This window comes from Lepisma saccharinum, chromosome 28 (assembly GCF_977018435.1).
Source record: "Lepisma saccharinum chromosome 28, izLepSacc3.1, whole genome shotgun sequence".
Taxonomy (NCBI): Eukaryota; Metazoa; Arthropoda; class Insecta; order Zygentoma; family Lepismatidae; genus Lepisma; species Lepisma saccharinum.
In genome coordinates this window covers 12,819,932-13,396,647 of record NC_139256.1, presented here as the reverse complement: position 1 = coordinate 13,396,647, position 576,716 = coordinate 12,819,932, and the positions used below count along the sequence as shown (strand labels likewise).

At 40.3% G+C, this 576,716-nt stretch overlaps 3 protein-coding genes across 5 annotated transcripts; 1 reads left to right on the top strand and 2 right to left on the bottom strand.

The window, feature by feature from the left end:
• The first annotated feature begins 15,812 nt into the window (after nt 1–15,812).
• Nucleotides 15,813–16,217, top strand: LOC145980600 (uncharacterized). Its single transcript, XM_083113638.1, has one exon. It carries the CDS (start codon nt 15,813–15,815, stop codon nt 16,215–16,217), a length of 405 nt encoding a protein of 134 aa, XP_082969764.1.
• A 211,035-nt stretch (nt 16,218–227,252) lies between these two features.
• On the bottom strand, nt 227,253–478,120 carry Cph (BCL11 transcription factor chronophage). 3 transcript variants are annotated; one of them, XM_083114222.1, is made up of 4 exons: nt 477,391–478,120; nt 395,541–395,597; nt 321,673–322,155; nt 227,253–233,124 (listed from the first exon to the last, which is right to left on the bottom strand). In XM_083114222.1, exons 1-4 carry the CDS (start codon nt 477,425–477,427, stop codon nt 230,618–230,620), a joined length of 3,084 nt encoding a protein of 1,027 aa, XP_082970348.1. In that variant the 5' UTR covers nt 477,428–478,120; the 3' UTR covers nt 227,253–230,617. The 3 variants fall into 3 exon arrangements, with proteins under 3 accessions (XP_082970348.1, XP_082970350.1, XP_082970349.1); XM_083114224.1 differs by lacking the exon at nt 477,391–478,120 and adding an exon at nt 418,812–418,866; XM_083114223.1 differs by lacking the exon at nt 395,541–395,597.
• A 40,553-nt stretch (nt 478,121–518,673) lies between these two features.
• LOC145980598 (uncharacterized) lies at nt 518,674–519,426 on the bottom strand. The gene has a single exon (XM_083113636.1). The coding sequence runs from the start codon at nt 519,424–519,426 to the stop codon at nt 518,674–518,676; it is 753 nt and encodes a 250-aa protein (XP_082969762.1).
• Between the last annotated feature and the right edge of the window lie 57,290 nt (nt 519,427–576,716).

The window sequence follows — 576,716 nt, the reverse complement described above, 5'->3', positions numbered from 1 at the left end:
TAACAGAATATAATATCACTGGCAACAATGATTTCAACACCACATGTTTGCATCTATGAGGCTAAGTTCCCGAAGCATAGAAAAGAGACGCCAAGAAACGAACCAAAATTTGTTTGTCTTGTACTCTACGCGCTGTGAAAAGTTTGCCTTGTGTTTTTATTATTTTTATTTTACGTCGCCTTTTCTGATACGTTAACCTAAGCGCGACGACGATATGAAAGCATGATGATGAAAAGCGTGATGCTGAAATGATGAAAGCAATTACAAATACATATGGCTAGACACAAATCCCCATGCTGTCTATTAATTCAGGCACCAGAGCCTTGTTCGCCTGCACGAATGGAGTTTTAGAGTGTACTAATATGTACATGAAGGAGTTATTAACAGGACACTGTTAAAATCATAATTCTGTTATTCTTTTCAGAAAACTACCGAGCTCCAAATTGTGTTATATAAATCGTTCATTGAATACAAGACGGTCGTTTTAAATATTCCTGTTGGTTCATTTCATTAGCCATTATTTCATCAACGCTTATCATACTCAAGATTGAGTTATGTATGTCCGTTAATGTTTTTATATTTGTGTGCGGAGAGTGCTAATCATAAAAGGAACGTTTCTTTTAATCAATCAAAGATGGCGCAGTTTTGATCTTAATTTTTAAGACTTCATTGTGTTTAGTTATCTATTCTTGTTCTAACTACGGTGCTATATTTTAGCCCATAATAACACAAGAAATTAACTAATTAATGTAATATGTGTGTGTTTAGTATGAGCCCATTCAGGTTTTCTATTAACAATTTCGCCTCCGAAAAAAATCTCTTGGCGAGTTTCGACAACTACATTGTGTTTGTATCTGTCTCATAATCTAATCATATTTCTTTACTTGATTATCTTAGCGAAGAGGGAAACAAACAAATGAAACTGTAATCTTACAGGATGCAAAAATGTCCTTTAATTATTATTTTTTAAAGTGGTCTCAAGACACCAGATCAATCAATCAATCGATTATTGTTTTTATTCTGTGTAAGCGTTTGTATTGCAAGTTTTCCAAACGTATAATAATGATATAAATATTAGCAAAAAGGATGGTACAATTAATGGATAAAATATGTACTAGTGTGGCCCGATCTCTAAGAAGTTCTAGGCTCAGAATGATATATTTAAAAAAAATACAGTGTTGCACTTTTGTTATTCACTGTACACGGAGATAATTTCTGATGGAATTTTTTTAAACGATTTAGTACCAGTTAATTTTTATGAGTTTAATAAGCCGCTGTTACTAATGTCCTAAAACAATTAAAATATATTGGCTCACAAAAACACCCATACCGGGACTCGAACCCTGAATCCCTGGCGTCGTAGCGCGCTGTTCGCCACGGGGACTCGAACCCAGAACAATTTATTACAGAGCTAGACATATCCGAGAAGACTGGAATATGTTGGAAAATTAATAAGTAATAAGAATAAATTATATTTTTACTATCTTTGAAGGCAGGTAGTGTTTTTATTAGTAACAACATTTTTAACCATAGCGTGAAAATTGCTGTAAGGTCCTGAGGGTAGTAACTGCTAAGGATCTTAACTAAATTAATTCATTTAATTGGCGATACACGTATGCAAGATTAGACTTCGAAATACTGTTCGAATCTCTTGGCTACAAGATCCATATTTTATGGATCTTTACCGAGCATTTCATCGCAACGAGACAATTGCCGATCGCCGTCTTGCTTGGGAAGACGGAGAGGTACCCACTACCAGACCGACAACGGGGTAGGGAGAGCGAGCGGCGAGAAAAAGTCTCGTTCCCAGACAGCCTCGCCGCTTAACCCTTTCGTCCCGATCACGGAAAAAAAAACCACCACAACTTCCGGAATGGGCCTGCTGTTGCTTTGTCACAACCCGATCCTCGGTTCACACATACTTAGAAACGGGGAAAGAAACTGGACTTACCTGTTTAGAGAGACACAGCGGAGACAGATCTTGAGCTGCACGCAGCATCCCTAGCCGTCATGTGGAAATCAGACAAATTCCTCTCGTGGCTGCCAGTACTTCCTCCCCCCAACCCCCCTCTTCCCCAAAGCGCCCCCTTTCGCTACTAGGAGTACTATGTATGCAAATTACCGAGCTTATTAACTGTAGCGAAAATTCCTCGCTCGCTTTCATATTGACTGCGAGCCAGGTCATGTGCCTCGTTGAAATATGTCCATGACTCGTAAGTGCCAATAGAACCTATTATGAGCAGCCGCGACGCTACGTCGATGAAAATATAAAGCAAATGTTCTTCCGAGCTGAGAAGAGAGAAAGGGTTAAAGGGGGGTGGGGGGTGGATCTTTGCACAAATTACGACCTTCTTTTTTTTTTCCTTTGCAATTTAAGAGACTCGTTTCGGAGATCCTATATTGACGTGTCTTTCTTCGTTTTACTTTACGTAATAACGCTCATTACTAGGGCTCTTAGCCGGGGGGGGGGGGGTACTCAAATGGGCTCAACGGGTTCCAAATGGATCCTGAGCCATTTGTCTCGGAATGCATTTGCTTGAAGATGGTTGGGGAATTTCTTGGCGAAGTGGCTGCTGGAGACAGTTCGCTCTTGGGTACAGTGGAGCACTCGCGGTGTTCCTTGCGAAAGGAGGCTCAGGATGTGTACAGTGCTACAAGAATATTACTTGCGAGTTTGTGTTCCGTGGAGACAGGACTCGAACTAGAAGCTGTGTGCTAAGAGCGGTCAATAACCACAGCCCCGCCGGCGTCATTCCCAGTTTCCAATAGCATCGAGTGGGCGCGTTGATTGGCTGTTCCAAGCGCCTGCTGTGACGTGCAGGAAACATTTCCCCGTGAGGACCAATCCCGTCGCCTACTTCCACCAAGGGGGAGGCCCCACGCCGGAAACTACAGTCACTCTGATACACTTCAAGTGCTCACAGATGTAGGTAATTTTTTTAGATCATATCTTGGTTCGTACGCAGTGTTGATATTTTTTTTACCTTGAAAATATTGTGTTTTGGTTGCAAATTCTAACAAATGTGAGACAATGTATATAATGCCAATCCTTTCCTGAGTTTTGATTTAAATCCACTTTACGCACAAATAGGCTAATCGGTACTGGACCTACAGTTTACAGTGGAATGCGAACCACTACGTGCCACCACTGGGCGTCGAACCCGGCACCCATGTCAATTTTAGTGATTAGCATTAATGTTTTGTTTAATTATCTAGAAGTCACTGTTTTTATCAGAACTCCCAATTAAATGTAATGAATTCCCTCCATGTAATCGTTTTTTTCCCCCGTAAAGTCAAATAAATTAGCGCTCGTATTTTTGGGGCGAGAGGCCCTGAGATCGGTCCCTGATGCGACCTCCAAAATTTAGGATTTGATCCAGCATGATGGGGAGAATTGAAAAATAGCAATGGTGTGGACACACACATTATAAGCCAGTTCTTAATTAAACAATTCGACTATGCAATTTTTAACTTTTATCATATTTTCGCTTTAAATTCTGCAACGTTACAGAGTTATTATTATTTTAGCAGGTTTTGTTTGCACATGTTGTATCCTGTCTCATAAAGATATGGGATATTGTCTGTTCCTCACCCCTCCCCCCCTCTAGGAACATCGAAACAAATTTATAATAGAACGATGTAAAACGAAGTAAATTCAGAATCAATTGAGTCTGCACAAGAACAGTATGTTTCCAAGTTGCCAGACCTGGAGGAATATCTTCGCAAGAACTTTACTGAAATGAATATGCGGAAGAAATGGCTCTAAAATGCTCGTTCTCCCCCTTTGAATTGTTCCCAGCATCCTTTGCGAATCCGTCCGGAGTTGAAGCTCATCCATGCGTTCTTCCCCTGTTCGTCGCGCCTACTCGTATGTTCATATATATACATACATATATATATATATGCTAGGAGGGTGACAGGAACGGAAGTGATGGCCGTCCCGTCTGATCTTCCCGACAAAGAGACGCGTAATCGTCCGTCGCTGAGCCCAACAACCATGGCGAAGATTTATTTCTCCTCCGAAACATGAATTTTTCTGCCATCTTGTTTTACTTCAAGCCTGGGCGCAGGAATACGTCTCGGGGGACGGTTTAGCTTCTTTTTAAAGAACTCTCCGCAGCACTACTCCAAGGTACATTTGCAAGAAAAGACATAGGGACTCAACATCTACTGTTTTCTGTAGCTGATCAGTGGCTGAAGTTTCATGTTGAAATTTCAAGCTTTGTACTGTCTTTAATTCAGAGCAAACCCGGGCATGTTTCCACGCCCCCTACACACACACTATATTTTCACTCGTAAAGCTAGACTGCCTCATATACTATCTCTGGAGCAGTGCCGCGCATAACGGCAGAGAAGGGGGAGAAATCGAGTGTGCAGAGCGAAGCAGTACACGCTGATGCGAAGGCTGGTAACTGCAGTCGCTTCACTCCTCCACGCAATCCCATTCCCTCTCACGTGTTCGTTAGTGGAACCATCCCGCGTCGTTACTCGCGCAGAGACTTGTTTTCGTTCTCTTGCTACAGAGATAACAGGGACAGAGTATAGAATATCTCTTGATTTTTTTTCTAGCTAACTGCAAGTCCAAAAGAGTTAAGTTGGCAACAGTGATTCCAACGTTCCTAAGACTATGTGTGTCTCCAATCTCAGGCGTATGTTAACGTGTTGTGATTAAATCCCCGAATTCAAATCAATAGATCCTAAAATTAAGAAATGTTAAAAGAAGTAATTTTACAAAAAAAAGATAGCTCCAAATCGATCATTTGGTATTTGGATAGTACAGTACGTCCAACTCCTTCCGAGGCCGTAAGAACGAGAGAATTGTGGCGGGCAGCGCTAGCGGAGATGCCGACATTTTCGACCAGTAACGTTATATTAATATTGCAAAACGAGCACTAACATGTATTATAAGAGTTGTTCAAAGTGATGTCCACCTACATTCACACATTCCTGGCATCGTTTGATTAAATTTTGATACACAAGCAAAAGTTCTTCTTCCGTAATTCTTCGAAGTTTTGCCCTTATATTGCCTTTTAGTTCGTCGATACTATGAGTGTTTTAATTTTAGCTTAGTGGCTGTATGTGCTGATGATTTTGACACACCCACCTGTGAAACACGGCCTAGAGGTTTGTTTGGAGAGCGGTCTAACGCTGCACCAATATCGTCGAGTTTTTCTTCGGTTAGAATCCGTCGTTTTTGCTTAGGGGCTCTAAAATTTAACAATGAGGTGAAACGCCAGGGAATTTTTGTGCAAATTGCCTACGCACGTCTCGACACGAGTCTGTTTTGCCAGTGGCGTAGCGTTATAGTACGCTCGTACGCCCGGCGTTCCCAGATTTAAAATTTCAAAAATGCGTAAATGCTGTGAATATAAAGTAAAACGTGACTAATTTCATATATGTTTGATCTTCATGGCATTATAATAGCTACTTTTCGCGATCCGCTTGCAACGCTCCACTAACAACACTCGTTCCAGCAGTTTTTTAAAAATGCCTTTCCTGGCCGGACGCCGAGCAGGTTCGGCGTAAAGGACTCTATATTCCTTGCTGCCCTTCTGGAAGGAAAGCTTGGATCTCTACAGCACGCTCGCAAATGCTCTCTCTTACGCCAGCGTACGGATCAGAGGGCTATGCTACGTGATTGGTTCACGTGAACCTTCCTGCCTTCTGAAGCAGACGACAGCGGTAGAATTCCTACCCGGTTCTTCGCGCTCGTGCCACTCGTGCTATGTGATGCTACAATACGCAATATTAACTGACGTAACTATCAAACTCAAATATACCACTGCATTGTATAATTTATCGCACGAACAGCGATGTGCATTAAAAACTAAAGATCAACAAAGTTTTTGTCAAATAAGTTGGTGAAGTCCTCGTGGTAGAAGTTAAGCCTGTGGCTGCTCTACCATTTAACCCGCAAAATCATTATTTTTTAATTATTATTATTTTTTCGTTATTATCTAACTGCTTCATATTGTGACAATGGAAATGTTTAGCATTCATTTGAAAACTATTAACATCGAATGGTCTCTGGACAAAATTATTTTAAAATGTTTATCTGCATTCGGAAGATGTAATAAACAGTGGTCTGAATTACTAATCGGCACTGTTACGTCAGTTGAGTGTAGTTGGATCATCCACCCACCTCCGTGTCAGAGTGTTCTGCACAGCGTGCCAAGACGACAGAGGCCCCTGATTCGAATCCCGGCATGAGCACGGGTGTTCTTTGTGAGTGTCCCTTCATCAATATCATCACTCATATTCATATTCGCGATTAACCAAAAGTGGTAGAAAAGCGAAGAAAAATAAACCAAATCAATCAGTAGTTGGATCATCCACAACAATGACGTCTACTGTTGTTCAGAGGTGCTTGTGATTCAGGTAGGTTTTATAATGACTTGCGTCATACCGAAAAGTATAAAACACCAGAGTTCAAAACATTTGTGGCATAGTGAGACATCTCATTTTCTAGCTAAAACATGCATGGATGATGTTTTATTTAAACCCAACTAACTTCAGACAAATAAACAATACCTGTGGCGACTAATTCCATAAGTAAATTATTAAGCAAAAAAGGACCGACCCTTCCTTCGGACTTGGCGTTCCCACCCGAAATGCCCATGCTACGCCACTGCTGTTTTCACGTAAGTGTCATACATAAAAAAATCTTTGTTCTAACGTGAACTTTGCGACTGGCATTTCAATCGCCTCACTTACTCAAGGTCTATTCCTCACTCCATTCGCAGCTCTGTCCAGGGCACCTGTAGTCGCGAAGGAAAGAACAACTCAAGCTTCGAGCTTTCAGATTACAAACAATGCTCACGAAAACCATTGACTTTTATCTGTTTAGTCTGCAACGTAATCTTGATACAGTGTTGCACATTCGAAACCTCCAAACGATTCCGAGTGAAGCAAAATGCTTTCGAGGGTAAACTAAAGCTGGACGTTACTGGTCGAAAATGTCGGCAACTCCGCTAGCACCGCCCACCACACTTCTCCCGATCTCTCGTCCTCCAAGGAATTGGACGCACGGTATTTTTTCTATTACCAAAAATCTCACATCTGTATCTGGAGCTTGTGTAAGTACGGCTCTCTTAATATCACAGTGGTTAACGTTGTGCCCTTGCCCTTTATGAAATTGTGGATTCGATTCCGATGTGCATATGCTTCGAAATCCACATCAAACTGTAGAAACAGGTTTGTCTAGCCAATGAAAGTAAATTTGGTTCTACATTTCTCGTTAAATTCGAACTTTGACCTGCTACGATAGATAGGGAATTATTTTACTCGCGGTGTGGCAACACTGGTGATGGCGCATGACGTCAAAAGATAACGTAGAACCCAACTTCGAAGCAAAACATTCCCTACTATGTTCACACTGGATTCTACAATGGGAAAATGGTAGAATGTTGTTAACCACATCACATTCTGGGGTCATGGGCGTCGCCAGAAATTTTTTCTAGGGAGTGTCAGGCAATTGATAAAACTTGAATAGTAAAAATAATAACATTATTATTATTATTATTCTCATTATTATAAAATAACTCCTATAAATTAATGAAAACAAACAAATTGTATTGCAAATTTATTATCATATCCTTGCAGAGAGTTTTCTACTTGATCCACAAATAGTGAATATACAGCACAATTGTTTTCGTTATTTTCTTTTACACAGTTAGTGTACCGAAATTTTAGTTATTATATTTTGCTTTTAACTTTTACACGCTGCCTTAAAAAAAGCTTTAAAAGTTAGGAGGAAATTTTAGGCACAGTATTTACGGTCTGTGCTCCCACATATAAATCTCTAATTCTTAACATTTTGAAAACTGTGAAGCCATTTATTCTATGGTTTTAAATTACAGAAGATTAAAACATAAAATAGTCCCTGTATTTATGATTTTTCGTTTGAACGTGTTTTTCTTACTTCGTTATTCTGTTTTAATAATAATTACCTCGACTTTTATTTCTGTTATTAACACCAAAATTAACATGTCTTCTGTTTTTGGTAACTTGAAATGAATTGAAGGATTATAATCTCTAGTGGGGGAGTCGATGGACATGTTCGATAACGACGCTCATGCTAGACATTCTCGAATGCATTTGTTACTGGTCGGCAACACTGTTAAAATTTCTGACTGCACAATGCATTTTTGGAATTTCCCCACTTCATATTAAGCGAATGTTCTTATCTTATAATAAGCTCCCTTACGAGCAAGAATACCAGTGCAGAGCGCATGCGCAGTTTGAAACATTAATATATCTTTACTATCTGAATTTTTTCTCCATCTTGGGAACGTCTTGGGGAGGGGGATACGGAGGGCAAGGGGGGGGGATGTGATGTGATGGCTGGAGAAATGAAAGGTGACACAGGGGAAGCGAAAGAACAGATTCTTTTGTAGTTTCCCATTTCGTGTAAAGTCTCGAAAGAATTTTTGCTCCTTCTCCCCTGACGACGGGAAATACATATAGGAAAAAGAGGGGGGGAGAATCCAGAGAAGAAACAACAGAGATTGAAATATCTTCCGAAACGGTGCTGAGGGTGGAAGGGAGTTGAAAATGTGTAAAAAGCTAGGAACATTCGAAAGACGAATATTGGAAGGAAGAGCTACCCCTTCCTGCAATTTCCCACACGCTTTGTAGCTTCGAAGGAACAGGCTGGGATATTGCTCAAGGCTCACACGTGTTTTTTTTTCTTCTCTTTTTGTACCTTTGAGGGAGCATATGGCGAGAATGATGTTCTTCGAAGTAAAAGTTCCCGAGGTTTTTTTCTTCCCGGTGGTACCCGTCTGGGAGATGGGTATCATACGGAGAAATCTAGTTGAAGTGCGAAACGATTCGTGCAGGGTTCAGTGTCAATTGCTTCTTGATGTACTGATAAGGGAGAATGCAAGTACTGTGGGCAGTGAAGTTTTCGGAGAATTTTGATCGCATGGGTTTAGGGGTGGACGAAATTGTTTCAAATTGCTCTGGTTCAGTGATGGTGGCTGCTGAGAGAGATTCTATCCCTCTTTTCCTCATTCCTTCCCTCTCTCTCCGTCTTCCTCTTTCCTATATCCCTTTCATTCTTGCTTTATCTTTTTCTTCTTTCTATTAATTTTCTTCCCTTATTTTCTGTATCTTCCTCACTTCCATTAATTATATTTTTCCATGTATTTATCTTTCTTGCTTTGTTTATCTTTCCTCTATCTCTTTACCTTTTAATCTCACTTTCTCTCTATCTTTCTTGTTTTATCCATCTTCCTCTATATCTATTCCTTTCTTTGTCTCTCACTTTCGCTTTCTTCTTTCCTCTTTATACCTATATTCCTTCCTTTCTTGCTTTGTTGATCTCTTTTTGTCTGTTTTTTCTTTTTTGTTCCACTTCCTCTTTCTATCTTTTTCTCTTTCGTTCATCATCTTTTTCTGTGTCACTTTCGGTTTTGTTTTACCTCTTTCCTCTATATCTGCTCCTTTCTTTGCGTCCCATTTTCTCTTTCTTCCTCTCTTCCTTTAATTCTCTTTTTCTATATCTTTATCTTTTATGCTTTGCTTATCTTTTTCCTCTGTTTCTATCCCATCTTTCAGCTTTTTCGATATCCCTTTCTTTCTTGTTTTATCCCTGTATCCCCATCTATTCCTTTCCTTGTCTCCCAATTTCCCTTTATATTTTTCCTCCTCTTTTTCCATATCCCTTTCTCTCTTGCTTTGTTTATATCTTTACCTCTGTTGCTCTGTTTCTGTTTCACTTCCTCTTTATTTTATCATATTTTTCTTATCTTTCTTTATTCATCTATTTCTCTTCTTTCCCTTTCTGCTTTTCTCAATTCCTCTTTCTGTATAATTTTATTTATTTTCATCCTACTCTTCCATATTCCTTTCTTCTTGCTTTACCTCTTCTTCCTCTATATCCATTCCTTTCTTTGTCTCTGACTTTTCTATCATTTTTCTATAGCTTCATCTTTATTTATTTTTTCCTTTGTCTCTATCCCTTTCATTCTATTATCCTCTTTCTCTCTTCAAAATCTATCCTCGCTTTGCTAATGCACTTTTGTGCGTGTTTTGAGGCACACTTGTCCGACGAGCCGATATGTCTCAACATTTTATTTTAAGTAAAATATAATTATAAAACTCTAAACAGTTCAAATATTTGCAATTGTATGTAATTCTACTAGATCTATGAGAAAATTAGAACATCTACCGCTATGTTTCTGCAGAAGAGTAATAAATTCCCTAAGAAGATAAATAATTCATCTGTGATTTTTCTGTTATTTTTAATTATCATGGTTGAGTGTCTCTTTTAGATCATTTATCTCTTAGCTACACTATATGGTGGATATGGTTGATAATTATGTTCTTCCAGTTTTAATAACAAGACAAAATTCACTTCCAGACATAACACTTGTTTCCATTAAACAAATTTCAAATTATAATAAATGATTATTAGAAAGATCTGTTATTTTTTCAAATTCTTTCTGAACGACAGTCATAAGACTTGTAGAATTAATGTGTCGTATCAAAATAGAGTATCCTGTACATGTGAAATTCTTCTTAGAACAGTGTTTTTTTCTGAGCTCGTCAAAATATTTTCTCACACCCTACGGTCGAGTAGCATAAGGACACTTTCTTGGAAAAGCTCGGAAAGGACGGAACGCACTTTCTCATCTGAACAGATGCTCCATCGCGGTGGTAGGGATGCTGCGAGGAGCAAAGTACCTCAAAAGGAAGAGATCAGCATGTGCCCGACCCGGCGAACGGCGAAACGTCTTTCGGTTGTTGACAGATCAGCCAGGATGCAAGCCAAAGAGGATGAATCAAGGGAAAGCCCCCCCCCCCCTTTTCCACCCTCCTCCCCCAGAGAACCACGCCTTCGCTTTTCTTCCATCCGCAAACTTTACAACATCCAAACTATCCCCTTCGTTTCTTATCCGTCGCGCAAGTGACAGATTTCAAATATTGACTCCTTGTGTTATCGCATTCTGCCAAACGAACACGTGTGCAGTTGACTGAGTCCTGTTCTAAGACTCTGGGTTTCAAAATACGACGTCCTCATTCTTCTTCAAGGTATCTCGGGGATGTGGAGATACGGCCTCGTGTGTGTGTGTGCACTGCTGCATGCAGAGCAACAGATACTTCCTTCGCTGATCTTCCGAGCTCATCCTGTGACGTCATACGAAGATAAGGAGCTTCTCTTTGAATTCTGCCTCGCCGTACGCTCTCTAGCATAAACTTTGATATTTCTTAATGCAATGGTATTTCGCAAATCTGGGCTTTCGACCAATTTGCACTCAAAATCGCACGAATGAATCCTCGTGATTCACATTATTTCATGCTTTGGTTCTTCGTTGGGTCTAAGTATTCATATTATTTCATGCTTTGGTTCTATGTTGGGTCTAAGTAATCATATTATTTCATGCGTTGGCTCTATATTTGTCTAAATATTTACATTATTTCATGCTTTGGTTGTATGTTTATCTAAATATTCGCATTATTTCATCCTTTAGATCTATGTTTTGCCTAGGTATTCATATTATTTCATGCATTGGTTCTATGTTGGGTCTAAGTAATCATATTATTTCATGCGTTGGCTCTATATTTGTCTAAATATTTACATTATTTCATGCTTTGGTTGTATGTTTATCTAAATATTCGCATTATTTCATCCTTTAGATCTATGTTTTGCCTAGGTATTCATATTATTTCATGCATTGGTTCTATGTTGGGTCTAAGTAATCATATTATTTCATGCGTTGGCTCTATATTTGTCTAAATATTTACATTATTTCATGCTTTGGTTGTATGTTTATCTAAATATTCGCATTATTTCATCCTTTAGATCTATGTTTTGCCTAGGTATTCATATTATTTCATGGCTTGGTTCTATGTTGGGTCTAAGTATTCACATTTTTCATGCTTTGGCTCTATGTTGGGTCTAAGTATTCATATTATTTCATGCCTTGGTTCTATGTTGGGTCTAATTAATTCATATTTTTCATGCTTTGGTTCTGTGTTGGGTGTAAGAATTTACATTTCATGCTTTGGTCCTATGTTCAGTCTAACTATCCACATTATTCCATGCTCTGGTTCTATTTTGGGCCTAACTATTTATATTATTTCATGTTTTGGTTCTACATTCACATTTATTTTAGTACAATATGCCTTTTTGCTATCACCAACTATTAATGGGATAATTTGTGCTTATTTGTCTTGTTTGTTTGTTTGTATCTAAACAAACTCGTACTGTTTTGAGCCTGATAACAAGGGTGGAGCCAAGAATAGTCTTTGACTAATAATAACTTTTGACTAATCGTGACAATGAGGATGATATGATGAAATTGATGAAGGGACACTCACAAAGAACACTCATGCCCAGTCCGGGTTTCAAACCGGGGACCCATGGCGTCGTGCGCGCTGAGTTAACCAGTAAGCCACGGAGATCGGCTCCAGTCCTAAGTAAACGCCCTTTCTCAAATCATAGACACTCTTCTCTCGCCGGACGAGAAATCTTCAGATTCCACGCCACTTTTTTTCCCCTCTCTCGCCTCAGAAGACTTCTTTCATTTTCAACTGTTACACCCTCCTCCCCCCCCCCTTCTAGGAGAGAAGGACAAATGGTGTCTATAACCAGACACTCGAAAACGCTTATCTGAATGTTATTCTAAAATTTCTGTTAGACACCGCCACTTTATATCACAGTCAGGAAGAGGTACGGCTTCGAGCAGGTGATTCTGACAGCTCATTTTTCGATTAGGCTGTCTTGTTCTTTTTTCGTTGAACTCGGCTTGAAATATAAGAAAGAGGAGAGGGCAGCACTGGGCCATGCTCCTTGCATTGTTTTAATGGAAGGGGAAAAATGTTTCAAGAAGGAACATTGGAAGCTGAGAAAATTTTGTTCTTCCCACCCATGCATCGCTTCACATTATTTGTTGCTGATTTTACGCCGATTTTTCTCCCTGGATTAATCGCGACGATGAGGATGACTGACGAAAGTGTGAAGTATACCCTGTCTCAGTCATCTCTGCAGCAAGGCCGCGCATACCGGCAGATAAGAGGGGGGAACGAGTGGGCAGAACGAAGCAGTACACGCTTCTGCGAAGGCTGCTAACTGCAGTTGCTTCCCCTCTCACGTGTGTATTGGTGGATCCGTCTGTCGTCACTACTTGCGCAGAGACTTGCTTTCGTTCCCCTGCTCCAGAGATAGCTGGGACAGAGTGTAGATGAGAGGACATGGCCGTGATTCAAACTCACGACCGATGGTGTCGCTGCAGAGAACCTTAGCAAATGCAACCCAGAATTAATTAATATCGTTAGAGCAATTCCAGAGGTAACAGGCTGACATTTTAGAAGCAGTTTCATTTATATATTATTTACTTGTATATGATTCATGAAACATACAATGAAAAAACATAACCCAGTAAATGTATAAGTTGTAGTATTTCTTCTTGCCTAGCAAAATTTATTCAGGTGCATTCTGCCAGCACTATACAGAAATAAATTTGAAGATAGCAGACTGACACAATTGGCAACATCTGAATCTGGATTTTCTGAATCAAAATTAGTGGAATTCTACTTGATGAGGTAACTTTTTACAGATGAACTTTGGAGCTTAGAAACACACATATTGTGTATTCGCAATCCAAAGGTGTTCACCTTTAAGACAATGTATAACACACATTCCTCTTCACTGATACATAATCTTGATCATTAAGGTTTACATTTTCTGTAATTGGCATTATTATTATTATTATTATTATTATTATTATTATTATTATTATTATTATTATTATTATTAAGAATTATTGAGACAAGTAAACTTTGATGAGAGCCAAGCATTTCGAGTGTCCTTCTTAGAATCCTTTGACAAGACGAAGATGAAAGTTGTAAAGATTGTTAGGTGTAAATTGATCTTGCCCATGACACACAGAGATCAAAAATTATGTTGCTAAGGTGGGGCCTGGACTTTATGTCCTCTAAAACTGTAAAATATGTATGTAATTATGTCATATAAATTGGAAAATATGTCATGAAAAATTACAAATATGTCAGAAAAATGCAGAAATATTCCAAGTAAAGTCAAAAATATGTACAACAGAATTCTCGAATTTCTCTCATACCCGATAGAGTGTAGGGGCTGTAATGTACCGAATGTTATTTTTACTTTTGACTGATTTTTGTGAAAAGCGAGAAAGGCAAAGAAATGAGAACGAAACTTCTTTACTTCCCGTGCAACAATGAGAGAGAACATTTTACCTCAATAATGTTTGCATGGCTATCAATTGTCGGCGGGATAAAAAAGTGGGGTATTATTTTTCTGTACTAAGAAAAGACGGCACCTTTCTTCCTCCGTAATTTCCATATCCTGCCATCGACAATATGAACTATCCGTTGTGCTAAAGCTACGAAGAAAACAATATGAAATAACCGATTATGTGCGAGAGAATTACGAAACTATACAGAAATATGTCTTATTACAGCAACATTGAAGAAATATGTTGTAAAAATGCGAAGTTGGTGAAATATGTCAAAATATGATTTGTCAAGTTTGTCTATTTCGGCTCATTTTTATCAGATATGTAAAGATCTCACCCCAATATTAGATCCGAAGCCAAATGAAAAATATGATATACTGTTGGTTTTAGAAATGCCCCTAGACAGTTAGTTTATTATTAATAATATCATATATATATAATAATAATAATATCATATATATAATATCATGTTCGAATGGCATTGTCGATGTTGTCTTGTAATCAAGGGGTCCCGGGTTCGATACCCGGTGGAGGCACAAGGCACAGTGGTTCGGATCCAACTTTAAACTGTAGGTCCAGTCCCGATTAGCCTTTCTGTGCATAAAGTTGACTTAAAACAACAACTCAATTAAATTAAATTCGAATGAAATTGGCATTGTCTCTCTCTTATGAAAGAATGCCATCGTCGAATTCTAACCGCACTAAGAAAACATGGGAACCTAGAATATTTGAAAAGAGCCTATTCAAATGCGCTTTTCAATTTGGAATAAACACTTACACCATTTTGACAGGGCTCCATTGAACCTTCTGTTGACGCCAGGGAGGGCGTTTTCGAAAATTCCTCTCCATTCGAAAAACCGCTACAATATTCCAAAATCGAAAAAAAAATCAGATTTCTTTATTTCACCTTTGTCCAGTTATTTGTGATGCAAATAGGCTTACGTAGCTACGAAACTATTGCGAATATCGACACTCTGTCTCGTGACAGGAGCGAGGCCGCGCAAAACGGTAGAGAAGGGAAGAAAGCGAGTGGGCGGAGCAAAGCAGTGCGCGCTGCTAAAAACGGCTGCTAAGTGCATCCGCGTTTTCCCCTCCATGCACTCACATCCCCTCTCACGCCATCGTTGGTCGAGCGCTCTCGAGTCACTACTTGAAATTTCATTCCCTTGCTCCATAGATTGCCGGGACAGAGTGTAGGCAACAGCGAAAGCAAACCACGCGAAGAATCACGTGAATGCTCTAGAGGGAATTCTAATCAGGCATAATTTTTCAGACTTTTGAGTATCATAATCTTTTCTCAAAACGAGAGAAATTAGTTTTCGAAAACTGTTTGGCTGGCGTCGGACAAAGGAAGGTCCAGCGTAGTCATAAACTTTAAAACAAGATGTTTATATACTTCTCTACCTTGAATTTATTGACGATATATTATTATTTAAATATGCTCTGTTTGATATACTCCATGTGATCAAAAATATCCGGACACCAGGCAAAGTGTGTGTTGCGCATAGTAGGCCACTCTATGGTGCCATCTACAGCGAGGTGAGGCAAGCAGGGGATCACTACAGGCAGCATAGTGCACAAGACAGCAGAATGGGTCGGTCGAAGGAACTTACAGACTTCGAACGTGGTGAAGTGATTGGGTGCCACAGGAGTAACATGTCAGCGCGCGTGATATCCACCCTCCTAAACATCCCGAAGTCCACTGTCGGCGATGTGATAGTAAAGTGGAAACGTAATGGGACGTGTACAACCGCAAAACGTTCTGGCCGAGCGTCCATGTTGACAGACAGAGACCGCCGAGTGTTGAATAGGGTAGTACGAGAGAACCGGCAAACAGCGATCGGCACCATCACACAGGAATTCCAAATCAGGGCAGGATGTAATCCTAGCAGCATGACTGTGCGACGTGAGGTACGACGACTCTGTTACCATGGACGAGCGGCTGCCCATAAGCCCCACATCACCCAACAAAACGCGAAGCGCCGCCTCGCATAGTGTAAGGAGAGGGGCAACTGGTCGTTAGAACAGTGGAAATCCGTGATGTGGAGTGACGAATCGCGTTATACCATGTGGCGATCCGATGGTCGTGTGTGGGTGTGGCGAATGCCTCATGAACGACATTTAGCATCCTGTGTTGTGCCGACAGTGAAATTCGGTGGAGGTGGGTTGACGCGTGGCCATGTTTTTTTCTGGAAGGGGCTTGGTCCCCTCGTTGCTTTGCACGGTACTGTCACGGCACATCATTACGTTGACATTTTACAAACGTTCGTGCTGCCTACCATCGAAGAACAGTTCGGGGATGATGATTGCGTGTTTCAACACGACAATGCGCCCGTCCACACTGCGGGCCGTGTGGGACAGTGGTTTCAAGAGAACAACGTCCCACTTATGACCTGGCCTGCGCAAAGCCCCGATTTGAATCCCATTTAACATCTCTGGGATGTTTTGGAACGCCGACATCGTACCAGACCATGCCGGCCAACATCCACTGCTCTTCTCATCTCGGCACTCCGCGAAGAATGGGCCGCTATTCCCCAAGATACCTTTCGCCACTTGATTGCCAGTATGCCTGCGAGAGTGGAGGCTGTCATCAAGGCCAAGGGTGGCCCCACACGGTATTGATTGCCAGTGCATCCTGCGGAGGATGCTTCGAACTTCACACCCTAATTCCAGTGAGTGTCCGGATATTTTTGATCACATAGAGTATAATCTACGTATCTAATATATAAAAATGTGTGTGTATGTATATATGTTTGTTCCGGCATAACTCTCGAACGCCTGGAGCAATTTCAACCAAACTTGGAACACGTATCACTTGCAATATCGAAAGAAATACTGTGGGGGTAAGACACCCCTGGCACCCCTAAGGGTGGGGGCGGGAAGAGGGTGACATGTAAACATAATAAAAAACGATCAATATCAGTGTGGAATCCAAAGTTTTCTTGTTCGCTAAGATGAATAATGACACACCCAATGCCGTTCAACTCAAAGACACCCCTGGCACCCTTAGGGGTAGGGTGGGAAGGGGGTGACATGTATAAATAATCATAAATGACCGATATTAGTGTGGAATCAATAGTTTTCGGGGTCGCTAAGATGAATATTGACACTCCCAATGTATTTTAACTCCAAGACACCCCTGGCACCCCTAGGGGTGGGGGTGGGAAGGGGGGTGACATGTAAAGCGACCGACATTAGTGTGGAATCCATAGTTTCCGGGGTAGCTAAGATGAATAGTGACACTCCCAATGCCGTTCAGCTCCAACACACCTCTGGCACCCCTGGGAGTGGGGGTTGAGAAGGAGGTGACATATAAAGCGACCGACGTTAGTGTGCAATCTATAGTTTTCGGGATCGCTAAGATGAATAGTGACACCCCCAATGCCGTTCAACGCGAAGTTCATTTTACCCTATAGTTAAAATTCATTATTTTCCTGTCTAATAGAAAATTGGGATAAATTATTAGCCGGGCAACGCCGGATAATCAGCAAGATGTTATTAAATTACCAATGACTTTATTATAAACACTAAAGCCAAACTTGGTTATTATATTTTTTGCATGCTTTGTGCGTGTGTTCAGTAATATAACAATTATAATTTATTCTATACAAATTCATCTGGTATATTTATAAATATGTAGAGAGTTACAATATTTGTTAAATTAAAGATAGGAGAACCCACAGTAACAATTTGTTACACTTCACATGAAGTTCGTTTACTTCAAATTGCGTTTTTGTCAATGATACCTGCCAATAGTGTCTTAAGTTTATTTATGCAATAGATATAGTAAATAATTTATTACTTTCATGACTTGTGTTTTCTTGAGATACTTAGATCTTTGATGTGATTAGAATATAATATTTAGAAGACGGTAGTCAGCGAGGAAAGGTTTTACATTCCATATGATCCTCGAAAGTTCTCGAGCGGTGTTATTTACACGTAGGGATGCAACTTCAAACAGTTATTTCTTTACATTTAATTGAAATTAAGAACTATTCCAATTTTTGGTCGAAATTACTCGTTAAATGGTAGCAAATATTTTATTTTTAAAAATGAGCAGCACTGCAAATTAAAATTCTACAGATTCATTAATTTCAATGTTAAATTGTTATGCAAAATAATTAAATTCTTTATGTTAAATGATTTATTTATTAATTTAGTTTACGTCGCTTTTCTGTCAATTTTGGCTCATTAATTATAATGTAAGTAAAATATTAATGTGAATGAATCATTACATTCGCCTTAATCATTAAAGTTATTACTTGCAGATGTTTAGCAATCAAATTTTAAATCATGATTATTTTTATTTGCAGGTATATATGCTAATCATGTAAGAAGAAGCCGGGAAGATTTTTTTTCCAGTCTCATCAAAGATATAATCAGGTAGATATAAATTAGTAGAAATTCCTACACCATAAATGTATATTTTGAAAGGCAAATGGTTCACGTGAAAATTTTATTTTAATTTAAAACGCGTTAATATTAAGTGATTCGTTTTCAGTGAACAATCATTTTATTAAATATGAATAATGATTTTTTTGATTGGTTGATTGATTTGGTGTTTTAAGTTTAATTTATGCACAGTAAGGCTAATCGGGACTGGACCTACAGTTTAAAGTAGAATCCGAAAAACTATGTGCCTCCACCGGGTATCAAAACCGGGACTCAAATATGAATAATGAAAAATGTAAAAGCTAATGAAGAAAAGCATCGTTATTGAATGCATGAATATAATATGATAAACATTAAAGTGAATTTAAATAACTGATTAACTTTTTTTACCATTTTTGAGAAAAACAGAAAATACTTTTTTCCGTGTAATAATATGAAACTTGAAAGACATATACTACACCTTAAGAAATATATTATGCGTATAATTAGCCCATTACAAGATTTCTTAAATATATATATTTTTAAAATTAATGTGTGTGAGTTTCAAAGATAACTTAAATAAAACTATATGTAATGCTTGCTATTAAAGTTAATTTATTATATTTTACGTCGTTAATATATTTTTGTAGACTACGATGCCGAAGAGATATTTATTCTTGAAATTTGAAAACTCATGCTTTTAAAAGCAATGCTTTTGATTCTAAATTTCACTTCTTTACCTTCCATTTTAATTTGATACAGCACATAGAATGGAATATGGGTATTATTGGATATATGTAATGCTATCAAACTTAATATATTATATTTTACTTCACTTATTTAACACCTAATGTACGAAATGGATGTAAATAAAAACATTTATGCAAAATTATAAATTACATCAGATTATCAGTTGAGTATTTAGACCATTATCTTGAGCATTATTTGGTACTGGTAGTTTTCATAATTTACTTTTCAAAGTTTACTTCGCATAATAATGTTTGGGTATGTTCGTAGTTTCTGTGCATTACGAAGCCAGTTACCGTAGGTTCGAATCCTGCATAAGGCATAAATATTTCATTATGTTTCTATCTCCATCTATTTATGCTGTTCAATGTTCGTTCACATCAAGATAAACCTAGATAGACAAGACACGAAAAACAAGTGAAATACAAATACGAAATGTTTTTATGTTACAATCAGCATTGTTGCATGTATTTCGCAACAGTGAACTAACGAGAAAAGTGTGTCATTTTAATAATAAATACGTTTGGCCTAATTTATACAAGAGGCTAAAATATGTTCGGTTATGTTACATAACATGATTTTTATTTTGAACTATTCAGGACATACGCTTACTTTCAGAACACTTTAACTTTAAAGAGGTTCTGAAATATAATTTAAAAATGTATGGCTGTCTCAGTCCACGGCGTGTCCTCACTAGGCGCTCTTTATCGGGAGGATTCAGCGCCTTGTTTCTCGGGGGGGAGCTCCTTCCCTCGCCGTCAACCTCCTGCGTTGATTCGCCCTGAAGAAATCGCCTGCACTCAAATCCAACAAAATATACCCCATATATAATTTCAAAAGATGTGATTCACGTAGGATAGATGCACAATTCCCAAGTTATATATGTTATTGGAAAAAAAATTGTAGTAGTTACACACTAACAAATTAATATTTCCTCTCATTGAAATTATACTTTTTTCAAGGAAACAGAAAAATACTTTCTTTCATATGGGATATCAGCATTCTTATTGGTGGAGAGGGGAAGAATTCTAATGTTTTTAATTCGTTTAAGAATGACATTTCAGATGTTCTGAGTTAGGACCAGAAATACAAGAGATTTGATAGATTATTTCCTTGTTTTTATTTCTTGAAGCCAGTTACTCCACTTGCCACCCCAAAATTCCTCTTACACTTCCTTTTGATACCCTTACATATCCCAACACATGTATGATTATTCTTACATACACATGCGGCGGAGAAAAACTTAGTTACCAATTTCCTATAAATTTAATATAATTTCTCAGAACAATTTTTTCATGAATTTGGGTTTGAGCTGCATCCACATCAGCCCCTCTCTTCGACATGCAGTTGGTACTAAATGTACTCTCTAAAAACAGGGCTCAACTTTATTTTTAAAAAGAAAAATATTGTTGAGTACTTACTGCATATCCAAATTTTTGTTGATGGATTATCTTTTATTTCGAAGAGAAAGATCAGGGAACAGGAAGATTTTTATCTCAGAATCCTTCGTGGAATAAGCAGTGGAGAAGGTATGAGGGGACATAATGCAAGTTTTAATACTCCAACATCAATTAGAACAAAGGAAAATAATCTCTCCGGTAGTAGCCATTTGGCGCGAAATTGCGTTGAGTGGTGATTACATGTCTTATTGCGGAGAGGAAGAAAGTGTCGGGGGGAAATCGTTTCCCCAAAGAACAAGCTTTTTACCTGAGCCTCCCCGGCGTGTTTTTAATGATTCCTTGGGCCCCTCTTCGAACACGCCAGAGGACGTCATAAAATAAGAACATTAAGTTCCCGCGCTAAGATGCAACGGTGGCTCCCTCTCTGCAAAGAAAAAAAAAGTACCCGCGGAGGGAAAAGAGGTGAGATCTAGTAATAAACAAAAAACGAAACATTGTGGGGAAATATAAAAGATAATGAAAATATAAAAGGTTAGACGTTAACCAGTTTTCCGCTCCCTTTAATCAAAAAACGAAAGGCGGGAAAAAATTGGCGGGAAAAGAGGGCAGGGAATTTTTTTCCAGCCAACAACAAGGAACCGTTTCATCTTGTTAATTGTAGTATTTTTATTGGGATATAACTTTAATACGCCTAAAGGAAATTAAACTGTTTTTAGAAGGGTGTCTCCAGTAGCATCAGCTGTTGGGTGTATAAGTGTACGATCCTCCTATACACACACACCTTTAGCCCTGGTCGAAATGGCTTTTATAGTTTACATAGCCTGGTCCGAGAAGCTTTACTGGCTTAATTCTCTCTTTCGGGGCACCGTGAAGGAATAATCAAGACGGTGCTCCAAGCGGGGGGATTTCGCTTGGGCTATTTCTCCCTGTAAGTGTCCAATAAACCAAGCTCGTACTTAATGATCATTGAAGGCTGCCTGCCGGTTACATATTTCCAACCAGGATCTAATCTTTCTGCGCGATATAGGCGGGAATAAAAGTTCTCTAAAAACCGTTATAAAACCATGGAGATACAGTGTTACCCGTAATGAAAGGACATTATGTGGTCTGTATAAAAAAATTATACTGCTGTTCCAAGCATCGCTCTAGTGGTACGAGTAAATACATTTGTGTAAAAATGTTATTTACGAACATATTTTTTGTATTGCGTGCCTTTCTATACTATCAAATTTGATGCCGCAGTGGAATTATATAAACCAACATAATATTTACAGTACTTCCAAGCCTACATGTATCGAGGTATAACTTGCTTCACAACAAATATGTTCCAATTTACTTTAATATGTTATAAAGTTTAGTTCTCAGGCTTTGTAATAAATAGGTTCCGGTTTTAATTCCCTGTGATTCTGATCTCTGTTAAAAACTGTGGTCTTCTCGAAGAGCATATATTCAGGGATTGGATTTTTAGAGAGAAAATATGTAAAAAAAATTAAATTACTTCAAGAATCTCGTTCAAACCGTTTGAAGTGTGGCTATAAATATTTGTTGTTTTGAATTGGCCTACAGTATACACACGGATAGGGCGAGAATACATTGCCTTGTATAAAAAAGCTACAGCATTATTATACAATGAACAGTGTTCCTTATATGTATGAAGTTACTCAAAGAACTAAAAGCTGTTACGAATTGTTTGAAGGATATATTTATTACAGTAAAAATGTTGATAACTTTTTTTCAAAATAAACATTCACGTAAGTAAGAAATTTTATTTGTTCCTGTAGCCTCAGAATTATTTGTCTTCATTTGTCCGATATTGAAAACTTATACCAGAAGAAATGTAATATTTTGTTTTTATATCGAACAGTCACAAGTATTTGCAAATGTTTTTCACATTTATTTATTATTATTTAGTTTTTCATAATTGTGTATTGAAATAGTAACAATAACATTGGATGAAGCTTAAGTTTACTCCATAGTAAATTGTGAAATATAGCAAATACATGATTAATTCCCATAGCCTACTTCGAAAATGGTATGTACTTTGACGGTCCGCTTAGTAATGCATAATTTGCAATAACATTTTCTGTTCTGTAACAATCATAGTTTAGAAATAAATTTTGCAAAAACTGCCCAATATATTGGCAATTTTTTTTATGATTTAAAATTGGAAGTCATATTGAACCTTGGCATTGTCCACAGAGTTCCACAAAGTTTTTACTAACATCTTGACTACTGCATTTGATTAATTTGCGTATTAAATACTTTGTGACAGAGTATAACAAGTGAAAGGGGCATTAAGTTTCAAGGTAAATCTCCAATTGTTTAATGACACTATTTATTAATTATAAATAATTATTCAAATGGCAAACTGCAATAGCATTTATTCAATATGTATTCATATCTTGCAATTTAAGTCGTAAATCTAGAATATTGAAAATAATGAACTTGAATTTTATGTTGTTTTTCTATCTACTTCGTAACTTGCGATGTTGAGGATGAATGATGAAGAGTCCATGCCTTGATTAGGTAATACTGAATTTGAATTATGATGGTTTTCCAATGATTACCATTGGAGCTAATTACATAAGCGATCTTCATGCTTGAAAAGCTACATTTATTACCGTAATATATTATGCTGTGGTACGGAAGTAACTTTGCATACGAAAAAGAACCACTTCATTGATGACGTAGATGGATAATATTTCATATTACATATAATTTTACGGAATTGAATTATAAATACTTTTTCTAATTATTTATATTTTAAATTTGTAGTTAAATTTTAAGATGAAAACGCTATGTTTCAAAATTGTGCTTCTAAAATCTCAGAATTAGCTTATTATAATAAATAATTCAGGAATAAATATTTATTACTTAGTTCTGTTACGTTATATTAGCTGCCAGCTACCTGGAGGGAGTGGTTAGCGTAGGTAACTTTATATCCAGAGGTCATGGGTTCGAATGTTGAGAGAGGCATATCCATTGTTTATGCTTGTTTCTTAATTTATTTCATCCATTCATCTTTCATCCTCATCGTTGAGATTAACCGAAACAAATTTAAAATGACGTGAAATAATCAAAACAGCAAGTAAAATTAGATTGGTTAGCTTCAAAATTTACAAAATGTATTAAATATAATTTTAAGTGAACAAAACATGCAGGACATTCTCATTTCTATCACCGCAATCGTTTCCTAACATTATTCTTACCGAATTTTGTACATAATTTCTGCCACACAAAAACAAATGTTTAGTAATTTTTGTGTGTGATTGAGAAATAGAGCAGGGTTATTAAACAATATTCATGACCAACTTAATAATGTATCCATATAAATAAATAAATATCAAAAGATGCTGAATTAAAGAGTAATACACATTATAGTTTTTCCCATATCATTATTTAAAATTAATTAATAATTGATGAACTAAATTTAGAAGAACTGAACACTCAAAATACAGTGCAATGGAATTGTAGTCAAACAGCAAGGGAGCAAAAACAATTGTGATTTATTTTTAAAAAAGTTTGTTTTAAATATTTTTATTCCCAGTTTGGCTAATCGAGACTGGCCCTACAATTTTAAAGTGAGGTTGGAACCCCTGAAATGTTCTCTCATTCATTAGGAATCGAACCAGAAGGTACATTAATCACAATATTATCAAAGGCGTCGTAGTAAAAATTGTGCAGAATATCAAAATTCATAAACATTCTTGAGAAATACAATTCAACTTTAGCCAATGTATTGAATTCTTGCTTTACGTGCTATTCATAGCTCTTGAGAAAAATGGAAATAACCTATACCTATTTTATACCTTTTTCTGCGAGTGTAAACAGTGCATAAAGTTCATGAAAAGTGTTATAAAGTACCTTCTTCCATTATGTATTTTTTGTACATAATTTCGTTAAGAATAATAAAATTAGAATGAAATTGAATTTTTGTAGGGAATGAAATACATTTAAATTAAAACAAAAATTGCAGAAGAATTCAATTGAATAAATATTACACAACTTAACTTTAAAGCCACCATTTTTCAATTTATCCAAATTCTGTACAATCTAAAAATTTATTGAATTATGTATTTTCTTATTTATTGTTATACTACAATGTAGTAGTTCTGTCAATTATGAATAATAATAAAATAATATAGACCACCGAATCGGCGTAATTTTGTATGCATGCAGAACCTGCATTCATATTTGTTGAATATGCAATTATAATTTCTAAGTAAGTTCAGTAGGACTATAATCTTTTATTGCCAAAGCAAATTGATATCAATCAGCGAACTTTAGTTATGCTATTTTTACAGTAATTTATACTAAATTAACTATAAAGAACTACACATAGAATTCTATGATCTAAGATTATTATTTGTATTTGTTATTTAACGTCACTTTTCTGTCACTTTTCGCAAATCGCGACAATGAGGATGAGTGGTGATATTATGAAATTGGTGAAGGGATCCTCACAAATAATGCCTTAACTGGGACTCGAATCTTCGATGGCGAGATCGAAAGCTAAGAACATTATTGAATTGATATTGTTAATAATTAAAATTATATGCAAAATATTTATCTCTTTGAAAAGTAATAAGAAAAATCATGGAATATTAAACAACTATGTTACCTTGTAATTAGAATACAGATTTTTCTGCATTTACATATTTAGAACTCCAAAAATCCAACTACAGATTTTTTTGCAATATTGACGAATCTATATTCGTATGAAAATATTCATCTTTTCCCCCATGATTATTGTAACTTGTGATTTTCAGAAATGCCTTTCATATTTTCCTTGGACATATAATTACGAGATAATTTTGATTCATAATGTTTCCTTCTTAAGAAAAAAAACCTTCTAGTTTTTCTGGCTGCATTTTAATTGGTCTGAGAACAAACAGCTTGAAGAGCAACGACGTTCTCCGCGAGGGGACACGGACCTTGCTGCTACTGAGCGAGCTTTGTGCTTTCAGAGAGTCTGTGGAAATTTTTCGTTTGGGTAAAATTACTTTCCGCGAGTTTTGAAGACGGGCCGGAAGAAACGAACCACAAAGAAACATCTTGGAGGGGAAGCGGAGCTGAAAATATTTCGGCTTTGAGACGGAGATTTATAGAATTGAATGTCATGCAAGCCATAACCGAGACGGTAGGGAAAAAGAAATGCTGCGAGGGTCGTTTCTGCCTCTCGAATATAGAAGGGGAAAACCATGCGATATTATTGAATGTAATTATCGTTTTATGTTTGCCTTGTTCCGTAATATCCTCTTTTTTTAAAAAAAATCCTGCATTGGGATATGAGAATGAATTTACTCAGAACTGACAACTGTCTCGCAAGAAGTATAAAGAATTCCCCATACCAGGGTAGCCACTCCAGGACCATGATAAAATTCAAGTATAATTCTTAGTTTTCAAAGCGAAGTTTCCAAAAATTCAAGGGTTCAAGCAGATGTTTTCTCTATTTCAACCTTATTACTACCTCTCACCACCCACACATACATACACACACACATATTTTTTTATTATTAGCATTAACAATATAAAGGGCATGTTTGTTTCCAACGTATCCAAAAAAATGTATTTAAAATATTTCATTTAAGGTTCGGAGTTTGCATTTGTCATTTCACATAATCAGACTCGAAATACAAGAATTTCAAATTTAACTAATCATCATCAAGATATATATAGCAATAGTATTCTGTCTGCCAGATAGATTGTTCTACAAAGGACACAGATTGAGAGAATTTTGTTATATTTTCCTTCCTCGATAAAAATAAAAGCAAAACTCAGGGTATTAATAAATATGAATAAATTCAATAGGATTTGGATTAATAAAAGTTACAATTTTTCATGTCTACGAAGAAAAGTTCATGCGGAATTCCCGTCGAGTAGCAATCCTGCATACATATTGCTTGGTATGATAAATCACTATATATGCGCCATTCCATTACCACAGGTGGGACGCACAAACTACATTTTTTACTATTCTACTAACGTTATGCAATGAATTATGAAACTAAACACTGTTCATTAAACATAAGTACCCTTAGAATACCTTTCCAGATTTATAGCTATAGGTTAACAATTTTTGTCAGATAAGACAGATAAAACACTGCCTCTTTACTTAATGAGAACTTTAATTTGATACCTGGAATTTTCAAATTATGAAAAGTAAATTATGCGAAATTAATTGACCTTTGAATATTCTAGTGGAGTTGAAGGGAAATATATTATTTAAAATAAAAATTAATTGGTGTTAGGACACAACACAAAACTAAATATAAAAAGTTTAAATAAACAAACAATATGTAAAATATCTTCTTCTATTAACTAAATTATGTGTAATACTTGAATTCCTATACTAACAACAATATTAGATTGTTCACTCACAAGATAGAATAAAATTACAGCATTGCATTTAATTTTAGAAATAGATATTCAGAGGCACTTTGGCATGGAATGCCCATCTAGATTACACAAAGTGCTGTTTATTAATTCATGATATTGTCTTCGTTTATGGCTGTCTTCGAAAACGTTTCGTACATATAACACACCATTTTAAACATATAATTTTTTTTTCAAAATTGGATTTATGATGCAGTTACAACATAAAATAGGGCAAATTACAAAATTAACCCATGGGTTAAATCAGGGAGATGCATTATCTCCATTGCTCTTTAATTTTGCCTTAGAATATGCTGTTAGGAAGGTTAAATAAACTAATAAAGGACTAGAGTTAAACGGTCTCACTCAGTTGTTAGCATATGCAGATGATGTAGACTTACTAAGGTATGATATAAATACAATTAAGAATAATGCTAAAATATTTGTAACAGCAGCTACAAAGAGGTTCGGAAGTTAGAAAAGAGAAAACTAAATATATGCTAACAGACCGAAATAAAGTGTTAGCCAATAATCAAAATTTAATTATTGCTAACAACTGGTTTGAATCAGTTTCCAAATTCAAGTACTCCTAAGTACTTAGGAGTAATACTAACAAATGAAAATGATCTTAAAGAGGAAATAAAAAGGAGGCTTAATTCAGAAAATGCGTGTTACTTTTCTCTTCATAAACTTTTATCTTCTCGTATAATATCTAAGAAACTAAAAGTTAAAATATAAGAACAGTAATTTTTTTCTGTAGTATTAAATGGATGCGAAACTTGGTCCCTTACATTGAAAGAGGAACATAAATTTAGAGTGCTTGAAAATAAAATCCTTGGAAAAATATTTGGACTTATAAGTGATAAGGAGACAGGTGAATGGAGAAGGTTACATAATTTAGAACTACATAATTTGTATTCATGTTCATATATAATTAGAATGATTAAATCAAGAAGACTTACGTGGGCAGACCACGTGGCACGAATTGGAGAGGAAAGAAGAGTTTACAGGATTCTTGTTGGGAAACCTGATGGTAAGAGACCAGTAGGAAGGTCAACACGAAGATGGAGGGATAACGTTGCAATGGACCTAAAGGAAATCGGTAAGGATGGAAAAGATTGGATTGATCTTGCCTAGGATAGGGACAGATGGAAGGCTTGTGTTGCTGTAGCCATGAACCTTCGGGTTTAAGAAGGCTAGTGAGTTAGGGTACAAAATTAAAATTACATTAATATTTCCTTTATACCAACATATGTAGTCTATAGGTAAAGTACCAACAGGAATACTTTTTTATGTAAAAATAAATGATTTTTTTTTTCCTAGTCTTAGCTTTGTAGTTGATATTTACGTCACTGGTCATGAGTCTAAATTGCAAAGGAGAGTATTGTTTCGTTATTTATAGGATCGAAATCCAGTTAAAGAGGTAGAGAAGTGTAAAATAGAAGTCAAAAGCAAGATACTGAGTGTTTGAAAATGTTACAATATATTTCTGCTTTTATTACAATAAAACAATTTCTTGTATAAATGAATAGAACTAGTAAACGCTCTTAAAGCACTAAAGAATAATACGTTCCAGTGATAATACCGAACAGTCATGAAATGAACTATTGACATTGGGGAAGTAAGAAAAAATTGAAAGAAGAGGACTTGATGCTGTAGAAAGCTGCTAGAACTAGGTGGATTTGAAATATGAGATGACAGGATAAGAGAAAGCTCCACGAATATGACTCTCAGCGAAGAATATACAATTTCTAGGACTCAATGGTAATGCAAAATTTTGCGAGTTTTATCTATTCGATGATATATTGAATGCTCTATTCACTTATGTTGCTTTAGTTAAAAGTACAAATCCAAATCCAGTTTGTTTTAATGTGGATGGCGGAGTGCATTATCATAAAAAAATAAGTATTTAAATTAACATAACACGTTTGGTTAAACTTTACTAAATTTGGTCACAATTACCAAATTATTTAGTAACTCTAAACAAATCTGCATGATTACTAAAAAATTGATGTACAAACATGTTTGTTGCCTATTTAAACAAAAAATTATGTAACATAAATTATTTCCGTTTATTCTAAATCTTTTCCTACATGTATGGTATATTTTAAACTAACCATCATAATATTTTAATTGCATAAACGTTTTAATGGTGATTTTCTATTAGAATGTAAGCCTCTCTTCTACGTAGAACACCCTATACTGCATTTTGCAGACTAGCGAAGCTCTGGCGTTTGGACTTACGGCCAGTAAAATACTCAGTGGGACTCGTGTTGTGTGTTTGTGACTGTTCATTCATGAATTTCATCTTTTTGAATTTAAAATTTTGGGTGCGTCAGCACTAAGGCTATTTTGCACCCGTCACATTATACGGGGTCCAGCCTCTTATCGTTACACATTACAACTCTAACGTTGCATAACTAAAATCATAAAATCTTCTGACTTTCGTGAAAAGCTGAGGCTGTAAAGGAGCACTCAGCACAAATAAGGACAAAACACAGGACAACACAAACAAAATTATACTGGCCATGGGCCAGTCGCCAGAACCTCGTTAGTCTGCAGTCCAGGGTGTACTACGTGGAAGTGAGGTTGACTATTGGGTGCACTACATGGAAGGAATACCCGTTACACCCCATGAATTTCATCTTATCACCTTTTATCCTCATCTTCGCGATTAGCCAAAAGTGGCAAAAAAGCGAAGTAAAATTAATAAAACCAATCAATCTATTATAATTTGTATTGTTTTCGGTCAAGAGAATGTGAAAAAAGTTGAAGTGTTGAAATTTTGCCGAGAAAGGAAAAACAGGGCTTGCAAAGATGTTTTTGTAGGTTTAAAATGTAAATTCAAGCATCAGAATTCACAATTCAGAGGAGCAACACATGAGAAATTTCGCCTTTAAACGGCCAAATGCGAGTCCCGCCACGAATAAATCAAGCAGTGTTTTCTGGTGGCGGTCAATAAAAAAGCAATTTTTAAGCAAAGAGATCTCATAAAGCAACTTTTTTTTATTGCACTCTCTTCTTTAACGTTCATTCAGAAGTGCATCAACAAATTTAACAGTCGTTAAAGCCTTCACCCTTGAATCTCGCCCCCTTGTGCCCTTGTGCCCTTTAGCCTTCCGCCCTTTCAACACCGGACAGTGGTCAGTCCGACACGTGCAAGGGGTCCATTGTGCGTGCCGCCACTTTCGACTACACGCAAATTGCACGCATGCGCCGGCAACGTATGACCACAATAGGAAAGGGGGGGAGGGCACAAAAGTGCATGTCTGCACGCGAGGATATGTGTGCGATGCATGTACATGCCGCTGTGTTAACGGTTGGTGCAGAAAAGGACCAGTGCTAAGGGTCAGCCGCATAAAAAGTGGGGGAAGTGGCCCGTCCGGTTCCGTGACGTTATACTTTATGATGTTGGACCATGCATTGCATCTTCTTTTGCCGGCCACACACGCGCATGTATGATAAATCGTGCCTCCCTTCCATTGTAAGCAGTGGCACTGACATTACTACCAACAACACTTAACGCTAACACGCTTTACAATAGCCAATAGCACTTCTATACTGTCACAAGCATCGCTGTCAATTTACTAAAACGGGATGGATCCGTTTTTTAAAATTTAAATTCGAACATTTATGCATAACCCACTGAAAATGTTGACTGATAAAAATTACGGTCTAAGCCGTCAATTTTCGTTGCCATCAACGAAACAATTATTATCGTTAAAGTATTAACGGCCATGACATATCTGCCCTAATTAATATAATTTGAATGATTCTGTTTTAAATATATTTATGGCGTAAGCATGTGCAATTTATAATCATTATTTATCTTTATGCATGATGAAATATTCAAATTGGAATAATAAAAGGTTGTGTACCGTTTTCATAAATTAACACGAAGGCTATTAAATTTTTAACGGTAAAATATATTGTAAATTTTACGGTAATTTCTAACAGTGTAGATAATGATTGAAACACCCCTCGAAAAGGTTAAGAATCCTTAGGAACAAGTAAAACATGGATAGATACAATAAAATACATTCTGCACATAAAACACAAACAAGGTTTAGTAACCTTTTAACATGTGTACAACTTGGCGCTCTAGGAAAGCTAAAACCAACTCTATCGTGGTAAACAACAGATTATTGAACATATTTGATCTTCTCGTAGCTTGATTAAGCTTAACGCCCACTGAGCCGCGGCAACAGAAAGCAACAGAGCTTCTGTTGTCTGCTTCTACTGAAATCAAATGGTGTAACGCCCACTACAGGGAAACGCTGAGAACCGGGAATTTCCATGCCAGAAGTCTGCAGGTTATCTCAAGGGATGTCGCCCACTGAGACGACAGAAACAGGTCTGTTAAGTTCTGTTGTCGCGTCTCACTGGGGTCAAGCTTTATGAATAATATCACAGCTCAATCACAACAATGATTATAAATTATTTTCCATGCGCTATGACTGAATCATAAAAATTTCATTAATAACAGTAAACATGAAATGTTAATATTTTAAAAAACGGTCGAGGCCATTATCTTGCCACTGTCAGAAGTAAAATTTACAATATTCTGCCGATAAAATTTAACAGTTTATCAATTTACACCAAAAAAAAAGGACGCCACCGTTTTTCATTTAAATTTGAATGTTTTTGTTGTTCATAAACATAGATAATGATTATAAATTGCAGTTGCTTGTACCATAATTATATATTTAAAAAGTGAATCATTAGAATTACGTTAGTTAGATTACCTATGTAATATCAGTTAATACTTTAAATACTTTGACGGTCTTGGAGGAAGATACCTAACATAATTTTAATGAATCGTCAACACTTATTATACATGCGGCAAATGTACATAAGTTAAAAAGGAAGAACAGTGAAGAAGGATTTCAAGTTTGGAACCATTTAAAAAAAACGCCAATTAAAAAAAAATGACTGCCTAGAAGATCGAACGTTCATCAGAAAATGCTAGTTTGTAATGTCCGCATTGTTTACAATGTTACGATAAATTTTATTTATGTCTAGTGAAATTGCCCAATTCATAATAAAAATAGCGAAAATATGTATCCTAAGAAATGTTGTAGTTATTCTTCCAGGATTCTATCGATTTCAGAAAAATTAAAGAAATAAATAAAATAACTTTCCAGTAATAGAATTATGTTAAAAGTCTTAGAGGTTTGTGACGATATGTGCATATATACGTTGTTATTTTATCCTTTTCATAGTAAATTATCCTAAGGTGTTGCAAAATTGCAAAATTTGAATAGTTAAATTTATTCATTATATTTTTTGACGGATATATGAATTCATACACGTTTACAATAATATCTTGTTACCTCAGTGGCTGAATCTTATAATGCTGAACACACAATCTCATTCATCATCGACGGTCCTCAGTTCGAGTGGTGCATGAACATGAGTGTTTCTTTGCAAGTGTCCTTTCATCAGTTTCACCTTTCATCCTCTTCGTCGCGATTAGCCAAAATTGGAAGAAAATCAACGTTAAATTATATACGTCAATATCTTCATTTTATGCATCAAATTTTATGTAGAGTATAAAGATAGTCGATTATGAATTACAGATGAACATGCAAAATAGTAAAATTTTAAAATTTAGTCAGTAAATTTAGTTTTCGAATGTACTGCTTTGCATGAAATAGAAATAATAATGAATTTAGTTAACTTATATGTAAAATGTGTTGAGTATTCTCGTGTAATCAATTATATCCAGAATCCGCGTATTCCATATGTTTCATGGATCAGCATATGAACAAATGTTCATAAAACTGAGGGATAATAAAAAAATCAATTATATATTTCAGACAAATAGCTAAACAATATATAATTAATTCGTTGCTGGAATTACATTATGGGATATTTAAGAAATGTATCTGATGATTCAAAATATAGCTTAAAGAAAAACAATTAACAATCTAACATTAATGTTTGCATTTAATTCAATGTTAACATTCATCATAACATTGATTTCAGAAACATGCATCTTAAGGGATTAAAAAAATTGTATCAAAATTACATATTAAGATGAATGTTACAGACCAGGGTAAAATTTATTTTAAAATGTTTGACTATTTAAGTCATTCTTAATCTTTTTTTAAAAAAGAACTGATTATAGTGTTTATAGACAGACCGGGTTTTCTTTAAATATGCCGGTTTTCGAATGTACTACTTCGCATGAAATAGAAATAATAATGCATAATGCATAATGTGCTGAGTATTCTCGTGTAATCAATTATATACAGAATCCGCGTATTCCATATGTTTCATGGATCAGCATATGAACAAATGTTCGTAAAACTGAGGGAAAATTAAAAATTCAGTTATGTATTTCAGAGAAATAGCTACACAATCTAGAATTCGTTGCTTCAATTACATTATGGAATATTTAAGAAATGTATTTGATGATTCAAAATATAGCTTAAAGAAAAAGAATTAACAATCTAACATTAATGTTTGCATTTAATGCAATGTTAATATTCATCATAACATTGATTTCAGAAACATGCATCAAAATTGTATCAAAATTACATATTAAGATGAATGTTAGAGACCAGAGTAAAATTTATTTTGAAATGTTTGACTATTTAAGTCATTCTTAATCTTAAAAAAACTGATTATAATGTTTATAGACAGATCGGGTTTTCTTTAATTCTGCCGATAATTTTACGGATTCATACTTCGTACAAATATCTGAGAAATATCTTGTTAGGTAAACATGCCTTTGATAGTTGATAATTATTTGAAGTTGCTGTTCGTCTTATTATATACATAAAATTGCTAAGATTTTTGTTGTTAATTTAAAATTTGTTTCTTGTTGAGTATAGTTAATGTTATTTTGAGCAAAGTATGTTTAATACTTCTGGAATTGGGAATTTGTTTTCAGGAAGTGTAAGGTAATTGTATTTAGCGTGCAGAAAATTAGTTACATGAACTATTTAAGATAAGAACGATTAAACGTGAGAATATTGTCCACAATTCAAGAGACTTTGTTTTAATAATTCGTTGTTTTAGAGGAAATATTAATATTCTTAAATATATTGACTTGTGAGCATAAAATTAGGTCAAATTGAAAGTCTAGAACAGGCATTTACAAATAACATAAATGTATTTTAAAATGTAATTAGTTGAATTTGAATTTTGAAAACAATAACTCGAAATAAATCTAAAACGGAAGAGAATATTGGTTTCAATATTCAATTTGTAGTAATTTTAACAATTTAGTTTTTGTTTGAGAAAAGTGATTTGGGGCGGCAATTGAGAGAGGGGATACTTGCTATCTCATGAACTGGAGAATATGGGATGATCTGAGTGGTCGCTCAGTTTCGTATGTGAAATGTCCATGCACCTTTCTTCTCATACACGAAAATAAAATTTTAAAAAAAAAGGAAAATAAAAACATCTTTCGTTTGAGAGCTTCTCACTTTTTGGCGCTCATAGGAACTGCTGAAATTATTCTTGCCGGCATGCACAAGGAAGAAACAAAGCACAGCATTGCATATTCAAAGTAATTGAGCGATTAAAGCAAGATCTTCCCACGCTGGAAGCAGACGTGCGAGTGACCAAACTTGCTCCCCCCACCCCCATCAACGCAGCCATTTTCGGTGCAGCCGACCGTTAGCAGCATCCCAAGAAGAAAACGCTCCTTGGAGAAATATCCAGACGGGATATCTCTGGATTGCAAGAGCGGATCGCCTCCCGCCTTTGTTACGGCCAATTTATATGTATATGGAACCCGGTCCTCTCCATCCAGTAAACACGGCGTTCCAGTCCCATGGAAGCCCGCGAAGCGACGCGGATCGCATCGCTTTCCGCCCCGGCTGTGTAAACTCTCTTTTCCTTTATATTCGGTGGACTTCCACTTATACCGGACTCGTTGTTTGATGTCTACCGCCGTGCCTATTAGATAACACCAATATTTGCAGCAACACCGAACTTGTGTTCGGATCCTGTTGTTGTTCAAACGGCGGGAAACACCCGAGGGACTTTCGTGGGGCGTGAATATCACTTTTCGCACGGTTTAAGATAATTGTAGCCCTTTGAGTCAATTTGGATTATTGTTATCTTGTAAACAGAGTCGTGTAGGCGTTACAAATGTACGTTACCTTCAACGCTAATGTATTGCTTTATTAAACACGCTATCTCAAACCATTATCTCATGAACTGGCCTCAGTGTATTTAATAAATATGTTAAAACAGCCCTCAAATTCAATAATATAAAATTAAAACCATCTGCATGTTAAGGAATGAATGACAACTAAAAAAATAAAAAACTCCAAAAATTTCGTTTGCAAATATTTTACAATAAGAATATTATTTAAAAAAATCACAATTACGTTGCATAATACATTGCACATTAAATTTTTATTAACTACAATTGTTGTTTTATTAAATTTAGATTGTTTTTACAAATTCTTAATCTTGTTAAGAAGATTGTCTACGTAACAAGATTAAAAATTCGTAAACACAATCGCAATTTTAAAAAAAAAAATAATTGTAATGATTTGTTTCTAACATGTATAAATATATTTAAAATTCTAAAAGTAAGAGTAATGGCGTAAACAATAAAATAGACCAATGTAAAGCGAAAATAAGAATCAATGGAAGAATTAACACTAATCAAGATAAATAAATCATATTTTTTCGCAATAAATACGTTAATTTTGTAATTGCTTATCCAATTATTATCAGATAAGATAACATGCATGTATAATGAAGGTAAATAATATAATTGGTGATTGGTATTATTTTTATATAGATATAAATTTTGTTTACATTAATGAAATGTTTAAAATCTAATTTGTATTTTATTTATACCGTTCCACGTTTCTGTCTAGTTTTATTGCGACAATATGGTTGAACGAATATCATTGCCACAATGCACTATGTGGACCAGTACTTATAATATGGGAATTTGAAAACGGGAAAAAAATGAAGGAAATATGTCGTTATGACGTCACAAAATAATTGCTCTGTTGCAATAACTAAAAAGTTATGTGTTTCGCGGTATGTGAAATAATTCGTTCAAATTTAGTATTACATCTGCACTAAGAATTTCATTAAATAGGTTAGAATGTATTCTGAACTTCACTGAAAATTTTGTCAGTACGAAACTAATTAAATGAAGAATACTTAACATTGATCAACGGCAAAATGAAATTAATTATAATAATAGCGTTTCATGTCGAAGGCATGACGCCAGTCGCCTGTAGTAAAGTTCCCCCTCTTAGACTTTATACGATAGCAATAACAATGCTGAGAAAATGTTCATAATATATAAAGATTTGTAAACTAACGGGAATAGTTATTTTGTTTAAATCGTGTAGATCCTTCAAACAATGAGATGTAATAAGAAAATATTTTGAAATGTATATTTCTCATTTAACAAATTTCATTTTCTTTAATGTAGACTGTTCTAAAAATATGTTTTGTGTAGTACAGGTAATTCTTATTGGGTTTCTTAAATCAATAACAAACATTGTTATTAGGTCATATGAATTATTTGTACTGTATTGTGTGTGTATTAACATTATGTTTGCAAAACTATTTGCGCACTTTTCTATTTCCTTATTTATTTTCAATGTTTTTAAAATTTTGTTGTTTACTTAATACATGTGGGTGTTTATAAATGATACAGTAGTGGCTAAACCTTCGTAAATATTATTTATTATTTGCTATGTATATATTTTTACCTAATATAATTTTTATTAATCTCATGTTTACGGCTGATACTTTTTATCGACTTTTTAAATAAATAAATGTAATTTTCTTACAATAAAGCACATAGTTTAAATAATTTGTGAGTAAACAATTAGCTAATTAGCAAACTAAAATATATCCCTTCTCTCGCCCTTAAGAAACAAAATTACACCGCGTTTTAAGCCCAAAAGCAGGAGACAGTTTGTGGCAAAACACGCGGGAAAGTTTCCCGCGCTCCTTGTCGAAGCAAACATGAAATATATCAAGCGGGGGACTCGTCGGGCTTTGCTCTTGTTTCCGGACAGTTTTATGCCCGGAGTTTAACAAATTGTCGTGCAGGTGGCCGGAGTATCAAGGCGGGAATATATTTCCCGCGCTACCGTCCTTCTGGGAGCTGCAGTAATTTTACTTCGCATTATGCGGCATCAATTACTTTGCAGCTATTACTTCTCGGACACACAGGACCGCTTTCAGGACGCGGGAGCTTAACAAACATGTCAATTCTAGGATTGATGGGAAGCTGAAAATGGCGCGAACGGACACAAGGTTCTGCAGTTGAGTTGTATGCATGCTGTGGCCCCTGCAAAACATGGTAGATTTTTTTTTAATCAATTGAAATTTCGAGTGTTTTCTTAATTGCATCTCTCCAGTGGTTCTGTTGATTTAAATGGCTGTTTCTATACATATGTGCAGTCAGTAGAATGCGGAATATATCAACTCCTGTTGGACGTAAGAGTTGAACTTATTTTGAACATGTTTATGTCAGGTTGCTAGATTATATAATACTACTTTAATGTGCAAAATATTGAACAAAATTATAAAACAGATTATATTTTAAAAAAAATAATTGCAACTCATTAAAATATTAACTGGATAAAAAATATTTAATTTCACAACAGTGAGCTTCTTGAAAACACTCCAAAAATGTATTTCATATAAAAACGGTAACTACGTAAATGTTTTGAAATTATGTAATTTAATTGCTACTCGTGCTAATTGTCGAGAAAATACTAAAATATAATATATTTTTACACATTTATATAATTATTTACTGCACTAAGATTTTATTTATAAATGTTGAACAATGTTTTTCACTTTTCTCGCTTTTCTCGCCTTTTGCGTGATGTATAAATAAACGATTTTGTTCCAAAAATGTAAAATAATTTCGAAAGAAGTGGAATTACACAAACCTAAGATATATATGGATGAAAAACTAAGACAACAACTTCCTTTTTATTATGTAATAAAATTATAAAACGGGTTTATAACATTTGCATAATATAATTTTATATAAAATATATAATTATAAAGTTATTTAAAATTACTAAGATTTTATTTACAAATAATAAGCAATATTTCTGACTTTTTTCGCACTTTGCATCATGTATCGAGAAGTGATTTTGTTCCAAACACGTGAAAAAGATATCGAATGAGGAGGGAATATACAAAAAACTGATATTTATGGATGAAAATCCAAGACATCTACTTTCTGCGAGGTCTAGTATCATTGTGTGACAACGCGAATCATCATTTTGACGAAACATTTCAGCAACGTCGGTGTTATTTCTTCTACGTAAAGATATTTATGAAAAGTTTCACACGTCTGGAGCCATTACTAGTTTAAAATTTTTAATTTCGGCCTTGTGAAGGCTATTCAAGTTTCAGTAATACGCTCCGAGCTTTGTTCAAAATTTTGTGTTCGAATATTACTACAAAATATGAATTACTTAAACAAAAAATATAAGTAGAATTTTACAGCAAGAATTATCCGTGTCAAAATTACTTCGCAAATGTTCGAATATTTGGATAGATTTCATTTTCTAAACGTATTTAAAAAAAATATTTGTAACTCATTAAAATATTAAGCTGGTTAAAAGTAATTTAATTAATATGTATTACAAAAGTAAGCTTTTTAAATAATTCGAAAAGTGCCTTTAAGATGCAAACGGTAACTACAAAAATTACTACAATTATGTGATTTAATTTTTTGTCGTAATAATTGCGCAAGAATATTATTATTTCCAATTTGAAAAGTTCTTTGTTACCAGTTTCATGTTATTTTTAATTAGTATTTTAGAAAAGCAAATTCCATCATTTTTTACATCTGTAAGTAATCTTATAATCGCTTGTAAGTATAATGCTCAGATAGGCTAATCGGGACCGCAATCAAACTCTGAACTTCTTGATCACGAGGCGAGAACTACACTAACATGGAGTCGTGTAAAAACATACATAATACTACACTAATAGGATCTATAGAGTTGCTATCACCTTTGAGATTTATTTTTCTGTTAAGAATAAGTGGTATAAAGTGATTTTAATTTTCAGTTCTTTTCATTTCTTATTTACAGTAATTGGTGTGCGCGAAACAAGCAAGAAGCTAAGCCTTTGTAAATGATGATGTCATAATTTGCGACAGTGAATTGCCGAAACATTGCATCGAAGACAGGAAAAAATATTTTGTTCCAGGTAAGATTTAATTATTTGATATCTATAATAATTTCTTAATGATATTGTTATTATATTGTTCTTAGTATAGATTTAGTATTGTTTAAGCAATTTTTAATTTAAGTTTCGTATCATTTCAGTTGTTTACAAAGGGTGTAAAATAGTCTAGTTAATGCAGCATGAAATTAAGAATTAAAATTTTGAAATTAAGAAGTTTTTAGGTGGCGGTGAGCATTAGAAATAAATTAATTTTGGAATGTACGCAATTATTTTAAAGTTTGAAATAACATTTTGTATGTTGAAAAATGCATGCAAAAGAATATAATTCCGGTTACATAAATCATGTTTTGTCAATGCTATTGAAATGAGAATTATGGAATTTTCATTACGGTGTTTTGAAACAAGTTTATCGAAGGAAATTTTGATTTTAATTGTGGTGCTTCGTACCGAAAGCGTATATTTAAAGTAATCACCGTCATATTCTTTACAAGTAATTGTTGGACTTAAGGACATTTTTTCACAATTAGCTTTGAATTTTAAAAATAGTAAAAGGAACTGTTGTCAGAGGTGTAGTCTAGAAGAAAACTTAAAAAAATATATTTACTTGGACAATATATATTTGCGCGAGTGTGGTATGAAGAACATGATTACAATGTCCGCAAAAGTAAGAACTATGTACGGGAAAATTTAATTTCAGTTTCTGAAAGTGGAAGTTGGTGGTACTGAAAAATATATATACTTTTTTTTTTTTTTTTGGAATGTGTTGTAATCTATATTTTATGTATGGGATTGGGAATTGATTTTCTACGTGTTGAATGATCGGTACATTCTCAAATAATGTGAGACTGTTACAGTGTTTGAATTTATAATGTTGTCAATAGTGTTATTTAGTTTTGGCGAATCGGTTTAGTAAAGCGATGGAGGACAAGCAAAGGTGTCGGCTTGTACGTCGCCGCGAGAAGCAAGTGTTCGTATACAAACCCATCCGGTGATTCTCTTCGTCCATTCAGAGGTCAGTGGGTGTGATCGAAGCCTTTCGACGCACGCATCCCATGCAGGACCCTGAGGCCAGTCCGAGGCGAATCAGTAGAGGATGCGCGCATGAGAGGGGGTGTGACACGGGCGTCTCCATCCCCTATACTGGTCAGCCCTGGAGCACCACAGTCGCTGTCGTATGTGTCTCTGGGCCAATCGCGCTCCACACACGGTTCCCTTCACACATGTACACGCACACGTTCCAGGAGAGAAAAAAAAAGCACACGCACGTTCGCACTGTTGAGACGAATCTCTCTTCTTCGCTTCTTAAATATCTTCTGAGCTCATTTCTCCGCGGTAAAGAGTTTGGGAAAAAATGAGGAGAGGGGAAGTTGGTAGAAGAAACAGCAAGATTTTAGGACTTGCGCACGGAATTAAGGGTTTAAAATCAATAACAATTAATCTGGAAAAGAGCCTTATGGAATTAAGTAAGGATGCTGTACGGGAGAGGCGGTGAAATGAATGTTCTTGCTTGCAGCACGAAAGAAAAGACGTCGAGGTTTTTTCGCCACCGAGGACAATAAGAGAAGGCGGTAATTAATGCTGATGAGGAGAGACTCGCGGGTAGCTGAGGCTGGTCCAGATGAAAGGGATGCTGATCCGAAACGGATCAATACTGAGATGAACGATGGAGACAGAGAGAGAGAGAGAGAGAGAGAGAGAGAAAAGTGTTTCCACAGCGCTATGTTCGACAGGAAGAGCAAAGAAAAACTCACGTCGCACTGAGATGCAGTACACCCCGTGCAAGAGATCTCACTTACGAGAAAAATCTGTCGGCGCCGTGTTGGAGCCTCTGAGAAAGGGGTGGGGGGAGGCGGGGAGGAAAGAGGAACCTCTCTGTCTCTCTCTTCTCCACCCAGCATCCCACTCTCAAACTTAACACTCTTATTTTGCGCATGGGCCGCGGTACCGGAACAGCCGGGTGAGAGAGAGAGAGAGAGAGAGAGAGAGAGAGAGAGAGAGAGAGGAAAAAGAGTGCAATGCAAAAAAGCACTCGGTGCGACGACACCGATATCACGGAATTCATTTCCTTCCCGGTTTCGTTGTTACTTTCCCATGTGCGAACCCTTTTGCGTTTTCTCATCTTCCTCCCTCGTTACCCTGCTTCCCAACTTCGTCCAATAAGGGGGGAGGAAGCCTGTCTTTTGCAAGATATGGGGTGGGGTTGTCTTGCAATTTCCAGACATTAAGAGCTAAGGGTTGTCGGAGGGAGGACCCTCAAACTGTGGGGAAGGGTGGTGGAGAAAAGAATTCTCCCTTCCTTTCCATCCCACAAGGAAAATTCGCCACCTTCGTTCCTACCGACCTCTTACTTTGACTATTAAGAACAGCAAATTACAGGCGAAGGGGGGAATGTGCCCGACAAGGGTCTTCCTACCCTTGCGTTTAGTTTTCGAGGAAAATTTTTGCTTCAGATTGGCTGGCTTCATCTTTATTATCCCTTGTGATTATCTTTGTTTTCCTCCCATTAAAAAATCTCCAGTGCTTTCTCAGAAGCATCATTTTCCCATCCTAATTTGCTTAAGATCATACTCCCATCGTTATTTTTGTGTAATTTTGAGCTACCTCAGCACGAAGTTCAAGTTCCCGTCACTGTTTGTTTGTCAGTAAGAATGCGCAAAAATATCCGGGCTCATTTCTAAGATTTCTCAGTTATGATGCTACAAATTGAGTGTGGTCGATTTCGGGAATTTTAAAAGGGAACCTTGCCACCCTAACAACAAACATCTGAGTATGAAAATGGATAGCGCTCTTGCCTCTGGTGCAAGCGGTCCCAAGGTCGATCCCCGTAGAACCTAAAAAAAATCGTGTTGAATCAGGATCGTTAAGACAATTGATACTTGAATGAAATGGCCGGTGTCTCTGGTCAGCAAAGCCAGATAACAGCGGCGATAGGACTGGATATGACGACCTCGCGTTACCCAACGAAAAGCTGCGTGGTTTCCGAGGATCTTGTTACCATTTTCTCACTTTCATGGCCGCACGACATTTATTTTTGAAAGAAATGGATTCTGCGTTCTGCGTCTGATTAATTCTATAGGCAATATAAAAAATATACATTTAACCATAAAATTTGAAGTTGGATGACATAAATAAATTTACATTTAAATATTGTGAAACCTCAACATTTTTGTCCCTTCATCAATTTTATCCTCATCTTCGTTATTTGCCAAAAGTGGCAAAAATACGAAGTAAAATAATTCGAATCAATCAATAAATATTCCAAAATATGAAAAAGTTGCATCTGCTTGGAATTTTTTCAAGAATATTCACGTGAACTTTCGTGTGGTTTGTTTTCTCTGTTGTCTTGATATTCACAATAGTTTCGTGGTTACGTATGCTTATTAAATTTCTAGATAACACAAGAAGATTGACGTGAATAATCTTGAAGAAATTCTAAGCAGATGTAATTTTTCAGATTTTGTTATATCATGGAGGTTTTTCGAAATAAAATAAAATTCCAATTTTTTTAAAGTCCACTTTATGCACAGAAGGCTTATAGGAACTGAAGGTACAGTTTAAAGTGGGATCCAAGTCTTAACGTAAGATTGCGTGTACGTATGTAGTAGTGAGAATTCTTTAAAGGAGCACGAGATCAATAGGCAACGGGAATCGTCTCGTGGTCCATGGACCTTCAACAGTTGACTGTAGCTTTTCTGAGAAAAAGAGAACCCCTCACCCTCCCATTGCGTTTATCCATCTGCCAACCGGCTCCAACCGTACTCATGCGTGTGTGTGTGTGTGCGAGGAAGACACACGTACACAAACAATATTGCCGCTGCGAAAGGCCTCGCGACATCCCATAAAGTGTTGGGAAGATAATGCAAGTGTCCCAGGACGATTGTTACCAACCCTCACTTTGGATTCGTCCGTTTTTCTCTCCTTGCCTTGGAAGGGGTGGGGGGGCTGAGGCTACACAAACCGCATTTCTTTACAACTGAGAAACGACCCCGGACTGTTTCCGGACTTTACGAAAAGGCGTTTCTTGATTTTATGTTCCGGGAAAATGTTCCGGAAGAAGGGGATGCGAAAAAGAGAAAACGTTTCCCCTTGAAATATTCGGATAGATGATCTGGTCCAAAAGCATATTTTGTTAATCCATGCGTGCTCTGTTCTTGCTGCAATTTGCTAATCTGTTAAGGCAATGAGCAACATCCGGTTGCTTCTAAGTTTTGCAGGTTTTATTACTTGGAAATGGAGGCTGTGATCTTCGCCAGTTTCAACATCCGGCAGATGTGTTGGGCGTTGTAATGTTGGTGTACTTCCTCAACATGCACTGTACTGTGGCGACTCACAATTATAGAATCTGTGTTCCGTACCATGTGATCTCGAGATATAGAACACGAATTTACGTGCACTTCTTTCAGTAACGATACCCCTTCATGCCCATTTTGGGCTTTTTTTCACAACTAAACGCACAGCCATGAAATTATGCGGGTGGCAGACGTTCGCGCTGTTGCCACGTCGGAGCTCAACACAACCCGGTGTGTTCGAAGGTTTAAGAGAATCAAAGATCTCGTTGTAGAGTTGGTCTTTGTAATCTATGTGATGCAAACTGACAGAATTTGCTCGAAAGGGCAGGGATGACACAAAAGTGTCCCGGAGAGAGGTCGGCCTCACGCTCGAACTAGGCAACGTAGCCCGGTTGACGTTACCACACAGTGCGCGGGAACCAGCGACTTTTGTCCCGCTCTCGCTTTGCTTTTCCCATATGTGGCACCAGCGCAATTCCGCCCAACCGCCTATTTTCATGACCGTGCGTTTATGAATCGACTACACGTAAGGAACGTAGGGAGAAGAACTTACAGAGGTAGTAGGAGCATCATATGCTCCACTCTGTTCTGGGATTCTCTGAAGAAATCGAAAGAAAACAAGTCCTCTCGCTTTCTCCCCTTCTCTGCCGTTTTGCGCGGGCTTGCTCCACATATTACACATTTCTTTTATATTTATTTATTCAATTTGGCCATAGTTCTGGTGAGCTCATTTCGACCAAATACTTATGGTTTAACATGATCGGGAACATACGCGTAATGTTGAAAAGACCCACCAGTTGATCTGTTTAGCCTAAGGAATGCGTGAAGGTATAGCTGCAAAACCACCATGCTGCAAATAACGTTCTAGAGACATGTGTGGTGACGTATCCAAAGAGGTGGAAACAGCCCCAGAAAGCTCATTGCTCAATATAAGTAGCTCGGTCTTAATTTTTTTTTCTATTTTTTCTATTTTGTGTGTAATAGAAACTGACTATTCACAAAAGCAATATCAGAAAGAAAAATAACATCCTTTGCTGTAAAATACTGCTGCAGTTTTACGTTTAAATGCAATCATTAAAATACGCGATTCATATTTTTACATTTTTAAAATGCCTCTTATTTGCCTACATCATGATCAGTATTCTACGTATCGTCAATGCCTTTTTTTTTTGTAGAAGTTAAATGATTTCAACCATATATTTAATGGAAAAGTAATCCAACGTTAAGGGAGACACTTAACGATGTCTTAAACTTAGCGTGTGCCCTCTGAAAACTTTGGGACTATAGCACTGTCTATCTCGTTTCGACAGGCCTCGATATGTAAATTTTTTTGTGAGTGTGGTGTCTGTTTTGAAACCGAACAGCAACAATACGTTTCACAACACTTTGAACTTTGTTGTTCCACGTTCACTAAACTCCATTCCAAAACATACCCGCCGATGCCACCTTACAGACCCTCCATACCATCTTAGGATCCCACTGCCCGCACCCTGTTTTTCCACGCTCCGATTTCGACGGACAATTTATCACTGTGATATTATATTACGTTAAGCTGACGATGACAAGGAAGGCACGGAGATGAGACACCCGAAGAAGCCGAGGGAGACAGAAGATGAAAAAAGAAAGAGGAAGATGAAGAGAAAGGGTGATTTTTCTCTCGCAACCTGGCAACGGGATGCTGGCAGGACCCTCCTCTTATTCAACGTCGACGGAGAAATAAAAAATATGACGTTTTGATCTGGGAGCACTTTGGACGACTTAGACGAGCTACCGCCGCAACCAACGCACGAGATGTATATTAATTTCTGCCGGGAAAGGTATATTGAAACCAGGGGGAAGAAAAATGCTTTTTCTCGGGGGTGGCCAGGACCGGGAGAGTGGTAAGAATGCAGACAACAATGAGGAGGAAGCAACAAGGCTCGCTCCGGCTCCTGGATTGGTGGATCCAATATTCGTCGATGCCTGATGCTGAGGTCACGAGCGTTTGGAGATAGCGGAGTTTTAGCCAAGGGATGACGAAGGACCGGAACCCCGTGGGGTGAATCGGGGGTTGGGGGTGGCTTCTGTCCTTGTATGTACAGCAAGAGGGTCTGGGAAGAGGGGGGTCGGCAAGAATAAAGAATGACGATATTAAAATGGAAACGGTGATGTGAATTTTAATATCGCCCCTCTCCGCCTGCGCCAAAGTTTCCATAACGAGACCCGGTAAAATATTTAAACCTTCTTTTTTCTTGAGAAACCTCCCCCCGTCGCCCCCTGTTTGTATCTTAGTAGATTCCGAAGATGATTATCGGACGGGACTTCAAAAAAAAAATTTTTGCGAATTTTCGTAACGCGACAAGAAAAATCAAAAGTAATATTGTCAATACTCCACCACGATTTTTTTTAAACTTCCGTTTTTTTTTGTCTGGGTCTTCTGTTTCCTTGTCTCTTCCTTTTTATTATTTTTCTTTTCGAGCCCCCTCTTCCTATACTGTGCTCAATATCGGAACGTTGATCGGAAGCGTATTGAAAATCGGTCGACACGCCGTCCTCCCAATTGCCTAGTGGATGCAAGAAACGTTTTTACAAGTTCTCCCATCCGGAAAGGAGCAAAGCTGCTGGAATCTCCACATCTCCCCCTCCCCCTCTTCTCCTGAGCAGAGAGCGTTATATGAGACACGGGAGAATACTTGTACACGTGCTTTCGTCTCTTCTTCTCCTCCTCGCCCTTTGTTCGTTGTTTTTTTTCCCGCTCTTCTGTGTCGCGCGTGGTGTTCTCAACGTTTCGAGTTTATTTTGCTATTTGGATTCACGTTTTCATCTTCGCTGTTCGTTCACTGCATGTGTTTACTACATATGATTTTATTTGTTCGTCTTATTGATCAAACGTGCGCGTATTATATTTCGTTTTTATCTCTCGTACTTGACCCAAACTGTCGCTCTGTTGCGATTTCCCTGTAAAGATAAAGTGCGCAGCACAGTTACAAACTCATACGTGGTGTAATATAATATCCATTGTTGTGTTCAAGCGGACTCACAACCTTTGGTGTTACAAGCAGCCTTACATCCAACCGTTTGTTGTTGTAAGTCGATTTACCTTCGAACGTTTGGTGTTGTAATTCGACTTACGTCGAACGGTTTGCTGTTGTAAGTCGATTTACCTTCGAACATTTGGTGTTGTAATTCGACTTACGTGGAACGGTTTGCTGTTGTAAGTCGATTTACCTTCGAACATTTGGTGTTGTAATTCGACTTACGTCGAACGGTTTGCTGTTGTAAGTCGATTTGCCTTCGAACATTTGGTGTTGTTATTCGACTTACGTCGAACGGTTTGCTGTTGTAAGTCGATTTACCTTCGAATATTTGGTGTTGTAATTCGACTTACGTCCAACCGTTTGCTGTTGTAAGTCGATTCACCTTCGAACATTTGGTGTTGTAAGTCAACCTCCAACCGTTTGGTGTTTGTAAGTCGATTTACTTTCGAACATTTGGTGTTTGAATTTGAATTAAATATATTTGGGTGCGTCAGCACTGAGGCTATTTTGCACCCATCACACTATACGGAGTCCAGCCCCTTATCATAACAAAAATAAAAGCGTGTCTGAAAACTAAAATTGCCTTACCTTGGTTAAACGCTGAGGCTAAAAAGGGCGCTCAGCACAAATAAGGGAAAAACACAGGACGACACAGGATTATACTGCCATGGGGCCAGTCGCCAGAGCCTCGTTAGTCTGGAGTCCAGGGTGTACTACGTGGAAGTGAGGTTGACTATTGGGTGCACTACGTGGAAGGAGCACCCCTTACACCCCCAACATTTGGCGTTGTCAGTCAACTTACCTCCAAGCGTTTGGTTTACCTTTGAACATTTGGTGTTGTAAGTCGACTTACCTCCAACAGTTTGGTGTTGTAAGTCGATTTACTTTCGAACATTTGGTGTTGTCAATTGAATTACCTCCAAGCGTTTGGTTTACCTTCGAACATTTGTGTTGTACGTCGACTTACCTCCTACCGTTTGGTGTTGTAAGTTAAGTCGATTTACCTTCGAACATTTGGTGTTATTAGTCGACTTACCTCTAACAGTTTGTTCTTGTAAGTCATTTTCCTTCAAATGTTTCGTGCTGTATCATGATACGATATATTGATTGCATAGCAATCATTCTCTCACAATAGCTAACACATTTACTTGAATGTCGAACTATGGTAATTTCCCTGAAATTGTATTAGTTAGCACACTTCATTTGGATATTTACAGGGATATTCAAAATTAATTGTCGGCCGTTTTGAAAGCTCTATGTTCGTCACTCTGCAGATAGATTATCCACTTTGGCTGACATTTGTTACAGCATGTGAGTGATGATGGTTTCAGTGGCTGTGCTGATTCGCATCTTCAGCTCCGGGATACTTGGAGAAAGAGAAGAAAGAAAGACTTTATCCTTGAAGTGGCATCTTAGAAAAATCGCAAGGATGGTGTACTTTATCTTGACAGACAAAGCTTAGCACTTCAAGGCCACAGTATGTGGTAGAGATAATAGATATGTGCATCCAAATACGTACGTACTGTAGGTTGAATTATAGTGTTTGCATTCAGTGTGATAGCCGCAACCGAAAGGATGCTGTGCGGTACTTTCCATATGAAGGAATGAAGAAACGCGAGAACTTTGGTCTTCCGACTGCCATAGGGTGTGAATAGGTTAGTACGAAGCGCACGGAAACTTGCTTATCCCATTGTTAAAGTGTATTAACGGTAAATCACTGCCGACTTTCTTAGCGTCTCTTTTCAGTACTTGCGCAAGCATCCCCTCGCATCAGAAGAGATCTGCATCTGACGAGAGGATGCGGCATATTTGAGGGCAAAAAGAGCCGGAGGAAGCTCTTCTCACCTCGCTCGGTCCATTTACAAGAGCTTCGGTAAGCGCCTTTACCACTCCTCGGAGGCGAAAAAAAGATCTTTCCTCTCGGCACTACGTCACAAGAAACAAAGAGCTGCGGGGATGGTTGGTATTGTTGCGAGCGACAGTTTCTGACAATGAGCCCCGTACATGGCCGCCGCGGTGTAAAGAAACGACAGTAGGCGTCAGAGCTCCAACAATGAATCTGTCGGCATTGGTACGTCAGAGCGGGATAAAGTAAGTAGTGCTGTTGTAGAGCTCAGGGGGAGGCGTTATATATAATGCACTAGGCTTCCTCTGGGGTGTGCATGCGAGAAAACGCACCGAAGAAAATATAAATAATAATAATATACGACGTTCCTGGAAGCAGGAAAGTGAATTTTGAACTGACGGCGTGACAAAAAGACGTCTTTTCGGTACCCGCTCCTTCTTGCCCGAAGATCGGTTCCTTGCAAGAACGAATCCTTTCCTCTTACATTGTCAGCGCTTTTGCAAACTCTCTCCCGTCATTATCTTTACCTCTCCGCACCCTCATCTATCCTCGGAGAAAGAGATATGCTTCCGGTTTTGGGCATATGTTGTTTTTACCCTTCCCTGCTCCCCATTTTTGTACACCCCTTTTCCCATCATCCCCCATCCCTATCCTTCCATTTTCCTTATGGGTGCTTTTGAGATCTTGAACATTCACGGATTCGCAGGAGCGTGCATTAAGGAACCGGGGTAGCGATTCTGCTCCATTTGATCAATGGCGTTCGGTTGACAAGTTCTTCCCCATCCCTCGGTCTCCTTGCATTTCACGAGTCAGCTCCGCCCATCTCTTTTAAGCTTACCTTTTGTTCTATAATAATAACGCGACTTCCAAGATTTAAACCACTCCATTCCTCTTGTCAGCCCGCCATGGTAATTTTTTCCCCAGATGAGCTGTATAGCTCGCGGTTCGAGTAGCACCATGATTTCGTATAAGGTGGGTTTTCACGAGAATAAAATATATTAATTGATTTGTTCCGTGCAAAGAAGCACAGAAAACCCACCATTCATTTGAGTGGCTGCTGAGAGGGCCACTAAAGGTGAAATTAATTGCCTCTCCCCCACAAAGCATAGAAATGAATTCTAGAAGGAGATCTAGAAGAAAAGCGTGACGTCTTTTTCTTGATCTAGCAATGAGGGAATGACGTAGTTAATAAAAAAATTGTGTCTTGCACACTTCAACTGATAGTTTAATAATTAATCAACTGTTTTATTGCTTACTCCACTGACTTCTATCATAGAGTCAACCCTTGTTTACCAGAGGAGGAGGGGTAATTTAACGATTTTTCAACTGTTAAATTAAAAAAAATCGAAAATAAATTACATTGTTCCCTAGAGTGTTCCCAATATTTCTGTATTACTTCCGTTCAAAAAATCTTAAAGGTGACATAATAGGGGTAATATTCACGTGGTGGGCCTATCAGCCCCCCCCCCCTCGGGATTTGTGTTCCGATATGACACTCGTGTACAATTGGTTGGTAATTATGGTAATTTTGGTAATTATTGCGACATTAATATGTTTTTTGGAGGTTTAGTGAATGATAAAATATATGTGTGACACTCATGCAGTTATTTTTTTATTAATGATGGTAATTTTTGTAACTATTATAATTAATGTTTAAGTACACCTATATAAACAACAAACGTGTTATAATTTGAAAAGGAAACGCCAAAGTGCTTCGTATGATGCACGTATTTCTTTCTATGTCGAGCTGCACTTTAATGCATCAGTAGATGCGTCTCTTGTGCATCTTCCTGCGTCTTTCTCGATGATGCATTTAAACACTTGGTCTTAGCTACAGATTTGATTCATTTTTCATCTCAGCTGATGCATTTACATTTCTGTTTCTAGACAATCGAAACTCGAGGTATTTCTTGTCCTCCACCTGGCCATTAACATCTTAACTGTAATTAAAACGGGACCTCCTCATTAGCGTAGTGCTAAAGTCGTTGTCTTGTAATCAAGGGGTCCCAGGCTCGATCCCACTTTAAACTGTTGGTCCAATCCCGATTAGCCTATCTGTGCATAAAAGTGAACTTAAAACTAGTGAAAACAGCCTTAGAAAATTCAGAAACAACCTTCGTGGTCCACCATGAGCCAAAACTGCATATTTTCGCGAAAATTTGCAACCTAGAAAATTACAAGAAAATCCATTTCCTCCGTCACAAAACTCACTTTTGTTCGTCCGGAGACGCTGAAAGTCCTTCCCAATCCATTCTCCTCCAGATCTCCCCTCCACTCCCTTCCAGGCAGACATTTATTTTTCTCCTCCCCCGCCCGCTCTTTCCGTGCGGTATCGCAAAAGGATTTCCCATGATTCGCCGAGAATTCCCAGGACGTTAATCAGCTCCAAACGACTTGGCCCGTCCCAACCGGATATTAGCCGAAAGATATGATTTAGTAGTCCGGAGTCTGGAGTGGCCAGCCTTTATGCCGGGGAGCTCCTATCTCCCCTAGCAGTCACTGCCTTTTAAGTCCCACCCCGCTTCCCTCTCTCTCTGCTCTGACTAAATACCATCACGACGACCTATCCAACACTCTCCAAAAGCCCTTGGCCCCTCGGTCCCCAGCGGACCCCTCCCCTCCTCCTCGTGCGAGCAACGCCTTTTGCTTTTCTCCATATTAACCCGCCAAAATCCCTTCCGCCATCTTGGATTGCATTATTTAGAGGTTTGGCATCAAGGATTCGCGAGGAGATTTCCCGGTTTGTGAATTGGGGGTGGATGGGTGGGGGTGGGGGGGTACTTATCCACGCAAACTTCATCCAACTCTCTCCCATATTGCCGATTCTTGACCTGCTGATGTCGACTTTCGAAAGGGGGGCATAAGGAGGGGCTGGCGGGAGGATGCCTCGAGTGTTCCAGACATGAGCCTGCTGTGGCTGACACCTCCTGCTAATTGCATTATAAATATGCCAAGCATTCGCCCCCTCGTGTTATTTCCTAATAAACATTTGAAGTGAGCGATTATGCATTCTCGTTTGCTTACGCTTATATGCTTTTTTTTCTTTTTCTGAAACCGCTTTACTCCCAGTAATATGAAGACAAATAGGAGTTTTTATTATTATTTTGCATTACTTATACGATCCCAGAGGAAATACTTGTAGATTAAAGGTGGTATTGTTCTCTTAGGACAATGAGTTTTCAAATTTTCAATTGCTGTTGTGAGTCTATTCTTAATAACTTCTGCTTTACAACCAAATCCGACTCAGTGGCTCTGAATGACGTCACATGAAGATAAAACAAGGTGTAGCAACTCCCAGACATTCATACTTATTTTTTTAAAGCGCAGTTATTTAATATTCCCCATGAATTGTAGTTGTTTTACCTTGGCTAGTAGGTACTGAGAGCTGTATACAATGTTTAAAACTGTGAAATGTTTATTTTCATGCAATAAATAACTAACTCACTCTGTAGCCTTCTTAATCCCCAAAGGTTCATGTCTGCAGCAACACAAGCCTTCCATCTGTCCTTATCCTGGGCAAGATCAATCCAATCTTTTCCATCCTTACCGATTTCCTTTACGGTAGATCCATCTCAACGTTATCCCTCCATCTTCGTCTTGGCCTTCCTAGAGGTCTCTTACCATCAGGTTTCCCAACAAGAATCCTGTAAACTCTTCTTTCCTCTCGCATTCGTACCACGTGCCCTGCCCACCTAAGTCTCCTTGAGTTAATCATTCCAATAATATCTGGACATGAATACAAATTATGTAGTTCTAAATTATGTAACCTTCTCCACTCACATGTTTTCTAATCCCTTTTAGGCTCATCCTTTTATATTCATGCAATAGATAGTCGATTTTATTTGAGTTTATTGTAGTTTTGTTCTTTAGTGTCGCTTTTCTTCCACTTTGGTTAATCGCGACGGCACTCATAAAGAGCAGCCGTGCCCAGGGCGGGATTCGAAATAGAAACCACTTTCGTCGTAGCGCGCTGTGCCAACTACTCCGCCATGGAAGTAGGCGAATACATTGTTGATTCCTTGCAATAACTGCAACGGCGTTCAGCATGCACTTAATGAGAACACTTAGCATTTGATTAATTAATATGTACGGATATTTATAATCGTTGAGAGAATCCGTGACATATGAGTAGAATGCAGAAGAAAATTATGGAGGATTAACAATTTTTAGTATTTCAGTTGTCTTTGCCGTATCTGCAGTAGGTGCCTCAAGCGGTTGTCCGACCCGGCCCTTCGTCGCCCCACAATGCAATGAGCAGAATGATGTGATCTGCATGACGTCATACCAGAAGTTGACGATAATTCAGTAACTTTCACCACGAAGGGAGAGAAGACTTCATCTTGCACAAGAGCCCCCGCTCGGAGCATAGCAACTCTTCAAATATTTTGACAGGACAGGGCGATGTAAAACAACCAACCAAAATACCCTGTTAATAGGTACTTTAGTGGTATCGACCGAAACAGGCATTTCTGTGTATCTGTAAAATTGACGAAAATTTTAATGGTCCGATATTTCTGTAAATAAGCCGTAACTTAAGTGTAAATGTTGTCGCTAGTTTTATGTATATGAAGTGAATTTATATATAGGCTCTCTTTTCGTAAGGTAAATGTCAGATGCAGAGTCTGATATTTCTAGGGGAGCTTTCAGACCGAAAAGACAAGTGAAAGGAGACAGTCGACACGGGTCTAAAGCAAAATATTCACCACGCATGCGCAAACAACAGAGCCAGGCGATATAATGCACGGTACTGAGAAATCGGCTTAGTCCGAACGTCTAGGCATGGCCAAATTCGGATAAAATTGTATCCGTATATCGGATAATTTTCTATCTGGATTTAAAATATCCAGATATCGGATATTCTGATATCCGATATTAGAACTTTTCGAATTATCTGGATATTCGGATGATTAGAAATGTCCGGATATTCGAATGCATGCATTATCCAGAGAGTTTTCTCGTTTATCCGTTTTACGGACTATGCACATACTATTATTCGTCATTATCATGTTTCACTGTACGTATTTTCCACAATTCCTTCATCAACGGAATATCCGGATATCCGAATTCTCCAGATATCTGAGTTATCCGGATATTCGAATTATCAGGATATGCGGATTATCCTGATATCCGAATTCTACGAATACCCGGATTATCCGTTGCATTCGAAAAAGACATCGGATAATTTGAAATCCGGATATCCGTTATCCGAATTTTGTGGCCATCCTTACGGGCGACACGCAAGCGACAATCAGCCATGCAGCTTGTCGTGTTGCTTTGGTTCGAAAGGTTGGTTTTCAAGAAACACGTGTCGCTTGCCGCCTGTCACGTGTTGTCTCAAATCTTCATCAGATTGAACCTTTTCAGTCACCTAGTTACATGTATTAATTCATGTTAATTAATGAGATTAATGAAGACTTTGCAATTATCGCATCGGCGTCGGTGGCTTTTTTAATGAGGCCCATCTTTACTTTTCCAGCCTTTGATTCAGGAGAAAATTGTCATGCTAAAACATCACTAGAGCAGGTCCTAAAATTATTTTGATTTGCATTACTTATTGGCAGATGAGCCAAGCAATGGTAAAAACTCAATGTAAAGTTCCTTTCCACGATATGGTGTAAGTTGTAATGTTTCTGTACAAGTTTCTAACGACAACAATTTACCCCTAGACATTATTTTGTTGTAGAAGTGAATAAGCATTGCATGTACACTCAGCGACAATAAAATTTGGGATCCCCATATCCTGAACTGCAGGATACCCCGCAATGTGTTGTGTGTGTTGCCTAACCTCTAAGGGGATGAGGAGACTTCAGTAGCAACTTTTCAATCCCAAGTTCTGCTATATTCGTAGAGCTATCAAGTAATGCATTACAGGGAAGCCTGGATTTCAAGATCTACATATGAAAAAGTAAATGCATCAGTTGATGCATTAAAGCACAGATGGACACAGAAATAAATACTAATTGGCGTTACCTTTATAAACGATATACAAAAAAGCATCATATTGTAAACCTGATTCTTGGCCACTTTAGTGCATGCATTTATGCGTTTCTGGTGCATGAAATAGATACGATGCATTTAGTTCTTCTCCGGGTTCGAATCCGGATGTTCTTTGTGAGTGTTCCTTCATCAATTTCATTACGAGGGTTGTTCAATAAGTTTTGCCTTCTGGGCTATAACTTTTTTATTGAGTAAGTGATGTTTATGTTTTTACATTGAAATGAAAGTTTGGAATGTTCTCTTTGACAGGGTAATATCACTTTTCGATGTCGTCCTCACCAGCGTCGATACACTTTCGCCATCGGTACGCTAGTTTCTGCTTTCCGTTAGAGAAAAATGAGGTTGGCTACTGTGTGTCTGCTGAACAACCTGGAAAACAATCTTTTGAACCCAAGGTCGTCTTTGATGATGTGATTCACTGTTCGAAGCGACATGCACAGTGTATCTAAGATCTCCCTTTGCTTAATGCGGCGATTACGACGAATCAGTTCATCAACGAGCACCACCATCGCTCGAGAGGATGCAGTGCTTGTCTTTCAAAGGGGCCGTGACCTTGTCCCTGTGTGCAGTCCGCACCCATCTCCTGACCGTGCTAACGTCAACGCATGCTTCCCCACATGCGGCACGCATCCGACGGTGGATTTCGATAGCTGGAACATCTTCCTCAGCCAGAAATTCAATCACAGCACGCTGCTTGAACCGTACGTCCACGTAGTCCGACATCTTTCAAGCTTCTGCTATGACGTCAGTGGCACTAGCTCAAACAGAACACATCCTCTGAGACCAGACATTCAAAATGTTTATTTAAATGTAAAATCATAAACTTCCCTCACTCAATAAAAAAGTTATAGGCCAGGAGGTAAAACTTATTGAACAACGCTCGATTACATCGTCACTTCTTCTCTTCGTCGTCATTAGCCAAAAGGGGAAGGGAAAGCGTAGAGAAATAAACTGAATTACTCAAACATTTCTGCGTATAGGTACCATTTTTATTGTCGTCGCTGCACATCAAGCGCGCGCTGCTTTGCTGGTGAAATTAATGGACGAATCCCGACAATGTCCATGAGGTTTAACGGTTTAATTTCAACCTCTCCATCCCCACCAGGATGTTAAAGTACCAAAAAAGTATTCGGAGAATGCTGAACATTCAATTTGTGTATCTGGGTGTTCCCAGGAGGCCATACGCAGGGCAAGAACTCACCCAAAAGTTGGCCTCTGCAGTGAAAACCGCGCCTGCAGTGTCCGAAAACTCTTGACTCCTGAAGTATGAGAATTCCTCTGTGGGGAAATGAACGGGCGGCTGCTATTTGTAATTTTAACTGTCAGGTCCTTTGCGAAAGGCAAGGAGGGCGGAACCTAAAGAATGTCGCAGTGTTTAGATAAGGTTTTGATGTGGAGAGAGAGAGAGAGAGAGTTCATAATGCTTGAATTCCACGCTCTGTTTTCTTCCAAGCTCTCCAGGACGTGGCGCTCCACGGATTTTGGAATCCAGAATTGGTCCAGGCTCTGGCATTACGGAGGGACTCTATTGCAGCTGGCCTTGCTATAAACGAGGAGACTCTCTCTCAAGTTTACGGTCTAAATTAAGTAAAAGGCGACGGGGGGAGAGGGTGGAGGGGGGGATGCTGGGAGGGGGTAAGGCATCCGGTGCGGAGCAATTATTGTCATTCCGTAACTTAGGAGACCGGACACCAGATGGCCCAAGTGTAAACACCCCGGGAGCCAATCACGCGCTTTTGGATGACTTCTCCCTTGCGAAACTCCTTCAAGAACCCTCTCTCGAATTCCCACCCCACCGCCACCCCCTCGACGATGAACAACTCTACTTTGCTTCCCTCATTCCACTCTCGTACTACCCTATTGCATCCCGTCGAAATGTTACTTGGCAAGGTTGCCAGATGTAGTGATATTATCGTTGCATCCAAGAGAACTTAAAGGTCAAGCTTGTGTGTGTATTTTGAACTTTAACCAATTCCGTAATCTAAAACCTTAATGAGTTGCTGTTCTTGTCAGTTTTCACTATTTCACTCTACGTAGACTTCCGGTTTCATGTACTATTTCTGGATTAAATTTGAAATAAATATTTGCTTCTATTGTTTATTATAATCTATATTGTTGTAATTGTTATTTAAATATTAGCAATACGTTCAATTTGACAAACTATATAATGTTTTACTTGCAGCGTCAAGCACATGAAATTTTTCCTATGTACGGTCACAGGCGTAAAAGCAAAGTTAGGCTATCTCCGCAGAGTTAGGCAACACACATAACTCCATGCAGAGAAACGAGATATAGGTATCCCATTGTATTGCCGGTTACTGAACAAATTTAGAAATACAAATCATAACTTCAAATTTAACCCTACTACAACTAATAAATTAATAATAATAATAATAACACAGGAGGTGCAGATTGTATAATCCTGATATACTTGAAGAAACCACGAAACCACTCATTCTCATCTTCGCGATTAGTTAACAGTGACAGAAAACCGAAGTAAAGTGAACCAAATCTATCAATCTTGTTCACCGGATAAGCGAATGTCCGGCATAACTGTGTTTCATTTTCACACTCCATATAATGTACTGATATAGCGTGGTTATTCCATTTTGTTGTCAACTTCTATACATCTCATATAAAAAAAATCTTTTAAAGTTGAGGTGAAATTTTATCCGTGAAGTTATGCAACCTCTTGCATGCAAATCTCTATTTCCTAATTTGAAAGCTCGTGGAAATGTTTGTTAATCTATCAATGGAGGAATGTATACAAATAACGGTTTGTTCTAGTTCGTTATCGAGTTAATACATTTTTGCTGTTGTACTAAGTTAAGGGAACTTTATACTTCTTGAGTTATAATGTGTTTTAAGTTCTCTTTATGCACAGATAGGCTAATCGTTAATGGATCTACGGTGTAAAATAAGATCAGAAACACCATGTACCTCTATTAGTGCCGGATCCAGAAGTTATAGTTGGGAGGAGCGAATTTCAGTCGGGTGAAAACTGTAAACAGGAACCATATTGTTTTACAATACTAGGAGTCCAATGCTGGAACAGATTATTATTGCATGTCGGGACACAATTCTCCCCATTTTCACTGTAAACTGAACATATTTGAAAAATATACAAGTAATAATAAATAATGATGATAACTCGTGGCTCGACAGCCCTTGAAGGGCCTAATCAGAGATTTCCCTACTGCCAGTCTCCTTCCTACAACCCTACCTAGAGATGTGAAGATCTTCAATCGGCAATGGGGTGACGTGGGGTCAGCACGTCGAACCCTCAGCCGTTATAGGAGACTTCCCAGACCGAGTTACGCTACTCACTCGTAGCTCCCCAATTTCCTCACGATGGTGGGTTGCCACCGGTCCTATACACAGACCCTGAACCAAGGCGGACTCGAAGACATCCCGTCCCGCAGTCGGAGCCCAAAGCACAGCGCCTTAGACCGCACGGCCACGAAGAAGGACATTGACGTTGAGTATAATATATATATATCCAAGAACCTGCCAGTTTGGAGGGGTGATCGCCCGTATCGTCCTCTCCGTGGATACAGGGTATCGAACTGGATCCTCTTGATTACAAGGCGAGAACGTTAACACTTTGGCAATTCCCAATAAGACAGAGCATTTCTTTGCCATCACCTCATCGTCGCGATTAACCTAAAAGCGTCGCAGATAGGACGTCAAGTAATGCACACTCAATAGCATTGGCAACACTCCCCGTAGACCATCAAGCATGTCTTTCAGTAGGTTTTACAAGTGCTCTTTCCTTACAACCATCCGATGCTATTGCCTCCATGAAACCAGCGTTCAATTTGGACGCTGGATAACGACTGTCTCACCACCGCATTGCTTGTACATGTAATTGGGAGTCTACCGTATATTGACGTCATTTAAAACGCGTCTATCTTAAACGTTCACGAAGAAAGAACATTTTATGCACTCGCAGTAAAATGAGCTTTTAACGTGGGCTTCGGCTCTGCGGGTCAGGTTTAATGCTCGCCGTTAAGGGGCTCTCGGAGGCAAGAAAAGTGCTCCGAGAGAGATTGGACAACGCGAAATGTCCATATGGGGAAGGTAACGGCTGATCTCAATTGCAAAATAAATGTTGATGATGTAAGGATCTTTTTTTTATTCCAGTAAGAATGCATGTATAAATGGAAGCGCTACACGCTGTCCCAGCTATCTCTCGAGCAGCGTCGCGCATAACGTCAGAGAAGAGGAGGAAATCGAGCTGGCAGAGCGAAGCAGTGCACACTGCTGCGAAGGCTGGTAACTGCAGTCGCTTTCCCCCTCCACGCGATCCCGTTCCCTCTCAGGTGTTTATTTGCGATCCCGTCTGCCCCAGAGATAACTGGGACAGGGTATAGGTCCTGAAATAATACTAACTTTCTGCATTGTGTTATGTGTGTTGCCTAACGCTACGGCGTTACGAATGGGTAACGCCGTAGTGTTATGCAACACACATAACGTCATGCAAGAAATCGAGTATTTCAGGATGTAGGTGTTGCATTTATATTGCCGCTGACTGTACTTGCGATATGAACTTGGTTGTCCTCTTGTGTATTGCGTTTGTTGTGGGTATGTCCTCTACTTAACATCCCCTTGTCGATTTTTGACAATTTCACAAATTGAATTTAGTGAGGCTGTTTCAAGATTAACATACTGTCATTTGTGACTTTTGACGTCGCTTTTCTACCACTTACCTAATCGTGACGATGGAGATGAATGGCGATATAATGAGATAAACAGAGGGATTATATGGCTGAGAGTGCACACGACAGAGCCACGCTACCCTGCAAAAATGCAGCCCAGGCTGAGTGACACCCAGAACTCAATACACTTAAAGAGTTTTAAATATTTACATGAAGCTTACAAGAAATTTAACGATTTTTATCTTATGGTGTGTTAGTCTAGAATAGCACAGACCACTATGAAGAGATATACCACAATGGTTTCTTGACAATAGGTATAATACAATTATCAACAAAAACACATATCCAGAATACCCTCATGAAATATGGTTAATTTCCATAGTAACGAATATTCGGATATTTTAAAGTATGTTTTTTGACTCCACTTTGTTCTCAGGGAGGCTATTCAAGGCTGAGTTTAAAGTGGGATCCAAACCACTTTGAATTGTTCTTCCGCTGGAGATCGAACCCTGGATCCCTTTAATACAAGGCAATAGCTTTACCATCACGTCATCGCACACAGAACTCGAAATACATCAAAGTTGATGAATTTTGGAGCATCAAAAGACACTGCTAAATGTGTAATTTTGGTTTGTTTCAAATAATAATGTATGATATTCTCAATTATGCATTGTAGCTAATGAAAGCACTCTTTTATGTATTTATGTATGTATCCCAAAAGTACAGCATTAACAGTGTGAACACTTTGGAGTCAGCATACTTGTATTTGCGTCATTTCAACTTGTGTGTACCGGATGTTCGTTTACCCGCATTGTAGTTGCATATACAAAACATGCATTATCAGCTTTCAAGCGATAAATTTGCGACTTGTTTTGTCCCGGCTCTGTGGCAGAGTGGTTAGCACAGCGCGCCACGATGCCAGGGGTTCCGGGTTTGAATCCTGGTCTTGGCATGGGCGTTAATGTGTCTCTTCATCAATTTCATCGTATCATCCCTCATTTTCATCTTCGCGATTAGCCAAAAGTTGCAGAAATGCGAAGTAAACTTAACCACATCAATCAATTTGTGACTTGTTTTGTACATATATAAAACTAACTAACTAACTCCCTAGCCGTCTTAAACCCGAAGGTTCATGGCTGCAGCAACACAGGCCTTCCATCTTTCCATATCTTGAGCAAGTTCTATATACTCTTTTCCATCCCTACCGATTTCCCTTAGGTCCATCTCAACGTTGTCCCTCCATCTTCGTTTTGTACCTATATAGGACAGTAAAATAGAAACCTTGATTTGTTTTCGTATTTTTGACTAGTAGATTTCTGCATATAGAGTTACGCAAGCTTTCTGCATGTTAGTATATATCCATTGCTCATCCACATATATTTTCAAGTCTTGAGTTAGTGCCTGTTTGTCTCTGGAAGAAGAATCTTTGGGATGCAAGCGCGGTCACTTATGACTCTCTGCGAAGGTTTATCCACTCATCTGTACACATAAAACTAAATGCATCATATCGATTGATGCACCAGAATGCATCGATTGATGCACTAAAGTGTGTTTCAACGCTTCTTCAAAGAATCAAATTCACATTTGATGCATTTGGGTGCATTTTTCTATGTCGTGCAAGAGACACCAAAGTGCATCATTTGATTCAAGTGAGAATTTCTTTTCAGTCGAGATGCACTTCATCAGTTGATGTTGCTTGATGTACCTTCCAGCATATTTTTGGATGATGCACTTAAACGTTTGGTCTGAGCTACAGAGTTTATGTAGCTCAGACGAAACGTTTAAGTGTATCATCGAAAAAGATGTATTCTGGTGCATCAAAATGCATCAAGCTGCATCAAAACGCATCTACTGATGCATTGAAGTGCATCTCGATTGTAATTGGTTCTCACTTGAATCAAATGATGCACTTTGGTGTTTCTTTCACGACATACAAAAATTCACCCAAATGCATCTGATTCTTTGAAGAAGCCATAAAACATACTTTAGTGCATCAATCGATGCATTCTGGTGCATGAATCGATATGATGCATTTAGTTCTCTGAGTGTATCTGCGAACTGAAGCCATTGTCGTACTTCTCCCTTCATTCATAAACTTGCTGGCGTGGTAATCATGCATAGAGATATTAGTTTATCTCTTGCCAGAGAATTTCCATAACTTTTAGGCTTCCAGAAGGCAAAAAAAAAACACTGCTATTCACTGGTCAAGTGTGTGAAGAAAGCGCCATCTTTAAAATTACGAAAATTATGTTGTGAAGCTTATTTGATCAGTGTTGCACCTACAGCGCCTAGAATAACGTAGTGTGGAAAACGACATGGTTTTGCTCTCTCTCGCTGGTTCCACTCGAAACTGAAATCCGCTAGAGGCGCTGGTGTTGACACCGGGGTACAGCGCTCGACTGCTTATAATGGAAGTAAATGGGGTTTTTGCTGCAACGTCTGATTCTATTCCTTGTAACATTTCTTTGCATCAGAAAATTGTTATGATATTTGGTACAGTAGTCGCGGAAATATTAAAGAATATTATGAACCGTCTATCATGACCTGTCCTTGAGTTTTTTATTAACAATACGGAAGAAAACATAGGTATGGATTGTAACACGTAACATGACAATTGCTGCGAGAATTAGTATTGTGTATGCATTATCCTGAAAGGTTCATTAATATTGTCATTGTCACAAATATTATTTTTATGGAAATTCACACAGACAATACTCGTTTATTTTAATTAATTAATTAATTTATTTTATTATTAATTAATTTAATTAATTTGCAGTTTATTTTCATCAAGTACAAGGTAGACATTTTACAGCCAAGTCACGAGTAAAAATGCACAGTCCTTAACACCAAAGTTCTACTTACCAATCGACACGAATGTAAAGCAATTTGTTGATAGAGATGACAAGGTACATCGTAATCGGCTATTTCAACTCCATGGAATATGAAATTAAATTCTTTCGAATATCTGCATTTCGGGAAAATGACTTCATAATATTTACGCCACGAAACATTTTTTCCCCTTCATGACACTATTTCAATTTTATTAGTATACAAAAATAAACTTGTGTACACAATCCAACGTTTGACGTCCAGCCTCACATGCGATATGTTGATGCTCGTGTTGCGTTGCACATAAAACGTATTTATGTTACTTTTCTGTGTAAATTAATACCATTTCGTGACTGCAAATCACTCCACAAATATAACTGTTTCCATCAATTCACTTACCGCCTTTCTAGAGAAACAAATCTACACAATATATTCCAAAAACTAACTAAGCCGCATTACTTTCATAACAAAATTAGCCGCTGTGTCGATCGCACTGCCATCTACTTGTCATCGTCTCGGGGAACCAGTTTCTTGGGTCGTTTTCCACACTACGTTATTCAAGGCGCTGTAGTTGCACCCTTGAGGTCGTTTTGTAAATAACAGTTGATACCTGATGTAAATTTGACCTGTATTCAGGCTGTCATATAATCTTTAACGGACTTTCATGGTTTTAATTGGACTCTCCCTCGTATATTATGTACTAAAGAGCATTGTTGTCATATTTTATTCCGGTAGTGAAGTATTACTTAACATTCTCAGCACCGGGAATTAAACGCGGGTATTTTCTACTGCGAGGCGACATATTTAACAGCCAAGCTTCCTGAAGAGCTATCTTACTTCGTGCACAATCTTTCTGCAGCGCCGGATCGTAAAGACGACGCGTGAAAACTCACGTAGCCAGAAGTAATCAGGAATACTTTGATGTCGTCCGGTGCAACTGTTCCCACCTAATGCATGGAAGTAATTCTACCCTTTCGAGATCATCGGCTTCGTTGAACACGAGTCGGTTGGAAATTAAGCGCAGCGATTGGCTGCTTGTAAACTATATTCTTGTCACGACATGCTGCCGTTGAAAGTTGCCGAGTTCTTTAAGAAGATGGCTGCGAATTGTCAATTTCAAGGCATTCAGGGTTCGATTCATGAAATGACTGCATTTATATCAGTGGTTCTCAAACTGTGGTACGCGTACCCCAGGAGCATATATTCTAGGCTGGCTAGGCTATCTGCGAAGCCTGAAGCCTAGAGAATAAAATACAGGAGGAAAATCGATCAGAAATTGTAAATAATATTATTCATATAAGTGAAATGATGATGTTGATTCTGGAGTTGGCAACCTGATTTTCTTATGAGTTGGCAACCTGATTTTATTATGAGTTGGCAACCTGATTTTCTTAAGAGTTGGCAACCTGATATCCTATGTGTTGGCAACCTGATTTCTTATGAGTTGGCAACCTGATTTCCTATGAGTTGGTAACCTGATTTCCTATGAGTTGGCAACCTGATTTCTTATGAGCTAGCAGCCTGATTTCTTATGAGTTAGCAGCCTGATTTCTTAGGAATTGGTAAACTTATTTCTATATATTCATAGCCCTGTGAGTTGGCAACCTGATTTTCTTATGAGTTGGCAACCTGATTTTCTTTTGAGTTGGCAACCTGATTTCCTATGAGTTGGCAACCTGATTTCCTATGAGTTGGCAACCTGATTTCCTATGACTTGGCAACTTAATTTCTTATTAGTTAGCAGCCTGATTTCTTAGGAATTGGTAAACTTATTTCTATATATTCATAGCTCTGTGAGTTGGAAACCTGATTTTCTTATGAGTTGGCAACCTGATTTCCTATGAGTTGGCAACCTGATTTCATATGAGTTGGTAACCTGATTTCCTATGAGTTGGCAACCTGATTTCTTATGAGTTAGCAGTCTGATTTCTTATTAATTGGTAAACTTATTTCTATGTATTCATAGCCCATGACCACGTGACATAGTGAGATAGCCCAGATCTTGGACTCAGTACACGCCACTGGCGTACCCCCAGGGTACATGAACGACTTGAAGGGGTACGCCATCAGCTCTGAAGAGAATTGTCGAGAATACCCACCCACAATACAACTTTTTTTGCTGGATATGTGTAGAGAAGACTTCATAACTTTAACGCTCAAGGCTGTTTTCGTCACTGACACTCTTCGTTTCATATGTTTTGAATTAAAATACTCGTTCGAAAGCTCTATCCATTTCATTCTTCAACTAAAAATCCACAAATGTTTGTTAAAGTGTAAAAACGTCAGGAGTACGACTGGTAATAGTACCGAAATAGATTAAATTCGGAGACGAATCTCTACTTGAAAGATTCAAGTGCACAAGCAGATATCAAGAAATTGTGTGAGGCTATACACTTCACTAGAAACTGAGAATTTACAACAAAACTTCAAAACTGTTTTTGATTTCTTGTTCTTAATTTTGTTTCAATAACTCTGGAAAAATACATGAAAATTAAAGTTCTTTACATATTTCTTATCATGCATGTTTCAAATTTTAATTTATCTGACTAATCATAAAGATTGTAAAGGTAGGAACACGCAATCAAATAATAAACGTAGGATTCTAATGCTTATTTGTTTACCATCTTTCCAAGTACAGTCCGAATGCCATTTTTCTCTATTGCAGATGCACACCTCCAACATATTAGAAACTCCCCTCCAATCAGGCAGCCAAAAAAATCCCCAAAACTCAGTTGGCAACCTGATTTTTTATAAGTTGGCAACCTGATTTTTATAAGTTGGCAACCTGATTTCCTATGAGTTGGCATCCTGATTTCTTATGAGTTGGCAACCTGATTTCTTATGAGTTGGCAACCTGATTTCTTATGAGTTGGCAACCTGATTTATTAGGAGTTGGTAAATTTATTTCTATTCATAGCTTAGGACCTGAGAAAACCTTGGGGGTACATTAGACGTTTAGTTACTACTAAGGGGTGCAATCAGAAAATAGTTTGAGAACCGCTGCTTTATATGGTTTGTATTCCAGTTTTAAACTGCAATCGCAATTTGTATTAAGTCTTATGTGCATAAAATGTACTGAATACTAACTTTGGCAAAGATTTGGTATTGTTTCATGGTAATTTATATTAATCTTATGTATGTATAGATCAGGAGCGTATATTCTGGGCTAGCTAGGCTATCTGCGAAGCCTGAAGTCTAGAGAATAAAGTACAGGAGAAACAATCGATCAGAGATTGTAAATAATATTATTCATATTAGTGAGATGATGATGCTGATTCTGGAGTTGGCAACCTGATTTCTTATAAGTTGGCAACCTGATTTGCTATGAGTTGGTAACCTGATTTCTTATGAGTTGGCAACCTGATTTGTTATGAGTTGGCAACCTGATTTCTTGTGAGTTGGCAACATGATTTATTAGGAGTTGGTAAATGTATATCTATTCATAGCGTAGGACCACGTTACATAGTGAGATAGCTTAGATCTTGGACTTAGTATACGCCACTGGACTATAGATGGCACTTCTTTCATCAATGAAGATGTAGCTTTAGGGAAGCATTTAAATATCAACGTTTCTTCCAGGTACTACACAATTAAACTGGATTATTTCTGAGAAACAAAGCTCTGGACACCTAAACGTCTCCATAAGTAGTGTAATCCTCTATGAGGTTGCGCCTTGGCTAGATATGTGCTTGATTGGGTTGGTTTATTTTACTTCACTCTTCTGCCACTCTTGGCTAATCACGAAGATGAAGGTGAGTAATGATATGTTGAAATTGATGAAGGGACACTCGCGTAGAACACCGATGCCCAGGCCTGGATTCAAACCCCGTACGCCTGGCGTCGTAGCGTTTGTGAGAAACACTACAACCTGGAGGTCGGCCCCAACCGTGATGAAAAAGTAATAATATAATTGGCCTGGCGTATATGTCACAATCCCAACCATCCTGGACACACCCCTTGCAGCCCTCATATTCAGTTATCTCTGGAGGAATGGCTAGATTTATGCATACTTATTTATAATAAGGGAAATTTACAGATCTTCATCATCTTTAACGAGAGTTTGCAACAAACCAAATAGCCAAACAACTAAATAAGTAAACAAGTACAATTCTCTGAAACTGCATCTGAATACTCTCTACAGATGTTACCGCTCCAGGAAGACCTTCCAGTCGGCCCAGTCGTGTCTCTTGAATCTCTCCAGTGACTCCAGGGCAATCACCAGGGAGGGAGGAGGACGCTTATCTCAATTATTGGCGGTTTAAGCTGTTCTCGGGGTTTTGGAACAAGGATAAAGCGGATTAACGTGGTGACAAGGTGTCGACCGAAAACAATTGCACGGAAAATCTTGGATGCGTCTCCACAATGTTTCTTCCATCTTTCTTATAGATTATCTCTAGTTCATTAACGTTCATCTAGCAATGATGCGGTAAAAGTATGATCTAGACCTAGACAAGGAAGCATGGCAATGAAAACTATGTGGGATTTGAACTGTCTTTGCGGTTGGTCGTCCCGAAACCAAGTGTATCCAGGTTTGTCTTCACGGTACTAAATGAGTTAGCATGCGATTATGGAGTAAAGATACAACCTTGAATATTGTACAATGCCGTGAAGACGTATGCCGAGCTCCGTGGCGGAATGGTTAGCACAGAGCACCACGAGATGTTGGGTTCGAATCCTGGCCTGGACATGGGTCTTATTTGTGAGCGTCCCTTCATCAATTACATCATTACTCATCTTCGTTTTCGCGATTAGATAAAAGTTCCAGAAAAGAGAAGTAAAATAAAACAAATCAATCAATCCATCAAGGACTTTTCGGCACAATGGCAAATATCATCTTGTGTTACTGAGATACCATGTAGTATTGTAACCAACATTGTATGAATAGGTATAAGCGCTTCTATATCGTACGTTTTAGTACGTGTTAGTATTGTAACCAACATGTTGTAAGAATGGGTATAAGGGTTTCTCTATCGTACGTTTTAGTACTTGTTAGTATTGTAACCAACATGTTGTATGAATGGGTATAAGGGTTTCTCTATCGTACGTTTTAGTACTTGTTAGTATTGTAACCAACATGTTGTATGAATGGGTATAAGGGTTTCTCTATCGTACGTTTTAGTACTTGTTAGTATTGTAACCAACATGTTGTATGAATGGGTATAAGGGTTTCTCTATCGTACGTTTTAGTACTTGTTCTGGTCATGATGCTACTTCTTACCAAATGTCTCTACAAGCTGGGATGCTAGAAGTGTGAGTGGAAAGTGTACAATCTTGACTGACTGACTGATTATTTGGTGATTGTTGTAATGTTTCATTTGCTGGACTTCCAGAGATTCTTGATCCAAAGCGATTTGACGATTGCTGGTTCACCGTCTGTTAACGCCGATTATTTTTCCTGCTTGTTTTGGACAACTTGTAGTTTAAGCAGGTTGGATTTGGCTATGTTGTGCCACGCCGGGATGTCATACAGTATGCCTGACAGTATCTGCCATGCTCTTGTACATACTGTTGCGGTCTTCAATGATAGCCATTGGTTTCTAAAATGGAGTATAGTCATTCTAGGTGCGCCCGAATACAACCCTGGTTTGAATCCCGGCTGGGCATCGGTGTCCTTTGAAAGTGTCCCTTAATCAATTTCATCATAGCATCACTCATCCTTGTCGCAGAGATTCGCTAGAAGAGCGACGCAAAATGACAAAAATTTAAAAAATATTTTATAACTTGTTTCAAGGCACTTTTTGAGTCACTTACAGGATCGAAAAAAATATTTTTTTTCACTCACCTTGCATGGAAGTTCGTGTACTTTCCTATCTCATATTCTTATTACTTGAGTGCATTACCTGACATTGGCTTCAGCTGTTTCGTAACTGTTCTACTCCATCTATAGGTAAGGTAAAGGAGCTCCTGTGCATGCCATGAAGGCATATGTGGTGATGTGAATGGAGGTAGGGCTCTACATATTCTTGATCTCGGCCATAGTTGGGATGATGTTATCAGTATCTCGCCTGGCTGCCTTTCGATTCGGGATTCGAACCCGGAGGAGCTTCCGTGTGGTAACCATATGCTATACACCGCGGCTCGTCCTACTCCATCTATAGAGAAGAAACAATGAGTTCTGCTATTTAAGTATTGCGATATGAAACAAGTAGACAGAGAGAGAGCTAATTTCTCACTTTTGGTTATTTGTATCTATTTAAAATACATTTAGAGATGGGTTAGCTACTGAAACCACCCCTCTTTGCATGTCCTTGAATGACAAGCTTCTATGAAGAACATTTGTCCCTTAAGCTCCAGAAGAAATTTATTCCAGACCTTGTTTTGAATCCAGTATGGACTGGAACTCTTTCGTTCTGTCGGTAACGTTAATACAAGAGCGACGATAAAGAAATTTTGCATCCTTTCCATCTACTTGGTATGCAATATCTGTATTTCACTTCTTCCTAGAAGTTATTTGGATAATTTTGCACGGATTGCAACCACACCTATCTCCCAGCTTCCTTTACAAAGCATCTCTTCACTTCATCTCAGCATTGAATCTCCAAGCCAGACGTAAGCATTGAGACAAAAATTATCGCCATCCAGGATAAGTTTGGAAACGAGGACCCGTCTCCGAATTTTTCTGATGGGCACATTGTACGGGGCACAAAACAACAGAAGCTTCCATGAACCGCCTTTGTGCCCGTTGACAACCTGGAGGATAAATCTGCAAGTTTAATAGTGACAGGCTGAAATAAGGTATAGTGGCTTGTAGCGGGATGGTAACCTCCCTTACGCTGCAAATAACTTGCCAAAAGGTGGAGGAGGGAAGGGTGGGTTCTGTTGTGAAGAGAATGGTGGGTGGGTGGGTACAGCCAAGATAGCCTCTTCCACAAGAAAGCCTGGCAGAATTAATCTCGCTTTTCATCCAGGCCCCTCGGCCGCAGAACACGAGTCTCAGTAACCCGCAATCTTGGGTTCCTCATCCTGGCACATCTGCGACCCGCCGTACAAGGACGTGTTGCGGGCTTGCAGCGGTTGACAAGTTCTGTGTCTTAACAGAACGCGTGGGGGCCAGGGACAATCTTGTTGCAATCCAGAAGGAAGGATGGGGGGGGGGGGTCTTTTCTTTCGTTCCCGGGGCTGGCGGTTGCCGGTCGGTGCTTTGACAGATTGCAACGCTTCTGTTCTGCAGCCGCGAAAGAAATGACGAGGAGCTTTAAAACCGCATCCTCGACGAGAACATTGGAGGACACTGAACCAACCATTGTTCCCAAGAGCTTAGCGTATTCTTTTTTTTCTGCAAAGGATCGATCATAGCTTGTGCTCTTGTAAGTTCTGGCGTGTTTAGCTTGTCATTGGCTCACCGAAGAACCACGCCCTTGCATAACTTTTGATCTCGACTAAGAGTCCAACGATTAAAAAACTTCCATCCTTGCCGAATTTATAAGTAGTTTCTAACAAACAAAAGCTAGAAGCGAACGTACAGTAACGTTCAAAAGTGACTTGGAGTATAGATATCGCAACATATGAAAATTGATTTTGAATTTTATAAAAGTATCCTGATATTCATGCAACCCAAACTCGCATCCGCTTTTACACATTACATAACCTGCAAGGGATCTTTTATTTGGGTTAGTTAGGTCGCTTTTCTAGTTCTCAGGTTAATCGTGAGGGGCGATGATTGTTTGTATTTGAAGTCCACTTTACGCGTAGATAGGCATATAGGAACTAGGCCTACAGTTTAAAGTGGGATCCAAACCATTATGTGACTCCACCAGTCGAACCCGGGGCCTCTGATTACAAAGCGGCGATGTTACCACTACGCCATCGGGGACGATGATGGACTGATAAAATGGATGATGAGATAAGCTCCATCAGCATCCTTTTCTCAGCCAGTGTGTGTCATAGGAAAATAATTACATTTATGTTTATGGTAGATAATTTTATGTTTCAATTTATAACATGCTATTTAACATACTCTGTAACAAGAAGAATGGTACATGGAATAGTGCCGAAGAGAGCAAACGAAATGGTGGATAGGATAAAAAACGATGTTGACTGTGGCTCCTCTGACGGTGGTGAATATCTCCATATAAAATTTATCTCAGCTCGAAAACCTTCAGAGTATTGATTGCTCTAAAATGAATCTGGCTTCGAAGAAGATTTGGTAATTGACTAGAACCATTAATAGCGGGTGTTTCATACATAATCGAGAGGCTACAAAAATTTAATGCAAGTAAACTATTGAACTCACGTTAATGAAACCAGTCCAGAACGATCAAGGAACACAAACAGTTTGTGTGTGTGTGTTTTGTTAAGCTGAGAGTTCATATCCATGCCGCTAGGGGACACTCAAAGTACACACATCAGTTACAGTGTTTTGTGCAATGTTTTGGTCCCCTGAGTTCCTCGTTCTTTCTTCATTAATGTAATTTCAATACTTTACTTGCAAATTTTGACTACTTCCCATTTTGAAAAATGTGACGTCTTTGGAATGGCTTTCTGAGATTCGGAAGAATTATCACATAGTTCTAAAAGTGATGTAGGAATGATTGACTACGTGTATGCTTACTTGTTTGTCAAAATGGGCATTTAAAGATCGTCCTTATCTTTAATGAGAGTTTGCAGAAAGTCAATTAGCCAAATGACCATGGGTCAGTGGCCTCCTCAGACACCAGATCTACTTATTTTACACCACTTTATCTTGTGATGATTGTCATGCGTTCACTTTATTTTGCATCATTGTTGTTAATGTTGAAAACTGTTACGTACCTGAGATTCAGTGTTTGAGAAGTAACAAAAAGTTGTTTCACTTTGCAGAAATTCTGATGAAGAATTCTGGCATCCTTTGCTTTTCGGTCCGCTTAGACGCTAGGAAGAAACGACGTCCAGGATCCCTGCTGCAAAACTCCTCCTGGATGACGTCACACGGAGAAGGGTCTTACTTAGGTTTTACCCACCTTTTAGAGCTCCGTCATCAGGGTGCGAGGAAGCGAACATCCCCCAGACTTTCTTTTCCCCCCTTCTTCATCCCCCTTACTCCCTTCCACCCCCGCGGTCTGCAACGTCTGCGGTCACCAAGGGGGAGATCGTTACCAGGAACGCCGCCATTTTCTTCCACCTTGCCGAGCTTGTTTAGGGGTTCGAGAGCGGAGAGGCTGTTAGCAGGCGATGGCAACGGGGGACGTATCCAGGTGGGGAGGGGGTGGTTTTTGCCCCGCCCTGCAGCCAGGTATACCCTCTGGTCTCCGGTGTAGAAGCACCGATATTAGCTTCAGTAATTAATTTAAATACACTCGAGTAGCTGAGTTCTTTCGCTTCGAGTACCCCACCGCGAGGACTCTTCCTACTTCCCGGAACCAAAAATTAACATCTACAATCGATTGGAATATTACCGGAGGCTGGTTTGAAGCTTTCAAGACATGGCGTAAACTTGTCTTCGGCGTCAAATTGATTTCCGGTCGCCTGAAAGGCTAATCGTAACAATAAGCCTCCTTCCCTGCAGGTATAAGTCATCGAATGATGTGTGTTGCGTGTCACGTGCTTCCAGGATAACCAGTTGTTGCTCTTCTGAAACGGCTATCTTAATATACATATAGGCCCCAACATTATCTGTAGTAAATCCTTAAATAATATAATCTTAACATGATTGGGTATTTCTATCACTATATTATTATTTTTAATGTATATAAAAAAGGATATATATGTGTATGTATATGTATGTTTGTTCCGGCATAACTCTTGAGCGTCTGGAGCGATTTCAACCAAACTTGGTACACGTATCACTTGCAATCTGGAAAGAAATACTGTGGGGGTAAGACACCCCTGGCACGCCTAGGGGTGGGGGTGGGAAGGGGTGACATGTAAAAATAATCGAAAACGACCAATATTAGTGTGGAATCAATGGTTTTCGGGGTCGCTAAGATGAATAGTGACACTCCCAATGCCGTTGAACTCCAAGACACCCCTGGCACGCCTAGGGGTGGGGGTGGGAAGGGCTGACATGTAAAAATAATCGAAAACTATCAATATTAGTGTGGAATCCATAGTTTTTGGGGTCGCTAAGATGAATAGTGACACTCCCAATTCCGTTCAACTCCAAGACACCCCTGGCACACCTAGGGGTGGGGGTTGGAAGGGGTAACATGTAAAAATAATCGAAAATACCTATATTAGTGTGGAATCCATAGTTTTCGGGGTCGCTAAGATTAATAGTGACACTCGCAATGCCGTTCAACCCCAAGTTCATTTTACACTATAGTTAGAATTCATTATTTTGCTGACTAATAGAAGATTGGGATAAATAAATACCCGGGCAACGCGGACTAATCAGCTACGTAGTATTTCATAAACATTGGACATGTTTGTGCTGTTGCTAGTACTGTAATGTTGGTATCATGTTAAAACATTATGTAATTCGTTCTGAATAATCATGCATTGTGTGTTATTTTAGTTTTTATTATTATGTTCATTTTATTTCGTTCGTGTTAAGTCATTTGATTTCATGTCATTAATACAGGTACACTCACCGGCAATACAAACGGGACACCTATTTCCTAAAAAACTCACTTCCTTGCAAGGTCATATGTGTGTGTTGGCTATCTCTAAGGAGGTGTTAGAAGTTGCCTTGCAAGGAAGCGTGTATTTCAGGAGCTAGGTGTCCAATTTTTATTGCCGGTGAGTGTACCATTATCCCCGTGCTCATTGAGTCGTGGGGTGTAAGTGTGACTCTTTCCGAGGACACCCGTCTGCACTCGGAGAGCTAAATGCATCATATCGATTGATGCACCAGAATGCATCGATTGATACACTAAAGTGTGTTTTATGGCTTCTTCAGAGAATCAGATTCACATTTGATGCATTTGGATGTATTTTTGTATGAGGTGAAAGAAACACCAAAGTGCATCATTTGATTCAAGTGGGGATTCCTTTCAGTCGAGATGCACATCAGTTGATGCTTTTTGATGCACCAGAATGCATCATCCAAAAAGATGCAGGAAGGTGCATCAAGGAACATCAACTGATGCATTGAAGTGCATCTCGACTGAAAGGAATCCTGACTTGAATCAAATGATGCACTTTGGTGTTTCTTTCACGACATATAAAAATGCACCCAAATGTATCAAATGTGAATTTGATTCTTTGAAGAAGCCATAAAACACACTTTAGTGCATCATTCGATGCATTCTTGTGCATCAATCGATATGATGCATTTAGTTTTCTGTGTGTGTGGACTCACAATCAGTATAATCCTCATGCTGTGACGTCCCTATATTTATGTGAATGTCCCTTAGTCCATCTCATCACATCACCATTCATCCTCGTCTTCGCGATTTGCAAAAGTGGCAGAAAAGCGAAGTAAAATAAACTAAAGCAATTAATCAACTCATTGCACCGTGTCATGGGGGTGTTTTATTCACATGTAACAAAACTTTCATGTGATAAAGGTTGGGAGTTCGTATACTGGATAAGATGGAAAATAGCTCTGAGTTTTTGAATCGTTGATTGATTGAGTTGGTTTATTATACTTCGCTTGTCTGCAACTTTTGGCTAATCGCGAAGATGATGAATGATGATATGATGAAATTGATGAAGGACACTCACAAATGGCCACGCCGGGATTCAAACTTGGTCTTGAGAGGGGCATCAATGGCTTGCAGATCACGTGATTTCAAAATTTCGAGAATGCCAATTTCAAGATGGCGCCGTTTCCTTAATTTCGGTCGGTTAAGAAAAACCAAAAATACCACGTGGTAGCCCGAAACCTCCTCTTTCCGAAATTGCAAGGTGGAATTGTTAATTTTTTTACGGTGACTTACCGTCACATGAAAAATTCATTTTTTTTCGGACTTTTTGGGACCCTGCGGGTGAGTCCCTGGGCCGATCGGGTTCAAATTCGATATTTTTCACTTTTACGAGATTCATCTTCGAACGCCAATTTTTTTTCGAAAATCGGTTCGCGCGTTTCCGATATCCACACTCGAGGGGTCCCTTTTTGGGGCTCCTTTGCTATGGGAAATACGCCAAAACCATTTTTCCCAGGTTTTAGACCAAGGTCCGAACTTTCCAAAAATGGCCGCCATTTTGATTTTCAACGGCCCCCGCGACCTGGAGAAACGTCCGAAAATGGCCAAAGTTGGGGGCCCCTCCTTGAAAATACCCCTATGGTTTCTGAGAAAGCCACCGATTGGCTATCTCAGTTTTTTCGTAGCTAGCACAGTTTGATCTACTCTTGTACTCCATTAGTATTATAGGGAGTAACCATATAGCTAACCATTCCACCGCGGAGATCGGCTCGGCCTCTGATGCCACACTTCCTGCGTATTCAGACAACAAATTGTTCAGATTGTGGCAAAACGTCTTGAAAGATCGCCATCTTTCGGTACCAAGAATTGAGGGAGTTCAACGTCTGGAAGTCGAGATTGCTGGAGAAAGACATCTCTCCCATTCCTTGTCAGACAACCAAAGCATGTGCGAATCCTTTCCCTGTTCCTTCCTTTCTTTTATTTTTGGAACCGTAATTGGCTGGCTGTTCGGTCTCCGACCTTCTGTTTCCTTACGCGACTTCTCCATAGCATCGAATCGGTGATGAGGCTTCGTTCCATCTCGTTGCGTTCTCCACGGATCCGATCTCCACGTCACATCACATGACCTGGAGGCGGAAGGAAAAACATGAAGAGAAGAGAGAAGAAGAGAGGTTTTCCGCCAAGGAGAGCAAACTAGAGAGAGAGTTCAATTACTTAACTACGCTTATTTCGTTACGGGGCACGGGTCCCTCTCAGCCCTTTGGCTCTGAGAAGGGCCGAGTTTGGTTTTCGGAGCGCGGGAACCGAAGGTTAATATTCGATGACATGTTTGAAGGATCTTTTTTTTTTTACCTTGCCTAGCCCGGTCGTCTTAAGCCATTTATGGAAAATGAAGTAGAGAGAGAGAGAGGAAGAAGTTGAAGTTTGCGGTGGACTTGCTTTCCCGAAGTCGTTCAGGCGTTCCCTACGTCATTACCTCTCTCCTGCTTCAACTCTCTTCGGCGCTCTGGAGATGAACGGACAAAAAACAAGAGAGAGAGAGCGAATTTTGGCGCTGATGGAGAAGAGAGACCATGATAAAGGATGCCTCCTCCTCCCATTAAGAGATGAGACGCGAGAAGAAGTCTGACATTGATGATGTCGACCGCAAGACAAGAGAAAGGGTTTATCACTTCAGCATATATCACACTGCTGACAACCTACTCCTCTTCACACCCCCATCCCCTAATCATACTTCTCGCTTTTCCTCGTGCTACAAACGTACCTGACGATGAAGAAAACCCCTCCATTATTTCTCGTAATACGACTTCGCTAATTAATTCCTTCGCTCCGGTGAGGTTTTTTTTCCGTTCCTGAAAATGGTTTCTTCGTCAGGCGAGAGTTGGAGGCAAGAGATGAGATCCTCTTCTGTTTGGAGACGTTTCCACAGCCCGACCGCCATCAACATTCCAGTTATGAGCAAGAAGAAACATCAGATCTGCTGATTCCTCGCTCCAACTTCTAAATAGATTCCTTAAGACCTTCGAAAGTCGATATTCCTGCCTTCTTCGTACCAAGAAGCCAGATAACAATGTAACAGTATAACATATCCCGTCAGAAATTGCACAAGTTCTGCGGGTTTATGCACCTTTAAGGCGTACATGCCAATGCTATCATGTTTGCTTTTGATAATTGTGGTAATTTTCTTGCATTTCGCCGACCTCCGTGAAGGAGTGGTTAGGATAGCGCACTACGACGTTAAGGATGCAGGGTTGAAATCCTGCACTGGGCATAAGTGTTCATTGTAAATGTCTCTACATCAACTTCATAATATCATATCACTCACCCCCTCATGGTCGCGATTAGCCAAGAGTGTCAGAAAAGCGGCATAAAATAGCATAACCAATCAACAATGTATATCTGTGTTTATTGGTGGAGCTGTTTCGCGTCACTACTTGCGCAGATACAGTAAAACCTCGTTATTCCGGATCCCGATAAGCCGGACTTCGCTTAATCCGGACAGGCAAAAGACCAAAAAAAGCAGAATGCAAGGTTTTAAATGTGGCTAGAAGTCAACAAGAGAACTTCCCAAAGAGAAGGCAGTCAACCACTGATGAAATTCTGTTTCCCGCAGACTTTGTACTGTACTGTATAGTGTATTTAGGCCTATGCCCTTTATATACACCATAATAAACGTGTTTTGTTGCTATAAACGGAGTTTTAATGCACTTTCTACTGATCTTTTAGGTTATTTCAGTTAATCCGGACTTTCGTTATACCGGTCAATTTATCCCTCCCATTAGTCCGGATTAACGAGGTTTTACTGTATTTGTTTTAATTTTCTTGCTCCAGAGATTGCTGGAACAGAGTATAGAAGGTCAGAGATATGTGGAGAGACAATTGATCTATCTAGTGTCCTCACATGTAGAGTTTCTTATATGTGATGTGGCTGATCATAATGAAGGCCAAGTAACCACAGTCTTCTGTCGTCTTTGACCTTTCTCCTCTGAAGGGTATGGAGGGCACGTGGACAGTGATGACTGGCGAAGATATAATCCACAGCGCCTTGAGTGCTTTCTGTTGTAAATCGCGCACAAAAACAAAGTTAGCAGCAAAGTTATGAACATGCAAAAACTTAGTCATGAATTTTGCTTCGAATTCTCTGTTTAATGTTCATGGGTTTGGTACAGAAACACAAATACCATTTCCTGACTTGTCCGGCACATGTTTGCACACGAACCTTCTCAAAGTTACCTTTTGCCTAGGAGAGTTGGTTTGGACTCATCTTAACCTATCATCAAGTGTCATATAGACTTGGAATTATCTAATTAATGGACATTAATGAGTTAAGATCGTACAAACGTATGTTGCACAGAGTTTGTGTTTGTAACTACGTGTTCATATAATTTATACAGACACTCTTGAATATCCAGTCACCACACACACTCTTAGGGAACTGAACTGTAAAACGTTCCTTGGAGAAGTGACGGTGCTTTATTGTTTGTAAAGCATTAACGGCCATTACAAGGTGACCGCGATTAACGAAATGTTAATGATTCAATTTTAGAAAAGGATTTTTCTTGTATATCTTTATTATCATTATTATTATATTATTCTTATTATCAATATGTATGATAAACTAATCAAATTTAAATGATAGACGGTTGTATCCCGTTCATGTAAATTAAGAGTTATACTGTTAAAATTTAACGATAGAACTTAGCAAGTTCCGCGGCAACTTCTATCATTATAGCAGACATGAAGTTTGATGTATAAAATCATAATGGTAAAAAATCTTTTCTTTAATTCGCTTTTTGTGCCACTTTTGGCTAATTTGCGAAGATGGGCATGACTGGTGATATGATGCAATTGATGAATGGACACCCACAAACATCCATGCCCAGGCCGGGATTCGAACCCAGAAACCCTGGCGTCGTAGCGCGATGTGCTAACCACTCCGCCACGGGGCCGAAATAATGGTAAAATTGAAATCGCATTCTTAATCAGCTGAATTGTCGAGTACTCATACAATCAACCTGTAATATAAAACACTTCTACTATCCCAGATGGCGCAGTGGTAGCGGTAATCAAGGGGTTCTGGGTTCGATACCCGGTGGAGGCACATAGTGGTTCGGATCTCACTTTAAACTGTACGTCCAGTCCCGATTAGCCTTACTGTGCGTAAAGTGGACTTAAAACATCAGCTACGATTCTACTACAAGATTCCTTCGTCTAAACGTTTCCCTCCAAAAGAAAAAAGAAGCGGGCTACGGTCTTTTAGTTTTTTTGGGAAGAAAGGTTCTGGTACTCTTCAAGTCAGTTTGATATTTTCTTCATCACAACAACTACTCAAAATATTGCTTATAAAAGATCATGTATCCATGAACTTATACACACACACACACACATATTCATTTCCTTAAAATGCGTTCACAAGATAATGATATTCGTATCATTTTCACCTCTAAAGAGGTGCGGGTAAGGCGTACATTGCTTACTGTAAGGATGACGAAACAACAAGCCTTGTAATAATACAGAACCTCCACCCTCATTAACATTAAACATTGAGTGAATTAATTTCTAAAATAAGCTGGTATAAATTGAAGGACTCCGGTGTAAAACATGGTAAGTGACATTTTGGTCACTTACGAGATCATGTAGAAAAAAAGGTTATTAGAAGCTGCACTGCAGATAAATTGTTTTCATGTTGTGTTTACCAATTTCAGAAGGCTTCACCGAGTCTAATGCAAATTGTATGACGCTGCAGTATCACTCGAAAATTTAAGGATGGCACATTTTACTTTGTAACTCAAAAATTACCAATGTCACTTAACATGTTTTACACCACCCGAGCTCTTCAATTATGATTTTCATAATAGTCAGATATGTTATCGATTGCATTGATGGGGGTTTTCAAATCAAGAAATTATAATCTTATCGCAAAAAAAAATTGTATTTAAAAATGTAATTGAAGTTTTCGTATTACAATAGAATTATATCGTTAGTGAAGGAATTTTGGATACAGTAGGAAGAAGGCCGAATTCTCAGCATCCCCTTAGTTAATCCTATCCCGTCAATGAAGACAATATCAGTTTTTTGTTTCGAATTGTTGACAACCCTTTCCTTACTTTAGTGTTAGTAGGCATTCCTGTAAATTACCAGTTGGAGCCAATCGCAAATGACGTCACATGGGCGTCACGCACAAGGTCAGCATCACGTCTCCGAAGATGCTGCATCTGGACCAGAATCTATCGCGGTTCGTCCGCCAAATTACCGGTCACGCCTTCGCCTGCATTAATGAGTTTGAAGGGCAAAATGCCTCAGTTGCCATCTGCTACCCTTTAATTGTTAATTACTGCAATTAGGATGCCATCATTTACACTGATGAGCGCTGCCTCGGCCTTCATAAATAATGCAAGAATGCCGCTTTTCCCAACAAATTCCTTTTGCCCCTCGTATAAGTAGGGGAATAAATATTAAGTTGTTCCCAGTACCCATGCGTCACCTTGGAGGGGATATGCATAACCTAGGCGTCTGCTTTGAGATAATGATTTCGTATGGGTGACAGGAAGGGTTGTGGTTGTACAGTAGGAATATGTGATAATTATGGTAGTGTTTTTTATTGTGTAGGAAAATGCAAATTAATCATTTCGCGACCTAGCGCCTTGACTTGTCGACACAAGGTCTCTCCACTGAAGGGTTTGAGTCTCGTATCTGCATGGTCGACCTCCGTGGCGGAATGGTTAGCACGGCGAGCCCCGAGATTCGAATCCCGACCTGACTATGCTTGTTCTTCGTGATTGTCCCTTCATCGATTTTATGTCATCATTCATCCACATCGTCGCGATTAGTCAAAAGTGGCAGAAAAGCGAAGTAAAATAAACCAAATCAAACAAATCGGCTCTGTATAGGTGTTCCAACTGAAGTATTCCTTCAATCAATCCTATTCGTTTGTTTATTTATGTTTGAAGGATTTTACGTCACTTTTCAGCCACTTTTGGCCAATTGTAAGGATGATGATAACATGAAAACATGAAGGAACAATCACAAACATACGCAAATCGGTCACAGAGCACAAACTCCACAAAATATTGTACCAGCTGCGCCAGAATCTCGTTTTTCTGCAATAATGTATTTCGTTAAACATTGGTTGCCATTTAAGAGATTATATCAACATTTAACTGTAATCGCCGAGGTAGAAAAGAAACGTATTGTCTCGCATACTGTCTCCCCTTTTGTATTAGCTCTCATTGTAATTTCAGTCAGTTTTTATATGAAGAGAATTCTGTCCGAAAGAGAGTCCAAACCTATACTGTACCTCACATGGTCAAGTGGGCCGTTCAGTAGCGCCGCCAACGTCTGAAAACAAAAACAACTTCAATAAGTCCGTATGAAAGGTCACAATAATTTATTCTGCCTAGCCCATCATACATTTTCTGATGTCTCTTTGGGGAAATTGTGGACATTAATTCAATTATTACAAAGTATATTAATGAAAAACTTCTTCAGTTCTCAGCTAGTGAATCTCTCTCAGAAAAATAAAGTAATTACTTCATATTCTTTCCATAAATATAAAAAATCTATTACTTTTTTGCGCGTAATTTCAAACGCCTGTAGTTGCTAAATTATTTAGATTGAATTTCGCCGCGTGGTTGTACACGGGACGTAAAGGAACCTTTCTCCAGTGATCTCGTATGGATGGCGCCGGGGAAACAAAGCACACTTTCCTATCAATTTTTGAGTCTGTCAAATGAAGAGAAGACGCCGTAAACGTTATAGGTAATTTCCTTGCGTAAATTGACGCGGCGAATCTTTCATGTGTAGCTCGCTCTCTTGTTTGTCGCATCCAGAGAGGATGCGAAATAAGTGTGGGGGGAGGGGGTGCTCGTCTTCTTTGCGCTGAATATTACTGTCTCCGAGAAATACCCACCCAGGTTCAAAATTACTCGTTTGCGTCTTCAAACTAGATTTTTACGCCTTTTTGCAAAGGAACCGTCTAACCTCTTCATAAAAGAGCGTTCCAAAATTGCCACTTAGTATGCAAAACAAGCTTTTTTGCAGCTAGCGTAATGTTCTTATTAATTATACATTATTTTCCCTTCCAAATTTATGAGAAACATGTTCCCTTCTCTCAAAAGAAGCGTTCCCCTCAGGTCGTGTCTTTTTCGGAGGCGACAGGTGAGGTTATTGTGTCTCCACCTATCCTCCCTCCCACCCCTGTAGCTCTCGGGTGAATAGGATGCTGAGAAGATGATCTTCCAATACCTCACTCTAATTCGCATCACATCACCTGGAGACAGGTGAAACGACCTTCGTCATCAAAGGCTCCGGGTTTATCACGCGTCCTTTCACACCCAATCTCTCAGCGTCCCATAACTTACCCGACAGAAAAATGAAGATGGTTCGTCTATAATGGTGATGGAGGAGTGATGAGGCCAATACTCAATAGCACTGAATACCGCCTCGATTTATAAGCCTGTAGGGTGGTAGATTATCACAGCGAAGATACATATACTCTTCCATACCCTTATACGATACTCAAATTGCATATCATCAATTTCTTCTTATGGTGAAAGCCTTTTGCTACTATGCATTATTAATTTGTAACATTATTTCGAGAGTTGAATTCATGAACACTGTGATCCACGTTGTACTCAGTCAATGAATACAGTACATATTAGCGGACTGCATTGGACCACTTTCGCTCGCTCGTTCTCGTGTATATCATTGTAATGTGACAAAAATCGTAGACACATTCGGAAAAATGCCCCTCCCGGCAGTTTTAACCCACAATCATCTATTTCATTTTCATGTTTTGGTAGCATACTACATTTTAACACGGAGATGATGACTACACACAGAAAACTAAATGCATCATATAGATTGATGTGTTTTGTGGCTTCTTCAAAGATTCACATTCACATTTCATACATTTCGGTGCATTTTTGTATGAAGTGAAAGAAACGCCAAAGTGCATCATTTGATTCAAGTGAGGATTTCTTTCAGTCGAGATGCACTTCAATGCATCAGCTGATGTTCCTTGATGCACCTTACTGCATCTTATCGGATGATGCACTTTAACGTTTTATCTGAGCTACAGAGTTTATGTGGCTCAGACGAAACGTTTAAGTGCATCATCAAAGAAGATGCATTCTGGTGCACCAAAACTCATCAAGGTGCATCAAAACGCACCAACTGATTTATTGAAGTGCATCTCGACTGAAAGAAAGCCTCACTTGAATCAAATTATGCACTTTGGCGTTTCTTTCACTTCATACAAAAATGCACAGAAATGCATCAATCGATGCATTCTGGTGCATCAATCTATATGATGCATTTAGTTCTCTGAGTGTATTCAATTTCAGTCTTTCACTTTACGATCCATATTTGAGAGCCCACTACTACAAGCAAATTACGATTATACGTGTACTACTGGGCTTCGAGTGTACACGCTCGTTTTGCCTGTTCGCTCGAGCAAAGAAGTTCTCAATTCCGTACGCTATCTAGCGTCGTCCGTGTGAACTATTTGACGCTTGAGCGAAATCCTCTCCCTGCTGCCCTCTAGTATAGACATTATAAATTAGCCTGAAGAACAATGAAGATTGTATTAGAATACATACCCGTACAAACTTAAGACAAGCACAATAATCACTGAAGGAGTGACACTCTCGGAAGACACATAAATTCCAAGCTCTCTTCCACGTAGTGCAGTCTGCACAGCAGTGTTGCAAACTAATGAGGCTCTAGCGTCTGGACTCGCAGCCAGTTTAATTCTGTGTGGAACTTTGTGTCCTGTTCATGTGTGTTTGTGATTGTCCTTTCATCAATTTCATATTATAAAAAAGGAACATAAAATTACAAATTTTGAATATATATATATATATATATATATATATATATATATATATATATATATATATATATATATATATATATATATATATATATATATATCATAATGAAATGAATGACGGAACTTTACACAGTAATTATTACGTTCCTATTTATGATAGAAAATCAGACAAGGCCTCAATATAAAGAAAAGCACTGGAAGTTTTCTTCTCACTAAGTGGGCTTATGCTGCTTTACCGCTGTTCCACCAGGATCGCCAGTGTTGCAAAATGGCTAGTGACCAGTAGAAGGTGTATTGTGTGTTGGAGATATCAAGAACTGATTCACTGACAATGATGCAAAGGCATTTCGACATGCGTTTTGGTAGTAATGCACATGTTTCACCCTTCCGAAAGATTTGCTAAAGTTACAACTGTATATCTATCATAAATAGTAACGTCATAATATCTGTGTAAAGTTGCACCATTCATTTTGAATTACTCTGTATATATATAATATATATAATATATAATATTTCCTGGAAGTTTGATTACTCAGATTAGTGAAAACAATTAGATGCTACTTGAACGAGAAGAAACATCAGGCTAGGATTTTTAAACACGAAAAAGCAAACATAATATATTGCCTAAGAGTCGTCCGTGCTATACCAACAATCGTGCCACATCTTGTCATTGGCATTCAGAACAGGTCTTGTGCATAAGACAATAGTTTAGGCCCTGAGTTCCATCCAGTCATTTCTCTTTTTTAGCACGAAGTTGAAAATTGATTCTTTTTTCTTCACTCAAGCACATTTTCGTCCCTTTTACCCCATCTTTCGCACGTCGAGGGTGAAAAATCAGAAAGGATGGGGAGGGAAGGACGAAGTAGCCCCGAAGGGGGGAAAACGAAAGAATAAAATGGTGGCAAAACGTGACTAAAATATCATCGCATTTTTTTCACATTCCTGACTACCAGACAGACTTATCTATCGTTAGATGGAGAGTTGAATCCTAACGAGACAGGTGATTGCATGTTTCAAGTTTCAAGAGAATTCGCACCCGAAATTTTCTCTAAGATAGAGCATTAGGGATGCAATTTTGGTGTATACGTTCCTAGTGATCAAATTAATTTCAGCTTAGGTTCTGTTGAGGTTGAAATTGGATACTCGAGCAATACCTATAAGCATCTGCCAAAGACTGGACACCCGGCTGGGTGGGGTAGGGTTGGTTGTATGATGAGAAGTATCTGCCCCTCTTGGCATTTACCTCTTAAGCAGAACTACAGGATAATGGAATAAGGCAAAAGCGGAGATATAGGAAGCAATAGTCACCCGTGTTGAAAAGGTTAGGCTAACATAGGTATATGATATAACTTCTATATTGGAAGTGAGGAACTTTGATAATATAAATTATTTCATGAAAAGTTTCACAAGTAGCTCTTACAAATTTTAGATGGACGAAAAGAATACTTCAAAGTATTTAATTCATTCTGCTCTATTAATAAGTCTTGCCAAGTATATTGTGATAATTTAATAATTTCAGAGATAGCGACATCTATGATTTAATTCCTAATGTAATGTAAAGTTGCTTCTCAAGTGGCGGTTTATATTCTTTGTGGAAGAAGTTATCCTTTTTCATGGTGATGGTCTCAGCTATTGAACAAACAATAATGAAACTAGTTCGTGATCGGTTTTTGCTAATAATATTATAAATCAATGTAAGCTTCACCGAACCGTAAAGGCACACACAGGGCGTGGAAGTAGGGCCCCATATATTCTCTATCTCGAGCATATTTAAGGTGATGTAATCAGCATCCCTCTCCAGCCGTCGAATAAGAAATAATATTTCAGATCTCAGAATACTGTTTACACGAGAACTTTACTTTGCAGTGCATACTTAAGAATTGTAAAGATAACTTGCAGAAGGCATTGCAAACATTTTTTTAAAAAAATATGAACAACATTGGGAAGAAATATTTCGAAAATATTTGCAAGTAACTCTTGCGCATAAAATTTGCAAGAATTTGTGCAAAATAAAAATTGAGATAAATATTGCTCTACACAGAGATATACATTTCAAAATTCCTATATTGCTTTAAAAAGAGTAAGTAGACAATTTGAAATCGCAAGACCAAGCCTGTTTCATACACCATTCACAAAGGATTGAGCAAAATCACATTATTATGTTTTCAATTATAACCTACCACTGGATCCTAAATGTGCGCATCAAGTGAAATATACATAGCCTTTCATCTCTCTAAACGCAATTGTGAAACGCATTATTGATGTTTGCACTAACTGCAAAGAGACTTGTGCATTATTTACCATTTGCCATTGTTTCGCAGCCAACAAAACTGGATTTCCGAGAACATTCTTCACGCTGTTCATCACCTGGCAGCCAAACTGGCTTTACCAGCCAACACCTGTTGTGCTTACTTGTAACCTGTTTTCCTGCAGTGCAGGCAACCAACAGTACGCGAGCGTCAATTTGGTTGCATAGTAATCAGGCGGCGCAAACTCTACTGATCTGCATACAACGAAATTGGCCAGATCAAATTGTTACTTCGTTACCACGATGACTGGAATGATGAACGATGAATGTTGAAGTTATTTAAAGAGTAATAAAACATAGACGAGAGTAGAAAATTTATGATAAATATGAATGAAGCTAAAATTTCCCCTAAACATTATAGTGTGTTATTATTTTATTCACATTCTTTAACCTCTTAAATTAAATGTTTCCTGTACATCTTTGAGGAAGTCCAAAATTGCACATGAAAACACCTGCCATAAGAGTTATATTTTTATGCATACATCTTCTGCAAATAGTAATGTTTTTATTTTAACTTAATGTAATAACAATAAGCTTATTTGCTCAAACACTTACTTTACTTTGAATGTGGATTTGATGCACTAACAGGCGAGATTTTAATTTAAATAAATAAATAAATATTAATGCTTTTATCAGAGATATAATGCTGATTAGTAACAATTACAATGGCCAATAAAAGAATATTAAATGAGAACCTTATTAAATAAAAATAAGATATTGGAACGATAAGTGTGTTTAGAAAATATGAAAGTAGGAATTCGATTAGATATATAATTTTTTGTGATTACTATCTTTTTAATTTTTAATTGTCAGAATGTTTTAGACAATCGAATTTAATTATTAACATATTTATATTTTTTCAGTGAATAACAGTATTGTATATGAAGTAATAATAATAATAATAAATATTATTCTCGAAGGAAGTGTTTTTATTTTCTAGCAACATTACGAATTTCTAATATATTTAGAAAAGGAATTAATTTATTTTCAATATACGAGTAGATCTAAGAATTCATACATACATGCTTAGTATCAATAGTTTTGCATTTCGTTACGATTCTGTTTTCACAGCATTGTAAACGAATACTCAGAATCCAGTATAAAAATTATTGTTTATAATAGCAAATGCCTCAAGAAGTTTACAACTGCCGTAACTCTGCAGTTTTGAACTATTTGATAATGTTCAGGTATAGCCAAAGAACAAGAAATTATTTGTGTACCCTACGGTACATATTGACTTTATGACATTCTCAATGCCTTGCCATTAGAACAAATAAACGTGTGAAATATTTGTATTGCGAAGTGAGAAACGTCTGTGATGATGTTTGCTTGGTTATGTAATTCGGTTAAAATTTTTCCTTGCAATATTTATTAATATCATTGGTGTTAGGGTGCGTGGCTCAAACAAGCATCGCCGGGATATAAAAAAAGAAAAGATGCAGTCGGAGACGGATGAAAAAGAAAACTCAAAATGATGTTTGTGTTTGTTTCCAAGCTACACGGGGGCTGCATCCTGTTCGTCTGTCACTCAGAAATTACCCAACTGTTGGTGCTTGGAACATGGCGCGCGTTGAAGCTCTCCCCCGTGTCCCAGGAGACGCGGAGGCAGCCGGTTGGTCCATCTGGAGGGGAGGGGCCACGGGAGCCTGTGATTCCCGCCCACCGCGCATCGCAGTGGATGAGAGGGCCATCGTGGAGGAGACGGTGGGGATCCCCCCAGACGAGAGGGACTCTTCCGCAGACGTTGTTTCTGGTTTGGGGGCTGTCAGAGTCGCCGGATGTTCGATAAGTAACTCTCGATCTTTGCTTCCTCTTTCCACCTTAGCATCGTCGCATCTTATCTCTTATCTTCATGTTTAAAAGTACAAGGATACCCATCCAATGATTTCTTCCCAACTATCTTTCGGAACAAATAAAGAATTGTCCCCTTTTCATTGATTTGGTTCATTTAACGTCGCTGTTCTGCCACTTTTGGCTTGTCGCGAAGATGAGGATGAGTGATTAAATTGATGAGGCACTCACAAAGAACACCCGTGAGCAAAGCGGGATTCGAACCCGGTACCCCTGGCGTCGTAGTGGGCTGTGCTATATCTCTTTTCCCAATTCCCACACAACACTTTAAATTATCACTTGAAATAAGCAATTAGGAAAGAGATTTATCATTACAATTATTTCAAATTCCGTTAATAGCATTGTATATAATACAAATTCTCAATTAAAACATCGCTTTAGTTTATAATGTCACTACAATTTAATTTACTTTGTAGTCGCCGAGTGCGTTAACCTCGCCCCACGGTCCCAGGTTCAAATCCTGCCGTGGCCATTCCTGTTTCTTTGTGGGTGTACCTTCACCAGTGTCTGATCATTCATCCTCCTCGTCGTGATTAGCATAAAGAGGCGAATAAGAGTGCAATGAGGAAAATACAAAATTTTATTTTGAAAAATGTATCTCCTGTTTAGTAGTATGTAAACTTAATCAAATTTATACTTGTAATATTAAGATGCTGAGCATCTCTGTTAGATTATGAATTAATTATAATTAACCCATTTTGAGTAAACATTTGTTCTATTTAATGTACTGTGTGGGAAAAACATTTTCAACTTATTGTACATCGGAAAACTAGAGCGGAAAAATTATTTCAAACCATGAACTTTACAAACAGCAAGCGTGTTTGATCTAGACAAGCTGATATAGATGTAATGCATTATTAAGAGAACACATCTAGTATCTTTTCTCCTACTATATCCAATGAACTTGGTCGAAATTAACCCATTTAATTAAACTCGAATTATACCGGGAGATCCGTTTGAGATGTTAGAAAATTAAACCGTTATCTACAAAAGGTTAATGTAGATATCTCCGAGCAGCTTGTAATATAAGCAGAAAGGATATAAGTTTCGAGCGAGTGGAGGTTTACAGTCTTCAGGTGCATGGCACGTCGCAACAGCGCACACAGTATGTCGTATGGTCTGCGAAATTTTCGAGTATTACATGCATGCTACTGACGCCACGCAGCTGAAGACTGTAAACCTCCACTCACTCGAAACGTACATCCTTTCTACTTATTTTACAACAAGTTCTCGGACATATCTACATTAACCTCTTGTAGATAACGGTTTACTTTTCTGACATCTCAAACGGATCACCCGGTATAGTATAAAATATTTGCTACCTGATATTTTAATAGCGATGATAATTCTAGGGTGTTCGGGAAAAGGCACATCAGTTACAGACTGAGTCACACTGAATTAATTAAAGAAAATATTACAAGTATAATTGTCCGTTCTAGTTTTTGGACTTTTAACCACTGTTGTTTTTAAAGGTATTTACCTACGTTTCGGAGGCCGTCATTTTCAAATTTAAATATGTCTTATGATACGAAATATAAATTCTAGGTTGTTCGGGAAAACGCAAAAAAAAAAAAATAATAATAATAATAATAACAGTGGTTAAAAGTCCAAAAACTAGAATGAATAAATCACCACTGATTAGCTACAAAGAAGAAGTATAATTGTATATGAGCATATGTAAAGATTCTAAATAGTGATGATCCAATATTTGTTATTAAAATAATAAATATAAATAAGGGTCTTCTGTAATATTGCATGTTTTTACTTAAGTGCTTTTTCCAAACAACCAAGAATTTATATTTTGTATCATAAGGCATATTTTAATTTGAAAATGACGTCATCGGTGTGTGGTATTTTGTCGTAGATCATTTCTTCCTTCGTTACCTATTGCAATATTTCTATATAGATATTTTTAAAAGTTGTGTGTTTGATTATTTTAAGCTTACGTTCCACTGAGTATGAAGAATTTTGATGCTCATGCAATCGTTGACTTGATAATAATTTGTATGATTTTGTGACCTTGCACTTTTATTTATAAATAACATTGCATCATACCCTACGGTATGGGGATCGAGTTCTGGGTGGCATAGCTTAATACTACTAGCTTGGCTCTTGAGGACACAACTGGCCCAATACGAGAGGTGCACAAATAATTGAATGGCAATACTGATACATGGATTTCACACTCTTCAAGACTGACTTGGCATGATAAGGTAAAAGGTAAATACCTGTCTTTGTGGTAGGCGAAAGAATCTGCTCTATCTTCGACTCAAACTACGGTCTCTTTGAGAGCACCAATTCGACTCCCTTCTCCAATAAGAAAAGGCCCCTCATTTTCTTTCTATTCCCTATTTATTCAGTCCCTGATATTTCCTGACTCCAAGTCATTCACTCCTCAATTTCCAATCTTAATCAAGCCTTTAGCAATTTCCGTGTACCTGTGTTACTTTAATGCTTGCTCCACACTAATATCTCTTGCTGCTAGAATGTAATGTTAATGCTTCCTGACTTACAAAGATTCATTAATGAGTGCCTATATTTCGTTATTTCTAAATTACTCTACTTTATGTCCATCCTGTATACGATTTTCTTATTTACAGTAGCATCAAATTAATATGTTACATATTTTTCATTTAAAATATAACATATTTCTATGACAGAACTTCAAAGTGCTATATAAAATATAGTATCAAGGATAAAAATACAACGGAGGAAGAAACTTGAGGACTTAATCAAATTAAGATTATAGTGAAAAGACATCAATCGAAATTAAGCCATTTTTTAAAAAAATAATCGGATGATTTGAAATCAATATGTGATTCTGGAAGTATTTTGAATGCTGATCACGGAAATGACATCCATTTTTTTCAATCACGTCAGGATTTTTCACAATTTCACAATCAAAATTTTCATATTCGCCATTACATTGCATCCATTACCTAACGCATCAAACTAATTTATGCAAGGGAAATTTAGGTTGTTTCCAAATCAATAAGTGAATCCGAAAGTATTTTTAGTGCTGATCACGAAAATGACGTCCATTTTTTTCCCATCACGTCAAGATTTTTCACAATGTCACAATCAAAATTATCATATTCGCCATTCCATTACGTATATTACAGAACGCAAGAAAATAAATTTAAACAAAGGAAATTTCGGATGTTTACAAACCAATAGGTGATTCTGGAAGTATTTCGAATGCTGATCATGCACATGACATATATTTCTTCCCATCACGTCAGGACTTTTCCCTAGATAATGATTTTTCTTCACGTCGTTAAGTTCAATCAACACACTACATTATAACATTGAGTTTTGGACATTTTGTGAAGGCAATTTTTATGAGGGATTTCGAAAATTGAATTCACGTAATCAAAGTTTACAATTTTCATATCAATGTGTCATGTGAAGCTCGAAGGTGGATTAAATGCTTACTATTCTATGTGCATTTATGGTTCGAAATTGGAGGATTTGTATTGTATAGAGCCAATATTTTACCATCATCTAAGCAGAGCCATCTATTGAGGAAATCATGGAACTAACCATTTTATTGTGAAATTAAGGCAGTTAATATATTGCTATTTTCTGAAAAAATAGACGTGATGGGTAAAAATTGATTTCATTTTTGGAATCAGCATGCTGAAATTATTCAGGGGCAACAGTCATCTGTGAGTCATCCAAACCCATGTAGGCATGTGTTATGTATAACTTAGAATTAGAGTATTCAAAACCATTTACATAAAGCTTGAATCACTGTAATGTTTTCTTCTCTCGGCGAAGTACGAGATAAGCAACAATTATGCTCATGGCAAGTAGTAGATTGTCGATTCCTTGCAATTAACGTCACAGTGTACTGTATGTTCATGTGAGAACCAAAGGAACCTAACTCCAAAAATGTGGTTTTCACTTTTGTTTAAATAAACTCTTCTGGAGAGCTCTATTTGGAGGTATCTCCACTTCTAATTCTCATCAGTAAAGTATAGGCACGTATTTCCAATATATTGACTCTTTTCTTAAGAGCCAGACATATTCCTAAGAATATATTACTTCCTCTCTCCTGTAAATTCAATAAATTGAAGTTTCGTCCCTCTGGTTCTCACACGACGATACTAAGTGTGTGTAAATGCATACATTAGCTGTGAGTGTTATATAAAGACAGGGAAAAGGTCGTGATTGATTACCAGTGAATCAGCATGATGTAAAATGGTGATATGTAGCACTAGGAAAATGATGACTTCTTTCTGGTAATCCAGACACATACTAATAGAAAATTAAGGTTTTTAAGATGAATTTATTTGGGAATTTTAGAGCATTTTTGGTCCATTAAGGCATTTCATGTCACGTTTGGTAATTTTCTACTTCTTGAGATTAATTTGTTTTTGTATATTTAAAGCTCTATTAGAATATTGAATTGTTTTCTATGTTAGTTGATACCGTACGCAGCATAAAAGTGTGGCAGCCTCGATCATTCCTTTCTGAAAACTTGCACAAACTGTTTGCAAGATACTTCAACTCAAATTTGAACACTGCAGGGGTCTCAGGCTCGAACCCCTGCCTGGGTGGTCTTTGTGAATGTCTCTTCATCAATTTCATCATATCATCACTCATCCTCATCTTCGCAATTTGGCAAAAGTGGCAGAAAAGCGAAGTAAAATAAGCCGCATCAATCAATCAAAAATTAAAACACTGAGCTCTGACGATAAGACTAGCTGTAACTGATTTTATCTGGAGTGGTAATAGAAGAATCATATTGATTGGAATTTTTTACGTTAGGTCATAAATTATGAGTTTTCTGGTTCAAATTCTTTATTTCTAGCATGCGTAATATAAGAGGACAAATATGTTAGGTCATTATTATGCTTTTTGAAGTATTTTAGGCCATAAATGCATTGTTTGTAGGGTCTTTTTTTGGTAATTTGGTCAGGAAAACCCAAGCCCTACCGATCCAACACCTCATGAGGTGTCACGAATTAGTTGTAATCAAGCTTCGCCTGTCGACTTTTTGTAAGGATGAAGGAAGCAGCTCTGAGACCAGTTCCTTGTTGCTACAAATTAAACACTATATATGACCCAGGACAACCGGGTGGACAATTATTAATACTTGCACCAGCCCACAAAGCATGCCCCTGCCCTCATGAACAGAGCAATACATCTTATTCCGATCCCTCGCCCTGGTGGTGTAAATTAGAACTTGTCAGGACCAAAAAAAATATAATTTCTTCATTTGTGTTGGGAGGAAGCTTTCGATCACTGACACTGCTTGGGTGACCAATGTTGCTGGACGGATCCCTCTGTGGCCAATGGCGGGCGAGGGTTGTTTAATGAAATAACGAGTCGTGTGTTGCCTCTTGGAAGCAAACAAGGACACATCAATTACAGTAATTAACGTACTGTTCTGTCTTGCTAGCGAGTTTGGTAACAGCTTGCGTCGCCATTTGGCTTGTGGTGGACGGCGCTTTAATGGCATCCTCCAAACTCAGTGTTGCTATCCTATTGTTGAAAAAATTTATATTTCAGAAAAACTTCGCTCTTGAAACAACCACTACGTTAGCCAAAAGAAAGTAATTTCTGAAAAAAAAGGGGGAAATTGTCACTAAACCCACTAAAGTAAAAAACAATTGTGATTCAACATCTGTGAAATGAAACACCACAGCTTCGTGGAATGTTTTTGATTCGTCATATTTTCATACAGAATTTCCTTAATTGATTTATTTTTACAAAGCGCATATACAGATTCTGTCGTGGCTTCATAAATAAAAGGGAAAATATAAAATTTGCAAACAACTAGTACGGAAATTAATGTTGAATTACAACTACACACTCTGCTTGCCTGCAAAATGACATTTTCATTTGGTGACACGTGGTCAGCGTACCGAATCCCATCGTCGATGTTTTTCTGGCTTTGAAGATCGGAGTCAGCTGTTTCTTCTTTTCAAGTAGCTCCCCAATTGTCCTCAAGACTCTGGATCACACTGACATTGTAGAGTTCGGACCAGGGATGGAACCCGGGGCCGCTAGCACCAAAGGTGAGAGCACTAATTATCCGGATACACGGGAAATATTGTGTGTGTATGTTATATCACAGATTTCAATTTTCCTTTATTAAAGGGCGAGGTTCAGCCTGCGGCTGTATCCACAGATAAGGGTATGGCCCTTATATACCCTTATCTGTGGTTATATTGTCTTTCTGTTCATGGTTTATATCAATTGTGATTTTGGATTTATTTGTGTGTGTTCTATGTAGTGATGTACAGTCGATTGCACAAATATTACTCGGCAAATTGTCCATGGCTATTTTAATCAATTTATGTTTTTAAAGTACAAGCTTGTTTATCGTTTCGTTTCAATTCTTGAAGCTCTTTCATTGGGTAAAATAAAGTTCGTGAGCTTGGTGATGGGCAAATTTGATTCTTAGTACTTATGCATCTCACTATACTTTGATTATATTCAGTGTTCAGCAGTCTAAAATAGAAAAGTACAACAATATTAATTATCATAATACATGAAGTCATTACAAGAGTAATGAAGTTGATAAATCCACAGACGTGGCAACACTGGTCAAACTGTCGCAACAATGAAAGCAAGTCGCAGCATGATCGTAAAAGCGACCTTTCTCTCCACGCATGCGCACACATGTCACATTTATGCGACACGCCTAGTGTACCGTTAATTTTCCCGTCCGTGTTTCGGATTGAGTCCACCCCCCCCCCACCTTTCCCCCCCGCCGCAGGTCCCGCTGTTAACTTTAAAAGCCCATAAAGTGTACAGGGTTGTGGGGTCATTTCGCGGACGCACACCAGGCGGCAGCACCACACGTACGAAGTTGATGGCCCATGCGTGCGTGCGTGTGTATAAAGGCGTACAAAACTCTCGGTTAATTGAGACGTTGCCCCCCTTCCCCCCTCCTGCATAGCTAATTGCTGTTTTAATATTACGGCTACCGTCTTAGTTCTGGGTGTTGTCGTAAACGAGGCATTTTATTGGCTATTACCTTTAGTTTCAACGATCATTTGTTGGCTCCAACTCAGGATTTTGGAAGAAGGTTGAAACGAACGAGTACTCCCAAAATTTATCTTGCCATGTGTGTACAGAAAGGTGGGCACATGTTACCGTTAAGCTGCTTCTCTCTAGTCAACAGTCACGCAGGAATGTTTTTGATTGGAAGGCCAAACTGTGATTGTACGTCTCATACCGAGGATTCTAACAGCGGCACTGCTCTATACATAACATAAACTCGATCTTCAAGGTCATCCCTACTGACAGGGTTGCCAACTCATCCAGATGAATGCCTTAGTAGCTTTTTTTTAAGTGTGATTGGAGGGGGTAGAGGAGGGGTACAAAGTTCAACCTACATATTTTTAACACTTTAAATGTTAGGCCGAATTTTGCATTTAACTTGTGAGTGGGTATAATTACTATTCACACGGCCCGTGTAATACACTTTTTAAAAATGTCTTCTTCCCTAGGTCCTGTGTATAATAATTATACACACCCTGTGGTAACAAAGAACAGAGCGTTCGCAAAATCCCCGCAATCACACTTTAAAAAAAAGCTACTGGATGAGTTGGCAACCCTGTCAGTAGGGATTGGTATGACCTTGAAGAACAAGTTTATGTTATGCTTAGAGCAGTGCCGCTGTTACAGTCCTCGGTGCGTGGAAATTGCCCATGACTCTTTTCATTAATTTTTCTTTTAAATCGTATGTGTTCTTAAGCGATGGATTTTTATGTATGCTGGTGCAGAAGTTGTCAACAGCTTGTTTTGAGTTTTCTTTTAATTCTTCAAGCTCTTGTGGGGTCAAATAAGGTGCACGAACATGGTGATGGACAATTTGCATGGTAATACTCGTGGATACCACTGTACAATCACAGTTTGTCAACAATGCCCCTTACGCGCGGACAGCGAATCTCTTTGTTGGAAGCACATTTTGAATTTGTCATGTGAAAGATGTTTCAAATTTAGTTTGAATATTCTTTTTGTGTATTTCAACGCGCGGAAAGTGGTATGCCGTCTTGTCAGTGTGTTATTGACCTCAGAGATATCAGCATCACTCACATTTAGTTTACAAATTATTATTTTCTTTTGTATTTCAAGATATAGTTAACAAATGTATGTATTCATTACGTTGACAAGTTCAATAAATTATATAAGCCTATAATTCTCAAACTTTCGAACGCTCTGTAGTTTCATGCACATATTCGTTTTCAAACAAGCTGTGTTTAAGAACTATACACACTGCTGCAAGTTGTGTATCAATCTGAGACACAAGACCTGCAACAGTAGATGCCCTGCGTATCAATTTGACACACACGGCAGTTAAAGTGTTAAAATAAAAATCCTGGTAATTTACAAATAAATAACAAGACAGATTTTTTTGCATGTAAGCAAATCCATTAATATCGTCATCTCTCTCTGTTGTGGCTACAATGAGAAGCAAACATGGTGTCGGAAACAGGTTTCGAAGTTTAAACGGACACACACACTATAATGTACATGTAATAATGTACGAATTGGGCTGAAGTAGTTTTATTTTCATAAGCCACTAAAGTGTCAGCATTACTTTCACGCTGTTGACGTGTTGCAGACTAAAGACACTGACGTCTGGACTTTAAAGCCATTAAATTCCTTTGTGGGGTTTGTGTTGTGTCGTACACACAAGTTTGTGGTTGTATTTACATCATGATGTCGCCATTCATTCTCATCGTGGCGATTAGACAAAACGGAATGAAAGCGACGTAAAATAACCTAATAAACCACTGTTTATATATAACGTAACGAACTCTGATGTTCGTGGGATCTTACCAAGAACCATTGAGGTGGGTGTTGTAGCAGCCACCCCACAATAAATCAATGGGTGATGTAACTTATTCATCCTTCATCCTCAATGATGAGAGCACTCGTCATTGACATGACAAGTCAAACGCTTGGCAGTGCGAAAGGCACAACTAAAACTAGAAAACACAATGGTCACTCATTGGGTTTTATGAACCTTCGAACCTGAATCATGGCTGGGTTAGGATAATTACCTGTTTATCTGAAGAGTGATGATAAATTCGAAGAATCTAGACACCTCTAGGCTTCGTTGAAGGTTGACAAGGACTCGCCTCACTTTCCCTCAACTCCTTTCTCTAAGCTCCTCTCTCTCCTCAATCCAAAACCAAAGTCAACCCCTTCTCAGTCCGTCCGTCTCACCTCTATATCACCCATGCCATGGAGACCTTCCTCCATGCCGAATCGTCATTATTACTACCTCTATTGCAAACAGCTGACTCCATAGGCTGATGGAACTTCCTATATCCTGAATACCTCAGGAGTTTTGCATAGCACAACACTGTGCGTTATTCACATACCACAAAGGCTGAGACAACTGAAGTAAACAAGTGAATGCCCTGGTCAACATGAAGCATCCAGAGAGAGTTTAAATATAATCTTATGGATTAATACGATAAACACACACACAGAGAGAGAGATTTTATTGAGCTGGATATTTTACGTAAAAGTCAAGTTGCATGGTACGTCATTGGAGCATATAAGAAAAATTTCCACACTTAAATTTGATTATTTTTTCTTGTATCAAGGTAGATAATGATTATTACTCATAACTTGCAACGACCTCCGTGGAGGAGTTCTTAGCCCAGCGCGCTACGACGCTAGGGTTCCCAGGTTAGAATCTCGGCCTGGAAATGGGTGTTATTTGGGAGTATCCCTTCATCAATTTCATCATATCATCACTCATCGTCGCGGTTAGCCAAAAGTTGCGGAAGAGCGAAGTAAAATAAACTAAATCAATCAATTAATCAATGATTGATTTAGTTTGCAGCACTCCATGAAGGAGTGCACAATGTACGAGGGTTTCAGCAAAAGCCAAGGCAACAATTTTTTTGCATGATAATGCGGATCAGGCAAGAAATTTTTTAAATATACAGTGGAGACCCCGTCACGTGCAATGTATTGTAACGCCACTAGATGGCAGTGGCTGCCAAGACATTGAACTGAGGGTAGTGGGAAGTCAGTGCGTGGTTAACAGTCGTGCAGGATGAATGTGACTGGTGTGAATAGCGTTCTTATGTGAGAATAGCAGTTCTCCGTGGAAGGAATGCGAGAGAATGTCACACTGAGCTTGTGGAAGCTTTAGGAAAAGATGCTCTACCATACCGAACCGTAGCGAGGTGGGCAGCAGCATTCGGGCGTGGAAGAGAAGCAACTGCCGACATGCAATGTTCAGGGCGACCTGTGACTGCACCTATCTTGTCTTTTTCTCTATCCTGGTACAGATCTCTATGTTGTTCAAACTTCATACATTAAACGTTAGCATATAGAGTGACATTCCAACTGTATGTTTTACAATTTCTTTCCTGACTCGCATTATCGTGGAAAAACAGTTGCTATGACTTTTGCTGCAACCCTCGTATATATTTTTAAAGCTGTATCATTATATTATATTGATTACCGTTAAGTATATAGTAGCTGTTAATACTTTACAAACGGTAACTGTCATTTCCTTAACGGTGGTTGGTTGGTATGTACCGTTTTGCCAGTCAACTTCTTTAGAGTACTGAATGTAGAAATTACCTTTGCCGTTTTTTTGTTTTTTTTTGCGAACGCCAACATGCTTCAGCGACTGACAAGCAAACGCACTGAAACATGGAGTGTTCTGTTGTCATCCACAAAATATTTTATGTATATATATCCTCCGCACGCCCACCATATCCATTAGCATTACAAAAGATTTCTTCAGCGGAATCCTTCTGCGAGAAAAAGCGCGTCATCAGATGATGTCACAACGAAGCCTTGGGACTTCTTGCAACTTGCCTCCGATGACATGTGATGGAGTTTCTCTCGGTGGTACAAGATGCAGCCCCCCCCCCCCTCATTCACACATGCTGTTTCGAGCATTGCTAAAGGAAAAGCTGCGGGAGGTCCTGGAGGAAAGGAGGAAGAGGGGTACACTGCGCCCCCCGCTGGAAGAAGCTTTTGCAAAGTCTGCGGTTGACGTGTTGCTAGAATTTCCGTGGTTGTTAAAGACTCGTGGAAGAAGGCCGTGGCAATCTGTTGCCCCAGCGGGTGGCCGAAGTCTGGGATTTTGCGTCGCTTTATTTCCGCCCCCAACGACCGATTTTTCCAGAACATGGAAAACTTCTCCAGCTATCAACAATAGGAAACACCCACAAACAGTAGTGTGAGGGACATGGAAACTGCCAACCTTTCGAAAAGTACTAGGTCGTCTAGTTGGCACGACGGTACACCCAGCAACAAGAGCGAATTTCAGTAAAAAACATCATGAAGGTATGCAATCGGAAACACTCAGCGGGCTGACACATTGCATAACATTTCAGGATACATTGACAAAGGGTTTGCTTTCCCTTTCGTATTCTTGGAGTGCAGATGAAGGGATGCTTCAAAGACACCAATAAAAAACAACATGGCCTCCCTGGTAGCTTACTAGTAACGTCGTCGCCTTGTAATAAAGGGGTACCGAGTTCAAGACTTTGTTCAAACTAGTATAGTGCTTCTTCCCCTTCGTTTTTCTTCAATATTTTTTACTACTACTTGACTATATTTTACAATTATATTCGATTCCTCGTTAAGGATGCATTACGAATATTTGTATTGTTTTTATTTTACAGCATTTTTCTATTCCTCTAGGGTGATAGCAACGATAAGAATGTGTGATGTCTATAATAATGACGCACTTATTAACAATTTGTATACATTTTAAATAAATAAGAGTACGTGTCAAATTGCTTTCTTCAATGAGATGCCATATTTAGTACAGGTGTAGTACTTTCCTACCAGTTTTTACTGCATTCTCATTAAGAATAATATTTTGTGTTTTTCATTCAACTAATTCCTTATGTTTTCTTTCTATTAATATGTATTCTTATTATATGCCATTGGTTGTTGTGAAAATATGCTTTAAATTATAATGAACATTAAATATGTAAATATATTCACATTTCTCCAACTCTTGTAAATCTAAATTCACTCTTGTCCAACTTTCTGTAGTACGAAATCTAATTAGTTTTGTACAAAGAAATGTGAAAATGAAAAGAGTTTCCAGCTCTGAAACAAACAATGTGATTTCATTAATATTAATGATACAGTTAGACATAGCTTTGAGGATACAGCTATTTTGCTTTTAATGTATTACTTGCTATGCATCTCTGAAATTGTACAAAAATTACATAATACTAAACTTTGTTTGTTTTTCCTTTCAGACTAACCATGAGATCTAGGATGAGTTGTCTGCCATGCATATTTTCAAGCCTTTATCTCAAAACACCATTGTGGAACTGAGCATTCGGACACCATAATTAAACAAAATTCGGACCACCTAGATGATGCTATAAATATATCAACCAACCCATTTAACAAGCAACAATTCAAAGGTTAAGATTTTTAATGGGATCTTACTCGAGTGATGTTGGCATTTTTACATAGTTTTGATAAATACATATAGTATAAGAACTGTAAAAATTATTTCAAAAGGCGTTAATAAACCATATACAATCGTTAAGTAGGCAAGTTTGTTAATTTACTTTGATAATTGATGTTGTTAATCATATATATATAAAGATTATCAGTTTAGCAATTCATTACTTTTTGTACTTATTTTTAATTTTTTGTTGTAACTTCGTAGCTTACCTATTCTTAAATTTGTTCCTTCTTTTTAAATTTGTTCTTTCGCTTGCATTACCTACGAATAATTGCATTGTATGGTTTCATTTTACTTTTGTGTTACTTTATGTAGAGCTAAATGTTAAAAAGAAATCAGTATTATGCATTTGAAAAGCTAAAAAAATTAAAATTGTAAAAGAAAATAGTTTGAATTTTTTGTCAACATGAATTGAAAAGGACAATATCGCCATCAAAATTTATAATTGATGAACATGTATGTTTTCATTGAAATTATTTGTTATATGTATTTTTGTATTGTTTGTCAATTTCTGTGTTTGTAGAGAGACGTTTCAGTCTCTCTCTCTTTTTTCTGTGTAAATAAGAATCAATAATTCCTTGCAGTTGTATATTGAAGAGAAATATTTCCTTGTTCTGGAAACATTAAAATGCAGCCTAAAATCCCATAAATTCTAATGGGTTCTATTGGGTTCCGCTGCAGGACCGGAACCTTTTTCCTCGCACAATTTAAATTCGGTACAAGTCGCGAATTGTTTCATTGGAAAAATGTTGCTGGACCGTGTTTAAATTGATCCGGGACCCGAAAATAATGTTCCTGGACCGCATTTAAATTCAGCTAGATAAAAGGTTCCTGGACCGAATTTAAATTGATCCGGAAAAGAGGTCCCTGGACCGAATTGAAATTCTTTAAACATAAGAACGTTTTTATGGCCTAGAACCCATACGGTACTTCATGATTTTCCCTTCCTGACTGGAAATGAATTTATTTACAATTCCTGGATCTTTAAGAACCCTGGATTGTTAAGGACCCTGGAACCCATACATTCAAATGGGATCTATTGTGTTCCGTAACAGGACCGAAACCTTTTTTCTCGCAGAATTAAAATTCGGTTCAAGTTGCTTATTGTTTTATTTCAATACTAAACTTGAGCCCTATTTAAACTGATCCGCAAAAAAAAAAAAAAAAAAAAAAAAAAAAAAAAAAAAAAAAAAAAAAAAAAAAAAAAAAAAAAGTTCCTGGACCGTATTTTAATTCAGTTGGAAAAAAGGTTCCTGGACCGAATTGACAGATAAAAAGGTTCTTTACGGTTTGGAACCCATTTACGCTTGCTTAGTTTCTCTCCTGGCCCGGAATTGAATTTATTTAAAATTCCTGGACATTTCACAACCCTCTTTGTAGCCCTTTGTGGAAGACAAGCCAGATATTGATAAAAAATCAATTGCAATACACCAAGTAGGGTTGTTTTACAAGAGAGATTGTTACGTAATTGCAATTTGGCGTGTTTTCAAGTCCCAAACAACGAAAATGTCCGAATTTCACCGCAAAATCGTCGCACCCTGTTTTTCAAGTTACAAAAATTGGTTTGTTACCTTGCATCGCGTAATTGTCGCATCGGCGCGTCAGATAACGAAACCAATTATAGCAGCGCAGAATCACGAACACACAAGATTAAATTTCGTCCTTAGTGTAGTAAATTTGCTCAAGTATAATAATTCGATTATAAATCATTAACGACTAATGTGTTATTTTTTTCTGACGGGATAAATGTCACAAAGAAATTATGATGGTCGATTTGCAGTCTGTTCAATTTTCACGTAGTATATTCATGAGTGTTCCTTGCATAATTGTTCATTTTTAACGTAGTATATTCACGAGTCTTCAATGCATATTTTTTCAATTTTAACGTAGCATATTCACAAGTCTTCAATGCATAATTGTTCAATTTTAACGTAGAATATTCACAAGTCGCCATTGCATAATTATTCAATTTTAACGAACTATATTCACGAGTATTCCTTACATAATTGTTGGATTGTAACGTAGTATATTTACGAGTGTTCCTTGCATAATTGTTCAATTTTAACGTAGTATATTCACGAGTATTCCTTGCATAATTGTTCAATTTTAACGAAGTATATTCACGAGTGTTCCTTGCATAAATGTTCATTTTTAACGTAGTATATTCACGAGTCTTCAATGCATATTTGTTCAATTTTAACGAAGCATATTCACGAGTCTTCAATGCATAATTGTTCAATTATAACGTAGCATATTCACGAGTATTCCGTGCATAATTGTTCAATTTTAACGTAGCATATTCACGAGTCTTCAATGCATAATTGTTCAATTTTAACGTAGCATATTCACGAGTATTCCTTGCATATTTGTTCAATTTTAACGTAGCATATTCACGAGTATTGCTTGCATAATTGTTCAATTTTAACTTAGTATATTCACGAGTATTCCTTGCATAATTGTTCAATTTTAACGTAGCATATTCACGAGTATTCCTTGCATAATTGTTCAATTTTAACTTAGTATATTCACGAGTATTCCTTGCATTATTGTTAAATTTTAACGTAGCATATTCACGAGTGTTCCTTGCATAATTGTTCAATTTTAACGTAGCATATTCACGAGTATTCCTTGCATAATTGTTCAATTTTAACGTAGCATATTCACGAGTATTCCCTGCATAATTGTTCAATTTTAACGTAGCATATTCACGAGTATTGCTTGCACAGTTCAGTAATAAATTACATTAAGTGCCGGTAATACCGACACACCTTTAATCAAAAGCTTCACATAGTGGTTGCAGCCTACTTTCTGGCAGAAAAAGATGCATAAAATCTGCGAGGATTGTGCGATGAAATGCGGTACTGACGACTGTACAAAAAGGTTACGGGCCTCGCCGATTGCATAGTGGTACGTCTTCGTCTTGTAATCAAATGGTCCCGGGTTCGATACCCGGTAGAAGCACATAAGCGTTCAGGTCCCACTTTGAACTGTAGGTCTAGCCGCGATTGGCCTTCTGTGCATTAAAATGGACTTAAAAACAAGTTACTGGTATTCATAATTGTATTAGTGCTCAAGATTTGCGCCATCCTCGCCAAAGCAAAACAATTGCCGTCGCTTCGTTCTCTGCCAACATAAAACCCAATGCAGCGAACAACAGTTGGAGAAATTTTTGAACACCCCCATCCCCCACAACCGCCCTTACCCGAAGCATTTCCTTGTGGCTGCGGAAGACCATGTTTCATTTTTCCCTCAACTTGGTTGAAACTACAGCTTTGTCTAAGACAGATACCAAAAACCCGCCTCGGGAAATGGAAAAGCTCCATCCCTTTTTTTTTTCTTTTTTTTCCGCTCTCGGCTTCGCAGCCTCCCTCGCTCCAGTAATATGCTGGAAGCTAAGTCTCTGGACACGAGGACTGCCTTTGCGGTTCCAAGGCTGGAGGAAGGGGGAACCTACTGGACTTCCAAGTTTCGGATCTTGGGGGCAGGAAGGAGGGGACGAAACCATTGGCTCGGAGGGGGAGAGCTTTTGTGAAGGCTCGCTGGAGTTTCTTGGACCGGCAGAGTGGATAATCTCTTCGATATACGCGATAATCTGCCAATGATGTCTGTTGTTGTAGCATGTTCTACTGCAGAAATGAGAAAGCAAATTTCAAATAAATTCTCGAAGCAAAGTAGATAAATCAAAATTAATTTAACTATCACAGATATGCAATAGAATGAAGAAAATAATTTGTAATGATTAGTAAACAAGCATCCATTGCGGTTGAGATGAATCTTTGGGCTGCTTTCCCTGCGAAAAGCTTAAATTCATAACTCTGAATAATGATTAGAATTCCTCCTAAATTAGGTTTGCCAATGGTTCTTATACAAGGGTTGTTCAACGTTTACTGGTACATTTGTGCACTAAAAAAGTGGCGAATAGCTGGAGAATGTTAAAACTGGCAAAGAATGTACCTGCATCACGTTTGCCCTGATGTCGTTGGCGCATGCGCAGTAGTGTTAGGAAAATGGCGTCAGTAGTGAATGGGACAGCTGTGTATAATCATATTCCTTGTGAAGGAGAAATTTAATCCAGTTGAAATTTTGAGAAGATTTCAAGGTAAGTATGAGGAACAATGTCACGGACGAAAGTGTACAGATGATGTCGACAGCTTGTCGAAAACCGATAGTTCGTGACGAATGATCCGTTCGTTCGACTTGGACATGTAAGATGTTATTCATGTGGATTTGTGGATAAAGGATCAGAATTATTGCCTAGTAAGGTGATAAAAGGTGCCGTACGTAACGCCATTTGCAAGAAAATACCATGAATATTGTCTGAAAATGTTATTTTTCAGCATGACAATGCCCGGTTCCACACGATTAATTTGACAGCAGTAACTCTCGCCGTAATACACTGGGAGGTTTTGTTCCAGATATTTTTCTGTTGATGAAACTTGAAACGGATGCAAAAGGACTGTCTCTATAGGGAATGTCTGCAGCGGTCCCAGAGAAATACATTTAACGAGCGAGAATGAATTTGCGTAAGAAATTGAACCACACCACAACGTGAACATCCTTATCACATCTTGCCCTCGCACTGCATTCAACATTTCTGCATGGATATATATGTACGTAGTATTTCAGGGTAGCGTTCAGTAACTCTCAAAAACCGGTCCTTCTCATCCTTTCCTCCAGAGGCACCGGGTCCCGAATTGGGGACATTCCAATTCAAGCATTTCATGAAAATGTCGTTCCTGAATTGGGACCTTTCGTCATAGTTCCTGAATTGGGATGTTCTGAGTTAGGACATCTCCATCTCAAGGTCACCCACCAGTTGTGGCAGTCAATACAGTTCGAGGCAGACGCGGAACCACGGGAAGGGCTATAGGGGCAATCGCCCCTCCCCACTGTAATATTGTGTCTAATGTTTTTGAAGGCTCAAATGTTCTTTTATCGTCACGTTTAATGTCGAGAATATTTTTCAAAGTTTGATTTAAATCAACCTTATCATCAGATAGGTCAATCGGAACTGGATCTACAGTTTAACTGGATCAGAACAACGGTGCATTGTGCCTCAAAAGGGGATCTAACCCGAGACCCCTGATTGCCCATCCAAACAAGTTCAATAAATAAATATTTACGTTCTAGAAATATGTGCATGTTCAATAAATCAGTGTAGAACTAATCTAGGTTTTACTCACACTTTTGTCTTCTTTTCACAGAATAATAACCATCCATTCCAGCCCTGGACACCTATTTTTGTGTAACAATACTCTAATCTCTAGAACATGGAAGTCAGCTTGGTTCCTTTTGCAGTACGTTAAATTGTATACGTAAAACAGTGTAGGTTAGAAAGGTTTCTCGGTGAGGGGAGATACCCGACTGAAATTCTCCCCCCCCCCCCAACTGTAACTTTTGGATCCGCCACTGGTTCGACTTTGCAAAAACCGTTTTAGAAATCGCGCGAAGTTTCTGAAACTAGTAGGGTATCCAAGGACGTATTTGGAGAGGGTCCATGGGGTCCGGACCCCCCGAAAGTTCTAAAATTAAATAATCAAAATATAATTGTTTAGCATTTGTTATGTAATCGATGGTTAATTTTTCCGCTGAACTTATTGGAAAGCAAGGAATTTGGCTCATACGGCTTTGAAGAACAATTACAAAGATTTATGCACAATGCTGCTTATGCTAATAAGCATAAAATATTAACCAAGAAGTTTACTTTTCGTCAATTGGATCTAACCCCTTTTTTGCTATTTAATAAATATTCAATCCTATATCTATTTGACATTATTTTCCTTGCCAGGGCAGTTGTTTTTATACAAATTTTGGCGATCTTAAATACACCTCTTTTTAACATGTAATAATAACAATACATAGAGGCACATATTTTTGGTAAATAAAAAAGCAAAATTTCGGTATAAAAACTGAGTCAATTTCGGGTTCAAAAGCGGTAAATAAAATAAAATATCGGTGTTATAGCGGTGAATAATCACATAAAAAATGCTATATAAAATGACATTTTGGTTTTAAAATTGTGAATATAATCCTAAATCTGATTTAAAAACTACACTTATTCCACAGAATTAACATTTCACTTCTAATAGCCCATTTATGTAGTTATCCGAGCATTAAGTTTATTTCTGTGTAAAGGAGTCAATTTTTGTTACTCCAATATTAACAGCAGAATTAATCAATTTTCCGGGAATTGCATAACTCTCAGGATAATTCAGACCTTAGAAGGTGTCGCGTCGGTGAATAAACCCTAAATTTCCTGTTTAAGAGTTAATTTCGCTTTTTGCAGTTCATTTCGCATTATTTCGTGACAAAACATGGTCACAAAATGCATCTCACACCTTTCAAAAACATTAAAAATTAACACTACAATGTGTTTTTTCAAATTTCGTTTTTTCGTCAAAAACGAAATATGCATGCCCCTAACAATACAATATTAAATAATTTACATGTTTAATTTGTATTATTTAAATTTAATTAAACATTAATATTCCATTATCATTATTGAGACACCCCCGAAATATATTTCTAGATACGTGCCTGAGGTTGTCCAGGGTTTTTGAAGGCAGGAGATTTTATTTTTTCCTGTCTGAGAATACTGGGTCAAAGGGGGGTTATGAACCCCGCCAACCCCCACTTGAGCACGCCACTGAAACCTTAATGCTTGCTCTCTCAGACATACTTGCATTTTGGCTTAAAGGCAACAGAACGAATACTTTGGACTCCGAGACTTCTGAACCGTTATGAAAAGCAGGATTAAAGTTCACCTCCTCTCTGGGACCCTCCCCCCTTCCTTAATGGCTGCTAATTTTCTTATCAAATCTGGCCGTGGGCGCACGAGAGGAGGACGAAAAGGGACAAAAATAACCAAACCCAAGTGTTTATTGTTGTTTCTCTTTCACAGTCTTCTCGCCGCTGCGAAAATTTCCAGGAGCGAATAGTGTGAAATGAACGGCGAGATAAAACTTCCTCAGACTCGGAAGAACAACACAACTTAAGAGATAAGACCAGATAGCGAAGTTCTGCGACGGAGATAAAACTGCGGAAGATACTTCTTGAGGGGAGAAAGTGTAATAATAAGACGCTCTGCATGGCGGTCACCGCATGACCCTGCCTCGCACCCTTTGCCTACCCCTCCATATCCTCAGGAATGTTGCGTAGAGGGAAGAAACAGTGTTGCCAACTTGAGGAGTGACGAAGTTACTATTGGGTATGGTGGCGAGACGGTGTCTCGTGTTGCCTCGCGAATGAGTTTGTCTCGGTCTCGGAGAAAGTGGCTCGTTCTCGTCACAAGTCACAAAATAATACGAGGAGAAGTCTCGTGTAAACTTTATAATTTGTTTTTGTTCTAATCTAGTAGATTTCTACACACACACACAGAAAATTAATTGCATCAAATCTATTTGATGCACCAGAAACACATCGAGTGATGCATTAAAGTGTGTTTTTCCCCTTGTCAAAAATCATATTTACAGTTTAATGTATTTTTGTATATATGGGTTGATTAATTGATGATTTATTTCCTTTATTTTTCCATCGCTTTTCTGCCACTTTTGGCTAATCGCTACGATGAGGATGAGTGATGATATGATGAGATTGATGAATGGCCACTCACAAACATCCATGCCCAGGCCGGAATTCGAACCCGGGACCCCTGGCGTCGTAGCGCGATGTGCTAACCACTCCACCAAGGGGCAGACTTGTATGTATGGGAAACATTAGAAACTTTCAACGTCAGATTGTGTCAAAAATGTCTCAAATAGTGTGAACTTTAATAGTAAATCAATAAAACTAATATTGTTAATTAAAAACTAATAGTTTTGTAAAAGAAATCACTATTTCTAACATTGTATGGGAATAACTTCGAGTTGAAAGTGTTTAATAATTCTCGAGCCAAACAATAGTATTTTATATATTTTAAGGTTATGAAATTCTTGTCAGGGTACTTTATTTAAATTTTAGACGAATTTAAACCTTATTTACTACGCCATTGCTTGAATTTAATCATCACCCAACGATAATTAATCAATACCCGATAATGTCAATGAATATGAAAGCGAAAGAATTCCAAATCTGGTTCCATTAGTGGCAAGTTGGCAACCTTTACTTCCACATGCACCTATCGAAGAAAAGGACGGTAAAAGGTGGCTGTAAAATGAAAGAGCGGAGAATTAAACAGTAACATCGAAATCTGGACACGTCTCCGGCGGAATGAAAATTTCGGAGGGGGATCTTAACGTGCTGGGAGCGGAAGAGGAGGGGGGAGATTTAATTAGAACAGTTGATGCTTGACGAGGTACAAGGAGGGGGAGGGAAAGAACCTCACCTTGAAAATGCTCCGTCCGTGGGGAGGGGGAGGGAAACGGAGTGGATTTTAAGGAGTGCTAAGATTGGGAAAAAATTCTCTCAGCATTTCAATTTCATAATTTCGATCGTAAATTTCTTTTTTTCAGAGAGAACACCGTTTATGAGCTATTAGGATCTTACTTTCTTTATTATCCTCTGACCCCTCTCTCATTGTAAATATTTTTTTCTGATTCACAGCACTTATTCTTCTCTATCCCTCTCTCTTTCTAAATATTGTCGTGAGTCACAGCATTTATTCTGCTCTGACCATCTCTCTATTTGTAAATATTGTCGTGATTCACAGCACTTAATCTAATATGCCCTCTCTCTTGCTAAATATTGTTGTGAGTCACGGCACTTATTCATCTCTACCCTCTCTCTTTCCAAATATTGTCGAGAGTCACAGCATTTATTCTACTCTGACCATCTCTCTATTTGTAAATATTGTCTTGATTCACAGCACTTAATCTTCTATGCCCTCTCTCTTGCTAAATATTGTTGTGAGTCACAGCACTTATTCCTCTCTACCCTCTCTCTTTCTAAATATTGTCGAGAGTCACATAATTTATTGTTCTCTGACCATCTCTCTATTTGTAAATATTGCTGTGATTCACATCACTTATTCTTTTCTATTCCTCTCTCATTGTAAATATTTATTCTGATTCACAGCACATATTCTTCTCTATCTCTCTCTCTCTTTCTAAATATTGTCGTGAGTCACAGCATATATCCTGCTCTGACCTTCTCTCTATTTGTAAATATTGTTGTGATTCACAGCACTGAGTCTTCTCTGCCCTCTCTTTTTCTAAATATTGTCGTGAGTCACATAATTTATTCTGTTCTGACCTTCTCTCTATTTGTAAATATTGTTGTGATTAACAGCACTTATTCTGCTATGCCCTCTCTCTTTCTAAATATTTTTGTTAACCACGGCACTTATTCCTCTCTACCCTCTCTCTTTCTAAATATTGTCGTGAGTCACAGCATTTATCCTTCTCTGACCTTCTCTCTATTTGTAATTATTGTTGTGATTCACAGCACTGAGTCTTCTCTGCCCTCTCTCTTTCTAAATATTGTCGTGAGTCACATAATTTATTGTTCTCTGACCATCTCTCTATTTATAAATATTGTGATTCACAGCACTTATTTTTCGCTATCACTCTCTCTTTCTAAATATTGTTATGATTCACATCACTTAATTTCTGAGAAAGTCATTAGGATAGAAAACATTCATGGCGCTTGTGTCGATGTGGTTACCATAATACTCTGGTAAACTTAAATTATAAATCTAAGTTTTTAATTTTCGTACTCTGCACCCCTCTCTCGGACGAAGCTCAGACTACTTACACCATCCTTGTACTTAATACATCTTTGAAAATAAAATTTAGATGTGTTGACAATATCAATACAACATTAATGTATCCCCAAGTTCTATATAAGCGATTGAGCCTTAAGACGTTTCACGCCTTGAGAGAAATGCGCGTTAAGAGGCATGTAACTCGATATTGAAAGAGGAAAATAGGTACTAGTAGTCAATAAATTCGAATAAAAATTGGAATATGACACAAGGAAAAATCAAAGAACTAGAAAATATGGAACCCGGAAGTCGTGTTCAAAATGGAACACCCACATTCTGAAATATTCGCTTGACTGCAATAAGTTTTGTGCATTGCCCAATTTTACAGCGATGAACAGACTTCAATTAGGTAGTTCTTCTGTAGCCGTATAATTAGGTAAGAAACGTAACGAATTCAAGGGAAGCCAGTGTTTCAGTATCTAGGTGTCCATTTTTATTGCAGCTGACTGTACACCAGAACTCAAAATGTATCAAATCAGGGTTCATTGACTTTTGGTGAATTAATTGATACAATGAAAAGTGTAATTTTGGTTTTCTTGAAATGATCTCTTCAACTAATGCATTTTTGGGGCATCAAACGGAAAACAAATCTAAATTAATTGTGAATTGTAGACCAAATCAAGCAATGTTTGAAATTTTGAAAAATTCGTACCTAAGTTTGTGTGATTTGTATGCCATATTAAACCATAATTTGAATTTTGAAAAATCAATACCTAGTTTGATGCGACATGTATGCCACATTAAAACCACAATTTGAAATTTCGAAAAATCAGTACCTAGTTTTGTGTGTTTTGTATGCCATAATAAACCATAATTTAAATTTTGAAAAATCAATACCTCGTTTGTTGTGATTTGTTTGCCATATTAAACCACAATTTAAATTTTGAAAAATCAGTAACTAGTGTGTTGTGTTTGTATGTCATATTAAACCACAACTTGAAATTTTGAAAAAAATCAGTAACTAGTTTTTTGTGATTTGTATGCTATATTAAACTACATTTTGAATTTTGAAAAATCAGTAACTAGTTTGTTGTGATTTGTATGCCATATTAAACCACAATTTGAATTTTGAAAAATCAATACCTAGTTTGTTGTGATTTGTATGCCATATTAAATCAAAATTTAATTTTTTGAAAAATCAGTAACTAGTTTGTTGTGATTTGTATGCCATATTAAACCATAATTTGAATTTTGAAAAATCAGTAACTGGTTTGTTGTGATTTGTATGCCATATTAAACCACAATTTAATTTTTTGAAAAATCAGTAACTAGATTGTTGTGATTTGTATGGCATTTTAAACCACAATTTGAATTTCGAGAAATCACTACCTAGTTTCTTGTGACTTGTCCATATTAAAACACAATTTGAATTTTGAAAAATCAGTACCTAGATTGTTCTGACTTGTATGTCATATTAAACCACAATTTGAATTTTGAAAAATCACTACCTAGTTTGTTGTGACTTGTATGCCATATTAAACCACAATTTAAATTTTTGAAAAATCAGTAACTAGTTTGTTGTGATTTGTATTTTTATTAAACCACAATTTGAATTTTGAAAAATCACTACCTAGTTTGTTGTGACTTGTATGCCATATTAAACCACAATTTGAATTTTGAAAAATCAATACATAGTTTGTTGTGATTTGTATGCCATATTAAATCACAATTTAATTTTTTCAAAAATCAGTAACTAGTTTGTTGTGATTTGTATGCTATATTAAACCATAATTTGAATTTTGAAAAATCAGTAACTAGTTTGTTGTGATTTGTATGCCATATTAAACCACAATTTAATTTTTTGAAAAATCATTAACTAGTTTGTTGTGATTTGTATGCCATATTAAACAACAATTTGAATTTTGAAAAATCAGTACCTAGTTTGTTGTGATTTGTATGCCATTTTAAACCACAATTTTAATTTTGAGAAATCACTACCTAGTTTGTTGTGACTTGTCCATATTAAAACACAATTTGAATTTTGAAAAATCACTACCTAGTTTGTTGTGACTTGTATGCCATATTAAACCACAATTTAAATTTTTGAAAAATCAGTAACTAGTTTGTTTTGATTTGTATGCCATATTAAACCACAATTTGAATTTTGAAAAATCACTACCTAATTTGTTGTGACTTGTATGCCATATTAAATCACAATTTAAATTTTTGAAAAATCAGTAACTAGTTTGTTGTGATTTGTATGACATATTAAACCACATTTTGAATTTTGAAAAATCAGTAACTAGTTTGTTGTGATTTGTATGCCATATTAAACCACAATTTGAATTTTGAAAAATCAATACCTAGTTTGTTGTGATTTGTATGCCATATTAAATCACAATTTAATTTTTTGAAAAATCAGTAACTAGTTTGTTGTGATTTGTATGCCATATTAAACCACAATTTGAATTTTGAAAAATCAGTAACTAGTTTGTTGTGATTTGTATGCCATATTAAACCACAATTTAATTTTTTGAAAAATCAATAACTTGTTTGTTGTGATTTGTATGCCATTTTAAACCACAATTTGAATTTTGAGAAATCACTACCTAGTTTGTTTTGACTTGTCCATATTAAAACACAATTTGAATTTTGAAAAATCAGTACCTAGTTTGTTCTGACTTGTATGTCATATTAAACCACAATTTGAATTTTGAAAAATCACTACCTAGTTTGTTGTGACTTGTATGCCATATTAAACCACAATTTAAATTTTTGAAAAATCAGTAACTAGGTTGTTGTGATTTGTATGCCATATTAAACCACAATTTGAATTTTGAATAATCACTACCTAGTTTGTTGTGACTTGTATGCCATATTAAATCACAATTTAATTTTTTGAAAAATCAGTAACTAGTTTGTTGTGATTTGTATGCCATATTGAACCACAATTTGAATTTTGATAAATCAGTACCTAGTTTGTTGTGACTTGTATGCCATTATAAACAAAAATTTGCAACCACCATCTGACAAAAGTACCCTTTATGCATTTTGATGTATATTTTGATGGTGTCAATCGACATATCTTGGGTTCTCTGTGTAAATATTCTCCAAGCTATCTACCTTGAGATATTGTATGCCTACAGTGTGTTAATTTTTTCCGTGGAGTTCGAATATCTTGTTAAAATGTGTATAATGATGGTTCGTCCTGCGATCATGGATGTTCATCTCCTGTTTCTTTAGTGTTTTTCAGTAATCCTATATCTTGGGAATTAAGTCTACGTTGTTACGTTCCCTGCAGCTTCCGTCTCTGCTCCTGTAGCCGGGAAGATGAAGACTCCGATGGCGTACACTGAAACCTTTCTTCAGGGCAGGTGTTGAAGAAAAATCTAACCATTTGATAAATTTTACTGCAGCGTTGTAAGGTCGTCGCCTTGTAATCAAGGGATCCCGGTTTCGATACCCGATGGAGGCACATAGCGGTTCGGATCCCACTTTAAACTGTATGTCCAGTCCCAATTAGTTTTTCTGTGCATAAAGTGGATTTAAAACAACAAATCAATCAATGAAATCGCATCCAGATGGCAAGAACATAAGGAATAAAATTTGGATGGAATTTAGATTGAGGATAAACCTTGAAGTCTGTAGATTGAGCTTTAGTGGTGTTGAGTACCACCAACCCCTGCAATTAGATATCCATGACATAATCTTTCATGTTATTAAAAAAAATATATCATAATATTCATAAGTTGAGTTTCATATATTATTTAAAGTGAACTGACATGTTCCTTTAAGTTAACAAACCGTTCCACATCGAGAAAATTAAATTTTAAATACACCGGAATTAATTAGTTACATAACGGTTAGTACATTGAGATGAATAATTTTGCTATTGGCGAATTCACGTTTACATCATAAAGTTATATACATTTGCCAATTAACTGTATAATCAAGCTTTATGAAATCTCCTCAATGTCAAACTTATATAATTTTGTCGTATCTGATTTTATGAAATTGTATAACTGCGTAACAATATGATGGTACAGGAAAAGTAATTCTCGTTGCCTGGAACCGTGCGGTGAAGATGAACCGTGCATTCTCGTTCTTCCGTGATCAGCACCAAGCTCCAACTGCTTTTGTCCTCAGATACCGAAACGTTTGTGGTCTGAAACTGCAGAAAACTCATCAGACCATGAAAACTTCTCCTACAATAAGACCAACCGAAAGCTACTGAAGAAGCGAGTATGCATGAATTACCAGAACCAAGCTTCAAACCACAGAAATGTCATGTGTGCCTCTTTGTACTGTTACCTCCACACATGAGTAAAGTCAAATGTGGACGTGTACAAAAAAAGAAACTTTGGAAACCGGCTGTTTCTGTTTCCTGAATCAGTCGGGGCAACAGCAGCGGTGGGGACAAAATTGCCACAAAAATCCCCTGTGTTCACGAAACCAATCTGGTTCTCCCAGTGACGGTCCAAAGTAAAAAAAAGCGCGCCAAAGCAACAGCTCCTCCCCGTAACAACTCAGAACTACACGCACCGTAAAATCCGCGACAAAGGAATCCCCTCTGCACATACATTACCGTTCCCACAAAGATTTGCTTCGCTGCTTTCTGCGATCGAGGTGAAAAAAAAATAACCTACCTTTGTGTGCGTTTGCGAGATTATGTGCAAAAGGGTGATGGAAAAGGATTGCTGTCAGAGCGCATGCGCAGTACGACAAGGCATTCTACGAAAAACAAGATGTAAAGAGAATTTCAGGCTTTCATGAAAATAAAATTCGATATCCTTGTAAATAATGTTCTCTCTATCTCTCGGGACAAAACCAATTTGTAAGGTTCATTGCAAAGTTTCAGGGTATTGCGGTATCATGTTTCCCGCGGATTTTAAAATGTTTTCCACACAAATGATACTAATTATTCCAGCCAGTGTTTCATTTCAGATGAAGTAAAGAAAAATTCCAACGGTTGATACTCGTTTTTATTAACGACAGGAGGACGTTGATCCTGAAAAGAACACAATCTTTCAGTTGAACTGCGTTTTCGAAAACAAAAGTCATTTAGTTACATTTCAATATAATGGCACGGAACTCAACATTCTCCAATTACAAACATGGTTTCTTGTGCAGAAATAAAATTATCAGATGTTCGTGTTTTCCTTCATATTTCAAATGCCGTTTCCTTTACGGTGATTATTTCAAACCATGCAATAGCGATGTAAAACGCAAGAAATCGTACAATGAAAATGTATGCGATTATTCATACAATTTCTAACCCAAGGTGAAAAATGTACTGAGAGAAGTTCAAGAGATACTCAACGAATACAGTACGTAACATCAGGTGGTAAAGACAATACAGGGTGTCTATAAAGTTAGTCTTATTTGAAGTTACTTATAATTCATTTAGTTTCTTTCTTGGAGTTTTGATTTTAAATCTACTTTGTGAACAGAAAAGCTAATCGGGAATGGACATACAGTTTAAAGTGGGATCCGAACCACTATGTGTCTCCACTGTGTATCGAATGTTACCACTAAGCTCGAATTGTACTTTAATATGGCATACATTTTACAAGAACCTAGGTACAGATTTTTTCAACATTTCAAGTTGTTGTTATAATGTGGCATACAATTCATAATAAACTAGGTACTGACTTCTCAAACATTTAACTTGTGGTTTAATATGGCATGAAATTCAAAAAAACCTACGTACTGAGTTTTCAGAATTTGAAATTGTATAAACTAAATATGCTGACCAAGGCAGTAATTTATTTTATTAAAAACATAAACTAAACGTAACGTTTCAACCTTCTAGCAAGGTCTTCTTCAGACTCTGTACCAAGTACAAATGTAACCAGGTACACAACACGACTTACGAGAGAGAGATATGCGATATTTAAACACATGAGAGAAACAGGACATGGCATAGAGTGGGATGAGGCTAAGCAGATAGGAAGGGAGAAGAGAATGCTAGTGAGAAAATGGAAGGAGGCCAAGGAAATAGAGAAGAAAGGTGAAGAAGACACAATGAACTGGAATGGGGGGCTGAAGTTAAACAAAGAATGGAAGAAGGTGTTAGAAAGAGTGGAAAGAACAAGAGAGAAAGAGGAGAGAAGAAGGAAGAAGAATGAAGGAAAAAGAAAGTACAGTTGACAAGCGCAAGTCACCTGCTAGATTGTTCCGGAACTACTTTCTAATAGTCTGGAGGAGAGTATTTTTGTGTATATAAATCGTCATGTTTTGTACCTTGTTACATTTGTACTTGGTACAGAGTCTGAAGAAGACCTTGCTAGAAGGTTGAAACTTTACGTTTAGTTTATGTTTTATAATAAAAAAAAAATCTGCCTTGGTCAGCATATTTAGTTTTTATATCATGGAAAGCTTAATGGTGTTATAATTGAAATTGTAGTTTAATACCGGAAACTTGCTAGAAATATTGTCAATACCATAACTGCAAGAAAGGAAAATATATTCGTCCAGTTCCGACGTCGCATCGTCATAAAATCGTACTCATATTTTCCACTGGAACGTAGAAGACAGGATTGCTCCATAAGCATATAATGTCGATAAATGCCTATTAAAAATACAACTCCGAGTAAACTCTTGCGGTTTTCTACATTTCTGAAATAAATTAATGTTTTTGGAACATATCCGTACGTTTTTCGGATGATCAAATATAATGTTTGCACTATTTCAAGCTAGGTTGGGTGTATTCTCCATTTCCAACCAATCGTATCGTCAATATGACCTTTCACTTCATCTCAGAATTTGCAATTCTGGTTTTACTCTGTGGAATCTCTCAAAATTAACCAACTAGTGCTTCCAGTCGGTGGAATTGATTTTTTTTAAAGTTCTTAGCTAATTGCATTAGGGTGAGAAGCTGTACCACTGACAGACAAGCATCCTCTAAAGAGAAAGCAGACTTTCCAAACTTTCTCTTCTGCCAAGGAGCATCCGTAAACAACAGAATCGAGGGAGATACGACGCATTTGCAATGCTTCCAGTGTTTAGTTAATCAACTAATGGCGGTGATATTTGATTCTACATTGTTGAAGCGTCTATTTCTAGAAGACCGGTTGGTTCTTTTGACTTCAGATTTCCCAGATTAAGCTGTCTTCAATTTGAGTTTGCGTCGGAAGTTTCAGGAAGCATGTGTAGGGCATCTCACTGGGTGTACTGATCAGAAGAAGCTGTGACGTCCTGTCCGTGTCAGTTGTTAGCATGTTACACTAGCACATAAACAATACTTAAGTTTAAAAAGGGGGGATCCCCGAGATAAACCCGCCTCTACCCGCATTCATTCGAGAGATGCGATTAATATCCTGGTACCTTTACATAAATCAGGACGTTAGATTCTTTATTTTCAATTTAATACATAAATACGAGGGCAAATCAAAAAGTCTTTGCCCCAATTTTTTTTTCAGCCCAAATAATAAACATGCAGGGAAATCAAATTATAAGAATTGTTCTATGTACCTTGCACTATTTTTCCACATAGTCAGTACAGCGATTTAGATATTTTTCCCATCGAACCACCAGTTTGGAGATGCCGCTGTTGTAGAATTCGGCCGATTGATCGTGGAACCACTGCCGGACTTCGGTCTTCGCTTCGTCGTCGCAAATGAACCTCTGTTCTGCCAGGAACTTCTTCAGTTGACCGAACACGTGGAAATCACTGGGGTCGAGGTCTGGACTATACGGGGCATGCTCCAGAATCTCCCATTCGAATGACTGAAGTCTGTCGATGGTCCTGTTTGCCACGTGCGGCCTGGCGTTATCGTGGAGGATAACCACATGGTCCACATCTAGAATCCTTGGGCGCTTTTTCCTGATAGCAGCTCGCAGACGTGAGAGTGTGCCACAGTAGCTGTCAGCGTTGATGGTGTCACGTCGTGGAATGAAATTCAGCAGTAGTGGTCATCGGCGATCCGAGAATACCGTGAGCAATGTTTTTCGTTATGAGCGAGGACGCCCCAATCGCACATTGTCATGAAGGTCTTCTCGGCCATTTTCGAACGCGCCACACCACCACCGCACACTTCTCAAAGCGAGACACTTGTCTCCATACGTCGGCTGAATTTCCCTATGGATCTCGATGGGCGTTCCTCCCTTGCTCCAGAGAAAACGAATAACACTTCGCTGCTCATACGACGTGGACGTGATGAGTACTACAGCCATCTTTGCAAACTGACAGCAGCGCCGTGCCGTGGAGTAGCCAAGAGTTAACGCTGGGCAAAGACTTTTCGATTTGCCCTCGTACAATGAAAAAATGAAATTGAAAAATAGGTATTGTATACATACATTGGTAACTTCAAATTTATATTATTGTATTGGCCCGTTCTGGTGACCGGTGCAGATCTTTTGCAAAGTATTGTTTATATATTAATAATTAGTTAAGCTATTCGTAGTGTAGTTTAATGTTGAGTTAGTTTTATATTAGTTTATGGCTTATCTAACTGTTGTTATTTTGGGTATGTTATAAATAGGTAGGACAATCAATCAGCAATCCAGAATTGCTAATGGTTTGAGTGGTTTAAGAAGGTAGAGTTGTGGGGGGTTAGGGTTTAGGTGGGGGTGATGTTCGGGGGTTGGCTTCGATTAGTCTGCACTGACGCTATAGTGAAATCAGACGCAAAAGAACCTGCGCAGATCCACGCCTCCTGCGCATCACGCTCGCGCGTGGACGGGAGGGGCATAGTTAAGCAGGCTTCCTTATGGCCCGTGTTGAACCGATGGAGGAGAAGATGCGCGAAGGATATTGGTGTAAGGTTCTTTTCCTTATGGTAGCTCTATACTACCCAGTCTGGTTTTCAGATCAGGTTTCATAAGGTCGCGTGCCCTAAACAATACTTACTTTGGTACAGTTCCCGCCACTGAGTGGACGATTTTTGACGGCGAGCATCCACTGACATGCATGCTGGAGACATGCCCAGACATAACGCGAGTTTGAAGTTTACCATAGCTTGTGTATAGCTTGTCAAAGTTAGCTTGATACAGAATGCTTGGTGCAAGCTTGTTCTTGCGTGAGATATTAAATTACTGGTGCAGCACGTTTGCTGCAAGTTTGACGCAAGATAACTATACTCTGTCTCTAAAATCAATGGAGCAAGGCCGCGCATAACGGGAGAAAAGGGGAGAAAGCGTGTTGACGGAGCAAAGCAGTGCGCGCTGCTGTAAACGGACGGTAGCTGCACTCATTTCCCCTCTCACGAGTTCATTGGTCGAGACCTCTCGAGTCACCATTTGTTTTCGTTGGCTTACTCCAAAGATTCAAGGTTGCTGCAAATCTATGACAAGCTTCTTTATGCAAGCGCGTCTCAAATATCAAGGAAGCTTAATGTGCAATCTGGCAGACGCGCATCTAGAAATATATTTCGAGAGGGGTACGGACCAAGTGTCCCAGATATAATAACAATTGAAATGTTTACAATTAATATGTCAAGGTAATGTATAAGAGACAAAGTCTATTCGCCACCTATGTCACAGAATGTGCAACCGCTAATGGAGAGAATAAGAAACACCTTTGCTTTGGTGGACGAGGAGTTGTTGGGAAAAGTGTGGCAAGAACTCGAATTTCGATGGGATGTGTGTGGAAGCCACACTGAACATTTGTAGCCATTCATAGAGACTTGAGATGTTACTGATTGGTATTTGGTGCGGTCAATAAATATCCGGAATAACACCGTGAAAAAGCTGTGACAGAGCGATGAGAATTACGGGATATGTAGGCCAGGCTGGGGTACGCCACACGTATGCGAGACGAGTACCAGACCGCGTCGCTAGGTGGCAACACTGGCAGAGAAGGAAGGTTGTGTATATGTAATTTGCCTTCAAGGCGCCAGTTAGTCATTCAGTAAGGTGAGTCATGGGCGTCAGTGTCAGGTGACACAAAGGAGGCTCGGCGACCGTGATACAGTTTTTTACGGTTTCCTGGAGCGCGTTGTGGCAATGGATGAGATCTTGCTCAGCCGGTATACGGCAAAGAGTAAACGCGACAGCAAGGAGTCACAGATACAGTCAAAAACTGTATCACGGTCGCTGAGCCTCCTTTGTGTCACCTGACACTGACGCCATGACTCACCTCACTGAATGACTGACTGGCGCCTTGGAGGCAAATTACATATACACAACCTCCCTTCCCTGCCAGTGCTGCCACCTAGCGACGCGGTCTGGAACTCGTCTCGCAGACATGTGGTGTACCCCAGCCTGGCCTACATGACCCGTAAGTCTCATCGCTCTGACACTTTATTTCGCTTTTTCACGGCATTAATCCGGTTATTTATTGATCGTACCAAATACATAACAAATATCATTGTTGTGTTCCATACAGTTTTGTCGAAATAAATTCTTAAATTTGTGTATTCTATTATGATACACCCTGTATTTTCGGGTGGCTTAAGTTGAACGAAGTGGAGTGGGGTGGTAAATATATAATTGTTTTACCACTTCGAAGAGCCATGTAGAAAAACTTAAAAATTTTATTGCAGCTGAGCGTTGTTCCGCACCCATCCATACCAAGCGAAGAAGTTAAATGATCTGAGACAAGAAATAACGTGGATGGAGCGTCGTAAGAAAACTGCCGACAGTACGAGCCTCCCCGGTTCGAAGACCTTGGGGCACATTCATCAACTCGGGCACGGAACAAGCGTCTCACTCTTATCAGCGCCATTATATTAATTCTCCCTTCCCTCTCGGTGCTAATTAGGGAGTCACTAAAAAGGCATTTCGGAACAACTTACTTCTCCATTTCGAAGACGCAGAATGTATTTTTTTTCCTTCCCCTTCTGTCTTCCTTTCGGTGGAATCCTGTCGTACTGAAGGTATTCAGTTTAGCTCACGTTCTGGTAACACTGCTCAAAAGAACACTGGAGCTTCCTCTTTATCTCTGGAGCGGATTACTGGAACAATGGAAGGTTTCGTTCCAGCTCCATGCCCTTATTTCTACTTTATCATCCTTTCTTCGACAAGACTTTCCCTGCATTAATTGCCACTCCAGACCTCGCTTATGCCATTACGGCAATGATACCTTCCGCTCAGCGCGATACACGCAGATATATATTCTCTAGAAGACGATCTTTTCTTGGTACAGTCTCCCAGCATCTCCATTGCATCCTTCAGTGGGAAAACAGGGCCCAATCCTTTCTAATGAGGGTCCATTATCCCTATGGAGTTTGCACTTGTTGCTCTTTTTCTTAAAGTTCCAGCTTATTTACTCCCTGTACGTATTGCTAGGGTGCCCAGATCGTCCTGTTAAAGTGGGTGCGTCAGCTGCTGGGCAATGAGCCCCGGGCCCGTAATTTCCGGTAAATATTCTTTGAATTCTACTTTACAGAACTTTAATATACACTGCTAATGCCGACAATTTTATCTCAAGTATTGAGCTGGCAGAGAAACGCTGTTATAACCAGGTTTGGCAAGGTAATTTACTCGTTACGCGTAATTTAGCAGTAATTTACTTCGCGTAGAAAACCAGTTTTTCACGCAGATGAAACAAACTAGTTTTCTTTCGTAAATTAACAATATATTAACTACGTTAATTATAATACATTTTAAACTTAAATTTTCTTACATATTTTAGCACAAAATCATTACTTTTTGAAGTTTGTATATACAGCGACCTCACGCCCTCACCCTCACTAACAGCTATTTTACAATAGAACTGCTCTTTATTCGTTGTAATAAACGTATTACTTTAAACTTGTAGATTTTTAGAATCTTGCAGGACTTGCAAAACAAGCTGTTTTTTTTTTGTTTTTTTTTTTAAATAAGAGACCTGTTGCACTAACACTTGTATTTGTAACACAACATAACTATCACACCATTAAGCCTTGTTTCCATGATATGAAAAAAAGTCAATATGATGACCAAGGCAGAAATTTATTTTATTATAAAACATAATTAAACGTAACGTTTCAACCTTCTAGCAAGGTCTTCTTCAGACTATGTACCAAGTACAAATGTAACAAGGTACAAGAACAGGACGATATATATACACAAAAATTACTCCCCTCCAAATTCATTTGGATTGGATTTAAAGTTTTAGTAATAGCTTCAAATTCCTTTTTGTATGTATATATATATATATATATATATATATATATATATATATATATATATATATAACTCTAAAAAACATGTTAATTGTTATACGTTATACTGAAATAGCTGATTGAAAACTGAGAAAGTACGAAAATTTGTTGTTCATGGGACAATTAGCAATGAACGCCTACTAGTATAATACTATACCCCGTACCAGCTAACTGTAGACCAGGCGATCGAGAAGAAGTCTCTGCGCAAGTAGTGAGGCGAGACGCTCCATCAATGAACAGTCTTCTCTTCATTTGACAGACTCAAAAATTGATAGGAAAGTGTGCTTTGTTTCCCCGGCGCCATCCATACGAGATCACTGGAGAAAGGTTCCTTTACGTCCCGTGTACAACCACGAGGCGAAATTCAATCTAAATAATTTAGCAACCACAGGCGTTTGAAATTACGCGCAAAAAAGTAATAGATTTTTTATATTTATGGAAAGAATATGAAGTAATTACTTTATTTTTCTGAGAGAGATTCACTAGCTGAGAATTGAAGAAGTTTTTCATTAATATACTTTGTAATAATTCAATTAATGTCCACAATTTCCCCAAAGAGACATCAGAAAATGTTTGATGGGCTAGGCAGAATAAATTATTGTGACCTTTCATACGGACTTATTGAAGTTGTTTTTGTTTTCAGTCGTTGGCGGCGCTACTGAACGGCCCACTTGACCATTTGAGGTACAGTCAGTGATGTGCCGTAGACTATAAGTTTACGTCTACATGCGTTGTCTACACGTAATCTACGCCTAGATTACATTGGGTTGTAGTTTACATAGACTACGTAGACAATCTAAAGTGCACTAAAATTAATTTTCAAGGCTTTCATGAAAGGAAAGTGACATTTTCAACTATATTGGTTCCTAACCAGTGATGTGCGTCTACGCGTAAACAACGATAGTCTACATTCTACACGTAGACTATTTTATACACGTAGATTACGTAATCTTTGTAAACAACATGGCAAAAGGTGATAACTTAACAAAGGGCGCCGTGGAATTAAAAAAAAAGTATACTGCGTATCAGTTGCTGATGCGTGAGGAGAACATTTCATACTATTTCTTCCAAATTCGAACAATTTCTCACCTAGGAAGAAACCTAATATAGGAAATATTCTAGTGTCTTATGGGAAAAATACCACTCTTGCCTCACGACAGCCATCTGTTGTTGTTTTTTGCATACTATTTATCCTCTTCCATAGTTCGTAATAGAAGAGAATAGAAATTTTGTTGTAAATAGGGTTCTTTTCATTTCGTTAGGAACCAATATAGTTGAAAATGTCACTTCCCTTTCACCAAAGCCTTAAAAATTAATTTTAATGCACTTTAGATTGTCTACGTAGTCTATGTAAACTACAACCCAATGTAATCTACGCGTAGATTACGTGTAAACAACGCATGTAGACGTAAACTTATAGTCTACGGCACATCACTGTTCCTAACGAAATGAAAAGAACCCTATTTACAACAAAATTTATCTTCTCTTCTATTACCAACTATTAAAGAAGATAAATAGTATGCAAAAAACAAGAACAGATAGCAGTCGTGAGGCAAGAGTGGTCTTTTCCCATAAAACACTAGAATATTTCCTATATTAGGTTTCTCCTAGGTGAGGAATTGTTCGAATTTGGAAGAAAGAGTATGAAAAATTCTCTTTACACATCAGCAACTGATACGCAGTATAATTTTATTTTAATTCTACGTCGCCCATTGCTAAGTTATCACCTTTCGCCATGTTGTTTACACAGATTACGTAATCTACGAGTATAAAATAGTCTACGTGTAGAATGTAGACTATCGTTGTTTACGCGTAGACGCACATCACTGCCCAGGGTCCGGATTTTGATTACATTTCCGCTTTTAACTGGTGCAACGTAGACATTGCTAACTAGTATAGAAACCCTGAACACCCTCCTCAGGTTGAAGAAATGTAATTTTTTGGCGTAATTTTTTGGTCATTTTTTACCATTTTATTTATTTTTTGGTCTTTTTTAAAAATTTTGCGTCATTTTTAGGTCATTTTTTTTAAAAAATTGTATCATTGCATGCTGAAACATAAGTTCAACAATTTCTGTTTTGTCTGAATGTTATCTTGCGGTACTTACTCTGTGTTTAACTACCAGCGCAACAAAGCCTGTCTGAAAATCGCGAAATGCAACATTGTCCAGTTTCTTATTCACAGTTAGTACAACTCACCAAGGTGAAGAAGCAATAGTTAAATTGTTTGTCTTGAAATATATATACTATTTTCAATAAGCAGATTGAGTTTTGTACTAATTTTTGGGTCATTTTTCAAAGATTTTAGGTCATTTTACAGGATTTTTGTTGTAATTTTAAAGGTAATTTTTTAAAGATTTTTAGGTCATTTTACAGGATTTTTTGTTGTCATTTTAAAGGTCATTTTTCAAAGATTTTTAGGTCATTTTACAGGATTTTTGTTGTCATTTTAAAGGTCATTTTTCAAAGATTTTAGGTCATTTTACAGGATTTTTGTTTTCATTTTAAAGGTCATTTTTCAAAGATTTTAGGTCATTTTACAGGATTTTTGTTGTCATTTTAATGGTCATTTTTCAAAGATTTTAGGTCATTTTACAGGATTTTTGTTATTGTAATGGTCATTTTTCAAAGATTTTTGGGTAATCAAAATCTGGGCCCTGGACCATACGGTTCGCAATGTTGCGGTTTCACCACTCGATTCCCCTCCTCCTTCTCTGCCGCTATGCGCAGCCCTGCTCTACAGTTAGGTGGGACAGGATATACTTACTTTTTGTTTGTAAAACTCTATTATTTAAGTGCACATACAAATTCGAAGGGAGAGATCTTTAAAGCTTTTTTTTCTACACCTGCCAACTGCCACACATAACAATAACCATCGCAAAAATCATGTTTTCGTTTAATTTTTACGTTTGATTCTAGTTTTTACGTACTTTATATTTTCTATGTATTTTACGAGTTATTTAGGTGTCGTGTAGAAACCCTTCTTTTACGCGTAATTGCACAACCCTCTGTGGAGTTTGCTTCTGTTTTAAGCTAGTTGCTAGTTATTTTTTGAGTTCACATCAATACTGGAAAAAATATTTTATGATAGTTTAATTTTTTTATTTTTTTTATTTTTGTGTTTTCAAAAGGGCCGCTTTCTAGGAAATTCTGGAAGTATACACCGTGTGGTCCCATCATTAATTACGATGCAAGAAGACATATTTTAAATACGATTCTTAATTTTTCGATTTTTGTAATCGGTCAAATACATGAGTTCTTGCTTTAAGTCCACTTTATGCACATATAGGCTAACCGCGACTTGAGCTACAGTTTAAAGCGGGATCCGAACCACTGTGCAATGTGCCTCCACCGGGTATCAAACCCGGGACTCCTTATCAAATTTTTGAAACAACGTTTTCTTGGTATTGGGTAGGTTTACAACTATGATATTGTACTTCTTTTAAATCTTTTTGCAGTTGTTTTTAAAACCCATTACCTATGCAAACTCACACTGCGAAACCAATTTTATACAGATTAATATTCAACGGTGAACGTGGCAACACCGCTCTCTCTCTCTCTCTCTCTCTCTCTCTCTCTCTCTCTCTCTCTTTCTCTCTCTCTCACTCTCTCTCTCTCTCTCGCTCTCTCTCTCTCAGTCGTAGTGACAGCCCACAAATTTCACGTGAGGCGATTTTCATTTTCAATGGTTTATAATCCGACAGTAATAACAAACCTGAAGAATACATCAAGATCATTAGAAGTATAGAGATACCTACCAGCGAAAGATATCCTGCAATGTTCCCAACCCGCCTGACATGCTCGTCGTCCGGGTTGCGTTAGCCCAGGATACCGCTTGTTTCTCTATTAGATTCATGATGAAGAATGCTTCTTTCAAGAAAGTCGTGCCGGGCGGGGGTGAAATGAAGATTGCGTCTTCATTATGGGTTCCGTTCTTCACATGTTTTAATAGCAAGAGCGCCAAAATATTATTATAATGCCCCCATTTTAATTACAAAAGTTCAGCACACTCTCTCACGGTTAATATTGTTAAAAACTGAAGGAGAAATCCGTTCCTACGGGAGATTAAGTACAAAATAGGGAAGAAGTGAGGCATAAAAGTCGCGCATATTTTTCTATTAAAAAACCGCAGCTCTGAGGCCAGGAACGAGAAGACGAGCCCACAACAAATAACAATGCATTTGTGTTCATTACCCGAGCACGATATTTCACTGAGGGGTGGTAATGCACAGGAAGGCGCTAAGGTCATTTTTATCTTTCCGCTCCCCCTTCCAGGGCAGTCCCCCATTCCACCCCTGGATGTAAGCCACCCACAAACCTTCCCTGGCATTAGTTTCCGGGAGTATTGGATTTCCTCCATTAATTTCCACTGTCCCCTTCTCTGTCTCCGGAAAGAAATTCTCCAGCGTTCTCAAAATTCCTTACATAATTATATCTGAAATATGAGTTTGGGTTGGAGGCTTTGTTTGATGGTTCAATGTACCCCAAGACCCTTCCGGTACGAGACTTCCGGTTTGCCGATATCGCAGGTATGAAATTTCGGCATTCTTTTGCCGTCAGATATTGCCTGCAGCTTCTTCCTCCCTCCCTCTCTCTCTCTCTCTCTCTCTCTCTCTCTCTTTCTCTCTCTCTCTCTCATCTTTATTCTCCGTTATCTAGACATCCGGCAGTTTTATCAGGATGTTTTAGGTTCTTTGTGAATTCTTGGGATGAAAGGAAATGTTGCCTTTAAAAGTATGAAAGCTTAATGGTGGTATGACTTAATAATGTGTACGAAGTGAGTGGGAAAAAAAACAAAAAAAGTCGCGATTAGCCAAAAGTGGAAGAAAACGAAGTAAAATAACCTAATACAATCAATGAGGAACATTAAAAGTAGCACAAACTGTATAAACATCTAATTTACATTAGGTATCAACTGTTATTTACCAAAGAAGCTCACCAACCTCCGTGGCGGAGTAGTTAGTACTGCACACTACGATGTCAGGGGTTCCCGGTTCGAATCCCGGCTTGGGCATGGGTGTTATTTGTGAGTGTCCATCACTCATCCTCATCGTCGCGAGTAGCCAGAAGTAGCAGAAATGCGAACTAAAATAAAGCAAATCAAATCAAAGAAAACGACCTCACGGCTGCAACACTGTTCAAGTGAGCCTTAGCTGTTGAGACTACTGTAGTGTGAGAAAGAGGGAGCTGTGAAGACTAGTGTGAGAAAGAGGGAGCTGTGAAGACTAGTGTGAGAAAGAAAGGGGCTGTGGAGACTAGTGTGAGAAAGAAAGAACTGGGAGAGAGACTGGTGTGAGTAATAAGGAGGCTGTGGAATATTAGTGCGAGTAAGAAGGAGGCTGTTGAGATTAGTGTGAGTAAGAAGGAGGCTGTTGAGAATAGTGTGAGTAAGAAGGAGGCTGTTGAGATTAGTGTGAGTAAGAAGGAGGCTGTGGAGATTAGTATGAGTAATAAGGAGGCTGTGGAGATTAGTGTGAGTAAGAAGGAGGCTGTTGAGATTAGTGTGAGTAAGAAGGAGGCTGTTGAGATTAGTGTGAGTAAGAAGGAGGCTGTTGAGATTAGTGTGAGTAAGAAAGGTGCTGTGGAGACTAGTGTGAATGAATGAATGATTTGGTGTTTTAAAGTCCACTTATGCACAAGAAGGCTAATCGGGTCTTGACCTGCAGTTTGAAGTGGGATCCGAAGCAGTATGTGTCTCCACCAGGTATCGAACCCTGAACCCCTTGATTTGAAGGCGACGACGCTACCACTGCACCATCGGGGAGGCCTCAATGAGACTAGTGTGAGAAGGATAGATGCTGTGCAGATTAGTGTGAGAATGAAAGGGACTGTGGAAATTAGTGTGAGAAAAAAAGGGGCTGTGGAGACTAGTGTGAGAAAGATAGGTGGTGTGCAGATTAGTGTGAGATAGAAAGCGGCTGTGGAGATTAGTGTGAGAAAGAACGAACTGGGAGAGAGACTGGTGTGAGAAAGAAGTGGCTGTTGAGATTATTGTGAGAAAGAAAGGCGCTTTGGAGATTTGTGTGAGAAAGACACTGGCTGTGGAGACTTGTGTGACTCAGAACGTGGCTGTGGAGACTTGTGTGAAATAGAAAGGTGCTGTGGAGATTAGTGTGAGAAAGAAAGATACTGTGGAGATTAGTGTGAGAAAGAAAGGGGCTGTGGGGAGAGACTGATGTGAGAAAGGGGCTACGGAAGCTAGTGTGAGAAAGAAGGGGCCTTTGGAGATTAGTGTGAGCGAGGAAGAGGCTGTGGAGATTATTGTGAGAAGAAAAGGGCCGACGGTGATTATGGGCGAAAAGAAATTGGAATGTCATAGTATGTTTTAAGTTCACTTTATGCTCAGATAGGCTAATCGAGACAAGACTTGCAGTATAAAGTGAAATCCGAACCATTGTGTCATGTCTCTCGACTGGGGATCGAACGTGAGAACCCTAGATTATAAGGCGACAACGTTACCACTATATCATCGAGGAGGCTCTATTGTAAGAAAAAAAAGTGGCTTGAAAGTTTAGTGTGTTCACGAAACGTGCAGTGGCTTAAATCAGTTTTGGTGTGTCGTATAAATATATGTAAACAGTAAACATATTTTACCAAAATTTTACTTGGTATGAGAGTTTGAGAGTTCAATGATAAACCTCCCCAAGAAGTGCAAGAGAATGACTGTACGAGAGGGCCCAATTGAATCCTTTCTGAGGAAACCAAAGCGATGCCATCCCAGGGACTAAACGTCCTGTAAAACTAGCACATCCCTCCTTCCCCCTTTCCATGCTAGAACAGCTTAAATCCGTCGTCTGAGCGGGACCAGATATCCATTTTGTACCGACTCTAAAACTGCCTCAGACAATGCGTATCCGGATGCTGTGAGATGGACCATTCCCTTAGGCAGAAATGTCCCCGGGAGAAGCTCTCCCAGCCGCCTTTTCTGCATCTGGTAGACCCAATTGAAAATAAGGAGGTGGGTGTCTCGAAAAAAAGGTGGGGGAGAGAAGGAGCCGAGAGGAAAAATGGCGAACCCGTGCGCATGCGCAAGCATCCCTCCTCATTTTGAACTCGGCCACAACAGATGTGCTAAAAATGAACACAGTATATTTAATAAAGTGGGCAGGGAATGGAAGAAGACACTAATGAAGATGAATTAACCGCAGAAAGTGCTTAGGAGCCTGGTGCGGGGCCCGTCTTAGCTAAATCCTTATTCCTTTTCCCCGAGAAGAAGAGAGACGAGAGAATGAGGATGCGCATTGTTCTGAAGGAAGCCAGAAATTACCATAGCCTTAATGCACAGCTCCACGTCCTCCTATTCTCAACGAATTACTCAATGTCTTGGTTGGCTGATGTAAAGGTGAAACGTGTTTCGCTAAATTAAAGATGAGCCAGGTGGCGCCACGGGCCGAGAAGAGAGCCCTCTGGTTAATTTTGACGGATGTTGGATGTGGGGATGTCAACGCGGAAGCTTCTGACAGCTGGCGGCAGAGGGCAACACTTACCAGCTGATGGAGATTATTACCACATCAGATGCAGTTGTCTGCCGTTCTACTTATTTCTCTGCCCTATATTTTTTGTTAATGTCAGTGTTATGAGATGCATCTTAGATTAGCTCCGGGGTACATGCAAAGAACCGCAAACCTGTATTATATAGTTGTAACTCGATGTAGATATAGTTTTTTTTAGCTTTTATTGTAAGTCAACTTTATGCACAGTAATTGAGATTGGATCTACTGTTTAAAGTGCGATCAGAACCACTATGCGTAGCGTCGTTGCCTTGTATTCAAGGGGACTCGGGTTCGATACCCGATGGAGGCACATAGTGGTTCGGATCCCACTTTAAACTGTAAATCCATTCGCGATTAGCCTTACTGTGCAAGAAGTGGGCTCAATCAACATAACCACTATGTGCCTCCAACGGGTATCGAACTCAGGCGACGGCGTTACCACTAGGCCATCGGGGATGCCCGTTTAGTATTCGTAATCATACTCGTACCTGTGTCACCTACCCATACTGCTGACAAATTTTATATTTTAGTACTGGGTGTGGTGGATATCTCTGTCGCCTTGTAATCCAGGGGTGCTTGTTCGAACCTCGGTGAAGGCACATTGCACAGTGGCTCGACTCACACTTCAAACCGTAGGCCTAGTTCCGCTTGGCCTCCGTGGTGGAGTAGATAGCAAAGCGCGCTACGACGCCAGGAGTCCCGAGTTGGAATCCCGGCCTGGGCATGGCTGTTCTTTAGCTTTGATTTGGTTTACTTAACTTCGTTGTTCTGCCGCTTTTGGCTAATCTCGACGATGAAGATGAAGGATGAAATGATGAAGTTAATGCATGAACACTCACGAAGAACACCCATGCCCAGGCGGGGATTCGATCGTAGGACTCCTTGCGTTTTGGCGTGCATAAAACATTATTTGCACGATATTCCTTTGCATCACTTGCAATATTCACACTTTAAGTGGTTGAATAATATATAATGATTCAGTCTAGAGTTTGATTCGCAGTGCTGGCTTAGGTCGTGAGGACAATTCCGGAACTACTTGAAAGCACTAGCAGTGTACTCCGATCTCGAAAGTCAGAAAGTATAGACGATGGGACTCGCTGCGCTGACCACATCTCACCTAGTGGAAAAATCGCTTGGTAGGCCCTGGCCTTCACAGGGCTGCTGTGATTTTATTTCCTGATGATTATCAATAATTGATAATTACAAAATATATTTCTCGATATGCTTAATACATGCTTGTTTTACACAATGCGGGCGTCAGGAATTAAAACAAAACACCCAACAAGCTACTCACAAGGTTTGTGTTAGTCGTCGCCTTGTAATCAAGGGGTCCCTGGTTCGATACCTTCAGGAGGCACATTGCACAGTGGTTTGGATCCCACTTTAAACTGTAGGTCCAGTCCCGATTGGCCTGTGCATTAACTGGACTTAAAACATCAATTCAAACTCAATGTAAGACTACTTGTGTGCAAGGTGAAAATTATTGAAAATAGTCATGGAAAATTCGCTTATAAATGCTTGTACAGTCAGCTCAAATATAAACGGGACACTTATATCCTGAAATACTCGCTTCCCTGCAAGGCGTTACGTGTGTTACATAACTTCAAGGCGAAGTGTGATTGATTTGCTTTATTTTATTTTACCTCGCTTCTTGTGCCACGTTTGGCTAATTTGCGAAGATGGGGATGAGTGATGATATCGTAACGTTCTCCTAGCAAGGTGGATCGGACTAGGGACCTTGGCTGTCCCGATTGGTAGCTCAATGATCATTCATCCTCATTAATGCAGCACTCGCCATTTATGACTAGCATGATGATAAGGTGCAAGAGGTGACAATTATACTCAGTACGTTCACTCGTAGAATATGCATCGGTAATTTGGCAGCCTTTAGACAAAAACATATGAGGGAAATAGAGATGATTCAGTCCAAATTCTTGAGGTATCTAAAGTGCAAAAAATATAAAATGTACCGTAAATTCACTCCGTACTCTGAGCTTGTATCGCAGTTTAACATTGAAAAAATTGAAGAAAGGTTTACTCTAAATTTGATGAGCACGCTATATAAAATTGCAAATAACAAAATAGACTCTATGGGGTTAGTATCTACATTACAGTTTCGTGTATCTCAAATGAGAACCAGACCGAAACCCGGGTTGGTTCTATTATTATAATCTAAAACCAACCATGTAAAGATATCTCAGATGTGGAAAATGGGTAAAAATTATAATGAAGTGATAGCAAATGATCCGAGCGTTGGTATAAACAATATGTCACTTCAATCATTCAAAGGAGCCCTACTGGCTCAGTGGAGAAAGGGGTGAGGGGTTCATCTATATAGTAATTAGTGAAAGAATTTATGTTATGGACAAATTTATGTAATGCACAAATATAGGTAATGCACAAAATGTAGGCTATGTATGCCTCAATGGAACAATGTTCTGTGGCATCATTTGTTCAATAAATAAATAAATGAATGGCAAATACACAATTACTTGGATTTTACACTTTCCAATCCGGATCACACATGGTTAGATATATGGATAATTACCTATCAATGGTTGATTAAGATCTCGTTGTAGAGCAACGTGGACAAACGTTTCCTCAAGGTTCTCCAATTGCTTCTCTCGTTCCTCAGGCAACCAATGACTAACACCCCTCACTGTCCGTTGTACTCAATTGTATTATTCTTTCCTCTCTTCCTTGTTACTGACTCATTACTTTATAATACCTTGTAGGCAGTGATGTGCCGTAGACTATAAGTTTACGTCTACATGCGGTGTCTACACGTAATCTACGCGTAGATTACATTGGGTTGTAGTTTACATAGACTACGTAGACAATCTAAAGTGCACTAAAATTAATTTTCAAGGCTTTCATGAAAGGAAAGTGACATTTTCAACTATATTAGTTCCTAACAAAATGAAAATAATCCTATTTACAACAAAATTCCTCTTCTCTTCTATTATCAACTATGGAAGAAGATAAATAGTATGCAAAAAACAACAACAGATGGCAGTCGTGAGGCAAGAGTGGTCTTTTCCCATAAAACACTAGAATATTTCCTATATTAGGTTTCTTCCTAGGTGAGAAATTGTTCGAATTTGGAAGGAAGAGTATGAAACGTTCTCCTCACACATCAGCAACTGATACGCAGTATAATTTTCTTTTAATTCCACAGCGCCCTTTGCTAAGTTATCACCTTTCGCCATGTTGTTTACATAGATTACGTAATCTACGTGTATAAAATAGTCAACGCGTAGAATGTAGACTATCGTTATTTACGCGTAGACGCACATCACTGCTTGTAGGTCAGCAACGTGACCACTTGTATGCAATATCAATTTCAGGGAGATTGATTAACTAGTGATGCAGCATTCTTGGAATACAGGGTGACCCAGAGATGTATAACCATTTTGGAATGAACATTACACAGTTAATTGTACACCAAACTCTATTATTTTTGTTGTATAATGTGTGTGATATATTGCCATTTTTTTATTTATTTATTGCAGTCACCATGGAGTCGTTGTCGGTGGAACATCGCGTGTTCACGTATGATGCCTATGTGAGAAACGGCGACCCAGTGGTTGCTACTCAGAGGTTATGCCGCCGGCACTTGCACGTAAGGCGGCATGGGGCAGTTCCAACATGCAAGACAATCTTAAAATGGGTTAAGCAGTTTCGAACCACAGGCACTGTAACTCCAAAACCTCTGAGCTGCAACATAGGCATCGGTTGCAACATAATCTTTAATGAGAGGAACTAATCTTGATGCTAATTCGGGATCAACAAGATGCTAATAAATGAAGCTTGAAAATAAGTTTGTTGTCTTGTTTTTTTATACAATGCAAGGATAAGGAAAAAAAACTTAACAAGGATGAGAAAAATAGCTTGCAGGAGGAAGATGAATGAACTCAATGGGGGAGAGAAAAGTACGCAAGATTTAACAAGCTCTAAATCTTAGAACCCTTCCCGTGATTCTTTAGTTTAATAGAAGAACATCGCCCGAGAAACACTTCCGCCCCCCCCCCTCTCCTCATCGCCTCGTTCTTCTTCCGTACTTCATATTCATTAACGGGATAGAAGAAGAAGGGAAAGAATGGAGAAAGGTTTCTCTAGCAGTTAAATGCACTACTTGTTGCAGAGCGTTTTATGAAAGTAATAATGCTCCAGATTAAGAGAAGCGTGTATGTGTGTGTGTGGGGAGCTTTTATGCGAAAAGTATTACATCCAAGGATAATGTATTAATATACTGCTTACGTGCAGAGAGAGAGAGAGAGTGTGTTCATTAATGAACTCTTCGAAAAGGAAGTGCAGCTCTCTGTTATGCTCACTTCACGAGGCTTAATCTGTGGTCATTGTGAAAAATGCTCCATTTGCGGTAGAGCATCGGCATCTTGACACGTTCTTTTAGCCAAAGAACATTATTTAAATGAAACGCAAGAATATGTCCACCTGAGAATGCGCCGTAATCACTAGATGTCTCTCTGGGTAATGGTAATACGTCCTCTTTCGTTATTCAAATGAAATCCAAGTCAACCTTTTACTCATAAAGAGAAGCATGTTTTACTTCTTACCATGGACGTCCTCAGGATTTTTTCCAGGGAGGGACGAGCAAGGTATTTTTTTTTCAGGAAAGGGCAAAGGACACATATTTTCCTCCAAAATAGCAATGCCCCCTCAAAAAACACTATTTCAGTCTGAAATTATCATGTTTCTTCAAAGAATTTATAATAATTAACATAAATTACTGTGATTAAAATGAAATTATGTGTGAAATATATAATTTTTAGGTACACATTCATTTTCCAGGGCTGGGCCGTTGCCCCCCCCCCTTCCGGACGCCCATGCTTCTTACCAAGACAAATACTTACGTGTGAACTTCCAATTGCTTTCGTGAAATCATAGCGTCTTACAATTGAGCTTAACAACTCTTTGCCCCATCCAATAAAAACTCAAAGCCAAAACTAAAAACAAAACACAGTCCATAATTCCCATGGCAATAGATTTGACAAGATATACACAGGGTTCGGATAATTATGCATATTGCATATGCAAATGCATATTTAAGGATTTTTAACTAAAAATGCATATTTCATATGCAGGTGCATATTTGTATGAAAAGAAGTTGATGTGCATATTTTTGTACCCACAACCAACACCGAGCATATACTGTATTTATTTTTCATCTCCTCGCTTCTCTTTTCTTTACCTTTTCTGTATTTCTTCTTTCCTTTTTCCTCGATTGTATGAAATGTGGCAAGTACGTCATTCTCACCTCAACAATAGACTAAGCTGGCAACGCCGCGTGTGAGTTTCTTATCGCAAATGGACAACGTGTGGATGATCTGGAACTTGATGTGTCTGACTTTGTTGCCCTAAAATACAGTCCACTTGCATCTTGCGAAGTGGAACGTGTTTTTTCTGTATATAAGACTATTCTAGCTGAAAACAGAAGGCGTTTCAAGTTGGAAAATTTGTTATCAAATGCAATCATGATCTTGATCTGTAGTGTATTGTGTTTCATTTAACGTAGAACCGTATTAATTGGAAAATAATCTGTGTAGCGAATGAGCATTCAGAATAATGCATATTCATTGCCTGGCATATAATCTTTCATAGTTTGTAATATACAGCATTTATAAATTAAACGGGTTTTAAAAGTGCATATTTTAGTGCATATTTTACACTTTTTAGTTCATATTTGGATGCATATTTTACACTTTTAGTGCATATTTGTATGCATATTTTACGTTCTTTTAGTGCATAATTATCCGATCTCTAGTAATCACTATTCTGTGACATCATCAGTAATAGGTTTAAATATCGAATAAGGACAGAAATCAAGTTACACTGATTAAAAAATAACAATAGATATAAGCACATCTGGAAATAACGATAAATATTTCCACAACGAGAAAGTAAAATAGCAATGAATATTTGTAGAATGGGAATGGACGTGTCAATCTTCCCACGTGAATATTGATGAAGAATCAATGATGTGCGTCTACGCGTAAACAACGATAGTCTACATTCTACACGTAGACTATTTTATACACGTAGATTACGTAATCTATGCAAACAACATGACAAAAGGTGATAAATTAGCAAAAAGCACTGTGAAGTTAGAAGAAAATTATACTGCGTATCAGTTGGCAATGTGTAAGAAGGACCTTTCGTACTCTTCCTTGCAAATTTGAACAATTTCTCACCAGGAAAAATCTAACATAGGAAATATTCTAGTGTTTTATAGAAAAAAGACCACTTTTGCCTCACGACTGCCATCTGTTGTCTTTTTTGGATACAATATACCTTCTTCCATAGTTGATGATAGAAGAGAAGATAAATTTTGTTGTAAATAGGATTCTTGTCAGTTCGTTAGGAACCAATGTAATTGAAAATGTCACTTCTTTTTAATGAAAGCCTTGAAAATTAATTTTAATTTACTTTAGATTGTCTACGTAGTCTATGTAAACTACAACCCAATGTAATCTACGCGTAGATTTCGTGTAGACAACACATGTAGACGTAAACGTATAGTGTACGGCACATCACTGTGAAGAATACAATGAGTAGATTTGTTCTCGCGCGCTGTGCCCAGGGGTCTCGGGTTCGATTCCCGACCTTGGCATGGGTGTTCGTTGCGAGTGTTCTTTCATCAATGTCATCATCATCACTTCGCCATTAGCAAAACGTAGCAGAATGGTGAAGTAAAATAAACCAAATCAATCCACTGATCATATCTCCTCTTTTTCTATTCACTATTTTGTTTATTCTACCGTATCGCAACGCTAAAACTGCGTTCGGAGCGAACAATGAACCTTTAGATTGTATTGGGTGATGTAGTTATCCCTCATTCATCTTTCAGAGGGTTATCACTCCCTTGGCCTAAATGTGATAAATGCAAGAGGTTACATTTAAAGGAATGGCGATAGAAATTAAATTAAGTTAGATTTGGGTTTTTGTACTCTCCATGACTGAACCGATATGGATTGGTCTAGAAAAGGATATTACTTGCCACACTTGTCCTCTCAAATGTCACAAGGCCTCCCCGATGGCGCAGTGGTAGCGTCGTCGCCTTGTAATCAAGGGGTCCCGGGTTCGATTCCCGGTGGAGGCAGATAGTCGGATCCCACTTTAAACTGTAGGTCCAGTCCCGATTAGCCTTACTGTGCATAAAGTGGACTTGAAACAACAAATCAATCCAATCCAGTCTCAAATGTCACTTTTCATAAAGTGGACTTGAAACAACAAATCAATCCAATCCAATCTCAAATGTCACTTTTCTGACCTCCATGTCAGACATCAATATCATCACACACCATTGTCCAATATAATCGTTCTCCACCTAGCTTCTCTCTCTCAATCCGCAGTCCTTACTGTCTCGTATTCTCGCCAACTGATCTCTCTCCCCGTCCATTCCAACACTCCAAGCCTCCTCGTCTCCCAAGTCAATAACCTCACGTTTGCCTCATTGCTTATTCCGCATTCCTAATCTCTGTTTCCTACTATGCTAAGAATGACATAAGACTTGTCATTTCTATCCAATACCTTGGGTACGATACGCTACGACGGCTAGATCATCGTGATTCTTGAAGTGAAACCGTACCGCTCGTCCGTTAAGTGAGAAACCGTAAATTACGAAGAAAGCATCTTACATCAAGAGAACATTTTTATGCGCAATTTTTGGGACCCGTTGTAAAAGCTTGGATATATAGAAATTACCATATTACCCTTATTACAAGCCACAAGAGCAGTCAACTTACACAAATGAAAAGAGATGGCAGCACAAGGACCATAAAATCCTCAAGGACAATAAACTGAACGAAAATCATACAAAACGTATTAAAAATAAAAGTAGTTAATACATTATCACATTACGGTGTAAACAAATAGAAAATGCAAGACAATTAAGGGTATGAGGGAATAATAATTAATTAAAAGCAAGAGTTTACGCATTACTATATTCGCTGGATTCTGAAGTAGGAATCGATCATTGAACGGGTGCAATTTGCAGGTGCCGACTATCGCTTAGTTGGATCAGTGATCGGTTAGTTCATATGAACTTTCCAGCCTGATCATTACCAGTGCGTAGTTAGAGATCGGTTAGTTAATTGAACTCTCCAGCCTAATTATTGCCTATTTTTGTGGGAGCAGGAAAAGGTTTATTATCCATTTTGACTTGACTCTTCTCACTCAACAGGTCGCTAGGTGCCGTGGCTTGCCGCGAGTTGATAGCTTCCTGGAGATCAGGCCTTGCTCGAAAATGTTTATTATCCAACGGGTGTAATTTGCAAAGTTCATTTTAGGGCCAGAGCAGAAAAAAATAAAAACAATCCTTCGAAAACGGGAAGACGAACAATAACCCACTCTGTATTAAGCACGACAGAAAGAAAACAATCCTATACGCTCATGGCATGAAATATGCTCGCTTTCACTTGAGCCATTCGTCTTCATGATGTCTACGTCATTTCGATCTTCCTTCACCGGAAATGTGCATGTCGCAACGCATCATCTCGAGTAGCGAGAGGCTTTCCGTGGGTGATTCAGTACTTCTTGCTCCCGGATGGGAAATTCTGCGTTTACATTTGTTTCTCAGCGTCATAGGACAACTGGGTAAGGTATTAATAACATAAAAACATCCACGAAATGGATTTATCGCTAACCTAATATACAGGGTGTTTCAAAAGTCGCGCAACCCGTACGTTACGACCAACTCCCTGCGTGTGTACCGTAGTCTTATCTTGTGTCGTAGTGCACTGGAAATCACACACTTGACGTCAGTTAGGGATACCCCATGATTGGTGTATCCAAATGGAACTAGAGTAGTTACGAGTACTGGTTCTGGGTATCGCCACCTGGTTTCCTGTATTGTGTAATCTCATCCAATAATTTTCATTTCTAGTTTCCTCTACATAGGAAATTCAAGGCAGGTCTAGAGTACGTATTTTTCCTGGAAAATGCCAATTTCGGAGAAAATAACATAAGGAATTATCGTGGGACTATAATTCAAAGTTTTGTGACTGGCAACCTGTAAACATGTGGTTTGCGATCCACAGATATTATGTGTAGTGCATTATGGTTTTCGAATGGCGATTCTATGAGTCAATTGAAAAAAAAATGTGATGTTTTAGTTATATACAATTTGGTTGACAACACTAGCTGATCAGAATTTTGTCAGAAAGCGCCGGTAATATGTGTCTAAGTCTATTTACAAAACCCATGTGGAAATCGCTACTGTGGGCGTGGCTGAATGCAACAGATAATAGCAATATACTACAGAGCTACTAGAAAGAGAGTTTTCGTACCGTAACCGTCGTTCATAGCATCGAATCCTTGATACTTCTTTGAGATTTTCATTGATGTTAGAATTATATACATGCTAGTTTTTGATGTTACTAATTTAACGTATTTATTAAGTTGTGCTACCTCTATTTGGTGCAAGGAGCATAAATCTTAATCTTATACCTCAGCTAGCTTATCTACAAGGTAGGGTTCTTTGTAGACAACGAAACCAGACAGGATGCCTTCCAATGGAGACGTTTAAACGAATATATTATATAAACACAGGATACATGGAGTAAGAATATTTACATGATAAGCTACTTTCTTGTATAATTCTCGTTCATAGTCAATTTTCATCTCAATATACTTTTTATTATTTCTTTTCTCTATTTCAATATTCTTCTATCTGGACTTCCTTCGTAATGGACAGATCTGGATCTAGACTTCCTTCTTAATGGACGGTCTGGATCTGGACTTCCTTCTCAATATGGAGGATCTGGTTATTCCTTTTCACTGGACGGTCAGGATCTGTACTTCCTTCTCAATGGACTTTCTTGACTTCCTACTCAATGGACAGATCTGGATCTGGACTTCCTTCTTAATGGATGGTCGGGATCTGGACTTACTTCTGGATTTCATTCTATTTCAGCTTTTTGACAATTTGTGAATTCATATATCCTTTTTCCAACTTTTTTCCTTAAGCTTTGTGAAATATACTAATCTCCTCCCTTGCGGCTGCGATTGGAACGCGCCAACACTAACTGGGTACAACAGAGTGTATACTTGGTGCCAAGCGACTGACACGCGCATCCAAGTAGGTGCTACGGTTGAAACGCGCAACCAAAAGTGCTGTGGGGCGTCGATTGGAACGCCCCGCCACTGGTGTAAATCAATCATACAGATGTAATATCTGTTCAAAGACGAAAACTTGTATCAGTGCTTTGACTTCTTTAGTTTTCTGATCAATTTACATATGATCACTGGTTTAATTTATCGCTTATATACATTAATTTATTTCTTTTATATATGTTCTTTATCTTCTTATAGTAGATTCTATTGTTTTTCATCTTTCCAAATTGCTTTGTTCTTATTTATAAGGTTATTAACATATATTATGCTAATTCTTAGTCTTGCACGCCTGGTGCTGCCATCTCTATTCCTCTTTGGCAAACTATTTACATTACTTGGTCCTATTGGGTACGTAACAGTTGATGATTTATATTAATGTTGTTACAGAGACGCTTAGTCACGTCTATTTCCATACAGGTCTTATAAATACAAATACGAGTTTTTATGTTCACATGGCGTCTCTTCTAATGAAATGTGCATTCTCATCTCTCTGAAAATAACGAAAATTATTTCTTCATAATTTAACGAAAAGTAGTCATGTAACTTAATAATAATTGGATGACTTTATGATTTCCTTTGATATAGATGGTTTGATGCAAACAGCACCATCTATTATCAGCACGCGGAAATAAATATCGGTTAATGAATGTAGTGATGTATTGCGTACAAGTGCATTTTGTTTCTTACATTGGTTAAGGTTGTAGTTCAGAGGGAAAAATTTGCACAAGCAAGTAGCAGACGCCATTTTGAATGACACCATGCAGCAGGATCCTATGTCCAGGTGAATCTAGTTTGCAACAACTTCAGCTTCCTACAGCACCTCCTCCCCCCGCACCCCTTCCCGCTGCGTATTCAATTACAAAGTATGAAAGTAGCTTGGCGCAGGGCTTTTGTGCCACGGTGGTCTCTGTGCTGTTAACAAACTCAAAAGTTCCCCCTACCACTTTGACAACCTTTCCCGTACTTCTTCGACAGGGCGCAGCCAGCACACACACACACACGCTCTTTCTCAGCCAACTAACACCCACCTAGCCGTAATGAAGGCACTGTTTCTCCTCCCAGAGGTAACCCCTTGCGCTCTTTGATGTGGGACGCTTTGGAAAACATCTTTCCCAATTAAAGTTGTACAGCGCAGGAAGGAAAAGGGAGATAAAAATGTCACTAATTACAGAGAAACGCGACAGAAGAGGAAAGCGCGGGAAAGGGAGGAGAAAAAGCGCGGGAAAGGCAGAGACACCTTGCGGAGGGATATTAAAATAAGATCTCCAGTAGCATCGCGTTAAGCCTGCGTAGTGTGAACGAAAACTGAAAGATGCTCATTTGTCGACAGAGAAGAGAAGAAAAGAACTCTGAAGGCAACACGAAAAAAGATAAAACAATCCAATGCTTTAAAAGAGATTGTAGAAATTTTCCTGAAAACAAAGATCGCTTGTGCTTCAAATCTGCTCTCACACAAGCGGCTGCGTTTTCAAATTACATAGATTGGTTTAGAGAAAGTCTACTTTAAAAGAAAGCCTTTCGCCGAGCTCCCCCTTCCACTTCCATAACGTACGAGTCGACCTGTTAATTCTGTCGACTTCTTAACGTAATCTTCTTTTCCTTCATTCGTCCTTTTCTTGAAGGCCCAAAAGAGAAGAAAATTTTCAAAAAAAGAACCATGAATGAGGAACCTTCCATCTAAAGCACAATTAAAAGCATTTAATAGGGCACTTCAATCTCAAAAATTAAGTCGATTGACAAGAAAAGCCTGTCTGTTGTGAATTCAAGCTAAATGCTGTCAAGGGATTTGACGAGTATTTAAGGGCTAAAAGAGCGACGGCAAAAAGATTGCATTTCATAAGAACATTTTACAAGATTACATTACCCCCATTGCATTTATAATACACACAAGGGTCTTGCATTTCGGAAATTATCTCACAAGACAAGCCTCTTAGATAGGAATATGTATCAGAGGGGAGAAGCACACGAAGGCATTATCATTATCTACTGACATTTCGCAGTGACAAAGGAAAGCTGCATTTCCTCCTCACGTGCCTATAGAAGCATAAGAATCGAAAGAGAAAGAATCGATATATCTGCAACGTTCGATATCTCATAATCGACCAAGGACACAAACATAATTTGGTGTACCGAGAGACATATGAAATGACAGACAGCTTCATTTGGTAAAATATTTTCTACTCTACCATTCATTGTCTTTGTAGAGTAAAGAACTGAACCATTCCATCAAGAACAAAGGTGGCTAAATGTTCTATGTTGCGAGGCCAGCCAGATTTGAACTAACAGGTATATATTCTGTGACTTTGTTGATATAATTTGCGCCGCAATGTTGTGCGTGTTTTACACTTGCAACAAATGGTTATTTTAAAATTGAAGTGTGAAAAGGATCAATTGTGACGTTGTTTGTTTTATTTCAAGGACATGTAGTTTAATTTTACACATTAGGTTCCATAACTGCGGGGGGTAGGGGGGGGCAAGGTGCCAAAACTAGGGGTTAAGTTTACTTTTCCTTGGTCGATATGGTTTACCAAATTGCAGGGGCAAAAGTGCCAAAAAGTTGAGGGCAGCTTCCCCCCTAAGCTCGCCACTGGATAGCTCTTCATAACTAACAAAACATAGGAGTTACATACATATATGAGATTTCGTGAATTGTATTAAGTGCCAAGTTTCTGTATAATGGGAATATTTTAATATCTTGATGGATCTGCAATAATTGATAGTAACAACAGATATTATAGCAACTTATCAATAGCAAATAAATATAGAAATATGATAGGGTGGATTGAAATGCCAACAATGTAATAATTTCACAAGATATCAATTATCTCGAATTCACTGTTCGACTTCAATAATGTAAAATATTGTTTAACGAAGTGTGATTCAAGACATGCTACGATATGCTACGTTATATCAATTTGGGTAAAATGTTCTCTATATTTATGAAACTAATTGAAGGGTCGGTTTTTCAAAGTCTGGTGAACTTTTTGATTAGCACACAATTAGTTGAAGTTTGCGTCTAGTCTTAACCAGCACCTGGTTTTTCAATGTAAATATAACCGATGGTTAACTGTTGGGTGCGTAACAATTGTGTGTTTGCATTGCTGTGGCGAGGAGTTCGATAACTCTGCCATCTACACGTCTGAATTCAAAACTAATTTCACTTGTGAAAAGGCAGAACTACTGTTAAGTCGCGTGTTCAAATTTATAGTTTATATTCTAAATGCAAAAACTCACTGCACAGTAACCATAAGAAATATGGTTGAGGTGTTTAGCCCACTTCATGTTGTGCCCCAAAATGATGAAAACATATCCATGAAAATTGTTGTAGTATAGCTTTGAAACTACTAATTCTGAAAGCAAAAATTGTAATAAACAAAACGAAAAGCATTAATTTCTGTACAAGTAGTAGTTCTTGAATCATTACCTTTGGAATAACAGAACAAAACTTGAAACGATTTTCATAAAGATTTGAAAACGCTAAAATCACAGCACGCGACTTATTCAAAATAGCCGCCAGATCCAAACGCAAGCTTGAAGAAATTGTCTATGTCGGTTTTCATTAATTGAAATTGAAATTTTGGGTGCGTCAGCACTCGGCATATTTGCACCCGTCACATTATACGGGATTCAGCTCCCTACTTTAACTTAAATGTATCAATTAATACTACAAGGTTGGAGGATAAAAATAGTCTTAACTGGCCTGGGTTAAAAGCTCGAGCCATAAAGGAGCACTGAGCATATATAAGGACAAGACACACACACACAAAGAAAGAGAAAGAGAGACAGACAGACAGACAGACCTACAGAGGATTATACTGGCTGTAGGTACAGACGCCAGAGCCTTGTTAGTCTGCAAAATGCAGTTCAGGGTGTACTGTGTAGAAGTGATGTTGACAATTGGGTGTACTACGTGGAAGTGAGGTTGACGATTGTATGTATTAAGTGGAAGTGAGGTTGACAATTGGGTGTACTACGTGGAAGTGAGGTTGACAATTGTGTGTACTAGGTGAAAGTGAGGTTGACAATTGGTGTACTACGTGGAAGTGAGGTTGACAATTGGGTGTACTACGTGGAAGTGAGGTTTACAATTGGGTGTACTATGTGGAAGTGAGGTTCACAATTGGGTGTACTAAGTGGAAGTGAGGTTGACAATTGGGTGTACTACGTGGAAGTGAGATTGACAATTCGGTGTGCTACGTGGAAATGAGGTTGACAATTGGGTGTGCTACGTGGTAGTGAGGTTGACAATCGGGTGTACTAGGTAGAAGTGAGTTTGACTATTGGGTGTACTAGGTAGAAGTGAGTTTGACTATTGGGTGTACTACGTGGAAGTGAGGTTGAAAATTGGGTGTACTACGTGGAAGTGAGGTTGACAATTGGGTGTACTACGTGTAAGTGAGGTTGACAACTGGGTGTACTACATGGAAGTGAGGTTGACAATTGGGTGTACTACGTGGAAGTGAGGTTGACAATTGGGTGTACTACATGGAAGTGAGGTTGACAATTGGGTGTTCTACGTGGAAGTGAGGTTGACAATTGGGTGTACTACGTGGAAGTGATGTTGACAATTGTGTGTACTTCGTGGAAGTGAGGTTGACAATTGGGTGTACTACGTGGAAGTGAGGTTGACAATTGGGTTTACTACGTGGAAGTGAGGTTGACAATTGGGTGTACTACGTGGAAGTGAGGTTTACAATTGGGTGTACTACGTGGAAGTGAGGTTGACAATTGGGTGTACTACGTGGAAGTGAGGTTGACAATTGGGTGTACTACGTGGAAGTGAGGTTTACAATTGGGTGTACTACGTGGAAGTGAGGTTGACAATTGGGTGTACTACGTGGAAGTGAGGTTGACAATTGGGTGTACTACGTGGAAGTGAGGTTGACAATTGGGTGTACTACGTGGAAGTGAGGTTTACAATTGGTTGTACTATGTGGAAGTGAGGTTGACAATTGGGTGTACTACGTGGAAGTGAGGTTGACAATTGGGTGTACTAGGTGGTAGTGAGGTTGACAATTGGGTGTACTACGTGGAAGTGAGTTTGATAATTGGGTGTACTACGTGGAAGTGAGGTTGACAATTGGGCATACTACGTGGAAGTGGAGTTGACAATTGGATGTACTACGTGTAAGTGAGGTTGACAATTGGGTGTACTACGTGGAAGTGAGGTTTACAATTGGTTGTACTACGTGGAAGTGAGGTTGACAATTGGGTGTACTACGTGGAAGTGAGGTTGACAATTGGGTGTACTACGTAGAAGGGTCACCCCTTACACCCCTGAATGTCGGATTTGAACACTTGAAGGATACATAAACAAATGGTTAAATTATTTAAAAAATTAAATATGGTAAAGCGATGATTCTAAATTTGGTCCAAATGTTGCGGAATAACTCATGTATCTAGGGCTACCGGCATTCACATTTTTCATCATAGACGCCATCGTAAATCACATTCTAGTGTCCTCATGCGCATTTGGCATTCTCCAAAATCCCATAAGGTTCTCTTCCTTCGTTAAATACCTACGCAACCCTTTTCCTCCTTAGAGGGACGACAGTTCTGATGTCTCAAACACAAATTCAATCCGGCACCTATAATAGTTTCATAATTTCGTTACATCGTTTTTCACATTTTCCTGCAAGACAATTTGAAAATCTAGTCCTCTCACGTTTTGTCCTCCTAATGCAATCGCCATCCGCTACCTACTGCAGGAGATCCAGTTCCATTAATATTTTGTAATTCTGCTGCAATTAATTTTAATGTCCTCACCTCCCATCACTTCCTTATCGGTAGATCGCTTTTTGCCCAGTTTCTTTCCCTCCCCTTCTTTTCCTGTGTCTTTTTTCCACAGCTTCCGCCTCCTCCCACCATCTTTTTCTTCCTCGCTCATCTTTGATTGTTTCACAGGTAATTTCTTCGCCAGGAACCTCTTGATTTCCTTCACGAAATTTTCTAATTAAGTCCGTTTAATTACTGGGAATAATTAAGAGCGTGGATGTCTTGGAGGAGTCTCTGAGAGAAGGGACAGAAAAATGAGTAATAAGATGTTTTGACGTCCCTCCCCCACGTGCGAACGTCGTTAAGATGAAGTTTTTGTACCGGTTGCTTGCCCGTTCCTTTCGAAACATCAAGGTTGCAAAGTCAAGACTGAGAAAGGGTCTATTTTCTTTCTCTCTCTAACACCATCCAAACCTTCGACCTCTCCTATTGTCCACATATCCCCCATTATAAGAGCGAACAATAATACTCGGTACAATTGCTCAAGAAATGTCTCTTTGCATTAAGGAAAAGATAACGGTTATGTTGTTTCAAGTAACCTAATTTGGCTTAAAGTTTCTACATATCTTTAGCTTTTATTTTAACTTCACTATGTGCACAAATAGGCTAACCGGGACGCGAACTTTTTTTCCAATCAACTTGTGAATGCGGATTCATTACTTGCTTTCTTGTTACGTTGGGCCGTTCGCCGGCTTAAACTGCTTGGCTGCAAGAGGATGTGTGTATGAAGAATGGAATAAATTACTCTCATTGCTCTTTACCAATATTTAATAGAATCGCACAAGTGAGTGTGCGGGGGAGATCACGCACGAGCCAGCAAGATATCTAAGCACTGACAATGATAAAACCCAAAGTGTCACATGCCACCTCCCCCTGAAAAGAAATGGGATTGGCCATGGGACAATCACATTTCTTTATTGACAAAAAATATTAAGATATGATTAAATATGTACAACGACCAGTCCCTGAATAAATGATTACACCCCGTATATAACATGATTCGTCGTAGGGCAGTAGGCAAGTAACTTATGTAGTGCACTGTAGAACGTAACAAATAATAATACACTAATTGAAGTGTAACACTTTTCTGTCATGTATTCCGAAGCGGATGGAACCAAAATTGGCAATTAAGGTAGTCTCAGCGGCATCTCATCGCACGACGTACATGTACGTGACACTGTGAAAACACTTGAATAAATATATCACTGGTAACACTGATCCGAAGATAAGTTAGTAGGTCTCAAATGTTGAAAAGAATACACAAATAAGTTGATGGGAGACAAAATATGTTCGCAAGAAAAGTTCAGGAACAATATTAATTCGATGCGAAATCTGCTTACCACTTATGGATGACTTCTGGATGTACTCTGGAGAAATGACTTCACCTTCACCTACACTCTGATTGGCTGTTGGAAAGTTACGGTGCTCTGATTGTGAGAATATCTTATTTCCTATTTTCAGCGCAAGTTTTCTGCTTTCTAACCTAACCTAACGTACAGCGCAAATAAGATATTCTCACAATCAGAGCACCGTAACTTTGCAACAGCCAATCAGAGAGCAAGAAATGTACCCACATTCACCAGTTGACTGGAAAAAGAAAAAGTGCAACTGTGTCTAGAGGTAAAACTGGGATCCGAACTACTTTGTGCCCCCCCCCCCCCCCAGGTATCCAAATTCGAGACACCTTACATCGCGCTACGACGCCAAGGGTCCCGGGTCCGAATCCCGCTCGGGCATGGTTGTTTGTAAATGTCCATTCATCAATTTCATCATTTCATCACTCATCCCCATCTTCACAAATTAGCCAAGAGGCACAAACCGCGAAGTAAAATGAAACAAATCAATCAATCAATCGAGACCCCTTATTACATGACAACGACGTGCGTGACCTCTGCGCCATCTGGGAGGCCAGGGTTGAAGTTGCCGTGCTCTCTAAGTAGTCATGCTTTGGACTCCGGCTAAGGGACGCGCACAGGTTCGAATCTTCTGGGGGAAGCGTGACAACTTTTCCCCTGAGATTTCGGCCAGTGTATAGGACCGGTTGCCACCCACCACCGTGAGAAAATTGGGGAGCTACGAGTGAGTAGCGTTAGCAGGTCATGGAATCCTACAACAACGACTGAGGGTTCGTCGTGCTGACCACATGTCACCCCGTGAGGGAGTGAGGTCGGCATTTGTAGACCCTGGCCCTCACGGGCTGTTGCGCCACGAGTGTTATATATATGTGTGTGTGTCCGTTTAAAATTACTAAAAGATGGTCTGATGAAATTGTTTAAAAAAAAGAACAAAACCTTTGTTAAATTTGCCAAAATCTGCATGCGCAAATAACGATTACTATGGAAAAAGATTGTATTTTTGAACGTGTGTTAGTGTACTCACAATATTATAGAAGCAATAAAATGTCAGCAGAGAAGCTGTCATAGTGAAGTCACTGTTCTTACCCATTTGTTTCAACTAATACACTATCACGGCACATTCATATATATTGCTCGTTGTATTTGATGTGTTTTTATCACAGAAAAACCTCATGATTTTTCTAATAGATATGTACATTCCATGGATATTTAGTCTATCAGTATCGTAGTAAAAACATTGTCGGTTTAGGACAGAAACAAAAAAGTGTCAGTAACAACACTGAATCTCTGTTACGTGATTGCATACATACAGCATACACAATAAATGTATTTTAGCATAGAAATTAGCAAAACGTCTCTAACAAAAAGTTGTTCCTACTCGTGTTCTCTACACCACGAATATGTCCTGTAAAAACTAACCCCCTCCGAGGGACGCACTCCCCCTTCCCACAAGCTCACACCCCTTGCTGGCGACACTGGAATACTGCGCACAAGTACTATAAAAATATATTATCCCTTCCCAATCTCCGCCCACGGATCTAGGAGTATTAAGTCCCAAATTAGTGTCTGTAGTTCGGAAATTCTATGAGAGAGCCTGTATCGGTGTTGCCAAAGCCTCCCGGATATAAATTCCAAATCAAATTTTCGAAACTGCGTGAAACAACATTAATAAATACGTTCCAATAGCACGCCTCGATGCAGTACAACCGGAAAGTGGCTTCTAATGAACATCACAACAAGATATCTTACAATTCGCGCCATCTAGCGAGATTTTGCTTCAAATTTAATCCAGTAAATGAATTCCACAAAACGTGTTGCCATGATTTCCGGCGACAATAACGCCTCCTAGAATGATAGAATGTGATTTTTTTCTGTACATATTCACACACACACATATATATATGTATCGTTAAAGAGAGAGAGAGAGAGCTTATAAAATATGATTTTGCCTTCATCTATCAGACATCCGGTATGGCTGAATTAGTTCTCACACCGGCCACACCCTTCCAATTAGGCTCAAGAAATTAATTTTGATTACAACTTTTATGCGGATTTCGGTAATACGTTTTAAAAGCTAGGCTTGGTATTTTTCTATATTGATTTTAAAAATTAACATGAGACATATGCGTATTTAAAGCGCAGGTTCGGACTATAAGCAAAAATGTTCAGATGGATTCTAAAGATTTTTTTTTTTAGGTTTGTGCACATCGGTTTCCAACATAGTAATAGACTAAGAAATATGCTGATTATAAACAATTCATTTGTTCTTTACTATTGTTTACTTGCCGTCAGTTGTTTTATGGGAATAAATAAAATTTAAATTATTGTGAGGTATTTCAGACTCAATTTTAAAAATTAAATGCAATGCTGTAATTTTATTCTGTCTTGTCAAAAATCTAAAATTGTAATAGTTGAAGGTATTTTTGCATATTGTTTGTTTACTTTAACTTTTTATTCACTCTTGTTTCGTATTTGCTGTTAAAAATCTGGGTAGTATTAGGTATTATCAACCCCATCAATGTTCACTAATTTACAAATTATTAGGCTTATCCAGAAAGTAAGTTTCCCTGGGGTCGTGCACAAAAAGGAAACATTATTTCATTCAATGGTTTATTACCACAGATACAGCACTTGTCCAGTTACAAGTCAACATAATTTCCGCCGGAATTCAGGCAATTGTCATAGCGTAAGACCAAGTACTGTATACCTGCGTCGTAGAAGTCTGCCGCCTGGGCGCCGAACAATGTGTAATCACTGGGAGTGAGATCCGGGCTGTACGATGGGTGATCGAACACCTCCCAAACGAACCTTTCCAAAAGGGCTGCAGTGCGGTTAGCCATATGCGGCTTCGCATTGGCGTCATGCACATTTTGCCGGCCTTCAGTAAATGTCCTGCACCAACGACACACCATATGCTTGCCCATGACGTCTGGCCCATACACCTGGCACAGCTGACGATGAATTTCGATCGGTTGTATGTTTTGTGCGTTCAAGAACTTGATCACCGAACGAACCTCGCACGCGGCCGGAGATGGAATAAGAGCCGCCATGTTTCATCGCTGCCGCGACGCTACTGAGGACTTTCGGGAGGCGTCTTCTAGGACATTCACTAGCCAGGGCATGTGCCTCTCACGCATGCGCAAAACCGGTTTCAATACGCATGGCGTGCCACCTGTGGGAAAGTGGGAAACTTACTAACTTTTCAGTTTTCCGCTTTTGTTGAACTTGCATTTCAAATCAAAACTTGTATATTTTATTTCAAAACTGATCTCCATGGCATTGAGTGACGCGTGGTCAACGTATCCCGCTGTTTTCTCGTTTTCTGAACCGTTGCCCTCAAGATACTTGTTCAACATTGAATTTTGAAAGTCTCGTCTAGGAACGCACCTCGTACCGTTCGCACAAAAAGCGAAAGCAATAACCATTCGGCCACACGGTAGCTCGATTTTGATACGCAGATGATTTAACTGCGAGTTTTTAAATGGTATTTCATTCTATATTACACTGCAACTCTGCTAGGACCTCCCTAATGGCGTAGTGGTAACGTCGTTGTCTTTAAACTGTATGTCCAGTTCCAATTAGTTTTTCTGTACATATAGTGTACTTAAAACCTAAGCTCAGACTTTGTTATTTGTAAAAGTGTGATCAGCGACACACAGGTGAATTTTCGCAGTGATGTTTCATATTGAAACGACAGGACATTCGTTCTGATGACTCTTCCAGACGTCACACGCCAAAATTTAAAAATTAACAGCAGCGCATATTTTTCCACAGAAGAACCCGTCCCCCTAGCGGCAATTCGTCGCATACTAAAGCTGCTTCTTCCAATTCCCGCCTGATTTTTTGAGCCGCACAAAGCGAGACGAAGGTGAACGCGCGAGGTGGATGGGGAATTGCGGAGCATGTCTGCAAAAGCAGAAGCTTTCCCACCAGTCTGTCTGCTTGCCATTAGAAAGTGCTTCTCTCCCCCTTTTTTTTTATTCTTTTCCTTTAAGACACCTCCCCGCCCACTTCTCTCCAGATATTTTCTCAAGCAAGAATTTCTTCCTTCCGCTCCCTTGCGGGATGGCGCACTGGGGAGGGGGGGAGAACCATGTGTTAATGGAACTGTCTCCGATGTTGCTACGCAGGAGCGACAAGGACGATGGATGACGTCACCTCATCGGTGGATTCTCTCTCCTTTTTTTTTTGGTCTTTTTGTTGTTCATCTTAGTCCGAAATCTTCTTCCATCCATCTCTTCTTTTCCTTCACATGCACATACAAGTTTTTCTGTTATTCCCTGTAGAAGGGGATGGGGCGTGGCTGGAAGTGTGTGTTTTTGAAGAGGGGGTGGAAACGCCTCTTTCCTTTTACCGTCTTATTGGGAAGCATGCGCTCCGTTCTCAAGGTTTTTTTTTGCTTCCCGCTCTTTCACACGCTCTGGAGAAAACCGCGACATCGTTGCTTGACATGTGCTGTCGAACGTTGAAGAAGAAGAATCACAGACACACACACAGAGAACCACTCGCAACTTTTCATTGGGTCCTCGTACCGGAAGATACCCGACCGACAGCACTCTGGATGTAAGAAGAATTTCCCTCCATCCACGTTCATCCAGGGAGCAATCCTTGACACGGGCGGATATGGATTGGAGAGGAACGCTCGCTTCAAGTGAGGTTGTGTTCCCAGGGACACGACAAGCGGTTATCTCGATTGAATTCTAATCGATTATTTCACCTTGTTGTCGTTTAAGGAGGACCGAAATCTCGATTGGAGATTCCTCTCTCTCTCTCTCTCTCTCTCAATCTGGGCTTTGATGGAGGGATTTCCAGAGACCCCGACTGCGGGATTTGTTCTAGCTTCCCTTTTCTGAAACTCGTAAGGGAAAATCTGAACCACCTTCGTCCCCCCTTCAGGGCGTACTTTATTATTAGAATCCGCGCCCACCGACGTGTCCCACAACTTCAATTCGTGCTTGTGTGCTCCGGGATTTACGGGAGCTGAAATCCACTTTCCCTCCAGGAGCCTTCTTTTCATCCAGGTTCTTCCAGATTCCTGTCCATCACTCTTTCCCAGTTTCTCCATACAGCATCCTCCATCCGCCATTATTCCAGCATTCTTCTTTCTCCTCCGCTTCTTCTCCTCCCTTAATTTCGATTTCTTAGCAGCCCTTCCCCCGTCCTTCAGTTTAAAAGCCCTGTGAAGGCCAGGCCCGTGTTGCTACTCAAAAGGGCTTTGTTCAGACTTTGTAGCGACATGTTTTTCCACGCCTGGTTCCTCTTCTAAAATGCATTCGTTTCGCAATAACTGATACAAGTGTGCGGGAAATAATATATCCGATTGCTTCTAAACTTAATATTATAGATACGTCAATACAGGGATAGAACCCACAGCCACTTGATTACCAGTCAAAATCTGATCAATAAATCTACACTGCGAGCTATATTAGCCTGGTAGTTCAGCAACCCACAATACTCTGACGTTAGTTGGGTTACATAACAAGCAGGCGTGATATTGGTAACAACAGAGCCATCTCGTGAGAAGGAAATTAACTAAATCAAATTATACTGCTAGATTTTTCAGTCTGCCATGTATTCATTACTTTCTATCTTTTCATAGATTTTCAAATGTTTTTGCACAAATACAAAAGGGAGCTTGTTGGCAAATAAACAAAAAGAAACAAAAAAGTATTTCTGCTTGCTAGAAACGTGAGATTGCTAGCTCAGATTGACCTAAAATACAAATTTGTTGTCGTTTTTCGATTGTTTATTGTGATCATACAAAATAATACAGATCCTGTACAGTACGGCATAAATGTTTTGAATCGACAACCCCACGCGATAGAGTACCAAGGTGAGACTGTTATGACAAACGTTTCATGATAAATCAATGTTAGATTTCCTTGTGAGGAGACCCAATATTAATGGGGTTATTACAAGAGTATGTTATTTGTAGAGCATGCATTTTTAGGTAAATAAACAGACTTACATATTCTGATCATGGCCAAATACAGACATTTACAGAAGATATATAACCACCACCATTTCCCTCCTTCCAAAGAATTGCTGAACATAAACATGAATCTGAATAACTGTAAGAGTGCACTACGTGGCCATAAATGTACAATCATTAGGGCCTCCCGATGGCACAGTGGTAGCGTCGTTGCCTTGCAATCAAAGGGTCCCGGGTTCGATATCCGGTGGACTCACATAGTGATTCGGATCCCACTTTAAACTGTAGGTCCAGTCCCGATTAGCCTTACTGTGCATAAAGTGGACTTAAAACACCAAATCAATCAATCAATCAATATACAATTATTAAAAACTTACCTTAAACATAACCATGGAGAAGAGGAAGATGATATGAACTTTGTTTCTTGCGAAATGTATTACAAAATGTTAAGAATACTTCTATAAATTATGCTAATTAATCTTAATTAGTATATACGTCTTTTAGTTTCTAACAAAAATTGGATAATTATTGTAAAACAACTTATTACGCCTCTAATTTTAGTACTTAACATTTTACTGCTTTTATTTTACTTTTTAATAAATATAGCATTGTCATAGTACTAATTTGCACTGACATCTAGTATGAATTTTCTAACTAGAGAAAAATACGTTGTCTTGCAGCCGCACTTCCATTTTCCGTCTTATACTCTTGTTGCATTGTACGTCGCTTTTCTAACTCTTAGGTTAATTGCATAAAGTGGACATCATGCAAAAAACTCAAGAACAAACTGACAATAAGCCTGCAATTTGTTTTGGAGTGGAGAGTTAGAAAAAAATGCACCCGATCCTGCAGGACAATGTTATTAACCCGCCATTGGTACTGAGAGAGGCGGAGCAACGCCTGACCAATAAGAGGACAGTGAAAAGCTCATATAAACATGGGTGCCTCTATATTTACTCGGACAAAATATATATATATATACATTAAAAGCACTGTGACATTAGGGGATGTGGGATTAGGGCCACACACATTCTCGATCTCGGCCATTTTGGAAGTGATGTGATCAGCACCACGCTCCGTCCGCCTTTACCCCCCCCCCCCCGAAACACGATCATCCACTCTGGAAATCGACACACTAGTGACTAGACCATCGCGGCTGCACAGAATAAGAATATATATATGTGTGTGTGTGTGTGTGTGTATGTGTGGTGTGTGTGTGAATGTGTATGAGAGAGAGAGAGAGAGAGAGAATGTTTATGGTATGAGCAAAAAATATCAAGTAATGGTTCAGAACAACGTCTTTCCTTTCTATGGGAAATTCTTAAGAAAACTTTTCGATAATTAAAAGGGAAAATAGTTTCAAAGTCTTCGATCTTAAATCCTCTTTTTTTTATCCCAAGTCGGAAAACTTCCCGAAACTTTCATCTTTTTCGGCCGAAGGTTGTCTCGGGTAATTTTAATTGACGCTGCGAATATGGGTCACAAAGATAGAAGTTGGATGGTGCTGCACCCTGACGACGAACCTAGGAACTCGCTGAAAGAAATCAAACACTATTTGTTCCTTGCTTCGAGCGGTAAAGTTCAACGCTCGGAAGAAAATGTCGGGCGTTAAAATGTTTCTAGAGCATTCAGAACGTTTGTGTTGATTGTTGTTGATTTGGTACCTTGCTTTTCTGCCACTCTTAGCTAATCGCGAAGATGAAGATGAGTGATGAAATTGATGAATGGACATTCACAAAGAATACCCCGGCTTAGAATCTGACCCTGGAGCCCTGGTCTTAGCGTGGTGTGCTAACCACTCAGCCACGAAGGTCTGTTAGAATTTTTGTGTGGATTGTTTTTCCTGTTATTTAGATTTTGTGGATAGAAAATTGACTAGCTCGCAATGAAAAAATATTTTTAAGTTCCAATTTATGCACAGATAGGAGTGTTTTTTTTCTTCGCTTCTCACAACAATCAGTCAAAAGTAAAAATACCATTCGGTATATTACAGCCCCTACTCAATCGGCAATCAAGTACGGGAGTTTCAAGATGACTTGTCGTTTGAGCCAGGCATGTAACAGTGTGAGTGAATACAGTGCGTAGAATGCCATGAACAGGAACTTCTTTGGCAAGATTGTAAATGCATTGTGGAACGCTGTAACTTGTTCTGTAAAACAAATTGCAGGCTGTCTTACAAATTTTATATACTTAAAATCCTGCTAATGTGTTATGCTTATAACACCATTAAGCCTTGTTTCCATGATATGAAAAACTCAATATGCTGACCAAGGCAGAAATTTATTTTATTATAAAACATAAACTAAACGTAACGTTTCAATCTTCTAGCAAGGTCTTCTTCAGACTCTGCACCAAGTACAAATGTAACAAGGTACACAACAGGACGATATATATACACAAACATTATTCCCCTCCAGACTATTAGAAAGTAGTTCTGGACCAATCTAGCAGGTGGCTTTCCCTTGTCAACTGTACCTTCACCTGAAAGTGAATGTGGTTGGACTCTTTATCTCACGCTCTATTTCCTCCATTCTTCTTCCTTCTTCTCTCCTCTTTCTCTCTTGTCCTTTCCACTCTTTCTAACACCTTCTTCCATTCTTTGTTTAACTTCAGTTTGCCATTCTAGTTCATTGTGTCTTCTTCACCTTTCTTCTCTATTTCCTTGACCTCCTTTCATTTTCTCACTAGCATTCTCTTCTCCCTTTCTATCTGCTTAGCCTCATTCCACTCTACGTCATGTCTTGTTTCTCTCGTGTGTTTAAATATCGCATTTCTCTCTCTCTCTCTCTCTTACGTCGTACATCATCCCTATGTTGTTTCAATCTGTCTTTCAGCCTCTTTTGCTTGTGTATTCTACTAATTGCCTAGATTTATCAGAGTTGTAACGAGCTTCAGTTTCCACAAAGATGAAAATCTAACATATTAGTAAATGATAATTGCAGAGAACCTAACGATATTTTCAGTATTATCACACTTCATTCTTCGGTGATAATTCTGTCGATCTTCATTGGACGATATTAACTTCCCGTGTAATGAGAAATTCGAAACTTCTGTTGTGCAGTTTGTTTGGCTTTACTGGGAATAATTTTACTTTTTCTGACATATTTTTAATTTGTTATATGGCATATTTTTAAATTTTTATGACATAACAGTTTTTTAGAACGCCCTAGTTATCAGACATCAATAAATATCAGTATTTCTGCACAATTCATGTAATGAACAGTTAAGATTGGTTGGTTGATTTGGTGTTTTAAGTCCACTTAATGCACAGTAAGGCTAATCGGGACTGGACCTACAGTTTAAAGTTGGATCCGAACCACTATGTGCCTCTATCGGGTTTCGAACCCGGGACCCCATGATTAGAAGACAACGACGGTACCGGGGAGGCCCCTGAACAGTTAGGGCTGTTACATGATTTTATATTATTCGAAGGCTGAAGTATCATTGGTTAAATATCTGGCTAAAATTATATTAGTTTTACGATGTTGTAACGACGTTTAATGATTTTCTAAAAATAATTGTTATTATATTTTTTAAAAGGTTGTGCATTAATTACAGCTGTCCGGTGGATTTTTTGGTAATAATTCAATGAATATATGCTTCAAAGTGATGTGAACGATTTCAACTCCTTATATATATTTCTTTTATTTTGCGTCCAAATTGCTTTAAATTTTACATATAATTCCTAAAACTGTCTAAGTTTCTTTGATAAAATTTTGAACACAGTTTCTCACAAATGTTCTATGTGAGCCCCCTTTGTTACCTTGCATACATCAATTCGGTAATCCAATTCCGCCCAGACTCGTTTCAACATGTCTGCATCAACAGTTTGTACTGCAGCAGTAATGCGCTCTTTCAGTTCATTGACATCTGCGGGTAGAGGTGGTTCGCACACGATGTATTTTAGATGTCGCCACAGAAAAATCACCGGGGGTTAAATCCGGGGATCTTGTTGGCCAACGTAGTAACTGTTGATCATTTTGAGTAGATCGCCCAATCCAGCGGTCTGTCAGTCTGTTATTAAGGTAATTTGTAGTAAGCATGTGTAGGAATGTTTGTCCAGTCACAGTTTCTTCGTAAAAGAAGTACGGACCGTACACTTTGGTAGATGAAATGGTGCAAAACAGAGTCTTCGGTGAATCACGCACAACTTCACGATTTGACGAGGATTCTCAGTCCTCCAGATGCGAACATTTTGCTTGTTCACTCTTCCTGTCACATGGAACGTAGCCTCATCACTGAAACAAAGTTTGTCAATAACATCATCATCACCACTGCATAACTCTAGAAATGACTCACAACATTTTTTGCGGGACGTGTGATCATTAGGTGTTAAATGCTGTAACAATTGCACTCGATAGGAATACATTTTTAAACGCCTACGCACTACGCGCCAAACAGTTGCTCGAGGCATTGTTAGCTCTTGACTCACTTTCCTTGTAGACTTTTGGGGGCTGCGTTGAAACCTAGCTCGAACTCTCTCGACATCTGCCTCAGACGTGGATGGTCTACCGGACCTTTGCAAGCATCCCATTGTCTTGAATTTATCATACCACTTACGTATGGAGTTATTGGATGGTGGCTCTTTACGAAATTTCGTACGAAACTCACTCTGAACCCTAACAACAGACCGACAAACGTGAAACTGTATGACACAAAAATATTTCTCTGCACGACAGGCAGACATCTTGGAACTTATCACCCTGCCACCTAGTGGAGAAATTTGGAACTACTACGACCATTGGAAACAAAACTCGAGGATATGGTTTAAAGTATTTACATAGAACTTTAATTGTTGATAAAGTTTTATCGCTCCTGGAACGGTTTCTTATCATTCAAACCATTTTGAAGCACGCAACAGGGAGCCCACCTGTATGTGGGGAAAATAACTTCATTTTGGGGAATTCTGAAATGAAGGTTTTTACTTATTTATGTGTTTATTTAAAGGAACTGCTAACTACCCTATAGCTCATAATATAAGATAATGAACCAATAAAATAAAATTAAACAATTTAAATATTATAAATTTTCATTAAAATATTGTCATTTACGTTCACAAAACATAAATAAATTTACAAAGTTTTTCTATTTTCTTTTTTTTAGAGTTGGTTAATAACGACTATTTCCTATTCTAGACTCTTACCATAAATTATCTAAATTTAAAGGCTATTCAATTTGACTCTTATTCAGTTTTCTATAATTATATATTTCTGAATAATAGTTTAAGTCCTCGTAAGATTCTTCACTTGAACATATTGGTGATTTTATAATTTTTGTTTCAGTTAGATGTTAAGCATTTGTGACATGAACAGGATCTGAAACGTGAAAGTAATACCATAACATTTCTTCTTGCAGGCAACCGACGCTCTGGCGCCTGATCCCTCGGCCAGAATAATCCTTTGTGAGGTTTTGTTGACCTGTGTTTGTCCTGTGTGCTGAGTGTCTCTTTACAGCCTCAGCATTTAAATTAGGTAAGAAGATTTTGATCCTGAGAAACAGTGTAGCTTTTTTTCCTGTTAAGTAATGAATAGAGCAAGGAAGTTTTTAACAATCATATTTTCGTTAAGGGGCTTCTCCCTGTATTGCGTGATGGACAAAAATAGCGTGTGTGCTCATAATACGAGGGAGGGTCAAATTAAAACCATAATTTGTCTTCATTTTTTATCTAGTATATTTCTTCATGTACGGTTGCACAAGTTTGATGCATTTTAACATAGATCAATTGCAGATCTACATGTAATTTTGAGTCGGTGTTCGTGTACATCACGAAGAACCTTTGAGATGAACGTGCAGTCGTCAATGAGCCACTGCGAACTGAGGCCATTGTCCAATTTCTTCCCACCATCCCTAAACTTGATGGGGTGGTAAGCACGCACAGAGATATTAAATATCCATTTTCAGTAGGATTTATATTCGTTCTAGGCTTCCGGAGGGCAAGAAAACACTGCTCTTCACTGGTGCAACTGTGTAAAGGAGGCGCCTTCTTAAAAATGACAAAAATAGTGTTTTCAAGTTATCTTGATCAGTGTTTAAGGTAATCAATCAATCAATCAACCTATGACAAATATTGTATCACCAATTGATAAAATTTAGTTTCTTGTATTGTTATGTTTAGTAATAAATGGACGATTCAGTTATGGAGTATGATGTCCGTTTGTTGTTTTAGTAAGCCGTATTAGGTGCGAGAAACACACAGAGAGAAAGGGAGGGAGGAACAGAGAAGAAGAAATACACAGAGAAAAAAATAAGGGAAAAAGAAAAAAAGAGAAACAGGGAAAGAGAAATACACGGAGAGAGACAATAAAAGGAAAAGAGAAACAGAGAAAGGGAGGAAGAGAAACACACAAAGAAATAAAAACAGGGAAACAGAAACCGGGAAAGGGACACAGAGAGAGAGAGAGAGAGAAAAAAAGGGGAAAGAGAGAAACAGAAAAATGAGGAAGAGAGAAAGAGAAACACACAGAGAGAATGATGAAAAGGGAAAACACAGAGAAAAAGAAGAAGAGAGAAAGAAAAACGCACAGAGAAAGAAAAACAGGGAAAGAGAAATACACAGAGAGAAGGAGGAAAAGGAAAAGAGAAACAGAGAAAAAGAAAAAGAGAGAAAGAGAAACACACAAGGAAAGAAAAACAGGGAAAGAGAAACAGAGAAAAATAAATACACATAGAGAAATAGGAAACGGGAAAGAGAAACACTGAGTAATAGAGGAAGAGAGAAAGAGAAACAAAGAGAGAATGGAAGGGAGGACCAAGGAAAGAGAAGCACACATAGAAAAAGAGAAACAGAGAATGGAAAGCTGGGAAACAGAAACCGAGAAAGGGAAACACAGAGATAGAAAGGAATAGGGGAAAGAGAGAAACAGAAAAAGAGGAAGAGAGAAAGAGAAATACACACAGATACAAAGGGAGGGAGGAACAGATAAAGAAAAACCCACAGAGAAATTGAAAGAGAAACAGAGAAGGAGAAACACACAGAGAAAAAGAGGATCAGAGAAACAAAAACAGGGAAAGAGAAATACAAAGAGAGAAAGAGGAAAAGGAAAAGAGAAACAGAGAAAAAGAGGAAGAGAGAAAGAGAAACACACAAAGAAAGACAAACAGAAAAAGAGAAACAGAGAACGAGAAACACACAGAGAGAAAGAGGAAAAGGGAAAGAGAAACCCAGAGAAAAAGAGGAACAGAGAGAGAGAGAACACACAGAGAGAAAGAAAATCTGTGAGAATAAATAGTTAAGTGATTTTGGTGGTTGAATTCTATATATTCTATAAAGAGTTGCACAGTGCATCCGAAAAGAATAATGGATTTTAATTGGACTAAGTGAAATTAAAAATAGAGCCATTCCATGTGAAATCAACCAATGAAGAGGCACTTTTCAACTTCACGGGCCTCCTGGTTGGCCTTGTAATTATAGGGTCCCGAATTCGATACCCGGTGGGGGAAGGCACATTGTGGTTCGAATCCTAATTTAAACTGTAGGTCCAGTCCCGATTAGATTTACTGCGCATAAAGTGAACTTAAACCACGAACTCAACCAACCATTTTTCAACCTCACATATTTTGATTCATTTCAAATTTGGCATGCTGAAAGGTCCACCTGTTCATTTTATGTACTTTCTATAGTTATTTTGATCGTAATACCCAAATTCCCACCACCATTAACGTAATGTTACGGTCGTATTTCCCAGTGTATCGTGAACAATCATATCAATATTTTCATATTTATGTGTAGGATGGAACTGTGCTCTTCTTGTAAATTTTCCTATACGCTCTTGTGCCTAATTGTATCTTGTCGCATCCTCGCTTTCCGAAAAATGTATTTTGAGGATCAAGCCATGATAAATGGATGGAAAATTCACTTTTGACGCAAGGAACACGTAGGCACTCGCGCGTAGTCATATAGAGTCGCAAAAACCTTTTACACATGTCGCCTTGATTCCGGAATTCAATAAATCAGGGCTTGCATACTCAGAGGAAATCAATTAGGCCTAGTCAGGTGGGCGGGGTTGGGTTAGGGAACCCCTCCCCCTCCTACACCCTCGCCTCGAAGCTGAAGAACCTGTGAATTTGGAAAGAAGATGCGTGGGGAAACAAGATGATATTGTGCGATTTGCTCGAGGCTTCCAAATTGTGTCAACTGACATAATGACTCCAGTAAGAAATTAATGTGCATTTACTGCTAATAATGCAATTTTGATGCATCAAAATGCACTCACAAATGCATAAAATGGTACTTTTATCAGTTGCTTTTTACCAGTAAAAATGTGCTTTCGCCAAAATATGTTACCGGCCTCCGTGGCAAAGTGGTTAGCATATCACACTACGACGCCAGGGGTCCCGGGTTTGAATCCTGGCCTGGGTATGTTTGTAAGTGTCCATTCACCAATTTCATCAAATCTTCACTCATCCCATCTTTGCAAATTAGCCAAAAGTGGCACAAAAAGCGAAGTAAAATAAAACAAATCAATCAGTCAAAATTTGGCGTTAAATATGGACTTGTATAATTAAAAAGGTATTTTTGTTACAATTTTTAAGACACTACGTACATTAATCTTGAGTTTTAAAACAATTGATTGCGCTTCACTTGGCATTGGAACTATTACCGTGATTATCTTGAAGAGAAACCAGAAGCAAATCCCGTACGTGTGCCACAAAATCGTTGCATCTGGCGCTGCTGTCTCGTACGTGTGCCACAAAATCGTTGCTTCTGGCACTGCTGCCCCGTACGTGTGCCACAAAATCGTTGCTTCTGGCATTGCTGTCTCGTACGTGTGCCACAAAATAGATTGCTTCTGGCGCTGCTGTCCCGTACGTGTGTCACAAAATCGTTGCTTCTGGCGCTGCTGTCCCGTACGTGTGCACCCAAATCGTTGCTTCTGGCGCTGCTGTCCCGTACGTGTGCCATAAAATCGTTGGTTCTGGCGCTGCTGTCCCGTACGTGTGCCCCCAAATCGTTGCTTCTGGCGCTGCTGTCCCGTAAGTGTGCCACAAAATCCTTGCTTCTGGCGCTGCTGTCCCGTACGTGTGCCATAAAATCGTTGCTTCTGGCGCTGCTGTCCCGTACGTGTGCCACAAAATCTTTACTTCTGGCGCTGCTGTCCCGTACGTGTGACATAAAATAGTTGCTTCTGGCGCTGCTGTCCCGTACGTGTGCCACAAAATCGTTGCTTCTGGCGCTGCTGTCCCGTACGTGTGCCACAAAATCCTTGCTTCTGGCGCTGCTGTCCCGTACGTGTGCCACAAAATCGTTGCTTCTGTCGCTGCTGTCCCGTACGTGTGCCACAAAATCCTTGCTTCTGGCGCTGCTGTCCCGTACGTGTGCCATAAAATAGTTGCTTCTCTCTCTGCTGTCCCGTACGTGTGCCACAAAATCGTTGCGTCTGGCGCTGCTGTCCCGTACGTGTGCCACAAAATCGTTGCTTCTGGCGCTGCTGTCCCGTACGTGTGCCACAAAATCGTTGCTTCTGCCGTTGCTGTCCCGTACGTGTGCCACAAAATCGTTGCTTCTGGCGCTGCTGTCCCGTACGTGTACCACAAAATCGTTGCTTCTGACGCTGATGTCCCGTACGTGTGCCACAAAATCGTTGCTTCTGGCGCTGCTGTCCCGTACGTGTGCCACAAAATCGTTGCTTCTGGCACTGCTGTCCCGTACGTGTGCCACAAAATCGTTGCTTCTGGCACTGCTGTCCCGTACGTGTGCCATAAAAGCGTTGATTCTGGCGCTGCTGCAAGGCGCACAACTAGTACCGAGACGGTGTGGTTAGCAATGGGCTGCTCGACTTGGGACTCTCTTCCAACGGTGCCAAAATGTCGTTTGTAAAAACCAGGAGCCGATGCTTGAGCCCTCATTCTCTATTGTCGACAACAATAGACAGGAATTTTAATTGTTTCACAATAGCAAAAGCAACCAGTTGGGAGTTATTTAAAAAACATTATTGTTCGGATGTCAGAAGACTTGTAATTAACGCAATTGGAGGGTATAAAAATGGTCGTAATCGTTCATTTGTTTCGGACTTGTCGCAAGAATTTCACCCAATTCTTTCTCTGTTGCCTGTTGTAGCAGGCAAAGTTGACATTGGTAGATATTAGTTTTTGGCACTATGAGAATTTCTTTATTGTGTGCATTCTTCCACAAAACAAGCAAACAATGATTCCGATACTTTTAGGATAGGAAAAACTCAATATGCTGACCAAGGCAGTAATTTATTTTATTATAAAACATAAACTAAACGTAACGTTTCAATCTTCTAGCAAGGTCTTCTTCAGACTCTGTACCAAGTACAAATGTAACAAGGTACAAAACAGGACGATATATATATACACACAAAAATACTCCCCTCCTGACTATTAGAAAGTAGTTCTGTAACAATCTAGCAGGTGGCTTTCCCTTGCCAACTGTACTTTCACCTGAAAGAGAATGTGGTTGGACTCTTTATCTCACGCTCTTTTTCCGTCATTCTTCTTCCTTCTTCTCTCCTCTTTCTCTCTTGTTTTTTCCACTCTTTTTAACACCTTCTTCCATTCTTTGTTTAACTTTAGTCCTCCATTCCAGTTCATTGTGTCTTCTTCACCTTTCTTCTCTATTTCCTTGGCCTCCTTCCATTTTCTCACTAGTATTCTCTTCTCCCTTCCTATCTTTAAAGCCTCATTCAACTCTATGTCATGTCCTGTTTCTATGTTTTATAATGAAATAAATTTCTGCCTTGGTCAGCATATTGAGTTTTTCATATCATAGAAACAAGGCTTAATGGTGTTATTCTAGGATAGATTGAAAGAAGTGATAAAACTTCTGGCTCCTTGTTAATGCCATGGTTTTTAAAACGGGGAGGTCCTGAGAGAGAGATGCTGTTCGATGCTGTGAAAACATGACACCAAACCTTCCTTAGGTAACAACTAAACTGTATAGTTATCTTAGCATCTTAGCCCTAAAGTGAATCTAACATTGCCACAATGCACCACGATAAATTGGAGAGAGGTCCACCCTTTAGAAACCGACCCCTTCATCTCAGAGGGGAGGGAAAACTATAAAAAGAAATGCGGAAAGAACAGAAGGAACGAACGGAATAATAAAAGAAACCCGATCATCTGTGAAAGCTGGTTTCCGATCCATAGAGATGTCCATCCAGCTGGCACCAGATCACAGCATCCACGAGGTCTCCGTATCTTGGATATTTTTAATGCTGCGGAAGATGTGGAGAAGTCGACCAGAAAGCAATTTTTCAATCTTCGGTGAAATTGATCAGAAATTTCGGCCAAGGCGAAGTCTTAATATGTGTTATCAGAACTCTTGGATCTAGGGAAGAATTACAAGTAGCTGCAGATTGCAGTGGCTGTAAGATGCTCACGTTCTGATGTGAAGATATGAAGATATCAGAGGCTGAATCAATGTAAATATTGGTGAATTCTTAATCATCCACGATTCTCTCTCTCGTTCTCTTTCTTCTTGTTTCTCTCTCTGTGTATGTGTGCCTGTTTCCTTTCCTCATTTTCCATCTCTTTCTTCTTCTGCTCTCTCTCCCCCGTTTCTCTGTCTCTCTCTCTCTCTATGTCTGTGTATGTCTGTGCTTCCCTCTCTCTCTCTTTTCCCTTTTTCCCTGTGTCTCTCATTTCCTGTTCCTCTATCTCTTTCTCTGTATGGTTTTCTCTGTTCCTGTCTGCCTTTCTCTCTGTATGTTTCTCTTACCCCTTTCCTCTTGCTTCTCTTTCCCTGAACCTCTTCCTCTCTGTGTGTTTCCCTTTCTCTGTTCCTCTTTCTCTGTGTTTTTTCCTTTCTCTGTTCCTCTTTCTCTCTTCCTCTTTCTCTGTGTGTTTCTCTTTCTCTGTTCCTCTTACTCTCTACAAGTTTATCTTTCCCTGATCCTCTTTCTCTCTGTGTGTTTCACTTTCTCTGTTTCTCTTTCTCTCTGTGTGTTTCCCTTTCTCTGTTCCTCTTTCTATCTCTGTGTTTCTCTTTCTCTGTTCCTCTTTCTCTGTGTGATTCTCTTTCTCTCTGTGTGTTTCTCTCTGCTTTCTCTTTGTGTGTTTCTCTTTCACTGCCCCTCTTACTCTCTGTGTGTATCTCATTCCTTGATCCTCTTTATCTCTGTGTGTTTCCCTTTTCTGTCCCTCTTTCTCTGTGTGTTATCCTTCCTCTGTTCCTCTTTCTCTGTGTTGCTCTTTCTCTGTGTGTGTTTCTGCGTTCCTCTCTCCCTTTCTCCCTGTGTGTTTCTCTTTCTCTGATCCTCTATCTCTCTCTGTGTGTTTCCCTCTCCCTTTCTCCCTGTGTGTTTCACTTTCTCTGCTCCTCTTACTCTCTGTGTGTTTCTCATTCCCTGATGCTCTTTCTCTCTGTGTTCTTCCCTTTCTCGCTCTATGTTTCCCTTTCTCTGTGTGTGTTTCTATGTTCCTCTCTCCCTTTCTCCCTGTGTGTTTCTATTTATCTGCTCCTCTTACTCTCTGTGTGTTTCTCTTCCCTGATCCTCTTTCTCTCTGTGCGATTCCCTTTCTCTGTTCCTCTTTCTCTCTGTGTGTGTTCCCTTTCTCTGTTTCTCTTTCCCCCTGTATGTTCCCTTTCTATGTTCCTCTTTCTCTCTGTATGTTCCCTTTCTCTGTTCCTCTTTCTGTCTGTGTGTTTCTCTTTCTCTGTTCCTCTTTCTCTGTGTGTTTCTCTCTCTCTCTCTCTGTGTTTCTGTTTCTCTGTTCCTCTTGTCTCCTCATGTTTCTCTTTCTCTGTTCTTCTCTCTCTTGTTCTCTGTCTCCCTATGTATCTCTCTATCTGGTTTTCTCTGTGTGTGTTTCTCTCTCTCTCTCTTTCCTACCTGCTTCTTCCCTTTGGATGTCATCTACACAAAACGAGGCTTAGCAGTGTCTGGGACTCGTCTTGGGTTGAAAAGAGTTCTCGTCTAGGTATCGAAGGGTAAGCCTCGGTCACGTCTCGCGTCTCGAAATAAAGCTGTAGCAGAAACAACATATACAGCGTGACATCACACGAACTTTCATAGCGTATGAAGTTCACAAAAAGCAAACAACTTTTCTTAACAAAGTTCTACTGTTCGATTCCTCGTTTCGACGCAAGTGTGCAACCACGCAGCACAGGCTCACAATTGCCAATTATGGATTAACTTTGTCGCCTACTTTAAACTGTAGGTTCTCTCCCGATTAGTATATCCGGGCACAAAGTGGATTTAAACAAACTTTGCCATGAGTTACTTTTTTTAATGAACAGAGACATTTGGTACTTCTCAAATAAGAGTTACGTTCTAAAATAAATCTGAAGTAACATTTAGCTCTGAAAGAACAGTTATATTCTGAAGTAAAATATAGTTTTGAAAAACAGTTATTTCCTGTAGTATCGTATAGTTCTGAAGTAACAGTTACTTTCTCAAACAATATAGAGTTTTGAAGTAACCGTGACTTTCTGAAATCACACACTTTTGAAGTAACATATGGTTTTGTTACTTCAAAACAATAACGATTGCGTTTTTAAGTAAGATAGAATTTAAGTAATGATTCCTTTCTCAAGTGAGAGTTTTGAAGTACCTGATTTTCTGAAACAACACGCTTTTGAAGTAGAGGAAAAGGTCTAAATATGTCCCCCCTTTTTATTTCGTCATTTTCGGAGGAAAAAATTAATATATCAAGCACGTGCCTTTAAAATGCTTATCTACGAAATATATACTTAAATGTAATAGCATGCCAAAGTATAGAAGGTCTCCATTGTTTAAAAAAAAGCAATTTCCGAAAAATGGTGAAATGATGTATTTCAAAATTGTGGTCTAAATATGGGCTACTAGTGGCAATATCACAAAAAGCAATTAAAATAAAAAACAGTCATTTATCGCTAAAACATTATAAAATTCATATTTATGAATAATCTGTTGTTTTGAAAATCACGCGGAATGGAAAAAATCGAAATTAAGAAAAGCATCCAAATATTTGTTAGAAATGTGATCTCAACATTAGACCTCATGTCATAGCCCATATTTAGACCATCACGCTATTTATCTTCTTCAATTTATTTTCTCTCTCTGTGGTACATATTTCACAAACAAATCATGGCATCATAAAAGCCCACATTTGTTTTATGTACTGCTAATATCATAAGCTATACAAAGCAGATGAGAATTCAGAAAACGCTGAGTTAAAACATACCTGTAAAAAGTTTTCGGAGGTCGCAATTATATAACAGCGTCCAAGGCCGAAACTAACCACCACTTTCTCTTGTAAATTGGCACCGCAACCTTTGTCCTTGACATATAACCAGTTCCAATAGCCTCTGCCAGGCTGCAGCATCTGGGAGCGCTGATAACTCCAAAACCCATATTTAAACCTTCGCCCATATTTAGACCTTCTCCTGTAACAGTAACTTTCTGAAGAAACAATTTTGAAATAACACTTACGTTCTAAAGTAACATAGTATGGAAGTAATGATTCCTTTCTGAAGCAATATAGTTCTTAAGTAACTATTATTTTCTGAAGTAATGTATATTTTTGAAGTAACCCTTACTTTCTGAAATAACATAGCTTCCGTGTAACCGTTACACTTTGTATTAACGGTTACTTTCTGAAGGAACGTATAGTTTACAAGTAACAGTTACTTTCGATGCAAATAATTGAAATGTTCACAAAACCGAGTTACTTCAAATTGGAAAACAGGAGCAGTTCACTTCGCAAAGACATATGTACGTTTACTTACATTTAACCGTGACTTTTAACACCTGATAGACATTCCATTTCTATTATAAAGTACTAATGCAATGCCTTTGCGGAAACAAAAGCTCTTTACTCCTTCTCAAATAAGAACAACTAAGCGAAATTATGCCTCGATAATATTTATGAAGTAGCAAGAACTTTTGGTTACCTTTTTCCCCCCTTCTAGCTCGCGGAGAGAACGGAACTGCTTTTAAATAATTTATTATATTCCCAGCTCCGCGATTGCGGCACAGAAGCAGGCTCTGGAGTCCAATTCATAATGATACAGCTGACCCCTTATTCCTGGAGAAAAGAATGAGAAGAATAATCTGGAGGGAGAGACACAGGGTGAGGAAAGGGAAGAGCAGGGGGAAACAAATGTAAGAGGAGAATAGAAAGAAGGAAAGTTGGTGAAAAAGAAAGTGAGGGAGGAACATAGAATAGCGGAGCTATACGAGAATAGACACTGATAAGAGACAGATGAGGAAAGATATAAAATGTAAAGAAAGAAGATAAAAGGTATAGAGAACAGAGGAAGGAAGGGTTACAGAGAGGCAGAATGAAGAAAGACAAATACATAGGAAGAGAGAGGAACAGACGAAGACAAAGAGAAATAGCGAGAAAAGGAACATGAAGAAGAATGTAAGAAAAAGATGGAGATGATGAGAAAGATAGAAAGAGATACAGAGATGAAAAAAGGAGGCAACAGAGAGAAAGAGATGGGAGCATATGTAGCAGAGCTAGAATGAAACAGGAGCAGAGCTGTAGAAAAATAGAAGCATATAAACGCCGAGGATGAAATAAAGGCACGTATCTAGAAATGTTTCGGTTAGGGGGATCCGAACCAATTTAAAATAATTAAATTAAATCAAATTAATATTAATTACAATACATAAATTAATATATTATTATTACACGATTAGGTAAAAATACTGTATAAGAATAGAGATATAACAGTGCATATTCATTACGTAGCTTACCTGTAGTTAAGATCGGAATAACCCTTACACCTTGATTACCAGGTGACGCGATGTTACATGTACGCTATCTTGGATGCCCTGATAGAAGAAAAATGGAAAAATATGAAGAAATTGGAAGGAAGGAATATAGAATAGTGGGATAAGGAGAAACAGGAAGAATGGAAGAGGAAGACACGAAGGCAAAGAGAGAGAGAGAAAAAGAAATAGCCAGAAAAAGGGAGATGAAGAAACAAAGAAAAGAAAAAGGTAGAAAGTAAGAAAGATAAACATGTGAATAAAGGAAAAACGAAGAAATAGGAAAAGGGATATCACCGAAATTGAGCAGGCTTGAGAAACATTTCGTCTATCTTTCAGCCTCCACACTCGAAATTCTCTGGCGACATAACTGGGAAACCTTTGTTGATTTATTATTTAGTGTTGAAATTTATGAAGAAACACTCACAAAGAATTCGCATATTTGGGTCGCGACTCGAACCCAAGACCCCTGGCTTCGTAGAGCACTGTACTAGCCACTCCGCCACGGAGGACGACCCAAATAGGAAGTTAAATAAATGTAGAGAAACAGAACAGGTAGAAAGGATGTTAAACCAAAAAGACAAACAAAGGAAGATTGAAAAGAGAGAAAGATGATATAAAAAGATAAATAACGAGACAGAGATAGACAAATAGAAGAAGGGAAAAGAGAGAGGTGAAAAGAGAGAGAGAGAAGAGAAAGAAACAATAAAAAGGGAACGAAGAAAAGAAGCTAAACGGAAAGAGAAGAAAAAGAAACAGATGAAAATGGGAACGAGGAAGAGAAGCTAAACAGAGAAAGAAAGAAAGAAGGATAGAGAAGAAAAAGAAACAGAACAAAAAGGAACGAAGAAGAGAAGCTAAGCAGAGAGAAAGAGAGAGGAGAAGAAGAACAGGAAAAGGGGAACTAAGAAGATAAGTTTAACAGAGACAGAGAGAGAGAGAAAGAGAGAGACGTGTTTAGAAGCCAAGACGAACGAATGCAGATACGTCTGAAATGTTCGCTTGCAGGTCCACGAAAGCCTAAAACACCAAACGAAAGACAGGCGAAATGACAAACCAAAAGTAAAGGTGAAAAAAATTGCAATTCTCTGTACGCGACGACAGCAGCGCCATAACGCGGTGAGGCGGCTGCGTGAAATGCCGAGAATCCGCTTGGCTCTCTCGTCACTAACACCGCCTAGCGAGCATCCCGGCAACTATAGCAGACCCTGCAAGAGAAAACATCCGCCGATTTTCGCAGGTCGCTTCACAACATACCCCAGCGTTGCACACTGCATATTTCGCCGCTAGATGTCAATATAGTTTAACATTCTTCTTTTCTCACGTAGATCAGTAATTTTGGCGCCTGCAAACTAAAAGATTTCACATTTTTTTGTGCTTTTTTAATGTTATATATAGTACATAGTATGTTCTTGATATATTTTGGTGTAATTTTCAATGTAGTTGGAATAATAGAAGGAAGCACATATACTTTATGAAGAATCATTTTTACATAAGTCACACAATTTGTAAGTAAAGGCAATATGGATAATAAACCTTTTTTTGTGGGAGCAGGAAAAGGTTTATTATCCATATTGTCTTGACTCATCTGTCAACAGGTCGCTAGGTGCCGTGGCTTGCTCGAAAAGGTTTATTATCCATTTCATGTGATCTACTATGATCGATTTTTGAATTTATGTGGTTAACGTACTAATTTTCCTATTGTTACGATTTATACATTACAATACTGATTTTACGTCACTTTTCTGCCTTTTTAGTCTAGTAGTGACGACGATGATAAAAGATGAAATTAAATTGATGAATGACGCTCAGAAAGTTCACCTCGAACCCACAATGTGCGTCTCTGAGGATTAGACTTCCACGATTGAATTATTGTTCAGATAGGATAATCCGGACTGGAACTACATTTTAAAATGGAATCCGAACTATTGTGCAATCGAATCCAGTCCCCTTTGATTACAAGGCTACCACTGAGCCATCAGGGAGGCCCCGGTAAAGTTTCAATAATATATTTGATAATTCGTTTCGCGTTTGTTCCTTTCGCGCTTATTTCGGTGTTCAAATTTGTTTTCGCACGTAATCTGTTTCGTTGTAATCCCTTTCGCGATTATTACGTTCGCACTTAAAACTGTTTTCAGTGATGTGCCGTACACTATAAGTTTACGTCTACATGCGTTATCTACACGTAATCTACGCGTAGATTACATTGGGTTGTAGTTTACATAGACTACGTACACAATCTAAAGTACATTAAAATTAATTTTCAAGGCCTTCATGAAATGAAAGTGACATTTTAAACTATATTTGTTCCTAACGAACTGACAAGAATTCTATTTACAACAAAATTTATCTTCTCTTCTCTCATCACCTTGGAATAAGATAATAGTATGCAAGAAAAACAACAGATGGCAGTCGTGAGGCAAAATTAGTCTTTTCCCCATAAAACAGTAGAATATTTCCTAAGTTAAGTTTTTTCCTAGGTGAGAAATTGTTTAAAATTGCATGGAAGGGTATGAAAGTTTCTTCTTACACATTAGCAACTGAAAAGCGTTGTAAGTTTATTTTACTTCCACAGCACCCTTTGCTAAGTTATCGCCTTTCGCCATGTTGTTTACATAGATTACGTCGTCTACGTGTTTAAAATAGTCTAAGTGTAGAATGTAGACTATCGTTGTTTACGTGTAGACGCACATCACTGCCTGTTTTACGTTTCGCGGTTGTGTGCCCATTTAGGCTTCGGATTTTTCATTCCATTGGAAGCATCACACTGTAATTGTTGGAAACAACCAGTTACAAAATTAAACCCTTCGGGAATATCCGTGGTCAAAATCTTGTGTAATGGCATGCGAACTTCTCTCCCTAGAGGTCAGTATGATCTGGATGCGTTACTGACGCGTTAGAGTCGTTTTAAAGCTTTTTTCTGACTCCTCGAAAAGGAGCAAATTGGTACAATAACTTGTTACTGGTTAATGATACGTCGAAATAACCTTCACCACTGCATTTCTCGCGAAATTCTAGCCTGGTTTGATACATACACCATTCCCCTTTAAAATTTTGATGTTGAATTAAAGATGGCGGTAGTCATCGTCATATACCCTATAACATTTTTCCCCACCCCTATTACAAACCTGCAGTTTTGCGTTTCAGCACTCTTCAAGCATTGATTGTTATGGCTGAAGGAAGTAATGGGATCGACCACACGGACTGAATAGTCTGCGGATGCCGAACGCCTGCCGCATTCCGTAAGCATCGCCCATAGCGGACAAAGTGCAGAACGAAGACTGGGCTGACTGCTATTTCTATTGCGTCTTATGGTATCGTCCACACGAGCAGAACGTCTGCTGGGCTGAAAGATCACGTCACGCGCTTTGTGCATTGTTTCACACCACGCGGTGCTGAGTTCTAGCGTTGTGTTTCTGATAAACATTGTCTTTGCAAGAGAAGATGGGTGATCTAGATATAGATAAATTAGACACAGAAGTATTTATCATGGAAGTGGAAAAGAGGCCATGTCTTTGGGACATTCGGTGTGAGGATTATAAAGACAGAAACAGAAAAGATTTGGCGTGGAATGCAATTTGCTGTACTTTGTTACCAAACTTCGCAGAGCTATCAGTAGTTGTAGTACAACGAACCACTCATCTTTGGTTTATTCACACGTACATGCTTCCCGTATATTGCTCCTATGCAGTGTGGAAAATTAGTAGGATCTTCGAAGCCGTTTGCAATATTCTTCCACATCTCTTCCGTTGGTTGAGGTGACGAAAGCTACTGGCTCTGTAGAGTATCCCATATTGTACGAGAAACTGTTCTGACAACCTCACTGGCCGTAGATTTGCCAATTCTATACGTATAGTGGAGCTCAATAAGGTAGCAACCAGTTTCGGTCCAGGAACCTTTTTTTCCCCGCATCAACTTTAATACGGTCCAGGAACCTTTTTTCAGCTTTCAGATGCAGAGAGGAAATCTGTTTGTTGGTAAGTCATGACTCAAGTACGAGAGCTTATTCATAACACACGACATGCAAACACATTAATCCGGATGAGTAATTAAAAAAGGTTACTAGTAAATATCTCAAAATACACTGACATAAAAGCCATGTCCATCTCCCGAAAAGGGAAGGGGCTCAACCTTTTTGTTTTGGTGAAAATATAATTTTTTAAATGTTTACATTCCTCACCAAAATATAATTGGCTGTCACTTGAATAAAAGTTACGTATTTTCAGTTTCCGCCGAGTGTCAGCATTTTCTCTGCATTAGTTTACGGACACAATGCGGAACGAATGCTTAAACATTAAGCACTTTTTAAGCATTCTTTCCGCCCGTGTGGACCGGGTGTTAGTCATTCAACTTTAATTCGGGTGTCTTCATACTTTTGGACCACCCAGTATTACAAACATTTTGACAGGGTATGGAACTGATGTGCACGTTTGTCCTGAATGGACTACTAGAATTGCTAACCAGTTCAAATTTAACGGGATTCAGAATATCATTGTAGAAATGGCCAAATGCGGATAACATTTTATATGAATATAGGATATTTTTTATTTTTATATCTGAATTATCCAGATGTCGAAATTGCCCGGATTTTCAAAATATCAGAATTACACGGATATCCGATATTCAGAATATCCCAATGACCCGGATATTGTGATTATCCGGATTGTTGTGGTTATCTGGATATTCGCATTATTCGGATATCTGAATGTGTGCATTATCCGGACAGTTCCATCGTTTACCTGTTTTGCGGACTATCCACATATTCATTTATTCGTCATTTTCGTGTTGCACTGTACTGATTTTCTACAAATTCTTCATCAAAATCGGTTTTATCCGGATATTCGTATTATCCGAATTCTCCGTTCCATCTGAAATGGATATCGGATAATTTGAAATCCAGATATCCGTTTTCCGAACTTTGTGACCATTCCTATACCATGGTGGTTTTTCGAAATAAAATGCACTTTTTTTCGAAGTGTTGTAGTGACAAGCTCAATGTTGAGCAAAAACTTTATTACAATGGTTATGTGTAAGCTGATAGCATACAAAAGTGTGTGCTTGGTTCAAAAGGGTATTTATTTATCTACGTAGTTAAACTTGTTTGCTGGGGGCATAAAAGATGCACACTGGTCGCCTTGTTAATCTCGCCCCTCCTGCCCTCCTGCGGCATAATCTTCAAGCGTGTAAAACATTTTCAACATGCTTTAAAATGTATTTATTAATTTTCATGGAAAAGCCTTTGCTTCAACTCAACCATTCCTCGCATACATTTTTTTCCCTCAGTTTATTTTTGCAGACCTCGGTGGCGGTGTGGTTAGCACAGCGCTCCATGATCTCAGTCTGGGCATGAGTGTTCTTTCATCGATTTTATCACGTCATCATTTGTTCTCATCGTCACGATTTGCTTAAAATGGAAGAAAAGCGTCGGTAAATAAAAAAAACAAAGAACATACTCTATGAACGTACATACACCAACATGAAAATTGCACATGTATTTAATTTATGTAGCAAAATGATGCGAAATAAAAAAAAAAAAAAGATGGTGGGTATCTTCTCTTCCAAAGCATTCAAAATTTAAAATTGAAGCTCAAACCAAACTTTAAGTATGTAAAAGAGCACAGTATGTAAGTTCCATTTGCCTATGCAGGACCATTTTTTCAAAAATTAAAACAAAATTGATGGATTAATTTGGTTTATTTTACTTGGGTTTCTGCCACTTTGGTTAGTCGCGAAGATGAGGATGAGTGACGTGATAAAATTGATAAAGGGACGCTCACAGAAAATGCCCATGCCCAGGCCGGGATTCGAACCCGGGACCAAAAAATGTCGAGAGTAAACATAAAACTAGAAATGCATTATATTAAGGTTGATGTATTTCTTAGTTCATCAGTTGTAGGCTGTTCGAAGAAAAAGCACTTGAGTAGAAAAACAATTTTACATCAGACAGTAATTTATGTTTATTTTCTTAATAGTAAACATTAGACGTAATATAAATGAACCATCACAGTTTGGAATCTTTACACATGCCCAGTATAAAATCATACAAAAAATTGCAGTTTTGTGCCTTTTTCCGAACACCCTAGAATTGACTAATTTAACGATATTTTTTTAACGAGCCTGTCTGATCTGAACAACAGCTGATAAAAGTGCACTATGATGCATGTCAGTGCATTTTGATGCACAAAAAGTGCCTAGTTTTGGACAGTGTGTTTTGTTACCACAATAGATTTTCAGCGATATCAACTGGATTTGGTAACTTTTGAAAATATGGAGATTGCAACACTGACGCTACGCCTTCCTTTACAGCTCATGGCGACGACAGAGGGACATCTGCTGCCCATAAACACACGCCGTAAAACAGGGTCAGTGGCGTGCGGGCGGTGAATTCCTAACGAGGACGCCCAGATGAAGCCCCAGGAAGCCCAGGTGGCGGCAACGACTTCCACTTTGGTCCAGACGCAGCATCCGAAGAATAACAATCTTCGCGGGGGAGCCAAGTCCCTGCCCCTCCTTTCTTTCCGTCACTATCTTCTTAGAAGAGAACCTTGATTATTGCGTTTCTCCTGAAACGAATGTAAGAGATAGTTTCTCAGTCCCCTTATGCAGGCATCGTACAGTCACGGACAGTTCGAGATTGCTACAAATCCATTAACTTTCTATTGGATTGTTACAACCCAGAAGTGTCCGTGACTGTACAAAAATAATAGATTTTTCTAGCTTTTTCTTTTATGCAGGTTTTCTATGTGCCTACGTTAATCGCGTTAAGATGAATAGTACACTGACAAAATATTTATTCATAAAAGTAATCAAAAAGGGGGCGGAAACCCCCGAAGTAAGCCCGCCTCCACACCAATACATTTCAGTGTATGCGCTTAATGTCCTTGTACCTTTAAATAGACCAGGACTTCAGTTTCTGTGAATTTAACGCCCCCCCCCCCCCCCCTTTTAATTCATTTTCTTTACATCTTTATTGTCAATTTAATACATGAATACAAAAAGAAAAAAGAAATTTAAAAATATAGTATTCTATACATACATTAGTAACTTCAAATTTATATTATTGTATTGGCCCATTGTGGTGACCGGAACAGATGTTTTATTTATTTAAGGATTATAGTTTCTTTAGAAATTAGTCAAACTATTAGTAGCTTAATGTTGAGTAAGTTATATGTTAGTTTATGGTCATATTTATCTAACTGTGTTTTGTTTTCTTTTTAATTTCAATTTGAATTTAACATGGTGGGTGCTTCAGCACTAAGGCTATTTTGCACCCGTCACGTTATACGGGGTCCAGCCCCTTACCATAACTAAAATAACATAACCTAAAATCTTAATATATTCTGACTTCACTTAAAAGCTGAGGCTGTAAAGAGGCACTCAGCACACATAAGGACAAAGAACAGGACAACGCACAGAATTATACTGGCCATAGTGCCAGTCGCCAGAGCCTCGATAGTCTACAAAATGCAGTCCAGGGTGTACTACGTGGAAGTGAGGTTGACAACTGGGTGTACTGCGTGGATGTGGGGTTGACAATTGGGTGTATTGCGTGAAAGTGAGGTTGACAATTGATTGTACTACATGGAAGTGGGGTTGACAATTGGGTGTACTAGGTGGAAGTGAGGTTGACAATTGGGTGTACTACCTGGAAGTGAGGTTGACAATTGGGTGTACTACGTGCAAGTGAGGTTGACAACTGGGTGTACTGCGTGGAAGTGAGGTTGACAATTGGGTATACTACATGGAAGTGAGGTTGACAATTTGGTGTATTGCGTGAAAGTGAGGTTGACAATTGGGTGTTCTACGTGGAAGTGATATTGACAATTGGGTGTACTACGTGGACGTGAGGTTGACAATTGGGTGTACTACGTGAAAATGAGTTTGACAATTGGGTGTACTACGTGGAAGGGAGGTTGACAATTGTGTGTACTACGTGAAAGTGAGGTTGACAACTGGGTGTACTGCGTGGAAGTAAGGTTGACAATTGGGTGTACTACGTGGAAGTAAGGTTGACAATTGGGTGTAGTCCGTGGAAATGAGGTTGACAATTGGGTGTAGTCCGTGGAAGTGAGGTTGACAATTGGGTGTACTCCGTGGAAGTGAGGTTGACAATTGGGTGTATTATGTGGAAGTGAAGTTGACGATTGGGTGTACTACGTGGAAGTGAGGTTGACAATTGGGTGTACTACGTGGAAGTAAGGTTGACAATTGGGTGTACTGTGTGGAAATGAGGTTGACAATTGGGTGTACTCCGTGGAAGTGAGGTTGACAATTGGGTGTACTCCGTGGAAGTGAGGTTGACAATTGGGTGTACTATGTGGAAGTGAAGTTGACGATTGGGTGTACTACGTGGAAGTGAGGTTGACAATTGGGTGTACTATGTGGAAGTGAAGTTGACGATTGGGTGTACTACGTGGATGTGAGGTTGACAATTGGGTGTACTACGTGGAAGTGAGGTTGACAATTGGGTGTACTACGTGGAAGTGAGGTTGACAATTGGGTGTACTACGTGGAAGTGAGGTTGACAATTGGGTGTACTATGTGGAAGTGAGGTTGACATTTTGTTGTACTACGTGGAAGCTCATCCCTTACACACCATCTAACTGTTGATTCTTTGGGTATGTTACAAATAGGTAGTACAATCATTCTGGAATCTAGAACAGCTACTGGTTTGAGTGGTTTAAAAATGTAGGATTGTGAGGGGTGAGGGTTTAGATAGGGGTGATGCAATAGAACCTCGTTGGGGGATTGGCTTCGAGTAGTCTTCACGCACGGTAGTATTTCTTTATAGTAAAGCATTGACGTCAATGTTTCAAATTCGTTTCACGTTGCCCCCATGCACAAATTGCAACCTGTTGTGATGGGAGATGTGGAGGTAGGGTGTGATCATCACCACGCTCCGGCCGCCTTTATCTCCAGGCACCAATTTATTAGAGACTTGGTGAACCAAAGAGCCGCTCCACGCAGACAGATTTGCAGGAAAAATTCACAACTGAAATCGCCCGCCCCTGGTCTGCCGGGCGCCAGTCTGGACGTCTGTGAACCTGGCCTCCAGAGCACTTCGTTAGTGCTTCATTAGAGCAAGAGTAATTACTAGGAAACCTTTCGGGAGGGGCAAGTTCACGTCGGCCTTCCCACAAGGAGTACTTTACCAATTCTTACCAATTTCATTGATTTCTTAAGTCCACTTTATGCACAGTAAAGCTAATTGGGACCGGACCTACAGTTTAAGTGGAATCTGAACCACTATGTGCCTCCACCGGGTATCGAACCCGGGACCCCTTGATTACAAGGTGACGACGTGGTGACAAAGGAAGGCGGCATATTAATGTTAATAATAAAATTAGGATTAACTCCTCGGTTAAGGAGTATAATATTAAGGGGGCACTGCTAACTTCCATCTTTAGTGGTGAAATTCCATTTATTTCTTTAGTATAAAATTACATTTTCTTTTCATGATAAAGCTGGATTCTAAATAAATCCAAGAAATGTTTACAGGACTAATCTGCCCTTCCTAATAACTTCAATATTATGCTTTATTACGAGCTATATAAACACACATAAATTATTAATAAAATTACTATTAAAAATGAAAATATAAAATAAATATTAAAATAGTTAGAATGTATTAGTTGAATATTTAGAGAACCACTCCTTATATATTTATATGTCCCCTGTCCACCTACCAACTCACTCCATCCGTATTCAATAGTCCTAATATATACTCCCCCGATAATAAATTAACTATTAATCAAGCCCCCAGAAGATAAATATGGTAAAAATCACATTCCCCCTAATAAATAATATATTATTTTATTATTAAAAAACGGATAACTTTCGAATAAGAAAGACGTAATATTATATCCAATTTATCAACCTAATAAAATACAAATGATTGCCTCTATCTTCAGGTTAAGTGGAATAATAATAACAAAAACAGATGGAAAAACCAATCATATTAAAACAGAACCACCTACAATGGATAGTAATAATAAGCCTAATATACCCTTAAATATACCCCAGCCTCCATCATCAGAAAACGAGGCACCTCTATAAGACTTGCCAACTAAATAATAATTCAACCGAAAACTATAGGCTATAGTTATACCAGTAGAAACCCATAATAAAATAAATATTACTAAATTAAAAGAAGATATGCTTAATATTTCCAAAATTAAATCCTTAGAATAAAATCCAGTCAAAAAGGGTATACTACATAAAGCAAGACTAGAAATTATTATACAAGAGATAGTTATTGGCATTTTATTAATTAAGCCCCCCATACAACGAATATCCTGAACATCTCCTATAACATGAATCACCACACCAGCACATAAAAATAATAAAGATTTAAATATAGCGTGCGTTAATAAATGGAAAAATGATAGCTCCCTTAACCCCATAGATAATGTTAATATTATTAACCCGAGTTGTCTTAGTGTAGATAAAGCAATAATTTTCCTCAAATCATATTCAAAATTTGCACCAATCCCAGCTATAAATATTGTTAGCCCAGATAATAATAAGAGCATCCTACCAAGAACAGTAAATATTAATATATCCCCAAAACGAATTAATAAATAAACCCCAGCAGTAACTAAAGTAGAAGAATGAACTAATGCAGAAACTGGGGTTGGTGCAGCTATAGCTGCCGACAATCATGCAGAAAATGGAATTTGTGCACTCTTTGTTATTCCAGCAATAATAATAAATCTAGTAATTAATATTATATCAAAATCAGAAATTAACCATAATTTAATATTCAAGCAACAGACAATAAAATAAATACATCCCCAATTCGGTTGGATAGAGCAATTAGTATTCCCGCAGAATAGGAACGAACATTCTGATAATAAATTACTAGACAGTAAGAAACTAATCCTAAACCATCCTATCCTAAAATAATTCTAATAATATTAGGAGAAACAATTAAAAACATTATAGATCCAACAAACAATAAAACTAAAACAATAAATCGATTTATATTATAATCTCCTTCTATATAAGAGCCACTATAATTAATAACTATAGAATAAATATATATAACTAATCCTATAAAAATTTAAGATATTCAGTCAAACAGTATTGTTATAATAATATTAGAACTATTTAAGTTAACAATACTTCACTCAATAAAAATTGTAACATCCTTAATTAAAAATACTATTCCTAACAACAATAAAATTAATCTACTAATTAATAAAATAATTAACATCATGCTTGTAATAGAAAAACTAAAAACCATTGATTTAAGAACTTCTTAGTTACCACTAAGTCCACAACTTATTATTCTACTTAAAGTACTTAAATAATTTAAACTCAATGAAATATCGGAGAACAAAAAATAATTAGAAAATTTAATGGAAATAAATGACAAAATAGTAATAAATATTCACGAATATTACTTCTTCAGCAAGAAAATACACCAGAATAGTATATTCCGTGCTGAGTATAGGAATATAAATATAGGGTATACCCAGCGCTTAAAAAAGAGAGTAATGCAACTCCCATAAAACTAAAGTATGATCACCCAATAATTCTATTTAATAAACTAATTTCTTCCAACAAATTAATAGAGGGTGGAGCAGCCATATTAGTAATTCTTAATATAAATCACCATAAAGATAATCTAGGAATAATTATTATTCCTAGATTATTTATTAATTATTCCCCTATTAATCAATATACTACCACTACCTAATCGTTCATAAGTAATATTTACTAAACAAAATATGCCAGAAGAACAAAGACCATGTGCTACTATTAAGGTAAGACCACCATTCATACCCCACGCCCCTATAGTTATAATTCCTATTAAAACAAGACCTATATGTGCTACAGATGAATATGCAACCAAGGCCCTTAAATCAATTTGACGCATACAAACAAGGCTAATTATTCAAATGCCAACAATTCTAATACCAAATCAAAAAATATTATATTTAATAGCTAATCCCTCAATACAAGAAATAATTCGTAAAATACCATACCCACCAAGCTTTAATAGAACTCCAGCCAAATTATAGAACCACTAACCGGAGCCTCAACGTGAACCCTAGGTAATCACAAATGAACCAAAAACATAGGTATTTTTACTAAAAAAGCACCACCATTCTAATATATCAAATAAAATAATTTATATTAATATTAATATATCTAAATATATGTATATATAGGCCCCCTACCTTATATTTTAGTATAAAAATACCAACCAAAAGAGGTAAAGAAGCAAGTAATGGAAAAAAAGCAGATAGACCCCTGCTTGTACTCGCTCTGGCTGATACCCCCATCCCAAAATTAAAAATAAAGTAGAACGAATGACCCCTCAAAAAACAAATAAAATTTAAAAAAATCTTATAAAAGTTAATATTAACAGCAATAATAAAACAATTAACAAAAATATAAATCTACAAGGATAAAAATAAATAGATATAATACCGTTTCTAGCCACTATTATTAAAAAAATAATTCAAATACTAAGTAAAACTAAAGAATAAGATATTACATCCAACCCAATGAAATAACTAGCCCCTCACACCCCAATACCAAGCCACACTATTAATAAAAACAAAAAACAGCCAAAAATAATAGAAACTTGAACCACTATCCATAAAGAACTATTAAATCTCAAAAGGATTAAAAACATAAAATAAAAAATATATTTTAGCACTTCAATAATACAAAAGAATTAAAATAATCATTACCATGAGTACGTGTAACTGATACTATAATAGACAAGCCAAGGGCCCCCTCACATACACAAAATGAAATAAATAATAGGCAAAAATAAGATTCTTCTTGATTATTAACAAAACAATAAGGCATATATAAATATAAGGATAACACAATAAATTCAAGTCTTAATAGGGTTACTAATAAATGCCTCCGTTGAGAAATAAAACATGAAAATCTAATAAATAAAATAATTAATATAAATAATACTCTTAACATAAGTTTTTATAGTTTAATGAAAACAATGGTCTTGTAAATCATAAATGAATTAATAATTCTAAAAACATCAAGGAGGATATAATTATATCATCAAGAGCTCCCAAAGCCAATATTTTAGTTAAACTACCCCTTGATATTAAAATCCAATTAATACTAATTATTATTATACTACTAATAGCGCTAATAATATTACAAATAAAACATCCACTATCTATGGGGATTATACTAATTATACAAACTATTACTGCATGCCTAACAATATCACTGCGCCATCGAGGAGGACCCCACATGGAGTACTAACGGATCTAATAGTGACATACATTAGTACTTTTTTAGTGCTCTCAACTACTGTTAACCATTTCGTTATTGTTTCACTAGAAACAAAAGAAACTCCAAAGAAACTACTGGGTGTTAGTTTCCCCCATATAGAACCTTAATTAATGTAATAGTGTTCGTTAGTAAAACGAAGTTCTGTTAAACATTCTTCTAGTGCTTCCAATAAACAATAAGATTTCCTGTACAAAATTCCCATGCAAATATTGGTTTGATGTAATTAATCAACTTTCAACGTTAAAATATTCAACTTTAAACTTTTAAAAACCTTATTAACCAATGTGATGATCAATTTTCAGATTTATTTATTGGATTATACAATTTGTGCAAAATGGATACTTAACCAATTTTGGGGGGGGGGGCGGTTGGACCCATTAAACCAGCAGCGTATATTCTAGGGTAGCTAGGATATCTGCGAAGCCTGGAGTCTAGAGAATAAAATACAAGAGAAAAATTGATCAGAAATCGTAAACAAAATTATTCATATCAGAGAGATAGAGGGTGATTCTGGAGTTGGCAACTTGATTTATTATGAGTTGGCAACCTGATTTCTTATGAGTTGGCAACCTGATTTCCTATGAGTTGGCAGCCTGATTTCTTAAGACTTGGTAAACTTATTTCAATTCATAGCCTAGGGCCACGTGAAAGTGCGATAGTCCAGATCTTGGACAGTATACGCCACTGCATTAAACATCCCTTTATATACAACTATGCCAATGTCCTTAGCCTCCCTCCTCCCCCCGCCAATAAGCTCGAGAATAACAGTGCAAATTATAATAAGTGTGAAAGAGCTGCATAAATTATGTTGCACAAAATCTCTCTCCCTCTTTCGCTCTAATCCTGAGACAAATTTCACTTCGGGGCCTCCTGATACCATAGTGACAAAAACCGTCGCTGTGCAATCAAGGGGTTCCTGGTTGAATTAACGGTGAAAGTACGTTGTTCAACGGTTCGGATCTTACTTTAAGCCTAGAACACTACCATACGTAAAATATACGTATGCTTCGCGCTACCTCCCACATCGCACACACCTACCCCTCCGCCTATGGGATTCCTCGGACATTCTGTCAGGCGCATGGCAGCACTATGGTAAGGAGGGCGGAAGCAGTGAACGTCTTTAATTTGTGCGTTATGTGGGACTCTGTACGTCAATAATACGTAGCGATAGTAACAGAAGAAAAATCTTGCACGTAATTTTGACGTGCATGTAGTAATAACGCCATTTGTATTCACGTAAGATTTGCGTGAATTTTTCTATAATATCTCATTTTTCTATAATATGATCAACATCGCAGCGGTCAATGGATGCATTATTCACACTCACAACTTCTACAACAATCAGGGCAACTCAGAAAAGAAACCATTCTCACGAATTCAGTTCATGCTTCACCCCCATGAGAACTTGACCAAGATCTGGCAGGAGCAAAGGCTAATAAATCCGGGACTGTCACAGGAGTTAAGAAAGTCAATTTTGAAGGTACTGGGGAAGGAAGAGACAAGTACAGTAGCAGCCACGTCACAAGGGAACAGAAAGTATTGCAGTTTCTGCAACTACAAGAAAAGGGGGATGACAACTACGTACTGCTCCTGTGGGAAGCCAATTTGTGGAACACTACCGTACGTAAAATTTACGTATGCTTTGCGCTCAAATCCCTCCCCTACCTCCCACCTCGCACCCACTCACCCCTCTGCCTAGCTGTGCCTCAAGTTGTCTGTCGGACATAAGGCAGCACTGTGGTAAGGGGGGTGCAAGCGCTGATCGTCTTGATTTGGTTTGTTATGTTGTGCACTGTACGTCAGTTTTACGTAGCTGTGTAAAACGAGAAATATCTTTCACGTAATTTTGACATTTGTAAATTCGATTTGGATCCTTAGATTTTGAAAACGAAAGTTTAGAAGCATGCACTAATTTCTTGTATGACTTCAAAATTGCATTTGTTCCTTATTTACAGCGTTATGAATATTATTATTGTTTGCTTTTCATCGTTCGAACGTTTCGCCTTCATTCTTAATGTACGAATGGGCTTGTCAAGCAAGACCAATATTCTATGTTTCATAAAACCATGTTTATACATTTTAAAAGGAAGAATAAAATTCCAATATAAGGAAAAATAACCAAAATAAAGTTCACAATATATAGAAATTTGTTTTCATGATGTAGAGGTTGTTATAAAAATAGATTCCATTATGTACGTAGAAAACTAAAACTAAGAAAAATGGTATCAATTTTGTTCTTTAGAAAATGTTTTCTGTTAAGTACGTCGCTAGTTTAGCACAGATTATTTCTGTCAGTTTACAGTATTCTTCCTCTTCCCAGTGCGTTGAGCTTACCCAGCCTCAAATCAATGCGTACCTGAGGGCAAATCAAATTTTCAAAACACTACCCCACTAGGCAATAACTCCACATGTTTTCCCCCACTCAGCAAGGATAGTAGAATATACCCACTACAACGAAAAGAAATTCCTCGCCCAGAACCCAAAGAACCTGCCAATAGATCGAGAAGAGAAGACACGTACGTACCATCCGTAACAGATCGGTCATATGCTACAAGCATAAAAAAATGGGGACCCAACTTCAGACTTCAACACCCGCCAATACCCATACATCAAATATCTACAGCAGAGATCTACACAAACTCCAATCGGATTATACAAAAATCATACAATATGCAGATGATATCAGTTGTCTAATCATAGGGAAAACAGTAGAAGAATGCGAACGCAGGGGAGTTAGTTTTTACAACAACATATCAACATGGATGAGGGAAAATGGAATGGAGATATCATCATCCAAATCAGCTTATCTTTATTTTACTAGGAAGAAAATACACCAAAATTTATCAAACCTCAGACAAGTAACGGGTATACCCCCAGAAAATATAGTTAAAAATTTGGGACTGAAGCTAGATTCCAAATTGCAATGGAAAACACATATTAAAGATACACATGAAAAAGGTGAAAAGATCATACAACAATTTAAAGCAGTGAGTAAATTAGAATGGGGAGCCGACCCTGACACTCTATTATTATTTTATAAAAACTATTATAGAGCTAAACTTGATTATGGAGCTATACTTTATGGCAGTGCAGCACCCATACACATCAACAAATTAGAAACACAACAACGACAGATATTACGTATATGCACACGTATGATGAAAACAACTCCTAGACAAATAATACATGCAGCTACAGGAGAGCCACCATGTAATTTACGAATAAAATGTTTAGCAACAAAATATCTATTCAAAACGCACGGAAAAACAATACAACCATTGACAAATATACTCAGCAAACAAACAGAAATGTACAACAATGGAAACGGTACAGTCAAACACTCACGATCACCACTTCTGCAAGCATGGATAAAACATAGAGCAGAGATAACACAAATAATTCAAACAACCTCACCCCCAATTTTCTTATTCGACATACCATACAATTACCACCCACATATAAATTTAACCAGGTATAACCACAGTCAAGAAATCTTTGAGCAGTATCCGGGATACAAACATATATACACTGACGGATCCAAAACACCAGAATATGTAGGCAGTGTATATTATGATGAAGCAACCAACAACAGCCAGATCTTTAGCGTACCAACACAGTTCATTATATTTGATGCAGACGTTTATGGGATTCTTCAAGCTATGGTATACATATGTCACACAAACTGCAGCACAGTCGTGATACTAACTGACTCCCAATCATCCCTACAAGCTTTACAAACCCCTCTAAATATGTCCCTTAATTATTATTGTTGCCAAATCATAAGAATATTAACACAATTACAGAGGGCAGGTAGAACAGCCAGGTTACAATGGATACCAGGCCATCACCCATGGTTTCCAGGAAACGAATATGCAGATAAATTAGCCAAAGCTAGCAATGGCCAAAATTGTAAAACACTACCTCTAACATATACGGCACTATTACCAAGAGCTAAACAAAAAATTAAGGAAGAATGGCAAAACCAATACGACATATTATCCCAAACAACAGGTAAGAAATACCACCAATTTTATCCAACCATAAAGGACCAACCTTGGTGGAATGAACTGAACCTACCCCGAACTACAAAAATTATCATTACCAGATTACGGACTCAACATTATCGAACACCAGAATTCTTACATTGAATAGGACAATGGCCCACAAATGTATGTCAGTGTGGAGAGGCGATTGGATCCATAGAACACATGATGTTTGAATGCATCTTTCATCAACACGAAAAAGACATAGCTACTCATTGAAAGATTAAATCAATTAAAAATTTCAACACCCACTGAACTAAATACACTCATTTTTACACAAAATCCAAACATCATGAACAGTATTAGTAAGTTCATAAAGAACTAAAAAACAATTTCCCCGGCTTCAGAAAGTCCCCAAGAACGCAATCCCGTAAGTACTTTCTCGTCTTTTCTCCTGTAAATTACCAAAAAAACAATAATAATAAAAAAACAGCGATATTTAAATAACAAAATATAACCCTGTGTATATAATTTCTACATGTTTTTGTTCTCATCCCCACCAGGGCACAAGATACCCGTAAGAAGTGAAGGATAAGGAGTGAAGAATAGTAAATGTTTAAGTGTGTACTAACATTCCCAAGTACTGTGAACGTCTAAAATCAACTAACAGAATTACCCAACACAGATAAAAGAAAAAGTAAGAAGAAAAGTGAGAGTCTCAACTTGGCCAAAAGTCACCAAAACAGGTGAGGGCCATTAATGAAACCAAACAAGCAAGCAAGCACCAGTGCGTCGTATGATGTGCTGCACGGCGAGGCCACCATTACGACACGAGCAATGTGCTGGTGCCTGATAAGAAGTAATAGGTGAAGTGTGGTGTATTTTCTGTTTCTATATATCAAATATACTTGTTTAGTTTATTCGTAAGATTGCAGAATTTGTGTATGGGATGCGTAACTTGCTCCGTGAAGAAAAAAAATGCATAAATGTAACACGTGTCCCTTTCAACGGCAATCAATCTCTTAGGCGAGTCAAAGTTCTACAGTTCCGTGAATAAAACACAACAGCTAACTACATTTTTGTAAGGAAAAATAGCTCGTATCGTTGCAGTAGCCAAATAATGCCAATTTTAGTAAATTCAGATAAATTGTGTTGTTAGAAGATAAAGTGTTTTCATACACGGGTCAAGTGAAGTTAATATATTCGGTGAATTGTTATTGAATTTTAGTGAATTGACATCAATTACGTTGTTAGAAGATAGTGCTCTATCATACACGGATTAAGTAAAGTTTCACATTTTCTGTGAATTGGAATAGAATTCTAGTGAATTGGTGTTATAAGATAGTGCTGTATCATATACTGGTTAACTGAAGTTGCATTTTGTTGTGAATTGGAATAGAATTTTAGTAAATTGATATAAATTGTGTTGTTAGAAGATAAGTGTTCTTCATACAAGGGTTGAGTGAAGTTAATATATTCGTTGAATTGTTATTGAATTTTATTGAATTGAGATGAATTGTGGCTGTTAGAAGATAGTGCTCTTATCATAAACGGGTTAAGTAAAGTTTAATACTTTCGGTGAATTGGAATAGAATTTCAGTGAATTGAGATAATTTGTGTTGTTAGAAGCTAGTGCTCTATCATACAAGGTAAAGTGAAGATTCATATTTTCGGTGAATTGTTATTGAATTTTAGTGAATTGAGAAAAAACGTGGTTGTTAGAAAATAGTGCTCCATCATACACGGATTATTAGTGAATTGAGATAAATTGTGGTCGTTAGAAGATAGTACTCTATCATTCACTTACTGAGTGAATTTCTATATATTGTGTGAAGTGGAATAGAATTTTATAATGAATTAAGATAAATTGGGAGAAGATACACGGTTACCGTATGCTAGATTCAGATATATTCAATACCTTCGCAAATATCGACTGAAAAGTATTCATCATGCGCAATTCTCCTTTAAATGTTTTTGCCTATTCGTACTACCTTTGTTCTCTTTCTTAGAAACGAGTATTCTTTGCACATTACATGTAGGAGGAGAGTTACATCTATATTTCACGTTGGTCAGCTCCTTCTACCTGCTTTCAGGAGCGACAGCTTGTAGGGTAATGGTTATCGTTAAGCATTGTCAACCTTATGGTCGTAGGTTCGAACCCCTCCGGTGGCAGAAAATATTCGTAAGTTTTAGACATATCCCATTGTGTTCATTGTCCACGCCGTGTGAAACGGAATGATTCAGTTTGGAATTAACGATGGGGGAGGGGAATTATTACTTACAAAATCTCCATTTCAACAAACCGACAGGTGGAGAAAAATTGGATAATTCTTATAAATATTAAAATTACATTCATGTTTTTAGTAATATAATCGCAGGTAAAATCACGCGGAAGATTTTATTTTGCTCTGAACTCAGCCAAAAGGCATTTCGCACCGATCTAACATTCTCCAATACATTTCAAAATGTTATTGAATGTTTCATGTCGATAATTTGATCAATGCATCAATTCTTGACGCCGAGACGATATTTTCTGCAACTACCTATTCCATCCTCTCGTCTCCAGTCCCTTCTGTTCTTCTCTCCCCTCCTTCTTCTCTGCTTCTATCTCGTATCACCTTCCCTACTGTTCTCGCATCTTTTCTCCATCCCACTATTCTCCAATCCTCTTATCTTCTCTCCTGTCTTAGATTTTCGACTTCACTGTACTCTTCTTTGCGTTCTTCTCTTTTCTCTCTTTTGCTTTACTCTCCATTCCCCTCTTCTCGTATCCTCCTTTCCTCTCCTCTCTCCTCTCCTCCTTTTCTCTCATCTCCTTTTCCTACTCGTATCTCCTCTTGCTCCATTTTCCTGATCTCTCCTCGAAGCTTTTTCCTTTCTCCTCCTTACTTATCCTATCCACTTCTGCCTTCTATTTTCTTCCCTCATTTACTTTTCCTCTTCCCCTTTCTCTCTTCTGCTCACTTTTATCACCTTTCGTTTCCTCTCACCTCTTTTCCTTTCTGTAGACTCATCAGCGATGAAATACTAGAGAACCAATTTTTTTTCTTTCAGTAAGAATTTTGTCATTTGCGATGTAATACTGACATTTTTGTAATTTTATACAAAAAATATTTGTTTTTTTGCTTTCGCGTATTTCATAAATATCTATTGTGCTTGTGGCAACCCTGAAATTTAGCCTAACTCTACAGGCAACCCACCAACGGCTTGCGTAAATTGGGTTGCCTAGTTTAAAATGTCGTTGTCCTAAAACTTTTGAAACACACTGTACAATAAAGTCCTAACGGTTTGAGTTGCTGGAAAAATCGCTTGCTCTTATCTTGAACACTACATTTTTTGTTTCCTTGGGAAGTTTGATTTCTACATCTGGACAGTATACTGACAGATGTGACACTGGTTTTTCGATTTCATATTGTTTCCTGAAAAAGGTTGAGGGATAATTAATTAATCGCAACAACTCGTAAATGAAGTATTGATTTTTCATAACTAACGCTATATAATAAAAAAATGTTTACATTAAATATTTCTTTTCTTCTTAATAAAATCAACAGAAGTTTATTGTAATTTCACCCAGAATTTTTTAAATGTTAGACCATGTTTTCAAGAAGCCATAAGAAATAATTATATGACAGTTGAATTTTAAAAAAAAATTCTTTTAGATAAAAACACTCAATAAATTTCAATAAGTTTATTCAAAAAACCATGCTGGAAAGTCTTTAAAATAAAGATTCTCAGAGGGAAATACAAAAACGTAATAGCATAACGTTATGTAATTAATAACACTGATGAACAAATTTAAACTTTTTTTTGCTCCTTTGAACGAAAATAGGTGATTATTTATAATTTGACCCCGCTGTATCCAAATATGAAAGTAGAAATGCTGTATCACCTATCGTTTTCTCTGGATTTTCGTATTTTGTTTTTAATAAAAATTTAATTCCCTTTGTAATAATACATCGAAATTTGAAATTATTTTTGTTTGTTTGCTCATGAAATAAGATTTAAATATTGAAGTGAATAACTATGAAATATAAAAAAAATTAAATATATATATAGGACCGATTTTGACTGTTCAATTAAGAAATTTCATGCACAAAAAGGGGGAAAAAACACATTTTTACTCACATTTTCAAAATTTCTTTCTTGAACCCTACAGTTTGTAACTGCCACCAGAAACCTCTTCCTTGAGGTTCCAACAGTAGTCTGCTAACATGTTCTGTACCGATTTTCCTGCATATCGTTTCTCCATGACAGAAATATCCTGGTGAAATCTCTCGCCGCATTCGTCACTAACCGCGCCCAAGTTAGGGGGGAAAAAGTCCAAATGCGAATGTAAAAAGTGAATTTTCAAGGACATATTGCACCCCATGCGCTGATAACACTTCAACAAGTTCTTAAAAAGTTCCTTGTAGTTGTCAGATTGCACATTTCCAAGAAAATTACAGCATACTTGTCTGAAAGCTGTTTATCTTTTGTCTGGCTGTCCCTTTCGCAAAGAAAGCAACAACATTTTGTAAAACCAGACTGCATGCCTAACAGTATACCAATCATTTTGAGGTCTCCGAATATCTGCCAACCATATTTTTCATAATTTATCACTTTTAATATTGTATCCATATATTCATATGTTTCCTTCATGGTGGAAGAATAGGCAAGGGGTACTGATGGGTATATATTCCCATTATGCAACAATACTACTTTTAAACTATTCTTAGATGAATCTAAAAATAGTATCCACTCCGTTTGGGTTGTGACTCCTTCCAAGTTCTTGCAGAAGGCCTTCTACATCATTGCAGTAAGTTAACTCATTACTAACAGAAAAAATGTGTCAGTGATTGTTGGCGTTTCCGCTATGACACCTTAAAACCATCTTGTAACAATTTCCACCCTCGGAGACGAGAACCTAATAATTCCGCTTGAACTTTAGAAAGGTTGAGGTCTCTGACTAGATCATTTAGTTCGGATTGGGAAATAAAGTGAGGTATATTTGGATCAGGAAAATTTGGATCGGTGTTTGAATATGAGGGTCCAGGTTCGTCATCTGGAGAAGCACTGCTTGGTTCTGTTTCATCCACTGTCCATTCTTTAGGAAGCTTAGGAATTGGTATAAAATCATGACTCATAGGTTTCTTGGCTGAAGGAACATCAGGATAAAATATAGAATGTTTTGATTTAGAACTATATCCCACTATGTTTGTTAAACAGAAGTAACAATCCGTAGTATGATCTTTCTGTTCTGTCCATATTACATGGTTTCCGAAGGGCATTGATATGTGAGTGCCATTAAGCCAACCACGTAAAGTTCGCGAACAATTACAACAAATTTTACCTGGTGCCCAGCTTTTTCCCTCGTCTACTTTACTTCCAAAATACAACTCGTATGCTTTTTTCACTATAGGAGTGATAGTATTTCTCTGTGACTTCGGAGTAAATTCCCCGCAAACATAACAAAACAAGTTCTGGTTATTCACACATTTGCGTGACATGGCGAACTCATTAATTGAGTTATAGTAATATATTTCTTTAAAAACAACTTTGAATGCTCTGATCGTTTTGTTAAAATACAACTTACACTTCTCTTCACTATACACAATATTACAGTAACAATTTCACGAACATACACAAACATAAAATACGGCAACTCGCGAAGTTATCGCAAAGGAAGGTAAGACTCGACTAACCCACAAAAGAACAAATATTAACAGAGAAACAGGAAATTACTCTACTACCAGATGTTTTCTCCACGAAATATTAAGTGCCAGTCATAAACACACAAGGTTACTAGTAAAAGGTTCTTATCCATTTGCTAGGAACCAAACGTTAAGCCGTATGCGGAGCAGGGTGCGGAGACCTGAAACCATAAAACTATAAAATGTGGGTGTTCTGCAAAAACTTTAGGTGATACAGGAAAACGGATGCGATATTCGTTATCAGCACATCTGAATACATAAAGATCACTTAGTTTTATTTAAAGGAGTATTTCATTGTTTATCAGTGTAATTTTTGAAAAGATCAACAGGCATAGTATTTTGTGGAAGAAAGAGATGGTTCGTATTTGCTTGTTCCGCATCAGAATAAAAGCAATAACTTCCTATGTATGCAAGAATTTTGACGTCATTAAATGGAAATGATAGCATCAATTCATGAGAGAACTTAGCAAATGCGGTGTTAGTACGTGCATTGCCATTAATTGTACAAATTACTACTTCACACAAAATTACGATGATTAGCACTAAACAACACCCAAACAATTCTACCACCTTATGTTAAGTTCATATTGGCTAGTTCTATCTAAAAAAAAAGTGAACCTATTGAGCGCACCCCACGCAAAAGTCAGTTAGTTATGGTTTATCACAACAAAGTCAGTCAGAAATTCACAATTATCAAATCGACACCCTTGATGCACAAATGACACAATATAAGAAATGAAAATCTTAATAAAGGTATAAAGTTACAAACTAACTTTTTTTTTTTTATTCCTTTTGCAAATTACCATCACACACATTTCAACACACCACTTGCCTGTTTCTATCTGATGTAGGATACTATAAACTGGTTAACAATGAAGGACGAGTCTTTAGTGAAATAACTTTCACTTCAGAAGTTGAAGTTCCTAGATTGGGTGGTCGAATCCAGTCAACTCGACAGGCTCACAATCAATGGCAGAATGATAGTCTAGTCTCAGGAATGACGCTTATGTGAAAGCCTACATAATTACAAAACAAGAGAAATAACTACAATTTGTCTCAACGATTTGAAAATTTCAGTCTTTTAACCTTGGGAATCAATAGTAAGATGAATTCAAATTATACAAAAAATTACAAATGAAATTTAAGGTATCGATAGCTTTGGAACAACACAACCTTATTAATTATGGAAGCCCCAGATGATTTTCTTCCATCCAAAAAAGCAAATAGATGAAATGCCATATTAATATTACTTTTATACTATCCTCTAAAATTCCAAATTCAACTCACCAAATTATTCCAATGCACTACCACATCTGCATCATGTTATCCGGTGGAAAATCCACATCTCTACAGCAAGATCAAGAAATAGAAATATCCTCTCTTCCACAAATCTGAGCTAAACTCTTACTTGCTTGGGGAGTTTAATGCAGGTTTGTCTTCCATGCTGTAAATGAACTGAAACTTAAGGAACTGGTTGCAGCAGAATTCAAAACTTCTTTAGAATTCAAAGGTTTACTAAAGCTGTTGAGAGAGAGAAATCAGTTAATATTGCAAATAGTGTCTTCTTGATTCGTATTGCATACTAAATTTTCACTACATTTTATACAGAGCAAGTTCCTTTTCTTATAAATACACAGCTTCCGTGTGCAACTTAAGGTCAAGAAACGCAATAATTTTCCATACTAGGCCTACTACAGGATTCATTTGGTTCATGTAAGAATCTGTTTTTACATCGTTAAGGTTCAACACGTTATTTTCTTATTTACAAACTAATGCAAAATTGAGATTATTGTAACAAGTATACATAAAGTCTTAACATAAAAAAAATGTGACGTGAGAATTTGAGTGAAATTCTTAAAACTGTAACAATGTGATCAATTTAAAGTTGAAATTTTATAAAAGTTACTGGAATTTTAGTAACATAGTAATGAGAAAATAGATAGTATTGGGCTGTGTTTCGTAAACCTTCAATAACTTAAGTCCATACAGAACTAATCCGTGCAACTACTTTTACATTAAAATGACTACCCCCACACCAATCTCTCTACACCTTTACCGCTTTACGCATATCCATATTGACAAGTCCAGTCTACGATGTTTGGCAAACACGTACGAAACACAACCCAGCCGTTTAATTTCACGTTAGGTTTTGTGTGGGTATTTTCCTGTTGGATGAAACACGACAGCGAGCAACTATTAGTTGAGGCGTCATTAACGTACAAATGTTCCTTTATGTACGTTACATACTGAGACATGCAAGCAGAGGTAATACCTAGCTAAGAAAATCTTAAAGACAATGTGCATAGTTTTTGTTTCTTTATACAAGCGGTTCTTTCACTTTCTGGAAATTAAGGTCTCAAAACACTCCATCCTGCTACCTGTTTCTGATGTCATAATATAACGTCCCTTCACAATTTCTCATCTTCAAATTTGTAATATTTTCGATTGTTGATTGATTTTCGCCTGCTTAACTGTGAGCGTGATTTTTCTTCTCTAAGCTGCTTCCTCCTTGGATGACCAATAACTCCATAAATTGTCACAATCGCTAGAATATTCGTAACTACCAAAGGAGTACTTACATGATTTAGGATATGAACAGATGCCTGAAAAGAAATAAAAGGAACACTATTCCTCTCATACATGGATATAAGAGAGATGAAAATTACTTCACATTTCATCGACTTGTGAACTACAAACCAACATTAATTACAATATTAATAATAATTTATGTACAAAAATAGAACTTCGACAAACATTAATACATTTATTTCTAGAATATCAGTTCCAGTATATACCTTTACAAAAAAACAAAGATTCCACAAGACTTTGCAGATTAGTTCTTACATATGTAGTTCATCGAGGCTAAATCCTACAAGGAAAAATATTTCAATTGTTTATCTATACGTATTAGTTACAAACAGCCAAATATTGAAAATTATTGCAAGTATCAAGAGGAGCAATCAGCCTTCTCTTATATTGTAATTATTGTATCCACAAATGGACAACAAATATTACTATTACTATATTGTATTTGCTAAATAATCTTTGAGACCCATAGTTACGATTTGTGAGAAACTATATCACCAGGCACGGAAATCTCCAATTATCAATTTTTAATTCTACTTGTATTGGGCTCACCAAATTCCATATTCCAATGTGCTTCGAAATCTTATCTGAGTCAGTGTTGGCAGGTAGAAGATGACAGTGTTTCGCAGCGAGATTGAGGTGTATGGTTCACTGCTGGTGTTACTGGCAGGTAGGTGGAAGAACTCTCTCGGTGGTACATGTAGACTTTCACTTCCTTCAGGACAAGAACTTCCGTTTCTTACTTGATGAACTGCTGGTTGAAGCTCAACTTACACTGCATATACGAAACTCAATCCATTTCTATACCACATGTCAAGACAGTTGGTTGCAATTACTAATTGTTAGATCCATCACAACCAACCAACAACTAGCTTCATCAGACACGGTCCACATACGTAAGAAATGCGAAATGTGTATACAAAAATAAACACCTTGCTTACAAAACTAAGTAAATAGTTGCACAATTACTGACTGTCTTTTAAAAGTAAATATCTCAAATATTCTTTACGTACCTTAGCAGTATCACCATATTACTTATCTTCAAATAGAGAGTTTTTATTGGAAATAGGAAGTTGAATACTACAGCCGAGGCTTAAGTAAAGATCACTTGGAAGACAAATTCAGAATCTATTTCCACAACGTTTTCCACAATTAATTCCCCAAGAAACTACATTTCCTGTGAAACAATAATATTGTTTTGCGTACAGATTATTGTTTACAGCATCATAGAGAGCAACATATTTTGAGATCCATCATTAGAGAATGTACAAGAATAAAAATATTTCTTACCCTTCTATTATATTCAAGTCAGCAAGTTTTCTTTCTATCCCAATGCTCTGGAAAAAGTGTTTTCTTAGTTCACGGTTGTCTGTCTGGTCAGAGATTAGATGTAGACTCGTACCTTATTACTAATAAAAGATGATACTGATAGGAAGGGAGAAGAACTAGCCAGCAACTCCTCTTCATGACTTTCAAATCCTTCTCCTCCTGGTTGTGATACAAGTATTTATCTTTTTTATAGTTTCCTAAAATCAATCGATATTACACACACATACATAGTAGTAATGCAAGTAATAGTTTCTGTGCTACTGAGCAACTGGCTTTGCACATTGATAGAAGTTAAGAAAAATATAAAGGATTTAAGAAGATATACTGTGAACAAGGCTAGTCGGAGATAGATTGTGTTTTGTCTTTCTTGAATGTCTTTCATGCATTTTTTTATAACATGATAAATGTTGTTATTTGATTTTTGCCTAATTGAAGATTATTACAATTGGCAACGAGGATAAAAATGGTGAGAAGGTAACAAGATTAATGTGTATAAGAAGATTAGTCTTATTAAGAATAAGAAGCTATGAATAATGGAGGTTAGTAATCATGTACAGTTTTTTGAACAGTTCGATGTGGAACGTGGCAATATTCAAACATACATTGAAAGGTTTGACCAATTCTGTTTGACAAATAATATTGCAGCAGATAAAAGAGTTTGTACATTAATTTCCGCAGCTGGTGAAAGAGTGTACGATATACTAAGCAATTTAGTTGCACCAGCAAAAGTTTAACAAAATACGTACATTTGAAGATTTGTGTACTTTATTGCTAACTCATTTCAGGCCTAAAAGAAATGTCATAGCTGAAAGGTATAAGTTTCATTTGTTGAGACAAGAGGAAGGGCAAACGTTATCTGAAATTGTAATACGTTTGAAGCATCAAGCAGCTAATGGTTCATTCGGTGCGTTTCTTAATGAAATGATGAGAGACCAATTAGTTTTTGGCATATGTAGTGAAGAAACAAGAAAGAAATTATTAGCTGAACCAGAGCTTGATTTTGTGAAAGCAGTATCCTTATCATCAACCATGGAAATGGTAGAGCAAGATGTGAGGTTGTTTTATCAAAAATATAAGACGGTATTTAGTAATGTATATCATGTACAGTGTCTCTCAAAAGTTTTAGGACAACGACATTTTAAAGTAGGCAACCCAATTTACACAAGCCGTTGGTGGGTTGCGTGCAGAGTTAGGCTCAATTTCAGGGTTGCCACATGCACAATAGATATTTATAAAATACGCGAAAGAAATAAGTATTATTGTATAAAATTATTAAAAATATCACTATTATATCGCAAATGACAAAATTCTTTCTGAAAGAAAAAAATAGGTTTTCTAGTATTTCATCGCTGATGAGTCTACAGTAAGGAAAAGAGGTGAGAGGAAACGAAAGGTTACAAAAGAGAGGAGAAAGAGAAAGTGAAAGGAGAAGAGGAAAAGTAGAGGAGAGAAGAAAGATAGGATAGACGAGGAGAGGAGATGTAGTGAGGAGAATGGAAAAAAGATTCGAGTAGAGATGAGGAAAAAAGAACAAAGAAGGGAAAAGAGGAGGGAAACGAGAGGAGAGGAGAGGAGAGGAGGAGACGAGAAGACGGAAGTGGAGAGTAGAGTAAAGGAGAGAAAAAGAGAAGAACGAAAAAAGAGATAATAGTGCAGTGGAGTCGGAAATCTAAAACAGGAAAGGAGATAAGAGGAGTGGAGAAGAGTGGGATGGAGATAAGATGCGACAAAAGTAGGGAAGGCGATATGAGATAAAAGAAGAACGGAAAGAGTGGAGAGAAGAAGGAGAAGGAACTGGAGAGAAGAGGTAGTTCCAGAAAATATCGTCTGAGCGTCAAGAATGGATGCATTGGTCAAATTATCGACATGAAACATTCAATAACATTTTGAAATGTATTGGAGAATATATTAGATCGGTGCGAAATGCCTTTTGGCTGAGTTCAGAGCAAATTAAAATCTTCCATGTAAGATCTTTGATTTTACCTGCGATTACACCACTAAAAAAATGAACGAAATTTTTAATATTTATAAGAATTATTCAATTTTTCTCCACTTCTCGGTTCGTTGAAATGGAGATTTTGTAATTCAATATTTCCCCTCCCCCATCGTTAATTCCAAACTGAATCATTCCGTTTCACACGGCGTGGACAATGAACACAATTGGATATGTCAAAAACTTACGAAAATTTCCTGCCACCAGAAGGGTTTGAACCTACGACCATCAGATTGACAATCCTGAACGGTAGCCACTACCCTACAAACTTTAGCTCCTTAAATCAGGTAGAAGAACCACTACACCACGCCTTTACCTTCGAATGAAACAACAATTTTTTTTAAGTATACTGTCCCTCCAATATTGTAAATGTCGTTTGGTATACGTGTAGTTGAACTTTTACTTTAATTTTTATTTGCTTTCTTGTAGTATAACCGATATCTTCGAGAAATAATTTTCGAAGTGATTAAAAACGAGAATATTGGTAGTTGTGAAAATGCGAGTTATTTCTTCTAACTTATTATTGTGATCAGACATTATTAATGGAAAATATCTAGAGTCTTGAACATTACAGGACGATGTTCTTTTCCTGTGATACTGTAACAGACAAAATACTTGTTTATTGGTGCAAGTCTTGTGTCCAGAAGAGTCTTATGAAATGTATTTGCTGTTGCGTAAGATAACACGAAATAATTACACCGTGTGCGAACTACCAAATCTGTGCAACGTTATACGTAAACAGGCGGAAAATTTTATTCATAAAATCACTTCACATTTGACAGTGTTAGTCAAGAGAGACTCGTGGGACACTGTGTTAAGGTGCTGGACTAAATCCTTCTAATTTTTCTTCCTCGCAGAACAACAATTTCTAAGGAAGAGCAACAGTGATGATCTTTCTTATTTCTTTTAAATGCTTACACTTTCCTTTAATTGGGTTAAAAATAAATAAGAATATTGCTTGCATTTCTGTCATTGACGTAGACCAGAGAGACAGACAGACAGACAGACAGATATTACAAAATAGTTCAAATAGTGCCAGCGCCATTAAAAAGTCATGATAATTCTATGTTGCGTGCTTAAAATTATTCATACAATAAAGAACATGTCTAATTGTGAGTTAACAAAAAAAAACAATAATAAAGATACATTTTCGCATCACGATTGCAGTTCGAAAAAGTCGGGACAGGGATTGAAAGTAACGCACTGTCCTGACTAAATCGGTGAATCGGACGTCTGGTAGCCTTGCATCAATGATTATAAAACTAAAACCACCCAATATTGCAGCTTGAAGACTTTTGCGCAAGAAACAGATTCATTTTTACACATCCTTGCATTGAACTCAAGTGGGAAAAGGGGTAAAATTAACATGTCCTGAATTTCCACACATATAAATAGTTATTTCATTAATATTTGTCAATGTCTTTGAAGCAGTACACAATTATCGTTAGAGTATCATAATCCATGATATTATATATAAAAATATCCCGTTGAACGTGTGTCAATTCATTTATTTGTATATTTTTTTTATAAATTCCATATGCAGAACAATGTAGCCACTATATACTGCTATTACAAATAATGTTACCATGCTCTTGTTTAATTGAAGGGATTCTTTTTTAAGGAAAATCTAGTATGGAGAATCGAACGTGGGACCGCAATGCTTTCAAGAACTCTAACCAATACACTACGCCCTTTGTTTTCTTGGAGCTACTGTTCCTAATTATTCTTTCGCCTCAATATTGTAAACGTTATCTGCAAAAAAGAAGTTAAATACTCAGATATAGCTCTGTACTTCTAGAATTACTTTATACACATGCATTTGAAATTTAACTCTGAATTTCTTTCTTCGTATTAGTATATCTAAGCTTGTGAATATATTTTATTTGTAATTTTGTAACGGTTTCATGAACATCTACGAAATAGTTCCTTATAACTTGGAATATGGTGAATAGATATGAAATGTCTTGAAATTAATTTTCGACCACTAGATTTTGGCAAGGGAATTATGTGTGATCCGTTTCCAGTTATTCATTGCTTAAACAAACGTTTTAAAACTATGTGGAATTTTCATTCTGGGATAAGTTTCTTTACTTGCTACATGTATGCGAACTACACTCTGTCCCACTTATCTCTGGAGCAGGTGAACGAAAACAAGTAGGGGGCTATCTGAGCAGCGATGAACACGTGAGAGGAATGTGATTGCGTGGAGGGATGAAAGCCACTGCAGTTACCAGCCTTCCCAGCAGCGTGCACTGATTCACTCTGTCCACTCGATCCCCTCTCCCCTCTCTTCACTTCTCTTCCGCTATGCGCGGCTTTGCTCCAGAGATGCTGGGACAGAGGTTACAGTTAATTGTTTCTCAAAAGGTATCATCTATCTCTGTATGCCACACATTTAATTCTTACTCACATGGAAAAAAAAAATGTCAATTTGTATTCAGGGGTAGTTTCACAGTTACAAACTATTTTGGCCTTGATGAGAAGTTTAGTGTAAGTAGGCATTTTGTTTATAATTTTGAAATTGAGGTCGTCTAAGGTTCAAATCCTCATATTTAGGGCTTGAACTCGTCACCTAAGAGGTTGAAGATCGTCCTCTACTTTGTGCGTGACCTTCTTTATTTTTCTATTCATTATTCATCCTCATCGTCGCGATTAACCAAAGGTAAAATAAGGAAAGTCTTCCTCCGTGGCCTCCGACTGCAGGACAGCATGGATTCGAGTCCGCCTATGCTCACTCTCTAGGTTCTCGGCCTGTGTATGGGACCGGTAGAAACCCACCATCGTGAAGAAATTAGGGAGCTACGAGTGCGTAGCGTAACCCGGTCTCGGAAATCTCCTATGGGGCATGTTCCTGGGTAAACAAAAAATAATCGATCAGACAATTCGATTATCGAAGGCGATAAAATAACCTCCGGTTGACCAAGTTGCCAATATAAATAAATGGAATACAGATTGTCTTCGAGGTTACATTGTTAAAAAGGAGCGGATACACGTATTACTATCCCAATAATTATTCAATACGTTTTTTTGTTTGTCAGGAATTATCACTTAAACTATTGCATGTTGAGCTGGTGCCTACCTAGCCGCCTCTGATGAAATCTACCATTCTTCAGATTCTCTTTAAAATTCGACTCTGGTCACTTGTAACGTGCTGGGTGCAGACACTGTGCATCGAAGGTCAGTGTTTTGCGATAAGAAGCGGCCTTGAATAGCGTGAGTGAGTCACTTTGATCGCGAGCAAGCTAGACTACCAAGCTTGTCTGCCTTTGAAAACCAAATCATTTTTTTCACGGTTTCCGAACGCGATTGCTATTGTAGAAGTATATATTCTCTCAAAAGAGCAAGCAAGGAAATTCGACCAATGTTCTCCCGTCGTTTAAAACCAAATATTATCAATTAAACGAAAAGTTCACGATTAAAGGTTTAACCTATCTGAGCATAAGGTGAATTTAAATCCTAAATTTAATAGAAAGGTTCTCCAAAATTTCTCTTCCACTGTCTACGTAAGGTCAGTACCCAGGGGAGGGGCCATGTGGGCTATGCTTCCCCCTCGAACCCTAAAATATTTAAATGTGAACCTATAAATAAATAAATACGAAAATAACTTCGTCGATTTTTGAAATGAGTAAAAATTTCAATTTTGCATTTGTATAAATGAATCTGTTTCTTGCGCAAAAGTCTTCAAGCTGCAATATTGGGTGGTTTTAGTTTTATAATCATTGATGCAAGGCTACCAGACGTCCGATTCACCGATTTAGTCAGGACAGTGCGTTACTTTCAATCCCTGTCCCGACTTTTTCGAACTGCAATCGTGATGCGAAAATGTATCTTTATTATTGTTTTTTTTTGTTAACTCACAATTAGACATGTTCTTTATTGTATGAATAATTTTAAGCACGCAACATAGAATTATCATGACTTTTTAATGGCGCTGGCACTATTTGAACTATTTTGTAATATCTGTCTGTCTGTCTGTCTGTCTCTCTGGTCTACGTCAATGACAGAAATGCAAGCAATATTCTTATTTATTTTTAACCCAATTAAAGGAAAGTGTAAGCATTTAAAAGAAATAAGAAAGATCATCACTGTTGCTCTTCCTTAGAAATTGTTGTTCTGCGAGGAAGAAAAATTAGAAGGATTTAGTCCAGCACCTTAACACAGTGTCCCACGAGTCTCTCTTGACTAACACTGTCAAATGTGAAGTGATTTTATGAATAAAATTTTCCGCCTGTTTACGTATAACGTTGCACAGATTTGGTAGTTCGCACACGGTGTAATTATTTCGTGTTATCTTACGCAACAGCAAATACATTTCATAAGACTCTTCTGGACACAAGACTTGCATCAATAAACAAGTATTTTGTCTGTTACAGTATCACAGGAAAAGAACATCGTCCTGTAATGTTCAAGACTCTAGATATTTTCCATTAATAATGTCTGATCACAATAATAAGTTAGAAGAAATAACTCGCATTTTCACAACTACCAATATTCTCGTTTTTAATCACTTCGAAAATTATTTCTCGAAGATATCGGTTATACTACAAGAAAGCAAATAAAAATTAAAGTAAAAGTTCAACTACACGTATACCAAACGACATTTACAATATTGGAGGGACAGTATACTTAAAAAAAATTGTTGTTTCATTCGAAGGTAAAGGCGTGGTGTAGTGGTTCTTCTACCTGATTTAAGGAGCTAAAGTTTGTAGGGTAGTGGCTACCGTTCAGGATTGTCAATCTGATGGTCGTAGGTTCAAACCCTTCTGGTGGCAGGAAATTTTCGTAAGTTTTTGACATATCCAATTGTGTTCATTGTCCACGCCGTGTGAAACGGAATGATTCAGTTTGGAATTAACGATGGGGGGAGGGGAAATATTGAATTACAAAATCTCCATTTCAACGAACCGAGAAGTGGAGAAAAATTGAATAATTCTTATAAATATTAAAAATTTCGTTCATTTTTTTAGTGGTGTAATCGCAGGTAAAATCAAAGATCTTACATGCAAGATTTTAATTTGCTCTGAACTCAGCCAAAAGGCATTTCGCACCGATCTAATATATTCTCCAATACATTTCAAAATGTTATTGAATGTTTCATGTCGATAATTTGACCAATGCATCCATTTTTGACGCTCAGACGATATTTTCTGGAACTATCTCTTCTCTCCAGTTCCTTCTCCTTCTTCTCTCCCCTCTTTCCGTTCTGCTTTTATCTCATATCGCCTTCCCTACTTTTGTCGCATCTTATCTCCATCCCACTCTTCTCCACTCCTCTTATCTCCTTTCCTGTTTTAGATTTCCGACTCCACTGCACTATTATCTCTTTTTTCGTTCTTCTCTTTTTCTCTCCTTTACTCTACTCTCCACTTCCGTCTTCTCGTCTCCTCCTCTCCTCTCCTCTCGTTTTCCTCCTCTTTTCCCTTCTTTGTTCTTTTTTCCTCATCTCTACTCGAATCTTTTTTCCATTCTCCTCACTACATCTCCTCTCCTCGTCTATCCTATCTTTCTTCTCTCCTCTACTTTTCCTCTTCTCCTTTCACTTTCTCTTTCTCCTCTCTTTTGTAACCTTTCGTTTCCTCTCACCTCTTTTCCTTACTGTAGACTCATCAGCGATGAAATACTAGAAAACATATTTTTTTCTTTCAGAAAGAATTTTGTCATTTGCGATATAATAGTGATATTTTTAATAATTTTATACAATAATACTTGTTTATATTTCTTTCGCGTATTTTATAAATATCTATTGTGCATGTGGCAACCCTGAAATTGAGCCTAACTCTGCACGCAACCCACCAACGGCTTGTGTAAATTGGGTTGCCTACTTTAAAATGTCGTTGTCCTAAAACTTTTGAGAGACACTGTACATGAAGATAGAACATTTAGTCAGCAAAGTAAGAAAGGGGCAATTAAATGTACAAGGTGTAATAACATTCATGATAAATACAAATGTCAGCTTGGAATGTACATTGTTTTAAATGTGGAGTAAAAGGTAATTTTCAGCAGTGCTGTAAGAATAAAAATAGCAACATTATTAGAAATGAATCTGAAACTAGGGTTAAATCAGATGTTGATACATCTATGAAAAGTTTATTATTAAACGTTGTAAATGTGGAAGCTGATCAATCCGAGTACGTTAGCAAGAAAAGTAGGTTAGACATTGTGAAGCTTAATAATAATTCAAGTGATCCTTCGCATGAGAATAGCGTACATAAAAATCAATTATTTGTACAGAAATCGGAGGTTGAAGTGAATAGACCTAAAAGTGACGTTGAGAATTGTTTGGTTAGGTTGATGTGCAACGAAAAAGAGGTCCAATTCGCAGTGGATACGGGCGCAGCAGTATCTGTTTGGGATGAGGAATTCCATACAACGAATTTTAGAAACATTCCAGTTATAAAGAGTGTTCTCACTTTAAGGAATGCAGATGGAAGACCATTACCAATAGTAGGGAGAGTTATGCTATATGCCAATATTAAAAAAAAGCATACGAGGTTCCTTACAGTTTACAACCGAAAGTAAAGGCTGAATTGGATAATTTAGTTCAATTGGGAGTTTTGTCACCTATTCAGTATTCTGATTGGGGTACACCTTTAGTGGTAGTAAAGAAAAATAATGGTGATCTACGGCTGTGTTCTAATTTTAAGGTAAGCGTCAATAAAGTGGTAGAAAAAGTAACTTATCCTTTGCCACGAGTGGATGATTTACTTAATTCTTTAGTGAATGCAGACACGTATGTAGTGTTGGACCTGGCTAAAACATATCTGCAACTATTACTTGACGAGAGTGCTAAAAAGTTATTGGTTCTCAATAATAAATGGAGATTGTTTACTTATAACAGGTTACCAATGGGTTTATGCTGCAGTGCACAGATTTTTCAAAGAACAATGGATCAAGTTCTGTTAGATTATACGTTTGCAAATTACCTAGATCATTTGATTATAACATGTCTTGGAGAAGAAGAATGTTTCAATAACACAAAACTAGTTTTGGATAGACTGACATTACAATATAAAAGTTAATCTCGATAAATATCAGTTCTTCATGAAAGAGATAGACTATTTAGGGTACAGTGGGATCCATGAGTATTACCGTGCAAATTGTCCATCACCATGTTCGTGCACTTTAGTTGACCCAATAAGAGCTTCAAGAATTAAAAGAAAACTCAAAACAAGCTGTTGACAACTTCTACACCAGCATACATAAAAATACATTGCTTAAAAACACATAGAATGTAAGAGAAAAATTAATGAAAATAGTCGTGGACAATTTGCACGGTAATACTCATGGATCGCACTGTACAGGATATCTAGTAATGGTTTTCAACCTTTAATTAAGAATAAGACAGCAATATTGAGTTGTCCAGAGCCAACAAACGTTAAAGAGTTGAAGTCATATTTAGGAATGATTTCATTTTATCATAGAAGTATGCCAAAGTTCGCTATGAAGATAACACATATTTATGAATAGCTAAAGAAAGGAGCAGTGTGGTCGTGGACAGATCGACATAAAGCGGAATTTCATGAATCCAAAGAAACATTGCGAAAAGCCGAGATATTAACTCCATACAATCCAGATCAAGATATTGTACTGATAGTAAACGGAAGTAGTGTAGGAGTTGGTGCTTAATAATTATTGTGTAATAAGATTGAGGGTGAATTAAAAACAATTGCTTGCACTTCGGCAACACTAGCGCCTTCAGAGAAATTGCAGCCAATTTAAAGGAAGCGTTAGCTTTAGTGACGGGCATAAAGAAGTTTCATAAATATCTTTATGGAAAACATTTCATAGTTTATAGCGATTCTTTACCTGTAAAATATATTTTTGCCGAGACAGCAGCAATTCCATGGTTAGCATGTTCACGTTATTATCACAATACTCATACACAATTGTTTACACAAAACGTGTAGATGTAGCAGATTTTTTATCGAGATTGCCAATAGAAGAAAACACAGGGGATGCTGAGGAATCTTTAAATTATATTGACACCTTTGAAATGCAACCTCTATTGTTAGATAACATAGTAAAGAGGACAAAAGATGACATTTTACAAACAGTTGTACAGTGTCTCTCAAAAGTTTTAGGACAACGACATTTTAAACTAGGCAACCCAAATTGCGTAAGGCGCTGGTGGGTTGCGTGTAGAGTTAGTCTCAATTTCAGGGATGCCATATGCAAAATAGATATTTATGAAATACGCGATAGGAATGAAACCAAGTATTATTGTATAAAACTATAAATAAAAATATATCAGTATTACATTTGTCGCAAATAAGAAATACTTTCTGAAAGAAAGAAAATCGATTTTCTAGTATTTCATCGCTGATCAGTCTACACAAAGGAAAAGAGTAGAGAGGAAACGAAAAGGGACAACAAATGAGAGGAGAAAAGAGAGACCAAAGAGGGAAGAGGAAAAGTAAAGGAGGGAAGAGAAGATAGAACAGATGTGGATAGGAGAAGTAGTGAGGAGAAAGGGAAAAGATGGGAGGAGAGATGAGGAAAATGGAGCAAAGAGGAGAAGAGAGGAAGGAAGGAGATGAGAGAAGAGGAGGTTTGAGAGGAGAGGAGGAGACGAGAAGAGGGGAGTTGAGCGTACAGTAAAAGAGAGAACATGAGAAGAACGAAAAGAAGAGGAGAAGAGTGCAGTGGAGTCGGAAATCTAAGACGGGAGAGGAGATAAGAGGAATGGAGAAGAATGGGATGGAGACAAGAGGCGAGAACAGGAGGGAAGGCGATATGACATAGCAGAGGAGAAGGGGAGAGGAGAAGGAGAGAAGAGAAAGGAGACGAGAGGAGAGATGAGGTATTTGTAGAAAATATCGTCTCAGCATCAAGAATTGATGCATTGATCAAAATATCGACATGAAACATTCAATAATATTTTAAAATGAATTGGAGAATGTATTAGATCGGTGCGAAATGGCTTTTGGCTGAGTTCAGAGCGAGATAAAATCTGCCACGTGAGATCTTTGATTTTACCTGCGATTATACCACTAAAAACATGAATGTAATTTTCATATTTATAAAAATTATCCAATTTTTCTCCACTTCTCAGTTCGTTGAAATGGAGGTTTTGTTATTTAACAATTTTCCTCCCCCCATCGTTAATTCCAAACAGAATCACTCCGTTTCACACTGCGAGGTCAATGAACACAATGGGTTATATCTAAAACTTACGAAAATTTTCTGCCACCGGAGGGGTTTGAACCTACGACCATCAGGTTGACAATCTACAACGGTACGCACTACCCTACAAACTTTCGTTATTGAGAACAGCTAGGAGAAGCTGATCAGTGTGAAATGTAGATGCAACTCTCCTCCTACATGTAATGTGCAAAGAGTACTTGTTTGTAACAAAGATATCGAAGGTAGTACGAATCTGCGCAAACATTTAATGGAGAATTGCACATGATAAAAACTTTTCATTCGATATATGCGGAGGTATCCTTGCATTGAACTGTAGTGGGTAAAGGACTAAAATTAGTATGTCCTGAATTACCACAAATATAAATAGTTATTTCATTAATATTTGTCAATGTCTTTGAAGCAGTACAAAATTATCGTTAGAGTCTCACAATTCACGATCTTATACGTAAAAATATTCCTTTGAACATGTGTCAATTCATTTATTTGTTTAATTTTTTTAGTAAATAATGAGAGAGGACGGACTTTGGTTTTGGACTGAGGAGAGAGAGGATCATAGAGAAAGGAGTTGAGGGAGAGTGAGGTGATTCCTGGTCAACGAGCAGCGAAGCCTAGAGATGACTTAGTTTATTTTATTCGACGTTACTTTGAATTTATCATCACTCTTCAGATAGACAGGTAATTATCCTAACCCAGCCATGATTCAGGTTCGAAGGTTCATAAAACCCAATGAGTGACCATTGTCTTTTCTAGTTGTTAAGCTATTTAGTTTTAGTTGTGCCTTTCGCACTGCCGAGCGTTTGACTTGTCATGATAATGACGAGTGCTCTCATCATTGAGGATGAAGGATGAATAAGTTATATCACCCATTGATTTATTGTGGGAGTGACTGGTTTTGATCCCCATCATTTTGTAGAATGATACGTGATGGAAGTGCGGAGTTTTATTCTTTATTTATTGCAATTATAATGCAACTATACTTGAGACGAAGGCGAGGATTTCGCTTTGTCGATGAATTGACTCAATTAAAACGCATAAAACTCAATGCGTGGCTATCGGCAAGCCTATGATCACATAGACCTAGCTTGCGCCCCGAACTACCACACCAAGAGATATGCAATGATAACTGAGCCAATATTTGCTCTTTAGCCTTTTATTTCCAAATTAATCCTTAGGCTAACTTTATTATTTGACGTAGAATGGTTGCAGTATTGTGCATATCATCAATGCATGGCTATCGGCGTACCTATGTTCACATAGGCCTAGCTTGCGCCCCGAACTACCATACCAAGATGTATGCACAACACCGAGGAGTTCTTTTTAAGTTTAAAAGCTTCGTCGATCCGTGGCGAAAAAGTGTGATGATTCTTACGCGATATCCTCGCTTTTATACTATTTTCGAGAACACCGATTAAAGTACAGATGAATCACTCACTATCTACAAAAGGATACTATCAACAAAACTGACATCTATACATCTTTAGAAATACAAATTCGTATAGTGCACTCTTGCAAACATGAAGATACATTAAACTACTCATAACAGAGCATAAAATACAATAAACATTAAACAAAAGATATATATTACAAACAGGGTGCAATAGTACATATAATAACAAAGAAATTACGCCTTCTTTTACAAAAATAAATACATTAGTGACATATCTTCTACTGGTGACGTCACATAAAAATGTGGATCATATCAAACGATCCCCGTATCTCTCGCACGCCAACCGTGGTAGTTATGTTTCTGTATGGAGAATGATAGCGGTAATGAAGAACGTAATTTTGAAACATATATAGACGTAAGTGTACAATTTTTACACGTGACCCCCAAATCTTAACTCCAGATATGTTATCAGGACTGCATATTTAGTGAGTATAAGAAGTAGGAAAGGAATTTGAGACATTCTCTATATTGTGCAGTCATACCTGTGGGGCTACCCTTGCATGGTTCGTGGCAACATATATAGACATAAATGTACAATTTTTTCACGTGACCCCCACATTTTAACAACAGATTCGTGATCAGAACTCCAAATTTAGTTAGCATACCAAAAATTAACGAAATTGGAGACATTCTCTGTATTCTTCACAATAGCCGCTATTTTTCCTTACAAAAATGTAGTTAGCTGTTGTGTTTTATTCACGGAACTGCAGAAATTTGACTTATGTAATAGATTGATTTAGCTGTTGAAAGGGCTGGGACACGTTTTACATTTATACAGTTCTTCTGCCCGCAGCAAGTTACGCGACCCATGCACAAATTTTGTAATCTTACGAATAAAATAAACAAGTATATTAGATACATAGAAACGGAAAATACACCATACTTCACCCATTACTTCTTAGCAGGCATCAGCACATTGCTCGTGTCGTAACGGCAGCCTCGCCGTGCAGCACATCGTACGGCACGCTGGCTCGTGGCCGTCAGCTGACTCGCTGCTCATAGGTGGCAACTCATTTCCAACAAATTCCCTCTTAGGTAGAGAAAATTTCCCTTTATCTAAGGAAAAATTCCGGGTGAAAATTTACTATCCTTCGGACACCTATAACTTCTTCGTTTCGTCAATTTTTAACATTCGTACTTACCTATCTGCTTCGCGGAACATTCTTTAAGGTGTATCCACGTTTTTTTTTTATCAGAGTAGTTGCAATTTTTCACATTACGAGTACTTCTTTCTCGTAGTCGTTTCGCTTGCCTGAGACACCTTCCTACATAATCGCGCGTCGTGCTTGTGTTTTGTCGATTTTCATTCGTTATGCAGTGTTTCAACCTTCGGAAACCAAGAAATATCCGTGAAACGCATTGTTGTACGAAGAAAATTGTAATCTTTCGTGGCGCTATCCGTGAATGTTTTTTGGGGCTATCCGTTTCTGGAATCGGGAAATTTAAACTAAAAAAAATATTTTCGTTTGAAATTTTTGAGTCCAAATTTCCCACCGATTCCGGACTCCGCCCCTGGGGTAATTGACCTACCGCTACCGCTACCGCGGCCCCGCCTCCGCTCCGGCTACCCGGCTTTCTCTATGGAGTCCCTGTTAAAGGCATGTTAGAAATTGGCCGGACTCACCTGCCCCCGAAATGAGCACCAAACTTTTAAATTTGAAGAAATCCGTTTCCAGGATACGGAAAACTTACCTGAATTTCACAATGCATCCACGACACGTCATATTAGGCATACACCCACAGCCCATTCCTTCTAACGAGTGGCTTACATTCACTGCCACGTTTTCGACATTCCTTTCCTTTCTTCACGATCCCGTGTTCAATTAAAAAATCCACTGGATCTTCCACACCCGGTACAAACTTCACCACGCATACACGACACGTCATGCTTCTAACTTTCGTTGCAAACACAGACAGTTCGAAACACTGGATTCCCAATGAACATGAACAAAACACAATCACGACGCGTGATGATGTACGAAGGTGTACGCGCCAAAGGCTATTCTCCGTCGGAGAATTAATTTTCAACATACAACATGAATTTCCCCTATCATACATTCCCACATCACACAAAACATCTTCCCGGTGTTAGACAATGCTACAGGAACTTATTACGGTAAGTAGTTTCTTCTGTAAAAATGAAGAAATCTGTCCGAACAATAGTAAACTAGTACTGGTTAGACACTCACTGAATAAGTTAAATGTCTACGAACCAATCTCGAGTAGTATCATGAATATACGAGAATCATAAACTCCAAAATTTTCTTAAATAAATCAACGATTCTATCTGAAAGGAAATCAACGGCTTGTGGTAAGGTAAAGTTCTCCGTGCAACATAGCACCGTGCCATGAAAGTAGTTGTATTGATACTATTATAAACTCACTTATAGCGTAGAAATGAAGAGGTTATTTGATTGAACAATCCGATTTGGCTACACTTAAAACAATGTCAAGAGGGGCATATGCCCCAATTCTTCAAGTGTGATATGCTTTTAATCCCAAGAATTCTGATTTCTAGTGTAGAAAAGAAGAAGCCTCAACAGACAGATTTGCCTACACTTAAAACTATGCCAAGTTCTCATATGATCTTATTGTTTACAGTGTATTTTTCTGTCAAAATCCCAGGAATCTTGAATTCTAGTGTAGAAATGATGAGCCCCCCCCCCTCAGATTGATTCCGCCATGTGTATATTGATATAAAGCTCATAGCTCCTGGGTTCTGAGACCCAGTAGAGTGTGGTGCATAGCCCCATGGTTTTTATTGCCTTGTAATCAAGAGGCTTCTGGGTTTGAGTCCTGATAAAATATGAAGCCTCCCCTGATTGCAAAGTGTTAATATTGTTGCCTTGTAAACAAGAGGCTCGGGTTTGAGTCCTGATAAAATATGTAAGATTGAAATACATGTGGCAAAATAATATCTCCACACGTGAGATTTTGAGAATAATTACTGCTAGTTGATATACAACTGATAGCTAACAGATCTGAAACCTGGTAAAGTGTGTTGTACAACAGCATAATAGAGCAAAATTATTTTATATTGGGGATTACCAGAGCCTAGTTATTGCTGTTGTCTGGGTATAAAAGCACCAGCTCAGCCACTAACTGCTGTTATAATTGTTTTGGCATAGTTCTGTTTTTTTGGACCAAGAAATTTTATATAAATAAACAATAAAAATGCCAAAACAAAAATATTGCAATCAGTGTAATAAAAATATATCTAGTTCTAATTGGTCTAGGCACCGGCATATTTGTGACTCTAAGAAATGCAGAAAGGCCACAAAAATATGTCCAAGATGCCATAAAATATTAAGCAAGGCATATTACAAATGGCATAAGTGTAATTCTTATGTACAGTCATCAACATTGCCCTCACAACCATCTACATCTGGTCTGAAAAAAAGCATGAAACACCTGTTAATGCTAGACCGGCAAAGCAGCCACGCTATGAACCCATCCATAGCAGTTTTAATGGCCAACTTAGGGATTACCGGTTTGTATCAGAGCAAAAATGTGGTATTAAGAATTTTTTGAACAGTGTAAATCCTGATGTGCAGGCAATTCTAAATACACAAAATGGCTCTTATAAGCTGTCCCTCAAATTGTTTACACAATATAAGAAACCAAATGGCACAAAATTTACACAGCCCCACATAACAGAAACTGTACCTGTATATTCAAATACAAATTCAGACAAAATAATAAGCAGTTTGATAGATCAATTGAATATTAAACACTCTGAATTTGCTGGAAAAGAGTCTGGATGGAGCCTATGCGGATCTCCACACAAGTTATATGTTAATATTTCTGAATTCAGCCCATTACAAGGTTCTACATATCTGCCATTACCTGCCAATATTAAAAACAAAAGAGCCGTGGTTAACATAGAAAATACCGACCAGAAATGCTTTTTGTGGTGTATTTTAGCTGCTTTGTTTCCAGTTTTAAGGAATCCTGAGAGAATAAGTTATTATACACAATATGAACACAATTTTGATGAAGCAATGAAGGGCTTAGAATATCCAATGTCTGTTCAGAATATTGATAAATTTGAAAAAAAGGCCAGGGATATTAATGGTAAACAATTATCTATTAATGTATTTATTTGTTCTACTGGCCGTGGCAATTGCTTGATAGCACCTCTCAGAATCAGTACACTTGATGATGATTCTGCTGTTCCGATTGATCTGCTCTTAATTGAAGGGGATGACACATACCATTACACTCTGATACATAATCTTGAAGCTTTAGTCAGAAAACAACTAGACAAATCCAATACAATATTCAAGTTGTGCAGAAGATGTTTGACTGTATTTGATGGTCAAAAAATGATAAAAGGGGTTCGTGAAAAAAAATGCCGAAATTGCTAAAAACAAATTAATTGAGCATGTGAAATACTGTGGCAACCATAAACCTGTTCATATGGTGATGCCAATGCCAAGTGAAAATGCCAAATTCAAAAAGTTTGAAGCCTTGTTGGAACACCCAGCATATATAGTCTGTGATTTTGAATCAAATCTCAAACCTCTTGCATTCTGTAACCCAGACCCTGATGAACCTTCAATTACACCATACCAGTTACATGAACCTTCTAGTTTTTATTATGTTGTTGTACAGGATGGTGTTGTTAGTAAAAAAGATTCATACATGGGAGCAGATGCCATCAAAGAATTTGCACATAGAATAGAAAATGAGTGCCATGACATAGCATCTAATATCTTATTAAAATCAAAACCTATGTTGCATTTAACAGAGAAACAGATTGAAGATTTCAACAATGCAGAAAAATGCCCGGTATGTGATTCTGAATTTTCAGATATAAATATCAAGGTGAAACACCATTCTCATACAGATGGTAAATTCTTAATGGCCCTGTGTAATAACTGTAATATTAAGATCCAGAGACCAAAATTTGTCCCTATATTTTGCCATGGAGCATCCAATTATGATTTTCATCATTTGATCAGGTACGAGGGGTTTGACAAGCAGAATTTAAATATTTTAGCTGAAAATGATGAAAAATATATAGCTATTAGCAAAATAATTAAAGTTAATGGTGTTCCTATTCACTTAAGATTTCTTGATTCATACAGAATTTTATCGGCTAGCCTGGCTACACTGGCCACTCAATTATCTGATGATCAATTCAAAATCACATGTGCCATGTTTCCAAATCAGGACCTGAAATTAATTAGGCGGAAGGGTGTATATCCATATGACTATGTTACAGATTTTTCTAAATTTGATGAGTGTGCTCTGCCCCCAAAACAAGAGTTTTACAGCAAAATCAGAGGATCTGGAATCACTGATGATGATTATCACCATGCCCAGTTGATGTGGAACAATTTAAAATGCCAGACATTTGGTGATTATCACAAGGCATATTTAAAACTTGATGTGACCCTCTTAGCTGATATACTGCAGGCATTCAGAAAATCTTCCATGCAAAATTATAAGCTGGATCCAATGTATTTTTACAGTGCGCCAGGCCTAGCATGGTCTGCAATGTTTTTAAACACTAAAATGCAATTGGATCTGATCCAGGATCAGGACATGTATCTGTTTATGGAGCAATGTATAAGAGGGGGCATGGTGCAATGCTCTCAGAGATATGCCAGAGCAAATAACAAATATATTCCCGATTATGATCCAGCACTGCCATCAAATTATATACTGTATGTAGATGCCAACAGCCTCTATGGTTATGCTATGATGAAAAAACTGCCATATGCAGGGCTTGAGTGGGTTGAAGATTTCAATATTGAAGATCTTAAGGATTTTGATGACAGTAACTATGGCCTGTTCTTAGAGGTTGATCTGACAATTCCTGATAATTTACACAACACATTTTCTGATCTGCCCCCAATTCCTGAGGTTGAGTGCTCACCTGGCTCTAAACAGAAGAAATTGATGATGACACTGGAGCCAAAACAGGGTTATGTCATATATTACAAAAACCTCCAGTTCCTGATGCATCATGGTGTTCAAGTGACCAAAATTGGCAAAGTTTTGAGGTTCAGGCACTCAAGATGGTTGAAACCATATATTGATACAAACACAGAGCTTCGAACATCTGCAATGAGCCAATTTGATAAGACCTTGTTTAAATTGATGGTCAATTCTGTGTATGGCAAAACAATAGAAAATGTCAGAAAACATACCGATGTTAAAATAATTACTGACCCCAGCCGGAGCAAAAAATTGATTGCAAAGCCTAATTTCAATTACAGAAGAATTTATGATGAAAATATGGCACTTTTCAACATGAAAAAAACAAAGATTAAGTTTGATAAACCTATTTATGTAGGGGCTGTGATATTGGAATTGGCCAAATTACACATGTTAAAATTGTATTATGATGTGTTGAAACCTTTTTATGGTGATTGTGTAAAACTGATGTACATGGACACAGATAGTTTTGTTCTTGATATTCAAACAGAAGATGTTTATCAAGATATAACACAGCCTGAATTGTTTAAATATTTTGATACCACTGAACATTCAAAAATTCAACCCCACAACAAAAAGGTGCCTGGCAAGTTAAAAGATGAGACACTTGGTGATGTTATTGTAGCATTTGCTGGGTTAAGGGCCAAGATGTACAGCTTTGAAACATGTAGTGGTGTTGTTGCCAAAAAGGCCAAGGGCATTGGCAGAGTAACTGTGGACAAAGAGCTTGAATTTGAGGATTACAAAAATTGTCTCAAAATCCAGAGTTCAATCAGAACATCAGAATGCAGAATTCAGACTGAAGATCACTTATTGACTACAAATGTTGTAAGAAAAGTGGCTCTGGACCCACATGATGATAAGAGATGCATTTTGTCATGTGGCATACATACTCTACCATGGGGTCATTGTGATTTGAAAAATGGCAATCAATGCCCAATTACAGAGCATGATTTGAAATAAATAAACATGCCTATGAACTTATTTGGGTTCAAAAAACAGGCTATTATGGACCTGCCAACACCACAAGCCTCTTCTGATATAATATCTAAACTAAGTGCTTTGTTAATTATTCATCTGAACAGCATACTTACAGATGTTGATGATAAAACAGGTAAAACATTGTACATATTTAACAATAATTTAAATCATTACCAATTACCTGTAGGTGGTCAATTGCAATTTATTACAACCTCTGAGGGTAATGTCAAGATTTCAATAGGGAGAAATATTTATAGAATAAAGCACTCAAACATGATTTCTGGCACTGTATATACTGTTTCTGCTGGTGACTGCTTATATATTGAGGTCCCGGGATCCTACGACAAGCTTATACCTTTTTTTATAGAATTAAGAATTAGATATTCAATAATAAATAACCGCTAAAACAAAAATGCCTAATGATATATTTGGCCATACAAGGCATGAAGATCACAGTGATGAGATTCTGATGCTTGATGTCAGAGTCAAGAAATTAAGAAGTGATTTACAAGCTTTACAAACCACACTGAATGCCAGTCTTCAACTAGAAATTACAAATTTGCAATCACAATGCATGGACCCTCTTCTTAAAATTGATTCTGAACTCAAATTATTGCTTCAGAAATATACTCATTTGGCCACATTAGATAATTTTCAAAGTTTAGAAGAGGCTGTAGCAGCTCTTCAAGCCAAATTTAAGACCCAGGCCACCAACTCTGAGCAATTGAAACAACAATTAGAAGAGCAGATAAATAATGTCCAGACACAGCTCCAAACAATTGTCAAAAGCATAAAATCACAAGAAGATTTTGATCTAGTGATTTCCACTCTAAAGGAACAGATTCAGTCACTGGAGATACCTAATCTGGACCCTCTAAACAATGCCATAGCCGAGGTTAAAGAAAAAATTGAGACACTTGAAAATTTTATGAACAACTTGCCATCTTCTGATGCTTTGAGTGCAATAACTCGGAGTGTTGCCAACATTAAGCTGCAACTTGAAACATATGAAGATTTTGGAAAAATTCAAAGTACCATAACCCATCTTGAGGGTACAATAGCAGCAGTGCAAAGTGATTTGACAAATGTACAAGAAGCTCTAGAATCCCGCCTGCCTGGTATTGTAGACACCCTTGCCAGTGTCCAGCAACAGATCACAAAGCTTGAAAACCTCAACACTGAATCTGAGCTATCTCATTTTCATCACTTGATCGATGATATCCAAACAAAACTTGAAATTTTACAACAATCAGCACCCACTCAGGCAGATATAGCCCTGCTCCAAAATGCTATGCGTGGTGTGGTTGATGCTTCTGAATTAAATGATGTGAAATTGGCACTTGAATCTTTGCAAAATACTGTATCAAATCTGCCTACATCACAGGAACTTAAAAATATTAAGAGAGCTGTGAATCGCATATTGAAATCAGAAGATATCAAGAATATCCAGACAGAGATCAAACAACTTACTCAGACAGTGGCCACTCTACCAACTAATCAACATATTAATGAACTGCATGCCCTGTTTGAGGATATCAGAAGACAAGTCCATGATCTTACAACCCAAAATTCAAAATTGGCAGTTGTTGAAAATTTACAGCAAATTGTAGCTAATATCAAGCAACAGCTAGGGACCATGGAATCCAATCAAGCAAATGCTCTGTCTGTTTTTGCCACCCAGCTACAAGAAATTGTGCAACAATACAAAAAACTTGTTGTGGACATAAAAATCAAGCCAGGCCATGATGATGTTGTTAGGACCATCAATGAGCACCTTGAATCTGTAACAAGTAGATTGCTTACAGCAGAAAAAGAAATAACCGGCATAATCGAGAATCCAAAACATACAGTAATTCTTGAATTGTACAGCATCCCCAACAAAGAATATGATTCACCATTTACACCAGGTGGCAAAATATATATGCTGTCCCCTGCACAATTTTATTACCAGTTTTTTGTTGGGGGCACACTTAGACCAATCAAGATCAAATATTGGCTTCAACCACAGGCACACCACTACTCCACCTTATCAAATAACAAATGCTGACAACAAACCAAAAATCACCAGTGTAGAGTTAGAGGATTTTACAGACCCCAATACATTAGAAACAGCCTATGCTGAAGATGATGGCTCTCTGGAATTTAAAATACAAATAGGGGACAAATTATATTTAGAAAATCCTGTAGTATCAGCTGCTGAACACCCCATAGTTGCAATATTCTTGTTTTCATATTATGTCTAGACAAATTATTGTTGATGAATTACACAGACAAGCCAGACATAATTATAAGAGACTGCCAGTAGTTACAAAAGGCATAAATGATTTATGGCAGTGCGACTTGATTGAGATGGCAAGTGGACAGCTGAAAAACTTAGACAAAATCAACAAGGGCTACAAGTATCTACTCACTGTCATAGACACATTTTCAAAATTTGCCTGGGCTGTGCCACTCAAATCCAAGACTGGAAAATATGTTACAGAAGCCTTCAGGACAATCATCAATCAGAGTGGAAGATCACCGCGCTATTTGCAAACAGATAATGGCAAAGAATTTTATAATTCTGTGTTCCAACAATTTATTAAAAGCCAGTCAATACAACATTATTCGAGTTACAGTGATCTCAAGGCCTCAATTATAGAGAGATTCAACAAAACCCTAAAAAATCTTATGTATAAACAATTCACACTTCAAGGTAATTATAAATGGTTCAGTATTCTTCCAGAACTTCTACAAAAATATAACAAATCGGTCCATTCCACAATCAACATGAAACCCTCTGAAGTAACTTCATCTGATGAGCAAAAATTGATCAGGACTGTTTTTTTATCCTACATACCAGCCAACAACAAGAAAAGCCAAATACAAGGTGGGTGATCAAGTAAGAATCAGCAAATATAAGCACTTATTCAAAAGAGGCTTTACAAGAAACTGGAGCACTGAATTATTTACAGTGGTTCAAGTTAAACCTGGGACCCTTAACACATATATAATAAAAGACCACCGAGGAGAAATTCTCAAAGGCCGGTTCTATGAAGAAGAACTCAACAAAACTAAACAGCCTGACACATATCTCATAGAAAAAATCATCCGCAGAAAAGGCAACAAGTTATTTGTCAAATGGCTAGGACTTCCAGAACACAGCTGGATCGAGGCAGACAAAGTGATAATATGAGCACCTGGGATGTTATAAAGAGGCTGCCAGAACCTGAACAGCAGATTAAGAGAAATGGCAACTTGCTGCCTGATAATATTAGATGTCTTATTGTTGGGCCATCGGCTTGTGGTAAAACTACACTAATGATTGATAATTTTTTATTGGCACCCAACTGGTTAGACTGGAAAAACAGGCACTTGTATGTCTTCTCTAAGAGCTTGGAACAATTAAAATATCAGCAACTGATGAAGCTATATGATGGATTCGATATAGCCACTTTTGAACCAGATGTTAAGCCACTCCATGAATGTCTCGATAATTCTGTTGTTGTGTTTGATGACATTATACTGGATAATCAAAACAAGGTTAGAAATTTCTTTACAAAGGGCCGACACAAAAACATTGATTGCTTCTACCTGGCACAGACTTTTTCAAAAATACCGAAGCAGCTGATCCGAGACAACAGCAATTTTATATGTGTGTTTCATCAAGATCATACCAACCTCAAACACATACATGATGAATATGTAGGTGGGGACCTGAGCTACAATGATTTTTCTAAGATTTGCAGCAGGTGCTGGAATCAGGATAGTTATGGGTTTGTCACAATTGATATGACAAGAAAACCCAATAGTGGGAAATACAGAAATAAAATCAACAATTTTCTAGACATTGAAACATATATAAATAACCATGAAAAGGCCAATTATTGATGATCTTAAATTAAGAGATTATCTTGTAAAAAGATTTAAGGGATGGAAATCAGAGAACCGAGGAATTTATGATAAACACAAGCAAACAGAACAGCCTATTATTGATGCTATTAGTGAATTAGGTAAAAATATCAAAACTGTTACAGAGCAAAATCAAAATTTGATCACAGAGCTTGTACCTGTAGCTGCTAGGAACATATTAGATTATCCAATCACCCCACTTTCTAGTATTCATACACCTAGTCCTGTTGCTCCTCGAAGAATTGAAGCTACTCAGGATCCTATTGAATTGGGTCTTCTTGCTCAAAAATATTTAACCACACCTAAAGACAACAAAGATGAGGTCTTTGGCTTATATGCTGACACAGAGCGTGATGGTAGCATCATACATAGAATTGGCAATTTCAGAGTAACATTTATGGGAGATGATCTGATTGTATATTCAGAATCTCATCTTGGAGAGAGAGGTGGTTTTGTTAAATATCCCGGCACACCTGGATTGTGGGAACTGATGACTAGGAAAAGGCCTGGCAGCTATACAGATCAAGATTATGAGCATTACAAAGAAATATTAATAAAATCAGATGCTCTATACCAGAACAATGATCCCACACAAAAAAGAGTCAAGTCTAGCAGTGGAGCAAAATACAACAATTTAATCAAGCCCATATGGTCACAGATCAAGACTGGCAGTGGAATCAAACAATACAACACCCTGCCTAAAGAATTTGTGTGGGTTGATGATGTCAGGAAACTTGTAGATAGGTTATTGGTGATAGCTGGGGAGGAAAATGCTGGCAACCACAATTTTTACAATGAAAAGGTTGGAATTATGGACATGGTAAGCACAAAATTGTCTAATTTTATAGTGAATGACACTAAGGGGATTGGATATCTTATAAAAATTATTAATACTCTACCACCTAAATTTTGGAATATTTCTGAGGGTCGGGGGCTTGTTAATGACATTATAAACAAGCTGCCATTTGAACTACACATTCCAGGCTATCAGTATTGTGGTCCAGGTACAAAATTGGATCATAGATTAAACAGAGGTGATCCTGGTGTTAATCCCCTAGATGCTGCTTGTAGAGACCATGACATAGCATACAACACACATTCTGATCTTGACAAGAGACATGTTGCAGACAAGAAATTAGAAGAGGCTGCATTTGGTAGATTTGTAAGCAAAGATGCTTCTTTGAGTGAAAAAATAGCAGCATTGGGGACCACCATAGCTATGAACACCAAACAAAAACTGGGGTGGGGGCTGTGAATATGTATATAATAAACCTAGAATGAAGGCCAAGGGTGTTATGTATCAGATACCTTATGCAGGTCTTAAATCTCTTAAAACTATTGATAGTCTTTTAACCAAAAAGCAGCGCAAGAAAAAAAGCTCTTGTATTGCCAAGGGCCATGGTATGAAATTGTTGCTTAGCACCCCCCAATTAAAAAAATTACAGCAATCAAGAAAAAAATCACATGTGGGGGGATTTATATTTACTATCCCTGCCATCTTAGCTGCTCTCGGGGCTGTTGGGAGCTTGGCTGGGGGATCAGCTGCCATAGCAAAAACAGTAATAGATGCCAAGAAAAATAGGGCAGAATTAGATGAATTGAAGCGCCATAACCTGGCCATGGAGAAACAAGGCAAAGGTGTTAAGAGAGCCATGAATAAGTTTAAAAAAAACAAGAGCCGCTTACAAACCAAGATATTGAAGCTTTAATCAAGCCACTGGGCATCAAACATTTTAGAGGTGTGTACATGTCTGATTCTTTACCAGAACAACCACTCAACAAAGAGTGTGGCATTGTTAATTTGGATAAGTACAAAAATCAGGGCACTCACTGGATTTGTTATCTTAAATATTTAAAAAATGAGGCATTTGTGTTTGATTCATTTGGAGGTATTCCACCTGAAAATTTAATAAAATATCTAAATTCAGCTAATCTTTATTACAATAATGCCCGTGTTCAAAACTTCAAAGATGTTAATTGTGGACATTTGTGTTTATCTGTTCTTAGATATATGTCTCAAATAAATAAACCATCAATTGAAAATTTTCAAAAAGCCCTGTGGTATCTGAAACATCATGGGGGGTATTCCATCTCACCAGCCAAAATTCAATATTGAAGCTCAGATTACATGATGACATAGTGTATCCCAAAACAATAGCTCTCAGAGCATTTTATGGCATGTACTTAATCCCTAATATTACACACTACAACAACAAAATTGCAGTTGATGATCAAAAAATTGTCATCACTCCAGGACAGTATAATCTGTCTACTCTAAATGCTCAATTGCCCAGAGGTGTAGTATTAAGTCAAAATTCTGTCACTCACAGAGTAGAGATTGTATCTGCTACAGAAACAGTGGATCTGGGTACTATAGGAGATCTGTTAGGCTTTGAGAACAACACAAAACTTGAACCAGCCATCAAACACACTGCTATTAATATACCTAAATTCTTAGCCATAGAGACTCTGAATATTCACTGTAATGTGGCCGAGGGTATGATCACCAAATCAAATGGCATAGGCACTCACAAACAAACTGGCATCATTGCAACATTCAAACCTAACTCTGAATTTATGGAGCCCATCATCTACACTCCATCCCCAACATTATATTTTCCTGTGTGCCATAATAGAATAGATTATATTGAGTTGATGGTCACTAATGAAAAAGAAGAATTAGTTGATTTTGCTGGAGCCGCAACAACTGCAATCATAGAGATTAATATTTAAATAAAAATACATACAAAAAAAATGGAAAATATTGAGAGTTATGAGCTACAATCATTCCCTCCAAACAGGAGGACATTTGCAAATTTAAATCAACCTAACACAGAGATTGAGGTTGATCTTGATGTAGGGGATGGCTTTATACACCCCCACAGAGCAGATCTATACATCAAATTTGATGTTGTAAAGCTCGATGGTACAGATTATCCGGCAAATTCAAATATAAGATTGGTGGACAATTTTGTGCCGCATCTGTTCTCTGAAATTGAGATCAGAAAACATGGTGTTGTTATAAACAGAGTGGATTACCCCGGCATTACCTCCACAGCTTTGGCCACACTAAAATTATCCAAAACCGAGGCCTCTTACTACAAAATAGGTGGATTTGAGGCTGGTGATAAGATAATATCTAAAAGCCACACAGTGCTGTTCCCCATGCGCCTGTTGCCAGGATTCTTCTCAGATTACAAAGATATTATGTGGAAGGGTGGTTTAAGAATCACATTTAGAAGAGCTGCCAATGATAATAATGCTTTGATGAGGTACAGTGCAATAAACTCTACCGGGGAAGCTCTGCCTAATACCCTACCTGATGAGGGCAAGTGCCTTATTCAGACTATGGAGCTAAGAATCCCGGTTGTTGAATATGAGGCCAGTTATGCTCTTAAATACAAAGCAGATATAATAAAAAATCCACAAGTTCCTTTACAATTTTATACATATCAATGTCTCGAGCTTAATGGAGTGTAAGGATATCAGCATAGCTTTATATATGGGATGTTTTAACGGGTGCACCGCTCCCCCCCCCCCTCACATTGTTTAAGTATCCATTTTGCACAAATTGTATGATCAAATAAATAGATCTGAAAATTGGTCATTATATTCCAAAAGTTGCAACAGACACAAAGACTTACATTCTTTGTTCTTCGTGTTGATATTATTTTTAGTAAAGTACATATGAAATCACTAATTGCTTATCTTTATTGTTATGACAAAAACTCTCTTCCTCGGAACATTTTTGTGGGGGGGGGGAGAATTTTAGAACAAAATTGTTGGTGGGAGGAAAATCCACCACGATTCCCCATGGAATTTCACACTCTGGTTATGATCACAAATGCTATTGCAGCTACAATTATAGAGATTCAATATTATGGTCCACAGTAACAGACAAAATTGAACACATCGATATACCCCCTTGACAATAAGCTATTCATTCGCGTACAAAATATCTCACACGGCATACAGGTTTGTACTTATTGCTCACATTCAATTATAAGAAGTATTCGAAAGGTACTGTTACCTGAAAATTAACAAGGTTTTCACATTTTCTTCAATTTTCTTATACCGGTACCATTGACTAGCCTTGATAAAATAGTATATTTATGAATGAAATTATACATACTGACAAAGGTTCTTACCAAGGAACATGTCTGAATGTGAGTTGACAATATAAGTGGGACATTTTTACATAAAGACTGCTCATCGATATAAGTCGGACAGGGTTTACAAATAACGAACTGCTCTCTATGGGGGAGGGCAACGTGAAACAAGTACCCAGTAGTTTTCTTGTAGTTTCTTTTATTTCTAGTGAAGCACTAACGAAACTGTTAACAGTACTTTGGAGCACTAACGAATGGCACTGATTCGTTAGTGCTCAATGTGAGGGGGCCAACGTGAACTTAGCCCCCTCGTTTTTATTTGTATTACTCGTGTTCTAATGAAGGACTAACGAAATGGTTATCAATAGTTGAGAGAACTAACGAATTGCACAATTATTTCGTGCTTGCTTAGTCTTGCCTAAAAATGCATGTTTTACTTATTACCCATTTGCTTTGCTCACAACACAGCACAATGTAATAGCCGACCTCCGTGGCGGAGTGGTTATCGCAACGCGCTACGATGCCAGGGGTCCCGGGTTCGAATCCGTGCATTAGTGTTATTTGTGAAGTAACAGAAAAGCGACGTAAGTTAAGAAATATGTAAAGGAACACACAATATTCAAATCAATTATTGAGAACTGCTTAATTTGATGCCTATAGTACCTTTGAGTGCCTATTCTATATGTTTTCATAGCCAGTATATCCGTATCCCAGTGTTGGGAAGAGCGGAAACGATTTAGAAGTTCTATAATTGCTGAATCAGGTTGCCCGCATGAAGCAATCTGAATGCAAATTTGTGACCTACTATCCGCCGTGAAGGTACCACGTAATCTTACACAACTGCGAGTTGCCACAGTCACTGTCAGAAATAGTAAGGCACAACTTCAATTATAATCTGACTAAAAAAAAGACGATCGATTTCCGCCTTTACATGCTCTATCTCTTCTACGCTCATTGCTACAAACCCAGGCCTCAATCAAGATTCGAACATAGATCCCATGGAGTCGTAACGTGCTGCACTACCCACTCGCACACATAGTTGGAAGCGCTACGAAAAAGTTCGTAATATAGGGTGTCCGAATTGAAACGCCCTAATGGCAACTGTATGTAACTCTACATGTATTTGATGTATCCAAATGAATTATGCATCAATTAATATACATAGTCCAGGAGCGTATATTGTAGACTAGCTGCAAAGCCTGAAGTCTAGAGAATAAAATTCAGGAGTGGAGTTGACAACCTGATTTCTTATGAGTTGGCAACCTGATTTCTTAGGAATTGGTAAATTTATTTCTATTCATAGCCTAGGACCACGTGACATAGCCCAGATCTTTACTCAGTATACGCCACTGACATAATCATAAAGTTTCTGTGAGGAAAGTAGTAATTAGTACATTTGTACATGCGCCCCACGAGTCACAAAGAGGATGTTCAGCTGACAGTCGATTTCCCGCCAGGTTGCCTGTCCCATATGTGGCGTGACTGTAATCCGCTCACAATGCAGTTCAATAGTGTCGCTTTGGTTGGATACACTGAACATCCTGTGTGCGACTCGTGGGGCGCATGTAGAAATGTACTGAATGTACTAAAGCTATACTCAATGTGCTATAAGCCGGAACGGCCTACAATCCGGCGCGGAGACAGCCTTTATGGCGCTGAACCTCTGTTGCCGTGTTTACCTACGAACTCGTGGTGAAACAACCAATTACGCCTATTGCTTGGGCAAGGAGCGGCACTAATAAAATCCCTCCTCCCGGAAAGCAGTCAGCAGGGAAACATGATTTTGTCAATATGACCGCTCTGCGCTGTGAATGGACACCGGTTGGTACGACGGCCGGAGAGTAATTATTGCTTTACTCACAAGAACTTTAAGACTATGTACATATTCATTGATGTATAATTCATTTTGATACATCAAATACATGTGCAGTTACAGACAGTTTCCATTAGGGTGTTTCAATTCGGCTTACACACGTTCCTCCACATCTGTGAAGAAATGGAGAACATTTTTGTACCCATTACTTGAAACATTTTCACCCCATTCTCCACCCTGTGATTATCCACCAGACAACCAGTAGTCGACGATTTATTTGCAGTCAAAGACTTGACCTCAGATAATATTTCACAGTGTTAGGTATTAATAGCAATTTACTCCTTCATTTGTCTAACGCGAGGACTGCCATCAGCGCATAAATTACTGGTCACAACGAGGATGACCTTCGATCCCTGCATCAGCACCTGAGACAAGGAAGCTTCTCGACTTCTTAATAAGACTGCCAGGGACAAATAAATTACCTCGGCTCCTTCTGCCCACACACTTACTTCCACTCGTCACCTTTTTCCATCAGCTTCCTTTCAGATAGTATAACAGGTGTTTGTTTATATGGCCAATCAGTCATTACAACAAGCTTGTACAATTTTCCACATAATACGCTGTGAAAGATACACTGTTCGTAAGCTATCTACGAACTACTTTTGTGAAGGTGTCCTTCCCCTCGCTGCAGTGTCAATGAATCAATTTATTTCTCGTTCTAATGTTAATTTTTTCACAGACAGACACAAAGACATAGAAGCATAAGGACGGAGAAACAGAGTGTCAGAGACAGAGCACAAAGAGACGTAGACAAAGAGAAACAAAACACACAGAGACATTAAGAGAAATATGGAAACGGAGGCAAAAAGATAGAGCAGAAGAGAGACACGGAAACAGAGGTAAAGAGATAGAGCAGAAGAGAGACATGGAAACAGAGGCAAAGAGATAGTGCAGAAGAGAGACATGGAAACAGAGGCAAAGAGATAGAGCAGAAAGAGAGGAGAATGAGACAGACGTAAATAGACAAAGATAGACAAAAACACAGAGACATTAAGAAAGATAGAGACAGAGAGACATGGAAACAGAAATAGAGAGGAGAATGAGACAGAGACAGAGAGAGAGACAGAGACTGAGCGAGAGAGAGAGAGAGAGAGAGAGAGAGAAAGAGAGGTACACAGAGAAAGAGAGATACAGATGACGAAATAGAGAGTGAGGCACTGAAGCACATAGAATACAGAAAAACGGAGAGATAGAGTTTGAGAAATTCACTGAAAGACAGACACACAAAGAGACATAGAGTCTCCTGGAGACAGAGAATTAGAGACAGACAGACACAGAGACAGAAAGAGGAATACACTGAGAGAGGCGAAAAATAGAGAAACAGAATCCGATAGAGAGTGTCAAAGATACAGAGAGAGAGAGAGAGAGAGAGAGAGAGAGAGAGAGAGAGAGAGAGAGAGAGAGAGATATGGAGAGAGGAGTAGAGATACAGAAATAACGACAGTATTAGAGAGAGGCAGATAGACGCATAAGATAGACATATAAAGCGTGAGTCAGAAAGAGAGAGACAAGGAGACAGAGAACCTACAGAGTCATAGACATTGTGAGCCTGAAAACAGAGACACTGAAAATTACTTCCCAAAGTTACCTACCGTAGATACAGATATTGGACATTAAGTAGATTCTGTCATCCGATGTCAATGATATTCTCCATTTGTCTATCGTCCATCCACATCCAGTGTTGCAAATGTTGAAATAAGTTTTCTTACCAAAATGTATCTTAGAAGGCATACGTTAGTAATACTCTTCTTATTAATTAGGAACATTAACAAATAAACCAGTATTCAGTTCCTGTTTTTCAGTCTCGCTTGCCATTCGTGTTGGGTGGTGGACTCGCAATTTCGCCACGGAGGTTCAGGATTCGATTCCAGGCCTTTTAATTTATGTTCATCGATTTCATCCAATTATCACTAATCTTTGTAAGCGCCATTAGGTAAAACTGGCATAAAAGTGACATAAAATAAGAAACCTGGGTTTCGTTGAAATTTGTTTGCTCTTCTGTTTCATCAATTCATCATCCTTGTCAAGATTAACTAAAAGAGGTGAAATAACCATAATTCTTATCTTCTATTCATGACACCTGAATAAATATAATTTCCAGTTAACTTCTTTTACAGGGTTTAATAAAAGATAAAGCTTTTAATTTCTTCTCTATTAAAGAAGCCTTTAATAAAAACAAACTGTTTGACAATCATCATAAATACACATACTCAGCTTCTAAGTATTCATATTTGGTACATTACATGTACAAAGAACAAATAAATAGTGACATGAAACGGGGAGGGAGGGACGAACTGGTCGAGATATATATATTTTTTAAAACCATTTTCTTCTGCGTCTACGTAACTATTTTTCCCCAACATTGTCCATCCATTTATTTTAAAATAAGTTTTTTCCTTTCTATTTATTTTCTAAATTGTTAATATGATATATGTCTGTGTCATTTGGTTTCAGTAGTGTCATAACCCAAACAAGAATAGACGTGATGTACTCCTCTTGTATCCTTGGGTCATATAATATCTCTTCCAAAAATAACTTCACTTTTTTTTTTTTCAGAACATCTCTAGTAAACAATTCGATAGTGGTACCTCATTTTACTTGGTACACGCAGGAGAAAAAGTTGAGGAGATTTCCATGCAGTTCTTGATTGGGTATCATGACAGCTCACAGGAGAAATCACCTTTGAGTAAAAAGAGGGGGAAGTGGTCTATTGGTAAATGACTCGCAGACACTGCAGGTGCATTTTATTCATTCATTGCACACGACATTCTTTCATGGACACCATACTTTGTAAAATGAGAATTGGAGGGAGGGGGGGGGGGATCTGTCCTTAAGATTTTGAATAAACTACTTTTTTCCGTAAATGGAACCACACAAAAAATATTCACACATTGAGAACTGGGTAAGGTGTATTCAGTTACGAAATTTTCTTTCTTTCCATACACAATACGTCTATATACTAGGCATTTTAGGATTCTTGTGATGTATGCAACAGTATTTAGACTGCCACGAGTTTCACGAACATTCTGTTTATCAACAATTACTTGCTATCTTTAACATACCCTGAAAAAAGTTGTTGCAGACACAACTGCAAGATTTGAACACAAAGAATCCTAGAACAACTATCAAAGTTTACCCTGTTCAAAACTGTTTTGGGTAAGATTGGTACTCCAAATTATATATATTTTTTTGTTTTGGTTTCCACTTCAACCAACATACAATTTATTATATTTTAAATCAAAAACAAGCTACATTCAGCTAAAAAGAATCTATACAAACAATTATTTAATACTATTATTTTATGATTTTGTACATGATGCGTATCTTACATATGAAGACTGGTACAATTATTTTTTTCACTGATACATATTTTGTATAATCACATTATATTTTTGGTACGATCTTGTAGGATAATTAAACACATATACACACTACCAGTATTTCATTAAAATGATTACAAATGACATTTTTCTGCAGTAACAAACAAATAAAAGACAGTACTGTGTACAGATATATATGCAACAAGACGATCTGAATATATTATTTATATATGATACAAACTTTTATGAGGAAAAATATGCCAGGAGGTTTTGTAGATCGCAAATAATGATTGGTGCAGGATAGCTAACATGTCTTACTTTAAGGAAAAAAGGATGTATCAAGTAATGAAACCTCTGCAGTTGTATGTTTCTGTGTGAAAACCATTAATGCAAGAATTATAAGTAATGTTTTACTGAGAGTAATGGTGAATATTGGCAAAAAATATATTACTTCTTGCAAGTGCCTTAGACATGAATGAGTAAAACATGAATTTTGGTAAAATTTGTATTTTTTCCTTATATAGATGATTTAAATTTGTAGTACCAACTAAATTTCTGATTACCATGAATCATTTTTAAAGTATGTATATTGGGTTTTTGTACTAGTTTCAATATAAATTTATCATCACATTATATTCTACATTGTAGCTGCTTTTGAAACTAAAAATATTGTAAAATTCTGTTTTACGAAAACTATAAAAAGAATGGATCATCGAAACAAATGACAGAAAGTATACCTCTTCTATCGGAACTGGTTGCACAAAAAATCTCCGCCTACCGAAAAACTGTATGTCATTGAATGCAGAACAATTTTTATGCACAAAAATAAGTATTTCTAAGGTTTAAAATATGTCGTCTTGCATTGATATTGCACAATTAGTAATAAATGCAATATTTTATGATTCTGTGTGGAAACATATAATAAATATTTTATAAAGAGCGGAAGCAGAATTGTAAAAAAACAACATTCATTGACACCTAACAACTCATACATACATCCACTTGTTCAATTCCTTTCGAAACACGCATACACACACACACATATACCAAAAAAATACCCTATAGTGTCTATTATGATCCCTGAGCAAAGTACATGCTCGACCACCATGCACCAATCACTTCTGCAAACTGCATCATTAATTCTTTAATTATAATCTTTATTAAATATCTTATAGGAACAGCATCTCTGCAAACTCATTGTTGACTAAACATACAAAAAGAATCTACAAGTGTTAAGCTCCCATGTGATTTTGCTAATGAGCTCACAATTCAAAAACACACTCATATGGAATATTCTTATTAGTGGATTAAAACATGCCTCACATATATTAAATTCAGCCACAGAAAAAAAACATTAATCACATTAGGTACAGCTACTCCTATGTGTATTAATTAAAAAATACAACTCAATTTAACAAATTTCTAATCAGTCTTTAAAAAAACGGCTGGGATATGATTGGAAGAATTGATTCATGGATTAGAAAAAGAAATTATTTGTATGCAACTGACAAATTAGATGGAAACATTAAAGTGGCAAAATAAAAATAAGTTTGGAAGAAGCAGCCTTGTGAGCTGTTGGAAATCTTACAAATATGTAAACGAGTATACTACTCCCCCTGTCAATATTGCCTACAGTGAGAGAGAGCAACACTTTGGAACCAACACCATACTTTGAGCTGCAGGAGATTGAACAACAAACAAATGACTGTAAAACTTTAAAAGACCTACATATATATTTATGACAACATATATATATTCCCCTTATTAAACACTAAATTATTACAAAAAAACAAACGGAAATAACATTACACATGACACTACCACTTTCCAGTATACAATGCATTACAAATATTGCTTTGGTATCATCAAAAAATATCGTTCCAATCAAACGTCACCTCAATCTCGATAAGACCAAAATATGATTTTTTTTGAAGATCTGGATGCATTGAACAAAATATTCAACAATTAAACATATAAAGTCACATTTGAAGAAGCTGGAATGGATTGTTTGTAATCAGACTTTCATTTTGAAACATTTCTCACACAGAACTTTTACACAAAGTGTGAAAAGGAGAGCAGATTTTTAATTAGAACTTTTGTACACAACAGTTTCTTTAATCCTTGTTACAAGAAATTTGGTAATTTTACCAATTCAAAACATAATTTTAAAAAAATCTATAAGTCAGTTTGAAATTAAGCATGCACACCGTTCTAATTAAATTGTTTACCATTTGAATATAGATTTTGAAATTTTAGATTTCAACTCTGATAATGTTCCCCAAAAAATATGAGCAAGCATAAGATATTAGTGATTTTTTATGAGGTACTGAAACAAAATTCAACAAAATTTGGAAGTAACATGTTTTAAGCAAGTTGAAGCAATTTGTTTGAAACTTTTGCACAAGGAAATTTATAAATATCTCCAAAAAAAGAAACAGAATCACGGAAAAACACGTCATTATCGAACATCAATAAATTTAATACAACACGTACATGTTGTTCCGTATCATGGTAATGCATTATATGCAAACTATCACTAACATCTGATTTCTTTTAATTTTTTCCGACTTTCCCATGCAGGTAGTACAATGAGGTAATTGTTGTTGAGGCTCTGTGTGGAAGGAGAAAAATATTCATACTTCAATACCAACCTAACCCCACAGGAGCCTTGAAATCTGAGACAAAAACTACAAATATTGACAAGACCAAATCTTTCCTCGAAAACTACAGCGAAAAGACATATTGAGAATATGAATTGGAAGATGAACTAACGATTGTGCACTAACAAGACATGAAACATGTAAATTTGAAAGAAAAAAATCGTCTTTGCAAATATTACTAAATTTAAGAAAGTGGTGGAAATCTATTGAGGAGTTTTGAACATTTGTTCTAAGTGAACCAATATGAATCTATTATTTTTTTTTCATGAAAATGTTTCTCTATCACAAATACAATGCAATCATTAGGAAATTTTGATTGCTTTACTGGGAAATATTGGCAGTCATGTCATTACTGGTACATAAAAAGTCTCAACTAAAAACCGTAAGTTTAACTTTTGCCATTGCATCTTTTATCAGAACCAAGACAAATGAAATATGTGTAATTTTTAACACATTGTTTTTAGAAAGACGAGGATTTCAAACTGTTTCTTTGAATGAAGGTAAATGAATGTACCAATGGGAATAGATTCTTTATGTGACTCAATGTGATTATAAGAAGCAGTATCTTGGAAGAACATTGAAAGTTATAAATCGTTCCAGATTAGCACATTAACAACGTACATTACACTTAACATTTTTTTCTGCCCGACTTAAAATCCAAATTTCACCAAACAATTACTTTACCTCCCCCCTCACACTTGAACCACAGATATCTTTTTTTTACTAGTAATAAGTGAATCATTCACCCGGTTCGAAAAACAACGAACACAAAACAAGATACATTTGATAACGCTTACAATATTTCTCATATTTTTTTTCCTTTTTAAATTACAAAAAACACAAACAACTATGACTTCAATTGATACTAAGTACAGATCAAAATATTTTCATGTGCATCACTCAAAACGTAAATTACCAAACTCATGCAATTCCAGAAATGTTGCTTCCCTTATTCCGTTCCTCAGTACTAAATCACTGTGATCATTTGTAGGAAGTAAAGTCCGATCACCATTAGACTTTACATATTTGAATTGGCTCGAGAGCCAAGTTACAATCACCTCCATCACTGGTCTATAAAAATGGAATGGAAAGTCACTGCAGCTAACATATTTTCTGTTCAGTTAACGATATATGTTTTATTGTATTCACATTGAGGTGTCAATGGGCACTGGGATTTGTTTATTTGTCCCGCACCAGCTTTGGACCATTTAAGCTCTTGGTGAAGGATTCCTCCGTGTTTTGTTTTTGATCTCCTCCGACTTTGGAAGAGAAGTTCTGAAGATGTACGCTTGTATGTTCCAAGACTCCATGCAAACGACCAGGGGAAAGTAATTCCGCCAGGAAATAGAGATGAAAACAAAAGAATAGACAGGAAGATAGAGAAAAGATAGTTCTTTACCCAGTTCCGTTCGCAATTAATAAATGCTTTGTATAGGAAGATGGCGGAAACCTCCCCATGGGAAGAGTCATGTAGTGTCTTTGGATGCCGACGCGCTCGAGTCCCCAGTGTCCTCGCCGCTGATCAAGGAAGGAAGAATCCCAGTGGAATTTTTTTGGTTCACAACGCACTTCCTCATGTGCTTCTCCAACGTGGAAGGTACGGAGAAGGGCATCTCGCAGAAACGACACCTGTACACGTCCTTGCCCAAGCGTCCATGAGTTTTCATGTGTCGTGTGAGTTTAGAGCTCTGTGCGCATGCGTAGCTGCACAGTTCACACTTGTAAGGTTTTTCGCCCGTGTGGGAACGACGGTGCACTGTCAAGTTGCTGCAGTTCTTGAACACTTTACCACAATACTCGCATGTATCGTTCCTCCTACTCTCCTTCTTGTGGACCGGGCTCGGCGCCAGGCCCAGGTTGAGACTTGCTGCCGCTGCAGCGGCCGCGGCAGCAGCAGCCGCAGCTGCACTCGTCCCGGGTTTTGGTCCCCCAAGAGGATCGACGAGACGCCCAGCAACCGCCTTCAAGGCACTTTCGGTGGAGGTTTTAGGGCGTGCCAGAAGATCGGTTGGATCGGCACCGGGCACTCCGACGAACAAATCCCTTGGTCCTGTCATCGTCGGCAGCCAAAGACCAGCGTACAAACTGTCCCTCTCCCTGCTGAGAGCGTGGTTCTCAAGGTCCAGCTTCAGCCGCTTGTTGGCGTCGAAGGGGTTGTCGAAAGCACCGAACAGTCCGTGGGGGCCTAAGTCTAGATGTGGTTGACCGATGATACCTTTGCTGAATTCGTCACGAAATCGCAACGTTTTCTCCACCCCATTCTCTGCAACGCTCGTGGCTGGTGGTTTCGAGTTGCTGTTGTTATTGTCCCTATCACACGAGTTGTTGTTGCCGCTGATGATGGAGCGGTCGTCTTTCACCTTGAGGTTGCCGGTTCCAGATTCCTGCAGCGCTTGCTTGTAGGCTTCATTGTACTGCTGGATGTTGCTGAGTCCGAACTTGTCCATCAGCTCGCCAACCAATGATCCCGAAGCAGACTTGTTGTCATTGTTGGAAATCGGTGCAGGATTCGTAGGGGTGGATGTTGCGCTGGAAGTTGACTTTGTGGTAAGATCTTCCGGTGCGTCTCCATCGACGTCGTCGATGAAATCCTCCTCTTCCCCTTCCTCGAGGTCCATTTCTTCATCGTCTTCCTCATCTTCGCCTTCTTCGTCTAGAGTTTCCGTGGATCCGGCATTGGAAACATTGTCAGTACCGTCTCTGTCCTTGTAGCAGCTGTCTGGAGTGGAATCGGCGCTGCCGTTCGTTCTTCTTTGTCGATGGATTTTCATGTGCCTTTTCAACTTGCTCGACTGCGTGCACGCGTGGTTGCAAACGGAGCACTTGTATGGCTTTTCCCCCGTGTGAGTCCTTCGATGAACGATCAGGTTGCTCTGGAAGCGGAACTTCTTCCCGCAGAACTCGCAGGATCTGTGTCCTCCAGAGTGGTCGTGTCCGTGATGGTAGTGGGACTGTCCGTTGCCCCCGTCGGATTTTGTGGATCCCGTCGGGGTCGCCGTGGAGCGAGGCGTCGAGGGGAGAGAGTTTGAGATCTGACCCGACTGTTGCTGGGAGTCTTGGTTCTTCGGCTGTTCAGGAGACTGCGACTGGCGACTCTGCGATTGGGCCGAGGAGTTCTGCGACAACGAGGAGGTCTTTGATTGTGAGGAAGGGGTGGATGACGATGTCGTCGGTGGTATGGGGGAGGACTGCCTCTGCTGCGACGGAGGTTGCTGGGGGGTCGACGTGTTGGGGTTGGATGATGACTGCGGAGACGAAAACGGCGGCGTCAGGAGAGGTTTACGAGGAGATGGCGACGATCCTGATCCTCCGGGACTCGTCGTTCCGGCAAGCTGCCGGAGTCTTTGGGAATAAAAGTCCAACTGTGGCTCCAGGCTGAGGGCTAGTGCCGGCGGCGCTGGCCTCGCGACAGGTGGACGATCGAACGGGTCAGGAAACGGCGGCCTTTCGAACGGGGTAGCCAATCCGAGTCCGTGAGGATTCAACCTGAACTGTTCAGACACGAGCTGCTCCATTCGAAAGTCATGACTAGACGGACGGGCGAACGGATTGTGAGCGTTGAGCCCAGGGGGGAATTGTCGGTCCCCAAGCGGCATCCTAAGAAGTCCAAAAGGATTGTGAGGATCGAGTCCCGGAAGAGTCGGTGCGGTCACAGGAGGAAGAACCTGGTTCGGCGCCGACGTAGTCCTCGGAATGTCGCATATCCGAGGGACCGGAGGAACAGGAGTCACGGGAGTGCCAGCATGGCCGGGTCCGACCATGGCCGATGACAAGGAGGAACCTGAAGACGACGAGGACCCAGAAGATGACGACGACGAGGACGACGACGACGACGGACCTGTGTGAGTCGACGACGAGAGGGGCGAGGACTCGACATATATCTTGATCCCGTGGCCATTCTGTACGTGCTGCACTAACGTCCATGCCGAGTTGAACCTCTGCTTGCAAGTGGAACAAACATAATTGTTTGGTTCTGCAACGAGAAAAGAAAAAAAATCCAATAAGTTCTCCGAAATAAAAGTAACAACTACACAAAATAAATACAGTGGACTCTCTTTAATTCGAACTCCAGGGGGTCAAAAAATGTTCGAATTATCCTAAATTCGAATTAACAAAAACATCACGTCATTAGAGATGATTCAATGGAAATAAACGTCTGTTCAAATTACTAGTTAATTCAAATCCATGTTCAAATTAAAGATAGTCCACAGTACTTTAAACATGATATACAAGTATTTTGTACACTCCTGTTCAAATAAAGTGGCACATTTTTAAACTGTTTAACCCTACAAAGTGTGCCACGTTATGTGTACAGGAGTATATATATAGAATAAATAATTTTCAAAATACCTGTTACCCATTTTACAATGAAACAAACAAATTGTAAACAGACCAGTGTTGCCAAATTCCCTTGCAGTGAAATAACACCAGAATGCAGTATTTGTTTATTTCGCGGTAAAACTGAGATAAAACCAGGACTTTATTTCTCGTTTCTTCCACAATAAATTAAAACAAAAACAAGATATTTCCTCTGGTGTGGATAACATCCCTTCAAGATTCATTTCTAATGAATAGAAAATGGCACAAACTGACATGATAAAATGAAGTAACAGATCTTCATAGTGAATTATGAACTAAGTAAAACACACAAATAAAATTTATAACAAATTAAAACACAAAAATAATAAGAACAAAGTAAACACACACAAATAATTAAAAAAATACAAAATAGAAACAAATAATATTAAAAACAAAGGAAACACACACAAATAAAATTAAAAACAAAGTAAACACTAGTGTTGCCCACGAGACGAGACTTTGGCCTGTCTCGTCTCGTGGAAATGCTGTCTCGTCTCGAAAATATTCGTTTGTCTCATGACACATGGTCAAACTCGTCTCGTCTCGAATTTTTAAAAGCCTGTCCCGTCTCGTCCCGTGGGCAACACTAGTAAACACACACAAATAAAATTAAAAACAAAGTAAACACACACAAATAAAATTAAAAACAAAGTAAACACACACAAATAAAATTAAAAACAAAGTAAACACACACAAATAAAATTAAAAACAAAGTAAACACACACAAATAAAATTAAAAACAAAGTAAACACACACAAATAAAATTAAAAACAAAGTAAAAACACAGAAATGAAATTAAAACAAAGTAAACACACACAAATAGAAACAAATAAGTAACTTAACAGAATCAACAGACAAATGTAAAGTAGGCAAATCTTCGAAAGGTACACTGGAAACCTTATTGGTGTATGCTGTATGGTTCTGGTTTTGACTGCAATGTTACTAAACTTTAAATAAGTGCAGGTGAATTTAGCACACTCGTACAAAAGGACAGGTGTGCGAGAACAGCCAGCAGAAACAATCCACCACTTTTTATTTGAGGTAATTACAAGAAGGAAGACCAATAAAGGAAATAATTTAAATGCAGGGGGTGGAGTGGATTTAATTAAGAACCACTATCGGCGGATCCCTGCTTTGGGTAGAATTCGACCACTTAATCTGCATTTTAGGGTTGTACCTCGTGGAAGAAGTTTAAAACGGAGCCAATTTTCAGGGGAGGAAAGCTGGCACCGGCGCCATGCTTAAGCGTCCCTAGGTGGCTTGTCCTTTTCTGTGCTAAGCCCTTCACACAGGATTGCAAAGTCTTGCGGCAAGGGCTAGGGAGGGAAAGGATCGAACTCCCTTCTCAGGTTAATGCAATGTCTCTTTTTTATTTTTATTCCTATTACCGCAGAAGACAACTCCGACTGCGTTGGATCTCCCAAAGCAATTATACTATTCGTTTCCCTCGCCTCTATTCTCTTGTGAAGCTCTTTCCTTTCTGGTTTCGGCAAGACGGTAGGACAGGATTGTCTCTTCTGGTATGGAGCTTCTCACACTCAGAAGTCACCTTGTGGACTTCCGTCTTGAAGGAAACAAGTAAATTATTTGAAGTATTTGATGGGAAACGTGAAGGCTGTTGTACAGTCACCCGCAATAAAGATGGGACAAAATCTTGAAATATTAGCTTTCCTGCAGGGCGTCATGTGTGTTGCCTACATCTCAGTGGCGTAGCTATACTAAGTTCAAGATCTGGGCCATCTCACTATGTCACGTGGTCCTAGGCTATGAATAAAAATAAATTTACCAACTCCTAAGAAATCAGGTTGCCAACTCCTAAGAAATCAGGTTGCCAACTCCTAAGAAATCATTGCTAACTCCTAAGAAATCATTGCTAACTCCTAAGAAATCAGGTTGCCAACTCATATGAAATCAGGTTGCCAACTCATAAGAAGTCAGGTTGCCAACTCATAACAAATCAGGTTGCCAACTCATAACAAATCAGGTTGCCAACTCATAGGAAATCAGGTTGCCAACTCATAAGAAGTCAGGTTGCCAACTCCAAAATCAGCATTATCATCTCACTGATATGAATATTATTTACAATTCCTGATCGATTTTTCTCCTGTATTTTATTCTCTAGACTTCAGGCTTCGCAGATAGCCTAGCTAGCCCAGAATATACGCTCCTGCTACCTCTACGGTGATAAGTGGATTCTACCACCGCCTTAGAGATAGGCAACACACACATAAAGCCATGCAGGGAAGCGAGTATTCCAGGCGCTAGATGTCCCATCTTTAGTGCTGGTGACTGTACATCAAAATATTGATTAATATTGTGGGTAATAATTCCACTTTAATCACAAGCATTAGTTTATCAAAATATTTCAAAATATTCAATAATTACTAAATACAGATTGTTCATCAATTGAATTCAAACTTCTAAAAGCCCATAGAGGCACTTTATCGTTCGTTTCCCGAAAGCCTTTCTTTCAGAACACAAAACAGTATACCAACAGCGAAGAGTACAGAGTCACAAGAGATAAATAAAAAGTCAAAGGAACTCTCGCAAAGAAAGAAAGAAAAAAATGACGCTGAAATTAAATATAATTTGACATATGTTTATTCTTTCAAATTGCCCGTTTAATTACACATCTGCCCGCGTTCTCAGCAGTGTGTGACGTGGGGCGACCTCTATTTGTGTTTATTTAGTTAAAGTCAATATTTAGACGGTGCAGAAAATTTTACGAATTGCGACTAAAAGACTTTGCCCTCCATTTCAATCTCGGGTCAATTCTTCTTGACTCGTCCGTTTACGTGGACGGTGCTAATTGGAAACATGTACGAGGAAAAGTAAATACAGCTACATGTCATTTTTTACCCCTCTTTTACTTTGTGAACGTTGCTTCTTGCCGAGGAAAAGGATCCAAAAACCAAGCAAATGTTTACTGGCCTTTTTCAATGCACAATATGACGGAGAAAATTCCATGGAATTTTTCCCTTTGTACTTTCTGATTCGTTTTGCCGCGGAGATGTCCTTTCAACTATCGTAGGAGTTAACAATTACTTTCGATAATTACATAGGTCTATACCGTACCGAAAGAGCCCATGCCCCTCAAACCATGAAATATTTTAATTTGAACCTACGAAAATAACATTTTCAGATTCTCCATTTTGCCTTTGCATATATAAATGAGTTGATTGTGGATAACGGCAGGCTCCTGAAGTCTGTACTCTGCAATATTTGGTAATTTTTGTTTCATAGCCATAGATGCAAGGCTACCAGATATTCACGAAAGTGAATTCTCTCCAACCTACGTGGCAGAGTGGTTAGCACAGCGCGCAACGACGGCAGGGGTCCCAGGTTCGAAACCCGGCCTTGACATGGATGTTCTTTGTGAGTATTCCTTTATTAATTTCATATCATCACCCATCCTAATCTTCGACCATCACTGCATTTTCCACATGGGTGACTTATAGGAATTGCCTCTTAAGGAATCGTTAACATTGGGAGGAAAGTAAGGTTTGAGTTTCTTCAACTTGTCCGGAGCTGTCGTAGCCATGCAGGGGCCAGGGGGGATCAGCCTCCCCTGACAGGGTCGTCAGTCCCCTTGACATTAGGTAAAACTATTTTGTATTCTAATTTGTTTGAGGTGAAAAGTGAAAATGTAGACAGAATATATTAATTTGTTCACATTTTCGTTCGTTCATCTTGTTTATGAGCAGAAGTCTAAGAAGCGGCAAGGTTTAGAAAACTCTATAGACTTTAGAAAGTTCTTTCATATGGAGCCTTCTTTATCTGACTTTGTGATGTCATCATCCACATTCCTTCCGCATCAAATGTCAACAGATCCCAAGTTTTATTACTTTGGCCGGGGGTGAAATGTACGGTAGGCACTATGATTGAAGTGAATATTGCATTTTAACATGTATGATATAAATAGAATCTATATTAAGAGATGGTGTCAGTAGCAATCATTAGCACTTCAAGAGATGTTTTATAAGATATAGAAAAAAAAAACTGTAGTATTTGTATGATATTTCAAATTAACTTAATGACCCGCGACACACATAATTTACTTTCATTTAATACTATTAAACTTTTGAAAAATGGACTTGGTTTACAAAGCCCCCCCCCCCTGATAACCCGTGAGCCCCCCCTGGTGGTCAGTTCTAGCTACGGGCCTGCTTAGAATTGGTAACAAGACACCATGTATGGTGTTGAACAATTCAATTCCCCGATTATCAGTAAAATGGGTGTTCTGTTACGGTAAGTCAATATTTGTAAGACCATGCTTACGGTTGTTAATCCAAGAAACGTTGCACCACACACTTTAGAGTATATGGTTCAGAATACCAAGTAAAAGAGAGTATTCTTAGTTACTGTAAAATGCTTGCCGTGGCAATGTCACAAAACGTCATCTGGATGACACAACTGAAGCCTGACTCTGTCCATCTGCTCTGCCCACCGCAAAAGCCGCTGAAGTACCATTGTAGAGGGCACCACACGCCGCTGATTTCGCAATAAAGTACTAGGGCACGACATCATGAAACCCTCAACTTGATCACTGAGGCCGAACATATCGAACACTACGTTTTAAGAGGTATTCGTTACCAGAAGGACATGGGACGGCTGGTGAAAGGAATGCTGCGACACAACAGCCTCCCCCCAACAAACACAGGCGCCCACTCAATCCAAAACCAAGGGGCCCTCTTTTCAAATCCGGTCTTGCGTCTTTCCAATCAAAGTGGGAGGGTGAGGCCGATCACCCTCAACCCCCTCTAGAGTGGGACAAAGGACATTTGGGAGCAGCAGTAATTACGGATGCTCAAGACGACCTGTTATTATTATTGACAAGTCCCCCCCCCTCCTGCAGCACTCGTCTGCAATTTTTCCCCCCTTGGTCCTTTGCAAAACGAGATCAGTCACCGCAAAACTCGGAGCAGGTCGACGACAATCAGACAAGAAATAGTCGGGGCACATTGTTCGTTGTCTTCCCTCGGACAAGAAAGCGCTTTGGACTCGCTTAAGCGTGATTCTTTTGTCCATTGTCCTTTTGCTACCCGTTACGGGGCCACCATTTATACTAAGAGGCCATCAAGCCATCCAGTTTGAAACCATGGACCCCTTCAAAGCTTGTAGACGTCATCGATTCTTGAAAAAATGAGCCACGTTTGCTTCTAATTTTCTCGTAGAGAAATCTGTTACCAAGGTCTCTCTATCCCTTTGTCTCTGCCTTCATCCCCCCAACAGACATGCTGTGACAAGCGCATCAAGGAAATATTTTTCCAGGCATAACAAGCAGGGCAAAAGCGAAGCCACGCAACCAACGCGGATGTTAATGAACATATTCCTAGGATCTCAAAAAGCACCGCGATACAGCCTTTGCTGTGTTTTGTGTCTAAGGGTCGGTTCGAACACAAATGTAGTTGTACAGCATTCTGAAAGAACGCTTCTAACACGGTGCTGTTGCATGTATGTACCTCGGTGCTTACAACGAACAGAAACATTATTAAAAATGTAATTCTCACATTATTAACACACGAACTTTGAGAACTCTCTATAAACAGTGTTTGAGAAAATTAATCGAAAATTGTTCCAGGATTTCGGTAATTACAAATAAGAGAGATCCTAACGCATAGCCTGTTGTAGATATTTAGTAAATGTATAGCCTTAAACGGGGTGGACGAAGCACGATAATATTTTTGATTCATTTATTGCGAGGTTCCATTGTAAACCGTTAAGAATAACCCATGGCTCGACAGCCCTTGAAGGGCCTGAGCCTATCTCCCGACTGCCAGTCTCCCTTCCACGATCCTACCTAGAGGTGTGGAGATCTTCAAACAGTAATAAGGTGACGTGGGGTCAGCACGTCGAACACCCAGCCGTTGTAGGAGATTTCCGTGTCCGGGTTACGCTACTCACTCGTAGCTCCCCAATTTCCTCACGATGGTGGGTTGCCACCGGTCCTATACACAGGCCGAGAACCCAGGCGGACTCGAACCCAAAGCACAGCGCCTTAGACCGCACGGTCACGGAGGACTTGTAAACCGTTGACTGGAGAAATTACGGTATAAGACCGTCGCTGCTATCCAGAAATAACCGTTTTTTCAAGTATTAATTGACGTAATTAATACAATTTTAATGCTTCAGTTTTCAGAAATGTATCTACAGTAGAGGTCTGCACGGGCTCGGGCCAGGTCCTCGGGCCTCGTGGCTATTTTGTTAGCGAATATTGTCATCGAAAAATAATTTTTAATTATTGAAATTATGGTTTACTTCGAGAATGAGAATAGGAGCACGAAGTACAACAGTGCCCATTTTTTTTTCAAATGCTGAATTGGAAAGTAATTTTAATTTTGTTTTCGGGCTCGGGCCGGGCTCATGTTTACTTATTATCGGACTCGGGTCGGGTTCGGGTTTCATTTCCTCGGGCCGGGCCGGACTCGGGCCTTACAATTTAGGCCCGTGCAGACCTCTAATCTACAGTGCACGCATAAAATATTCAAATTTAAGTTAAATAACAGTTGCGTACCGTTTTTGTAAAATAAGGGGAAGACTGTTAAATTTTAACCGTAAAATATTGGAAAGTTTTACGGTGAATTCTAACAGTGTAAATAACGAGATACAGAAGCATAATAGAGAACCGAAAAGGAAGGGGGAAGAAAAACACAGGAAGATTAAGAAAGGCATGAAAAGAGAAAGAAGAAGAAAGAACAAGAAATACTAAAAGAAATAAAAAATAGAGAAAGAAAGATAAGTAAGAAAGAAGGGAAGGAGAAGAATAAGGAACGAATGAGGGGGGACAGAGCCCACCTCAAAATATTGCTTCCACCCTGACGACGCCGCTGTCCTCTTCCCACATACAATGCCTAATCTTATTCAACAGGAAAGACATATTTAACTTATCACATAAAATGTATGATTTACCACAATGTTGTCTCTTCTTTATAAGCGTGGTTATATAAAGATTTATAATAAATTATTATTAATATTGTTTAACATATTGGACAAAAATCTTGGCATTTTTACCACAAGTTGTTCTACCTCGTTATTAATGTCATTTCGCCAAATAATTTCTAGATGGGGATAAAAAAAAGCAATGTTACACCCATGCTCAAGACAGCGACTCGAACCAACAACCTTCACATAGTCAAGGGTGGAGACAGAAGTGGTTCGGATCCCAATTTATACTGAAGGTCCAGTTCCAGTCTCGATTAGCCTTCCTGTGCATAAAATGGACTCAAAAACCAGAACCTTCAGAGGCCTATGTCATCCGAACCTACTGTACATTTTTAGTACACGTGAGAGCTCATGTGTTTTCGTTACATTGCGTCGCTTTTCTTCCACTTTTGGCTTATGTTCAGAAAAATCCGTAACAGTATTGGCCTGTTTGTCATTAAATATATAATAATTTCAAGCTCGTTCTCGTAAGAAAGTTGCGCTATTTGTAAATCGAGAATCTGAGATCGTAAAAAACAAAGAAAACCGAGGAACTTGTCTATTTACACAGCGTCTTCCCTCCGTTATCTTTAACGCAGTCTTAACCACACGTTAAATCTTTTACACACAGCGCCCTCACTCCAGTCTCGTATTTTGATTATCCACAATAAACAGAGCATTTAACCTCTCCTTTCGAGAATAAAAAGACTGGAGATGTTTTCGAGCAAAGGAAAAATAAGAAGAGATTGGGGGAGGGGGGGGGGGAACGTAAGACGGGAAGGAGAAAATGCGCCATTAGCTGCCAACTTGGGTAATTGGTTCCATCTTTCCGAGCGCCCGCCAGCGCGATCTAGTCTGTGCTGCCACCTATTAGCCAGTTTATCATTAACCCTTGCGGGGAAGCCCGACGGCAGCGTGGTCTGGTGGCAGGACGGCCGAAGCTGGTCGGAGGGTTCCTTTCGCTTCGCGGCGGACTAGCGCACAGCGTTTCGGGCTGCGAAGTTCCACGTTTCCAAAGGAAATAACCGATTTGATAGATTTGGCTTTTTTTACTTCGCTTTTCTGCCACTTTTGGCTAATCGCGAAGATGAGGATGAGTGATGATATGATGAAAATGATTAAAGGGACTTTCACAAACAACATCCATGCCCAGGCCGGGATTGGAATCCGGGACCCTTAGCATCACCGTGCGCTGTGCTAACTACTCTGCCACCGTGTCCTCCCGTTTCGCCTTATTGCGTTTTCACCTCTCCCTATACAATTTCGCGTGATTTATGTGACACGAACTTTCTAAGGCGAAACGGGCCGTAATCCCCGCCATGATGGCCGGCGGTAGATGAATAAATAAAACATGTTGGATTCGAGTTTGGGAGGTCAAAGATTCGAATCCCGCAACCAGTCATCTTGATTCAGGATGTTCGATTTTTTTTCCGGCACACAGTCTTCCATAACGTGTACATTTACTTCAAATCCGTCGACATTCGCTTCAACATTAAAAAAATAAAGTTTCCAATACATTCTTGAATATGTATGTGGGAGTTGCAAGCAACTTTATCAAGCCGACCTCCGTTGGCAAAGTGGTTAGCACGCGCTACAGCGATAGTGGTATAAGGTACGATCTGGGCATTGGTTTTCATTGTAAGCGTCCCTCAATCAATTTCATCGTATCATCACTCATCAGCGTCGCGATTAGTCAAAAGTGGAAGAAAAGCGAAGTAAAAAAAGCCAAATCAGAGCAAACGAACTCTACCGAATTATGACACGAACAAATGTGTTTTGACCCCATTTCTTATGAAGAATGTTTTAAGTCCACTTTATGCACAGTAAGGCTAATCGGGACTGGACCTACAGTTTAAAGTGGGATCCGAACCACTGCGCTATCGGGGAGGCCTTATGAATAATGCAAACACAATCCTCTTAAAATTAATGTCTGCACTAATAAGAAATCTCTTTTGGCATTTTTGGACCGATAGTGTTATTTAGTGTCACTTATACGTCACTTTGCCCAATCGCGGCGATGAAAAGATAAAGGGATACCAACAAGTAGTACACTCATGCCCAGGCCGGTATCTATAGCTGAACCGGGCATGGTAGCCTTTTACAGTATTTGTACGGTGTTAGGCCGTCATTTTTCTTTACACTCCAGCAAAAATCCTCACTCGAAGAATTTCACCACGAAAAAGAAACGGAAACACACTTGGAAGCACCAAAACCAGGAAAATAAAGAGAAGGAATTCAATACAAAAAGGACTCGCTTGAACAGACATCCACGGGGGTTAAGCACTTATTATCTTCCAAGACGCCTGGAAGCCCAGCATCCCCCACCGTTTCAATGCGTATCCTAGGCAATTCAACTAGATCATTCCTTTTCTTCTCCACCCTCTGCAACCCCCTCACAGCGCTGTTTGAAGGAAAAAAAACGTCCACCGGATGTTGCTGTAATTGTATTAACTTTCGTCTCCGAGGTGTCTAATGTGCTACGGGGCTATTGATTGAGTAACGAAAGGGGGGTCCTTCCCAGCACGCCTGGGCAGTCTGGGGGTCGAGGGGGCGTCCTCCCCCTTCCCTCCACCCGCGGAAACTCTTAACTGGACCTCCCGCGGGGGCGGAAAAATTGCTCACCCCTTTTGACCCCACGGAGCGGACAAGGATTTCGCATAACCCTTAATTGTAGTCCGCCATCGAAGGCACCTGTGATAGATCGATCTAAAGTGTAGCTTACATGGCATAAAGAACCCCCCTCTCTCGACTAAAGGCTCTTTCAGAGTCACTCGTCCCCCAATTATTTATCACGCCATCTGAGGACCCGGCATACATACAGAGAGACACCCCAAATAAATTTTCACATCACAAGGGTAATATATAAATACAGAAAGTTCAAAACGCATGCGTTAGATATGAATATAGAACAAAAAAGTGTCAGCATATTCTCCCTGTGCTTCATGAGTACGGAATCCTCTCCATGGCACGACGGAGAAAACTGCACTGGTTATGTACACTGCGAAACATAAATAATAGCAAAAGCCCAAAAAAGGTAAAGTGCTCTCCTGTGCTTACCACGCCATGAAGGCGTTAGGGGGTGTGGGGGTAACGCCCCACACTTTCTTGATTTGGTCGTGAGTGGGGGTGATGTGTTCAGCATCACGCCCCTGACCGCCTTTACCCCTCAGGGTTTCCCACAGGTACCCATGTCATTCGACGCCAAACTATACTTCTTTTCCGGAATGTCTGGAGTAGCGACGCGCAGAGGCGAAAGCTTGTGGGCGGGCCCAGTCTAGATGGGGAATGCCGAATTCTCCTAGTGTTTGCGAGCTGTCATGTTTACTACAGAACTACTGGACCGCCAATGAACAGTCGAGTCGCCCCCTCCTCTCCGCGCGTTAATTGGACGAGGCGTACACCCGCAACGTGCGCCCAGGACGCGTTCGCATTCTCTTACTCCAGACATTCCGGAAAAGGAGTTTACCTCTTTCCGAAATTAAACTTCAGAAGCAAAATTCATTCGCATTCAACCAGAAACGCTGCCAGTTTCAGATTACCTCGTTGCAGAACTTCAGCTTATGAGGCCTCTTTCAGTTACGCAGCACCCAAGGCCTGGAATGCATTACCAAATCTAACCAAAAATAAAAACTTCAGACTTTTTCGCGATACGCTCCGTGAATCACTGATCGACGATCAAAAGCAAAATAAAGCGGCATGTGAACAATGAAAAATACTGTGAGTTGCCAGAAATAATTCTTATCTTACTTTCAACTTGGTCGACTTCAATTACTTTATTATCTAATTCACTGCTAAATTCTTTCATTGTACAGGGTGGAGCATTTTCGACTACAGTTTGAGGTTGGCAACACTGCAAAACAAATGCATTGGGAGGGCAGTTTCCTCCTGCCTCGTGTACACTGGGACTTTGGATTTCAGTAGCAATGGAGTGTTGGCCTCTCCAGCAACGTATATTTTGTGCGGAGTAGTTCATGTTGACGAAGTCAATTGTAGCGGTGCAGCGTGCATTCCGCAAGGAGTATGGTGATCAACAATGCTGTGGACGAGTTCCTAACAGGAAAACAATCAATGAATGGTGGAAACAATGGTTCGAAGTGTTCAAAATAAACCGCATGGGAGAAAAACAACAGACCGAACACCAGGGAACATGAGTCATGCGTAGCTTTCAAGACGGTCTTGCACAATGTGCTGCCTGCCAGGGACGTCATTTGAAATATGTTGTTTTAAAGAAATAATTGTGTGCACATTGTTCATGTATACATTTTCTGTAATCCAAAGGTGCAAAGTTTGTTCTAGAAATGAATAATGAAAGTAAATGTAATCAGCAAATACTCTGTCTTCATTATAAAATATGTAGTCGAAAATGCTCCACCCTGTATATGACTTTATTCATTTTGTATTTTATTGTACTTTCTTGTTTAATTTCTTGGCAATAATCTTGAATTTTATTTTAATCTGTTCTATTGTATGGGATTTTATTCCCTTTGAATTTTATTGTACTTTCTTGTTAAATATCTTTGCAATCTTGAATTTTATTTTAATCTGTTCTATTGTATGAGATGTTATTCCTTTTGTATTTTATTGTACTTTCTTGTTAAATATCTTTGCAATCTTGAATTTTATTTTAATCTGTTCTATTCTATGGGATTTTATTCCTTTTGAATTTTATTGTACTTTCTTGTTAAATATCTTTGCAATCTTGAATTTTATTTTAATCTGTTCTATTGTATGGGATGTTATTCCTTTTGTATTTTATTGTACTTTCTTGTTTAATTTCTTTGTAATCTTGAATTTAATTTTAATTTTGGGGGTTAGTTGATCAGTTTGGATGCTGAGCTGGACCAACCGAAGATTTCCTCTTTTCTGGCGAAGGTCCTTATCTGCCTCACCAAGAGACAGAGGGAAGATAAGTGGTCCATGGATTCCTGGCAATCTTAAAGAAGCTGAGAAGGTTGATCTGGAGCGGAAGGTCTCTCCCGAAGCCGCATCAACTTTGAAAGAAAACTTCGGAGAGCATCCTCGAGTGGGAGATGACTTAGAGAGCTGACCAAAAGCATCCGAGGACCTCGGTGTCCACACAAGCTCGTTACAGCAGGGACGGACCGCAGGAAGAGTTCAAGAGGCCTTCACAAGAACTCCTTTGTACCCCTACGTAAGCATTCAACGTCATTAGGGGCGGTTCCACTGACCGATAAGAAAAGAGCTTGTGAAGTCAGTCAAAGATGCCGACCTCAAAATTTCGGTCATTTCATGGTTCTTAATATGCTTTCGAGTTAAACCAAGCAATGGTCTCTTTATCAGGGTATCAACCGAAATGTTACGGTGAAGTCTCCCCAGTGATCTCACTGGAGCACTGTACTTTCCACTTTGCTGCTTTACAGTTTATACTGAGCTTTTAGTGTGAAATAGTGTGCAAATGAGGGTTTCAACTTTTACGTTATTCTGTGTCTCCTGCAAGAACATGTAATATATTATACTTTTTTTGACAAATATGGTCATCTTTTCCAACGGTGTTGTCAAAATGCAGGAATCGAACCAGGGACTGTTCGCACCCCACAGAAATGCTTACGCCTCTCCCCCCCCCCCTTCCAACACACGATTGCTCATGATCGCCAAACTTTTTTACTAGTTCTGACCACATGGTACACACATGATTAAGATATCCACATAGCATAGTCAGTAATACAACACGAATGAAGACTCTCCTTTGGCCGAGAGCACTGTGTGTTCAGATCTCGCCACAAAAGATCGCGGGTTTTAGTCCCAGCTTCGGTGGTCCTTGTGAGTGTCCATTCATGAATTTTATCTAATTATCGCTCATCCTTATTCTTACATTGGCCCCAAAATGCATAAACTACTACATACAGTACACGCAGAAATGCATCAACTGTTATTCCGTATGATGCAGTAAAATACATCAGCTGGAAAGAACAAACACTGTCATTTCAATATAAACCAAAATTATACGTTTAACTGTGTAAATTCATGCACCCAAAGTACAGTCACGAGCAATAAAAATGAGACACCTAGCTGCTGGAATACTCGCTTCTCTGTAAGGCGTTATGTGTGTTGCATAACTGTACGGCGACACATGGTTTTTAATAGTAAATTTTCAATCGCACCTTTTTATTGCGCGTGACTGTACATTTGGGCGAATATTGTTTTAGAGCGTGTTCAGATCAGTGTAACAGAGAGAAGGGTTGTTAAACGTCCAGGGACCCATAAATTCTAATGGGTTTTATTGGGACCGGAACCTTTTTTTCTCGCATAATTTAAATTCGGTCCAAGTTACTGTTACATCGAAAAAAGGTTCCTGGACCGTATTTTAATTGTTCCTGAAAAAAAGGTTCCTGGACCGTATTTAAATTGATGCGGGAAAGAAGCTTCCTGGACCGAATTGAAATTTATTCTGGAAAAAAGGTTCCTGGACCGAATTGAAATACTTTACAGATAAAAAGGTCCTTTACGGTCCAGAACCCATTTACGCTTGCTGATTCTCTCTCCTGGACCGGAATTGAATTTAATTAAAATGCCTGGACCTTTAATAACCCTGATAGAGTGTGTTCAAAGTTGAAACGGGATCCTTGGAAGGTTTTACAGCCGAGATTCGAACCGAGGCGCTTTGAATCCTTGCATGTACTCCATCGAGAGAGAAAACTGAACAAAATTTCATTTTTTCATTTTTCCCATCGCCCTTCGCGCGATGTTGCGGGCGACACGGAATGAAAAATTATCCTCCGCAGCTCATCCGATGCGGGCTGGACTTCTCGTTGCCGATTACCAATTCCGTCCACACATGGGAGAGCGGCATGTGCAACGCGTCCACTTCTGTCACCGAGTTGGTCTTCGCTTTTCTTTCTTGGAGCCCGGCCAGAAGACCGAAAACAGCAAGCGGCGGGGATTACCCGTTGGTCCCTTCCCTCCGTCTTGTGGTGTTTAATTTCGGGTCCGGCGGAGGATCTACGCGACATATTTTTCCTCTCCAGCGCTAAGTCATCGACAACTGCGCTTCGGATCAGAGGATTTGCACCCAGAGCTGGCCGGAACCCAAAACCCAATGATCTGATCAACGAACTCCCCAACCCCCTCATATCATAAATCCTATTCGAGTCCCCAACAGCATCCGCCAACCGCCGTGGTCAGAACAATGCGCTACGGCGCCAGGGGTCCCGGGTTCGAACCGCGACCTGGGCATGGGTGGATGTCCTTTCATAAATTTCATCACTCATCCACATCGTAGCGATTTGCCAAAAGGAAGCAGAAAAGCGACGCTAAGTAACAAAAACACATCAAATCCCATCCACCGGTTTAGGGTTGCTATTGCAAATACTGATATGGTACCTTTAACGAAGGCCACAGCATGTACATGTAAATAAGGTAAGGTAAAGGTAAATTTTCCCGTGCATATAGCACCATACCATGAAGGTAGGGGCCCTCCATATGAAGGTCATGTGTTCAGCACCACGCTCCGACCGCCTTTACCCCTCAGGTACCCATTGATTTGAGGCTTGGTGAGCCCCAGAACCACTTTATGCGGGGACAAGGCCAGCCACCCCTGGAATCGAACCCGAGTCTGTCGCGTGACCAATCCAAAGATGCAAAGAAGGAAGAAAAGCATATAAAGGCACGTACACCCTCATGAACCCTTCAGGCCGATGTCCCCACCCCAAAATTAATGTAGCAATTAAAGAGCCCTTAAAAAACAAACCAAACAAAAAAAGATTAGCTCTCATATTAACAACAAGAAAATTGTTAATAAAATAATTAATCCCCAAATATAAAAGCAAGAAGCGACGTTAAATAACCCAATGCAATCAATCAATCAATCAAGTCTGCAAGATGCTGGGTCCACACCAAAGGTTTGGGGTTCCACCGGTGACTACCAATACAGCACAAATCTCCAAGGGATATCCATTGGATATCCACAATAGCCATGGATATTATGGATATCCAATGGACGTCTATGGGATATCCAGAACTGGATATCTGAAACTCGACCAATTCTAGATATCTAATACATAGCCCAAACATGTATAGAACTGGCTGTCAGAAACATTGTCCAATTCCAAATATCCAATACGTCTCCAGATCTTGTCCAAAACTGGATATCCAAAACATTCAGGATATCCAAAACACATCCAATTCAGGATATCCAAAACACATCCAATTCAGGATATCTAAAACACATCCAAAACATATTTAGATCTTGTCCAAAACGGGATATCCAAAACACATTCAATTTAGATATCCAAAACATATCTAGATCTTGTCCATAATTGGACATCCATTACATCTAATTCTTGATATCTAATACATATCTAGATCTTGTCCAAAACTGGATATCCAAAATCCATCCATTTCTGGATATCCAATACATAGCTAGAACTGGATATCCAACAATGAACATAAATATGATCTGTTTCGGATATTAGAAAATGATCATAGTATTGCCGTTATGTATACTTTTTCATACTTTATCGTGGAATTGAAACAATAATAGCGCGTTTACAAACTTATTTACCTGTTATTTAATGATTTACCCCAAAACGAGCACACACACAATTCCCTTTACCCCTGATTGGCGACAAAATGTACCAAAACCCAGAAGCATCACCACAGTGCAACAATAGACAACAGTTGGATTGAGAGGACGCTCAACAACTTCCAGAGAAGGAGTTGTATTGCTGATTCATCATATAGCATATAATTACACATATCAGTCGTTGAGAATACATAAATACCAAACCACGAGGTCCAACAATTAAATGTTTGTGTACACACAACCGAGACAAACATTGTTGGCAACCGCCATATAACTGGGAAGATAATTTCATCTTAAGCTGCCCAACAGTTATCTCTAATTGCGATCTTGGTTTCCATTGGGAAATGGACACAGCAAGTAGCAAATGCCTGTAATTATACTACACGGTTTGTTAAGCGTAGATTGCCTACGACAGAACCAGTTTCCTTCAAGATAATGAATGGCAAGGACCATGATGGTAATAAAAGCCTATGTAATTTCAATAGGAATTTAATTCTTGGAGTTATGAAGATGTTAATAACAACAGACCTAGCCGGAACTGCATTGCAACGAGGCTTTATTTAGATTTTGAGAGTTCTTATTTCCAGAAAGCTTCATCATCAGTTGAGTACAGTTGGATTACTTCTGTAACATCCTTGGTCACACGTTCTTCGCACTTTTAATGCGAGTCTATCGGCTGACGAGCTCCTTATGCCACATGCGCTCGCTGTTCTGCGCAAGTGCGGGAGGTTAGAGCGTTGAAGGCTCGCTGGCCAGCTTTGCCGTTAGATCCGCGCTGTTACGAACGTAACCGGACTCTAGAAGTCGATATACACTCTAATTGATAATTATCGGAGAGCAAATACAAAGTGTTACAAATTGATATTGAGATGGTACAATTTCTTGGTCTTGACACTATACTCTAACGGAAGACAAGGGGAGAAAGCGAGTGGTAGCTGCACTCACTTCCCCTTTCACGAGTTCATTGGTCGAGCCCTATCGAGTCGCTACTTGCGCAGAGACGGGTTTTTGTTCGCTCCCTCCAAAGATTCCAGGGACAAAGTGTAGTTGCATGGTTGACACCGCGCTCCAGTTGCCTTCTCATAACAGATTTGCATTAGATCATAGGACCAAGAGCGAAGATTAGTCACATACTGACGGAAACTGCGCGAGATATTGTGTAATATGACTATTATAGTACATATTGCGACATTCGATGTCTCATGTCCACCTGTCTCTCTACCACTGTGTGTCCAAACACCGTGATTCTTGGTTTATGCGCAAGTACTATCACTGTATATGTGGGTTCCTGGTACGATTCCAGGCAGAGGCGGCTCAAGGGGGAGAGCCGCCGTGCCATGGCACTACCCTCAGAAGAAATTCATACGTCGCCAAGTATTGTTAAATGAATACATTGATAGTTTACAGACAAGGAGATTCGAATCTTGCAATCGGTCAAGCTGACGTGACGACCTCTCCAACCTCCTCACTGCATCGCCAGCTGTTTCGTTCGTACCCTCGCGAGGCAACAGTCCGTGCCGCCCAAGAGCTGGCCTAACCGAGTTGACACACGTGTAGAGGGTTGAAGAAGTCTCAGCGAGGAACATTTCACCATGAGCCGACAACAAAGTGGCAGGGGGCGGGGTTAGCCCATAAGAAACCGTGACCGTCTTCGCCTGGCCTGGCGAGGTAACTTTTGCAGTCTTGACACGACACAGTTGCCACCTTCAGAAAAAAGTCACTAAATACGACTTGTTTGTAAGACCCGTTGGGGAAGTAATTTCTGCCTACTTTTGGAGAAACGAACCTAATATTTTTCCAAAGTTAAATGAACATTTTTGATAATAGATAGATGCTCCAAGAGAGCCATCCAGACTTTTTTAAAAAATATAAAAGTAAAAAATCCTATGATGATGCGAGTTTCCTTTGGCATTTCGACAATTTCTTTTCACAACAAAGATATTTTCAAAGATAGGTAAGTGAGTGAAGATGAATCGGATTAGTACGTTATTACTTAAACACATGTTGTTTTTCACGTTATCAAACATCTTGGCCAGTGGCGCAATCTGAAGGAGGGTGGGGGGGGGTCATTCCGGAGGTTTTTTTTTTCTATTTACTTGATCAGGTTGGCACTACCCATCATAGTTGCCACTGATTCCAGGTACATGCACAATTCAGTGACTCTCTTAACCGCTTCAGCACCGATTATGCTTACTTCCTGTGCATAAGATTAACTTGCCAGAAGATTTGAGAGAAGTCCAAGAAAGAAAAAGATGAATACAAGAAGCTGGATGAACTGAGGATGTGTCAAAGACCAGACTGGCCATACGGAGGGGAGAAAGGAACCAGAGGGAAGAAAAGAAACATTTAAAGGACGTGCCGCGAAGCTTAAAATGTGCAAAAGTTGACATTCTCCCCTCCCCCATCAGTTTTTCTTTTATCGCATCTCCCTCCACCCACTCCCACTTTCGATGCAGAAGGATTATTAAAAAAAAGGGAAGAGTACGTCCAGACGGCCTCTCCAGGGGTTTTAGTGGTGGCGTGTTAAAGCCAAGCCTCGGTCACGGCTGACACTTTGAGGCATTAAGCAAAGAATCATGGGAAAAGCGAGGAAAAAAGGGGATTGCGAATGACAGTATAGAGGCGACGGGCGGCCAAAACACTTTTCGCCTCTCTTGGCCTTTTACAATCTGCCTCTTAATGCTTTCCCGCAGGATGTCCGTGCAATATGTGGCCATGCAGATTGAGGAAGGACAGGGGGGGAGAGAGGGGGGCTTCGGCCTCTCTCTTTATCCCAGCACGTCTCCACGACATGGATTCCTACTTCTCTTTCAATATTGTCAACCGGGGTTTACTTTCTGTGTAGATTCCAGCAGATGTACTTTTAAGCAGTGCGTAACTTGTACGACATTGCAGTGCAAGTGTACCGGTAACGTGCCCTTAGGGAACAGATGTGGCTGTAAGAGAAAATAGGAGAGAAGAGAAGAAGGAGAGACACAAAGGGGAGAAAGGGAAGAATGCGAAATGCAGAGGAGAAGAAATGGGAGACAGTAAGGCAAGACAAACAAAAGCAGAGGAAAAGAAAGGTTAGTAGAGAAAGCGAGAATGAGAAGGAAGGAGAAAGGAAATGGGAGACAGTAAGAGAAGAAGAAGAAAAGCAGAGGAAAAAGAATGAGAGTAAGAGAAGAAAATGAAAAGCAGAGGAAAAGAAAGGGGAAAGGAAAAGTAGCGAAAGAAAGACAAAGATAAAAGAGAGAACGCCAGGAGAAAGGAAATGAGAGACGGTAAGAGAAGAAAAATAAAAGCAGAGGAAAAGAAAGGGGAAAGGAAAAGTAGAGAAAGAGAGAGAGATAAAGGAGAGAAAAGCAGAGGAAAAAAGGGGAAAAGAAAAGTAGAGAAATAGAGAGAGATATATATATATAAAAGAGAGAAAGGCAGAGGAAAGGAAATGAGAGACAGTAAGAGAAGAAAAAGAAAAGTAGAGGAAAAGAAAGGGGAAAGGAAAAGTAGAGGAAGAGAGAGATAAAAAAGAGAAAGGCAGAGGAAAAAAAATGAGAGACAGTAAGAGAAGAAGAAGAAAAGCAGAGGAAAGAAAGGGGAAAAGAAAAGTAGAGAAAGAGAGAGAGATAAAGGAGAGAAACGCAGAGGAAAGAAATAAGAGACAGTAAGACAATAAGAAGAAAAGCAGAGGAAGAGAAAGGAGTGAAAAGAAACCAGAGAAGAAGAGAGATAAAGGGAAGAATAAGAAAGACAGAGGAAAAGATTGGAGAGATAGAAATAGAAGAAAGAGAAGATAGAGAGGGGCGAACAGAAATGTGCACGAAAAGAAAGAGGAGAAAAGCAAAAGCAGAGGAAAAGAGAAAGGAAGAGAGAGAAGAACATGGAGAATTGGAGAAGAAAGAAAGAGAAAGGGACAAAGTGATAGAGAGGGGGAAGAAAGACAGAGAGAAAAAGAGAGGTAGAGAGGAGAAGGAGGGGAAATTACTGACGCCTGTGGAAGACATCCTGAGACACGAGAGAATACGAAACCAGTACATGAAGGGAAAATAGGCGAAAACACACAATGGCGGTGTATTGGCATCATCATCGTAGCGAGTAACTTCATGACGTAAAATAAGAAAATACGTACAACAGGCAGCCCCCAAATTTTGTGAGTGAGAACTCTTATTTATCAAGTCAAAAGTACATACTTGGAGCTCAAGTTCGTTTCTTTACCAAGCCGTTCTCCGTTGGGGACATCCCCCTCGCCCCTCCGCTGACATTGCCGCTCATCCCGTGTCAAAAGAAGGCTCGCAGGACACAAAGGTGAATCGGAAAGATGACATCACCTCCGAAAGAATCACTGTAGGGGAAACCGGAAGTCGCGTCTCCTTCGACAACCCCTCCCCCTTTTACCCCCCCCCCCCCCGAATCGCGACCTCCCAGAACGCGCGGAAGAGCTAAAAAGAACGCTCCGCTGCTTCCCGTGGACCTGAGGTCTAATTACAGCCTGACTGACATTAATTTCGTTTCGGACAAATTTAATAAACAAGACTCACCCTTAGGCTTGTCCCTTTTTTTTTCACCCACCCCTCGCACGAACTTCTTTTTTGCATTATGCCTTCGCTTTTCTGCTCGACCGATGATCGTACAGAAATCGCCCTTTGTATTTGGGGAGCCACGCCCCCTCCTTCCCCACCGATGGTTATTAAAAACTCCTTCCTGCGGGGCGCCAATAATGATCACGTGACGATCGCTTCGAAATTCTTCTGTGACACGCTGGCTTGCTTGGTCAGTGGCCTGTGTCGGCAAATCGGTGTGGAAGGCTTCTAATTCAATCAGGCTAGCATGTGAAGCTCACATCCTGAGCCAAGGAGATAAGCTGTTCTATACTTACATACTTGGGGTTACCAGATCACTATATGGGAAAACTAGTACATGCTTTCCCAAAATGTAGGACACAGACCATTCGCAGTAAATACCTAATACACACTTCTAGAACCTGTTAGCATATTTTCAGTTTAATGTTTGTTAAATACAAACTTTATAAACTTGTAATTAGTTCTAAACAATACATTTCTTACAACACGATTTCTCAGTCCTACTTCTCAGAGAAGCCATTTCTTCCCAAATTCCAGGTCAAAATGTACGAAATGAATTGGGAACTTTTATCGTAGTTCCTGAATTGTGACGTGATAATGCAGTTTCGTCTCATGTCTCGAAAATATACTGGAACTTTACTGAAACTTCCGTGCCAAAGGAGGGTTGGTAGGGGTCGTAATACCCCTTGACCCAATACACCCCCCGCCCCCTTTCGAAAATCCTGGGCACGCCACTGCTCCGTGACGTAAACAGACTTTAAGGACCAGGGTTTGCCACTGTGTGACGCGTTGTCGGCGCATCGAGTCCCATCGCCGCTGTTTTCTAGCTTTCTGAGACAAGGAGAACACTGAAATTCGTAGAGCACGCACTGGGAATCGAACCCGTGACAACTCACCTCAAAGGCAAGAGTGCTAAACCACGTGCAACACGAGAGCTTTAGTTCGTCTTCAAAGATTTTTGTGGGACAAGACCTTTTGCGAATGAAAAGCAACAATCTCTGTGATCATTGCTAAGTGACACCCGCGGGAGGAAACGGAGCTCCAACCTCGCTTTTTCTTGACCCCCCCGCCCCGCGCCGAAGACCAGCCGTATCATTAGAGAACCACACCTAACTCTCATCGACCACTGCTTGAGAGTGGAAGCAGTGGTTCTATTACCGATGAAGGAGAAGTTGCAGGGGAAGGGGGGGGTGACCCCCCCAAGTGACGTGGGGAGAAGAAGAAAATCGAATCTTTGTTTCCCTGAGAGAACTCGTGGAAATTTGCATTCATCAGGGCAGCGAAAGTGCGCCCCCGGTCGCGAGATTCAGGGGGTCATCTGGAGATGTTTTACAGAAAAACAAGTCCTTGTTTTTTTCACCTTTCTCCGTTGGTTTGTGCACTCCATGCTCTATGTAAGGTATCTTACTTGTACCATATTAAAGAACCACGTTGGCACATTTGGTAGAGCGTCTGGCTGCCACACTGGAGACCCAGGTTCGATTCTCGTAGCGGGTGATTACAGGTCCTTGCATAAAGCGGCTCTGGGATTCACCTAGCCTCTCAAAGTTGTATCTTCAGAGGCTGCAGTTATCTTGGTGGGATAGTGAAGGGGGAAAGCCCCACACGAAGACACCCAGCTCTCGAATCGAACCCTGGCCACTCGGGCGGTAACCAGACGCCTTTCCGAGTCTGAAAGGGGAAGGTTGATTGATTTGGTTTATTTTACTTCGCTTTCCTGGCACTTTTGGCAAATCGCGAAGATGAGGATGAGTGATGATAATGATGAAGCAACACTCACAAATAACACCCATGCACAGCAAGGATTCGAAAGCTAGCCACGTACACTCAGAGAACTAAATGCATCATATCGATTGATGCACTAAAGTGTGTTTTATGGCTTCTTCAAAGAATCAGATTCACATTTGATGCATTATAGTGCATTCTTGTATGTCGTGAAAGAAACACCAAAGTGCATCATTTGATTCAAGTTGAGGATTCCTTTCAGTCGAGATGCACTTCAATGCATCAGTTGATGCGTTTTGATGCACCTTGATGCGTTTTAATGCACCAGAATGCATCTTTCTTGATGATGCAGTTAAACGTTTCGTCTGAGTTACATAAACTCTGTAGCTCAGACCAAACGTATAAGTGCATCATCCAAAAAGATGCAGGAAGGTGCATCAATGAACATCAACTGATGCATTAAAGTACTTCTCGACTGAAATAAATCCTTACTTGAATCAAATGATGCACTTTTCTGTTTCCTTCACGACATACAGAAATGCACCCAAATGCTTCAAATGTGAATCTGATTCTTTGAAGATGCCATAAAACACATTTTAGTGCATCAATCGATATGATGCATTTTGTTTTCTGTGTGTAGGTCAGTTAAAAATGAAAGAACTAACAATAAGTGGGGTATTGATTGATTGATTGATTGGATTGTAAAATGTGGGTGCATCAGCACTTAGGCTATTTTGTACAGGGTTCAGCCACTTACCGTAACAAAAATAAACACTGCCTGAGGGCTAAAATGACCTTGGTACCTCCTCAATGGCGCAGTGGTAGCGTCGTCGGCCTGTAATCAAGGGGTCCCGGGTTCGATACCCGGTGGAGGGACATATTGGTTCGGATCGCACTTTAAACTGTAGGTCCAGTGCCGATTAGCCTCATTGTGCATAAAGCGCACTTGACACACCGAAACTGAAATCTCCTTAAAGGGGCCTAGAGCTAAGGCTGTAAAGGGACACGCAGCACATATAAGGGCAAAACACAGGACAACGCACACACACAGCCCTACAGAGGATTAAACTGGCCGTAGGCTCACACGCCAGAGCCTCGTTAGGCTGCAAAATGCAGTCCAGGGTGTGGAAGTGAGGTAGACATTTGGGTGTTCTATGTGGACCCTTAGGGCACTTCTAAAGGGGGTATTATGCATACATGCTGATGTATTTCATGTAGATGCCACTTCAGCATGATCGCGGCGATGAGGATGAATGATGAATGTCAAAGAAACTAGAATCGTTCAAGGCAGCGCCAACTCTCGCTTTCTCCAACTTTCATGCGAAGAAGAAAAGCGTCGAGGATTATGGTCAGGCCGAAGCGTCGTCAGCGCCATCTTGGAAAACTCTTCGCAAGGGGCCAGCTGGGTGTCAGGGTCGTTTGGCGAGTGGCGCACGCGTTCGGGGAGGGACGTGGGGGAAGGGGAAACGACGTCTTGAGGAGTTCGGAAGAAGCAAGAGAGGAGAAGGTGGGGGAGGGAGGGTTCTAATCCTCCAATCCATTATCCTTCTTCTTCTCCCGGTCCGCGAATAAAACTTCCATCGTCCACGGCTACCCTTCAAGACCACAACCACCCCTTTCCCTCCACCCCCTCCCTCCTGGACGCCGGCTTGAACCGTGCGTTAAAAGCTGCAAGTCTTCCAAGATGACGCCAGGACAAAGGTTGCCACCTCGATTCAGCGAAAAACCGCCGCGTCTACATAACATTCCAGTGGCGTACAAACATTTACGATTTTGGGGGCAGGGTAAGTAGAACGAATAACTTCGGAAAGAGTAAAGCTAGAGATCACGCTCCTCTGTCCTCACTTCTTCCAAAACTGTATCGATTTTTGGAACCTCATACTCCAAATCCATAATTTATTATGGACATAAATTCGGTAAATCTAACAAAAATTCCGAGGGATTGAGGGTGTATCCATCTTTGGTAGGGAATTACCAAGGGCGCATTTATAGGGAGGTTCGAAGGGGGTCTTGCCCCCAAGCCCCCTCGAAAGACTTACAAGGTTCAAAGTAAAATAAGCAAAATACTTGTTTACTGTTGCAAAATATGAAAATGAAGATAATTTTTATCAACAGAACTTATACTGCATTGGCAGTGCCTGCTAATTTATGTGTACCATTACTAATAATAATACGCATAATTTATGTGTACCGTTACTAATAATAATACGCATAATGTATGTGTACCATTACTAATAATAATACGCATAATTTATGTGTACCATTACTAATAATAATACGCATAATTTATGTGTGCCATTACTAATAATAATACGCATAATTTATGTGTACCATTACTAATAATAATACGCATAATTTAAGTGTACCATTACTAATAATAATGCGCACAATTTATGTGTACCATTACTAATAATAATGCGCACAATTTATGTGTACCATTACTAATAATAATACGCATAATTTATGTGTACCATTACTAATAATAATACGCATAATTTATGTGTACCATTACTAATAATAATACGCATAATTTATGTGTACCATTACTAATAATAATACGCATAATGTATGTGTACCATTACTAATAATAATACGCATAATTTATGTGTACTATTACTAATAATAATACGCATAATGTATGTGTACCATTACTAATAATAATACGCATAATTTATGTGTACCATTGCTAATAATACTATGCATAATTTATGTGTACCATTACTAATAATAATACGCATAATTTATGTGTACCATTACTAATAATAATACGCATAATTTATGTGTACCATTACTAATAATAATACGCATAATTTATGTGTACCATTACTAATAATAATACGCATAAAGCTAATGATCAGGGGCTTTGCTTTCATCAGCTGGACCTAACAAGCTTTTTGCTATTCAATACAAAATCCATTATGAAAATTTTGGATATAATTACTTTGGTATAATTACATCTCTATTCTTATAATTTTTTACCTCTTCATGCAATAACAAAAATAATAATTATTATTGATTTACCTATATTATTATTTATAAATTCCATCTGAAATCACTCACCCTGGAAATCAAACCCGGGTCTATCCCGTGACAGTCACCCTACTCACTAGACCAGCCAGGCTCTATTATATATTTAGTAGAGATATCAAAACCATTAACCGTACTCATCGAATCTGAGCTACAACCAACTGACCCTCCACCAATCCACTAAGCGGTAAGAAATTCGTACAGATGGCAACACTGGCAAAGAGCAAACTTCCCGCTGAAGGTGAAGTTTAGAGAAGACAGGGGGGGGGTGTCTCTTACGTCCAACGCCTCACACCTTTCCCTGTAAGAACTTCTCTTCATTAGAGGTCCACGGCATCCAATTCCCAACTTATAGAAGGGGGGAGAGAAGCCCCCACTTCTTATCTCATAGCTAACGACCTTTGCCCCTCCTTTCCCCCCTCAAACTCTCAAAACTCCAGACGAAGATTTTGTTCGATAGGGACTCTTTCGCTGGTCGAGACAAATAATGGAGAGCAATAGGCAATAGAGCAATAGTTACCGCATTTACAGGACACTGCTGGTCAATGTAAGATTACCTTTACTACATCTGATAGAATTCTTACTTCACTTTCGGCAAGAAATACAAAGAGAAGGTAGTTACTGTATGAAGAGACAACGCTCTACTGAAAAGTGTAATCAGAATGCTCAAGAAACAGAATGAGCCGCGGTGGTCTGGTTGGTAGGCGCCTGGCTACTACGCTGGAGAACCGGGTTCGATTCCCAGTGTTGGCGATCTAAGGGCGGCATTTTTCCGGTCTTGTCCCTCCACAAAAGCTGCTCTAAGGTTCCCTCAGCCTCAAATAAATGGATACTTGGAGGGTAAAGGCGACCGGAGCGTGGTGCTAATCACACCATCTTCAAGTATGGCATCTATCTCTACAGGGTGTTTCCGGGCTGATGATACAAACTTTCAGGTATGATGGAGAAGGGCACATGTATCAATTTGAGATATGGAACCCTGATCCGGAAACGACTTAGTCGAAAGTTATAAGCGAAAATCGGTACATGAAGATGTAAAACTTTTAATACCTGCACAAGTTGCACAAGCTGCTACATTCACAATAGTTGTTCAAAGTGGCGTCCCCACTTGATTTCTTCTTGTGGGGTCATGTGAAAAGTCTTGTGTACGAGACACCTGTCGAGACTGAAGAGGATCTCGCTGCCTGTGACATTGTTCGAACGACCGCGGGTTGTTCCAACGGGTACACCAGGATTTTGTGCGACGATGTCATGCTTGCAGCGAAGGTGAACCTTGTGCAGGTAATAAAAGTATTACATCTTCATACACCGATTTTCGCTTATAACTTTCGACTAAGTCGTTTCCGGACCAATGTTCCTTATCTCAAATTGATACATATGTTCTTCTCCATCATCCCTGAAAGTTTGTGTCATCAGCCCGGAAACACCCTGTATATGTGCCTTCATTGCGGTGTGCAATACGAACCAGAAACAAACTTTTTTAACGGAAAACTTAGAAAACGGAATAAGAAGAAACCAAAGCATTTAGTGAGAAATGCATAAGACAACAATCAATAATAACGATACGAATACAAGAAAGTCCAAAAAGAACAAGTGTGAAACGAAACCAGCAAAGATTGAAAAGTTGATGCAAACAACAGTGTACCGCAAGCGGATAATAATGAAGGTGAATTGATTTTACTTCGGTTTTCTGCCACTTCTGGCTAATCGCGAAGATCAGGATGACTGATGATATCATGAAACTGATGCTGATAAAAGAACACACATTCCCAGGCAGGGATTCGAACCCGGGACCCCTAGAGCTGTGATAACCACTCCGCCACGGAGGACGCACAAACTGGAGAAAGAGGATACAAAAAGGCTGGCTGGAAAAGCATCTTTTGGTAGATGATACTGAAGAATTGAGAGTTGATTTTTCGACGGCAGATCACGCAAAAGTTCCTTCAGATCATGTATATTCAGCGTCCATCGCAACCCTATTCTCTCCTCCCCGAGAGAGAGAGCTTACAATGACCAAGGGCTTTTGAGGCAAGGAGGAAGTGACCGTATAATCTCGGGATCTCTCACAATGAGGTCTTGGAGGCTGGTGGGTGGACGAAACAAGCGTGGAAGAATGACAAAGAAGAAAGCACTCACGGCACCACGCGAAGTATGGGCCAAAGAAGAAGGCAATTCACAAGAAGAGACCTTCCGGAGACCCCTCATACTCGAAAATGTCAGCACATCTCCCGAGCTTCATTCAAGACACGACTGGGTACAAATTCCTCACTTCGTTACATGAGTTCCATGCACTTCTGACCCTTTACGTTCGTTCCAGCACTTTCCAATGCAGTGTTGAGGACATTCTGTGATCTCGCTGGTCCTGGGTTCGACTGTAGGTGCATTCCTGAATCCTGATTGGCCTGTCTGAGCTCAACGTGAACTACAAACTTTGACTTTTGATTACAGAGTTCAGAGATACAGGTTTTCATACATGCTCCAGTGGCCGTTATTTGATATTGTTTTCATTACACTGTTTTTAAATTGTATATATGGCATAGAGAACAAATCAACATTTTTGTTACGCTTTTCTAAGGCATTGTATAGAACACTCATTCTCCAGATAGGGGATTTCTTGACAATGTTTGTTCGCGCTCTATTCACAAAAAAGGTTTGATGATTGGATCGCGTCTTATTGTTAGGAACGCATAATTTAAATTGTGAGATCCAAAGAGGAGAGCGAAGTTCTCCATTATATATTTTCCAGAGCAGCAGCAGGTCGCGCACTGTCCTTCGATCGTCAAGCCTGTGCATTCGGAGCTCCTCTATTAGATTACTGTACGAATCAAATCAGGGATAAGTACCTTTAAGTTTTTACTTCATATAACGTAACATTTTTGATTGTACTCGCTCCATTTTTGTAGTCTGTACTATACTGTCAGTGTTCCATACAACAGACCCGAATTCAGGTTTTGAACGTACTAATGAGTAATATAATATCTTAAGTGTTTGGGTGTCTCGGAAGTCTCTGCCCATTCTAATAATGAACCCGATAAGTTTGTAAGCGTTGCCTATTACTTTGTTAATATGGTGAGAGAAAGTTAGAGTCAAAATATATTCCTAGGTCCTTTGCCGTTTCAGATTTTTTTTAGATTGGTATTATTAAGTTTATGTTAAAATATACAAAACAGTAATTTTGCCTGTAGTATTATATGGATGTGAAACTTGGTCCCTTACATTGAAAGAGGAACATAAATTGAGAGTATTTGAAAATAAGATCCTTAGGAAAATCTTTGGACCTAAAAGGGATGAGGAGACAGGTGAGTGAAGAAGGTTACATAATTTAGAACTACATAATTTGTATTCATGTCCAGACATTATTAGAATAATTAAATCAAGAAGACTTAGGTGGGCAGGCCATGTGGCACGAATGGGAGAGGAAAGAGGAGTTTACAGGATTCTTGTTGGGAAACCAGATGGTAAGAGACCTGTAGGAAGGCCAAGACGAAGATGGAGGGACAACGTTGAGATGGACCTAAAGGAAATCGGTAGGGATGGAAAAGAGTATATAGAACTTGCTCAAGATAGGGAAAGATGGAAGGCCTGTGTTGCTGCAGCCATGAACCTTCGGGTTTAAGAAGGCTAGGGAGTTAGTTAGTTTGTTAGTTATTATTAAGTTTATATTGGAAATTTAAGATCGTTCTTTGTTTAGAATATGTAACGGAATAGCATTTTGAGTGTAGTGATCAGCACCATGCCACGGCTACCTTTTACTCACCAAGCCTAGGATGTCTATGGCACCGCCTGGTTCATCCAGGAAGCCTCACGAACTCTTTGAACTGGGCTCCATCTTAACCTGACGGTTACATGAACCTCTGACCTTCAGGACACAATGAGTGAAGACGAAACGGCAACTCCAGCCAGAACATCACTGAAGACATAGCGGCTTCAATGTCCACAGAAGAAAAACAGTGGCCATTCTGCATCCGAATGCGAAATCTAGCGGATGTCTCCCGAGACAAGCTGAAAAGGATGCTTCAGAAATTCGCCTGGCAAGGATAAAGAGACAGGGCAAACAAAACACTCTCGACTCACGAGAGAATGTACAGCGGTGACAGCGATGGATACTCTACAGGGCCATCCTCGTACCCGCATTTGGGCGTTGGCAATTGACAAAAACCTCCAAGAGATCAGCCAATAGACAAAGGGTGCGCACAAGTCCTCAGGGGCGATTGTCGAAAAAGAGCTTTGCAGAAGAGTGAATAGCAACCAGGAACGGTACACGACGTCCATTCTATTTTCCTAGGTGTCAATCTATAGAGTTCACTGTCCTCCATGCTCAACTGATAGTAGGCGGTCGGTAGCTTTCTTTCCCACCTACACAGGTTGCGAATGTTCTTTCAGGAGCCCATGTCCCTCCAAGTAGGAAAGCTTCTCGTTCCGGGGCATGTGTATTTAACCCATTGTATGATTTCAAGTATCTTGCATTGGTTGGTTGGTATGTGGATGAAGTGACAGTGATGAACTGCTGGTGTTTCATCTTGCAGAATGCTTCGTGTTAGTCGAAGGATCATGACTGTACTCTACCAGGAAGGACATGTTATGGGGAGGGGCCAAAGGGTCAGGAGCCCCCTAAAAACTTACCAATGATGGCAATATACTTGTTTAGCATTTGTTGTATAATCAGGGGTAATTTAGTTCATCCAAACTTACTGGAGGACAAGGATTAGATTGTGATTATACGGGTTTGAATGACAGTACGAAGCAAGATTTATGCACATTTGTTCTTATAATAATATGCATAAAATATTAATCAGGAACAGACAGATTTCGTGGCAGAGTAGAGCGCGCTACGACGCCATGGGACCCGGGTTCGAATCCCGACTTGGCCATGGTTGTTCTTTGTGAGTGCTTGATTGGTTGTGTTGGTGCACAGTAAGGCTACTCGGTACTGGGCTTACAGTTTAAAGTGGGATCCGAGCCATTATGTGCCTCCACTGGGTATCGAACAGGGAACCCCTCGGTTACAAGACGACGAGGATAATACTGCGCCAATTTCATCATATCACTCATGATCTTCGCTATTAGCCAAAAGTGGCATAAATGCGAAGTAAAACAAACCTAATCAATGAACCAATTAATCAGGAACTTTACTTTACTTTTCGTCACCTGGATCTAACACCCTTTTTGTTGTTAAATAAATATTCAATTCTTTATCTTTCTAACTACCTAGCAACAATCTGTCCCTATCCTGGGTAAGATCAATCCCATCTTTTACATCCTTTAGGTCCATCTCAACGTTATCCCTCAATCTTCGTCTTGGCCTTCCTACTGGTCTCTTACCATCAGGTTTCCCAACAAGAACCTTGTAAACTCTTCTTTCCTCTCCCATTCGTGCCACATGGCCTGCCCACCTATGTCTTCTTGATTTAATTATTCTAATAATATCTCATTCTTTATCTTTCTAATATCAATTTCTTTGCCAAGACAGTTATTTTGGTAAAATAAGCTAGATAATGAATGCGTGCTGTGATATCTCTATTCTCATACCGTCTTTTTACTATTTATGAAATAATAGCAATATAATATTAATTATTTTAAATATTATTATGATCAGACCTACAAATTGTATTAAGGTACTAATTCAAACATTTATATTATTATAATTTCTGAGACACTTGGTTAGGACCCATCCCCGAAATGTGTGACGTAGAATGTGTCTGTCTACCAATGACCCAGGAAGGTGATTGGGTGTTAATACATAACTATCGCCCACTAATACGAAAAGAAGCCGTGACACTATTCTTTAAGTCAAATCTTAGAGAATGTTGGGTCATGGTACCGAAGTGGATGGTCAGTACACCGAGAGATTCTATTGGCGAGTTCTGCTTGGGGGGAAAAGTTGGTAGCGACACACGTGAAAAACAAGCGAGGGTCTGAGGACTTCTTTGGAAGAGTTCACGGTGCATGACCGGTCGAGGAGTGTGGAGATTCAACCCATTACCTGAGACCGGAAACGAGGGAGACTTCCGGCCTCGTCGCTTGGCCCGGCCTTCGACTCGCCTCCAAGGCCGGGAGGCTCCTGGGGCCGCGGTCGGGGTTTCTGGGAAGGGATGGGCCGGGAAAAAATACATGTCCCAGAAGTCCATCTACGATGTTTGGCAAGTTTTGTCGAGTTTTCTTGGAGATAACAGATTGGGCTGGACATTCATCAGTGTTGAACGGCATAATTTTCTGCCTTCTTTTATATCAAAGGCGTAAAAATTGTATTTTGGAGGAACTGTAGTGTTGGAAATAGCTCAGCCGGGATTCAAACCCACAACGCTTTGGGGTTGCTATTGAAATGTATTAGGTTGGATTGTACTACTCTAGCTTCGTAAGTACATTTGTGGTGTGTCCTACAAGATGGCGTAGCGGTAACGTCGTCGCCTTGTAATCAAAGGGTCCTAGGTTCGATTCCCGGTGGAGGCACACGTCTGGTTGGTTACACGGTGCAACATCGGTTCGCCTACTTCGTTGATTTGGTGCCAAGTAGCGTACTTGTTGTCTGCACCATGCGCACTACATTCTGGAGCGGTGTAGCGTGTGGTGTTTGATCACCACGTGCGTGCTAACTAACCAAATGGACGTTTAAAGCAGCGAACAGGCATTTGTCGAATCTTCTGAACTTGAAAACACCGCTATTCGTCTACTTAATTGAACGTCATTTCCTTGCACCAGCCTGACACCGGAATACACCTGCACTACACCTAGTCTCAAAAAGTGCAGCTAACTAAACGGGGATATTTGTTCAGATACCTCCTTAAACTGTATGTCCAGTCCCGATTAGCCTATCCGTACACAAAGTGGACTTAAAACTTAAACCAAATGTGTGTTACATTCGTCAATAGGTGCCGCCGCCAAGAAGTTCCTCAGGAGGGACATCGACTGTCTTGTCCATGTATTGGTTCGTTGGGAATCGGTGCTCGAAGTGGAGGAACACGAGGGGTTGCCACCCCCAGATAATATAATTTCCCCATTCTCTCACCATTTCATTGTTCGCGATGTAAAATGCATTCAACCTCCCCCCCCCCCCACTAAACGAGATAACGATATCTGGGCATTGATGTGAATACATTTAGGTAACCAGTGGCGTGCAAGGAGGCGACGGCGGTTTCTCCTCCCCATTGGCCCGTTCTTCCTGAAATCTTTAAAGGATGGTGAAATACGACAATCAATATATTTCTGAAAGACTAGAACGTGATGAAAGGGGGTAACTTTTCCGGAGGGCACCCACGCAGTGCACCCTGGTCTGCATTTTGCATTCGCTTTTATGCCACTTTTGGCTCATCACGAATGAGTGATGATATGATGAAATTGATGAGACCGGAATACGAATCCGCAACCAGTTGTGTTGCCAGGATTTTCGAACTGGGGGGAGGTTTCGTATATTTTTCATTTTGCCACCTCTTCCTGCTATTGACGTTCCTTTTTAAAGAATACTGGGCAAAAGGGGGGTGTTATGACTCCACCAACCCCCTCTTGGGCACGCCACTGGTCCTGTTCATATGTTTTTGTGATTGACCTTTCATCAGTTTAAACTTATCGTTCATTCTTGTCTTCGCGATTAACCATTAAAAATATTTGGCCCCCATTACGAAATATCTTGGCACGCCACTGTGCGTGTCATTTCAGCACTTGCATGAAGGATCTCATGAACTATCTCAGAAGATTAAGTAAACTATCAACACTGATAGTGCACAGTATCGTACTAAACATAATTATCCATGTTGATTACATATGGACAATTGCGTTAGCCTTAACTATGACAAGTAGTCAATAATTCTTTTCCTTACTCGAAGTTATCGAAAGAGCTGAAATCGTACAATCTGAAGAGTAACAAAACACAATCAGTCTCCCTTCGCCGGTTGAGTTTTCAAAACGTTCTCCCACTCATAATGCCACTTCTATCAGCATATCTAAAATGCTTCCATGTTAGCACGCGGTCGAACAATGCCGGGGCCAAAGTTGTTGAAAAGCAAATTAATAATGTTGCCAAACATTCAGCCGCGTTCGATCGCAGATGTGAACACAAAAGTTTCAATGTCCATTGTGTGGGATTGGCGGCGACTGGGCGAAAGAAAACTTTTACTGCTGGTTTCAGAGTGGGTTCGTAAACATACACGCGGCTGTTGGTTGGAGTCGTTGAGGAATGCAAGAAGAAAGCCAATCCTAGATACAAACCAGGGCACCAAAGGACCAAAACCCTTGATTGCATGTTTCCCTATCGATCTTGCGACTTTCATTTTGTTCGTCTTCTCTCAGCTGAGCGGAAAAACTCACTCCTTTGTCTGGACTACTATTTTAACCCTTGTGGATCGTGATGGACGTTGAAGAGGAGTGTCTGTTACACAAGAGCTCGGCGCTTACCATCAGACTGCTGGCTCCTGCATGAGCACTTATTGTCCGCTTTTGATTGGAAAGGCAGGAAAAGTGGGACCAAGGGTCTGATATACTCACAAGAGTAAAAGAATGACTTCAAGAGTCCCGTGTAAAGACTTCTACCTTGGCAGAGGACCTATCCATGGCTTTGGGTCTCGAAGCAGACAGCTGCAAGATCAATTGCACTGGCTGACATGGGTTTCGATGTCTCATACATGACTGTTGTCTCTGAATAATTTCAGCACGCTGATAACATATTTTGTACAATTTCACAATCATAATTTTTATATTCGCCATTACATTAATTTATTTTACTAATCAATAAGTGATTCTGCAAGGATTTTCAATGCTGATCACGCAAATGGCATCAATTGTTTTCCCACCACGTCAGGACTTTTCACAATTTTACAACTGAATGTGTAGTTCCATTATTTTCCCAATAGATGGCTCTGTGTTGATGGTGGTAAAATATTGATTATCTACAAGACAAATCCTCCAATTTTGAACCGTAAACGCATGTAAAATAGAATGCATTTAATTCACCTTCATATGACACATTGGCATGAAAATTGTACTGTCTTTGATTACGTAGTTTTATTTTCGAAATCCGTCATGAAAATTTCCTTCACAAAATGTCCAATACTCAATGTTATAATATAGTCAATTGATTGAACTTTGTGACGTGGAGAAAAATCCTGACCTAATTGGCAGAAACGGATGTCATTTCCGTGATGAGCATTTAAAATACTTCCAGAATCACCCATTAATTTGAAAACATACGAACGTTTTCTCAAAATGTCGGCCAGTGTTATAAGAGTTTTGAAACAAGGTTTCCTCAAAACTAGATCATATTTCTTTCAAATAGTTGTGGAACTATTCGTGGCTCAGATCCTCACAGATTTAATCACTGCGTATAATAGTTACATGGTGCTGTAAGCTCCATCTGTTACAAGTATCTGCAGGAAAATTTGATTTATTTTACTTCGCTTTTCTGCCACTTTTGGCTAATCGCGATGAGGATGAGTGATGATGAAGTTATACTCACAAAGGACTCCGATGTCCAGGCCGGGATTCGAACCAGGGACCACTGGCGTCGTAGCGCGCTGTGCTAAACACTCTGCCAAGGAGGTATGCCCCTGAATTGAGTTGGCACCAAAACTGGTGTAACACAGTTCCTAATCGCGCCTCCCCGATGGCGTAGTGGTAACGTCGTCGTACCCGGTGGACGTACATGGCACAGTGGTTCAGACCAAACTTTAAACTGTAGGTCCAGTCCCAATTAGCCTTTTTGTACACAAGCTGGACTTAAAACAACAATTCATTTATTCACAGTACCTAATCGAGTGTTAAATTTGTGTAGTTTGGCAGCAAATGTGTAACAAGACACCAAATGTGGTGCTAAAGAACGCCAATTCCGCACCAAAAGCAAAGTTGGTGGCAGTTCAGCTGCATATTCTAATTACGCAGGAATTAAAATATGAACCTGGTTTCTCCAAACAATAGTTATCGAGTAATGAAGATAATTTCTCGGACTTGGCTTTCGTATAGCCAACGTCATTATGACGTGAGCTCTCGAAGTCTAAGATTATAATTTCAAGACCTGCATCGACCATGTTACAAATAAAATAAGTTTTCTGGACACACAGGACTTGAATGCATTTGATGTCAAACGGAGGACAAATGAAGAATTTTAATCTGGTTCACAGCAAAAACAAAGATGTCGCATGAATCAATGTTAACTTATTTATTGAATATTATGCAATGTAATGATACGAAAGCAATATCCATGAAGAGGAAATAGCTACTAATGTTGCTACCAATAAAAGCAATATCAAGAAGCGAAAGCTGTGGAAATACTGAATTCCATACATATGGTAGGCAACATACCACTAGAATCTCGTAACAGCAATGCATTTTTGTCCACCCACACCAACCAAAAAAAATGACCCTATCCTGACTTTTCATGTCCTTAGAAGCGAAAATTTTACAGCCCTTCCACAACTCCACAAAAAAGACAAATGACGAAGAGGAATGTGAAGGTGTAAAAACGAAGCGAAGTGGAATGACTGATCCCAGCATTTATACCTGACTTTTGACGGTCTCTTTGTAGGAGTGCAGTTACGTAATACTTGTCGTGGACATATCAAGTGTAAATGTAGAGAAAGAAGCTACGTTTAAGTGTTTTTTTATTATTATTATTTTATTCAAATAAAATACCTCTGTCATTGTGTCACATTTCTCTCCCCTAAAGTCATCGCGACCATGAGATGTTTCTAGTCCTCGCGTCATTTTGATGAATTCATATCCTGAGCATGATGGAAGAAATATGTTAAAAAGGTAAAGTTACCCGTGCATATAGCACCGTGCCATGAAAGGGGTGTGGGGATAGAGCTCCACACATTCTTCATCTCGGACATTTTGGAGGTGATGGGATCAGCACCAGCTCCGGTTGCCTTCAAACCCCTCCCCCAGTGTTGCCCGAAGGTACCCATTGATTTGAGAGGGGTGTAAGGGGTGACCTTCCATGTAGTACACCCAAATGTCAACCTCACTTCCACGTTAGTACACCCTGGACTGAAGACTAACGACGCTCTGGCGACTGGCCCCTTGGCCAGTATAATTTTGTTTGTCTTGTCCTGTTCATTTGTCCTTATTTGTGCTGAGTGCTCCTTTACAGCCTCAGCTTTTAACGAAAGTCAGAAGATTTTAATAAATGTGACGGGTGCAAAATAGCCTTAGTGCTGACGCACCCAAAATTTTAAAATCAAATTTCAAATTTCCATTGATTTGAGGCTGGGTTAGCCCCAGAGCCCCTTTATGGGGGGACAAGGCCGGAGAGTGGCATTATAATTGCAGTCGCTTCACTGCCACATTTGGCTAATCGCGGCGATGAAAGGAAAGCATGATTAGATTAAATTGATTCGCTACAATGACTGACTCTCTTTCATGCACAGATAAGCTGATCGAGACGTGACCTAAATCTAAACTAAATCCCGTGACGCAACAGGCCGTTGAGAAGAAACGCCTAGAAAGCAGCATTTGATTGGGTGACGAGTGGTACTTCGCTTTTCTGCCACTGTTGACTAATCGCGATGATGGAATTGATAAAGGGACACTTACAAAGTACACCCATGCTCAGGCCGAGGTTCGAACCCGGGACCTCTGCCGTCCGGTGAAATTCATAAAGGGACACTCGCAAAGAACATCCATGCCGCGATTCGAACACGGGACACTTAGCGTCGCAGCGCGCTGTGCTAACCACTCTGCCACGGAGGCTGGCTGATGCATTTCGAGTTCAAAGCTAAAACGCGATAAGAGCGTGGTGTTGACCACAGTATCGTTCCTTAAAGTGGATTCACACCGCAAATAAGTGCAGGAGGTACACCTCTAAGCTCACACCTCTGAGTATGAGTGAGATTTATGTTTTAAGGCCACTTTATGCACATGTAGGCTAATCGGGACTGGACCTACAGTTTAAAGTTGGGTCCCTACTACTGTGCAATGTACCTCCACGAGGTATCGAACCCGGGACACCTCGATTACAAGGCGACGGCGTCACACCTCGAAAATTCTCCAGAGGAGAACACAACTTTTCAAATCTCCACCTTTAAGAATGACATTATGTATACATAATTTCTCTCTCTCTCTCTTTCTCTCTCTCTCTCTCTCCCTCACTCTTTCTTCTCTTAAACTCCCTTCACTCTTTGGCTTCTCCTATCTCCCCTGTATAGCGCGCATCCTAGAAGCCAATGGTCTGTCAAATGAAATTTGCATTAAGACCAGAAGCTTTACGATTGGCTCTGAAAGAAGGAAGAGGTGGCTTCAGAGATAGCGACGGATATTCGAGGGGGAAGGTTTTAAATCACGGCAATCTTAATGTTCCATTTATTAACACTTATCATGAGTAATGCAGACACTATCTCCGCTACTCGTCAGCCTTTTGAATAGCCCTCGCAGCCTTCGCCCATATATCACCAGATGTCAGCACTTACCGACCCGCTTGTCTGCACTATATTGCACCCTGAGCAGGCTCGCTAAAGATCGGTCTCGCGTCCTCAGAGATTGTTTACCTCAATACAAGACTTTTATGCACTGACGTAGCGTGGAAAAAACAGTAATTTCATGCTTCAGAGGACACCGATGTGAGAAACAAGATATTGTTATTTTATTCAAGACATAAACGCGCAAAATAAGCATAAAACAAGTTGGAGCTGTGCTTAGGGTACCATCGGAAACTTTGCCTGACGGTAAACAGTTTGGAAATTGCGTCTTTCAATTCATTCATTTTGTTTATTTTATTTCGCTTTTCTGCCACTTTTGGCTAATCGCGAAGATGACGATGTGTGTGATATGGATAAAAGAACAATCACGAACATATAGGGAGCCCCACAGAGGATTATACTGGCTGTAGACGCCAGAGCCTCGCTAGTCTGCAGAATGTAGTCCAAGGTGTGTACTATGTGGAAGGCAGTGGCGTATGCTGAGACCAAGACCTGGACTAGCTGACTATGACACCTGGTTCTAGGCTATGGAGGAAAGGAGAAAACTAATAGGCTCATTCTTGACGTCATCAAGAAAGCCACGTTGCCATCCCAACGGTAGTCAGGTTGCAAACTTATAAAAATTCAGGTTGCCAACTCCTGAGAATTCAGGTTGCCAACTCCTGAGAATTCAGGTTGCCAACTTCTAAGAATTCAGGTTGCCAACTCCTGAGAATTCAGGTTGCCAACTCCTAAGAATTCAGGTTGCCAACTCCTGAGAATTCAGGTTGCCAACTCTTGAGAATTCAGGTTGCCAACTCCTGAGAATTCAGGTTGCCAACTCCTAAGAATTCAGGTTGCCAACTTCAGAATCGCCATTATCTTATTTTTGAAATCAGGTTAATTCACAGTCTCTAAAAGATCATCTGTTTGCACGTCCGGGAACGCGCGCCCTGCAGGGCAAATGGTTGGAGGGTTTGGAAAAGGGAAGAGGGCTCAAATTAGCTGTGGAACAGAGTGCAGGAAGTGTGGAAAGGTTGGAGAAAGTGGGAGTGAGAGAAAATGGAAGTGAGGTAAGGAAGAAAGACTGGAAGAAGAACGAATGGAGTGAATGATCTGTTGGGGGAGGGGAAGAATGTTTATATAGGGAAGAAACTAAGACAGAGCATAAAAGAAAAATTAAGTAACAAAATATTGCAGAAAAATTCAAAAGTATGTAGTGAGTACAGCCTATGACTCGCACATAAAAGGAAAATATCTGGTTGAATTGTGGGGGGCTAGAGGGGGGGGGGAGCATAATTACAAACATACAAACAGAATTCTATAAAAAAGTGATGTGTGTAAGTAGAAGCACTGCCAAGTGAGGAGTACTTAAAGAACTAGGTCTAAACAGTACAAGCTCGGATGAGAGCTTTAAAGTATTGGCTTCAGCTGGCAAGGGAGGGTAACACGACACTGAAGGGTCATTGTCTAATAATGCAAGTAAGAGAAGAAAATACACGGAACTGGGCGAGGGATATAAAAAAACATGTTCTACTCTATTGGGATGGGGTGGGTGTGGGAAACGGGAGGTAGGGTAGATACATCAGTAGAAAACCAAATCAGAGAGAGACTGCTGGACATAGACAGACAAGAAATACTAGCCGACTGCCAGACGAAGACTTCACTAAGGAACCAACTGAAATCAAGGGAATGGGGCAAAGCAAGATACGTAAATTTAGTAGGCAAAAAAGAAAGGGGAGGATTAGCATGGTTCAGACTGGGGCTTGGAAAAAAGTAAGAATGAAGCAGGGGAAAGGGTATGCTCATTGTGCGGCGAGGGAGAGACGGACGAGCATCTGCTATCTGCCTGCCCCTCTACGCGAGGCAATTGGGTTAAGAACGTAACAGGGAGGGAAATAATGGAAGTGGTAGAAGATAGAAGAGGAATCATAAGTGAGTGGGGAGATATTTGTGGGAAGTGAGCGAACGAGGAGGAAAGGCGATAGCGGATACCGATAAGAGCGAAGAAACCGCAGAGAGTAACCTTAGCCTATAATACGTGGACTGTGGAACCAGCTGTGTGCAATATATATATATTTGTTTGTTTTTGTTTCATATTTTCAAACATGTGTCAAAAGAATAACCAATGTGATTCAACATGTAGTGCGTACAGCCAACGGCTAGCACGTAGAATTTCAAATACTCAAACATCGCCTCTGTACTCCTCTGTACCCATTGTAGCTCGTTTGAAGTAGGCATCGACTAAGCAGTTCGTCATTGACACCTTGGTTCTCCTAAGCCTCACACTAGTCTTCCAGGAAAACGTGACGACAAGCGCAATGGAACCGACCCAGAACCAGTGATGTGCCGTATACTATAAGTTTACGTCTACATGCGTTGTCTACACGTAATCTACGCGTAGATTACATTGGGTTGTAGTTTACATAGACTACGTAGACAATCTAAAGTACATTAAAATTAATTTTCAAGGCTTTCGTATGCTTTCATGAAAGGTAAGTGACATTTTCAACTATATTGGTTCCTAATGAACTGACAAGAATCCTATATACAACAAAATTTATCTTATCTTCTATCATCAACTATGGAAGAAGATAAATAGTATGCAAAAAAAAGCAACAGATGGCAGTCGTGAGTCAAAAGTAGTCTTTTTCTCATAAAACACTAGAATATTTCCTACGTTATGTTTTTTCCTAAGTGAGAAAATGTTCGAATTTTCAAGGAAGACTATGAAAGGTTCTTCTCACACGTTACCAACTGATACGTAGTATAATTTTGTTTTATTTCTACAGCGCCCTTTGCTAAGTTATCACCTTTCGATATGTTGTTTACATAGATTACGTCATCTACGTGTATAAAATAGTCTACGTGTAGAATGTAGATTATCCTTGTTTACGCGTAGACGCGCATCACTGCCCAGAACACATCGTTCAGGTTGAATTTGCTTTAAAAACACTTTCTACGACTCGACGCCAGATGGACCCACTTAGGCCCCGAGGCATCTTTATTGATCTTGCAGTGGGAGGTCACTGCATATCGGTCATAAGCTTGAGGTTAAAAGGAAGCGACTTGTTTCCATGAGTATTCAATTATCAAAGGCAAGGTCGAGTCATGGAGGCATGCAGCTGTACCACCGATTCCAATGAAGCTCGTATCGAAGTGTCACCGGAGTACAAAGCAGAGGAAGATTTCCGTGGACCACCTTCGAAGCTATTCTTACATCTCTGAACCCCGAGAGCATCCAAAAACCTTCCTTTTACCTCTTGTATAAATCCCAGTCGTAAGAGGTCGACATAATGGTGTCCCCCACATAAAGAGACTTCTATTTCCGTAAGGCAAGTCTTCTGGCCGTGTCCGAAAGGTGCAAGACCACACTTCAAGCGAGCATCCTCCGAGTATGCTCTTGCAGTGTGGTCTTGAAGTTGTGGACCGGAAGTGAAAGTCTTTCGAATTGCACTTCGACTGCAGCGCCAAATACGATAAGTGAGGACACGTTGTTTTCCTGGCGATTTAAACATTTAAACATAGACATTACATAGCTTTTCAAATGTTCTTACACATACATTTCCACACATTAGAAGAACTTTAATAAACAACTTGCTGACCCATAACATATATTTAACCCGTGTTGCTGTCTTTCTATCTCCGCGATATTAAACAAAAGAACAACGAGTGTGGATATCAAATGACCGAGTCACCAACCATCTGTGCTGCGAGCTGCGTACTTAAATGCTTCTGTTCTTGGCGCTTTCGAACTGTATCTACTTTGTACCTTTCGGACAGAGCCTCTGTGTGTATATATAACAGCCATTGTGTATATTATAAAGCATGTTCTCAGTACTTCCAAAGCGTAGAAAAGCGGGTACGGATTCCAAAACTGTTACGAGCACATTTTTGGAAAAGGTTCATTAACTGTCGCCAATTTTTACTTGATTTTTGTGAACTATTTTTTGCAATAATTGGACGATATATAACTGTTCCTTTTATTCCGTTTCGGATATTTGATGTGGCTTTTCTGCCTCTTGGGTTAATGGCAGCGATGAAGATGAATGGAGGGGCGAACATACATGCCTTGCTCAGGATTCGAACATAAGGTATCTGGCTTCAAAGCGCGTAATAATTACCACTCCGCCATGGAATCCCGTAACAATATGCAGGGATAACCTTTAACCTAAGCACTGTGTTATCTTCCTGCACCAGGTTTGATTTGGTGTTATTTAGCGTCGCTTTTCCGCCACTCTTGGCTAATCGCGACGATGAGGATGAGCGATGATATGATGAAATTGATGAAGGGACACTATAGTTCTTGTCTGGTCTTGAGACGGGCGGCCTACATGCTGGCAAAGGAAGTGGGGAGCGGGGAAGCGGCCAATCCAGTATGGTGAGAAACGCAGCAGCTTGTAGATCGAGGTGCGCGCAGCACCTCCTCCCGCGATGTCGTAACTCTCGGCGCCACCGCTGTTGTCTGGTTGGTCTACGTAGCTTCTTCCACAATTCGTAAGGTTTGATAAGAACGTTTATGAAACTATGGCGATCTTGTGAAGAAAGTAAGGTCCAAAAGATACTATTTGATTTACAATAAACCATTCCTTCGACATAACCTCTGCAATTAATGAAAACCTCGTCGCTAATCAGGTAGTGTTAATCTCATTTCGTAGCTCAAAATGTATTCTAACTTCCCTCACTTTCTGTACGATCTTTAGAGCGAAGAAAAACCCGGTGGCTGGAGAAGATCTGAGAAACAGGAGGGATCAAACCTGAAGCTTGGAAAAGGATGGGGGGAGGGTTGTCGAAGGGGCGGAAGGGTAAAGAGATATGTTTTGACGGTGGATTCTCAAAGTCGTTTTAATTATAGCAGGGGAAAGACTATGTAACGTTCCTCCCTAAAAGGCAGAGATTTCGTTCAATGAGCGGAGGGGAGGAAGGAAATAGCTTAAAGAATCAGATCACGTTAAAGACGGGAGAGGGGTTTAAAAAGAGGAAAAGAAAGGGGAAAACCCAGGAATTTCTTACTTAAGGTAGCGCTTCTGCCAGTTTTCTTGTTGAGTTATTCTTTTTTTCTTCTTTTATTTGACGCCTCTTGTATCGCAATGAAATCTGGCAAAGAACCAAGGATCTTAGGCGTTGAAGAAGTTGAAGACGATTTTGTTGCGATATTAGAGGCATTTAGGATGACCTCCGTGGTCTAGGGGTTAGATTTTAGGGTGTTAGGGTAGAACATTGGCTCCATTTCTGTGTATAGCATGGAGCCTTGTCTATTTAACAATTCATTCGTTCGTATCGTCTGAAAGAGATGTAACGATAATAAAATATGGAAACGGATAACAGAAGCAAAGAAACAGAAAAAGGAACAATGGGAAGAAAGAGGCTAAGAGACAGAGCACAGAGAAAGTAAAGAAAGAAGTTAAGAAACAGAGCACAGAGAAAGGGAAGAAAGAAGCTAAGAGACAGAGCACAGAGAAAGGGAAGAAAGAAGCTAAGAGACAGAGCACAGAGAAAGTGAAGAAAGAAGCTAAGAGACAGAGCACAGAGAAAGTGAAGAAAGAAGCTAAGATACAGAGCACGGACAAAGTGAAGAAAGAAGCTAAGAGACAGAGCACAGAGAAAGGGAAGAAAGAAGCTAAGAGACAGAGCACAGAGAAAGTGAAGAAAGAGGCTAAGAGACAGAGCACAGAGAAAGGGAAGAAAGAAGCTAAGAGACAGAGCACAGAGAAAGTGAAGAAAGAAGCTAAGAGACAGAGCACAGAGAAAGTGAAGAAAGAAGCTAAGAGACAGAGCACAGAGAAAGGAAAGAAAGAAGATAAGATACAGAGCACAGACAAAGGGAAGAAAGAAGCTAAGAGACAGAGCACAGAGAAAGTGAAGAAAGAAGCTAAGAGACAGAGCACAGAGAAAGGGAAGAAAGAAGCTAAGAGACAGAGCACAGAGAAAGTGAAGAAAGAAGCTAAGAGACAGAGCACAGAGAAAGGGAAGAAAGATGCTAAGAGACAGAGCACAGAGAAAGGGATGAAAGAGGAAAAGAAAAAGAAAGAAAATATGAGAATGAGAGAAACAGGGGGAAAAGGTACAAGGCAGAGAAAACAAAGAAAAAGCAATATAGATAGAAGAAAGACAATGAGAGAAATGGATAGAAAACAAAGAAAAAAGAGAGAAACAGGAGAAGAAATAAAGGTACCAGAGAATGATATAGAAACAGAGAAAAGAGAAACATAGAAGAAAGAGAGAGAAAATCGATAGAACCAGAGGAAAAAGAAACATAAAACAGGGAAAGGGACAGAGAAAGTATAAACAAAAGAGAAACAGAAGAAGGGTAGAAGAGGCAAATAAAGAGAAAACAGAGGGATAAAGAAACAGTAGGGATAGAGAAAGAAGAACAGTAGATGAAGGGGAAAGAAACATAGGTCATGGAGACCGAAGCAGGGCAAACTTGACAAAATTTCGCCCAGCCAAAATTCTCTGGGCAGCCTTCCTTTCCCCGAAAGACGGTTAAGAAGTTTTAATCGTGAAATTCCCTCAGTAGATCTTCGAGGATCGTCAGCCTAATGACGCATCTTCTTTACAAAGCCAAAATTGTGTCTTTGGCGCCTCTTGTCCCGAGCTAGTGTTTTCATTTTCAAGTTCCATAGTTTTTCTTTTCCTTCCTCCGCCCACCCCTCTGTGGACCCCTGCAAGAAAGTTTGCAAACACTCGAAAGCGTTTCATATCTGGAGTCCAGCGTGATTTCCTTGCTTCCAGTTTGTCTTAGCTCCACACACTTTATCCTGAGGGAAACACAGGACTGCAAGAAGATCGTCCACTTCCCTCCCTCTTCAAACTTTCCTTGGAGCCACAGGACTCTATGACGCACACCTCCCCAACGCACCATTGTTATGGCAGCTACTCTCGTGTCAATATTTTCTTTTTAACGGCTCCCGTTAAAGATTCATCATTTCTCACTGACTCGGCATGAATATGCATCCCGTGGTTTCTGGCCAAATATTGTTCCAATGAATTTGTAACTATCTTGTTAAGACGCTCTGTGTGTGTTGAGACGCTGGGTGGCTTGTGGGGGGCGTCCTTAGCATGGAGGGGCAATTCGCAAACTCTCCGCTGTTGATACGACGGATACTGCTCTTTCGTGCCACTCTAGAGACCATTCCTCGCTGTCGGCACAGAAGTTCCTCAGCTTTGTATCTTCACGAACAGATCAGGTGTCCATTACTTGTATCTCCTAGGGCCTCCCCGATGGCGCAGTGGTAGCGTCGTTGCCTTGTAATCAAGGGGTCCCGGGTTCGATACCCGGTGGAGGCACATAGTGGTTCGGATCCTACTTTAAACTGTAGGTCCAGTCCCGATTAACCTTACTGTGCATAAAGTGTCTGCTACATAACACGACAGGTTGCAGAAAGGGTTTGTAAAGGAGAACAACCCAACCCCCGAAATATCCTCAAAATAGTAATAATACTATCAATAACACGTCAAACATGTCAGTGGCGTGCTCAGTATTTTCGAAGAAAAGGAGGGGGGTAGTAGTCAGCCCTCATTTCATCATATTTTCCCGCCTTTGAAGTTCTTTTCTTTTTAGGAATACTGGGCCAAAAAAGAAGGGGTTGATCCCCAGCAACATCGATTAAGCACGCCACTAAAACATTTGCAATTTGTAAATTGAAAAGCTGTCCTTGTCTTGATTGAATTTATATGAGACCTCTCGATCAAGGGGTCCCGGGTTCGGGATGCACATGGTGGTTCGGATCTCTGTAGACTCAAAACTTAAACTATTGCTTATATACAGATTTTTGTGTGTCTGTATATAACTATTTTATTTGTAGCTGGTGGTCAAGCACCTGGGGCATCTGACTATCACGCGGGAGATCAGGGTTCGATCTCGAGGGTGGGATGAATTCAGGTGGGAATTTTACAAGGAATGTATCCGGCTCTGGAGATCACCCAGACTTTGTTAAATGGGTCCCTGGGAGCAACCCTGGGGAGGTAAAAGTGATCGGAGAGTGGTGCTGATGACATCACATGCTCTGGCCGGGTCTCAAATGCGGAACCTTCGATGGCCAGATCGAGAGTTGACCACTTGACGCGCTGGTTGGGCCACCGAAGTGGCCCGAACGGAGTCGTGGCGCCAATTTCCTATCACAAATATCTAGTCAAGGGTGAAATCAATCCCCACAAGTTGGATGCTGCAGAGGGACTTCTAAATTAACAGATCGCAATCTGAAATATCATGGACATTTTCTAAGGGTTCTGCAAAACCTTAGTTGTGGATTTCAATACCGGAAGGCAATTCACAACGTAAAGGCGACTGGAAGAAATGAAGAATCGAGTAAAAGAAACCGGATATAACGTCGGTGGCCTTCCTTGAAGATGCCGTGGTAATGTTGTAATCAAGGAGTCCTGGGTTCGATACCCGGTGGAGTCACAAGTGGTTCGGATCCCACTTTAAACTGTAGGTCCAGTCCCGATTTGCCCAAAAACCAAACAACAAACTCGACCGTCGAGAATAGGCAAAAGAAAGTGCCCTAAAACTTGAAACCTTTCCGGATTAAGCATAACCGTGGCCGGAGGTAACACCATCTCTTGAAGACGTTAGGTGGATCCTTCACAGAGATCATGTTTTGTCGCAATTTCCAAGGTAACGACACCGCTTACGTCTAGTAATTACTTTCATCCCTCGAAACGCATCCCCATGCAAATTAGAGACCCTAGGAGAGTTACCCCCCAGAAGTAGGTCCGAGGCAAACACACTGCGACGTCACCCTCCTCCTCAGCTTCTGAGAAGCCGTGGACACACACACACACTTCCTTCGTTAGTGAGCCGAGGAGGGTGGGCGGCTGACCACAGACCACCGACCACTTCGAGACTCCAGCCACTTGTCCAACTCCTCCTTCCCGTCCGATCCGAACCCTACCCTCCCCTCTAACCCTTTCCTTGTCCTCGGCTCCTAATCAATACCACTTTCCATGCAGCACCTTCTGGCCGACATCTGAGATGTAGCCGCAGACCCTCTCGGTCCGATCTACTCCCGTTTCGGCGTTAAGAACATCCGCTCGGGCAATCTTCTCCCTCGGCTGGGGATGCGGCAGGAGTCGAATCTCCGGACAAAACTAAAACCGGGAGGTGCTCGGAATCTTTTACCGTCCTTAGGAAAGGGCGAAGGAGCTGGGGACACATGGCGCCGCCGAAATGCGTGAGGTAGATCTTGAGTAGGAAACTGCAGTAACGTGACCTTCCCACATTTCGATCTCTTCGATTGGGCTCTTGGCTCTCTGTCTCACACTTACTCCACCATGCGTGTGCATTCTAGTACAATAACGCCAGCAGTGCTGACCTACAGCAATATAATTGCAAAATACTATTTTTTAAAAAAAAATCTGCAATTACTCTCCACCATCTCAAAAGAAAGAACCTGTAGTCCTTCCAGTCGCAGTCCGTTCATTTTCGATACCATTAACACCATCTTGTGGCGACTTGTCAAAACATCTGTGTATTTCGACTAACACCCGGGACCAAGAGGAAGCAAGACGCGAAAATGGAAGTAGCTGACCTTGAACCATCCATTATCTTGCCGCTTTTTATGCTCCGTGATACCTATACTCCCCATTCTTCAAGGGGTGACATTCAGTCGCAGTACATCAGCAAAGCCCGCTGCTGTATCTATCGTAGTTCTGCAAACTGTATCGTTAAATATCTACGTACATTTTTTGTTCATTGCCAGCGTTGACGCACATCAGTGAAGAATTGAATATTTCTTTTTAGAATTATACGCAATTAAGAGCTTTGCAGCACAGTACACACACAAAGGTATGATTTTTGACCAAAGAATTATTCACGAAGTTGTTGAATTGAAAAATAAATTTTGGAAACATTGAAAGCAAAGGACATTTTCATCAATGAATTACTAATGAGTTGGCAAAGGCAGAGAAAGACCACCTTTCATCTTCAAATTGCCACTAGTTAAAGATCGTTTTTGAAGGATTTTTGACTTTATTAACTTTTACGCGGCTGCTTCCCCAAAGTTAACATTCCACCCCACAGCCCAAGGTCCGAGCCATAACAATTTTTGGTCTTGGGCATCCGAAACGAGCATTGAGCTGATCTTTGTTACAGATCGTTGTTAAGCGAGCACGTCACGGCACTCGACTCACCGACATTGTTCCATATTTTACCGCCCTTAGAGCTGCTACTTATTTCAAGTAGCAACGGTCCCCACAATCCTGGATCAACACCGGAAATTTTGGGGGCTTCCAGCTGGAATCGAACCCGTGACCGCTTGAACCAAAGGCGAAAGAGCTAACCATTTGGCTACGCGGGAGCCATGACGTCAATTAACATCCACGTCTTCTAAATCCAACAATGCATCCTAAAATAAGACTATTCTTCGTCCATCATAAGAATGAAGTCAGTGACTTGTGCTATTTGACTGTTGGTTAATTCAGCTCGGGCACAGATATACACGTCAGAATATAAAGTCTCACAATTCCATTACGGTAGCCTACGTTCAATGGCGTAATAATACTGAGTATATTCTCACGTGCAACTTTTCTGCGCAATAGCCTACATCAGAATTAATCAGTAGGACTTCTCAAAGGTAACGAGTAAACAGCGGTGTATAAAAAAGCGAGCACCAACCTCGATGTCTAAAATGAAGCGATCATCCTTTTGAACTACCACTAAAACTAAAGTTAAACCTTGAAGAACAAGTTAGGAAAAAAGTTCTACTGGACACGTAAGCAAACCGTCACGAAACGAAGATGTTCGTTGAACACCAACAAAACAACCCTGCTGGTGATTATCGAGCTTCGTAGCCTTCAATATCTGCCTACAAAGGTCAATGGTTGTCGAACTTAAACACGTTCATGAACTTGATCACCACGGGTCTTGCTAAAACACTTTAAATCATGAAAAGAGAAGTCATATCCTCACCACTCTACCGTTTCCTTAATCCCGTGCAAAGTTGCCTTGACCCCCAGACGCAGCGTCAGTTGTCAAACTTGGCAATCCTGGATATGGGCGTTTGAAGTGACCCCGGCTCTCGGATTATATTCTCTATCTCCACCCATTAATTTTGCATATGACACTGGTTTGAATTATGTGCGTTCACTAGATCTTATTCTTCATTCTCTCTCGATTCTTCTCTCTCCTCCTTTTAATCGCCAACGCCCCGGATGGACAAGGGAAGAAGGTTCCTCCCAAGGAGAATGTCAATAATTATGGGATTCACAGAGGAGGAAAGATATGGTTCCTGTGTTTTGGGACCCGGGATCACGCCTGACCTGTACACCTATATAAATTTCCAGTTGGGAGATTGATGAATGGTGGGCCATGTTTGGTGTCTTCCCGGAATGGTGGACAGGAGAGGTTCCGTCAGGTACGAGCAGAGGTCGAGTGGATTCGTGGAACATGTTCTTGGAAATGTGGAGGCCAAGTTCATATAATTGTGGTGACTGTTCGTGAGCCACATTCAGGGAATGTTCTTTCAACGTTTTGCCTTTTCTTGGCCTTGAGCCACTCTTACCGAGTGGATTTTGGATTTCGACCGCGTCAAGTTTTTTCATCTGTTGCAAACTGTACCTTGCATACAGTGATGTGTGATAAGTTTACGTCTCCATGCGTTGTATACATGTAATCTACGCATAGATTACATTTGATTGTAGTTTACATAGACTACGTAGACAATCTAAAACACATTGAAAATAATTTTGAAGGCTTTCGTGAAAGGAAAGTGACATTTTCAACTATATTTCTTCCTAACGAACTGACAAGAATCTTATTTACAACAAAATTTCTCTCTTCTCTTCTACCTACTTCGAAAGAAACTAAATCGTATTAAAAAAAAAGACAACAGATGGCAGTCGTGAGGCAAAAGTAGTCCTTTCCGCATAAAACACAAAAATGTTTCCCATTTTAGGCTTTTTTCCTAGGTGAGAAATTGTTCGAAATTGAAAGAAAGAGTATGAAAGGTTTTTGTCACACATTAGCACCTGGTACGTAGTATAATTTTGTTTTACTTCTACAGCGCCCTTAGCTAAGTTTTCACCATGTTGTTTACATAGATTACGTTATCTACGTGTAAATGTAGACTATCGTTGTTTACACGTAGACGCACATCACTGCTTGCATGTCTTGTTGACTGGATTTTTCCAGAATAACATACCCATGCTTCTCTAAAGCTTAACGTCCACTGAAACGCGGCAACAGAAAGTAACAGAGCTTCCGTTGTCTGCTTCTATTGAAATCAAAAGGTGTAACGACCACTATAGCGACACGCTTGGAACCGAAGCGGGAATTTCCATGCCAGAAGTCTGCAGGTTATCTTAAGGGTCATCGCCCACTGAGACGACGGAGACGGGTCTGTTGAGTTCTGTTGTTCCGCGTCTCAGCGTGCGTGAAGCTTAATGGAATGTTTTATGTCTTCAATCACGGTGTTGAAAAGTTAGTTGATCCCACACGCTGCACTAGCCGAATTGCATCAAATCTGCACTATTGCTCGTGATAAAGACTTTAGTTCCTATCGCTTTTCTGCCACTTTCGGCTAACCGCGACAATGAGTATCGCTGATGAAGGGACACCACAAGAGAAACCATGTCTTGCAGGTCGGGACTCGATCGCGGGAACTTCGGTGGTGAGATCCAAAGTAGACCACATAATGCGCTGTCACTGAGCCAGCAAATCATCGAGTTTGGTTGACGATAAAAAAATAATCGCTACACAAAATCTTCTCTTGTGGAGGTGGTTTATCCAAAATTTTCTTGGTAAGGAATGTAAGGTCGTTATTAGAAGGGCATATGTGTTAACTTGAGCTCGAAATTTACCATTAATTTGGTTGTGTAAACAAGTTGTGGGCGTTTTGGGTGTGAATCCAATCCTTGGAAATTATGTTGACTGATTTGGTATATTTTACTTCGCCTCTCTGCCACTTTAGGCTAATCTCGAAGAGTGATGATATGATGAAATTAATGGTCACTCACAAAGAACACCCATGCCGGGATTCGAACCCGGGAATTACAGAGGTATAAGTCCAAAACGGTAGAGAAAGACAAGATTAACGTTTTTCTCCTCAGAGTACTGCAATGGGTAATGGTAAAGGGTTTGATGAAAAATCATTACGATTCTTCTGGCCTCAGGTAATACTGTCTCTTGTAACGGTAAGAGGGTAAGTTCTGAATCGCGTTGCTAGCAACACCGATGCTGGAAATCCCAAACGTCACGGACCACGAAATCTTGTAAGATCGCCAGCAAGGAGACGGATTTTTGGCACGTGCGAGAATTTGTCGTCACTGCTGGAGGGATGAGCAAAGGAAGAAGTGGAGGAGGGGGTATCGCTCTCTCTCTCTCTCTCTCCCGCTGTTAGCAAACAAACCTTTTCATTCAATTCTTGTTCGTCGCCTGCCGGCTTGGTCATTACCAGCACGTTTTAGCGGCTGTTAGCGCACGCTACACGTCCTGGCAAGACACGCAACTAAGCATGCATAAAGAAGGAACAAAAAGAGAGAATGAAGAAACACCTGCCTGTGTTTACGCGCATGGGTATCCTGCATCGGGAATCCGAACAGACATTTTGCGAAATCTACGAAGAAAGCCGAACGTAAAAAAAGGTGTCAAAGGGACAGGGCAAGACTTGTTTCTCGAGCAATTTGTCCCCTGTTCTAATTGCGTACATGCAAATCCACTTAACTGCCCTCTACAGAGAAGAACTCCTACTATTATTGTCATAAATGCCCAAAAACTTTCACATCTCTATTTTATTACCACGCCATGCTTCTCCTCAAATTCCTAGAAGCTATTTCATCATTTGTTTTTTGGTTTAAGTCAACTTTATGCATAGACAGGCTAATGGGGACTGGACCTACAGTTTGTAGTTGGATCCGAACCACTATATGTGCTTCCATCGCACCATGGACCCCTTGATCACAAGGCGACGCCGTTACCACTACGCCATCGGCTGTTTTAGGGTCTTCTTGTTGGCACTGTGGAAACGCCGTCGCCTTTTAATTAAGCGGTTCAGGGTTCGATTCCCGATAGAGGCACATGGCACAGTGGTTAGGATACTGCTCTAAACCACCCAGTCCCGATTAGCCTATCCGAGCATAAAGTGAGCATAAAACACAATTAGCTGTATGTTTCTAATTTTACCCTTTACTTCACTTCTTGCTGTCTTCATTATGCAAATGATTTGTTGCAGTTTTACGATAAATGATAACAGAAGAAGTTTGAAAGAGTCAAAACTGTACGAAGAAAGTTCATACATTCACTTCCTGTTCTTTTTTCCTATATCTGAGTTCCCGCGTAGCCAAATGGTTATCGCTCTAGCCTTTTGGTGCGACCGGGCCTGGGTTCGATTCCCGGTGCGAGCCAACAAAATGTCAGTGTTGCCCAGCGTCGTGAGGACAATTGGGAAGCTACTTGAAAATAAGAAGTAGCGGTCTCCTGTCTCGGAAACCCAGAAACCAGCGCCGATGGGACTCGATGAGCTGATCATAATAGCTGCTTAGTATATAATATTTGCATCAATTTGATTCTTTGCACTACTTTACGTCGTTCAGAATTCCTCCGCACTTTTAATAAATATATGATGAGTATCACAGAACATGGTCGATATGAAAATCATTTTTTTATAAATTCCTTTTATATCAGCACCAAAATATGCTGTAAAAAACATGGAATGTAGCACAGAGAAAATACAAAAGCTTTCCTTTGACGATTTATAGGTCATTCTTGAAATAACAATTACGATAAAGTGAATGCTGGTAGCTCATAGCTCAAAAGAGCTTTTGTGATTAACATATTGGCCTTAAATAGTTTTTCACAGATAAAAGAAAACGCCATGTTTTTCCGATACATTCACGTTTGGTCAGCAAAGCCAAATTAAAAAGCCTTCGGCAATATTTTTTGGAATGTACAATCCAGTTTTAAAGCATGGATATTGACTTGTTGCGCCCACTTTATTGACTTGTGGGAAGCGGGGAGTGTTGGCGGTTATGGGTAACGTGGTCTGTATCATTATGTGAATTGAGACCGAGAGGACAAAGGATTATGGGACGGAAATGGAAGGAGGCGTCCCTGGCTTTCGTTAGAGGCAGCGTCCCAGCATTTCAAAGCTTCTGTGATGAAGTGTTTAGCGCCACGAATCCAGGATTCCCAAGTACGAACGCTAACCATAAAATCCCATACAGGACACAAATATCTAGGAAACATCTAATGGATATCTTCTGGATATTCGTGTCGGCGTTCTAGATATCCAGAAGATAGCCAGGAATATCCAGCAGATACGTCCAGGACACATCCATATGATATTCAGAAATGATATGTTCTGGACATTTTGAGTATTATTTTTGAATACGTTGTGGAACCCAGGTTTCGCAGGTTCGAATCCAGGTCCGGGCATCGGTGTTCTTTGAGTGTGCCCCTTTATCAAATTCGTCATATCACTGATCCTCATCGTCGCGATTAGCCAAAAGTGGAAGAAAAGCAGCGTAAACTGACATAATTCAATCATAGCGGTTAGCCGAAACAAAATGTTTTGAAAAAACCTCTCTGCTCACACAGGCAAACGTTCGATCGTTCTTTTGCCATAGATCCCGACGCGGTTAACCCAGCAGGACAAATACGCGACGTCAAAAAAGTCAGCACACATTTCAGTGAATCGAACCTGGCACATCGCAGTTCGCATCCTCAACCAGTCCAGAGATTATCAGCGGACTTCACTGCCCAAAGAGTGGCGTAGCAAAAACTCCCAAGATGTAAAAAAAAGCCGAAAGTTTGGCAACGGCGCAACCCTTTACTTGGCAACGCTGCGCCATCCTTGCCAGCCATTGGCTTGGACTTGGCCTCCTGAAAGGAAAGACAAGAAGAGAAAGATTTGGGAGGGAGGAAGAGGGTGGTGATATTTCCAGGGAGCGGGGAGAGAGAGAGAGAAGGTGGTTATTTTCGTTCCTGCACATGTGACGGAACCCCCTGCCGTGTCTCTCCCCCTCTCGTCCACCCACCCCTTCGCCTTCTCACAGCTGGCCACTAAGATCCGCGATTTGCATATATTTAAAATTTTCTAGAGGCGACCCCCTTCTCCCTGCTTCGCAAATGATGGCTGCGCCATTCGTTACGTGGATTAAATCCGTAATTTATCACCTCCTCCTCCCCCTTTTCTGGTTATTCTTTTCCCCCCTCCCTCCATGTCTCCTTCGCATCTTAGAGGGAATAGTCAAATATTGTGGATCCCGAAACAAAGGTCGTGACGTCACTTAACCGATCTCCATCCCAGCCAATAACAAATGCTGATGCGGAAAGAGTACGTGACGAGTCTTCGAAAAACACGTGTCGGGGCTTCCAAAAAACCCGCGAATGTCATCGGCGGTGGACAACATGTTGCACAGGCGTTCGTGAACATCGTGGGAACGGTCTCAAACGAGATGAATCAGAAGTTTCTGCGGAGAGGGTTCCCGAGATATGAGAATTCGCAGGGAACTCTCAACTGTTGTGAGGGCACGCACAGGGGTTGAGTTCCAGTGGTGCCGAATCATCGCTTTAGAAAAATTCATTTATTTATCTGTATTGGAAGACACGATATTTTAACATGCACATATTTTTAAATCAACGTTACTTTGAAACGTGTTCCAAAACTTACACTGAAACGTACTTACGCATGGCGAATTGGCAACATGGCATGATTTATTGACGATCCGGACAGTGGAAGAAATCGTAACAGTTGATCTTACAAATAATTCTTAAATTCAAGTATTCTAGAGCTAACGTCACACTCATCTTTCGACCAGGTGAGTTCTGGAGAAGATTCCAACCTTTCTAGAGCAAATGTCACACTTGTCTTTCGACCAGGTGAGTTCTGGACAAGACTCCAAGCTTATTGGAGCTAACGTCAAGCTTAGCATTTGATCAGGTGAGTTCTGGAGAAGTTTCCATTCTTTCTAGAGCTACAGTCACACTCATCTTTCGACCAGGTGAGTTCTGGAGAAGATTCCAATCTTTCTAGAGCAAACGTCACACTCGTCTTTCGACCAGGAGAGTTCTGGACAAGACTCCAAGCTTATTGGAGCTAACGTCAAGCTTAGCATTTGATCAGGTGAGTTCTGGAGAAGTTCCATTCTTTCTAGAGCTACAGTCACACTCATCTTTCGACCAGGTGAGTTCTGGAGAAGATTCCAATCTTTCTAGAGCAAACGTCACACTCGTCTTTCGACCAGGTGAGTTCTGGACAAGACTCCAAGCTTATTGGAGCTAACGTCAAGCTTAGCATTTGATCAGGTGAGTTCTGGAGAAGATTACATTCTTTCTAGAGGCAACGTCACACTCATCTTTCGAGCAGGTGAGTTCTGGACAAGACTCCAAGCTTATTGGAGCTAACGTCAAGCTCAGCATTTGATCAGATGAGTTCTGGAGAAGATTCCAATCTTTCTAGAGCTAACGTCACACTCATCTTTCGACCAGGTGAGTTCTGGACAAGACTCCAAGCTTATTGGAGCTAACGTCAAGCTCAGCATTTGATCAGATGAGTTCTGGAGAAGATTACATTCTTTCTAGAGCCAACGTCACACTCATCTTTCGACGAGGTGAGTTCTGGACAAGACTCCAAGCTTATTGGAGCTAACGTCAAGCTCAGTATTTGATCAGATGAGTTCTGGAGAAGATTCCAATCTTTCTAGAGCTAACGTCACACTCATCTTTCGACCAGGTGAGTTCTGGACAAGACTCCAAGCTTATTGGAGCTAACGTCAAGCTTAGCATTTGATCAGGTGAGTTCTGGAAAAGATTCCATTCTTTCTAGAGCTAACGTCACACTCATCTTTCGACCAGGTGAGTTCTGGAGAAGATTCCAATCTTTCTAGAGCAAACATCACACTCGTCTTTCGACCAGGTGAGTTCTGGACAAGACTCCAAGCTTAGCATTTGATCAGGTGAGTTCTGGAGAAGATTCCAATCTTTCTAGAGCTAACGTCACACTCATCTTTCGACCAGGTGAGTTCTGGAGAAGATCCCAAACTTTCTCGAGCTAACGTCAAACTCGCCATTTGATCAGGTGAGTTCTGGAGAAGATTGCAATTTTCCCAGAACTAACGTCACACTGCTTTGGGACCGCCATATATGAAATCTGCAGTCCACATGAGTCCATCTGAGATGACTGCACCACAGTAAGTAGCTGACAACTAGCCTAAGTAAAATTTAATGAATACATCGACACCATAAGTTCCAATGACGAGATACTAGAAGACTGGTGTCAATCAAACTGAGCCAGCGATGGGGTCAAACTTGGAAACAAATATTTTGAAGGCTTCATCTGCAAGCAGAAGAGGGGGAGAAAACGTCACGTGACGTGCAAACGCCACCAGCAATTGTTATCCTGGTACAGAGGACGTGGCCGGGAGTATGAAACGCGATTCTTAATTTAAAATTTGACAGCTGTCTTCGGCTTTCTATTGAGATGCCCAGTATTAGTTACAAAAGCCCCCCCCCCCCCAACCACCGCGCCATATGAAATCAATCTGGCGGATGCCCTCCCCAGCGTCCCCCATCCCAATAACGCCCAACCCGTCAGAGTTGAAGAGATCATTTTCGGGGAGGGGAAAGGGGGGAGATTACTTGGGGACAAAGAGTGTCAAGTGAGGATTGAAATTCGCGTCTGCTCTCGTGAGTTTTTTTTTAAAGCTGCGAGGCCTATGCCATCTTCTCTTCGAGACTAGAGAACAACTTAGGAATAGTTAGAGAAACCTTATCTGAAGAGATAAATTTGTTATAGATTTACGTTGTTTCAATATTTGCACGACTCACGAAATTGGCTACCAGAGGTTCCGGGTTTGAATCTGGCCCTGTAAGTATCTGCCATCAATTGCATGTAATCAAAATTCATCCTCATCTTCGCGTTAGCCATAAGTGACACAAAAGAGTGGAAAATAAGAAAAAAACAAACCATACGGTGCATTTTCCTTCTACTGTTTACTTAAAAAAATTAGGCACAACAATTGACCCTATCATATATGCAATCGGCCAACACTTCGTGTGACTATGGGCTTCATATGAGAGAGGATAGATTTCAACGAATATGGTTGATTGATTTTACGTCGTTTATCTGCCACTTCTGGCTAATTGCGAAGACGAGGATGATGGTGAAGATGAATCAAGACCATATAGGGACGACACAACATGACGCACACAGGTTTGGGCGCCAGAGCCCCGTTAATCTGCAAAATGCAGTCCAGGCTGTACTACGTGGAAGAGACATTGACATTTGGGTGGCTACGGTCTAGAGGGGGTCTCTTTACACTCCGAATATGGTAGAAATTTATTAGTAACAAACCATATGTTAAACACACAAATGTAGAAAAAGAAAAGCATAAGTTTTTACTTCATTAAGCTTTCATTGCAACGAGAGCTGCCTTGTAACTTACTCTCTCACCCGCAAACAAGTGAGTCACGGGATTATCGAAAGAGTCTTCGCTATTGCAATCAACGCTGGAGTTCTCTAGTGGTCACTTGCCTTTTATTCCGTGGGCGTCGCCAGCGAAGGGGCCGAGGCTTTGATGTCAGCCCGACTGCCGGACAGAGGTCTCCCCCTCCCCCTCCTTGATTCCGCAACTTTTTGACTTTTGAAGAGGGCGCACCGCTCCTTCATGAAAAGGCAATTAAACCCGCCGCCTGTCGGCTTCTCTCGACTTTGGCCCTGGAAAACGACTTTCAGTCCTCCCGTGGTGTGGAGAGTCGGATGCATTCTGTGTGTGAGAGAGAGAGGGGGGAAGGAGGGAACTGTGAAGAAGGGGAAGGGATAAAGAAAGAGAAAGACGGAGAGAGAAAAGAAGAAGGCAGTAGAGAAAAAAATACAGAAGGAAAGAGAGAAGAAAGAAGAGATAAAATTCTAGAGAAGGAAGAGAAGAGATTAAAAAGAGAACGAATAGAGAAAGGAGGACAGGGGAAAAGAAATATAGAGGGGAGAGGGGAAGAGGAGAAGGAGAGAAAATGCAAGGGAAAGGGAGAAGGAAGAATAGAGAGAGAGGAGGGGAAGAAATGAAGATAGAGAGAAGGAAGGAGAGAAACTAAGAAGGAAGGTTAGCAGGGGAGAGAGAAATATGAGGGAGAGAGAAAGAGAAGAAGGAAGAAGAGAGAAAATGCAGAATGAAAGAGAGAAGGAAGGGAAAGAGATGGGGAAAAAAGAGAGAAGGGAGGAAAGATAGCAAGGGGAAGAAAAATATGAGGGAGAGAGAGGAATAAAAGAAGGAGAAGGAAAAGCAGAAGGAAAGAGAACAGGGAAGAGAAAAATATGAGAGAGAGAGAAAGAGAAAAATGTAAAGGAAAAGAGAGAAGAAAGAAGAGTGAGAAAATGAGTGAGTGAGGGGCAGAGAGAGAAATATATAGAGATGGGGAGAGAAAAATGACGCAGGACAGAGGTACCAACATTTGAAGAAACACTAGGTGGACTGGTTCACCTGAGTTTAAGGTTCACCAAAAATTTCACGCATCCACTCTTTCATGTACGTATATTAATGCACACCAATAATGCATCCTTGCTTATTTTTTTAAATCTATTGATTTCCGTAAGCAATCCATCATGAACCACTATAAAAAATATAATAAGTGGACAAAGTATAGGGTTGGTTCGGTCCCCACAAGTTGGCGCCACTGTAGCCTACAAAAAATAACAAAAGTGAACTTTAAACACGCTGTATGTGGGGTGGATATGGTACGTATGACACATCTGAACAACCGTTGTCTTGTTCATGCACATTTTGTCATGACTTAATGACGAAATACAACGCAGTTGTGCCACAAAGTACAAGAACTGAATCCGGAACAACCTTCTTTGGTGCAACTGGTGCACCACCACAGAACTGCACTTGGTTGTGAGAGCGAAGACAACCCATGAAATTTGATGCTTAAGGATTCTTTGTTTGGAGTCGTTCTCCAGCCACCGTCTCGATTCTGCATGGTTTCATTCGACTTTGTCACCTCGGACAGTAATCCTTTGTTGAGGTACACAAGGATAAGAACCCGCCAATGCGTGAGAACGAGGATAACAATTCAGTTTTTGCGCCTTCATACTTGCCTCAATGCCTCCAGGCCGGGAGATCAGAGGAAATGGAGTTGTAGATTGGAGTACCCAAGCACTGCTCTGAGGTGAAAGCTGATCACTCAGCGGATGAATCGGATAGAATATCAGCCACGACCTCCAAAAAATATCCCGAGGATAGAAAAAGCAGTGTCGCATCACTGTGTATTCCAGGAACGTATAGCTGACCTCAGAGTAGCTGAGTGGTTAGCACAGCGAATCCAGGCCTGGGAACTCTTTAAGAGTGTCCCTTCATCAAATTTCACCCTGATCGCGATTAGCCAAAAGTGGCAGAAAAGTGAAGTAAAATAAACCAAATCAAACCAGGAACGTACAAAGGGCGTTCAATAAGTTTTGCACAGATGGTTATAATATTTTTATTAGTTGCAATATGATGATGAAATTTTAGGTGAACATACTTTGATCCTTGTGACCATGTCACTCAATGTAGCCTCCATCTGCTGTGACGCATCTCGTACAACGTTCTTTCCATGCCTTGAATGCACTTTGGTAAAATTCTGGTGGCTGACTTGTACACCATTGTTTCATACAAGAAATGAGGCCCTTGTCACTGTCGAATGTTTTTCCCCGCAGGTGGGCCTTCAGACGGCCAAACAGGAAGAAATCCGAAGGAGCCAAGTCCGTACTGAGGGACCGCTTGCCATCCCATTTTTGCTGTGTCATCATGACTGTGTGAGGCTTGGCATTGTCATGATGGAGTTTGATGACCTCCTTGCAGTGGTCTGGAGAGCACGTCGTAACTCCATCATGACAATGCCAAGCCTCACACAGTCATGATGACACAGCAAAAAATCATGAAAATGAGATGGGAAGTCGTCCCTCAGTCTCCCTACAGTCCGGACTTGGCTCCTTGTACATTCTAGGCTAGCTAGTTTATTTGCGAAGCCTGATCCCCATAGACTAAAATATTGAAGACAAATCGATTGGTAAATGTGAATAAAATTGTTGATTTCAGTTAGAAGATGGCGTTGATTCTGAAGTTAGCAACCTAATTTCTTAAGAGTTTGCAACCTGACTGGGGTTGGCATGGTGATGTGACTTCCTTCAGGACGCAGTGAACGAGCATTGTGGGTGTGTCTAACCACTTATACACGGCGTTTACGCAAACATAGTATTTTTTTCCTTTTTCCAAAACCTAGGATCACAAGGGCAGACCTTAGACTCGCATTCTGCACTACTTTATACAGTAACAAAATATTTGAAGGCATTTCTACAAGGATGGGCAGTTTGGTACTGCAAGTGGCGGAGTGGTTAACACTAGGCTACCCGGAATCCTTGCCTGGGCATGGGTGTTCTTTGTGAGTGTCCCTTTATCACTCATCCTCATAGCCAAAAGTAGGAGAAGTGAAATAAGCCAAATCTATTATATTCTGTCCTCCCAAAGTTAGGCGGCTCAAGTTACGCTGCAGCACACACACGCATGCAATGCGAAGTGGAAACATATCGATATATCGAATCGACACGTTGTACTCTTTGAACTGAGGCAGCAACGATGAAACTTGGTCCAAACGGTACAATTTCGATCGAACCAAAAAACATAAAATCTAACAAATGCGTCTGACCCACATCGCAGCTGAAACAACGACGGTAGCAAAAACCTGCAAAGGCGCGAAATTTCGCGACTGGATGATCGCCTCCTTCCCCTCTCCTCCCAAAAACCTCTCCAGGCGGCACTTGGCTCGGGTATTAGCCGGGCTAATTACAATGGTCGTTTGATTTACGGAAGGTGGCCCAGAAGACGGTCTGGGAATGGAACCGTTGGGCGGTCAGCAGCCCTTAGGAACATGCCCCCCTCCCCCTCCTGAAACCACCTTGTGCGGTTCGAGCGAAACGTGTTCCAGATCAAGTCCCTGGAGATGTCCTACGAAATCCCTGCATTGTAACGTCTTGACGATCGGTTCTTCCCTGTTCAGATCTTCCATTGTTCCCAGCTCCCTAAAAGCCCTTCCATACGCTTCGCTTTCAGTGAACCTATGACTGTATGTTCTTATTTAGCGCCGCTTCTGGCTAATCGCGACGATGAGCAGCAATGATGATTACATTAAATTGATGATGGTACTCACAAACAAACTCCTACTGCCAGCACGGACTCGAAGCACGGATTCGAATCACGGACTGGGCATGTGTGTTCTTTAAGTGTGTCCCTTCATCAATTTCACCATATCACTCATACTGATCGCTGTGATAGTCACTGGCGTACACAGGACGGAGCTGATGGGAAAGGGAGCTGCAACCCTTCCCCAAATCTCGAGGAAAATCGATAACTTTTAAAACAAAGGTTAAAATGACAACTGCCCCTCTGGGGGGAAGAAATCCTCAGTATGCTAGTGTGATTAGTCAAAATCAAAATCAAAATCAAATCAAAGCGTTGAGAATGTCACCACTTTCCGCGTCGCATTTTCTGAACCTTCGCAAGTAAAAAATGAAGATCGCGACACCCTATTTGTAAACATGATCATCAAGACCGAACCTTCATGGCTGCAATTTGATGATACACGATCCGCATAAGAGATCCCCCCCTCCTTCCCAGTCTCCACTCTGACCCCCAGAAAGCCTCGCGCGCAGGTGTAGAAGGTGAGTCGCGTGTTGCCATAATGGCGGAGGCATTCTCGCATTGAGTAACAATTTCATTTGAATTGAAAAGACGAGTGGCTGAGATCCTCCGAGATAAAGACCGAGAGCTTTTATACCCGGCTGAAGGCCTGGGATGGATTACGGAAAGACATCAAGACCCGCGGCTTTGCAACACACGACCAGCGCCAAGGATAAAAAAAAAGGGAAGGAAAGAAAAACATGGAGCGCCTCCTTGCATACTTATGGCGGGCAACCTCTAAGTGTAGTGGATTAACACGCGCTGGCAACTTGTGAATGAGGATGGCCGCTATGCTCTTTTTTGTGCAGGACAGGATGAGAGGAGGTGATGTATGGAGTGGTTTCTGTGCCTGGGGTTGACTTTTCGCAACTGTCGCTCACGTTGCCTTACTGTCAAGTGTTCTCGGGTTCGATTCCTGCATTTAGTTTAGTCTAAGGTTACCACGTTACGAAAATATCCGAATCCTAATCAGATTCTCGGATCCAAAAACCGATTAATGGTTACCCGGATCAGAAACCAACAAAAGGGTACTCGGATCAGAAACCAACAAAAGGGTACCCGGATCAGGAACCAACAAACGGGAGCCTGGATCAGGAACCAACAAACGGGAACCCGGATCAGGAACCAACAAACGGGATCCCGGATCAGGAACCAACAAACGGGAGCCTGGATCAGGAACCAACAAACGGGAGCCTGGATCAGGAACCAACAAACGGGAGCCTGGATCAGGAACCAACAAACGTGAGCCTGGATCAGGAACCAACAAACGGGAGCCTGGATCAGGAACCAACAAACGGGAGCCCGGATCAGGAACCAACAAATGGGTACCCGTACCAGTAACAAAGGGGTGCCCGGATCAGGAACCAGAAAAGGGTGCCCTGATCAGGAACCAAGAAACGGGTTCCCGGCGGATCAGGAACCAAAAAACGGGTATCCTGGTCCGAAACCAACAATGGGATACCCGGATAAGAAACCAACATAAGGGTGGCCGGATCAGAAACCAACAATGGGGTACCTGGATGAGGAACCAAAGAACGGGTATCCGGATGAGGAACCAACAAACAGATACCTGGATCTGAAACCAACAAACGGTACCTGGATTCGGAACCAACAAACGGTACCTGGATTCGGAACCAACAAACGAGTACTCTGGTTCGGAACCAACAAACGAGTAACCTGGTTCGGAACCAACAAACGAGTACCTGATCCGCAAGCAACACACGGGTACCTGATCCGCAAGCAACACGGGTACACGGATGCAGAATCTAAAATAAGGGGTACACGACATCTGGATATTTCAGGATCCGTATTCGTACATTCTTAGTCCAGTAGTGATTGGCTTCTCTGACTCCTTGCCGTAATCAGTGGCGAATTAACTACCTTTGCTCGAGGAAGGGGGGTGGGTGACTATTCTTTACCGATCATCTGGTCGGGTTATTAAAAGTTATTGCTACACATCATGGATTATTTAATTCACTCACTCGGCTTTCTAAAATCACATTTGGCGTTTTTTTTTCTTGGGGAACGTGATTTCGGCGGGAAAGGGAAATTGCTACATCCCTAAACTCACACATAGCTGAGCTGATTGGTTCTCGTTTTTGGCGCGCTTTCTAGGGGATAGTGATTTTCGCGGGAAAAGGACATTGGTACATCTCAACGGACTATAGCAAGTCTGCATCGACGTGATTCTTCACGAAACCCAGTCTAACTGTTCTCCACATTGTTCCCTGCAAAGTACTATAAAATTCGCGATTAATTAGCATTGTAATGGACGGAAAAGGCGTGCGAAGTTGAACTTTCAAACCCCTTACTTCCTTAATACGCCATAAAAGGCGGGCTTGTTGGCCACGGCAGGTGAGAGACTCGGGCCAAAAACCGTTCCAACTCTTCCCATGATGCATCGGCCAACGATAATGACCATAGCTGCATGACAGAAAACAACAACTGCCTCATGATGCATATGATTAAGGAGGAGAATCATACGAGCCTCTACGAAATAACTGCCTATTGATAGTCGCTTACGACCTGCCGTAAAAAGATACAACGTTGGGTTGTGTTGTTGTTTACCAGATCTCGGGACTTCCGAGAAAAGAGGGTGATGCCTTCTGACTCAATGCTTGAGGAACGTGGAGACTTGGTCACATGAACCCAATACAGGCTGTGGAGAGGCAAATGTAGAAAAAAAATGTGTGTGGTGAGCTCGTTTTCTCCGCGGGTCCTCCAAGTACTTTTTTCTTTTTTTATTCTTCCCTGCCGCGATGCTTTTTTTTCTTCTCCCTTTTTCTGGAACGCGCCCCCTTACAGAACTTATTTCTGGAGTCCAAGACACTTCCTGTTGAGGCGGCGGATAGCAGTCCCCGTTGCCAGTTTAACTTTGTAGAGAGAAGAAACAGTAGGATGAAGAAGTTTGTTGTAAATTGATAAAAGTATGTAAAATACTGTAGCTAGTATTCAGTCGCGCTAACAGCTATTCATAGCCACGATCTTCAGAGATATTCCACCATGTTCCTTATCACACGATCTTGATTAGTGAATCATAACGCACTTCAGGTAGCACAAGCTGCATGGAGTACAATATGGACTATAGTAGGCTTATATACTAGCTATATGTAGTAGGTAGGTATATAGCAGTAGCGTATACTGAGTCCAATATATGGGCTATCTCACTATGTCACTGGTCCTAGGCTATGAATGAAAATAAATTTACCAACTCCTAACAAATCAGGTTGCCAACTCCTTAGGAATCAGGTTGCCAACTCATAAGAAATCAGGTTGCCAACTCATAGCAAATCAGGTTTCCAACTCATAAGAAATCAGGTTACCAACTCATAGGAAATCAGGTTGCCAACTTACAAGAAATCAGGTTGCCAACTCCAAAATCAGCATCATCATCTCACTGATATGAATAATATTATTTACAATTTCTGATCGTTTTTTTCTCCTGTATTTTATTCTCTAGACTTCAGGCTTCGCAGATAGCCTAGCTAGCCCAGAATATACACTCCTGGTGCTCATGAAATGTACCTTTCTGGGTCATCTTGACTGGGTCTCATCAGTTCCAAGCCCTGGAATTGGCCAGGAACAAGATACGTACAATCTAATACCAGATTGTGACAAATATGTGTACATTCCTACATTCTATTCGCCTTCCCTGTGGTAATGGTTGCGAGATCTATTCTTGCATATTCTGAACCTCAGTCCCACATAGTACACCCCGGTTGACTGCGATGTTGCAGACCAGCGAGGCTTTGGCATCTGAACCTACAAAATAGGTAAAGATACCCCTGTGCATGTCCATACATGCCAAGGAGGCATATGGGGCGATACGTAGGTAGAGCTCCACATTGATCTCGGCCATAGTTGGGATGATGTGAACAGCATCACGCCTTTACCCCCAGGGTTGCCTCAGGTACCCATTGACACGAGGCTGGGTGAGCCTCAGAGCCGAGCAGAAACGAAAATGACTGGAAAATTTGCTGGTCCAGATCACCTGCCCCGGGATTCGAACCTGGGTCTTCCAGATGCTTTAGCAACCGAGCTATCGTGGCTCCTATCTGGACCCACGGCCAGTATAATCCACTGTAGGGTTGTGCTTTGTCCTTATATATGCTGTGCCCCCTTATCATAACCTAGCTATGGAGATTTTAGTCTTCAGAGACATGTATTGATGTTATTATGGTAAGGGTCTGAGTGTGCAAATGTAACGGTTGAAAATAGCCAAAGTGTTGAAGCACCCAGACTTTTTATCAATCAATCAAGCTTCTTGGAGATTCGGGTGGCTTGAACCGAGCCACGTTGTAGCCTCAGACTAAGAGAGCATCGCCAGAGACACACAACAATGAACAGCGATGAACACAATCTCTTGACACACAACAAGTGTTTCAAACATACCTAAAATTTCTTACAGACCAGGATGTAACTCATGGAAACAATGACACTTCGCTGCCGCCGTAGACACTGCTTCGAACGGACGGTCTCCCGACTTTTTTTCAGCTGATGATGCAGAGACGTAAATCTCGCGAGTCCTGCAAGCGTCTCCAGGGAGACAGGGAGATGTATGATGCTGGGATGAAGCGACGAAAACCCGTATGATGATCAAGTGACGTAAGACCTTTTACAAAGATTGTCCATCCGACAGGGGACTGGTAAGGTGGCCAGGTCCTCTCCAGCGTCATTTGTCATGGCGCGGAACTCGGCAGCTATGAGGAGACAATTCATTTGTTTACCTAAAGTCCTTTCTCTCCCTCTCTCTCTCTCTCTCTCCTCTCTCTTTGCGGAGCAAATAAACGAAAAAAGGACGAGAGGAAATCCCCACTGTTTTCTTTCTTCCTATGAGGGGACGAATGACCAACACGGAGCACTTTTTCTTCAGATAAAAACTAAGGACCAAAGAGAGCATGTATTCAGGCTTTTCTTTACATAGGATTGACTTTGACGAGAGAAAAGGGCAGCATTTCAAATGGGTATGCAAAATTAACAATTGACAAGAGACTCAAGTTCACAAATGCAAACTAAAAGTATTGCAAAAACTTCTTAGCTTCATGAAGAGTATTTCTGCATTTGCATTCATCGTATCTGCCCTGTAAAGGTAAAGCTCTTTCATATGGATTGCACCGTCCCACGAAGACACATAGGGGAATATGGGCTGGAGCTTCATATATTCTCGATCTCGGCTATACTGGAGCCACGCCACTCAGGGTTGATCCCCGGTACCAACTGGCCAGATCGGTGAGTCCTAGAGCTGCTAGGGACGCCTGAGGCCACCCAGCCGACCTCAAGGTGGAGTCGACAACGTCTGTCTCGGGTTCGAATCCCGCCTGGGCATGGGTGTTCCTTTCTGAGTGTCCATCAGTTTCATCCTATCATAACATATCTTCGCGATTAGCCAAAAGTGGTACAAAAGCTACGTAAAATAAACCAAATCAATCAATGAAAACCTTGAGGCTACTCTAATCTGGAATCGAACCTGGGACTTCCGTGTGGGTGTCAGACTTGACTGCACCATCCCTTGCCTTGTGTCCAACAATTAACCTTCACCTTCTTGTTTGACACAAACAGCTAAAACTACAAAAACTATACTTACAGGAAAGGGGGGGTCGAACATAGATCTTCCTCATATACGTTGACACACATCCACACCAGCTTCACCTCGTAATCTAGCTCCTATGCCAACACTCCCAACAAGCATCCAGTGTCTTAAAGCTGAAGAGTGCTCTCAGAAACACTAGACCGTCAGAAACAAAACAAGCTCGAAATGCGGAGTGATGCTGGGTCCACTCGTTGGAAGCTAATTTCGTATCGCGTCAAGCCGGGATGAACTTGTCAGCTCTCCTCCCTACCAGCAAAAACCGTGGAGAGAGATTATTCAACAGGTGCATGTTGTGAAAAAAGAGAGGACCGCTCTACTTGGTCGTATCGCGTACCCACTCAAAGATCTTCTTGACGGCGCCCACGCGCGCGTGTCTGTCAATCTCCCTCTCCCGGAATGAGGGCTGCTGGGAACGAGCAGAGCGATTCTACGATCGCTGCCAAGAGCCAAAGTCCGTAAACAACTTAGCTGAGACTACATCTTTTGACAGATTACCGTACTATATCTTTCGTTTGTCTCAAAGTCATTTAGATATCACAAATATAGAAATGGAGCAGTCAATGTACGGGGATGAGTTCTTCTATAGTCGTCATGACAAATCACTCTTAGTCTGTGTTACCTGTACGTGGACATTAACTTGCCCCGTTCTACTGTACCTGTAGTTGCCACCTTCACCTGTAGTTCAACTAGCCCCATGATACCTGTCCCCGGGCCTCAACTAGTTCTATGTCACCTGCAACCAGAGCTCAACTACCCTTATGCCACCTGTAACCAGAGCTCAACTAGCCCTATGTCACCCGTAACCAGAGCTCAACTAGCCTGATGCCACCTGTAACCAGAGCTCAACTAGCCTGATGCCACCTGTAACCAGAGCTCGACTAGCCCTATGTCACCCTAACCAGAGCTCAACTAGCCTGATGCCACCTGTAACCAGAGCTCGACTAGCCCTATGTCACCCTAACCAGAGCTCGACTAGCCTGATGTCACCTGTAACCAGAGCTCAACTAGGCTTAAGTCACCTGTAACCAGAGCTCAACTAGCCTGATGTCACCTGTAACCAGAGCTCAACTAGCCCTATGTCACCCGTAACCAGAGCTCAACTAGCCTGATGCCACCTGTAACCAGAGCTCGACTAGCCCTAAGTCACCCTAACCAGAGCTCGACTAGCCCTATGTCACCCTAACCAGAGCTCAACTAGCCTGATGTCACCTGTAACCAGAGCTCAACTAGGCTTAAGTCACCTGTAACCAGAGCTCAACTAGCCTGATGTCACCTGTAACCAGAGCTCAACTAGGCTTACGTCACCTGTAACCTGAGCTCAACTAGCCCTATGCCACCTGTATCCGGAGCTCAACTAGCCCTATACCACCTGTACCCTTAGCTCAGCTTCTCCTATTCTACCTGAAGCTCAACGTGGTTTGGGCTACCCCTCCCGAGCTCAAATTGGCCAGGTTTGAATAGTAGCTCAATTTTGTATTTACACTGGCGCATCACTTTCTTCCTTTGCATGTTTCGAATTGATGATATCGATGACAGGACGACCAGCAAGTACCACCCCTTTCTTACCCAGAACAAAGGATGATCGAGTTGGTGTTTTAAGTCCACTTTATGCACAGTAAGGCTAATTGGGACTGGACCTACAGTTTAAAGTTGGATCCGAACCACTATGTGCCTCCACAGGGAATCGAACCCGGGACCCCTTGATTACAAGGCGACGACGCTACCAGTGCGCCATCGGGAGGCCCCCAGAACAAAGAACTCTTGGCAGTATGCTATGGTAACCTCTACATCACAAAACTCGACATGTTTGAAAAAAAGGTAAACCCACGACCTTTGAACTAATGCTTGTAATATTTCTACAGCTGCAGGAAAGGGATGTTCCAGCTGAATAAAAAGCACAAGAATAAAATACCTGGTTCTTCTACAGAAAAAAGGCAGAGGCAGAAAACAGAGTACTGCTGAAAGATAAAGACGTTGTCAACGTAATCTCCCACTTACGCCGACAAGATCCAAACAGCAAGACGAGACCGCATCCTCATTTGACAACACGTGGAAGCCGGCGCATTCGGGATTCTGAATGCGTGCAGCTTAAAGTGATATAAATTTGTATAAAAGTCACATTTACAAGCGCTTTAAACACCCGTAATTAAAAAGCAATTGACATATCGGCAAGCGCCTCGGCTTGAATTTCAATGCAGGGTCCGCAAACTTGAGCAGGTGGTCTTGTCCCTTCTGTTCGGTTTACTCAGCTCAATAAATCCCCCGCACATCCTCTTCACGGTCATTTATCGCTGCTTCTTTCTACCGAAAGCTCCCCAATTCCTAATCCGTGCCACGTTTTGTCGGTTACAAGTTCTGCGTGGAAACTAGTTTATTTTTCATCCGTAGCGGCCTGCCATAGCGACATGTAAGCTATTAGCGTCATTCGGCGTGGACACGTCTTCTTCCAGGCATGCATAATTAGCCAGATGAAGCACGCTCAAAGAGTCCTTTTGTCGTTCTGCGTATCAATTGCAAACCGGCTCTGCAAGATTGCGACGGGGCAATTTTGCAAACGCTCGGCGATAAATTTTCTGCAACAGTATGGCACAAGAGGATAACAATGGCTATGAAACGAGTATGCTAATGTTTACGTGGTTTTGGACGCGTCGACAATGCGTTTTACACGCACACGCGAGACAAAGATTGTATATCTTATGCTGTTTCTTCAGAATGAAATGTCAACACCGTAGAGAGCTTGATTATGGATTCAATTCACAACTCAACGTGTTCGAACGAAAGCGTAATGTAGCTCCTGTTGGGGATTTTCTTTCTATTAGCACGTGTATATGTTTAATTATATACTCGAGGCAAAGTGACATCTGAGTCACGCACAATTTTCTTTTTTCTAGCATATTTAGTTAAGCGTAATGGGGCAAAGCGAGGGAAAGATCTAGAACACAGTGTAAATACAAAATACATACATTAGAAAGCCGGCGAAGTTGCTTTTCAGGTAGGTGCCAGAGACCACATTGATTTCCCGGTATAGTTAGCGATGGTAAAGTTGAGCTTCAGGTACAGGCAGAAAGGGGCAAGTTGAGCTCCAGGTACAGGCAGAATGGGGCAAGTTGAGCTCCAGGTACAGGCAGAATGGGGCAAGTTGAGCTCCAGGTACATGCAGAATGGGGCAAGTTGAGCTCCAGGTACAGGCAGAACGGGGCAAGTTGAGCTCCAGGTACAGGCAGAAAGGGGCAAGTTGAGCTCCAGGTATAGGCAGTAGGGCAAGTTGAGCTTCAGGTAGTCAGAACGGCGGAGAAGGTAGAAGTCATACGAAAGCAGCGCGAGAAAGCCAAACAATTAATTTTAAAAATGAAATAAACAGTAGGAACAATTCGTGATAGGATTGTTTTCTTACAGCATACTCACGATTAGTGAGATCTTTGGTAACATTACACGCATCAAAATGGAGGACTGTGTATCATCAAAGGAACCGAATTTAGTTCGCTTGCAAGATGTAAGCGGATGTGATTAAGAAAGAATGATGATGATGAAGAGGAGATACAACACAAAGTACAGGGCATTTCAAAAGGAGGAGAAAAAGAAGAAGACCCCCGAAGGCAGCATGAAGCAAATGACTGACAATGTATGATTACCATGATGAGCAGGACAGGGTATCTGCACGCTCTAATTTAATTGGCATCACAATTACAAGATGGCCGCAGGGCACGCTGGGTTCTTTCGGCAGTAGCAATAACGGGTTGCATCAGGTGGAAACAAACAATGCGCAAAGAACCTTACGCCCACAAACATTTGACACCTTTGGGGCTCCCCTTCGTTTCCTTTATGATAATAACATCTCTAGCTTGAATGTGACGACCAGTGTCATCTTCATCTGAAACATGCTGAGGGCGTTTCGGGGCAACGAATTATTAAAACAAAGATGGCGATTGGGGGGAGGAGGAAGCTCTTCGACGCTATGGCGTGCCCAATAGAGGTCGTAACACATTCCTCTTTGGCCCAACTTCCTAAAAAGAAAGAGGGTTCAATGCAGAAAATACAACAAAAATAAAGCAGTGACTTACAGAACAACACGAACTGGGATTGAGGAATGCCTTGGATGTTGTACTGTACGTATCGAAATTTGCTGTAAGAGGAAGATGATAATGAAGGGATACTCATAAAGGTGCATCCATGTCCAGCTGGGAGTCGAACTCAGAACCACTCAGAAATAGTAACATAAAAGCTGATGAAGAAGCTACTTACCACTAGCCAAGGAAATAATTTCCATTTATTCTTCTTCAGCTTGAAGTTTGGTGGAATAACGCTGGTAAATTCTGTTTCAAGAAGAAGGTTAAGCTGTTTGAAAATACTTTGAACCACTGTGATGCTGCAGTAGATAGCAGTATCCAGAATCATTTCTTTGTCAGTCGAGGGTACTTGAGAGCACGAAGCATTCTAGAGCCTATACTCAACCAAATACCATTAATTTCAAACTGAAAGTCGCTGTCATAAAACAGGACATCTACTCACGGTTTCTAAATCATGGTGTTACACAGAATTTGGTTGTAGGAGACATGGAGATAGTTCAATGTCAACTATTTTATTAAGGACAAAACATTTACGAAAAAAGGAAGGCAGAAGGTTTGATTGATATTTTACTTCGCTTTTATGCCAGTTTTGGCTAATCGCGAAGATGAGAATGAATGCGGTGATGAGATAAGATGGATTAAGGGACAATCACAAACATATATTGACAACGCAACAAAGCCCCACAGAGTACAGACGATAGGGCCTCGCCGGTCTGCACACGGTCCAGGGTGTGAATGAGAGATTGACATTTTGGTGTCATCACAAAGAAGCTTTGACTATCATGCAGTTACACCTTTATGAAACTTCTGGAACGGTCTGGACATAGAACTGGAGGCGTCCAATCAGCAAGCCGAAGCAATTATACAACAAGTATCATGGAGTACACTTACCAAGAACATATGGTGGAAGAATTTAAACGAGGTCTCGCTGACAGAAGCTGCAGATTAAAAAAAAATCTGAACACAATCAATCTTCCCTCTCTTAGTTCCCACAGCCCAAGTCGAAGGTGGCGGCTCCTACAAAGTACTCTCGAGGACATGCCTCGATTCTCAGGCCCGCTGCCAGGACCACCTATCTCCGAGCTGGCCAAGCCACGGCATATTTCAGTCGGAACAATTGACCCACCCAGGAGGGGGAAATCGCCTTCCCCCAGACGAGAACTGAATTTGGAAAAAAAAGACGTGGAGAAATGCCTGGTTTTCTTTCCCAGCCACCAAGGTCAATCAAAATGCCCCGAAGGAAGATTGAAGACAAAAAAGGACCAGGGATCGCTGAGGACTGAAGACAAATTTTAATCTCTCGTAAAGCAAGACACATGATTTAAGAGACCAGTTTGGCTACTCAATTAGTGGACTTGTTTATTCCATCTTTTCTTTTCCTCTCCTTCCTCTCCCCCCTTTTATGACTACTACTAAACACTGCCTTCATCGCGTTAATGGTGATGAATACTTTGTTCACTGAACCCCAAAATATAATAGTTTACAAGGTTTCGATAAGAAATTGAAAGAAACGAAGATAAAATGAGAAAACGATACGTAAATTATTTAGTCACTGGCGGACACAAGTGCCATTGGTATGAAAATACTGCAATATTTGACGCTGAGGAGTTAGGGGTCTTAGAATCGACCGCCAATCTTGTTAAATTCATCCATTTATTCAGAGAAGAAAATCATCACCAAAACTTACTGCTACCAAGTTTTAAATCTTGTTTAAAGGTCGTGTCCCTCTAAACCCTTGCAATTCTCAGTATGAATCAACAAAAATCAATCTCAGATTACTATGTCTACTATTACGTAGACTTTTTCCGAAATCAGGCTTTAATCTCGAATACGACCGTTTTGTCAGTTAACACTCCTTAAAATTCTGAAAAGCGAGATGGTTTTGACTAAAATATAAGTTTACACACTGAAAAACCATCGGTGTTGAACCAACACTGCCAATGGTCTAAGGAGGTCCAATCAGATTGTGGTCAACGTTTAACCTCGGTGGTGGTAACGATTGCAACCATTTATTTTAACGACAGTCTGTGTTACCTTAACACTTTTTTTTTTTTTTTTTTTTTTTTTTGCAGTGCACCCTCTCAAAAGGTTTCGTACAGGTTTTATTAGAAAATCCTGCGTGAATTACAGGTCAAATGTTTTATTCGTATTATATCTCATATTGTTTCTCAATAGTCAACTCATTCAAAGCATTTGCTATTCACATAATGTGGCACATTCTTCAACTGTTCAACTCTACAAAGTGTCCACTTCATGTGAACAGGAGTGTACATTGTCACGTTTCACTATGCTTCATGTTAACATTTGTCTTCTACAGTTACCAAATTTCATATTTGTAGCTTGAATTGTTTCCGAGATACTACAATTTAAGAATGTCTCTCTTCAATTATTTCACTTTGAACAAATCACAGTTTCGAGGATATCAATGCATAACATGAGATTGATTGCCAGAAATGGCTAGCGAGAACTCTCATTTGGCAGGTTTATGGATGGATTCGACCGTTACACAAGGGTACCTTCTGCGGCTTTGTTTTTCAATTCTTAAAATATTATCTTTGCAACATGATAATGCTCGTTCTCATTCCGAAATGAAGCTAGGAACATACAGTCGCGGTGTGACCCTTCGAGCAGCAAAAAATCATTGTCGCCTATCTTGGAACCGAAGCTCAACCGAAGTGCATCTTGCATCAGAGAGTGCCAGTTTAATTACTGGCAATAGCAAGGGTCGACATGGACCAGGAGCGAGCCCCTCGCCACTTCAAAGTGGATTGTCAACAGCCGTCGCTTCTTTCGCAGCCGCTTCAAAGCCCGTGATTGTGGAGGTCCTCGAGAACAGCCTGACCACGGGTTTCTCCGCAAACGAGGTGACTTAGCGCGCGACAGGTCAAACCTAGCGGAAACACAAACTTCAATTCCATCGTCGAACATGGCTGGGTGTGAACGTCCACGCAAGAAAGAAGGGGAGACCGTTTTCCCCCCTGCGTGTCATCAGGGATTGTAAACAGCCATGTACAAAAGAGTTGGTGAAAGGGATCCGACTCTTTGGACGTGGAAGGCGAACATTTTGGAGAAAAAGGTTTCGGGCTCGTGAATGTTAATCAATCCTGCTCTTTTCGCTACCCCTTTCGCGGCAACGAGAGGAGCTATCGATTAAATCAGTCCAAACATCAGGACTATGCAGCGTGTTCTTAAGGCTTCCGCGGTGCATAAGAACCTTATGGAGTCTGTGGTAGGAAGTGTCTATCCATGTTCTATATCTCGCTAGCGAATAAACAGTTGCGAAATGAAGCTTGTACCGACCAAAGTACTAACCGTGCCTATACATTCAATCAGGATCACTTCTCTGTACTGTAGAAACGTAGAGCGGGACTCAAACCTGGGCCTTTGGAATACAGTGCCCTTTCTGTACGGTTCATCTGGATCTTAGTCTTGCCCTGGTAAAGGGTCTTTCGAAAAACGCTTCTGAAGAACCAGAATTTAGAAAACTCCGATATGTATAGAATTCTGCGTGAGATTGCACTCTCCCAATGCATACGGTGGTACTGGGACATTACTTTCTACTAAAAGATATCTACAACTGTGAATGAACTCCAGTCGAAAGTTAGGTATGTTCAAGCGGAAAAGTTCATTGAATTTTTTTTATTTTTCTTCGCTTTTCTGCAAATTTTGGCTAATGGCGAAGATGAGGATGAATTGTGATAAGATGAAATGGATGAGAAAGACAAAGAGTAGAAGAGATGAGTGATGAGGAAAAAGTTAAGTTAAAGGGTGATATAAGGTGCTTTCTTAAGGTGTCAGGAAAGTATTGGCATGGGTTATTTTTTCGACTTCCTTTCCGTTAACTCTTCCTGTTCCACATCTATGTACACTTCCATAGCTTCTAATCGAAAGCTTTCCAGGGAATCTAGTAACTAAAGTCAAACTAGCGTATTGTAAACAACACAAAACTACGAACTGCAAGATTATGAATGACAACCCAGACAGTACACAACTATAGATATTATAACAAGACGTACGATTCTTCGCTACAATTTTTAGACAGTAACTTCCATTTACGTATGGGATATTTCTTTCCATGAAGCGCCCTGAAATCGTAATATCGGCCTCTAATATGCGGGTGCCCATATGTCTCGCCTTGTTTCGTTTAACCCCGCACGGGTGACTCCCAAGCGCAGGTGCATGGACACCAACACATCCCATATGACCTCAAGTCATAAGCTTCCAGCACTGATGCACACGTAGAAAACACAGCGAACTGAATTACATTTTTGCTTCTCTCGTCAACACCTTTAGTTAAGAAAATTATAGGAGAGGACAGACACAAAGTATTTCGTTCATCTAATACTATATAAGCCTGTGTGTGTGTGAAAGAGCTAGATTTATGCTTATTGCTATAAGCAAACGGTGACCTGTAATAACCTTGTACATTAGTGTAACATTGTGAGTTGACAGTTTTGATGTATCTTACTTCGCTTTCCTGCCACTTTTGGCTAATCGCGAAGTTGAGAATGAGTAATGATATGATGAAAGTGATGAATAGACTCACAAAGAGCACCTACCACAGGCCTGGATTCGAACCCGGGACCCCTGGCGTCGTAGCGCAATGTGTTAACCACTTCGCCACGGGGGGCGGCTTTAAATTAGATCGGTTTGTGGTAATTAAGGCATCATAACAATGCTCCATTGTAAATAATCCTTCAAGCACTTCAGGTATTCATTATTCATCCTCATCTACGTAGTCTCTCAGGAGATGAGGCAATGTAAATAAACTATAATGCAAAACTAAGACGGCCTATTTTAAAACAGGGTCTAAAAAATATTGAATTTATTCTTGTTCCAAGGTGAGGTCTTATCAAATCCTTTCCCGAACACGCAGAGTCAAATCAACGTTTTAACAAAGCTTTCCATACAGAGATCCCCAATGGAAGGCACAAAAGTGTAATCTCCAAGTAGCACAGTAAATCCCAAATTGAAAACTGCCCATATTCATTGGGACGTTGTCAGCATCCACCTCCCCACGTCGGAGGCAGTTTTCCGTATTATTCTGAGAGCTCCCGTCTGTAACAAACGTAACTTCATTATTTCATCATTTCCGGTTCTTCCGGAGCCCCATCTCAGGTGCATCCGCGGCTCGAAATTGCTAAACCACGCCCCCTTTAATAAACTCTCCGTCTTCCTCGACTGCCCAGTTCGTCGAGCTGAGCACACCTCACTTCGTTGTCCGGAGAAACTCTGTACTATGTTGTACACGATGGAACATTTCTACGGAACCTCCTCAAATTATCACTATAGTACCAGTATAGTGCTCGGAAAGTAATGTGTGTCGCACCGCGCTGTGCCACGGAGGCTGAAGGTTTTCAAAGTAATCGCTTCACACGTCTCTGTAATTTCAGGGATTCCGTTCTCCTTCCGCCTTATTCGTGATATTAGCGACTGTCAATTACTTGAAGCATGGCAGTTTTCTTGTCCCTCGCTTTGCAGAAGCTGGCGTCACGGTAGGTTGGCTCCGAGGCAATGGGATAATGGCATGGTCTTCAGGCGGGTGAGAGAGCACGCAAGCATTACGGCCTGCTGTGGGTGTTTCTTCTCCCGCGCGGTGCAAAGACAAGTCACTTAACATTACATTGCATGTTTCTTTATATATATATATATACACGCGCGCGCGCGCGCGCTTATACGCAAGTATACACGTGGAGATTGAAGCGGGTTTTCTTATGTGGGCAGTAGTTTAATGAAAGCGTGAGGTTTCGCTTTCTCATCTACTACCGAAAAAAAGTTCAGCCTTGCCTACAAACGTAAACATGGCGAATGACTCGTGTTCGATTACTTGAAAGAATGTTTTATACTAATTCTTTGTTCGTCGCTTTGCGTCCACTTTAGGCTAATCGCAACGATGAGGATGGATGGTGGTTAGATTCACGGACAGGACACAGAACGCAATACCCACATACACACAGAATGCACCAGAATGCATCGATTAATGCACTAAAGTGTGTTTTATGGTTTCTTCAAAGAATCAGATTCACATTTGATGCATTTGGGTGCATTTTTGTATATCGTGAAAGAAACACCAAAGTGCACCATTTGATTCAAGTGAGGATTTCTTTCAGTCGAGATGCACTTCAATGCATCAGTTGATGTTCCTTGATGCACATTCCTGTATCTCTTTGGATGATGTACTTAAACGTATGGTCTGAGCTACAGAGTTTATGTAGCTCAGACGAAACGTTGAAGTGCATCAAGGTGCATCAAAACGCATCAACTGATGCATTGAAGTGCATCTCGACTGAAATAAATCCTCACTTGAATCAAATGGTGCACTTTGGTGTTTCTTTCACGATATACAAAAATGCACCCAAATGCATCAAATGTGAATCTGATTCTTTGAAGAAACCATACAACACACTTCAGTGCATTAATCGATGCATTCTGGTGCATCAATCTATATGATGCATTTAGTTCTCTGAGTGTAGGATGATACTGTGGATCAAGGCGCCAGAACCTCGTTTGCCTGCAAGAATGACGTTTTCAATTGTACAGTGTTTTTATTTACTTGATTTGGTTTATTTTATTGGATTAGTGATGGCATGATGATACTGATGAAGGGACACTCACAAAGAACGTCCATGCCCAGTCCAAGATTCAAACCCGAAACTCCTAGTGTCGTAGCTCGCTGTGATAACAAATGTGCCACAGAGGTCGGAAGGTTGAAAAACGTGGAAGGGAAGTTTAGATAAGGTTAGCCTGGACACGCCGCAGTATTTCGTATATTGTCACAGAATTTGAGTATTTAAATCCACGTTATGCACATAAAGGCTACGCGGGACTAGACCTACAGTTTCAAGTGGAATCCGTATCACTATGTGCTGTACCACACCGGGTATCGAACCGGGACCCACTTATTAGAAGGCGACGGCGTTACCGCTACGTCATCTGGAAGGCCCCATACATTGCCAAAGAAGACTACACGCAAAAGTATATTGGGATGAAAGAAGTATGGGAAGACCAAGATTGAGATGGATGGATGATTCACCGCAACCGATTTGCGCACACTTTAGATCCAGAATTGCGCACAAATCTCACTGACCTGTTGTGCGCACAGGTTTTGATCCAACGTTGCCACTTTGATAGCTTTAAAATCTGTGCGCAATACTGTTTTCTTCTTTAGACAAGAAGAGAGAGAGAAATTAGAAATAAAATAGAATATATCTTAAGGATTAAATAAAATAATATAATTTGGCCAGTAAATGTAGCAAGTCAAGATAGGTTAGGTTAGGTTAGGCAAAACACAGCAAAAAAACGTGTAAGTCCACACACACACACACACACACAAACAACAGAAGTGAGAACGGCTTGAGAACATTTTACATCTGACAACATCGCCTCATTTTTTTGTGCGCAATCCTGTACATTGTGACAGCTTGTCAACGGCTTAGCAGATACCACTGATAAAACCGGAAAAGTGTGCGCAATCCGGCTGTAGCAGGATGATTGACTATTTGAGAGTGACGAAGACTTCAAAAGCTGAAGCAAAAGAGTTTCCGAAGACCCTTATTATTGAGAATGCCAAGGCTACAAGAGTTGCACTGCTAGATATTGATTCCAACAGGATATGCAGTGTGGTGCAGAGCAAACGTACCGAATGTAAAAGTAAAAGTAGGGGGGAAAGAAAGTGGCCATTTTTATTCTGGGTTGGCAAACATCGACAATTGAAGATTTGTTGCTTTCATTCACCGTGATATAATTGAAAGATGGAAGGCCTGTGTTGCTGCAGCCATGAACCTTCGGGTTTAAGAAGGCTAGGGAGTTAGTTAGTTAGTTAGTGATATAATTGAGTGGTGATGCTCTGGATAATGAGATCGGAAAATGTTTCCTTACCCAATACCAAAGTTCTGTTTCAAGCACACCAAGTTTGCGGTGCCTGCTTTGATCACTGAAGGACTAGCTTAAATCTCTGCCACAGCGTCGCCGCTAAGACGAGATGACCCCGTGACAACTTCCACCAGAAATTAACAATTCACGCTCTAGCAGGCGGAAGACGGCATCTTTCAATTCATGCGAGAAATTGGAGGAATTAACTTAGATCTTGGCAGTGGTCAGAGACTAATGCAAACCCTAAACTAGGGGATGTCTAAGTTTGACCAACGTCCACCCCCAAGGGACTTAAGGAGGACGTCTTCCACCATGTCCAGCATTTTGCGGTGGTTTCTCCGAGCGTGCTCCTAGCTGGGTCAATGTTTAATCCCCAACTCAGAAGGGGGAAGAAGATGCAGATTCACGTCTTACAAGGGGAGAAGAAGTTATCTCCACGGGAGAAGGGAGGCAAGGCTTGCGGAGGATAGAGGTAATCAGCAGTAATTGAATGCAGAGCGTAGGGACCGCGTTGTGCGGTTCAGATAGTTGTGGCAGGACATTAGTAAAGGCTGGTTATCTGGTCGAGTCAGCCCCGGAAGGAGTTTGCAGGAATCTCCCCCGTAGAAGAAAGCAGGTCACGCAAAGGGATTCGGGCAAATGGACAGCTCGAATCCTTGTGGTCACTTGCAGATCCGTTGCAAGTGGACCGTTCGAAATTGGAATTCTTCGAGGTGATGCTGATCGTATCTCCCACTGTTGCAGACCTTCGGTTCGAATCTGTTATTTTTTTCCTGCCCTGTCCTAGTTAATCCTAATGCTGCAGGTATGTCATTGATCATGGTGCAGCATCTGTACCACCTCATCTAGCGATGGGAGCCATTTTTAATCCATTTGACAACCAGAGAAGAAACTCGCGTTGAATTAACCAGCAAACAAAATGTGTCGAGGCTTCTTGCTTTGTACCCAGTTTCTGATTTATATCTGTCGGTCTGCGTGGTATAGCGGTTAGCACAATGCATTGTTGACACAATTCGAATCTCGTGCAATGAAATGTGGTTTCTTTATAGTTATTTTCTCATCGTCTCATCATAATCTTCATCGTCGCGATTGATCAGAAGAGAAAAGAGTCTGAAAATAACTAAAGTGCTATGTAAACTTGGACTACAGCTATTTAAAACGCATCTTGGTTCTAGCTGTCGTTAATACAAACTAAGTTCAGCTTCCGCTAAATATAACACATAGTAAGTTGACTAAGTTGATCTTCAGTTATGAATGACATACAGAAAGTTGAGTTCTGGGTACAGATATAACGGGCAAAGTTGAGCTGCAGGTACATATAAAACTGGCAAAGTTGAGCTTTGGGTACAGATATAACGGGCAAAGTTGAGCTGCAGGTACAGATAAAACTGGCAAAGTTGAGCTTTGGGTACAGATATAACGGGCAAAGTTGAGCTGCAGGTACAGATAAAACTGGCAAAGTTGAGCTTTGGGTACAGATATAACGGGCAAAGTTGAGCTGCAGGTACATATAAAACTGGCAAAGTTGAGCTTTGGGTACAGATATAACGGGCAAAGTTGAGCTGCAGGTACATATAAAACTGGCAAAGTTGAGCTTTGGGTACAGATATAACGGGCAAAGTTGAGCTGAAGGTACATATAAAACTGGCAAAGTTGAGCTTTGGGTACAGATATAACGGGCAAAGTTGAGCTGCAGGTTCAGATATCAGTGAGCAAGTTGAGCCATGGGTACGGTACGCGAATGTGTATAAAAAGGAATAAATGTAGAATGGAGGTTACTCCACTAAGAGTATGTCGAATGTGTGAACACATTGGATGATACCGACGACTTTGCCGAAACGGGACAACGACACCTCGCGCTTTTGTTCTGAATTCTACACCACAGAAGCCTCCAAAGCGACTTGACTCCTGCTATCTTCAGTGCAATCGAAGACCCCAAAATGCACTCAGCATCACCTCATTCCAGCGTCAAGATGAAACGGACAAAGCTATAGGCATTCTGAGGATTCATCGCCTTGAGCCAAGGCAAGGCGTTTCTTCCGCGAACCGCAGGGAGGAGGTTTCGTATCCGAAGACTAAAACAATACAGGCCGGAGGAAGCCCCCTGCTGTTGCCAGCCACATTTTGGGCGCGTCCGGTGTTTATTATCAACCTTGACGATCACTGGGTGGGCGAGAGTTGTCCGAGCTTCAAGGAAAGCTCAGGGAGGAAGGGATGTTAAAGCAGACGGTGTGTGTGTCCAGCACAAGCCTCGTAACCGTCAACGTTGAGTCCTGGCGCCTGAAAATATCGCCAATAAAGGTTTCCGGTTGGCTACGAGAAGTGAATCATCCTCTTTGTTCCAGAAGTGGTAAATGCAACTGCTGCAGTTTTAGACACGATTGCTACTTGGTGAAAAATAAGTCTCCGTTCCTTTTGGTATATAACCCTACAACTCAGCCTACAAAGCTAAAAAAAGGGGTGGCATGTCATCCTCTGACATTTCTATCACTGTCATATATAAATGAAGCTACATAATTCTGTATATCGAGTCTCCATTAGTCTGTCATAACAATAGGGTGTGAGGCGAAGACCCTCACAATCGTATCCGAAGTAGAAGGTCGAGTTAGATGATGTACTCATTGTGAATTTTTCTCCTGGAAAGTAATTTTTGCCACTATGATTATGGAAGAGCTTGCCCTAAAAGGGATTGAAAATATTGTAGCTATGCACTGGAATCGAACCCGTGTCACTCACTACAAGTTGTATCCGCAATTGTTTAGAAAGTCTCAGGGAATAACTGAACAATATCTCTGGGTTTAGTTACTGATACGAAGATTCTACCGCAGGTATTCATATATTTCTTACAAGTGAAACAATAAATAAATGCTGAATAAACATTAAAAAAATGTGACATTCTTCCTGCGTTTCTCCAAACCCAGAGCCAGGGATCCCAGAATCGATTCCCGGTTCCGCAATCTTCGTGCTTTAGCCCACGCCGACCTTCGCGGCGGAGTAGGTAGCACAGCGCGCTAAGACAGCAGAGGTCCTGGATTCGAATTCCGGCGTGAGCAGGGTGGTTACGTAAAGAAGCTGTAAGCCTGTACATTTTCAAGAAGCTTCAACCTGACCAAGAATCATTCACTTGTTCTACCAGGCGCTTGCTCCTCTTAGGTATTTCACATATGGTAAGTCAAGTGGTTAGCAGTCTTCCTGGAGTATTGGTGTAACAAACAAGCTAACAGGTAAACAGTGAGCAATTTGCTAACATAATAGGAAGCGATAAACTTGACGAATAGGGACAGAGGAAGTCTCCACTGCGAGAGCGATAGAGAAGAAGGGGTACTTTTTTGATTGACTTGGAAGACTTCAGGACTTCTGGTTTTCTTCGAACAGGGTGACTCCGCCTCACTTAGACTGACAAGCAGCCAGAAGCCTGGAGATCATTCTTTGGTTTGGGCATAAGTCTTCTAGTATTAGACTGGTAATATCCTAGTTTCACCACGTATGATTCAAGTTGGAAGGTTCTAAAATCCAAGTGCTGACTATATTTGCCATTACTGTATCTTATTTCAGTAGTACCTCTTGGGCAGTTACCATCACGCCAACTTGCTAGCGAGTAAGACTCTCCTCTGAGGATGAAGGAGATTTTAGTGTACATCACCCAATAAGTCAATCAGGAGTGGCTGGTTCGGTCCCTCATTCGAAAGGATGACATGGTTGTTTGTAAGTGTTGTTTCATCATATCATCCTCATCTTCGCGATCAGCCAAAAGTGGCAGTAAAGCAAGGTAAAACAAGCCAAGTCAATTAATCAGTCTTCAGTCCATGCATGGGGAAGTAGACATGAATAAAATTCAGGACGACCATCGCTTTTCTGCCACTTTAGGCTAATCGCAACTATGAGGATCAGTGATGAGTTGATGAACTTGATGGCGCGACACTCAGAAAGAACACTCATGCCCAGACCAAGATTCGAACCCGGAACCCCTGGACTGTGCTAACCACTCTGCCACAGAGATCGGCGGGAAATTCTTTAAGGTATTGCTTCTTAATACATAGCCTAAGCTTGTAAAGCGAAAGCTGAAACAGTGAAGAAAATCGTGAAAAATCGTGCATGCTTTGCACTTCCTGAGAACAAAACGTAGCTCGCTTCACGGTCAGCTTGTATGACCAGCCTCGTTATCATTTCTACGAGTCGGAGTCTCTTACTTCTCCTTCCGCACGCCAGGTACACTCTTCTGCTAAATCATGAAGCCACTACTCACGGCCAGAGTCCCCTGCAGCTAAGTGGTACGCAGAGATCCAAAGATTGTTATCTTCTCGCAGTAAATCACGGGAACAATAGATACCCAAGCACGAGAACATTAGCATCCAGTTGGTCAAATGAGGGGAATTAATGGTGGAGTAAGTGTTTGGTAGGTCGCTGCTCATCGGCAGAATTTAACGCTGTTTGCTTCTCACGTTTCTCCTGCTGATGCTTCACGCCTCCTGCATCCAAGAAGAGTAAATATCTTTGCAGTCTTGTCTTCTCAACTAGGAAGGGTTGCAGTGAGTCTTCCAGGGTGACCAGTTTTGACTGGGGCAGTCCCGTTTCAGAGGTGTGTCCCGGTCGCCCCGTCGGGAGAAACACTATTTGTCCCGTTTTATAAAGGTCTAAATTTGAGAGACATTTCATGCTAATAATATTGCTGATGTATTTTTTATACTAACGTTGTGGCAAAACAGCTGGATTGCATTTCAAGCAGTTCACAACAATCAAAATGCTCCATTGTCATCGAAATTGTTCGAGCAGGCAGCAGTGTATTGTTTACGTTTGCTCGTGTCGCGGATTATATTGTTTTGTGTGTGTTCCGTTATACTCAAATCTCGCGTTGTGTCAGCAGTGGCGCGATTAGGAGGGGGGCAACTCCCCCCACTTTTCCCCAGTACTATGCTAAATCTTATGTAGCAAGGGAAAGTAAACTGTCCTTGCGCCCCCCCTCCTACCACTTATTGGAACCTTACCCCCTCTAGTTTTGGAACCCAATCGCCGCCACTGTGTGTCATACATGTGGAGTTTTTCGAGGAGTTTTATGCTGAAGAATAAAGGTAATCTCAAGAAGACTGTTTCCGCTAAATACTTCTAGCATTCCTCAACTTCAACCAAAGTTTGATCAAAAGGCACAAGAAACACAATGTAAATCATACCGAGATTATAATAATACCCTTTGACAACGGGGGATCATATTCCATTTATTGTCTATGATGTATCATTTATGTGCTCGTGCTTTAATGAATAATAATAATATTTTAATAACAACAATTATATAAGAGAGGGAGAGAACTGACTTCCTTGAGCTGATACGTTTTGGGGTCACTGTACTACTCCATAATTGACCGACGTAACATCTGAACCCTGAAGAATGCCAATATGTATGCACAGATATAACAATATGGATCGAACCTTGTAGTTTGGAATGTGCCCCTTCTGGTGACCGAACCCAGACCCCCGGGTACAGGGCAGCGGCGCCGTGAAGACAAAAAGAAGGGCACCGGCTACAGGAATGGTGTCAGTAGGGTGATCACGCCTAACGCGAGGACCATTATTCGTGCAGTCGCCCACAAAGATATGTGACCTCGAATTGTCCATCATGGTGTTCTTCCACTTGGCTCTACCAAATGCCAGGTTCAGGCATTGAAAGAGACCGTAGCTAAGACAGGAGATGCCATATTGTCCAGATTGAGAACTCTGAAAACACAAACGGAATGAAAACAATTTACTTAACAGCTGCAATTGCAAGCATATATGTGCATCATGGCCGTCCGGGAGGGGGGGGGGGCAAGGGGCCACATCCCTCCCTGGAAAATGAATGTTACCATAAAGTTATATATTAAGCACATAAATTTAATTTCAGTTTGAGTAATGTATGTTAATTATTGCAAGAACATGACAATTTCAAACCGAAGGTTTTTTGAGGGGGCAACACTATTGAGGGGGGAAATGTGCTTCGTCCCCACCTGCCTGAAAAAAAATATCTTGCTTAGCTCTCCGTATGGATGTCAATGCACTCAATTGGTTCTTTCAGTTTTGGAACGACAATACACATTTTTCACTTTGAACCAAAAAAGCATTTAATTTGTATCACCTAGGACAGTCATATACTGGTAGTCATTACTAACGGGTATTTCCTACATACCATTCATGTCACAGGACTTTCTGTAAGTCAGTGAGGAATGGAAGAAAAAAGATAAACTGAAGACAGCAACCAATAGCATTCGTCAATTGAAGAAATGCTCTTTTAAGGTTTACGAATGACAACAATAACATAAAAGTTCCAATTATAATAAAAAAAATCTTATAAATTACTCCTCCTCCCTCGATTGAGATCAAAGAGGGGATATTCGTAAACGAGAGTGAGTTAAAAGACAGGCTCGTTCATTTCGAAAATCGTGACACGTTATCAATTATAATACCTCATATTTGGTTCTGTGGAAGTTGAAGATCAGGTTGTGCGAGATACATTTCTAGTCCAATCGGCAGTAATAGATCATGGCTTGTTAAATCACGTCGACTGTAACAATTTATCTCCGGAATAAATGATATTCCGTTATGTTGTGCAAGAACTTTAAAATGGCGAAGAGCCCAATGAGACAACACTGACAAAACTGCAGAACATTTCTTGGACATTGGCAACACCGATTGTTAGCAGGTTGAGGATCGAGTCCTTCCAGCGTGACATGAGAGTGACCTCCCCGAAGCCAATTAGCATGAAAAGCCTCTGGACAGGAGCTGCCGAACGGGAATGGCCTCAAGGCGAGCAGGTGACTGGAATGCAGCCGGGCGAACTGGAAGATCAAACTGGAGGAAACGCTGGAACAACAGGAGAGAAAGGATAGGCTCCACAACGGCGAAAAAAGATAAGATAAGCAGGAAAAGGAAATCAAGAGTACAAAATTTTGTGGCGGAGGGGAGGACAGGACCCAGTAAACAAGTGAGGACTTTCTTTTCGAAAAGGAAGAAGAAAAAAAGCAAGATTTATGCAACCAGATGTAACGGAAATGACCCCTTGTGTAGGATAAGTGCCTAATTCATAAATAAAGTTGTGCCTGGAAATATTGCCACGAGCGTGTAATTAGAGGAGTTGTCGGTGTTGGAAAAGATTTAGCCAAGAGGCTTTCCCACCTCTCGGGACTGTGACAGAGAAACAAGCGTCATTTTACGAGCCGTACTTGTGCTCCTAAATCTGCTCGTGTAGTACCCTCTGGCACAGACAAGTGCAAAATAAGAACTGGGCATTACAACTGCAGAGGATTCCAATACATTAAAGTTTCCTCGAATCTTCTGTTGGCATCTCAACGCTCCTCTATGTAAGAAAAGGGTTTGAATTTTGCTCAACGCTTTGGTTGTGAAGTGGCTGGGTGCCATACACTGCACAACACTCCAGAAGAATAAGGGATAAAAGATGGTGGTACCACAGGGGTGATAACGACATGAAAATCTTTGCGAGGGGAATTCTTTCCTTAAAATAATATAAAATTCAACATCTAAATATTTTTCTAATAATAATCCGTGGCTCGACAGCCCTTGAAGGGCCTAGGCCGTCTTCCGACTGCCAGTCTGATTCCCACAATGCTGCCTAAAGGTGTGGAGTTCTTCAACCGGTAATAGGGTGATGTGGGGGTCAGCACGTCGAACTCGCAGCCGTTATAGGAGATTTCCGAGACCGGATTACGCTACTCACTCGTAGCTCCCCAACTTTCTCACAATGGTGGGTTGCCACCGGTCCCATACAAAGACCGAAAACCCAGAGACTGAACTCAGGCGGACTCGAAACGGTCCACTTTGTGCACAAATAGGCTAATCGGGACTGGACCTACAATTTAAAGTGGGATCCGAACCACTGCAATTTGCCTCCACCGGGTATCGAACTCAATATCCCTTAATTACAAGTCAACGATGTTAGCACTACGTCATCGAAGAGGCCCTTTTGTTACTCGTTCAACCCTTTACAAGAAGAACAGGAAGAATTTAGGAGGGCAGATCAAGTAAAGTGTTCAGTAAGGCTAAATACAGTAACTTTTAGTAACAGTATCACGCTTTCATCATTAAGCCCGACCCTGTGGCCGAGTGGTTAGCACATCGCGCTGCGACGCCAAGGGTCCCGGGTTCGAATCCCGGTCGGGTATGGTTGTTTGTGAATGTCCATTTTCATCCATTTCATCACTCATCCCCATCTTCGCAAATTAGCCAAGAGGCACAAAACGCGAAGTAAAATAAACTAAATCAAAGTAAAGCAAAGCAAAGTAAAGCTTTCATCATTAAATACTTTGTGGGCATTATGACATGATCTGGGGGAACGCGTCATTGGCCTTGGTGGAATGGGAACCCTTGATAAAGGGTATGCAATGATGAGGATGGTTGATGATTAGATGAAACTGATGAAGGAACATCCGGGCCAAGACTCAAACCCGGAACCTACGGAAGGAAAGTGAATCGGGAAGGTGAGAAACTGAAAAATGCACCCCGCAGATGCAAATTAGTTTTAAGAGTACATGTTTTTTGCTGCAAATTGGCTAAACTTTAAGTGGAAATGTCCCTTTCAGTTTAAGTGTCACCGAAAGTACGGCCTTTCGACAATGCGAGGATTAGTTGATTGAAAGGAAGGATGTTCATAACCCAATGACAAGATCAGTAACAAAAAATACCACAACAATCCATGTTTCTGCACAGTATCGAGTATTCTACACATCATTAGCCGGAGAAACTTGAGGTAAAGGAGGAAGTGGCGAAAAGGAAGACAATAGAAGTGCAGAAACGGAAAATGGCCCTTGCTTCAAAAAAAAAAAAAAAAAAAAAAAAAAGAAAGGAAAAACCCCGCCCCCAAAGGAGCTCGCGGGGGTGAGTGGTGCCCGACCTTAGTCAACTGGCAACTATCCCATTCCAGCTTTTAACCTTGCCTAGTGCCTTAACTTTGCCTCGTAAGGCTGATTAAAGCGGCCGGGTTTGGTTGTAGCCAGGGGGTAGCCCTTCTCGGAGAGTCAAATCCAGATTAGTGCTGGATGTGGCCCCTTTGAGTAGACCTCCATTCATGCAGGCATGCACTAGTAGCTAACTACCTACAAGGATATCGGATTTCATGCTTCCTGGTTTATAGTCCTGTTTAAGAAGACTTTCACCAAGTGTCGAAATTAGGAAAGATGTTGAAAAAACTAGAAGAAAAAGAGAAGGGAAGCTCCGAGGGTAAAAACCGGCGAGCCAGCAAAAACCTCGGCTAAAATGGCCCTTGCTTCCTCTCACCTGTTACCAGCTGCTACCGTGTGTTACTTTTTTTCTGCCACTTTGGGCCGGTATCTATTGTGCAACTCTGGCTAAACATTATGTGCGACGTAATGCGTAGTTTCTTGCACCAGTTAGAAGCAGCTCATCCTCTACTTCGATTGTGGACCATGAGTGCCTGGCGTATATGATCGAGTAGATACATTCAGGGTTAAAAGACCGTTCCAAAAACTTCCGTTAGATTCAAATCACTTTACTTTAAAACGCAATACGCTATGATATAAGGATATTCACCGCAATAATATCCGAACGTTAGTGTAACGTATTGTATGCGTTCTTCTGCTGCTCCAGAGTGCAACATAATTCGTGGCACTATGTTTCCTTAATTCTTTGTGGCAACTTAGTTGTATACGATTCACAGTATGTTCGCAGAGACTTAAGTTTCATTTATTTCTTATCCGCGCCATCTATCGTCAATTTTTTCCGTTATGAATTATATCTTTCTTGGATAAGCTCCGCATATTGTGTATGCTGCTAACAAAAAATGGCATTATTTGACTATGAAGTGGGTGCTGAAACGGACCTAGGTGAAAATGGAAATGTTTTCCCGTTTGAAGCATTTACTTTTGTCATTTTTTTCCGTTTGCCACTTTTACTTTTGTCATTTTTTCCGTTTGCCACTTTTACTTTTGTCATTTTTTCCGTTTGCCACTTTTAATTTTGTAATTTTTCCGTTTGCCACTTTTACTTTTGTAATTTTTCCGTTTGCCACTTTTACTTTTGTAATTTTTCCGTTTGCCACTTTTACTTTTGTAATTTTTCCGTTTGCCACTTTTACTTTTGTAATTTTTCCTTTTCCCACTTTTACTTTTGTAATTTTTCCGTTTGCCACTTTTACTTTTGTAATTTTTCCGTTTGCCACTTTTACTTTTGTCATTTATCCGTTTGCCACTTTTACTTTGGTTGTTTTTTCGGTTTGCCACTTTTTATTTTGCCATTTTTACCCGATACCGCTGAAAGTGTTGTTTCTATATTGAGACAAACAAACAAACAACAACCAAGAGATGTAGAGACCAAAAAAGACTTGAACGTACCTGAATTGGTGGTGTTGGACTCGGCGTCCGCCACATGTTTCCTAGCGTCCCTGTCGTCGATGTCCAGCCTCTCCTGCTTGATCCGGGGCGGCTTGACGTCCTGTTCGTCCTTGGTGGGGGTCTCGCGCTTGGGGACGGCGTTGCGGTCGTCCACCGGCGAGAAGTTGGGCGTCCTCGTCGGCGGCGGCGTCCGGAGCAGACGCTCCTCCACCTTGTCCAGGGACGCGGCTGCCGACGGCGCGGGCGTCTTCTTGCTGTTGATCGGCGCCGAGATGCTCGGACGCCGGGTGTTAACGCTCAGCGGGAGGGCGCCGCCGTCGTCGCTGTCCGTGTTGGCATCGTGGTCTGCGAAGGCCGCCAAGGAGTAGTTCTCCTTGTTGCAGTTCAAGACTTTATGCTGGATGAACTTCACTATGTCCGCGAGGGCAAACGGCTTCTGGCAGATCCCGCACGTTAGGATGTCCTGCACAACCTCGGATTCCGCTGCAAGAGAGAAAAACTTCCTTAGATTGCATTCGTGGACCTATTTCCTTAATTGTAACAACAAAAAGATACGTGAATACATACTAAAATATAGCACTAACAATAAGAACAGACGCCAGGATTACAGTATATGGTGCCACAGAGAGACAAGTTCGTTTTAAAAAATATGGTAACCAAATATTGTAGGCAACAAACAAGCGATTCTTCACCAGAACAGTGCTCGAAGTGAGGGTATACCCAAGCTTGAAAAATTTTCGCAAAGCATTTCCCCAGCTGTCTCATTGCACCATGGTAGCATCCCCCAGTTAAGACCAAGGCTCGACCAAACATCCTCCAACATAACATTTGCAACTTCCAGCGCTGACCAGATCACATAATTTTAGTAATCGTACAAATATGCTTGGAGTTACCAAAAAAATTGTCAAATGCAGTAATGGCTACCATTTTTTCTATCTTACGGTCGTCAAAAAAAACTTAATCAAAATTGTTTTGTTGACTCAAGCAAATCCATTTCTTTCAATAACGCAACACCAAACATGGTCTTGCAAATACTCATATAATAGACCACTTTTTTGTGGTAATGCGGAACTGATGTTGTTCAGCACCATTATTAGTGTCTTGTTACACAATTGGCATACGTAGTCAGCGATTACAAATTTGCGAATCTTATGCTCAGGAACATATTTTAAGAATGTTAAATTCATATCATTTGCTCTAACATTTGGAGCAAAACAATAATATTTAGACGGTGTCTTGGGACAGTGTGTCCTACTGTATGCTATATACCTAAATCCAAATTTGGGGTACCGGTCCTCGTGGCTGAGTGGTTAGCACATCGCTCTGCGACGCCAGGGGTCCCGGGTTCGAATCCCGCTCGGGCATGGTTGCTTGTAAAATGTCCATTCTTCAATTTTATCATTTCATCACTCATCCCCATTTTCGCAAATTAGCCAAGAGACACAAACCGCGAAGTAAAATAAAACAATCAATCAAATAAGTTTGGGGTCATGTCTAACTCTCAAGAAAGGCCTGGCGGCCATAAATGATGTTAGAGGTCCAACATAAGCAGCGCAGCAAAAACACTAACACTAAAGATTGGTGGAGAACTAAATTTCGTCTATGTAATCACATCATGAGGAGCATGGAATACAACAGTCGTAGACTTAAATTGTTTTCATATGTTATTTACATCGAATAACAGTGTGAAATTGGTCATAGATTTCAGCTCTACGTATGCATGCAGGTATACTGGTTGCAATTTTCTACCTCCATAGTTTGGTCACTACAATGCAACTGGTAACAAGCACACCGAAAATTTGAAGCTAGGCTCTTACTAGCTTCGTATCGAGTTGGGCCAAACCAAATTGCAAATCAAATAGATCATACCTTAGTTAGTTAATTTAGTAGTCAATTGTCAGCCATGTGTCTAGAATTAGTATCCTGATTCTCTTAGCCACTCGCTTTTTTTTAGAGAGAGAGAGAGAGAGAGAGAGACGTCATAAAACGAACCGAAAGTCTCTGAAAACTACCACCTTCGACTATAAAACCGCTGAGTTATTATCTTCAAATTTCCTTATCAGCGTTTCGCTTTCTCGCCCTTTTTAGTCTTCAACCCTTCCTCCATCCGTATTTTTTGCTCTCGAGGGTTCATGGGTGTTCTTTTTCACCCCTTCCCTTAACGTCACTGTTCAGAATAAAGACGTTCCAGTTCTTAACAGTGGGCCGATCGGAGAACGAAAAAAACGAAGTAGTATTAATTACAGAGAAGACAAACGTTTAACAAAGACGTGCGACTTGGTATGAATTATGTTTTGACGTTTAGATCATCTGCATATTTTTTTTTTCAAGAAATAAATAATCTGGCCATCGAAATATTTATATAAAATCAGATAAGAAGATTCCGGAGACTCGAAACCTTTCTCCCTGTAAATGACTGTTTTTTTTAAGCTCTTGGGATCCGCTGATGGCGAATTCTTTTGTGGGCTGTCGCGTGCGGCGTGTTGGAGTGAGCCCTTCTGGCCGACCGCTGGAAGCAGATGGTTAAGTGAATGGGAGCTCTTTGTAGAACCCAGCCGTCAAAAGAGTCGAGATAAAGATCGGATGGTACATCGGCTCGCCTTGATGCAAACCGCCATTTTAACTACTTGAAGAACCAATCCATTTTTTCTACCTCTTGGATCGTCCAGAACGATGACATGGTAATTAGGAGCCCAATCTGGTCCAATATTTGTTACCGCGTTGCAATTGGTGGCTATCCTCCAATTAGCCAACAAGTTTGCTTCTTCCAGCAAATGCCATCATGGTTCTTTGTTTTCCTCTTCCATCACTCCGCACATTCTGGTTTGGTAGCCAATCAGCGGATTGTAAATGCCTAATTATCCCATGGACCTATTGAACAATTTGTCAAAGCCAGAAATGCGGGGATTGCTTGCGATCTAGCTTTACGAAAATGATAAAAGACAGAGTTGAAGGAAACCTGAAGTTTGAGGTTTCAGGAACCCCTGGGTGGTTTGAACTAATATCCGCTGAAACCTTTCATAAAAATAGACGAATATGTTTGGTAAGGACACTGATTTGATACTGATAAGACCATGTCTGTGCTTCTAGTCACATCCGATGGCGTAGTAGTAACAGCGTCGCCTTTTCATCAAGGGGTTCTGGGTGTACCTAATGGAGGCACATAGTTCTTTGGATCCTACTTTAAACTGTAGGTCTAGTCCCCATTAGCCTTTCTGTGCATAAACTGGACTTGAAAACAAACCAAAACCCACCAATTTGTATTACTTTGTATTGTAGAGTTAAGTCCACAAGTCCAACAATATACAAGTCGCCACGTGAGTTTGAGTTTTAGGTCTGTTTTATGCACATAGGCTAATCGGGACTAGACCTACAGTTTAGTCAGATCGGAACCACTATGTGCCTCCACCGAGTATCGAGTCCGAGACCCCTGATTACAAGGCGACAACATTACCACCACGCCATCGGGGAGGCCCAAGTAAACCAGTGAAATAACTGTTGACAGTACATTTCCTACATTCTCCTATTGTATAGGTTGCTGTTATTGTAGAGACGATAATACAATAGTTCCAACATCCAATGTCCAAAATTTAACATTACTGGGTTGTTCTATCACATCGACACATATACACACAGAAATATTATTTTGTAATTCACCTGTAATTGTAAATCTTCTGAACATAAATAAATACTGATATAATTCTAAAAAGCTTTGAATCAAGCTTAGTACTCTCTACCAGTATGGACCAATCATATTCAAGGATTGTTCCTTTATTCGGAATTGCATTACCTCTACCACATGTAGATATCTTAATTTCATCACGAATAACTTCAAGACAAAGCAATGTTATCACAAAAATAACCTCTTGGTATCGCTAATTCTGGTTCACCTTTCCAGGAACATATTTTATATCTGACCTTCGTCAGGAATCGAACATCTGTTGCCAACAGCTCTGTTTTCTTTAAACTGAACCAATTATTGCCTATCTGGAATTTAGGTGCCTTGAAAGAAGATAACACGGCTCATAGGCAGATGGGGGTCTTAAATTTGGGAAGTGGGCGTCCATTTTAAAAGAAAGGAAAGTCGGAAAACCAACAGCTTTTTGGAAGAACGGCGACTGGGGTTTTACCTGAACAGAATAAATTATGCTGATCACAAACAACTGGGCTGAAGAGGAAGGTGAAGTACACAACACTCTGATCTGTAAAAGACATGTACTGTAGTCTATTTGTACAGATTACAGCTGGGGCATTACTATGCTATCGTAGTAGTTTTGTGATGCCTGATAGAAGGGTTGAGAAGAGGAAGAAGAATATGCGAAGAAAGACTGTGTTGGTATAGATTGTGTTTTGTCAATGAGATTATTGTTTACGTAGATTGTAATGTGGAGTTATAACAGAACCACTATTGTTTGATTACATTAGTGCAAAAGGACAGTACAACATTATTTATTGGAACTCCGTGTTAGAATTTCCATAACAACAGTCTCAGTGACGAACTCAATCCATACCAACGCAGTCTATCTACAAAATCCCTTCTTCTTTTTCTTCTCAACACTTCTTTGATTTGATTTCTGTTATTTAGCGTCGCCTTTCTGCCACTTTTGGCTAATCGCGGCGATGGGTATGAACGGTGATGTGATAAAATTCATGAAGGTACACTTGCAAATATCCACCCATGGCTGGGACTCGAATCCGAGACCACTGACGTTGTAGCGCGCTGTGCTAACCACTCCGACACGCATGTCGGCTTTCTCAACACTTTCTCAACCTATCTTCTATTACCAAAGTGTAGACAATATCTATGCAATCCAGGAATGCTCTCAAGAACGTATCTTAATTTCAGCATTTCAAATGTCAGCACAGTTCTACGTACGGTTTCCCAGATGGAGTGGATCCATATACAACAAATATAACTTAGAGCTAAGGATTGATTGACTGATTGGTTGATTTGGTGTTTTAAGTCCATTTATGCACAGTAAGGCAAATCGGGACTAGACCTACAGCTTATAGTGGGATCCGAACCACTATGTGCCTCCACCGTAGAGGGAAAGACAATTTTACAACAGTACTACTTTGCGTTGACGTTTCTTTGGTACAAAACTGGTCAGTAATACGAAAGATACCCTCGCTTCTTACACACCCGTAAAGAACTTCTGTTTGTATGCTTTGTAATCAGTGTTTCTGAAGAGCCGTGCACAAAAACCTTTCGGCGGTGACTGCCGAGACCGATGTTTGAATGGTTTTGATAATTCGGCACTTGTTCGTCTGCAAAGGAAGTGGGCACTCCATGTTGGAGTACCGCCAGACGATTGCTAAGCAAATACATTTTGCAAACACAGAAGAAAGAGTGGGGAGCGAGTGACTGTTTCATTAATAAACCGTGCTGGGTTGTTTCGGCTGAGTCCAGCGGGATGTAGGGTAACTGTGGCGCTAAGTGTCTTGTTACTGCGAAACAATTGAAGCCTGTAGGTGCTGAGGCAACAGGGAAAACTGTTAGGCACCACGCTGGGCACCGCGTACTGGGACTACAACAAGAAACACGAGGACCACCCATCGAGCTTGTCCGAGCGGTTGATGCCGTGTTTTTACAATTGTATTTTCTCCCATTTGCCTACGTGCACGGTGCCCCATGTGTGGCCGCAATACTCATTACAGAACCGCAGGGATCCCCTTGGCATTACAAACACCAAAGCTTCCTCCACCGGTGTAATGAGGCTAAACGCTCTGTCCGCAAGTACGGCGCTCTTCTCAGACTGTTTAGCACTTGAATAATTTCGCTCGCCATGTTTTAGCTGGAAGGACCCATCTGTTGAGTTTCGCATTGTCTTTTCTCCAATCTTCCTCTTCCATGCCTCATCTCGCTTTGGCAACATCCTCGTTGTCATTGTGTTTGCAAAAAGAGACTCGAAACCACGTTGCAGCAGCCGTGGGTAAACAGGAGCTATATTTTTCAAGCGACTCAACAATACCATTATCACTAAAGGGAGCTCGAGTGTTTGCCGAGTGTTTCTTATGCCTTCAAACAAACTCTGCGTTTATTGGTTTGTTGACATGCGGGGAAACGTTGTTTAGGACCACGGAGGACATCAACGAACAGCCCACGCAGTGGCGAACTAATGCCTTTAGCTTCTCCGCTCGTGGACTTTCACATTCCTGCGTCTTCATCATCGCAGCTCGGACCACGGTTCCTCATTGCCTTTCCTCATCCATTGACGGATGTCCCCGTGTCTTAACGAAAACGGCGCACCCTAATGTTAGCAACAGCAATGTATTCATACAAAGGAACATTCAGAAATCGGCATCAAGATCAAATTGCATTTTGTTGGTCTAAGAGGAAGGGGAGTTGGTGCGTAACGTGTTACATGGTCTCAACCTCGAGTCCTGAGTAAAATCACTGATATTTCTTCTCCTTTTGTCCTACATCCAGTTCTTCCTCACAGCTGTGATTGACCTAGATAGGGGATGAAGGTGAGTGTGTACATAACCCAAAATTCATGCATTTAATTCAGCTTTGTAATAGAGACTGGAAAAGTAAATGCATCATCTGAAACAAAAATGCATCAAGCCTCTAGCTCAGACCAACTGTTTAAATGCATCAAGTCTCTAGCTCAGACAAATTTTTTAAATGTATCAAGTCTCTAGCTCAAACCAACTGTTTAAATGCATCAACTCTCTAGCTCAGACCAAATGTTTAAATGCATCATCGAGAAGGATACAGCAAGATGCATCAAAGTGTAGTTCGACATAGAAAGACTTGCATCATATGATGGTACTTTAGCGTTACCTTTGCAAATATGTATACAAATTCATCAAACCATAAAAACCTGGTTATGGGCAATGGTCAAAAACACACTTTAGTACAACAATCGATGAGTTTCTAGTACATCAAATAGACATGCATTTAGTTTTCTCTGTGTGCAGTTAAAAGTGGGATTGAACCCAAGGCCCTTCGATCTAATTACGCCATCGGGGAGTGCAAAACATCAGACAACATTTCGCTGATATTCTGTCTAGAAGCATTGAATAAGATCTTTTTTTTCGGGAAGAAAAATTCCAGTACTCTTCAAGTTGGTTTGTTCTTGTGTTCATCATAAGAGATACGTACCGCCAGAAAAGAAGCACTGCATTGAATGATGTATAAGAAACACATGCTCTAGAGTTAGGTGGGACAGGGTATAGGACAGAATTCTATCACACTATCATAGCGAGTAGCGTAAAAAGAAATTGCCTGCACAAATATGGCCTCTGACAATGCACGCAGGTTCCTCACTGCTTGACTTACAAGCTCGATGCGAGTTGTGTAGTTTTATTGACTCGACATATTCCTCTGTTTGACACAAACGGAAACAAGATCAGACGAATGATCCGCTAACGTGCATCTGAAAGGGGCCACCGAAGGTAACGAACAGCTACGTAAAAGGAGGGGGGATGACACAGGAGGAGAAGATTGAGCAGGGGCGGGAGAATGCTAGGACAATGAAGATCTTCGTGAGCGATAAGAGAGGCGATGACTGGATGCATGAATATGGAACAGCAAAGATATTGCTGTGGGTAGAAACAAATTGAACAATTGGGAAGTCATCGGTTCCTTATATTCCGTCTCTTGCCTTGGGCGACATTGTCTGGATGTCCTCAATCCCTGCAGATTAATTTCTATTTTTGTTTCTTCGGACTTGGTTTCCACAAGCCCACCCCATGGTGATATTCGTTACCAAGATGACGGTGATCGATATTATGCTGAAGGACTTCTTTCTTTTCTTTAATATCCAGCTACGTTACTGCAGAAGGGGTTTAAAGTGTCGCAAAATTGGACCTTGATGGAGGAAGGCAGCTGTGAAATGAGGTGAATCATCGCTCTGGAACATAGGTGTAACTTGAGGGGGGCACTTGCCCACCCCGGTTTATTAAGGGTGTTGTTGTTAACGTCCTGTGACCTGAGGAGCAGAGTAATGGGTATTTTTATGGTGTTGCAAATATTATTTTCAGTTATAAACAGTAACTTTATGCACCCTCCCCCCGCAAAGTTAGCTCCCAAGTTACGCCCATGCTCTGTAATACAGGGGCTCGCTGTTTGAAGGACTTCAGTACACCACCATGGGTGTAGCCAGAAATTTTTGTGTGGTGGGGATCAGGCCGTTGATAAAAATTGAATAGTAGAAGTAATAATAATAATATTCTTCTTCTAATAATAATAAATTTATTATTACATTATTTTTATATCCTTGATGCTACTCTGCACCAGATGAGTGAATATCTAGCATAACTATTTTCATAATTTCCTTTCATTTCATACTGTTTAGAATTCTGAAATGCAGTTATTCTATGTTCTTCTAACTGGTACACACCTCGTTCAAGAAGAAGCTTTAAATGTAAGGGGGAAATTTTAGTCGAAGCTTCTGTTGTGTGACCTCTCGCATGAAAAAACTAATTTTTGAGATTTTCGAAACTGTAGAACCATTGGATTAAATGGTAGAACATGAAAATTAAGCATCTTCTCGTTTTTCACACTTAACTGTTTCAATATAATGTAATTTTCTTCTTTGCATATTCTGTTCAAGTACTAAGTAACTGAACGTTGTGTTATTAACAATAGAAATAACTAGCATTCTCTTTTTATGTGTCTTGAACGATTCCAATTTTCAGCGGGGGGGTCGATGGGTCAGTTAGGGCGTCCCCCCAAGACGCTCATAAAGTTTGCCAAGAAGGACACGTCAGTAGGAGATTCCCCGACAGCGAGCTGGTTAACTGTGAGCCTTAAGAAATAAGGATTTCTGTCTTCAGTTCCCAATTGAGAACAGTATTTTCGTTTTCTACCATTTTGGCTAATCGCGACGACGCGTGACGATTAGACGAAACTGATGTAGGGGCAGTAACCAGTGATGTGCGTGTACGCGTAAACAACGATAGTCTACATTCTACACGTAGACTATTTTATATACGTAGATGATGTAATCTATGTAAACAACATGGCGAAAGGTGATAACTTAGCAAGGCGCGCCGTGGAATAAAAATAATATTATACTGCGTATCAGTTGCTGATGTGTGGGGAGAACTTTTCATACTCTTTCTTCCAAATTTGAACAATTTCTCACCTAGGAAAAATACCTAACATAAGAAATATTCTAGTGTTTTATAACGAAAAGACCACTCTTGCCTCACGACTGCCATCTGTTGTTGTTTTTTGCATACTATTTATCTTCTTGCATAGTTGATGAGAGAAGAGAAGAGAAATTTTGTTGTAAATAGGATTCTTTTCAGTTTGTTAGGAAACAATATAGTTCAAAATGTCACTTTTCTTTCATGAAAGCCTTGAAAATTAATTTTAATTGTCTACGTAGTCTATGTAAACTACAACCCAATGTAATCTACGCGTAGATTACGTGTAGAGAACGCATGTAGACGTAAACTTATAGTCTACGGCACATCACTGGCAGTAACTAAAAAACACCCATGCCCAGGCAGGGATTCGAATCCAGGAACTTCTATGGCGAGACGGACTTAACGCACTCGGTCACCCAGTCGACGATATTGATAAAATTTAATGGTGGGTGTGTTAAAGGAATCCTATTTATTTTCCGGATATGTCATCACATCGTTCGGTACACACAAAGCCAATTCCGCACCTATTCCAATGGTTTATCAGTACATAGAGATAATTTTTATTACCCGTTTTATGTCCCTTCAAGTTTACATACGCGAGATTCCTCGCATGCTTATGGAAGGTGAGAACGTTGCTTAATCGGTGCGGTATCCTAGTGATTACACGAGGGCGCCCGCAAATGGGGGCAGAGGGAGAACTTGCCGTTCCTGAAAAGTCTGGAAAAAAAGTGCATGCAATATTATATTGCAAATAATATTGTATTCCGTAATTTAGAGGCTGTAACTTACAGCAAGTGACCGCCATATCCTACAAAATAACAACTGAACGTTTCATCTGAATCATGTTATCAAGGGGTCCTGCGTTCGATACCCGGCGGAGCCATATAGTAGTTCGGATCCCACTTTAAACAGTAGGTGCAGTCCCGATTAGCCTTACGTGGACGGACTTAAAACAGCAACTCAATCAATCATGTTGACTACCGTACGGTGCCATTAAGGATAGCAGATTATGTCGCCTCTGATGTCAAAAGTACAATAATACAAAGAGGTGTTCATCAACGAAGTGATAGATGCTTGTGGAAAAGAAGTCAGTTTTTACTTAAATTAGTGGGCTCAAATCTGAACTTGTCAGCAACGTTAAGGGATTTTCACTTCAATCGAAATGTTATTATTTTGTAAAATAATAATAATAATAATAGTAATAATAAAAGCTAAAATATAAGTTTCTATGACTGTAGGGAAAGATGTGACATCTTACTCTGAGAAAAAATCCTGCGGGTTTCGTGACTACATTCGTCTGTAATGTGTTTGTTTTGCCTCTCGTTTTTGGCCACTGTGGACATGAAACCAGCCCGGTTTCACATTATTGGGCCAGGCGGTTAGACGAGGAGCGGATAGAGACATGGATGGAGAGATTTTGCTTGTTTCAGAGGGGCGGTTGTTATGGAGACCCCGTTTTGTCTCACAGCAGTGGCCGGTGAGTCATCTTTTTTAAAAAGCGCAGGAAAAAAAATCGCAGCAATACTTAAAAATCCTCTTATTAAACAACAGAGGGGTTGGTTCGAGTAGTGGCCCCCTCAGTTCGGGGGCTTCCCATGGACATATTGATCGGTTGGGGGACAAAGGGATGTCCTCAGTTGACCATTGTTCCTCGCCGGGTGGGGAGGAACTGACCCTTGGGAGGACAAGCATAAAGAGCGGACGAACAATGGATGGACAGACAGCGTGACAAGGATGACGTCACGAGAGGTGGTCAGTTGTTGGACGACAACTGCCTCGTCGTCGTTGAAAGGGGGTCACGTGATCGTCACATTTGTCCACTCAGAATGGACAAGGGGCGGGGTGCTTGCTCGACAAGTCGTGCCACTAATGTGTCCTGTCTGGCATGCAAGATCTGATTTGCACGCATCAACGGGTCGGTGGACAATTGATAAAAACTGACCGTTGGCGAAAGCTGCAAGGAGTTACCACTGAATGCAAGGAACCTGTATGATTCATACGTGCCAGCAATGTAAAGCGAAGACCACAACCGCTTCCTAAAAAGTTCCATAGAGGAAAAGCTATGACATTTCCATATGCCCAGTTTCAGAAGAGCGTGGGATTGGCTTTTTTATAGTCACTCAGTAGAAACTTACGACTGATTTTTCATAATTCCGAATTGTCATTCCCTGTGAGCACAACCTAAGCACCAAGCACATAAAGAATACAATAAAAGAGGTTAAGAATTGGAGCATGGGTCTTGTGCACGGAATTCATAAACTTGAGCATATGTCAAAATCAATATCAACATTGCTTTATTCGTCCATGTTTCAAAGAAAGAAGTTATTTTTGTTGGGGTGCGTAAGGGAGATAAATTTGTACTTTGACCGATCTATTAATCTTTATTTCGACCTCATTACACCCTGGCATGCCTTGTGCAGACTATGATTCCACGATAATACTCGATGGGGTTCGTCACGTGTCGTCCCTGTGTGTGATTGTCCTTCATATATCTCATCACCATTCATCCTCATCTTCGCAATTATCCAAAAAGTTATTCTCTAGCAGAACAAGCTTTCCCATCTGTTCCTATCCTGGGCAAGATCAATCCAATCTTTCTTTTCCTTCCATATCGATTTTTTTAAGGTCCATCTCAATGTTATCCCTCCATCTTCGTCTTGGCCTTCCTGCAGGTATCTTACCATCAGGCTTCCCAACAAGAATCCTGTAAACTCTTCCTTCATCTCCCATTCGTGTCACATGGGCTGCCCACCTAAGTCATCTTCCACTTTATGTACAGATAGGTTAATCGGGATTGGACGTACAATTTAATGTGTGATCCGTACCAGTATGTGGCTACACAGGGTATCGTCCGGTATCTTTCTATCACCCCCTCCACGTGCAAGAAGGCTACCGTCAGTCAATTCTTACTCTACGAAGTCATAACCTTAGAGACCTACGGGAAATGGTGGCTCAGTGGTTAGCGTTTCAAGAGGAAATAATTATTTTCAAGATCAATCCGGGATCTCTGATTGCAAAGCGAAGACGTTACCACTACGCCACCGAGGAACAAAAGTGGCACGAAAGCGAACAAAAATAAATTACCAAATTTTATTTCGAACTACTTTCTGCGTAGAAACTTCGCATGAAAACTTACTATCATAGTGTATCGGTGCGTAAACGTTTCGAGATCACACAACAGGCTCCAAAGTGGGGGGAGGGGGGGGGGGGTTAGCTGCGCTTCCAAACTGTTATCCTCTGTTTTCTGTAGTCACGGACCAAATTACCATGAAGTACCCAGATGAAGACATTTACGCTAGATGTCTCTTCCGTAGCAGCCACTCGGAGACGTCATCATCGTTCCATCCAAAAACGCAAATGTCCTCTCGGTTGACCAAACAGCCGGAGTTGACGAGGGCTTGCGGAATGACCAAACCGTGCCAACGTCATTGAGGCTAAAGCGACGAATCCGCCATTTTCCCAGCGGGAGTCCAGGATGGGATTTTACTTTTCTTTCTTTGGGGAAAACTGGCCGCGAGGTCCATTTGCGTCTCTTCCGTTCCCGAGGAAAAAAAAGTCACAGGGAAAATAATGTTCTGCGTAGTCTAAAGTTGCATGTTCACCGCCATTGCGTGCAAAGCCGCGCACAATAAGAACCAAAACGCTGGAATATCTTATTTTTTTCACCGCCTTGTGATGAAAAGACTCTCGTTTGTCACCTTATTGTGAATAAATTGGTGACAGCGGGAATTCTGACATTCCCAAACTCACCGGGCGTTCGGTTTACATTACCCTGAGGCGCTGAACGTGGATTTAGCAATTGTGGGAAGGGGCTTATGTGAGGCGTAAGCAGCTTGCGTACAAAACGGTGAGAAATCTTTGCTTTGGCAGACTGCTATTTCGATATGTTTTTGCTGAACAGTTGTGAAGCACACACAGATAGAACTAAATGCATCAAGTTGATTGATGCACTAAAGTGTGTTTTATGGCATCTGCGAAGAATCAGATTCACATCTGATGCATTCTTGTATGTCGTAAAAGAAACACCAAAGTGTACGATGCAAATGAGGATTTGTTTCAGTCGAGATGCACTTCAATGCATCATTTGATGCGTTTTTATGCACCTTCCTGCATCATTTTCGATGATGCACTTAAGCGTTTGGTCTGAGCTACAGAGCGTTTGGTAGCTCAAACCAAACGTTTAAGTGTATCATCGATAAAGATGCAGAAAGGTGCATCAACGGATGCATTAAAATGCATCTCGACTGAAAAAATCCTCATTATGATGCATACAAGAATGCATCAAATGCTAATCTGTTTCTTCGCAGAGGCCATAAAACACACTTTAGTGCATCAATCGATATGATGCATTTAGTTCTCTCTGTGAAGGGTATTTTGTGACTCCTTCACTCATATATTTCTTTACATTCAGTACCCAAAATATGTCAACTGAAACGAATGTTCGGTCTAGTAACGCATTAATGTACATAACTGTACACACAGGAATGCATAAAAGGTCTTCCATAGGTTGCTGATCCATTTGATATGCACTAAAAATGCATCAAGACCGGACACGATCTTTCAAAGAAACCAAAATTACAAGTTTAACTGTGACAATTGACTTACCAAAAGTGAAATAACCTTGTTTTGATCCATTTCAAGTTCTGTGTGTGCAAATAAATATAGTTTTTCACTGAAAGATATGACTTGCAGTTATAAGCCTGGCTCGAACCAAGGAGAGGCATGTTCGATGGTGTAGTGGACATTTCGTCGCCTTGTAAACAAGGTGTCCCGGGTTCCATAGTAGAGGGATTTTGGAACGTCCGGTTTTGGAAATATGTAATATTTTATTTGTTTTCTGTTAATTTCACAGAAATCTGTTTGATTTATTTGTTGGTTTCAAATACTGTTGTTTGTGTTGATTTAAATTTGTATTTTTTGCTGTATATTTGCTACACGCAATACCGGAAGCGGAAGTCATTTCCGGTTTATAAACATTTGTAGAACTGTCTAATCTTTTATTGATTCCGTTGCCGGGACAACAGTGCGTAAGTAAGTTAAGGCGAAAAGTAAGTTGAGTTCCGTGAGATGATGTTAATTTTGTGAAAAACACTGTTAAAAAGGAAAAGCCGCAGCTTAATTGAAATGTGATTGTGTTTGTGAATATCATTCTTATTTTGCAGTGATTGATTAAAGGTAAAATGTGTTATTAAATGGCAAGAAGCTATTTCTTTTTCTAATCGTTACGTCCTGAGAATGCTCAGTGTAGCATAACATTAAGGAGAGTCTCATAACTCCGCCGCACAGGGAGATTGGGTAGCTACCGTGACGTAGTGATCCAGTGGCGAACACCAGAAAGGAACGTCACACCGTACATGGATGATCAATACCCTTTGGGGAGGGGGATATAAGAAAGTGCCCGTCAAAAATCACAGAAACTATCAAATACCGTTTGAATGTATGGATCTATTACGGTTTCAGAAGAGAATGTCCTGAGCACGGTTCTCCTTAACAGCCAATCGCCGCGGCGGAGTGGTTAGCGCTACGAAACCAGGGGTCTCGGGCATGGGTGTTCTTTGTGACTGTCCCTTCATCAGTTTCATCATCATCTTCGCGATTAGCCAAACGTGGCAGAAAAGCTAAGTAAAATAAACCAATCAACGGTACAGCTTTGTTTTGAGAGTTCCTCTCCGTTTCAAAAAAAAGCTTTTCGTTGTTGTTGTTGTTGAAACTCCTGTTGCAACAACGGCCGCACATTGAAACTGAAACGGGAGGATACACGGTGAGATGAGATCTGAAGGGATGGAGAACTGCGAGAGGAGAAAAATGGCTTCTCCATCTTCTTTCTCTCTCCCGGTGCGAATTTTTCTAGTCCTGCGCGCGACCCGAGCCCAGATCCTCCACATGATAGGTGCCATCGATCGGCCAGTGTCCAGTTGCCAGTGGACATACTGACCACTCTCCGCAGTGGTTGGGCACTCGGCTGTCGACCAATCACAGATCAGCTGGACCTCGACCCCTGCGCCGTATGGTGATCACCTGGGTACCCGAGAAGTCCAGAGGCGTTTCTATGAATGGTCACTGAAAGAAAGCAGAAGGGTGGAAAAAAAAGGTTGGTCCGCCATTGTGAAAGCTTCTGCATTTGCTTCACCTGTCTCTATTCGGCATCGCGTTGCTTGCATTCACGCATCTTTCTTCCATGTGTGGGAACAAGTAATTTGGACCATTACATACCTACGCTCCGTAATATTATACTCTGGTTTCTGTTGCGTGTATGTCCTCGCCCATTGATTTTCTCAGCAGACCTGTTTTCCGGAATTTTCGAAAAACCGCTACGGTATTCTCATTTCTGAAAAATTACATTAGTTTAGAATTCTTTCTAGATTATTCAGATGAATATTATTATGACTTCCTTTCGATACACCGGAAAAAAAAAACGAATTTGTTTAAGCTTTTTGGTACCCGTTAACAAAAAATTTGGTAACTTTTGAATAAATATTTTGTTAACTCTAAGCAAATGTGCACCATTGCTAAAATAATTTGGATCTGCACTCAGAGAACTAAATGCATCATATCGATTGATGCACTAAAGTGTGTTTTATGGCTTCTTCAAAGAATCAGATTCACATTTGATGCATTTGGGTCCATTTTTGTATGTCGTGAAAGAAACACCAAAGTGCATTATTTGATTCAAGTGAGGATTTCTTTCAGTCAAGATGTACTTCAATGCATTGGTTGATGTTCCTTGATGCACCTTCCTGCATCTTTTTGGATGATGTTTGATGCTCATACGAAAGGGAAAAAAGATGCATTCTGGTGTATGAAAACGCATCAAGGTGCATCAAGGAACATCAACTGATGCATTGAAGTGCATCTCGACTGAAATAAATCCGCACTTGAATCAAATGATGCACTTTGGTGTTTCTTTCACGACATACAAAAATGCACCCAAATGCATCAAATCTGAATGTGATACTTTGAAGAAGCCATAAAACACACTTTAGTCCATGAATCGATATGATGCATTTAGTTTTTTGTGTGGGTGAACAATCTTTGTTTGTCGAGTGTGTATACAAATATTAGGTTCCGAGAAACTAATCGGTTGCTTATTCCACAGAAACTTTTTTCTCTGTGTATTGTATACATATTGTCCGGGAATAGCTATGTGGGGGCAATAGAGGGCTCGACTAATGAACTCGTAAGAGGGAAAGGGATTGCATGAAGGGAGGAACGCATTGCAGCAGCGCGCATTGCTTTGTTTCGCCCACTCGCTTTCTCCCCTTCTCTATCCACGGACCCCTGGAACAGGGTATAGATATCTATTATAATTTCTTGGTACCGTAAGCCATTTCCTATCACAGCGAAAGCAAATCATCACACGAAGCAGTAGCGTATACTACTGCTTCGTCAGGTTGCCAACTCATAAGAAATCAGGTTGCCAACTCATAGGAGATCAGGTTGCCAACTCATAGGAGATCAGGTTGCCAACTCATAGGAAATCAGGTTGCCAACTCAAAATAAATCAGGTTGCCAACTCAAAATAAATCAGGTTGCCAACTCCAGTATCAGCATCATCATCTCACTGATATGAATACTATTATTTACAATTACTGACCGATTTTTCTCCTGTATTTTATTCTCTAGACTTCAGGCTTCGCAGATAGCGTAGCTAGCCTAGAATATACGCTCCTGACACGAAGATACAGCTTTAATACTCTTAAGAGAATGTAATTACTCACAATTTGGAATAACGTAGTGGTTTATCGAAAAGAGACATATCAAAAGTACATCGACAACTTAACTCGCACACCTTGTATAACTTTGGTGGTTAATATATTTTCTTGGCCCGCACACCGAAGCATTGCGCTTAATCCGTTCTCTTCCTTATCAAACATATACTTTTATAGTAATCGTGATTAGATTTAGACACAATTTTTATAGTTATTCAATACATTTTGTTTAAAAGTTACCAGGAAACAAAGAAAATTGCGCACTGCCAGTGTAGCATAAGTGGACGGCAAAATCTCGCGATTTTTTCCCCTCTGAGGAAACTAATGGTGGTATTAGATAAATAATGCCAGAGGTTCTAAAAGGCAGCGCGCATGCATTAAAACGACTGTCGTTGCTTTAAAACCCTTTCGCCTCTTGCGCTTTGCTTCATCCGCCCCCTTAAACCCCGTTGTACCTTCTTTTACCCCTGCGCCACTCTGTTGGATGTTGTTGCCTTCTTTCTCCCGGATCAATGGAGAAGAGAAAGGCGTCCAGTCTTGCCTCCCGTTGTTATGGAAACCGCAGCACTGCCCAAGCGAAGAATCAATTCTTCCGGACGAACTTTTCCATCTTCCCGCACACCCCTTATCCCGTGGTCCCTCACCCCCGCTCGGCATCTTTTGTTGCCCGCGGAGAAGAAAGGGAATTACAATTTATGTATATGTGCGGTGCACGCGCCTTGGAAACTTATTAAGTGGTATTTTCCAGGAAATGCCTTGTTTCCGGCTGCACTGGACCTTTTTGTTTCCGGTCCGTGAAGAAACCGCGAGGGTTGGCAAATCGCTTTTTTGTCGCTGTTAATTCGCGATTACAGAAGTGGTAGTTATTTTTGCTTTATTTTACTTCGCCTTTTGTGCCACTTTTGGCTAATTTACGAAGATGGGGATGAGTGATGATATGATGAAATTGATGAATGGACACTCACAAATATCCTTGCCCAGGCCAGGATTCGAACCCGGGACCCCTGGCGTCGTAGCGCGATGTGCTAACCACTCTGCCACGGGGGCCGGCAAGTGGTAGTTATTACCATATAGAAGTTTTGTAGTATAACTACGATCAAGGTTTTCCCAATTGGGTTAAGTAACACGAAAAAGTTGCTCACGTGCCGCTTGACTCATAATCTCGCCGCAGAATGTCCCAGGTTCGAATCCTGGTACACACAGAACACACAAAACGTGTCAATTGACGCATATAGTTTGATTTCAATAACACGTTACCGTGCATAAACTGCAAATGATGCACCTTTTAGTGTGTCAAAATACACATAAGAATGTATTAAAGGGTGTTTTTATGAGATGAAGTCCCGTGTGATGCACTAAAATGCATCGATTTCGAAGATCAGACAAGATCATTTCGAAGATAACAAAATTACACATTTAGCTGTGTCAATTGATGCACTAAAAGTGAAACTTTGTTATCTTCGAAATGATCTTGTCAGATCTTCCAAATTGATGCATTTTAGTGCATCACACGGAACTTCATCTCATAAAAGGGTATAAATGGATGCGGGGGGGAGGAACCGGAAAATTCCAAAATCTCAGAAAAAAATGCTCCTGGACAACAAAGTACAGGACATTGTCAAAATACACATGTAAATGATCGCTGGCATATCTGGAACAAGAAAATGATTGCACTATTATGATATGAACAATACAACATGACTTGTAACCCCAAAACGATATGCATGTACGCCACTGAGCCATTCAGCAAAATGCGCAGTTACCTTGAAACGACTGTAGGTCCGAAGCTAATTGCCCTAGACGGACGAATCACGTACCGTTATACGCGGAGTGAACCATAGATTCGGACTATATACAATTTACGCACATTGATATGGATGCAGGGGGAGGAGGGGGAATCGGAAAATTCAAAAATTTCTGAAGACAAATGCCCCTTCCCTCCTCCGCCCCTGGACAACAAAGTACAGGACATTGTCAAAATACACATGGAAATGATCGCTGGCATGTCTGGAACAAGAAAATAATTGCACTATTATCATACGAGCAATAGAACACGACTTGTATCCCCAAAACGACATATCTATGCGCCACTGCTCAGTTTCAAAGGAAGCCGCCATTTTCCCGCCTTTTTATGGAAGAACAAGACGTGCAAGAGTCTTTACGGTGCAGTATACAATAATATAATAGAAGAACATCGCAATTCCAAAGAAAAATAGCGACATGATGACGTAAAATCTACGAACATGACAAGGTATCTTTTAAAAGATAGGTGGCACTCCGGGGTTTACCGGAACTTATCTTTTACAAGATAGGTGGTAAACAAGAGGTTAAATTGATGAAAGGACAGTCAGAAACAAAATCCAAGCCGGGAATCGAACCCGGAAACTTCTGCCGGACAGGTTTTCGTGTACGAAAAGCACTAATGAAACGAAAGAAATTTCCAATAGATATTAAGATTCCCAAAGTACCACGAATCCAGCTATAGCATTGACGATTTCCAGGCGCTCCCCACGCCAAAGAAACCGACACAAAATTGGCCGGTGGACACCGAAGCACGTATGCATCGCCAAATAATCTTCTCACCTCTCGCTTCTTAAACCGTTGAGAGATGAAGACACCAGGCAACGGCGTGATCCAGACGTCCGTGATGATAACAGTGATTACACGCATTTAACTTATGGCCGTTAACAAGCCGTGAATTGAAATATGTACACGAACAATCGCTGCCTCTCCGCTCAGGCGTCGAAGCATGCCTCGCAAGGAGGTAAATAACTCTACTCATTATGCTAGACATGCATTATTCGTGGAGGCAAGATTTATTGGCGAGATAAGTTTTTGTCCCTTCTTGCCTCTTGAGTTCAGCATGGTTTATACAACATTACGTGTCAGTCCTTTATTTTCCATATGGTATTGGAAGCCTTTGGTCACTTGCACAATCAGTATTTACAATATAGACCGGTCATTTGCATAATCAGTATTTACAATATAGACCGGTCACTTGCATAATCAGTATTTACAATATAGACCGGTCACTTGCACAATCAGTATTTACAATATAGACCGGTCACTTGCATAATCAGTATTTACAATATAGACCGGTCACTTGCATAATCAGTATTTACAATATAGACCGGTCACTTGCATAATCAGTATTTACAATAAAGACCAGTCACTTGCATAATCAGTATTTACAATATAGACCGGTCACTTGCATAATCAGTATTTTAAATACTGATTATGCAAGTGACCGGTCTATATTGTAAATACTGATTATGCAAGTGACCGGTCTATATTGTAAATACTGTATTTACAATATAGACCGGTCACTTGCACAATCAGTATTTACAATATAGACCGGTCACTTGCACAATCAGTATTTACAATATAGACCGGTCACTTGCATAATCAGTATTTACAATATAGACCGGTCACTTGCATAATCAGTATTTACAATATAGACCGGTCACTTGCATAATCAGTATTTACAATATAGACCGGTCACTTGCATAATCAGAATTTACAGTATACACCGGTCACTTGCATAATCAGTATTTACAATATAGACCAGTGTTTCTCAACCGCGGGTCAGAGTTTATGTAGCTCAGACGAAACGTTTAAGTGCATCCTCAAAAAGGATGCATTCTGGTGCATCAAAACGCATCAGCTGATGCATTAAAGTGCATCTCGACTGAAATAAATCCTCACTTGAATCAAATGATGCAGTTTGGTGTTTCTTTCACGAGATACAAAATTGCACCAAAATGCATCAAATATAAATCTGATTCTTTGAAGATGGTACAAAACACACTTTAGTGCATCAATCGATGCATTCTTGTGCATGAATCGATATGATGCGTTTAGTCCTCTGAGTGTAGGAAATGCAGTTCTTGCAGTTGGACTATGAGGCACGCCCTTCCGTTGAAGTACACCCTGTCTCAAAATCTTCCCTCGGCAATCGGTTCTCTATCTTCACCGATGTTATTCCAACTCCCTCCACCCCCTTCGTTTGTAAACGTCTCGGATTCTTGAGGAACAATCCGAGGGAATTCCCTTCCCGAAAATCTCTCCCCGATTTTCCCTTCCTTCATCCCCTTCTTCCCACCACAAGGCGTCCTGGTGCGTTCCTTGCATTCCTTCCCACCCGGAACGTCACTGACCAGGGGAATTTCTTCGGGCGAGGGAAGCTACATCACTCAATCTGTAAGCAATCGAGGTCCACCACCAGACTCCATTCCGCCGTATTAATCTTACCATCATTGGGCAATAGACCTGAGCAGAGGGATCTTCTTGTATTGAAATGGAGTGGGAGCGTGTGGGGGGATGAAGTGAGGAAAGAGACTGGAGTGGCTTGGCTTCTGGGCGCTCTAACAGAAAATATATTGCCTCTTGCATCCCAATATCCAACGACAATAAAACAAAAGGGAATGGGAGCGCTGGTTCGACCAATTCGAATCGGAATTGGAGGCAGGGGGAGCCGCGATACAAGAGATTGTTTTGCGGAATTGGAAGTCATCGTGAGACTTCTTTGGCGCTGACCATGCTTGAGGCAGCTGCCCGAAAACACCCAAGCGGTGGGCGACAAAAGTTAGTATAATGGGCAGGATTGTAGGAGATGAACGACAAACAAGTTTCTCTGGACAATACTCATGTTCGACAGAGTTCGATGCCCCAGAACTCTTTTCCCGCTTGATTTGTCCTTCGCCCTATAAAACCTCGCGTTGTTGTTATCGTTATGGCGGAAGAAAGGTTCAAGACCTCCGGACAAAGGGATCAGTCGGCCGACCCCCGATTCAGCAAACTCTTTCATTTGGTCCTCCTCTCTCCGTGGTGCAAGAGGGGTGAGGAGAAAAGGTTTTTCACGCCCAGCGAAACAACTGCCCACGTGCGCTTCGGGGCTACATCATTCATTTTGTATCCGCCGACGAACATCAAATATCCTCTGTGTCAACAACATCCACCCTCTTTTTTTCTCCCAGCGGCTCGTTACAGCTTTGGGGGCACAGGTTCTCCGATCTGGCACGCGAGGAGGGTGAGGACTCGAACCCAATTTGGCCCATTCAGTCAACCACGGTGGCTACAATCCCGGCTTCTGCGTGACCACTGTTTTCAATTCTTGCCACAGAAAGAAACCATGAATATGTACGACCCTTCTGGTACAACAACAGTTGCCAGAACGACTCGATTGGGGCCATTTTGTGATTCGACGCGCCTAACCAGCCCATCGGAAGAGCTGTTAACAAGATTTGTATGTTTTTGAAGCAAAGGAAAGCGATTTCCATGATTGACGATGAAAACCGGCATGACCTAGTCTGTAGGAAGCCGGACAGCCACGCAGAGATTTGGGTTCGAGTCCCGGGTTTACTCAGCCTCTCATAACTACATACTTGAGAGAGGTGTCAGTGTTACGTCTTACAACACCACCTCCACTGTGTCAAGAGAGAGAATGCCTGGAGCCCTACCTCAAAAAATTAACCTATATAAATGACCAGGGGTCACGATTAGCCAAAAGTGGCAGAAAAGCGACGCTAAATAAAAAATCAAATCAACCTAACATTATACTCTAAAAATATGCAAGTGAGTTGTAGCACAATACCTAATGGAGTGTTAAAGGCTTCCATACGGAGTGTTTTGACAGGAAAATGGTGCAACAAGACACCAAAGACGGTGCCAAATAATGCCCATTCCGAAGTAACACCAAAAAGTGCGTCCTGCTGGCACCACTTTTAGTGGAAACTCAGTTGCATATTTTTTAGAGCGTAACAAAGTATCAACAAAAACAAAATAGCCAAGAGCAGAAATACATAACTATAGCAAGTGCCATGTGGGTCCAAGACAGACTGCCGAAATGTCCTCTATGGAATCAAACCCTGGACTACTTGTAACGATCGATTACAAGGTAACGTCGTTAACCACTATGCTATCAGTGAGGTCTAGCATAAAAACAGAATCATATCCCGGAATCATATAAAAAACAAACCAAGCGTTCCATTGCAACTTCACATGTGGACATAGAAGGTGGGGTAGAAGCTGGAATGCGTTTGTCCATATTGGGGGAGTTGGCTGTGGTTACAACCGAGTGGAACAAGTGACCATTGTCTTCGCAAGGTCTGGAGAAAACAAATTTATTGTTTCTCTGAAGAGACAAGAGAGAATCCAGATGAAAAGCGTCGCATATTCTCGACCTAGGCAGCGGCACAGATCTATTGCTCTTAGCATTCTCCAGCAACTCTTAGTAAAATTACTGCTGGCGCCTCTGTGCATTCCCTAGGCTGTAATGCCAATTATGCTTGTGGGATAATCACTATTATCCATGGATAGGCAGACGTAGCTATTAATAACCCCGTCTGGTTCGCTGCACTTGTTGACTCTCTCTGCACTAGTGAGTATAGTTGGTTACACGGTGCAACACCGACTCGTCTACTTCGTTCATTTGGTGTCAAGTGGTGTATTTGGTGTCGAAGATAAAATTTGGAAGATAACAAAATTACACATTTAGCTGTGTCAATTGATGCATTAAAAGTGATGCATTTTAGTGCACCACACGGAACTTCATCTCATAAAAATACCCTTTAATACATTCCTATGTGTATTTTGACACACTAAAAGGTGCATCATTTGCAGTTCATGCACGTTAATGTGTTATTGAAATCAAAATATATGTGTCAATTGACACGTTTTGGGTTCTGTGTGTACTTTTATCAGCTGGTGTTCCGAGTGATGCACTAAAAATGCATCTATTAAGATCTCAGACGAGATCATTTCAAATATAGCAAAATTACACTTTTAATGCATTAATTGACACAGTTAACGATCTTGTTATCTTGATGCATTTGTAGTTCTGTGTACGCGTAGCTGCATCAAAATTAGCATAAACGCGTCAAAGGTCACTTCGCACCAGCCGCTCTTCCGTGTGATGCAGTACAAATGCATCAACCTCTTACTTGATGCATTTGGAGTTTTGTGGGCAGCTATCTGCAATAGGATCCCTTTAATTTCTTTTTAACCGAAAGACGGCAAATCTCCAGGAGAGACAGAAATGACACCCAACACCTTCCTTCATCCCCCGCCGCCACTCTGAAAGAGGGAGGGAGAGAAAAAGAACAAAAACTTTCGGAAGGGGGTTGAAAGCGTGAAGGGCGAAGACTTTAAATTAAAAGAGAAGCTTTGCATTATTGATTAATCGTCAGGAAAGGGTTTCCCCTACCTTCTGACTCATTCCTCTTTTCTTCCGCCCGAGCATTGTTGTCCTTCCAGTCTCATTCTTCCTCTGTCCACTGCGCTGACGGCACCCATTGTCGAGGGCCAGTACAGCATTGTCCCTCCTTGTACGTTTCATCCAGTGAACTTTATTTCCCAGGCGGCCAGAGCCCGGACATCGATACACATTCATTACAGCGAGCAAGGTTCTTCGATAGTGAAAGAAGGGCACACACTCTAGCCGACCTCCGAGTGATTAGTACAGCACTCTACGACGCCGGGTTCGAATCCCGGCCTGGGCATAGGTGGTCTTTGTGTGTGTCATCATCACTTATCCTCATCCAGTGGCAGAAAAGCGAAGCTAAATAAACTAAATCAATAAATCGGACTTCTGTTTCTCTACCTGGACCTCTTTCTTTCATTTTCCTATTACTTACTCTCTCCATATTTTTCTCCGTCAGTTTCTTTCTTGCTCGCTCTCTCTTTTTCTCCGTCTGTCCCTCATTCTTGTTTCTTTCTGTCTCCATCTTTTCTCCGTCTGTCACTCATTCTTGTTTCTTTCTCTCTCCATCTTTTCTCCGTCTGTTACTCATTCTTGCTTCTTTCTCTCTCCATCTTTTCTCCGTCTGTCACTCATTCTTGCTTCTTTCTCTCTCCATCTTTTCTCCGTCTGTGCCTCATTCTTGCTTCTTTCTCTCTCCATCTTTTCTCCGTCTGTCTCCCATTCTTGTTTCTTTCTCTCTCCATCTTTTCTCCGTCTGTCACTCATTCTTGCTTCTTTCTTTCTCCATCTTTTCTCCGTCTGTCTCCTATTCTTGCTTCTTTCTCTCTCCATCTTTTCTCCGCTTGTTTATCTTTCTTGTCCTTTCTTTATTGCGTTATCTCTTCATCTTTTCTCCGTCGGTTTCTATTTCTTACCGTATCTTTCTTGCTGGCTCCATCTTTTTTCAGTCTGTTTCTCGTTCTTTCTTTCTTGCTTTCACTCTCTCTCTTCGTCTGTTTCTCTTTCTTGCTCGGTTTATTTCTTTTTCTCCGTCTATCCCACATTCTTCTTTCTTTCTCTGTTTCTTGCTTTCTCTGTCCATTTTTTCTCAGTCCATTTCTTTCTTCCTTGTCCTATCTTGTCTCATTTCTCTTCTTCTCTCTTTCCTAATCTCTATTCTCATCATCCTGTGTCCTTCTTTCTTTTCCTGCTTCCCTAATTTTCTCTCCTTTCCCCTCTTCTGATTCGACCACCACTGTGTAAAGTGGAGGTTCTTGTCACTGTACGTGTGTCCTCAGCGGGCATCGAACACTGGAAATGTATCAAGACAATTGGATAGTGTCGGAAGTTCATATCCAACCTGTACATTCACTTTTGTCCTAAGCTGGGGATGCGAATGACTAGTATCCAAAATGAAGCTCCAGTCGTTCCCAAGTCTTTCGGCTTCTCCTTCCTGTTTTTTTCCCCATTTTTTCCTGGCCTTCCCGAAGGATATGATGTCAATCATGTGTGACGCCAGGAAGAGGGGGTGACGTCAATAGCCCGAAGGCGAATGCGGGAGGGTGCGAGGGTAACACGGGCGGCGCAAGTGGATGCACCGGGCGCTCTTTCATTAAGGGGCTCCTGTTTTCTCGTATTTTGGCCTCAATTAAATTAATGACCACCACGGGCTGTCCAGGGGAGGAAAAAAACTCCCGACTCCCTCCTCCGTCTCATTGGCTGATTCTATTAGCACCGATTCCCTTTGAGGTGTGGGCGTCCTCCTATAATCCAATCAGGGTTGGACAGGTCGCCCCAGGTGGGACGATGGTCGGTGTCGTCGGAAAACTGAAGATTATTAGATCGAGTTTGTTTCATGGGAATTGTGTGACCTCAGTCGCCCTCCGAAGGTCAACCCCAGAGTGTTTTTTCCCTCCTGAGTCACAGCCCTGACTCCTTGCCTCAATCCACTGAGATACAAGTCATGCTTCTAAAAGATGGATGTTACCCAGTTCGTTCTGCTGTTATTGCATGTTGGTGTCTGGATATATCACTTGCATTTTCCAACTGTCTACATGTTCTTTTGTCTTACTTGGGTATGACCAGTGATGTGCCGTAGACTATAAGTTTACGTCTACATGCGTTGTCTACACGTAATCTACGCGTAGATTACATTGGGTTGTAGTTTACATAGACTACGTAGACAATCTAAAGTGCATTAAAATTAATTTTCAAGGCTTTCATGAAAGGAAAGTGACATTTTCAACTATATTAGTTCCTAACGAAATGAAAATAATCCTATTTACAACAAAATTTCTCTTCTCTTCTATTATCAACTATGGAAGAAGATAAATAGTATGCAAAAAACAACAACAGATGGCAGTCGTGAGGCAAGAGTGGTCTTCTCCCCATAAAACACTAGAATATTTATTATATTAGGTTTCTTCCTAGGTGAGAAATTGTTCGAATTTGGAAGGAAGAATATGAAAAGTTCTCCTCACACATCAGCAACTGATACGCAGTATAATTTTATTTTAGTTCCACGGCGTCTTTTGCTAAGTTATCACCTTTCGCCATGTTGTTTACATAGATTACGTCATCTACGTGTATAAAATAGTCTACGCGTAGAATGTAGACTATCGTTGATTACGCGTAGACGCACATCACTGGGTATGACGCTTTACTTCATGTCTTTCTGGCAGCTTTGCCATTGAAATGCATTAGAATGTAGCTCTAAATTTATTTACTGAGCTTTTCAAGTCCACTTTATGCACAGATAGTCTAATCGGAATTGGACCTACAGTTTAAGGTGAGATCAGAACCATCATGTGCTTCCACCAGGTATCGAACCCGAGACCGCTTGATTACAAGGCGACGACGTTACCACTACGCCATCGGGGAGGACCAGGAAGTTTGTATGAAGTTCACTATATACACATAGAGGTAAACATCTACAATTTGGGCCCGGAGCACAGCAAGAATGTGCTTCCACTGGAATCGAACCCATGATCCCTTGTTTACAAGCAATTGTTATTTTTCAGTCAACTTTATGCACAGGAAGGCTAGTCGGGACTGGACCTACAGTTTAAAATGGGACCCGAAGCACTTTGCCACGTGCCTCCCGGATATCGAACCCACGCTCCCCTGATTACAAGGCAACAGCAGCAGTCACTATGGTAACAGTTTGGCTTGGGGAACCAGGCTTAATTAAGATCTGAAATGAGTTCCTTTTACTCATATCCGACAACAAATAACACAGTGCTGAACACCACTTGACAGCTTAGAAGGCAACGAAGATACTTTCCTTTGGTAATGGATGCAAACAACTGATGCTCCAGGTATCCAGAATTTTATTTCGGGGGAAGGGGGGGGTTCATCCCTGATCAGTACAGGCGTCGCCAGAAATATTTGTCGAGGGGGTCAGGCCATACATAAAACTCGATTCGTACAAATAATAATGACAATAATAATTACTGTTATTTTACAATAATAACTTATAAGTTATTAAAAATATACCAATTTCAATCCAAATTTATTGTAATTATTAGAAAAACTGAGAGAGTTTGCTTTTCGATTCACCGTATCAGTGAATATCTAACACAATTGTTGTCCATTATTATTCTTATATTTTGTACAGTTAGCGTACTGCAAATCATAGTTATTGTATTTTGTTATTAACTTTTACAGAATCGTTCAAAAAAACATTCAGTGGTAAATTTTACTCATAAGTTTATATTCTGTGACGTCTCACAAACATTGGTTGGTTGATTTGTTGTTTTAATTCCACTTTATGCACAGTAAGGCTAATCGAAACTGGGTATCGAACCCGGGACCCCTTGATTACAAGGCGAAGATGCTACCACTACGTCTCACAAAGAAACTATAAGTTTTGGAGGCTGTGGATCCATTTATTCTTTGGATTAAATGGTAGAATATGAAAATATAACCTCGTTGCTCTGTTAAACACTAAACTTTTTTCGATGTAATGCAGTGTTTACTGTAGTTATAACTTTATTTCTGTTAACAACAACAACAATATTCTTTAAACTAGATATTTGAAGGATTTCGGGGGGCTTCAGCCCACTTAGCCCCTCCTGGCTCCATGGAAAAGAAAAAAGTTTGAAAATGAAAGGACGAAGTTCGCCGAAGAATGGTCTTCCCACTTTCCTGAATTCCATGTACGTACTCCCTTTGCCGTGATGTCAGCTCCTGGGTGTTATCGCATCTCCCTCCTCCGTCTCTCTCTCTCTCTCTCTCTCCCATCCTCCAGACCCAGTTGTTTTCTGCATTGACGTGTACTGCGGACCAGAGAACTCTATGGAATCCACGAAATTACACGTGCAGAATCGACGCCGGCTATTACAGCCGCGAGTAATCAAATTAGCGGAATAAACACGAGCGTGATTCACGCAGTGTCTTAAGGTAATTAGACTACGGAGAGGGCGAGAGACCAAGAGGTTTTCTGCAGAGTAAAAACTCCTGGAAGGCCATTAGGAGGGACCTAACCGGAACCGGAAGGCCAGGTCTGAGCTGGCCAGCTGCTCGGAGGTGGTTTTCGATGATGATAGGGGGTGAGGGGAAGAAGAGATTGTGTTTTAGGGTTGGAGGAAGGGGCAAGGTTCCAAGGCGAGAGAGAAAGTTCGACAGCAATCCGTGGTGGAAATGGAAACAGAAGTAGTTAGCGCCGGTTGCAGAAAGCTTGCCGGAAGAGGTTTTAAAGGAAATGTACCGGATCTTTTTTCCAATTTCGCTAGTTCTCGTACAAAGAGTTCCGGTGTTTATGTACAGTAATTTGTTTACGTTTGGTTGTTTTGCCGCGTCTTTATTCGTTTCGTACTAATCCTTCACGATAAGATGTCTGTGGTCGGTCTTGAACCCAGAACCCTCAGAAGCATTCGCGAGAGCGAAACGGGGGTGTCTTTTTCTGAAGGTACCCAATTTGGAACCCCTCTTCCATGTGTTACATCCTGGAGTGCATTCTTGCAGACTAACGAAGCTCTGGTGCATGGACTCACAGCCACTACAATCCTCTGTGGAGCCTGTGTTGTCAAAGTGTATTTGTCCTTTCATTAATTTCTTCATTTTTGGCTAATTGCAACGATGGGGATGAATAGTAATACGATTAGATGGATTGAGGAACAACGACAAACACATAGACGAAACAACACAGTTCATACCAGAGGTGCCCATCCGCCACAAGGCCTATGACGCACCCCCCTTTTTATGTCGAATTATTTACTCAAATTATTTTCATCAGTCAAAATTTGCGGAACAATATAATACAGATATTTAAGCAATATATGTTTACTTTAGATAATTTAGGCTCACTTTCATGTTTCCTAACATAAAACGTACAAAACTTCTCAAGGCTCACTGCCATTGTTGGTGCACTAAACCTTATTCTTAGCAGTTTGTCCCCCCCCCCCCTATCCAAACCGATTCTAAAGGCATAAGAGGTGGTGTTTCGTTTCAAACGACCCCCCATTTTTGTGTAAAGATATATATAGAATCGGCATAAAATTTTCTTCCCCGCAAAAAAAAAATCCCATGACGCAGACACCCCTGATTCATACTGAGGATTATCGAGGCTGCACAGGCGCCAGAGACTCGTTAGTATGCAAAATGCAGTCTAGAGTGTACTGCGAAACAAAGTTACCCGTTACACTCATCAAAGTGACAGAAAACCGAAGCAAAATAACAAGAAATACAAATGCACCGACATTCTAAGCTCAGAAATAGAATTCCTCACAAGGAATTGAACATAATCTCTCTCGTATCTAGGTATCATAATAGAAAAAGCCCATGGCGCCACCAGTCTATTACACACATCTAGACAATAACGAATGACAAATTTGTTAACATTTGACCCTTCCATTGTTGTTGCTACACAGAGCATATCCAGTCCCTTGCTTCTTTTAAATCACGCTCACGTTGCGAACCACCGATGACACAGTTCGAGCCTCATCTTTGCAAGGCGATCCCATGAACCAGACCGCTCACCCGCTCATCAATTACCTTCTCTCCAAGCAGGCTCCGGGGCCCATCCGTCACCTTCCTTGGCGCGTGACTGGACCCGAACTGGTCTAAGATCTCCGAGAATACAGTTCCTTAACAATGAACCAAATCAACGCACAGTCGCCTAATTAATCCATGCGTTGCTTTCACCCCTGCCCTCCTAGGGTAACAGGCCACACAGCAACCTCCCCTCTCCTGAGATCTTGAGCGCGTAGAAGATATAGTCGCCGCTCTTTCCTGCGAGTGACGGTCATGGCCCATCTAGGCAGGTGATGACGTACGAGGGGGGCGGTGAGAGGTCATCCACAGCTGACACCCCGCCCTGACATTTATCAATGTGTATGATCATAAACATCCTCGCCACTGTCATCGAATCTACTTATCTTTCGGATGTTGCTGGACCAGAAGGAAGGGCAGGATGCCCTATCAAGGAACCGGGATCATATCTCTGTTTATTGGGTGCCGTAAATTAAAGGACGGGCATCTTTCTTTCCCAGCACCAGTGGTTACGTATAAGCATCACTTGGAGAACGGGGAGATGCATCTTTTCGCATTTAAAAAGTAATTCTTATGGATGTAATTAGATATCACGCTGAAAACATCTGAAAGAGTAAAGCTTCTAAGGGTATTTTCAGTGTGTACGGATTACATAATTTTTGGTATGTCGTTTCTGTACCTGGGGTGTAAGGGGGTGACCCTTTTCGAAGACACACAAATGTCACCCTCCCTTCCACCCTGGACTGCAGTTTGCACACTAGCGAGGCTCTGGCGCCTAGAATCACAGCCAGTATAATCCTATGTAGAGTTGGTGTTTTATCGTCCCTATATCTCTGCCATTGTCATTTATCCAACTCATCATAAGTCATCCTCGTCTTCGCGATTAGCCAAAAGTGGCGGAAAAGCAAAGTAAAATAAACTGAATCAAATCCTCTCTCCAACCTCTTTCAGGTTAATCGCAACGATGAATTGATGAAAGAGCTAGGGTAGGACAAGAAAGATTTGTCTAGGATTTGCACTAGGAGCCAACTGCTTGTAACGCGTTGTGCGAACCCACTAAACCACTTTCAGACTCAAATATTGATTACGATTCAGTACAGAGAAAAACTGCGAAGTCAAGAGGTCCCGCATTCGATACCCGTTGCAGATGATACCACTTTAGTCACGATTACCCTGTACAGTGGACTGAAAGGAACTTCATGTAACTATGGAAACGAAATATCACTAAACTTGAACAATATATATGTTGTGTTCTTTCTACCATAAAACGTACACGTAAAGAGTAGGAAAACTCTAATATTGAAAACTGATTGTTTACGGAATAAATAGAACCTGATTACAAAATCAAGCTAAAATTGCATCCTTTGTTTTACGCTGTTTTTCACCATTTGTCAGTCAATCGCAACGTTGGAGATGGATTGGATACAGAAACAACCCTAGGACTCAAACGCAGAACCGTCGCTTTGTAGCATGGCGATGAACCAAAATCCCACATGAAGATTATTCAAGTCCGGAAGCCCCCCATTTTTTGCTGCTTCTTGCGTGTTCGTGTTTTCTATCCTTTCCTTCCAAAACGAGAAGAAAAAAGTGCAAAAAAACAAAATCTAGGAAGTGGGGGAAGAGAGACGGGAACGTGCCATTCCAAATGGGTTCACCAGAAGCATTGACCACAGCACGCAATGTGGTGTAATCAAAGACATCGCCTTGTACGAAATGGATATGCGAGCATATGGGACAGCGAGTCGTGGATTCGAAACAAGGTCGTTCGACCTTGCAGCCGGCACCCTATCTCCTTCCTTTCTTCCTGTAACATATCCGGAAGATTTTTTTCTTGGTCGCCTTGGCGTCGTACACATACTTATCACCTCACAGTATCCGAGAATGTGTATAAATTCCGCACCATGGAATAAGAGGTACAGCCAACAACAAGTGTAATACTAGTAGGCAATGTCACTTGGGAGTTCCAAGAATTGAAGAAAAAAGCGCAAATATGCAGACGACACAGCATAAGTACAGTTACGGACATTTCTGGGTTGTAACAATTGCATTGAAAGCTAATTATATCGTTACAATCCAGACGTGTCCGTGACTGTACAACTCCATTGCCTGTAAACAGACAGAATTAAGAACCGCATTATCCCTGCTGTTATGTTTGTGGTTGATTTCACGTACGTCATGATTTTGTTCCATTCTGTAACCACATAATTTTACTCCCCAAAGAATTCGCCCTCCACCGCCTCTTTACCTTCCCGTTAAAAAAATATCCTTGGACATAATTAACACACCATATTTTTGTATATTGTGCTAATTTTGAATCTCTTTTCTGCAACTTTTGGACAATCACGACGATGTGGGTGACTGATGATTTGGTTTTTCTTAGCGTCGCTTTCCTTCTGATTTTGGTTAATCGCGACGATGAGGATGATGAAGGGACACTAACAAAGAATGCCAATGAGCAGTTCCAAACAAGGACACATGGAGTCGTAGCGCGTAGTGCTAACCACTTCGCCACAGAGGTCGGCTGTAGCTGATGAAAGGACACTCAAACAGGAACATCAGTGGTGAGATTATGAGTCGAGAACGGCAGAGAACGGAAGAAAGCGAGTGGCCTGAGCACAGCAATTGAAACGTCTGGTAGCTGCAGCCGCGTTGCCCCCTCCATGCACTCACTTCCCCTCTCGCTTGGTCCAAAGATTCCAGGGACACAGTACAAAGCACAACTACTTTGTATTCCTTGACTGGGCCCTGGACAAACCGTTCAAAAAGTCGTATCGATACAAGCAGCTTAAAGGCTGTTGCATATACTATGGCTCCATGAGGTTTTATTGATGCGAAATGTTAAGCCGAGAAAGTATACAATTTGTAACAAGCGCAATCGCTAATAAATTCTCATTTTATTTTTATTAGAGGAAAGTAATTGAACAATAAGTGCACCTCCCGCATGGAATAATTGCTCTTGCTGGAAGACGGACACTGACAGATGGACATCGACTGGTGAAAAAGAGGCACTGGTGAAGAAAAGTGGAAACTCGTTCTGAAGCATGAAAAAGCAGTCTGGCAAAGTCACACGTCTGCAATATCTTCATTTATATAAAAAGGAATTACAATAAGCACCATATACATTGTATATTTGCCATAAAGCTATGCCTCTATGAATAACATGAATGCAGAGGCCTTGAACGTCTGAACCACGCGGAGGGACAAATAACACATAGCCCCCCCCCCCCGCCCCCTATGACACTGGCGTATCCCTGACCTTATGCTAATGGGTGTCCATGTGCTTGCGACGTGTAACGTGCGAACATCCAGTCTACAGAAGCATTAATTTCATAACGCCTATTGCCTGGCCAAGAGAGAGCATGCGTATCGGGAGGCAACGCTGTCCCACACGTACACCGGTGCGTAATTTTGACTCAATTTGCATACAGTTACATAACTATTTTCTTCTCACACTCATTGTTTTGCTGGCAGGCTTGGTTTGTGTTATTAGTGAATGCTAGGAAGGCAATTTTTCTTAGAAGTAAACAATGTCGAAAGAAATTGCCACACTTATTGAACCAGTTTTTAACCACGTTGTGAAAAAGTTTTTGAGTTTTTAAGTTCGTTGCACAGATAGGCTAATTGGAAATGAACCTACATTTTGAAATTAAATCCAAACAACTTTGTTCTGTCCCGGGAAGATTTGGAGCAAGGTCGCGGATAACGGTACACAAGGGGGGAAAGCGAGTGCGGAGGGAAGCTGGTAGCTGCAGCCGCATTTTCCTTGATGCACTCACTTCCCCTCTCATGTCATTACTTGCACAGAAACTTTCGTTTGCTTGCTCCGTGTATCGAATCCGGTATCCCGCGAGTACAAGGCGACAATGTTACCACAATGAAACTGGAAAAGGCCTAGAAAAATATTGTTCGAAAATTTCATCGTTGCGCTGTTGAACGCCTCAATCTTCGTAGTGCAGAAGGGACTACGGAAACTGCCTCTGGCGCCACGACGCCAGGGATCCAGGGTTCGAATCCCGGCCTTGGCAAGGGTGTACTTTGTGAGTGCCCCTTCATCATTTTCAACATACCATCATTCATGATTATCTTCTCGATTAGCAAATGTGGTAGGAAAGCGAAGTGAAATAAACCAGATCAGTCAATCAACTTACTCTTCGGCCTGTTCTTGAGTATGTGTGAAGACAATGAACCAATCCCAGTCCATGGACATACGAATGCACGGCAAATTAATGAAGAAAGAGAATTAGAATATGAAGTGAGCATAGATATGAAGAGGAAGGTGTGGAATTCTCAGGTGGAAAAACCAACAAATGAAACGGGTGCTGTGAAGACTGGTATAAATGTACTTCTAAACCATCAAACAAGCCTCACCGATGGCATCGTGGACGTCGTCGCCTTGTAATAAACAGGGTCCTGCGTTCGATAACCGGTGGAGCCACTTTGAACAGTAGGTCCAGTCCCTATTAACCTATCTCTGCATATAGTGGACTTAAAACTCAACTCTAACTACAGTTTTAGAAGGAGAGCCATATTTACACTGCAAATACACTGAATTTGAACACAAAAAATGACACCAAAATAGAATTATTACTTACTGCCAATATCGCCTTCTTGATTCATAAACGCACCACCGAAAGCACACCAACACCACTGAACCAAGTCAGCAGATCAACTTGTGATCAAGACTCCACGACAGCCAAGCCACCTCTGGGAAATATCTTGGGAGGCAAAAAGAGCATCAAGTAAACACGTCAATCACCCCCTCTGGTGTCCAAAGAGCTCAACCACCCCCGCCAGGGGTAAGCCATTTGTGGTCAGCGGTCAGCCATAGCGGCGACAAACCAGGGGATGAAATCCGTGGGCCACTTTTGCGCTTTTGGGGCGATCTGTGTCAATACCAGGGCATTTTCCCACCTCCAGGTAATAGATGACCGTCGGCAACAATGCCGACCCCTCAGGTAGAGAAGCATTCTTCTCCGATGACCATCGGATTGCCGTGTGAATCTCTGGACTCTCCCCAGATGAAAACAACCTTGTTTTGCAACTCTTGGGCTGGCGGGGCTGAGTGCTGGCAGTCAACAAGTTTCATTCAGTTTCGTCCCCTCGCCCTCTTATGGACTGTGCTTGTGGATCCTGGACACCAAAACGATTTACAAAGCTGGGGAAAGACTGACGTAAACCCTGGCCATCAACAAAACTCGACACGGGATTGACAACAGATAAGGGATTTCACGCCTAGAGAGCACATATGTTCAGGAGGAATGCGATATGTTTCGGCAAGCGCGGCCGTTGACTAGGGCACCATGAACAAAACTAGGTTACTAGTATTTGTAACAGAACCATGCTTCGATTCTTGGAATCAGCTTTCACGCAACTACCTCTCCCTCTTGAATTTCCCTTCTATCCGTTGACTTCAGTTAGTAAACATCTTTACAAGTCCCAATCGCCTTTTAGAATTAATATCCTCACTATTAGCACCAGTAAAAAAGATAAAGTTCCCCGTGTATTTTGCACCATACCATGAGGTATATAAAGGGGGGTGTAGGAGTAGACCCCCACATATTCTTCTTCTCAGCCATCTTGGAGGTGATGTGATCAGCATCAGTAGCTTATCAAATATATTTCTCCTTGTGCTTTTCCAATAGACTGATGATCTATATCTTGACTACGGTCAGTTGTACCCAGACTTAGAACTAAACGCATGTTTGTTAACACACAACATGAATGAATGTATTAAAATTTTGGGGTGCGTCAGCACCAAGAACATATTTAGGGGATGGTCCTAGGGGTCCGGACCCCCCCGAAAGACTTACCAAGTACTAAAACAAAATAATGAAAATATAATTGTTATAGCATTTGATATGTAATGGATGGTTATTTATTTCCTATGAACAGAAGGCAAGGATTATTATGATATTTATTAATATTATTATATTTGGAACATACTGCTTTGAAGGACAGTACAAAAGAAGATTTATGCACACTACTACTAATGATAATATGCATAAAATATTAATCAGTAACTTTACTTTTCGTCAACTGGATCTAACATCATTTTTTCATTATTTGATATATATTCAATTCTTTATCTATTTGACATTAATTTCCTTGATTTTGTACAAATTTTGGCGATCTTAAGTACACGCAAGCTAGATAATAAATAGCTATATGATGTTATATCTTTATTCTTACACCATCTTTTTATGTACTCGTGTAATAATAAAAATGAAATATTAACAAATTTACTTTAATTAATATTTTATATAATTATAACTTATTTTAATTTTATTATTATTATTATTATTTACACACTTGGTTCGGACCTCCCCCCCCCTGAAATATATTTCTAGATACGTGCCTGGTCAGACAATATGACAATTTTGCACCCTTCAAAATGTACAAGGACAAATCCACTTATCAAGAAATCCTTAAAAGGGGTGTAAAAAGGCCCTTGAGATAGGTTAAAATTGCAAGGTTGTAAAAGGGCATGGATAGGACAAACACAACACGTTAGAAAAAGAGGCGTAGTCTAAAGACTTCCTCACAAACAGCTCAAAAAAGCTAAGAACATTTGTTATAACACTTTCATCTCCCAACATGGATGATAAGCAGTTGACAAGATTAAAACTTTGTCTGAGCAAAGTAAAATCAGCACATTCGATAAGAATATGCCGAACATTTAAAATATAATTACTTACATTGAATACCTAACGTTACGTAAATACCATTTCTTCATTAATGAAGAAAGTGAAATTAGAAACTTATATAATGCTGCAAATATAACAGGACGAAACAACAGATAAAGGAAGAAACATAGTGAATATTTTCAACATAAATAAAATATTAGGTATCGAAGAAAACGAGAGAAGATTGAGGTTAAAGAATAGTGTGATATAGGGGTATAAATATTCATTGAAAAGCAAGTACTTCGCACTTGTCTTATTGAAAACAATCACATTAGCCAGACTGGGAAATGTGACAGGATATGTGTGTGAAAGGCCCACTTGAAATTATCACAGACATAACATATCATCGGATGACAACACCGCTGTCATTTCAAAGAGTGTGATCTTGAAAACCGAGTTGCAACTCGCATCAGAGCTGCAATTCCTCCAAACCTGTTACCGCTCATCTTGTTTCCTTTCTAGAAAGGTGTTGTCTTTTGCTAAGCGCTCCAATCAAGGTGTTCAACTCGTCCTTAAGCTCCTGAAGCACATCATGTGAATCAACAAAGGAAGTCAAACGGGTTTGGACATGGCCTTAACATCAAGGAGGAGCATGTTCGCTGAATTAAGAGATAACGTAAGAATTTTTTTTCTTTTAAATCACAATCTCACCTCCCTTTCTACTTTGTCCTAGAAGAATTTGGAGGAAAACAGATGCCACTTTTCTTAGTTTTTTGGGCATTTGTATCTGGCAGAATGAGTGAGTAGCGAGTGTTTTAACATAGGATGTTACTCCATTGAGTTTTCAAGGCTTCTAACGCTTGAACATATAAAGATTAATAGTTACAAGTTTCAAGAGGGCTTCAATATCACGTAAATCCCTTTCAGCTCACTAAACCTAACTACATAATCTTCCAAAATCGAAATCAATAGAGTGTTAAGTTTCCACGTTCATATCTTCAGCGTCTTCGCATAGAGTTTGAATTTGAATTTAAAATTTTGGGTGCGTCAACACTTACGCTATTTTGCACCCGTCACATTATACGGGGTCCAGCTCCTTACCATAGCTAAAATAGCATAATTGTAGTGTCGTGTTACTAAAATATTAAAATATTCTGACTTATGTTAAAAGCTGAGGCTGTAAACGGGCACTCAGCACACACAAGGACAAAAAACAGGACAACACACACAAAATTATACTGGCCATTGGACCAGTCGCCAGAGCCTCGTTCTTCGGATAGAGTGTTGGACACAAGACACACTGTTAAAAATTTACTATAATTCAGATGAACATGGTCAGAATTAAAGGATATTCGAGATTAACAGTAGGTGTTCGTACAGCAAAATTACCTCTTACCGACACGAGGTTAGCACAGCGCGTTCCGACGCCAGGAGTCCCAGGTTCGAATAACGACTTCCTCTTCGTCGCTGTTAGCCAAAGTAGCAAAAAATTAGACACATGGGTGCAAAGAGAGACAAAAAGTGCAGCAACCTAGACGGCACCATAATACATTATGTGGATTATTGAGGGACGCACCCCCCCCGTTAACTACGTCTGCGCTCCATATTAATAGAAGCAATGAGGATGAATGAGGAAATGCATTAGAAGGGGTTGTGGCACAAGGCATGTCCAAGTCTTTACCGCAATGGAGATTGGTATAAAACAGGAGCGTATACTCTAGGCTATCTGCGAAGCCTGAAGTCTAGAGAATAAAATTCAGGTGAAAAATAGATCAGAAATAGTAAATATTATTCATATCAGTGAGATGATGATGCTGATTCTGGAGTTGGCAACCTGATTTCTTTTGAGTTGGCAACCTGATTTCCTATGAGTTGGCAACCTGATTTCCTATGAGTTGGCAACCTGATTTCTTAGGAGTTGGTAAATTTATTTCTATTCATAGCCTAGGAGCACGTGATATAGTGAGATAGCTCAGATCTTGGACTCGGTATACGCCACTGGTATAAAATTATTATGCGAGAATGGCGCCAGACATTCTCGAACACGAACGTTGAAGATAATTTGGGGAAGAAAGAAACACAAGAACATCTGGCAAACACGTACCAAAGGGGAAATGCATGCGAATTAATGCTCATGTTAAGCTACCGAGCTCGTCTCCTCGACAAGTATTTAATTCGTCCTGTTTCCCCCGCAAACCCCTTTTCCTGCCCTAATTTTCAATTTCTTCAAAACTTATACAGTCTTTCTTAGAATCGTAACTCAGTTATCTTGATGTCATTATTCGGGAAATGGGCTTAAGTCTTCTTATTTTTCACAACCGCCATCATAGCTCGTCATGCGAACAGACTCTCACTCACCTGTCATAAGTAATATGGAAGAGGTCAGTTTCCACAACACAAAAGAAGGTGTGTGGAAAACCTTCTTTTTTTTCTCTAGCTCCCTCGAAAAGCTTTAAAGATTTTAATCTGCCCACTCTCACCTTCTCCCCGTTGCCTTCGGGAGTGACCTTGAGGTGGCTGAGGGGGTAGCTTGTTTTGACGGAGTGACCACCTGGCGCCGTCGAGGTTCTCAGGAAATCCCTTCCCACCCTGGGAGCCGGACGTTCCTCGAGCTGACCACACGCGCCTCGCTAATGCGTAATTACTCGCCGTGTGAGTACACCTGGTGGTGGATGTGGGAACTAAGTACATATCCACTTAGATCAATTATAGTGTTGTTACAAGGTGCCTCCCCCTATCCCTCACAGTTGAGAAGAAACACCATTCTGCATTTTACTATTTTTGATTTTATCTGATGTTTTCTTGGTGTTGCTATTTCTGCCATCTTTAGCTAATCGCGTCGATGAGAATGACTGATGATACAATTAGGCTTACCATACGTCCAGGATTAGCCCGGACAGTCCTGGTTTTTTAGTGCTGTCCGGGGTGATGTCCGGGATTGCAAAATGTCCGGGGTTTTGAGAATCTGAACATGAAAATAGCTACCGGTATTGAATATTTACAACAAACTTTTAAGGTGTTTTAAAAGACTGATATTTCATGGCCCAACATTTCTAAAATGATTGAATTTGTTATGTCTTTGCCTGGAACATCTGCTCCAGTTCAGAGAGAATTTTCAATTATGGGGAATATTTGGTCTGCAGAAAGAGGTAGACTTCTAGCATCCACTGTTAAACATCTGCTGAATGTTAAAATTAATTCATAACTTTCATGTTGTGAATTTTATGATGTTATTAAAACAAACTAGCCATTTCTGAAAAAAGTCATGTCTAGTGAAAAGTTCAACTTAGTCAACTAAGAGATAATGCTACCTAGAACTGAGAGGTTTCCTAAACATCAGAAAATGTATTATTCAATTAAACATTTGAAAATTAATTGATTGATTTTAGAAAATAATGTTAATATTTTTTGTACTATTTGTAGTTTAATGTTCCAAAAAAATGTTAAGGCTTTTAAGTAATTTCGATTTATTTTTGTAAAGAAAACTGAAATTCAGCAGTAACGAGTTGATCGCAAATATGTCCTGGGTTGGACCCCAAAAATATGGTAAGCCTAGATACCGTCTCATACCCTTAGGTATGTGGGATTTTTTGGGAATGTAGCTCACTAATCATCATTCATCCTTGATGGTAAAGCACTCTCTGCTCGTGGTGAGCTTGATGGTAAGGCGCTAGAGGTACTAAATTTACACACTTGAATGGCAACACATGACACTTGAGTTTCACACCCCTAAAGATTGGATCAGCATGGGTAATGTAAGGATATACCTGTCTCTGTACTGCAACTGTAGATCTGCCGTGAGAGGTTATGCCTGTGACTGTACGTAGAGTCTGACTTGCGACTAGCGTTAACACACTCTCCCTAGAACCTCCTCCTCTCTCTATATTCAATCGTAACTTGCTCCTCAATAACTGAATTAGAACTGACCCCGAACTCTCTGCCTCTCAGACATTTATTGCAATTCAATTTAATAAACAAATGCACAGTCAGGCCTGTAGCCTCTTCCTGGATTTCGTCTGTTTACAGCTGATGACCAGGAAGAGCTTCAGTGCTGTCTGACACTGCATTCCTGTGATGTTTCTGAATATTTCCTGATTGGAAAACGATGGTTGAATGACTGGAAGTTGGAGTTCGTTCTCCATAATAATTAAAAGATACTACGGATCGTTACGATACAATGTAATTGATAAAGGGACATTAAGTAGTTATGTCCGGCCTCGCTCCACAGATTGCAGAAAGAGAGGAGAGTGTGGGTCACTTTCTTGAGACTGTTGTGGAGTTAATTGAGGATCCTCTGCTCCTTCAACAAGCCTAGTTTTAAAACTCTGTGGGGAAGGACCCAGAGCTTCTGGAGCGCTCTACGCTGCATTGGGCTCGCTGGATAGTTCGCGAAACTCTTCCAACTCATTCTATCAATCGACGTTTTAGCGAAACACTTTCTTTTACAACAGAAGTGTCTCGTGTAAGCATATTCAAATGACCAGCAATAAACATCTACATTTCCTGGAATGTGTTCAGTTCAGTGAATAGTGAAGGCTCATGTAAACACAACAACAGTCATCTTAAGAGGTACTTTAGAAAGATTCCTCTTTTTGTAATGGCGGTAAACTGGTTCCACCAGATCCAGTTTCTTATTGTAATCAGAACGAATTTTTGTCCAGTGCGACTTGAAAGCTGATTCGGAGCCATATTTACATAATGGCGGGATAAACAGGGAGTGTCCACGTCGCGGAACAGGCCTGACCAGACTGGAAATCCGCCTCTGGTCACTCGGACCAACCTCCGGCCCGGTCTCATTAGATTCGATCTCTCTAAATCCGGTGCCCAGATGGACACCGGAGCGGAGGTAACATTATGGCAAATGTCCTTGATTCTAATTTATGACTCATTAATAACTGTATTGAAGTAATGGGGCCCTCATTGTCTTGCAGCACCCTGCACCCCCCCCCCCCCCCGCCTTTTCTGAACTTATTTCTTAGCGTGGGAATAGCGGTGTGGATATTTCTCTACTTCGATCCGTTCATCATGTGTTGAAGCATGAATCTTACGTCACGTCAAGCACACTGACTGCCTATTAAGGAGCATGGTGCCGAAATATTTCTGCATAATTATTCCTAGATGTGGTGGCTATTTTTCACCGTAACGTGTGGTCATGGAGGTCTGGAAGGATGCACTAGCAGGTCAAAGAAAGCAGCTCTCCTAAACAAAGCTTGCCTTGTGGACTTCTCAAATTCACAAGCTGACTTTCCAAGTGAGGCAACTTGGAACATGGACACTATGTTTTTAACAGGAACCCCAATATTCATTCCAGGCAGTTTTAAGATATGGAAAGTGCATTTTCCTACTAATTTTTTTTATGAAATGATGCACAATTATAATAACTCTTTAAAATTATATATGCGGTTGCTTCAGTCTGGATTAACCTGTGAGTTATGTAAAATGCCCAATCTTGATCATTTCTGCTGTCTAATGCGAGTTCGAGTTTTAGACCCACTTTATACACAATAGGCAATTCGGTACTAGACCTACAGTTTAAAGTGAGATCCGAACGGCTCTTAGATATCTCTCTTCCTCAATTTGTCTGTACATTTTTTTCTCTATTTTCTTCCTTTCCATCTCTCTCTCACTATTTCTCCCCGTTTGTGTATCTCTTATCTGCCTTTCTCTACTCCGCGATTCCTCTTTCGCCTGCTTTCGTATCCGTTTCTTTCTTCGCCTTTCTTCTTTCTCACCTTGTCTTCTCTCCCTCTTTCGCCGTCTGTTTGTTTCTCTCTCCCTTCGCTCCAATCTCTGTTTCTCTCCATTTGTCTTTCTTGATTCTTATCCCTTTGTTTCTATATACAGGGTGATCCATGTTGATGGGACACTTTTCAAATGCACATTTCTAGGAATGGGATGTTTTTCACAGCACAGGATTACTTTCTGAGATGGTGCTTCGTGCAATGTTTTCTGAATCGCCTTTGCGATGTAATGATGAAGCTTCCACTAGTGAGGAACGCTTCTACATCATAAGCAATTTCAACCGGAGTCCACAGAACCATAATTCATTTGAACAATAAAATGGAAATTGAATTAATATAAACTCGCAAGCTCGGACATCCGAACACAATGAATTTGAAAAAAATGTTAGAATATTCCTACTGTCTGAAAATACAAAGTAAAATGTCTCCCATCAATATCGGCCATCCTGTACTTATCCTTTCTTCCGTGTATGATTTTTGACCTATAGTGATTGTAAAATTTTCTCATGTAACCTCTAAGATAATTTCACAGTCCACTCTAGCCCACATTCTTGCGACGTCCATGCCTACGAACACCAATTCTATCGTTCCTGAACAAACCTCTTCAAGATGATACGCTCTTATACACTTCCTTGGTAACAACTACACTCTCTTCACTGTACATAAGAAAAGGATAAGGGCCGTGTGGTGTAGATTGACGTACGCTTAGTAAATCTTCACCTTCCATATGTAAATGCCCACGAGGCCCACGAATTACTCATGAGAGTTACACAACCACGAAAAGACCCAGAAAATGAACCCCGACACATTTTCCGCCTCACCTTTGCTGTCCTGTTTGCTCCTCATCAACCTGTGCCGTGGCCCTGAAAGGTCAGAGCTTTGTTCTTCGAAAGCCACGGTGCCACGGAGTCAGGCACCTCCGTGATAATTAAACTCGAGACCTTCCATGTAATATTTTTGTGAGCTTGTCACCGAAGTCAACAGTACGGGAACCCCTTGCTCCTTCAAGTCACCCCGAAGTCACGCTTTGACGTCATCAAGGGAATATTTCTGGCTACGTCAACGTCTGTGGTCTTCTGGTAAATCCAGAGCTTTCCTGTGCGCCTGAGTTCGAGCTTCGACATTGTCCATCTGAAATATTAACTCATTCAAATACTCAGAACGAATGCGCACTCAGTATCGAAAGGAATTTTAATTTTAATTCACTGTAGTTCAGAATGTAATTAATGATTGATTTGGTGTTTTAAGTCCACTTTATGCACAATAAGGCTAATCGGGAATGGACCTACAATTTAAAGTTGAATCCGAACCACTATCTGCCTCCATCGGCTATCGAACCCGGAACCCCTTGATTACAAGGCGACGACGCTACCACTGCGCCATCGGGGAAGCACAAGTGGATCAGAAGTATTGTGCAATGAGAATTATTGGTAGTTTTAAAAGTGGTTCTGAGAGTGGTGTGCAGTTACTGTATCCTAATTGAAGACTTATTGTTACTTTTGGAACTCTCGGGCTGGTGGTTATCGCCCCCTCTGTCCCTTCTTAATCCGACCACGTCAAAAAGTTTGTTAAAGTCAACTTTATGCTCAGATAGGCTAATCAGGACTGGACGTGCAGTAAAGGTTGAATCCGAGCACTGTGCAATGTACCTCTATCTTGGACATGGGCGTCCGGAAGGGGGGACAAGGCGGGGGGGATGCCCCCCCTGGAAAATGAAGGTCAACCAAAAATTATGTATTTCACACATATAATTTCATTTTAGCCACAATAATATGTGTTAATTATTGCAATTTTTTTAGGGAACAACATTATTTTGGGGGAAAATGTGCCTTGTTTGCTCCCCTGGAAAAAATCCTGCGGACGTCCATGATCTTGGATGGTTGTTGATTTGGCTTGTTTCTGACAATTTTAGCTAATCGCGAAGATGATGGTTAAAATGATGAAGAGACACTCACAAAGATCACCCATGCTCAGGTCGGAATTCGAACTCTGGACTTCTGGCGCCGTAGCGCGCTGTGCTAACCAAGTAGATCGGTCTTCTACCTTGAATGGATCCCAAAACACCTTCAATACAAGGCGACACCAGCAGTGACAGCAACCTCAATATGAAACATGTTCCGTTTCAGAATCAACCTGGCCATCTTCGAACACAACTTCAAGTTCTACCAACTTTCACCTTGAACGCACCGCAGGCGATATCACAAATGATGATTTTTCCACGCAGGAGGATGATGAAGGAAGTTGTGTCTTTCCTCATCGTGGTTCAATTTCCACGGGAACCACCCCAAAAAGTCGCCCTCTGACTTTAAACTGAACTTCGTGGCACCAGATCCACAGAAACAGCGCAGGAGACTCTAAATCAATCACGGAAGACACTAACGACTTCCCATCTTCGTCCAAGGTACTTTCCAAGAACACGATGATAATGATAGCGATCGAGGAAGGGGGGGATAAACAGAGGAATGGGTCAGTGAAGCCTTAAGGAACAGAGAAACATGAAAACGAGCAAAACGTGACGCTTGGAGGTCATAGGCGATCATCTACACGCTGTAGTAAAAGAGGTGACAGTATTTACGACCAAGAAAAAAACGTCTTCGGGAAGAATTAAGAAATACCAAGGAAATATGTGGTTGTCTTAAACATCGAACGCTAATGATGAGATGGAAATTAAGCGCGGGCCAAGGACCTGTTAGATTCGTACAGTATGGAGTTGAGAGGACGGCTTGGGTGAACGGACTCGCATTTGGAAAGTCGTGGGTTCGCACCGTAGGGTTTTTCCCATGCCGTTATTCAAGAATGACAGTATGGTACGACACATTCTTGCCCATGAGGTATGCAACACCTTCATTATTCCTTTCCCCTATGCGACACTCTTAAACGCACGCGGCAAGTGTGTTTGAACTTCTGGATTCACCATAAGTGGTCAGTTCCAAGAGAATCAATGATAACACGATACAATCCCAAAATTTTACAGTTCCACTGGGTCTGGCTCATGGGCGACTTTCTGCTGAAACAATTCTTCTGTCCAAGGTCAGGAATCAAATAATATGTGGCCTTCAAGCCATCCAGGGAAATCCCCGTGTGCATTGTATTGCATTGTTGCTGTCTTGGTACCTGTAACGGTTTTACATTATCATATATAGGTTTTCTACCTCTTGCTTTAATCGCGAAGGTGAGGATGAATGATAAACAGATGTATATTAACAGGGATGCCTTAGGTAGGTATCATAGCGCGCGCTGCCTCATACAATATTTTGAGGACAAAAGTAATTGTGCTCTGTAATGTGATCATAACAATAAAAATATGCACTATTATAATTAAACACCACTTACATAGTTACTGCTATCGCTTGAGGGGGGAGGTAGTTGGAGTTTATTGAGATTCCAGCAAAACTGTAGACCCAGTCCTAATTAGGATATGCGTCTATGTATGTAAAAAGGACAAAGTGTTTATTTACAAATAAATTTTTCGATTTTTTGTCTTTTTTCTATATAAAAAGTAGAAACGGGGGCTGTGCTGCCTTTGGGGAGGGGGTGTGCCATAGGCTTCAGAAGGGACGAGCACATCTGTCTATTAGCAATCTATAGAATGGTAGCGTATATACTAGGCTAGTTAGGCTAGGCTGCCTGAAGCCTAGATACTAAAATACAGAAGAAAAAGCGATGAGAAATTGTAAATAACATTATTAATTTCAGTAAGAGTTTCAGGAGTTTGCAACCTGAATTCTTAGGAGTTTGCAACCATGTTGACGTTGACATGGCAACGTGGATTCCTTGAATACGCAGAAAACGATGAAACGGGCGTGTCTAACCATTTATAAACTGTGTTCACACGGGCATAGTCTTCTCCCTTCCACCGGATATTTGACACAGCTTACGACACTGAATGATACAGTAAAGACTGCATATTCCGGAACCTCTATAAGAAGGAAACCTGTAAATACGGAAAAAAAGTCCCCAGAACGGACCGATTTTATACCTGAAAATGACCTGCTTAAGGCGGAATCGGAACACCATTTAAAGACCAACGAGATGTTTTTATTCTCAGTAAGACGAAAATTTCTTCCTTTATTTTTTCGCTCGCAAGAAAACAATGCAATACTGTAAGTGGAACACGCTTCTGTTGCCACTCGCTTATCGGTAACATTGTCGATATGAAAGAATGCGCTATAATACTCATAGCTGTTACGATTCTGTTTCTTTCTTTCATCTCCACCTTTCTTTGTCTATTTCTCCTCTGCTCTTTCGTCATCTTTCTATTTTTCTTGTTATCTCTCTGTTTCTTTCTTTTTCTTCACATTTATCTCAATCTTTCTTCACCTCTCTTATTCCATCTTTCAATATTTCTCTTTCCCTCTATGCACATCGCGCTACGACGCCAGGGGTCCCGGGTTCGAAAAGATACATAAGTACGTACTGTACGTTCTTACAATACTCTAAAAAGTGTACCAACATGTTGTGTAGTTACATAATTGTAATCTCTGCAATGCTTATTGCGACTGTATCTCATTTTTTTCATGTACGTACATGCATTAGTACTCTACATTATAATTAATGCGAAAAGTAAATATGTCTTTCCATTATTTCCTGCAGTGCTCTATACTGTATTTAAAGTTAACCCTGTATAAGAAGGAAAGCTGTTAAGACGGAAAATTTTGCTCGGAACCATATGTTCCGCGATGGACAGGTTTTACTGTATATATAAAAAAATATCCAAGGCTTGATTTCGAAATGAAATGCACGACAAGCATGACTACGTTGACGACGGACATAATTCTAATTGTCAAACCATGGTACCGTATTACACCCTCATGTTTTGGCACCACGTCTACATGAGGAAACACTTTCCTTCACATAATCAGGAGTCTATTAGAGACTAACAACATAGAAGCCGCTACCAGGTCTTACGTAACATTAACATTCAGCACCTCTTAGCCAAGAACATGCAACACCTTTAGGCTCTCTCGAATTAGTATGCAACTTTCACGCACGATTTGTAACCGAACACCATCCTTCGTCTTGGATTCTGTACCCTGTCAATTCCACGAATGGTAACGACTTGTTTTACTGGTACACCCACCTGTTGATTGCAGAGGATAAGAGGCCAAGGGAGGTGTGAGAAGTTTTTGCAAAGCGCGGCGATACCCGATACTTTATTCGCGGCGATGGAATGTTATTAATTACTTTGCATGTACTTATCAGGCTTTGACAAGCAGGTAGAAGGCTAGTTCTGCATTAGACTAACGGGAAGCAGGGAGTTGTTTTCTTGTAGATGTCGAGAGGAAAGGTTCCGAAGGTAAAGAGGCGATTAGTCAAACCACTTGACCGTCGGTCAAGGGTGTCAAATGTTATATCCAGGTAGTTTTTCAGTGCCAAAGTTTCTACAGGAATTTATCGAATGTCATACGGTTCCAAGTTCAGGAAATTGCTTTTCGATTACTCCAATTAAGGGGTGACCAAGCACCTCCTCGTCGTCTATGCACCCCTTAGAGGGAGAGTCCAAGGGGTCCGAATTCCTCCATCTGAAAGACCAGAGAGAGAGAGAGAGAGAGACAGAGAAAGAAAGAATGAAGAAAGAAAAGGATAAGAGGAAGTTCGCTCTCTCTCTCTCTCTCTCCTCGTTCTTTTTTCCTATTCTCTTTCTGAAGAAAGAAAGAAGGAGAGAAAGAAGGAAAGGAGAAAGAAAGTGAAAGAGGGTGGGGGAGGAGAGATGCTCTTTCTTTTTTCCTTCTTTCTTCTTCCTTCCTTCTTTCATTCCTTACTTCTTTGAAAGAAGAAAAGAAGGAAGCAGGGAACCTTCCATAATTCATATAAAATGTCTGGGGATGGTATCTCGCCATATAATAACCAATGTGGTAAAAAGCACGGCTAGGATCGCGTCTGTTACCATAGCAGTATTTATACGAAAATCCACTTGCAAGCAGTTATCTCCTGGATGGCGAGGCAACCACCATGTCCACTTCTACCCTTTTCAGGAGGCGAAACCAACCCAGAGGCGAAATAAGCACCTTTTTTTTTCCTGATTCCACGAAAGGCAACGGAAACCTATTCGGCAGGCGCCATATGTTTGCCGCACCGTTGAAGACACATGCACGTTCCACATTTCACGGAAACGATTTTCGGACAGAGAGAGGTTTGGGAACGGAGTCCGGGTGCGAGGCACATCCAGCCGCTAACATTCACTAACACTAACTAGTAAGAGCTCTAAACCTAGCCCTTCTAACCAGTGTTGCCACATGAAGGGAAATTTCCCTTTTTGAAGGGAAATTTGGAGCTAATTTTAACTGAAAAGGGAAAAGGGAAATTCGATGAAAAATAGCGAATTTTCAGGGAAATATTAAGACAGACTCAATATTAATTATATTAAACATTATAAGAGATTCCAGGTTTGAAAATGAGATTTTTTTAAAAAAAAAATTGTCGTATGCTTTGTTCTGAGAGGAAGGGTGGAATTTGGCTACCGTTTGGGGCTAGAGGTTATTGACCATTCACCCTTATGTCCCGGCTTTGAGAGTGGGTGGCTAATTGCAAAGATGGGGATGAGTGATGATATGATGAAATTTATGAATGGACACTCACAAACAGCCATCCCAGGCCGGGATTTGAACCCGGGACCACTGGCGTCGTAGCATTTCAAAGTTAAATTGTTTAACATTTTATACATACATACGAACATGGATCAATGATAATATTTATTATTATTATTAATTCTTTAGATGAAGGGAAAAAATGGTCGAAAAAGGGAAATTTTACCCCTTGCAAAGGGAAATTGTGCTTACAGATTGTGGCAACACTGCTTCTATCCTAACAATTCCTAACGCATTATTCCACTTAGTTCTAATAAACAGAACTGAAAAAATGCATCAAATTAAAGTTGATGCACTTTTAATGCATCATATTGAGATGCTCATGAACCACTAGTGAGTAAGGCATATCCTACACCTTACCAGTATAGAAATGTGAGAGATGGCATTGAAAAATTGTTACAATGAGATATAATTGAAACTTATGAGTCTCCATATTTGAATCAATTAGTCGTAGTATCTAAATCTTCTGGAGGTCAATTGACACAGTTAAACATCAAAATTTTGTTATCCTTGAAATGATCTTCCCAATTGATGCATCACACGGAACACCAGCTGATAAACAGTGCCCTTTTATGCATTTCCGTGGCTATTTTGACACCAACAAGTGCATCATTTGCAGTTTATGAACGTTAATGTGTTATTGGAGTCACCATACACGTATGTGTCAATTGGCACGCTTTGGGTTCTGTGCGTAGCCAGTTATTATACATCTTGGAAAAGTTTTAGCGGCTGCTGGCATCTGTTCCCATACCCGTTTGGGGAATATATCGCTGAGTGACCTCGCGATGTGACGGGTCGTGTGCGGACGAGGCGACGTCCCAACGCAGGGCGCATTGCGTGAGGATCTTGGAGACACGTGTGCGTTGCGATGCGAGACCGCGTAGTGATTTCTGTCATGCGAGCTTGGGATTGCTTTAAAGAGCCGTCACACAACAGAACAAGGGTTATTTTGCAAAAAAGAAATGTCCTCTGGGTTGTGTGTGACGGTATTTCACATGCACACACGTGTAGCACTTGAGGCGTAATCGCGTATGATCCGTGGGAACCGATTGAAGAAACCATGCGTGCTTCGAGAACACTATGCCACCTACTGGTTATGGAAACTGGTGTACACATACTTAAAGACACACCAGTAAGAGAGGCGGCAGGGGGTTGCTAAATGTTGCCCTGGTGTTTTATATCTTGGACGATTTTCTCTTGTTTACGACTAGAGTTTTACAGTATAGAAGGAGTGTAGTAATTACTACAAGAGATTTAACCGGATGTGATGTCATGACAAAGAACGACAATCCACCTCTCTCTGGCGTAATGATAATGTCGTCACCTTGAAAACGAAAGGGCCCGGGTTCGATACCCGCTGGAGTCACATAGTGGTTCGGATCCCACGGTCCAGTTCCGATTGTGTCCAGAATAAAATGGACATAACCCCCGCCCCTCTTTATCTCTCTCCAAAGACATCTCTTTCTTTACAGCATTCCTTTACGTTACGTTGATTGGCTCATTGATTTGGTTCATTTAACTTAGCTTTCCTACCCTTTGGCTAATTGCGAAGATGGGGATGAGTGATGATATGATGAAATTGATGGATGGACACTCGCAAACACCCATACCTGGATTCGAACCCGGGACCCCTGGCGTCGTAGCGCGATGTGCTAACCACGGAGGCCGGCTGATTGGTTCGTTCTTTGGCTAATGATGAAGATGAGGATGAGTGATGATGTGGTGAAATTCATCAAAGACCGTCACAATGAGCACCCATGTCCAGACCGGGATTCCTGTGTTAACCACTACGCCATGACATTGCTTTATGTGTGATGGTGTGAACATAACATAGTGTGTGTAGATAGAGAGAGATTAATTTTAGCAGTACTGGAATAATAACATACACATACACAGCACATAATATGTGAACCTGAAAAAGTTAACGTTAAAATTTAACAGTCTGCCCATTAATTTACAAGACGCAACCGTTTTTGTCGATTGTGGAAGGAAACACTTCGAGATAGTGTGGAATAAGCCATACACGTTGCATGGCTCAAATGATTCTAGTTCCCAGACCTGCCACGGGATCGCGGTAGTCACGACCATCCCGTTTCTGCCAGAACTTTAGAGCCTACAGGAACGTACAATGAAGGAAATCAAGAGATCAGCGTAACCAATCATCAACTTGCGTAGAATATTGTTAGCCCAAACTCGAACGTAGGGAAGATGGAAGCACGCAAAGAGATCTACTCTTCGAGGAGCACACACTCAACAATTTTTTGAAGTTGGTCCAGGTCCCCAGAATAGATGGCCATTTTTTGTGTGGTGGATGCCTCCTCTTTTTTTCCCTTCTTTTTTTTTTTAGTCATTTTCGTCATTGTTTTTCAGCACTTCTTTTTTCGGACTTCGTGCTTTTTTATGCCCCGTTTCTCCTCACTCCTTCCTCGAACCGCAGCTGGGGTGAACGAAATACCAGAAGCCAAATGTGGCTACCGAACGCATGACACTTCTTGAAACTTTCCACAGTTGCCAGCTCTTTGGACCTACCCGACTCCATTTTCCGATTCCTCTAAATATATTCAGAGTTCTGATCTATTTGACTCGGAACTCGTTTGATTCCGCTCATCCCTATTCAAAATATTGCTTGTATTTCAGATCCGCCTAGGATAGGTCGTTGTTGACCCTGAATTCTCTTGAAGTAGCAGAGTAAGATATTTAAGAAGCGGTGAGGGGAATCGAAGCGTTGGGCACGCGCAACTTTATTTTACAATGTACATGCATCACAGCGTGGACCAAAGTAATGTTGTAGAACTAGACTAAAACGTTCCAAAGTAATGTTGTAGAACTAGACTTAACCGTTCCGAAGTAGTCGTGTAAAACTAGACTTAACCGTTTCAAAGTAATGTTGTAGAACTAGACTTAACCGTTCCATGGTAATCTTGTAGAACTAGACTTAACCGTTTCAAAGTAATGTTGTAGAACTAGACTTAACCGTTTCAAAGTAATGTTGTAGAACTAGACTTAACCGTTTCTAAGTAATGTTGTAGAACTAGACTTAACAGTTTCAAAGTAATGTTGTAGAACTAGACTTAACAGTTTCAAAGTAATGTTGTAGAACTAGACTTAACCGTTTCAAAGTAATGTTGTAGAACTAGACTTAACAGTTTCAAAGTAATGTTGTAGAACTAGACTTAACCGTTTCTAAGTAATGTTGTAGCAAGACTTAACCGTTTCAAAGTAATGTTGTAGAACTAGACTTTAACGTTCCAAAGTAATGTTGTAGAACTAAACTTAACCGTTTCAAAGTAGTCGTGCAAAACTAGACTTAACCGTTCCATAGTAATGTTGTAGAACTAGACTTAACCGTTTCAAAGTAATGTTGTAGAACTAGACTTAATCGTTTGAAATTAATGTTGTAGAACTAGACTAAAGCGTTCCAAAGTAATGTTGTAGAACTAGACTTAACCGTTCCGAAGTAGTCGTGTAGAACTAGATTTAACCGTTTCAAAGTAGTCGTGTAGAACTAGACAACCGTTTCAAAGTAATGTTGTAGGACTTGACTTTAACGTTCCAAACTAATGGTGTAGAACTAGATTTAACAGTTTCAAAGTAATGTAGAACTAGACTTAACCGTTTCAAACTAGTCGTGTAGAACTAGAATTAACCGTTTCAAAGTAATGTTGTAGGACTAGATTTATCCGTTTCAAAGTAATCGTGTAGAACTAGACTTAACCGTTCCAAGCCTGCCTCCGTGGAGGAGTGGTTAGCACATCGCGCTACGATGCCACAGGTCCCAGGTTCGAGTCCTGGCCTGTGCATTGATGTTTGTGAGTGTCCACTCATCAATTTCATCATATCATCACTCATCCACATCTTCGCAAATTAGTCAAATAGTGGCAGAGAAAGCGAAGTAAAATAAAGCAAATCAATCAATCAATTAAGCGTTCCAAAATAATGGTGTAGAACTACGTAGACCCAACTGTTCCGAAGTAAGAATACAGAACTAGGCAATCTTGAATTCGTTCGACCTTGGTACATGTACCCTGAGTTGATTGAAGATCAGCAAATGTTAGTTGCACAGGTCCTACTTCAGTCTGAAGGCACATTTCCATTTACCTTGCCTGAAATAAGTATATGTATTTTCAGAACCTATTTATACAAGCGCAGTAAAACGATTATGAAATTAGTATAAGAAGACACCATACGTACTGTATATCTTCTCAGTAGAGAAAAGGCCGAAGTAAGACTAATGTATTGGGGGGAGTGTAGCAGATGCGTGGTAGTTAAAACTTGGAAGAGGTTCGAAAGCTAATACAGAATATTGTGTGTGCGTGCGTGTGTGTGTGTTGAAAAGAGAGCGAGTGAAAGAAGCATAAGGCAAGAAATGGAACCTTTTGGAATGATATGGCAACCGTGTGAGTTCCACATATGCGTCTCCGCATATGTTGGTGTGTGGACAATTTATGTCTTCCACCCCACGTTCAAAAAGGTTTCTCTCGGCTACCCTTTCCAAGCTATCTCAAGTTCCGTTGCCACATTTACTGGTGGAGGGTAGACACCCTCTTCCTCCAAGTAATATTTATAAAGTGTATTCTGCGTATGCAATTGTTGCATTATGTACCACGTTCCAGTCAACGGTTCAAACTTCAATAACTCCTGCACTATTTCGCGAGAAAGAGGTTTACCATGAATATATCCAATCAAACTATTTCTTGGCAATGTAAATTCTCGTAATATGCTTCTAACAATACGTACAGTTGGCGGATCCAACTAAATAAAAGAAATCGAACAGCTCCGTGTAGTTCTAATTCAACTAGGGTAAATCATGTTAATGCATGAACATTCCTAGTATAACATGAACAGGTTGCCAACAATTCTAAAGTCATGATGTAGTACTAGACTTAACCGTTCCAAAGTTATGGTGTAGAACTAATCGTAATCGTTCCAAAGTAATGGTGTTGAACTAGATCAAACCGTTCCAAAGTAATGATCTTGAACTAGATCTAACCGTTCCAAAGTAATGGTGTTGAACTAGATCTAACCGTTCCAAAGTAATGATGTTGAACTAGATCTAACCGTTCCAAAGTAATGATGTTGAACTAGATCTAACCGTTCCAAAGTAATGATGTTGAACTAGATCTAACCGTTCCAAAGTAATGATGTTGAACTAGATCTAAGCGTTCCAAAGTAATGGTGTTGAACTAGATCTAAGCGTTCCTGTAACGAGTGCACTCACGGCCCCCGAAATGACGTGTCAATCATACCCCGGCACGGGGCCAAACGTCGTTATATGTACGGGAAACCGGTCGTGACTCACGGTCCAGTTATCAAGTTCGGTACTGAGACGGTCGTTTATTGTCATACTATTGCGAGGCGGAGATTAATACCTTGGAAAGTTACACTGTTTTGTTTACCTTTGATATGTAGATTCGAACAATCATAAAACACTAATAGCATAATATCTGGTACCTGAAAAACGTCAAATAACAACACTGACGAACGGTAAAAAGTGAATATATATATTGTAACAACAAAAATATTGCAATCAACAACTGTTTACAAAGCCTCCTCACACGCTCTCTCATTCATTCTATCTCTCTTTCACACACATGAGGTATTTTTACATGTGAAGTATGGATACAAATCATGGATCTCATTAACATACCATTCCTTTTAATTTTAAACCTTTATGTGAATTTAGGGCATTTGTCTGCCAGCTCCTGTGCCCTTTTAAATTAACTTAAGTGCCAGCCCTCGGAAAGCGGTTAACTAAGACAATTGGGTCGGCGTGGTTAAATCTTTCGTTCGAATGAACGTTTGCACCCAGTCGTATGCACGACATTATACAAGTTTCTCGGACGGGGGCATTAGACACAAGCCTCTCTCGTCCAATGAGAACAACTACTCAATTACATAGGGATGCAAAAACTTAATTGGCTCCAGCTGCCGGAATACACTAATCAATCGTCGGCGCGAGCAAAAATTACCTTAAAAACCACTATGCAACAAATAATACTACTTCATGCGCACGACCTTGCAATAAAATTTACACTTTCCACAATTAAAAAGGACTCATCAGTCAAGTATTGACAAATTAAATGGCGCGACGGGGCGGTCGGTTACACAAGAAATGGAGCACACTTTGACCATTTACACTAAATATTAAAGAAATGAAATGGAGCTTCTAACGCTGAATGCAGGCAATTAAATTAGAACATCTGAACATGAAATGACCCTTTTTTATAACAATACCACAAATTATCAGACGCGGGGATCAGGTTCGGGGTTTCCTGAGTAACTTTGCGAATAAGTGAGACTTCGGCGTTAACTGTACGGTGTTGATACTAACGACGCACGTTTACATGTACATGAGACCCTCTGAAGTATACTGTACCAGACTCTGCTACATGGCGTGGTTATTCATCTCTCCTGGACGCGGGACTTGCACACGGTTCCTTTGTGGCGAAATTGTCCTCCGAGGTCGATCGCGACGAAGAATAATTGCGACGATATGGTGTACTTGCACCTCCTCAGAACTTCGGGCGTTCCTCTTGTCACTAGCGTCGGGTGTACGTGGTCACGCGTCGGTTCGGAATCTCTCTGGTGACGGGCTTCGATTCGGCGTCGTCTGGAAGCGTCGTTCTGGAGTCGTCCTTCAATCTCTCCCTCTGGCTTCGATCGGCGTCGTTCTGGAGTCGTCCTTCAATCTCTCTCTCTGAAGACGTCCTTCGGGCTTTGGTTGGGACGTCGATCTGACGGCGTCCTTCGGGCTTTGGTTGGGACGTCGATCTGACAGCGTCCTTCGGGCTTTGGGCAGTGTTTGGTTTCGGCGTCGTCTGACTGGCTTCGGCGTCGTTGCAGGCGTCAGGGAAGCGACGCCCCCCTTCTCTATCTTCTTTAGCCCTCCATCCTTATGTAGTCCACGCTTGGCAAAAACAAATCACCGCGTAATCTTCACCAAAATAAGGCGCACACTGGTAACTCTCTATCTGCACGTTGCTCACAGTACGTAAGGAAACAAAGTTCACGGACACAAAGCAATGATCACGCGAGAGTGTAGCGCGGAGATGCTCTCTCTGTGAAATCCGGGTCAAAACTGTGTTTGGGATGGTAGCACCGCCTATATATAAGAGATTCGAATTCTTCCGTTGAACAGGACGCTCTAGTGGCTTGGCTTCGCTTTCTCAAGGGATGGAAATGACCTCTCTCCATTGTCTTGAAACGCGGTCAAGTGCGCGTCGTCGATCCTTGCAGGCTTGAGCTCCAGCTGATCTCTCTGGTCATCCGTGAACATGGGTTCGAACGCCCGCTGCGACTCGAGCCCGGTAGCGGCGAAAATAATCTTTCCTTATCTCCGCGTTGGTGCAAATATGTCATGTTCTAGGCGGCGGCTGTCACTCAAGAAAGACCCGTCCCCAGTTTCCGACGTCTGGCTCGGATACGAGTTTATTCACAAAATAAGATCAAACCTCACACTTTCATGTTTGTGCATAAAATGAATCAATAAACAAAAAATAATTTATATCGAACTGCGTTTCACATGTCACTAGATACCGTGATATTCCAAAGTAATGGTGTTGAACTAGATCTAACCGTTCCAAAGTAATGGTGCAGAACTAGACCTTAACAGAATGTGGAAAATACCAGAGATGGTGTGTGGTGAAGACCGATTGTTGCACAAGACATCAAAGTTCATATGTTGACCATGTTTAGTTCACCCTAACCCCAGGAGTATTAGGTTCTGCCATCCATCCCCTCCCCCTACTTTTCTGTCCTTCTTACTCTGTTCTTCTATTTCTTTCTTTGTCTTTCTGTCTCTATTTCTTCCATTTATACTTCTTTCTCGCTCTTCTTTACTTCACTACATCTTACTTTCTCTGTCTTCCCTTCCTCTGTGTATCTCTTTCTCATTTTCTCTCATCTTCTTGATTCTCTATCTTATCTTTATTTATCCTGCTACTTCCATTGCTTCACTCTCTGTTCTTTCTCTATTCATCTATTTCAGTTCCTTCCTTCCTTGAGTGAGTGTGTGCTCCCCTCCAAATGATTCTCAAATTTTCTGATGTAGACATCTGGATACACGTAAAGAGGATTTCACGGGAACTTTGGACCCACCGTTGCACACGCTGTCTTGGGTTGCATAATCCACACAAATTTCCCAGAAAGCGACGACAGGCAAAAACATCCTAAGTTGGCCAACGTTCTTGCTGCAAGAAATTCACCAAATGAACATATCTTGTAGATGAGTCTGCAATCCTGGCATCAAAGACAGAATGAGCCCAACGCCGAGAGGGTCAACAATGGTCGGCGGGAGGGCGAGGGAAGATTGGCGTGTATAAAGGGTTACAAAAGACGCGAGGAGTTACTTTACCACGCGTTCGCGTCTAATTATTCTTCGCTCAAGCCGGAAGAATTCTCTTCAAGGTGCTTTGGAACACAGGGCTCTGCAATAATGCTTTCCACCGCATTGTTGCGAGGTTAGGCATTCACTATGGTTGGAAGTGAGCAAAGCGTGACTCGGAATAAAAAAAGAGTCAGCTGTGGGTATTTGGAGGTCGTAGAACCCGTGGGTCAAAGGGTATTTGAGAGTCATCATCGTCGTCTTATAGTGTAAACTTTGTTAATTGATGTACACACTGTGTCGTGTTGTTTTTTGTTTTTTTTATGCTGGTGTGGTTCGGGACGTGGCGAACAGTTACGATAGGAGTGTCCTTTTGGCGGACGACGCCGATCGACAACGAGAAGGAGTTGCGGAATAAATGAGGTGGATTGTTGTCGCTTTGAGCCCACTGACTTTGAAGGGCATGGCGAATGAACGAGTGCCCGAGCATATACGAGGCCGTTCCCGTTACTTGCATGGGTCTTCCTTCGATAGGAATGCGGAGATACTCAGATGGTGTGGTGGTTGGGTGGGCCTGCCTTTTGGCGCCAGGGCTATGTTTGAGTTTTGGTATTGACCAAATTGGAAAACCAAAAATTGTTCTGATATAACGAGACGAGTAGTGTTCGAACACCTGCTCTAGAGGAATTGAGAATTGGCAGTACAAATTTGCTGTCTTGCAAGATGACTACTGTTCAACCAAGTGGCGTATTCAAGGAGGGGTTGGTGTAGTAGCTCCAGCCCTTTCCGAAATTAGAAAATAAAATTTAAGGAACTCAGAAGGAATTATATGATAAAGACAAACCCCCTTAAAATGACCCCCGATTAATGTTTTTGTCTTTCAACATCTTTGAAACAAAAGTTAGAAATAGTAATTACGAGAAAAAAAAACCTATGTATCATGATGATGAAAGTATTTCATACAAAATATATTCATTCAAGAAGTGAGTCTTTCAGTTTTTTTTATGTTTTCAGAAAATGTCATGTCTTTCCATGATATTTTAGTCAAGTTAACTTTCGTGACTTTTCAGGTCAGTAAGAACCCTGGCGTCGCTCCTCTGCCACTCTTTGCTATCGCGATCATGATTAGGTGATATTGATGAAGGAACGAACATCAAAGTCCAGGTCAGGACTCGAACCCGGACCTTTGGATGTCGAGACAGCGAAGCGACTTATAGGAGACCTCAAGAGACACATCTGAGTGCATCGTGCTCCACAACCATCATCAATAAACAAGAATCAATGTTGTAGCACTTGTATCCCATACACACGGTAAGGCAAAGCTGTTACATCCATTTCCTTCGATATTTAGAAAGGATGCTACGAGAAGAGGGGCCACCCACGCTGGCCCAAGTCGACCATTCGCTTCGAGAATACTCTTTGGAACGAAGCCGATCGGGACATAGGAAAAAAAGTAAGTGGTTGTTTTACCTTGGAATCAGGATTTAAACACTACCATCACAAAGTGAAGTCCAGTAGAACCTGATAAATTATTCATCGGACGTCCATTTTTTTCCCAATCCTTGTCCATCCAGGTACTCTCAGAGAAGAAACCGAGGAATAAAAAGCTCCCTAATTATTCCTCGGAGCATCTCTGCTAGTCCTGGCAATGGCAATACCGAAATACCCCTGAGGCCTGTCACTGAATTACATACATGTCCTGAGTTATTACCGATGCAACACTTACCATACTAATGAAGCTCCATTACATGACAAATAGGCCTGGTTCGAGCCGATACCACTGCTTATCTGAGGTAGAGAATGTAATATGAAGTTTAGAAGAAGGTGGTCCTTTGTGGCTTCACTCAAAGCTATCTATTAGCAGAGTGCTCTGGCTAATGACATAATGCAACAGCCCATTAATGGCAATGTAGTAAGGATGCAATTCAGAAGTGAGCATGGTTTCTTTTATATATTAATTAAAGAGAGGTTTGTGTCTAAGTAGAAAGCCTGATTGCGATAAGAAACTAGGAGGAGCTGACGTAGACGGCGAAACTTTTTTCGACACAGTTCTATGGTGTATGAAGCCTGCAAAGAACTACCTCCACTAAAGATCCCGTAAATTAAAAATAGACCAATAGATGGCGCTGATCTTCCTGGTCAATTAAATGGTGGGAAAACCCGGATGAAAGGCACATATTTAAACTAAATAGGCAGAAAAGTTGCAAAAAATATGATAACACACATACCTATAGGATGGCGTTATTTTCGGTCTCCAGTGGTGCAAGAGCTCGGGCAAATTTCAATTATTCGTTCATCTGATTGGCTATCCCATCAACCTGCTGTGACGTGTAGGAAACACGCTCCCGCAACGACCAATCAACGAAGCTAGAAGGGACGCCCCACACTGGGAACTTCAGTAGAGCAGTTATGCCAGTTTTTTTCTAGCCAGTTTTTTTTCTGGTTATATTAGCAATTTTCGCTTACAATGGTGTGTCCAGCGGTCTTATTCCCCCTTTTTAACCTAGCTTATCTTTATTAAAAGTCGAATATAGGAAGAGTTCTACAAACGAAGGCGTAGCAATCTCAAAAAAAATCCTAGATAGGCTTGCTTCTTATCTTTTTCCAATGCAAGCGAAGACTCCCCGATGGCGTAGTGGTAACGTTGTCAAGAAGTAAGCAAGGGGTTCCGTGATCAATACCCGGTGGAGGGACATAGTGGTTCTGGTGCCACTTTAAACTCTAGGTCCAGTCCCGATTAGCCTTCTGTGCATAATAAAGTGGACTTAATGCAAGCGAATCAGAAGAGGAATACAATTTTATGATAGTGTGAGCATTACAAATATTTAAAGTGAAGGGAATGTGATTCATATGAGTAACAAACACATCTACATATTAAGAACTGCCTAGACAGGCCTTGAGTTAAGACGGTGGGAGCCAGCGATGTTTCTTAACACACTGTAAAAAAAAATACACTTCTTGTACACTTTTGGTACACTTTCTTGCATATAATATGCACAAGATGTGTACTGAAGGTGTTGCAAAAGTGTACTTAAAGTGTTCTAGATGTGTGCGACCCGAAATGACGAAATTTTGTACACTTGTTGCACACTTTGGGGACACATTCAAAGTTGTGTGCACTTCTTCAACGCTTTCTGTACACTTTTGTTTAAAGTAAGCGTACACTTCTTGTACACTTTTGTAGCACATGATTTCATTTTGTGTTGTTGGTCATATCGATTGTTATTTTATACTTTTTTGACAAATGAATATCTTATGAACATAAATCAATTTCATTATATAAAGCAGTAACACACTTGAAAGCAAGCAACATTAAACAATAACAAAATATAACTATTTTTTTCCTGGAACACATGGAAATCGCATTGCATCATGAAACTATCAATACTTTTTTGTTTAATGTACCAATTTGATAATTGGATAAATCTCATTAAAATTGAAGAAGGATAAAGTTGAATGTTCCGAGGAAATTAATAGATTTTCTTAAATCGAACTATTCATCTTTAAAGCACACCAAAACAGATCGTTAACTTCCGGGGGCTGGTTGTTCCTACACGGGCCGCTTGATGGTTCTGTCAAAATGTGTACAAGAAACATAAGTTTTTGTACAACAAATAATGATACGTTCGATTGTAATCATAGTGAAAAATTGTGCTTTAACACACTTCAAAAAATATGTGAACATCTAAGATACAAATTAAAGAAGAAAATGTACTGCAGTGAATAAAAGTGAATCTCCCATGAGCAACCTTTTTGATTCTGGTCTATATAAGTAGAAGGTACGTGTGTCGCAGAAAAACAAACACACATCTCACCAAATTTAAGGTTCACAGTTGAAAGTTGTTGCTTTTTCCTCCTTCAATTGTCAAGTTAAATGTGAGTGAACTGTATTTTTATTCTAGAAACTAAGTATGAGTACTGAATTGCGATATATCTCATGTGTGCAAGAAGTGTCGCTCAAGTATTTTCACAAGTGTTCCAAATGTGTAAAGTGTACCAGAAGTGATCAAAAGTAGTTTCTGCAGCACACTTCTTACACACTTTTGGGATACCTTTATATTGGAAGTACTTCTTGCACACTTCCTGTGCACTTCTTTTGCTGCACTTTTTAGCACTTCGTGTACGCTATTGAAGCACTTCCTGTACACTTCTTGTGCACATTTAATGTGTACAAGAAGTGATCAAAAGTAGTTTCTAGGAAGTGTTCCAAAAGTGTGCAGAAAGTGTATTTTTTTTTACAGTGCAGGTTCTGGCGGGTCCAATTTAACCGTAAGATATTTTCCAGAGGGTTTGTGAGAAAACTAATGGTAATTTGAATTTTGGAGGAAATAAACACATTCTTGTGGCGGAAGTCTGGTAAGTTGCACCCCCTGACCCCAAAGAAGATTGTTCAGTTCTGACTGAAAACCATCAAACTGAACAGACCACCATTGTGCTTTCACTCCTTCTTCCCCATAAAGCATTCCCAGCAAGGGGTCAGTCAGGGGGGGGGGGAAGAAAAAACTGTCCGATTCTACAAAGGAGGGTCGGAGTTAGGGTTTTGCATACATCACCGCAGAGTTTGGTCCGAGACAGTCGTTTACTTTTTCTCTCTCCCCCTCCCCTCTCTGATTCGTCTCTCCCGAGGAGTGGACAATAAAAAATAAAAGCTGCCGGACGAGATACACAGCGGGGGGGGTTGAGTGTCCGGCTCTCCATTCACCCCCAAGGTCTCCGGAACGGGTCCCCAGTTGGGCGGACGGCGAAAGTGCATCTCCGTGTTGTATGCATGCATTAATGAGGTGGTGAAACGCTTGGAAGATGGGAGGGAGGACGGGGGTAGCGACATTAAAGGTTCTCGCAGCGTAGCAACGCCTTGCGGGGGGAGGAGGGGGTTAGAAGGGGGTTGAGGGATGCTGCTGGGAGCTGCAAAGGGCTTCAGCGGAGACTTGGCTGTTTGACCAGCAAGCGGTGCCATTTGAGGAACATAATCGCCGAGAAAAAGTGTTAAGGGGTGGGGTGAGAAAGCCAAACCACGTCTTCCTGTTCTCGGGACGAAAGTTGATGAAAAGATGGGTAAAGTTGAGCAATTGCTAAAAATTTCTTTCAAGTCGGCTTCAAACTCGTGATTAAGATTTGGTTTGGTGTTTAAGCCCACTTTATGCACAGTAAGGCTAATCGGGAGTGGACCTACAGTTTAAAGTGAGATCCGAAACACTATGTGCCTCCATCGGGTATCGAACTCCGAACTCCTTGATTACAAGGCGATGACGCTACCACTGCGCCACTGGGGAGGCTCTCGTGATGGGTAAAGTTGAACAATTGCTAAAAATTTTCTTTCAAGTCGGCTTCAAACTCGTGATGAAGAGATGGGTGAAGTTGAACAATTGCTTAACATTTCTTTCAAGTTGGCTTCAAACTTGTGATTAAGAGATGGGAAGAGCTGAACAATTGCTAATTTACTTCAAGTCGGCTTGAAACTCAATGCGTAACGTTTTGGTAACGTTTGCTTTAAGTACACTTTTTGCATTTTTGTTACTTAGCGTCGCTTTCCTGCTACCTTTGCCGACTGGCGACGATGAGGAATGATTAGATGAAAGGGATGAAGGGGTACTCACAAAAAAACATCCATGCCCAGGCCGGGGACTCGAGTCCGGGAAACGCTGCGGCGAGATTGCTCGACCACCGAGCCGGCAAAATCCACTTTATGGGTACATAGGACTGGATCTACCTTGTGGGATTCAACGTACTGAAATTTAACTGTAATTGCCGAGTGGCGGAGTGGTTACCACATCGCGCTAAGACGTCAAAGGTCTCGGGTTCGAATTCCCGCACTGGATATAGGTGTTGTTTGTGAATGTGCCTTCATCAATTTAATCTAATAATCCTCGTCGCGATTAGCCAAAATTGGCAACAGAGAAATGAACTTGACGGTAACACTTCGATCTAGTGAAAACGAATTTCTTCATTTTTACAGAAGAAACTACTTACGGAAATCAGTTTCTGTAGCATTATCGAAGTTCGTCAATGTATTTTCTTTCATCGTGTAACCTTTTTTAGCACGAATTCATGTTTTTTCTAGAAAAATGAATTTTTAACTATGTTTGCCTAACCTAACGGAACCTAACCTAACCTTACCGTGAATGGTTTTTGGGGCTATGCGTGAATGGTGTTTGGGGCCATACGTGAATGGTTTGTGGGGCTATCCGTGAATAGTTTTTGGGGCTATTCGCTATTATTTTCATGAGAAAAGCATAATTCCACCCTAAAGAATGTTCCGAAATGCAGAATACGTAAGTAGGAATGTTAAAAAGGACGAAATAAATTAGTTATAGGTGCTTTCACAAGATCGAAGTAGTACCGAACTTGACTTTACCTGGATTCGAATCGAAAACCCCTGTGAGCCAACACTATTACTGACAGCTGTTACAAAACGAGGCGTTAATCATTATAAGGTCCACAATTAATCATACGAGGACGTAAAGTGAATCTAAAATAAGCGTCAGGTAATTAACATGTTATATATTCCACAACGGCCAACAGAGAACAGGTCCAACAAGAAACCCGCTTAAGACATCTTCCCACGTTGCACAGTCTCTTTTTTCAAGACAGAAACAGTCCTTGGGGTACAAAAGAAATAGCCCAAAATTAAGCAGCAAATTTCAATGCTGGTCCTGTCGATTCGAACGAAAAACAAAATGCAATGTGTCCTGTCACGGTAGAGCTGTGGGCGATTGCAATCAATAACCAAATTTTCTGCTCTATCTTGGCAAAACTTCCAAGCATCATTAACACACTCTAACCTCCTATTCTCCTATTGTTTCCTCTTCTAGCTCTCATGTTACGAATGAATAATGAATGAGGCTGCATAATAAAACAGGTAGATAAATAGCTGCAATAATGTTGCTTAGGCGTACGGCTATATTACCGCACATGTTCGCAAACAAAAACAAAAAAAGTAGTAGACCTGAAGTATTATGTTTCGTCCACACTCGGCGCTGAATTTATACAAGTTATTTGCATACATATATAAACGCGACGTAATCATTTTTTTCTTCACTTGACTTGGAAGCGTTTAAACAGTCTCACGTTACAATTATTCAGTTCTTGGTCCTCCATGGACTAGTGCTGACATCTATGCGTCCAGAATTGTCAACACTACTTAAGTAAATAAATCTCGGGGTGCATAATTCCATAACTACATGTTTTTTTGTTTCTTTTGTAACAAGACGGGAAAAAATTTTCATTTAGACGCACAAGTCTATTGGGAGGGTACATGGCTTCCACTTTCTATTCCCACCTCCCGGCATGCTTTGCGAAAGAAGCCGTGCGTATTGCCAACTGTTACACCAAGTGTTGCCAACTGCTAAATTGATGTCATCAAGGTATGTGATATACAAGATGGAAACGTACGATAGTTCTACACAACAATGGCCGATAAACCCATAAGCCCCACACATTCTCGATCTCTCCCATTTTAGAGGTGATGTGATCAGCACCACGCTCTGGCCACACCAGGTACCCACTGATTTGAGGCTGGGTGAGCCCCAGAGTCGCTTATGTGATAGCGAACACACAACAAATGTGGGAAATTTTGCATGCCTGGACTGTGGTCATAGAAAATACAATATTTCCGTCGTGGTTGTAACACACCTTCTTGTAAGGACCCACACACATGCAACAGAAACATACACACAGTAGCCGTGTCACGTGCGTGTATTCGTGCACAACACACACACACAGAGAAAAATCGTCGCATGCTTGTTATTTCGTCCGATGCTCGAACAAAAGCAAGCAGAAACAAAAGAAAAAGGAGAATGCCGAAACGGAATCCGTCCAACAATAAAAAGAGGGGCAATAATTACCTCCAAATGCCCACACGCTTCCACCATATTCGTGGAATGGTCGGCGGAGGGGGTTACGTGAGTCTGACCGGACCAGGTGAGCGGAATAACAAGACAGGTGCGTGACGTCGGGGCAGCAAGTCACCTGTTTGAATCTCGATCAGGATTTTGTACGGCGTGTCCCCAGGCGACGATGTGGAGGGACGTGAAAGATGAAGATGAAGAAGAAGAAGGAGGAGGCATTGGTCCACGCCAGGTGCACCAGATTGATTTATCGGTGAAGCAAGTCTTGAGATGAACAAAAAATCGCCAAGGAGTTGATTAATAATATCACAGTGCTTGCTCAAACATGCAGTTTTTAGTGCGAGATTTCCTGTGGTTGAGGCATTGTTTTGGGTCGACTCTACGACTTGTCGAAATTGTCTCCCGCTTCTAGGAATTTTGTAGGGCCTCCCCAACGGCGTAGTGGTAATCAAGGAGTCCTGGGTTCGATGCCCGATGAAGGCACATAGTGGTTCCGATCCCACTTTAAACTGTAGGTCCAGTCCCGATTAGCCATACTGTGCATAAAGTGGACTGAGAACATAAATTCGCTCAATCTAGAAATTTTGCAAAAAAACGTTCCCTCCTACAGTGTTACTGGGTTGCCACCAACAGCGTAATATCAATATCGAGAGGATATTTTAAAAATATTGACGACATCGATATTATTGATATCGATGACGCCGATTTTTCGATACTCGGAAATCGATATTGAACTTTGATATCGCAATTGCCCACACGCTTCCACCATATTCGTGGAATGGTATTCAATCGAGCGTTGTGGGGTTGGAATTCTAAAGGTTCGTTCTGGGTGGGGGAAAGGGTACACAATAAAATATTTCGTAATCGCCATTTTTAACCTACGTTTCAAAGTTGTTTTAAGACAAATGTCGTAATTTGAGCTTATTTTAAGGGTGGTTTTGGTTTTCCCAGAGTTCTTTTTTTATTTCATTTGAGAATTTTGAATTTTTTAAAAAACTATTGGAGGGACTGTTGCCTCATTAGCTCCCCTCCTGCGTACGCTGAAATGTACAACGTAAAGAATAAAAATCAAAGAACAAATTACTACAGAGTGTCTAGTGTTGCCCACGGGACGAGACGGGACAGACTTTTAAAAATTCGAGACGAGACGAGATTGACCATGTGTCATAAGACAAACGAATATTTTCGAGACGAGACAGCATTTCCACGAGACTCCACGAGACGAGACAGGCCAAAGTCTCGTCTCGTGGGCAACACTAAGAGTGTCACATCGGCCTTGTGTGTGTGAAGTATGAAAAGATTACAGAACACTTGAGTCTGGTGAAAAGCGTATCCGGATAGCAACACTTCCATAATGGATCATTGTTTGTGAATCATCGCCTCCTTCTCTTCCCTTGACACCGCACGATTCCGCCTGAATATCCTAATAAGCAAAAAGGGTTATGTCCAATGCGCTAAGTTTTTCCACGTTATTCATCACACGAGATCCACCTGCCGTTCTCTGGGCCCACGGGCGTTTTGTTTAACGCTCCTGTAATTCAGACTAATTGTGTTACATTTCCGGGTAATGAGGAGGAATGGATAATGCTAACCGTGCGATGTGCAAAGGATGTTTTACGAGCGGACCGCAACTGTTGAGCGCTATTAAAGAATTAGCTGTAATTTCAGTCTGGACGCGAGTGAGGTACGATTTTGAAGTTACTGCAAGGAACCCACTTTACAAGAAGCAAAAAAGACCCTGAGTATCGGTAAACATTGCAAGGTGAGCTGTTTCTATGCAACAGGTACAATCTAATCGAGTACTGGACGCAGTACGGATCATATGAAGACTCTTAGATCCCTTCAGCAATGCCTTTGTGCGTTTCCCGCTTAAAAATCCATGACGTAAGTTCATTGACCAATCAGCTTCACCGCTGAGCCATGATCTGATTGGCATATGCATAGAGAAGCTTTCTACTGGATTAAGTATTGGCGGGAGAGGAATGAATTCCATAATATGTTACATTGTAGAGCATTGTTGTTTCTAAATTTCATAGCGCTGAGTGAAAATTAGGATGAGACTAGAGTTCACGTAATTTGAAACAGATAAAATTAAGAATATGGCAGATATTCTTATTTGGGACAAGGTGTTAAAAGTAGCGTTGCCCACGGGACGAGACGGGACAGGCTTTTAAAAATTCGAGACGAGACGAGATTGATAAATAAAAAGTAGGCTTAATTCAGGAAATGCATGTTACTTCTCTCTTCATAAACTTTTGTCTTCTCGTTTAATATCTAAGAAACTAAAAGTTAAAATATACAAAACAGTAATTTTGCCTGTAGTATTATATGGATGTGAAACTTGGTCCCTTACATTGAAAGAGGAACATAAATTGAGAGTATTTGAAACTAAGATCCTTAGGAAAATCTTTGGACCTAAAAGGGATGAGGAGACAGGTGAGTGGAGAAGGTTACATAATTTAGAACTACATAATTTGTATTCATGTCCAGATATTATTAGAATGATTAAATCAAGAAGACTTAGGTGGGCAGGCCATGTGGCACGAATGGGAGAGGAAAGAGGAGTTTACAGGATTCTTGTTGGGAAACCTGATGGTAAGAGACCTGTAGGAAGGCCAAGACGAAGATGGAGGGACAACGTTGAGATGGACCTAAGGGAAATCGGTAGGGATGGAAAAGAGTATATAGATCTTGCTCAAGATAGGGAAAGGTGGAAGGCCTGTGTTGCTGCAGCCATGAACCTTCGGGTTTAAGAAGGCTAGGGAGTTAGTTATTTAGTTAGTTAATTACGAGATTGATCATGTGTCTCGAGATAAACGAATATTTTCGAGACGAGACAGCATTTCACAGCATTTCCACGAGCCGAGACAGGCCAAAGTCTCGTCTCGTGGGCAACACTAGTAAAAAGGCAATACAAGGTCGATACATTATCAGTATTTTCGACTCGGGGCAAAATTAACAATGGGCCAGTCTTTTTATCAGGGAAAGGGTATTAGGAAGCGATATCAGACACCACCATTACACTCTGGACAAGACGAACGATGGGGAATATAATCTTATTTTTGGGACAGGCGATTTGGATGAGATACGTGGTCCACAGAGAGACACCAGCATTATAGGTAAGACGAACAATGGGGTAGATATTCTTATTTGGGACAGGCGATTTGGAGGAGATAATGGGTTCATAGACACCATTAGTATGAACTCCATACACGATACCATCAAGTAGGGATGTGACGGTGAAAATTTACCGATGCCGATGTACTCACCGATAATTTTTGGAACCGATACCGATGCCGATATTTAACCGATTCCGATGCATAAGGTTATTAAACAGAAATGAGATGTTATTTTCAGCATGACAAAAATAAATTTGCTATGTACATTTCTATTGCATATCGTATGTATATACATATATATTCTCAAGAAATGCGAATGTACATTTGCATCTACAAAGGGTGGTTATGTGAAGATTTAAGAAGAACATGGATTCTCAAGAGATTTAACATTAGTACACAAGCAGCTCTTTGAAATGCAAAATGAATTCCTTAATGTTGGAAATTTACTGCTGCCAGATTCAACTTCAGAAATACGAGATTTGGAATCACTTCAGGAAGTAACCTACTTCTTTTCTTATCGCAAATCTGTTCAGCAACACTGAACACTCAATCACTGAATACTGATGCAGCAGGTATGCCCAAGTATTTTCTCAGCACTTGCTTCAGGTTTGAATACTCACTTTTGAATTTCCAATACAACAGCAGATCCTGGTTCAGCAATGTAATGTTTTATTTCAGATTTTGAGTTAGGTTGATCTTCTGAATGAGAGTTTGCAATAATGTTATTACAAAAACTCTACAATAATGATGAATCATAACCAAATTTTCAATAAATCTTACAAAACTAGAATATAAAACTTATTAGAAGGTAAAACTCTTGTATTATCTGTACCAGTTTAAATATCGGATTTTTGCCGATGCCGATATGTCAATTTCTGCCGATTTTCATACATCTGTAATCGGCTTCGGCACATCCCTACCATCAAGGAAGATATTCTTATCTGGAACAATATTAGGAAGTGACACAAGGCAGTCATTTACAGATTTTTTCCGACACAGGATTCTATCCAGAACTTACAGCGTGGGAAAACGAACGGTATACACAATAGCCCCTCCAAAACAAGCTTTTGAATACAAAGCTTTGAAGACGCAATTCCATGCATTCAACATATATCAAGCGAAGTTCAAAGGCATGCACACCAATCATCCATGGTGGACCGATAAACAAAAATATTTTGAACACAATTACCTTCACAAATTGGCATGCCTTCTCATACGGGAGAGAGATCAGAATGTCCAATCTCCCGTTTCTGCAACACATAACTTCCAATTAGGTCCTCTACTTACACAGAACCGAACACAAAAGGACGAGGAGAGAAACAAAGAATGTTCCGCGTTATGAATGTCGGTAACAAGAACACTGCCAACAAAAAGCCTGAAATTAATGTCCTTCAAGGTTTATAATGGAGGAGAACATCTGCTGGACTTGGTACGCGAAGGTTTTCCTCTCTCGCTCCTACAATTAGTGGTCCGGATGACCAAAAGAGAAGACGACAAAAGCACGCAGGACAAGGCAAAGTCTCGGATCGGAGACGCCTGTGTCCCGCACCCTCAAAACCACCGAAACGTGACTGGTCATTTAGAAGGCAACCTTCCCACTCGACAGGTTGGGTCAAGTGCAGCGGCAACACGGGTCTTGCTAATTGTTTCCTGTCGGCCCGATTTGTTTCCCTTCGGTTTTTTGTGTCCCCATCTTAAACCTTGTTCCAGATTAGACATTCTTCTATATTAAACTCTAACCGAGATACCGACTCAATTATTCTCTGTCTCTGTCATTCCCGGCAAAAGTTTCATCTTCCACCTCTGTTCAGGGGAAGATTTGCCCCTGGGCTAAGGGGCAGAAGTTACAAAGACCATCGACTATAAACCCTTCTAAATATTTTGATAATAGCAAATACAGTTTAAATTGCGATCCGAACCAGTATGTGGTATATCGACCCCTTAATTACAAGGTGGCAACATTGCTACTGTACCATCGATTTCATGAAAGAAGGTAGAAGGAAGCAGTTTCAGGTGGTGTTCTGTTGTTAAATCTAAGTGTATTGTTACTATTAAAAATTATTCATATTATTATGGATAATTTTTAATCAGATGTGTCAATATTTTAAAGTTTACAAGCGCTATTAATACAGCCACTAATTACTACGACAACAAAATTGTTGATGATGATAATAATAATAATGTGGCAGGGCTCAAAACAAAGGATAGCCTAGGGGCCCAAATTTTATAAATCCCCTTTGACTCTTTTTCTTTATCTCACACAAAACATAATGGCTCATTAAACAGCTCAGAAACGCAACGTGGTATTGTAACCATTAGAAACCGGCAATAAAGATACATAATGACTAGAGCTTCTATGTCAATACAATGTTATTCATGAGAGTTGAAACAGGGAGAGTGGGCAGTATTGCTATTACCGACTGAAAGAGCTGGTTCTTAGGGTTGAAGCTGCACTGTCCCAATGTCTTATCTCGGTCTATTTTCTTTGAATCATGGTCAGAGACAACCACATTAAGTCCCTTCACAAAAGACAACTTCAAGACTTTCTGCACAAGTCTCTAGCTCAGTGTAGTTCACTGGCACTGGGTGTACTGCAGCGTCAGGCATGGCGCAAGAAAATTATGTTCAACAAACTAGACGTTGTATGCAAGAATAGCGGTGTCCAAGTTTAGAAGATTGAGCAAATGCCTGCCTGTAGCTTTCAATGTCTATTTGATTGGTTAGCACTTACCACGTGACCATAAACCACACTGAACACCGCTTCAGAACGTGATTCAAAATGGTGCAAACATGGAATACACTTCTTGACGCCTTCCATAAGAGAACTGAACAACGAAATACCACTGGAACATACAGCAAACATAAAGTGTGACACTATTTGCTGAGAGATTTTTTTTAATTCCGGGTAACATTAAGTTCACGGGATATACAAGTATGACGGCCTTTGTAGGATGAAAACCTTTGACTACTCTAAGTTGAGGCAGTAAACCGAAAACAGGCAAGCAAAACCTAGTATTCTATAATTTCTAGGCAGAATTGTTTAGTGAAGGAAGAAAAATAAATGTGTTTCTGCACGAAGACCATGAAAATATCAGAAGAGCAACAAGATGAAAAAACATTGATGAAGAAAACTACGTACATTGTAGAACAAACGAAAAAGATAACTAAAGAGATTAGTACTTTGGAGGACTAACAATGTGACAAAAACAATAACATGGAAAGACTTTCAGTAGCATGATAGAAGGAATACATGAATTTATGCATTTTAGAGCATGTTACAATAGGTACTTGTGTTCCTGTTCTGTGCAAATTACTTGTTTGCTAATAAAATTTAAATGGGTGTGTCAGCATCATTATACACCCTTGCCCTCCATAATAATCAAGACGCGAACACAGCAATTTTATAAGATTTGCATACTATAGGCCGAAAATTCCTTCCACATAACCCAGTGTGTGTATATAATGTTTTGGCTTCCAGCGCCACACGCTGTCTTGCCGTTTCGATTAAATTCAATAACTGGAAAAGGATTAACTCATATACGTTGATATTCTCATGTTGCGACTGCAAAAAATTGAATTAAATGATCACGAACTGCGAGCTGAATTTAATAAACATGTTACCTTTGAAAAGTTTTTCACTTTCAGCCAATCACGCTGGCACTTATTCCTTTGATTATACACACCAGCGTGTTGTCTTCTTTAGGTAAAGCAGGGGAAAAAACACATACTGAAAATAATGGGAAACGGTTTGGCAGAATGGACATAAAATTAATTAGGTATTAGACTTTATAGGAGCTTGACTTTTCCCTAACAAGCAATGGATGACGTTTCTTTCTTTTTCTTCCTAATTTCCTCTCCCGGTTCATGTCGGCGAAAGAAGAATTAAGAAAAAAATGACGAAAAAGAGAATGGTTGGACCGGTCACGGATTGCTTCACAGCTGTCGGTCCAAATAGCTGGAAGAACCTGCTTTCGGGAACGGCAAAGGGCCTACCTGAAGTTGTTCCAATTTGAAATCGCCGAGGAAGAAAAGCGCAAAATACGCACCACTTTTATTGCTTTCTCGAGAGGACAAATTGGGGAAGGTTTTTGGATGTTGTAATCGTCCTGAAGCCAGCGCGGACCGAGCGTCGTCTTCTCGGAGATCAATTGAATAATGCCATCGGAGTTGGAAGGCGGCTTCTGGTGCAAAAACGGGTTAATGGGCGGGAGAGATATCATCATTCGGCCTCTCTGGATCTGCAGCGCTAACAACATAAACTGCATGGTCCTCCACTGTTGCAATAAAACTTACGCCTTGCCATTCTTGCTTTGGGTTCTATGCTTTTTACTCTTCGTCCGGCAAAGAAAACCTAATCACATTATGCTCAAGTGTTTCCGAAAACCGGAGCTGACAAGCTTTTCTTTCCGGCAAATACAGAGTTTTGCTACCTTGAAAAAGAGCAAACCAGTCGTTCCTCGCTGTTGTTGATCCTGAAATTATATGTCTTCAAGAATGTATCTCGCCGTTGCAAAACAAATTAGCTCAACGTTTCAGTGAGGAAAAAACTTGAAAGCGGGAAAATCTCCCGTCTCCTCCTTAAAAGTCCATTGAGGAGTTGATCCGACGAAAACGTGACGATCATTCCAGCGGAATGAACGCCTTATTACCATTGGAGACGAGGCGGTCATTGATGAAAAGTAGCGGACAAGCGGCGTAAAAAGAGGTACAGCCAGTCCGCGTACTGTCCAGTAAGGCTCGAGCAACAATTTTCTTACTCATTGTCAGCAATTAGGAAAATAATTATCACCTGAACGAGGAAACGTGATCTGCGTGGAAGAAAGATAAAAACTTGCCTTAACCGAGCCAGAAAGTCAAGTGTGTACATCAGCACGTGGTTTTTGGTCATCGTACAACAGTTAATGCCCTAACATGGAAAAAGCGGTTGGAAATAATGAATTACTTGTTTTGATACGTTATTAACCTTTTTTTAGGAGAATGAAAGCGCAGTGCAAGTTTGCGAGTCATTTTGTCGTGTTTGACGCGACTTAACTGAAGCTTTCGACGCAGACCGTAATGAAAACATCCATAATGGTTGCTCAACCGGCATGACTGTATCATTGAATATTTTTCTTGTTCCTCTGAAATTCGGAAACTCAACAAAGTGAAATTATTTCTGATACTCAATCTTGACACATCAGATACTGTGTATGCTCGCGAAATCATTTCTGAAGTAATGATAACACACTGCAGCTGCAATGCTTCCAAAAGTCATACAGCCACTAAGGCCCTTTCCCGAGTTTGGTGACGTACCTCTTACTGACGACATGTTTGTCTCTTTAAAAAAACGTTAAATAATGTACTGAGTCTCACATTATGACCCGTTGTTAACTCCTAATGTCAGAACAGTGCTGACCAATCCAACAGTCGATGATTTTAAATAATAGAGAACATCTGTATGACTGGAAAGAATACCAAACAGAAATCCTTACAACCTCCACACTGTTCCCAGTATACAATTCAAATATTGTCCATATGCACCCGAACATTGTGCGGACACTGGGAGTATGGAATGAACCAAAGGATTCAAAGCAGAACTATCGCCCTGCAAAATAAAAAAAAGGAATTCTACGCAAATATTTGAACTAGTTCTAATGTTTACTGTACCTTGCATAAGAAACATGTTGTCCACCCTGAATCTCCTCTGAAGAAATGAGGACTCACCTGTAAGAAGAAAATGAAATAATGAGAATATGAAAAAGGAAAAATCATCATGTTACATTATTACATTTAAAAAAATGTTTTAAGTTTTCAAATATTTCAAGAGTAATACACACAAAAAGTAAGTGAAGCATCATAAGCAGTTTTATAAGTTAATGCAGGTCACATAGACAGTAGATTTTCGATAAAGTAGAGATTCACGGGAAATAAAGTAAGGCGTTTCTGATTGATTGATTGATTGAATTGCTTTATTTTACTTCGCTTCTTGTGTCACCTTTGACTAATTTGCGAATATGGGGATGAGTGATGTCATGAAATTGGTGGACACTCACAAACATCCATGCCCAGGCCGAGATTTGAACCCGACACCCCTGGTGTAGTAGAGCGATGTGCTAACCACTCCACAACGGGGGCCGGCGTATGGCGTTTCTGATGGCATATATCAACGTACTTTGTGAAAATGGGTATAGCTATTATCTCGACACACCGTATGAAGGAAAATACAAATTGTAAATGTTGATATCCTGAATTGTATATATGTACATATATCGAGGATTCGATCCTTGAATCTCTGGCTTTATATATATATATATATATATATATATATATATATATATATATATATATATATATATATACCTATATATAAAACACCTCCATGGATTATTGGTTAGGTTACGTGCTTAGAATTCCCGGAAAGGGATGAATGTTTGTTCTAACATATTTTATCGTAATTAACGAACGTAGGAAAAAGGTCAAACAATTAAATAAACAGATAAAGAAAAACAAAAGCAGTTTTCAAACAACGAACGGAGGCACTTGCCGATGCTTCTTGCACCTCTGCAAACTCAAGCCTCACCAACCTCACATTCCACATACAGAAGTACAGAGAGTAGAACAACCCGAATGTGTGTGAATTTTTTTTTTTTAGCTACGAAGCTTCTGCAAACAGTGTTTGCATTGGCAAAGGCATTTCACCACTCACGGTATCCAAATGAGTAATCTCCAAACATTTTTCTCATAGGCCTCTAAAGGCTTCATGACCAAACACGAATATAAATCACTTAAAAACTATGTACAACAAAGATGTATCTTCGCAAAAGCACACTTGCTAAGGCAAGGAAGTAATACCAAGCAATACCTTCTCGGTGAGAGATTTCGGACTGTTGTATGCTTTCAATTGGAAATTTGTTGCATTGTGAAAATTTTATTACCACCCACAATTTTAGCACTCAAGGTACATAATTTATAAATGCATCAACAACATCTGACCATAATGTGTTCATGTTCAGCAGCTGTCACTCTTGAACATAGGAACTACTCTGGAACTAAAAGTTATAAAAACAGCCACCATAGCTATTCTCGTTAATAGTTTGACTTACAATGTTAATTCCTTTCAGCGTTTAGTCTAACAATAAGACAAACTAAACTAGACAAATTTGAAAAATAAATTACCATCTTTTGTTTTCTAGAACACATTTCTGCGCATTTAATCAGCATTCTACGTTCAAAAATGATTTCAGGAAGACATCAGCTTCAAGTCCAACAGCTAATCTGGAAAACTAGATTTGTATAGTCTACGGTTCATGTCTTATTTTATGCCAATTTTCTGTCACTTTGGGCTAATCGCGACGATGAGGATGCGATGATGATTGACAAAAGGACACTCGCAAATGAATTCCCAGGCCCACTCCAGGACTCGAACCTACGACCGTGGGTGGTGAGATCGTGAGTCCGTCACCCAACCGACAAAGGGGATATAACAAAAGCTATCTTCAGAGTAACTCCCATCATCACCTTGTAATCAAGAACCACAACGTTAGATTCTACTCTGAACCACTTCGCCTTGATTGTAGAGGTGGTTGAGTGTTCGACTCGCCCCAGAAGGTTCTTTCAACTAATCATCACTCATCATCAGCGTCGCGATTTTACAAAGTAGCAGAAAAACGACGCAAAATATGAAAGTTACAAATTGGATACACTTCAAACTTTAGATCCAGCCGCGAATAGTGTATCTGTGCATAATGCGGACTTGAAACTAGTGTCATCTCTACATATGGAAGCGAGAATATTGAAAAGATCCCCATACAACGACATGTAAATATCATCTCTAAACCAAGTAACCCACATCTTATATGTGGTGATTGTATTCTTCTGTAGTTGGGGGTGTAACCTTGTACTCGCCGTCATAAATATGTTCAACTTACTTGAAAAATGTTCTCTAGGTTCCACGACCTAAGAAAATTGAGTGCGTGTGGGAAAACAATAATAAAAAAAGATATCTCTACGAGCATATAAGGATGCACGTCAATATGTACGATTTGCAGTCCTACGCGCACTCATCAGTGAAAACTACTATCCTGAAATTTATAGGTGCACATACCAGATTTAAATTGTTTTAAAAAGAACAAAAGAAGGAAGCACTTTGATCAGTCTACAATTACGGCGAACGTCAACCGTAAACCAAATTATGTCCGCCATGACACCTGCTCCGATACGCTGGGAACCCGATTGCCCACTAACAAACTGCCAGGGCCAATCAAGATCTGCAAAATAATAAGACCACATTTCCAGTTGCAGAGTTTATGCTTTTGGTCTTCAAGGACATCGGAAGTCGCTACAATAGATAGCAAACGCTCTTCTTCTATATAGATTTAGTAGCGTCCATTTTGAGCACAATTTCGGCTGGTGTATCGCCTCCTCTATCTTTTCGAAAAAATGTCTCGTTTGAGGGAAAAAAAAATCCAATTCTTAAAAATTACATCAGCTTAGATTTCCATCTACAGCATTCAGAGTGTGCGAGTTACTGTCGAGGCAATTGTCTTGGGACATTATTAAGAAATCTACGAAACTATTAGGAAGAAGAATATGAAGGGGTCGGGTGTAAAACATGGTGACATTTTGGTAATTTTCGGGTGTAAAACATGGTGACATTTTGGTAAATTTTGAGTTACAAAGTAAAATATGCCATCCTTCAAATTTCGAGTGAAATTGCCATATCATACAATTTGGACTGGACTCAGTGAAGTCTTCTGAAATTGGTAAACACAACACGAAAACAATTTATCTAGAGTATGGCTTCTAATAACCTTTTTTCTTAATGAACTCAGAAATGACGAAAATGTCACTTACCATGTTTTACATACGAGCCCTTCAATACCACACCAAACCCAATTTGTATGTAGGATAAGTGATCTATTTACCTATCTTATCTATCAAGTCTGAAGTCTCCAGATCACACTTTCAATACCATTGTATAATAATAATAATAATAACCGGCCAGAAGGAAGTACAAATGCAGTTACTCGACAGAAACATTGAAAAATGAGCACTAGGAAAAAATAAATATAAATGGAATCACTTTAACACTACAGAAACATTTATGTTATTGTCGTTGCAATTATACTATCAACAACTGGAACTGCGCCAAAGACACTCAAGCCAGACCCTCTGTAATGCCCCCTCCCCTCACCAAACTCGAGTAGTGAGTTCCAATACAGATGTTATTCGAATTTCGAGTTTGACACATCTGAGCTTGGGGGATATTTGAAACGGAGTTCTGTAGACGTATAAACAATGATTCGGTTTTCGACACATTTGCTAAACAAAAATGCCCCAAAGTCACATTTCTGAATCAAGCCGAATAGGAAAGATCGACAACAGCATCTACTGACTCCATAAAGTTTATCTTTTTTCGCCCTCTTGGTAATTGGGACAAAGACATGTTGTTCTGCGACTTGGGGGCAAAACACCAGCAGCACAGGAAACAGATTAATAAAAAAAGAAAGGTCCTGAAGCCATGGTTCATTGGTCCCAGCGTAGTGACGCAATGTCAGTTACAGCGACCCCCCGCGTCTTAGCAAAAAGAACTCCCTTCCATGGTCAAACTGCTTGACTTCCTCTTTCTGCAGACACCGCCTTCTCCACGCAGGACAAACATGGTTCTCCTCCAATGAGTAAGTACGGTCTTGATTGGTGGAAAGGGACAAACACCAATCGAGGCGTGGCGTGAAGTCAACCTGGCAGCTGTCACAAAATGCCCAGGAGGGGGGTTGCTGAGACGTTGAAGCAAGATCTGTCAACTCCTTCTTTGCTGTCGGTGTCCAACTGGTTCCAGCGGTATCATGCCCTCCTCCTCCTGGTCTTGTCCTTCAACAAAAGACTTGGAGGAACAGTGCAAGTTCCTCAGGAAGTGAAGACCAGTTCTTGCACGCTTCTGTCCCCCCTTCTCCCCCTTGTAACCCCTTTGTGTGAACCAGAGAGCTTTACCCAGAAGATCCGAGACAATTTCATGGTAGAACAAGATCATGAGGTGAAATCAGGTATGGCGGACAAAAACGGCAATTAACTTATGTCCAAGACGACCAAAAAAAGTAGATCCACCGGAGTTATTAGGTCCAGCAGCGACTTCACTTATTGGCAGCGGCAATAGACTTAACATTCTGATCACGGCGCACCATTCATTCCATGTGTGTACACTTTTACAACGCATCCGAAACCCACATTCGCCTGATTAGAAGTCAACTTGCGTACCAGGAGGAGACAAGAGTAACATTCAGGATCTACTTTTTACTGTGTGTGTTTGCTGTCAATGGAAGGTCGGAATGATATTTGTTAAAGCAAAGAAACAAACCTGTCGCCTTGTACGTTTTTACCCCTCTCTGTGAATCTTAGGGAGCTGATACAATTTTCTCCAAAGTCGTACTAGACAAACCTATAGGCTAAGAGGGAATAGCATGAAAAGTTAATTGGACATTATCCATTGTCTAGCGCTTCTAACTATACTTAGCTGCTCTTCTTTTGTCTTCAGGAGAACAAATTTCTTTTTGCCGATGGTGGACATCCAATCTACAACAAACCAACTATTCCACAGCGCATTTCATATATAGTTTATGGAGGAATACATTTTAATATGGAACTAAGCATGTGGAAAATGTTACAGAGGAGATCTGGGCGTAACTTGTTGCCTAATTGGGGGGAGGAAGGGGCTTGACTTTGACGGTGGCACGATTATTTAATAATTATTTACTTTTGCGAAATTACAAATATTATTCCTTACTGCTTTGTTTCTGAGATCCAAGGAGGTTAACATGAGTAATAAACCTGAAAATTTTGGAGGGAGGGCAAGTCCCCCCGCAATGCAAGTTACGCCTATGAGAGGATAAGAAAGATTAAAAAGGATTCGAGCAATTTCCTATCAAATGTGGTTTGCACAAATATTGTTTCCTAGACATTTTCTGGCACAGTTGATAATGAGGGAATACACAGTTTAGAATCGAATCCGAACCACTTTAGCGGCAATGGAACGAACACAGATTGTTTGATTACGAGAAGATAGTGGTATTGAAACGCCCTTTGTTCCAAGTTTTATTTATTTATTGTTATTTTGAGCATACTTGCAAAGGTCTGATTTCTATATTTCTACCCAAGGCAAATGTTTACTTTTATTAAAAAGGAATGGTCTTAATTTCAAGGATTATGTTAACGACAAGTAGGCAGGCTCCCCAGAGCATCAAACAGTGTCATTTCTAACAGTTTCCTTGTCATATCATAAAATTTGAGCCACTATTATGGGATGTGACAAAGGGTTTAACTGTCTTGCTTTGTCATCGGAAACGCGACATCTTAACAAAAAACACGTACGAGAGCGTGTACACAGCAAATTATCACACTTCAATCAACAAACAATGTTAATCAAAGCTGAAATAACGTAAGGATTCGTACCGCATAAACATTGTTTGCCTTTGGCAAATTCCATTCGACATTGTGCAAGGGTTTTTATTTTTTTTCCCTCCGTCGTGGACAAAAAGGGCTTCAACATGGGTCTTTTTTCTTTTGCAGTATTCTCCCCTTTTGCTTTCTTTTTGGTCACCCAACGTCCTGTGCACCTCTAGTGATTCCAGGAAGCCCCATAGGATCATAAAGGCACCGCCGAACCTTTAAGCGAGCAGACATATGCCTCCATGAAATCGCCATCCATTGACTCTTGGACGTGAAGCTTACACAAAGGGGTCATGCACCATGCCTCTCTGTCGTACAGTCCTTTGTTCGATGGAAGATTGCTGAGTGTGTGTGCAGAGAGAAAGCGGTAGGATCATATAGTTTGGATAACTCCGTTCATCTCACGCCATTTCTCTCTCTCTCTCATCCTTGCGGTACCTATCTGCATGCCCCCCTCCCCTTCACCCCTGTTCTTTTGATGCAACCACTTTGAACGCCTGTCATGTTTGGAAAACGTTCCTGAATACCGTTTCTGTAACAGCTGCGGGTTCGTTGTGCAACTGCAGAATGTATTGATCTTCTTTTTGCAATGTCCAAGGCGCATTGGTGCACAAGACTTTACGACAAATATATCTCGAATGAGGAAGAGGTTTGGAGAAAAAATCGACCTCTTTCTCGCTTTTGTCAGCGTTGATCCGTTAGTCTAAAGATGACCCAAAATCCATTAATTGTGATTGTAGTGATGTAAGCTAGAATAAATTGTCGTTAGCTCTTCAAGTCCTTACTGTGTAAGAGACAGAAGGGAAATTTTATTACAGGAGAATCATAAGAAAATGCTCGAGATGAATGGGTGTATCAGAATCCACGAAACAACAACAAAACCAAGATTCCGTATTTGAGTAACAAACCCTTAGAGTTGACACTCTGTTAGCAAACCCTAGATTTGGCATTCGGTTAACAAACCAAAGAGTAAGTATTCGGTTAACAAACCTCATAGTTAGCATTCGGTTAACAAATGCTAGAGTTGTCATTCGTTTAACAAATCCTAGAGCTAGCATTCAAATAACACATCCTAGAGTTAGCATTCGGTTAGCAAATCCAAGAGGTAACATTCGGTTAACAAACCCAAGAATTAGCATTCCGTTAACAAACTCCGTAGTTAGAATTCGGTTAAATAATACTAGAGTTGGCATTCGGTTTACAAATCCTAGAGTTAGCATTCGGTTAGCAAAACCCAGAGTTAGTATTCGGTTTACCTGAGAGTTAGCATTGGGTTAACAAACCCAAGAGTTAGCATTCGTTTAACACACCCAAGAGTTAGCATTCGGTTAACACACCCAAGAGTTAGCATTCGGTTAACAAACCCAAGAGTTAGCATTCGGTTAACAAATGGTAACCAATCACAGATTCATCGTTCGGAAAAGAAGTCTTAGATACAGGATTTACCTGAGGAATCCTAAATTCCAATCCTAATCAATCAAAGTCGGATAATTTTGAATTTGAAGAGTTTGTCTTCGGATTCAAAGAGTCCCATCAGTATAGTTGAAGAGAGAAATGTTTCTTAAGAGTTAATTGAGTAACATCAAATCATTTGCTCGAGGGCACTGAATATACAGGGTGGCTAGGAATAGAGACGACCACAAGACTGACACCAGCCACATCTTTTTGGAAAGAAAATAGGATTTCAACAACAAACACAAACATGGCAGATCGGCGTCCAGAACACTTCAATCGCGCATCACCAAATTGGCAGAAACTCGGCGCAACAATGCAACTCGTTAATCGAACACAGGTCGAGAAAAACAAACAATGGTTGTGTCCTTCTGGCTCAAGGCGTTCGAGGTGTCACAATTTCTGGCCATCAGACCGGAACGGCCTGCATGGAAAGACGGGAGGTGACTGACATGACAGGCAAGGATCCCCCCTTCCCTCCCCACTTCCCACCTCCGCAAGTCACACGATTTGATCTGGGAGATGGCTTCTAATTAAGTAAGTTCCCGTCCGACACACCGTCTTCCTCCTCATAATCACCTGTTTACACGGACAACTTTCCCAAGATCTGGTAACATCCATGCGGTCCCAGCGCAATAAACTGCAAGAATGTCGCTCGCATAAGCCCATTCTAAAACAACAGTGTTTTTTTCTTTTCTTTTTCTTTCATTCATGAGTGTATCTCCTATACGGTAAGTTTTCCAGGGAGGAGGATATGAATAATGAGCTCCAAATGAATGACCAACAACCTGGCATTTCCTATGTACGCGAAGATGGTTCGAGATTAGCATGTATGTGCATCTTCAGGGCACCTAGATTTACATCACAGATGCTGGTCAATTAACATATTTATGACAGTAATGCCTCGGTTCGCTTAAAATTGACACGACAAGGCTCTCCGATTCTCTTCTTGCATAAAAGGTGCCTGTCAAATTAATGTTTTCGATATCTACGTGAGTTGTCTCACAGACTTTCTTCACGGCAAGTGTCGAGCATGTATTGCTTAATGACTTAGATAAAGTCTTACGTATTTTATTCAGTGCAACTGCGGAGCATGTATTACTTAATGGCTTAGATAAAGTCTTACGTATTTTATTCAGTGCAACTGCCGAGCATGTATTGCTTACTTAATGGTTTAGATAAAGTCTTAAAAGCTTTGTTCAGAACAACAGTAGGGCACTTAGTCTTATACTTATTGAATGGATCGAATAAAGTCTTACAGACTTTAGTCAGAGCAACTCTTGGGTATGGTAATGGTTTCGATAAAATCTTCTAGACTTTTGTGGTAAAAAAACAATAATTTTACCTGAGACGAAGGACGATGCAAAAATCTAAAATATATTTTGAAGAGTGTTATAGTAAGGCTGTTACATAGCTGATTTGGGGCAAGAGGTTCCACAGGAAAAAGTTCATGCCTTTCTGAAATCTAATCCCATATTTTTCATGCGAGGAGTGAAAGATTCGCTCACCTACTTTTACCAACATCGTGGGAATATTTTTTACCTTCCAATAAAAAAGGGGAATCTGTACATGTCATTAATTTTGATGATTTCACACTGTCAATGTCTTGGCATTAAATTTGTTATGCCTTTATGTCTATACGCTTCGTTTGCTAAGATGGTAGATGTTAGATGTGTGAAAAAAATGTGGTTATTTTTCCTGATGAAGTTTTAGAACGAGCAGAAGTAGAGTTATTTCCTGTGTATTAAACCGTGCAAAGAGGCACATTGGAGCCTTCACAATGGTTTAGTGATACCGTTGTCCCCTTGTATCAAGGGGTTCCGGGTTCGAAAGCCAGTGAAGGAACATTGCAGGAGGTCCAGTCCCGGTTACACTAAATGCACTATTACTGTAAGGTATATACAGTTGTAGCACAGCGCGCTATGATGCCAGGATGCCGGGATTGGAATCCAGGCCTGGCATTGGTGTTCTTTGTGAGTGATCCTACATCAATTTCATCATATCATCACTCATCCTAAAAGATGAGAGAGAAGGAGGAAGAGAGAGATAAAAAAGAGGAAGAGAGATAGAGGAACAGAGGAAGAGAGAGAAAGAAAGAGAAAGATAAAAGAGAAAGCAGAGAGAGAAAGAGAGGAAGAGAGAGAGAAGAAGAAGAGAGAGAAAGACAGAGAGAAGAGAGAGAAAGAAAGAGAAAGATAAGAAAAGATAAAGCAGAGAGAGATAGAGAGGAAGAGAGAGAGTGAGAGGGAGTGAGAGGAAAAGAGAAAGAGAGAGAGAGAAAGAAAGAAGGAGAGAGAAAGAGAACAAGAAGATAGAAAGAGAGAGAGGGAGAGAAAGAGAGAGAGAGTCTCTCTTTGGCAGAGAAGCGATGTGAAATAAAACTAATCAATCAAGTTGAAAACGCTTAAAGTAGAAATAAAATTATATTCTATTCTGTATATAAGTTGACACAACAACATGAAGGCAGGCATACAGAAAGTGTGCAAGTATTCTCAATAATGGAAAAGGTGATGTGATCAGCATCACGCTTCGGTCATTCTTCGCGGGCCAAAATAGCCAAAACATAAAGAGATATTGTCATACAAGACTGATTGATTTTGTTTATTTTACTTCGCTTTTCTTCCCTTATTGCCTAATCGCGAAGATGAGTGATGGAACTGATGAAGGGGCACTCAGAAAGAACATTCATACCCAGGCCGGGATTCGAACATGGGACTCCTGGACGGCAGTCACACGGACAGAGTGCACTGCACACCTCACTTCACAATACAAAGTAGATCAAATAAGACCCAACCTTTGTGAAGGCATTCCAAAGTCAGCCTTGCAAAAAGGGGGGGGGGGGATGAAGAAAACGAAAAGAACAGAAAATGAAGTGAGCCCGCCTAATTGTGGGAAAACCACCTCCGCTGGTTCACATTGTTACGTCCCATGCGAATCCAGCGGCAGCCACGGTGTGTGTGGACTGTGAGGCAAGTGTGCATTCTTGGGTGACAAACGAGTCCAGTTAGCTTGAAAACCTCGCCGGAGCCAAGGACATCACGCTTTTTCCTCATCAAATGATAAGGCTGCCTGGCCCGAGAGGAAAATAAACTGTGCTTCGGAAAAGAGGGTGAAAAAATCAGAAAGGCATGGGAAAAGAGGGAAGTGACATTATTTCTAATCAAAGGAAATGCTTTCCACTTTTTTTCAAAAGCTCCTTTTTTTTCTTGAAGAAGGCGTTCGGTACTGAACCTAACAGTGTTGATCACCGGTTCTACAAACTTTTGTTTCGTAAGACGAATACCGGAAATGGAGCCTGTCAGAAAAGGTGTTAGTTATGGATCTGTAAATTGATGAAGCATTGGATGATGTTCGTAGAAGACGTATACATCCATATATTCCCGAGTGCACTTGAGTGTTGTATATACAAACACATATATTTCAACTACTTTAACTCTAAGAATACCAAAAGTACTCATTACATTACGGGTTAAGACTATTAGTACCCATGAAACATACAAAAAAAAAACACAGCACCAACTTATTTAGTTGATCATGATTCAATAAATTCAGGGTGTCTACCATTTCATAAAAACAAAATTCCCTTTTCCAGGTTTTCCAGACCAAGTCATTAGGTCAATTCTTGTATTTAAATATGTGTATGAGATGGTCACTATACTTACTCAACCAAGTTTTTAGAATATTCACATGTTAAAATTAATAATGAGAACAGAAACTGAACAGAACCTGACTGACTGGTATAAGTCAGAGGTGAGCTTATACGAAATATTTGCCACATATTGACTAATGTTTAACAAAGATTCTTTTTATATATAAAAAATCAAAACAATTATAGCATAAATAATACATACTATACAAAACTATAGTAAAATTTAGTAATAATGTATTAATCCTAATATCTACCAAAAACAACTCATTTGAACCAGCTTCCAAATTCAAATACTTAGGAGTAATATTAACAAATGAAAATTAGCTATATTAAAGAGGAAATAAAAAGTAGGCTTAATTCAGGAAATGCATGTTACTTCTCTCTTCATAAACTTTTGTCTTCTCGTTTAATATCTAAGAAACTAAAAGTTAAAATATACAAAACAGAAATTTTTCCTGTAGTATTATATGGATGTGAAACTTGGTTCCTTACATTGAAAGAGGAACATAAATTGAGAGTATTTGAAAATAAGATCCTTAGGAAAATATTTGGACCTAAAAGGGATGAGGAGACAGGTGAGTGGAGAAGGTTACATAATTTAGAACTACATAATTTGTATTCATGTCCAGATATTATTAGAATAATTAAATCAAGAAGACTTAGGTGGGCAGGCCATGTGGCACGAATGGGAGAGGAAAGAGGAGTTTACAGGATTCTTGTTGGGAAACCTGATGGTAAGAGACCTGTAGGAAGGCCAAGACGAAGATGGAGGGACAACGTTGAGATGGACCTAAGGGAAATCGGTAGGGATGGAAAAGAGTATATAGATCTTGCTCAAGATAGGGACAGATGGAAGGCCTGTGTTGCTGCAGCCGTGAACCTTCGGGTCTAAGAAGGCTAGACAGTGAGTGAGTGACAACCAAAAATTGCAATAAAAAAAATGGAAAATTTCAAAGGCTGCTTAGTGTAGTAAATTTCTTTTAGTTCAGAACATGATCCCTTTTCATAGAGTATTTGCTACAAATTTTTTACTGTAACCATTGGTAATACTCAGTACATCAAACTGAAATATAGTTTGCCCACAATAAATTTATAATTCCTTGCCTTGTCCTATTTTTCTTTGTTCAAAAATGTATTTTTAGCGTGCTACTACAAAAATGTTGATTTTTCCAGAAAAATAGTAAACTTCCCTGACTTTTCCAGAAAAATAAATTCCCTGACTTTTCCAGCATTTCCAGGATTTCCAGACTGGTAGACACCCCGAAATTCGGAAACTGTCCAGAAAACTGTTCTCAAACACGTTCAGTTGAAAAGACCAGTTTTTAAAATTCTCTTACAGATACGCCGATAAATTGTCGATTTGGTAATGATTTTGAAACGAAACTGGAATTGGTCGACATTATTTCTTCATTGACGTGTCAGTTGCCATGAAAAATCGCTCCGGCAGATGTCCAGGCCAACGAACAAGGACCGTCATGGAACCGCCTTTTTTTTTTCAGCCAAAAAACTCCCTTGAAAACAATCTCCAACTAAGCGTTTTAATTGGATATGAAGAGAATAGGAAACGCATTATATAATGAGGCATGCAGATGCTTTAGGAGTACGTGAATTGGCTAGCGAGCTGGTTCTTGATCGAAAAAAATTGGGGTCAGAGGTCGGTTGCTGGCTAGTTTGGAACTACCAGATTGGTATCCGAGGAAGGTCGCTTCTGCAGGTGCTTCTGTGAAGTGTTTAATGCGATTCTTCAGTGTGTGTGGTAGCAAGGATCTCCTTCTTGGATAGTTTCTCTGAGACAAGCCAATCTGGCGCGTGTAGTTCGGGTACCAATTAATGTATGTACCCAAGCATCATCTCTTATCTTCTTCCCAATATGGATTGAGATATAAGATCTTCAGGACTTTAAAACACTGTGGCCAGTGTGATGTAAAAATAGTGATAAGAATAGGGTATCAAAACACTATACTGGTGTAAGTTAACACACCGTGCTGGTGTCAAATCGAAACTAGGGTTTTTCCAACACCCGTTTGGTGCTTTGTTCAACCTCTGGAGGTATTCAATCACGAACTCATATACGCTACGATCTAAGAGTATCTTCGGTGCTACAGATCTGCCACTAAAATGGTAAACAACCAGTGGCGTGCACAAGAGGGGGGGAGTGTTATAACCCTCCCCATTGGCTCAGTATTCATAAGAAAAATAATGTCAAGGACATGAAAGATGACAAAATGAGAGATGACTACTAAAAAAAAAGGTACTGGACTAGAAGCTGAAAACATCATCTAAACGAGCGTTAAATGTCTACTTGGAATTGTTTGAGAGCCAGTGGTGTAACAAGATACGATTTTCACATTAACACCTTGTTATTTCATGGCTTATAGTAGATTCTGCAACAAACTATCCGACTAAGTTGTAGGAATATCAGCAAGGTTTGTATTAAGTCCTCAACAACGGATATTTTCCCCGGCTGTACACTGTTAGAGATATAAATGCAGATATTATTGAATAGTGAAACTTGAAATGGAAATTTGCTGTAATATACAAACGTATTTTACTCTTCCCGTATGATTTATTCGACTGTACTTGGATCGACCTCCGTGGCGGAGTGGCTCAAACGCAAGAGATCGCGGATTCGAATCCCAGTCTGGGCATGGATGTTCTTTGTGCCACTTCCTCAAATTCATCATATCATCACTCATTCTCGTGATTTGCCAAAAGTAGCAGAAAAGCGAAGTAATATTAACCGAATCAATCAACTGTAGTTAGTTTCACGGTGTGTTCAGCGTGTCGTTCTTGATATAGAATTAATTCCGTAATCACGATTTTTCTTCTAGTCTGAAATAAGTTTTAAAAAATCCTTCAACATTGTACCAACACCGTGTCGATAAAAAATCCAGTGCTATAGATACAAACTTGCAGGGGCCCAGAGATTCTCCTTTGAAAACAACGTGAGACGGGAGGGAAGGGAATTTTCGACGCCAGACGGGCCCCGCCCTTCCTTCCCTGAGTTTCGTGCCACCACCGGAAAAGACGCTATTATTAGCCCCTCGCATGGAAATGCTATGGTTGCACTGACTGATGAGTCCCTCTTCCGGAAAAAGAACAAAATCTTTAGGGAAGCATCGGGGGAGAAAAAATGTGGCTTGTTGTGGGGAGACAGTCTCAAGCTTTACAGCGTCGCGTTCCGAACACTACAACGGTGTAAAAAGTTTGGTGCAAGTGTAGTTTTGCAAATGCGACGCAGATGAACTGATGAACTGAAAGATGGGAAGAAACCCAATGATAAACATCCATGCCTCATTCAAGGGTCTAATCTGGAACCTCTGCTTTAGCAGCACAAGACAATGACCAAGGAAACCCGCACTTATTCTTGCATTTGGCCGGCTTTCGAAGAAATCATTTTCTTTAGCATTTTTCCTAGCATCAATGCTTCCGAGAATCTTATAGAAGATAATACTTTAGACGCAAGTCTTTCGTGTAGCTTTTCGGCTAGCTTATGCTATTACAATGTATAATACATACAGCACGAAAGGGACGTCGAGTTACACCATCTATGCTGAGTGCACGTTGTTTACATTTGAAACGACTAAAATATTTTTCCATACGTGTACAGTCAACGTTGTGAAGTATGTATTTAAGCAGCGCCATTGTTTTGTACCTAATAACGGTTTACACGAAACGATATTCCTCTCGGTTGAATAGTTATCGGCTTTTAAAAATTTGAAGTGATACATTGTTTACATCTCACGCGGCCGCCATTACAGTTGCACTCGTGACCTAGAGGTCGCTTCTGATTGGTTACGCTACGAAAAATGATACGGAGCGAGCCTATCCTTAAGAAAGGACATGGAATATGCCATGGCATCTGAAATGCCATAAGATTTCTCACTTTACACAGTAGCTTTTTGGTCATGGCATAAATGTTTAGAAAAATTCTAAGGAAAATGGTTTAGTGTAAAGCATTCCGGACTGTTGTTCGAAATTTCGAATAGAAAATCGAATTAAGTCGCTACAAAACTATATTAAAATTATCTAAACAACAGGGAATGCGGAGACGGTCCTGAATTCTAAGTATAAACAGTGTTTCTGGATTAATAATATCAGCTTAGTCTTGGAAAACAAAAAGAGATTTTGCTCGAAGTGGAACCTTTACCAATAGATACTGCAAAACGCTACACAGAAGGAGGGCACACTTCTTACACGTGTACCGAACTCGTGACTCAGCGTTTTTGGAAGTGTTCCAAAGGGATTTGGCAGCGGCATCTTTCCTGTATTATTCGTTGCCACTTCGATTAAGCACAGCAAAGAGGTAGCATAAGAAGTGGTCAATGAAAGGGGGTTTATCCTAACAGTGCTGCAACAGCATACACGCATAGGTTAATCAGGACTGCATCTACAATATAAAATGGGATCCCAAGCAGTACGTCAATAACATTTCTGGGTTGTAATTATCCCATTGATTTTCAGTGGAATCTTTACAACCCACAGTTGCTCATGACTGTACCTGTACTGAAGCCGGGACTTCTTGAATAGCCCTTTCTGGCACTTTTGCATAATCGCCTCGATGAGAATGAAAAATGATGAGATGAAATGGGTTCACTTTATGCACAAGAAGGCTAATCAGGACTGCACCCACAGTTGAGGGATATAACCGAACCACTGTGCGCCTCCACCGGGTATCAAACTCGCCTTGATTACAACACGACGATGTTGCCACTACGCTATCGGGGAGGCCCATGAAATGGATACAGGAATACCCACTCCCAGGCAGGGATTCGAACCCGAAACCTTATGTGGAGAGATTGCCGGTCAGCCACTCAACGTGTGACAAGGCCTACAAGCATAAAAGTAAGATTGGCTAGCAACCGTATTTGAATGATTGATTTGGTATATTCTACTTCACTTTTCTACCACTTTGGGCTAATCGTGAAGATGATGAAGTGTGTCGGTTTCGGAGCTACATAATTAGATCTCTTTTACAGCGCATTGGTTAAGTGCTGCCTTGTAATCAAAGGGTCTCAGGTTGGATACCGGATATAGGCACATTGGTTCGTATCCCACTGTAAACTATAGGTCCATTCCCGTACCTGAGCAGGCTAAAAAACAAACTTTGACAAAAAACGTTCGCTGCAGTTGGCTACACTGAATCGAACAGGTTTCCGTCCAACCAGCAGACCCCACTGCTTAACATAAGCAAATCGAAATCTGCCAAGACAAAATAACTCGATGTACTGGACCATTTAATCAATTCTGAAGATTCATGAATACGACCCACAAGAAAGAAAACGTGGACATAACAAAGGGGTTAGCTAGAAACAAAAGCTGAAAGAAGTAGACGGAGAAGAAGAAAAAAAGAATTACGTACCATTGCGTCAAGAATTTTTAAGCCAAAGCGGTATTTTGGTTTATTAGTTCAAGGCAGGTGCAGATTCACAGATAGGAGTTCTTGTTATACGCTAAAGAGTGAAGGAAACGGGCTTTGCTGTTCTTTTTTTGGTAACCCGTTAAGGATGGGACAGTTCCGATCGAAACAAATGAACAACGGTGCATCTTTTTTTCTCTCAACCTCTACAAATTACACATCTCCATACCAAGGGAGGTAGAGGAAAATCTTGCGAGTTTCAACATCTGCAGTTTCGGTATTGGTGACCGAACCGTCGACAATGGAAGCATTAAGGAGGAAAAAAGCGAAAAGTGTAAGTAGATGAGGTAGAAGCACCTGCTTATGAGAAGAGAGATAATTAGTGGCTCCCGAAGCTCGTGTGGAGGTCACAGGTCAAGTGGTGTCATCTGTTGGACGTCGACCTCACACGAGCCAGAAGCGCGCCACCTGTCCTCAGTGTGTGCGCGTGTGTATGTGTGTAAAATGTTGGAAAAGCTGAAGCAATTAATTTGCGCATCGGACTTGTCACGGCTGTGGAATAGAGTGGAAGAAAAGTTAAAAAAAGTGACTAATTTATTTACTGAATCAGGGTTTTGAATACCTGAGAAGAATGAACGGAAGACATTACAATGAGTTGGAAGCAATTAGGTATAAGCTTTTACAAAGAAGTATGTCCGTGCGGTCATGCTTTGGGATCCCGCTGGGGGAAACGTAACAACTTTTATCTTGAGATTTCGGCCTGTATATAAGACCGGTCGCCATCCGCCATCGTGAGGAAATTGGGCAGCTACGAATGAGCAGCGTGACCCGGTCATGCAAACTTACAACAACGACTAGGGGTTCGTCGTGCTGACCACACGTCACCTCGTAACTAGTTGGAGTGAGGAGTGAGGCCGGCAGTCGGTAGGTAGTCCTCGGGTTATTTGTTAAATTGTATAAAGACGTATACGGTACAGAAAAATACGGCAATAAACAGTGACGTGCCCAAGGGGGGTTTGTGAAGGTCATATCCCCCCTACGGCCCAGTATTCCTTAAAAAAAATAAAGAACAAGATAAGAAAATTGAGACTGACTACTAAATAAAAAAAAAGTTAACGTAACACCTCCCTTTCTAAAGTCCTGACAATAATTCAACAGAGGTGTTCAGAATAGTAGGAAACACTTGTGAATGCATGAAGAAAATGGTGGGAGTATTAAAAAAAACAAAAACAAAGCAGAGTATAGAGGGTGAAAATGAGGTAGTACGGAATTTTGAGTACATACTACATACAGAACTCACGGAGGTTGATGCCTTTTTTGTGTACACGTGTAATATTGTTTTATTTGAAATGATAGTCTCTACAATGGATGAATTTTTAGTGCATCACACACACGAGCAGCAGCTGATAAAAGTACCCTTTAGTGCATTTTTCTGTGTATTCAGATATCTTGATTTTTGTTATTTAGCATCGGTTTTCTGCCACTTGCGGCTAATCGCGACGATGAGGATGAGTGATGATGTGAAGACACTGGTAAAGGCACACTCACAAAGAATACCCAGGCCAGGATTCGAACCCTGCAGCAAAAGTGAATCGTTAGCATTTATGCACTTAATGTTCTAATTGGGACCAAAAACATTAGGCATTTTTCTGCCAATTGAATTATTATGTAAGGCAGGGACGCGGTTATGGAGGCACATTGCAAAGATCGAAATAGGAAATAATTGGGAAAATGGGTGATGGAGAAATATATTAAGTGTCTTAGTAACACACTAATAGAAATTATCCTAAAGCAATAGCTTGTGGATGGATATTTGTGAGTGGCTGCGAGCAACCTTGTTATACCATGCAGCAACAACTTGAGACCACACCATACTTCCCGACAGAACTTTAGGATAAATTGTGAACAAATATGCTTGCTAAGACTATTGAAATACAGATATAAGTGTAGTACAGCGAAACTAAATATATCATCTAATAGAGTTACTTTGGAGGGATGAGTCAAGCCCACAGCATCCTTAAACTGATTTCTGATATACTTGTACCGTAGAATGAAGTATGACAGCGGAATGGCTTAACTAGTAACTTCGTATCTTTAGGCGAACCTTTGCGAAATCGTCACGTAGAAACATTATAATATCTCTGCTAGCAACAGCCTCTGAAACGTGTGGGTGACTCAATCGTCCTCTGCGTTTTCCCTGAACGAGCAGTGGTTGTTTACATGCAGGAGTACAAATAGAATATTCCCGCCACAATAATCCCACGGACTCATAAATTGTCCACACACAAAGCCCGAAGATTAAAGACCATACGTATCATATAGTTGCATCAAACACACAGCCCTCGCTTTGCGCAAGACCATATAAAAAGATTGCGTAAGTTGCTCTATTTCTGCGAAGAGGGATTACAGCCAGCGACATCTTGAGTAAGAAGTACAACGGCGAAAGAGGACATCGTTAATCCAACTGTGGCAGCCGTAATCTTTGGTCTATCTAGAAAAGTGTCAGTTCACAGGCTTTAAAAATGTGTGCAAAGGTGGTTCGGTTCATAACGCTACGCCTCATGATCAACAATGTGTGCACAAGGTTCCCTTATCTTGGTGTCTGCGATATAATCGCCTGACTCCCCCCACCCCTCTCACGGTCTTTTATCGTGGGGTACAATATCGGCATTAAGCCCGGCTTCTTGATAAAGGATCACGAAGTTACGTTTGTCGTGACCAGAAGAAGCTCGCAGACGCTTCGCTACAAGAACTACACCTTCTTGAACGTTTACTAATGGACGATGAGTAGCAACCAACTCTGGTGATCTTTCTCCGCAAAGGGTGCCAGTTTCTTGATCGACCAGTACTGGATCGGTCTGGCGTTATTGGCCTAGTTCCGTCATTGACCTTAGTCGTAGAGAAGAATTTGCCAGGACAGTCTATTTCAGCAACGATCCAGTACTGGTCGATCAAGAAACTGGCACTCTTTGCGGAGAAAGAGCACCAGAGTGCGCTTGGCTTTCGCTAGATGGCATCACTGTGACCTCAAGACATCTAGATATTTTACCTTGAAAAACTGAGTTACCAATATTGTTCCTGAACCAGGCTTGCGAGTCAAAATCACGATTGTCATATCTGTGATACTTTGGTTTGTTACAATATCACACGAAACCGTCAATACTCTGTTGTCTGGTGATGCACGATTAGAACTATTTACAAGTGTCAAATATATCTCTGAACCTCATTCAAATGGTGGGATAATTCTAATAAAGACTTTATCTCACTGTGTAAGAAAGAAGAAAGCGCATTGAAATCACATAAGACATGATACCGAGCTGTAGTTCAAATCAGTGTTGCTAAAGGTCCAGGAATTGTAAATAAATTCAATTCCGGTCCAGGAGAGAAAATCAGCGTAAATGGGTTCTGAATCGTACAGAACATTTTTCATCTTTATAGTATTTCAATTCGGTCCCGGAACCTTTTTTCCGGATCAATTAAAAAAACGGTCCAAATTCGGCATCGAAATAAAACAATACGCAACTTGGACAGAGTTTAAATTGTGAGAGAAAAAAGGTTCCTGTCCTGTTACGGAACCTAATAGAACCCATTAGAATTTATGGGTTTCTGGACCTCAAACAATCCTGGTTTAAATTATTAAACTTTGCGTATATTATTCATTAACATACGTATATCGCTTGTTGTTAGAGACAACTGTCTTAAACGTCATTCATTTTTTTTTTTTTGTTTCATGTGCATTTGCAGATCACTGTATTCATTCTGAAAATAAGCACATGTTAACAGGGCCCCCGAGTTCGAACCCCAGCTGGGAATGGGTGTTCTTTCTTACTGTCCCTTCATCAATTTTATCATATCATCACTCATCTTCATCGTCGTGATTAGTCGGAAGAGATAGGAAAGCGAAGTAAAATCAACCAAGTCTTTAACTGAATACCATCTATATTCATTCGTAGATGTATTAATTGTATCAATATTTAATTTATATTTAGTCCATTGTCTCGTTCCTCTGCTGTTTAGAAAGCGAGCGAGCGAGAGAGAGAGAGAGGTAGGTCTCTTCCGCCGTCAACCACGCTGCTATCTAAAGTCTATGATCCGAGCTTTCATCCAGTTATCTTGCTCCTTCGATAATTCCCTGGCAAATGTCCTTGTAACATACGGAAAGCACAACTGTTTGACACACGTGAGCTCACAGAAACCTGAAAAAAAGCAGGTCGCGGCTGTGAATTCCCACATAAAAGGAAAAAAAAGGGGTCACTGATAATAAGTCGTTTGATCTGCAGAAAGTCTTCTCTGCAAATTCCACGAGTTGAACGCAATCAGCGTCTTCCTAGCGACTCTGTGCATGGGAAACCACATTGCATACGAAGATACTGTTACAACTAAGTTTCTTCAAGCGACAGTCGGAATTTGAAAGGTCAGAAACAGCACATCTCATTTGCACATGAATAGATTTATCCTTGGCGTCGACTTTCTCATATTTCCTTCCACCAAGTGCCAATACTTCATCCTTCCCGAAGCGAAGACTTTAGACAATACGCCAGTTGTCTTGGGATATCAAAGTGGCATTTGCAGCTACATACTTACCAAGTACTCCACACATATAAAGACTTGATGTTAGTAAACACACTCTTCTTCTGAATATTACATGTTTGCTGTTTATCCACAACACCTTATTCGTGACGAAATATTCTGTTCACGACATTTCTCATCTGTACAGTAACCGGATACTACGACGCATTTATATACATACCCTTCCTTCTTATTTCGCGTATTGCTATGTTCTTTGCATCGTGAAAATTGAGGTGAAAATATATGGGCATAATCAGTACCTGTCTGTCAGGATTGGCCAGCAAAGTTTGGCGTTTGTGTACGGTCAGGATCACAGTGAGGATATTCTTGGGTACTGCATTACTTTCACAAATAATTTCTCAAGCACGTCTCCGATACCTACGGTTTCAACCATTTTGTTAAGGTATGGAGCTCAAGTTCGATTGATAATGTTGGATTTTCACCGCCAATTACTGTTTTTTATGAGAACCCATAGAAATCTTGTTTTGAGAGTTGGCACACATTGTTGGTCGAATTTTCTGAGAAATGCTTGCAAGAAATTCTTGCTAGAGTGGAAAAGTACGGGTGAGTCCTATTTCTTGTTCTGTCTCTGTATCTCTTTTATCTCCCTATTTGGTCCTCTTCCTTCTCTGCGTGTATATCTCTCTGTGTCATATCCTTGCACTGTTTTCTATCACTTTGTACATTCATCTCCTTGTACTTCACTCTTATTCTCTATCCTTCCTCCTACATTTCCTTCCTTCTTCCTTTCTTGCTCTTTCTCTGTCTCTTCTTTCTCTCTATTTCAGGCACTTCTTCCCCTGTCTCTCTACCTCTCTCTGTATCCATTTCTTCCTCCAATTCATCCTTTCCTTCTATCCTTCCTCCTGTGTTTCTCCCTCTCCCTCCTCCACTCTTTCTTCCTATATTTGTCTTTCATTCTCCCTTTCTTTCTTCCTGTTTCCCTATTTCTTTCCACTAATTTGGTATTTCCTTTTGTGCTTTCTATTTCTGTCCTAACGTTGGCACATAGAGTGGGTAAGAGGGTGAGGTAAGATTATTTCACGGTGGGCAAATCGATCCCTCCCCCATCTTCACCACTACGCCCCTTTTGAGAAACGCGAAACAAGAACTATTCCTTGGAGGAGACTAATTCTCATGCTTTATAAGCACAGACAGTAACCTTCCATCCCCTGCAGACATTACCATCCGCCTTGTCTTACGTCCACGGTGCAGAGATGAACTCTTGGAACGCAAAAATGCGAAGAACCAGACCGAAGAATTCGGAAAGTGTCTGGATGTTTGATCTGAGATCCGCTGTTTATTTACCCTGAGGTGCGGCGGAACCAGAAAAATCTCGCAGCGAAAGTGGCTCTGGAAACGTTTCTCTCGATACTTTTACAAGTCGGCGCGAGTTTCGTTGGAGCTGGGCCAGCGAGGGAAGCGATCGACGGAGGATGGAGAAAGAGGTTACCGAGACTTGCGCGGAGGAGAGAAAGAAACGAGGACTGGGAAGAATTGAAGGAGAGACCTGCGTAATGATCTTTCCGTGCTTCGAAATAACAACGGGTGATTTATACGCGGTTCTTAACGATGCCGAATTCCACGAGGCGACGCTCGGTCTTAGGAGCTGGGCGTCTTCGGATTGGGGTAGGCACTGCGGAGCGGTTCTCTGTGTAAAGAAGATCGTTCGACTGCTCTTGTGCTACGAAGGATAGTCGCGGCAATGAATAGGGATGTGGGAGTTTTGGAGGTGATGTGCTCGGCACCACGCTCTGGCCGCCTTTTCCGCCCACGGTTGCCCCCAGGTACTGGGTGAGCCGCAGAGCCACATTATGCGGGGACAAGGCCAGAAAAATTCCGACCTTGGATCACCCATCCCAGGAATATAATGCGTGGCAATCAGACGTCTTACTGACTAGCTCACCGAGGCTCATGAATGATCGTGTCGGTCTTAAAATGTACAAGTGAGTGTCCCTTCGCCGGCCCCCGTGGCGGAGTGTTTAGCACATCGCGCTACGATGCCAGGGGTCCCGCGTTCGAATCCCGGCCTGGGCATGGATGTTTAAGAGTGTCCATTCATCATATCATCGCTAATACTTAAGACGTCTTACCTAATTCAATCAATCAATCGTACATGAAGACGTAGGTGTATACGGTTAAAATAGTTCCGTAAGCATATCAAAGTATTGACAATATCTAGCCAACAGCGAAAGCAATTCACGTGAATCCTCTGGAAGAAATTCAAAGCAGATGTGATTTTCTAGATTTTGGAATATGTTAGCGGTTTTCCGAAAGGAGAGAAATTTTGAAAACGGCTTCTCTGGGTCAGATGGCAACACTATAATTTTCTCCACATCAGATCATGAGGAACCAATGGCAGAAAGGAAAAGGTTCTATAAAATTCACTGTCGCTACTGCATAGCCACAAGGGAAGCCATTGGAGACGGCTGTATGATATCGCCAACAATAAAAGAAATAAACTTACCCTACAATGAAATGGTGAGAGAGCCCATCCAGTGGTTCCGAAATAACTCTGAAACAATTCCGTCCTGTAACCTCGACGGCGAAACAGTGAAAAGATTCTCTGCTGCAGCCGTAAACGACATTTGAAGTACCGCACCAACAGCCACAATGATACAAATGAATCATAGCTGCAAAGATTATTGGAGACAAACAATGTGAGATATGAAAGGGTCGAGTGTAAGTGTGATGGCCTCGCTAATTGTCCGTGCCTAAAGGTGAATAAAAACTAATCTTATTTCTAGCACAAGTGCCAATTAGGATCGGTCATATTGTCGCAGGCAGTCCTTGATGGTGTTGAGTCTGCTGCTAAGTTTTTGAACTGTCTACTACTCTAGACTTAATGGTACAATAACAGTGTCCCTTGCAAAAGAAGAATGCAACTTCATGTCATATTGTAGGGATTTATTGAAATTTTGAAAATACAGATGCACTTAACACAATCTAAAAAGAATACATCAAAACAGTGATTGCCCATCACGACCAGGCATTCTCGCAGAGTGGCTCATTATCCGTTTGGTCATTAAAACACGAGAATAATAATAGGATGAGGGACAACAGAGCAAATACCAATAGCCCGTGCAGTGGCTGGTACTTGAGGTGCGACTACGTTCTTTGCTAACCGCCATTATCTCGTTCTTTGTTGGAAGACAAAAGGTTCCTCTTGCTGCTAAGAAACATTGTCCAACAGCTCTTTCACGGATGTTGCAATGACTAAACACACAAGTGAGTATTTGCTGCGGTCACAAGTCGACATTGTCTTCATTAGCATCTTTCCTCGTCTTCGGTCAGCCGGAGTGAGGCCGTGGCTCCTTCGGTGCTTTGTTACTTAACAGTATGCCGGGACACACGCGTGCGCGCCGAAAGAAACAAAGAACAACTTTTATATGTTTACATTACGGGACCGTTTGCAGACCTGGCTTCGGGAATTCAATCTCTTGTTTGATGAGGCATGATGGAACGTCTGATCTCTGCTATAACGCTCTTTCTCTACTGGTTCATGAACAGGTGACGTCATCTGAGGTTTCATTGAACACGCAAGCAAAGGCTTCAAGATCTTTAAGCCCTCAAAACGTGCCTAACCTCTATATCCACACATCTTGCATATGTTGCCGAGGGTATGTGGATGTGAAGTCCACTTGATGCACAGATAGGCTGGCTAACAAGCATAAAACCAATGCGTGCCTCCACCGGGACCCCTTGATTGCAAGGCGACGACGTTACCACTACGCCCTCAGGAAGTCCCTGACGATATTCTGTGGCAAGGAAAGCGAGTTCTTACTGCAAGTCGATGAATAACGAAGAGGACACAGACAATGGAACAGCCATCATGAAGCCACAACTTCAATCTGTAACTATCGGAGGAGATATCCACTCAGCCACCGTGCGGTAAATACCAGATGAACACTCCCGCATGTTCGTGTGATTATAACAGGGCTTCCCCGATAACCTATCTGTGCATCAAGTAGACTTCACCTCAACACACACTCGACAACATATGCAAGATGTGTGGACATTACAGGCTTGGTACGTTTTGGTGGCTTGAAGATCTTGAAGCCTTTGTTTGCGTGTTCAATAAGTTTCAGATGACGTCATCCGTTCATGAACCAGTAGAGGTACTAGCTAAGAATGAGAGTCATAGCAGAGATCAGACGTTCTATCATGACGTTCGATACCCGGTGGAGGCATATAGTGGTTCGGATCCCACTTTAAACTGTAAGTCCAGTCCCGATTAGCCTTACTGTGCATAAAGTGGACTTAAAACCACCAATTCGTGTGACGATAACAGCAACAATTGAGCTGGTATCAAAACTGCAAGACTGTTGCGTAGCACATGTTCATGGACTCGACAATAGTAGGGTTGGTAATTGTTCCAAAGGAAATACAATACGTTCGAGAAGATGACAGGGGCGTATATTCCAGGCTAGCTAGCCTATCTGCGAAGCCTAGAAAGTAAAATACTGAAGATACATCTCTTAGAAACTGTGTGAATTAAGCTGATTTGAAAAAGAAGATGATGGTGATTCTGAAGTTGGCAACCTGAACTCTTAGGAGTTGGCAACCTGAACTCTTAGGAGTTGGTAACCTGAATTCTTAGGAGTTGGGAGCCTGAATTCTTAGAAGTTGGCAACCTGATTTTTTATAAGTTTGCAACCCGACTACCGTTGGGATGGCAACGTGGCTTCCTTGAAGACGTCCAAAATGACTCTAGTCTTCTCCCTTCCCCCACTGCCTAGGACCAGGTGTCATAGTGAGATAGCCCACGTCTTAGACTCAGCATACGTCACTGGAAGATGGGTAGATAACGTACAACGCAACGAACAAGAAATGACGGAAAGTCAAAAGTGTCAAGGAGGTCAAGAGCTCTCACGGACATTGGCAGAAGAACCTGTTACGAAACTTTGATCATAGACACAGAAATAAATATGGATGCTGCTTCAAATGACAAGACCCTAATCTGATGTGCACGACAAGAGCGTGCGCTAACATATGGTCACTTGAACCATGACAACGGAATGGAGAAGATAATATGCATGGATGATATGAGGAAAAGCTGCAGTGTCCTGTGATTCTTGGATAACGGGGTCTATTGACAACATATGCCCACCAATACTTCAGAGTTAAACGCAATTCTCTGCAAAACCTAAATCCCTTCTTCCGTTTCAGGTATCATTAATTATAGAGTTAGATCTCATTCAAACGATGCTACGTAACAACAAAATTACAAACATTTTCAGAGTCTAATGTACAGAGTGTTTCCGTAACCTTGAATCAGACAGGCAGGGTTGATGGAGGCTGACACAAGTACAAATATGCGATTAATACGCAAAAACCTTGGAACAAGACAAGTGAAATGCGGCTTGTATATGTCTCACTACAATGTATCGTAGCACACTACGACGAAAACGTTACAGAAGGTGTTCAAAATGGCGGCGTTGACGACAGCGTCGCAAGAAGCTCTGTCGCATCCGCTCTGACATCCCTGGGCTCGTTCTGATGATATCACAAGCAGCAAGGATTCTTGCCAGGAGGGGATGCATAGGGTGTCCCATCGTGAGCCCTCACTGCCAAGCAGTGCACCCTGAATGCCTGTATTACATCTACAACCCGAATCTTTCAGTTGTCTGTCATAGGCAGCACCAATTAATTCTGGCTTATACCTTTTTAACGACACGTTTCCTGACCGGGATTCCTTATCTCATACTTGGGCCATCCACCCTGTCAAGTTTGATTCAAGGCCACGGAAACACCCTGTATGTTCCCGAAGGATTGGAAAAGAATGCAAACTCCAAGATTCTTAAATGTCTTTATGAAATTGTACATTTTCTTACGGTATCCAGGATGACTCGACTTCTTTAGATAGCCAGATGTCGACTAACATTATCAGAAATCTACAGGTAATTTGCACAAATGTTTTACCACGCATTATAATGTATTTTGGAGATAAGACAAGATTCCTGAAAGTCGTGCGCAAAAATAAGAAAAAACGATAGAAAAAAAGTATCACATCAAGTGGGAGAGACACGTTGATGCCTGAAACAGCAAAAATTATTAGGAAATGGACATTTTGCCTGATTCCCACTCAAGGTGGCACTTTGAGAAGACAGATTGATGTACTGTGCCTCCGAAATGACTTGCCTAAAAGTTACAAGGAAAAAAAAAAGATGGAAGAAAGGGTTATTTTTTTCACCTACCACATCTCCTTTGTCTTGTTTTCCGCTTGTCTCTCCAGCATCTTCCCACAGCGGAGACCATGACGTGATCTCAGGTTCTCACACTGTTTACTGACCAGCGCCACTCGTGAGAAAACACTCCCGAAATACCCTAACTGACCCCCTGCGGACATCTCAAGAACTACACAGACATGGCCATTTCGTTGCAGAAGTACATGATTCACTACACTCGGATACCCGTATGCGGATGATATATCAATTCACATCAAGAATTTCTATCCTTATCAATGAGAAATCAACATAGTGCAAGGGTGAATTATCCTCAAGCACTCAAATGTCAATCTCCCTACCACACACCCTGGACTGCAATATTGCAGACTAACGAGACTCTGGAGTCGGAATTCACAGTTACTTGCACACGTCACATTATACAGGGAACAGATCTTTATCGTAGCTAAAATCGGCATGTTTTTATGAGGACTAAAGTCTCCTTAACCATGTTAAAAACTAAGGCTGCAAAGGAGTACTCAAGCACATATAAGGACAAAAGACACACAGTCCTACAGAAGGCAGAGCCTCGGTGTCCTGCAAGACTGCAGCTACTGGGGTTCACTACACGTAACACTTTCATGTGTCTTATCACCCTGTAGAAGATGGGAAATATAGAGTTTTGCCACGTGAAAAAAGTGATCTTGTTCTCCGGTTACAAAATTACTTCCATGTTCCCTAGTTTGAAGGCACGAAAAGCTGAATCGCCCCGTATAGTCCATTATAATGATACGCGCATGTAATCAAGGGGTCGTTCATATTCCAATGCACATTATTCAATCTCTCTCAACAGGAAAGATAAGATCTTCATGAAGACATGTGCATACGTAATTGTCGACGCGTTTACTATATTGCCCTGTTTATGGAGAAGGCATTGTATTGCAAGCAGCTGAATAATTTGATTCGAGACACTTTTATCACAAAGAGCAGCGTGACGTAATAATTAGCCTTAAGTGGTTGCGTACAAGGGTGACACATTGCTTGTTTTGAGATTATCGAAGCGTGAAATGCAGTCTCATGAGAGAACGATTAATATCCAATGAATAAAAGGGGGGTGACTGGACAAGGCGTTCTGGTAACATTCAAGACTGATGAGTTGTGCAAGCTATAAATGAAGGGGAAACGTCATCAAATTTCACTGTCGTATTACAGGTACAATTAATTTCGGAGATCTCCTTTGTAACTACACAAAGTAGTGGCGTATCCACTGGACGGGTTCAGGGGGCCGGACACCCACTAAAACACCTACCTTAACGACTACATAGAATGTGAATGTTAACCAGAATTATATATAATTGTCTTATCTTAACTATTTGATGCTGAAGGAGTATTTATTACACACACATGGAATTTATACATAGTCTGGCAAAGCGCGAAGACTACCTTTATGGCAGTGACCCTCTGTTGCCGCGTTTACCTATAAAGAAACTTGCGGTGAAACAGCCAATTAGGCCTACTGCTGCCCCTTGTTTGAGCAATAAGCGGCAACCTTAGAATCCCTCCTCCCCGAAGGAGCCAGCAGGGAAACGGGATTTTGTCAAAATTACCGCTCTGCGCTGTGCATGGCGGCCTGGAGATAGCTTGGCCGAGCTATAAGCTTTCTATTTGAAAGAATATTAGCAGACATTAACTACAGACTGCGCCCATATATGTTCTTTCGGTATATGCCCTTGATATAGAAACAGGGGCGCCGACTTGTCAAAATTATTGGGAGGGCTCTGATCACTGGAATGAATTAATGAATGACTCACTCCCTCTCTTTTTTAAGTTTTGGCCTCAGTGTTCTAAATCTCGTAAAAGTCCATGAATTCCTCCAAAATATTAAAATTTTCATTTACAGTTCGAAGCAAAATGTCAATTGTTCACAGATGGATATGTCACAAGTTTCGTCAACCATAATAGCAAAATATTCCCGACTTTTAATATCTGCTACCACGGAGCGCAAAACAGTTCTCTCTAATATATCAATTATCTCGTTCTGAATGTCATGTGAGAGCCATTTGTAACCCGAATGTCTCATCCACTCTCCTAGTTCATGCACATCTTCTTTTGAAATTCTTGTTAGTAAAAATTTTAACAATACTCATAATTATATACTTAGTATATAGTAATAAGTCATGTGTTTTGCTGTCTCTGGTCATAGCCCCCCCCCCCCCCAAAGTCGATGGTCTAGAACATTTCAAATGTGTATTTAAAGTTAATGAAGAAGACAATTCCTCAACTTATTGACTGATTTGGTGTTTTAAGTCCACTTTATGCAAAGTAAGGCTAATTGGGACTGGACCTACAGTTTAAAATAGGATCCGAACCCGGGACCCCTTGATTACAAGGCGACGACGCTACAACAGTATCATTGGGGAGGGCCCTCTTCAACTTATTGTAACAATATCTGCAAGTAAACATATGTATATTGTCGTCTGGTGAGACCGAAGTAAATCAGTGAGGCTGTTCACATGGTTGAAGCGGCTGAAATATATCGTTCTTTCAGACTTCAGCAATTATCTTTCAGGGCCGCTGGGAGCCCCTATACTTCCAAAGTAAAAGCAAACAGAGCCTGATTAATATATATCATCAGCATATCAATCAATGACAATATTCTAATGGAACAAACAGGTCTATCTGTGATTTTTGGAACCCGTAAGTGGAAGATGACGTCGTCCGTTCTGTTTTCGCTCGAGGAAGGCTTACTTAAAACGGAACCTCCGAAAAGATCTTTCGGCCATCTTGGGGGAAACTTGTCATTATGCAAACTAGCTCTAACCCCTCCTGTCCAACTGCGTCTTATCGATTAGCACAAGACGACGGGACAGGGGGGGGAGAGGGGGAAAGCTGGGATGGGACGTCTTATCGGTAAATGAAGGACGGTACGAAGTTCGGAAGACGTTTGAGAAGGGACTTGTGTGCCAAGAAACTTGGCTTCCAGTAAGGAAAGCCTTCGGGGAAGGCGATTGTAGTCCCTGGACCGTGTGCAAAGATTGAAACTGTACAAGACACGCTAAGATCCGAGCTAATCTCAGCGCGAGCCAAACAGTGTGGTCAGGAAGGCAAAGGCAATACCCAGAGCACTTAATACCCGACGGTCCGTCTTCCTTTTACAAGACGGGCTCGAGATGTTTGACTTAGGGTATGACCGGAACAAGGAAATCTTGGAAGCTGATCTCTCTTCCCTTTGAGTTCCCCCGCCAACTTCAAACAAGCCGCCCAACGGGCTTACACCCCGCGCGATACTCCAGTGCAAATAGCATACAACGGCGCAAGCCCTTCAGGAGAGGGGATAATTTCAAGATCCTAAGTAAACTGGACTTGCCGGAGTACTGAACACAAAATCCATCCCCGAGCGTCAACACATGTCTTCACGGTTCCACAACACCTGAACCAGCTGAGAGATCATGAGTAGAAGGTTTTAGGTTGTGAACTGCTAAAACTACTACCAACAGAAAGGGAAGGGCCTGTGAACTACTGTAAAAAGGGAATTCACTACAGAGAGGGTGAGTTTAAGGGTGTTTGTCTACCAGTCAAGAAAGTTAAAAAAAATCAAGAAATTATGCTTAAGAATTTTTGCTATTTTTTACAGTACAGTGAACTTGTTACATAATTTTACAGGAATTTGATAAAATTGAATATTTGGAAGTCTAAAATTGTATTTAGTTGTGGTTGAGATTTGCTCACTTTGTTAAGAATTACATTCTTGTATGCGTCAAGCAGTGGCGTATGCTGAGCCTAAGACCTGGACTAGCTCACTATAACACCTGGTCCTAGGCTATGGAGGAGGGGAGAAGACTAGGCTCATTCTTGACGTCTTCAAGGAAGCCACGTTGCCATCCCAACGGTAGTCAGGTTGCCAACTTATAAAAATTCAGGTTGCCAACTCCTAAGAATTCAGGTTGCCAACTTATAAAAATTCAGGTTGCCAACTCTTAAGAATTCAGGTTGCCAACTCCTAAGAATTCAGGTTGCCAACTCTTAAGAATTCAGGTTGCCAACTCTTAAGAATTCAGGTTGCCAACTCCTAAGAATCAAGGTTGCCAACCTCAGAATCGCCATTATCTTCTTTTTTAAAAAAATCTGGCTAATCGATTTTTCTTCAGTACTTTACTTTCTAGGCTTCAGGCTTCGCAGATAGCCTGGCTAGCGTGGAATATACGCTCCTGGCGTGAAGTTATGTAAAAATATGAAAGTAATGTGGCCATTCTCCATCCAGAATGAAGTCTGAATTAATTTTTACATGCATTAATTAAAGCAGGTCTAAATCTCTTGTTAAACTACAGCTTCAGTTTTCATCTTATCCGCCCCTGTGGTAGGGTTTTCTCATTTAATAAAAATATATATTTTCTTCATTTTGCAACTATACCTAAGTACGTACCTAAGTAGGGGTCGATTAAATAAATGTTAAAAAAAAATAAAAAGGGTTCAGAAAAAGGAAAGAGTTTGGATTTGTTATTTAGGTAGACACCCTGATTTATACAAACTTAACAAAGTTAATTGGACATTACCCATTGTCTAGTGCTTAAAACTACCTACTAAATTCGAACCTAAAACAGACCAATGATCTTTACTACAAAACCGTTGCTCTAACCAATCCCCCCCCCCCCCTCAAAGTTGAGAAGACGGGACCACGTGCTTGAATTCCACCATCGGCGTCAGAAATTTCATCTGAAGACAATAGAAAAGAGGTTTTCTCGAAACGCAGCGTTGCTAATGTAGAATCATTGTCGCTAACATTCGGAGAATGATTAAACTTAGCAAAGAAGACGAGAGTGATGATTAATTGATTTTTGTTATTTGGCGGTGCTTTTCTGCCAATTTACGGCTGATAGCAACGATGAGGATAAGGAAATTGTTGAAGGGACACTCATAAAGAACACCTATGTTAATCCTAGGATCCGTTGGATCCGTGGTGTTGTAGCGTGTTGTGCTAACCACTCCGGCATGGAAGTCGACTGGAGAGTGTTGAACATCCTACCCAATTACGTATAGCTACTTATACTGTTCTTAGTAATCGTTCCTCAAGTTGCCATTTTTTACAGCCTTTGACGTTCCTTTTTAGGCATACTGGGCCAAAGGAGAAGAGGCTGTTATGACCCCAACCCACCAAAACCCCTTGGGCACACCACTGGTGGCAGTAGGGATTCCCAAATCCTGATAACATTTTATCCGCATTTCAAATATCCGAATATCAGATATTGAGATATCTGGTTATCCGAATTGTCCAGCAAAATCCAGATATTCGGATCATCAGCTGCATCCAGATATCCGTCATCTGGATTTGTGGAAATTCCTAATCAGAGGAGCACAGACAAGCGACTCCTAGAACGAGAATACGGGAACGAAAACATTCCTCATGCCAAACCGAACTGAAGAACTCCGAAAACAAGAAACAGCCACGAATCAACACCTTATCACTGTTGAACGGTCAAGTCTGCTTCTTTCAGCCTTGATAGACACATGCCTATACAACTGGCTCCTGCTTCCAGATGTATTTCTTCAGGAACTTAAACGCCTTGAGAAAATACCCACGACCTATCACGGCAGACTCGACTGTTCAAATCCTTCTCGTTTTTTTGTAACATTGCCGTCGCGTGCAGTGCTATATTTACCATCGCAGTGGCGAGCTGCTAACAGCCCTCTGCCAAGGGAGGAAACTACCCCAGACGGAAGGGATGAAGCCTGCCAACTTTCACCCCCCATGTTCGAAATAGCCAGCAGCCCCAAGAGGATATTTATTTTTCCTCCGGTTCTTTTTATATCTCCCGTCTGCATATTTCTTATACCTCGACTTAAGACCTGTGCAAGCATGCAGCAAAATCTTACACTGCACTTACTTATTGGTGGAAAGGAGAATTCAGGATCCCAAAAGCACATTTCTGGCCAAAGGTTGTTTTTGAAACCTTCCCTTCACTCTTTCCCAGCTGTCTTCAATATTTCTACCCTCTAGCAGCGTCTGGAGAGACTCAAGTTCAAAGTTGCAAGACTTGACACCCCTAGACGACCACCTACCCAGACCCCTCTCGCTAAACAATTATATGTGCGTCATCGTCTCCCTAAGAAAGAGAAGGAAAAAAGGAAAGAAGACAAGAACTGAGCGTGAAAAAATGTAGCTTCTGGAATGTGTCTTCCATCGCATCGCATCGCATCGCCCAAGTGTTCCAAAAAGAATCCAGCTGAAAGGGTTTACAACTACGATGTTCCTTTCGGAATTTTTCAAGTTGGACGTCGAGCCATTTTTGACCTGCCTGGATGGTATGGACAAAAATCATCAAATCTCTCATCTTCAACGGATACGCTAATCATTCTCATCCTGGCAGTGTTGCCAAACCTGATGCGCTTAAAAGAGCTAAATTTCACGTTCAATGGAGCTAAGGTTGACAATCAAGGAGCTGGATTTTCGAAGGCTGGATAAAGTGAGGGTAATTTTAGGTGCCAAAGAGATGGGGGCGCGGCTATTACCGTTAACTTTAAAGTGATGACAATTTCTTCTTAGTTTTCACCGTCTAGATCTGGCAGCATCACCCATCTCAATAATCCACCGATGGTGGTATGAAATCGAAAACAAAGTATTCCCGGATACCAATATTATGTCATCTTCACGTCGGTCACGGCGCTAGAAGAAAGTACCTGGGCAGACAAGAGAGGGGTGGTACGACGCAGCCAATATAACAATATCACGTCACGTGCAAAATGTATACGCATGGCAAAAGTTGGTCTATGTGGGCCGGAGTATGTGATGTCATCATAATTGGCCAGGGGGGCACAGCCAAACTAGTCCAAGAAAGAGCCAGATCTGGTTCCAAAAGAGCTAAGTTTGCAACAGTGCCCCGCAGCTGCCGCGGAGGGAAGATCCTCGCGGAAACCATTCCTCGTGTTCTTTAGACTCCCAGAAGAATTTATTTAATAAATTTTTGATAATAGAAATTTAAAAAAAAAACAGAAAGGAAGAATTCTGCTGTGGACTCTATATAATCTGAGGTGATATACAGGGTGTACACGAATGTACCTCCGGGGTTTCGACGCAATGTTAAAAATCAGAAAATAAAGTTACGACAATCCAGTCTTTTGTATTTGGTACCATATACGCTCAAGATCTTTTTATTATTATTATTATTTTTATTATTATTAATTCGCGCGCGTCATGCTTGGCAGCGCTGCCGTCACTTTTGTGAATAGGGCGTCTTCCCAAGAGAAAACATACGCTGTGGTATGGTTTGCGGAGTCAAAATCAATTGTTACGGTGCGTGTCTTTAACAAAACGCCGCCAACGGACAAGAAGAGCATCAGAGCATGGTACAGAGGTTTTCTGGAAACGGGGAGTGTATTGAAGAAGCCAGGGGGAGCAACACGTTCGTGATGTTTTCGTTCACAGCCCGCGGAAGTCGATCAGGCAAGAAGTGTGATAATTTCTTGTAAGAAACTTTTTGAGTTGCGAGTTGCTATTTGCAATAAATTTCCCAAAAAAATGTGCAGGAGGTGTGTTAGTTTTAATTTCCCATCACTTCAATATCCCGGAGGTTCATCATGTACACCCTGTACTATTCACACAACAGGCTAGGAAGACCAAAGGGAAACCAAGTCAAGGAAAGAGAGATACGAAAGCTCGGGCAACAGACATAATGCCCGGAACGAATGCACTACGCACAGTGTGGATTCAGCGATCTTTCGCGGGGCGTGACGAGGCATCTCCCCATTGGACCACGAAAGCATGAGCCATGACTTTCTTTCACAGCCAACAGTCGTGCAGGATTATAGGTCAGACTCTGCAGCAAGAATGCTACGGCATCCTCATCAACCGGGAATCGTGAATAGTCCTTGCCTTTCCACCTGGGAGCTGACCATAAAACAAGAGAACAGAGGAATCTGTGCATCGGTGCCATGATTTGGCTGCAGGAAATAGAAAGGGTAGATTTCCCACGGAGACGGACAATAGTTTCGGGAAGTGTCATTTGGCCACCACAATCCAACACAAATTTTTGTATCTAAGTAGCTGGAGATGAATCTAAAGGCTTACGAAAAGCTTCAGCATGATAGAACCGTGAGAAAAGGGCATGGAGTGGTTGCTTCCCTACTGAGTACCAAGTAATTTGTGGATCTCACCCCCAAACGCAGAAGCGATCATGCCGAATGTGAAGGACTAGCTAACACGCCTGAGAATAATACGTATTTTTACCCTACAGCATGTTCAAGAAGTCCCCATACCCCTATTTGAACGCATCATGTTGCGACTGTGTTGAAAGTTGGCCAGTATTCTTTGATTTTCAACATTAGATTCACTTCAAACTCACAAGACAATTGGTAGTGTAACTCAATCTTAGTACGTTCATGACTAACTAACTAACTCTCTAGCCTTCTTCAACCCAAAGGTTTATGGCTGCAGCAACACAAGCCTTCCATGTCCCTGGGAAAGATCAATCCAATCTTTTCCATCCTTACCGATTTTTTTAAGGACCATCTCAACGTTATTCTACAGGTCTCCTACCATCAGGTTTCCCAACAAGAACTCTTCTTTCCTCTCTCATTCGTGCCATAACTTTGGGTGTTTGATGTTATTAGTATGGAGATACGGGTTGAATCAGCATACATATTTTTTTTTTTACTTTTTACATTGTTGTTCTCATGGTAACTTGTTGATTTTGTTGGCTCGCAAGTTTGTTATAACATAAATAGATAAATATATACATATATGTTATAATAAATCTATATAAGTAATATATATATATATATATAGTGGTAATATGTTCTATCATCTATGGGTTGGGAACTTTTCGGACAGTCTGCACATTGTCAAATTCCTACCTCCTGTTCCCACACAACTGTAACTCTTAATTTCAAGTTTCCTCTCATCAATGTGAACACTTCCATGTACTAAAAGGTATAGAAACCCAAATACTAGAATTAGCAGGGACACAACGTCACTGCTCGAATAGAACTTGGATGAGCAAAGATTGAGAAAGAAATGGCTACAGAGTTGGTATTCTAAAATTGTGTACATCTCGAAGACTGTCATTGTTGTCCATTATTTTTCTTATATTTTGTACAGTTAGTGTACTGAAAAATCATAGTTATTGCATTTTGTTATTAACTTTTACACAATCGTTCAAAAAAACGCTTTCACAGTTAGTGGTAAATTTTACTCATAAAGTTTATATTCTGTGACCTCTCACAAAGAAAACTGTAAGTTTTGGGAGCTGTGGATCCATTTATTCTTTGGATTAAACGGTAGGATATAAAAATATTACCTAGTTCCTCTATTATGCACTAAACTTCTTTTCGATGTAATGCAGTTTTTATTGTAGTTATAACTTTACCTCTCTTATTAACAATAACACTATCTTTTAAATTAGATAGGATTAAATTAGGATTTCGGGGCTCCCACGGCCAAAATGTACTTTTGATACGTTCCCCGTAGGAGGCGCCAGGGCTTCTGCTAAATTTCTGGGAGCTTCTAATGGCCAACTCTTGAATGAGTGACAGGGGTCACACCCTTTTCCTCCATCTTCCCCCTCTCCTAGGCGCCGCGGCGGACACGAAACTCCGCTGTCTGCCTTGATTAGCTCCTGGAGGAGGAGGATACTTCGTGTGTTGCTTCCTGCAGCACCCCAGGAACCCCCGCACCCCTTTACCCGCCCGCGTCTATGACAGCCCTTGATTTGAAAACGGAACGAGAGAGAAAAATGATGACAAAGTGACCGTTAGGTTACCTTGAGGGACCGATATGGGCGTGCGCTTTTAAGAAAGATAAAAAAAGGGCTCTGAAAAGGTACGGATCTGCAGGACACACATCTTGCGCAATAGGAAGGGCTGGGAGGAATGCAGTGACCTCCCTAGGAGAAGACGATGACCACGCGAGACAAAAGAAAGACTAAAAAAGGCGACGTGGCAAAAGGATTCGTTGCAAGCACATCAAAAGAGCTGTCACTGACATACGTCGTAAGCCGGCAAAGGGCGAGGCTCCGCCGTTTAATCATTCCCGGTGTGTGAAACAGGTGTCGGGCCCGCAACTAACAGTTGTTGTTGTTTTTTTCCAGTATTGGGTATTCAATTATTGTCAGTGCGCGCAAACTCTTTTTGCCACCGTTCAAAAGAATCTTTGCTTGTCAGGAGTCCTCACCGTCAGTCATATCGAAGCTTTTCTGCCAGTGGTTCTAACTGATCTGAACCGCCTTCCAATTTTTTTGTGTGTGGTCAGCTCAAACGTATTTGTATGATAAAATCTGTCAAGGCTGTTTTAAAGACAGCGGACTTTACATCGTGTTTTCAACATTGGGAATATCTTTTTAAGAATCTTAGCTTTTTTTCCTTTTAGCCAAGTCTCGGCGTGAGTGGCAACGTACCTGTTGACGCACGGGAAAAAAATGTTGTTGGCTAAAACTTGCAAATGTCTGGTGTAACGTTTCATGATTGAATAATCCCGGTTAGTTTGGAAGAGGACAAAAAAGAAGCAGCTCCAGAAGCGAGTTGTAAGACGCACAGGTGAAGTGGTCATCAGTTATTCCTTGTATCTATCATCTTCTTTACCTCTGAAGAAGTGGGTACAGAATCTTCATTTCGCAATACGATTACATAAGTGTTAAATGTCGTGAAAGCAACACGATAGGTTCCTGCAGCACGAGTTCTTTTGCAGCAGCTTCAATGCAAGCTATCCATTCAAGTCACATGTTGAGTTTCTGTGAATTCCCAAATCTCTAAACAACCTCAATTCTTCCTCCGAGGCTCTAGATTCCTAGAATTCATTCCCAACCGGAAAATACCGTTCCTCTCCTCTGAGAATATATGTAGAGTGAGATTACTTTCGTAACATCCCTGGCTGTTATGAATTTGCAGCTTGGAAGCGAGTCGCAACTCCCGAAGCATCCAATCAACAAGCGAGACGCTGACGTCATCTCAACCTAGCACCTATCGCTAACCCTCTTCCTCGCGCTTTACGCTCTTGGTAGGCTCGCTGGCTGGACTCGCGCTGTCAGATGTTGCGGGAGTAACCTGACTCTACTATCATTGTTACTTTGTAGTATTTATCAATCATTTTCTGTTTTATAAATTTATTTTAAGGTGAGTGAGTGATAATTGCACTAATGGGACTGTCAACTCTTGTGAAAAGAATATGAAATCCTGGAACTCAAGTTTAGACTTGTACAAATTTGTACAAAATTGGTTGCTGCTTTAATAGACATCTTAAATGGCACTTTTTGTTGCTATTGTAATGTCATAACGTCTGCACAAGCAGACAGAAGCACAGTGGAAGACATACCTTCCCAACTGCACTCACGATGTTGGATCAGAACCGACACTTCCGAGGTCTCGCCGGGAGTCGAAGCAGAGACCATTCGCACCAAAGCAAAGGATCTTTCGTTTAGTCTAGGCCAGCCCTTAAAAATATATCTATAGAATAAACCAACATTATCATCACTCTATACATTGTTGGGTTTCTATTCAAACCAAGGCACTTTACCCCTACTGTGCAAAGGATCAAAGAGGATGGTGGTAAAGGACAACGTTTAGAGAAGAATAAGACAATGAAAAAGAATAAAGCCTTGGGCAATTGAGAGATAATAACGATAGAGCCACTCTCAGCTGTCCTCAATTCCTGAAATATGTTTCCTACCTGCCTCGGTCTTTTTCTTCTGATGAAAGGCCAGCCGGAATCATCAGTGTCGAGTTAATTACATTACTTAAAGTTTAATGACATAATTTCTGAGAGGAAGCTGCAAATTAAAGAAAGAGGAAACATGGCAGAGTCTCGACTTAGAAAATGCTGCAAGCATTACCCTTCAATTTGATTTTCTAAACCTTCGGTGCAACTGCGCTTGCGATTACGCATAGTAATTACACGTGGTGGTAATATCTGTGCAGGAGTGCACTCGTTGGAAGTCACAGGAGGGTTCCTGAGCTTCCAGTTTTGGCCCATTCTTTTCTTGTTTAGGGGTATTAACTTCAGTTGGTACTCAAAGTTGTGCAATGGCCTGATACACATGAACGTCCGTAGGATTTTTCCCATGGAGGGGCAAGCAAGGTCTTTTTTCAGGGGGGGGAAAGGAGGCATATTTTCCCCAGAAAAACACTCCTTCAATCTGAAATTATCATGTTCTTTCAACACCCTTATAATATTTAACATAATTTACTGTGACTGAAATGAAGAAGAACGAACAATAGTTGTGCATTTAACTGTGTCCCGAAATGCATCAATCACAACCACCGAAGAACAATAGTTGTGCATTTAACTGTGTCCTGAAATGCATCAATCACAACCACCAAAGAGCAATATTGTGCATTTAACTGTGTCCCGAAATGCATCAATCACAACCAGCGAAGAACAATAGTTGTGCATTTAACTGTGTCTCGAAATGCAGCAATCACAACCACCGAAGAACAATAGTTGTGCATTTATCTGTCACCCGAAATGCATCAATCACAACCTCCGAAGAACAATAGTTGTGCATTTAACTGTGTCAACAGATGTATCAAGTTCTATGTGAACAGTGTGGTACATCGAAACCTGAGAACATGCAAGAGAAATGTCAAATCCCAGTAGCACATTCCATCATGAATTTCAGTAGCCTGGAAGAGAAAGGGCAAACAGGCTGCAACTCGACACTTTATTATAGTGCAATCCCGTCCCCCTTGCCCCGATGTTGAGGACGTCGTCTTCATGTCACTATGCTTTTATCCTTCGCTGAATGGATCCACAATTTCTGGGAGCTTTCTCACCAAATGTGGATTTCCAGTCGTCTGCGTGTGAGGATGCCTGACATAACAACGCAGCTCGAGGAAAAAGACCCGTGTTTTTATTACTTTTTTCGAAGCCCCCCACCTCCTGACAGTGTTGCACAACAATGGGGTTTGGAAAAAAAATGTTGCAAGTTGATTGAAAGGGTGGCAACACAGAACCAAGTAAATAGCGCGTGAATTGTCCTGACCTACAACAATAACGATACGGTTACTCTGATTATATGTCTGGATGTGTATAACTTAACATCATTACCAATCTTTGGGTGTTGTCAAACCCTCTGTTCACACGAACTGCTACTGTTTTTCGCTTGATTTATGGACAATAAATGTCAGCCTTTTTTTATCTTCCCAACTCCCCACGCTGGCGTTGTGGTCTCAGTCGATAGGAATGCCATACTTGTGGGAGCAGCGTGGCATATGCGTTGTGGACAATGGTGCGAATAAATCTTGCAACAGGTTCCGACAGTTTTTCTCCCAAAATACCAGTAATGGCTCTTTTATTAATAGAGACATCTTTGGTGGGAGCTAAATTTCAGTACGTAGCTGTACGTATTACTGATTTCTAATCAGCATAGTCATTCGCATGTTTCGGTATTGCTGAAGACTTCACGTCTTCGCTTTTCGCTCACGATTGTAGATGACTTCCATTGTTTTTATTGGCCTACCAACTATTCCTCCAGCATGGACAGCCTCCGGTAAAATAGGCAGATAGAGAGAGAAATTACGTTGACTTTATGTACAGATAGGCATAGTTGGACTGGACCTACAGTTTAAAGTGGAATCCGAACCACTACGTGCTTTCATTTGGTATCGAACCCGGGATCCATTCATTACAAGGCAATTACGCATATCGTGAACTTTACATTAGAAGCTTGTGCATACTACCAATTAAATTTATCTTATCAGCTGAATCGTCTATCGCTAGTAATCTGTACAACAGCTCTGGTATGTTTCACTGCCTTCATTTGATATGATTTTTATTGTTCGGTGTCGCTTTTCAGTCACTTTTGGCTAACGCGACGATGAGGGTGTGATGTTAGAATGAAATTGACAACGGAACACTCACAAACAACACCCAGGCCAAGATTCGAGCCAGGGACCCTTGGCGCAGTGCTAACCACTTGTACACTCGAATTATGACTGTATTAACTATAGCGTGGTAATAAGAAGTGCGTACAGCGTAAGGCTAATCGGAACTGGACGTACAGTTTAAAGTGGTATCGAACCCGGGACCCGTTGATTACAAGGCTACAACGCTACCACTGCGCCATCGGGGAGGCTAGGCTTTACCAAGACATTCAGCAACTTCAACTATTATTTGCTCGATACAGAAGATGCTACCATATCAAATTTCAGTAATGCACGAGAAATGAGAGCAGAATCTGCCAGAAGGAACTGAGGTAAAAATCATGTAAAAACCTCACGCACGATGGGTGACATGGGTTCGAATCGTGACCTGCTGAGTCCACAATACGCCCATGTCTTTTATAGAGCGTGAAAGCTAGGATGCACATTTGCATTCAAGAAAAATCACAGCAGAGGGGGAAAAAGGTGTTGAAATCTTTTTTTCCGAGCCTATTCGACCAATGAACTTGCTCTAGCACCGCGAGCAGTCTGCATCGGGATAATGATTCTGCCCAAGTACTCGCGACCTTTGATGACCTGACAAGTTGCAGAATCATGGGAAACAGGCCACCTTCCCTCTCCCTTCGTTAATGACCACACTTCTACCAAACGCCTGGTGTTGAAGATGCAGAGCGTACAGCGAACAGCACCTACTGCCCCATGTCGTCTCTATGGGGACGAGAGGGACAGGAGTCGAAGTTGGACTAACCCCGGAAGAAGGTTTCACGTAACAGTATCGGAGATGGCAATTATAAACCTGTCAAGCCTTTCAGGACAGCTTCAGCACAGTCTCACAGTGTCCCTAAGAGCATAATCTTCCGGCTAAGGACAGCTTTAGCACAGTCTCACAGCGTTCCTAGTAGCAAAATCTTCCGGCTAAGGACAGCTTTAGCATAGTTTCACAGTGTTCCTAATAGCATAATCTTCCGGCTAAAGACAGCTTTAGCACAGTCTCACAGTGTTCCTAATAGCAAAATCTTGCGACTAAGGACAGCTTTAGCACAGTCCCACAGTGTTCCTAATAGCAAAATCTTGCGGCTAAGGACAGCTTTAGCACAGTCTCACAGTGTTCCTAATAGCATAATCTTCCGGCTAAGGACAGCTTTAGCACAGTCTCACAGTGTTCCTAATAGCATAATCTTCCGGCTAAAGACAGCTTTAGCACAGTCTCACAGTGTTCCTAATAGCAAAATCCTTCGGCTAAGAACAGCTGTAGCACAGTTTCACAGCGTTCCTAATAGCAAAATCTTGCGGCTAAGGACAGCTTTAGCACAATCTCACAGTGTTCCTAATAGCAAAATCTTGCGACTAAGGACAGCTTTAGCACAGTCGCACAGTGTTCCTAATAGCAAAATCCTGCGGCTAAGGACAGCTTTAGCACAGTCTCACAGTGTTCGTAAAAGCAAAATCTTGCGGCCATATATTGTTGCCCTCCTATATCTACATATGTATTAATATTATTGTATGTATCACACTGAAGTACGCAGGCTCATAAACTTTACAGTACTTTAATGCTCGGAAGCCATTTACATATTTCAACACTTCAATTACCATGGCAGCGTACAAAGAACATTCTACACTGTATTTACTCTTCTTCAACATCAGTTATACAACTTGTAGTCGAACTTTGCGACTTCGAACTGCCAATTTCGAACACGGAATATTTTAGGAGGATTTCTCAGTGAATCTAAAAAAGAGAGTTACATGAAATCCTTAAAAGTCCTGCAAAAAGTATAGGTCAGACTGTATACGGCTGAAATTTATGTTAGGTATCAACTGTTATTTACAAAAACACTTCAAGGTTGCAACACTTAAGCTTCAAAACGCCATTTTGTCAATTTAAAAATGGCGCCTTGCACCAGTGAAGAACAATGCTTTCTTGTTCTCTGGAAGCCTGAAACTTATAGAAATTCTTCTTGAAATGGAAATTCATATCCCAATGCATGTCTACCACACCAGAAAGTTACGAATGGCCTTTGCTCTTATGCCAATATGCAGATGAGTGGAGCACTTTCGCAGTGGCTTATAAGTGACTGCAGAGGTATCCCAAGGACTCTTCTTCTTGATGTATACAGGCAATTAGCCAGGCTTAAAATATACGTAGATCAGCAATAGGTGTATGCTGAAATGCAGCAAACTTGTGCAAGTTTTCACGCAGACATCTACTAGATTAAAAATAAATTAAGTTTTCATTTGCTTCTTCCGAATCTGGATTACATTCGTGGTTTTTTGCGTTGTGGAGGAAATTGAATGTGCAAGAGAGATGTAGCGGGTATGTAGGGTATGACGGCACGCCACGATCCATCCCGAAGACAAGTGGTCCGGTTACCTGAGATGAGCGACAAACTTCTCTCCTGCGATGTGGTGCCGGCGGCGAGAGGACTTTGTCTCCGAGCGACCACATCCATGAAGCAGCTTCTTGCTCGCAGCGGTCGAGAGCAGACCGCCGATTCTGCACACGGTTCTACCTTCTCATTAACCGTCCTCCTCGGGCTTCACCCGCCAAGTCACCGCAAGAGCCCGGGCCGCAAAACTATCCTTCAAAACACATCATCCCTTTCTCTCCTCTGACACGTGACCTTTCATGTCCCGGCATGAGATGGCGGACCTCAAGAAGGGAAAGGTCAATTATGCGGTCATCGTCCAGCGGTCCATATAGAGAGCAGTGGAGAAGAAAAAAGTGGATGAAGAGGTCCAAAGATGGTGGGTGGCTTGACCTTCGCGGGGTCGCTCCCAGAAACGAAGAGAAGTTTCCCAGAGGACCGAGGCACGAAGAGGGCCAAGGAGCGTGTTCGCAATTCGTGGCTGTCGCCTCCCACCAGCCCCTCTCTCTTTTCCTTCACTCTCTCTTCGGCTTCCTTCCCATCTTTCTGGTCTTGGCATCTCACCCGAGGCGGTTGCTACCAGTGACAGACTGTTGCGCTCGCCAGCAAGTGGAAAGGGGTGTGGAGGACTGCGAAAACAAACATGTCAGCGGTCCGCAACTGATGAGGTATCCTCGCGAGGCATGTCCAATGAACTGATCGAGAAAGTTCGGCTTCGTATCTTCTATGCTGTTCTTCCGGAACGGATTTGCGAAACGAATCAACATTTTTCGCTTCCTTTATGAACGAGTCTGTCTGTATAGGAACTTATCAGACATTCTTGAAGCTAGCAAGTGTTCTGTACATGAAACGCGTGCGTACATGCAAGCGTACGACGTCTAATCCATGTGTATGACCATCATTACAACAAATAGAATGAAAGAGTTGTGAGAATTCAAGAACTTAGCAAGAGCGCGAAAGAAAGAGTTGTGAGAATTCAAGGACTTAGCAAGAGCGCGAAAGAAAGAGTTGTGAGAATTCAAGGACTTAGCAAGAGCGCGAAAAAAAGAGTTGTGAGAATTCAAGGACTTATCAAGAGCGCGAAAGATAGTTGTGAGAATTCAAGAACTTAGCAAGAGCGCGAAAAAAAGAGTTGTGAGAATTCAAGGACTTAGCAAGAGCGCGAAAGAAAGAGTTGTGAGAATTCAGAGACTTAGCAAGAGCGCGAAAGAAATTGTTGTGAGAATTCAAGGACTTAGCAAGAGTGCGAAAGAAAGAGTTGTGAGAATTCGAAGTATTTAACTTGTACGTATTGTTGTACCTTTACGTCGCGTATCTTCCACTGTAGGCTAATCGCGAAGATAGAGATGAATGATGATTAGATGAAACTGACGATAGGGATACACGTGCCCATACCGGCACTCCAACCCGGAGCCTAGGGTGACGAAATAGTAAATGATACCTTAAAAGTAATTGGAATTCATACTTGAGGACTCAGACCCACTTGTTAAGAAATCTGGCACCAAGAATCAACTGTGGCACGGGCATTCGGATTCGCAATGAGTAAAGCCTTCAAGCTTTCTTTCTTCTCGACTTGCTTCCACCAAGAAGCAGCATCCTCCCCCGCCACAAAAGGGGTAAAAAAGGTAAAGAAGAAAGGGTAAAAAAGTAAATGGAAACGGGATGAATTGCACCGAAGCTCTGAGCCGACCTTTCGCGTCTCCGTCTTCACCTGCGAAGCGACCAACAATATGTCTGTGATTTATGACTCGTGACTTCGGCGCCAGATGCCGAAATAAACAGTTACAGTTGAAACGGGCGATCTTGCCCCCCATCCCCTCCACTTCACGGCAATCCAAGCGGATGAAGATGCATGCCTTCAAAATAGACGCTGTTAAAGGAAAATCCATAGCTATCCATCACTGGCAAATTACACCTTCAGCAAACATAAACGCTTTCGTCAATAAATCCCTTTTTTTCCACAAGGCATAAAAACTTCACCACGACCCTCTTTTTCGCTTCGGAAGGGCTTGACTGGTAAATAGTAATGTTCCCATCAATGACCTCGCGATAACTTCGGAAGAGCTCAAAACGGGCTGGTTCTCTTAATCACAAGAATGTATACAGTTTCGTGCTGGTTCGTAATGGTTGAACTTGTAACCCCTCGCAGGACATCCTATATAGGATTTTGTACATTTTCTACGTGGTTCTGCTTGACAACCGCTCGGATACTCACAACTCTCTCCAATTACTTTGAGATGGTAATTTATTGTTTCTATCGTCTCGGATGTCTACACATATATACATCGAAAGGCGATCTACCGATTCTGATTTCAGGTTCTTGTCCTCTTGAGACCTTATGGACAGTTGGAAGTAGCCGGTATACACATTCTCTGAGGGCGGAAGAGCATTCATGCACTATCCCTTGCTACAGAGATGAACAGGTTTCCTACGTTATATAACACAGACTTCTCAGATGAATCTTTCAGTAGTTTCCGAGATTTCTACAGCTATCTTCAGGAACTAAAGCTCTCGAAGACTAGCATGACATTTGGTCTGAAAAGCTCTGAAAATTTTCCAGGACGCACAAGACAGAAATTCGTTGATAGTCGTTCAGACGGCTTCCAGAGGAATTGTCCTTCTACTCACAGCCACTTCGCAGGCCTAAGTCCTAAGACAGTTACGCCACGATTTTTTCGATCTCTCTAACAGGCCTCTAGGAGTGAGGTGATACAGTTCACTCGTGTGAACAACTGAAGAAACTAGTTAGAAGATAGTGAACTAGACTTTGAAGGTTTCAACTAGGACATTCGATTGATTGATTTGCTTTATTTTACTTCGCTTTTTGTGCCGCTTTTGGCTAATTTGCGAAGATGGGGATGAGTGATGATATGACGAATGGACACTCACAAACATCCATGCCCAGGCCGGGATTCGAACCCGGGACCCCTGGCGTAGGACATTCCGAGTTGAGGTCTGGTAGATATAGCATCATTAGCACGCTGAATTACCTAGACTGAACAAGAAACATCAGCTTAACAAATTCCCCTCTCCGATAATGTTGTGGTATCGTCGCCCTGTAGTCAAGGGGTCCAGGGTTCGAAACCCGGTGGAGGGATATAGTGGTTTGGTTGAAGGTGTAGGTCTAATTAGCCTTTCTGTGCATAAAGCGGGCTTAAACACAAGCTCAAAGAAAGAAAAACGCTGATAGTATTGCATTGTATAGTTAATTCTACACACGTAGAAGTCACAATCACAGCATTTGCATCGACAATGAGGTTTCCAGTGTTTTTTCTCAGTTACTCAAAACGAATACTGGCATGGTACATTGACGAGTGCTTTCTTTCATTCCGTTTCTTTCTATCCTTGCCTTCTCCTTATTGTGCATAATATAAACATTCATTTACGTCAATGACAACAACATCAGGCCTCCCCGATGACGCAGTGGTAGCGTTGCCGCCTTGTAATCAAGGGGTACCGAGTTCGATACCCGGTGGAGGAACACAGTGGTTCGTATCCCACTTTAAACTGTAGGTACAGCCCCGATTAGCCTTACTGTGCATAAAATTGACTTGAAACCCCAACAACATCAATGAAACAGATTATAACTTATTTGGTACTCGCAAATTCCATACAAGCTGATGCTGTCACTAATGTTATGAACTGCACACTATTTAAGGAACGACAATGCTAAAGCTCGAACCTACATACCATTAGCCATAATTTGACGTAGATGTGAGATGTATAGCCGTCGACTGGTCGTACAGCATTACCAGCAACAGCTCATGAAGGAACAACTGTTACAAGCATGTATATCTCCATGATATATCCCCTCGTATATGTCACATCATTTTTCCTAAGCCACCCGCTGTTCGTCCGGCTAACGCAAGTCAAGAGTTCACTCGGAGAGATTGGCGTGTCGGTAGATGTATACATATTTAAGCAGGCCCGCTCGTGGACATAAAGCAAGATGCCAGAAAGCACAAGGTACGCCACTTAAGAAGAGCGGCGAGAATCCTTGTCTCGTCACCCTCTGGATGACCACTGTAAAGGTCAAGAGGAAAGCTTCGAATGCTCCTCCCGTGCCTAATGCTGGTTGAAGTACGGGAATGGTTTTGAGAGACATGTGGAGGAAAGATAAAGCAAGGAAATGCTTCTCGTGGGCCACATCTGCGGCGCTGCCGTTAAAGATCTGTACTCACTCCGACGTCACACTTCTCATTGCATGACCTGACCCAGCCACCCACCCACAATTCTCTCTCACGGTACCCAGATCACGAGCCACCACCCCTCCATCGGATAGTTGGAATTAAGAAGTTGGTCGATTGAGATAAAGGAGAACAGTCGCCTTTTAAGAAATCCGTGGAAAAGTTGCGGACGATCTCGTGTTAACATTATTTTTATCGGGGAGAAACGCGATATGGATTCGGGAAACAATGGCCTTTTTACGGTGTGCTGAGAAAAAAAGATCGGGTTTATGCCGATAGGGCTCGTTTACGGCAGTTGAAGGTTTGCCCTAATTGCTCTCACGACCATTTACTTTTGGCTGTGTAAATTGCCGACCGACATGACATCCGCGCATCTTGATTGCGAAAGACGGGGACGTCTTGCGTTGTTCCCATTTTGATACGGCGAAATGCTAGGGAATATGAGTAGCTGAGAAGTTAATCTACAAGAATCAAAAACTGAAATCTATTTTGTCTATCAAAACCACTCTATATGTTGGAACCACAAAAGAACCTGTGCTGAACCGCGTGTCCTGTGCCCTGTAGACGCCCTGGAAGGCAGGGTGAGAGTGGATCAGGCTGCAAAGTAGGCCGAGCTGAACGGGTGGAGGGGAAGATGTGCGGAGGCTTCTGGCCGAAGGATCTTTTGTTTGTGATCGCTCTATAGCATAGGGTTCTTCGGGCGCGTCGCGATTAGCCAAAATGTGAGGAAAACGATGTACAATAAACTAGATGAATGAATCATAACCAGGGGAAATCTCTCCTGACTACACGCACACAGTTTATCCATATTTTTGAAGATTATGAGGTAGAATTACAGATAATTCCATTTAATTACACGTATTCAGTAGGAGTTAATGTCTTGATTGCAGGGAACTGGGTTAAACTCCGCCCTATAATTGTCTGGATATATCCTGAAGGAAAGCTAACTAACTGTTATTGCAAACGGTACTTAAGAGTAACCTGGAGTTTGGTATGAAAATAGTTTCCTGGCCCGACGCGATACAGAGACACCTAGCGACATATCAGGAAACCAGGAATTCTTCTCACTTGTGTCTGGATATCCAGTTAGTTGGCTCTGAACTGGCTACCTGACCGGAATTGATTGCTGCATGGCTGGCTGCTTGACTGGTTAGGTTATGTTCTAATTGCTACTGGCTCTCCTCGACTGTGGAACAGCCAATCAGAGCAAAGTTTGGGCATGTGAAGATAATCTGTGAGTTTGCAAGGGAGAGTTTTTGTCTGTGGTTTCCGAGTGTTGGCTGTTTTTGTTAGTTTCTCGTTAAGAAATACAGTAAAGGTGTTTATGCAAAGCGATGAGATGTGAACGTGAAAAATATGATTAGCCGAAAATGATAATCCTTATTATTACAATGGCTTTTTCGGTACTCATTGATTATCATATTTATATCGAGTCAATTTCTAGTCCGCACTTTTCTTTTTAAATTTTTAATAAAACCACAAAGCAGTAATTCTCCTACAACATTCTTCAAATTGCTCCTCCATCTTTACAGATTGTCTGCTCTGCGCAATGTCTTATGGGAACAAAAGACTATCGACAAGTACGGAAACAAGTATCGTGTGAGGTGAAAACTAGCAAATGGGTAGCCAGTCCAGCGCCAACTAGGGCATTCCTACTGGAAATCCACTTCCGTGTGATTCGGGGTTTAGAGCGAGTCTTCAAACTTATTTACTCTTGAAGCACAGCTTGCCGAGGTGACAAACTCTATCTCCGTGTCTGTGGTTTATGATCCGATCGCCCTACAATCCCAGAGAGATTCGCCTCAATCATCGAGTTCTCTCGACTACCCCTAAACAAGGACAGTCATTCGGTTACTGAATGCTCGTTTTTCGTGTATGTTATTTGGAAGAGAACAAATACCTCATGTACAATGCTGCACCCTCCTTCACAATTTCTCGTTGTGATTCGGTTTCGTGATTCGGAACCTGTGCGGACATGAGCCGTAAAACAAACAAGAGGTCACGACAGCTTGAGGTGATGCACGACCAGGGAGATGCATCTTACTCTCTTCTTCCTCCCCCGTTTGTTCTCTCGTCTATACACACGCTACACATCCGATGATGAGCCTTTTTCCCTTTGGCCTTTGAAGGTCCGAAGAATGCATTGACGGCAAAGTGGCTGTCGATAAGCGACCTCTTTTCTGTCTTCGTGATGAAAGAGACTTCTGGGTTTACTGCCCACCAACGCATCTACATGGCCGTCTTCCGTTTCACGTCAGACCAAAGCGGTCCTAATTGTCTTGAAACATCAAGAGGGAAATAAGGCCACTGTTTTACAGGATAGGGTATAAGTTGTAGGAATTGGTCAGTACTGACCAATGTGTTCCAACATACATGTTCTTTTCTCTGATATTCAAAAGCATATTTAGAGTTAAAATGCAGTGATATGGGTCATGATTATAGAACTACTGACCTCTGTAGTATCTTGACAATTCAGAATTATTTTGGTCATTTGTTGCCAAGAGGTAAGTCTATATGACTTGGCTGGAATATGTCACTCCCTCCAATTTCAGTACCATCAAGAACCTCTAGATACAAAGTAACCTATACATTGAACTAGAAAGGGATGGAATTTGATAAGCAGGAATGATGCAGGATTAGTGGCAATTGTAGAGAAGTGTGGATGCTTGGTAGTGATGATGAGCCAAAACCACAGACGAGCTCCGAACAGTTGAAATTGATGACGAAACTGAAATGCACGGGGAAGTCATGGTATAGTGTGGTCCATTAGTATTGCTCGGAAAATTGTCCATCACTATTTTCATTAATTTTTCTTACATCCTGTGTGCTTTTAAGCAATGGATTTTTATGTATGCTGGTGCAGAAGTTGTCAACAGCTTGATTTGAGTTTTCTTTTAATTCTTGAAGCTCTTATTGGGTCAAATAAAGTGCACGAACATGGTGATGGACAATTTACAAGGTAATACTCATGGATCCCACTGTACCCGCGATTAACAATGTAGGGTTGTAGGCATCATGTCTGTTGATTCGCCACTTGAGCTGTAGACATGGGGAACACAAGACTCTCTCAGTCATATCAGATAGATGGTGCTCAGCAAATACTCTCTTTCTGCAATAGAAAGTTCATGAGAATCGTGTACCTGAGTTCGCAATTGAATTGGCTCAGAGTTCAAAATCGAAGGATACCGTCCTGACCGCCTGTATCAGTCTCCCAAGCTTCATGAACTAGACTTATCCACTTTCTACGGCGGCTTCAAGATCCGATATATCACAACCGGACCGGCGGCACTTTCAACCGTCCAGGCTCTCCTCATTTTCTCCCTAACGTGTTGAGGAATCGCTGCCCCTTTTGACCTGACCCCAATGCCATTCAAAATCCGATACACTTTCGGACCTTTTGGCACGAGGTCCAATTAGAATACAAGAGAAGAAAATGATTCCGTTACGAGACGTGACTCCCCTTCTTTTTGTTCCTCTCTGTTCTTTTCTTTCTTTTGTCTTTCTCTCGCTCTCTTTCTTATTTTACGCAGCAGGGGAAAAAATATAGACCTTCCGCTCGCCACACAACTCGACGCCCGCGCAAGAAATACATTTTGCGGCAAGAACGTGATGGCCCAAAGGTGCCAGCAGTCGTACCGTGTATACGCACTGGTGGAGCAGTGTTCCCAACTGCAAGATTGAAACGTGTTCATCCATTCAGCCTTCAGAGGGCAATGTCTTAATTCGTTCTTCCGCTTGTGATAGAGCAAGATGGTGGACGTGCAAATAACGAACATATTGCACAGAAGTATAAAGCTTAATTGCCCACCGAGACGCGGGGAAACGCGGTAACAGAACTTTCGTTGTCTGCTTCTATTGAAATCAAATGATGTAACACCCACTATAGGGACACGCTCGGAACCGAAGCGTCTCAGTGGGTGTTAAGCTTAAAGCGTACAAAGACAAGTAGCAAGCTTCTTGGGGTGTAAGGGATGATCCTTTCTCAAGACACCAAAATGTGAACCTCACTTCCATGTAACACACCCTGTACTCTGGACTGCAGACTAACGAGGGTCTGGCGTCTGAACCCATGGCCAGTATACTCCTCTATGGGACTTGTGTTGTGATTGCCCCTTCATCTATTTCATCTTCTCATTCATCATCTTCGCAATTAGCCAAAAGTAGCAGAAAAGCGAAGTAAAATAAATCAAATCATTCATTCAGTAGCAAGCTTCTTGTTACATACCATGTGAATGCATGCAGCCAAGGACGTATCTAGAAGGTTGGGAGTGCTCCAGTGGGTCCTGACCCCTCCCACCGAAAAACTTATCAAGTACTAATAAATAATCATAACATTCCTACTTGTTCAACATTTCTTGTATGATCGAGGGTTATTTCCGCTGAACGAAGACCAAGGCTTAGATTTGGATCATAAGACTTTCAATTGACAATACCTAAGATGTATGCACACTGATACTTAAAAAAATATGCATAAACTATTAATCAAGAACTTTATTTTTCCACAACCGGAGTTATTCAATAAGTATTCGATATTTTATGTTTTTGACAATTACACTATAGAGCCAGTCCCCATTAGCTTATCTGTGCATAAGAGTGGTCTTAAAACTCAACTCGACGGGTTCAAGAGTTTACCAAATTGAAATTCAGCAAGACCCAATCCCTGTTCTTGATATTCTGAAGTTCCACCTCTCCTCTCAGTTTTCATGTACAGCAAAGTTAGAGGTTCAACCAATAAGTCTGCAACACTGCCTCTTCACGATGATCATCACGCCGATTCACAGGTTCGTTACACTTTTCAAACAGAATCAGCACAGCACGGCGGGGGGAGTGGGGAGAATACATGTAGCTGGAAACAATGAGTTTATTACACGACGATATTCGACCGTCTGGAGCGCTGCTGTCGCCTTTTGACCCCAGAGATTTCTTCTATCGTTCCAAAACCGTGCGATCCTCTTGTCATTTATCACGTTTGCCCTCTCAGCCACTCACTGATTGAGGAGGAGGAACAGCCTCGTGGCCGGGAGGAAGATGATGATTTCTTCATCTTTCGGTGAGATTACGAGAAATGAAGTGCCCAAGACATAAATCAAGTAGAAGTTAGCAAAACAAGACGTGCTAGGATTTTGCATCAACAATGGTAATTGTTCACCTCACTGCCTTTTTTCCTCCTCAATTTGCAAACCATGCTCCTTCCTGAAACTATATGGTTTTTGGGAAGGTCGTGCCCTCAAAGGGCATCATTTGCACTGGTCTTGAGGACCTTGAGCCCTTAGGGCTTAACAAACATTCTGCATTAAGAACTCATCTTCGATTTCAACAGACACGCTCCTCAAGGCCAATCTAACTTGCTCTTGAATCTACAAGTTGATGAGGTCTTGTCAATTTGCCAAAAAAAATCACTAAGAAGCAGATTGGCAAGTACTAAAATCCTCTAAATTAGGCAATTAGAGTGAGCAAATAGGCAAATTGAAACTAAACAAAGAGGGGATAATGCTAGGACAAAGGCATTGAAACAAGAACATATTGAAACGTATAAAGGCAGTGTAAAAAAGATGTAACGGTATTGAAAGTGAACATACAAGCAAATAAATTTATGTAAATTAGTGCATTGATTGAATTACGTTGTTTTACGTCGCTCTTCTAGCACTTTTGGCTAACTGTGGCGATGATGATGAGTCATGATATGATGAAATTGATGAAGGGGCGCTCGCAAAGAACGCCCAGGTCGGGATTCAAAACCAGGAACTCCATTGTCGCAGCGCGCTGTACTAACCACTCCGTCACGGATCTCGGCAATGTAGAAACCTAGGTGCTTGAACAATAGTAGGCCTAAGTGTTACAGCCTCAGTACCTAAATCACAGCGTATCCCGAAGTTGTCAGCAATATCTCACAAGTTAAGGATACAATGAACAAAATGTTTGTTTCTTTGTTCGATGTTTTAAGTCCACTTTTTGCACAGAGAGGCTTATCGGGACTAGACCAACAGTTTAAAGTAGAATCCCAGCCACTGTACTTCAACCGCGTATTGAACCCTGGACCCCTTGATTACAAGGCGGCGACGTTACTACTACGCCATCGGGGAGGACCCACACAGATATGTATGTGTACATGTAGAGAGAGGTGTCACTGCAATACAAAGTTTATGCAACATTACTATCAAACCATTGAATACCAAAAAACGCATGTCAAATCCGACGCACTGAACAAGGGGCAATGAGTAGTGAAAAGGGGTGATTAATGTCTTCTCTCCAGCAGCATTGCGAAGGTATCGGAACACGCTGCTAGACTTGGGTGCGTGTCTCGCATGGTGGCAAAAAGACGCAGGAACTGCTTGATTCATATCTTCGCAGTGCGTTATGTCTTCGGCTTCATTTTCCCCAGAGAAAACACACTTTCGTAGACGTCGACGGGGGAAACAGCCGCCAGGAGCCTTTCCACGACATAGGCTGCGTCGCACTTCTGAGAAACCATGGGCCTTTCCCTGCAAAAACATGTGGATTTGTATCTACAAGAGTTTTCTATCTCGCACGTGGGATTCCACCAATGTTGAGGATTTTGGGTCAAGAATTTTCTTATGCGCCACCTATCCTGTCTAGTAGTCTGTGTCTTTCGCTGGTCTACGCAGCAGAAGTTGATATCCCCCATCTTTAATTTACTTGTTTACTTACGGATATACTGCCCACATGGTTTGGTTCTGATACCAACCGGCGTCCATTCACAGAACGTTTAACAAAATCCTGTTTCCCTGCTGGCTGCTTTTGGGAGGGCGATTTCTAAAGTTGCCGTTTCTTGCCCAAGCAGTAGATTAGATTTATTTTCTTTTTGTGCGAGCCATAGGCTGTACGCACTACATATTTTTCATTTTTCTACACTATTTTGTTACATTTAGTTTTCTTTTAAGGTGTATCTTACTTTGTCCCCTATATACACATTCTTCCCCTCCCTCGGCAGTTCTTCTTCCAGTCTTTCTTCCTCGCCCCACTTCTCTTTTCCTGCACTCTCACCAAAACACGCACACATTTTGCTTTACATACACTTACACTGTAACACTATAAAGATGGCTCGTCTGGAGCATGATTGGTTGTTTGACCGCGAGTTCCTTCATGGGTAAACGCGGCAACAGAGGGTCACTGACATAAAGCCGGTCTCCGCGCTGGATCCTATACTGTCCAGGCTATAGTTACCAGTAGCACCTTGTAATTTTAAGCGTGGATTGATTGATTGATTGATTGATTTGGTGTTTTAAGTCCACTTTATGCACAGTGAGGCTAATCGGGACTGGACCTACAGTTTAAAGTGGGATCCGAACCACTATGTGCCTCCACCGGGTTCGAACCTGGGACCACTTGATTACAAGGCAATGACGCTACCACAGCGCCCTCGGGGAGGCCCACTTTAAGCGTGGAGAAGGCAAACCGCACAGTGCTTCCCGATTAGCCTATATGGGCATAAAGTGGACTTAAATAAACTTTCACACCTCCAACCGTTTATACTCTTTCTCTCTACATTTCGGCACCCTGCATCCGTGGTGTAGTGGTTAACATGCGCTGCAAAACAAGAGGATCCTCAGTTCGATTCCCGCTAAGATGTCGATGTTTCTTTTCAGTTGTATCATCCACTTCATCAGTTCTTTATTCATCCTGTTCGTTGCGGTTTGTTTCAAAATGAAAACAGGATCAAACGCAATAAAACGTACATATTTTGACCAGGCGATGTACGAACGTTTAGCCACCAGGACTCAGGGATCCGTGAAGGACACACGGACTGTGCAAAGGCAGCTGACCAGACGTTCCACTGGACAAGACACGATCTTGCTGCTGGGCAATTAAAAAAGAAAGGAAGAGGTCCTAATTTTCAGAACCCACGACCGCACAACGCAGCAGGTCCTGCCCTCGTGTATGGCAGGATCAAAAGGTCGACAAGGATTCTTTTGAAGGTGAAATCTGGCTGCTGGGCTCCAGCAATGATCACGCAATACTGGAGATTTCTCCAGCGAGCAGACCACCACTTTCCATCGCTTCCAAGTGGAACTTGTGCTGCGAAAATCTGGAGGGCTACCTAGCTCATGTTTAAGAGACAGAGAGGGATGGTTCTAAGCTGTACGGGCTTCTATTTTACTGTTATAATAAGTATTATGGTGTTGATAACTGGTTGTAATAGTGACGTGTGGTCAGCACGACGAACCACCAGTCGTTGTAGGTTCCATGACCGGTTTACGCGTAGCTCCCCAATTTCCTAACGAACTGCCAGTTCCATACACAGGTCGAAATCTCAGGAGGAAAGTTGTTACGCTTACCCTAGGAGACTCGAACCTGCGCACGTCCTGTTGCCCGAGCCCAAAGCATGACCGTACGGCCAAGGTGCAGGGCGCTCTCTTGCGGTTACTAATGTCAAGTCCAGTCGCCCTCCGTGGCGGAATGGTTAACACAGCGCGGTACGACGTCTCGGGTTCGAATTCAGGCCTGGGCATGAGTGTCCCTTCATCAATTCCATCACATCATTACTCATCCTGGTGTATAAGGGGTGACTTTTTAGGAAGGCAAATGTCAACCTTGTTTCCACGTTGCAGGTCAACGAGGCTCTCGCGCCCTCTGTATGGCTGTGTTTGTACATATATGTGCTGAATCCCCATTTACATCCTCAGCTTTTGACTATAGTAGTGCCGCCATAAGAACCGGCCTCCACTCACGCGCAGAACGGTTATTTTGACAAACTCCTGTTAGCCTGCTGGCTGCTTCGGGGAGGAGGAATTCTAATGTTGCCGCTTCTTGCCCAAACAGTAAGCCAGCGGTACGCCAAATTGGTTTTCTGACCGCAAGTTCCTTCGTAGGTAAACGCGGCAACAGAGGGTCACTGCCATAAAGGCGTTTCCCGCGCCGGCAGTTAGGGCGGCCTCACTATAGATAAGGAGAGGTTAGTCCTCTGATACAGATATAGATTTTAGCTGCAGTAAAGGGATGGACGCCGTATAATGTGACGTTTACAAATAGCCTAAGTGCTGACGCACCCACAATTTTAATTTCAATCAATCACTCATCCTCATCTCCGCGATTAGCCAAAAGGGGTTGAAAAGCCTAGTAAAATACAGGTAAACCAAATCAATGTCAATTCCAAAGCCAAGTAAAATACAGGTAAACCAAATCAATGTCAATTCCAAAGCCAAGTAAAATGCAGATAAACCAAATCAATGTCAATTCTAAAGCCAAGTAAAATACAGGTAAACGAAATCAATGCTAATTCCAAAGCCAAGTAAAATACAGGTAAATCAAATCATTGTCAATTCCAGAGCATGTAAAATACAGGTAAACCAAATCAATGTCAATTCCAAAGCCAAGTAAAATACAGGTAAACCAAATCAATGTCAATTCCAAAGCCAAGTAAAATACAGGTAAACCAAATCAATGTCAATTCCAAAGTCAAGTAAAATACAGGTAAACGAAATCAATGTCAATTCCAAAGCCAAGTAAAATACAGGTAAACGAAATCAATGTCAATTCCAAAGCCACGTAAAATACAGGTAAACCAAATCAATGTCAATTCCAAAGCCAAGTAAAATACAGGTAAACCAAATCAATGTCAATTCCAAAGCCAAGTAAAATGCAGATAAACCAAATCAATGTCAATTCTAAAGCCAAGTAAAATACAGGTAAACGAAATCAATGCTAATTCCAAAGCCAAGTAAAATACAGGTAAATCAAATCATTGTCAATTCCAGAGCATGTAAAATACAGGTAAACCAAATCAATGTCAATTACAAAGCCAAGTAAAATACAGGTAAACCAAATCAATGTCAATTTCAAAGCCAAGTAAAATACAGGTAAACCAAATCAATGTCAATTCCAAAGCCAAGTAATATGCAGGTAAACCAAATCAATGTCAATTTCAAAGCCAAGTAAAATACAGGTAAACCAAATCAATGTCAATTCCAAAGCCAAGTAAAATACAGGTAAACCAAATCAATGTCAAATCCAAAGCCAAGTAAAATACAGGTAAACCAAATCAATGTCAATTACAAAGAAAGTAAAATACAGGTAAACCAAATCAATGTCAATTACAAAGAAAGTAAAATACAGGTAAACCAAATCAATGTCAATTGCAATAAAACCGTAGAAGTTACAATGCTAATTAGAATTAGCCAACCCCTAGTAACGGGGTAGGTCTTCTCCCAGCATATCGACGCTTGTTTATTCGAAACACCATCTGCAATCCGCACATTGGCACAGGTAACGGTTAACATTGGTGGAAACGCCCAGGCAAAACTAGCCTTCAGTCCCAACTCGGCAAGAATTAAAACCAATCTTCCAGTTTAACGATGTAGAACATGTAAATGTGCAAGAAAAGTTCATTTTCAGAATGCCCTTTACCGTAACATACGAAGAGCGCCAGAAGAACCAAAGGGTTAGGGCAACAGCAATTGGTCAAACCGTCGATTATGGTACTTGAAGGCTGAAAGCATGTCTTTAAAAGCCTTGAGAAAAAAAATTACTGGAGCCGGTTCAGCAATGATTCACTCTCCACCAGGTAACCCCATGCTAATTTTCTGGAAATTTGAAAGTACGTTCCCGACAGCTCTTCTTTCTGGTAACTCGCCTTCGACAAACAAGTGGTTTTCCGGAAAGAAGGTTTATTGCGACCGTCAAAGGAGTGTGGCATGTTGTAATAGAAAAGATCACCCTCTGCCCTGACCGCTGTACATTATGGGATGCGCTAAAGAGGTCCAGCATACGGAGGTGCGGTCCCTAAGTAGACAAAGGTCAAAGGTTAGAGCCCTGCTTTCTTGCGGGGTAAGTGTAACCAAACCAACAGGAACTGATCGCCTCCAACACTCAGAACGTCCGTGGAAACCTACAATGGATTTTTCCATTGGAGTTGACTCACAACGCCCATGAAGAAGAAAGAGTCCTTATGCACTCCAGAGCAAAGTGCATCGCTTTAATGCACCATGCAAGTTCAAGAGTTCAAAAGCTGTTGGGGCATTTCTACGACTATCTGCATTTTAATCTTCACGTTTCGCTGCGAGTGGTAACGTTTAATTGTCTTAGGAATGGAACAATCGTTAAGTCTCAAATTAATTCCTTGCAATATTGTGGCACTTCATACCTATCAACAACTTCAAAGGTCTCCTCAATGGAGTAGTGATAACCCTGTCGCCTTGTAATCAAGAGGTCTCCAGTTTGATCCTCGGTTCAGGCAGAGCGGTTCGGGTCCCAATGTAAAAGCTCCCGATTAGCCTAAGTGAACTTAACACAAACAGGAAATAGAATGCAATAGCTTGTATAGCTGACACCAAAAATTTACAATCGAGATACAAATCCAATTCTGTTCAAGTATTCTGATATAAGCAGCCAGTGTGTGAAATTTCCTTGTAATGTATGAGTGTAGGATTTCGAAGCATATCTTGTGACATGCCAGGATTTCATTTGTACATTTCTCCCACTCTAATTTGACTGCACATAAATCACCAATATGATTCGTTTTATTTTACACACTTTTCTGTCACTTTTGGTTAATCGCGATTAATGAAGGGGCAGTGACAGTAGAGCACCTATGCCCTTTCCGGGATTCGAACCCGGAAACACCAAACAAAACAATGATAGCCATCCGGAATGGTGTTACAGTACAGGCAGTCGAGCACCAAACCGAATTCACGGTGTCATATTACACCACTTCCGAGTGCTCAAGATATCTTTGCGATTCGAACCTAGGACCTTTGAATTAGTGGTCCAGTTACGTTCGGTTGCTGGTCGCTTGAAAGCATAAGAAAAGAGCAGCTCGTAAAGGCATAGGAAATGTCCTCCAAAATACTGCGTTGTTGTCTAGTTCCACCATGGTTATACCTGCGTAACGGTACGCGATCTCTGCTGACAGCGCGTGGGTGTATGCAGATTAACCCACGAGCATTAAAGAACATTAATAAGGATGGGTGTCAATGTACCTGAGCATACCAAGGTGATCATGCATGCTCATTCAGCAAACGAGTGTTGCATACGTTTATTCTCTGCCGCCTTGTTAGTAAAACACGCATTCAAGGTGACGGGTGTGTCAAAAACATTGACGGATGTTTACTGTTTTGGTTTCCGGCAGCTCTGTTTCGGTTTTTACCGAAAGATGGCAGTAAGTATGCTAAAATCAGTTTATACCTTGAACACATGTTGAAGTAAAAACCTCCACAAGCACAAAATGTGTGATATTATACTCAAATTAATTTCCTTTTCCTGAGACAACATGGATGTTAAATTTAGTGTGAAAATATTTCTATCAGCATTCATATCTTGTAACTAGTAGACCACAATGTCCAACCTAATGGTTAATACTCAAGCCAACAGATCAATGACGTCAACATTTTGGTTAATACAGTCGTGCGATACACAAGTCAGCAGATCAATGGCGCCAACATTTTAGTTAATAAAATGCGATACACAAGTCATGGCGCCAACATTTTGGTTAATACAGTGCGATACACAAGCCAGCAGATCAATGACGCCAAGATTTTGGTTAATACAGTGCGATACACAAGCCAGCAGAGCAATGGAGCCAACATTTTGGTTAATACACTGCGATACACAAGCCAGCAGAGCAATGGAGCCAACATTTTGGTTAATACAGTGCGATACACAAGCCAGCAGATCAATGAGGCGAATATTTTGGTTAATACAGTGCGATACACAAGCCAGCAGATCAATGACGCCAACATAAATCATCCTATTGAAGCCAATCTGAGGGCAACCAAAGCGATACTGAAGCCAGTAAATTAGCGGAGCTAGGATATTGATTTATGCTGTGACTATAAGACAACTGACTTCGAACTCAGGATCCCCACTAATAAAAGCTGTCAGGGAGGGAGACAGACAATTCCATAGCCACTGCTATATTCAAGAGGTGTCCTCCCATCTACATTTGTGAAGGGTAAAGCATCAAATCCTGGGCACTTGGAAAGAAAGAGGTGAAATTTGCAAAGTTGTCGAGAGCTGCGAAACTGTGTCCCCCCTTCCCTCCCACTCTCAATGGCTGGCACTTCGCACATTGCAACCCAGGTCTTGGCAGCGAATTCGTGTTGTTTGCAAAGTAGGAGACTTGGCATCCGGCCCAGTGATACGCTTCCTCTCCCAAAACCCGCTTTGCTTGCTCAATCTAGTGGAGAGCTTCATTCAGTCGTCCCAAGCCAACCTTCCCCAACATCACTCTCACAGTGATGCCGCTTCGTTGCCACTACAGTTCCTGTCGGTTCATGAAAGAACCTGTCCTCAATGAACTGTTAATGTGATACCTTTCCCACTTACGGAGGACTTTCTTTTCGGTGTAATTTAACAAAGTTTTTAAATTATGATCCCAACTAAGAATCGAATCTGGAACCATTGGTATAAAAATATGCAGAAGTCACTCACAAAGAGAACGAACATAACATCACTAAATATACCACCTCGTGGTGTGGTTAGCATTCTCAGCAACTGCAATAGGACCAAAATCAAAGAGACAGTATATGTTTGATTGATTGATTGATGTGTTGTCTTCTTTTTACTTCGCTTTAGGCTAATCGCGAGGATGAGGATGAGTGATGACACGATGAAATTGATGAACACTCACGAAGAAGCCCAGGCCGGGATTCGATTACGGGACCCCTAGCGTCGTAGCGTCATGTATGTGTGTGTGTGTGTATATATATATATATGCATGTATATAGTTGTGCAACTTCAATTTTTTTTTTGAATTTTAGTTATTTACCGCCGCTTTTCGCCCACTTTCGGCTAATCGCGACGATGAGGGTTGAGTGATGATTAGATTGATGAAACTGGTGAAGCGACACTCACAAAGAACACCCATGGCTAGACCGGGATTCGAACCCGGGACTCCCTGAATTTAAGATTTTCAATTAGGCAATGCCCAACAAAAAAAAAAAAAACATTGCAAAATTACATTTGCCAGTTTCATCGAAATAAACAAAAATTCGAGAATATTTCTGGCAGGACTCAAACCCCATAGGTCCCTAAATAAATATATATACTAAATTTGATGTCTAAATAATAATAAATTGTTGTCGTGAAAGTCAACCAAACAGCTAAACCCTGCATTGTCTCGTTGTGTACAAGAGTTAACAATGATCTTTTACGTTCGCTCCGGATCTGAAAAGGAAGGAGAGGGGGGATCCTCTCCCCTTCACACCCCTTCTTCCCCCAACCTAATCTCAGAAGCATCCAGAAGTTAGGAAAACCACGACCGAAGCAAACGATCCATTGTTTTGCCACCGACCAACTCTCCCTCGCCCTCCCCTGGGCAATCCGCAACGCCTAAGATCTTTATTATTGCACCTAAACGTCCAAGAGCATGACGGGAGATTACAAACAACTTTTCCAAGAGAACATATGTATATTGAATGCCCTGTTATTGGAGTCATCTGGGGTACAAATTACCTGCTCGTTGGAGACCTACCGTTTCAAACTAGTTCCCGTGGCCTCGGGGCGTGCAAGCACTGCAAAACCTTATGAGAACGCCGACAAAGGAAGTTTTCAGGGCGCCCATCCTAAAAGTTCGGACCATTAGTCAAATGTCACGATTGGATATGACCACTTTTGGTGAGACTGGCGATGTTCTCCATGGTGCATGTATTAAGGGAGCAATTAATATGAAGGCTTGTTCTGATTACGATCTTGCTGAACATCCAAAAATATCGTCGTCTTGATCGTCAACTGTCGTCTTCCTGAGACCATTTAGCTTGTTATTGTAGCCTTCTTGCCTCATTGGCTTAATCGCAACAATGAGGATGAATATACAAAGAACGAAGCAATGTCCACGATCTCGTCAGGAGCTGAACCCGGAACCTTCGGAAGACAGATCTTCATTACGAAACTCGACAGCCAGTATTGAAGTACACGCAACTTTGACACATAAATACAAGTTATATTATCGAGATAATGCTACAAGTCTAACACTTATAGTCTTGTAGTCATTCCTAGTGAGGACTAGGGACAGATTCTATAGATTCGCCCGCCTACTTAGCGGAGAGGTTAGTACAGAGCGCTACGACGTCAGAGATCGCGGGTTCGAATTCCGACCTGTTCTTTGTGAATGTCGATTGCATTGTATCATCACTCGTACTTACCTTCGCGATTAGCCAAAAGTAACAGAAATGCGAAGTAAAATTAACCAAATGAATCAACATTGTAGAGATTCAGATTTCACTGAAAACTGTTTGTCCAGTGCCATGTGTGCACAAAGTGAACTGAAAACAAGCCTCGAGAAATATTCTTTACAGTCAATGATTGATTTCACATATTACTACCCGCAGTCAAATTTCGTATTGTGGCTGTTTCCGCTAGAGTTTCTTTTCTGTTACTTAACGCTGCTTTTCTGCAACTTTGGGCTAACCGCGAACATGAGGATGAGTGGTTAAATGCAGGGACAATCAGAATGAACACCCATGTCCAGGCCGGGATTTGAACCAGGAACTTTGGTGGTGGGTTCGAACGTCGGCCATTGAAGGCGCTCAACCACCAAGCCTGGAGTTTACCATAGTTTTAATTTTGGAACACGCCATCTCCGTCTTGGGACTTGTAAATTCTGAAAGCCAGAACTCATCAGTTCTGGGTTCAAATCGAAGGTAATATGTTGATGCCCGAGAAATGGAAAAGTGACGCAACACAAGTTAGAAACCTGAAGTTCAGTGAATTAATAGGTACCAGTTTCATAGATCGGAGACACATTAAAATCGGATATTTTGTGTTTCGCATGGTTCGTACTTATCAATTGTGTATTGCGGAACATAGTTCAAGGTGCCATTATGCTTTTTACACGAAAACAAACGCAATTCTTCACATTCTGAGTGGTTTTTTTTTATTCCTTTCTTTGCTTCCGGAACACATAATATGGCGGACACATCTTGACTCACGTTGTGGGTATGCAGTGTTTCAACCTTCTTCACCGAAAAATACCTACTATCGTGTTCCCCACCGGTAGAAAGTATACATTATGCACGGGTAGCGGACGGATAGCCTGGGTAGCTGACGGATAGCCCCACGAACCATACACAAATAGCCCCACAAATCATTCACGGATAGCCCAACGAACCATTTCCGATAAGGTTAGGTTAGGTTTGGTTACGTTAGGCCAAAGTAGTTTCTTGTGTAAAATTGAAGAGATGTGTCTCCGATGTATGAAACTGTTACCAATTAATACTGTCCCGAAATTTTATGGTGAAACTTTGTAACTGAAATGGGGAATCTTGAACCATTTCGCCAGTTTACCCGAACACTGTCGCCGCCGAGAGAGAAAGTTTCAACGCCCCCTTTTGTCGAGGCGTGGATGCTACAGCAATCAATGCTTCCATTATTGAGGGTGGTCACATTAGGGCAGTGTGGAGACCCTTTGGGGTAATGCAACGTCTCAGAAGGCTCATTGTCGATGACCAACCGACGAAGGCTCCAGGACATATTAATCCGAGACCCCCAATAAAAGCCAAAGGAGGATTACCTATCATTAGGTCAACAGTACCTGTGCCTGCGGGAAACCGGCAAAGTCCTTTGATGTGTCCGACCGGCTTCCCTTGAGCCACGGACCGCTGGCTCCTCAGGGTGGGTTTCAATGTACTGGGCCTTCCAGGACAATATCTCTGGGGCCATTTATGACCCAAAAAGGACCGCGTCGTTGTAAATACTTCTTGGGTAAAATAACTTCCATTTTTTGTGTGGAAAGCGTCGATACCACACACAGGCTCCGTGAGTTCATGAAGCTCACAAGAGCCGACGTATCTTTCCCTCTATGTATCCGATGGTGCAACAAAAATTAATGTGTTATCACCAGGGCCCAGATTATGATGACATTTCAACTTTTAACTGGTGCAACGTAGACATTGCTAACTAGTACAGAAATCGTGAACACCCTCCTCAGGTTGAAGAAATGTATTTTCATTTTTTGGCCATTTTTTACCATCTTTTTATTTTTCGCTCATTTTTTTAACATTTTGCGTCATTTTTAGGACATTTTGAGTCATTGCATGCTGAAACATAAGAAGTTCAACAATTTCTGCTTTGTCTGAATGTTATCTTGCGGTGTGTTTAACTACCAACGCAACAAAGCCTGTCTGAAAATCGCGAAATGCAACATTGTCGAGTTTCTTATTCACAGTCCGTACGACACACCAAGGTGAAGAAGTAATTGTTAAATTGTTTGTCTTGGAATATATATACTATTTTCAATAAGCAGATTGAGTTTTGTACGAATTTTCGGGTTATTTTACAAAGATTTTAGGTCATTTTACAGGATTTTTGTTGTCATTTTAAAGGTCATTTTTCAAACATTTTTAGGTCATTTTACAGGATTTTTGTTGTCATTTTAAAGGTCATTTTTCATCATTTTAAAGGATATTTGTTGTCATTTTACAGGATTTTTGTTGTCATTTTAAAGGTCATTTTTCAAACATTTTTAGGTCATTTTACAGGATATTTGTTGTCATTTTAAAGGTCATTTTTCATCATTTTACAGGATATTTGTTGTCATTTTACAGGATTTTTGTTGTCATTTTAAAGGTCAGTTTTCAAAAATTTTTAGGTCATTTTACAGGATATTTGTTGTCATTTTAAATGTCATTTTTCATCATTTTACAGGATATTTGTTGTCATTTTACAAGATTTTTGTTGTCATTTTAAAGGTCATTTTTCAAAGATTTTTAGGTCATTAAAATCCGGGCCCTGGTTATCACACATTTCCGGTCCTATCAAGTCTAACGTACCTCCCAAAACGCCAAAGACTAATTGATTGATTGATTTAGCTTATTTGACTTCGCTTTCTCCGACTTTTGGCTAATCGCGAAGACAAGTATGAGTGATGATATAAAATTAATGAAGGGACATTCACAAAGAACATCCACTCCGGGATTCAAACCCACATCCAAAACACAACGCTCAAGCAAGTAAACCTAAAATTACATGAATAAATAAACAAATGAGTTAAACTTTTAGCGTGTCGGTCCACATGGATATTTTGCAACCTTCAAAGTACACGAGAAAAAAATCAATTTATCTAAAATCCCTATCTGCACAAGGGTAAAGTGGGTGTAAAACGTATTTAGAATGCCTCGTACAATTTCATCGGTATTGGACAATTTCACTAACAATGTATTGCATTAATTATTATAATAGACTGATTATAACAAGAATGGCTACTATAAGTTACAATTTTTTGAATTCCATAACATTTGGCGGGGACAAATTTATCTTACTTGTCCCTTTCTGACGAAAAAAAAAGTCTTAAAACGCAAAAAGACTTTTTCTGGTGAAAATTATCTAATTCAACAACGGTTACTATGCATTTTGTTTATGATAATATTTTTTTCTTGTACATTACTTCTACAGAAACAACCAGTGGCGGCGTTTGGGTTCCAAAACTGGGAGGGGGGAGAGTTTACCTTACAAAAGTGGCAAAAAGTGGGGGGGCAACTGCCTCCCCACGCCCCCCTGAATCGTCGCCACTGGAAACAACTTACTGGAAAGGCTGCTTCTTGTTGCTTTGAATCAAGCTACACCTAATTCCTGCACGCCGAAATCATTCAAGCAAATATTGTTCCGTCTCGACAAGACGGTGCTCGAACCCGGAACCTGGCTGGCAGCAGCCGAAGAACACGATACCTTTTAGCGTCTTCGTGACTACGGAAGAAGCAGCAAAACATTATGACAGGGGAATCTTTTAAACAAAGACAAATGAGGCTCGCGTTCCGTCGCCGCTCTCCCGACGTCAACCGCCTGTCAAACTCGGCGGTGTCAGCGATGTAGATTAGCCACAGTTATCATTACACGAGGAAGTCGACTTGGCTCCAGCCTTTATACATATTCATGGCCGACTCCCGAACTCATGCCAAGCCCTCGGAAAGAAACGCTAACTGATTGCCAGCGCGCGAGTCTTCAACGGCTCCCGTACGGCAGCCTTCAGGCACGTTCTCTTGCTAGCCGCTAGATGGCAACACTGTGCATCGTTAGCAGACACTAGAAATTGTTTTCTGACTGTAACACTTCTGCTTTCGCGAAGCACAGCTAATCTAATATTTTTTTCCGAGTGACCAAGAAGTACGTCCTGTCATCATGTTACTGTGAAACAACATCGAAATTATTAATTTTTGCAGCAACACCGCATCATAGATATTGTTAATAACAGTGACATTGTTACGATTTGAGTACTAATAACTAACATTTTGAGTAACGCGTAATTATTCCTTTTAACACACACATTTACCAACAGCAACGTGTTTAGGTACCTCCCGATAGCGTAATGGTAACGTCGTCGCCTTTGAATCAATGGGTCTCGGGTTAGATACCCGGTGAAGGCACATGGTGTTTTGAATTCCACTTCAAATTGTAAATCCAGTCCCGATTAGCCTATCTGTGCATAAGTGGACTTAAAAATTCAAAACTAAAAGAAAAACTGAATGCATCATAATAGCCTTTAAGCAACAGCACCATAGTTACTTTATAGCAACAGCACCATAGTTACCGTATAGCAACAGCACCATAGTTACTTTATAGCAACAGCACCATAGTTTCTTTACAGTACCAGCACCATAGTTACTTTATAGCAACAGCACCATAGTTACTTTATAGAAACGGCACCATAGTTACTTTATAGAAACGGCACCATAGTTACTTTATAGAAACGGCACCAGTTTTTATAGCACCAGCATCATAGTTACTTTATAGCAACAGCACCATAGTTACTTTATAGCAACAGCACCAGTTACTTTATAGCAACAGCACCAGTTACTTTATAGCAACAGCATCAGTTACTTTATAGAAACGGCATCAGTTACTTTATAGCAACAGCACCATAGTTACTTTATAGCAACAGCACCATAGTTACTTTATAGCAACAGCACCATAGTTACTTTATAGCAACAGCACCATAGTTACTTTATAGCAACAGCACGATAGTTACTTTATTGCAGCAGCACCATAGTTACTTTATAGAAACGGCATCAGTTACTTTATAGCAACAGCACCATAGTTACTTTACAGCAGGCATGTCAAACTCAAAATCTGAACTGGGCCAAATAGTCAGTAGTGTTAGATAGGGCGGGCCGCAAGGAAAAAATTAAATTATCTTTAATAGCTACTTTATTTTAAAGAATGACTAACATAACACTTAATAAAGTATATTAACATTCATTGAAACTTGATCATTGCGTCTTGCCTGAAAGCTGGCATCTTTTTTCTGCCACCAACTTATCAATATCAGGAGACATCTTATTCAAAGCAGCTACTTTCAGAACACAGCTAAGATGAACGTCTGAAAATCTGGATCTCGTTGGTGACTTGTTTCCTTTCACGAGTGAGAAAAGTTTTTCACACTGGTAAGTGCTACCGAACATGGAAATTATTTCACACGCAAATTTGCGGGTTTCTGGAAGACGTGCAGGCAAATACTTGTAAAAGTCAGGGATGCCCACTTCGCTGTACTTTTGTTTCAAAGTTGAGTCGCACTGAATTTCAATTACTTCCATCTGCAAATGTGCTGCCACTTTTTCTACGTCAGTCGTAAACAGGACTGAAAACAAGGAGATCTTGTCTTCGAAAGAACGAACATCGTGGAACCTTTTCCCGAATTCAGTATTCAAAAGCTGAATTTCTTCGGCATACTTTTTGTACAAAACAGGGTCCTTTGAACTTGATCTGTATTTAGAACAAGTTGGAAAGAGCGTCAAGTCTTCGTTTCTTAACTGTTTTTCCCAAAGCAATAACTTACGCTCGAATGTTTTGACTTGATCATTCATGTTGGTGATTAATTGATATTTTCCTTGCAGTTTCAAATTTAAATCTGACAAGTGTTTCGTTATATCAACAAGAAAGGAAAGATCTTGTAACCACGTTGGTTGCGAAAAAAGGCTGGTGTCTTGTTCCTTCATTTCCAAAAATTGGCATATTTCATGTTTCAAGTTCCAGAATCTTTCAAGAACCATAGAACACGATAGCCAGCGCACTTCTCTGTAGTAGGGCATTCCAGAATATTCGCTTTCTAAATCTGCTAAGAAAGCAGAAAATTGTCGCTGGTTTAAGCCACGTGATCTTATGAAGTGGATAGCTTTTTTCACAGGCTTCATCACACTTTCCATGTTGATTACTTTTGAACACAAGACCTCTTGGTGAATGATGCAATGCACATGATGGAACACGTGTTTATCGCAGGTTTCACAAAATTAGTTTTGCAGTTTTGTCACAAAACCATTGTTTTTTCCCGTCACTGAAGGGACACCATTCCTAGCTACACAGGATAACTTTGACAGAGGTAAATCATACTTCCGCAAAATTTCACGAACAGCAATAAATATATCCTCACTGGTAGTAGTGTCATGCAAAGGTACAATGTCCAATAGCTCCTCGAAAAAGTTTAACTCCTCATCACAAGCACGAAGAAACACAGCTACCGATGTCTGTACTCTCATCACAAGCGATGGAATAAGGAATGAAATTTGACACTTTTGTTTTAATTTGATCACTCAAATCACAGGCCAGTTCGGTTACTCTTTCAGCAACCGTGTTGCGGGATAGTGAAATGCCTTGAAAAGCTTTTACACTTGCGGGATTAACTATTTCAGCAGCTTTTACCAGGCACCGTTTAATAAACTCGCCTTCGGCAAAAGGTTTTGAGTGTTCAGCTATCAACTATGACAATGTGTAGCTTGCGCGTACCGCAGCTTCGCTTTCTTGAGCTACTTTAGTAAACATACCTTGTTGTTGTTTTAATCCTCATAATGACGTTTGACATTATATAACTTTGGTAAACTAATAGTTGATCTGCACACCAAGCAGGCAGATGACTTAGCCTTGGACTTGGAACAACTGGCAATCACTACATTCGTCAACCACCCCAATAATGCAACACAACCACCTTTTTTCACCTACCGACGGGTATATCCTGTCCAAGAGGAAAACGTGTGAAATTTCACATCGTGTTATATGATAACACATATTTTAGCAACTACTACATCTGAAGGCTCTGCTACTTAAAAACAGGTAATAGCACAGGGGCCGCACAAAAAATATATCGAGGGCCGCGTATTTGACATGCCTGCTTTACAGCAACAGCACCATAGTAACTTTATAGCAACAGCACCATAGTTACTTTATAGCAACCGCACCATAGTTACTTTATAGCAACAGCAGCATAGTACCTTTTTAGCAACACGCCGAACTCCGCAACGAGGTGGTTATCACAGGGCGCTACGACGCCAGGAGCCCCGGGTTCAAATCCAGGCCTGCGTACGGGTGTTCCTTGCGAGCGGCCCCTCATCAACGCTAACTTGCAATGAAATGAACGGTAAGTGTACACATACAATTTTATCATAAGTATGCTTCTAAGAAAGTTTAAGCAACTGTTAAAAAAGTACTCCAAATTTGCGATTCCCATGTGTGCTATATTTTCCTGCTAGTGTTGCCCACGAGACGAGACTTTGGCCTGTCTCGTCTCGTGGAAATGCTGTCTCGTCTCGAAAATATTCGTTTGTCTCATGACACATGGTCAATCTCGTCTCGTCTCGAACTTTTTAAAGCCTGTCCAACACTATTTCCTGCATTTCTAAAATGTGCCATATTCAACTATAGAAGGAAAGTTTCTTCCAGCAGCAATAGCAGTTTTGCGCACAGATATTATTTTTAAAAAACTAGAGTCGATGGAGTAAATTATTTATTATTTATAAAACGATATACCTTACATAGATTTAGATATTTTTGTCCCTAGTACTGCACGAATTTTAAATTCTATGTGCAACTCCATTCCACAAGATACAGCGACATCTTTTGCTCAAATTATCACCTGGCCACATACGCATGACAGCTTCGGACAAATTTTATATATTTAATAATAAAAATCATGATTAAATACGTCGTTGAGGACGTAAGAAGATAGAACCGCCGGCAGTTAATCATTACGGGAGGCGTCCTCAAAGAGGAATAATCCCTTTTATCTCAACGAAGGACTGATATTTGCTGTAGCAACCAGATAATGCGGCATTAGCCAAAAACCGTATCATTCATGTATTAATCCCTAAGCACACAGGATAAGGTGAATTTATCGTGAAGGAGAAATACGCACGCAGGGTAAAGGCCTCAGCATGAAGATTAAATTTTATAAGTCGCTGCATTGTTTTCGAGGAAGGTCAACATTTTTTTAGCGATTTTAAAACGCTGTGAAACTCATTGGTCCTACACCGAAATCTGAATATTAGTTCCTCCACAACGCATTTATGTAGGTGGGTTGTGTCCCCCAACCCGCCCCGTGAAATAATCCCAAACGCCTCTATTTACATTTTTCTTATTTTACGTAACCTCTTGGGATCGAACCTGACACCTCTGATTTCGCAGCGCGAAACCACTCTCGTTTCATTCCCTAACCTCCGGGGATAGCCTCTTCCACCAAAACACTTACCAAGTACTAAATGAAAATATACTTGTTTAGCGTATTGTATAAGGGTTATTTATTTCGTATAATCAAGGTTACTTATTTTTACCGAACTTACTGGAAGACAAAAATTTGATTGGAATCTTTACTTTTCGTCAACTGGATCTAACATCCTTTTTTTGTTATTCAAAAAATGTCCAATTCTTCATTTTTTTAAAACATTAATTCCTTGCCAGGGCAGTTGTTTTTATACAACTTTGGCGACCTTAACTACACATAAGCTAGATAATGGAAACGTGCTGATATATATATCTATGCTTATTCTAGCTATATTTTTATCTATTCATGTAATAATAACAGTACACTAATTAATTTACAATTAGGAATATATCTACAAATTATATTTACGTATTAATTTAAACATGATTATTATTATTTCTGAGCCACTTGTTACGGCCTGCCCTAACCTGAACACCAAAATTTGAAAAGTTCTTTGCGATTTTTGCGATTTAATAATAATAAAACACGATAGTCCTGTCATTGGAATGAAAAAAGGGGGAAATGCTGAACATTTTTTACACCCTAACTGCTACAATATAAGCAGCGATTCATGAGGTTTTGCGATACAATAATTTTGAGTGCCATTTTCCAATATGGCGGTTCGACAAAATCCCGAGTTTTACATATTTCTATGCATACTGGCAAATATGTGGTATTCTCTAATAATGTACATTAGCCCGAACACGATTTAACAGACATGTCTAATCATACAAGATGTTTGTTGAAAAGCACGTAGCAAAACATATGTTATTCTGCGCTGTATATAATTAATCATTAGAAATATTTATCAGAACAAGAAATGGTTTCACGCTGAATATATATCGGTCAAACTTTACTTGGGTTTTCCTCGCTTACTCAGGAATGAAAGGGAATGGATGAGTATAATCTAATTTATTACAGCGAGTGCTATTAACACACGTCACTTATTTCACGGACAATGAAGCACAAAAAAGCACGATAAAATACAGCCATTCGGCGCAACGTTTTGTATCCGCACCCACCCTTAAATCGCATTTCTGCTAACAGATGGCGCCACCGATTGTTATCGTGGTTTTGAGCATTTATCTGCTATAACTTAATGTACAAGTTTCCAGTTTTTTGAGGAAGAAAAAGGGAACAATTATGGTAGATAGTATCGACAGCCCCCTTCTTTTGCCTGTCCATCACCTCACAACAAACGGGAAAGGGGTTCGTAGCTATTTCAGTAGGTATTGTGGAAAAAAGCCTATTATGTGGGTCTTGTAGAGGGGAAAAAGTGGGTTTGTGAGTAACCCATGGCGAGTCTAGTCCGTGTTGCTTGCTTCCCCCAGCGCAAAAATGACGGTTTGACTCCCATGTTTTTTCTCCTTCCCGTCCGAACCTATCACCCTGACTGGCTACTGCGTTTCTGTGCTGTACAATTGCGACAATAATTTATTCAAAAATTCTTGCACAACTGCATACTGAGGGGTCGTTGCATATGCAATGTTTGTCTTGGCGGTGTATAAAAAAGAAAAACTTTTCCTGCGTTCTTGCTGTGTACACTTAGGGTGTGAGGTATTCCACAACTTGTTCTTTGAATACAATAAAAAAAAGTCGTACAAGCACGGGGAACCTTCAAGCACTTTCATCGGTTTGGTGTATAGGTTAGCGTATCTGAATCCCTGAGTCCGATTAACAAGATCACCTTCATCCATTTTTCTTTAACGGTGGATAATATTAAATCGGATATTTAGGATTTTAGATTATATTACAGTATTAACAGTTAGACCTGTACACATACAACGATTCACAGCTGGAAATCCCAACTCTAAAAACTGTTTGTGTATAAAACAAGGCTTTGTGCGTTGCCAACACTACGCAATAATTGAGAGAGGATAGGCAAGAAAATAAGAAAGCACAGAGAACGAGAACAACAAGTAAATAAACAAAACAAAATCAGTGCGGCAAGACAAGAAGAGAACAAAAAAATATGGAGGAAAAGGTTATGCCACAACCAGAATTGCATTACCCTTGGATGTCCCTCGTTATAGCGGCCAACTGAAACAAACAACTATTGTATTTAAAAAAATGTGAAACATTATGCCTGGATATTTTTTAAAATTGCTAAATCCCTGTTTGTTGTTCATAATCACGTTTTTACTACAGAATAACAGCTATAATAGGAAAACGATATTAAACAACAATTAACTATGATAAGATCAAAACATTCAAAACCAAGTCACATGAACAAAACACTGCAAGTTTCGCAAAAGCAAAGCAGAATGGTAAAAATGTACAACACTACACACATGAAAAACGACAAAGGAGGCAAAAATAGCAAACATGGATGACGTAACATTGTCTAAGTTCTAATTAATCGCGCGAATATATTATCTTCGGTACATTATATTCATAATATCTCATGCATTTGTTATTATTTCAGTTTAGGGATTATCATTTCTTCTATAGGTGGGATAAAAGTCCCCAAAGAAATTAGAAATGTACATTTTTGGGGAAAGCGACTTTTATCCCACCCTGTACTTAATGTTCTCAGCTGTAAATTATGATGTTCAGAATTTTGAAATTTCTCCGAGTAAAAGTTTTCGCAATCATGAGAAATATTCATAAAAGATTTGTGAAGCGCCAACCAACTTTTAATCGGGAACCTGTTGAGCGTGTTTAAGCGGTGTTCGGGTGGCGCGTATAGCCGAAAGAGTTCTAGTTTTTCTTCCTTTTTGATGACACCTTTTTGTTTTTTCAAATCTTTTCGAATTGTAATTTATTGTACGAATATTTAATTACACGCGCGCTCTTTGAGAATGATATCGAACAATGCTCTCTTAAATGTTTCCCTATGGCGAAATGATTTACTGAGCTTTTACGTAAAGGCAAGAATAATTCTGAAACTTGAGGAAAATGTGTCTGACCACAATGTGTGGTCGACTCTCTCACTTTCGCTACAAAGATTCCTGGTTCGAATCCGAGCCTGAGCCTTCGCTTGTCAGTATCCAAATGTGGCAGATAAGAGTGACGTAAAATACAAAAAAGATACAGAAATAGAAATAAAAAGTGAAATTGTATAAGATAGTAAGTGTGACGTAATACAATGCGTAACCTAATATTCCTCCTCCTGGCGCTGACGTCGAATAGAGATATTTTAAGACAATTGACGGGCAACACGACAATGTAAAATAATTTGGGCCATTTTTTAGTAGTTTTACGTCGACGATGAGAATGAATAATGATGAGGTGGAAGTGATGCGGGGACACTCAGACGGATCCACCGGTCTCGAGCCCGGAAACTACTCCACACGTTCAGTCACTACAAGGGCAACTATTATTGTTGTTGATTTGGTTTATTTAACTTCGCTTTTCTGACACTTTTGCTAATCGTGAAGATGATGAGTAATGATATGATGAAGATGATGAAGTGACACTCACAAAAACACCCATGCCCAGATTCGAACCCGGAACCCCTTGCGTCGTTGTGATAACCACTCTGCCACGAAGGTCGGAGCAATGATTATCATTAAAACGCATGAAAAAGTATCGTCGCGGAATATTAAAAAGGGGTGGGGGCGTATAGGCCTCACAATGCGTTATCACTGCGGTATAACACCTTTAACGTCCAATCCGATATGATAAATGATTGATTTGTGTAATTAATAATAAAAAAAGAAACACCAGACTGTTGCGAAAGAAACATTCCTTTAGTTCACAGCGAACCGCAAGGAAACCAATCGCATATGACGTCACAAAGTCTCGTCGTCTTGTATCTGGAAATAATTTATATGAAATCACTATCTGGCTATTTAGACACACGACGTACTTTACATACGATTTTACGTCGGCTTGCCTGTAGCCTTCCTGTCAGAAACAGGGACAACTCTAGTTCAACGCGAACTAGGAAACCTCACAGACGCACTGGCGTACGCAGAAGGGGGGCTGATGGGGTTACAACCCCCTCCGAAATTTTGAATCAACAATTTCAAATAAAAGCAGTGAAGAACTACGGGAAACAGACTGGTAAATGCAAACCCCCCCTTAAATTGACCCCCATGGCCATTTTTGAAAGTAAAAAGTTCTCAATATACGAAAAATCTAATTGTGTATACTGTCCCCCTAGAAAGCAGCTATGTCCTATCTACCTTTACAATTCTAGCCCTCCCGAAAAAAAATTCCTGCGAACGCACAAAGTACTGTAAATAATATACAGAGAGCGTGGATCACCACCCAAAAAACTACAAGAAACATGTATTTTTTAATATAATTTCTGACAATTATCATCTTGACTGACGTTCCTGGCAGAAAAGCGACGTTCAATAACAAAAACAGGATCAAATCATATTGACTGATATTTCACAGGTAACGCTTATAAATTATTTAATGTACTGAGTTCTATGGTCAGTAATTATTAATATTATAACAAGATTGTCACTCTAAACTCTACAATGCTTGTGGACTGATAAGTAAAATTTTCACTAATCCTTGTAATCGGCGTAATACCTATTTTTATAATCTTTAACGTCTTCTCTGCCTCCTTGGGATAATCGCAACGGTGAGGATGATTACAAAAAAATGGTGGACACTCATGACCAGACACGAACTTGAAAGCGAAGACTTCGGTGGTTTGGTCGGGAGGTGACCAACACCGGAACGGCTATTGTTATTATATTTATTATTATCATAGCATAAGTGAGCCTTTGGTGATTAGTAAACCTGTAACAAATGCTGAAGGTTGTCATTTTAATTCCGAGATCTTCTCGCACACTAAGACTTGATTAATAAAAGTGCCACTTGCATTTCTTTCTATATTGCTAAAAGCGTACATTTCTTGCCAGCAAGAAAACACAGAACCTTATAACAACTGGCTTGCATTTTAAAAATATTTTAATTGTTTCCAAATTAACAAGGTTCTTTTACAATTTCCAGAAATTGATTCTCATTGTTATAAAGTTTAGGACAAAACAGAAAAAAATGACCGGAATTTGACGTAAATCTGTCAACAAAAATCAACTGATTCAGTGTTTGATCGTGTGTTTTTTTTTTTTATTTAATTTACAACGGCTTAAACTTAACGAGCTGTCACACATACGTTTTTAATATGCCTGTCAACAAAATGGTGTACGAATCGACAACAGTCCGTAATGATCAATTTCAATTGTGAACTAATGGAAAAATTACAATGTACAGTTGGTTTTTTAAACACAACAAATCTTGCTACTGCCATCCACCTGAAATAACAATCAGACAACAATAACTTTCCAACAAAACAAAGTGTTATCAATGGATCAAAAAACCTGCTCACGTCCATAGTGACTTTGTTTAACTTGCCTATACAATGGCGGTTTTTCACCTTCAGAATAACAGCGCTGAGGCAACGAATATATAATGCCTGTTTATTTTCCCGTGAATCTCGATCTGAACCCGAGCCTCTTCGATACTATCGCCTTGGAATCAAGAGGTTCCGTGTCCAACTCCCCGCGGAGGCTCATTGCACAAATGGTTCGGATCCCACTTCGAACTCTAGATCCATCCAGTCCCGATTAGACTGGGCATAAAAGTGGACTTGAATAATGTTTTCGTTGGGATCTATTATTTTTTAATTTATAATCCCGACACTGAATGAAAAAATTAAAAAATAACAGATCCCAACGAAAACATTATTTCAAGTCCATTTTTATGCCGTTATTTTGAGGGTGTAATGGATATACAATTTAAATTGATAATTTTAGGGAGGTACTGGACATAATACTGAAAAACGCAACATGTATCCCATTCACTTCTGTATCATTTCTTATGTATAATTTATACTTGTTATTTTATTCAACAGACAACAAAACGCCCAAACATAAAGACGGGTATAAAATAATTTTGTAGAACAAAATGTATCTTTGTTAACTTGCGCCATCTATTGACACTATTCAACATTAAAACAAAAGAAGAACAGTTGAATAAAAATTGACTAGTCTTTATTGTTAAAACGGATTTTCTACTAACAAATTCAATATAAATTAGTAGAAGAAGCGAATATCGCATGTATTTAGTATGCGCCTTATATATTTCTTGAGGGTTTCCGAACATTTTGTCCGTTAGATAAATATGGTAAAAAGTCTGTGAAAATGCTTTCCTTGTATCACATAGCATATCTACACGCTTCGATATTTTTGGAATTGTTTGAATAGTGGATATTGAAGGCTAATTATTACTCCTATGTTGTTACTATTATTGCATAAAATAATAGGTTCTTTTACGAATGCAATTTTACTTTAACTGGTTATTTCTTTCATCTACTTAATATTTACGATACATAAAAACAGCTAAATTTACAAGGGAAAGTATATCGTTGACAATATTAAGTTTTTTAAGCTTAAGACGCAATGTTTACCGAATGGATTGGGCATATTTTTCCGTGTCCTGTCACGTATTTCTTAAATGTAGTCGTGATTAGCCCAGGGGAGGTAGAAACGCAACGTAAAAATGCAAAATTAACGTTCTAAGGCGGAAAATAACGCAATTGTCTTAAATTCTAATTCGTGTGAACAGAAATATACGACCTTTTTTGTTCAAATGTACATATGAATAACAACATCTACAATGCAGTTGACACTGCAGAACTTAACAGGAATCTATCCCAAGATCTATAATGGCTAGAAAGACGAACATTACACATAGATTTCACCATGATTAGTACGAGATCATTTATCCTGGGTGATTGTACGCAAAGTACGTAATTTGCCCCTGAGGAACCTTGGAGGACGTGGTAATGACAGTAACAAGGCAAGGAAAGTTCGTTAAAGGTACCGTCTCAGCACTTCACTGTAGAGGCTGAAGAAAAAGCATGGAACAACCTCATGAGCCTCACCAGAATTCGAACATACGGGTATTTTGTTCGGTATTTTTATGATTATTAAATTCATTGAAAGTACCTATTTCGGGTACATAAAGAAAATTAAAATAAGCTCTGAATAATCTTTGTTTAGCACGCTCAATTATAGAGAAATCAAATACAAAAAGTAAGTGTTTTTACACGTAGCATGCACGTGTGTGTGTGGTGTTTAGTCATTCTGTCAAATGCAAATTGTTACCCCAGCACGTGACCGAAAAATTATCCTTGAGAAACATTCTTTCGACTACGTGAACCGCTCGCGACTTCCACCTACCAAAATGAAATGTTCGTTTCGCGACCGTCAGATGTCTCTCCCTGTTCGCCACCCTCAGCGCAGGGGTGGCGTGTTCGCTGTGTCGCGGATCATCCCCCACATCACTACAGTGCCTCCACGGCCATCTATTGACCAAATTTGGAACTGCATGGGAGAGCGGTTGTAGCGCGCATTGCTACCGCACAGACTTTTTTTTTTTTTTTAATGTATTTAAAAACATTGAAGAAAATTACAAAATGCAGAGTTCAAATAAAAAACATGCACGGAACATGAAATTATCAGAACTAATGCAAATTACAACTTAATATAAACAAATTTTACAAGACCCTTATGAAGCGAGCAAATAAATTCGATATATTTCTAGTTTATATAGTTCTTACAGCAAATTAACAACTACAAAAAAAAGCATGAATGTTCTGTAATTTACGAAACGAAAATAACATCCATTGTATTGATTTAAGACATGGTTCAAACGAGTAACGACATACCCTCTTTTTTTTTGTTTTGTATTTTCTTGATTTTCTCCCTACTCTCGACAGGTGGCGCTAGTGTATGTAGTTAATACCTTACGCACTTTCAAGAGTAACATTGTCGCTGCATAATTGCAAAATTGGGGGCGAAAATGTAACACTTTACTGCTCATCAGAAACAGCCTTTGCCCTGAAGAAACAATTACGTGAAAACAAATGAATGTCGAGGCTTTACCAAGTCAAGATTAAGCTGTAAAACCCTGTTGTTTTTTTTGGCAGAAGGAGTTGTCGTTGTGCCTCCTTTCGACCGTACACAAGAAAACATGGCTACTACAAGTTTTAGAGGGGTCGTGCTGCCTTCATGGATGTTTTGTACGAATGAAAAGACCTTATGGGCTTGTCCCCAGTGTTTGAAAGGCCGAGGCGAAAACAGGTAGATGGTTTTTTGGCGTTACTGGTCAGGAGTTTACGGTTGTAGTGACAGGAGTCGTAAGAAGTGTGAGGGGTTCCAAGCAAGAGGACCACGAATTGGCCTGACCACAAGCAGTCTTGCGTCTCGCTAATGAAGAAATCTTCAGAAGCACAGATCAGCAAGTTTGACATTCGAGTTCAACCGCACGAACCCTTTACTTTTTTCTAACTCTCTCCCCTTTCTACCGAGAAGTTTTTCTTACCCTTGCACAGTAAGTGGCGACTGGGGGTAGGTTGTTTTCTGCACTTTCTTGTGTAGTGAGGCTTTGCAGGGCGATAAAGAGGGGAGGACAAAAACCTAAGAACAAGCTAGGCACAATGAAGAACCTGATGCCAGCAGCAAATAACTTACTTGGTCACTCTTAACGTTTGGACGTGTTTCTTTGAAGGGCGGACCACACGCTGAAGAAGTCATGTAGCAACTGATGACCGGTAACCCCTGCAAGAAGGGTTGGTTTGGAAAGGTCAGTTCCGGTGAAGCGTATTGTCAAACAAACTGTCCGACAGAAAATCCTGCCCCGTAAACACAAGTTTTTTCTTCTTTTTTTTTAAGAAAAGAGGGAAGGGTCTGTAACGTTCATAGAAATGAATCAAAAATTATGGGAACGGACTCACTTTTTTTGTCACTTCTATTTTCCGTCCTTCATTCCCAATCTCGTGGATGCCCTTTCCGGTATTCGAACTGCAGACTAGATTACTGTGCATAAAAAAATCCAGCAATGACACCCACAATTAGTACGAGAAAAGGTAGTTTTTTTCTTTATTGAAAAACACGAATTTCTCATTTCGTATTTGTACTTTTGTTATTTTGCCACTTTTGGCTATTGGCTACAGAATGAGTGATGAATAGATCAAATTCATGACGGACATGTCCAGGCCGGGATTCGAACCCGGGAACTTGGGTGGCGAGATCGGAATTTCTCATTTCAAAAACACCTTTGAGGTGATACACACGTATGTTATTTTTGAAATAAAATATTTTAGATATGAATTACCACCAATAGAAATATTTGGTAAATCATTTCTCTAGCATCTCACAACTATGCACGGAAGAATATCAGAACTAATTTAGTTTCATTGTTTAAAATTTCAAATTACTAATGAACAATAGAAAAAGTTAACGCGGCGTATATGCACGTATGTGCATTGTTTGACAAGATAAGGATGAGTTTTTAAAACTTGTTCACTGTTATTCACAAGCAAACTCTGCATTGTTGAAGAAGTTCGGTATCTTCTACAACAAAATGTGTGCCACAACAATGCAACCCTCGAAAAACAAGCAAGCTCGGTGGTCCCGTCCCGCTATCGGAATTTTATTTATAGTTTTCGATTACATTCGACGGTGTTTTGTTAATATTTATGTGTTGATCTGCGTTGACACCAGTGATTAAAGAGAAATGAAAGACTCCCTATTATTATCCCAAACAACTGTAAGGGCGATATGTGTAATTTCACACATTCTGCGCATATGGCGAGCGTGTACTATCCCGAAATGCCGACGGCTACTTTTACACGGAAGCAACCCACCGTTTAAGCGATTGTGGGTTCAAATCTTACCCATAAAGACCTGACCTCGCAAACAATTGCTACGTTGATACCCTTACGGACATCTATCGGCGCCTTTTCTCTTTGTAATGACATGCCTTTTGTTTTGTTACTGACCGAAAGATGGGGGTGGGGTGTACGTGGAATGCAATCTCCGATTTCGGTTTGATTATGCGTGTGGAAATATAATTAATGTGCACTATTTTAGTCTCTATATTTGCACTGAAAACGTTTCTATATTGAATGAAACTTCCGAAAACAGCTCCGTGCGGTTAGTGCAAGATTGTTTAACGCGTTTAAGAATTGTTTAGTAATTTAGCAACCTTATGAGGTTGCCAATACCGGTTGAAATTAAACAAAAATGACATGCACGTGTTTACAATAGATGGTAACAATAAATGTAAGAATTTATTGCAGACAAACTACGACCGTAACGCTGTAGTCTAGTGGTTAACGTAAAGAAACGAAGCGGTCTCCAAACTCGAATCAAATGTAAAGATGTGGGTTTTTCTTTGTGTTAGTCTGTCGTTAACTTATCGTCTGTTCGCATAGACGCGATTAGCCTAGCGGTGCAGAAACGAGACGTTACAGCGTCCCAAATGGATAATTGTACTTCTTCGTAATGAACGTTTACGGGTAATGCTGATTTGGGGATATTTCAATTTGTCTTATCAAGTAATGATCGGTAGAGAATTATATGAATAAAAATAGTTGAGGGCAATTCTCCGTGCATAATCTTTGTTCGAATTTTCGTTTCGGGATGTTGGATTAAAATCTTGTCCGCGTTTTCGCATTAAAATGTAACTGGGCCTGCACCTTCGGGAAACACGAAAAAGTATTTTAAAAACTAAACGGGAAGTGTTTGCGTGTCGCTTTTCTTCCCTTCCAGTTCGAAGTTTCGTAGTTTTCCGACCGCCTAGACTGGAAGGGTCTGGAGCCGGTATATCGCAATCGCTGGCGGCACTACAAGCGGGAAGATACGCGCGAAAAGGTTCGGGTCAAATATTCATCTTCGCACAGGTTTGTCAAGTGGGAAAGGGAACGGAATTTAACAAAAAATACTCTTTGTATCTTTGGCGAAATCGACTGGCTGCTGCTACGGAAAATTAAAAAGACATCTCTTCGCCGCGCAGACGACAGAAGCTGTGAAAACGGAATTCTCTCTTTTGCTAATTAGAAAAAGGGGGGAATCCACGTGACTCAAATAAACTTCGGCAGGCGTGGGGGGGCCCACCCATCTTTTTCCCCACCACTTTTTCGTCTTGCGCCCTTCTTCGTTGCTTTTTTTTTCTTCGCTTCAAATTTTCTTTTGTGCTCCTTAGCGGCGCTGAGCGACACTGAGCATAATTATAAAAACGTCACTGGTTAGCATGCGTAAATTAATAAGCCTCGGGTTTAAACACATAAAAAGGATTAGCAACTTACCTTGTGCTATACGCACGGCTGGCATTTTGATCCTCATCTTGAAGACAATGCACTAGCGCCCTCTTGTTAATAATTATTTGTTATTGAACAGCACTTTTGTGTTTACTGAACTATCACTGGATGTCACTGTTTTGTGAAGTGTCAAACTTCCTGTTAATCACACGTAATCCTGCTGGAGGAAACAACACTCCTTGTCAGTTTACTTGAAAGTGTGGGGAGGGAAAAAATATTGCACTTGGAAAGAGAACATTATTGGCGTTGACAACTCATCTTCAAGTGTGGGTAGTATCCGCCACGGTGATACAGTTTGGATGAAACTGTCTTAGGGGCAACCGCCCCGTACAACGGGGCATGCTGTACACCACTTATAACCTTAGCTCCGTCGCCTGGTCAACCGAGGACCGACAGACCACAAGGCGGGCTGGGTCTCTACTAGTCGTCCGCTCGCCCCTTGACGACGACCGTGGGCCTCCCTGCTCGGGACAGTTCGCCTGCACCTTCGGGTAGCGTCGGCTCGGGCAGTCACACTAGCCCATCTGGCTGCCTGTGGACGCACCGGCGTTCTCTCGACCGAGGGTCCGCGTGTTGGCTGACTTGTCCGTTGGGCGGCGCTAGTGTGGCAGCGCGCTGGGTCCTTTTCGCTCCTATCTCTCCCTCTCTCTCTCTCATCCGTGTATGTGTATCTCGCTTCCGCACTTAGCACACTTGGTCAGTCACCCTCACGCACCCAACACCAACATACGCACAAAAACACACACACACACGCATTACGCAAAACGGTCGCGTCATATCTTCGGAACTACACGGTGAAGGAAAGAGGACAGTTTCGCTACCAAGACAGCCAGTTTGACGTCATCACATGGGCGGGGTTTACACACATTCACAATATTACGAACGTGTTCGATAACACGGGTAAAAGAAAAATATTTCTCACACTACTTTGGGCTCGCGCGGGGTGGAAACCTAGAAAGAAACTTACAATTTTATGGCCGTGACTTGCCAATTTCTTGGCACAATTCTTTCGCCGATAACGCTACTCATGATTCATACGTCCAATAAAACGGCGCGTTCAGAGTTGAGATCCCACGAGCAACTTAATCTGTTCGTACGGCTTACATCAATGAAAGCTCGTTTTTAAAACCGTGCATTCTTTTCCAATACGTACCTTGTCAATGAAGCGCATCAACAGGGTATCGAGTTCAAATCCCGCGATAGTTTTTCCATTGCTCCTTGTTCTTTCTTTGTGTTCGGATAGGCTAATCGGGACTGGACCTACAATTTAAAGTTCCATGCAAGTAATCGGGTTTCGAACCAGGATCTCTTGACTACAAGCGTACGACTTCTCCTCTGTCTGGTCACAAGTATCCACATAAGGAAGAGTAGCGATCAGGCCAGACTCATATTGATATGGTTATTTCTCGACGCTTTTCTGCCAATTTTGGCTAATCGCGGCGATGAGAATGATATGATGAAATTGATAAAGGGGTACTCACAGAGAACACCCATGTCAGGCTGGGATTCGAACCCTGGATTCCTGACATCGTAGCGCGCTTTGCTAGCCACGGAGGTCTGCGAACACGGAGTTCAGACCTAAACTTGTGGAGACGAGACGAATAACGAGACAAGCCTCTGTAAAATCGAGGTAACACGAGAGGTAGTGTTCGAGAGTACACTCCCGGTACTGTTCGAGACTAGTAAATATTTGGAAAACAAAAAAACAAAATCACTTTACTGTCGGAATTTTCCAGACATACAGAGCTAATATTTACATCATTATGGTTCCGACTTCCATAGTGAAGTGATTAATACACTGCTACAACACCAGGAGTCCCGGGTTCGAATCCCGACCTGGGAATGGATGTTATTTGTGGAGCTCCCTTACAATTTCATCATGCCATCCTCATCGTCGCAATAAGCCCTCAGTGGCAGAAAAGCGACACTAAAAAAAATCCTTCAATTCTTTCTTAGCTACGTTTCTATATCATTTTATGTTCTCTCTCTCTCTCTCTCTTTCTCTTTCCGTCCTTCTTCGTTCCTTACCTTTTCCTTTCATTTTCCTCAGTTTCTTTGTTACCTTTGCTTTCTCTTTCTCGCTCTGTCTTCTGTTCACATTTTTCTTTCTTCTTCATTTCTTCTTACTTTCAATCTTTCTATATTTCTTTATCACCTTCTAACTTCTTTCTTCTTTATTTATTTCTTCTTGCTTTCAATCTTTCTCTATTTCTTTATCACGTGTAACTTTTCTTCATTCTTCACTTCTTTTTTCTCGTTTCCCTCTTTCTGTATTTCCCTATCACCGTGTAACTTTTCTGTATTCTTCACTTCTTTTTTCTTGTTTTCCTCTTTCTGTATTTCCCTATCACGGTCTAACTTTTCTTTCTTCTTGCTTTCAATCTTTCCATATTTCTCTATCACCGTCTAACTTTTTATCTTTCATTCTTCTCTCTTTATCTCTTCTTATCGCTTTCTTGTCACGTGTCTTACTCATTTTTCAATTCCTCTCTGCGTATGTGTGATCCTTGCTTTACTATATATGAATATGGGAAACATCTCATTTATGCTACGAGTTCGCCTTCCTTGTGGGTCACAGAACTTCTTTCATTCTGCATTGACTGGCACTTCAGTCTCGTAGCGGTTTCCCCAGTTAATGGAAATACCAGACGCCATACAACCGTATTAAATGGCTTAATGATATGCGATCTGCAGCCGAACAAGCTTCGGATAAAGACGATGAAGTGAGAGGCATTCCTCCTCATCATCATCTACTTAAGATAAACGGAATGCAGCCCCTGTAATTGCCCCTCCCGAGGATGGCGGCACGAATCAATGGCATGCACCCAATCCTAGGATTCAATTCCTTTACGCGCCTTCATCGACATCCATTCAAGCAGCTACAGGGTGTCCTAAAAGCAACATCGTGTTGAGATAGCTACTAATAATCAGAAATGCCCGTTTTGTAAGATCATTTTGGAATTCAACCTCTCCGCCCAATACTTGATACCAGGAACTGCATCTGGGGGGGACGAAGCTCTGGATCGGTGACGGTGAAAGGGGAACGAACACTCTCCCGGTCGACAATTACGCCCCTGTAATCAAGAAGAAACTACACAAATAAAAGCTCTTTTAGCGCACATACGTATTTTTGGTATGTTGTTTAGAAATATCCCCAATGTGACTTCACCTATGTTTCACCCACAGTCCTACTTCCATATTTGGAAGGAGCTTAGGGGGTATTTTCTGTTTGGTTGAGACTTTTTAACATCATAGAAGTGTTTTATAGGTACAAAATATCCCGATAGTTTGAGAAAAGTTCGTGGAGTCCTTTTTCCTCAACGACTGGAAATTTCTGAGATGAAGCACTAGGAAGTGTCCATACCCATAAACCAGGATTCAAACGGTCATCGAGGTGTTCGAAATCTCGATACTCTTGGACAGTAAGTTTCGTTGGTATCTCAATAATTCTCGGTGAGTCAATGTTACTTCCCGTCTCGACAATTCTCGGTGAGTCAATGCTAGTTCCCGTCTCGACAATTCTCGGTGAATCAATGTTACTTCCCGTTTCGATAATTGTTGGTGAATCGATGCTCGTCCTACTCTCGATCATTTTCGGTGAGTCGATGCTAATTCCCGTCTCGACAATTCTCGGTGAATCAATGCTAATTACCGTCTCGATAATTCCCGATGAGTCAATGCTCGTTCCCGACTCGACAATTCTCGGTGAGTCAATACTAATTCCTCTCTTAGCAATTAATCAATTCTAGTTCCCCTCTCGACAATTCTCGCTGATTCAGTCTCGTTCTCGTCTCGACAATTCTCTGTGTGTCAATGTTAGTTCCCGTCTCGGCAATTCTCGGTGAGCCAATGCTCGTTCTCGTCTCTGCAATTCTCGGTGAGTCAATGCTCGTTCTGGTCACGACAATTCACGGCGAATACAGCCTCCTTCTCGTCTCGACAATTCTCGCTTATTCAGTTCGCTCTCGTCTCAATAATTCTCGGTGTCTTCAGTCTCGCTGTCGTCTCGATGATTGTCTCGATATATCCAGTCCCGAATAACCAATCTGTGGACCTAAGAAAAAACATTTACCTTGTCACTGTAGCAAGTAAGTGCAGTAATATCTGACGATCAACTTTTCAAAGCAGCTGCTGATAATGCAGGAACGTATATTCTAGGCTACCTAGGCTATCTGAGAAGCCTAAAGTCTACAAAATAAAATGCAGGAGAAAAATCGATGAGAAATTGTAAATAATATTATTCATATCAGTGAGATGATGATGCTGATTCTGGAGTTGGTAACCTGATTTCCTATGAGTTGGCAACCTGATGTCCTATGAGTTGGCAACCTGATGTCCTATGAGTTGGCAACCTTATTTCCTATGAGTTGGCAACCTGATGTCCTATGAGTTGGCAACATGATTTCCTATGAGTTGGCAATAGTGTTGCCCACGAGACGAGACTTTGGCCTGTCTGGTCTCGTGGAAATGCTGTAAAATGCTGTCTCGTCTCGCAAATATTAGTTTGTGTCGGGACACATGATCAATCTCGTCTCGTCTCGAATTTTTAAAAGCCTGTCCCGTCTCGTCCCGTGGGCAACACTAATTGGCAACCTGATTTCCTATAAGTTGGAAACCTGATTTTCTATGAGTTGGCAACCTGATTTCCTATGGTTTGGCAACCTGATTTCCTATGAGTTGGCAACCTGATTGCCTATGGGTTGGCAACCTGATTTCCTATGAGTTGGCAACCTGATTGCCTATGAGTTGGCAACCTGATTGCCTATGAGTTGGCAACCTGATTTCCTATGAGTTGGCAACCTGATTTCCTATGAGTTGGCAACCTGATTGCCTATGAGTTGGCAACCTGTTTGCCTATGGGTTAGCAACCTGATTTCCTATGAGTTGGCAACCTGATTTCTCAGGAGTTGGTAAATGTATTTCTATTCATAGCCTAGGACCACGTGACATAGTGAGATAGCCCACACCTTTGACTCAGTATACGCTACTGTGATAATCCCATGGCTGCATCGGTCCGTCACTATAGGCGCTGAACGTATCGGCTACAAACAAGCGAGGCGCGTTTACCGTTAGCCGCAAACAAGACGAAGCCGCGAAGCTAATCTCGTCGAAGAACAGAAAACGGCAAGTCATCGCCCAGCGTCGATGTTTCCTGCCTTTTCTGAAAGGTCCGATCACACACGATCTATAAATCACGAGTTCACTTGCGTTCCCTAATACAGTTAATGTTCCCGTGACTTTTACGCCAACTTTTATGGACCTTATAGAACCGAGATGTTCGCTGGGGAACATCCCCCCGGTGCCCCTCCGTAACCCGAGTGGCCCGTGACCCCTGCTTGGAAAGCCAGGATGCGATTCAACATGGCATACTTTTTGGTTAAAATTCACGACAATGAAAAATGTGCCTTGATTGCCGTCAAATTCATGGCCTCCAAGTCTTACATGGGCGTCCGGAAGGGGGGCGATAAGGTCGTTCGACCCCACCCTGGAAATTGGGATTATTAATTCCAAATTATAAAAAGAACAAATGCATTATTATGTTGATGGACGATAACAGGAGTAATGTTTAGTAAAAAGTCTTAGCTCCGAGATTTGAGTGTAAAATGTGTCAGGTCAGGTGACCACCCTGGCTGACACTGTCTCGTAGTAAAATGATCGTATATTATTAGAAGTGTTCTAATCAGTGGCGTACCAACTCATAAGAAATCAGGTTGCCAACCCATAAGAAATCAGGTTGCCAACCCATAAGAAATCAGGTTGCCAACTCATAAGAAATCAGGTTGCCATCCCATAAGAAATCAGGTTGCCAACCCATAAGAAATCAGGTTGCCAACTCATAGGAAATCAGGTGGCCAACCCATAGGAAATCAGGTTGCCAACCCATAGGAAATCAGGTTGCCAACTCGTAAGAAATGAGGTTGCCAACTCCAGAATCGGCATTATCATCTCACTGATATGAATAATAATATTTACAATTTCTGATCGATTTTTCTCCTGTTATTTATTCTCTAGACTTCAGGCTTCGCATATAGCCTAGCGAGCGTAGAATATACGCTCCTGGTTCTAATTATGTTATGCTTTGAAATCTCTTTTAGTCTTCTTCATTTCTATCCTTCTCTCGCTCTGATATCCTTCTATGCTTTCATTTATCTATCTCTCTCTCTCTCCCTCTCTCTTCTTCACTCCCTCTCTTCCTTCTTTGTTTTTACTTAGTTAAGTTTTCGAATTTAGACTATTCTGTTTACTGTTACCTTGAATCTAATGATTAAGGACGTATTTAGGGGAGTCCAGGGGGTCCAGACCCCCCGAAAGACTTACCAATACTAAAATTAAATAATGAAAATACAGGGTGAGCATAAAGTCTTTCCCTGATTACAAACTCTTATTGCTAAAGAAGTATGCTAGATACAGATATGCAGTTTGTTGGAAATGGTAGCTTAACTCATAATGTTTTGTTATCAGTACACTTCGACATGTGCTCCTTTTGTTGCCCTTAGAACGTCTAGGCGATACTCAATTTCTCTCCATGTCTTTGCCAACATCTCTTCCGTCACCGTCTCTATAGCATCCCGTATTCGTGTCTGAAGAGTTCGCATATCACGAACTGGTGAACTATACACTGTGTCCTAAACGTAACCCCATAAAAAAAAGTTGAGAGGGGTTATGTCCGGCGAACGCGGTGGCCAGGCCATGATACGGGACCGTCTCTACGAATCAGAAAATACAAAGAAATGAAAGAAAACTTGATGTATTGAACTACTTATTGCCATACGTTTTATTTGCCTATCTACCGTGGAAGTTGAGATAGAAATATTCATAATCAGGGAAAGACTTTATGCTCACCCTGTATATACTTGTTTAGCAGATATTGTATAATCGATTTTTATAATACCCTCTGAACTTATACTATTGGGATTATACGGCTTTAAAGCACAGTACACAAGGTTTATTTTTGCACACTACTATTTACGAAAATATGCATAAAATATTAATCATGAATTTTACTTAGCTCCAACTGAATCTAACATCCTTTTTTTATTCAATATATATTCAATTCTTCATATATTTGACATTAATTTCTTTGTCAGGGCACTTATTTTCATGCAAATTATGCTGATCTTAACTACAGATAAGCTATATAATGAATACGTGCTGTAATGTATATTTTTATTCGGTATTTTTCCCTATTCATGTAATAAATTTGTTTTAATTAGTGCTAATTGAATTTAATATAATTATAACGAAATTATTTATTATTATTATTCCTGAGACACTTGGTTCGGGCCCCTCCCTCCCCCCCCCCGGCCGAAATTTATTTCTAGATACTTGTCTGATACTGACCTGATTCGAGCTCTGGGTTTGCAGCACCAGACAGACCAATCACTCGTAAGTCTAAAGTTAGTTAATAAACAATAAACTTGATAAATCAGGAAATAAGCTACTAATAAGAACTATTACTATTTTTCACCCTTATATTAACAAAATATCCTCGTATCCAACAATCATTACAGACTGTACACGTCTTTACAGTTTTACACTTCCAAAAATAAAATTTTCTTCTTACGCTGTTTTCTTCTTCAGTTCTTTATATCTCAGAGAGTGGGGGGGGGGGGGGGGTATGTTGGCAGAAATAACATGTAATAACTAGGTTGAGTAAAGTTTCTAGTACCTATTTATCCAATCGCGTTTTTATCTATGGTCTTACCGGCGCGTAATGTGTCTTTTTTCGCATGTCATATATTTTCAATGTCGTTTCGCATCGCGACGGCGGATGAAACTATAGTCAATCGAGGAAGCCAACGGGTGTTGTTGATTCTCTGTGTTCTGGAGCTGGACTTTTTTCGACCGCGGGAATCATCACGAGAGTCGCACTTCTGTCACTGGAGCTGGACTGTCCACGTACGTTTCCACCAGACTGCAATTGGAGACAAAAAATCACACCACTGTACGTCCACCAACAGCCTAGCAACAGCTTCTAGTTCGACACAAAGGAATGCCGACCCTATTGTTCTGGTTGCTTCGGTTTCACTATTCCTAGGTGCATTGCTCAACATTCGAAACTAAATACGCATATATACGCTCCTTGAAACCAAACATCCCTTCCGTTCTACGCACAATCTCTGCGTGACCAAAAAGAATCGGTCAGACACTTACACGTATATTTCTCGTTGTTTATTCTCAAGCACTCTTCATTCATTCATAGTCATAGGCGCCGACTCCATGGGGCTTGGGGGGGCTCGAGCCCCCCCAATGTTAACGATGTGGGGGCAGAGCCCCCCAAATAATTTTGAATAAGAGGATGTAATGTATTATTTTGCTTCTCTTGTAAAGTTTACTCTGAATTTGGCCACATGAACGTAACTTTAAATACACATTTGAAATGTTCTAGACCATCAACTTTGGGGGGCTGAGACCGCTAAACCATCAACTTTTGGGGGGCTATGACCAGATACAGCAAAACACATGACTTATTACTATATACTAAGTATATAATTGTGAGTATTGTTAACATTTTTACTAAAAAGAGTTTCAAAAGAAGATGTGCATGAACTAGGAGAGTGGATGGGACGTTCGGGCTACAAATGGCTCTCACATGACATTCAGAACGAGATCATTGATATATTAGGGAGATCTGTCTTGCGCTCCATGGTAGCAGATATTAAAAGTTGGGAATATTTTGCTATTATGGTAAAACGTGTGACATATCCATCCGTGAATAATTGACATTCTGATTCGAACTGTAAATGAAAATTTTAATATTTTTGAGGAATTCATGGGCCTCTGGAAACACTGAGGCCAAAACTTAAAAAAGGGAGGGAGTGAGTCATTCATTAATTTATTTCAGTGATCAGAGCCCCCCCCCAATACTTTTGACAAGTCGGCGCCCCTGTTAATAGTTCCATTCTTTCTTCTCTCTCTCTGTATCATTTTCGCTATTCTTTTCTCTCTTGCTTCTTTCATTTGTCTTTCTCTCTCTCTCTCCCTCTCTTTCCTTCTTGTTTATTTTACTTCTCCCTCTCTTCTCTCGATCGGCATTCTCTTTTGCTTCCATTTCTCTCTCTTTCTTGTTTCTTCTTCTCTTTCTCCAACTCTGCTTCACGATGGTCCTAATCGTAACATTTATTTTGCTTTATTTCCCATGGCGAACTTAAGGCTGTGAGGCCTTTAACACAACCATGCTTACATCTACAGTTTTTCACAGGCAAAAAGTAAAAATAATTCAGGTACCAGCTTTTTTCTCAGAAGCCGATTTTTTTTTAATACAGGCTAAAAAAATGAATCAAATTAAGTTAAAACAAAACATTTGAAAGGAGACCTGACTTTCAAACATGGTAATTTATTAATTAATACAAGATTGGATTAAAAGTAATTGATTGTCTAAGAGACACTTATGGGAGCTCCCAGCGATCCTTGCAACACTCCATTATGAGTGTCTATGTTATTTTCCACCAAAAAAAAAAACACACAAAAAAACATATACTGTACTCCGCAAAGGGTCCTGAGTTTGAATCCCGACCTGGGCATGGATGTGCTTTGGTGTGCCTTCATCAATTTTTAAATATCAGAACTGGTCCTCATCTTATCGATTAGTCAAAAGCGGCGAAAAAAGGGAAGCAAACTAAACCAAATCAAATCAATATACTGTACTCGTTACTTTAAAAAAGTAATAAAAATATTATTAAAATATTTTTAAAACTAAATTTGAAAAGTCGCGCCAGATAAAAATTTCCCTTTGTTTTTCTCTTATCCCTGGATATGATATATGCATATGCAAGGAATGAAACTAATACAATAAAAAAAATAATAACCCGTGGCTCGACAGCCCTTGAAGGGCGTAGGCCGATCTCCCGCCTGCCAGTCTCCCTCCCACAATCCTTCCTAGAGGTATTGGAGGTGACGTGGAGTCAGCACGTCGAACCCCCAGCCGTTGTAGGAGATTTCCGAGACCGGATTAAGCTACTCACTCGTAGCTCCTCAATTTCCTCACGATGGTGGGTTGCCACTGGTTCTATGCACAGGTCGAGAACCCAGAGACTGAACCCAGGCGGACTCGAACCCATGACGTTCTACAGTCAGAGCCCAAAGCACAGCGCCTTAGATTGCACGGCCACGAAGGAGAATGAATGAAACTAATAGGAAATAGGAAAAGAAAATACAAGAGAATCTTAACCTCGTACACACACACACACACACACACACACACACACACATGTATATATATATACCGGGTGTCCCAGAAGTATTTCCCTGATTACAAACTTTATTCATATCCGCTATATGCAAGGTAGAGATGTGAAAGTGGTGCCAAAATGGAAAACTAACCAAGATTTTTTGTTGCAGGTTTGAGTAACGTGGCTGTAGTGTAGCAGTGTCAGTGCCCAGGAAACCTGAAATGTTCACAAATCAGGAAAAAGCTCAGCATGTCCTCTGGTATCACGAGACCCGGTCACCAATAACAGTGCAGAGGAACATTCAAATGTACAGAATTCTTTCGTCTAGAATATCTGCCATCAATAAGTTGGTATTTAAAAAATTGAATTTATCTTCATTCCAAAATCCTGTCAAGTCCAAGAAACATTGTATGGAAAGATGCCACCCGATGTCAAGAGCATTAATTCCGGATTCCTTGGCACTGACACTGCTACACTACAGCCACATTACTGAAACCTGCAACAAATAAACTTGGTTAGTTTTCCAACATTTTGGCGCCACTTTCACATCTCTACATTGCATATAGCGGATATGAATAAAGTTTGTAATCAGGGAAAGACTTCTGGGACACCCGGTATATCATATTTCAGGCCACAACTCGATTAAATGTGGTTCTCTTTGAAAAGAATTCTGCCGACGCCGATGTGTTAGTGTGAGTTAAAGTTTCTATGCCGACCGTCCGCGAACACAGAAAATGCATTTTGCACGGTCAGTAAGAAGCACTTCTGACCGTGACCGTATGATTGCCGAAAACCACGACAATAAATGATAGCACGGAACGATAAAGATTTCCTTGCTGGAGATGTGTAATGAAATAATTCCGGAGAGGTTCAGTTTCGTCTCCTACAGAGACGTCGTGTGCTTTTGGAGCCGAAAGAAACCTCCCCCTGGGCCAGATGCCCATGTGGAAGGTTACGTGCTTCCGCCCCAAGACCCATTGTTCTTTCCATTTTGACAGATAGGAAGGAATTTCGCGCTTCATGACCCTAGACACATGGTGAGAAGTTGACTTATGAACGATGTTGCCATTGCAGGTTCGGAGATTAGCATTCATCCTCCCACACACACACACACACACACACACACACACAAGAAGAGTAAATGGCAATTCTACAGATCACCTTCCTGTGATGTGGAAGTATAGGGTTCTTTAATATCTATAACAACTTAAATTCGACTTTCATTTTGAAGGATTCTCAATTTTGAGAAAAAAATAAAAACCTTAGGAAAATATTTGGACCTAAAAGGGATGAGGAGACAGGTGAGTGGAGAAGGTTACATAATTTAGACGTGCACAATTTGCAATCCTATCCAGATATTATTAGAATAGTTAAATGAAGAAGACTTAGGTGGGCAGGCCGGGAGAGGAAAGAAGAGTTTACGGGATTCTTGCTGGGAAACCTGATGGTAAGAGACCTGTAGGAAGGCCAAGACGTTGAGATGGATCTAAAGAAAATCGGTAAGGATGGAAAAGATTGGATTGATCTTACCCAAGATGGGGACAGATGGAAGGCTTGTGTTGCTGCAGCCATAAACCTTCGGGTTTAAGAAGGCTAGAGAGTTGGTTAATATATCTGTGACTCTTCGTGACTGACCCAGAATTTTTATTTAGGCAGTGTTGGATCATGGGGCTCTGTTTCATATATCCTACATATGAAGGTATTGTGAGGTTTTCACATAGCAATGTGTGTCCACAACATAATATTGCTCTGCGAAAATTTCGTACTTTTCAAGATGTGTTCGTGTCCCTATAAATTGAATAAAAAGTCACCGAATTATTTCCCTGGCGGTTTTATTTTTACGTTGCGAATCATTTGAAAGGAGGGCTGCAGCCCTTACAGCCCCTCCCTTGGCGGTATATCCATCAGCGGTCTTTCAACCTTCACCTACCATAAGCAGTGGCGTGTCCAGAATTTTAGAAAGGGGTGGTTTACGTAGCTTTTTATTTAGTAGTGAGTCCTCATTTTGTAATCTTTTTCTGCCTTTGGCTTTAATTTTGTAGGAATTCTGGGCCAAAGGGAGGTTATGGACTCCACCAATCCCACCTTGGGCACGCCACTGACCATAAGGTCTTGTAAATGTCAACTTCTTGCTTATAGATGTGTCATAGACATGTCATCTTACTAATTTCTTTCACTGAACTTTCCTTTCAAAGATTCTAAGCGTAGACTGTTCGTCACTCGAAGCTATTGAACTGGTTTTATTAATGTCTTTATAGAGTTCAACTTCCATCTGTCTACTTAAGACTGAAATAACTCGAATTTGGCTAACGTTGCAAAAAAATGGCAGGAGTTAGCAAAAATTGCGAAACACGCAAAAGAAGAAAATCCGGGAAGCAGCATTCCTTCGCCGGTCGCAAAAACCAGACTTCATCGGTCAGGGGACGTTGCAAGTCGACCACTTGGAAAAAAGCCATTATTAATTGCGTTCGGCGTGAACTGCCTATACGGACCTGAAAACTGACCAGACCTGTTTGCACCATATGCTGGCATTGTGTTCAGTGGTCAGTGAAATCCTTCGAGGGTACAGTGTACACGTGAGAGGTCATCTGGGGTGTTGAGTTTCACCTTTTTGACCTTCGGCATGGCGCCTGATGCATGAGAACGTCAACAGCACGGACCGGAGAGAATGTGTTTTTTTTATCTCGCGCTCTTCGATTTTGTCATTGCCAAATTCACCTGTCTTTTATTTATGTGCAGCATCCTGTGTGAAGCTGTGTCTTCTCCTTGTAAGCAAGGGGTCCTTGGCTCGATCCCCGGAGGAGTCACATTACCACTGCGCCAGCGGGGAGGTCATAACGCCGTAAAAGTTTACGCTCAGGCTAATTGTGACTGGATTAAAGTTTGATTCAAGCCAGTGCAAAGTGTCCCGTCTGCCGGAATCGAACCTAGGACCCCTTTCTTGGCAGGTAAATACGCTAACGGGAAAGCTCCTTTGATAACTGAGCGTTTTATTTATTTAAAGACATGACACTACAAGCAAATGCCCATTTACAGTGTCTTGTATTGTAACACTGTTTGGTACACAAAATATGCAATCAGAAGAATTCAAAAAGTACAATAATATGATAATATGTGTTACAGTAATATAAAAATTAATATAAGAATAGATATGAAAGAGAAGTATAAAGTATTAACCTGACAGTTTGGGTTAGAACTTACACATGATAACCAAGAAAATAACCAAGGAAAAACATATGTGCTTCACCTTACATATAAACGATGATATATAGATGTAATGATAGTAATTAGTAAATAACACAAAATAAAAAATAAAAATAGGATGGACATAAAGAGACTGAACTAATAAACAAAGTTAAGTCTGGCTTTGGAAATAAGTTTCTGTTTCCCTTTTCAATTTTCGAAAACTTTGGAAGATGTCTATCTTATCATACAGTATGTCTTTGCAATTTCGTTATATAACCTACACATTCTCCGAGTGGGTGCCGCATTGGCTGACTTTCTTTGAGCTCTCGTTGTTATCGATTTCCGAAACTTGAAATGATTGATTGACTGATTTGGTGTCTTAAGTCTAAGGCTAATCGGGACCGGACCTACAGTTTAAAGTGAGATCGGAACTACTATGTGCCTCCACCAGGTATCAAACCAGGGACCCCCTTGATTACAAGGCAACGACGCTGCCACTGGGCCAGCGAAACTTGAAACGAGATAGACATATCCTTTGTTTCTCCCTACTGTGAATATTGCGCCAATGCTGCCAAACAAAGGCCTCAATCAGGGAACAGCTAAGAGTAAGAGAATGGGGGAAAGCGAAATATATCCAGGTGGTGGGAAAAAATGAAAGAGGCGCGCTGGCATGGTTCAGATTAGGGGGATGGAAACAACTAAGAAAGAGAAACGAAGCAGGGGAAACGATATGTCCTTTGTGCGATGGGGAGGAGACGGACAAGCATATCCTACTGAACTGCCCTTCTACACGCGACCTAAGGGACAAATGGATGAAAAACTTAACAGGGAGGGAGGTGATAGAAGTGGTAGACGACAGAATAAAGATAAAGGAAGCGGGGCAGCAAGTGGGGAAATACCTGAGAGAAGTAAGAGAACGGCGGGGGAAAGCTATTAGAGAAGGCAGCGAAATGAGTGATCATGCTCCAGACGAGCCATCTTTATAGTGTAAGTGTGTGTAAAGCAAAAGGTATGCGTGTTTTGGTGATAGTGCAGGAAAAGAGAAGTGAGGAGAAAGACTGGAAGAACTGCCGAGGGAGGGGAAGAATGTGTATATAGGGGACAAAGTAAGAGACAGCTTAAAAGAAAACTAAATGTAACAAAATATTGTAGAAATATCAAAACTATATAGTGCGTACAGCCTATGGCTCGCACATAAAGAAAATAAGTCTAAATCTACTAAAATGCACAGGAACGAAATGTCTTCACAGAATGGTCTTCCGGCTAGCCTCGAAGGGAACTTCCCAGACCCACCATGTGTGGCGTGGACTTCCCTGGTCATCCTTCAAAAGGCAAGGCTTGATATATGAGCCCCCGACATGCACGCTTGCTAAGCGGGGGCATTATACGGAAGTCACCAGGCAGCTCATCATCGTTGGGGAAAAAAATGGAAATATTTTCTTGACACGCCTCCAAGCTATTTGCAATCTGTCCAAGATATCGGTGGGCATAATTCGTGCCATGCTTCATTTGTTTTAAAGTGATTTAATCACGACTCTTCAAAAAAGTTTTTAAACTGTTTTTACTGTTCAAAACAAATTTCAAGAAATATTACTTTATACATGAAATACTTATAAAAAAAACTGAAACTCGTGGATGAACAGTAGTACATTCAGCGCCAAAGCCTTCCAATGTTTATTTTTATTGGGTGACTGGGTGTGTCAGTGACTTATCAGCACCACTAACACCCTTTTAACCCTTTTAATACCCCCAAATTTCATAAACACCCCATGTTTTCACAAAGACCCAATTTATAGTTATTAGTGGTTCTAATTTTCTCTTAGACCCCTAAATATAAACTTACACTCCTGTAATGGCATTTCCAAAGGAGGGGCTTAAAAACCCACCCCTTTGGGTCAGCATATCTAAAAGAAATAACTTTAAATACTGGAAAATGTGGCAAAATATCAGAGGCTTCTCGTGAACGCATGCGGTGCATGCTGCGCATGCGTCAATTATGGGAAAAAGGACAGTTTGCTCTACGACGACATTAATGAGCATTTCTACATTTTTATTTCTTCATAAATACGGTATTCGAAGCATCAATTCCAAAAAAGAAAGCTTATGTAAATAATAAATACCCTTGCTGGTTTACGAAAGAAATTGTTGAGATATTGAAGTTAAAAGAGTATCACAGAAAACGTATGAAACATGCAGAGGACAGTAAATTATTGTATGAGAGAACCAGGAAAATGTCAAAATCGTTGATAAATAAAGCTTATTTTAATTACACTAAGGAAATGGAGGAGAACATCAAACATGATACCCGCTCTTTTTGGAAATTTGTTCAAAACAAGAAAGATAAAAATAGACACAGTAATAGTGCTATGGTTTTCAATGGGAAAGTTTTCGATACTAGTCAGGATATTGCAGATACCTTTGCACACTACTTTAAATCTGTTTATGCGGATTCCCCTAGTTCATATAGAGTATCAGGAAATGATGAGTTACGAGTTCCACATTCATTATGTATTGAAAAAATTACTGAATGCGAGTTTAATAATGCTATCAAGAAATTGAAACCTAAAAAAGCAGCTGGTCCAGATGGCATACCGCCTTACGTATTAAAGGGATGTTCCGAGGTCTTGAAAAAACCTTTACTGGTAATATTTAATTTAATATTGGAATTACATACCTTTCCAAATATGTGGAAATTAACACGAGTGTGCCCAATTCTGAAATCTGGAGATAGTAGTAACATGGAAAATTATAGACCAGTTGCAATCCTCAGTGCTCCAGTCAAAGTACTAGAACAAATTCTATATACTAGAATTTTTAATCATGTAAAAAGTTACATAAATAGTAACCAACATGGATTCTTTCCTCATAGATCCACTGTAACAAATTTAGTAAATTTCATTCAAGATGTTTATAATGCAATTCATAATCGGTCAAGTGTTCACACTATTTACATGGATTTCTCCAAAGCTTTTGATAAATTAAATCACGATGTATTACTATGTAAACTTGTAAACTTTGGTTTTACGAGTGACATGTTATCTCTCATTATTTCGTATCTTCACAATAGGAAACAATATGTGACTTACAAACAATCAGATTCACATCAATACGTTGTAAATTCTGGAGTCCCTCAAGGTTCGAACCTTGGTCCACTTCTTTTTATTATATTTATAAACGATTTGCCACATAAACTTCAGCACTCCAAACTTCTCATGTACGCAGACGATGTTAAACTGTATAAAGAAATTAATTGTACTCAAGATATGTTAGATCTTCAGAATGATATAAATGTACTCTATGATTGGAGTATGGATAACGATCTAAGGTTTAATATTAAAAAATGTAGCTTTATGGTATTTTCGATGAATAAACACCCATATGAGTATTCATACAGAATTAGTAATGAAAAGCTGGAAAAAGTGTACTCTGTCAAAGATCTTGGTGTTGTTGTTGATTGTAATTTATCCTTTGAGGAACACATTTCGAATATTGTTAAGGATGCATATAGACGACTAGGATTTCTCATAAGAAGCTCAAAGAGCCTAAATAAATTAAATGTTATTATGCTATTGTATAACAGTATGATAAGAAGTAAACTCGAATATGCGTCGGTTGTATGGTCTCCTGGGTTTATATCTTATAAAAATAGAATAGAGCAAATTCAAAAAAGATTTCTACGGTACTTATACTACAAGAAGAATCAAGTATCTGCTTACGAGATGAAATTATCTTATAAGTATTTATTGAAAGAGTTTTGTTATGTAAGCCTCAGTAATAGGAGAGAATTAGCACAACAAATATTTCTTTACAAAACAGTAAATGGAATTCTGGATAATAGTAACTTTCTTCTTCAGTTTAAATTTAATACTAGAAAATCTAATCTTCGGATGCGACACCTTTTCCTCTGTGATATCCCGAGAACAGAAAAATACAAATCATCACCTTTATTCAGACTTTGTTCTGCATATAATAATATTTCTACAAAGCATGAAAATCTGGATTTTAGTCTGCCACTTTCCTTGTATCTAAAATCACTAAAACCAATTTTTGAAAAAGACTAGATATACATCTGTGAATCGATTCTACTGTGTATTTTTCCATTGTTCTGAATTTATTTTACCTGCTATGCTATTTTTATTATTATTATTATTATTATTGTTATTATTTTTTCCGTTCAATACTCTGTAAAGGCTATGTTCTGAACAATGAATATTTATGTATATGGTTGGATGTATATATGTTCCTTTCCTGTAGTACTTCACTTATAATCTTGTGTGTATAAATGCGTTTGTGTGTGTGTTTGTATGTAATCTACACTTTTATATGTTTATTATTTGAATTATGTAAGCTTTCCTGTAATTGGAGATTCTCTCTGTAGGAAGCAAAAGAATAAATACATAAATAAATATAGGAGAAGTATTTACTTTACATGAGCGCGCTGAACTAAGCTTATATTACATTTCTTGGATCTGAAGTGACGCATGCGTCAATTGAGGGAAAATAATTATTACTTTCTTTCACTTCAGATCCAAGAAATGTAAAATAAGCTTAGTTCAACGCTCTCGTGTAAAATAAATACTTCTCCTATATGAAGAAATTAGAGTGTAGAAATGCTCATGAATGTCGACGCAGAGCAAGCATGCACCGCATGCGTTCACAAGACGCCTCTGCAAAATACAGATCGGGATACTAAAATTAAGACACCCCACCCCATTTCGAAAATACTGAGCACGCCACCCCTCTCAGTGCAAAAGTGTGATATACGAACATCCGCATAATTCGGATATCCGGATAGTACAGATTTGATGAATGATTTGTAGAAAATACGAACCTGAGGAATAAAAGAATATGTGGATAGCCCGTAAAACGTAAAACGATAAAATGTCCGGAAAATGCACACATTCGGATATACCGGCATTTCGGATAATCCGAATATCCTGACATATTATATCCTGATAATAAGGACAATTCGGATATCCGGATAATCAGTACAGTTGGGATATCAGGATAATACGTATATCCAGATAATCAGGACAATTCGTATATCCGGATAATCAGTACAGTTGGGATATCAGAATAATTCGTATATCCAGATAATCAGTACAGTTGGGATATCAGGATAATACGTATATCCAGATAATCAGGACAATTCGGATATCCGGATATTTCGTATATCCGGATAATCAGAACAGTTGGGATATCAGGATAATTCGTATATCCAGATAATCAGGATAATTCGTATATCCAGATAATCAGGATAATTCGTATATCCAGATAATCAGTACAGTTGGGATATCAGGATAATACGTATATCCAGATAATCAGGACAATTCGGATATCCGGATATTTCGTATATCCGGATAATCAGAACAGTTGGGATATCAGGATAATTCGTATATCCAGATAATCAGGATAATTCGTATATCCAGATAATCAGGATAATTCGTATATCCAGATAATCAATACAGTTGGGATATCAGGATAATTCGTATATCCAGATAATCAGGACAATTCGGATATCCGGATATTTCGTATATCCGGATAATCAGTACCTACAGTTGGGATATCATGAAAATTCGTATATCCATATAATGAGGACAATTCTGATATCCGAATAATCAGTACATTTGGGATATCCGGATAATTCGTATATCCTGATAATCAGGACAATTCGGATATCCGGATAAAATTTCATCCGGATTTGGCCATTCATTGTGGGATGTCATTGCCTGTATAGGAAAACACAGGTTGAGTTGAAAGCAAACAAAAAGCAGCAAATAATCCCTGAAAAAGAAAATATCTCCCTGTTTCCTTCGTTTCGCCACCACTTGATCTACCCACCTCATTAGACTACGCAGAAAGGAAAAGAAAAAACGGGGGAAGGGGGACTTTCGTGCGCGCTGACGGGTCAATTCGGGCGACGCCCTGACCCGTGGTCATGCGATGGACCGAATTACACCGTTCTCTTGGGGGGATCCCTAATTCTTTCCTTCCTTTAAAAAGTGGCTTCTTTCGTGCGGGGATTCCCCCCTTTCCTCTTCCCGTGAAAATGAAATCCATTTGCTTGAAGAGTTGCTCCTCAGTGCAAAGAATGATGGCGGAATGGAATTGTGCTAACGTTACTGATAATTAGTATCAGCACAAGCAATAAAGGGTTTTTGAAAGTAGTACGAATAGGAGTGCTCGGTTAGTGTGTGTAAAGTATTCTCCGTCATACAAGGGTTTGTGCACTGAAGCTAATGGGGGAGTGGGTGGATTCCACCGAACTCCTTTTGACGTGTGTATTCCCGTTTCGCCTAATGCCTAATTGGTTATTATCAGCACATTGCAATGTGATATATATGGTCTGGCCACAATTTTAGGCGAAACGGGATATCCCTTTTCGCCTAAACTGGTTGAATTTTTTATTTTGAATTTGATTTTAACATTTTGGGTGCGTCAGCACTTAGGCTATTTTGCACCCGTCACATTATACGGGGTCCAGCCCCTTACCTTTGCAAATAACAACTCTAACGTTGCATAACTAAAATCTTAAAATATTCTGACTTCCGTTAAAAGCTGAGGCTGTAAAGAGGCACTCAGCACACACAAAGAAACAAGATCACACAGAATTATACTGGCCATAGGGCCAGTCGCCACAGCTTCGTTTGCCTTCAAAATCCAGTCCAGGGTGTATTACGTGGAAGTGAGGTTGACAGCTTGGTGTACTGCATGGGATATCACCCCTTACACCTCTAAACTGGTTGAAATAGAAATATTTCAAATAAGGGAAATTTAACGGTCTCTCAATAGGGTAATAGCAGGCACGTATCTAGAAATATGTTTCGTTGGGTCTAAACCAAGTGTCTCAGGAATAATAATAATAATAATGTTCAAATTATATTATATTATATTATTATTACATGAATAGTTAAAAAGACAGTATAAGAATAGAGATATAACAGCGCATATTCATTACGTAGCTTACCTGTAGTTAAGATCGGAATAATTTGCATAAAAACAAGTGCCCTGGCAACGAAATTAATGTCAAATAGATGAATAATTGAATATTTATCGAATATCAAAAATGATGTTACATGCAGTTGGAGAAAAGTAAGTTTCTGATTAATATTTTATGCATATTGAGTAGTAGTGTACATAAAACGTCTTTGTAACGTCTTTCAAACCCGTGTGATCTCAATATAATCCTTGCCTTGTAAAAAGTTCAAAGGAAATTATACAACAAAAGGCTAAAATAATATATTTTTCATTATTTAATTTTAGTAATTGATCAATCTTTCGGGGGGTCCGGACCCCCTGGACCCCCCCTTAAATACGTCCTTGGGTCCTATGTTTGGTTCATTCATCGTTAGCATTCCTTGATGCCACATATACCTGGTCCAGCAAATAGACGAACGACACGTTAGGTGTGTATATACATATTCTAATTCAAAATACCACAAACGACTTCCACTGCTGGGTTGTGTGACAATGTTCCTTTTTAGGAGCAACACGTGACTATTTGGCTCATGTGACTTCGTAATCAGCATCGGTACATGTTCCACATTCTTTGGTGTTTATGTCGATCAAGGTTAAAATTTCCCTCACTTGCAATAATTAGATTTAGACGAAATTAAATTAGAAGGGTATCCCATTTCGCCTAAAATGGTGGACAGCTGTCTGATTGCCTGGTGCTGATAAGCCAGGGATGCAATCCTTTTGAAGGAAAGCTAGAATGAGAAACAGAGAGGGAAAGTGAAAGACACAGAGAAACAGGAGAACGAAAAAGATGAAAAGAAAAGTCAAAAGGGGAAGAAAGGGAAAGTAATTAAAGGCTGAAAGAGACTCAAAGAGATGGAGAAAATTAAGGAGAAGATATAAGAATCAAAAGAGAGATATGTAGAAAGAGGAAGAGAGAAAAAGATTGAAGACAGAGAGAAAGAAAGAGGAAAATGAGGAGAAGAGAAAATCAAGGGAAAAGATAGAGAGAGAATGAGAAGGGAAAAAGTAAGACAGAGGGAAAACAAGAAAAAGAAAACGTGATGTGGGGAAAGATAGACAAGGGAAAGACAGAACAAGAAGAGAGAAATAGTGAGAGGGAGAGCGAAAGAGAAGGGGAAGAAAGAACAACAAGAGAGAGAAAAAATGAGAAGTAGTGAGAGGGAGGAAGAGAGAAGAAAAAATATCAAAAATAAAGGAAACTCCTCTTCCCGCATACATTCAGGGGTATGAGGTTCATGCCCTGGTGCCTTTTAATAAAAACCAGGGAAGCAGTTTTATCTGAATCACGGTTCCCCCGTTTATTTATTCACAAACTTTATTTGCACTTATATGTAAGTGAATACAATATTTTACAAATACAATTATTCCTGGCCTATTCTGGAATCCAGAAATAGGTCGGTTATACACACAGCTTGTATACTGCCTATTATTATTTAATCTTAATTCTAATTTTAAATTGAAATTGAGATTATGAGCTAAGTGTCTGGGTTTAGTTTTGTTTCAGTTCTAGAAATGTGTGTTTAGGTATATTTAGGTTATTCGTAAATGAGGAATTGATGTTCTGTTTAATGAATAAGACATCAATTTAGTTTGGGGAGTAGTTTATCATTTTTTTCATTTCTTATTATTTTTTTCGTTTTTTTCATATATTTCTTGTTTGCTGAGAACCATCAATTGAAAGAGAAACGAAGCAGGGGAAACGATATGTCCTTTGTGCGATGGGGAGGAGACGGACAAGCATATCCTACTGAACTGCCCTTCTACACGTGACCTAAGGGACAAATGGATGAAAAACGTAACTGGGAGGGAGGTGATAGTGGTGGTAGACGACAGAATAAAGATAAAGGAAGCGAGGCAGCAAGTGGGGAAATACTTGGGAGAAGTTAGAGAACGGGGGGAAAGCTATTAGAGAAGGCAACGAAATGAGTGATCATGCTCCAGACGAGCCATCTTTATAGTGTAAGTGTGTGTAAAGCAAAATGTATGCGTTTTTTGGTGATAGTGCAGGAAAAGAGAAGTGGGGCGAGGAAAATGGAAGAAAGACTGGAAGAACTGCCGAGGGAGGGGAAGAATGTGTATATAGGGGACAAAGTAAGAGACAGCTTAAAAGAAAACTAAATGTAACAAATTATTGTATAAAAAATCAAAACTATATAGTGCGTACAGCCTAAGGCTCGCACAAAAAGAAAATAAATCTAAAAAAGAGATAAGAACTGCATGTAGATATCTGTGATGGAAAACAGACATATGTAGCCACTAAATTATTGCCAACATGTAAACAACAGAAAAAGCAAGCAACACGAAGATTGCTCTGAAAGGAATAATAAACAAATGCAATTTCTCAGCATTTGAAACGTCACAAGGGGTTTTCAAATCAGAGGAATTTTCAAAAACGACATTGTTGCGTCGACCACAGCCGAAACAAAGATAAACTGGAGCCTCCAGCAAGCTCTCGTCATAGAAATTTTCACAACTCATCTGAAGAGATCGAAAACAACGCCTGATGACAGCGATTCAAGAAACCGCATACTTCACAACAACAGACATGAATATTGGATGTCCTCAGACAAAACAATAAGAGACCGTACAGAAAAAACTGGAACTTTTTTCTTCCAGCCCAAGTGAAAGGAGGGCAAAGGTGCATTCCTAGAGACCTCCTAAATCCAGTCCCCATCCTTTGTCACCCGTCGCCCAGCGCACACACTCATAATTACGCATCAAGGTGTGGCGCTCATCAACCATTCTGCGGGTGACCTGTCCGAGAGGACACAACATCACGACATCGGCCCGCTGCTATTAAAGGCGTGGCACTCCATTATTACCTGCACCGTCGGCCGTCTAAGGGAGGCAGAAATTTACATAGAATGGCCTGTTAGGACGGGACATCTTACATGTGTTGCGCTGCATATGTACACACGTCGCCCACCTCGAGTGACATGCTGGACAGAATGGTTGCTCAACGATTTTCCTCCCATTGGAAAGTTTTTAGCCTGGTTCTCGGAGCTTGTACCGTCGTCGGCGTAACTGTGTGCTCGGAGGTATGCAATCGGAATTACACTCTGGTAGATCGATTTGCATAACGTGCCAGGATGTGCACAGAAAAAAACTGGTAAGGAAACGGCATGTACTGGTGAATTTGGGATATTATTGGGACGGGTTTAGCCAGAATTTTTCTCCTTGGGGTGAATATAAAGGTAAATTTAAAGATAATATGACCAAAATATGGGACTCTGTGAAAAATTTTAGTGGCTGTTATAAGATTTTTAGGGTGTCACGAGGTAAATTTGGAGCAAAAATTATGTGGGGAATGTTTTGAGAGATTTAGCGGTGTTGGAAGTAAATTTAGAGCCAAAATGACCAAAATTCGGACAATTGTAAAATAATTTAGTGTGTGTTTTAAGAAATTTGGTGGTGTTTGGAGATAAATCTACAGCCAAAATGACCAAATTTTGGGTCTTTGTTAAAAACAATTGTTGGCATTTTGAGTAATTTGGGTGTATTAGGAGTCAGAGCGAAAATGACCAACATTGGGCCTTTGTAAAGAATTTTAGTGGGTATTTTGAGAAATTTTGGACGTGTCAGGAGGTAAATTTCGAGCAAAATTTGGACTTTGTGAGAAAATTTAGGGTGATGTTAGGAGGGTGTGGATAAATCACACTATATAGATGAGACTTGACACATCCTATGAGGTAAAGTGTCTTGTTATCCGTATCAAATGATTGATTTGATTGATTTTACTTCGCTTTTCTGCTTCTTTTGCTAATCGCGAAGATGAGGGTGAATTGTAATATGGTGGAATTGATGAAAGGACAATTACAAACATACGGACCAAAGGGCAGGGTATGAGGAGAATTATTCTGGCTGTAGGTCCAGATGCCACAGCCTCGCCAGTCTGTAAAATGTCGTCCAAATGTGCTACGTGGAAGTAGATTGACATTGAAGTGCCTTCAGAAGAGGACAAGCCTTACACCCAAAAGTAAAGATATGGATCTCATTTGAGGTATCGAAATAATACACAAAACTGGAGAAAATCTTTGCATATTAGGCAGACACCACACAAAACGACAATCCTTTGGTGTGCCCATGTAAGTAGGCATAGGGAAATGATCTAGTTTTTGATGAAATTTCCATATGTGTAGTTTGATAAAGTTTGAAACGAAATGAGAGTCTACGACAGTAAAGTTCGATCTCGTCTTTGTCTCGTTCTGATCTCGAATTGAGTTGGGTTCTGAGGTTCAGCCCGGTTAAGGCGACCGCAGCGCGATACTAACCACATCACCTCCACTGTGGCAGAGATAGAACCATGTGTGAGGTGCTGCGGTAGTACCAGTCTCATCCTATGACGAAATCTGATAACTAAATCCACCCAAGCCCTATGCTGCGTGCATCCTTTAATTGTCATTGCATTGCAACTCACTCGACAAGTGCTTGCGACAGTGCATTGTACTCTGATATTTTTCTCCTGAGTAACTTGAGGAGGAAAGTGCGATGATAACAATTGCGGAAGTAGCTTGTGAACGACATGTGAGGGTGGTAATCTTTCGGTGTATAAGAGCGTATAACTGTCTCTCCCCCCCCCCCACCCCACGTCTTCAACACAGACGACTGAAACTCATCTCATGAAGCTTGAAGTTTGACGCGCCGAAACCTGTCCACTGCCTTAACCACTAACTCAACAATATCTAAAACAACTTAAGTTACTAGAAAATGCACTATTGAAAATCACCTCGGACGCAAGATTTTTTCCAGAGGGACCTGCGTTCTAGGGGAAGTGGACTGCACAACAAAATATCTCGTAATTATCATTTTCAACCTATTTCTGATAGTTGTTCAAAGACAGATAGGGGTAATTGGGTGTCATTTTAAGAGTGGTTTGAATTTACGACAAGTTTTCCTGTGTTATTTACTGCTTTGACTTGAAAAATTATGATTTTCTCAAAATTTCGAAGGGGCCTGTAGCCCCATCAACTCCCCCCGCCCTGTACGCCAGTGCCTAACACGAAGAACGTGTCAAAATCTTCCATCGCATGGTAAAGAGAACAAATAATGTTTGCAAGTCATTTGTCCGAATGCAGATTTGTTGTACGGTCACGGACATATCTGAATTGAAATGATTCCATTGAAAGTTAATAAGTATTACAACCCAAACGTGTCCGTGACTGTACAACCTAATTAATGTCATAAAAACTCAATACTGGACGGTTAGTGACACAATCATCAAGTGCAGTTTGAAAATTGTTTGATCTTGTTATGTTATGCGTGTTCTACTTACTTCTATTCAATTGAATATTATGTTAAACAATGAAAACTACACTGTTATCGTGTGACTCAAACGTCAACTAAGGCATTGTTACTGTAATTTTGTTTGCTACTAAAGAATATACCGAGCTCCATATGTTGGACTATGTTTGTGGTTTTTACAATACAGCAGTTTTTCAGTTAGTATATCAAAATTATGGCCAGAACAATAACTTATTAATATAAACTGGCAGATTTTGACACTATTCACAAGCCCCAAGAAATATTAATAGGTTTTTTATAGTTCAGATGGCTCCGCTAAAGCACGGAGTGAAAAAGATGTAAACATTTCAAAAGGCTTTAAATTCATTAAACTTTTTATCAGCCATATTTTGTTATTTTATATGCTGTACAATAGTTAATACTATTCATGCGATTGAATGCTATCATGCTATTCATCTTATTATTTTATATATTATGTTATATATTAGACCATTTATGAAAATACTATAGGCTCATGTAGGCAGCTAAGTAAATTAAAACCAGGGATATAATTTCTGGATTAAAGTACATTAGTTGGATTTTAGTGGTCAATTTGGACTGGACTCACAGTTTGAATATCCATCGCAACCAAGAAATAGAAGCACACCATGGGGTTAGTATTGCTATTACTAATAGTAATTAGCAGTAGTAATAGTTAGTCTTAGAGGGCCTTTGTAGTTGCGGGGTTTAAAACTAAAAGTACACCAGTGCCCCTTCGTACCCCCTGGCACCATCTACACGCAGAAAACTAAATAATTCGTTATCTTGGCCTTTTGTCAAGAATCAGGTTTATACTTTGATGTAATTTTGTACATCGTTAATAAATAGACCCCGGATTGTTATGTAATATCGAAGTACAAAATATGTACATAAATATGTAACAATAATTGATAAAATATGTACGTAAATATGTATTATCAAAAGGATATGTAGCTAAATATGTAGTATCAAAGAATATGTAATATTAATAATAATCGAGTATCCAAGCAATTTCAATAATTCTGTTATATATTTATTTTATTTGAACATATTCAGCTTAATTTTAAGGACGTAAGTTGTACAAATTAAAATTTGTATCAAATTTATAAACTCAAAAATACACAGCAACGTGTACATATTTAACAAATCATTTTTGTCAACTATTAATTACTTTTCACAACGCAAATTATTGTAAAATATGTAAATATGTAAGAGAGCTGTTAATAACTTTCGAAACAAATTGTTAAGCAAAAAAGGTTCTACAGAAAGAACAATCGAATAAAAATACATATCTACTTTTGTACTTTTTGTAAAATTGAACATATTGTGTAACTCGCTACGTACAGGAAAGTATAGTACGTGCTTACTTGTCCACCGATGCCATGCGAAACTAAATATTAATGAACCTGCAAATTTTAGTGGGGGGGAGTGTCCCTCTTGCCCCCACCAAGTTACGCGTATGTCTTGACCAGTTCCTGTGAGATATATTGCTGGCAACGCAGTCAGTAACAACAGTTATAGTTGAAGTCGTGATTCGAACGCCACTTCAAAGAACGATCCGATAGTACAGTTTCCTTCTTACAACCATACAAGACCACTTGGAACCCAGTATATCCTCTCCTCAAATCTTTCCCACCAATAGCGTTCGTTTTAGGTACTGACAGTACTTGTCAAGTCCACGTGGAGTAAATGAGAAGCGGACTGCGCGAGTCTGTCTAGCGAGCCTAGTGGGCGTGTAGAACCTGAGCAAGGGGCTTAGCGATAGGTTCTGGGTTAAGATGACGTCAACGGCTCGCTTGATTAATTGGCTGCTTCGAGAGTTGTGACTCGTTCCGAAGCTTCAAAAGCATAACTGCCAAAGATGTTACGGAAATAATCTCCCTCTAAAAGTGACAACAGTGCTTCTCAGAAAAACAGGTGTTGCTCGAAACCAGATATATTACGCGTCCGGTCGGCTTCCTCTCGAGCTATGTCAAGGATACCGAACTGGCGTTCGAACAAGGACTTCAACTTTACGAACATGTACGTTTTATAGTTACTTTTCAGCTTTCGGCACACTGTAGAAATGAGTTATATCACCTCAGCAAACACGGTAAGGAAGTGCAACATCCGAGATTGCGAACCGTCACCCTGGCGGCGAAAGGTTTAACCAAACTTCCGGTGGCGCCGCGCGTGTAGGATGACGCAATTAACGCCGGGACATGTGAAGGAGGCTTATCTTAGCATGTACTGCGATGCAGTGCGAACCGACAAACGCAACGATAGGTTGCCCACAGTCGACAAAGCGCCGAGGGATTATCGTTGGAAGTTCTATGACGCCATGATAGGGCAGTGTTTCCCTAAAAATATGAATGAGGGCGATTAGGTGAGGTTATGAATGAAAACAAGTGCGTTGATCTCTTTTCACTGATTTCGATTTGTTTTGGTTAGCAAATTAATTCACTGTCCCGCCTATTTGTCCCTGTTCTTGTTTTTACTTTCACATTACACCAATTTTTCTTTGTACGATTTGAAGTTGGTAACACTGCTCCATTGTCGGAATCAGTGGCGGCGATTGGGTTACAAAACTGGGGGGGGCAAAGGCAGCTTATTTTTCCTTGGTAGATAAGGTTTAGCATAGTGCGTGGGCAAAAGTGGCAAAAAGTTGGATGGAAACTACCCCCACGCAACCCCTATTCGCTTAAAAGATTTGATTTGGTTCACCTTACTTCGCTTTTATACCACTTTTGACTAATCGCAAAAATGAAGATGAATGATGATGTGATTAAATTGATGAATGGACATTCATAAACACCCATGCCCAGGCAGGGATTCGAACCCGGGACCCCTGGCTTCGTAGCGCGAGTTGGAACTTAAAACTGAGAGGACAGAGCATTTGATCATGTTTTCTTCCAGCTCGATAACAAAATAAGCAAGCGTTTACTGTTCACACGAAATAGGACCTTGAAGTACTGGCGTACGTACGGGGAACTGATGGGGCTAGGGCTAGAGCCCCTCCAGAAATTTTGAAAAAAAATCCAAATTTTCGAAATGAAAGTTAGAATTCTGGAAAAGCTTAAAATGCAAACCTCCTAAAACCTATTCCTTCTAAAAACCCTGAAAACCATTCTTGTCTTTGGACAAACTCTAAAACAAAGTTTAAAAATGGTAATGACGAAATATTTTGTTGTGTATCCCTCCCCACCCCCCAGGACGATGCTGTGTAATATCCACATTGTACAATTTCAGTCCACTCCGAAACAAAAATCCTACGTACGGTTAGGCCTGGAAACGTGGCACTGTCGACGTAGAGTGAATGGCGACCTCTGTGGCGGAGTGGATACGTGGCCTGCAAGGACGTATTTAGGGGAAGGGGGGTTCAGGGGGTCCGAACCCCCCCGAAAGATTTATCACGTACTAAAATTAAATAATGAAAAATATTTTCGTTTAGCCCTCCGAACTTATTGGAAGACAAGGATTATTTTGGGATAATACGGCTTTGAAGGATAGGAAGAACGTATTTAAGGGGAGTCCGGACCCCCGAACGACTCACCAAGTACTAAAATTAAGTAATGTACACTACTACTCAAAATAATATGCATAAAATATTAATCAGAAACTTCCTTTTCTCCAACTACATGTAGCATCATTTTTATTATTCGATAAATATTTAATTATTCATCTATTTGACATTAATTTCATTTGCCAGGTCACTTGTTTTGGTAAATTATTCCGATCTTAACTACAGGTAAGCTACGTAATGAATATGCGCTCTTATATCTCTATGCTTATACATTATTTTTGCCTAATCGTGTAATAGTAATATAATATTAATTTATGTATTGTAATTAGTATTAATTTGATTTATAATTATTTTAATATAAACATTATTATTATTATTATTATTATTATTATTTCTGAGACACTTGGTTTGGACTCCCCGAGACATATTTCTACATACGTGCCTGGTGGACTGTGGACATGGTGTTCATGGTGAATGGCCCTTCATCAGTTACACACATCATCACAAATCCTCGTGATTAGCCAAAAGGGGCAGAAAAGCTAAGTAATATAAACCAAAGCTGGCAGCAATACAAGCTTAACTAACTCTCCAGCCTTCTTAAACCCGAAGGTTTATGGCTGCAGCAACACAAGCTTCCCATCTGTCCCTATGGGCAAGATCAATCCAATCTTTTCCATCCTTATCGATTTCCTTTAGGTCCATTTCAACGTTATCCCCTCATGTTTGTCTTGGCCTTCCTACAGGTCTCTTACCATCAGGTTTCCCAACAAGAATCCTGTAAACTCTTCTTTCCTCTCCCATTCGTGCCACATGGCCTGCCCACCTAAGTCTTCTTCACTTAATTATTCTAATAATATCCGGTCAGGAATACAAATTATGCAGTTCTAAATTATGTAACCTTCTCCAGTTACCTGACTCCTCACCCCTTTTAGGTCTAAATATTTTTCTAAGGATTTTATTTTCAAATACTGTTAATTTATGTTACTCTTTAATGTAAGGAACCAAGTTTTGCATCCATATAATACTACAGGACACATATTAATAAACTGAGCTTTATCTCTCCCACCGACTATCAAATATAAGTTTTACTGCTTTTGTTCATAAGTTAAAATTATGAAACCCAATTCCCTCCCTAACTTCGCATATACATATATATATATATATATATATAAAATATCCATATAGGTCTTGTGGAAGCGACTTCACGGATATCTGGACAAAAGAGTCCACCCTTATTGTGTCAGAAGAGCATTTCTTGGCAATGAAACGGATCCACGTAGATAGCATCTAAGGTGGGGAAAATGGTTGGTCCCTGTCCACATTCCAGTGTGACGACCTACGGATCCTTTCTTCTTCTTTCTCCTTGTTTTCCCTCCAGTCGCTTAACTCAGTGACGTCCAAAGCGAAACGTTAACAAACATTTTGATAAGAGTAGACACGAGAATGGGAAAATCTTCCACAAAATTCGCAGCACTTGAAGGTAAATATTGAGCAAAGTAAGGGGAAATTGTGTTTTTAATTGTATGACCTCCATACTTCTAAAAAGTAGGTTCGTTTACAAATATTTTGTAAACTTGTTTCCAGTAATATTATTTGCAGAGAGGATTTACGTGGAGTGATGAATGATTCGTAAAAAATACAAGCTTTACCGGGTGTTGTGTTAATCAGTGTTTGATGTATCATATATATTTTTGCCATAGAAGTAACGCATCAACACTTACTTTGCGACACATAAATTGTTAACATGAAAATTTGTAACTAGAGGGAACAGGTAAATTGGCAAACCTGTTTCCAACTGTTTGTCTCCTCTGGATGCTAAGGTAAAAGGATTTTTATGAAATCTCCAAAGGCAAGGAATCCAGGCTTCCTTCCATGCTAAATTTAGAACATACACGCTTTGTTGCAATTCGTCATTTCTAATTTCACTTCAAGTCTTCAGTGTATTGCTCCATATTATTTCTTCGTTGTAATAATATTAATATATGGAGATGAAATAATGCACCAAAAATATAAATAAAACATACGTAAGAGGACTGTGAAGATCGGAATAACAGTGTGAGAGGACTGTGATTATCTGAATAAGAGTGTGAGAGAACTGTGATTATCTGAATAAGAGTGTGAGAGGACTGTGACGATCAGAATAAGAGTGTGAGAAGACTGGGACGATCGGAATAAGAGTGTGAGAGAACTGTGACGATCGGAATAAGAGTGTGAGAAGACTGTGACGATCAGAATAAGAGTGTGAGAAGACTGGGACGATCGGAATAAGAGTGTGAGAGGACTGTGACGATCGGAATAAGAGTGCGAGAGAACTGTGATGATCGGAATAAGAGTGCGAGAGGACTGTGACGATCGGAATAAGAGTGTGAGTGGGCTGTGACGATCGGAATAAGAGTGTGAGAAGACTGGGACGATCGGAATAAGAGTGCGAGAGGACTGGGACGATCGGAATAAGAGTGCGAGAGGACTGTGACGATCGGAATAAGAGTGTGAGAAGACTGTGACGATCGGAATAAGAGTGCGAGAGGACTGTGACGATCGGAATAAGAGTGCGAGAGAACTGTGATGATCGGAATAAGAGTGCGAGAGGACTGTAATGTGAATAAGAGTGCGAGAGGACTGGGACGATCGGAATAAGAGTGCGAGAGGACTGTGACGATCGGAATAAGAGTGTGAGTGGGCTGTGACGATCGGAATAACAGTGTGAGAGGAATCTGATGATCGGAATAAGAGTGCGAGAGGACTGTGATGATCGGAAAATGAGCGTGAGTGAGCTGTGATGATCGGAATAAGAGTGCGAGAGAACTGTGATGAACGGAATAAGAGTGCGAGAGGACTGTAATGTGAATAAGAGTGCGAGAGGATTGTGATGATCGGAATAAGAGTTCAAGAGGACTGTGATGATCGGAATAAGAGTGCGAGAGGACTGTGACGATCGGAATAAGAGTGCGAGAGGACTGTGACGATCGGAATAAGAGTGTGAGAGAACTGTGATGATCGGAAAGTGAGCGTGAGTGAGCTGTGATGATCAAAATAAGAGTGCGAGAGAACTGTGATGAACGGAATAAGAGTGCGAGAGGACTGTAATGTGAATAAGAGTGCGAGAGGATTGTGATGATCGGAATAAGAGTTCAAGAGGACTGTGATGATCGGAATAAGAGTGCGAGAGGACTGTGACGATCGGAATAAGAGTGTGAGAGAACTGTGATGATCGGAAAGTGAGCGTGAGTGAGCTGTGATGATCAAAATAAGAGTGCGAGAGAACTGTAATGAACGGAATAAGAGTGCGAGAGGACTGTAATGTGAATAAGAGTGCGAGAGGATTGTGATGATCGGAATAAGAGTTCAAGAGGACTGTGATTATCGGAATAAGAGTGTGAGAGGACTGGAGCTGATCAGATTAAGAGAGCAGTCGAGCTATCTGAATAAGATAACAAATGAACTGGTGATAAGAAGAACACGTTAAATGGAGTGGAATGGAGTTTATCCGAATTGGAATAAAGAAGAATTATTTGCCTCCACAGAAGGGGAAAATTGGACAAAATTGAAACAAAAGGATTGAAATTGGGAAAAAATGTGTTAGAAATGTAGAAATTTATATTTGATACATACGATGAAGTGAAGAATTGATACATAGGATGAAGTGAAATTTATCTAGTTTGGGATAAGCCGTCATTTCTGCTAACAGAAATTGGGAATAAGAGAATGGAAGATATTTATAACGACACGAAAAGACAATAAATAAGAAATTAGAGAAAATCCGTAAAGGTTTGCAAATCAAAAAGAGACCATCACTCTCATTACTTCAAATGTTCAAAATAAATATATACAATGGAAGATTAGGACATTATACTAACGAACCGTCGGGGGAAGGAATGCTTGAATACCTGCTCAACCTACCTCAAGGATTTTTGACACCTGCCTGCGAGGGCACAACATTAGGAGCATTAGCTCGAGGTTATGAATCATGCAAAGCTAGGCAAATCTGTAATTTCCATAAAATTATGTACCAAATGCCGTGAAGACGAATCAACAAGACACAACAAATGGTGTCCATGTTTTTTGTTGTCCAGTTGCCACCTGCCCTCAAACGCTTTATATACAGCAAATTGTCCCAATCTAGAGTACGATTGTAGCGAAATATCTAATCAACACACTTTAAAATGCAATCATCACCATTGGGAGACAAGATTGCATCGTGGGAATTAGCAGCAATTAGAAAAACTGTCCTGGTCGAGCCACTGCTTGCTTCTTTTGTCATTTCCTGGACGTGTGTCCACCTCTAATCACCTCAGCTGGCCTTTATGTGCGTAATCCTTGCAAGCAAATAAGGCTATCAACCTGGGGCGGTCTGGAGGTTCAAAGAAGTAAGAAGGTGAGAAAAAAATTAAATAGCTTCCTGAGCGCATGATAAGCGGGTGAGAGCGAAGGGAGAAGAAGCTTGCTCTTGTTATTTAATTCGCTTCTTCTTCTCCCCTTCTTCTTTCTTCTTCATTTCCCTTGTTGAGAATGCGCCTGTAAACGATGAGAACACAATTACCGTTTCTTTGAGGGTTTCTTTTTTTTACAGTGGTGGAAGGATGGACACATTAGGCTTAACTTGGCGATGTTGCCTCGCGGATATCTTGCATTGCAGACCCTCACTTCGCTGCTCAAATTTTTTTGTAATGACATTGAAAACTATATAATTATATCTTCGTTGGCTCAGGTCGTGAAAATGAAGTAATCCGCACACTGACTCAACTGTCTCTCCACTGAGAGTTCCGTGTTCGAGTCCTGGAATGGGCGGCATGCGCGCTTCTTTATCGTTCATTCCCATCTTCGCGATTAACCAAAAGAAGGGACACAAATTAATAACTCGGAATTTTTTTTAAAAAGTAACTAAATTGCAATTAGTTACTTGGATTAAAAAGTAACTGAGCTCCTCATTTAAAAGTAACTCAGTTACAGTAACTGGTACTTAAAAAATGTTGTTAGTTACTTTTGCAGTTACTTTGTGATGGAAATTTTCTTGCAAGCAAATTACACACAATCAATTATCATTAATTGTAATAAAATAAATAAATGAACTAGCATTCTTATTCCGATCAACACTACTCCTCTCGCACTCTCATTCCGATCAACTCCAGTCCTCTCACACTCTTATTCCGATCATCACCAGTTCTCTCACACTCTTATTCCGATCAACACTAGTCCTCTCGCACTCTTATTCCGATCAACACCAGTCCTCTCACACTCTTATTCAGATCAACACCAGTTCTCTCACACTCTTATTCCGATCAACACCAGTCCTCTCACACTCTTATTCCGATCAACACCAGTCCTCTCACACTCTTATTCCGATCAACACCAGTCCTCTCACACTCTTATTCCGATCATCACCAGTTCACTCACACTCTTATTCCGATCAACACTAGTCCTCTCGCACTCTTATTCCGATCAACACCAGTTCTCTCGCACTCTTATTCCGATCAACACCAGTCCTCTCACACTCTTATTCAGATCAACACCAGTTCTCTCGCACTCTTATTCCGATCAACACCAGTTCTCTCGCACTCTTATTCCGATCAACACCAGTCCTCTCACACTCTTATTCCGATCATCACCAGTTCTCTCACACTCTTATTCCGATCAACACTAGTCCTCTCGCACTCTTATTCCGATCAACACCAGTCCTCTCACACTCTTATTCAGATCAACACCAGTTCTCTCACACTCTTATTCCGATCAACACCAGTCCTCTCACACTCTTATTCCGATCAACACCAGTCCTCTCACACTCTTATTCCGATCAACACCAGTCCTCTCACACTCTTATTCCGATCATCACCAGTTCACTCACACTCTTATTCCGATCAACACTAGTCCTCTCGCACTCTTATTCCGATCAACACCAGTTCTCTCGCACTCTTATTCCGATCAACACCAGTCCTCTCACACTCTTATTCAGATCAACACCAGTTCTCTCGCACTCTTATTCCGATCAACACCAGTTCTCTCGCACTCTTATTCCGATCAACACCAGTCCTCTCGCACTCTCATTCCGATCAACACCAGTCCTCTCCCACTCTCATTCCAATCAACACTAGTCCTCTCACACTCTTATTTCGACAAGCACCTGCCCTCTCCTACTTTTATTCCGATCAGCATAGTTCTCTCTCACTCTTATTACAACCAATACCAATTCACTATCTCGTACACCAAATAATTTTAATTTGTTCCCTTTTTTTCCTAATTTTCTACAATACTTTCCCTGTTACTACTTTCTCTTGCTCTTCTTCAGACTCGTTCCCATCCCTTTCTTCTTAATCCAGTTTCGATTAGCCCCAATTCATTTCTTCTTTTCCCAAGTAGCTTCAAATCATTCTGTCGTATTTCGATTAGCTTTAGCCTCTTATATCAAACTGATTCAAGCTTCTATCACACCAATCAGCTACCTGTTATTTCAATTCCATCGCACATTGAACCAATCCATCCACAGCGAATTAGTCGTTTTTTGCCCATCGACCAGAGGAACGAATTAATCGATAAATCAACATTGCATCTTCGATTGTCGTCGCACGGGAATCGAAATGAAATTAATTAACAGATTGATTGTGTGTTTATGCAGGGCGAACAAAAGAAGAACGCGAATCGTACGAGTAATGTAGACATGTCTTTCTTTCCTTCTCGGTGAGCTTTGGGAAAAAAGTGGTTTCTCTGTGAGCAATTACGGGCTGTTTAACAGGACCTGAAAGCTTCATAAGTCAAAGCAACCGAAGTGGACGAACAACCCTGACTCAGTGTTGCCAACTATTACTTCGCATTATTCCAAGAAGATAAACACGTCTAGTGCTGAAAAAGGTTTACCTATTTGCAAAATACTTTACAAAATACACCAATTGTTTTAGTTATCATTGTTCCTTGCGAGCTAACGATGCTGTGGCGCCTGGACCAGTAGTTCTGAATAAGCATTTATCTTAGGTATACATACTTTAGTCTTGAGATAAGTCTCGATAAGCATGTCTTCGCCAAATAAGTTTTAACCAATAAATTCTTTGCTTTAATTTAGTTTTATACGGATGTGAAACAAAGAGGGCCTCAGTGGTCTAGTAGCTAGGGTAACCTCTGACTGGCCTCCCCAGGTTCGATTCCCGGGGTGAATCATCTAAGGTCGGAGTTTTTCCGGCCATCCCCACATAAAGTAGCTCTGGGGCTCATCCAGCCTCAAATCAATGGGTACCTGGGGGCAGCTCTGTAGTAAAGGCGGCCGGAGCGTGGTGCTGATCACACCACCTCCAAAGTGCCCGGGATTGAGGTTCCTTCATGGTACTTTGCTATATGTACGGGGAACTTTACGGATACGAAATATGAACTCTAAGAAAGGAACATAAATTTAGAATTTTTGAAAATAAAATGCTTAGAAAAATATTTGTGCCTGAAAGAGATGAGGAAACGAATGAGTGGAGGCTACACAATATGGACTCTATACTGTATTCATCTCCTAATACAGGGTGGCTCACAAGTCAGTTGACACTATACTCCATGAGGCCTTAGAAAGATCGCTTCGCGGGCTTGCAGCAGACGACAATATGGGTGTGTGTTGTTACTATCCTGCCCCCCACACTTTACCTCCGCACTCTAGGTTCGGTGCACTTCGTACTCGGCTCAGATTTGTCTAGGGGTATCTTTCTTTGTACGACAATGCACGTGGGTTGCTACAAGTCAACATAATTATATAATTAACTACAAGAGACAACGGATAACCTTTGCGAAACCTTTATGATCAGGGGGATAAATTACCTTGTCCAGCTTGTGTGAAATTAAAAACGGAAATTTTTGGATAATTTCTATAGTTTAATTAACGTAAAATTTGAAATATATACATGTCGTATCCGAACGTTCATTTCTCTAATTATCGGGCCAAAACTCTAATTTTGATGTTGGAATCTCTATTGTTTGTACCTGGATGCTTTACATTTCATGAATTACATCTGAAGTACGCTTGTCACAAGGTAGACTCGCGTTACTCCAAGAAACGTCTTAACAGGCGCGAGGCCGCCCGACGTGTACATTTCTCAACCTCTACGGTGACAAGGCACTAGGCTGCCCGGCGCACCGTAATTACTTCAAAATAACATCCAGTACAACTACCTTATTACCTGTAAACTGGATACCAAGGCACTAGCTTGCCCGGCAATCCAATCTCTTACAGCATCCGATTTGGGAGACCTGTCCTCCGGTCCTAGCTAACCGAAGCAAAAACAGCCTCTCCCTTCCAAGTCTCAGTTCCAACAGCCGACCTCCCCTACTCTCATCTGGGAGTTTATATACGTTTGGTTGGCGTCTGCTGCCAACCGCCCTTCTTTCAAATTTTTTAATCTTTAACAGCTAAACTGCCCGCCTTTCTTTTGAACGTTCGAAACACGAAGCAAGAACAGAGAGCTACATGATATTTATACATGGAATAATACGAACCTAAAAATGCATAATAAATTGATTTACACTGGACGATAAAACGAGAAAATTGCAGACTGTTGCATTTGGGAGTAAGAAGCTGTCTGAAACTCAGCGTTCTTATTCTGTCACAGCGAAAGAGTTATTTGCGTTGACCATGGGTCTGGAGAAATTTGAATATTACTTTCTGCAAGCACCGGAAGTGATAGCTTACACTGACCATTCTGCGCTCGTGGACATCTTGAAATCTTCTCAGATTCCGAGTCACATAAACAGAATGATAAACAGGGTGACCAGGTTTCCAGTTACAGTAAAATACATTGCCGGTAGAAATAACACAGCGGTTGACTACTTGTCGAGGATCGAAGCAGGATTCTCTGAGAGGGAGAATTACATTGGATCTTCGGATGCAGAAGAGAATTATCCGATAGAGGATATCAAGCCTGAAGGATATTTCAGATTAGAGATGCCTGATGGGACGATAATGGAACACCACGAGATTCCTAAAGTCGAAGGCAAAGTGTGTCAGAAATTCGACCGGAAGCAGAAAAGGAAAACGGAAGCGATGTTTACAGATGCAGCTGGCAACACTGTAAATGGAAGACAGACGGACGGACAGAAAGAAACTTCGCCGCCCGTAGATCTTAACGATAAAGAAATGTGGAAAGGAGAACAACAGAGTGATCCTTATTTGTCTAAATTAATTGGATGTTTAAATGGAGAAGAAGTTGAAATAAAGGATTCTCGAGAGAAGAGAAAATTTGACTTTTATCTGCAACGTTCCTGTCTCGACGATGATGGACTGCTTTACCGTTTCGTTGACGAAAACACTGGACTTTATCCACCGTTTAGCTCCAGATTGAAGCTGTGGGTACCAGAGAAGTTGAAGAGTGAAGTAATTAAATCTTCGCATGATGATTTATTATCTGCGCACTTAGGACATGGAAAGACATTGTTTAAGGTCCTAGAGAATTATACTTGGGACGGAGTAGTCAAAGATGTCAGTAACTATTGCAAAAGTTGTATCACTTGTCTTCAGTATAATCCTGACAACAGCAGAAAGATGGGCTTTATGAACTCGAGGAAAGCTACTGCGCCTGGATACAAAGTGTTTCTGGACATTTTTGGACCACTGCCTACAAGTACGAAAGGGAGATACAAGTACTGTTTAGTCATTCAAGATGAGTTCTCAAGGCACATTAGCTTAACACCGCTTAGAACTACAACGGCGAGGACGATCTCGCAAGCATTCTTGAAGTACTGTTTTCAATCAGGATTTCCGAAATACGTTGTCAGTGACAACCAGAGTGTATTTCGAAGCAAACTGTATTCACAAACGTTGCGTTCTGTGAATTGCAAGCCTGTCTATATTACGCCATATAGACCGAAGGGAAATAAATCAGAAGCAGCGATTAAGATAATCAAGCAAGCACTGGGAAAGTTCTGCAAGGAACACTCGTCGTGGGCTGAAAACTTGGACGCGATAAGTTTTGCCATTAATAATGCAACGAATTCGATGACTGGATTGAAGCCGTCATTTTTGTTCTTTGGACGTGATTTGTACACACCGCATGACACTCGGAAAATGGAGCTTCAGAGGGAAGATGGAACCGGGGAAGACGTCACGGCGGAGAGACAGATGGATTACGTCATACAGTTAAAGGAAAGAATGGGCGCGGCTTTCGAATCTGCAAGAGAAAAAGAGGAAAAGACGAGGCAAAAGGCGTCAAAGGCCTACAATAAGGGCAGAAGAAGGGTTAATCTTCGTGTCGGAGATCGAGTACTACTTCAAGAGCATAGAATTTCGTCTGCTTTTAATAAGCAAACTGCGTGCTTTTTCCCAAAATTCAAAGGGATCTACAGAATTCTGAATTTCACTACTCCAAATAATGTTGTTTTGGAAAAGGAAGGTGAGGGGAAGAGAGTTCTGGCTAACGTTGACCAGCTGAAGGTCATTCCGAGAAGAAATTTGAGAAGTGTGAGGGAAAGCACTCTTCCCTAAATTCTACCCTGAGAATCCATCTCAAGGGGAGGGGGTAGAAGGGCTGTGAAAAATGATGGAAAGTAAGCCGAGTGACCGACTTCTTGTTTGTACAGTAGTAATTAAGTTCCTGATTTATTGTCGCTACACATTTGAGTTCTGGTAAATTTATTTCATGTGAATGTAAGATTTAAAATTATGGACTGTTGTATTTTATGTTATGTCAACCTTTTGCTGATAAAGGGTGGTGACAATTGTGAACATGAAGACATGAGATTTTCATCGCTAAGAGAATGCTAAAGGATGGCAGTTCGATGCCCGGAAAAGGAAGGGAAAGTTTCCTTATAGATGAAAAATGGAAAAGCCATTTTAAAGTCGAGTCGTGTGATCGAACGATAGAACCTTGAAAGCATTTGAAGCTGAAATTCGACAGGAGTCGAACCGAGTACCGCAAAAGTCCCAGACGCAAGGACCAGGGGACTGAGGAGCCGGGGGTTCTTCGGATGGACCGAGGAGGAGGCTGAGTCGACCCTAGAGCGGGAGCCGGACATGTTCGTTGGAAGGTGGAGGAGCTGAATCCGTCTGCACCTGGGAACTGTCCTGATGACCAGATGTCCAGGAGATTCCAGGATTCCAGGAGGAAGAATCCGTGTGGAAGTTGGATATTTAGTGAAGTGAAATCGAGACTCTTCTTTTCAGAGAGACGTTTTTTGACGTGTAGTGAAAATAACTTTTTCAGTGAACTTTTTCTCTTTCAGATACAGTGCTTAACTTTCTCAGTGACTTTAAGACAATTCACACATACTGAAATTTAAATTTCAGATTGAATTGTAACGCTGGGGAGGGGGAATCTGTTACCCTGCCCCCGAGTCAGGGCAACAGTGTTTTTTTCTCTTATTGAAATATTTATTAATATGTTAATTAATTGGGTAATCAAGTGTATAAACATATATATGTGTGATTAGTGTAAATCAATTTATTATGCATTTTTATGTTTATACACTTGATTACCCAATTAATTAACATATTAATAAATATTTCAATAAGAGAAAAAAACACTGTTGCCCTGACTCGGGGGCAGGGTAACAGTGTCTGCGAGAACCAATCAGGTCCGCGAATGAGCGAGCCCGGTTGCCACAGCTAGAGTCGACGAGCGATATGACAGCGGCTGACCTTGACTACTCCGCGCAGAGAGAGAGGGAGATACATTTCCGCTGTTGCCACCTACTCACCGTTCGGGGTTCTCGCCAGCTCTTTCAAAATAAAAAACAATGGCTTACATTCGAACAATTGTAAATTGCCGCTGCACGGCTATTATTGCAACAATCGATACCAATCCAGCACGAGTATTACCAGAAAGATTTAGACAATCGTATTATGCTGTAAATTAAACGTGTAGAATCTTGAAAGTAAGTGAAAGAAATTAAATATTTTATTGACCATTATTGTATAGAGATAAAGTTCTCTTGCGAGCCGATTTTTATTAAATTAGATTTGAAATAACTTCCAGTGAGAAAGTTACAAAGAAAACTCCAAATTTTAAGTTCGTATAATATTTACAGCGATATGTTATTTGGTTACTGAGAAAACGAGAGAAGAACTTGATTCATTCTTTCGCGGCTCGGCAAAGGCAACTTCGTTTGCCACAGATACCATGCGCCGGTCTTGTGGCACTCGTAATAACAAAACAACTGTCTGGCATGCATAACATGAACTGAAAAGAAAAATTAAAATGCCATTTACTTACATAACGCTCATTCCGTACTGCTGTCAACCTCGTCACTTGATTCAAGTTCTTCGGAATCCGTGTCTTGCAAATTTATAATGACCTTCTCGATGACATCGTCTCTGACTATTTCACGCTGGAAGCCATCTTCTTGTATTTTCTCTGCGTGAGCCACACAATCTGCCCACTCGGAAACACCTATTCTGTCTATTGCTTCGTGAGTCAGTTTCTGTACGTCGGCAATTTTGAAAGTCTTGTTCTTGTCAGCTACGTACCCCTTCACCTGGGCCCAAATCATTTCAATCGGGTTGTACTGATAATGATAAGGTGGGAGACGAACAACTCTGTGACCATATTCTCTTGCTATTATATCGATTTCGTAACTTTTGTGAATTGGTGTATGATGTTTCACCAACTGCAACAATTCTGCTCGGGTTTGCGTGCTTGTGTGGGGAATGTTCTTGTTACAGAGCCATGCCACCATAATATCCGCCTTCCTTTTGTTCGAACAAGGCGTTTTATCCACTTGCAAGGAATGTATGCTCGCGTTGTCCATTACAATCACGGATTCGGGGGCGAGAAATGGCAAGAACTGCTCGCAAAACCACTTTCGAAACACGGCAGACGTCATTTCTGAATGATAGTCAGTACTTTTTGTTTTGGAGCGGAAAACCAATTTACTTTGGGGCACAAAGCCTGTAGCAGCTGAACCCGCATGACACACTATAAGACGAGCACCTTTTCCTAATGGCACCTTTAACCCACCAGAACCATCACTCATTCTCCAGCAGCTCGTCTTCGTGTGATTCTGGTTGACCCAGGTTTCATCTAAATAGTATATATTTGCAGTACCAGCTTTCCTGATTTCGTGCATGGTTCTGAGGAACATCACTCTCGCAGCTACAACATCACCCCTCTCCATTAAAAATTTCCTCCCGTCGTTGCCTTTCCTATATCTGAACCCCATGTTTTTCAAAATTTTTAACACTGACCACGTACTGCCTGCAAACCCGATAGCTTCCTTCAATTTAGCCCTAAGTTTCACTGCAGTAGGAAATTCGCCATTTGCGTACATATCAAATATAATATTACGCAATACCCCTTTATCAAAATCGTCCAAGTGCGTAACATTCTTTCGCCGATTACGACGTTTGCCAGGCGAGCGAAAAGAAACCGACCCTGTATCGCCGATCGACGACCTGGCTTCTTTCGCAATCGTCTGAACTGTACGCACACCTATCCCACATGCAGCCGCTGTACGCCCCTGACATTTGGCAACACTGCTCCCTGACGAACACGAGGCACTGTCTGCACTGCGAGATTCGCTTTGGAAGAACTGATAAACTTTGTACACCATATCTCGCGCTTGTTTGTGTAGAACACGACGCTTAGGTGTTTCTGTAGCCATCTTGCACACGTATATTGACAAATTTTTGTGATCACATTGAAGAAACACGAACAGTCACAACGAAAACCAAACCGATTCTTGCCGCTCGAAAAACAAAAGAACGACATCGCGCATTTCCACGGCAGTCTCCACCGCCTCCTTTTGCTACTGCGCATCGAGGCTTGTTCAAGGTTAGCCGCTTTCATATAGCTCTGCGACTCTAGCTCGCTGCTCCCTTCTGGAAGGGTGAGTGACCTCTGCCTCTTGCTATAGATCCACCAAGCTTTCTGAAACCTCGGAAAATATGCGAACTAACCAGCCTCCCCCACCCCCTTCTTTCACCCCCGGTGTTTGCTCTGGCGCTGGTCAGGCAAGGACCTTCCCACTTCCGCTGACACAGTGTTGCTAATTTTACTCTCTTCAAGAATTCGAGGAGTGTTGTTGATGTGCGTAGACGTGTTTTTGAGTAAGTGTAAAGTGTCGAAAGTTGTGCACAGCAGTGAGCGAAATTTGCTACTACGAATCATCGAGAAGTGTGAAGAAGAGAAAAGAGAAGGGTGGAATTATCCTCGCGATCAACCCCTAAAGAGAGCAGTATATCTAACGGGCGCTGCGACGCCAAGGGTCCCGGGTTCGAATCCCGGTCGGGCTTGGTTGTTTGTGAATGTCCTTTCATCAATTTCATCACTCATCCCAATCTTCGCAAATTAGCCAAGAGGCACAAAACGTGAAGTGAAATAAACTAAATCAAATCAAATCAAAATATCTAACGGGACGGTCGGAGTCATTGCTTAAAAAACTGAAAAGAGAGAAAAAAGATTTACAAACCCCTGACCAGAAATTGTCCATGAAATGTACGTAGTGAAAAGAGAAGTTCCTACAATATTGAAACTTTTAGCTATTGCTAAGGAAGAAATTAATCATCATGGGGGCGAGAAACATTACGGAAAATTATGAAACAAATAGGCTTTAAATTTAAAAAATATAGAAACTCTCGCTTAGCTCTGGTTGAACGAAGCAACATTGTGGTTTGGAGAGCAAGATATCTTCGTGCGATCAACAGATTCCGCAACAAAGGGAGGCCTGTTGTTTACATTGATGAAACTTGGATTCATGCTTTTTTCTTTTTTTTTACATATTTTTTTTATAGTTTACATAATTTAGAATACTAATCTTATGTGTTTAAATTGTTGATATCCTTCTGCGAGACAGCAGGCGTTTTTAACTTTAGTGTCCCCCTCCCTCCTCTCTCTTATGCTATGTTATTTGAATTACCACGTCTAGAAACGTATTTGTTTACTTGCAAACCTTTCACGGCACACGCCCACTTCTAGATTTGGCAACACAGGGGGGAAAACACGTGTTTCTGCCATCCCTTCCCTTGCGCAGAGTTCCCGAGCTCCCCTCCTAAACATTCGACACTAGCGCCACTTGTTTCTGGCCAGGGTTTCAAATAAGTTGGTGGATCTATACCTCGGCCTGTTTGTTCGGCTGAGGAGCAGACGACACGAGAGTATCGGCAACAGTGTGCGAGCGACGTCTGCTGTTAGGCCGCGAAGCACTCTTTCTAAGGCCTCCTGCAGTATAGCAGTTATTCATCTCTATTATTGTATGGGATCTCTGGGATTGGGAGGGAATGAAAACCGTAAACTCCATACAATCTAGGTTCCAAAAACAAGTGCTAGGTGTTGGAAGGGGTATGTATGATAGCTTGTGGGGCGCCTAGGGAAATGGGGAAATTCAGATAAAATGAGGAGCTTTAAAGAAACTTTGTGTAAAATCACAGATAAGGAGGAATAATGGGGAGGCAATGAGTAGCAAGAAAATAAAGAAGGAATTGAAAAGAGTAGGGTTAGGGTGGATTTGGGGAGAGGGAGTGGAGGGGAGAATTGATAGACAGACGATATGGGCCATACGGGACAGACTTATGTCTAGTTTATATGACTAAAATTTGTATAAAAACAGCTTTCCTAGCTAGGACATTATATGATTTTTTTAAAAATGGATTATTTTTTGAATACCAAAGAGGTTTGTATTTGATGATTATTTTTATGCATGCATAATCTTTCGTAGGTGCTGTCAACACAAAGGAGCTGTCCTGTTCATGGAGCGAACAGGGCATGGAGCGGACACAACTTGATTGACATGTTATCTAGTGAAGTAATCAGTTAGAAAATCTAAACCTCCCGCCCCCACGTGCTGCTGGCAGGCAGCAACCAGTTCATGGAGCGGACACATGTTCATCGACCTCCCCCGCCACGATGGAAACTGTGTTACTTAATGGTGGATGGATATTTACGTCCACTTTGTGCCAAACGAAACTTGTACATATCCTTACAATGAAGTGCGAAAAGGTCTATACTTAATGCCAGCCGGGACTGAGTGTCTTCTTCACATTCTGGCACCTCATTATTCTGAAGGTGAGCCTGTCGTAGTGCCTCGCACCAGCAATGCGAGATTACTTCACTACATAACATGTCAATGAAGTTGTGTCCGGCCATGCCCTGTTCGCTCCATGTCCGCTAACAGGAGGACACGAACGCAAAGCTCTATAATTTAATCCATCTTCGAAAATTAATGAAATTCATGTTACGCAACAGCAACGACTATTTTGCCTTTTTAATTTTGTACTTGGTAAGCCTTTCTGGGGGGGAGGGGACCCCCTGGGCTCCTCTCTAAACACGTCCTTGATCGTCTCTACGGTAGCAAAAATATGGTCAGAATTGCCCACATTTGGGCGCAGGTTCCTACGGTTGGCAACACTTCCCCGACTAAAGAAACTGGAATTATAAAACTGGAGGTCCGAAGCGCGTGTTTCCTGTGACCACATATGACCGGTCCGACTCTCGTCTTTAATCCAGATTTCATTCATTGTTACATGAGTGCCAAGGACAAGGCCACCTTTCTTCTTCATCTTCTCTTTTTTCAGGTGTTCCTTCAAATTCTTCCAGTCCTCTTTACGGTCTCAAAGCCGCAAGTAATTAATACGCAAAAAAGGAAAAAGGAAGTGCAAGAAAATGAAAAAAATACAAACAGGGCCGGCAGGGTGCCCTCAAAAAAGCCAATTTTTAAATTTCCGTAGGATTTATGACGTCTTCTTGCAGATTTCTTTTTTGTTCCTTTCTTGTTACAGTCAGCCTTAGACAACTTCATACTCGTCATTAACTATGATAATTACATGCCTCTTGGTAGGTCTGTACGTTAAGATTCGTGTAAAAGTTTTTTTGTCGCGAAAAGAAAGCATTTACATGCAAGGTTCCTATTGCATGAAGATGTATTAGCGTTTGAATTTTCAATAAAATTCAATTTATTGCTCCAGAGTTCATAAAACAGGTATATAAATCGATGAAAACAAGCTACTTGTGTTTGCATTACCTTGAAAGAGTCACTTTTTCATATTAATTCGGGATACACGCTTATTCTGGTTCCAGAAAGTGAAAGGGTACATACAATATGGCAGATTAACTTACCCTGAAAAGTCTCTACGTATCCAAGTGAAATGTGTCGTCTGTGGAAACAGGATTGCTGATGTTGTGGGCTTACCCGCCTGAAACAAAGGGAAAAGAACAAATGTATAGGTTCAAATTGTATGTGTGTAGGCCTACAATAAAGAAGTCAATGTAGTCCCACCTTCACTACGAAAGTCTTAAGTCTCATTTAATTCTCAGATACGCTCAAGAGGACTGGACCTACAGTGCAAAGTGGGACACAGCATCCTCCGGGAATCGAGTCCAACCCTCATAGATTGCATGGCTTCATCGTTTACTGCGATGCTATTGGGGTGGACAGCAACATTAGGATATGCAATAATAATGAACGGGTAGTGGATATGCTCAAAGAATAGAATGGAGAAGAAAGCTATATCAGATGATGATGATTTGAGGACAATGGAGATTAGAGGCTGGAGAAGGAGAATTGAAATAAAGGTGGATTAGAGGCTTATTCTAGAGGCCAAACTTCACCAAGGAATGTGCTCTCAGAGAGCGAGAGAGAAAGAGAGAGCGCAGGAAAAGAAAGAAAAGAGAGACAGCATATTTAGGAAAAGATAAAAGGGAGATACAAAGAGTAAGAAATAAAAAAGAAAGAAGAGAAAGACAAAAAAATAGAGAGAGAGAGAGAGAGAGAAACAACGAGAGAAAAAGATATAGAAAAAGATAGACAGAAAAAGGTAGAGAAAAAGACAGAAAAGGGTAGAGAAAAAAGAAAGACAGAAAAATAGAGAAAAAGAAAGACAAAAAGAAAGAGAAAAATGACAGAAAAAGGTGATAAAAAGACAGAAAAAGATATAAAAAAGAAAGAAAAACAGAGAGGAAGGTAGAGGAAAAGAAAGGCAGAAAAAAAAGCGAAAAAGACAGAAAAAGGTAGAGAGAAAAAATATATAAAAACTAAGAGAAAAATAGAATGCGATAGAAAGAGAAAGGGAAAGATAGCGAGATGGAAGAAAGAGAGGGGAAAAGAAAGAGAGAAAAGAAAAATACAAAAGATAGAAAGAGAGAAAAATATAAATAAAGACAGAAAGAGAGAGGAAAAGACAGGTCATGAGAAATATGTATAGCCTTCTATGCTACTGTTAAATCGAGTGTAGAGCTAACATTTTAGGAATTGATTGATTAATTGGAATTACTATGGATGCATTAGCATTGAGGCTATTCGCTCCATACTTTGGTGAAATCGTCTTTGCAAATGAAAGACTAACAGCAGTCCAAAAATTAAAATAACAAATTTCTTTACCATAAAAATATTGTGGACGTGAACTCATTATTAACAATTGTATTTTCATTTCGCTTCGCTTTTCTTCCACTTTTGGCTAATTCTGACGATGAGGGTGAGTGATGATTGCAGGATGAAATTGATGAAGCAACGCTCACAAGGAAAACCCATGCGCAGGCCGGGACTCGAACCCGGAAACTTGGGTGGCGAGTACAAAAGTCGACCGCTTTACGCACTCGGCCACCGAGGTGCCAGTGATATAAGCCAAACTAGACGCAGGACAATATAGAACCACACAGAGGATTACCCTGGCTGTGGGTTCACGTGCCAGAGCTTCACCATTTTGGGTGATTACTAACTTGTCGTGATTCTTAAATAATAATATAAACTAAAGCTCGTGCACAAATAGTAACAGACAACTAACAAATTGCTGAAAAAGCTGTTTTTACTTTTACAAATGTTTTTGGTATATTAAATTAAGTTTTCTGAATTTCAGCCAGATTCTTGTGACCCACACAAGTGGGACAACTCTTCAACCCTCCGTTACAAACTTACATCAGCAGTTTTGTAAACTGGAAATTCGTACATCATGAAAACAAAGACAACTAAATTGAGGAGAGGCAAAAACTATTAAGAAGTGTCCTTTTATCTTGTCGCTGTCCTGTTACTGGTCGCTGGCGAAAGAAACAGAATCTAAAGATTGATGAACGTGACCATCTTTAATCCTCTTTGTCATTGCTATCGTCTCTTCCTAGTTTCCAACAGGTCTTCGTCTTAGTTGTCTGCTTTGCATAATCCCTTCTTCTCAGTCCTAGAGGACAATCTTCACAACGGTCCTCCATTGCTGGTCGTTGAGGGATCAATATTAGACACCGCTCCTCAAGCTTATTTGGAAGAGCCAATGTATTGCTGTGTGTATGGATGAGTAAACTAAAGAAAAAAAAAGATGGTACCAACTTGTCACCATGTTGGTGTATCACAACACCTGAGTATAAAAGGTTTCTGTGCTTGGTTGTGTTAGGCTTTTGTGTAACAAGACACCAAAGAAACGCCAGTTCCACATTAACACCAGAAGGAGTATTCTGTTACACCAAATCTGAGTATCTGAAAGAGCAAACTTGGTGTTACTTTGTACCGTATGTTTACAGTACAAGGATACGAGCAAAACGCGGCATTTCTTTGTTGTTCCACAATGTTTTCCTCTCTCTTGGATTAATGGCGCCGATGCGGATAAATGAAGAACTGATTAAATGGATTAACATCCCCATTCATTACCCAAGGCTCAAACCTGTGACTTCTAGCTTTATAGCGCATTACCCTGACCATTACGCCACGGAGAACGCCTGGTCTGGTTTCGTAAATGGTGAAGCATGTATCGTTCTCGGTCTAGTCTCAAGTCACAAATACCTGTTACACGTTTTGCATTCCAGGCTCGTTCTCGCCTCGGCGTCTGCATTCTAGGTTCGTTCTCGCATCGGCGTCTGCATTCTAGGCTCTTCTCGCCTCGGCGTCTGAATTCCAGGCTCGTTCTTGCATCGGCGTCTGCATTCTAGGCTCGTTCTCGCATCGGCGTCTAAATTCCAGGCTCGTTCTTGCATCGGCGTCTGCATTCCAAGCTCGTTCTCGCATCGGTGTCTGCATTCTAGGCTCTTCTCGCTTCGGCGTCTGCATTCTAGGATCGTTCTTGCATCGGCGTCTGCATTCTAGGCTCGTTCTCGCATCGGCGTCTGCATTCCAGGTTCGTTCTCGCCTCGGCGCCTGCATTCCAGGCTCTTTCTCGCCTCGGCGTCTGCATTCCAGCCTCGTTCTAACCTCGGCGCCTGCATTCCAGGCTCTTTCTCGCCTCGGCGCCTGCATTCCAGGCTCGTTCTCGCATCGGCGTCTGCATTCCAGGCTCGTTTTCGCATCGGCGTTTGTATTCTAGGCTCTTCTTGCCTCGGCGCCTACATTCCAGGCTCATTCTCGCATCGGCGTCTGAATTCCAGGCTCGTTCTCGCCTCGGCGTCTGCATTTCAGGCTCGTTCTCGTCTCGTTGTCTACATTAGTGTCACGTTCTCGTCCCAGAGTCTGCTTTCGAGTCCTCGAACCACTCAAATCCTCACACGCTAAGATTCGAATCAAGTACCCCTGAGACAAGGAAGTAAGTCTTTGGTTCGAACTTGAAAACTCCTGGATTCAAATCCGAGAAAAGCGACGTCATATAACAAAAAAATCACGTTAACCCTGAAGTCTTCAAGTGCGTCAACACTTCCAGAACGATATTCCAGGCAGGAGAATTTAAAGCCCCGATTTCTCATTCTCGGCAACCCCACCAACAGCTCTTTTCATTGAGAAGCTGCCTCCCGTGCATTTCATCTCTCCTTGCCCTTTCACCCCCCGGTCCCACCGGATGGCCAGCCGCCGCCTGATAGTTGCCTGCATAATACGAAGGTCTTCAGCCCCCGGGGCCCCTTGTATGCAGATTGACTGTCAAATCTCGTGGCTGACTCTCCTTGGGAGAAATTCCAGTAGAAAGGATACTCAATAACAAGAGGGAGGGAAGAGGGGGACATGTTATGATAGCACTGTGGACAGCCGCATATATCTATACCAGGGGCGAGTCTCCGTCTATTTTATTCCCACCCGTTGTCGGAGAATTACGAGCCTACCGATATAAAACCCGCCGGTGAAAGACGGTGAAGTGTGTGCGAAATATTTTTATTTAGCACGTAGCTTCCCGTGTACAAGCTGCTACCCCAATAGCATTGCATTCTTCCATTCATTACTATTTTTTAATAGTGTAATTTTGGCTTTATGGTTTATAGAAAACCCAAAATCTCACTCAAAAATTTGGGACAAAATTTATGTAAATTCGGAAATCAAGATTTTGGAGAAAATGTAAATTCTACCTAAAACATTTTCAAAAGGTAAACTTTCAGGAAATTTTAATTTAAAATTTTGATACAATTTTTGACACTGTCCATCTTAACACTGTAAAAAGTGTGGTGCATAGTAACACCAAACTTGATCTTACAAATACTCAAGCTTGGTGTAAGAGCACCACTTGGGTGTTCTATTACACCGTAAACTGTCAAACAACACCATTTTTGTTGCAACTCAAGCCTAATGTAGTTTTACAATGTATTGAAATGTTTTGTTCTTTGCAAGAAACAGTGTCTACGTATAATTGTAATGACCCTATATCTTTTAAAATTGATAATTCCTCTTGTATCGTCCACGAACATTATTTTCTAGCTCACTAAATGTACATTTGCAGAACCATTTTATCTAATGATGACTTTGAGTTATTTTTGTTATTTATCGTCGCTTTTCTACCACTTTCGGCTAATCGCGACGATGAGGGTGAGTGATGATATGATGAAAGGAACACCCATGCTCAGGCTCGAGTCCGGAATCCTTGGCGCTGTAGCGCGATGTGCTAACCACTCCGCCACGGGGGCCGGCTCAAAGCACTTGACTACGTCACCAAGTTAATTAAAGAAATGGAAGAAACGATGCGAATATCTTGATAGTCAAGATTATTTTTCTCTAAACAAAATTGTGGTTGCCAAATTATGCAAATTTTGATGCCCAAATAATATTTATTTACTTATTATTAGAGCCCGGAAGTTCGGCAAAATGCCTCTTTTTATCTACTGCATATATTGATAAAATTTTTCCGGATATACGTTTCTTTTGTTGTTTCGAATGTTTTAGAAGCCTTTTCATTTTGCCTATTTTGCCTATTTGGGACCCCACTGCCAATTTTTAATTATAATGCCTTTTTTTGCCTTTTTCAATGAAATTTTACCATTTTTTTAAAAAAAAATGTGTACATAAATTATTTTTCTCCCAAAAAAAGTTGTTGGCATTTATTTTTCTTCCGTTTATTATGTTAATAATTTTCGCCTTATTTAAGTAATATTGAACTCACGCATGTTTCAACATTGCTGAAGGAGAAAAGTGTGAGAAAAAAGTATTTCATGCTCAGTTAGGATATTGCCTTTTGGTTAACATTTCCTAGTGCATGATTGACTGCTGAAGTGGACAGGTTGATTTCGAACATAAAGAAGATATTCCTGAAATCTCCCTCTCGAACCCGAAAATTTAAGGAAGTTGCATCTGAGCTTAGTTTACCTCCGCAACCAGTCTTGACCAGATGTGGAACCTGGATATCTGCAGCTATATATTATGCTAACAACCTTCAAAAAATCAGTGAGGTGGTAGATGCTCTTCCAGAAAATGAAGCGGCTTCAATTCGTGAAGTGAAAAAACTCCTGTGCTATTGAAGTTTATTTTTGCACATTATGGTGCATTGCCAGAGTCAATTAGAATTATAGCATCCATGAAAATCTTCGAGGAATCTATGCAGCAGATGATAGAAGTGCCAGGAGAAAAGGGGTCAGCTGTTGCGGAAAAGTGCAAACGGGTAGTGAGTGCAAATGAGGACCTGAAACAATTGAAAACAATTTGTGATATTCTAAAAGGTGAAAATGCTGTTACCCAAAATGAGTCCAGCTACATTAGCTTGTTTTATGTATGCTCCAATAACTTCTGTCGAAGTAGAAAGATCATTTTCTATTATGAAAAACATGAATGTTGAGAACGTAAAAAAACACTTTGTAATTACGTGCAATCAAGACGGAGAAAATTGAAATGCTCTTTCCGATATAGATTTTAACATTTTGCAGAAATTATAGCTTTCCAAACGTGCCTTTTTCGGTTTATTTTGCCTTTTTTTCATTTTTAGTGCCTATTTTCCACATTATAAATGCCTTTTTGCCTGCCTATTTTAACGAAAATAAATGCCTGAACTTCCGGGCTCTACTTATTATATTGCAGACTATATGAAAGACACACGCCTAGTAGATTCGTGAATCATAAAATATATTAGTAAATAATCCACAGCAATTTATTTTATGTACTGCCAGTTTTTGAAGTTGGACATTCCTGAAGACACTTCCATAAAGCTACTACTGTTGTAAATCATTAGCTGGATATGTCTTTTTATTACATCAGCAAAAACGTAGTCCGTGGCAGTAACGTAATACACCATCTTTCCTTCCAGCTTTGAAAACAGGGAGATTGGTCGCAAGGGAAAGTCCGCCAATTCACTTATAAAACATTCCAACTGCGCCATGAAAAATAGACCACTGAGCCATGGACACTTACCAAGAGAGCTTATTTTTCCAGATGCAACGCTGGTCTTGCTCCCAACAATGAAACAACGCCCCATTGTAGCACTTTGTTATTTGATCTTCTGGTCGGTTACCGACCAAACCAGTTACTTTTACGGCACCATAAAATTCAAACCGATTGCCTCTAAATGTTAGTTTAATTAGGGAAATCCCCGGAAGAAAAACTGCTTCATGGTGCATAAACGTCGAGGAGATAGTATTGCAACAATCGAAGATCGACGTCGCCAACACGCCTTTGCATTTGTTGAGGGACCTGCGATTGTCACAACTAATTTGCATTGGTGTTGCGCGGAATGTTATATGACCTGATGGACTTCAGATGGACCCTGAGCATGTTTTGGAAACTTCTTTATATTCAAGAATATATTCAGTTTCCAAAACTTCGTTTTCTTGAGTAATGAAATGTTACATATTTGTTTTCACGGTACAGGGTGATATTTGAATGAGGGAATGGAACATCCCCTTCTGGCTGCTAATAATTGGCATTTGGAGGAAATTTCTATAAGATCCTAATAAGTTGCGGCGGTTGGGTGCAAAACGGGGAGGGGGAGAACAATTTACTTATACTTGGTATACAAGGCTTAGCATTAAGAGGTCATAGTGTGGGGGCAAAAGTAGGTGGGGGTGCAACTGCACTCTACGCTCTCTTAATCTCCGCCACTAATCCCAATGCTTCAAGACCAGTGATGTGCGTCTACGCGTAAACAACGATAGTCTACATTCTACGCGTAGACTATTTTATACACGTAGATGACATAATCTATGTAAACAACATGGCGAAAGGTGATAACTTAGCAAAGGACGCCGTGGAATTAAAAGAAAATTATACTGCGTATCAGTTGCTGATGTGTGAGGAGAACTTTTCATACTCTTCCTTCCAAATTCGAACAATTTCTCTCCTAGGAAGAAACCTAATATAAGAAATATTCTAGTGCTTTATGGGTAAAAGACCACTCTTGCCTCACGACTGCCATCTGTTGTTGTTTTTTGCATACTATTTATCTTCTTCCATAGTTGATAATAGAAGAGAAGAGAAATTTTGTTGTAAATAGGATTATTTTCATTTCGTTAGGAACTAATATAGTTGAAAATGTCACTTTCCTTTCATGAAAGCCTTGAAAATTAATTTTAATGCACTTTAGATTGTCTGCGTAGTCTATGTAAACTACAACCCAATGTAATCTACGCGTAGATTACGTGTAGACAACGCATGTAGACGTAAACGTATAGTCTACGGCACATCACTGTTCAAGACCAGTGTCGGCGAATAGGTACGAGCGTGGGTGGGCAGTTGCCCCCCACTTTTTGCCACTTTTGTTCCCCCACTATGCTAAACCTTATGTACCAAGTGAAAGTAAACTGCCCTTGCCCCCCAGTTTTGGAACCCAATCGCCGCCACTGTTCAAGAGTATTACTAAAATCACTCCTCTCCCCCCTTCCGCAATGGTAACTTTTCAAATGCAGGCCAATGCCTTTCCTACAGCATTCATGATCCCATTGCTAAAATTCCAGGAAGCAATTCCTAAATGGGCGAAGAAACCCTTCATGCCCCCAAGCATTGAATAACCAACTCTCCTGCCACTTTTGGCTAATCGCAACGATGAGACTGAATGGTGATTGGTTGAAATTGATGAAGGGACACTCACAAAGAACACCCATGCTCAGGCCGGGATTCAAACCAGGGAACTTCGAGTTGACTGAAACTACTTAGAAAAATCTATAAGAATCGGCGAAAAGCCCAGTCAACAAATATTCAAAGTATTGTGGAATCGAAGCCGTTACAGCCACAATGCAAGATGAACGAATATTTGATATTTCACGACAACAGCTTTTCGTTCGCTTTTGACGTGAAGCAGAACCAGTGATGTGCCGTAGACTATAAGTTTACTTCTACGTCCGTTGTCTACACCTAATCTACGCGTAGATTACATTGGGTTGTAGTTTACATAGACTACGTAGACAATCTAAATTGCATTAAAATTAATTTTCAAGGCTTTCATGTAAGGAAAGTGACATTTTCAACTATATTGGTTCCTAACGAACGGAAAAGAATCCTATTTACAACAAAATTTCTCTTCTCTTCTATCATCAACTATGCAAGAAGATAAATAGTATGCAAAAAACAACAACAGATGGCAGTCGTGAGGCAAGAGTGGTCTTTTCCCATAAAACACTAGAATATTTCCTATATTAGGTTTCTTCCTAGGTGAGAAATTGTTCGAATTTGGAAGGAAGCGTATGAAAAGTTCTCCTCACACATCAGCAACTGATATGCAGTATAATTTTCTTTTAATTCCACGGCGCCCTTTGCTAAGTTATCACCTTTCGCCATGTTGTTTACATAGATTACGTAATCTACGTGTATAAAATAGTCTACGTGTAGAATGTAGACTATCGTTGTTTACGCGTAGACGCACATCACTGAGCAGAACGCAGAATCAGTCAACAACCAGACACACTCCCACATATGGTGCGCCTTTTTGCGGTTTGACCTTGCAATGTTTACATCTCCGGCCTTTTCCTTCCCCTCCATTCTAGGTCACTGAAGAAACCACTAGTTCCCAGTAGACGGAAAGTCGAACGTATAAACAAACTGAAAGATTCATACGCGACAGAACCACACATGCCGAAAAATTCCTGGTTGGAGATATGTCTGGTTTCGGGAACCGCTATCCGCATGGCCAGACGCCGCAACGGACCCAACTCCCCCAATTTTTTTTTCTTCAAGTTCCCTTACCTCAGTGTCATATGTCAGGGGCTGGACTCGCAGGCCACTGTCTGTCTCGTAGTGACGTCATGTCTGGTCGCATCCTCCCCTACAAGCCAGCAGACGGTCCCTAACCTGACCTCTAGGCTCCCACCACCACCCTCTTCGTTTTCTTACAAAACCAAAACTTTAAAATCAGTATTGCCAACCAGTTGTTGCCGGAACCAACTTCTTGGCGCTTAGGCATGTCTTTTGTTCGTTTCGTTCTTCTTCCATGTCGACGGAAAACATAGTGCGAGTATGTAACGGAGAATGGCGACAGAAAAACCAGGTATTGAAATCAGGGTGAAAAGGAATAACAACAGAAAATGGAAATTCGTCAACCTTAGAAGGTTAGTAACTTTTATCATTTGTGTAAAAAGCAAATTAACAAATGGGCCAAATGCAATAGGATAAGCTATGAAATGAACTAAATGCAAAAGATCTGCCGGAAAATGACTAAATGCGAAAGGATCAGGCGAGAAAATTACTAAACGTGGAAGGATAATCCGCAAAATAAACTAAATGCGATTGGATCATCCGCGAAATGGACTAAATGCGATTGGATCACCAGCGAAATGGAATAAATGCGAATGGATCATCCGAGAAATGGACTAAATCCGAAGGGATCATCAGCGAAATGGACTAAATGCGAAGGGATCATCCGAGAAATGGACTAAATGCGAAGGGATCATCCGAGAAATGGACTAAATGCGTAGAGATCATGCTAGAAATGGAATAAATGCGAAGGGATCATCTGAGTAACGGACTAAATGCGAAGGGATCATCCGCGAAATGGACTAAATACGAAGGGATCATCCGAGAAATGGACTAAATGCGAAGGGATCATCCGAGAAATGGACTAAATGCGAAGGGATCATCCTAGAAATGGACTAAATGCGAAGGTATCATCTGAGAAATGGACTAAATGCGTAGAGATCATCCGAGAAATGGACTAAATGCGAAGGGATCATCCGAGAAATGGACTAAATGCGAAGGTATCATCTGAGAAATGGACTAAATGCGAAGGGATCATCCGCGAAATGGACTAAATACGAAGGGATCATCCGAGAAATGGACTAAATGCGAAGGGATCATCCGAGAAATGGACTAAATGCGAAGGGATCATCCGAGAAATGGACTAAATGCGAAGGGATCATCCGAGAAATGGACTAAATGCGTAGAGATCATGCTAGAAATGGAATAAATGCGAAGGGATCATCTGAGTAACGGACTAAATGCGAAGGGATCATCCGCGAAATTTACTAAATGCGAAAGGATCAGCCGAGAAATGGACTAAATATTAAAGGATCAGCCGAGAAATGGAATAAGAGGAAAATCTTCCATCGCATGAAAAGCAAACCTGCACAGGAAGAATAAGCACAATAAGGATTTACGCTTGAATCTTATATTCGTTACAGGAATGTGAATGAACAAAATAAAAAGAGATTCGGTGCAAATAAACAAATCGTGATCATAAGGAATTGCAGCAAAACGAAGTACCTCGGTAAGAAATAATGGTGAAATAAAATTCATGTTGAAATAAGCGCGTGGAGAGTAACTGCAACAATTATTTGATAAAACAGAAGAATAAGTGCCAGAATATACTTGAAACGAAGAGAATTAAGTGAGGAAGAAATGTCCATGAACGGTCCGATAACATAGAACACAAACACCAGAAAATATTCCATACATGGACGGACACTCCTTCCAACACAATCGGTCCCCAAAGCACAATTCCTCGGGAAGCGAAAATTAGATTGTTTCTGCACAAGAGATGGCAACACTTGAAGTATTATGTTCTGTTCTTTTTCAGAAGGCTTTTAGCTTGCATTTCCAATGTCCTTCCAAGCTCCCAAACCGCCCACTCTTGAGATTCTTCTTGACCCAGACAACCTGACAAGCGAGAAAGAACCAGCGGAGACATTCTAAAGGCTCCTCAAAAGAAGAATCTTGCAGGCAATAGGCTATGCCTATAAATCGATCCTTATTGGCAAAGTGAATTACACAGGTGTGACGGTTCTAGCCTAGTTTCACACTCGGCAAGAGATGGCGGATGTGATTTATTGGAGGCGTCCAGTCCTTTCTGCACGACCTTCAAGTTCTCCCTCTAGAGGGTGTCTGGGAAACAAATGGGCAACACATGCAAAGAAAAACCGCAAAATATATGTAGACTGACCGCAAAGACAACCCACCTAATCCTTCTCCGCTATGATTAATTGCTAGTTGTGGATTTTGGGAGATTCTTCTATTTCAAAAGTCTGCGCTTTCTTTTTTGTCGGCAGATGGCAGTGCATTAGGTTGTACCCTTACAGAGTAGCAATACAGAAACTCTAGTTCCCTCTCAGAGCAAAGTTCTATGTAAATTATGTCTCTAATAATCAAAATAGTGACTCAAGTAAATTGGTCCATGTAGCCTAATCTAATATAAATGATCTATTTTATAGTAAAATACCGAAGCATGTATGATCGTTTAGTAGTAATATTAACTTCAGAGATTGCGCCAAAATTACTTTTAAGACGATCACAGGCCACTTAGTTGTTTTGACTGTATGGCACGGAGTTGCTTCTATGATGATTAACTGCCACAGAGTAACTTTTATGAGGAAGGAATGCCACAGAGTTGCTTTTATGAGTATTAACTGCAATGGAGTTCCATCTATGAAGAAATACTGCCAGAGATTTATTTATGTGAAGAAGGACTGCCACAGAATTACTTTTATGACTATTAACTGCAATAGAGTTCCATCTATGATGAAATACTGCCAGAGAGTTATTTATGTGAAGAAGGACTGCCGCAGAGTTACTTTTATGACTATTAACTGCAATATAGTTCCATCTATGATGAAATACTGCCAGAGAGTTATTTATGTGAAGAAGGACTGCCGCAGAGTTACTTTTATGACTATTAACTGCAATAGAGTTCCATATATGAAGAAATACTGCCAGAGAGTTATTTTTGTGAAGAAGAAGAACTACCACAGATCTATTTTTGTGAAGTGGAACTACTACAGAGTTACTTTTATGAAGAAGGACTATCACAGAGTTGTTTTTGTGAAGAAGGACTGCCACAGAGTTATTTTTGTGAAGAATGACTGCCACAGAGTTATTTTTGTGAAGAAGAACTACTACAGAGTTAGTTTTATGAAGAAGCATTATGACAGTTGTTCTTGTGAAGAAATACTGCCACAGAGTTGCTTTTGTGACTATTAACTGCAACAGAGTTAGTTTTATGACGAGAAATTGCTACAGAGCTACTATTATTACAACTTACAGGGTTACTTTCGTGAATGGCTAACTGCAAGATATTATAATTACTCATACAACTAACTGCAGCCCAGATACTATTGTGACTGGCTAACCATACCTTAGTCACTTCTAAGGCTGGCTAACTGTAATGCAGTCCTATTACTTTAAGAATCCTATAATTGTAATCTACAGTACAACCGCAGACTTGCCGCAACGCCGTTACAAGCATTACTGCAAGTAATGAATAGGTAACTACAGCATAATTTTTTAGTTATCTTTTCAAGACTTATTTAGCCACCTTCGAAGAATGTTCAGAGTAGAAAATTCTGTTACCGAAGGCTCTTTTTTAAGGACATGGGGATAGCTCTGCTGGTCTCCCAGCAGGGTAGAGGAAGCGGAGGGGTTAGAGAATGCCAGCCGGCTAGTTATAAGGGCGCATCAGCTGGAACAGCGGGGATGAAGCCTCTTTCTTTATGCTGTCCGTTAAATCGACAGGAAATCGTCCTTGAACTATCACAGTCAGGATGTGCCTCTTTTGAGCCATGTGGTAGCATCCAAGCATAGGCGCTCGTAGAAACAGAACGTATTTATTTCAAGCATGAGCCTTACGGTAATAGGGAAATTTACTATATTCCAGTGGCGGGCCCAGGATTTCCGAAAGGGGGTGTATGTATACTATCTTTAGAGTCCAGCCCTCATTTTGCCATATTTTTCTGCCTTTGACGTTCTTTTCTGGGCCAAAGGGGGTTATGACCCCACGTAGCCCCCCCCCCCCTTCTTGGGAACACAACTTCTATCCTTCCATTTACTCTCGTTCGTTTATCGAACACACTATGCATTTACTAATATCTAAACTAAGCTCCATCGCGCAACAGCCCTCAAAGAGCCAGGGCCTATGAGAGCGGCTTTTTCATTGGGTAACGCGTGGTCAGCGCATCGAATCCCATCGCCGCGGTTTTCTGGTTTTCGAGACCGGTACCCGCTACTTTTTTCCGAGTACTTTCCCAATTGTCCTCACGACGCTGGGTAGACGCAGAAATTTTGTGGGCTCTCAAAGGGAATCGAACCCGGGGTAGCTCGCACCAAAGGTGAGCGCGGGGGCCCTTTATTTGTTGTTTGTAGTTTTAACAAACCGCTTTCATGTATTGTTACTCTTCTCTCTCAACATTTTTGTTTCCATTGTTCAAATCAGCTGTTCATCCAGAATTGTCCGTCTGTGAGGGTGTAAGGGCGATTTTATAAGGTATAAAGGAATATTTAGATACAAAAAGGCCATACATTGGACTTTTGTGGAGAAAAAAATGAAGAGTGTTCAGAAAAATTTGGTGGAGATGTTTGGAGGATGTTGAGGGTTTGTGGATAAATCAATCACTAGTTCAGATATAACGTAATAATGTTCTCCTACATCCCCTTTTGGCCCTTCTTCTCTCCTCGGCCCTCCCTTTTCCTAGCCATTGTAATTATCCCTCTCCATCATTATCCCTTCAAGTTTTACATTCTATGGGCTCCTAGTATATTTTTGTCCTCTATTTCTTATTTGCACCGGAGGAGAATGTGAAATCTTGTTTATTCTTCTTCGCATATCGAACATTACGCGCTGCCTCCCGCCCCACGTATGATGAAGGTCACAGACTTACTTTTATGAAGGAGGACTGCCACAGAATCACTTTTATGGAGGACTGGCACAGAATCAATTTTATGAGGAAGGACTGCCATAGAATCACTTTTATGGAAGACTCCAACAGAGTTACTTTAATGAGAAAAGATTGCCACAGAATCAATTTGATGAAGAGACTGTCCGAGAGTTATTTTTGTGAAGAAGGACTGCCACAAAGTTATTTATATGAAGAAGAACTGTCACAGAGTTACTTTCATGAGGAAGAATTGCCACAGAATCAATTTTATGAAGAAGGACTGTCCGAGAGTTATTTTTGTAAAGAAGGCATGCCATAGAGTTATTTATATGAAGAAGGACTGTCATAGAATTACTTTTATGAGGAAGGATTGCCACAGAATCAATTTATGAAGAAGGACTGTCCGAGAGTTATTTTTGTGAAGAAGGCCTGCCACAGAGTTATTTATATGAAGAAGGACTGTCATAGAGTTACTTTTATGAGGAAGGATTGCCACAGAATCAATTTTATGAAGAAGGACTGTCCGAGAGTTATTTTTGTGAAGAAGGCCTGCCACAGAGTTATTTATATGAAGAAGGACTGTCATAGAGTTACTTTTATGAGGAAGGATTGCCACAGAATCAATTTATGAAGAAGGACTGTCCGAGAGTTATTTTTGTGAAGAAAGCCTGCCACAGAGTTATTCTTGTGGCCAAGAGCTCCTTTTATGAAGCAGGTGTCCCACAGAGCGGCAATCATGTGTCCAAGAGCGGCTTGTTGGAAGTCATAACCTCCCTTGGTCTAGCATGCTAAAAAGAAAGAATGCCAAATTGAGGAAAATGTTGCATGCAAATAAATTCTCCCTTCTACCCCCTCTTTTCAGATAACGTTTTCGTACTAGTAGCCAATGAAGGCACATAGTAGTTGTGTAGGAAGGAACCCATACATTCTCAATCTCACATATACTGGAGGAGATGTGATCAGCATCAGGCTCTGGTTGCTTCTACCTCCCAGGTTCTCATTGACAGGGGTTTATCCGGTTTTGGCATCTTAGGAAAGTAAGGTACATTTTAGGAGATCCTAAGGGTAATTTTAGCGTCAAAATTTCCATAAAATGAGCTCTTGAGAAGCATTTGGGAGGGTGTTAGGGGTGTGTAGATAAATCACTGCCCATTGACAAGTGACCCTGGGGCCACTTCATCCCAGAATTATATTTGGGCCACCTTCGTGGAAGCAAGACCCAATACCAACGATATCACCGTGGCTCGAGTAACTATTGGTAAAACAGATGCACTGTGAAACGAGGGATTTCTTTTCTGTAGAAAAGGGAAATGTTTGTTTTGGGGAAGGGAAATTCTACTAAAACGGATTACCATCATTGAGTCCCGTTAGCGTATTTACAAACCCTATAGTACTGCAGAACCTCCAGCGATATTTGGCTTCTGATTGGCTGCCATTCCGGAAGTTAATGCAGCGTTCCTTCAAGTTAACGCTAGATGGCAGGGTTCAAATTAACAGTGTAGATTTCAGATATCCATTCCAACAAGATAAGAAACCCATTTATACTAAGGTTGATATTTTAGCACAATTATTTAAATCAATGTTTTAGAAGACAGAAATCAGAACTCATCTTGAAGTGAATGATTTTTCTATTTAAAGTCACATTAGTGGAAACATTGTAACTACCAATGACAATTGAGAAAATTATGTATGTTAAACGTATATCATTTTAAACATTATATTTATTTTATAAGCGTATATTTCTTAACATAATTTCGACAATCTGATTACAAACTTTATTACTATATAATCACGAGTCTTATTTTTCCATACGAAACAAGGAACAATGGACACGGAACATAAACACTTCCGGTGCACACAGCCAATAAGAAAGCTTTATATACCTCTGGTTCTGCAGCACTATCGGGTTTGTCAATACTCTTCCCGTTAGGTTTATATGACATTCTTCACCTGACCAAATCTGCAATAGGTGTATCGGGATAGAGGTGGGACTTTTCTTCCAAAAAATTACTTTCACCGAGTTGACCAAACTGAGGGACATAGTAATAATATGAAGTTAATGGCCTATAAAATCTGAGCTTTTTTTCTTGTACGGTTCTCTTTTTAAGGGAAAAAAAGTGTAGGACAGACAGATGTTTCAAAGGACCGTGTCTCCGTTGATCAAGCGACCTTCGGGAAATCTGTTATATAGAGAGCTACCTGGATTGGAGGGAGGGTGGGGGATAGTTTTGAGAGGGTTCGGTTCGCTGGATAGCGGAATGTCGGTCTGGTCTTGGAAGTTTTATAAGTATAACCGTGGAAAACGAGAGATTCTGATGGCGTGTATACAGATTTGCCGACAGAAGGTTTTCTGGTGGAGCCCGTGGGCTGTTTGGTCCAGTTGAAAGAACTGAGCGATCAGCACCAATTACACACGAGTCAGAGTGGAAACCCACCCTTTTTTTTTTTGTATTCTTTCTTCCCCGGAGCCAGTGGACCGGTCCAGTTGGGGTTGTTCGCCCTCTGGCTAAGCCACCCCTTCTCCTTGGTCCTTTTTTTTTCCATGACCTGCCTCAATGTCCTGGTGAAAAAAGGAAGGAAAAAAAACCTTCTCCTGTTGCATGTCTACCACCGCAAGGACTTGGGTAGTGTCTGAGGGCCTTTCCCGTACCAGATGGCTTGGAGTTTTTCAGCGGTCACCCGCTGGGTCGCCCCAAGAAGAAAAAAAACCGAGGGGAGGGAGGGAGAAAACCGGTAAAAAATGCTGGACTGTCTATCAGGAGCGAGGGGTGATAATGGTGGGTCTGTCCCCCAGGTTTGTCCTGGTATCCTGCAAGCGTCTTCGACCTTCGTAAAACACCCGTCTGGCCACTGGTCCGCGTGGGGAAGGCTTTGACCTAAAAAAAGATCCGTTTTTTTTCATTCTCTCGCTCCCCAACGATAAGGACGTGGCTTTACAAGAAAAATCGAACGATGGAAAAGCTGGTCCCTTGTTATTTTGTGAAATAAAACTCTCTAAACGCCCTATTTACAAAAGAAAACCCCCGAATCATCAGCGCATTATCATTCGGTTTACAAAAGTTACCACTCCGACTAAGCTCCGTGCTATGTTTTTGTCGCCATAGTTGTTTGAAAAAAAATTCCCAGGAAATGCGAAACCAGATTTATTTTCTCATGGAATCTTGATGCTTGAGATGTTCTTTCACTGATCTGGGAGTTCAGTAAAACTTTTTGGACAGGAAAGAGGCTGTTGGAAATATTGCACTGCGCCTAATGGCTCCCAAAGTAATAAAGATCCAATACTAATGTATGAAGGACAAAATTACTATTTTACACGTTTGTATTGTTTAATACATTATAAAATATAAAATTAACATACTTTTTCAGTTTAGGCCTAGTTCAAATATTGCTCTTTATTGAATTCTTGCCTGTGTTATTTTACGTTCCTTTTTTGCTACTCTAACTCCCTAGCCTTCTTAAACCCGAAGGTTCATGGCTGCAGCAACACAGGCCTTCCATCTGTCCCTATCTTGAGCAAGATCTATATACTCTTTTCCATCCCTACCGATTACCCTTAGGTCCATCTCAACGTTGTCCCTCCATCTTCGTCTTGGCCTTCCTACAGGTCTCTTACCATCAGGTTTCCCAACAAGAATCCTGTAAACTCCTCTTTCCTCTCCCATTCGTGCCATATGGCCTGCCCACCTAAGTCTTCTAGATTTAATCATTCTAATAATATCTGTACATGAATACAAATTATGTAGTTCTAAATTATGTAACCTTCTCCACTCACCTGTCTCCCCATCCTTTTTACGTCCAAAGATTTTCCTAAGGATCTTATTTTCAAATACTCTCAATTTATGTTCGTCTTTCCATGTAAGGGACCAAGTTTCCTTTTTTGCTACTTTTGGCTAATTGCGAGGACAGTGTTTCTTCAAAAATGCAGAATATTTCTGTAAAGATTCAACATATTGCTATATTTTAAGTTCATACATAGCAAATCTAGTCGCCAAATTATTCCTGAATTAAGAAAGACCCAATACTAATGTATGAAAGACGAAAAACATTATTTTTCTACTTTTGTACTAATTAGTATTTTTATAAAAATAAAACGAATAAAATTTTCAGTTTAGGCCTAGTAGAAATATTGTTTTCTTTATTGAATCTTTTTTTTGTTATTTTTCATCGCTTATTTGCTACTTTTGGCCAACTGAGGCGACAGTGTCTCTTTAAAAATGAATTCGACATATTGCTCAGTCAATAGCACTATATATAAAACATTTCAAGTGATATGGTGCAGCGACAGAGTGACAATGGATCGCTCGCTTGATCTAATTCAGAATCGTCACTTTGGTGGGCAGATACGAAGCACCAGTGTTGCTAACCATAGAAACATAGAGCTAGCTGTCAGTCGAATGCAGTCATGATTTGAAAACCTGCATAGGAGCAAAACCAAAAATAAGACGTATAATATAAAACACTTGTTGTTGTTGACACTCAGCTATGAGTTATTTTGCATAAAGTTGGTGATATGAACACAAACTAAAAAGTGTAGTGTAAATAATGGTAGTAGGCTGTACATTAAACCTCTCATTATCAGAAGTAAACTCAATTTGCACAAATCCCAGAGTAATTATGTTAGGTTGATTGATTTAGTTTATTTTCTGCTACTTTCGGCTAATCGCGACGATGGTTGATGAATGAAGATGAAATGGATGAAGGCTGAAGGGACAATTACAAACACCAGTGGCGTATACTGACTACAAGATCTGGGCTATCAACTATGTGACATGGTTCTAGGCTATGAATAGAAATACATTTACCAACTCCTAAGAAATCAGGTTGCCAACTCATAAGAAATCAGGTTGCCAACTCATGAGAAATCAGGTTGCCAACTCATCAGAAATCAGGTTACCAATTCATAAGAAATCAGGTTGCCAACTCATAGGAAATCAGGTTGCCAACTCATAGGAAATCAGGTTGCCAACTCATAAGAAATCAGGTTGCCAACTCATAGGAAATTAGGTTGCCAACTCATAGGAAATCAGGTTGCCAACTCCAGAATCACCATCATCATTTCACTGATATGAATAACTTTATTTACAATTTCTGATCGATTTTCCTCTAGACTTCAGGCTTCGCAGATATCCTAGCTACCCTAGAATATACGCTCCTGGCAAACACATACGGACGACACAAGTTCCACAGAGGATTTTACTGGCTGTAAGTCCAGGCACCAGAGCCTCGTTAGTCTGAAAAAATATAGTCCAGGGTGTACTACGTGGAAGAGAGAGAGACATTTGGATGCAGGAAGGGTCACACCTTACACCCCTAATTATGTTAGAGTTGCGAGCACTGTTTTCTTGTGCAGAGTAGGAAAGTTATGTCTATCCTGAGAGGAATATTAAGGGGATGAAAGGAAATTGGAGAGTTAAGATTCATAACTACTGCTAATAATAATTGAAGGGCTCTGGTGTAAAACATGGTAAGTGACACTTTGGTCATTTCTGAGTTCATTAAGAAAAAAGGTTATTAGATGCTATACTGTAGATAAATTGTTTTCGTGTTGTGTTTACCAATTTCACGAGGCTTCACTGAGTCCAATGCAAATTGTATGAAATGGCAATTTCACTCGAAAATTGAAGGATGGCATATGTTACTATGTAACTCAAAAATTACCAAAATGTCACTTACCATGTGTAATGATGCGATCATTACTGGATCTTTCTTTATGTTATAAATTGTGTATGTCTATGTATTCCTGCACGTTTGAGATCTTGGCCGTTGGAGTAGGTAGATGTGTCGCTGGACAGCCGACCAGCTGTAAGTTTCCAGTAACGGGTAAGTCATTAGCGGGGCCTATAAATAAGAAGGGCAGGGCAGTAGGGTCTCAGATGTTTTCAGATTTAGATTTAGATATATTTTTGATTTTTCTACACTATTTTGTTACATTTAGTTTTCGTTTAAGCTGTCTCTTACTTTGTTCCCTATATACACATTCTTCCCCTCCCTCGGCAGTTCTTCTTCCAGTCTTTCTTCCTCGCCCCTTCTCTTTTCCTGCACTCTCACAAAAAACGCATACATTTTACTTTACACACACTTACACTATAAAGATGGCTCGTCTGGAGCATGATCACTCATTTCGCTTCTCTAATAGCTTTCCCCCGCCGTTCTTTTACTTCTCCCAGGTATTTCCCCACTTGTGCAATACGGCGAGGTAAAGAGGTGTCTTTTCTCTATGGGGCGAAACGAAGAATTTTTCTTGATACTATGAATCGGTGGAGACTTTAACTTTCATTCTTTCTTGCTTGCTTATAATATACACACACTTGATCTTTTTTTCACATTTAATTCAATAGTACATCTCATGTGGGAAACCGGGTACATATGTACACATACCAGTGTTGCCACAATCTGTAAGCACAATTTCCCTTTGCAAGGGATAAAATTTCCCTTTTTCGCCCATTTTTTCCCTTCATGTAAAGAATTAATAATAATAATAATAATAATAATAATATTAAATATTATCGTTGGTCCATGTTCGTATGTATATATAAAATGTTAAACAATTTAACTTTGAAATGCTAGGACGCCGGTGGTCCCGGGTTTAAATCCCGGCCTGGCATGGCTGTTTGTGAGTGTCCCATTCATAAATTTCATCATATCATCACTCATCCCCATCTTTGCAATTAGCCACCCACTCTCAAAGCCGGGACATAAAGGTGAATGGTCAATAACCTCCAGCCCCAAACGGTAGCCAGTTGTGGACCAATCCAAATTCCACCCTTCCTCTCAGAACAAAGTATACGACATTTTTTTTTAAATCTCATTTTCAAAACTGGAATCTCTTATAATGTTTAATATAATTAATATTGAGTCTGTCTTAATATTTCCCTGAAAATTCGCTATTTTTCATCGAATTTCCCTTTTCCCTTAAAATTAGCTCCAAATTTTCCTTCAAAAAGGGAAATTTCCCTTCATGTGGCAACACTGACACATACCTTCAGTCACCTTTTTTGGTACTGAAGTTTATATTTTTTTTAACTCGTGAAGTCAGTGGCTACACGAGTCTACACCGAGGGTACACCAAATTTGAAGAAGTACCTGTCTATTGCCTAAACTAGCATTCACAGAACTTCAGGTACTGCAAGTTTTGAACATAGGGACAAGGATTCAAAAATGTATGGTTGTGTATGTTGCTGAGAATCGCCTTAAAAGCACAAACTATACCTATACACATGTTTTACACTCGAGCCCTTCAATTGATAAAGTTCTCGATCGCGATTTCAGTTATGAAAAAGGATAATTTTGCTATTCTGGTTATGGCAACACTGTCTACAAGAGAGAGGGGTGGGACATTTTACTTAAATTATGAACGAAATAGTGTGATGATGATGAGGGAGAGAGAGGTGTTTATCCTGTCGTTATTGAGGTTTCAGCATTAAAACATACGTAAAGCTGTTTCATTCTTCCTTGATTGAGATTGTCAACTGTGCTGGGAGCTTTATCCAACTGCGCAAAACTTTTCCAGGGTGAGGTAGAAACCAATCGAGACGTGATGAAAAAAAATTGTCTTCCCAAAATCAGTTTCGCTCCGGAAATGGTCAAGAGTTCCTTGTTGGAAGCCAACTTAGGTAAACGGGGGAGAGAGAGTTGATGGGGAGGGAGGGGAGTTTTAGCCCCAGCTGATTCCGAAAAACCTTCAGCTCGGGGCGCACCGAAAGGAAATGTTCCGTAATTACAACCTAGCCGGTCCAAGTTAAACATGAATCATAATTTGGTTAGGTCCCGAGACGCCCTTCGAAGGGCGGTGGAAAAAAGGGCAAAGAAACCTTCGGCTTCGAATTCGAACCCAATATCCATCGACGGAAATTGACGGTGATTGTTGTTGATTTTTCTTTTGAAAGTCCGTTCGGAAGGTTTCCTGAAGGTGTAAACTCGATTTCCATTGGGAAGGACCTGTCGGAATGGGCCTCGTGGATGTCCTAGCAATACGGGAACACTTGGACAAGGATTACGAGGAGAAATGCTTCGGAAGAATGTCGAAGTAGGGCGCTTGCCTAATGAGTGGATATGTAAATACCTTTTTGTACGTGAGCAGGGTGTGAAGTGTAAGTTGTTTTTTTGTATTTTGTTTGTATTTGAGTTGCTGCTTTGAGTCCACTTTAGGCATACATAAGCTTCTCACATCCACATGATGCTAAAAATTAATGTTGTATATTACAACGAATTGTGGTGATCGAACTTGGAAAATGCTATTTCATTTTCTATAGTTTAGTTATTTTTAGAAGTAATTTCCGTATTTCAAACATTTCTCCAGCAGGCACGTATCTAGAAATATGTTTCTGGGGAATAATAGTAATAATAGTAATAATAATAATGTTTAAATTAAAATAATTACATTAAATAATAATGTTTAAATTAAAATAATTACATTAAATCAAATTAATACTAATTACAATACAGAAATTAACTTTATATTATTATTACACGAATAGGTAAAAATACTGTATAAGAATAAGTATAAGAATAGCGTATATTCATTACGTAGCTTAACAGTAGTTAAGATCGGAATAATTTACATTAAAACAAGTGCCCTGGCAATGAAATTAATGTAAATAGGTGAATAATTGAATATTTATCGAATAATAAAAATGATGCTATATGTTGTTGGAGAAAAGTAAGTTTTTGATTAATATTTTATGCATATTATTTTGAGTAGTAGTGTACATAAATCTTCTTTGTAATGTCATTCAAAGCCGTATGATTCAAATATAAGCCTTGCCTTGTAAAAAAGTACAGAGGAAATTAATAACCATCGATTATGCAACAAATGCTAATATTTTCATCACTTAATTTCCCCCCGCCTCGGGGGGACGGGGTCCGGACCTCCTAAATATGTCCTTGGTGTTTTTCAAAACCGTATGATCCCAATATAATCCTTGTCTTCCAATTAGTTCAGAGGAAATTATCAAAGGCTAAACAAATATATTTTTCATTAATTAATTCTAGTACTTGATAAGTCTTTCGGGGGGTGGGTCCGGACCCCCTGGACCCCCCTAAATACGTCCTTTTTTCCGAGATATATTCCATAATGACTATTAATAGCTACATTTTCCCTTCTTATACTAAATACCAAAGGTTTTCCGTTCATATGTAGTCTGTTCGTTTTGTACTCTGTTTATTTAAAATCTTGACAATAAACAGCGCATACGTTATTCTAACATGATTGTCCTCAATAGAGAATGCAGGTATTACATGCAAACTCCCTTGAAAATTATCCCCGATTATAAGTTTTGTCTTCAAACAATTTCTAAAACGCATGTCAAAAATTATAATTACCAAATATTTTATTGTGAAGCTCGCCCCCTCTAGAAATCAGATCATATCAGGAGCGTATATTCCAGGCTAGATAGGCTATCTGCGAAGCCTGAAGTCTTGAGAATATAATACAGGAGAAAAATCGATCAGAAACTGTAAATACTATTATTCATATCAGTGAGATGATGATGCTGATTCTGGAGTTGGTAACCTGATTTGTTATGAGTTGGCAACCTGATTCCCTATGAGTTGGCAACCTGATTTCCTATGAGTTGGCAACCTGATTTCTTATGAGTTGGTAACCTGATTTCTTATGAGTTGGCAACCTGATTTCTTAGGAGTTGGTAAACTTATTTCTATTCATAGCCTAGGACCACGTGACATAGTGAGATAGCCCAGATCTTGGACTCAGTATACGCCACTGGATCATATTTAATATGATCCACCATTACAATTCTGGTCACCTCAGAAAAAAACAATTCTGGGTTCGTCAGTGGTTTGAGCTATGCATTGATGAGTTAATAAGAGGGAACAAACTTATATGGGGCGTTTAGATTTTATTCGATTTGTTATTTAGCTTCGCTATTCTTCCACGTTTGGCTAATCGCCACGATGAGCATGAGCCGAAATTCAAACCAACCTGTTAGGACTTACGTTAAGTAATAACTAACTAACTAACTATTTAGCCTTCTTAAACCCGAAGGTTCATGGCTGCAACAACACAGGCCATCCATCTGTCCCCATCCCGAGCAAGATCTATATACTCTTTTCCATCCCTACGAATTTCCTTTAGGTCCATCTCAACATTACGTTAAGATAATACTGATGCAATTTTCATCTTTGGAGCACTATTCAAAGTAAATAAGCCTGTGTGAATCTCAATTTCCGCACGTGGTGTCAACTGTGATGGGACACTCAAAAAGCCGATCTCTGGGGGTGGAGGGGGAGAATTCACACCGCGCCCCCTTCTCCACATCCGATCCACCCATCCAGGTCAGCCCAGCCCTCACCAACGATGACCCCTGCGATACGGGGGTCACACTCCCATGTGGGCGATGGTCCTCGCACCACTAGAATGCTGAGGAGCCCATCTCGTGTCCCATAAATACGTCTCCGGCTGACGTCCGAAGCGTCGGTTTACCGCAAGCCGTTCCTCCGTAACAAAGGTTATTACTCATCCGAACTCCTTTCGGCCCATTGTCCTCCGCGGGTGAAGCTAGTCCCGTTCTCCCGATCTGCGCCCCGTGACCATTCGGAAAACCCTATTTTGGAAACTCATCTCACGTACGCCAATGACGAGGATGTAATTTATATCGGACCCACCTTGACTTCATCCTTGGGTCGACTGTTGATGACCCGGCATCAATCACTGCATCGGCAGCTGAGGAAATATATATGGTAGGGATAACGGTTTCCAACATTCGCTCTTCTGCGAAATATTATCGATGCAAGAACCATGTAAGGTCTGTGAATCAATAGCTATTGTAGATGTGGTTGTTCTGATGTAATGTACTGAGTCAACAATACACAATGGGTATTAGCAGTTTCTGCATCCAGTAGAAACCATTGTAGAGTTGATAAAACAACAACCTAACGTGTAAAATCTAGCATGTGATGGCATGGGTTCGTACGTGATTAATTTTTTGAAGCAATACTGTCAAGACAATAGTCTTATCAATGATTTGACATGTCAGTATTACAACATGACCGGTAGTACAATCTTACGTTCAGATGGCGCTTGTCGATTTCTTTCTTTTACGTAATATCAATTATAACACCATTAAGCCTTGTTTCCATGATATAAAAAACTCAATATGCTGACCAAGGCAGTAATTTATTTTATTATAAAACATAAACTAAACGTAACGTTTCAACCTTCTAGCAAGAACTCTTCAGACTCTGCACCAAGTACAAATGTAACAAACTACAAAACAGGACGATTTATATACACAAACATTACTCCCCTCCAGACTATTAGAAAGTTGTTCTGGAACATTCTAGCTGACAAGGGAAAGCCACCTGCTAGAATGTTCAAGAAAACCTTTCTCATAGTCTGGAGGGGAGTAATGTTTGTGTATATATATCGTCCTGTTTTGTATCTTGTTACATTTGTACTTGGTGCAGAGTGTGAAGAAGACCTTGCTAGAAGGTTGAAACGTTACGTTTAGTTTATGTTTTATAATAAAATAAATTACTGCCTTGGTCAGCATATTGAGTTTTTTTGTAATATCAATATTGCCAATATCTGGAACATTTGCATTATATACACATCACTGAATTTGTTAATATTTTTATTTTATAGACCACAAAAACGTTTACCGTGTCTTCAGAAAAAGTGGTTAGGCAAAATTGTATATGTCGCCAAGTATTCCAGTAATACTTGCTTCAGAAATAAGTTTAGACTAAAATCTATTTGGAATAAGTCTTTGCATCGCAAATTAGTGACAATCATCTTGTTCTGGAGTGTGTTCAGAAAATGGTATAGAGAGAGAAAAGTTTAAAATGGAAAAGGAGGGGAAATGTGGAAAATGTACTAGAACTGGCAGTTTTTCATTCCAAAAATGGTAAATCAATCTCTCATGGAAGAAATGTGTGGAATTCATGACATTCACAGCTTTGAGAAATCCTGGACAATTTCAGTCCTGAATATGCCCCTATTTTCTCGTTCGTGTCCCGACCAAAATAATTTTCCCGTCTCACGCACTCCTAGCGCAATCTGTAGCATTCTTATCTTTAGTTTGGGACCTTCCAGGTGGCATAGTCACCGTCTTGTAATCAAGAGGTCCCGCGTTCGATACCTAGTGATTCAGAAAAACGGCGCATATACATAAGAAGTTTACAGAGCTGAGGACACCAACTTGCTCAACCAAAACTGGAAAGAAGTACATTCCTCGAAGTAGAATGGATGGTTCAGCAGAGCATGACCCATAGGGTATCAGCATTTCAATCGCTAATCACAGTCTCCATTAGCTTCAATCGCGGTAAGTGGAATCGCCCACTACGCTCAAGCCAGCGTAATTTGTGGTCAATTGGTCGCGTACTGCAAGACGTGGAAAGGAGCAACACGCTGGACGTGACCCGCGTCCTTACGATTCTATTACAAAATGCCGACAGATGAAAAGAACTTTGCTTCGAGGCTTCCAGTTCCAAAAACCAGAAGCGAGCTTCTCTTGTTATTTGATAATCGTCGATGACGCCGGTCAAATTACGACTGAAGAGGCGAATGGCTATCGATAAATTTCTCATTGATTGGGATGGAGCGGTCGCTGAAATCCGATGCGGGATGACTTTGATGTTCCCGTCGCACGTGAATCGAATCCACGTGCTTTTTTGTGTGTATTCGGAACTCTTTCGGTATCAAGTTTAAGTAATTGTGCAATTGCTGACAACCTTACAAAGTCATTGTCGTTTCGGGCTCCAATGATCTTGAAATGGAAACCACGCGTCCCGACTTCTTTAGCAAGAAAGCCTTCTTGCGTATTGGTCAGTCTGGCAAATTCCGTTGCAACGTGAACTGCATTGTCAAAGAACTTGTTTGCTTATGAAATCTGCAGGTAAAGGAGGCATTAGATGCTCGAAGAGGGACGGAAATGAGTGTGAAATCCAAAGGTTATGAGAATGAAGGGACTGAAGGCAATGGCGTGCCAAGGATGTTGGAAAGGGCGGGGGTACGTATACTTTTCTTTAGTAGTCAGTCCTCATTTTACCATCGTTTACTGCCTTTGACATTCTTTTTTCAGAAATACTGGGCCAATGGGTTATGAACCCCACCAACCCCACTTGGTCATGCCACTGACTGAATGAACAAGGAATCTGTAAACTTTCTTATGCGTGCTCAAGAGAATAAGGGGTGTACAGGGTAATGCTTTCTGGAGACACCCAAACGTCAACCCCCTTCCACATAGTATACCCTGGACTGCATTACAGACTAACGAGGCTCTGGCATCTGAACCTGCAATCAGGATCACCTGAACAATCATCACCATTCATCCTCATCGTTGCGATTAAGAAAAAGTGGCAGGAAAATAACATATAATAACCTAGTTCAATCAATCAACGACGGCCTCCGTGGTGTAGTTATCACGCCGCGCTACGACGCCAGGGGTCCTGGGTTTGAATCCCAACATCATATCAACGTTCATCTTCATCGTCGCTGGAAGAAAAGCAAGTTATCTTTGGAGCCACTTTACAAGTAATTTAATTGGAATCGAAGTCAGGACCACTTCATTACAAAGCAGCAGATTCGATCACTGCGTTATTCATGATACCCATTTACCATATGGAGAACATGTAATGCGCGCAACGTACAGGGCTTTTTGGTCAGCTGAAACATGGTTTGGCCTCCACATAACTTTAAGAGGCTAATTTGAAGATGGAATGAAGAAAACCCGCTAGGCCTCCTGTGCGTAGATGAGCCTCCTCTCTTTGACGTCGCAGAGCCGGAACCATTCTCGTGATCTCTTCCTCATACCTTTCCAGTGCATCATCGATCTCTGGGTGGCCACGTTGTCTGATCAGGGGATGGCCAAAGATTGGCTCTCGGAGGCAGGGATTTATGGAGGCGGGTGCCCCTTCCTCTCCCGCTGCAACTTGACGCTACGCCCTACCCGGGAGCGCAAGATGGTAATCATAAATTCGTACCCGAAGTCAGCAACACTAGATTTTTTTCCTGCTCTATTTGCAGCTTTGGCTGAAGGCACTGGATTGGTGGTAAATATATTCTGACCACGCACGAGCAGACAATTAAGCTTTGCGTTATGGCAACAGTGCTTACTCATGGTAGGCTAATTCCAGATGTTCATCTGGTGAAAGAACGGTAGCGGTTTCAATGTCTATTTTGCAATGAGCGACTTTGCAGAGATGCATCGTGCCCACACACGCTCAACACTTCAAAATCCCAACAGAGGGCGCCACTCTCTTCTGCCTCAATTTACAAAATAATTCATTATTGGTTTGATTAAAAGTAAGTCTCGTATGTACTAAATTTATTGTACCAAATGAAATTCCATGAAGCAACAGCTTCTATGGGCTCATTAATTGATGCACTGAAGTACAGCTTGACACATAAAGCAACACCCACTTACATCCAGTGGTGGATCCAGAAGATACAGTTGGGAGGGGCGAATTTCAGTTGATATTACCGAGAATCCATTCTCCTTGCAGTGTTTTGTATAAACAATATATAGTACTGTAAACAGGAACCAATTACGTTCTAGAGATGAGCGTTTCTTTATTTTATTTATTTATTTATTTGGGGGTCAAGGACTGGAATAAATTTGTATTATTGTATGTCCTTATTAACACAATTCCTCCCATTGTCACGGTAAAAAGAACCATCAGATATGAGGAATAAAATTAATGAACAAGAAAACAAAAACATATTCTTTCAAGTGGTCTAGGGTTCGATCCCCTTATAAGGCATCCGCACAGTGGTTCGGATCCAAAATTTAAACTGTAGGGCTATATTCCAATTGGCCTACCATGAGCAAAAATTGGGCTTAATCAAATATTAAAAAATAATATTCTCGAGCCTGTTAAACTTGGCGATAGAAGACAAAACATTTTAGTCTTAAGCCAAGATGATAAAGTTATTTGAATGTCGTCGGAATGGGAATTGGTACTGAAGAAAAACGGGGGGGGGGGGGGTACAAGAGAGTATGAATTTCTCCACATGTGGCAGGTCGAATCGTTTTTCATGAACGAAAAATAGCCCCCCACAAATATTTGTCCATTCGAATACTACCAGGTTTTGAACCCAGTATACGCTACTGACATACAGGGTGTTCCAAAATGAATATCGATTTTCTTACAAGTGTGATATTTAGTGATGAAGCCTCATTTCATCTTAGTGGACGAGTGAATACGCATAATGTGCGTATTTGGGTGTCTGAAAATCCACACCAAACAGTGCAGCACATGAGGGATTCGCCAAAAGTGAATGTCTTTTGTGCTCTATCCAAAGAAGAAGTGTATGGACCTTTCTTCTTTGTGGAAAACACTATCACTGGTACTGCTTATTTGTACATGCTCCAGCAATGGTTCTACCCTCAACTGGATCGTGAGTAAAAAAGGAACATCATCTGGCAACACTTTCATCGTGAAGTAAGGAATTGGTTGAATGCTGTTTTTCCCCAACGATGGATCGGTCGTCATTGTGAGGGTGACGTGGCTCTTCTGCAATGGCCCCCAAGATCTCCCGACCTCACCTTCTTTTTGTGGGGTATGTAAAGGATAGTGTGTACGTGCCACCGCTACCTGCCGACCTCCCTGAATTGCGACGCAGGATTGATGCAGCTGTGGAGTCTGTTACGCTAGACATACTAGCTTCAGTGTGGGAAGAAATCCCACATTGAACACTTGTAACTTGTGACAAAAATCTGTTTGAGTTACCCTTCCTTTTAAGGTATGTTTCATTTCTGTATTGTATATGTAATAGAATATACACTTAATTAAAACCCCGATATTCATTTTGGAACACCCTGTGTATTTATATATATATATATTCTTTTTTATTTTTCTACCCCTGGAGATAGGACAATCTATAACGCTAAATTAATGATTCTACCTGAATTGGAGTGTTTATTGTAATACATGACTTCAGTAGCGAATCAGCGGAGGAGTGTTTAGCAGAAAGCGAGCGCTATGACTTCAGGGATCCCGGGTTCGAATCACAGACTTTGCATGGGTGTTCTTTGTGAGTATCCCTTCATTAATATCATCATCACTCATCCTCGCGGTTAGCCACAACTGGCAGAAAAGTGATGTAAAATTAACCAAATCAATGAAGCGAATCAGCACTAGGCGTGAAAATGGATGCCAGACAAAAAAATAAACAGGAAAAGGGGATCTTGTGGGGAGCGGCTGAGAGATAAACAGAAGGAAGACAGGTGCTGAGGTCAAAAGAAATGAGCATCGATTATGAACGCCAATTGGCCCGGAGTGTCGGAGGCCAATTATGCGAAGATGCGGGCTACACGATAAGGATCAGAAGTGGGCGCGGAAGGATTACACAAAATGTCACAGCTGAAGATGCAGCTTCACCTACTCACGCTCTGAGTTATCGCCCTTGTCTCCGCTGGGCACCCAGCCCCCCTTCCCCCCCTACAGCGAGCAGGTGATGTAAAGCACAGGACGCGTGCGACAGGGATGTAGATGCGCTGCTCGTTCGAATGCAGATCAGGTCACAACGTGTCAATTAGCACGCATCGAAAATGGCCACTTAAGTGTAATTTACCAATTAGGGATTTGTGGGTATTTTGTTATTGTTTTGATTATATCTGTACCGGTTGGTTTAGGGCCTGACGGTGCGTCAACTGTGGATTGGCTGCCCCAGTCATCTTCCTGAAGATGAATTGCAGAGCGACAGTCCAGGCACACCTGTAGCTGCGAAACAATCGTTCTTCCGGTAATTGAATTTCGAGATCTGATACGTGAGGCAAATTGGACGATTGAAAAATAATGGTCGCAACAATTTCAAGCTAAACCAAAACCCGTGGCTCAACGGTTCTTCTGAGGATCAAGACCTACTTTTCATTGGATGACCCGTGGTCCAATTGCCGTCGTTTTCTGGCTTTCAAGACCTCTACAATAGGTATCCAGTTAATGCCTTCACGATGCTGGATCAAGACTTACATTTTGAAGCTCCCACTGGGGATTGAACCCGAAACCGTCTGCACCAAAGGCGAGAGCGTTTACATTAGTTTAGACGTGAGCCCCAAATTCAAGGTAATTGAGAACACAACAAAACATGTATTATTGCATTGTACTCACGGCTGGTTATCTATGTCAATGGGCTCTTACTATTCAGTAATAATATTCTCTGTCCTGGTTATCTCTGAAACAAGGCCACGCATGGCGGCAGAGAAGGGGGGATCGAGTGGGCAGTGCGAAGCAGTACACGCTGCTGCGAAGGCTGGTAACTGCAGTCGCTTCCCCCTCCACGCAATCCCATTCGCTCTCCTGTGCTCATTGGCGGAACCGTCTCGCGTCACTACTTGCGCAGACTTGTTTTCATTGGCTGCTGCAGAGATACGCGGGACAGAGTATAGTACCAAGTAGGTTATTTTCTGTTCATCAAAGCCTCCCCGCAGCGTCATCGCCTTGTAATCAAGGGGTCCCGGGTTCGATAGCCAGTAGAGACCGGTGGTTCGGATTCCACTTTAAACTGTAGGTCCAGTCCCGATTACCCTTTCTGTGCATAAAGTGGACTTAACACACCAACAACTTAATCAATTAATCTGTTCATCAACTAGCAGACTATGTTCACATACTACAGGGTGATTGAAAAGTCACTACCTAGTGATTTAGGAAAAGAGTATAATGAATGGACTTTCATCACCACTTGCAATCCCTAAAGCATAAAATTGATTGAATGAAGTTATTTTACGCTGCTTTTCTGCCACTTTTGCCTAATCGCGACGATGAGGATGAGTGATGATATGATGAAGGGACAGTCACAAAGAACACCCATGCCCAGGCACTAAATAAAACCAAGGACCCCTGGCGTCGTAGCGCTGTCTATATACAGGGCGATTCAAAAGTCCCAGGACACACTTTTTCCTCTGAAACGGATGCGGTAATGGCAGATCTAACTTCACCTGGGTACATTGGGGTACGGGGTCAAAGTTTGAGGGTGCTTCCAGGGCGTGGTCGTGAAGTCCGCCATATTGGATCGAGGTCAAATTTTTCAAATGGCAATGGGTGGAGTATCAAAATACATTAGAAAATTCTAAGAAATGCAATGCTGTTTTGTGATAGCTGTAACGGGATATAATCTCGGCCAGGTAAACGCACGGGATTGCAGAGGACCAAAGACGGGTGGATCGAAATGTTGTAGATTACATTCCACTGTGTTGCTTGTTGGTGATCTTCCTAGTACGTTTTCTACTTCTAAAACTCTGCTGTTGATCTACCAGCGATTCAACGTGTAATCCTCAACCATAACTTCACATCAACTTTATCCCACCCTACACGCCTCTTTGCTAAACCATCCACTTTTCCAAAACTTCTCGAGATTTAATTTAGCAAGGATAGGATAAGTTAACTTGTGCGAGCAGATAAGCAACCAGCATGGCACCAACAGTGGAAGGCATTAAATCCATCAAATCTCCAGAAAGATCTTTACGGAGCCTTTGGTACTTGCAGACTTGAGGAACTCTTATCCGGAGCCAGGAAAAGAGGACGCGCAGGGACCATTAGGTAAGAGACCGCGTTGAGCCATGATGGCAGTTCATTGGTAGAAGCGGCCAGACAGAGCCGACACCCAAGTTTCCGTCTTCCTGCTTACTTTATTGCTCCTCCAGTTCTTGTGGTACTCTTAGCAGGTCTTCATGTCCTAACAACCGAGACTTCCAAGGAAAAGGGGGTCCAAAAGGATTTTAGAACAAAGCGACAACTTGAGCATTAGGTCTGGAGAAAGAGAGGGAAAATGGGGGTGAATTCCAAAGAGGGGCATGTCGCCCCCTCAAAGTCTTTAGTCATTACGGGACGAAGGAAGAAGTAGGTGGTATAAGGTAGTCCTGGAGCTAGGAGACGAGAGGCCAAGAATGCCTTAAGACGGCCAAACTTAATTATCTAAGTTGGCTAACTCTTCTCGTGGAGGGACACTCAAAGGAATTGTACACGACGCCCGGGTGCACAAGCAAGTCTCTACTCTTCACTCCTCCTCAAGGGTTAGCAACTTTCCAGTGTTGTCCTTCACCTCCGAAACTCTCTTTCTCTCTCTCTCTCTTCGCCCGCAAATGGTACCGGAGATAGCCAGCAAGTTCCTGAACAATCTCGAGAAGAAGGGCTAAAGAAATGTGTCTCCTAATTCCAGCTCTTCTGAAAAGTCCGACAAAAGGATGTTGAAAACGGTGGCGACACGAAGCGGAAGATGAGCGAACTGGGTTTTTTGGTATCCGTACCCCACCCCTTCCAGATGATTACTCCTTGCGAAATGGAGAAAATATGTATACTTCGGCATTTGCTGGTATTTTTCGGAAGGATTTACTGAAAATGTTAATACAATGGTGTGTCTCATAACGAACACAATCCGTTCTAAGACGGAGTTCGTTATGCGAATCGCTTGTTATACGAATCGTTCGTTATGTGAATCGCTCCTTATACGAATCGTTCGTTATGCGAATCGCTAGTTATACGAATCGCTAGTTATACGAATCGCTAGTTATACGAATCGTTCGTTATGTGAATCGCTCCTTATACGAATCGTTCGTTATGCGAATCGCTCCTTATAGGAATCGTTCGTTATGCGAATCGCTAGTTATACGAATCGCTCGTTGTGCAAATCGCTAGATATACGAATCGTCCGTTATACGAATCGTTCGTTACACGAATCGTTCGTTTCACGAATCGCTCGTTATGCGAATCGTTCGTTATGCAAATCGTTCCTTATGCGAATCGTTTCTTATGCGAATCGCTCGTTATGTATATCATTCGTTATGTGAATCGTTCGTTATGAGAATCGTTCGTAATACAAATCGCTCGTTATGCGCATCGTTCGTTATCGCAAAAAATCCAAGGAATATCAAAAACACCACCAATGTTGTAAAGGCTAGGAATTTAGTAATTTATATATTAGAAAATACAGCACGTACAATACAGTTATAAAAATAAGCACAGTATGTGTGCACGTACAGAGTATCTTATTCTTGTTCTCTCGGCTTTCGACGCTTTGCCCGGTCATTTTATTAGTGCATTTTATAACTATGTGAACGTGTATAGAACCAGGACCCTTTGATTACAAGGCGAAGACATTTTCACTACGGCATCAAGAAGGACGAGGGCTAAATAAACTAAATGAAAGAAGAAAAACGGTGTGGCATCAATATCTTGACCAGGATTCGAACCCAAACTTCCGGAGGTGAGATCATGAGTCAGGCACTGTTCGGTCACCGAAGCCATGGAATTACCATAGGGCATTGCAGACGGACGGCTGGCGATGAAACCTCTCAGCCGGTTCAAGTGATTTCACCGGACTGAAATTCAATTGGCCGGATGTGACTGGACATCGCCAAAGAATGCCTTACTTCCTCCTGCTGTCTTCGTCACTAAACAGATGTTGAAGATTTCAGCGCCTGTGTTTATGTCCTCGAGACTCGTTGCAGGAAGCATGAGCTGGCAATGAGGCGCTGAGGGTGTGATTTGGGGAAATACATGTCCAAGGGGCTTTACTGTTCAAAGGCCCTCGTTAGATCATAATCCTCAACAATATAAACATAGATGTTGAGTCATCTCTCTTATTAGTTCTGTGAACTGTTGAACTAGTTGTTCTTCTGTGAAGTGGTGTCAGCAAAGGCTCAGCAAGCTAAAGGTTCTATGCAGGGTTCTGAAAGGTCCAGTAAGCCATAAATTCTATTGGGTTCTGCTGCTGGACCGGAACAGTTTTAAATTCGGTCCAAGTTGAAAAATTATTACTAGGGTGAATCAAATATAAACGGGAATTGAACTGAAATTCACTTTTGCCAGCGGATAGGGAGTTTGGCAATCCCTTTGTCCCAGAAAGTTCTCGGTCGTGTGTGCAGCCAGTTGCACACCAACTCTTCCACTTCTGCGTCATCCTGAAAACGCTTACCTCCGAGTGCTTCTTTCAGTGGTCCAAATAAGTTATAATCACAAGGGGATAAGTCTGGACTGTATGGAGGATGTTCAAGTGGTGTCCAATGAATTTCGTCCAGTTTGGCACGTGTTGCACCAGCTGTGTGAGGTCTGGCGTTGTCATGAAGCAGCAGAACACTTCTGATGGGTGTACCGCGTCGTTTGGTCCGATAAGCAGCCTTAACACTTTCCAGGAGTTGACAATAGTAAGCAGCATTTACTGTTCTTCTTTCATGAAGACACCTCTGAAATCCTAAAAAAACTGTGGCAAGAATCTTCCCAGCAGATGCGTGGCTTTTCTTTTTTACGCCACTCCTCCCAAAAACATGTTGTGCCATTCATACACACGGGTCTTTGAAAGGGTTGACTCGCCAAACTGTGCTCGAAGTCTGGTCAAAATTTCACTTGGTTTTACCCCTTCGTTTGTAAGAAATTTGATAATGATGCGTTGCGCAATGGATGGGTGTACCTCCTGCTCAATCATCGTGCTACTGACTGATGTTAAAAGTTGACAAGGACTCCAGGGAAGGAACAGACTCCAGATACACCCACTTATCATCACCTCAAGGCCACAGGACTCCACCACACTTTCCCTGCAAGTAAGAAATAAATTCCCGTTTATATTTGATTCACCCACGTACATAGAAACAAGGTTCCTGGACCGTATATAAATTGATCGGGAAAAAAGGTTCCCGGACCGAATTGAAATACTTTACAGATAAAAATGTTATTTACGGTCCACAACCCATTTACGCTTGCTGATTTTCTCTCCTGGACCGGAATTGAATTTATGTAAAATTCCTGGACCTGTAACAACCCTGGTTGTAAGTTCGAGTCCCAACTACTGTTTGTTCTTACATTCATTTCGTTGTAGTTGAAAGTAAGCCAATGAAGGTAGTAAAGCGATGTATGTACTTGAAAAGTGACAGGGTTAAAATAGAAGGAAAATGACATATTCTGAGAGACAGAGAACGGCAATAGAGAACTATATAGAACGAAAAATAAGATACAAAGAAATATTGATTGATTCATTTGCTTTATTTTACTTCGCTTTTTGTGCCAGAGTGATGTGATGAAATTGATGAATGGACATTCACAATCATCCATGCCCAGGCGACGATTCGAACCAGAGACACCTGGCGTCGAAGCGCGATGTGCTAACCACTCCGCCACGGTGGGCGTTGAGAGAAAGAAAAATAACAATACTTTTGGCCTAAGAACTCTCTGTCCGTCAGTCCATCTACGTTCCTTTTCTACCTCTTGGAATAATCGAATTGATCAAGGTGAACTAATGAAATGGATAATTAGACGAGCACATTGATATATCCATGAATCGAACCTGGGACCTCTGGCTTCGTTGCGCGTGAACGGAGTCCAGAAGATGAAAGCTAGATGTTCAATAAATAAGTTTCCCTGTGCTATAAAATATTGTATAAAGCAATGCCATTAAAAAGAAGCACATGGTTGACAAGCGCCATCCTTCGTCAACAAGGAACAACAATCGATTCGTTATCAGACGTGAAGGCGCATGCGCTCAAGGGCGAAAAGTAAATGCTTGTTCGGAAAACGCGGGCTCGCGTCATAAGGAGTTCAGAACCATGGATGCTAAGGACGTTCTGCTTATGGACTTTTTGGAACGAGGAAGAACAATTAATGCTGACCGTTATTTTCAAACATTGGATAAACTGAAAAACGCAATTCGACATAAGCGACCAGGTCTCCTGTCAGCTGGTGTCATTCTTCTTGACGATAACGCTCGCCCCCACTCAACAGTGCAAACACAACACAAAATTGAAGAATTGGGGTGGGAACGGTTGCCCCACCCTCCGTACAGCCCCGATTTAGCTCAGAGTGATTTCCATCTTTTTCCTGTGTTAAAGTCTGAATTGCAAGGTTACCGTTTCGAAACAGATGAAGAAGTGAAGCGTAATGTGAGAATACTTCTCAATAGCCAGAGCCCTGATTTTCTTGCAAAGGGTATGGACAAATTGGTGCAACGGTGGGACAAATGCCTGAATCTCTATGGGGATTAGGTGGAGAAGTGAGGAAGGATCCTCCTACACATGTATGTATAGTTTTCTAATGTATCTTAAAAATATTTTTTTTTACAGCACACGGAAACTTATATATTGAACGACCGTACAAGAACCTATCCGTACCTGATGATGATGATCATGATATCAAAAAACAATAGAATGCCACTCAGAATCTATGGTCCTTCAATTAAACTCTGAAGTGCAAAATAATTATTTCCCCTATCCTTTTGTTTATTATCCCCGCTGTTTCTCATTCTCATCGCCGCAATAACTCTTGAAAACATGTCAAGTTAAACGAGAAAACATCAAAGAAACGTGCAATGCGTTAGCTTGTTAGTGTCAGTAAGGTTCCGTTCTGAACCCTTTAATGAACACCCACAATACAAGCAAGATAATATAAGCGTCCTCAACATTGTAAAAAGAAGCGAATGAGCGAGGGAATATTTCTTTGAGAAAGTTCACTCGCATTTATATGACTCGCACATGTTTTTTAAAAACATACATGTCGTACATGAATGTTGTCACATCAATTTGCCTGTTTTCCGTTCCTGAATGTGGTCCGAAAGAGCGCGAGACACGCTCTGATTTGGCAAGTACAATGTTGCCAAGACAAGTCCAAAGAACGATAAATCATATCCGTAATGATACTGGCTCCACTTTTCATCCTTTTTTATCCCAGGAAGGGCCTGTACCTTATCCCAGTCCGTTGCGTTCTTTATCCAGAACTTCTTTAACGTAAAATATCCTTTTGGAACGTTTTCCTTGGGCGTCCAGATGTTCATTGGCTTCGGTGGCAACGCTTAACGGATTTTTCATGCCACCTTACTGGGCCTTTCAGTTCTTGGGCAATACCTTGTTATTTGTGCCTTCTAGGATGCACCATCCTATCCTGCGACGTCCCTCATTGTCCAAAGGGAAGGAATTCTCCTCGCGGCTTCCCTAGGGACCCCTTGTTTACACAAAATTTTCTGCATTGAACCCTACAACGGCTCGACACCGGACCATCAATCTTTGGTATGACGTTGCATAAGCTGACCAAACCTTGGGTCCATTGTCCTACATTCGTCAAAGAAAGGACTCCAAGTCGCCATTGGACAGTTGGATACGCACATGTGATCCGTTTTGGAAATTCCTTCCAGACGGTGTTATTTTGGTACCAAGTCAAGTATGCCAAATTTTCATTTTTTCCGGTGAGCGGATCTTGGCTGGATTTGCCGGGAATCTGTTTCCAATATAAAGCAAGAAATCTGTGAGGTAGAGGATTTGGGGGGAGACTGCGTGTAAAGACGAAGGGCAAATGCCCTACTGGAAGAGTTAGGTGAACTTTTGCCAGGATATTTCCGTGTATGGTTTCCTTCTCACAATTATCGCTTGGTTGGTTGATTTGTTGTTTTAAGTCCACTTTATGCACAGTAAGGCTAATTGGGACTGGACCTACAGTTTAAAGTGGGATCCGAACCACTTGTGCCTCCTCCGGGTATCGAACCCGGGACCCCTTGATTACAAGGCGAAGACGTCACAATTATGGCATCTTCACCATAGAAGGATCAACGGAATGGATACGTTTACAGATTATACGCAATCTATTGCTACAAAGTCAGACTGCTAAATCTTTTCGTGTCACCACTATAGTTGGTGTTTAAAGTCCACTTTATGCACAGTAAGGCTAATCGGGACTGGACCTACAGTTTAAAGTGGGATCCGAACCACTATGTTCCTCCACCTGGTATCGAACCCGGAACCCCTTGATTACAAGGCGACGCCATCGGGGAGGCCCACCACTATAGTGTTGGTCGACGATATATCGCAATATTGAAAAAATATCGTCCAGGCAATATCAACTGGACGATATATCGTCACGATATTTTGGCGATATATATCGTGTCGTCGATATATCGTCACGATATTTGGCGATATATCTTCTCGATATTTTAGCGATATATATAACGTGTCAACGATATATCATGACATTTGGCGATATATATCATGTTGCCGATATATCTTCTCGATATTTTAGCGATATATATAACGTGTCAACGATATATCATGACATTTGGCGATATATATCGTGTTGCCGATATATCTTCACGATATTTTAGCGATATATATCGTGAAGATGACATATGGCCGATATCACGATGCAGAAAAAATATCGTATCATCTGTGACGATATATCGCGATATCATCAATCTCCAACTTACAAACCAAAGTTTGTTTAAAACATGTTTGTAACAAACTCGTGTCCCATGTTTCAACAGTTACCAAACAGAATAATGAAATTCTATTAGTCCATGCATAGACTCATGAGTACCCTAAAAAAAGAAGATAGTACACCACAAGTGTAGCCGATAGTGCTAAGTCCAACAATAAATTATTATTACTATAAAGTCGATTACTTTTTCGAAATAATTACTGTGCAATAAAAGCGTTCTATGTGTGATTTTTGCATACACAAAAAAATATTATTTTGTGCTGCCATCTATGAATTGAAATACAAGCTCAATACTTTTTAGATAGTAATTTCATTGTCATTAACGATCGAATTAACAGAAGAAATGAGTTTAGGAAGATATTTTATTACATAAAACGCCAGTATGATTATATTGGTGTCGTCACGTTCAGAATTGTTCCAAGTAACTATATAACAATGATAAGGCTGCACAATGTGGAACAGGGCAATATCAGAGTCCATTTTATACTTAGATCGTCTGATTGGAACTGCATCTGCATTGTACAGTAGCAAGAAACTCGGGAGGTATACCATCAGTGTTGCCACATGAAAGAAAGTTCCCCTCGGTACAGAATTTTCTGTGGAAAGAGAAAAAAAGGAAATTTATTATTCGAATATTTTTCTCATACTTTCAATCAAACGAAATATGTCTGTGAATTAATGTTTTCTACGTGTCATATCAATAGTAATAACTCTACTACTGCAAATAATAAAGTTTGGGATTTTCTGAGATGAAGGGAAAATGTGGATGTAAAAGGGATATTTTCTACCTCCAAAAAAGGAAATCGTTGTCTGGTTATGGCAACACTGTACACCATTGTAAGGAACATAATTTCGATTAATTGTTAGGTTATTTTACGTCACTTTTTTTACCACCTTTGGCTAATCGCTACGAAGGGACATTCACAAACACACATGGACGACTCAACAAAATTCTGGACCTGGTAGGTCCAGGCCCGTAGCTAGAATTGATCTCCAGGGGGGCTCACGGGTTATCGGGGGGGGGGGACTTTTTAAACCAAATCCATTTAAAAAAAATATTAAATGAAGGTAAATTATGTGTGGGGGGGACGCTCATTCATTTATAAATATCATATACTACACTAATACTACATTTTTCTACATTTTTTAAAACATCTCTTGAAGTGTTAATTAACTGATATTCTTCTGAAATTATCCCTTACACACCCCATACTATTTTAGATGATACAGATATGTATATCACACACAAAAAACGCACAATATTTAATCACAGTGCCTACAGTATATTCCACCCCCGGCCGAAGCAATTAAACTCCCCTTCCTTCCCAAAACTTGGGAGCTGTTGTTGACCTTTGACGCAGATGCGGAGGGAACTTGCATGATGCCATCAAAGTCACAGATTTCTGTCTAAACGGGAGGTTGCAACAGGGACAGTGAAGGTACAGATAAAGAATCTCCCCTATGAAAGAACTTTCTGGAGTCTAAAGAATATTCTAAATACTTGCAGCTACTTCTGCTCATAAACAAAATGAGCGAATGTAATAGATACTGTTCATATTCTGTGGATTTATCCTTAAAGTTGTCTACATTTTCACTCTTCACTGCAAACAAATTATGCAAAATAGTTTACCTATTGTAAAGGGGGGCTGATGGCAGTTCCAGAGGGGTTGAGCCCCCCCTGGCCCCTGCCTGGCTACGGGCCTGGGTAGGTCCAAGCGTCAGAGCCTCTTTAGTCTGCAAAAATGCAATCCAGGTGTACTAGATGGATTACCAAATTATAACCAAATAAAATTGGTCCAATTATAACAATGTGTTTTTTTACGAACACAGTAGCAACGACACGCTAATTTCAAGTTCTCTTTTCACTAGTATTTCTCCTAATAAAGCCCGCATCACACGGAACTGGATTTCCAGTAGGTATGCCATAGTTGGCGCTGGATTGGCTTTGGCTACCAATTTGCTAGTTTTCGCCTCACACGATACTTATCAGCGTACTTGTCGATAGACTTTTGCTACCATACGAGGGAAGTTGTAATGGCGGCCGCGTGAGATGTAAACAATGTATCACTTCACATTTTTAAAAGCCGATAACTATTCAACCGAGAGGAATTAGGTACAAAACAATGGCGCTGCTAAAATACATACTTTACAACGTTTACTGTACACGCATGGAAGAATATTTTAGTCGTTTCAAATGTAAACACCGTGCACTCGGCATAGATTGTGTAACTCAACGCGCCTTTCATGCTGTATACGTTATAAATTGCTGGAGTAACACTCGGAAACCACACTCACAGATTATCTTCACATGGCGAAACTTTGCTCTGATTGGCTGATCCACAGAATCCAGTCGAGGAAAGCAAGTAGCAATTAGAACATGTCCTATTCCTCCAAACCAGTCAAGCAGTCAGCCAGGCGGCCATGATTGCTACCTAGAAAGTTAGTTCAGCGCCAACTAGGGCATTCCAACTAGAAATCCAGCGAAGGTTGGTCCCACCCGAAAACTAAAATCCCGAATACGCCCCTGCCTGGCTGCAAATAGCCGAGAACTATTACAGCGAAGGCATTTCATACCTAAAACAGAGCAGCATCAATCAACGAATCGTTCCAGCATATGTTATGCGCGTCGGAAACCATTTGTCACGTGACGACGGCTGGGCACTGCCAGAGCCAGCCAGAGGATGAGGCCGCGCGTTATTTTGGACAGTTATGAAGTTTGACCACGGACATAAGGTAGGAGAAGAGGGGAGGGCTGTTGGAAGAGGCTGGGGGGAGGGGGAGCCGCCAGCTATTTTGGGCCTGGATCTTGTCTTTCGTCTCGTTTCGCCTCCCCCCTCCCAGTCCTGTCTGGAAGGGAACCATCTGGAGGCGACCAACATAGCCTTGTGTAACCGTTGTATAAACTTTCAGCGTGGACACAGACATGCTCCCACAAAGAATGTTCTTCCTTTCTAGAAACCTTGGGCTAGCTGTTATTCTGTAATCGAGGGAATTTCCCTTCGGTTCAGGTAACTTTGAGGAATGGAAGTGTCCTCAAATTTTAACAAAAATGTTGCAGCCCACAGTTTCGAATAATAATTCCTAGTGTCCGAAGACGAGGCCCAACATAATATATGTTCATTTTGGGTCATCGTAGGCCAGAAAAAGGTGGGTTTTATTTGTCCTTTTTTGGCTTTTTCGGCGTTTTTTTGGCTTATTGGCCCTTTTTAGCCATTTTTTAAGGTCTTAACGGCTTTATTTGCAACTTCACCTTCTTTCGACTACGTTTTTACTGCCCATTCTCAATTCGAATCATCATCACCTCTTAAACATCCTTTCTGTAGTATAAATATATATACGTGGGTCTAATCCCCATAGAGATTCAGGCATTTGTCCCACCGTTGCACCAATTTGTCCACACCCTTTGCAAGAAAATCAGGGCTCTGGCTATTGAGCACTATTCTCACATTACGCTTCACTTCTTCATCTGTTTCGAAACGGTAACCTTGCAATTCAGACTATAACACAGGAAAAAGATGGAAATCACTCGGCGCTAAATCGGGGCTGTATGGAGGGTGGGGCAGCCGTTCCCACCCCAATTCTTCAATTTCGTGTTGTGTTTGCACTGCTGAGTGGGGGCGAGCGTTATCGTCAAGAAGAATGACACCAGCTGACAGGAGACCTGATCGCTTATGTCGAATTGCGTTTTTCAGTTTATCCGATGTTTGACAATAACGGTCAGCATTAATTGTTCTTCCTCGTTCCAAAAAGTCCATAAGCAGAACGTCCTTAGCATCCATGGTTCTGAACTCCTTATGACGCGAGCCCGCGTTTTCCGAACAAGTATTTACTTTTCGCCCTTGAGCGCATGCGCCTTCACGTCTGATAACGACTCGATTGTTGTTCCTTGTAGACGAAGGATGGCGCTTGTCAACCATGTGCTTCTTTTTATTGGCATTGCTTTATACAATATTTTATAGCACAGGGAATCTTATATATTGAAGGTCCCTAGTATATATATATCTATATATATTTTTTAAGCCGTTCCTTTGAAACGAGAGAAAATCATTTTTGGACGACTGAAGCAGGTACGGTAAAAGGTCCTTTAACCGTAACTTGTCTGGAAGGTCGCGCTGTAAGTGGCAACTTTCTCTTGTTTTGAAGCTTTCAGTTTATTCGCACTGTGTGTTCCATACTACCAGAATTTAGTATTTTTTTATTCATTAAATATGTAATTAAAACTGAAGTTATTAATTAATTTGGATCACATTTATACGTCTTTTTTCCGCTTCTATGTCCTTTTTTTTTTGGCAATAATAGGTCTTCAACTCAAGAGCTCTAGTAATGAGAGTACTAGAGAGCAGTGTTGTCACATGAAGGGAAAATTCCCTTTTACAGGGAAATTCGGTCCGAAATTTTAGCCAGAAGGGAAAAGGGAATTTCGATGAAAAATATCACAAATTCAGGGAAATTTTAAAACTTCTGGCTCTATAATTCACATTTTTATTTTTTCTGATCCTTCTTATTTCTCCTCCCTTGAATATGAACCTGTATCTATTTATATTTCTCTTAAGTTTATTGTACGTCGCTTTTCTGTATCTTCGGATAATTGTATCGATTAGAAATAACGATTTAATGGATTCCTGACCATGATTTAAACCTGGGACATCTGACCAGAAAGCGATGAAGCTTACATGTATGTGAAAAATGTGTGTAGCGACCAACTGGAATTTCACTACTACTACTACTGCTGCTGCTGCTTCTACTACTACTACTACCATTGCTAATATTAATAATAATAATAATAATAATAATAATAATAATTATTATTATTATTATTATTATTATTATTATTATTATTATTATTATTATTATAATTGTTTAGGTGAAGGGAAAAAATGGTCCAAAAAGGGAAATTTTGTCCCTTGGAAAGGGAAATTGTGCCCTCAGATTGTGGCAACACTACTAGAGAGCCGACTTCCGTGACGGAGTGGTTAGCACAGCGTACTAGGCTGCCAAGGGTCCCAGCCTGGTTGTCCTTCATCAATTACATCATTACTCATCCTCATCGCAATTAGCCAATAGTGGCAGAAAGGCGAAGTAAAATAAACCAAATCAATTAATCAATCAAAATACTATACTAATACGACGCATTTCTAGCAACAGCTGGTTAACTACTAACCTGAATATTGCAATCTTGCCAATGATCTTTACATTCTTGCGGCATATATCAGGTGATACAGTTGAGATGTCAGAAAAGTAAACCGTTGATTACAATAGGTTAATGTACGTATCTCTGAGCAGTTTGTTGTAATATATGCAGAAAGGATGTAAGTTTTGAGTGAGTGCGGGTTTACAGACGTCAGCCGCGTGGCGCTGGCGTTCATGGTAGATAAAGATAGTGGTCACGCCACAACAGCGCACAATATCTCGTATGGGATGTGAAATTTTCGAGTGTTATATGCACACTAGTACAGCCACATGGCTGAAGTCTGTAGACCTGCACTCACTCAAAACTTACATCCTTTCTGCATATACTATTACAACAAACTGCTCAGAGATACCTATTGTACACAACTGTTTTCTTTTCTGACATCTCAAACGGATCACCCGGTATTATGCTCATGGCTACCTAGAAAAACATAGCTGATGTTATCTCACCAGTTAAATATTATTGATTAAACATTATAACATAACATTCTGTGTTTAATGCTATGAATCAATTTTCTGAAATTTCTTTAAATGGTGAATGATTGGATCTCTGGTCACAATTTGTACAGTCGCGGACACTTCTGGGTTGTAGTGAATATGCTGAATTGCAATGGAATTGTTACAGCCCAGAAGTGTCCGTGACTGTACACAGCTCAGTTGCGAGTTTATCACGTGAGGTTGTGCGTACGTTTCTCCCACTCAAAGCTATTGGCTCTCAGCGCATGCGCAGGAACTTGGAGCTCATGCGCAGTAACACACAGCGCAAGCCACGACTCGCTTTCCGCCGGAACTAGGATCGCTGACTCGATGACAAGACTCAACCTGATAAAGTTACATGAATGAGTATAGTTGACTCGCCGTGAGCAGTCAATGCGATACGAAACAAGATCTCATTGAATGTCGACAAGCAATTCCATATCGCGACAGTCTTTTTTTTCTTTCTTGGCAACGGCGCCACCTACCGGAGACAATGAGGCAGTAATGATGGCGGAGGGATCAGGGGAGGTCAGGCTTTCCAAACAATGAAGCCAAATGGGCCGAGCGAGGCGGAAAAGTGTCCCAACCACCTGACAGAGGGCCAAGGACGTCAGCCGAGGTGTGACGGCGAAGGAATCTCGAGTCGACGAATTCCTTCGCTGGGAGAGAATCGATCCTTTTTTCTTGGTGCTGTAATTTGCTTGTGCGGCACGTGATGTGATTTGTACACTATGGGAGAATTTTTAGTCAGGATACATTATAATCACTCAGTAACTGCATTTCTTGCTCACTTTTAACATTAAAGAAGCTGTCTCGTTCGGGTGAATTGCAAAGAACGCATTCCCCAAACACTGTATGCATTTATATAAAGTCATTCACCACAAAATGAGCATGTGTGCCGAAGGAGGAACAACGACAATAAATAAGTGCGGAATGCATTTTTTTAAAAAAAAATAATCATTCGCACGACATGGTCAGTTAACTAGCAGCCATGAAGGGTGACACTTTCACTGCCTGCACTGGATACGCCACACCGGGGACACCGGAATTACACTCCAAGATAATTATCACGAGCTCAAACACCGCAGAAGCAAAAAAGAAACGAGGGAAGTTCATTTTCTTCCCGTCGGCGAGATCACAACAAAAACGCATTCCATTGACTACCATGGATGTCTTGTGTCCCGTCGCTTATTTGTTCTTCCGTCAAAATCTTCCGCGAGGAGCATTTGGGATGTCCTCACTACCTGGACTAAAGTCAGTTTGTGTGATTATAAATACGGTAAAACTATTAGCGTGCCCTCGATTTCCATAGGGAACTGGTGGAATGTTGCCATCGTTTTCTGAACTTGTTTATTTTCTTTTATTTTCCTAAAAATTCAAAAGCTAAAAAGGGAGCTATGATCCCCATTACTCCCACTTGGTTACGGCACAGGGTAAATTGGATGCCTAGAAATATAGATAAGGATTGTAACGGTTGCCCCTTTCTAAAGAAACCCAAATGTCAGCCTCTCTTTCACTGGACTGCATTTTGCAGACTAAGGCTAACGAGGTTCTGGTGCCAGGACCCTACAGGTACCCTACCATTCATCCTCATCGTCACGATTAGCCAAAAGTGGCAGAAAAGCAACTTAAAATAAATTAATCAAAGAAAAATGCATTAGGATTGTAAGGTATGTAACTCTATAAAGACTCATACCAGAAGCATAGGCGCCGACTCCATGGGGCTTGGGGGGCTCGAGCCCCCCCCCCCCCCAATGTTAACGATTTGGGGGCAGAGCCCCCAAATAATTTTTCTTAAGAGGATCTAATGTGTTATTTTGCTTCTCTTGTAAAGTTTACTCTGAATTGTGTCACATGAACTTAACTTTAAACACACATTTGAAATGTTCTAGACCATCAACTTTGGGGGCTGAGACCGATAAAGCATCAACTTTGGAGGGGCTATGACCAGAGACAGCAAAACACATGACTTATTACTATATACTAAATATATAATTATGAGTAATGTTAATATTTTTACTAGAAAGAGTTTCAAAAGAAGATGTGCATGAACTAGGAGAGTGGATGGGACGTTCGGGCTACAAATGGCTCTCACATGACATTCAGAACGAGATCATTGATATATTAGGGAGATCTGTTTTGCGCTCCGTGGTAGCAGATATTAAAAGTAGGGAATATTTTGCTATTATGGTTGACGAAACTTGTGACATATCCATCCGTGAATAATTGACATTTTGCATTCGAACTGTAAATAAAAATTTTAATATTTTTGAGGAATTCATGGGCTTTTATGAGATTCCGAACACTGAGGCCAAAACTTAAAAAGGGGAGGGAGTGAGTCATTCATTCATTTATTTCAGTGATCAGAGCCCCCTCCCAATAATTTTGACAAGTCGGGGCCCCTGACCAGAAGTAAATGTATCCTGTTCTGATAGTGATTGATTGATTTGGTTTATTTTACTTCGCTTTTCCGCCAGTTTAACTGGTGAGTGGTGATGTAATTGATGAAGGGACACTCACAAAGAACACCCATGACCACACCGGGATTCGTAGCCGGGACCTCTGCCGTCGTAGTGCGGTGTGCTATCCACTCTGCCAAGTAGGCGTATAGAAATTGGGCTAACAACGTCGCCAAGTTATAACAAATGTCCAACAGGCAGCACAGTACACAAGAAGATTGTTCTCACTGTTCTGTGACCAAGAGCTTCGAATATCCATGCGATTCCTTCTGGCTTTTTAGAAACAAGTCACTGCCACGAGAAGTTTACGTGCATCCCAAATGCACTCTTCAACTTCTACGAGCTTCTGAGAAAGAAACAGGCTAATTTGTTACACTTTGTAATGAGTTTGCAACAACGATAAGCAAAATGCCAAATGCTACCTTACAGAGACACACTGACTTGTCACATAAGGACTTTTCGAGTGTATTGTATCCCAAAGAACAGAAAAACGATATAAACCCGCCATTTAAAGTTTATTTACGTTCCTCAGCACGCAAGCACGTTTACCCCTCGAGCAGCACAATGGAGTAAATCACCTAGGAAACAGATGAAGGCAGAAGAGCGATCAATTGGTTGTAGAACGAATTCTCACGGCGGGTCGAACGGTGGCAATTTTCAAGAGTTCACCAACAAATACCTCCTCAGGAGAAAAAATTAATTAATTCGTAGGCCATTCACTCTCAGTCTTCTTCAACCGTTGTACACCGAAAAAAATATTTGCAAGAAAGGTCTTCTTGTGCAATGCAAAGACAGACATGACGGAAACATTAAGCGTGTAGGTTTAGGATCGTCAATGATTGACTACAAAGAGGATGATGTTTTTGCTGGTGAATCCATAAAAGTAAAAGACCTCCCAGGTACCGTCAGGTAATTAGCCTTTTGGCTGCTTTTCACGCAATTAGTGCTCATTATAGTCACCTGCCTCGATATTGTCGCGAAAGGTGTCTCAATTCGTCCCAGACTTGAGAGCTTTCGTTCAAAGGTGTTCGAATGCTCACAGTATCACTTTTTATAAGAATTGAATGCTAGAGCCTGGATCGAAAGCTACTTAAATTTGTTAGCGGATCTATTTTGTTATTTTCGTTTCTACACAGATCGGAAGGGAAATCTACAGAAACTTTTTGTGGGAAGGTACTGGTCCGCTAAAATTTGTCACTGAAATGCGAAGAACTTCATTTCAATGGTTATAGGAAAAAGGAGATGCTTTAAAATAGCACTAAAGAACTAACTTTTTGTGGGGTGTGGCAAATTCGTAACATATTCTTTTTTTATACGAGGGCCTGCTGAAAAGTAATGCCTCCTATTTTTTGTGACGGTGTAAAGACATTTTGGATTTTGAGCAAGCATTGCAGTGTACTCTTTAGACTTCCCCCTTCTCCATTTTAAGTTTCAAACTTCTGTCACCAGGAGTTGCTGAACTAGAGCGAGGAAAATGACAGCATGTAACCATACTATGTCGGTTCACCTGAAACTGCGTGTGGTGTAAGAGTTGAGAGTTCCATGGCAGGGGTTTTCATTGTGAGCATGAACAGCCCAACATCATCCAGTACTGACGTTACACACTCATTGCCATAAGAAGCCTTCATTCTCTGATGAATGTCAATTGAGGACACATTTTCTGCAGTTAGAAACTCGGCCACCACACGCAGTTTCAGGTGCACCGACACAGTATGGTTACTTCCTGCCATTTTCCTCGCTCTAGTTCAGCAACCCCTGGTGATAGAAGTTTGAAACTTGGAATGGAGAAGGGGGGAAGTCTGAAGAGTACAATGCACGGTTGCTCAAAATCCAAAATGTATTTACACAGTCACAAAAAAATAGGAGGCATTACTTTTCAGCACGCTCTCGTATAATGCAGGTACGTGTATTGAGCAAGCATTAGAAGAAACATATGAATGATATACGAAGTAGGTCAGTGTTCTATGAAGAATTGTAGTAGCGGCGTATCCACGGGGGTAATGGATTCATAGCCCCGTTTTCGTTCAGTCTTCCTAATTAAAAAAAGGCAAAGTTAACGTGGGATCCGAACAAGTGCGTGACTCCACCAGGAATCGAACCTTCCCTTGATTCCGAGGCGACAAAATAATGAAAATGCAAGAAAAGGTGGCAAAATGTGAGAGAACTCTAAAAAGAGGACATGCCTCCCCCCTTTACGGTCACATGTCCCGTTAAGAAATTCCTTGCTGCTAACTTCCGTGGCGCGGAGAAGTTAGCACAACGCGCTACGACGCTAGGGGACCCGGGTTGGCATCCCGGCCTGTGCACGTGAGTTTTTGTCTCTCTTCATCAATTTCATCATATCATCACTCATCCTCATCTTCGCGATTAGCCAAAAGGTGACAGAAATGCAATATAAAATAAACCGAATCCTTGACACGGCACTGATTCATACTGTAGTTACATATCTTTGGTGTTCAGTTAACTTTCGTCTAGGAACTTTAGTACTCAGAAACTCTTCCTCTGTAGAGGAATTGACAAAATTTCATAATCCTCCCATTGCATAGTAGCACGCGACCTTAGGTGAGCAAATAAAATTTACCCCTCCCCCTGCTCACACACAGAAGGCGGGCAGAATCATCGACATCCAAAAATCGAATGGGATTAATTATTCCCCCTCCCTTCCTCATCCCCAGTATCGAACCGTTACTTTTTCCTGTCCTGAATCTGGCCTCCACTTGGGCCACCCAGAGGTAGCCGATATGACCATTCTGCTAATTAGTTTTCTTGCCGCGGAACTTCGGGAAATCAATGAATTCTTTGCTAGAGATTTTTTCCCTAATCACCTCAGCATTTCCCTGCAATATCAGGCAAGCAACGATCAGGCATGACGTCACGAGATGAAGACCGTCCAAGACTTCGAAGGCCTCTTTAAAGTCGGTTCACGTTGGCTGCATAGTTTTTGAATGGACAAAGAGGACATTAAATATCCAAGCAGCATTAAAGATAGGCATCTATACAGGGTGTTCAACAAGTAACGAGTCGTATGGAAATGACAGTATCTTGGGGGAATGTGAGGTTTAGATGCCAATATTTGTTATCGTGTTTGTATGGTGTAGAAACATGTGATATCCCTGAAGACCTGTACTGAGCTTCAAGCAGACGACCAGATATTGTAATTGACACGGGACTTATTGGTAATTCTATACCAACATAGGAATAGAGTTTCGAGGATATAAAGAAGTGAAGAACAATGAATGACGAAAATTGAAGTTGACATGAGTTACAACAATCTCGGAAAGCGACACAAAAGAAGTCAAATACATATTAAAGAAAAGGTAAAGTGCTCCCTTGTGTTTAGCACCACGCCATGAAGGCGTATAGGGGGTGTGGGGGTAACGCTCCACACTTTCTTGATCCAGTCGTGAATGGGGGTGATGTGATCAGCATCACGCCCCTGACCGCCTTTACCCCCCAGGGTTTCCGTCAGGTACCCATGTCATTCGACGCTGGGTGGGCGCTGGGGCCGCTTCCAACGTTAGAAAAGTTCCAGGATTTGAACCGGCCGGGGATCGAACCCGGGACCTTTAGCATTGTAGTCAGACGCGTTACCGACTTTTTTTTAATATTTTTTTTTAAGTAAAGCCCCTATGCGGAAGCTTCCCCCATCACACTTCATTCACTCATATCATTTCATTCATATTTCAATTTCAGGACTTTTCAGGACAGACAATCACAAACATCCATGTCCGAGCCAGGATTCGAACGCGGGACCCCCGGCGTCGTAGCGCGATGTGCTAACCACTCCGCCACGGGGGCCGACCGACTGAGCCACCGAGGCCATATATATACTGTATCTATAAGTAGTAAATGCAGATTATAGTGGAAGCACAGGCAAAAGAGCCTGCGCAGACCAGCGACTCCTGACGATAAGAAATCAGGTTGCCAACTCATAAGAAATCAGGTTGCCAACCCATAAGAAATTAGTTTGCCAACCCATAAGAAATCAGGTTGCCAACCCATAAGAAATCAGGTTGCCAATCCATAAGAAATCAGGTTGCCAACTCATAAGAAATCAGGTTGCCATCTCATAAGAAATCAGTTTGCTAACCCATAAGAAATCAGGTTGCCAACTCATAAGAAATCAGGTTGCCAACCCATAAGAAATCAGGTTGCCAGCCCATAAGAAATCAGTTTGCCAACCCATAAGAAATCAGGTTGCCAACTCATAAGAAATCAGTTTGCTAACCCAGAAGAAATCAGGTTGCCAACTCATAAGAAATTAGTTTGCCAACCCATAAGAAATCAGGTTGCCAATCCATAAGAAATCAGGTTGCCAACTCATAAGAAATCAGGTTGCCAACTCATAAGAAATCAGGTTGCCAACCCATAAGAAATCAGGTTGCCAGCCCATAAGAAATCAGTTTGCCAACCCATAAGAAATCAGGTTGCCAACTCATAAGAAATCAGTTTGCTAACCCAGAAGAAATCAGGTTGCCAACTCATAAGAAATCAGGTTGCCAACCAATAAGAAATCAGGTTGCCAACCCATAAGAAATCAGTTTGCCAACCCATAAGAAATCAGGTTGCCAACCCATAGGAAATCAGTTTGCCAACCCGTAAGAAATCAGGTTGCCAACCCATAGGAAATCAGGTTACCAACTCATAAGAAATCAGGTTGCCAACTCCAGACAATTTGGATGAATGATTCTGCAATAAAATGGACGAAAAAACTTTCCAACCCAAGCCGTGTATGGGTGACCAGGAATGTATGAAGAGAGTTAGAATGCATTAATGCCGTTGTAAAATGATCTCACAAAGAATTACAATGATTCTTGTGCACGAGTTCACGGAACAGTGAATCGTCGTGGTCACTTTGGGCTACGTGACATCCAATCAGCTAAAAGGGTTGTTGATATTGGTTGAAGCTTGCCCGTGAGAGCGGACGTTGGTGGTCTTTCAAGATCTTGCATCTGGGATTCTCATGACCCTTTTTTCATTCGACCACGGCGAGTTAGAGCAAGATTAATCAACCAATCAAGCGACCAAAGGACACAGCAGCCTCTCAAGACTCCTACAAGCATGTCGCTTCAAATCGAATAAACATATATCTGAAAGCATTGATCACGCCTTAAATTTATTGAGTGTATTCATAATTTGATAGAGGAAATTTTCTTTCTCCAAAAGGTCTGTTGTGACTCGCAGTTTAGTTCAATTCTGTGGCGCAGGAACTTTTTGGATTTGTGAAGTACAAAGTTCAAACTACATCTGGTGTGAGCTGTTACGGGTTCGATACCAGGTGAGAGCCAGAAAACAGCGGCGATGGGACTCGATGTGCTGACCATGCGTCGTCCAATGAAAAGCCACTTGGCTTTCAATGACTGTTTAGTTTTATACACACACACACAATTGGCCATTACTGTCAAATAGCTAAAGTAAAATTTTCATAATCTTGAATTGCCAATAAGAAACCAGCATTCGCAAAATAATTTGGAATTTTTTTTTCAGAAATTTTTTTTTGATACTTTCAAGACAAGAGGCTTTGAAAACACTGTAAAGAGTTTTCAAATTTTAACAGTTAAAAAATCTCCTAGAGCATAGATCAAGTGAAATAACAAGAATCACAATATAGTATATCTATTAGGTTCATGGTTGTATGAATTCCGAATTTGGAGATAATGCAGGCAAAATAAACTTGGAGGGAGTGAGTTAGTACTAAAAATGAGTTTCTTTGGACAGCAGCATCTTTTAATTTATTTTAAATCTCTCCAAAAATATGCTTTCTTTTGACAGCTGGGGATCAACAATCTGTGCCTGTGGGTAACCCTGGTTGATAAAGGCGCCGGGAGTGTGGTGCTGATCACGTCACCTTCAGTGTGTCTTCAAGGCACTGTACAATGCACATGGGAGAGAATACTGC

What these genes read in the sequence shown, in the direction of transcription:
- LOC145980600 (XM_083113638.1), top strand. Translation starts at nt 15,813, where the DNA reads ATGGGTCGGTCGAAGGAACTTACAGACTTCGAACGTGGTGAAGTGATT.
- LOC145980598 (XM_083113636.1), bottom strand. Translation starts at nt 519,426, where the DNA reads ATGAGTGATGGTTCTGGTGGGTTAAAGGTGCCATTAGGAAAAGGTGCT.
- Cph (XM_083114222.1), bottom strand. Translation starts at nt 477,427, where the DNA reads ATGAGGATCAAAATGCCAGCCGTGCGTATAGCACAAG. An exon ending in CAACATGTTTCTTATGCAAG is followed by an intron (nt 322,156 to 395,540) that starts GTACAGTAAACA and finishes TCTCTCTTGCAG; the next exon opens with CGGAATCCGAGGTTGTGCAG. An exon ending in GTCCAACACCACCAATTCAG is followed by an intron (nt 233,125 to 321,672) that starts GTACGTTCAAGT and finishes TTCTCGTTGCAG; the next exon opens with AACCAAACAATTATGTTTGT.